Source organism: Pseudophryne corroboree, chromosome 4 (assembly GCF_028390025.1).
Source record: "Pseudophryne corroboree isolate aPseCor3 chromosome 4, aPseCor3.hap2, whole genome shotgun sequence".
Lineage (NCBI taxonomy): Eukaryota > Metazoa > Chordata > Amphibia > Anura > Myobatrachidae > Pseudophryne > Pseudophryne corroboree.
In genome coordinates this window covers 821323561-821900276 of record NC_086447.1, presented here as the reverse complement: position 1 = coordinate 821900276, position 576716 = coordinate 821323561, and the positions used below count along the sequence as shown (strand labels likewise).

At 45.1% G+C, this 576716-nt stretch overlaps 2 protein-coding genes and 1 long non-coding RNA gene across 3 annotated transcripts in view; 1 reads left to right on the top strand and 2 right to left on the bottom strand.

Annotated features, from left to right (window-relative positions):
* Positions 1–56418: 56418 nt before the first annotated feature.
* Positions 56419–95398, bottom strand: LOC134911806 (uncharacterized). The gene is made up of 3 exons (XR_010176855.1): positions 95209–95398; positions 77501–77566; positions 56419–57134 (listed from the first exon to the last, which is right to left on the bottom strand). It is a non-coding gene; the product is annotated as an uncharacterized LOC134911806 (long non-coding RNA).
* Positions 95399–158371: 62973 nt separating this feature from the next.
* PCSK2 (proprotein convertase subtilisin/kexin type 2) lies at positions 158372–500514 on the top strand. The gene is made up of 12 exons (XM_063918519.1): positions 158372–158919; positions 270240–270338; positions 395228–395341; positions 398542–398650; positions 409238–409275; positions 437642–437718; positions 465516–465604; positions 468622–468797; positions 475467–475682; positions 478356–478456; positions 488413–488640; positions 498307–500514. Exons 1-12 carry the CDS (start codon positions 158743–158745, stop codon positions 498791–498793), a joined length of 1911 nt encoding a protein of 636 aa, XP_063774589.1. The 5' UTR covers positions 158372–158742; the 3' UTR covers positions 498794–500514.
* A 5664-nt stretch (positions 500515–506178) lies between these two features.
* BFSP1 (beaded filament structural protein 1) overlaps positions 506179–576716 on the bottom strand; it is an 82198-nt gene continuing 11660 nt past the window's right edge. The window contains exons 3-8 of the mRNA XM_063919830.1: positions 542612–542707; positions 540665–540757; positions 537931–538038; positions 531078–531298; positions 526546–526631; positions 506179–507854 (exon numbers count right to left, since the gene is read on the bottom strand). Of these exons, the coding sequence (XP_063775900.1) occupies positions 506917–507854; positions 526546–526631; positions 531078–531298; positions 537931–538038; positions 540665–540757; positions 542612–542707 (1542 nt within the window). The 3' untranslated portion in view covers positions 506179–506916. The remainder of the gene's footprint in view (positions 507855–526545; positions 526632–531077; positions 531299–537930; positions 538039–540664; positions 540758–542611; positions 542708–576716) is intronic.

Genomic DNA, 576716 nt, shown 5'->3' with positions numbered 1-576716 from the left:
TGACCCCCTGCAGACATAGCTAGGCTGCGTATGCAGGCGATGCACTGCCAATTTTTGGGTTGCAGTGGGCGCGTATGATGTCACGTAGCCACCCCAAAAAAGCTCTGACTCCCTCTGCTGCCAGTGGCGTAATTAGACATTTTAGTGCTGTGTGCAAGATAGGGCATTGGTACCAACCTGTATGTAAAATAGGGGCGTGGCTTCATGGGGAAGGGGTGTGGCCACAAAATATTACCAATTCATATTACGGTGCACAGTAGTCTACATTATTCAAATTACGCCGCACAGTAGTGCCACTACACCAGGTAGAGCCCCTTTTACACATTACGGCGGATAGATTCCCCTTTTTACACATTACAGCAGACAGAGTTCCCCTTTTACACATTACGGCAAACAGCCTCCCCTTTTTACACATTACGTCAGACAGCGCCTCCTTTTTACACTTTATGGCAGACAGCGTCCCCTTTTTACACATTACGGCAGACAGAATAGATTATACTTACCATTTCTCCGCTGGCTCAGTCAGTCAGGCTCCTCGGTGCTGGCAGGGGAGAAGGAAGAGGAGGGAGAAAGAGGAGGGAGGCAGCCGCAGCTGTGCACTGTAATTGCCGGCGGCGCCACTGCAGCTGTCCCTATCCTTCCGCATTGGCTGGCCGCCGCTGCTGTGCATGCTGGGATGAGGGAAGTGCATCCCAGCATTCACAGCAGCGGCGGCCAGCCTATGTGGAATGAGAGGGACAGCTGCAGCGGCGTTGCCACCAATTACATAGCGCTGCTGTGGCTCCTTCCCTCCACCTTCTCCCTCCTCTTCCTTCTCCGCTGCTGCTCCTCTCCTCCTCCGACACAGACGGCTTGTAATGAGTCAATTTGACTCATTACAAGCTGCTGACTTTAGGGAATGGGGGCCGTTGCGCCCTCAGCGCGACTGTGCTCTGTGCCAGGCACACCTGACACACACAGCGGCACTGCCCGCCGCTGTCAATGAAAGTGTATCGCATCCTTCAGGGATGCAAGCGCACTTTGATTGCATGCGCACTGTTACCGTGGCATATTTTTGCAAAAATCGCACAACTGCGATTATTGCTAAAATGAAATGCGACCAGAATTAGGTCCATAAACAGCTAATGGGCCCTACACATTAGGCGATATAACTGCACGATATGAACGTTCTCGTTCATTAATGAATGAGAACTAGTTCATATTGTTAAGTATGTAGGCACCAATGATGAATGATGCGTGGCCCCACGCACGTTCATCATTGGTGCCGGGTCGCTTATGCATGCAGGCCAATATGGACAATCTCGTGCATATTAGCATGTAATGCTATGGATCCGGGTGACGTTATACCACACAGTGTGAGCAGAAAATCACATTATAGCACACAGAATGAGCCAAAAATTACATTATAGCACACTGAATGAGCCGTAATTCACATTAAAGCACACTGAATGAGCCGAAATTCACATTGTAGCACACTGAATGAGCCGAAATTCATATTATAGCACACTGAAAGAGCCGAAATTCACATTATAGCACACTGAATGAGCAGAAATTCACATTATAGCACACTGAATGAGCCGAAATTCACATTATAGCACACTGACTGAGCCGAAATTCACCTTATAGCACACTGAATGAGCCAAAATTCACATTACGCAACATAGATGAAGACAAAATTCACATATGCCACACAGTATGATCCACAATTCAGGGCCAGGGAGATTGACAGCAGGGTCAGTGACAGAGAGACAGTGACATAGAGTGGGACAGCAGTGACAGAGAGAGGGACAGAGACATAAGGAAACAGGGTAAGAGTACCTGAGCAGTGGAGGGGGGTGTAGTCGGCGGCGGTGCAGAGTTGAAGGCCCTGGGCAGCGGAGAACGTGGGCGGCGGCAGTGTGCAGAATGTGGCTGGCGGGGGTGAGGAGAATAGCAAGCCGTAAGAGCCTCCTCCCACTTCTCCCTCCTTGAGTCCCAGCAGCGCAAGCTGCGGAGTGGCGGCACAATGACGTACAGACCTGGCCACGGCGGAGTCTTCCTCTTCCAGCAGGGGGAGGGATGCAATCATAACTGTGCCGCGGCGGAGTCTTCTGGATGCAGGCGGGGGTGTATGATTTTTGAGTCGGCGGGGGTGTGATCGTAAGTGTAGTGCTTGGTGCCGGATGGCAAACAGAGCACTGCAGTTACGATCACACCCCCGCCGACTCAAAATCTTATACCCCCGCCTGCAACAAGAAGACTCCGCCGCGGCACATTTATGATTGCATCCCCCAACTTCAGCAGGTGCTCTTGGATATATTCGGACATTGCTCATGTCTCTGGGAGAGATAGGGGATAAGGCCGACCTCTGGGAGCGGTCTTGCCAGATATCAGATCAATAGGGCAGTCCCAACTTCGTTGCGGGGGTAAAGTCTCGGCCCCTTGCTTGCTGAAGACATCCGAGAAAGACTGGTATTCCGTGGGAAGACTAGCGGTACTTAGAGTGAGAAGAGGTCTTACTGTAGATAGGCAATTGTGGAAACAGAATTCTTCTCAGGTGATTACGTCCATAGTTTGCCAGCCTATGTGAGGATTATGTCTCTGTAACCACAGTAATCCCAGGATTAATTCATTAGAGGCTTTAGGAACTGCAAGGAAAGAGATGATCTCCAAGTTAGTAAAACAGAATCTTTCCTGGTGAGTAATTCTGTGGAGTCTCCTATCTTAACCTCTCCGGCATAAGCTAGGAGCAAGAATTTCCCGGACGTTGCTTACAGAACTTAACAAAGTGATCGGATGCACCAGAATACATGCACAGATTTCCTTGTCTCCATCTCTGGCGTTCCTCATTGGAGAGACGTGAGCGATTGAGCTGCATGGGTTCCTCCGCTATCGGAGACGGTGGTTGAGGTGGAGGATTGACCAGAGGCTTGGGTCGATTTGACTTTGCTTTCTCCAGACAGCATTCTCTGTACCTTAGGTCCACTTTATTACACAAAGAAATTAACTTATCCAATTTATCTGAACGTCCTGAGTAGAGATGAGCGGGTTCGGTTCCTCGGAATCCGAACCCGCCCGAACTTCAGCTTTTTTTACACGGATCCGAGCGACTCGGATCTTCCCGCCTTGCTCGGTTAACCCGAGCGCGCCCGAACGTCATCATGACGCTGTCGGATTCTCGCGAGGCTCGGATTCTATCGCGAGACTCGGATTCTATATAAGGAGCCGCGCGTCGCCGCCATTTTCACACGTGCATTGAGATTGATAGGGAGAGGACGTGGCTGGCGTCCTCTCCATTTAGATTATAAGAGAGAGAGATTTACTGGAACTTAGGACTAGGAGGAGTACTGTAGAAGTGTAGAGAGTGCAGAGAGTTTACTAGTGAGTGACCACCAGACAGTGCAGTTTATTTAATATATCCGTTCTCTGCCTGAAAAAAGCGATACACACAGTGACTCAGTCACATACCATATCTGTGTGCACTGCTCAGGCTCAGCCCAGTGTGCTGCATCAGCTATATATATTATATATCTGTCTGACTGCTCAGCTCACACAGCTTATAATTGTGGGGGAGACTGGGGAGCACTGCAGTGCCAGTTATAGGTTATAGCAGGAGCCAGGAGTACATAATATTATATAGTGAGTGACCACCAGACAGTGCAGTTTATTTAATATATCCGTTCTCTGCCTGAAAAAAGCGATACACACAGTGACTCAGTCACATACCATATCTGTGTGCACTGCTCAGGCTCAGCCCAGTGTGCTGCATCATCTATATATATTATATATCTGTCTGACTGCTCAGCTCACACAGCTTATAATTGTGGGGGAGACTGGGGAGCACTGCAGTGCCAGTTATAGGTTATAGCAGGAGCCAGGAGTACATAATATTATATTAAAATTAAACAGTGCACACTTTTGCTGCAGGAGTGCCACTGCCAGTGTGACTGACCAGTGACCTGACCACACTGACCACCAGTATAGTTAGTAGTATACTTATATTGTGATTGCCTGAAAAAGTTAAACACTCGTCGTGTGACTTCACTTGTGTGTTGTTGTTTTTTTTATTCTATAAAAATAAAACTCATTCTGCTGACAGACAGTGTCCAGCAGGTCCGTCATTATATAATATATAATATATACCTGTCCGGCTGCAGTAGTGATATATATATATTTTTTATATCATTTATCATCCAGTCGCAGCAGACACAGTACGGTAGTTCACGGCTGTGGCTACCTCTGTGTCTGCACTCAGCAGGCAGTCCGTCCATAATTGTATACCACCTAACCGTGGTTTTTTTTTCTTCTTTATACATACATACTACTACGACATCTCTTTATCAACCAGTCTATATTAGCAGCAGACACAGTACAGTACGGTAGTTCACGGCTGTGGCTACCTCTGTGTCTGCACTCGGCAGGCAGTCCGTCCATAATTGTATACCACCTAACCGTGGTTTTTTTTTCTTTCTTCTTTATACATACATAGTTACATAGACATCTCTTTATCAACCAGTCTATATTAGCAGCAGACACAGTACAGTACGGTAGTTCACGGCTGTGGCTACCTCTGTGTCTGCACTCGGCAGGCAGTCCGTCCATAATTGTATACCACCTAACCGTGGTTTTTTTTTCTTTCTTCTTTATACATACAAAGTTACATAGACATCTCTTAATCAACCAGTCTATATTAGCAGCAGACACAGTACAGTACGGTAGTTCACGGCTGTGGCTACCTCTGTGTCTGCACTCGGCAGGCAGTCCGTCCATAATTGTATACCACCTAACCGTGGTTTTTTTTTCTTTCTTCTTTATACATACATAGTTACATAGACATCTCTTTATCAACCAGTCTATATTAGCAGCAGACACAGTACAGTACGGTAGTTCACGGCTGTGGCTACCTCTGTGTCTGCACTCGGCAGGCAGTCCGTCCATAATTGTATACCACCTAACCGTGGTTTTTTTTTCTTTCTTCTTTATACATACATAGTTACATAGACATCTCTTTATCAACCAGTCTATATTAGCAGCAGACACAGTACAGTACGGTAGTTCACGGCTGTGGCTACCTCTGTGTCTGCACTCGGCAGGCAGTCCGTCCATAATTGTATACCACCTAACCGTGGTTTTTTTTTCTTTCTTCTTTATACATACATAGTTACATAGACATCTCTTTATCAACCAGTCTATATTAGCAGCAGACACAGTACAGTACGGTAGTTCACGGCTGTGGCTACCTCTGTGTCTGCACTCGGCAGGCAGTCCGTCCATAATTGTATACCACCTAACCGTGGTTTTTTTTTTCTTTCTTCTTTATACATACATAGTTACATAGACATCTCTTTATCAACCAGTCTATATTAGCAGCAGACACAGTACAGTACGGTAGTTCACGGCTGTGGCTACCTCTGTGTCTGCACTCGGCAGGCAGTCCGTCCATAATTGTATACCACCTAACCGTGGTTTTTTTTTTCTTTCTTCTTTATACATACATAGTTACATAGACATCTCTTTATCAACCAGTCTATATTAGCAGCAGACACAGTACAGTACGGTAGTTCACGGCTGTGGCTACCTCTGTGTCTGCACTCGGCAGGCAGTCCGTCCATAATTGTATACCACCTAACCGTGGTTTTTTTTTCTTTCTTCTTTATACATACATAGTTACATAGACATCTCTTTATCAACCAGTCTATATTAGCAGCAGACACAGTACAGTACGGTAGTTCACGGCTGTGGCTACCTCTGTGTCTGCACTCGGCAGGCAGTCCATAATTGTATACTAGTATCCATCTCCATTGTTTACCTGAGGTGCCTTTTAGTTGTGCCTATTAAAATATGGAGAACAAAAATGTTGAGGTTCCAAAATTAGGGAAAGATCAAGATCCACTTCCACCTCGTGCTGAAGCTGCTGCCACTAGTCATGGCCGAGACGATGAAATGCCAGCAACGTCGTCTGCCAAGGCCGATGCCCAATGTCATAGTACAGAGCATGTCAAATCCAAAACACCAAATATCAGAAAAAAAAGGACTCCAAAACCTAAAATAAAATTGTCGGAGGAGAAGCGTAAACTTGCCAATATGCCATTTACCACACGGAGTGGCAAGGAACGGCTGAGGCCCTGGCCTATGTTCATGGCTAGTGGTTCAGCTTCACATGAGGATGGAAGCACTCAGCCTCTCGCTAGAAAAATGAAAAGACTCAAGCTGGCAAAAGCAGCACAGCAAAGAACTGTGCATTCTTCGAAATCCCAAATCCACAAGGAGAGTCCAATTGTGTCGGTTGCGATGCCTGACCTTCCCAACACTGGACGTGAAGAGCATGCGCCTTCCACCATTTGCACGCCCCCTGCAAGTGCTGGAAGGAGCACCCGCAGTCCAGTTCCTGATAGTCAGATTGAAGATGTCAGTGTTGAAGTACACCAGGATGAGGAGGATATGGGTGTTGCTGGCGCTGGGGAGGAAATTGACCAGGAGGATTCTGATGGTGAGGTGGTTTGTTTAAGTCAGGCACCCGGGGAGACACCTGTTGTCCGTGGGAGGAATATGGCCGTTGACATGCCAGGTGAAAATACCAAAAAAATCAGCTCTTCGGTGTGGAGGTATTTCACCAGAAATGCGGACAACAGGTGTCAAGCCGTGTGTTCCCTTTGTCAAGCTGTAATAAGTAGGGGTAAGGACGTTAACCACCTCGGAACATCCTCCCTTATACGTCACCTGCAGCGCATTCATAATAAGTCAGTGACAAGTTCAAAAACTTTGGGTGACAGCGGAAGCAGTCCACTGACCAGTAAATCCCTTCCTCTTGTAACCAAGCTCACGCAAACCACCCCACCAACTCCCTCAGTGTCAATTTCCTCCTTCCCCAGGAATGCCAATAGTCCTGCAGGCCATGTCACTGGCAATTCTGACGAGTCCTCTCCTGCCTGGGATTCCTCCGATGCATCCTTGCGTGTAACGCCTACTGCTGCTGGCGCTGCTGTTGTTGCCGCTGGGAGTCGATGGTCATCCCAGAGGGGAAGTCGTAAGCCCACTTGTACTACTTCCAGTAAGCAATTGACTGTTCAACAGTCCTTTGCGAGGAAGATGAAATATCACAGCAGTCATCCTACTGCAAAGCGGATAACTGAGGCCTTGGCATCCTGGGTGGTGAGAAACGTGGTTCCGGTATCCATCATTACTGCAGAGCCAACTAGAGACTTGTTGGAGGTACTGTGTCCCCGGTACCAAATACCATCTAGGTTCCATTTCTCTAGGCAGGCGATACCGAAAATGTACACAGACCTCAGAAAAAGAGTCACCAGTGTCCTAAAAAATGCAGCTGTACCCAATGTCCACTTAACCACGGACATGTGGACAAGTGGAGCAGGGCAGGGTCAGGACTATATGACTGTGACAGCCCACTGGGTAGATGTATGGACTCCCGCCGCAAGAACAGCAGCGGCGGCACCAGTAGCAGCATCTCGCAAACGCCAACTCTTTCCTAGGCAGGCTACGCTTTGTATCACCGGTTTCCAGAATACGCACACAGCTGAAAACCTCTTACGGCAACTGAGGAAGATCATCGCGGAATGGCTTACCCCAATTGGACTCTCCTGTGGATTTGTGGCATCGGACAACGCCAGCAATATTGTGTGTGCATTAAATATGGGCAAATTCCAGCACGTCCCATGTTTTGCACATACCTTGAATTTGGTGGTGCAGAATTTTTTAAAAAACGACAGGGGCGTGCAAGAGATGCTGTCGGTGGCCAGAAGAATTGCGGGACACTTTCGGCGTACAGGCACCACGTACAGAAGACTGGAGCACCACCAAAAACTACTGAACCTGCCCTGCCATCATCTGAAGCAAGAAGTGGTAACGAGGTGGAATTCAACCCTCTATATGCTTCAGAGGTTGGAGGAGCAGCAAAAGGCCATTCAAGCCTATACAATTGAGCACGATATAGGAGGTGGAATGCACCTGTCTCAAGCGCAGTGGAGAATGATTTCAACGTTGTGCAAGGTTCTGATGCCCTTTGAACTTGCCACACGTGAAGTCAGTTCAGACACTGCCAGCCTGAGTCAGGTTATTCCCCTCATCAGGCTTTTGCAGAAGAAGCTGGAGACATTGAAGGAGGAGCTAACACGGAGCGATTCCGCTAGGCATGTGGGACTTGTGGATGGAGCCCTTAATTCGCTTAACAAGGATTCACGGGTGGTCAATCTGTTGAAATCAGAGCACTACATTTTGGCCACCGTGCTCGATCCTAGATTTAAAGCCTACCTTGGATCTCTCTTTCCGGCAGACACAAGTCTGCTGGGGTTGAAAGACCTGCTGGTGACAAAATTGTGAAGTCAAGCGGAACGCGACCTGTCAACATCTCCTCCTTCACATTCTCCCGCAACTGGGGGTGCGAGGAAAAGGCTCAGAATTCCGAGCCCACCCGCTGGCGGTGATGCAGGGCAGTCTGGAGCGACTGCTGATGCTGACATCTGGTCCGGACTGAAGGACCTGACAACGATTACGGACATGTCGTCTACTGTCACTGCATATGATTCTCTCAACATTGATAGAATGGTGGAGGATTATATGAGTGACCGCATCCAAGTAGGCACGTCACACAGTCTGTACTTATACTGGCAGGAAAAAGAGGCAATTTGGAGGCCCTTGCACAAACTGGCTTTATTCTACCTAAGTTGCCCTCCCACAAGTGTGTACTCCGAAAGAGTGTTTAGTGCCGCCGCTCACCTTGTCAGCAATCGGCGTACGGGGTTACTTCCAGAAAATGTGGAGAAGATGATGTTCATTAAAATGAATTATAATCAATTCCTCCGCGGAGACATTGACCAGCAGCAATTGCCTCCACAAAGTACACAGGGAGCTGAGATGGTGGATTCCAGTGGGGACGAATTGATAATCTGTGAGGAGGGGGATGTACACGGTGATATATCGAAGGGTGATGATGAGGTGGACATCTTGCCTCTGTAGAGCCAGTTTGTGCAAGGAGAGATTAATTGCTTCTTTTTTGGGGGGGGTCCAAACCAACCCGTCATATCAGTCACAGTCGTGTGGCAGACCCTGTCACTGAAATGATGGGTTGGTTAAAGTGTGCATGTCCTGTTTTGTTTATACAACATAAGGGTGGGTGGGAGGGCCCAAGGACAATTCCATCTTGCACCTCTTTTTTCTTTTCTTTTTCTTTGCATCATGTGCTGATTGGGAAGGGTTTTTTGGAAGGGACATGCTGCGTGACACTGCAGTGCCACTCCTAAATGGGCCCGGTGTTTGTGTCGGCCACTAGGGTCGCTAATCTTACTCACACAGTCAGCTACCTCATTGCGCCTCTTTTTTTCTTTGCGTCATGTGCTGTTTGGGGAGGGTTTTTTGGAAGGGACATCCTGCGTGACACTGCAGTGCCACTCCTAGATGGGCCCGGTGTTTGTGTCGGCCACTAGAGTCGCTAATCTTACTCACACAGCTACCTCATTGCGCCTCTTTTTTTCTTTGCGTCATGTGCTGTTTGGGGAGGGTTTTTTGGAAGGGACATCCTGCGTGACACTGCAGTGCCACTCCTAGATGGGCCAGGTGTTTGTGTCGGCCACTAGGGTCGCTAATCTTACTCACACAGCTACCTCATTGCGCCTCTTTTTTTCTTTGCGTCATGTGCTGTTTGGGGAGGGTTTTTTGGAAGGGCCATCCTGCGTGACACTGCAGTGCCACTCCTAGATGGGCCCGGTGTTTGTGTCGGCCACTAGGGTCGCTAATCTTACTCACACAGTCAGCTACCTCATTGCGCCTCTTTTTTTCTTTGCGTCATGTGCTGTTTGGGGAGGGTTTTTTGGAAGGGACATCCTGCGTGACACTGCAGTGCCACTCCTAGATGGGCCCGGTGTTTGTGTCGGCCACTAGGGTCGCTAATCTTACTCACACAGCTACCTCATTGCGCCTCTTTTTTTCTTTGCGTCATGTGCTGTTTGGGGAGGGTTTTTTGGAAGGGCCATCCTGCGTGACACTGCAGTGCCACTCCTAAATGGGCCCGGTGTTTGTGTCGGCCACTAGGGTCGCTAATCTTACTCACACAGTCAGCTACCTCATTGCGCCTCTTTTTTTCTTTGCGTCATGTGCTGTTTGGGGAGGGTTTTTTGGAAGGGACATCCTGCGTGACACTGCAGTGCCACTCCTAGATGGGCCCGGTGTTTGTGTCGGCCACTAGGGTCGCTAATCTTACTCACACAGCTACCTCATTGCGCCTCTTTTTTTCTTTGCGTCATGTGCTGTTTGGGGAGGGTTTTTTGGAAGGGCCATCCTGCGTGACACTGCAGTGCCACTCCTAAATGGGCCCGGTGTTTGTGTCGGCCACTAGGGTCGCTAATCTTACTCACACAGTCAGCTACCTCATTGCGCCTCTTTTTTTCTTTGCGTCATGTGCTGTTTGGGGAGGGTTTTTTGGAAGGGACATCCTGCGTGACACTGCAGTGCCACTCCTAGATGGGCCCGGTGTTTGTGTCGGCCACTAGGGTCGCTAATCTTACTCACACAGCTACCTCATTGCGCCTCTTTTTTTCTTTGCGTCATGTGCTGTTTGGGGAGGGTTTTTTGGAAGGGCCATCCTGCGTGACACTGCAGTGCCACTCCTAAATGGGCCCGGTGTTTGTGTCGGCCACTAGGGTCGCTAATCTTACTCACACAGTCAGCTACCTCATTGCGCCTCTTTTTTTCTTTGCGTCATGTGCTGTTTGGGGAGGGTTTTTTGGAAGGGACATCCTGCGTGACACTGCAGTGCCACTCCTAGATGGGCCCGGTGTTTGTGTCGGCCACTAGGGTCGCTAATCTTACTCACACAGCTACCTCATTGCGCCTCTTTTTTTCTTTGCGTCATGTGCTGTTTGGGGAGGGTTTTTTGGAAGGGACATCCTGCGTGACACTGCAGTGCCACTCCTAGATGGGCCCGGTGTTTGTGTCGGCCACTAGGGTCGCTAATCTTACTCACACAGCTACCTCATTGCGCCTCTTTTTTTCTTTGCGTCATGTGCTGTTTGGGGAGGGTTTTTTGGAAGGGACATCCTGCGTGACACTGCAGTGCCACTCCTAGATGGGCCCGGTGTTTGTGTCGGCCACTAGGGTCGCTTATCTTACTCACACAGCGACCTCGGTGCAAATTTTAGGACTAAAAATAATATTGTGAGGTGTGAGGTATTCAGAATAGACTGAAAATGAGTGTAAATTATGGTTTTTGAGGTTAATAATACTTTGGGATCAAAATGACCCCCAAATTCTATGATTTAAGCTGTTTTTTAGTGTTTTTTTAAAAAAACACCCGAATCCAAAACACACCCGAATCCGACAAAAAAAATTCGGTGAGGTTTTGCCAAAACGCGTTCGAACCCAAAACACGGCCGCGGAACCGAACCCAAAACCAAAACACAAAACCCGAAAAATTTCAGGCGCTCATCTCTAGTCCTGAGTTGCCAGATCATCCTTGATCTTATCAGAGAGACCATTCCAGAAGGCAGCGATAAGTGCTTCTTCGTCCAGCCTAGTTCAGAGGAGAGGGTACTGAAATGAATCACATACTGGCAAATGGACCGTGTACCCTGTCATAGGCACAGAATCTCCAATGAGGCGGAAGTGGTTCTGTCCGGCTCGTCAAAGATCTTACAAAATGCTGATACACAAGGGTGTCTCCCACAAAGGTGAAGCCCAATCCAAAGCTTGTCCAGTTAAAAGGGAAATGATGTAAGCTACAGTATCTTGGTCCGAGCAGATGGGAAGTTAGCAGACTGCAACTCGAACTGGATTTTGCACTGGTTAAGAAACCCGTGGCATTGTTTCGGATTTCCATCAAATTTACTAGGTGATGGCAAATGCAACCAAGGCACAGGGATCAGCACTGATGGAGTTGCAGCCAAGGACACAATTGTGGGAGCAGACCCGGACACTTGAGGTGCCACCATAGCTGCATGGAGAGAATCAAGGCGATCAGGCATACTAGGCATGAACTGCACAATTTGAGATTGTTTGGCTTCCTGTTTACTCAGATGTGACAGAATATCCGCAGTGGCATCACCTCCCGAAGCCTGTTCACCCGTCGGATCCATATGGCCAGTGCTTACTGTCACACTTGGCTTGAAATGAGGATCCGGCTACTGAGGTTTGCCTGAGGAAGCAAATACTTGCGAGTAAAGAAGACAAGGAGGCTGGATGTAGTTCCTTCTCATGGGATAGGAGCACCTTGAAGCTAGAAGAACACTGAAGATAACGAACTGAGAACTGTGGTTTGAAGGCCGAAACTGAAGAACACTGAGGATAATGAACTGTGGGCTGTGAACTGTGGTTTGAAAGATGAGGTTGAAGAGCTGGAGACTGTTAGCTGTGGTTTGAAAGACGAGACTGAAGAGCACTGAAGATAATGAACTGGAGGCTGAGCTGTGGCTTGAAAGACGAGGCTGAAAAGCACTGAAGATAATGAACTGGAGACTGTGAGCTGTGGCTTGAAAGACGAGGCTGAAAAGCACTGAAGATAATGAACTGGAGACTGTGAGCTGTGGCTTGAAAGATGAGGCTGAAAAGCACTGGCAATAATAAACTGGAGACTGTGAGCTGTGGTTTGAAAGATGAGGCTGAAAAGCACTGAAGGTAATGAACTGGAGACTGTGAGCTGTGGCTTGAAACATGAGGCTGAAAAGCACTGAAGATAATGAACTGGAGACTGTGACTGTCCACAACCGGAGACCCTCAGCGGATCAGGGTTCCCGGAACTGCCCCCACAGGTGAAAGCAGGTTAGGAAAGGTGGGATTGCTGCAATTAGAAAAACAAAGGCAGAACAACACTAGAGAGTAACCAAGGAACCGGAGTAACCTGGGAAGACAGAGCTGGAGCAACTACACCTAGGTAGTAACCTGAAGCACTGCCACCCATACCATTAACCAGCTCCCTTTTAACAGGAGAGGCCTCCCTGGATTGGCTGGACACAATAATGAGCCTGTGCTGTTGGCTCAGGATTTTGGTCTCCAACATGGCGGCCCCTGTACAGCAGACACACCATGCAGTATTACTGAACCAGGTCCCCGCCCCTGGCCTCCCGGCAGTTGCCTCTTGTGCAGGCGAGCCCGCCAAAGCAGCCTTCCTGCTACCGCAAATGGACCTGCCACAGCAGCCCTCACCGCCGCTGCCCACCAGCCACCTGATTGGCAATCCCCACGGCTCCGATCCCCCAGTATGGCACCGGGTTCTGACATCCCTTCTTTGACAATACTGTTTTAAAGTAAAATGAAACACCCTTGTATTTACATATTTTTATATTGCCCTTCTATATATTTGTGTTGTTTATACAATATTATAAAATTTTTCAAAAACTGGGACATATATTTTATTTGTAAGCAGTAAGGTGAAAAACGTGGGAGGGAGGTGTTTTTTATGTCATATAATGTGACCAATGTGGACTCGTGCCGCCTGTGTCAGCAAAACTACCTCCCCCTTGTGTCTCTCAGTCACACCATCTCCCCCTTGCGTCTCTCAGCCACACCATAATTTCCTTCCTGCATCTCTCAGGCACACAATCTCTCCCTTGCATATCTCAGCCACACCATCCCCCCTTGTGTCTTTCAGCTACACCATCTCACACTTGTGTCTCTCAGCCACACCATCATCTCCTCCCTGCATTGCCTCTCAGCCATGCCATCTCCTTCCATTTCTCTCAGCCACACCATCAGCTCTCCCATGTATCTCTCAGCCACACCATCTTTCCCTTGCATCCCCTTTGGTCTGTCTGTAGTAATATCCTTAAACAAGTCATCTCTGGATAGCAGCATCTCAACCTTAAATTTCCACAACTGGTAATTGTAATTATTCCATTTTGGCAGTAAAAGTCTGAGCTGCTGCCCACTTTTTATATTTATCTTCTATGTACTCCTTTTGAAATACAGTATTGAGTTACTCGCTTTGCAGATTTCATGATATTTCTTGTATTGTTTTCTTGGTTGTATTTTGTTGTAGAATATAATACTCTGTTCCTCATGCAGAGAACACTGTGACAAATTTTACTGTGACCAGTACTAGTAAAACATGATGTGTAGGATTAATAGGATAATAGGAAAAAAAATAGTATTACAATAATGCATCAATGAGAAAATAAAACAGGGGCAACTTATGTGTCACAGCTTGTAACATAATTATTTATACTTACTATACTTATTTAATTGAACAGCTTCGAAATTTTTGCTCATCTCTAGGCAGAACCAAAGGACTCCAGGGATAGTAATGGGTGTGGAGTTGGAGGGGGGGAGGGGGGGGGGGCAGTACACCTGTCAAACTGTAATGAAGGTGCCCCAAGGTGAGATCAGGGAGGACAGAAATCTGATTGTAACCCATAATGCTAAAGGTTATCACACTAATTTTCCCTATAGCATTTTTTTATTTTTAGACCATTTCTTGCCAAACTGTACCCTGGTCTCTTATGGTATACTGCATAATAATAGATTGATTGATTGATTGATTGATTGATTGATTTTAAGGATCAGTAGCACAGTTATAACATGTTGACAGTAGCACAGGGGTGCTGGCAGGGACAGTTACTTTAATTCAGGGGCTCTATTAGTACAATATGGGACCATTTCCCTTATTCACTGGAGCTTTTCTTGCACTTGCTAGTTGCTATGGCAGCACTGTTGCACTGTGCAACCTTTCTCCTATTTACTCTTTTGGGTACTATTATTTGGGGGGCTTCTGGTTCTCTCCGCAGCCTTTGCGTTACTTCCCCACAATTTCAAGTAATGCTAGTAGCCATCACCTCCTGCAGGAAGCTCAGATCTCCATGCGGTATTCCACTAGCCAGTGTTAGGTGCTATTATGCCATGGCAGCCAGCTTCACCCACTGCCAATGACAAAATAAGTTTAATCTACATGACACATTATGTTTCAGGCTGTACCAGGACCTTCCTCTTGTAGTATACTGCACTAGCAGTGGCATCATAAGATGAGTGTGGGGGGTGTGGCCATCACCAGGATGTCACAGTCAGGGGTGTATCTAGGGGTCCGAGTGCCCCTTGCAAAGTAAGAAACTGGTGCCCCCCCCAGATTTGATGTTCAGAAGGCCGAAAAAGGTGCGTGGCCACACAATAGTACCCCCAATTCAAATTGCACCACACAGTAGTACCCCTCTCTCACATTACACCGCACAGTAGTACCCAACACTCACATTACACCACACCACACAGTAGCATCCATTCAGTACCGTATAAACTATACATTTCGGTGCCCTGTGCACAAAAGAGAGTTGGTAGCTCCCCCCTCTACTCCCCCCCCATATATTTTTAGCAGGGATAGAAACAGGGATAGCAAGCACCACAGGCATGTGCCAAAAATAAAGGGGTGTGGGGGAAGGGGAGTGAAAAAAAATATACTGTAGTAACAAATCACATTACACTGCCACGTACATTACCACTTGTACACATTACACCTAACCACACAGTAGGGACACCGCCGTCTGCCTGCAAGAGACACCAACCACCACCAACACCCCCCCCCCCCCGGCTGACCACCTGCCCGCGCCCGCGAGAGACACTAACTCCATCCCTCTGCGGCTGCCCACCCGCACAAAACACTAACTTCCCCCTCGGCTACCCGAAAGGGAGACATTAACACCCCCCCCCGCGCGGCTTCCCGCAAGAGACACCCTCCCACCCGCAATAATCACTCTGGGGTGGCCAATCGGCGTCGCTCACGGAGCTCCTGCTGTAGCAGTAACTTCACTTGAGTGACCAGCAGGTACAACGCGTCAGAACAGTCACTGTCTCACGGGATCCCCCTTCACTGTCCCGCGAGACTAACTGTGATTGGAGGAGCTCCTCGTTGGCAGCTGTTACTGAACTGCTGAGCCGCTGGAGGGAGACTCCTCCAAAGGACAACAGACAGTGTGGGGGCCCCCGGGACTGCTGCCCCTGCCTTAAACTGGCCATGCCCATATGCAGTACCTGTGTAGAACAGCAGATAGCAGCCACTGGAACTTGAGCCGGAGTCCAACACAGCGCCCGCACTACAGTGAGGAATGAAAGCTCTAAATAAACTACAGTTCCCAGCAGTCATTGCTGCCAGGAGGTCCCGGCAGCAAGGGCTGCTGGGGACTGTAGTTTAAATTGAGTTTCTTCACTGTAGTGCGGCCGCGCCCCTGACGAGTGCCATCCTGGCCATTTTGGTGTCACGCCCCTGGTCACCGTCGGAGGGGGTGACACCAAAATGCCGGCTCCTCCGCAGTGACAGGAGCCAGGTGCTGCAGTGTGACAGTCTCCTGCCATAGATACGGCTCCTGCCATAGATGAGGAGCCGACAGTACAGGAAAACTGTCACACCCCCAGAGTGATGATCTTATAGGGCCATATAAAGAGGGCGTGTCCTCATGGGGAGTGAGGACACGCCCTCTTTATATGGCCATGCCCATTTATTATTGACCATGCCCACTTTTCGTCACGAGTATGCGGGAGATCCAGAGTGCGTACCAAGTGTCACCACACCCGGTGACGCCTCTGTTCACAAGACAAATACATAGAAATAATTTGCATACTTTGGTCCTTAACTTTCAATTTTATGCAGTTATTAGTTATATTATTCTTATATCACTTACAGCATAATCATTGCAAACAACAGCAAGTTTGATAGATTTACTTTTCTCCATTTGATGTGTTTATCTACTCAATACTATTACATTATTCTCTCCTGCGAGGATTAAACTCAAATATTTTGATCTTGTCTCTGCATTTCCCCTTCACGTTAGTCTTTCTACTGTGTTACATGATAAATCTATTTTTCTGCCTCTCTTCCCACCTATCATCACTCTTCTTTATTTAGTAATTGTGCTCTGACTCAATCCGTGCCTCTCTGAAGGTGACATACTGTACTAAAGAACCTATGTGTCATTATCATCTATATGTAGTCAATCATTAAGGAGTACAGTCATTAATCAGGGGTACAGTCATTTATTAGAACATTAATTTATTAGGGGTATAGTCATTTACTAGGGGTATAGTCAGTTCTTAAAATATTGTGTTTCCCTGATGACCTCTTGTTGTTGACCTTCTGAAATATTTGTACTGCCTTTCCTATTATGCAAACTTTCAAGTTAGACAGTATAACAAATTATAATCTATGTGTTTTGTTTTTCTTTGCAGGCGCGTTTTGCCAATGCCACGGAACATATACCTTACAGAGCGAGCAGCTTTATAAAATCCATAAATGCATTTACTTTACGATTTGCAGTCAGCCCAACGCTCTAAAACAAAATAGAAGTCCTCGGATGACTTATTGCTTGCAAACTGGAAAAGTATACAGTGACTTTTGCTGCAGGTAAGTTACGGAAAAGTAATCTAAATGATCAATTGATATACTTTGCACAGTCCTTGTTCCTTATTGTATACATGGAAAATAATGCACACTATTAACCCTCACTTACTTGGGGCATCTCCTAAGCATAAAACAGTCAAAGATGGACTGGCTGAAGGGATTTATGGGGGTATTTATAAAAGACTGGAGAGAGAAAATTGTGAGAGATAAAATACCAACCAGTCAGCTTCTGTAATTTTTCAAACATATAGGGGGTCATTCCAAGTTGATCGCTCGCTAGCTATTTTTTTCAGAGCAGTGATCAGATAGTCGCCGCCTCTAGGGGTGTGTATTTTCGCTTTGCAAGTGTGTGAACGCTTGTGCAGCCGAGCGGGACAAAAACGTTTTTTGCAGTTTCTGAGTAGCTCTGGACTTACTCAGCCCTTGCGATCACTTCAGCCTGTCCGGTCCGGGATTTGACGTCAGACACCCGCCCTGCTAACGCCTGGACACGCCTGTGTTTTCCCTACCACTCCCAGAAAACGGTCAGTTGACACCCAGAAACGCCCCCTTCCTGTCAATCTCCTTGCAATCGGTTGTGCGAATGGATTAATCGCTAGAAGCATTGCACAGCAACGATGCTGTTTGTACCCGTACGACGCGCGTGTGCATTGCGGTGCAAACGCATGCGCAGTTTTGCCGTTTTTTAACTGATCTCTGCGCAGCAAAAATCATTAGCGAGCGATCAACTCGGAATGACCCCCATAGTCAGTAAAATTTAAGGTTGAAGCTGATTGGCTAGTACTTTATATCTCACAATTTTATCCCTGTTAAGATTCAGAAGAACTCACATTATGTGCAATATAACTATGCCAATTCTTTTTGAGAAAGTCATGGGTTAACATGATGAAACGTGTTAAAGACTTCCTTTCCAACGAGGACCTTACACTGGTTTACACGGCCAAGCCACTATTAGTATCAGTTACCACAGCGGGAACCTAAGGACGCTCGGGCAGTCAGTGTGCAATTAGCCAGATCTGAGCCTCCGTTCCTCCATCTCCATTGAGGAGATATCAGGCTCCATACTGCTGTATGGAGACTACGGTGCTATCCAATTAAAAGGATTGAGCCGACACACGTCTCACTCAGCACTGCTGAGCTCCAGTTCACCGCCAGCCAGAGCACGGAGTAGCTGAATCCGACAAATTGCCATTACCACATATAGGGAGAAGCGGTTTACATGCTCCGCTCCCTTTACTAAGCATGTATACTGTTATAACGGCTCCGCTACCTCCCACTGTGAGTATACAATTATGTGGCTAATTACTGATAGACTCAGACTAATTTGAACTTTTTCAGTAATCCGGATAATACAAGTGCCTACTGCAAACCACCAGTCCTTGTGGATTTTTATTTCATTTTTAGCAATACTTTTTCCTTTTTCATATCTTATTTTTTATTTTTTTGTTTTCTAGCATGCATGCTATACAATATTCCATTCTGTGATTGAGACTTCTGCATGTAACAATTGATAACATTTTGTTACTTAGTGTTATTTGGTTATAAATGTTGCATTTCTCTTTGATTCCTCATTAAAATAACTGAATTCCTCCAATACACATGCACAGGTTAATCATTTTCTTTTTTCTGATACTATACTGTATGTATAGCCCCTACAGAGGGGCTTATTTTTTTACTGCTGCAGTGATTTGGAGGACCCTGAGTTGAATATTTGGACATGCTACTAGCGCAACCAGTGGCGGATCCAGGGGAGGGGGGGCACTCGGGCCCGTGCCCCCCCCGTCGTTTGTGGCCTCCGTCCCCCGTCCCCCCCGGCGCCGCACAGGGAGATGACGGGCGCCCGCTGAGATTGTGTTACCAGCGGGCGCCCATCTCCCTGCACAGCGGCAGCCGGAGGCAGGAGCTCAGTACTGAGCTACTGCCTCTGGCGCTGTCACTGTGCGGCGTTTGCTATGGGAGAGACGTCAGTCATGACGTCTCTCTCATAGTGCTGAGGAGAGGACGCCAGGAGGAGGACTGCAGCGGTCTGGAAGCGGGAACGGGCTTGGTAAGTATGTTCTCTTTTCTCTACCTCAGTGCAGCGGGGGCATCTACTGGGGGCAAACTAGGGGGAGACATTACTACTGGGGGCATCATCAAGGGACATTACTACTGGGTGGGGGGGCATTACTACTGGAGGCATTATTACTGGGGGAGCATCTACTGGGGGGCATTACTACTGGGGGGCATCTACTGGTGGCATTACTATTGGGGGGTCATCTATTTGGGGCATTACTACTGGAGGCAGCTACTGGGGACATTTTTACTGGGGGCCATCTACTGGGGGCATAATTACTGGGGGGGATCTACTGGGGGCATTACTACTGGGGGGTCATCTATTGGGGGCAAACACCTAGGGAGCATTACTGCTGGGGGCAAACTACTGGAGGACATTATTACTGGGGGGGCATCTACGGGGGCAAACTACTGGGGGACATTATTACTGGGGGGCATCTACTGGGGGCAAACTACTGGGGGACATTATTACTGGGGGCCAACTACAAAGGGGCTAACTACTGGGGGCATACTACAGGAGGGCATTACTACTGGCGGCGTAACTACAGGGGCATTACTACTTGGGGGCTAAACTACAGGGGGGCCAAACTACTGGGGGCATAACTACAGGGGCCAAACTACTAGGGGATAACTACAGGGGGAATTACTACTGGGGACTAAACTACAAGGGGGCATAACTACAGGGGCTAAACTACAATCGGGCAAACTACAGGGGGGCATTACTACTGGTGGCTAAACTACAAGCAGGCAAACTACTGGGGGCATTACCACTGGGAGGCTAAACTAAAGGGGGGGTAAACTACTGGGGTCATAACTGCAGGGGCATTACCACTGGGGGCATAACTACTAGGTCGCTAAATGACAGGGGGACATTACTACAGGCAACATTACTATTGGGGGCAATACGGGCATTGCATAAGGGGCACCACTACTATGGGGTCTATATAAGGGGCACTACCAGTACAGTGGACATTGCATAATGAGCGCTACAACTGTGGGCATTGTATAAGAAGCGCCACCTCACATGCACCAAAGCCGCACGCAAATGTACTTGCCCCATCTATGGTGCCCCCCCTATCATTTTCTTCTGGATCCGCCCCTGAGCGCAACCCAGTATATCCCACATCTTTTTCCTCATGCCATATTTTAGATGAAATACTTGGCTACTGATCAGACTCCACCACTCGGAATAAGTCATAATAGTGATAATCTGATTCTTAGAGAGTCCTATTGCACAGAATCAATCCCAGAAGTCTTATGCCGGGCATACACGGGCATACAAAATGCCTGTCAAACAAACAGGCATTTTATCTGCCACTGCCGATATCCAGGACATACACTGTGTGATCTCTCACAGTGCATGTCACCTGATGGGTTTGGTATGGAAGGTAGATAGTAACTAGGTCGACAGTGTCTAGGTCATATGGAAGGTAGATAGTAACTAGGTCGACAGTGTCTAGGTCGGCCACTATTGGTCGACAGGGTCTATAGGTCAACAGCGTCTTTAGGTCAACATGGTCTAAGTCGACAGGTCAAAAGGTCGACATGAGTTTTTTATGTTTTTTTGGTGTCGTTTTCTTCATAGAGTGACCAGGAACCCCAATTAGTGCATCGTGTCCCCTCACATGGCGAGCGAATTTACCGGTCCAATCGTAGTCCACGTGGATCATTAAGTATGAAAACGTTCAAAGAATGAAAAAATCATGAAAAACTCATGTCGACCTTTTGACCTGTCGACCTAGAACATGTCGACCTAGAGACCATGTCGACCTAGTTACTGTCGACCTAGATAGTGTCGACTTAGTTACTGTCGACCAAGAGACCAGATCCTCACCTGATATAGGCGCACCGCCCCTCGGGAGGAGACATTTCTCCATTCCTTCCCATGTGAGAGAACAGGGGAATGTTATACCCACATCCAACACGTGCAAACACCACACAGAGTGGCCTCTGTGCGTGTGCTTGTTCTGCACGCTGCGTACATTGGCTCGCGAAGCCCTGCGTATTAGCGTGTGGTATGAGTAAATACGGTAGCATACGCATTCGCATAGAAAAGCCACAAAGACATACAGTATCTGACATTTTATCCACATAGTGCATAATTTACACATAGTCTACACACACCACACCAGCAAGTTACATTTACTTCAGAAATAGAACAATAGAGATATTCAACTTTACAGGATGTGAGGGGACAGAATTAGGTTAGGACATAGTGTTTGGTATCCAGATGTACAGTATTTCAGGGGCTACATTTGCAGTTTGCAGATTATAGATATAGATATTCGTATCTTACTGTAATTACTGTACTCCTGATATTCGGCGGGAACCCAGTGGAGGACATCTGCAAGTACAGCTGGACCAAGCTAAGATTGACTGAGGACCGGATCTGGGAAGCGCAGGCGAACAAACGTATGTACTATTGGTTGTAGCTCTTCTCTTGTAATATTTTAGTATTTCTGTGTGTATCCCCTTTTAGTAAATATTTGTTGCTGCGTTGGACCACAACATAACATATACAACTGGTGTCGCATTACATTCTTGTTTGGGTATAGAAGTGTATTCAGCCACACGTGTCACTGTACAGTGCGCATAGCGTGTCAGCATGCATACGCTACGTGCATTCACGTCGTAGGGGTATTGTCAACATCCAGTGGCCGCAGCGGCCCGTACCAATCGTATTATAAGGTATAGCATTTCCCTGTCAGTTAAACGAACTTAGCAGTTTGCGGCTCGTCCGGTTCACCACAGACTCACGACTTGCAGGGCCTAACAGACTTTGGTCTACCAACAAAGGGTGGAGATGTGTCTTAAGTGAATTCATATTGTGTTTAAAACTATCTAATGTTGTTAGACCACGTCTGTTCTGTATAGTCTTAGAGGTGCTGGTACGAACCGAGGGAAAACAGGGAAAAGCCATTCACTTTCTTTTGTGTGTAATTTTTGGTGCGAAAGTGCGCACAAAGCGTACTGATAGTTTGCATACATTCTAACATATTGTTGCCATAGGTTGAAATAGTCATTATAGATCTCTATAAAACCGGATATGTTTATATGTTATATATTTGATATATTTTTTTAAAGGAGTAATTATAAAAACACAAAACACAGTTCCGGCCTAAACGTTTAGGTAAGCACTCAAAGGAGGATTACCCTTATGGGCGACTTCCAGCTGGTGTAAGGAACAAAAGCGTATTGTGTAAGTGAGTAGTAGGATTATTGCTTACATTGATAGTTATAAGTGTGGTATATTGAGTTGCGAACGCACGGTGTACACGTGGTACAGTAGAAAAAGTATGTGATATAAACCTACGGGAATGCGCACGTGGCGAAGGAACGTGTATGATTGCGTAAGCACGCAAGGTTGCATGAAGTAGCGAGCGCAAGTGTAATCACACAATAGAAATAAATTTAAAGGCAGGATAGAAAACATAGTTATACAATAGCAAGTAACTATCCGATTTTAGAGCAGATTATTATAATATTTTGTTTAAAGTGCACTACCTCTGGGACAAGCTATAAATAAAAGGGAGTGATATTTTTCTGTACAGAAAACGTTGTGTGTTAGCGTGAGTTGAAAGTAGATGTGGATGTATTGAACCCCAGAGAAACCGGGAATCCCATGGAGACGCTGAGTTAGCAGAGGCTCGGCGGCATGAAAGGGTCGCAACCTTACATTATAAGAGAAATACGCAAGTAGTGAGGAAACTTTCGGTGGAGCGTGATAGAGTAAAGATTGTGAAGTACTGAAGTTAAGTTTTTTTATATTACGCTCCGGCTGTGGAGCACAGCTAGTAGAATTCGACTCCTGTGATTGTAGGGCATATAGATAAAAAGTATCTATAGGCCGTGCGATTGGACCGCACGTCTGTGTGTGATACGTGGCGCAACATGATACCATTTGCGTTCTCTTTGCAATTGCGTCATCATACCCGCTGTGTGGAGCATACGCAGACGTGATTTGTGTAAGAGAGTTGGTGAGAGAACTCAGAGGACTTTCACCGTTTGCTCATATTGTACATCTGGGGATTGTGTAAAGAAAGCCCACAATGGGAGCCAAGTGTACAAGCGAGAAACGTTCAATGGCCAGGGTTCAGGCTGATGAGCTGAGACCAAGGGGGTATGCTCAGTTGATAATGTGTGGGAAGTATGGTCCACACGCGGAGGCTTTCTGTGATGAATGGGTGAGAATGACAGCGGATAATAAGAGATAATTTCCTAGGGTTGGTAGTTTTGATCCAGAGGTGCTGCAGAATGTTAGGAATAGAATATGTCTGAATAAATCTAGGAAACAGAGGATCAGACATAACGTTCAACGGGCAGGGTTCAGGCTGACGAGCTGAGACCAAGGTGGTCCGCTCAGTTGATAATGTGTGGGAAGTATGGTCCACACGCGGAGGCTTTCTGTGATGAATGGGTGAGAATGACAGTGGATGATAAGAGATCATTTCCTATGGTTGATAGTTTTGATCCAGAGGTGCTGCAGAATGTTAGGAATAGAATATGTCTGATCAAATCTAGGAAACAGAGGATCAGACATAACGACTGTTTAAACATATGGCAACAAGAGGGAGAGATGCAAAGGGAACTTGCTCGCACAGCAAATTCCAAACCAAACGGGAATGTGAATGCGACGGCACCACCACCGCCATATGTCGATGCGGAGAAGATAGCTACAACCAATGGTATATTGGGAAATGATAGGAACATACAAACCAATTGTACTAATCATAACACATGCAAGTTGTATCTTGTTCTAAATGTTCCCAAAGGTTGTAGTTCTGAGGAAGACGACGAGTCCAGCATAATTTCAGCCCTCTCCCTGGCAGCCACCATATGGGAAATGCAGGTGGGCACGGCCCAACCAGTAAGAGTCGTGGCGATGCCCTCCATGGGAGGAGCAGATGAGATCGTATCCACAGGTAAGTACATGACTGTTCATTATGCAGAGACAGTAGCCCCCCCTGCACAGACACAAACAAAGGTGAAGTTGTTCAGTTAAACCCAGTTCGGGTAATAGCAGTCCCCAATGGGAGAACTGATAACCAGGGAGTAACCCCCATCAGGAACATTGCAATGCATTGTCCATGGTCCCGGTCTGGAATGAGGTCCATTATGTCAGAGTTCCCCCGATCCCAGGAAAGATCTAGTAGGATGCCAGAAATTTATTAAAGAACTGGGCAATGCCCACGAGTCCACGAACAAGGATTGGCAGGCAGTGTTATGAGCGAGCCTACCCTCAAATATTGACACCCAGAAATTTATAACAGACTGCAAGATAGATGCAGACGTGCCTCTCACTGATAAATACAATCAGGAGAACGTTAGGCAAATTAATATACAACTAGTATTGTATTACCCCGCCATTGTCAAGTGGAATAAAATTTTCTCCATAAGACAGAAAGAAAGTGAGACGGCATCCGAATATTTCCATAGAGCATTACAGGAAAAGGCTAGATACACTGGGATAGGGGATATAAAGGAAAATGCCAACCACAGGGAGGTAGCTGTCTCTGTACTAATGGACGGGCTCAAAGATGCTCTGAGAACCAGAGTACAAACCTCTTTGCCAAATTAGAGGGGGATTACGGTAGATGAACTGAGAGAGTATGCTATCGATCACGACCGTAATATCGTCAAGCACAAGGAGTCGCAAGGGGATAGGTTGATGCTGTTAAGTTAACAGGCTCTTGAAGGGATGTCTGACCAACCAAAACCCCAGATCCCTGAAGACTGGAGAAGGCCAATAACATGTTTTACTTGTAAGAAGGAGGGACACATAGCCAGAGAATGTAGGTATGGAGGGACACATAACAATTACAGGCCCCCTAGACAAGATTACGAACCACACTATCAAACACATTGACGAAATCAGGGAACATATAGGAAAGACTACGAGCCACACAGAGGGGAAACACGGAGGTACCCACCAAGGAGGGACTGGCAGCCCTCCAAAAACTCACAGCTATCCCCCACACATATAGTAGCTGCCAATGCTCTGCGGGAAGGCCCAAAACCACAATAGGGGCCAGGTCATACCTGTAGTCTGCAGCCAGTGAAATTGATTGCTGGCCTTGGAGGTGAACCTGAGGTCATGGTCAATGTAGCTGGCATACCACAACCTTTTCTTGTAGATACAGGGGCGGCCAGATCAGTGCTAAACTCCACAACAGGTGTAATGACCACGGGTAAAATGATTTCGGCAATGGGAGTAACGGGAAAGGTGCAGCAGTACTCTTTGTGTAGACCTGCAGAGATTACGATAGGGCCCTTGCATACCAAACATTCTTTCCTGTTGACTGCATCGGCTCCGACTAATCTACTTGGCAGAGATTTGTTGTGTAAAATGCGGTGTGTCATATATTGTACCTCTGAGGATGTGTTCTTAGATATCCCTGAGAACCATGCACAGGAAGTACAAGATATATTAGACAACCCTCAAAGGCTAATGTTACACTCTACCGTTATAGACATGTCCATCACAGGTAGAGGAAATGATCTCGCAAATACCGGGTTCCCTATGGACCAAAGATGGACAGGACACTGGATGGATGGCGAATGTAGCCCCAGTAGCAGTGCAAGTAAAAGATGGCAGGATAGCTCCAAAAATCCCCCAGTACCCTCTGAAACCAGAGGTGGAATAAGGAGTTTACCCAGTCATAGAACGGCTGCTAAAGCAGGGCATCTTAGTCAGGACGTCCAGCACAGCCAACAGTCCCTTCTTCCCTGTGAAAAAAGTGGGGGGAGGGGTTACAGGCTAGTGCAGGATCTAAGGGGGATAAACAAGATAGTTGAGAGCCAATTCCCCGTAGTGCCCACTCCAGCTGCCATCCTCATGCAGATTCCCTCTACCTCTAAGTTCTTCACTGTCATTGACCTCTGTTCTGCTTTATTTTCTGTCCCTCTTCACCCCGACAGTCAGTACCTTTTCGCTTTCACCTACAGGGGAGTACAGTACACATGGACCCATCTCCCCCAAGGTTCCATTGACAGCCGAAGTATTTTCTCCCAGGCCCTATATGACTGTTTGCAATCCTTTCAACCTGAAAATGGGTCAGTGCTGATTCAATATGTTGATGACTTGTTGTTATGCTATGACTCATTCAAGTCGTCCCTGGCAGACACTAAACAGCTTCTGTTTCATCTCTCCCATACAGGACACAAGGTTTCTAAGGATAAGCTGCAGTTGTGCCGGACTAAGGTTAAATACTTGGGAAACTGCTTGACGCAAGGACTCAGACACCTGACTACAGACAGAATACAGGCCATCCGCGACATGACCCTGCCGCAAACTCAGCAACAGATTTGCACCTTTCTAGGAATGTGCGGGTATTGTCGGAACTGGATTCCGGGGTTCTCTATTCTGGCATTACCACTGCAAGAAATGGTCTCTTCGAACAAACCAGAATGGGTCTCTCATACAGAAGAGTCTGAACTAGCGTTTGAGAGACTAAAATAGTGTTTGTCACAAGCACCAACATTGGGGATGCCATATTACGAGAGACCTTTTGAGTTGTACGGTACCAAGAGTGCTGGGTGCATGCCAGGAGTCTTAACCCAGAAACATGGTAATGTCATCAGACTGGTAGCCTACTACAGTGCACAATTGGTTACTGTAGCACGGTCTCTCCCCACTTGCCTACGAAGTGTTGCAGCCATAGCTTTGTTGGTAAGTAAAAGCGAAGAAGTAGAGTTAGGACACAATCTGAAAATCTATACACCTCATGCAGTATCAGCCTTGCTGAACTCCGCCCAAACCAGACATGTCTCATCCGCTCGGTTTACAAAGTGGGAACAATCACTGATGGCCCCTGTAAACATCACCATAAAGAGGTGCGGCACACTAAATCCTGCAACTTACTTGCCGAGTGTGCCTTGTCATGCACAAAGGGTGGAGGATGAGAATGATGGTGAAGGAGGATTTAGTGCAGACACTGATACGCATGATTGTATGCAATACCTGAACCAGACTTTCACTGCGAGACCTGACATCAGTGACAACCCACTGGAAGGCATAGACTTTACCTTCTACACTGATGGTAGTTACCACAGACAGACAGACTCGGGAGACCTGTGCACCGGATACGCAGTTATAGATGATGACGGTATCATAGAAGCTGAACCCCTTGGTCCACCTCACTCAGCACAAGTCGCTGAGCTGGTAGCACTGACCAGAGCATGTGAGTTGGCAAAGGGTAAGTCAGCTAATATATACACGGACTCTAGATACACCTTTGGAGTGGTGCATGATTTCGGGGCCCTGTGGCGCCTCAGAAATTTCATGACGGCAGCTGGCACACCTGTAGCACATGCGTCACACATTAAGAGGCTTCTGACAGCCATACAGGAACCTGACAGAGTGGCTGGTATCAAGTGTAAAGCACATACTTACAACCAAGACCCAATCTCACTTGGTAACAGCCGAGCAGCAAGCACTACCACACAAATTAACACCACACAACTGATGACATTCAACACGGTAAACATGCAACAATTAATTAAAATGCAAAATTTGTGTTCCCTACAACAGAAGGCAGTCTGGAAGGTGAAGGGATATGGTCAGGAGTCCTCAGGACTCTGGAGAGATGGACAAGGTAAGCCAGTGGCCCCCAGGGCATATTTCCCGAGCCTAGCTGAAGCGGCATATGGTCTGACTCATCTGGGCAAGGAAGGTATGTGCAAATTAGTAAGAGCCTACTGGAGTGCACCAGGGTTCTCTTCTCAGGCGAGCAAGAAAGCAATGACATGTCTTACTTGCTTGAGGAAGAATATTGGTAAGACGATACCGACAGAGCCATCCCCTATCCCTCCTACAGACGGACCTTTCCAGGTCAAACAAATCAACTTCATACAGCTACCACCCTGTAGGAATTTAAAGTATGTTTTGGTATGTACTGATGTCTTTTCGAGCTGGATAGAAGCATTCCCCGCTGCCACAAATACTGCCGTATTCACTGCTAACAAAATTGTACAAGAATGTGTGTGTAGATGTGGTATCCCTAAAATGATTGAAAGTGATAGGGGTACCCATTTTACAGGTGAAGTTTTTCAGGTCATTTGCAAACTTATGGGTATTAATAATAAGCTACAAACTCCCTACCGGCCACAGGCCAGTGCGAAGGTGGAGAGAATGAATACCACTATTAAGAACAAGCTGAGCAAAGTGATGGCTAAAACTGGACTGTTGTGGCCTGAAGCACTGCCACTAGTGATGTACAGTATCAGAACCACTCCCAGTTCACCGCTTAACCTATCACCCTTTGAAATTCTTTTTGGACAACAGCCCCATGTAATGATAGACCCCCAGGATGATCTGAAGTGCAATAATGAAATGACTGTGCAATATTTGGTTAGGATGAGCCAGCAACTGAGAAACCAGCAAAGGAATCTGAAACTGGTGATTCCTTACCTACCAAACAGTAATTGTCATGACATTGAACCTGGGGACTATGTGATGATTCAAAATTTTCTATGCTCAGGTTGCCTTATAGACAGGTGGAAAGGACCGTATCAAGTTTTGTTGACCAGCACGACAGCACAGAAGGTTGCAGAGAGAGACACTTGGGTCCACTCGTCCCACTGCAAGAAGGTCGCTGACCCGGAAAAAACTTGTGAGAAAGAGAAAGGTGACGAGAACCTCATATCACTAGAGAATCTGTTCTAGGAAAGCTGAGAGGCAGGACTGTTGAACGGCACCTGAGCGTGGTGAACAGCAAGATCAAGGATGGTTGTCTTATTTTTTTTCTCTATCCAAACACCCCACCCCTCTTCATTTTTTTTCTCCTCCCTTCTTTTTTTTCCTTACCAAAATGGATCCATATCAAGAGACTGTGTTTCGACTTTTTCTTGTGATTCTATTTTTGATCAGGACAATTTGATTTTGTGAGGGCTCCCGAGAAGTCGAGCAAGGATCTGGAATGGGTTCTGATGGAAAGGATGAATTCGTAGGACCCCAGGATCAGTCCATCACTTTGGTCAAGGCTGGTATCAGTCAGAGATCTGGTAGTCACGGAGCTCGGAGGCAATGTGAAGGGTTATTGTCTGATGACTACTGCATATGTAAGTACTGCGATAACATAGTCGAAGATGGGTGCATCCAGAGATGTCAGTCAATCAATAATATCAATATTGGCAGACATCCTTTGAGTGATTACCTATCATTAGTGGGTACGGTCTTAAACCAAACGGAATGCTGGGTGTGCTCACAAGTACCTCAAGGACAGAGTAAATCGGGATTAGTGCCATACCCCTTAACAGTGAATGAGTTACTCGAATTACATGGGGGGGAGACCGGTGGACAGGAAATTCAAAATATCTAGACCCCCTAGTTTGAAGCTCCACCAGTAACACGTAGATAGGTCACTACTGTGTTTTAATGTGTCCAATTTCCGGAAACCAGGAAATTGGGAAGTGACATGGAACAATCAGACAATGACCTTCTCACATAGAGCTGATAAAGAACTCATCAACTCCGAACTTGTACGTGGGATAGCCACAAGTCAGAAGTACTACCGATACAGGTATACACATGGGATCAAAACCATGTGGGCTGGAAAAGTGACACAGGGATATTGTGCTCAAATCATCCAGCCAGATACTTGTATCAAACAGATGGAAGAGCTGGGGACCGGTTTCTTCATGAGAATTATTTGTGATATGATCTTGACGTATTTTGTCCCCTATGTTCTTCCAGATGACGCCTATCTCATATGTGTAAGGAAAGCGTACAAGTGTCTCACTCCGAGCTCTGAAGGGTTGTGTTACATAGGCAGAGTACTACCAGAGGTCATGACCATCGCACATGACAAAATGAAAGATATTCACCGCAGCGCTCCGCCTCCTTATACTCACACCCACTGTGAACACATTTTCAAGAGACACCTCATAGATAGGCGAGAGCTCTCAGCCTCCAATTTGATCCATGAATCTACCGGGATTCAATTCTTCTTGCATTAGATATCACCCATACTGCCAGAGGAATTATAAATTATAGGTACATCCATGCACTAGCGAACTTGATAGATAATATTACTGAGATGTATGATGACACCTTCAGGTATACGGGTAGGGAACTACAGGTCTACAAGAACGAACTGGTCCAGCACAGGATGGTCCTAAATTATGTCACGGCTGTGACAGGTGGGTATTGTGTTACTTTGGCGACTCAATGTGGTGTGAGGTGCTGCACGTATATTACCAACAGTACTGAGGACCCAACGGAGATCATTGATCAAAAGATGGACGAGATCTTGCAGTTGAAATGGGAGTTCAGAAGGAAACACAATCTCACTTTAGCGGCTGTGGGTAATGAATTGACCGGCTGGGCCTCATGGTTGAACCCACTCAAATGGTTCTCTGGGTTAGGAGAGTGGGCACAAAGTGTAATTGCAAGTATGAGAAAATTTCTCCTCTGTATCCTGAGTGTTGTCATAATTATCGGTCTGATAGTTAAATGTGTTAGAATTTTGACGCGGTGAAAAAGACATAACACAAATTTGATGAGTCTAAGGAGCGGGTGCGTTGTTAATGTGGCAGATTTGATATATGACCCAACCATAGAAACAGTGTTGTGATAAGGAATGTAAATGAATTTCATGGCCTGTTTCTTTCACCATCTTTTTGTTTTCCCCTCTACCCAGAGATCTACAACCGGAAATGACATCAGTGTACCCTAATTTATGTGAATGTATCTTTATATGTCTTACCCTCATTTCTGCAATCTTCAGTAAATAACACATAGTCGATAAACGTTATCCACACATAATGGCATACACATACATCTCCCCACATGTATCATCAGATAAATGTGCTCCCCATTTATTACTATAAGAAGCCGAACAAGGTGAGGGTTAATGGCCCTTGCCTAGAAAGAGCTCGGTAATGTTTGTTTGCCCATGTACAGACCCTTAATACGGGATGAGAATGATTAAATGTATACTTCGCAGTACCTTGAAGCTTTCTTAGAACTTATACGGCACGATGATACATCCCCCTCAAACATTTACTCATACATACACGCTTTTTCCTATCCCACTAGGCCATATATTTCCCACCTACAACTTTTACTCGAATATTGTACATATTGTATATGAAATATTTTTAGTGTTATTAGTAATTTGTGGCAGTTATTGTTCACTACCAAAGGGTGGACTGTCAAAGTCAAAAATATTATACCAACATCCAACACGTGCAAACACCACACAGAGTGGCCTCTGTGCGTGTGCTTGTTCTGCCGTGCGGGCGCATACCCGCACGCTGTGTACATTGGCTTGCGAAGCCCTGCGTATTAGCGCGTGGTATGAGTAAATACGGTAGCATATGTATTCGTATAGAAAAGCCACAAAGACATATCTGACATTTTATCCACATAGTGCATAATTTACACATAGGGCCTAATTCCGAGTTGATCGCAGCAGGAACTTTGTTTGCAGTTGGGCAAAACCATGTGCACTGCAGGAGGGGCATATATATTACATATGCAGAGAGAGTTAGATTTGGGTGGGGTGTATTCAAACTGAAATCTAAATTGCAGTGTAAAAATAAAGCAGCCAGTATTTACCCTGCACAGAAACAAAATAACCCACCCATATCCAACTCTCTCTGCAAATGTTATATTTGCCCCTCCTGCACTGCACATGGTTTTGCCCAATTGCTAACAAACTTGCTGCTGCGATCAACTCAGAATTACCCCCATAGTCTACACACACCACACCAGCAAATTACATTTACTTCAGAAATAGAACAATATAGATATTCAACTTTACAGGCTGTGAGGGGACAGAATTAGGTTAGGACATAGTGCTTGGTATCCATATGTACAGTATTTAAAGGGCTACATTCAGATCGCAGTTTGCAGATTATAGCATGCTCCTGCGCAAAATACAATATTTATATCTTACTGTAATTACTGTACTCCTGATATTCGGCGGGAACCCAGTGGAGGACATCTGCAAGTACACCTGGACCAAGCATCGCCCATATTCAAACCGTCCTATGACCCCTCATGTACTGTAAATGACCAGCCCTTTGTCCTATGAAAGAAGAGCTTACAGTTTCCTTTGTATTGTGTTTTGGACCATTGTATAAAAGCAAGGCCTCCTGGCTGGTCTCAGGCTATTCTCTGAAGGTCATCTTGCTAAGACTGACTGAGGACCGGATCCGGAAGGCGCAGGTGAACAAACGTATATACTATTGGTTGTAGCTCTTCTCTTGTAATATTGTTGTATTTCTGTGTGTATCCCCTGTTAGTAAATATTTGTTGCTGCGTTGGACCACAACATAACATATACAACTGGTGTCACATTCCATTCTTGTTTGGGTATAGAAGTGTTTTCAGCCACGCTGTACAGTGCGCATAGCGTGTCGGCGTGCATACGCTACGTGCATTCACGTCGTAGGGGTATTGTCAACATTCAGCGGCCCGAACCAATCGTATTATAAGGTATAGCATTTCCCTGTAAGTTACATACACTGCACAATGCGGCTGACCGGACACTTAAAAAATATCACATCGGAGGGACATGCTGGATGATCCGTCATGTTCCATATTTTCACATTGGTCGGCCATATACACGCTGCAATTATCTGGCTGGTCCACTGCTCTCAGGTGGATTGGCCAGATAATTGTAGTGTGTATGCCCTGAAATATGAATGTACAACTGTCCTTAAGATGTTTACTAAAACAAAGATAGGGCGGCAAAATAAAGAATGGTTTTGTATGTATGTTATTGTTTTGACAATTGTATCTATTCTTTTGTAAGAAGAAAATTCTTTTATGTATTTCATGTTTGCATGATGAAGCTGGTGTCATGAATCCCAAATCAGGTTTAATTGTATCGTGCTCACTTTAGCGGATAGCTGATTGCTCCATTGATTGGCACTGTTGAATATTTAAATGTGTAAATGTGTGTTTCTTAGTGTTTGTCCTGCTGACAGTGCATATCACTGCACTCAAGGGTTGACCTTTCCATTTTAATAAGGTGGAATTTGCATGCGTGACTTGAAATCATTCCTTGTTTTACATTTTCCTTTGTTATAATAACTTATATTTCTTTTTTAAACAATTTTTATTGAAGCAAAAACATCAAAACAAATTACACGGTCTGTATAAGGCATGCATATCAGTAAAAAAAGATACAGCTTAAATTGTAGCAAGCTGAAACTATGAGCCTAAATCTGATTTGTACATAAACCCAGAGCAGAACCTAACCAATATGATGCCCTATTCAAGATTTTGGCTGGTGCCCCCTAGCACCGCCGCTAGTTCTGCCTCTGACCCTGCACCCCTTTCCCAGCACCATCATCCCTCACCCATAGCAGTCCTCATTTTGGTGCTCCTATCCCCTATATTTTAAATAGAAACATTGCGCCCATTCGGTGCACAGCCCGAAAAGGGTCTTGTTCTTGCTCGGAAGGGTCATGGCCACACAACCGTACCCCCAATTCAAATTATGCCACACAGTAGTGTAACTTTATTCACATTTTATCATGCGATAGTGTCCCTAATTCACGTTACATCACACAGTAGTACCACTTTACCTTATATACGTTACTCCTCACAGTAGTGCCCCTCATTCATATTACACCACATCATATTGCTCTTCATTCACATTAGTCCACACAGTAGTGCCATTCTATATGTTGCGCCACACAGTAGAGCACCTTATACACATAATGCCACACATTAGTAATGCATTTATACACATAATACCACACAGTAATTTCTCCTACACATTATGTCAACCTTTATTAATGCCCTTATACACATAATGTCCCTTACACATATGACGCACATTATTAATGTCCTTATACACATAATGACACACATAATGTCCCTTTCACATATCCCGCACATTATTAGTGCACTTATACACATAGTGACACACATAGTGCCCCTTACACATTTTTCACACATTATTAATGCATATACACATGACATACATAATGCCCCTTACACATATGCTGAACACTACTGCGCAAGCAACCCACCCGCACACAGCACTCACACAGCCGCTAACACTGTGACCTCTGCCTCTGTTTGGATACAGATGTGTCCTCATACATCCTGCCTCAATACACCATGCAGCAGGAGATGCCTGGTGTGAGTCAGCTGGCAGCTCTGCTAATGTCGGGTGACTTTTTTTTGATGAAAATGCATCTTATTTGCATTACTAGGATGCACGAGCAGCTTCTGCTGATTAAAATTATATGCGGCATGCCTATATTCTGTGTGCGACTGTGACAGTATTTGCATACGAAATGCTGCGTTACAGTAATTTCCAGGAATACACTGTAACATAACATTTTGTATGCAGATACAGCTGCAGTCACACACAGAATATAGGCATGCCACATATTTTAATCAGTAGAAGCTGCTTGTGTCCCTAGGTATACCAAATGCCCTAGGCATGTGCCTAGTTTGCCTATGCCCAGGGCCGGCTCTGAATAAACCCAATAGTTAACGTATAAATCTGATGGTTGTGGGGCTGCACAGGTGCAAGACCTAAACTGTGCATGTGGAGAACGTGTCTTGCGATATCACTCACAGCCCTGTCAGCTGCAGCATAACTGACATGCTGCCGCAACGCATTTGGGACATGGCACCCTGCGCCGTTCTTCAAAATGGGGGCGTGTCGCCTGTTTTACAAGCATGACGGGTCCAGGTTCCGCGTCATCGAACAAAGACCTACTGGACCCAAATTGCCCGGATTTGACGGCGAGACTAAGTTTCAGCTTACACAGGCTGACTGGTTACAAAAAGCATTGTGAATTGTGACTGATGGTCATGATGGTGCTCTGAGGCTGCGTCCTCAGATGCTGCACACCAGTGATGTGCGATGAGGTCAGAGTCTGGAGAGGCACACATGGGGGCCGGTCTGGATGCTGGGTGCCTGTGACATGCTATTCAATGTAAAACACACGCACACAGTCCTGTCCTCACACTCACTACAGATGCCACACACACACTACTGTCTACAGATGACACACACACACACACACACACACACACACATACACACATATACAATCCTGTCCCCACACTCTCTACAGATGACACAAACACACACACACAGTCCTGTCCCCACACTCACTACAGATGACACACACACACACACACACACACACACACACACACATACAATCCTGTTCCCACACTCACTACAGATGACACACACGCACACACACACACCCCGGTCACACACACTGCTACTCACCCCAGTCACTGTGCACGGGTGGCTGCTGCTGTCACTTCAGATCCCCATCTCCCTCCTCCCCGTCACGCTGCTCAGCTCTGATGTGTGTCTTCCTGCACTTCCTGGATTAGTCACATGACAAATCCGCGCTGCTCATCAGAGCACAAGTACGCCCCCACACTGAGGCATGCCTCCCATTTCTCTTTTCTAAGCTGCATGATTGGCTGCTGTGTAGCCCCGCCCCGCTGTACAGGCAGGCTCTGACTGAGTGTGAGATGAGGCTCAGCTCTGGCTGCCTCATCTGTCTCTCCCTGCAACTCTGGCCAGTTTTATCTATAAAATGCTGCAATAATACAAAGAATATGCTTAGAAGTTATAAGTATCTTCTTTGTGTTATTCCAATCATTTTTATAGTTAAAACTGTAAAGTAAGACAGGGAGCATGACAGGTGAGGCTCTGCCTCCCCTGCCTGCACGTCCCTGCTGCACACAGATCTCGCAAACGCATGCCGGAGGCATCTATCTCCTGCAGAGGCCTACTCTGCATTTGAGTGTTAATTACACGGAATTGCACAGCCCCTGCCTTGTGCCTGTGCAATTCCTTACAAACATCAATTAGGCCCTCAGTGTTCATTTTATTATGCCTGTTACACTTACTTTTCAAGTTTTAGTTTGTTCACTGATGCTTTATGCTATAATTGTTTGAGTATCTTATCGTATTAATTCCCTTTATACCTTGTGCACCCACCTTTTACATTTTTGTACCCAATGTTTATATTTTGCATATTCAATAAAAATGCAACATTAAAAAAAAATCTATATTTTTCTTTGCTTCCTACAGGATGCAGTAGCAGTGAACATTGGTGGTCATTCTCAGTTGATCGCTATCTGCATTCGTTCGCTGTGCAGCGATGAGGCAAAAAAAAAGCACTTCTGCGCATGCGTATGCGGCGCACGCGCAACGTACTGTTACAACAAACGATGTCGTTTCACACATGGTCTAGTGAAGCTTTTCAGTTGCACTGCTGGCCGCAGAGTGATTGACATGAAGTGGGCGTTTCTGGGTGTCAACTGACCGTTTTCAGGGAGTGTTCGAAAAACGCAGGCGTGCCAGGAAAAACACAGGCGTGCCTGGGTGAACGCAGGGCGTGTTTGTGACGTCAAAACAGGAACTGAACAGTCTGAAGTGATCGCAAGCGCTGAGTAGGTTTTGAGCTACTCTAAAACTGCACAAAAAAAACTTTGCCGCTGCTCTGCGATCCTTTCATTCACACTTCTGCTAAGCTAAAATACACTACCAGTGGGAGGCGGCATAGCGTTTGCACGGCTGCTAAAAACAGCTAGCGAGCGATCAACTCGGAATGACCACCATTGTCAAAATGTCAACAGTAGGGTTAAGTTGCAGGCAGGAGGGTTAGGGTTAGGCTGTAGGGTAGGGGCACTAGAGAGAGGGGTAGGGGCATAGGTGTAGCTAAGTGCCATGGTGCCTGGAGCAAGGGTATGTTTCGGCGCCCCCTCCCCTTTACTGAATTGGGTGCATGTTAGATTTCTACAGAAAAAATATAAAAAAATCCTAAATTGGTGACAGGGACATTTCTAGACCTTGTGGAGCTCAGGGTGAAAGTTTCCATTGGGCGCCCACATGTCTAAAATAGTAACAGTGGGGAATGGCTTTGTGGAGGAAGGGGCGTGGTCCCCAAATAGTACCAAATCAGATTACACCGCACAGTATTGTCCGTTATTAACATTACACCACAGAGTAGAGCCCTTTATACAGTAAACTTTATGCCACAGTAGAGCTGCTTATACATGTTACTCGGCAGCTTCTAATGCAGAGAGAGGTGCTGTAGCAGGAGCTGGGGCAGAGAGAGGTGCTGCAGCATCAATGTAGAGAGAGGTGCTGCAGCAGCCAATGCAGAGAGAGGTGTGGCAGCAGCTGGGGCAGAGAGAGGTGTAACAGGACAGAAGTAGCCCTGCTGCACAGCTACAAGCAGACAGTGAGACATATTAAGAGTGCTGCAGAGCTCCATAATGTGCTGGCTATCAGTGTCTCCTGCTGTCACCTCTGGCCTGCCCCTACCTAGTCTCCAAGTCAGTGTGCGCCCCTCTGCTTCTCCTCCTCCTGCTCTGTCATTGCCTGTACAACAGACCTGGAAGATGCTGATGGATCTGTTGCAGAAACCAAGAGAAGGTAAGTCATCGCTGGGTAACCAGGACAAATGTCGACATTATGACATCTCAACATTTCATCACTTTCTACTAGAGATGTGCGGCTGGCACTTTTCGTGTTTTAGTTTTGGTTCTAATTCCACTTTCGTATTTTGGTTTTGGCTTGGTTTTGCCAAAACCACCCTTTCGTGTTTTTGTTTTTGTTTTAGTTTTGGATCTGGATAATTTTGGAAAAAAACATAAAAACTGCTTAAATCACAGAATTTGGGGGTAATTTTGACCCTACGGTATTATTAACCTCAGAAACATTAATTTCCACTCATTTCCAGTCTATTCTGAACACCTCACACCTCACAATATTGTTTTTAGGCCAAAAGGTTGCTCCAAGGTTGCTGGATGACTAAGCTAAGCGACACAAGTGTGCGGCACAAACACCTGGCCCATCTAGGAGTCACACTGCAGTGTCAGACAGGAGGGCAGATATAAAAAAAAGACCCGAAACAGCACATGATGCAAAGAAGTAAAAGAGGTGCATCGAGATTGCTGTATGACTAAGCCAAGCGACATAAGTGTGCGGCACAAACACCTGGCTCATCTAGGAGTGGCACTGCAGTGTCAGACAGGATGGCACTTTTCAAAAACTAGGCCCCAAACAGCACCTCATGCAAAGATGTAGAAGAGGTGCAATGAGGTAGCTGTATGACTAAGCCAAGCGACACAAACAATTGGCCCATCTAGGAGTGGCACTACAGTGGCAGACATGAGGGCAGATATCAAAAAAAGGCCCCAAACAGCACATGATGCAAAGGAGAAAAAAAGGTGCACCGAGGTTGCTGTATGACTAAGCTAAGCGACACAACCACCTGGCCCATCTAGTAGTGTCACGCAGTGGCTAAATGTCAAAAGTGGGCTGCAATTGTTCGGTCCACTGACAGCATCTCCAGCACGCTCCTGTCATTTTTTTTAAATTCTGCAATTGGTGGACTTATACGGCAGTACCCCTGGACTAATACAGCAGTACCCCTGTACTCATACGGCAGTGTCAGACAGGATGGCACTTTTCAAAAACTAGGCTCCAAACAGCACCTCATGCAAAGATGTCGAAGGTGCAATGAGGTAGCTGTATGATTAAGCCAAGCGACACAAATAATTCCCACTGGAATTATACGTCCAAATCACTGGAATTAAATGGCAAAATCACTGGAATTATACATCCAAATCACTGGAATTATACTGCAAAATCACTGGAATTATAATGTAAAATCACTGGAATCCACAAGTCCCACATACTTTACGGAATGGCTCCGTCTTAGCTCCTCCTTCAATTTCTCCAGCTGCTTCTACAAAAGCCTGATGAGGGGAATCACCTGACTCAAGCTGGCAATGTCTGAACTGACTTCACGTATGGCAAGTTCGAAGGGTTGGAGAACCTTGCACAAGACAGAAATCATTCTCCACTGCGCTTGAGTCAGGTGCATTCCCCCTTCTTTGCCTATATCGTAGGTGGAAGCATATAGGGGTATATGCAATTGCGGTCGAATCCCCGAAAATGTCGAAAAACGGGACATTTTCGCCCAAAAAAAAAAATCGACAATGCAATTCAGTACTTTTCGTCAAAAAAACTGACTTTCCAAATTCGACTTTTTGAAATTCGACATTTGACAAATTCGACATTTCTGCAATGGTACAAATGCGGCATTTTGACAAAAGTATATTCAATTGAAGATTGTAAATTCGACAACAGTGCTTTTAGACAGTAAATTCGTCATTTTCAATCCGCCTCACTTTGCTGGCGGAATCAAATAAAAAAATTTAACAAACCTGTTTTTTTGTTTTTTTTATTGGTAATAGCATATCTATTTATATTAGACGGGATTAGGTACTTGGTTTGTCTATTTAAGAGGCACAAGTATTTTTTATATATTTTTTTAAAATATTTTTTTTTATGGAATGGGTTAAAAATCAGAAAAAAAAATGCATGGGGTCCCCCCTCCTAAGCATAACCAGCCTCAGGCTCTTTGAGCCGGTCCTGGTTGTGAAAATACGGGGGGGGAAATGACAGGGGATCCCCCGTATTTTTAGAACCTGCACCGGGCTCTGTGTCCGGTCCGGTGCCAAAAATACGGGGGACAAAAAGCGTAGGTGTCCCTAGAGATGAGCGGGTTCGGTTCCTCTGAATCCGAACCCGCCCGAACTTCATGTTTTTTTACACGGGTCCGAGCGACTCGGATCTTCCCGCCTTGCTCGGTTAACCCGAGCGCGCCCGAACGTCATCATGACGCTGTCGGATTCTCGCGAGGCTCGGATTCTATCGCGAGACTCGGATTCTATATAAGGAGCCGCGCGTCGCCGCCATTTTACACGTGCATTGAGATTGATAGTGAGAGGACGTGGCTGGCGTCCTCTCCGTTTAGAGAAGAAATAGATACTTAGGAGAGTGAGAGTGAGACAGTGACACTTCATTTACTGGAGCTTAGGAGGAGTACTCAGACAGAGAGTGCAGAATTTTGCTGATAGTATTAGTTAGTTATACTAGTGACAGAGTGAGACAGTGACACTTCATTTACTGGAGCTTAGGAGGAGTACTCAGACAGAGAGTGCAGAATTTTGCTGATAGTATTAGTTAGTTATACTAGTGACTGACCAGTGACCACCAGTGCAGTTTTATATTATTTAATATAATCCGTTCTCTGCCTGAAAAAACGATACACAGTGACTCAGTCACATACCATATCTGTGCTCAGCCCAGTGTGCTGCTGCATCATCTATGTATAATATCTGACTGTGCTCACACAGCTTAATTGTGGGGGAGACTGGGGAGCAGTTAGGTTATAGCAGGAGCCAGGAGTACATATTAAAATTAAACAGTGCACACTTTTTTTCTGCAGGAGTGCCACTGCCAGTGTGACTGACCAGTGACCTGACCACCAGTATATAGTATACTATATTGTATTGTGAATGTCTGCCTGTAAAAGTTAAACACACGTCGTGTGACTTGTGTGGTGTTTTTTTATTCTATAAAATAAAAAACTCATTCTGCTGACAGACAGTGTCCAGCAGGTCCGTCATTATATAATATATACCTGTCCGGCTGCAGTAGTGATATATATATATTTTTTATATCATTATTTATCATCCAGTCGCAGCAGACACAGTACGGTAGTTCACGGCTGTAGCTACCTCTGTGTCGGCACTCGGCAGTCCATCCATAATTGTATACCACCTACCCGTGGTTTTTTTTTTCTTTCTTCTTTATACATACTACATCTCATTATCATCCAGTCTATATTAGCAGCAGACACAGTATAGTACGGTAGTCCACGGCTGTAGCTACCTCTGTGTCGGCACTCGGCAGTCCGTCCATAATTGTATACCACCTACCCGTGGTTTTTTTTTTCTTTCTTCTTTATACATACTACATCTCATTATCAACCAGTCTATATTAGCAGCAGACACAGTACGGTAGTCCACGGCTGTAGCTACCTCTGTGTCGGCACTCGGCAGTCCATCCATAATTGTATACCACCTACCCGTGGTTTTTTTTTCTTTCTTCTTTATACATACTACATCTCATTATCATCCAGTCTATATTAGCAGCAGACACAGTACAGTACGGTAGTCCACGGCTGTAGCTACCTCTGTGTCGGCACTCGGCAGTCCATCCATAATTGTATACCACCTACCCGTGGTTTTTTTTTCCTTTCTTCTTTATACATACTACATCTCATTATCATCCAGTCTATATTAGCAGCAGACACAGTACAGTACGGTAGTCCACGGCTGTAGCTACCTCTGTGTCGGCACTCGGCAGTCCGTCCATAATTGTATACCACCTACCCGTGTTTTTTTTTTTCTTTCTTCTTTATACATACTACATCTCATTATCAACCAGTCTATATTAGCAGCAGACACAGTACGGTAGTCCACGGCTGTAGCTACCTCTGTGTCGGCACTCGGCAGTCCATTCATAATTGTATACCACCTACCCGTGTTTTTTTTTTCTTTCTTCTTTATACATACTACATCTCATTATCATCCAGTCTATATTAGCAGCAGACACAGTACAGTACGGTAGTCCACGGCTGTAGCTACCTCTGTGTCGGCACTCGGCAGTCCATCCATAATTGTATACCACCTACCCGTGGTTTTTTTTTCTTTCTTCTTTATACATACATACTACATCTCTTTATCAACCAGTCTATATTAGCAGCAGACACAGTACGGTAGTCCACGGCTGTAGCTACCTCTGTGTCGGCACTCGGCAGTCCATCCATAATTGTATACCACCTACCCGTGGGTTTTTTTTCTTTCTTCTTTATACATACATACTACATCTCTTTTTCAACCAGTCTATATTAGCAGCAGACACAGTACGGTAGTCCACGGCTGTAGCTACCTCTGTGTCGGCACTCGGCAGTCCGTCCATAATTGTATACCACCTACCCGTGGTTTTTTTTTCTTTCTTCTTTATACATACATACTACATCTCTTTATCAACCAGTCTATATTAGCAGCAGACACAGTACGGTAGTCCACGGCTGTAGCTACCTCTGTGTCGGCACTCGGCAGTCCATCCATAATTGTATACCACCTACCCGTGGTTTTTTTTTTCTTTCTTCTTTATACATACTACATCTCATTATCATCCAGTCTATATTAGCAGCAGACACAGTACAGTACGGTAGTCCACGGCTGTAGCTACCTCTGTGTCGGCACTCGGCAGTCCATCCATAATTGTATACCACCTACCCGTGGTTTTTTTTTCTTTCTTCTTTATACATACATACTACATCTCATTATCATCCAGTCTATATTAGCAGCAGACACAGTACAGTACAATAGTCCACGGCTGTAGCTACCTCTGTGTCGGCACTCGGCAGTCCATCCATAATTGTATACTAGTATCCATCCATCTCCATTGTTTACCTGAGGTGCCTTTTAGTTGTGCCTATTAAAATATGGAGAACAAAAATGTTGAGGTTCCAAAATTAGGGAAAGATCAAGATCCACTTCCACCTCGTGCTGAAGCTGCTGCCACTAGTCATGGCCGAGACGATGAAATGCCAGCAACGTCGTCTGCCAAGGCCGATGCCCAATGGCATAGTACAGAGCATGTCAAATCCAAAACACCAAATATCAGTAAAAAAAGGACTCCAAAACCTAAAATAAAATTGTCGGAAGAGAAGCGTAAACTTGCCAATATGCCATTTACCACACGGAGTGGCAAGGAACGGCTGAGGCCCTGGCCTATGTTCATGGCTAGTGGTTCAGCTTCACATGAGGATGGAGGCACTCAGCCTCTCGCTAGAAAAATGAAAAGACTCAAGCTGGCAAAAGCAGTAGCACCGCAAAGAACTGTGCGTTCTTCGAAATCCCAAATCCACAAGGAGAGTCCAATTGTGTCGGTTGCGATGCCTGACCTTCCCAACACTGGACGTGAAGAGCATGCGCCTTCCACCATTTGCACGCCCCCTGCAAGTGCTGGAAGGAGCACCCGCAGTCCAGTTCCTGATAGTCAGATTGAAGATGTCAGTGTTGAAGTACACCAGGATGAGGAGGATATGGGTGTTGCTGGCGCTGGGGAGGAAATTGACCAGGAGGATTCTGATGGTGAGGTGGTTTGTTTAAGTCAGGCACCCGGGGAGACAACTGTTGTCCGTAGGAGGAATATGGCCGTTGACATGCCTGGTGAAAATACCCAAAAAATCAGCTCTTCGGTGTGGAAGTATTTCACCAGAAATGCGGACAACATTTGTCAAGCCGTGTGTTCCCTTTGTCAAGCTGTAATAAGTAGGGGTAAGGACGTTAACCACCTCGGAACATCCTCCCTTATACGTCACCTGCAGCGCATTCATAATAAGTCAGTGACAAGTTCAAAAACTTTGGGCGACAGCGGAAGCAGTCCACTGACCAGTAAATCCCTTCCTCTTGTAACCAAGCTCACGCAAACCACCCCACCAACTCCCTCAGTGTCAATTTCCTCCTTCCCCAGGAATGCCAATAGTCCTGCAGGCCATGTCACTGGCAATTCTGACGAGTCCTCTCCTGCCTGGGATTCCTCCGATGCATCCTTGCGTGTAACGCCTACTGCTGCTGGCGCTGCTGTTGTTGCTGCTGGGAGTCGATGGTCATCCCAGAGGGGAAGTCGTAAGCCCACTTGTACTACTTCTAGTAAGCAATTGACTGTCCAACAGTCCTTTGCGAGGAAGATGAAATATCACAGCAGTCATCCTGCTGCAAAGCGGATAACTGAGGCCTTGACAACTATGTTGGTGTTAGACGTGCGTCCGGTATCCGCCGTTAGTTCACAGGGAACTAGACAATTTATTGAGGCAGTGTGCCCCCGTTACCAAATACCATCTAGGTTCCACTTCTCTAGGCAGGCGATACCGAGAATGTACACGGACGTCAGAAAAAGACTCACCAGTGTCCTAAAAAATGCAGTTGTACCCAATGTCCACTTAACCACGGACATGTGGACAAGTGGAGCAGGGCAGGGTCAGGACTATATGACTGTGACAGCCCACTGGGTAGATGTATGGACTCCCGCCGCAAGAACAGCAGCGGCGGCACCAGTAGCAGCATCTCGCAAACGCCAACTCTTTCCTAGGCAGGCTACGCTTTGTATCACCGCTTTCCAGAATACGCACACAGCTGAAAACCTCTTACGGCAACTGAGGAAGATCATCGCGGAATGGCTTACCCCAATTGGACTCTCCTGTGGATTTGTGGCATCGGACAACGCCAGCAATATTGTGTGTGCATTAAATATGGGCAAATTCCAGCACGTCCCATGTTTTGCACATACCTTGAATTTGGTGGTGCAGAATTTTTTAAAAAACGACAGGGGCGTGCAAGAGATGCTGTCGGTGGCCAGAAGAATTGCGGGACACTTTCGGCGTACAGGCACCACGTACAGAAGACTGGAGCACCACCAAAAACTACTGAACCTGCCCTGCCATCATCTGAAGCAAGAAGTGGTAACGAGGTGGAATTCAACCCTCTCTATGCTTCAGAGGTTGGAGGAGCAGCAAAAGGCCATTCAAGCCTATACAATTGAGCACGATATAGGAGGTGGAATGCACCTGTCTCAAGTGCAGTGGAGAATGATTTCAACGTTGTGCAAGGTTCTGATGCCCTTTGAACTTGCCACACGTGAAGTCAGTTCAGACACTGCCAGCCTGAGTCAGGTCATTCCCCTCATCAGGCTTTTGCAGAAGAAGCTGGAGACATTGAAGGAGGAGCTAACACGGAGCGATTCCGCTAGGCATGTGGGACTTGTGGATGGAGCCCTTAATTCGCTTAACAAGGATTCACGGGTGGTCAATCTGTTGAAATCAGAGCACTACATTTTGGCCACCGTGCTCGATCCTAGATTTAAAACCTACCTTGGATCTCTCTTTCCGGCAGACACAAGTCTGCTGGGGTTGAAAGACCTGCTGGTGAGAAAATTGTCAAGTCAAGCGGAACGCGACCTGTCAACATCTCCTCCTTCACATTCTCCCGCAACTGGGGGTGCGAGGAAAAGGCTCAGAATTCCGAGCCCACCCGCTGGCGGTGATGCAGGGCAGTCTGGAGCGACTGCTGATGCTGACATCTGGTCCGGACTGAAGGACCTGACAACGATTACGGACATGTCGTCTACTGTCACTGCATATGATTCTCTCAACATTGAAAGAATGGTGGAGGATTATATGAGTGACCGCATCCAAGTAGGCACGTCACACAGTCCGTACTTATACTGGCAGGAAAAAGAGGCAATTTGGAGGCCCTTGCACAAACTGGCTTTATTCTACCTAAGTTGCCCTCCCACAAGTGTGTACTCCGAAAGAGTGTTTAGTGCCGCCGCTCACCTTGTCAGCAATCGGCGTACGAGGTTACATCCAGAAAATGTGGAGAAGATGATGTTCATTAAAATGAATTATAATCAATTCCTCCGCGGAGACATTGACCAGCAGCAATTGCCTCCACAAAGTACACAGGGAGCTGAGATGGTGGATTCCAGTGGGGACGAATTGATAATCTGTGAGGAGGGGGATGTACACGGTGATATATCGGAGGATGATGATGAGGTGGACATCTTGCCTCTGTAGAGCCAGTTTGTGCAAGGAGAGATTAATTGCTTCTTTTTGGGGGGGGGTCCAAACCAACCCGTCATATCAGTCACAGTCGTGTGGCAGACCCTGTCACTGAAATGATGGGTTGGTTAAAGTGTGCATGTCCTGTTTATACAACATAAGGGTGGGTGGGAGGGCCCAAGGACAATTCCATCTTGCACCTCTTTTTTCTTTTATTTTTCTTTGCGTCATGTGCTGTTTGGGGAGGGTTTTTTGGAAGGGCCATCCTGCGTGACACTGCAGTGCCACTCCTAGATGGGCCCGGTGTTTGTGTCGGCCACTAGGGTCGCTTATCTTACTCACACAGTCAGCTACCTCATTGCGCCTCTTTTTTTCTTTGCGTCATGTGCTGTTTGGGGAGGGTTTTTTGGAAGGGACATCCTGCGTGACACTGCAGTGCCACTCCTAGATGGGCCCGGTGTTTGTGTCGGCCACTAGGGTCGCTTATCTTACTCACACAGTCAGCTACCTCATTGCGCCTCTTTTTTTCTTTGCGTCATGTGCTGTTTGGGGAGGGTTTTTTGGAAGGGACATCCTGCGTGACACTGCAGTGCCACTCCTAGATGGGCCCGGTGTTTGTGTCGGCCACTAGGGTCGCTTATCTTACTCACACAGTCAGCTACCTCATTGCGCCTCTTTTTTTTCTTTGCGTCATGTGCTGTTTGGGGAGGGTTTTTTGGAAGGGACATCCTGCGTGTCACTGCAGTGCCACTCCTAGATGGGCCCGGTGTTTGTGTCGGCCACTAGGGTCGCTTATCTTACTCACACAGTCAGCTACCTCATTGCGCCTCTTTTTTTCTTTGCGTCATGTGCTGTTTGGGGAGGGTTTTTTGGAAGGGACATCCTGCGTGACACTGCAGTGCCACTCCTAGATGGGCCCGGTGTTTGTGTCGGCCACTAGGGTCGCTTATCTTACTCACACAGTCAGCTACCTCATTGCGCCTCTTTTTTTCTTTGCATCATGTGCTATTTGGGGAGGGTTTTTTGGAAGGGCCATCCTGCGTGACACTGCAGTGCCACTCCTAGATGGGCCCGGTGTTTGTGTCGGCCACTAGGGTCGCTTATCTTACTCACACAGTCAGCTACCTCATTGCGCCTCTTTTTTTCTTTGCGTCATGTGCTGTTTGGGGAGGGTTTTTTGGAAGGGACATCCTGCGTGACACTGCAGTGCCACTCCTAGATGGGCCCGGTGTTTGTTCGCTTATCTTACTCACACAGCGACCTCGGTGCAAATTTTAGGACTAAAAATAATATTGTGAGGTGTGAGGTATTCAGAATAGACTGAAAATGAGTGTAAATTATGGTTTTTGAGGTTAATAATACTTTGGGATCAAAATGACCCCCAAATTCTATGATTTAAGCTGTTTTTTAGGGTTTTTTGAAAAAAACACCCGAATCCAAAACACACCCGAATCCGACAAAAAAAATTCGGTGAGGTTTTGCCAAAACGCAGGCGAACCCAAAACACGGCCGCGGAACCGAACCCAAAACCAAAACACAAAACCCGAAAAATTTCCGGCGCTCATCTCTAGGTGTCCCCTGTATGTTTGGAACCAGCACCGGGCTCCACTAGCTGCGGAGATAATGCCACAGCCGGGGGACACTTTGATATCGGTCCCTGCGGCCGTGCCATTAAAACCCCAACTAGTCACCCCTGGCTGGGGTACCCTGGAGGAGTGGGGACCCCTTCAATCAAGGGGTCCCCCCCTCCAGCCACCCAAGGGCTAGGGGTGAAGCCCGAGGCTGTCCCCCCATCCATGGGCTGCAGATGGGAGGCTGATAGCCTTTTGTGAAATGAAAGAATATTGTTTTTGCAGCAGAACTACAAGTCCCAGCAAGCCTCCCCGCAAGCTGGTACTTGGAAAACCACAAGTACCAGCATGCGGGGGGAAATGGGCCCGCTGGTACCTGTAGTTCTACTGCAAAAAAATACCCAAATAAAAACAGGACACGCACACCTTGAATGCACAACTTTATTGCATACATGTCGACACACACACATACTTACCTATGTAGACACGACGTTCGGTCCATTTGTCCAAGTAGAATCCACGGGGTGTACCTGAAAATAAAATTATACTCACCTAAATCCAGTGTCCAGTGATATTTGTAATCCTCATACTTGGCAAAATAAAAAAACGCATTTACCCGATCCACACGGACTGAAAGGGGTCCCATGTTTACACATGGGACCCCTTTCCCCGAATGCTGAGACCCCCTGTGACTCCTGTAACAGAAGGTCCCTTCAGGCAATCAGGTAGTGCCACGTCCTGGCACTCTCCTGATTCCCTATGCGCGTCTGAGCTGGCAGACAGCGCATCGCACAGCACCTCCATTAGTTTCAATGGTGGGAACTTTGCGGTCAGCAGTGAGGTCACCCGCGGTCAGCCGCTGACCGCGGGTGACCTCACCGCTGACCGCAAAGTTCCCACCATTGAAGATAATGGAGGGGGCTGTGTGATGCGCGTCTGACAGCTCCGACGCGCATACAGCCAATCAGGAGAGTGCCACGACGTGGCGCTCCCTGATTGGCTGAAGGGACCTTCTGTGACAGCAGTCACGGGGGTCTCTGCATTCAGGGAAAGGGGTCCCATGTGTAAACATGGGACCCCTTTCAGTCCGTCTGGATCGGCTATGCGGTTTTTTTTCTTTGCCAAGTACGAGGATTACAATAAAAGAACCGGACACTGGATCAGGTGAGTATATAATTTTATTTTTAAGGTACCCCGGACGTCGACAGACGGAGACGTGGCCAGACTCGGCGTGTCAACATAGGTAAGTATGTATGTGTCGGCATGTATGTAATAAAGTATTACTTTCAAGGTGTGTGTGTCCTGTTTCTATTTGGGTATTTTTTTTGCAGAAGAACTACAGGTACCAGCGGGCCCGTTTCCCACGCATGCTGGTACTTGTGGTTCTCTAAGTACCAGCTTGCGGGGGAGGCTTGCTGGGACTTGTAGTTCTTCTGCAAAAAACAATATTCTTTAATTTTTACACATGGCTATCAGCCCCCCATCCGCAGCCCTTGGATGGGGGGGACAGCCTCGGGCTTCACCCCTGGCCCTTGGGTGGCTGGGGGGGAACCCCTTGATTGAAGGGGTCCCCACTCCTCCAGGGTACCCCGGCCAGGGGTGACTAGTTGGGTATTTAATGCCACGGCCGCAGGGAGCGGTATAAAAGTGTCCACCGGCTGTGGCATTATCTATCCAGCTAGTGGAGCCCGGTGCTGGTACAAAAAATACGGGGAACCCCTACTCTTTTTGTCCCCCGTATTTTTTGCACCAGGACCAGGCGCAGAGCCCGGTGCTGGTTGTTAAAATACGGGGTATCCCCTGTCATTTTTTTTTCTCGTATTTTGGCAACCAGGACCGGCTCAAAGAGCCCGAGGCTGGTTATGCTTAGGAGGGGGGACCCCACGCAATTTTTTTTCGTGTTTTTTACCGTTTTTGTTAACATTTTTAAAAATCGAATCAAAATCCGTCAATTCAGACGTTTTTCGACAGCGGGACTGTCGAATCCGTTTTTTATTGAATATGTCGAATTCCGGCACCCACCTGCCGGAAATCGACGGTCGAATTGTGTCGAATTTGAAAACGGGCGAAAAAGTGCCGCAATTCACCCGGAATTGCATATACCCCATAGAGTATTGAATGCCACATCGTTACTACCTCTTGCTTCAGTTGATGGCAGAGCAGGTTCAGGAGTGATTGCTGGCGCTCCAGTCTTCGGCACACGGTGGCAGAATGTCGAAAGTTTGGCCACAATTTTTTTCCACCGACAGCATCTCCTGTACACCCTTGTCATTTTCCAAAAAATTCTGCACCACCAAATTAATTGTATGTGCAAAACATGGGATGTGCTGGAATTTGCCCATATGTAATGCACGCACAATATTGGTGGCATTGTCCAATATCACAAATCCCCAGGAGAGTCTAATTGGGGTAAGCCATTCTGCGATGATGTCCCTCAGTTTACGTAAGAGGTTGTCAGCTGTGTGTTTCTTACGGAAAGCTGTAATACATAGCGTAGCCTGCCTAGGAACAAGTTAGTGTTTGCGAGATGCTGCTACTGTTGCCGCTGCCATTGTTGCTGCGGGAGGCCATACACCTACCCAGTGGGCTCTCACTGTCATATAGTCCTTAGTCTGCCCTGTTTCAATTGTCCGCATGTCCGTGGTTAAGTGGACACTGGATACAACCGCATTTTTCGACACTGGTGACTCTGGTATTTGGTACTGGGGACACAATACCTCCATCAGTTGTCTAAATCCCACTACACTAATGGCGGATACCGGACGCACGTCGAACACCAACATAAGTTTTAAGGCCTGTTATCCACTTTGCAACAGGATGACTGCTGTCATATTTCATCTTCCTCACAAAGGACTGTTGGACAGTCAATTGCTTAGTTGAAGTAGTACAAGTGGTCTTCCGACTTTCCCTCTGGGATGACAATCGACTCCCAGCAGCAACAACAGCAGCGGCAGCAACAGCAGGCGTACCACTCAAGGATCATCCGGAGGAATCCCGGTTAGGAGAGGACGCCTCTGTCTTGACAGTGACATGGCCTACAGGACTACTGACGTTCCTGACTGAGGAGGAAGTTGACGTTGAGGGAGTTGGTGGTGTGGCTTGCAGGAGCTTGGGTACAAGAGGAAGAAGGGATTTAGGTGTCATTGGACTGCTTATGCTCTTACCCAAAGTTTCACAACTTCACACTGACTTATGATGAATGCGCTGCAGGTGATGTACAGTATAAGGGAGGATGTTCCTAGGTGATTAACATCCTTACCCCTACTTATTACATATTGACAGAGGCAACAGATGGCTTGACACCTGTTGTCCAGATTTGTGGAGAAATAATTCCACACCGAAGAGATGCCTTTTTTGGTAGTTTGCCCAGGCATCACAATGGGCATATTCATCCCATGGATTACAGGTGTCTCGCCCAGTGCCTGACTTAAACAAACCACATCACCATCAGATTCCTCATCATCAACTTTCTCCTCAGCGCCAGCAACACCCATATCCTCATCCTGGTGTACTTCAACAGTGACATCTTCAATTTGAATATCAGGAACTGGACTGTGGGTGCTCCTTCCAGCACTTGCAGGGGGCGTGCAAATGGTGGCAGGAGCCACCTTTTCCCGTCCAGTGTTGGGAAGGTCGGGCATCGCAACCACCGACACACTTGGACTCTCCTTGGGTATTTGTGATACCATCTCAGAACGCACAGTTCTTTTCTGTGCTTTTTCCAGCTTAACTCTTTTAATTTTTCTAGCGGGAGGATGAGGGCTTCCATCGTCATGTGAAGCTGAACCACTAGTCATGAACATAGGCCAGGGCTTCAGCCGTTCGTTGCCACTCCGTGTCGTAAATGGCATATTGGCAAGTTTACGTTTCTCCTCAGACGATTTAAATTTATTTTTTGGGGTCTTTTACTGAACTTTGGCTTTTTGGATCTTACATGCCCTCTGGCAGACGATGTTGATGGCATTTCATCGTCTATGTCATGGCTAGTGGCAGCAGCTTTAGCACTAGGAGTTATATAACACAATATGCTGCACAGGAATGACTGATGGCTGATGCACAGGACACTGCCACTGGTCTGGTGCAGGACAACACAGCAACACTGTAAGGAACTTGTTGTTGTTATTATTATTATTATTATTATTATACTGTAGCAGTGGACATATAAGCAGCAGCGTATACCACTGTGACTGCCTGGTCACTGGAATGACTGATGGCTGATGCACAGGACACTACCACTGGTTTGATGCAGGACAACACAGTAACACTGTAAGGGACTTGTTGTTGTTATTATTATTATTATTATTTTTATACTGTAGCAGTGGACACATAGCAGCAGCGTATAACACTGTGACTGCCTGTTCACTGGAATGACTGATATGCACAGGACACTACCACTGGTCCGATGCAGGACAACACAGCAACACTGTAAGGGACTTGTTGTTATTAATATTATACTGTAGCAGTGGACATATAGCAGCAGTGTATAACACTGTGACTGCCTGGTCACTGGAATGACTGATGGCTAATGCACAGGACACTACCACTGGTCTGATGCAGGACAACACCGCAACACTGTAAGGGTCTTGTTGTTGTTGTTGTTGTTATTATTATTACTGTATATTTATCAAGGTACCTAGACTATGCACTCTCCAATGTTTAGCCAAGCCTCTGTGGTGGCTGGCCACACTCCTAAACATGGGCCTCAACTACAGTATTGGATTTAGCGAAGATTCCATTCGCACAGCCGAACGCAAGGTGAGTGACAGAAAGAGGGCGTTTATGGGTGTCAACTGACCGTTTTCTGGGAGTGTTTGGGAAAACGCAGGCATGTCCAGGCGTTTGAAGGGCGGGTGTCTGACGTCAATTCTGGCACCAAAAAGACTGAAGTGATCGCAAGGGCTGAGTAAGTCAAGAGCTACTCTGAAACTGCACTCGGCTGCAAAGGCGTTTGCACACTTGCAAAGCGAAAATACACTTCCCCGTGGGCGGTGACTATGCGTTTGCACAACTGCTAAAAGTTGCTAGTGTGCGATCAACTCGGTATGACCCCCTCCTTGTCCAAACCCATTGTGAATACTGAGTAGTTTGTGGTCACACCATCTATGCCACCAGACAGGGACGGGCCTGGTTCTCTATAGATGTTAGCCCCCCCCCCTGTTAGTGTCCCTGGGAAATACCTTTGCCTCTTGCAGCATATCCAGCCATTCAGGTTTCAGCAACACTATACCACTCTTTCTTTTTCTGTCACTGAGGTACAGCATATAACAAAGATTTTCTCATCCTTTTATAGTGACTTTCCTTCTGTTTGTGCCTTAGAATGGTTGACTGCTTATTTATTTTATACTCACTTTATAGGCTTGTTTATCCTCCTTTTGTTTGATCAGTTTATTCCTTAGAGAACCATGTTGGCTTTCCCTTCATTTCTCTTCACTAACATATCTTGCATTTAATAATGCACTTTAGTTTACTTCGCTATTCCTGCACTCCACCTGTCAGTTATCACTCACTTAAATAATGTCTTATTTGACTGAAGTCAGCAGTTTTAAATTCTAAAACCTTTGATTTAGTGCATCTGTGTTTTAGTGCTGCCTGTAAATGAAACTACAGTCACATACCTCCCAACTGTCCTGATTGTCGCGGGACAGTCCCTTTTTTGGGACTGTCCCACCCGCGGCCTGCAGTGTCCTGCGGTGGTGATGTGTGGGGTGGGCAGTTAGGAGTCTATTCACGGAGACAAGAGTGACAGGGGGTATGCCAGCAGCCCACAAGCGCTGGCCATGCCCCCATAGTGGTGGGATAAGGGAATGTGGCTCGTGATTGCGGTTTTACCGTTAGACCACCCCCCCTTTTGTGAATCCACGCCCCTTTTTCTGGGCGGGCACAGGAGTATCTCTTTCTACCTCCCAAAAGTTGGGAGGTATGCAGTAATAGATGTCACTACAGCCCAAGTACCTTCCTACCGTTAACAACATTTGTGAGCATGGAAGAATTCTTCTATAATCCACGAAAGAGACAGTAGCATACTGTAAAGTATTGTTGTTAGACTTATAAAATTGTGTTACTGATTCACTAGTGATGTAATTATTAAAAAAACTCTATACCTACTCAGGTTTATACCTACTCAGGTTTTAATGCATACAAACGGTAAGTACTGGGAATTTTAGTTCAGTGATATACTAAATTTGATTGACATCCATATCCATATTCTTTGAATCTATGCTTAATACATTGTTCAGTAAAATATAGAAAATAGTATTGTATTTGCAAAAAATGTTTGGTCCAGAAGGCACCATATTTATTTAAAGATATCACTGGCACAAGTAGTATAGAGACAGTGGGGTTTATGTACCATGTATGGCAGTAGGCTGGACAGAGCCGACTCTAATCAATATGATGCCCTAGGCAAGATTTTGGCTGGTGGCCCCTAGAACCGCTACTAGTTCCGCCTCTGACCCTGCACCTCTTTCCCATCACCATCACCCCTTCAGTCATAGCTGTCCTCTGTTTGGTGCTCCTACACCCTATATTTTAAATAGGAAAGGTGCGCACATTCGGCGCGCAGCCCTAAAAGGGGCATGTTCTTTTAAGAAGGGGCATTTCCACACAATAGTACTCCCAATTCAAATTACGCCACACAGTAGTGCAACTTTATTCACATTATATCATGCAATAGTGTCCCTTCTTCACGTTACATCCCACAGTGGTACCGCTTTAACTTATATACATTACTAATTATAGTGGTGCCGAAAATTATTGCACAATGAACCTACCCACACACAGCACTCACACACCTGCTGACACTGTGACCTCTGCCTCTGCTTGGATACAGATGTGTCCTCATACATCTTGCCTCAATATGCCATGCAGCACCCATCCAGCTCTGCTAACGTCGGGCACCTTTTTTTTTCAGAAACTGTGTCTTATTTTCACTGCTATGTGACTAGAACGCACAAGCAGCTTCTGCTGATTAAAATGATCATTAGCATGCCTATATTCTGTGTGCGACTGTGGCTGTATCTGCATATAAAATGCTAGGTTACAGTGATTTCCAGGAATACACTGTAACGTAGCATTTCGAATGCAGATACATCCACAGTCACACACAGAATAGAGGCATGCCGCATATAATTTTAATCAGCAAAATCTGCTTGTGCCCCTAGGCATTCCAAATGCCCTAGGCATTTACCTAGTTTTCCTATTCCTAGGGCTGAATCTGGGGCTGAAGGTAACTATCAATAAGTGTTGCTGAATTTTGCACCATTGTTTTTTACCACGCCGTAGCTTCATTCAAAAGGCCAAAGTGAAATGCATTTGCATGTGTGTGCAGGATCGTAGTATTTTTACCCAGAAGTGTTTGACTGTTGCTATTTTGCACCACATTAACTGGTGTAAAATAAGTTACCACCAGAGAACTCTGTGGTTACTCTGGGGTTAACATCTTAGTAAATGTATGAAGTGATCAGTATTTCCTGACGTTTCATCTTATTACTGCATTGTAAATAGACTTCAGTGTCATATACATGAAGATTTCCCTTTTATGACATCGTAATTAGTAGAAGGGACAATTTAAATCATGTACAATAACACCAACGACCTTCATTAGTAGAGTGCATAGTTCTAACATCTATGAATGTTAATGTATTCATAATTTGCATTGACTTCTTTCTGCATTTATACTTTAATTTACAATGTTTTATTCAAAACAGATTTGCTGCAGCTTTATAAGTTTACATGAATTTTGGGTTTAACATTTGAAGACCTATTTTTCAAACAGTGAAGACCAAGGCCAGGATGTAATGGGAGCCGATATCGGCAAAATGTCTGATGTTTGCGGCTATTGCCACAAACATTGGGCATTTTGCAAAGTCGGTTAATGTATCAGCGGCCGCAAAGTGGCTTTTTTTGGACGCTTTCGGCTCTAAAGTAGAGAGCCCTATAAAAAGTTAGATCCAGTTGTTTTGGCCATGTTAAGAACACAACTCGGCCAATGTAATGGAGTCTGATATTGCAAGTCAGACACATAACAGCTCTATAACTCTCAAAGAATTTAGAGGTGTCCTTTTTTGTCTGATTTTGTTATGAAAACATTAGAAATCAATTATACATACACTTTTCAACACATGTGCAATAAATACACACTTTTCAATACATTTTGACACTAAAAAAACAAACAAAAAAACTTTGATCTGTAAAAATGCTTCACATACTGTACATGTCATTTTACATTTAAATGTAAAATACAGTACAATGTGTATTAGAGGCATATAAATGTGCTAAGTTGCACAAGCATATCCAGCTGAATTTAATGATATCTGGCATGGCTATATTCAGTGTGTAAAGTATTTGCGACTGCCTCTAATTACAGTATGTTACAGTGTTTGGCTGGAAAACACTGTAGCATAACATTTTGTATGCAAATACAGTTGCTATTACACACAGTGTACAGGCATGCTCCATATCATTTTAAACAGCAGGAGCTGCTTGTGTGTCCCATTGCTTCATTATGCTTCTAAAACAAAGCGGACAAGCAGCTCCTGCTTTTTAAAATAATATGCAGCATGCCTATATTCTGTGTGTAATAGCAACTATTTGCATACAAAATGTCATGCTACAGTGTATTCCAGCAAAACACTGTTACATAATTAGATATAGTTGCAATTACACACTGACTATATCCATGCCGCATATCATTAGATTCAGCTGGCTCTGATTGTCAACCTAGTACACCATTTTGTGGTCAATACACATTTTCAGGGGTTTGATGTGCAAAAAGATTAACATTGCGTCTGTTTAGCCTGGCTGCAGCAAAGATGTAGAAGGACACAATTATACATGTATGTGTAAAAACAATTCATATTAAGCCATTAGGATAAATGCACCTACTAAATCATGTTTTAACATGTGCTACAAAACACAATTCCCTTATTCTACACCCTAAATAGTGTATCTACCTAAGCATACAATGACAACACATTAGGGCTAAATATACATTTGACTTTCAAATTAACTTTTGTTATTAAAAAAACACAAACACATTTTTTAAAAGGACACTTTACTTAATTTTGAAAAAATGGGCAAAAATGTCAACAGAATATAGTTGTTCGAAAGAAAACAAAGGGGAAAAACGAAAAACCTTGGGAGGAGGAAGCCCCTTGACCCCTCAAAGCCCCACCACCTGCGGGCACTATGTTTGTGGGGGCCGACTGGTGAGCCACTCTGTGTGCCGGAGTGGAGGAAGCTGGCTGTTTTTGTAGTTGGCCCTTCACGGACTGCTATTTGAGCTGCCAGCTCCCTCTGCAGGGCCAAAAACATCTGGGTTTGGTCCCGGATGGCCTGCACATCCTCCCGGGTTGCCTGCAGTTGATCCTGGGCCACCTGCATCCGCACCTGTGTGGCCTGGGTCAATTCCTGCAATTATTGATCTGCAAACCCATCTGGGTGTGTGTGCCCTGTGCCACTGCCGCATTCTATTCATCCGCTGCATTTGCAGCCCAATGTAGTCCAGCTGGTTCGTCTGGTGCTCCATAAATGCCAAGTGGTGTTCACGCAATTGGTGGAGGGAGATGTTGATCTCCTCCACATTGGAAATGTTGGGCTGTGGCCTGGGCAGTGGAGGTTGTGGCTGCTGTGGCTGTGACACATGCAGCGTATACTCCAAGGAATTTAGGATGATGGTGGTGTTGTCGTCATCCTCTACTTCCCCATTGAATAAGCCAACAGTCCTGGAAGTGGCAGGCCCAGAGCAGCTGGTGATGGGGGGAGCAGTGGTGCTAGGAGCACATGAGAAGGAATCAAAAAGATGACATAAATACACTTGTAATGGGGACTAAAAACAACATACACTAATCTAAAACACCTACCAATGTACGTGCTTAAAAATGAACATAGAAATATGAGACTGCGCTTTGATTTAAAAATTAATTTATATATTAATACATTAAAAATGCACTACAAGAATTGGGGGCGTGGCCTGGTCGTGGATGCAGGAGGCTGTGCAGCACACGAGCTCCTGAGATAGTAGCAGTTCTAACTGCTAAATTGCACTATTACTCGGGGAATTATTACCCCCTATCTATCTGCCCGGGCCCCCCAAGCATCGATCAGGGCGGTCGCGGAGCCGGCGGGTGCCCCCTGTGCCCGTGCGGGTTGCGGCCTACCCTGCTAGCTGGAGCCGGGACCTCGCGCTCGGAGCAGCCGCGGACCGGAAGTTCGGTGCCCTGCGGCGGAGGGCCGAGAAGGAGCTGTCCCCATTACCCCTGGAGCCCCCACACCACTCACCACTCCACATCTATCCTAGGTGAGTCTCTCCCTGGCCGAGCCGCTCGGTGCGGCGATCCCCCGTGTACCCGGCGGTCAGCTTGGTGCGAGAGACGCCGGTCACGTGGTGCCGCTGCCGGGGCCGAACGCGGCCGCCGCTGCACTCAGCGAGTCTCCTGGGACCCCTCCTGGGCTCCGGAGACCCAAGCCACTGCCACCACTGAGTGTACCCCGCAAGAGGGGTCAATATATATACATGGGACATACATCAGGCACCTGAAGCGAGTGACCTGGCGGCGCCATTTTGGATCCTGGCAGTCACCTCTAACAGCTAGGAATAGCAGCCTGGAAAAGCACCCACATTAAGAGTAGCTGAACTAGGGGGATTTCTAGCCCTGTGGCCAACTAAGGTGTCGGGGAAGGGAGCTGCCGACACAGAACTCCAGCCTAACCCGGAATGCACATTCTTAGCCCGACATAGAGAAGTGAGGCTCCCCCTTGTGGATCCCTGTCACATCTCACCTCTCCTATTGTTATACTTGTCTGTATTATAACAAAGCACCTTGCCTATGAAAATTCACCGCAGTACGACCAGCAAGTCTCCACTCAAAAGAAAATAGATGCCTCCTCCTGCCGCCATGTAGGGCCGTCTCGAGGGATGCCGGCTGACGCCTTCTGACACGTTCTATCACCCAAACGACCACAGATCTGTCTTGCGGACTCTGCAGTCTCTCGCTAGGTCCGACATGATAACGCATCCACCCAGGCATGTCTGTAATTAAGCGTCTTACCGAACGCACTCACCACTGCATATGATACTCTCTTCTACAAGGCGGCGACATAGGGATTTGTGAATATCAGCCCCAAGCCCTGGGATACGGGTCCGGGGGAGTAATCAAGGTATGACCTGAAGTACTGGGTCGCCCGACACCCCTGCTCCAGTACTGGCCGTGCAGGTTCCGACGCCCAAACCCCCTTCCTGCCACCCATGAGTCGCAGGAGACGTAGGGGAGTGAAAACCTCCGCTTGCCAGTCTGACGTCACCCCCCGCGCAGATTTAAGAAGGTTTCTCAATCTCCGGAAAGATACAGATATGGCGACTCCATCGACGCCTTCCTCTCCGTCACATGCTGAGAGGTTGGAGAAGCAAGGTGAACCCAGGGTGATTACACCAGATAGGAGTCCCGCTGGACAGCAGGACATGCAGAAGGTCCTCACCCTCCTACAGACCCTGCCCACTAAAGCGGACTTTACATCTTTGGAGAGTAAACTGCGGGATGTGGTCCACTCTGAGGTGTCCTCACTCCGGTCGGAACTGACTCAGCTGGGCTCTCGCATTGAAATATTGGAGACCAGGGGAGATGACTCCAACGCTTTCCAACACGCATTGGTGGATACTATCGGACTTCAAGCGGAGGAGATTCGGAAGTTGCACGACCATCTTGATGATATAGACAACAGGGGTCGTAGGAACAACCTGCGGGTGAGGGGCATCCCTGAAGACATACCACAGCAAAGCATCCCGGATGCCCTGAATAAGATCTTTGGTGCAGTCCTGGAAACCGACCCGAACGACCCCATCGTCTTTGACAGGGCACACAGAGCACTGCGCCCCAGAGGCTTGCAGTCCGACCGTCCAAGAGACATTATTTGCCGTCTACACTACTACAGCCAAAAAGAAGAGATAATCAGGAAACTTCGTAACGCCGGTGACCTAGACTTCAACGGCTCACCTATCCAGGTCTTCCAGGACCTTTCTCGTCACACCCTACAGTCTAGACGTCAATTAAAACCACTAACAGATGCCCTCCGCAAAAACAACATCAAATACAGATGGGGATTTCCCTTCAGCATCACAGCAACTAATGATGGCCGGTCTGCAACGATCAGGACCCCTGAGGATGTAGCCCCCTTTTGCTCCACCCTATCTATTGACCCAGTACAGGTCCCCGAATGGCAATCCGTAGGCTCGAGGATTCGCCCCCCCCAACCCCCCCAGGCTGATATACCTTTCCAAACTGTGGGATCCCCCTCAGCAGCACAGAAACGGAATCGCTCCCTTCCGTCCCCGTCATCTTCATCATCCTACTCGGCTACGAAGACCTAATCACCCCACCTTTGGAGTGGCATCTTTTTCTCACTACCCACGTTTGATTGGAATAAAGAGGACTGCTTCAATATGTCGAGTCACTGCGGGAGGGACCACGGCTCCTACAGAAAGACTCCCTCCCTTGAGGCACCCTGAGGTTGAGGGACACGATGCCTCTCGGATCACCGTCTCTATGTTTGATAGTCACATCATGCCCGAGGGACCTGGTCATCTCAGTTCCCCGAATAGAGGGAGACAGAAGCAACTTTGTCACGGTCTCGACTGCATTACCATAGTTCGGTTACAGTATTGCCCTTATTGTTGCGACATGCAATGTTCATATTATCGTGGTCGCTAATTATGTTACACTGACACAGTTCGTGTTGGAGGGCCGATTCGTCCCTCCCTTGTTACCCCACTTACACCGCAATGTTTGGTCCTGGTACGATCGACGGGAACACTGTCCCCGTCGTTCGTTTCACCAGGAGCGGTGTTATGTCTTCATTTGTTCAAATGTTCTATATTGTTTTGCTTTTCTGTTCTATTGTTCTTCCTCTGTCCGCTACTTTCTCCCCTTCTCTTCTTCAGGTTCTCTCCTCCCTTCCAAAACTACCTAGGCACACCAACGCCCAAGCCCTACCCTATGCCGATGGGACCGGTGTCAGACCAGACTTACTATTTCTTTTTGGAACAGGTAAATGGCGTTACTAAAAGTACTTTCTATTAATGCCCGGGGACTCAACATTCCTGAGAAGAGGTCAAGGGCCTTACGAGAATTGAAAGCCGAAAAAGCAGACGTTGCCTTTGTGCAAGAAACCCACTTTAAAGAAGGGGTGGCCCCCTCTCTCGGGAATCGAGACTTCCCTACAGGGTATTTCTCCAATAACGTGGAGGGTAAGACTCTGGGGGTAGCGATCCTATTTGCCAGACATGTCGCCCTGGCAGACGTTGTTTGCCATAAACTTGTCCCTGGCAGGGCTCTGCTTATAAACTGCACTATCGCCAATAGAGCTTTTACCTTTCTTAATGTTTATGCCCCCAACAAGATACAGCCGGGCTTTTTGGAAAGAGTTCTCACACAAGCCCAACCACACATTAATGGGGTTCTGCTCTTCGGCGGGGATTTAAACTGGTCATTGGAACCCAGACTAGACTCCTCCAACCCCTCCCCTAGGTATTCGGACAAATTGCACCGTAGAGTTAGGAGGATACTACATAACTTTTAACTCATAGATGTCTGGAGGATACAACACCCCTCCACTCGAGATTTTACCTTTTATTCACACCCTCACAATACTTACACTAGGATTGACTACTTATTTATCCCGCATAGATTTTTGCACCTGGCTGAGGCATCTGCTGTGGGCAACATGTCCTGGACAGACCATGCTCCTGTCTCTTTGGGGATACGTCTGTCCCCTGCTCGCCCGAATTCCTACACGTGGAGACTAAACGAGATGATCATCCAGGATCCCGGTTGCCAGCAGCAGATCAGAGAGGCTATAGCCAACTATATCGAAGTTAACGACACAGAGGGAATCTCCAAAGTGGTAGTTTGGGAGGCCCATAAATGTGTAATAAGGGGAAAACTTATTCAACTGGGCGCCCATAGGAAAAGACAACATATGGCGGCACGGGAGGCCTTGTTACAAAAAATTCAAGCCTTAGAACTCCTCCATAAATCTAACATGTCTGATGACAACCTCCAATCATTACTAAAGGCGCGGAAGGAATTGGACTCGCTTATGTCCCACAGATTGAAGTTAGAAGCTAGGAAATGCCGTAGTCGTTATTTTCTATGGGGGAACAAGCCTGGGAAGCTGCTGGCGCGGGCTCTCCAGGCCCAGCGCGCGGCATCGTTTATACCTAAAGTAAAATCGCATACGGGAACAACACAACACACCACGACTGAGATAGCAGCAGCCTTCCGACACTATTACACCCAGTTATACAATCTAAGAGGCCCCACGGAGGCAGAATCTGACCTCTCCCGAAAGGCCTCTATTGCAGAGTTTTTACGTGAAATAAATTTCCCCACTCTTACACCTGAAGAAGTTGAGTCACTTGAGAACCCCTACACTCTGGCAGAGCTTGAAGAGGCTGTCAAAGCCACCCCGAATGGCAGGAGTCCGGGCCCTGACGGCTTCTCTTTAGCATATTATAAGACATTTGGGGATGTTTTGCTACCTCTGATGCTTAGAGCCTTTAATCAGGTTTCCGACCAGTCCCTCTTCTCCCCCCAGTCTATGTTAGCACATATCACAGTGATTCATAAGGAGGGCAAAGACCCGTCACAATGTTCCAGCTATAGACCCATTTCCCTGCTAAATGTGGACTTGAAGCTTTTCGCCAAATTAATGGCGAATCGCTTAAAACTCTTACTCCCAAAACTAATACACTCGGACCAGGTGGGTTTCGTTCCGGGCCGCGAGGCCAGGGACAACACCACGAAGGTGCTGGATTTAATTTATTACGCATCAACTTGTAAATCCCCCTCCATCCTCCTCTCAACAGACGCAGAAAAAGCGTTTGACAGAGTGGACTGGGATTTCCTGTTGGGGATGTTGGAGCACATGGGCATGGGCAGGGTAGGCCTCCAGAGAATTAGGGCCCTGTACTCCGGCCCCGCTGCTCGCGTTCGTATCAATGGTGAATTATCAGACCCGTTCCAGATACGCAATGGCACTCGCCAGGGGTGTCCTCTGTCACCACTTATTTTTGTGCTTTGCATGGAGGCCCTGGCGAGGGCCATCCGCCAGAATGTTGACATCACAGGGCTACAGGTGGGGACGAAGGAGTACAAGCTTGCCCTGTTCGCAGATGACCTTCTTGCAGTGATTTCTAATCCTTTGACCTCTATACCCAACCTTCTTAAAGAGTTCAAGCGTTTTGGTACTCTCTCCAATTTTAAAATTAATTTGTCAAAATCTACAGCAATGAATTTAACACTAGACCAGACCAGCCTCCAAGTACTACAATCTATCTCGCCCTTTGCATGGCACCCAACACAATTAAAATATCTAGGAGTAATCCTACACAGGGATCTTTCCCAGATTTACCAATTAAATTTCCCCCCATTACTATCAAAACTTCAATCTGACCTCTCCAAATGGGGTGGGGAAAAAATCTCATGGATAGGGAGAATAGCGGTTATCAAAATGAATATTTTGCCCAGAATTCTTTATCTACTACAAACTCTGCCGGTCACTATCCCTCGACCATGGTTTCTCTTACTACAACGAAAGATCAGAGACTACATTTGGGCGGGACGTAAACCCCGATTTAAGCATGAGATCCTCTTTAGACGAAAACATCAAGGAGGCCTTCAACTCCCCCACTTTCTATCCTACTACCATGCAGTACTCCTTACGAGGGTCATGGAGTGGAGTAGAGAACTCCACAGGAAACAATGGGTAGACATTGAACTGGCCTCCCTTCCCTCTCTAAACCAGAACTCCCCCTGGCTTTCTAAGGTCCCCCAGGTATTGCACCCACTAGCTGGCCCCATCTTTTCGTGCTGGCGCCTTTTACGCTCCATCCCGCATCTTTCAGCACACCCCTCCCCACTCTCACCGTTGTTTGGGAATCCAGAGTTCCCCCCAGGGTGTCACTCCCTGTCGTTTTATTTGTGGCAGGAAAGGGGCATCCTGAGAACTAACCAACTGCTGGACTCATCTGGTATAATACCTTTTCCCGAACTGCAAAATAAATGGAATTTACCCAATAAGGAAATCTGGAGATATCTCCAAATTAAACATTATCTACAGACTTTTTGCTCTTCTGGAAAGGGTATACGAGCACTGACTCTATTTGAACAGATGTGCCTCTCCCACACATACCCTAGACACACTCTCTCCACGTTCTACAAATGGATCTTGAACCATAGATTTTCTTCCCAACCAAAATTTGCCAGGGACTGGGAGCTAGACTTGGGGGGTTTGGTGACCACAGATGATTGGGAGGGTATTTATAAAAATACCTTCTCATTAACTACAAATGTGCTAGTCTTAGAAACTCACTACAAGGTACTTACAAGGTGGTATAGATGCCCAAATATCCTTGCAAAAATTTATCCTGGAGTACCCAACACGTGCTGGAGATGCGGGACCGCATTAGGTACCCCACTACACATATGGTGGGAATGCTCGCTTTTGCAACCATTTTGGCACAGGGTGGTGGAGACAGCTAGCATTATCCTTGGGGAAGACTTACCCTTTTGCCCGGGTTTTTGGTTATTAAATCACACGCGTATACCTAGACATCATCTTAAGAAATCACTACTTCGCCATATTTTGAGCGCCTCTAAGGCAGTGATCCCAGTCCACTGGAAATCAACAGTGCCCCCCACTATGAGTGAATGGACGGCCCGCTTAGATCACTATATGGCAATGGAAGACCTTATACTATCTTTGGAAATGAGAAACACTTCCTTCATAGCTACTTGGAGCCCATGGCTGGAATACAAAACCACAACACACCACAAATCCTCTCTTTAAGAGAAACCCATCCGCCATGCCTCCAGTAGTTATATGATATAAATCACGGTTAAAGCTCCTTAGGTTAGGAGGAGAACCCCCCCCCCTTCCCAAACCTTGTCTCTCTACGCTATCCTTCCTTTTACTCCCCTACATTGAGAGTAACACTACTACTAATCCCTGTCTTTTTCTCCCTACCTCCCACAACCCTTCTTCCCTCTCCTACTCCTACTCTTTCTCTTTTGCTTCAAGAAGTTGTAATCCACAAAATGTATTAGACCATACTCCTTTATGCCTTGTTTATATTTCTTTCTCTGGAGACGAGACGCATATGTGGAGGAGAGATATCCCTCTTCACGAGTCTTTCTGTTATACGTGGTACTGAATTTCACCAGAGGATGTTTCTCTGATGGTACTAGATGATATAGAAATGTTTTTGCAACTTCTTGTTTTTTGCTCATTTCAAAACTTCAATAAAAACTATTTGCAAAAAAAAATAATGCACTACAATACATAGATACCGGCCAGTATCCTAATACACATATATTATATATAAAAATTTTATATAGTATAACACCACTACAGCAATATATTCCAAATCGTCCTATAATAGGATAATATATTAGTAGCAGTACCGAATGAGATTTCAATTAAAAAGTAAAGCTGAAGTTAGCCTCAAAAAAATAAATGAGCACACTTTGCACCACACCAAAGCTTTTCCTACGGTGTTAATGCTTTTTCCAATGGTTAGTATTGAGAGCTTAAAGATTCATGCAATAAGCACATGTATAAACTTCCATATAAGGGGTCAGTCCCCAGCAGATATAGTTAAGAGCACCCTGCCATGCAGTCACTGACAATGTCTCTCCAAATGATGTAGACAAGCAGCTGTATTGGGAGCTCAAAGTTCATACAATAAGCATATGCATACACTCCAATGTAGGGTTAATAACCAGCAGAGATTTATAGAAAGCACCATGAACTGCAGTCACTGACAATAACGTTCCCAGTGATGTAATAATCAAACAGCTGTATTTAAAAGCTCAAAATTCATGCAATATGCACATGCAGAGACTCCAGCAGACAGGGTCAGACGCCAGCAGATATAATAGAAAACATTTTGCAGTATATTCATTAACAATACCTATCCCAGTGTTATCTTTCAGCAAGCAGCTTTTATCATAAGCTTGTCTCACTGGTAGGTATTTCTGCTAGCTCCTTCCCCCAAGCATTAGGGTCTGCTAATGATAGCTGTGGCCGTCCGGCTGGCTTTGGAGTTTTTGACAAAGGCAGAGAATGCTGCAGTGTCTGCACTAGTGTCCTGTCCTGTCCCAAACGCATTTCTCCGCCTCCAAGTGGGTGTCGGCAGCTTCCTCAGTGGTAGAAGGGTCACTTCTACCACTGAGGTAGCTGTCGATACCCACTTGGAGGTGGAGAAATGCATTTGGGACAGGACAGGACACTAGTGCAGACACTGCAGCATTCTCTGCCTGTGTCAAAAACTCCAGAGCTGGCCACAGCTATCATTAGCACACCCTAATGCTTGGGGGAAGGAGCTAGCAGAAATACCCACCAGTGAGACAAGCTTAGGTCTACATCATCATTTGGAGAGACATTGGCCCTCATTCCGAGTTGATCGCTAGCTGCTTTCGTTCGCAGGGCGGCGATTAGTTGAAAAAGCGGCACTTCTGCGCATGTGTATGGTGTGCACTGCGCACGTGCGTCGTACTTTCACAAAAGCCGATGCAGTTTCACACAAGGTCTAGTGACGCTTTTCCGCCGCACTGCTGGCCGCAGAGTGATTGACAGGAAGTGGGTGTTTCTGGGTGGTAACTGACCGTTTTCGGGGAGTGTGTGTTAAAACGCAGGCGTGCCAGATAAAAAGGCAGGAGTGGCTGGGGAAACGGAGGCGTGGTTGGCCGAACGCAGGGTGTGTTTGTGACGTCAAAACAGGAACTGAACAGACTGAAGTGATCGCTAGCTAGGAGTAAGTCTCGAGCTGCTCAGAAACTGCACTATCTTTTTTTGTAGCAGCACTGCGATCCTTTCTTTCACACTTCTGCTAAGCTAAGATACACTCCCAGAGGGCGGCAGCTTAGCGTTTGCACTGCTGCTAAACGCAGCTAGCGAGCGATCAACTCGGAATGAGGGCCATTGTCAGTGACTGCATGGCAGGGTGCTTTTAACTATATCTGCTGGGTACTGACCCCTTATATGGAAGTTTATACATGTGTTTATTGCATGAATCTTTAAGCTCTCAATACTAACCATTGGAAAAAGCATTAACACCGTAGGAAAAGCTTTGGTGTGGTACAAAGTGTGCTCATTTATATTTTTGAGGCTAACTCCAGCTTATAGGACGATTTGGAATATATTGCTGTAGTAGTGTTATACTATATAAAATTTTTATATGTAATATATGTGTATTAGGATACTGGCTGGTATCTATGTATTGTAGTGCATTTCTAATGTATTAATATATAAATATATTTTTAAGTCAAAGCGCAGTCTTATATTTCTTTGTTCATTTCTATATATTTGGGGATATTGGGATCAAATCCCTGAGATTAGCTGCTCTGACTTAATCAGTGACGGCACCAGGTGTATACTGTAAAATAAGAATTTACTTACCGATAATTCTATTTCTCATAGTCCGTAGTGGATGCTGGGAACTCCGAAAGGACCATGGGGAATAGCGGCTCCGCAGGAGACTGGGCACAAAAGTAAAAGCTTTAGGACTAGCTGGTGTGCACTGGCTCCTCCCCCTATGACCCTCCTCCAAGCCTCAGTTAGGATACTGTGCCCGGACGAGCGTACACAATAAGGAAGGATTTTGAATCCCGGGTAAGACTCATACCAGCCACACCAATCACACCGTACAACCTGTGATCTGAACCCAGTTAACAGCATGATAACAGAGGAGCCTCTGAAAAGATGGCTCACAACAATAATAACCCGATTTTTGTAACTATGTACAAGTATTGCAGACAATCCGCACTTGGGATGGGCGCCCAGCATCCACTACGGACTATGAGAAATAGAATTATCGGTAAGTAAATTCTTATTTTCTCTGACGTCCTAGTGGATGCTGGGAACTCCGAAAGGACCATGGGGATTATACCAAAGCTCCCAAACGGGCGGGAGAGTGCGGATGACTCTGCAGCACCAATTGAGAGAACTCCAGGTCCTCCTCAGCCAGGGTATCAATTTTGTAGAATTTTACAAACGTATTTGCTCCTGACCAAGTAGCTGCTCGGCAAAGTTGTAAAGCCGAGACCCCTCGGGCAGCCGCCCAAGATGAGCCCATCTTCCTTGTGGAGTGGGCATTTACAGATTTTTGGCTGTGGCAGGCCTGCCACAGAATGTGCAAGCTGAATTGTACTACAAATCCAACGAGCAATAGTCTGCTTAGAAGCAGGAGCACCCAGCTTGTTGGGTGCATACAGGATAAACAGCGAGTCAGATTTTCTGACTCCAGCCGTCCTGGAAACATATATTTTCAGGGCCCTGACAACGTCTAGCAACTTGGAGTCCTCCAAGTCCCTAGTAGCCGCAGGCACCACAATAGGTTGGTTCAGGTGAAACGCTGAAACCACCTTAGGGAGAAACTGAGGACGAGTCCTCAATTCCGCCCTGTCCGAATGGAAAATCAGATAAGGGCTTTTACAGGATAAAGCCGCCAATTCTGACACGCGCCTGGCCCAGGCCAGGACCAACAGCATGACCACTTTCCATGTGAGATATTTTAACTCCACAGATTTAAGTGGTTCAAACCAATGTGACTTTTTGGAACCCAAAAACTACATTGAGATCCCAAGGTGCCACTGGAGGCACAAAAGGAGGCTGTATATGCAGTACCCCTTTTACAACGTCTGAACTTCAGGGACTGAAGCTAGTTCTTCTTGGAAGAAAATTTACAGGGCCGAAATTTGAACCTTAATGGACCCCAATTTCAGGCCCATAGACACTCCTGTTTGCAGGAAATGTAGGAATCGACCCAGTTGAATTTCCTCCGTCGGGCCTTACTGGCCTCGCACCACGCAACATATTTTCGCCAAATGCGGTGATAATGTTTTGCGGTTACATCCTTCCTGGCTTTGATAAGGATAGGGATGACCTCATCCGGAATGCCTTTTTTCCTTCAGGATCCGGCGTTCAACCGCCATGCCGTCAAACGCAGTCGTGGTAAGTCTTGGAACAGACAGGGTCCTTGCTGAAGCAGGTCCCTTCTTAGAGGTAGAGGCCACGGATCCTCCGTGAGCATCTTTTGAAGTTCCGGTTACCAAGTCCTTCTTGGCCAATCCGGAGCCACGAATATAGTGCTTACTCCTCTCCATCTTATCAATCTCAGTACCTTGGGTATGAGAGGCAGATGAGGGAACACATACACTGACTGGTACACCCACGGTGTTACCAGAGCGTCTACAGCTATTGCCTGAGGGTCCCTTGACCTGGCGCAATACCTGTCGAGTTTTTCCCAACGGTTTATAATCATGTGGAAGACTTCTGGGTGAAGTCCCCACTCTCCCGGGTGGAGGTCGTGTCTGCTGAGGAAGTCTGCTTCCCAGTTGTCCACTCCCGGAATTGCTGACAGTGCTATCACATGATTTTCCGCCCAGCGAAGAATCCTTGCAGCTTCTGCCATTGCCCTCCTGCTTATTGTGCCACCCTGTCTGTTTACGTGGGTGACTGCCGTGATGTTGTCCGACTGGATCAACACCGGCTGACCTTGAAGCAGAGGTCTTGCTAAGCTTAGAGCATTGTAAATGGCCCTTAGCTTCAGGATATTTCTGTGAAGTGATGTCTCCAGGCTTGACCATAAGCCCTGGAAATTCCTTCCCTGTGTGACTGCTCCCCAGCCTCGCAGGCTGGCATCCGTGGTCACCAGGACCCAGTCCTGAATGCCGAATCTGCGGCCCTCTAGAAGATGAGCACTCTGCAACCACCACAGGAGGGACACCCTTGTTCTTGGTGACAGGGTTATCCGCTGATGCATCTGAAGATGCGACCCGGACCATTTGTCCAGCAGGTCCCACTGGAAAGTTCTTGCGTGGAATCTGCCGAATGGGATTGCTTCGTAGGAAGCCACCATTTTACCCAGAACCCTTGTGCATTGATGCACTGAGACTTGGCTCGGTTTTAGGAGGTTCCTGACTAGCTCGGATAACTCCCTGGCTTTCTCCTCCGGGAGAAACACCTTTTTCTGGACTGTGTCCAGGATCATCCCTAGGAACAGAAGACGAGTCGTCGGAACCAGCTGCGATTTTGGAATATTGAGAATCCAATCGTGCTGCCGCAAGACTACCTGAGATAGTGCTACACCGACCTCCAACTGTTCCCTGGATCTTACCCTTATCAGGGAATCGTCCAAGTAAGGGATAACTAAAATTCCCTTCCTTCGAAGGAATATCATCATTTCGGCCATTACCTTGGTAAAGACCCGGGGTGCCGTGGACCATCCATACGGCAGCGTCTGAACTGATAGTGACAGTTCTGTACCATAAACCTGAGGTACCCTTGGTGAGAAGGGTAAATTTGGACATGAAGGTAAGCATCCTTGATGTCCCGAGACATCATGTAGTCCCCTTCTTCCAGGTTCGCAATCACTGCTCTGAGTGACTCAATCTTGAATTTGAACCTCTGTATGTAAGTGTTCAAAGATTTTAGATTTAGAATCGGTCTCACCGAGCCGTCCGGCTTCGGTACCACAACAGTGTGGAATAATACCCCGTTCCCTGTTGCAGGAGGGGTACCTTGATTATCACCTGCTGGGAATGGCTTCCAAAACTGTCTCCCTGTCAGAAGGAGACATCGGTAAAGCCGACTTTAGGAAACGGCGAGGGGGAGACGTCTCGAATTCCAATTTGTACCCCTGAGATATCACCTGAAGGATCCAGGGGTCTACTTGCGAGTGAGCCCACTGCGCGCTGAAATTCATTGAGACGGGCCCCCCACCGTGCCTGATTCTGCTTGTAAAGCCCCAGCGTCATACTGAGGGCTTGGCAGAGGCGGGAGAGGGTTTCTGTTCCTGGGAACTGGCTGATTTCTGCAGCCTTTTTCCTCTCCCTCTGTCACGGGGCAGAAATGAGGAACCTTTTGCCCGCTTGTCCACGAAAAGACTGCGCCTCGTTCGGGCACAAAAATCTAACTGAGGCTTGGAGGAGGGTCATAGGGGGAGGAGCCAGTGCACACCAGCTAGTCCTAAAGCTTTTACTTTTGTGCCCAGTCTCCTGCGGAGCCGCTATTCCCCATGGTCCTTTCGGAGTTCCCAGCATCCACTAGGACGTCAGAGAAATTCTGTTTCTACGTGCTTAAAAAGCCATGCTAGCTGACTGAATTACATTAACTTTACAATGTGGATTGTGAAATCTATTTTCAGTGGTCCTTTTTTTTAACAAAAACTACTTCACGTATCAGTTTAAGGTAGGACGCGGTCTCTTAAACCCTGCTGTGGTTGTGTTCACCTTGATTAATGTTATCGTTGCAGTCCTTAATATGCCACAATTGTATTTTAAAGAAGGGTAAGTGGGTATCCATTTTCCTTACATATGGCCACAGAACCATGTAATGTGTGTGTGTTGTTTTTTTTTTAAACTCTTTATTTATTCAGCAAGAGCCAAATGGACATATACAAACATATGCAGACAGCTCTCAATTGTTTGAGAAAAAATAAGACAAATATAAAACATAACACAACACCAAATAAAGAAAATGAGTCAGAAGAAAGGGGGGGAGGTCCAAGACGAAAATAAGAAAAGGGAAAGCAGGATATCAGAGAAGACAATTACTGGCATTATAGCATTCAGTAGTAGATTATAAGAAAAACAAAAGGGAAGCCGGGGAAGGTTCCGAGGGCAAATCGTCAAAGGTTCAAAGGAGGTGGATTGAGGGAGGTGCCGAATCTAAACTAGGATAGAGCTATCGAGTTGACAACCAGGGGTCCCAGACTAAATTAAATTTATGGGGGCAGTCATGGAGATAGCACGTAATCTTTTCCATCTTAGCAATAAACCAGACATAATTAGTTGTTAGTGTGTGAACAGTAGGGGGTGAAGGAGAATTCCAATTTCTGGCGATTAAGGATTTCGCAGCGGCTAAAATATGGTAGAATAATTTGTTCAAAATGGGGTCAACATCTGGGAAAGGGCGGGCTAGCAGAAATACCCAAGGGTCCAGGACAAGCGGAATGCCAGAAAGAGATTTTAACATATCAAGGACCCTTGTCCAGAAGGGAACTCTAATAGAGCAAGTCCACCATATATGATATAAGGTGCCACTCTGGCCGCAGCCAACATACCGGAGTAGCCAAGGGAAAACTTTTAGATAGTCTATCAGGGGTATAATACCCCCGATAATACAATGCAATAGTACCCAGAGGAGCAAAGGAGGTCAAATGGCTGGCTAGAGAATACAGCTTAACATCGGGAAACCCCCTACCTTCCGATCTACTACGTCCCTATTTAGATTATAAAGGTTAGACTAAAAAGGCCTGAAAATTCTCGATTAATGGTTTAAAATCACGGGAAACCCCCTACCTTCCGACGATCTAGGAAGCTTGAGAGTACCTAGAGCTAACCTAGGGGGTTCATCATTCCACACAAAGCGTGAAAGATATGACTGTATTTCCTTCAGCACTTTTTCAGGGACTTTAACCAGAAGTGTTTGGAATAGATAGAGGAGTTGGGGTAAAATAGTAATTTTGATGGCAATAATCCTGCCCAACCACGAAATTATATAGGATTTCCAGAGTTTAAGATCCTGTTTGAGTTTATGTATAAGCCGGGGATAATTTTCTGTATAAAGATGATCATAACGGGACGTAATATAAACTCCTAAATACTTAATTTTACGGACTTGCCATTAAAGTGTTATGAGGGGGAAAGAGAGCTTTTTAGATCATGGGGAATGTGGAGGTGTAGAGCCTCAGATTTGGCAAAATTAATTTTGTAGCCAGATAAGTGGCCATATTCATTGATAATATCATAAAGAGCAGGGAGGGAAGATTGAGGATGTGTGAGCGTCAGTAGAACATCATCTGCAAACAACGAGATTTTGAAAGTCTGGGGGCCCGCTTCCACACCCCGCACCCTATTAGATAGTCTGATCATGGCAGCAAGTGGTTCAATGACCAGAGCAAATATGAGGGGCGAAAGCGGGCAGCCTTTCCTCGTGCCGTTAGAAAGAGGGAAAGGATCTGAAAGAATACCATTAGTCAAAACTCTCGCCACCGGGGAAGAATATAGGGCCGATACAGCAGTAAAAAATTCAGCATTTATACCAAACATTTGCAGGGTTTTAAACAAAAAAGGCCAGGATATGCGATCAAACACCTTTTCAGCGTCCAAGGAGAGGATGATGGAAGGGGTTTGTCTGCGATTTAGAATTTGGATAAGATCTATTGTCCGCCTTGTGTTGTCCCTGGCCTGACGACCTGGGATAAAACCCACTTGGTCATAGTGGATCAGGCCAGGGAGGACACTGTTTAGCCGAGTGGCTAACATTTTAGCGCACAGCTTAATATCAATGTTCAGTAGCGATATAGGTCTGTAGTTGGCACAATCATGGGGGCTTTTACCCTCTTTATGAATAATAATTATTTTAGCTTCAAGCATGGTTTGGGAAAACTGGGACCCATGTAAGACTGCATTAAACAGGAATTAAAGATAAGGTGTCAAAATATGGGCACATTTTTTATAATAGGAAGCTGAAAAGCCATCCGAACCCGGAGCCTTTGATGGCTTTTGGGACTTCAGGACATTAGCAATCTCTTCATTAGAGATGTCTTGGTTTAATTGCATAGAAGCTTGTTTAGACAGACAGGGGAGGGGGGCTCGCTGTAGAAATTCGTTAATTATATTGCCAGAGGGTCCGGAGTCTACTACATCCCTATTTAGATTATAAAGGTTAGACTAAAAGGCCTGAAATTCTTGATTAATTGTGTAGGGAGAGTAAGAGAGGTCACCATTGCTGGTTTTAACAGCCAGGATGTTATTGCACAAACCCTTGGCCCTGAATCTAGAGGCTAGGATCCTATCGGCTTTATCCCCTTTTTCATAAAAAATCTGGTTAAGCTTTCCCAAAGAATTGGCCGTGCGTTCCGATAGGAACAGGGAGAGGGCTGTTTTAGCTTTATTTAACGACTCCAAAAGAGTCAGAGAAGGGGTCAATTTATGCTGGAGTTCGAGAGAATGAAGGCTAGAGGTAAGGGAAGTTAAGTGAGATTCAGTGAGTTTGCTATATTTAGAAGCCAAACTGATAAGACGGCCCCACGAGACCGCCTTATTAGCTTCCCATAGGGTCAACGGAGAAATATCGGGAGATTCATTAAATTGGAAATATTCATTAAATTGGAAATATTTCAACAAGCAGTTTTTAATCTGATCGGAAGGACAGTTATAGGACAGTGATCCGATCCATAGGGTGGATGGCGGCCGAAGTAAGCTTAAGCGACAGATCTCATGTCAATCCTAGAATATGTGTTGTGTACTGAAGAGTAAAACGTATAATCCCTGGCTGTGGGGTCAATAATCCTAAAAGAATCAAAAAGTAGGTGCCTTTTAACGAGAGAAAGCAGGGCCCTTGATGCTGGGGAGAGGGATCGCGAAGCCGGAGGGGATAAAGTGGAGGAGCGATCAAGGGCGGTACCAAGGACCTTGTTTAAAATCACCAACCAGAATTAGTACCCCTTTAGCATATTTGGATAGTAAGGCATCAATTTTCCTAAAGAAACGGGCTTGAGTTTGGTTTGGTGCATATATATTAACCAAGGTACATAGGGTATTGTTAAGTTTACCAACTAATATGAGGCATCTACCCTCCTTGTCAGCATAGACATTTTCTGGAGCGAATGTTAAGTGGCAGGCAAAGAGGATCGACACCCCTCTTTTCTTCTGGGTGGAATCGCAAGCATGAAAAGTTAAGGGAAAAGATTTAGATTTCAACTCTGGGTGGAGGGATTTCTTATAGTGGGTTTCCTGTAAAAATACAAGGTCACTTCTAGAATGTTTAAGGGACATAAAAAGTTTAGTGCGTTTTGTGGGGATGTTCAAACCCTTGACGTTTTGTGAATATACACTAAAAGTAATGATAACTAAGGAGGAAGAAGGAGGAAAACATACAAAAAACGGGAAAATAAAGGAGATCAGGGAAGTGGAAGACCAGGGGGAGATACATCTGGTCTGAGATGCCGGTCAGGGGGAAACAGAAAAAAGTCACTAGGTGACAGAGACCGAGCATGGGCACAGAGCCCATTAGGGGGGGCATGGCCAGGACGGCCCAAGGGCATAGTGAACAAGTAGGCCAAGAGAACCAATCTCGGCCCGGGGCTAACAACAATCAAATGTAAAATCAAAAATAAGTAGAGCTATGGGAAATTCTCTAGTTCCACTACTGCTCATGTCAACCTCCAGTAGGGATGGTTACAAGGAGGAGATATAAACATCTAGAACAGAAGAGCAGTGAGGGGGAAAACAATAGAGTACAGAATGAAATATCTCAATACAGGTCAGTAGTAAAGCACGTAAGAACAGCTACGAGCATTATGTCATCTGATACTTAACAAGGCAACATAGAAATAGTTGAAGACAAAGCAGCAATAGTGCAATAAAATATCAAACAAACAGAATGGCAAGTAAACCAGGGAGCCACCATGGCATTTAAAAGACACAACCTGTAGCAGGAAAGATAAACCATTCAGAGCAAGTAAATCAGGTCAGGGAGGAGGACCAGAGGACGCTGACATCTTAGCAGAAGGGACTTTTTACCACTCCCGGTTCAGAGAACGTCGAGAAATAGGATCTGGAGTAGAATGTTGGGAACGTTGGGTTCCAGGAGTCGCGTCAGTGGCAGAGGAAGGCACAGAGAGTCCCATAGAGGTCAGAAAGCATTTAGCTTCGTCCAAGGTTCCAGCTGCATGGAAACGATTTTGGTGCCATATGAGAATGCAGAACGGAAAGCCCCAGCGGTACCGTATATTATTATCTCGAAGCAATGTAGTAATGGGCTTAAAGTCTTCCCGCTTGAGCAACGTGGCAGGGGCAATATCTTGGTAGATTTGAAGCAAATGTCCCTGGAATGACACCAACGTGAGTTTCCGTGCCTCACGGAGAATGTCCTCCTTAGCCGTGAAGTAGTGAAAGCGCAAGATGACATCTCTAGGTTGAGAAGGGTTTTGGGAGCAGGGACGAAGAGCCCTGTGTGCTCTGTCTAGAAGCAGGTGATCTTCTGGAGTCGTGGGTGAGAGATGTGAAAAAAGCTTCTTGAGATAGTCGTCCAATGCGGTGGAATCAATTTCCTCAGGGATGCCCCTAATACGGAGATTATTCTGCATTGCCCTATTATCTTGGTCCTCTTGATGTTCGAGCAAGAGTTGGACATCCTGTTTCAGGCTTTGTAGTTCCGTGCTAAAATCATGATGGGTTGAGACGACCTCATCCACTTTGGACTCCAAATGATCGATCCTATCGCCTAAGTCATTAAGCTCAGTCTTGAGAGAATTGACTGCGTCATGTACTTCGGTCTGAACAGCTTGGACAGAGAGCTGAGTTTCCTGGACCTCACGGAATAGAGAACGGGGGGGGGGGGGGGGGAAGTGGTCAGAATCATCAGAATCTGAGTACCCTTGATGAGAAGCAATTCCGCCTCTCAGTGTTTTGTCAGCAGTGAATGCTAATTTTTTTCAGACTCTGGGAGAGATCCGAACCCCCTTTGTTGCCTTGACCTTTGGGCATGATGAAGGGTTATTGGGGTAAATATATACCTTCCTCGTGAAGCAAATGTAGAAAAAATACAGCTGTAGGAAACTAAGAATGTATTATGAAGTAATGCAGATTAAAGTTAGGGCCCCGGGCCCGTGGACATTTTCATGAAATCACATAACACCAGGAGGGGTCTCTAAGACAAACAGTGTCGTGAAGGGAGAGAGTACGTTTAATAGGCTGCCAGAAGCGGGTACGTCACACTCCTAGACAGCATATAGACAGCAATACAGTCATGGTAAGGGGAATTATCAGCGTCCCCCACTCCGCAACAGAGGCAACAACAGCTTCCAGGCTGCACGGGACAGATGAACCAGAAGGGAGCAGGGTGGTACTAACAAGGGAGGGTAGGACCTGCCAATATGGGGCCACGCAGTAGCAGGGAGGAGGCAAAGAGATGGCAGAGTCCTATTTCGTATCATAAAATAGACAATGGGTCCGGGGTGCACTGCTGGGTATGTAGGTATATAATACTTGTATATTTGTGATGGTGATGCCCAGTGAGGCAGGCAAAGCACGGACCCGGTAGTTGGTAGGAGAACAGCTTTCTAATATCACAGTGCAATAGAAATATCCTCGCGTTGTACAGTAGGATGAGGCAGGCTGCTGACTCCTCTTATTCGGGATCACGCAGGGACCTCAAAGCGGCAGAGTCACTGTCTATAAGGCAGGAGGGTGAAGGTCACGGACCAGCCTGTGACCAAACAGCTCTAATGAGATACAGTATAGCTCCCAAGATGGCCACCGGGGTCTTAAAGAGCAGTGAAGGGGCTGATAGCACTATATAGGTCATCCTTACCTGCTGACAGCCACACACAGAAGTGTACCTGGGCCATGGGGATCAACAGGTGAGGGCAGATGCGGCTCTGCTGGAGAGGGAGGGAGATCGCGTTGTGCAGCACCCGCTCGTCAGGCCCGAACATCCGGTCTGCGGTCCCCTGGCTTCAATGACAGCTACAGCTCCCGGCTTCAGCGTGGCGAGGAGGCTAGGCACCGGAGGGGTCCCCACACGCAAGACTGAAGTCCGAGAGAGGCTTTCCCAGCACACTAGCGGAAGACTGCAGCCCGTGGTATGTGCCAGGTCCCTCCCGAGATGGCCGCCGGGCATCCCGCAGCTCCGTCAGACCTCTCAAGGCCCTGGTGATTTCCAGCAGAGGAGGTAAGCAGGGGGAGCATGGGAGGCTTCCATAGGGTGACCAGCGGCAGTCGGAGCACTAGGAGGCAGAAGGGATAGCCGCATCCCAGACCCGCGGCACCGGAAGTATGTGCCTGCTCGGAGGTGGAATCGAGGCCCCGGTCCAGGTGTAGCAGGTGGACCGCAATCCGCGGGAGCGCCGGAGGTTGCTCCCCGATTCTGCAGCATCTACCCGGCCACACAGGGAGAGTCAGTGAAGGCAGGGATGCCGATAAATATAGGAAAGGCACCCAGGGGCAGAAGGGAGTATGAGGTTTAAGCCTCAGATTGCAGGAGCTCACTACGGACTTGTCTGTTCCCCTCAGCAGCCAGGCCACGCCCCTCCGTGTGTGTGTGTGTGTCTGTTTTTTTATAAGACACTTACCAGCCTTCTCTGTGTCCGTCTCTTGCCGCTGCCTTTTCGGTGGAGCTCTACGCTGACGTACAGCAGCTGTGGAGGAAAAAAAATCTTTAATAAAGTGTGAAAGGTATTCCTATGATAAACAGCATGAGGTGGGGACACTGGGCAGTCCGTGTCCACTATATGCACTCCCAGAAGGACCTCCGGAGGGATGCTTTGTTTGAATTCTTCCTTGAAGGCCATGTAGTGGACTGTTGGGGATCGTTCTCCTCCAGTCCGGCGCGCCTCAGCCATCTTGCCCTTCAGGACCCTCTTGAGGTCTCCATATCTCTTCTTCGCATTCTTCAGGTCCCAACGGCAGGAGCCAACCGCATTGACTGTGTCCTGGATCGACCTCCACATGGCCTTTTTCCAGGATGCAGGAGTCCTGTACGCCTGGTTTCACCTGCACCATGGCATGGACTAGAGCATAGTGATGAGCACCGGAAATTTTTCGGGTTTTGTGTTTTGGTTTTGGGTTCGGTTCTGCGGCCGTGTTTTGGGTTCGAACGCGTTTTGGCAAAACCTCACCGAATTCTTTTTGTCGGATTCGGGTGTGTTTTGGATTCGGGTGTTTTTTTCAAAAAACCCTAAAAAACAGCTTAAATCATAGAATTTGGGGGTCATTTTGATCCCAAAGTATTATTAACCTCAATAACCATAATTTCCACTCATTTTCAGTCTATTCTGAACACCTCACACCTCACAATATTATTTTTAGTCCTAAAATTTGCACCGAGGTCGCTGGATGACTAAGCTCAGCGACCCAAGTGGCCGACACAAACACCTGGCCCATCTAGGAGTGGCACTGCAGTGTCACGCAGGATGGCCCTTCAAAAAACTACTCCCCAAACAGCACATGACGCAAAGAAGAAAAAAAAGAGGCGCAATGAGGTAGCTGTGTGAGTAAGCTAAGCGACCCTAGTGGCCGACACAAACACCTGGCCCATCTAGGAGTGGCACTGCAGTGTCACGCAGGATGGCCCTTCCAAAAAACACCCCCCAAACAGCACATGAAGCAAAGAAAAAAAGAGGCGCAATGAGGTAGCTGTGTGACTAAGCTAAGCGACCCTAGTGGCCGACACAAACACCTGGCCCATCTAGGAGTGGCACTGCAGTGTCACGCAGGATGGCCCTTCAAAAAACTACTCCCCAAACAGCACATGACGCAAAGAAGAAAAAAAAGATGCGCAATGAGGTAGCTGTGTGACTAAGATAAGCGACCCTAGTGGCCGACACAAACACCTGGCCCATCTAGGAGTGGCACTGCAGTGTCACGCAGGATGGCCCTTCCAAAAAACACCCCCCAAAAAGCACATGACGCAAAGAAAAAAAGAGGCGCAATGAGGTAGCTGTGTGACTAAGATAAGCGACCCAAGTGGCCGACACAAACACCTGGCCCATCTAGGAGTGGCACTGCAGTGTCACGCAGGATGGCCCTTCCAAAAAACACCCCCCAAACAGCACATGACGCAAAGAAAAAAAGAGGCGCAATGAGGTAGCTGTGTGACTAAGATAAGCGACCCAAGTGGCCGACACAAACACCTGGCCCATCTAGGAGTGGCACTGCAGTGTCACGCAGGATGGCCCTTCCAAAAACTACTCCCCAAACAGCACATGACGCAAAGAAGAAAAAAAAGAGGCGCAATGAGGTAGCTGTGTGAGTAAGCTAAGCGACCCTAGTGGCCAACACAAACACCTGGCCCATCTAGGAGTGGCACTGCAGTGTCACGCAGGATGGCCCTACCAAAAAACACCCCCCAAACAGCACATGACGCAAAGAAAAAAAGAGGCGCAATGAGGTAGCTGTGTGACTAAGCTAAGCGACCCTAGTGGCCGACACAAACACCTGGCCCATCTAGGAGTGGCACTGCAGTGTCACGCAGGATGGCCCTTCAAAAAACGACTCCCCAAACAGCACATGACGCAAAGAAGAAAAAAAAGATGTGCAATGAGGTAGCTGTGTGACTAAGATAAGCGACCCTAGTGGCCGACACAAACACCTGGCCCATCTAGGAGTGGCACTGCAGTGTCACGCAGGATGGCCCTTCAAAAAACTACTCCCCAAACAGCACATGACGCAAAGAAGAAAAAAAAGAGGCGCAATGAGGTAGCTGTGTGAGTAAGCTAAGCGACCCTAGTGGCCAACACAAACACCTGGCCCATCTAGGAGTGGCACTGCAGTGTCACGCAGGATGGCCCTTCCAAAAAACACCCCCCAAACAGCACATGACGCAAAGAAAAAAAGAGGCGCAATGAGGTAGCTGTGTGACTAAGCTAAGCGACCCTAGTGGCCGACACAAACACCTGGCCCATCTAGGAGTGGCACTGCAGTGTCACGCAGGATGGCCCTTCAAAAAACGACTCCCCAAACAGCACATGACGCAAAGAAGAAAAAAAAGATGTGCAATGAGGTAGCTGTGTGACTAAGATAAGCGACCCTAGTGGCCGACACAAACACCTGGCCCATCTAGGAGTGGCACTGCAGTGTCACGCAGGATGGCCCTTCCAAAAAACACCCCCCAAACAGCACATGACGCAAAGAAACAAAGAGGCGCAATGAGGTAGCTGTGTGACTAAGCTAAGCGACCCTAGTGGCCGACACAAACACCTGGCCCATCTAGGAGTGGCACTGCAGTGTCACGCAGGATGGCCCTTCAAAAAACTACTCCCCAAACAGCACATGACGCAAAGAAGAAAAAAAAGATGCGCAATGAGGTAGCTGTGTGACTAAGATAAGCGACCCAAGTGGCCGACACAAACACCTGGCCCATCTAGGAGTGGCACTGCAGTGTCACGCAGGATGGCCCTTCCAAAAACTACTCCCCAAACAGCACATGACGCAAAGAAAAATGAAAGAAAAAAGAGGTGCAAGATGGAATTGTCCTTGGGCCCTCCCACCCACCCTTATGTTGTATAAACAGGACATGCACACTTTAACCAACCCATCATTTCAGTGACAGGGTCTGCCACACGACTGTGACTGAAATGACGGGTTTGTTTGGACCCCCACCAAAAAAGAAGCAATTAATCTCTCCTTGCACAAACTGGCTCTACAAAGGCAAGATGTCCACCTCATCATCATCCTCCGATATATCACCGTGTACATCCCCCTCCTCACAGATTATCAATTCGTCCCCACTGGAATCTACCATCTCAGCTCCCTGTGTACTTTGTGGAGGCAATTGCTGCTGGTGAATGTCTCCACGGAAGAATTGATTATAATTCATTTTAATGAACATCATCTTCTCCACATTTTCTGGATGTAACCTCGTACGCCGATTGCTGACAAGGTGAGCGGCGGCACTAAACACTCTTTCGGAGTACACACTTGTGGGAGGGCAACTTAGGTAGAATAAAGCCAGTTTGTGCAAGGGCCTCCAAATTGCCTCTTTTTCCTGCCAGTATAAGTACGGACTGTCTGACGTGCCTACTTGGATGCGGTCACTCATATAATCCTCCACCATTCTTTCAATGGGGAGAGAATCATATGCAGTGACAGTAGACGACATGTCCGTAATCGTTGTCAGGTCCTTCAGTCCGGACCAGATGTCAGCATCAGCAGACGCTCCAGACTGCCCTGCATCACCGCCAGCGGGTGGGCTCGGAATTCTGAGCCTTTTCCTCGCACCCCCAGTTGCGGGAGAATGTGAAGGAGGAGATGTTGACAGGTCGCGTTCCGCTTGACTTGACAATTTTGTCACCAGCAGTTCTTTGAACCCCAGCAGACTTGTGTCTGCCGGAAAGAGAGATCCAAGGTAGGTTTTAAATCTAGGATCGAGCACGGTGGCCAAAATGTAGTGCTCTGATTTCAACAGATTGACCACCCGCGAATCCTTGTTAAGCGAATTAAGGGTTCCATCCACAAGTCCCACATGCCTAGCGGAATCGCTCTGTGTTAGCTCCTCCTTCAATGTCTCCAGCTTCTTCTGCAAAAGCCTGATGAGGGGAATGACCTGACTCAGGCTGGCAGTGTCTGAACTGACTTCACGTGTGGCAAGTTCAAAAGGTTGCAGAACCTTGCACAACGTTGAAATCATTCTCCACTGCACTTGAGACAGGTGCATTCCACCTCCTATATCGTGCTCAGTTGTATAGGCTTGAATGGCCTTTTGCTGCTCCTCCAACCTCTGAAGCATATAGAGGGTTGAATTCCACCTCGTTACCACTTCTTGCTTCAGATGATGGCAGGGCAGGTTCAGGCGTTTTTAGTGGTGCTCCAGTCTTCTGTACGTGGTGCCTGTACGCCGAAAGTGTCCCGCAATTCTTCTGGCCACGACAGCATCTCTTGCACGCCCCTCTCGTTTTTTAAATAATTCTGCACCACCAAATTCAAGGTATGTGCAAAACATGGGACGTGCTGGAATTTGCCCAGATTTAATGCACACACAATATTGCTGGCGTTGTCCGATGCCACAAATCCACAGGAGAGTCCAATTGGGGTAAGCCATTCCGCGATGATCTTCCTCAGTTGCCGTAAGAGGTTTTCAGCTGTGTGCGTATTCTGGAAAGCGGTGATACAAAGCGTAGCCTGCCTAGGAAAGAGTTGGCGTTTGCGAGATGCTGCTACTGGTGCCGCCGCTGCTGTTCTTGCGGCGGGAGTCCATACATCTACCCAGTGGGCTGTCACAGTCATATAGTCCTGAGCCTGCCCTGCTCCACTTGTCCACATGTCCGTGGTTAAGTGGACATTGGGTACAACTGCATTTTTTAGGACACTGGTGAGTCTTTTTCTGAGGTCTGTGTACATTTTCGGTATCGCCTGCCTAGAGAAATGGAACCTAGATGGTATTTGGTACCGGGGACACAGTACCTCCAACAAGTCTCTAGTTGGCTCTGCAGTAATGATGGATACCGGAACCATGTTTCTCACCGCCCAGGATGCCAAGGCCTCAGTTATCCGCTTTGCAGCAGGGTGACTGCTGTGATATTTCATCTTCCTCGCAAAGGACTGTTGGACAGTCAATTGCTTGGTTGAAGTAGTAAAAGTGGTCTTACGACTTCCCCTCTGGGATGACCATCGACTCCCAGCAGCAACAACAGCAGTGCCAGCAGCATTAGGCGTTACACGCAAGGATGCATTGGAGGAATCCCAGGCAGGAGAGGACTCGTCAGAATTGCCAGTGACATGGCCTGCAGGACTATTGGCATTCCTGGGGAAGGAGGAAATTGACACTGAGGGAGTTGGTGGGGTGGTTTGCGTGAGCTTGGTTACAAGAGGAAGGGATTTACTGGTCAGTGGACTGCTTCTGCTGTCGCCCAAAGTTTTTGAACTTGTCACTGACTTATGATGAATGGGCTGCAGGTGACGTATAAGGGAGGATGTTCCGAGGTGGTTAACGTCCTTACCCCTACTTATTACAGCTTGACAAAGGCAACACACGGCTTGACAAATGTTGTCCGCATTTCTGTTGAAATACTTCCACACCGAAGAGCTGATTTTTTTGGTATTTTACCAGGCATGTCAATGGCCCTATTCCTCCCACGGACAACAGGTGTCTCCCCGGGTGCCTGACTTAAACAAACCACCTCACCATCAGAATCCTCCTGGTCAATTTCCTCCCCAGCGCCAGCAACACCCATATCCTCCTCATCCTGGTGTACTTCAACACTGACATCTTCAATCTAACTATCAGGAACTGGACTGCGGGTGCTCCTTCCAGCACTTGCAGGGGGCGTGCAAATGGTGGAAGGCGCATGCTCTTCACGTCCAGTGTTGGGAAGGTCAGGCATCGCAAACGACACAATTGGACTCTCCTTGTGGATTCGTGATTTCGAAGAACGCACAGTTCTTTGCTGTGCTTTTGCCAGCTTGAGTCTTTTCATTTTTCTAGCGAGAGGCTGAGTGCTTCCATCCTCATGTGAAGCTGAACCACTAGCCATGAACATAGGCCAGGGCCTCAGCCGTTCCTTGCCACTCCGTGTGGTAAATGGCATATTGGCAAGTTTACGCTTCTCCTCCGACAATTTTATTTTAGATTTTTGAGTCCTTTTTTTACTGATATTTGGTGTTTTGGATTTTACATGCTCTGTACTATGACATTGGGCATCGGCCTTGGCAGACGACGTTGATGGCATTTCATCGTCTCGGCCATGACTAGTGGCAGCAGCTTCAGCACGAGGTGGAAGTCGATCTTGATCTTTCCCTATTTTTGGAACCTCAACATTTTTGTTCTCCATATTTTAATAGGCACAACTAAAAGGCACCTCAGGTAAACAATGGAGATGGATGGATACTAGTATACTTATGGATGGACGAGCGACTGCCGACACAGAGGTAGCTACAGCCGTGGACTACCGTACTGCGTCTGCTGCTAATATAGACTGGATGATAATGATATAAAAAATATATATATATCACTACTGCAGCCGGACAGGTATATATTATATAATGACGGACCTGCTGGACACTGTCAGCACTGCAGACTCCTAAAGTAAGCTACTAGTATCAAGAAGATAGAAAAAAAAAACAACACCACAGGTAGGTGGTATACAATTATGGATGGACGAGCGACTGCCGACACAGAGGTAGCTACAGCCGTGGACTACCGTACTGCGTCTGCTGCTAATATAGACTGGATGATAATGATATAAAAAAATATATATATATATATCACTACTGCAGCCGGACAGGTATATATTATATAATGACAGACCTGCTGGACACTGTCAGCACTGCAGACTCCTAAAGTAAGCTACTAGTATCAAGAAGATAGAAAAAAAAAAACACCACAGGTAGGTGGTTTACAATTATGGATGGACGAGCGACTGCCGACACAGAGGTAGCTACAGCCGTGGACTACCGTACTGCGTCTGCTGCTAATATAGACTGGATGATAATGATATAAAAAAAATATATATATCACTACTGCAGCCGGACAGGTATATATTATATAATGACGGACCTGCTGGACACTGTCAGCACTGCAGACTCCTAAAGTAAGCTACTAGTATCAAGAAGATAGAAAAAAAAAACACAACAGGTAGGTGGTATACAATTATGGATGGACGAGCGACTGCCGACACAGAGGTAGCTACAGCCGTGGACTACCGTACTGCGTCTGCTGCTAATATAGACTGGATGATAATGATATAAAAAATATATATATATCACTACTGCAGCTGGACAGGTATATATTATATAATGACGGACCTGCTGGACACTGTCAGCACTGCAGACTCCTAATGTAAGCTACTAGTATCAAGAAGATAGAAAGAAAAAAAAAACACCACAGGTAGGTGGTATACAATTATGGATGGACGAGCGACTGCCGACACAGAGGTAGCTACAGCCGTGGACTACCGTACTGCGTCTGCTGCTAATATAGACTGGATGATAATGATATAAAAAATATATATATATCACTACTGCAGCCGGACAGGTATATATTATATAATGACGGACCTGCTGGACACTGTCAGCACTGCAGACTCCTAAAGTAAGCTACTAGTATCAAGAAGATAGAAAAAAAAAATACACCACAGGTAGGTGGTATACAATTATGGATGGACGAGCGACTGCCGACACAGAGGTAGCTACAGCCGTGGACTACCGTACTGCGTCTGCTGCTAATATAGACTGGATGATAATGATATAAAAAATATATATATATCACTACTGCAGCCGGACAGGTATATATTATATAATGACGGACCTGCTGGACACTGTCAGCACTGCAGACTCCTAAAGTAAGCTACTAGTATCAAGAAGATAGAAAAAAAAAACACCACAGGTAGGTGGTATACAATTATGGATGGACGAGCGACTGCCGACACAGAGGTAGCTACAGCCATGAACTACCGTACTGCGTCTGCTGCTAATATAGACTGGATGATAATGATATAAAAAATATATATATATCACTACTGCAGCCGGACAGGTATATATTATATAATGACGGACCTGCTGGACACTGTCAGCACTGCAGACTCCTAAAGTAAGCTACTAGTATCAAGAAGATAGAAAAAAAAACACAACAGGTAGGTGGTATACAATTATGGATGGACGAGCGACTGCCGACACAGAGGTAGCTACAGCCGTGGACTACCGTACTGCGTCTGCTGCTAATATAGACTGGATGATAATGATATAAAAAATATATATATATCACTACTGCAGCCGGACAGGTATATATTATATAATGACGGACCTGCTGGACACTGTCAGCACTGCAGACTCCTAAAGTAAGCTACTAGTATCAAGAAGATAGAAAAAAAAAAATACACCACAGGTAGGTGGTATACAATTATGGATGGACGAGCGACTGCCGACACAGAGGTAGCTACAGCCGTGGACTACCGTACTGCGTCTGCTGCTAATATAGACTGGATGATAATGATATAAAAAATATATATATATCACTACTGCAGCCGGACAGGTATATATTATATAATGATGGACCTGCTGGACACTGTCAGCACTGCAGACTCCTAAAGTAAGCTACTAGTATCAAGAAGATAGAAAAAAAAAAACACAACAGGTAGGTGGTATACAATTATGGATGGACGAGCGACTGCCGACACAGAGGTAGCTACAGCCGTGGACTACCGTACTGCGTCTGCTGCTAATATAGACTGGATGATAATGATATAAAAAATATATATATATCACTACTGCAGCCGGACAGGTACATATTATATAATGACGGACCTGCTGGACACTGTCAGCACTGCAGACTCCTAAAGTAAGCTACTAGTATCAAGAAGATAGAAAAAAAAAAACACCACAGGTAGGTGGTATACAATTATGGATGGACGAGCGACTGCCGACACAGAGGTAGCTACAGCCGTGAACTACCGTACTGCGTCTGCTGCTAATATAGACTGGATGATAATGATATAAAAAATATATATATATCACTACTGCAGCCGGACAGGTATATATTATATAATGACGGACCTGCTGGACACTGTCAGCACTGCAGACTCCTAAAGTAAGCTACTAGTATCAAGAAGATAGAAAAAAAAACCACAACAGGTAGGTGGTATACAATTATGGATGGACGAGCGACTGCCGACACAGAGGTAGCTACAGCCGTGGACTACCGTACTGCGTCTGCTGCTAATATAGACTGGATGATAATGATATAAAAAATATATATATATCACTACTGCAGCCGGACAGGTATATATTATATAATGACGGACCTGCTGGACACTGTCAGCACTGCAGACTCCTAAAGTAAGCTACTAGTATCAAGAAGATAGAAAAAAAAAACACAACAGGTAGGTGGTATACAATTATGGATGGACGAGCGACTGCCGACACAGAGGTAGCTACAGCCGTGGACTACCGTACTGCGTCTGCTGCTAATATAGACTGGATGATAATGATATAAAAATATATATATATCACTACTGCAGCCGGACAGGTATATATTATATAATGACGGACCTGCTGGACACTGTCAGCACTGCAGACTCCTAAAGTAAGCTACTAGTATCAAGAAGATAGAAAAAAAAATACACCACAGGTAGGTGGTATACAATTATGGATGGACGAGCGACTGCCGACACAGAGGTAGCTACAGCCGTGGACTACCGTACTGCGTCTGCTGCTAATATAGACTGGATGATAATGATATAAAAAATATATATATATCACTACTGCAGCCGGACAGGTATATATTATATAATGACGGACCTGCTGGACACTGTCAGCACTGCAGACTCCTAAAGTAAGCTACTAGTATCAAGAAGATAGAAAAAAACAAAAACACCACAGGTAGGTGGTATACAATTATGGATGGACGAGCGACTGCCGACACAGAGGTAGCTACAGCCGTGGACTACCGTACTGCGTCTGCTGCTAATATAGACTGGATGATAATGATATAAAAAATATATATATATCACTACTGCAGCCGGACAGGTATATATTATATAATGATGGACCTGCTGGACACTGTCAGCACTGCAGACTCCTAAAGTAAGCTACTAGTATCAAGAAGATAGAAAAAAAAAAAACACCACAGGTAGGTGGTATACAATTATGGATGGACGAGCGACTGCCGACACAGAGGTAGCTACAGCCGTGAACTACCGTACTGCGTCTGCTGCTAATATAGACTGGATGATAATGCTATAAAAAATATATATATATCACTACTGCAGCCGGACAGGTATAAATTATATAATGACGGACCTGCTGGACACTGTCAGCACTGCAGACTCCTAAAGTAAGCTACTAGTATCAAGAAGATAGAAAAAAAAAAACACAACAGGTAGGTGGTATACAATTATGGATGGACGAGCGACTGCCGACACAGAGGTAGCTACAGCCGTGGACTACCGTACTGCGTCTGCTGCTAATATAGACTGGATGATAATGATATAAAAAATATATATATATCACTACTGCAGCCGGACAGGTATATATTATATAATGACGGACCTGCTGGACACTGTCAGCACTGCAGACTCCTAAAGTAAGCTACTAGTATCAAGAAGATAGAAAAAAAAAATACACCACAGGTAGGTGGTATACAATTATGGATGGACGAGCGACTGCCGACACAGAGGTAGCTACAGCCGTGGACTACCGTACTGCGTCTGCTGCAAATTTAGACTGGATGATAATGATATAAAAAAAAATATATATATCACTACTGCAGCCGGACAGGTATATATTATATAATGACGGACCTGCTGGACACTGTCAGCACTGCAGACTCCTAAAGTAAGCTACTAGTATCAAGAAGATAGAAAAAAAAAACACAACAGGTAGGTGGTATACAATTATGGATGGACGAGCGACTGCCGACACAGAGGTAGCTACAGCCGTGGACTACCGTACTGCGTCTGCTGCTAATATAGACTGGATGATAATGATATAAAAAATATATATATATCACTACTGCAGCCGGACAGGTATATATTATATAATGACGGACCTGCTGGACACTGTCAGCACTGCAGACTCCTAAAGTAAGCTACTAGTATCAAGAAGATAGAAAAAAAAAAACACAACAGGTAGGTGGTATACAATTATGGATGGACGAGCGACTGCCGACACAGAGGTAGCTACAGCCGTGGACTACCGTACTGCGTCTGCTGCTAATATAGACTGGATGATAATGATATAAAAAATATATATATATCACTACTGCAGCTGGACAGGTATATATTATATAATGACGGACCTGCTGGACACTGTCAGCACTGCAGACTCCTAATGTAAGCTACTAGTATCAAGAAGATAGAAAGAAAAAAAAAACACCACAGGTAGGTGGTATACAATTATGGATGGACGAGCGACTGCCGACACAGAGGTAGCTACAGCCGTGGACTACCGTACTGCGTCTGCTGCTAATATAGACTGGATGATAATGATATAAAAAATATATATATATCACTACTGCAGCCGGACAGGTATATATTATATAATGACGGACCTGCTGGACACTGTCAGCACTGCAGACTCCTAAAGTAAGCTACTAGTATCAAGAAGATAGAAAAAAAAAAATACACCACAGGTAGGTGGTATACAATTATGGATGGACGAGCGACTGCCGACACAGAGGTAGCTACAGCCGTGGACTACCGTACTGCGTCTGCTGCTAATATAGACTGGATGATAATGATATAAAAAATATATATATATCACTACTGCAGCCGGACAGGTATATATTATATAATGACGGACCTGCTGGACACTGTCAGCACTGCAGACTCCTAAAGTAAGCTACTAGTATCAAGAAGATAGAAAAAAAAAAAACACCACAGGTAGGTGGTATACAATTATGGATGGACGAGCGACTGCCGACACAGAGGTAGCTACAGCCATGAACTACCGTACTGCGTCTGCTGCTAATATAGACTGGATGATAATGATATAAAAAATATATATATATCACTACTGCAGCCGGACAGGTATATATTATATAATGACGGACCTGCTGGACACTGTCAGCACTGCAGACTCCTAAAGTAAGCTACTAGTATCAAGAAGATAGAAAAAAAAACACAACAGGTAGGTGGTATACAATTATGGATGGACGAGCGACTGCCGACACAGAGGTAGCTACAGCCGTGGACTACCGTACTGCGTCTGCTGCTAATATAGACTGGATGATAATGATATAAAAAATATATATATATCACTACTGCAGCCGGACAGGTATATATTATATAATGACGGACCTGCTGGACACTGTCAGCACTGCAGACTCCTAAAGTAAGCTACTAGTATCAAGAAGATAGAAAAAAAAAAAATACACCACAGGTAGGTGGTATACAATTATGGATGGACGAGCGACTGCCGACACAGAGGTAGCTACAGCCGTGGACTACCGTACTGCGTCTGCTGCTAATATAGACTGGATGATAATGATATAAAAAATATATATATATCACTACTGCAGCCGGACAGGTATATATTATATAATGATGGACCTGCTGGACACTGTCAGCACTGCAGACTCCTAAAGTAAGCTACTAGTATCAAGAAGATAGAAAAAAAAAAAAACACCACAGGTAGGTGGAATACAATTATGGATGGACGAGCGACTGCCGACACAGAGGTAGCTACAGCCGTGGACTACCGTACTGCGTCTGCTGCTAATATAGACTGGATGATAATGATATAAAAAATATATATATATCACTACTGCAGGACAGGTATATATTATATAATGACGGACCTGCTGGACACTGTCAGCAGAATGCGTTTATAGAATAAAAACACCACACGATGAGTGTTTAACTTTTTCAGGCAGACAATCACAATATACTGGTGGTCAGTGGTCACTGGTCAGTCACACTGGCAGTGGCACTCTGGCAGCAAAAGTGTGCACTGTTAATGTACTCCTGCTATAACTGCTCCCCAGTCTCCCCCACAATTAAGCTGTGTGAGCAGTGAGCACTCAGCACAGTCAGATATACATAGATGATGCAGCACACTGAGGCTGAGCACAGATATGGTACACTGTGTCACTGTGTATCGTTTTTTTTCAGGCAGAGAACGGATTATATTAAATAATAATAAAACTGCACTGGTGGTCACTGGTCAGTCACTAGTAAACTCTGCACTCTCTGAGTACTCCTAAGCTCCAGTAAATCAAGTGTCTCACTCTCACTCTCTATCTATTTCTATTCTAAACGGAGAGGACGCCAGCCACGTCCTCTCCCTATCAATCTCAATGCACGTGTGAAAATGGCGGCGACGCGCGGCTCCTTATATAGAATCCGAGTCTCGCGATAGAATCCGAGCCTCGCGAGAATCCGACAGCGGGATGATGACGTTCGGGCGCGCTCGGGTTAACCGAGCAAGGCGGGAAGATCCGAGTCTGCCTCGGACCCGTGTAAAAAGGCTGAAGTTCGGGGGGGTTCGGATTCCGAGGAACCGAACCCGCTCATCACTACTAGAGCACAATTCTCCTCAAATGAATACCTTGCACTGAGCACAGCCCTGGTCCTGCCATGTGTTGACGTCCCAGCCTCTTCATCCTCCTCCTCAGTGTCCTTCACAGCAGTCTCCTGCACTTCCTCCTCCTCTTCTGCCTCTATGTCAGACACAGGCTGCTGCTTGGACATGACCTCCTCCTCCTCTCTCTACCCACTTGCATGGATGCCCTGCCTACTCAGAAAACACTGCTACCTCCTCATTCTTAAACCACCTGCTCTTCTCCAAAATGCCTACAACCTTTCAAAGGACAAAATTTAGGGTGTGGGGTTAATATAGGGTGTGTGATGCTTCAATCATGTGACTTTTGTGGGCCAATGGGTGACTTTCTCTCACACTGTGGACCTCCTACACTAAAAAACACATTCCGGTAGGTCAGAAAATGACACACATACATTTAAGATGCATTCCAGTTAGTCTGTAAATATTGGATGTTTTCTAGTCTAAATACCATGACATCTCAGATCCGAAACGCTGAAGACAGGAAATAGATGTACGCCATTACATTGCCCAAGTTCCGGAAAACAGGCTCACATTTGTAATGTTAACTGTGGTGTGATAATTTTCCGTCCGGCATTATTGGCTCCCATTCCATCCCGGCCCATAAATAGTATTGTTGGTAAAAAACAAAAGAAAGAAGTATATCATTTCCATTAGCCTACACCAGAGATTTTCAACTGGTATGGCTCAATTAGTGCGCAAGTGTGCTGCTAGCCCACAAAGCTGTTACAGTATACTCCTTCATCTCCACAATCAACCCTCTCCACGGGAGACTGTACATTCTCATATATTTGGTATACCTACCATTTGCTCACTGACGCCGGTTAGCACCACTAACCACCAGGCGAGCCAGACTCCAATCATATACAGAAGCTTTTCCCACTGCCAGAGTAAAGTGAGGATGCCCCCAGGGGAGGAGTTATACTCAAAGTAAGGAAGCTCTGTGAGCAGTACAGTATCCAACAGCTGCTGCAGCCACACTGTAGCTTACCTGCCGCTAGGTATTTTCTTTCTCTTTCTTGAGTTTATCACTAGGAGTGCTGGATGTTGCTACTGTTTCACTCTACCCTAAGGGGGTAATTCAGAGTTGATCACAGCAGCAAATTTGTTAGCAGTTGGGCACCATGGGGGTCATTCCGAGTTGATCGCACGTAGCAACTTTTTGCTGCTCGTGCGATCAACCTGACGCCACCTATGGGGGAGTGTATTTTAGCATAGCAGGGCTGTGAATGCTTGTACAGCCCTGCTATGCTAAAAAAGTTTCAAGTAAAACAAGACCAGGGCTGCAGTTACTCACCCAGTGCGACGGATCCAGCGATGAAGGTCCCGGTCCTGACGTCAGACATCCGCCCTCCAAACGCCTCGACACGCCTGCATTGGACTCACCACGCCTGGAAAACGGTGAGTATCCGCCCCGGAAACGCCTCCCACCTGTCCGTCTTCTTGCGATCACCACTGCGATCACATTTCTCGCTGGCGGCGTCGTTGCCCGACGACGATCGTCATCAGGCAATGACGTGCGCGCGCAATGCGTCCGCCGTACATGTGCTTTTCTGACCCGTTTGCACCGCAGCGAAGAACCGCTGTGTGCGAACGTGTCGGAATGACCCCCCATGTGCACCGCAGGTGTGGCAGATATAAAATTTGCAGAGATAGTTAGATTTGGGTGGGTTATATTGTTTCTGTGCAGGGTAAATCCTGGCTGCTTTATTTTTAAACTGCAATTTAGATTTCATTTTGAACACACCCCACCCAAATCTAACTCTCTCGGCACATGTTATATCTGCCCCCCATGCAGTGCACATGGGGGGTCATTCAGACCTGATCGCTCGCTAGTGTTTTTTTGCAGCGCTGCGATCAGGTCAGAACTGCGCATGCATATGCACTGCAATGCGCAGGCTCGTCGCACGGGTACAAAGTGGATCATTGCTGTGCGATGGGTTTTACGAAGAATCCATTCGCACAGCCGATCAGAGAGAGATTGACAGGAAGAAAGCGTTTGTGGATGGCAACTGACCGTTTTCAGGGAGTGGTTGGAAAAACGCAGGCGTGTCCAGTGCCGGATCCAGAGGGGGGCACTCGGGCCCGTGCCCCCCCTGTCATTTGTGGCCTCCGTCCCTGTCGCTGCACAGGGAGATGACGGATGCCCACTGAGATTGTGTTACCAGCGGGCGCCCATCTCTCCTCACCAAAAGCCGGAGGCGGGAGCTCAGTACTGAGCTCCTGCCTCTGGCGCTGTCACTGTGCGGCGTGCGCTATGGGAGAGCTGTCAGTCATGACGTCTCTCTCATAGTGCTGAGGAGCGGACGCCAAGAGGAGGACTGCAGCGGTCTGGAAGCGGGAACAGGCTCGGTAAGTATGATTTCATTTGTTTCTTCCTTAGTGCAGCGGGGGCATCTACTGGGGGCAAACTACGGGGGGAAATTACTACTGGGGGGCATCAACAAGGGGTATTACTACTGGGGGGGCATTACAACTGGGGGCAAACTACTGGGGGCATTATTACTGGGGGGCATCTACTGGGGGGTCATCTATTGAGGGCATTCCTAATGGGGGCAGCTACTGGGGGACATTTTTACTGGGGGGCATCTACTGGGGGACATTATTACTGGTGGCATCTACTGGGTGTATTACAACTGGGGGCATTATTACTGAAGAGCATCTACTGGGGGCATTACTACTGGGGGGTCATCTATTGGGGCAAACTCCTAAGGGGCATTACTACTGGGGGCAAACTACTGGAGGACATTATTACTGGGGAGCATCTACTGGGGGCAAATTACTGGGGGACATTATTACTGGGGGGCATCTGCTGGGGGCAAACTACTGGGGGATATTATTACTGGGGGGCATCAACTGGGGGCAAACTACTGGGGGACATTATTACTGGGTGCCAACTACCTGGGGGCTAAACTACAGGGGGCCAAACTACTGGGGGCATAACTACAGGGGCCAAACTACTGGGGGATAACTACAGGGGCCAAACTACTGGGGGCTAAACTACAAGGGGGGCATAACTACAGGGGCTAAACTACAATGGGGCAATCTACAGGGGGGCATTACTACTGGTGGCTAAACTACAATCAGGCAAACTACTGGGGGCATTACCACTGGGAGGCTAAACTAAAGGGGGAGGGGTAAACTACTGGGATCATAACTGCAGGGGCATTACCACTGGGGGCATAACTACTAGGGCGCTAAATGACTGGGGGCATTACTACAGGCAACATTACTACTGGGGGCAATACGGCATTGCATAAGGGGCACCACTACTATGGGGTCTATATAAGGGGCACTACCAGTACAGTGGACATTGCATAATGAGTGCTACAACTGTGGGCATTGTATAAGAAGCGCCACCTCACATGCACCGAAGCCGCACGCAAATGTACTTGCCCCTTCCATGGTCCCCCCCCCCCTATCATTTTCTTCTGGATCCGCACCTGGGCGTGTCCAAGCGTTTGCAGGGCGGGTGTCTGACGTCAATTCCAGGCCCGGACTGGCTGAAGTGATTGCAGCAGCTGAGTAAGTTCTGGGTAACTCAGAAACTGTACAAAGTTTTTTTCTTACTGCTCGGATGCACATGCGTTCGCACACTTGCACAGCTAAAATACAGTCCCCTGTAGGCGGCGACTATCTGATCGCAGGACTGCAAAAAACTGCTAGCGAGCGATCAGGTCTGAATGACCCCTATGGTTTTGCCCAACTGCTAATAAATTTGCTGCTGCGATCAACTCTGAATTAAGCCCTAAAGCTCTCATTGCTCATATGTCGTATCCGAGAGACCACAGATCTGACGCGGGATGTATGCCGGTCACTGAACTGCACAGCACAGGTTCTCTATTAAAAAGAAAACCTAACCTCCCCCTGACAGCGCACACCCAGACTATATGTAGCTGTACTGTAAGTGGGACCTAAACTCAAGATCTATTAACAGCAATGTACTCCCATCAACAACGAACATCTGCTTATCAGAGAGCACTGTGCCTACTCCTAAAAAATTGTGTTTTTCCACATTAACTCATTGATTTACACCATACCCACACCTGGGAGTCAACTATTACACCTCTCACACTTGTCACATAACATTCCTGTACACCACCACCACAATATACGCCGCACCCATATTCACATCACACACTTGTCACCTACAATTCCTCTACACCAGTATTATACTGTCTGCATTACTTCTGTAAGTAGACTGGCTGCGAGGTGAAGGGTTATAGAAACAGCAGCTTCGATGTCGCTGCTTTGTGTGTATTTGGGGCTGTGTGGTACCCACAGTTCTCACCAATCACACGCTGTGGCCACCTCTCTGTCTCCTCCTCAAAATCTGGCATGTGTTTTACAGCTCCATCCGATGCTGCCTCCAGTTCCGCCCCATAAGAGCAGCTGTCCACTATGATGCAGCATGGCTCACATGCACCACCAGCAGTCCCCTCAGCAGCACGCTCTGTCTCCACAGCCGGTGCCTCAGGGCTCCCCATGACCAACTGCCATGTACTTCCAACTGTCACATCTTGTACCACCTGACAGCGCCTACGTGATCTGCTCCTGACATACTGAGCAGCAGCAGAGGATGCTGGGAATTATCTGCCTTATAGATTAAGGGGTCTATTTGCTAAGCCTCGGGTGGAGATAAAGTGAACAGAGATAAAGTGGACAGAGATAGAGAGCTAGATGTATTGAACTGACCTCTTCGATCGTTAACTGCCAGATCCTGCTTCACCACATAATCGCCGTGAACTGGGCACCCATATCGACCAAATGTATTATGCTCCCCTGAGCCGTTAAGGTAGTGCGTTATGTCACCCTTTCCAGTGATCTGCGTGCTTCATCTTCGGCTCTCCTTCCATGTACCCCCTGCTGTACTGCGCATGCACCGGCTGAAAGTCACAGCAAGTTCAGCGCTGTCTCTCCCCTCAACCGGCTCACTGGGCATGCGTTAGATCTCGCAAGTCTCACAAGATCTCCTCTGCAGAGCCAACCCCCGCCACAGCCAGGGACAGCTCTGTTCCTCCTATGGAGATAGGGCATCGCCTCCTGCACCTGTCAAAATGGCTACCTGCAGGTGTCAGTATGGTCAGCAGCGCTTACACTGCCCTCACATATCGGCGTCCTATCTTTAAGATAGCAGTACCAATAATGACAGGGGCACATAGCGCTCCTGTCGCTGGGCACACACCGCTGCTATATGTGGGGGGAAGCGGTATAGTGCACATAACCTACGCTGATACCGCTCCCCCTCATATCGACTGTTCTTACATTTACCCCTTAGTACCAGCCAACCAGCTCCTGTCATTTTTCAAACACAGCCTGTAACATGTTAGTTAGGAACTGATTGGCTGAAACTTTGGGCCCCATTTATCAACGAGTTTCCATGCTGGAAACTCGTTTTAAGTGGTAGATGGGACCAATTTCTATTTAACAAGGCTTTTATTTTCCCTATACTGCTGCACACTAAAGTGTACTTAACAACGAGCGCTATTTCTAAAATAGCGCTCGCTTACCTAAAACTGCTTTGTCTGCTCCGGGCAGACGTTATGGACACTGCTGCAGCGGTGTCCGTCCTGCGCTCCGGCTCCCCGCTCCCGCAGCAATCCCGGCATGCATCACGTCTGCTGGGTTGCTATAGAGATAGCCTGAAAATCACTACTGCGCATGTGCCGGGAGTATGCATACAACGGCGCATGCGCAGTAGTTAGGGACGCCGGAGAAAAAGAGCATTCGTCAGCATACGTCAGCGCTGTTTGGCCTTGACAAACAGCGCTAACGGGTGTTTTTACGTTACTACTCGCCAGCGACAGCTTCAATGCTGAATACAAGTAAAAAAGCTCGTCGAGCGGTAACGTTAGTTAGCATAAGAAATGTATTCAGTTGATAAATGGGGGCCTTTATCTCCTGACACTTTATCTTATTCCAAGGCTTAGTAAATACACACCTAAATCAACTTTGGCTGACAAATTATATTATCATAAATAATAATCCATACATATTATTGGAGTATGAGGTAGCACATATAAGCTCCCTTTTTAAAACAAGTGTGATACCACCCATATGTCTAGAGAGCCATTTGCTGGGGTATCATAGACTAATACGGTAACAGAAACGTTTTGGAAAAGTGCGTTCCACAGCAGCAATTGGCAGGTGGCTATTAATGAGCGCAAAAAGGGTCCATCATTTTATGGGAGTGTTGCGGGAGCAGAAGTGAAAGTGTCTGCGTACACAGCGACTGACATAGGAAGCCACACTCGGATAGAGAAGCTGCACCTGCCATTGGGCTGCTGACATGGGACATACCTTTAGTATAGAGTGCCAGAAACTCATTGTGTTTCTAATACCAATTCTATTCCACCAAGAAGTGGAATGAGAAAATGTGATATTTACAATGGTATCACCAGGTCTTGTGACACCAGATGAGGACTCTGTATCTCCCCTCCCTGAAAAGGGTGTGTGGTCTACCTTAAGGGGTGTGGCCTTACAGGGAATCTTGATCACATCACTCCAAGGGCATACCCAGCATCCATGGAGATGCTGGGCTGCCCCCAAAGAGTAGTGCCTGCAGTATTGGCTCCTCCTCTGTGACACGAGCCAAGTGCTGCATGAGAATGTCTCACTGCAGCACCCAGCTTCTGTCACTGCGGAGGAACCGGCATTTTGGTGTCACCCCCTCCAAGGGTGACACCAGGTGCGGGTTTAGGAGTGAGGGCACCCCTAGACACAATAGTAATGGCCGCCTTCCTCGCCTGACTAATATTATTTTTATTTATTGGTTATAAGCCCTCATTTGATGGTAGCCAATTTAATAGAATAATAAAAAAGTATGATTTTTTTTTTTTTGTTATGTACACATATTTACTAAGTAGGACAGCTTACAGGGGAAGTATGTGCATGTCCTACCCATTTCCACTCCGTTCAAGATGGCATTTGGTACAGTACAGTGGAAATATTTTGCAGTTACTGCCACTTTATGGGCTGACAATTCCAACACAAGTATCCAAGTGCCGCCCCTAGCATGCCTAATGGTAAACTCTCCACTAAGTGACACCCAGGTGCAGCCTCCACCCCCCTAGTGACACCCAGTGACGTAACTAGGGGCCTGCAGCCACTGCGGTCGCTTGGAGGCGCAGGGCTGCAGGGGCACTGCCGCCGCTGATTACTGCTATTTTGGGAAGGACACGGAGGGCACAGTGCACGCCTCTCCTGTGTGTCCTTCTTGGGTCTCCGGCGGCAGCGGCGTGTCTGTTAAATGAAGTGCCAGCAGTTTATTTGGCAGACACGCCGCTGCCGCCAGAGACCCAGGAGGGACACACAGGAGAGGCGCATACTGTGCCCAACCGTGTCCTTCCCAAAATGCACAGCAGCGGGGGAGCCCGAGGCGGGGGGGGGGGGTTGTGTACCTGGCATTGGAGGGCATATTTGGCACTGGGGGTTATATGTGTACCTGGCACTGGGGGGGGGGGGCATATTTAGCACTGGGGGTTGTATGTGTACCTGGCACTGGGGGTGCATATTTGGCACTGGGGGGGCATGTTTGGCACTGGGGGTATATGTGTACCTGGCACTGGGGGTATATGTGTACCTGGCACTGGGGGGCATATTTGGCACTGGGAGTATATGTGTACCTGGCACTGGGGAGGGATATCTGGCACTAGGGGCATATGTGGCACTGGGAGCACAGCCCTAGCAACAAGCATTACCCCCTGGTTACAAGCACAACACCCAGCTCATGAAATCCCTGGCAACAAGCATTACCCCCTAGCAACGAGCATGACACCCAGTGCATGAAACCCCTGGCAATGAATATTACCCCCTGGCAACAAGCTTGAAACCCAGCACATGATACCTCTGGCAACAAGTATAACACCTACCGCATGAAACCCCTGGCAACAAGCATGACACCCTGAGCATGAAAACCCCTGGCACCGTGCATGGAACCAAGTGCATGAAATCCCTGGCAACGAGCAGGTAATTTAAAAGTAATTAGAAGCCTTACTGTAGGACTTAATGTGTAATGGGCATTGCGGTGTGTGGCATAATGTATCATGGACATTGCAGTGTGTTGCATAATGTATCACGGACATTGGGGTGTGCGTCATAATGTGTCACAGGCATTACGGTGTGTGGCAGTGCCAGATTAAGGTCTACATAGGCCTGGGGCTGAAATTTATGAAGGGCCTATTGTGTGCCACCGCAGAGGGTGTGACCACTGGTGTGGGGGCGTGACCAGTGCTGTGGGAGAGTGGTCTGCAAAGGGTGTGTGGCCTGTGCCATGGTTGTTACTAGCACAATTGAGGACATACAGATGTAGCCACCTTTATCTTGAGTGGCTGCGGCGTTTGTCCCGTTCGACCATACGCAGCGTACTGGGGCGTAGCGAGGCGCGCCTAGTCACAGAGAGGCTATCTAATCGCACGGAGACAGACATTTGACGTTTGGCGTTACCTTTACGTGTAATACCTGCGATCAGCCACCAGATGTCGCTTTTTACAATCACCACTGCGCATGCGTGTGGTCTCCCGTAAAATACAATACTGAAATACATAATAAGGACTACTTTACTAAGGCGTCTCATTACGCTGCATACAGTAAATACTGTACTCATTATGCTGCATTATTTAATACAGTACTGTATATACGACACTGACGCAAATAGTACAGCATACAGTATATGATCCATCTACAATACTTTATGAATACTGTATGTGAGCGTCCAAGTCCCGCAGACAAAACATACAGTACTGTAAAACCAGTAGTGTACACTGTCGCAAATGGATGTGTGTTACAAGTTCACTATTGCCTCTCAAGATTAGGAATTTTGTACAGTATGTTATCGTCCTAATCCCGTAGCCATTACAGCATAATCAAAACCAACGGATTTATACATTTGTCTGCGGCGAAGTGGTGAAGTGTTTCGCTTCCTATACTCAGAGTCCAGGGTTCGATTCCTTAAGTACGAATGCATGTTAGTTTTTTTCAGACACTTTATTATTTTTTTTATTCACATAAACCAGGGCAAAGCTGCATGAGCGGTTCTATGCGATCGAGTCCGGTGTACCATAATGTGCAGGTTCTATGCAGGTTAAGGTTCTATGCTCCGTACAGTACACATACTGTACAATTCTGTAGCTGGGCAGACTGAATAGAAATGGCTACCACCTATGACTCCTTGCCCCACAGAGGCCCTAGGCTACGGAGCAAGTAATAGTCCAGATTGTACAGACTATGGGGCAATGCTGAAGGAGCGTCACAATCCCCTAGCTCAATTACACTGGGATAAGCGAGGTCTATGCACATTACGGTATACCGAGCTGGATCGCTTAGCAACCTGACAAAATGGCCGCCGACCGTGAACTCCCAGCACGTGGCAGCGCTCGGATATGTAGTGAGATACAGTATGGCATACATTTCACACTCCAGGGGGCAATGCTGAAGGAGCGTCACAATCCCCTAGCTAAAATACACAGTATGCACATTATGGTACACCGGACTCGATCACATACTGTAGCACACTGGCAAAATGGCCGCCGCCCCTGAACCCTTGTGCAGGTTATGGGGCAATGCTGAAGGAGCGTCACAATCCCCTAACCAAAATACACAGGGGAGATAGGGATAAGCTACTGTAGGATTGCATACAGTATTACGGTACACCGGACTCAATCGCATAGCACACTGTCAAAACGACCACTACCCATGAACCCCCACCTCCTGAACCCCCACCTCGTGGCAGGCAGCAGTTGGGTATGGAATGAGAAATGGCATAAGCTGTGCAGGCTACGGGGCGATGCTGAAGGAGCGTCACAATCCCCTAGCCAAAATACACAGAGATAAGCGAGGTCTATGCACATTACAGTACGTTACACCGGGCTCGGTCGCATAGCAAACTGACAAAACACAAGTTTTACAGTACATACAGTAAAGCAGGCCAAAGCTGCAGGAGAGTTTCTACTGTAAAGGTTCTATGCACCGTACGGTAATGTACACATACAATTCTATAGCAGGGCAGACTCAATTGAAATGGCTACCGCCTGTGACTCCTAGCTCCTAGGAGGCACTCAGCTATGGAGCAAATAACAGCACAGATTTTGCAGGCTACGGGGCAATGCTGAAGGAGCGTCACAATCCCCTAGCTACAATACACAGGGGTGATAGAGATAATCGAGTGGCTGGAGGGGGGGTCCCCTTGATTTAAGGGGCCCCCACTCCTCCAGGGTACTCCGGCCAGGTGTGACTAGTTGGGTATTTAATTCCATGGCCGCAGGGACCGGTATAAAAGTGTCCCCCGGCTGTGCATTATCTGTCCAGCTAGTGGAGCCCAGTGCTGATTCAAAAAATATGGGGAACCCCTACGCTTTTTTGTCCCCCTTATTTTTTGCACCAGGACCAGGCGCAGAGCCCGGTGCTGGTTCTAAAAAGATGGGGGATCCCGTGTCCATTTTTTCCGTATTCCTGCCGGAATTCGACCGCAATTGCATATACAGTACTGTACCCCTTAATGTCACTGCTTACAGTATACAGTATTTAGACATGAGCTTGTGTACAGTATCTGTCATGAGGTGCTTTTTTCACTGACACTATAACTTTTTTCTATTGTAATATACTGTACAGAGGCGGCAAACTAGCCAAACGGGAATAATCAGCTTCTGCTGAATAAAATGAGATGCTACAGTACATGCCTATATTCTGTGAGTGACTGCGGCTCTATGAAATTAAATCAGAAAATTTAAATATGAAATGCATTACTAATGTGTGGCATTACTGTACTGTATGTGTATAAGGTGTACTACAATATTTTCTGGTGTAACATAAGGAAAGGGCACTACTGCATGGTCTAATGCAGTGGTTCTCAAACTTGGTCCTCAGGACCCCACACAGTGCATGTTTTGCAGGTAAACCAGCAAGTGCACAGATGTATTCATTACTAACTGACACATTTTAGAAGGTCCATACAGTAGGTGGAGCTAATTTTTTCACTTGTGATTCTGTGAGACCTGCAAAACCTGCACTGTGTGGGGTCCTGAGGACTGAGTTTGAGAACCTGTGGTCTAATGTAAATAAAGATGAATGTGGTGGGGTGTAATGTGAATAAGGGGCATTACTGTTAGGAGTAATGTGGTACTATGATATGATGTCATGAGAATAAGAGACACCACTGCATGATATAATGTGAATAAAGTTGCAGTACTGTGTTGTGTCATTTCATCTTCGGGTATTATTGTGTTACCATGCCCCTTCCCAGCAAGAACATACTGTACACTGTTTTGGGCTGGCACTAAATGTGCACATTGTTCTTATTTAGATTATAGGGGGTAGGAGCGCCAAAATGGGTGATGGTGCTGGGAAAGGGGTGCAGGGTTAGAGGCGGAACTACGTAGCATCTGTGCAAGAGGGCATCAGCCAAAATCTAGCCTAGGGCATCATGTTGGTCAGGTTTGGCTCTGATAATACTGTATACTGTACTCTTACTGTACTTTGCATTCAATACAGATACTGTTTGCACACAGGTTTTACATGAATCATTGGCAATGCTGCAGGAGTGTCTCATTAGGCAATCTAAAATATACCACGACTATGGGTGGGGATACAGTAGGGAAGTTCTGTCACCATAAGCTGTCTGCTGTGTATAGCATATTTCCATCTGAGATGCATTTGTGTGTTTGTAATAAGAAAAAAACATTTTACTGTACATTTAGTGGATACAGTATTTCTCCCCCATAATGACGTATCATACTGTACAGGTACCCTCATGTACTGTACCGTACCATACTGTAAAATTGAATATTTATTGGAAAAACATCAATATTAATGTAAAAAAAAAGTTTTACAACATCCGATTCCATGTACTGCACTGATCAAAATGTACAGTACTCTTATTCAGGACTTATAAAACTGAAAATAACTGTTCATACACATCAATAACATTACTACTGTATAATATTCTACATTAGTTTATGCAATAATCAGACAAAGGCAATTTTATAATTTTTTTTAATAATGCACCAATTTTAAATTTTAAACAGAAAATACAGTACAGAACTACATATTTGTGGCTTGACCATTTCTTTCGACTACAACAGGTAATACTTTATACAGGTGATTTATATAATTATTACAATGTTCAGGTGTGAGTACTTCTAGCCAAAATTTCTTTATCCCATCCACCAGTTGCTGTTTTGTTGTTGGCTTTGCAACACTCCTAACGTACCTCTTCAATTGAGCCCACACTAATTCGATTGGGTTCATGTCTGGTGATCTATATAAAAATAAAAAAAAAGCGTATAGAAAAAATTAATTACATTACAGTAAATAGAGAAAATTAAACATACAATATTGTACTGTTTATTAAACAATTTTTTTTTTTACAGTACTAGAGTGCTATCCAAAATTTTACTTGTACACTGTTGAAAGAATACTCACTCTGGTGGTGTGCGTTCCCAATTCATACCTTTCTCTTCCATAAATTTGGCTGAGGCGGAGTGTTTAGGATCATTGTCTTGGAATATCCTATGGTGAGTTGGGTAATATTTATTCACAAATGGCACCATACATTCCTCTACTATTGTTTCTTGGAAAAATTTCTTATCCATGATTCCTACAGAAATCAAAAAATGTTGTTCATTAATAAGCAACTCCTTTTATTGTGCAGTTACACGTACTCTACAGTACAGCATGTATTTTTACAGAACACAGGCACAGAATAAAGTATAGTACTGTACCTTCGAAAAATAATAGGGGACCAGCTCCTAATCGTGATATGCCTCCCCATACATGGACTTTCAATGGATGCTTTGGGCGTGGTTTTAAAGAGATATGGTTACGTTTCCTGAATGACATTCTGGAGAACCGCTCAAGGGCAACAGACGATTCATCTGTGAAAATGACATCATCAAATGTTTCACCACTCTCAATCCATCGCCGTGCCTGTTCCACTCTCTTTTCTTTATTCACATCTCTTATCATTGGAGATATCCTGTGAAGAGCCAAAAATAATGAAATCAGATACAGTTATGAAATTACAGATTTACAGATTACTGTATATACAGTAGACTGTATGTGCAGTATACTGTATTATATACCTACTGTATACATTAAACTGTACATACAGTACATTAAGGTACATACAGAGTAATATATATATATACATACTGTACATACACACACACACACACACACACACACACACACACACACACAGTATACAGTATGTAATCATCACAATAAGCCGGCAATGCTTCATTGCTGTCTCTGAGTGCCTATACAGTAGGTATCTCTTTTGGGATAGAATATATACAGTATATACACACACACATACTGTATATAGTATAAAGTACACACTCTGTATAATGATTTATGGCATTATTATATCAAGTATCAAGGGATTATTAACAGTGCATTTACTGTATGGTTTATACTGCTTTCAGTATTTTACCTTGTTGCGCCAAAGGTCCATCCCATTTTCCGTCGCATCCTTCTGATGCTGGTGGCCGATATGTCCAGGTCATACTTGGAATGGAGAATTCGTTTTATTTGCAGAGCAGTATGCTCATCATCCTCACGAGTTAGTTCCTCCACAATTTGTTGCACTCTCCTACAGTACAATACAGTATGAAAAATATGAATTCATGAACAGCACAATCACAGTTACAATTGATGAAGTTTTTATTTTATTTCAAAAAAATTGTTTATGGTATAAAGCAAGTCATTTAAACATTACAGTAGTGTACAGTACGTACCATGTGCATTTTGTAGGAAATACAAATCTGGGCGTTGTTCTCTCGAATGCATGATAGCGCACCGTTTCTAAAGTGACTATAATGCCACTTTCCTTGAGCCATGCATGGATCTCTTTGATGGTTTTATTTTCTTTTTTCATGTTGGCGATTATCTTGCTCATCGTTTTGTTGATAGTTACTGGCATGTTGTCCAACTATAATTCCTGTATGGAGAAAAAACATTTGTGAATACTGTAGTCTAAAATTTACACATCTGAAAATGCATAAGAGTTTTATGATAGAAGTTAATACTGTACATGTTTACTATCCAGTACCTGATGTTCAAATTTAAGTATTGTATACTGTACAGTACTGAAAATACCACTTCAGTGTTATGGACTGCAATTAGTTTCCTGTATGAAACAGATACAGTACAGTAAATAACCCTCCTTGGAAGTGCATGGGCCCTGTGAGACTTACAGTAGTGTACAGCATAAGGGTCGACTGACATGATGTACAAGCATTACATACAGTACATGTCAGTACTGTATGTAAATTCTTCAATTATTGCCTAACAACAATGCTGCTTACTGTATATTAAATACTGTAGGCCTAGAAATGTGCATCTCAATATAGTAGTTAAAAACACAGGGGCCTATGTGGATAAGCGAGTTCTATGCACACTAAAAATGGCCACCGACCGTGAACCCCCAGCACGTGGCAGCGCTCGGATATGTAGTGAGATACAGTATAGCATACATTTCACAGTCCAGGGGGCAATGCTGAAGGAGCGTCACAATCCCCTAGCTCAATTACACCGGGATAAGCGAGGTCTATGCACATTACGGTATACCAAGCTGGATCGCTTAGCAACCTGACAAAATGGCCGCCGACCGTGAACTCCCAGCAGGTGGCAGCGCTCGGATATGTAGTGAGATACAGTATGACATACATTTCACAGTCCAGGGGGCAATGCTGAAGGAGCGTCACAATCCCCTAGCTCAATTACACTGGGATAAGCGAGGTCTATGCACATTACGGTATACCGAGCTGGATCGCTTAGCAACCTGACAAAATGGCCGCCGACCGTGAACTCCCAGCACGTGGCAGCGCTCGGATATGTAGTGAGATACAGTATGGCATACATTTCACACTCCAGGGGGCAATGCTGAAGGAGCGTCACAATCCCCTAGCTCAATTACACTGGGATAAGCGAGGTCTATGCACATTACGGTATACCGAGCTGGATTAGCAACCTGACAAAATGGCCGCCGACCGTGAACTCCCAGCACGTGGCAGCGCTCAAATATGGAGTGAGAGATGGTATACATTTTAAAATACACCGGGATAAGTTGTACAGGCCAGGGAGCAATGCACAGGGACATTCATCATTTACGTATATAAATAATTGTAAACCGTAAATGAAAGAATTACCGGTCAAATACTGTATGACGAAACTGTGTCAATGAGCTGGAACACGTGAGCCTAGCAGAAGTTTTCGAAGGCAGAAACAGAGAGCAAATTATGAGGAGATTTCTGAAAGGTCGGAGAAGATCCACACAGCAAGTCTGCTTACGAGGAAACAGCTTTGCAAAGTGGGTAGCGGGGCGGTGACTGAGACGCTCTTTTATTTATTAATTTATTTATTATTTATGCTGCTGGTTTATGCCTTAGAGGACTCGGACGCTCGCATTTGTAAAGCACGGTGTTTTCCTCCGCCTCCTGCTAGCCTGTTGCCCTTCCCCCATGGGAGCCTGCACAGATCATGCAGTAGACAGGGAGGGAATGCAGGTCATGTGCAATACACAAACGCCCACTGTAGTACTGTTTTGCTCACTTACAGTACTGTACTGTAGGTTGCATTTAGCGTAAAGAATCGCTCCTGCAGATGTACTTTGATTTATGTGAAACCTGTGTGCATCCTTCCATTGGATGTACTGTATTGGAGAGAAAAAAAAAAATGTTACAGTGAATGTCACGGGAACACATTAAAAATAAGGTTGGCACTTCCTTCCCATTGGTGTTGGTTTACAGTATGCCGTAGTGTACTCGGACGCTCATGTAATTGCATTTCAAAGGCACAGTATTTTCCATCGTCTCCCCCCTACCCCCATCGCCCTTCCCCCCTGGGGGCCTGCACAGGGAGGAAATTCAGGTCCTGTGCAATACACAAACGCTGAAGATCTACAGTACTGTTTTGCTCAGTTGGTAGCGTCAGAATACACTCATTTCATTCCCGCTGTTTAGGTGCATTTAGCGTAAAGAATCGCTCCTGCAGATGTACTTTGATTTATGTGAAACCTGTGTGCATCCTTCCATTGACTGTCTTACAATGTAAATAAAATAATACAGTGCATTATTACAGAAAAAAAAAAAAGAAAGAAAGCACATCAGGTCTCGAACCCTGGACCCCCAGCGAGGGAGGTGGGAGCCTTCACCCCTAGCCCACGACGCCTCATGAGAGATTTCCAATTTCATGTGTGAAAGTACTGCAAACAGCGCCCGGCCCCCGCCCCATTGCTGTTGGTTTATGCCTTAGAGGACTCGGACGCTCGCATTTGTAAAGCACGGTGTTTTCCTCCGCCTCCTGCTAGCCTGTTGCCCTTCCCCCATGGGAGCCTGCACAGATCATGCAGTAGACAGGGAGGGAATGCAGGTCATGTGCAATACACAAACGCCCACTGTAGTACTGTTTTGCTCACTTACAGTACTGTACTGTAGGTTGCATTTAGCGTAAAGAATCGCTCCTGCAGATGTACTTTGATTTATGTGAAACCTGTGTGCATCCTTCCATTGGATGTACTGTATTGGAGAGAAAAAAAAAATGTTACAGTGAATGTCACGGGAACACATTAAAAATAAGGTTGGCACTTCCTTCCCATTGGTGTTGGTTTACAGTATGCCGTAGTGTACTCGGACGCTCATGTAATTGCATTTCAAAGGCACAGTATTTTCCATCGTCTCCCCCCTACCCCCATCGCCCTTCCCCCCTGGGGGCCTGCACAGGGAGGAAATTCAGGTCCTGTGCAATACACAAACGCTGAAGATCTACAGTACTGTTTTGCTCAGTTGGTAGCGTCAGAATACACTCATTTCATTCCCGCTGTTTAGGTGCATTTAGCGTAAAGAATCGCTCCTGCAGATGTACTTTGATTTATGTGAAACCTGTGTGCATCCTTCCATTGACTGTCTTACAATGTAAATAAAATAATACAGTGCATTATTACAGAAAAAAAAAAAGAAAGAAAGCACATCAGGTCTCGAACCCTGGACCCCCAGCGAGGGAGGTGGGAGCCTTCACCCCTAGCCCACGACGCCTCATGAGAGATTTCCAATTTCATGTGTGAAAGTACTGCAAACAGCGCCCGGCCCCCGCCCCATTGCTGTTGGTTTATGCCTTAGAGGACTCGGACGCTCGCATTTGTAAAGCACGGTGTTTTCCTCCGCCTCCTGCTAGCCTGTTGCCCTTCCCCCATGGGAGCCTGCACAGATCATGCAGTAGACAGGGAGGGAATGCAGGTCATGTGCAATACACAAACGCCCACTGTAGTACTGTTTTGCTCACTTACAGTACTGTACTGTAGGTTGCATTTAGCGTAAAGAATCGCTCCTGCAGATGTACTTTGATTTATGTGAAACCTGTGTGCATCCTTCCATTGACTGTCTTACAATGTAAATAAAATAATACAGTGCATTATTACAGAAAAAAAAAAAAAAAAGAAAGAAAGCACATCAGGTCTCAAACCCTGGACCCCCAGCGAGGGAGGTGGGAGCCTTCACCCCTAGCCCACGACACCTCATGAGAGATTTCCAATTTCATGTGTGAAAGTACTGCAAACAGCGCCCGGCCCCCGCCCCATTGCTGTTGGTTTATGCCTTAGAGGACTCGGACGCTCGCATTTGTAAAGCACGGTGTTTTCCTCCGCCTTCTGCTAGTCCTCCATTCCCATTATGCATTAGCGAACTCAGACGCTCATATATTTTAAAAGCACGGTGTTTATACATTGTACTGTACATTCTTCCTTTTACACAATTACTGTAGTTGCGTCTCCATACACATACAGTACTCCATACTTTTTCCACCGCCTCCCGTTACGCCTACAGTATTGCCAGAGCTGTAGATCAATCCGCCGCTATACTGTACGATCGAAAGTACTGGATTAGTGGAGCATTAGCCACACAGTGGTGGAGATGTGTAATGCATGATGAGTATCTAGATCGCCTCAACGCGCCTGCCTGTGATTAAACTCAGCTATCGCATTAGCGTGACTAAACGCCCGTCTCGGCGGAGAAACAGTCAAGATAAAGGTGGCTACATCTGTAGCTAGCGCCTATCTTCAACCTGCTCAATCTCCCTCCATTCGTCACTTTTATCAATAGTAAGTATTATGTGCCGAAAATGAACAAAGGGAAATCCCCCTGGTAGGTCCAGGTGTATCCCAGGATATTTAACTCCTGAACAGTAAGCGATTATCTGATATGAGCATACTTATTAGAATATTTCATCAAATGGTATTCCATCCAATGCCTGTGTTTTTATTCCGCTTGATAAAGGTTTATCACTATTGAGTACTGCCCTTTTGACTCTTTTATCAAAATTCCTCCTGAGAAATGGTTTTGGAGCCATGATCTGGGGAAACATGGATCTGGTCATTTGAATGGAGGAACAGGCCATCAATAAAGCTGATGCTGATTGACATCCCAGCTAGTTTCTGAATAAACTCTGGTATCCTAATAATTGAAAAGCTTTTCAGTGCAGCTATCACCCAATCCTAACATCAATTAATTCCGAAGATCCACACGTTTTACTTTCCATGTTGTTTGTGATACTGGGGATAGCACACTGTGGGGTAAATTTACTAAGATGGGAGTTCTATTTAAGATGGGGTGTTGCCCATAGCAACCAATCAGATTTTATTTCTCATTTATCTAGCACTTTCTAGAAGATAATACCTGGATTCTGATTGGTTGCTATGGGCAACATTCCATCTTAAATAGAACTCCCATCTTAGTAAATTTACCTCTATGACTTTCTTGTCATTTTATTGCATCATAAAAATACAGTATATTGAGGGGAACCACCACGCAGATTCCAGATGGGATAGAAGATGTCCCATAACCAAGAAGACTTACAAAAGCTTGATATCTATAGTGAAGGTATAACACAGCTGATTACGGGGGTTATTCCGAGTTGAGCTACGATCATCTTCCATGACATGTGGGGAGAAACGCCCAGCACAGGGCTAGTCCGCCTCGCATGTCAGTCCCTCCCCCCCCCCCCCCCGCAGAAGTGCAACGGCATCGCACAGCATCAGGCAGAGGCGATCGCATCCCTGCACTACGGCACCTTCACATGCGCAGTAGGGACCCGTTTGCTCTGCTGCATTAAAAAGCAGTGAGCGAACGGGTCAGAATGACCCCCAATGAGCCGGATCGGAATACCTGATGTTATATACGTTAAAAGACCATCACAGTATTTGCATAGCAAGATCAAGGGCTTATCTATTTCACATGGTGCATATATATATTTTATTGCTTATAACAATTTTTTGTACATTACTACAGCATTATGTTATGTAAACTTCCTGAGTGTTACTTTTGTATGGATATGTAGGAAGGGACCCACTACTGTTATCTTCCATTACTAGATTAGCCTGATTCTAGACCTGATCTTATATCCCACTATGTTCTGGATGTCTGGCACCCCACTGTTGGATAATTTATATTACCTGTTTAGCTAGATACATATAAGCAGTGCCTGAACTGTATTATATTTCATTAGGACCATGTGTGGTTTTAATCAAGAATAGAGGGTGTGGTTACTTTGGGGTCTATTTACTAAGCCTTGGATGGAGATAAAGTCGCTGGAGATAAAGCACCAGCCAATCAGCTCCTAACTGCTTTGCCACAGGATGTGTTTGAAAAATGATAGTTAGGAGCCAATTGGCTGGTACTTTATCTCCAGCGACTTTATCTTCATCCAAGGCTTAGTAAATAGAACCCTATGTCCCTGTGTGTGACACTGGAGGCTGCAATGTTGACGATATTGATGGCAGGAGAGGTGGCAAGGCAATGCAGGTGTCCAGCAGAGCAATGGTTGTAAACAGTGAGATGGAAAGAAAACAGCCCAGGATCGCAGTTATATAGTATATACCCTTCAACAGGAGTACAGCCGTCACTCTGCAGGTATTCTGGCTGTCAATGGCTGGAGGGTACTTGAGCCCTGAAGTCAGAGGCTTACGTTTAATTAGGCATACAGTGGAGCAGATCCGACTTCAATAGTATGATGAGTAAGACAACATCTGATTTTAGTACAGTATGTTACATTGAGGTGACAATGCCTGCTGCATTTATTCTGAGGGTATCTTCACTTTTATATGGATCATGCAAATTCTACTGTCTCGAAATTCAAATGTAAGTATCATTGGCTGTGCTGCTCTACCTCACCCAGTACATTGCAGTGCCCGCCGTATAACACAGAGACCATTACAGTGCATGCCATATAATAGAGAGCATCACAGTCACCACCATATAAGACAGAGAGCATTGCAGTGACTGTCATATAATACAGAGCATCGCAGTGACTGCCATATAATACAGAGAGCATCACAGTGACCGCAATATAATGCAGAGAACATTGCAGTGACCGCAATATAATGCAGAGAACATTGCAGTGACTGCCATATAATACAGAGAGAATTGCAGTGACTGTCATAAAATGCAGGGAGCATCACAAGGACTGCTTTATAGTACAGAGAGCATCACAGCAACTGTCATATAATACAGAGCATTGCAGTGACTGCCATATAATGCAGACAGCATTGCAGTGACCGCAATATAATGCAGAGAACATCACAGTGACTGCCATATAATACAGAGAGCATCACAGAGGTTGCCATATAATACAGAGAACATCATAGTGACCACCATATAATACAAAGAGCATTGTAATGACCGTCATATAATGCCAAGAATATCGCAGTGAGCACCATATAATACAGAGAGCATCAGTGAGCACCATATAATACAGAGAGTGTCAATGACCACCACATAATACAGAGAATATCAGTGACTGCCATATAGTACTTAGACCATCTGGTTCTGTAAAATAAAATGCAGTCCAAACCAAACAATAAAATAAAAAAATAAATACATTGTCTTGCTTTCTGAAGAGTATTTCAGTGGTAAATGTGGCAATTTATAAATTACAGAGGGCACCCCGGAAAGCATGAAAACTTCCAAGGTAGGGTAAAAAAAAGGGTCATAAAACAGTACATTAGAATAATGAACAATATTGGTGGTTTAATCCAATAAACAAAGCAGACTGAGGGTTTCAATAAACACTTATTTAGTTACCCTTGCATACTCACCACCAGATGACCCTGGAACCACCTCACCATCTGGCACAGACAGAGCAGCAGCAGGAACAATGACCACTTCAGATGGAGTAGGACCTCCACAGCACAACCAAGGGAACCGCCATCACCACCGGACTGCAGCATGGGAGTGCTAGGCGAGACCGAGCGGAGAAACATAGATGGCAGCACATCAGCAGGCTCAGCAGCAGGAAGACCCTGAGCCCAGGAGAGGGGCAGGTGGAGGCAGTGCAGGGACAGCAGGGGGTTTAGGAAAGGGAGGGAGAAAGGGAGGGGAGCAGTCAAACAGCCATATGAGAAGAGGGCAGATGGGTGCAAGGAAAACTGAGATTACCAGGAGTGGGCAGGGGGGGAAAAATGGAAAAGATTGGTAATAGGTGGAAAGCAACCAGACAGAAAGGGAACAGAAGGGGAAAGGGACAGGAGGAAATACAGGGGAAGAAACAAAAGCAGAAAAAAAGAAGACAAATCAGAAGGGGGGGGGGGGGGACCAGGTGCGCAGGAACGCATGATCTACAGGAGCAGTATAAGAGGGTGCCAATAAATATCCCCTCAATGGTTGTAGAAAAAATAAAAGGGGCCAAAGCAAAACTCCAGCAGTAGCCCACACCTGCTGCACATCACACAGCGTGGGGGGGGGGGGGGGTTCCGCTGCCAGAACTAAAAACCCCAGCACAGAAAAAGGAAAGGAGGGGGGGGGGGGAGAGGAGCACGAACCACCGGCCCGGGTGACATAAGCAAGTGGTCCTGGGGCCAGAGGGGTGATGCGGGCAAGGAGCCTGCTCGGGGTGGAGAATGGAGGAAGCGGCTGCAGGAGGGGAGGCAGGATATGCTCACTCGTGAGCGGGTCGGGAGGAAGGAGCACCCGGGAAGAGCTGGCGGCTGGGGACGGTTCCTCGGACTACGGGGGAAGGTAGGACAGGCTGTGGCTGCGCTGGCCCGGTGCTGAGGAAAGGGTGGGGGGAATCGAAGGAGTGACAGAGAGGGAACGCCCGGCTCAGGGCATGGAGGTAGAACGGGACAGTGTGTGGGGGGGAGGGGGTGGCACTCTGCTGTGAAGCAGCAGCAGGTATTTAATAGTCATGGGTGGGCATCTGATGGCTGCTGGCAGCGTCAACCCTGTTGGTTACCAGCTGATCCTCTGGGCCTATTTTCATGGGGTGGCCCGGAGCTGCAACTCCATTCGCCCCATTGTTAATCCGCCCCTGGTGTCTGGTATACTATATCACGGGCATTGTGGTATGTGGTACAATGTCTCAGGGGCATTGCAGTGTGTGGCATAATGTATAACGAGCATTGCAGTGTGTGGCATAGGGTATAACGGACATTGCGGTGTGTGTCATAATGTGTCACAGGCATTGTATGTGCTATAATGTATCAGGGGCATTGCAGTGTGTAACATAATGTATAACGGGCATTGCGATGCATGTCATAATGTGTCACAGGCATTACGATGTGTGGCATAATGTGTCGGGGGCATTATGGTGTGTGGCATATTGTGTCATGGGCATTATTGTGTGTGTCATAATGTCTAAGGGCCATTGCAGTATGTGGCATAATGTATAATGGGCATTACTATAAGGAGGAAAAATGACAAATAATGTAAGGGGCATGGATCAGGATTATTTATTTTTTTCTGTGGCGGCCAAAGTCTGGGTGTGCAGGTTGCAAAACTGGGGTATAATGTAGTCCTTTCCTGCAATGACACGCCCCTTTATGCAAAGCCACGCCCATTTCTGCAAGGTCATGCCCCTTTTTGCCGAAGGCGTGCTATGATTCATCGCTTTGCTATTGGCAATTATGGGGGGGGGGGGGGGGGGCACGCCAGAGAATGTTTTGGCTTGGGGGAGAAAAAATTCTAGTTACGCCACTGGTGACACCCCTGGATACTGTATGTATACTTACATTAAGTGCTCTACCACATTATGCTCTAGTTGTCCTTATTTAAGTTTAAGGGGAAGATTAAATCTAGGAGAACAATAAAGTAGAGAAGTTGCTCAGTGTCTGTCACTTTGTCTTAACTTTATCGATCTCTGTCATTCGGTTCCTCCTTGTTTTGTCCTTTGAAGCTTGGCTAAGCAATAACTGTGAATGACCAGCAAGGTTTAGGTGAGGTCAGATTTTTGGCCCTCATTCCGAGTTGTTCGCTCGCTAGCTGCTTTTAGCAGCAGTGCACACGCTAGGCCGCCGCCCTCTGGGAGTGTATTTTAGCTTAGCAGAATAGCGAACGAAAGATTAGCAGAACTGCTACTAAATAATTATTTTCAGTTTCTGAGTAGCTCCAGACCTACTCACAGATTGCGATCAGCCCAGTCCGTTTAGTTCCTGGTTTGACGTCACAAACACACCCTGCGTTCGGCAAGCCACTCCTCCGTTTCTTCACACACTCCCACGTTTTTCCCTGACACGCCTGCGTTTTTTAGCACACTCCCGGAAAACGCTCAGTTACCACCCAGAAACGCCCCTTTACTGTCAATCATTCACGATCAGCAGTGCGACTGAAAAGCGCCGCAGGATCCACAGCAAAACTGCTAAGTTTTTAGTTAAATAACTAAGCGCATGCGCCCTGCGTGCTTTACGCATGCGCATTTTGCAACAAATCGAAGCATAGCGAAAATCGGCAACGAGCGAACAACACGGAATGACCCCCTTTGTTCTAAAATTTAAAGTGCCAGATTCACCTCTATACCCCAATGTACCATTGTGTCAACCAATCAGAGAAAAGGATTTAGTTTAATTATAAAAATCTCATTACAGTTTAATCTGAGCAGGATAAAGGAAACACTGATAATGTTATCTCAGTACATGATTCCAAGCTGACTAGAAATGGCTATAAATAGTATCACACGGTTACAAAGCACAAGCAGCAAAGATACTGTATGCAAAGTTTCTTTATGTGTGTAAATCAAGGGTTGCCAACCACAATCATCAAGGCACACTAACGGACCAGGATTTAAAGCTAGCCATACATGAGCACATAATTAGTTCTGTACCTCAGTTATTTTGATTTAACCATCTGTGGGCCTAATTCAGACCTGATCGCAGCAGCGAATGTGTTCTCTAATTGGGGGCAGATATAACATGTGCAGAGAGAGTTAGATTTGGGTGGGGGGTGTTCAAACTGAAATCTAAATTGTAGTGTAAAATTAAAGCAGCCAGTATTTACCCTGCACAGAAACAAACAATATAAACCACCCAAATCTAACTCTCTCTGCACATTATATCTGTCCCCCCTGCAGTGCACGTGGTTTTGCCCATTAGATAAAGATTTTGCTGCTGAGATCAGGTCTGAATTAGGCCCTATATCATAACACTTCATCACTGCACTACATTCCCCTATCCACTGCACTAAATCACTATACTATATTCCCTACACGCTAAACTACATCTCTACACTACATGACCGTATACACTGCACTACATATCATATATGCTACACTACATCCCTTTATATGCTATACCACATCAGTGCACTACATGCCCCTATATACTGCAATGCATTACTACACTACATACCCTATATGCTACACTACATCCCCTTATATGCTATACCACATCAGTGCACTACATGCCCCTATATACTGCAATACATTACTACACTACATACCCTATATGGTACACTACATTCCTACACTACATCCCCCTATAAGCTACACCAAATCCCCCCATCTGGGAGACAGAGCGGAGGTTGATACTGTTACCTGGGAGCACAGTGCCAATAATAAAGTTTGTCTTTAAACTCACCACAAAGCTACTGTAGTGATACTCGGTGAGAGTTGGAGGTTGTCCAGGCTCTTAGTTTCCACTGTTAAGTAGATAGCTAGCAAAGTGAGCCTTTGATTTCTGTAAAATTGTTGACTGCATCCGTTAACAAGCAAAAGCCTGGGACAGCGTGTCCTCTCAATGGTGTGTAGCCGGTAGCTTGTTATTGGTTGGTGCTGGGCAGGCAACCGGGAACATAGCCTGCTGACAAACACAGCACCAACAGCTCGCTTCTATAGCTTGCACGGTGCACCGCACGCTAGTCACAGCACTGCATGGCAAAGAAGAGAGTTTAAGACAGTAGATGGCATAGGAGTGATCCCAGGTACTGGAGCTCACCAGCACAGCATCAAAGCCAGTTGCGTGCAGACAGGTGGGTCAGAGACACTGTCCAGGGAGCCGTCTGCTGTCTCACTGGAGCAGCATAGCACTGCTGGTAAAAAAATAAAAAAAACCTGCTCCTCTGTAACTCATCGGCGCCCCCTCAAGTCCTGCACCCGGGTGAATGCCCCATTAGCACCCTCTCCCCCCTAGTCGCGGCCCAGCACATGGTTTTGCCCATTAGAGAACTAATTTGCTGCTGCGATCAGATCTGAATTAGGCCCTGTGTCCTGGCATGGATATCACTAAAAGTTGGGCTGTTAGTGTGCCTTGAGCTTGAGGGCCGAGGTTGGGAAACACTGGTATAATATAAATGCACATCATCCACCTAGCATGCACTTAACACTCAATATGAGTCTACATTCACAAGTTTGCTGATTCAGACAAATGGTGTAAATGGTAAAAACATCACATCAATGCCACTTACACTTCTGCTTGAGAGTCACCTCGGCAATTGACACTTTTTTTCCTCCAATGCAGATCACTTTACACTCATTTGTGTTTTGAGTTAATGAGAGTGATAAGACATCTTAATTGCATGTGCACCTTTTGGGTGTTGGAGCTTTTGTTAGGTGCGGAAAACTGTGCATTCTTGCAAAGAAGGGTATGTCTCTTTAAATGCACCCAATCCATCCTGGTATCTCATAAATAACTCCAACATGCAAAATGTAATGTACTCTTTCATTTGACTGCAAAACTAGGTGCACTTAGCAAGGAAGGGCCACGACCTGCCTAATTCCTCACAATGACTGCTTTAAACTTTGCATTCCCGAAGATGCCAACATCTCAGCCCACTCAAAAATCCCCGTTCCCATAGATATGAGAACATTTGCAAAAGTAGGCGTCACAAACAGCACATTGCCAGTCTGCAATTTCGCTGTCCTAATTGACCCATAGAATGCCATAATGATTAACTCAGAAAGTGATATGATTAAGATGAAATGGCCTTTATACTACCCACTACTGTAGCTTTGGTATAGGTAGAGTTTTTTAATAGGAGTATGTGATTGATGTTTATAATATGGTCTCTTCACTACTTGACAACAAAAATGAATCTTGCTTGAATTGCTGATTGATCCACCCATCACTATGCATGAAATAAATTACTCCCGTATATATCCCTACAAATCTCAATTAGCATGCATCAATATGCACATCTCTAGGTTACAGAGTATCCTTCAGGCAGTTTTCACATTAGATTACTGTACTGATTATTATGACATCTGCTGCACAAGTAATTGTGCAAAATGCGGTTTAACCAATCATTTATTTTTTTCTAGTAAAATGAGAGAGAAGACAATGAAAACAAACATCTGGTTGTTTTATCTTTTAATCTAATGTTACCGATGCACTAGTTTTCCTAAAACTTGACTAGTGATATCATTAAGTTGCTAGGTTAATTGCTGAATACAGAAATGTAAGTGTCTGCTGTTTATCCAATCATGCGCATAAAATTAAATAAAACAAAAAATATTAATATTTCCGCTCCAGATTCCCAACTTATACAACTTTATTTCAAGAAATGGCTTTATATTAATAATGTTAATGATGTTATCTGAGTTAAGACATACTGTACAGTACTTGCCCACTCGGGATCCGGTCAAGATCCTGGCGGTCGAGATCCCGGCTGTCGAAATACAGACGCCGGCAGTTTAGGCTGCGGGAAAATGGGGTTAGGTTTAGGAGCCACTGAGGAGGGTTAGGCTGAGGAGGGTTAGGATGTGGGGAGGGATGATTAGAGGGTCATTGGGGGAAGGTAAGTAAATTTACATTCCCCAGTCAGGATTCATACTATCGGGATGCGGCGGTTAGTATTCTGACCACCAACACAGTCTGCCCAACCACTCTCCCGGAACTTCCGGGAGACTCAAAAATTTGGTGTTGAGTCGGCTTCTGGGAGAAAAGGTAACTCTCCCACCTTCCGCCGCTTCTCAGGTTAAATGTGCGGTGCACGGGTAGTAATGACACAATTCCCGATATGTCACATCCCTGCCCTCCCATAGCAATGTAATGCCAAGAATTGCATAGAGAGAGAAGCCAAAAATTGTCAAGTGTGGGTTAATGCAACTGTCAGAAACAGTTAAATGTTACTTCAGAGTCCTGTCTAGTATTATTTTGGCCCACTTAATAATAATCACGTTTACAATACTCTCATAAAATACTACATGTTTGAGCTTTATTCATGTCTTAAATAAATCATCTGAGTAAGGGGATGTATGCTGGTTGTTTTTCATGTGTTATTCTTTTATTGTAGTTATTCCAGGGGTAGAATATAACCTCCAAAAGATGAACACTAATATTGTGAATGGTATGCAACTGAACAAAAGAAATTGGGGACCAATATCTGTCAACTATGAAGCAGTGTAATGATCAAAGTATTTTTGGTGGACAGCAGAGGCTCCTTTGTTATCTGTAACATGGGCAGCCCCACAATACACAATTCCACCGCTTTGAAGATTTAAGCTGCAGTCTAGAGTCACAGCCGCATCCTTCTACTAATGCTCTAGTTCTTTAATCAGAAGAAGCAACCATCTTCCCCATATTCCTGATGACTTGTAAGTAGCCTTTAATATAAACATTTTTTTAAATGCCATCTATTAAATAAATGTTCAATAGTTCATATGTTATTACTATCAACGATTATGACATCCAATCAAACGCTATTGATAGAAGTGATTGCCAATCTAGTAGTTGCTCTGTATATGTGCAGTACAATAAACGAAATTTAAATGTTTACCCATTAGCAGCCTCTAGATGGCACTCAATCGGAGCAACCCCGGGGGTGGCGAGCTGAAATGCGCGAAAAAGTGACCCATTTGGGCGCCCAAAGGGTACTTTTTCGAGATTGCGATCAGCACTTTGGTCAGGTTTAGCTGCTTTACACGACTAAGGGGGTAATTCAGACCTGCTGCTGCTGCAAATCGCATTGCAAGTGGCGTTTTAATGTTGAATGCGCACACGCAAAGTCACGAGTGCGCATGTGCCGACCTCGCCATGCGAGAAATGTGCAAACATACACATGAAATTTGTGAAAGCAGACAGGCAACGACAGAGAGGCATGGTGAAGGCTGTGCGGGGGAAAGGCTTCGTAGGCTAGTTAAAATGGTCATGAAGGTGGGTGTGTAATGGGGGAGGGGTGTGCCATGGGCTGCAGGCAGGGTTTTTGCACGGCAGCAAAGCAAATCGCTGTCGGTGCACACTGAGCGTTCGCAGATGTCAAGTAAGTCTGGGGCTGAGCACAGCTTGCGAACGCTTAGCACAGGTGTCCTGCCAGCGATCTTCCAGCAAATAATTTCAATCACACACTTGTTTTCAGTGCAAACGCCTCAACATCTCATTACATCTCTAGACCTCTGTGAAAGGGTATGTAGCCTCTCACTCCCTGAATATGTTCAACACACAAATCTACACGTTTGTTTACAACTATAACATGCAGTGGCGGATTTAGGGGGGGGGCACCAAGGCACGTGCCCCCCCTGTAATTTTTAACTGTCTGCGTCGCTGCACGCACCCGGCACCTGACATGTCCCCCTCTCCTGTCAGTTGCTGCTGCTGCTGCTCTGCGTGTGTGTTCCTCCTCCTGATTGGCTCCCTGGAGAAATGTGACCTGCAGTCAGTGCAGGTCAGGAGCCGAGCAGGAGGAGGAACACAGATCCAGGCCACGGCAGCGGCTGAGGGACAGTGCACCGCTGCCGCCCGCCGCCGCTGAGGGACAGCGCACCGCCGCCGCTGATGGTCAGCACCAAGGAACATTGCACAGCAGCGCAAGGGTCCGGGAGAGCAGCCGCCAACCGAGCAAGAAGATGACGCCTGCCTGACTGGCCCTGCTTTCTGCTGGTGAGCGGTCTTTTGTTTGGGGGGGGGGGGGGGAGTGAGGGTGACCCGGGGATGGGAGAGAATAGTTCTGCTGCCTGCTGTGAGTGGTCTTTTGCTGGGGGGGGGGGGGTGTGGGGGTGATCTGGGGAGGGAGAGAATGGTGCTGTTGCCAGCTGTGAGCGGTCTTTTGCTGGGGGGGAGTGGGGGTGACCTGGGGAGGGAGAATGGTGCTGCTGTGAGCACTTTGAGCACGGTTGATTCTATATCGGAGTGGGAGAAGGGACCTTCTGACGTACTTAGGGGAGGAGACACGTCACCAGGGGGAGGAGCTACGGGCGAACAGGGTACCCGAAAAGTACGCTCACCACGCTTCGGGCTCGGTGGCTCGCTTCGCTCGCAACCTGATTACTAAAGGTAAAAGTTGGTGGCGTGGATAGTAGAGGAACTATCCCGCTGGCATAGCTTCTCCCCCTGACGGAAAAGGTCCCTTAGCCCACTTGATTCTAGCATCTACCCTTTGAGCACATTGAGCACTTGACCACACACCCTCACACAATTGGTCACACCCACTAAAACTTGGTCACGCTCACTCCACTTCTGACTCCACCCCTCCTTGATAGCACAACCACTTATGGTGCCCCCCCTGTAATTTTTTTCTGGATCCGCCCCTGATAACATGTGTACTGCACATGTACTACATGTGTCATTTGACAAGAAATTGTACACATTACACACAACAGATTAACTCATTTTCAAAGCCCTCTTTGTGTGTTCATATTGCTTTGAGCAGTCTATCAAGCTGCATTGTGCTATCAAAATAGACATGCTGCATGCACCTCTTACACATACATGCCATGTTTTCAGTCCCAACACTCGACTTGTGTTCCATATTTGAAAGGCCCTCTTTGTGTGTTCAGATTGCTTTGCTCATCTATCAAGCTGCATTGTGCTATCCAAATAGACATGCTGTATGCACCTCTTACACATACATGCAATGTTTTCTGGAGTAAAACATTTGTTGTGTGACTCATATTACAACATTACCACCATACTGCAATTTTACATATAATGTTCAGTAATGATGCTTCAGGTACTGCATTCATAATATACAGGTTTGTTTGTTTTTTGCTCAAAATTAGTGAAAGCATTATGTTTTTAAAAAAATATTTTGCCATTACCATGCATCACAATCAAAAAAATACTATTTGTGGACAATGTGTAAGGGTACATTTTTTTTTTACTAATAATACATAAAAAACAAGCACCTGGCTGTGCAGAAAAGAGGTTCACAGTACCCAGTAGTCATTTACCCCCATCTCTGCAACAAACAGAGCAAAAAGCTGGTCCCAGTACCCAGACACAACAATCAGGCCCACAAACAGAAGAGGAAGCTGACTCAAGTTCCCAGTCTACTCAACTGCAGCCAGGGAAAGAGCAAAAGAACAAACCAACCCATTTGGCAGAATGAAGTTGGACAGTCTTGTCCTGCAAGCCATTGACAAAATTCAGTATGGAGGGCTGCATTGGGCTGCATGCGTTGGCCAATGGTGTCAAGAAAGGAGGTTATCTCACACATGCCTTGAAACATAGTGGAGGTGAGCTCATGGACCTCCAGAAGCATCTGTTCTTGAAAGGTGGTGTTATTTCGGCTTTGCCATTCTATTTGCACCAGAAGCTCCTGGAGAGTGGGTTGGGGGGGGTGCCTTGGTGTGTTCCTGGGGTGGTGGGCTTTCTGGACCCACACTGGAGCTGTTGTCATTAGCACCCTCCCCTGTCTTAGTGAGCTGCACCTCCTGTGCTGTGATTGGAAAAGAAGACCTGGCAAGACATATGGAGATTCAAGGGCAGGCATGTCTGTGTCCATCTCGGACACACCTGCCACCTCCTCATCAGCCAAATTGCCCAAGGCTTACTCCTCCAAGGCTGTGTATTCCAGACTCTTGTTAAAATTTATATAAGTTTCCTTTTTTTTTTTAAATTCTGTCGTTTAAAATTCTAGTATTTTTATTTGGAGAGTTATTACATCAAACAATCAAAAATTTCATACCCTACATTACTTTGGTCTACTTTGTTAAGTTCGTTTAACTTACAGGAAAAAGCAATACCTAAATACAGAAATGTTCAGGCCGCTGCGACCGCTGAGCGTGTGTGTGATAACCCTCTATGAAATGCGTACACGTTGCGTAAGCACGCCGTCATGCTGTAAGCACAAAGTAGCTACACGTGCGGCCGAATACATTTTAAACCCCTAACAGGAAAGGAATGCGACACCAATTGTATATGTTATGTTGTGGTCCAACGCAGCAACAAATATTTACTTAAAAGGGGGTTCACAGAGAAATACAACAATACAAGAGAAAAGCTACAACCAATGGATACATACGTTTGTTCGCCTGCGCCACCTGGATCCGGTCCTCAGTCAATCTGGAAAGATGACCTTCAGAGAATAGACTGAGGCCGGCCAGGAGGCTTGGTTTTTATACAATACTCCAAAGCATGAAACAAAGGAAACTGTAATCTCTTCTTTCATAGGTCAAAGTGCTGGTCATTTACAGTACACGAGGGGTCATAGGTTGGTTTGAAGAGGTGGGCGATGCCTGGTCCAGGTGCACTTGCAGGTGTCCTCCACTGGGTTCCCACCGAATATCAGGAGTACAGTAAATACAGTGTGATATTAATAATATATGCCTGTGCATATCTATGCGCAGGAGCGTGCTACTTTCTGCAAACTGCCATCGGAATATTGCCCTTGAAATACTGTACAACTGGATACCAAACACTACCTCCTAACCTAATTCTGTCCCCTCATATCCTGTAAAGTTAAATCCCTCTGTTGTTATGCCTCTGAAGCAAATTAAACTTGCTGGTGTAGTGTGTGTAGGCTATGTGTAAATTATGCACTATGTGGATTAAATATCAGATATGTCTTTGTGGCTTTTCCATGCGAATGCGTATGCTACCGTATTTACTCATACCATGCGTTAATATGCAGGACTTCGTGAACCAATATACGCAACGTGCGGGCATTCGAGCACACGGCAGAGCAAGCACCCGCACGGACTTCGACAACTTCTACTTGTACACATACATAGCAGTAAATATTGTTAGATGTGATATGTACTTCAAGATGAAATTTGCCACATAGCTAACAAACATTATACTCCTCATTTATCTAGCACCTTCTAGAAGGTAATATATGTAATAGTCTTGGTTGCTATAGGCACCATCACTTCTAAAATCGAGCTACTGTACCATCTTAGTAAAAGCACACAAGTGTTTTAGAGTGTGAATCAGTATATACTTACCGTATCTTTACTTCTTAGGGTGTGTGGACAATTGGGGCCTCCACATTCCCCAGGTCGTGAATTCTCTTCAGATACGGTCCTTGGTTGCGGTGCCGATGTTCTTAGATCCATAGTGAATTCTGTCAATGTCTTGTGGGACAAGAATTTCCAGCTCCCTCCTGTCAAATGGGGGTTAGCATTTTCTCTTCTCTTTTATATTTTGTTCTGGTAAGTATGTGGTATGGTGATTGTTGTGTGCGTCCACACAGTGTGTGTTTGCAACACGTCCTTGTGTAGTGTGTTTTGGGATGCGGTGCATTTATGTGGTGTATTGTGGTCACACAGCATGTAGGACAAACAATGTATGTTTTTTTTTTTTTTTGTTAATGGGTTTTTTGTTTGTACTTAAGGATGTTTGTAGTGTGGATGACCTGACTGTTATCTTATAGATTGTATTGATCTTTTTTTTTTTTTGCTTTACCTATCTGCTGGTAAGTATATGCATGCTCTTGGTGTTGGTGTGCTCTGTGTAGAGTGTGCTTATGGTTTTGTTTCCCTTTTCTTCTCAAATGAGCATCATTTTTGTTTTGTTGTTTGTGCCAAAGTAGGCTTTTTGTTTTTGATACAGCCTTTTGCTGTATATTTTATTCTATATACTGTATCTGCTGGTAAGTATATGCATGCTCATAGTGTTGGTATGCTCTATGTGGAGTGTGCTTATTATGGTTCCCCCCCCCCCCCCCCCCCATTTCTTCTCAAATAAGCATAATTTTGTTTTGTTGTTTGTGCCAAAGTGGGCTTTTTGTTTTTGATACAGCCTTTGGCTGTATATTTTGTTCTATATATCTGCTGGTAAGTATACACATGCTCATATTATTGGTTTTCTGTGTATGGTGTATTTAATTTTTCTCTTATTAAAGCTTTCATTTTGTTTTTCTTTTCTTCTCAAGGGAGCATAACTTTTTTTGTCTACTTTTTGCCAAAGTAGGCTCTTTAATTTACATACAGCCTTTTGCTAATATATTTTGTTGGTGTTTTCTTCTTGTAAGTACAGTATATGCATGCTCATAGTGTTGGTTTGCTGTTTGTGGAGTCTTTATGCTCTTTACTTTTATTGTTTTTGTATGAAAATGTAAACAATGTTCCTTTCCTCCAGTTGTGCACAATTTAGTGATGGAAAACACCACACCTGTAAGTGTTTTGTAGACATTAAAATTCAATTACAAAATTTTTGAAGAAAAATACATTGGTTTATGAATTAACATTCTGAAAATGTTTATTTCAGTTGGCTACAGTGGCATACCTGTATGCCTTATACGGCCAACCCCAACATGCGCCTCTTCCTCGAAGGCAAAGGAGGCATGCAAGGCATAGTATCTTTTGAACCCGTGTCACCCTTTTTAGAATGCCAGATGATGAGGTGGTGATGTGCTATAGGCTGCCCCCTCATGTCATCCTAGAAACTCTCTAAATAATAGAGAGTGATCTAGAGCGTACAATTCGCAATCCTACAGCAATTCCACCACTGACACAATTCATTGCTGTCTTACATTTTTGCGCCTCAGGGTCCTACCAGCATATAGTTGGAGTCTTGGGAGGCATATCCCAGGCCTCATTCTCCAGGATCCTGAGGCGCATCATTGCTGCCTTCCTCAAAAGAACTAAGCAGTTCATATCAATGCCATTGGATGTGGAGTCCCTAGCTGTGGTGAAGTACCTATTCCGTGAACATGGTTGCTTCCCACATGTTATTGGGGTAGTGGATTGTACACAAGTTCCACTTGTGGCACCATCACATAATTAAATAATCTTTAGGAATAGAAAAATGTTCCATTCTCTGAATGTGATGGTGGTTTGTGGCCCATCCCACCAGATCATTTCCCTGAATGCCCGGTACCCAGGAAGTGCCCATGATTCTCACGTGATTCGGCAATCAGGGATATGGCAAAAATTATCTATGTTGGAAGGGCAAGATGCGTGGATATTGGGTGAGTTTGAGCCACATCATGTAGTAAAGTTACAGTCTTGTTGGTGTGTAATTGTTAACCATATTTTTCTTTTTCTTTTTTGCAGGAGATCGTGGATATCCTTGCACCCCCTGGCTCACGACTCCTTACAGCACACCAACACCAGGACCACAATCTGCATTTAATTCCATGCTTACATCCACCAGACAGGTGGTGGAGCGCACGATTGGCATTTTAAAAATCAGTTTTCGGGTGCTCCGCCGCACTGGTGGCTACCTCATGTATTCTCCGGAAATGGTTAGTAAGATAGTGGTCCTGTGTGCAGTACTGCACAATATTGCTGTAAGGAGTCGTGTGGGCCTGGCCCCAGTGGCGTCACAAGGCGGGTGCGGGGGGTGCGGCCCGCACCCGGGTGTGACACCTGGAGGGGGTGACACCAAATGTCAGCTCCTCCGTAGTGACAGGAGCCAGGTGCTGCAGTGTGAAATTCCGCTACAGCACCCGGCTCCTGTCATAGCAGAGGAGCCGACAGCACACTGAGACCGTCTCTGGGGGAAGCCCAGCATCTCCGGAGATGCTGGGCACGCCCCCAGAGTGACGATACCAGTATCCCCGCGAAGCCACGCCCCCTAGCTGTAAGGCCACGCCCCTTTTTTTGCCGCGATCGCGGCAGTACATCAGGGGTGCGCACCGGGTGTCACCACACCTGGTGCCGCCTCTGCCTGGCCCAACAAGAAATTGTGGGCCCAGAGGATAAGGAGCTGGGGGTTGGCCATGTATTGGGCCGCAGAATTGAGACCCAACGCAGCCATGCCAGAAGGGACAGAATAGTGGACCAATATTTCAGGTATGTTTGAGTTATAAACACGTCTGAAAAGTGGATTTTTGTGTGTGCAAAATTCCACATCATGGGGGATATTCAAATGTTTGAAAAGTCAGTTGGGTGTCTGTTATTTCCTATCTAATAGACAGGAAAAACAGACACCCAACCGACTTTTTAAACAATAAATTTCCCCCTATAAGTTTTTATTCTTTGAATATTTATCTACTATAAAAAAACAGAATTAATGGAAGATTGTAAGTTTAAAAATAAAAAAACATTATTACTGCATTTGTGTGTTAATTATGCTTATTTACAACAATGTTAGTTGCTGTACCTAAAACATATTCAAACAATTTAAATATTCAAATTAAGCATGGCATGAGTTAATAAACAACATTACTGTACAAGTAATGTTTTGAAGCCAACATAGATGTTTTTTTCAAATAACGATGAGGCTATGTGTTTTGAAACAAATTACAATGACTATGATTTGTAAAAAATATGATGCTGCATACAGTATGTGTCATTTTTTTGACAAGCATTTATGTTTCCTAAGTGATTTTTACATTGCCTTATTATTTGTTTTTATTTCTATGTTTTCAAACACATATAATCTAACTAACACAACAATCCGGAAATGGTTAGTTGAGTGAGGAACAGACATGTTTGGTAAGTAATTTGCAATTTAACCAGATACAGTAGGATACACTCGCAATTGCATTTGCAACAGAGAACATGGAACATACTTATAATGTGCATTAATAGCAATAAAGCTTATATGTATTTATGAGCATTACAGCTGTTGACCAATCAACAGCAGGCAGACAGTATAAATAGTTAAAACAAACAGAAATCCCTGGCACTAAATATAGGGGGTCATTCCGAGTTGTTCGCTCGTTGCTGATTTTCGCTATACTGCGAATAGCCGCTAACTGCGCATGCACATTGTATGCAGAGCGCATGCGCTTAGTTATTTTACTAAAAACTAAGCTGTTTTGCTATAGCGTCGGCGGCAAATGATTGACAGAAAAGGGGCGTTTCTGGGCGGCAACTCATCGTTTTCCCGGCGTTGGCTAAAAAACGCAGGCATGTCAAGGAAAAACGCGGGAGTGTCTGGAGAAACGGGGCAGTGGCTGGCCGAACGCAGGGCGTGTTTGTGACGTCAAACCAGGAACAAAACGGACTGAGCTGATCGCAATCTGTGAGTAGGTCTGGAGCTACTCAGAAACTGCTAAGAAATTTCTATTCGCAATTCTGCTAATTTTTCGTTTGCAGTTCTGCTAAGCTAAGATACACTCCCAGAGGGTGGCGGCCTAGCGTGTGCAATGCTGCTAAAATCAGCTAGCGAGCGAACAACTCGGAATGACCCCCATAATCGCCTATTATGCTCAGTTAATTAAAATCCTCTAATTTGTTAAGCAGCCCCCAGTGATACCACTGTAGTGTCAAGAAATGAAAAAAAAAATAATAATAAGATATTGAAAATATCAAAAGAAGCGCTAGTAATGGTTAAATGAATAATTTATTAGTTACACCTAAAAAGATATAACCAGTAATATCAACATAGCATAGTACAATATAAAAGTTGACACATATAACATGCAATATTATAGCACACATATAAATGTGTCTGGGTGACCTGTTATATTGCACTTTAGTTAAAACTGCCTTGAATCATCCTTTGTGGTGACTTAAAGGTTATGAAAACTTTAGCAGGTGCACAGTACAGTTAAAAATAATGTCCAGAGTAGTAGTGAACCCGAATTATACTCAACTCCTTTGATCATGTCCTTTAATGCAGTAATATTGTGGAGGTAGAGCATACAATTGTAAATGAACATTATTTAAGCTGTCTCCTCCATTTGTAGTGTATGAATACTGCTCACGGCCGGGGCAGAAGGAGGGCGCTGCGGTTCTTCTATAGCGCTGCAGCGCTATGCTCCACCTGTACACTGTGTGTTCACTGAATGTCCAGGAAGCCGTGTTAGGAGAGAGTGTGTGTGGGTCACTCTTACCGGATCCTAGTGTTCCTTGGCCGCCGTTTAAATTGTGCTCCTTGTCCTGATAGCAGCATGCGTGAGATGACGGGTGCACTGGCTTGGCTTGTCAGAAGAATGATCCCGGTGCAAACTTTGTCTGCTGGGATAAATAAAGTGCTCCTTACGTGTTTCTCTGCACAAATGTAGTGGCAGTTTCGTCAGAGGATCTATCTCCTGCTGCACTAGGCAGGTATTCAAACCCATAGGAACCAATCAAGAGTGATACAGGTAATGTTCACACCTGCAATGCTATTAGCACAACACCTGCAAATGTCAACATTAAAAAACAGCGTATGTGTCATCCTTTATAATTACAATTGGAAACACATTATAACTTAAAACTGAGCAGAATGGTGATACATTACATAGATAATTTCAAATATTTCTAAATAAATAAAAATATATATACGCCCTAAGTGTCAATCACATAAGAAATGATTTATACTATAAAGATAAGCAAACAACATTGAGATCTAAATGGACACACAGATAGACAGTGTCAATAGTATAGTGGTGAAGGACACCAACAATTACAGGCAAGGACCTGCGTTCGAGTCACATCCTGTCCCAAAGTTTGTTTATTTATTTATTTAATTTTATTTATTTATTTTATTTAAATCTAATTTTATTCTATGTCACATTACATCAGAAATAACTTTTATTATGAGGATAACCAAATAACATCAAGACCTGGAAAGACATACAGAAGGGCAGTCTCAGTAGCATGGTGGTGAAGGACACTGACCATTACAGATGAGAACCCGTGTTCGAGTCACAACATGTCCCAAAATGTATTTATTTATTTTAATTAAATGTTATTTTATTCTAGGTCAATTTTTTACTTTTATTTGTATATTTAGTATCTCAAAAAATTATTATATTGATATTGTTATTATTATACTTCCACTCGCTTCATACACCGCCATTCTGAATTTAAAGCAGAAGAAATAACTCTAATAATATAATGGTGACAAACAATTATCTTCATTCGCATATGTATATAAAATGGTTATCTCATATTAATTTCTCAAAACCTAACTAGAACACCGTATGATTAACCCTTAAACTGACACAGATATAAATGTAAAAATAATAACCCATAATGGATGCAAAAATAGCACCCCCAGGGAGGATATTGGAAAAGATTAAAAAAAACTAATAGGAGACATCAAGTGCACATGAAGAAAACACCCAATTACAGCATTGACACATCATTGAAAATTACTAGAGTAGAAGTCTCATCTGACATTATTGAGTTCAATGTTTTCATTGAGGCCATCTGGAATAAGCGTTCCCAAAGTAAAAATCCAGAATGCCTCTCTGGTGCAGAGTTTACTAAATCTTTCACCACCTCTTGGTGTAGGTGCAATAGACTCAATGCCCTGTATTTTTAAACCACTCAAATTACCCTTGTGTTCCTGTAACATATGTCTAGGGACACTATGATTAGTATTCTTTTTGAGGATATTTCTCCTATGCTCAAGAAATCTAACATTCAGGCTCCTAGTGGTCCTACCCACATATTGCTTACCACACTCACAGCTAAGTAGGTATATTAAGTTTTTTTGACAATTAATGAAAGAGTCAGTCGTGAAATTCTGTCCTATCAAATGGGATTGGAAGCTTGTACTCCTATGTAAAATAAACCCACAGGTGATACATCTTGCTTTCCCACAGTGGAAACAGCCGTTATGCTCAGAGAGCCAAGTGCTTTTACCTGTAGAGGACCCTATTGTGCTCCTACTGTCCTGAAACAAACTAGGTGACAGGTGGTTCTTAAGATTTTTAGATTTTTTTTTAAATACAACTTTTAGTTTATCTCCAAGGCAAGATTTTAAAGTCTGATCAAGTTTAAGTACCTCAAAGTTTTTGTAGATAATTTTCTTTATTTCATCAGCACAGATATTATATTTGCTGATAAATGGGAGAATGTCATTACCCATAATATTATCGTGTTTTCTAGATGAATGAACCTGATCAGACTGAGAGAGAAGAGAACGTCTATCTCTTTGACAGGCCTCCATAAAGGATTTTTCTAATAATGATTCTGGATAGCCTTGATCAAGAAAACAAACTGTCATCTACTTCGCTTGTTCTCAAAAGCTCACCTCATCCGAACAATTTCCTCTCACTCTAAGATACGGACCTTTCGGAATGTTATTCTTCCACATTAAGTGATGGCAGCTTTTATAATTGAGATAATTACTACAATCAACCTCTTTTCTATAGGTTTTTGTGGCCAATGAGTTGGCCCTGACAGAGAGGGCAATGTCCAAAAAATTAATGTGTGCAAGGTGACAGGTGTGACTAAACTTAAGACCAAACGTGTTAGAATTAAGATAGAAATAAAAGAAGATACAGTATCATGCCCATCCAAAATAATAAATAGTTCATCAATGTACCGACCATAGAACACCAGATTCATCCTATATGGCCCCCCCCCAGACATACTGATTTTCGAAGAGGCCCATATATAGGTTGGAAAAGCTGGGGGCGAACCTGGTGCCCATAGCGGTATTGTGCACTTGAAGAAAAAACTGTGAATTAATAAAACATAAATGTGTGCTAAAATATATTTAATGGAATCCAAAATAAACTCACAGCGTTCAGATGTTAATTATGTATCTAATTCAAGAAAGTGGCGACATGCCTGCACCCCCTGTTGATGTGGAATGTTGGTATAAAGTGACTCCACATCACAGGTGAGGAGTACATAAGACTGTCGCCACTGTACATCACTCACTAAATTTAAAAAGTGAGAAGTGTCTCGTATATATGAACGCAAGTTAACGTGTGGTTGTAAATAGGAATCCACAAAAGAAGATAGATTAGAGGTGAGGGACCCTACACCAGAAATAATGGGGTGACCAGGGAGTGCTACCAAAGATTTGTGAATTTTAGGAAGGTGATAAATGTGGGGACAATAGGATAGGGATCAAACAAAAAATGAAATTCATCTTTGGTGATTGCCCCCTCCGCCAGCACCCCCATGAGCATGGATTTGTAATCATGTAAATAGAGGGAGGTGGGATTGTGAGCAAGCCTTCTATAGAACTTAGGGTCCCCCAACTGTCTATTGGCTTCTTCCAAATAGACAATTTTATCCTGTATCACAAACCCACCCCCCTTGTCCGCATTTTTGATGATGATAGAATTGTCTGTTTTGAGAGCTCTCAAAGCTCTACGTTCATTAATATGAAGATTATATTTTTTATTATGGAGCTTAGTGTTCTTCTCACACAGTTTGCGGAATGTTATAAGTTATAATGTGTTTCCAATTGTAATTATAAAGGTTGACACATACGCTGTTTTTTAATGCTGACATTTGCAGGTGTTGTGCTAATAGCATTGCAGGTGTGGACATTACCTGTTTCACTCTTTATTGGTTCCTATGGGTTTAAATAGCTGCCTAGTGCAGCAGGAGATAGATCCTCTGACGAAACTGCCACTACATTTGCACAGAGAAACATGTAAGGAGCACTTTGTTTATCCCAGTGGACAAAATTTGCACCGGGATCATTCCTCTGACAAGCTAAGCCAGCGCACCCGTCATCTCACGCATGCTGCTATGTGTCAACTTTTATATTGTACTATGTTGTATTGATTTTACTGGTATATCCTTTTAGGTGTAACTAACAAATTATTCATTTAACCATTACTAGTGCTTATTTTGATATTGTCAATATCTTATATTTTTTGTTAGTATAAATAGTTGTAGTGAAACCGGGCGCAATGGGCAATATCCAAACAGTATATTATTTTAATCCAATTAAAAAACATAAAAAAGTAACAATAAATCTGTTGTCACCTTGTATTAGCATTAATTAAACAAACCAGCCCCCATGAACGACACTCTGGTCTATCCTATTCTAAAATAAAAAACAATAATAATGATACACTGTAAATATAGATAGCAATATCAAGAGCGCGCTTAAAATTGAAAAATGTATTGGTTTAATAAATTATAAAAGTAAACATAATAAATACATATTAATGAATAAAAATTACATCAAAATTACAACATAATACATTCGAAAGCATAGAAATAGAACTGGGGAGGGATGGAAAGGGGAGATAAATCCACGGACCCATCACTAGTGTGAAGTAATGATGTTAGTTTGTCCGGAGTAACAATGTTGCAAAATTATTGATGTGACAATTCAAGTGAGGAACTGGTGGATCTGCGCTGTGCTGCTACCTCTTAATGACTCACCGCTACAGATGAGGAGTAGATGATTTTACCAGCCTGCAGTCTATTTTAGGGATGCGTTGTAGCAAGCGAACCCAGTGTGGCAGATAGCGGGAGGAGAAGGAGGGCGAGACCCGTTGGACATCCTTACACTGATCCAAGTGTGGAGTTTATTTACTGTGCGACTCTGGTAATTGCCGTGTGCCCATGCACTGCTCTGTTGGTGTCTCCTCACATGTGGCCGCTATGTGGGAGAGCAGTTTTGCCGTGCAAGAGTGGAGGGCAAAGAGTCCGTGGCAAGGTGTCCCCAGTGATTGGCTTGACGCGTTTCTCCTCCGTAGGGGGATGGCGGTTTCTTCAGAAGCAGTATGTGCAGTTCGGTGTAGAAAGACTGGTTTTTAAACTTCAAATAACCAATCGGTTGTAGTGCATAGGCGTGCACAGAACATTTTATTAGGGGGTGTACCATCGGAGGGGTGTGACTAGCACCGCCTTTTGGGCATGTCTAGCACCATCTATTGATGGTCAATGCAATATAAAAAATCCACCCTTGTACCAATCCTAATAAAGCAGATATATTGTCAGATGTAGTGGTGTGCACCAAACAAACACCCCTGATGGCACTCACTGCAATCACAGTGCTCCCCCTCAGCCAGGTCTGGCTCCCCCTCTCTTTCCCCTGCAAGCTGCAGCAGCTTACTTACAAGTCAGTCACTCACTGACACTGACAGTCGCAGACTAGTATTGCCGCTGCTGTAAAAACGAGTGATGTGTCAATGCTGCTGCCGGCCACCTGCCAGTATTGAATTTGTCTTCCTAAGAGGAATGCTGGCTGCACGTTGATCCTCATCAGTGGCTGGCATTGGCATACCATAGAAGGAGAGAGGTGGGCATGTGGCGGGTGTGACAGGTGGGCGTGCGAGCAGCATGACGTAATCATGTCACATCACGCTGTGGCACCCTTGATTAACCAGACGTCTGGTCAGTAATGCAGTCCTGCCAGGGTGCAGCGCAGAATGGACAGTAATCAGCCTGCTCGGCGATGGCTGCATCAGGCATGTGAGATCGGTGTGCCAGACATTAGGGGGTGCCTGTGCGCACCAGGAACCCCTCCTGTGCACACCTATGTTGTAGTGTAATTAATTATGGTAATCACTGCACCTGTTTAATGCATCTGTGTGTTCCGAAGAGTGATTCATTTAAAACCAATAATAAGTACATATAAAAATATAAATAAACAAATATATATATATATATATATATATATATACATATATATATATATATATATTTCTATAAATACAAGGTGACAATTATATATAGATCAATTGTATTCAAAAGATATATAATTATTTTAAGGCAACGAGGAGGCATCAGATCGAGAGACAAATAATTATAAAAGATCAACAGGTCAATGGATATATTAGGACATTTTGTGCTTATGTATGGCTTAGCTCTGTGGCACAGCACACAGAGGGCACATCACAATAAAGCTGGAGACTCGAGTTCGAATAACCATGTGTCAAGAGACACGCTTTTTCCCCCCACATGTATTACAATAATATTATTGAGCGGCAATATTAGATGATCTGCTTATTTATTTCCATTATATATATTATCTCCTGACTCTCATCATATATAAGCTGCACAATAATAGTCACATAAACCCGATTTGCAGCATAAGGCTGACACTTAACAATATATAGTTTATATGAAGAGAGGATCCGTTATCCTCAGTGTAGTGGCATACATATCTAAAAAGACCATTTTTATGGGAAACAAAGTATATATCCCTATTATTTAGTAAAGGTCTATAGACTAAACTTATTAGAATGGAAACCAAAAAGGAAAATAAGTATTAGTATAATAATATAAATAAAAATAAATATAAATTCAACAATATTCTGGAAATACAGAGCAAACAGAAAATATATTTTAAGACAGAGTCCGGTGTATATATATTAATTAGCAGCAATAGTGCTAGACTCATAGATCCAAGATTTATTAAAAGGAATCTTTATTAATTTTAGAAAAAAAGAAAGAGCTTTACAGTTAATGGATTTTTACCATATAGACACTTATATGTATATATACCAAGGGATCTGTGCACATAAGTGCACAGATTCACTGGGCTAATCTTAATATATGACAATTAAGTGAAAATACTGAAACTTATCTGATTTTATTGAGATATTTTTTAAATAGTATTTAGTTCAATATTTTTATTAAGGCCGTGAGGCGTTAGGGTGTTCAATGTTAAAATCCAGTAAGCCTCTCTTCTACAAAGGGAACTGAATCTATCACCTCCTTGAATAGTGGGTTGGATTCATTCAATTCCCTGCAGACTGAGAACCCCAGGGTTTCCCTGATGTTTTAAGCTAACATGTTTAGAGATACTATGTAAATGACACTTTTTTTTTACATTCCTGCGGTGTTCAAGAAACCTGGTGTGGAGTTGTCGAGTTGTTCGACCGACATACTGATAACCGCACATACAGCTAATAAGATAGACCACATAGTCAGTACAACAGTTGATGTTTTGTTTAATATCAAAATATTGTTTAAGATTGTTAGACTGGAATCGGGAGCCTTCTTTAATAAAAGAACAAGTGATACATCTCTCTTTACCACATTTATGGCTTCCCTTCACTTGAAGTGATCTAGCAATGATACTTAATCCAGCCTGACAAGAAAGATGACTTGGAGCTGGTAAGCTCTGTATATTCTTGTTTTTTTTATATATATTATTTTGGGAGCACTTAGATCAGTTTCACAAAGCACTTTATCAAGCCTTAATAGTTCCCAATTCTTAGTTAATATGTTTTCTATTTGTTTAGAAGCATCATTATACTTTGATACAAATTTCAAAGAGGTCTTGTCGAAGGCTTTATCTTTGATTGCTTTCTTCTGATAATTAGTTCTCATATAGAGCAGAATTTCTCTATCTTTGAGGGATACTTCTTGTGCTCTTTGCAGAAGTTTTTCTGGTTATCCTTGATCTAAAAATGCTTCTGTAAGTTCCAATGTTTGTCTAACAAAGGTGGATTCCTGGGAGCAATTATGTTTGATTCTCATGCATTGGATTTTGGGTATATTTTGTAACCAAGGAGGATAATGACAACTATTGTAATTCAAATATGTATTACAGTCGACTTTTTACTGTAAGTACTAGTGAGAATCTTATTATTTTCTACTTGGATTTCAACATCTGGAAATGTGATGTATGAAGGGTGAATGGTATGTGTAAATTTAAGACCCAAATTATTAGTGTTAAGGCGCTCAACAAAGGCTTCAGCAGAAGGTGTGTCCCTATCCCAAATAATAAATAAATCATCAATGTATCTGCCATAGAGCACCAGAACCACCCCAAAAGGGCCACCCCAGATGTATTCATCCTCAAGGTTGGCCATATATAGGTTGGCAAAACATGGGGCAAATCTGGTACCCATGGCAGTACCCCATATCTGTAAAAAGAAATCACCATTATATGTGAAATAATTATGAGTGAGCATGAAATAAACCGAATCAAGAATACATTTACGATGTTCATGTGTCATGCTTAAATTAGAGATTAAGTATTTTTCAAGTACTTTTACTACTAATTAGTGTAATATGTTTGTATAGAGCGACTCTATGTCGCAAGTTAAAAAAAGATAATTAGAACTCTAAGTGATATTTTTTAAAAGATTAAGAAAATGTGTCGAATCTCTGATATAAGACCTGAAACAAGTGACATGTGGCTGTAAAAAGTGATCAACAAATGATGAGAGGTCAGTAGTCCCCAGTTCTATTTCTATGCTTTCAAATGTATTATGTTGTAATTGTTATGTAATTTTTATTCATAAAGACAGTATAAATATTCACATTTATGATTAATATGCCATTGGCACCATGCGAGCTGCTGCTTTCTCCATTAGGGAGCTGCGGATCCTCACGTCAGTGATGGATCACCGCGTAGGCTGCATGGGCCCTTATGTGTCCAACGTCCGTAAGTGTGCAGCATACACAGAGGTCCGCAGAAAACTGCAGGCAAGGGTCCGCAGCCGGCAGACCATTGTCCAGTTAGAGTGGCGGTGGTCTGACCTCTGCCGCAGATAGCCACGTTTGTTGCCAGAGATACGCCAGCAAATACAAAACTGCAAGTAATGCATACTGAAGCATTTGTGTGCGCATGAGTGTCTTTACAATTAAATGTATTGTAATATTTGCATCCATAAGTATGTATGTTGTTTAGCCTGTAGATAGTGAAAATGTATGTAGGTATGCATAGATGTTTGAATGGATGTATAGAGTATGTGTGTGGGTTGTATGTTGACTAATGTACAAACATTGGATGACATACTAACTTTATATTTTGCATAATATTTTTAAACAAATTTGTATTTGCTATTATAATAATGTTAGTCACATTTTTAAATAAAAAAATATATAATGTGCCTTCTTGAGTAGCTAATGTGTATTCTAACCTTATTTTTTATTCTAAACATAAACTGTGTTCCTCTCTCCTTAGGCAAAGCACAAAGGAAAAGTGGAAAGCCCCCTCAACCTCCATCCCCCAATCAATGTCCATCTCCCCCTCAGCCACCATACCCTAATCAACCTCCCTCTCCCCCTCAACCTCCATCACCCCATTCAAGCCCCTTCCCCCCATCCAACCACCATCCCCCATTCAAGCCCCTTCCCCCATCCATCCTCCATCCCCTATTCAAGCACCATCCCCCTTCCAACCACCATCCCCCATTCAAGCCCCTTCCCCCATCAAAACTTCCATCCAACCTCCATCCCCCACTCAAGCCCGGCCCCCATCCAACCACCATCACCCATTCAAGGAGCAATGCAGCCACCACCTGAGGAAGAAGAGAAGAATGAGTGGGTGGCTATGCATGAAAGAAAGATTTTTATTTTTAACTTAATTGAATGTTGCTTTATTATGTTTATTTTTAATATACTACAACATGTGTCTTCAACCTGTGTCCATCCAGCTGCTGTGAAGCTACACATCCCAGCATTCCCTGCCACAGTTTTGGTATTATTAAGGCATGCTATCACTGAGCCAGGACATGTTTGGATGTGTAGTTCCACAGCAGCAGGAGGGACACAGGTTGAAGACACATGAACTGCAACTGATTACATTAAAACATTCAAATGTTTGAAAACTGGGTCATAATAGACATAGTGGTAGAAATGGCCTGCTTCCAAATTTACAAAATATATGGTGTTCTAAATTAAAAACAATGGTATGAACTAATTCTAGCACTATCATAGTGGGCCGAAAACATTGCAAAGACATCCCTGATGTCATTGTAATGAAATATTAAGTATTTATAAAATCATGTGTGTTGTTGTTGAATTTATAAGCCTTTTCAGAATAGCTTAATTTACAAGTTATGAAGGCTAAAATTATCCCTACAGGACAGTGTTATGATGTGTGGGAGACCATGACATAGGACGGGTAGTGGACCAACAAACTCCTGCAATTGTGTTTGTGAACAAGTGAGCCGTTAATATGACAGATGCATAGTGTAGATGGGAGCTGGGTATTTTTACTAGATAAAGGGAGATATATATGTTAAATTATGAAATATGTCTGATAAAAATGTTTTGAAGATGTGAGTGTAAGATTTATTTGTTTTAAAATCAGTAGCATATGTGAAGAGCAACAGAGTTGATACACACACGATTACGTTGTGTGTTTGTAATCAGCTTTGCAGTGGCATGTATTGTAGTGATGATGTTTTTATGAATATGTTATTATGCTTTTACTTCTTATTTTTCACATTCTTCTCCACTTATTCCAGACCCTGATGTTGCAGATCGAAACCGCCATATCCAACGTGAGCTCCTGCCATGCAGGGCCACATTTTGGCACTCCTGGACAATGGGGGTCATTCTGACCCGATCGCTCGCTGCAGTTTGTCGCAGCGCAGCGATCGGGTTGGAACTGCGCCTGCGCATGAGCTGCAGCCGCAGTGCGCTGGCGCATGGCAGTCGGTGCCCAGAGATCGCCTCTGAGACAGAGGCGGTCGCTGGGTGGGAGGGGGCTGAACGGCGTTGTCAAGCCGCCGTTTAGGGGGAGCAGTCCGGCCAACGCAGGCGTGGCCAGACCGTTGGGGGGGGGCGGGCCACTGCGGCCAGCTGGAGTGGCGAGTAACTCCCGGCCAGCCGCAGGAGCTGCGCTGGCCGGGAGTTACTCTTCAAATACAAAGGCATCGCCGCTGTGCGATGCTTTTCTATTTGTGCGGGGGGGGGGGGGGGGGCACTGACATGCGGGGCGGACTAGCCCTGTGCTGGGCGTCCCCTCGCATGTCTGAGTTTACGATCGTAGCTGTACTAAACTTAGCACAGCTACGATCAACTCAGAATGACCTCCAATGTCCAAAATGTATTGTATTTATTTTGAAATACGGAGCATTTTTTATAATGTTATTTTTATTTTGATTACATTTTCAAAACTTACAGTACCTATTGTGTGGTGTTTTTATTAAACATAATGTAATACATTCTATCTGCCTTTTTACTACTGTATGTCATCTATCCTCTGTTTGGATTTATCTTTTTCATACATTTCATTTATGTGTCTTTCCTGTTTTTTTTTTTTTTTTGGGTAACAAAATCACTATTTTAAAATACTAAATATTTTTATATATAGTGTTTTCAAATAGTATTGAGTGTATTGTACAAATAGGACATCAAACATATTTTAGGATATGTTTGTTGCCTTAATTGCTGAATGTCATTGAACAATTAATTTGACAAACTCTGCTATTTGCAGTGTTTCATCACTTAATTGTTCAATCACATTACAATTCTTTAGGGTGATTGGTTTTATTATTAAACAAAAAAAAACAGTGCGTGATTATTTGCAAGCTAGCGAATGCAACGCTGATGTACGACAAGCTCCATGTTGCAAGCGATGCGAATAGCATCCTTGCGAACGCATCGCTCCCGTGCGAAGCAAAATAGTAACCACCTCTTTGTGCACTGCTGCATATTTTTGTGCACTCGTGTGTGGTAGGCATGTTTTTCTGTCTGTTCGCACTCTTGCAAACTCTGCTTGAGTGCGAATTGAACAGCGATCAGATCTGAATTGCCCCCTAAACCCGACCTTTAAGGGCACGACCAGCACAAAAAAAACAACAATTGAATTACGTTCTGCGATCTCCAGTCACTTTAGACGGAAGATAACGGGTGCAAAACAATTGAATATCGCCCTATGACTCCATTCATATTTTTCTAGTATATGTTGAAACAAATTACTTTTAGAAATCCAGACTTCATCGAACAACTGTCACATAGTAAGTACATGCTCTGGAACCAATATACACAAATAGCATTTCAACTATCACTATCACTCAGAGTGAAGTACAACACAGATAAGAGTGCCTATACGCTTTGCAATCTCCTCACAAACCAGAATTAAAAGAAACTGTTTTTATGAAAGTCAGATGTAACTTTTATGATGTTGCTATCATCATAATAAAGTCATTGTGAAATTGTGAATAGGATATTATGTTGGCTACTCTATGAAAATTAAATGGCAATTAACCTGTGTTGAAAGTTTATGACATTGCCTTTGTTTGCTAACATCAAATATATCAACCTTGGCTACATTTGTGTAGCTGACATTTGTTCAGGCAGTTTCTGGACTTCAAATGCTTGTGTTTGTGTGCGGCTGAGAAAATGATTGCAAGTCTAGAACTGCACAATGAAATGAGTCAACTGAGATGTAAAATTGTTTTCCAAGACATTGTCAGTGTCAGAGGCTGAACTATAGTATAGATATTGCAGAGGCTGTGACAGCTATGGGACTCTGGCAATACCCACCTGCTATGGTGGCCCCCGTCCATGCTTAGGAAAACAGAGTCTGTGCATTCATTAGGGTGGAAACAATTTTCTGGTTTGTACACAAGCTTCTCAAGTAGTTTCTAAGCTAGGGGAGTCAGGAAGGTTGAATTGGCCTGGGAAGTGGAGAGAAGTAGGAGTTAGAGATGCCTTATGAACCACTTGGAAGATGAATGCATGTTTGAAGAGGAGGTGGCGGTCAGGGGCGGATTGGTCGGCCGGGATGTCGGACCAGTTCCTGGTTGGACAGGCTGTGCTGCACTGAACGCGGTTGGCCTGATCTCCCTTGCTGGCCAGTACATGTAGCTGCCTGCCAGCGATCGGAGATCAGATCCAGGCAGTGTTCAGTGCTACTGCGCATGCAGAATGGAGATCACTGGCGGTGCAGCTAGTCAGCTGACAGCTGCGCCACCATAGGTACAATACAGCAGATACATCTCGGCAGCCAGGGCACCACATGCACACGTGCTTCTTATTATGATGAAAGGTTATATATATCAAGTATATATACAGGCGCTGTGATGAGTGTGCTTTTCCTAGCAGCTGAATAGATAAGGGGTAGTCAAACCCTTTCAATAACAAGAGGAGGAAAGAAGGTATACAGCGCTCATTGACACAGTGTAATCTAAAAAGGTAAATATTTAATAATAAGTTTTCTTTAAAAAAGACTTAGACAATTAAAAAACATGCAATCTAAGATATAATGTGTCTCAATATTGACTTCAGGTGGACTTATAAATCTATTAATACTGACACCAACCGGTAAGTTTGGCACTCATCAACATATTTAAAACCAGCATATATACAGTCATAATAACGGACCAGATGTATAATAATTCATCCAATTGGATGTGGTTACCAAGTCTGTGTTCCGTTTAAAGAGGCTCCCGTGAGGTACAAGTCCATATGGCAACGGCGACAGTTGTTGGGGTCCTGGTTCACAGTTCATTCGGAACTCCGTGTTCCATTGTGTGGGTTCTCCTGTAGATGTAATAGGCAATGGCGATGCCAGTAGGAGTCCTGGTTCACGGAGACAAAAGGAATGCAAGGTCCTGACTGTAGATGGTGGCGTGGTGATGGTGCTGGTTGTCAGATGTCCACACAGGTCTATTATGACTGTATATATGCTGGTTTTAAATATGTTGATGAGTGCCAAACTTACCGGTTGGTGTCAGTATTAATAGATTTATAAGTCCACCTGAAGTCAATATTGAGACACATTATATCTTAGATTGCATGTTTTTTAATTGTCTAAGTCTTTTTTAAAGAAAACTTATTAAATATTTACCTTTTTAGATTACACTGTGTCAATGAGCGCTGTATACCTTCTTTCCTGTGCTTCTTATTATGCTTCACAGCGGCTAGTCCCTCTGCCTACCCCTACTGTATACGCTGTGGCCGCATCCTGTTATTCCACTGTGACTGTCCGGGCTCCCTGCTCTTTCAGCAGGAAGAAAGAAAGCCAGGTTCCACGATTGGGAGGGGAGAGAGTTATATCTGTGTACTGGGGGAGTGGGGGCCTGTCTTATACGTGTGTATTGGAGGGCTCAGTGTATTGGAGGGCTCAGTCATATGTGTGTACTGAAGGGGGTCAGTCATATGTGTGCTGAAGGGGTCAGTCATATGTGTGTACTCTTGGTCAGTCATTTGTGTGTACTGGGGGGTCAGTCATATGTGTGTACTGGAGGGGGTCAGTCATATGTGTGTACTGGAGGAGGTCACTCATATGTGTGTACTTGGAAGTCAGTCATGTGTGCACTGGGGGGTCAGTCATATGTGTGTACTGGAGGGGGTCAGTCATATGTGTGTACTGGAGGGGGTCAGTCATATGTGTGTACTGGGAGGCCAGTCATATGTGTGTACTGGAGGGGGTCAGTCATATGGGTGTACTGGGAGGCCAGGCATATGTGTGTACTGGAGGGGGTCAGTCATATGTGCGTACTGGAGGGGGTCAGTCATGTGTGTGTACTGGAGGGGTCAGTCATATGTGTGTACTGGAGGGGGTCAGTCATGTGTGTGTACTGGGGGTCAGTCATATGGGTGTACTGGAGAGGGTGAGTCCTATGTGTGTACTGGGAGGCCAGTCATATGAGTGTACTGGAGGGGGTCAGTCATATGTGTACTAGGAGCTCAGGCATGTGTGTACTGGAGGAGGTCAGTCATAGGTGTACTTGGGGTTCAGTCATGTGTGTACTGGAGGGGGTCAGTCATATGTGTCCTGGGGGTTCAGTCATGTTTATACTGGAGGAGGTCATTCATGTGTGTACTGGGGGTTCAGTCATGTGTATACTGGAGGGGGTCAGTCATATGTGTACTGGGAGTTCAGTCATGTGTGTACTGGAGGAGGTCAGTCATATGCGTACTGGGGGTTCAGTCATGTGTGTACTGGTGGGGGTCAGTCATGTGTGTACTGGGGGTCAGTCATGTGTGTGTACTGGAGGGGTCAGTCATATGTGTGTACTGGAGGGGGTCAGTCATGTGTGTGTACTGGGAGTCAGTCATATGTGTGTACTGGAGAGGGTGAGTCCTATGTGTGTACTGGGAGGCCAGTCATATGAGTGTACTGGAGGGGGTCAGTCATATGTGTACTAGGAGCTCAGGCATGTGTGTACTGGAGGAGGTCAGTCATAGGTGTACTTGGGGTTCAGTCATGTGTGTACTGGAGGGGGTCAGTCATATGTGTCCTGGGGGTTCAGTCATGTGTGTACTGGTGGGGGTCAGTCATGTGTGTACTGGGGGTTCAGCCATGTGTGTACTGGGGGGGTCAGTCATATGTGTACTGGGGGTTCAGTCACATGTTTACTGGAGGAGGTCAGTCATGTGTACTGGGGGTTCAGTCATGTGCATGTACTGGGGGGGTCAGTCATATGTGTGTTCTGGAGGGGGTCAGTCATATGTGTGTACTGGAGTGGGTCAGTCATATGTGTGTACTGGAGGTTCAGTCATGTGTGTACTGGAGGAGGTCAGTTATATGTGTGTACTGGGGGTTCAGTCATGTGTGTACTGGGGAAAATATGGGAGAGGAGATTTGTGCATACTGGGGGGGCTCTGTCATATGTGTGTACTGGGGGAAAATACGGGGGGGGGGGAAGGTCATCATAAAGTCACACAAGCTGCTGACTGCCAATATATCAGTACCAGGCCGAATGTTTCTTTTTTTTAATTGCTATTTTCTATTTATTGTACCTCCTGATTGTTTTTAGAATTAGTGAGTTCAGCAGATAGAAAGGTAGTGACATTATGTAAATATCTTTGTTCCTTTTGTAGTTATTTTATATAGCAAGCACCAGGGGCTAAAGTGAGCCGGAACGGGGCGGAACTGCATTCTGTCAGTTCCACTTGGAGGCAGAACGCAGTTCCGCCTCCTCCGGCTCACCTAACCCGATGTGTGCCGGCGCCGCACAGGGAGATGCTGGGCACCCGCTGAGATTGTGTTATCAGCTGCGCCCCGCTCTCCCTGCACAGCCGGCGGCAGGAGCTCACTACTGAGCTCCTGCTTCCGGCTCAGTGCGCGCTATGAAGAGAGATGTCATGACGTCTCTCTCATAGTGCTGGGGAGCGGAGTGAGGAGGATCACAGCAGGAGCGGGGATTGGTAAGTATGGTGATTTTTTTTGTTTTTTTTAAATGTGTGACTACTACTAGGGGCATAACTACAGGGGGCTAAACTACAAGGGGGCAAGCTACTGTGGGCATTACTACTTGGGGCAAACTACTGGGGGCAAACTACATGGGGCAAACCTACAGGGGTGCATTACTACACTGCAAAAACTATGATCCATGCACTCATCATCTCCCGCATTGATTATTATAATAGTCTCCTTACTGGTCTTCCCAAACATAGGCTCTCACCACTTCAATCCATTTTAAATGCAGCTGCGAGGCTAATCTTCCTCGCCAGACGTTCTTCGTCTGCTGATCCGCTCTGTCAGTCCCTCCATTGGTTACCGGTATTCTACCGTGTCAAATATAAAATACTTTTACTTACATACAAGGCTATTACCCAAACTGCACCATCATACATCTCCTCACTCATCTCAAAATATTTCCCTACCAGACCCCTCCGCTCTGCACAAGATCTGCGTCTCTCATCCAGATGTATTACCTGTTCCCACTCAAAATTACAGGACTTTACCCGGGCTTCACCCACTCTGTGGAATGCCCTCCCACGCACAATAAGACTCTCCACTAGTCTCCAAACCTTTAAACGTTCCCTGAAAACTCATCTCTTCAGACAAGCCTACCAAATTCCTGACCCACACACATAACCTTCAATGCTTCCCTATCCAGTTACATTCCCTCTGCACAGTCCCCATAACCTCACATTTTCTCTTCCAACATTGCTGGGTGATCATATCATACAACCCACTAAGAACCTAGCAATCTGGGGAAACATTATGTAACAGGTTGCATCTATCCTTGTGTATCAATACATATTTCCCTATAGATTGTAAGCTTGCGAGCAGGGCCTTCCTACCGCTATGTCTGTCTTTGCCCTGTTTTGGTCTATAACTGTTGTTCTAATTGTAAAGCGCAACGGAATATGCTGCGCTATATAAGAAACTCCTAATAATAATAAATAACTACAGGGGCACATTACTAGTGGGGGCATAACTACAGGGGCGCATTACTACTGGGGGTATGACTACAGGGGCTAAACTACTGGAGGCATTACTACTTGGGGCAACTTACTGGGGGCATTACTACTGGGGCAAACTACATGGGTCAAAGCTACAGGGGTGCATTACTACTGAGGGCATAACTACAGGGGACCATTACTACTGGGGGCATAACTACAGGGGCACATCACTACTGGGGCATAACTACAGCGGCGCCTTACTACTGGGGGCATTACTACTGGGGGCATTACTACTTGGGGCAAACTACATGGGGCTAAACAACATGGGCTAAACGACGGGGCATTACTACAGGCGACATTACTACTGAGGGCAATACTACACAGGGTCATTACCATTAAGGGCTTTCCTAATGGGGGAACTACTAATGAGGGCATTGTAAAGGGGGCACTTCATAAGGGGCATCACTCCTGGGGACATAAGGGGCACTACTACTGGGGGCATTGCATAAGGGGCACCACTACTATGGGCTCTATATAAGGGGCACTAACACTGTAGGCAATACCAGTACAGTGGACATTGCATAAGGAGCACTACTACTGTGGGCATTGTAAAAGGGGCGCTACTGCTGTGGGCATTGTGTATTACGGGGTGCTACTACTGTCGGCATTATTTGTATTGGGGGTACTACTACTGTGGGCATTATTACTATTGTGTGACCACGCCCCTTTATTTTTTAGACTATGCTCATACTGCGTGCGCAATACCTTTATTGCATGGGTGCGGGGGGGGGGTGAGTTACACCACCTCTCTAGGACCACTTTAAGCACTGGCAAGCACTATTATGGCATAGTATACAGCATTATTGGACTGATTGTGAGCCAGATGCAGTGGTGTGTTTTTTTTCCATCTGAGTTGCATCACACATATGGTGTTGGTTCAGTGCCGCAGTACATAGTGGGGGTCATTCCGAGTTGATCGCTCGCTGCCGATTTTCGCAGCGCAATGATCAGGTGAAAAAACGTAATTTCTGCGCTAATTTGGGTTCCCGGTCACTCTACGAAGAAAACGACACAAAACCCCCATAAAAAAAACTAATGTCGACCTTTTGACCTGTCGCCCTAGACCATGTCGACCTAAAGACCCTGTCGACCTAGAGACCCTGTTGACCTAGTTACTGTCAATCAATAGTTGTCGACCTAGTTACTATCTACCTTTCATACCACACCCCTGCAAGCTCTATTTTGATTTTGTCTTGTCCTTTGCTATCTGTCCTGTTTTGTACTTGCTAAAATAAAGAGCAATGACAAAGGTTAGGGTTCTTATTGTGTGAATACTTTCTATGTCATTGGCGTATCTATAATAGGTGCATAATAGTCCAGGGGTGCCCACACTACACACCCATATAATCATATTTACCTCTCTGGAGTCCCGCAACAGCCGATAGTGCAGACAGAAGTCAACATGTAAATGGTGTCATGGCTATTTTCTCCCAGTGAACTGCGCATGCGCAATAGAGATGTCCCCTGGGAACAAGGCGCAGAAGCCATGTTACTGGAGACCTGTGCATGTGCAGTAGAGATGTCCCCGGGAACAAGGCTCAGACGCCATGTTCCTGGAGACCTATGCATCTGCAGTAGAGATGTCCCTGGGAACAAGGCGCAGATGTCATATTCCTGCAGACCTGGGCATAGGCTGTAGAGATGTCCCTGGGAACAAGGAGCGGATGCCATGTTCCTGGAGACCTGGTCATGTGCAGTAGAGATGTCCCCTGGGAGCAAGGCGCAGACGCCATGTTCCTGGAGACCTGTGCATCAGCAGTAGAGAGGAGGGGGTCAGAGCAGAGGGGGGCCCAAATGGAACAGGCATACGGGCCCTCTCCTCTTTTAAGCAGCCCCTGGTCAATGTTTACTGACAAATGGTACATTCTACCCACTCAGTCCCCTAGAAGCCTTGTGAAGACAGTAGCATTTCACACTAGAATGGGCCCAGTGCCACAAGTGAATATACTTAATTCATTACTACCCACCACTTCAATATATGTTTACATTACTATACTACAATGTGCCCTCTTATTATTTTTATTTTTTTGCTATTACTCGTTCATGCACTGCGTGGCCCATGTCATAGACACTATCTAGTCTCTGCCTGCCGCCTGTTCTGACCACAGCCAAGTTCCTGATCCATCTGTCTCCATCACCACATCTGGGTCTCCTTGTAAACTGCAGATTTTGTCGTATGAACAGCTGAGACCTAGCAGCCACACTGGGCTTGTATTATCTGCATAACTGTTCTTGAACTGTGTAGCTTGTAATTACACCATTCAAGGGGCACATATTTTCTTCCACACTGGTTGCAAACATAAAATCTATACAGGTTGAGTCTCCCTTATCCAAAATGCTTGGGACCAGAGGTATTTTGGATATCGGATTTTTCCGTATTTTGGAATAATTGCATACCGTAATGAGATATCATGGTGATGGGACCCAAGTCTAAGCACAGAAGGCATTTATGTTTCATATACACCTTATACACACAGCCTGAAGGTCATTTTAGCCAATATTGTTTAATAACTTGTGTTTTAAAATAAGTGTGTGTACATTGGCCCTCATTCCGAGTTGATCGGTCGCAAGGCGAATTTAGCAGAGTTACACACGCTAAGCCTACGCCTACTGGGAGTGTATCTTAGCTTCTTAAAATTGCGACCGATGTATTCGCAATATTGCGATTACAAACTACTTTGCAGTTTCTGAGTAACTTCAACCTTACTCTGTCTGTGCGATCAGTTCAGTGCTTGTCGTTCCTGGTTTGACGTCACAAACACACCCAGCGTTCGCCCAGCCACTCCTCCGTTTCTCCAGCCACTCCTGCGTTTTTTCCGGAAACGGTAGCGTTTTCATCCACACGCCCATAAAACGCCGTGTTTCCGCCCAGTAACACCCATTTCCTGTCAATCACATTACGATCGCCGGAGCGATGAAAAAGCCGTGAGTAAAAATACTATCTTCATTGTTAAATTACTTGGCGCAGTCGCAGTGCGAATATTGCGCATGCGTACTAAGCGGATTTTCATTGCGATGCGATGAAAAATACCGACCGATCAACTCGGAATGAGGGCCATTGAGCCATCAAAAAACAAAGGTTTCACTATCTCACTCTCACTCTAAAAAGTCCGTATTTCGGAATATTCCGTATTTCGGAATATTTGGATATGGGATACTCAACCTGTATTTACTACCCATATATTTTGTGTTTCCTTAAATGCCAATAAAGTAAAATCATGTTGGCAAGACAACAGACTCCTTAAATTTTGTTTTTTCTTAGAATAAGAGTTTAATTAAATGTGTTTTGAATTATTGGCCACCAAAAAATGTAAACACCTTCCTGATTACCTAACATTTCATAACCCATATTCATGCCTTTGGAAAACACAGATGTGCCAGCTTGAATATTTCTCTCACCATGTAATCCCAGGGTCCCATGATTAATCTTGGCTGTGCACGTATTTTGTTGTGGAAAGAGAGAGATATATTGGTTTCTACTATAGCTATGCACAACGGACTATCCAAAAGGAATATTCTTACAACACCGTATACACAGTAGTGTGGTACACGACATAAAATACATACATGGAATTTATCTTATGCAGAAAATGTGTGTCCTGCTTGTGTCATAAAAAATATTATTTAGTATGTGCACCATGGTAATACAATGATTTGCCGAATAAGAAAATACTTTTCGGCTGATGCAGGGTGAGCACTACACCAGCTGGTGTTGCATATATTTGCAGATTTTTGCACTGTTCATGCCCAGAAAGCCAATGGATGCAAATGTGTGATTTTAAAATAGTAAGTATTATGGGCCTAATTCAAGACTGATTGCAACACAACATTTTCTCTAATGGGGCAAACCATGTGCACTGCAGGTGGGGCAGATATAACATGTGCAGAGAGAGTTAGATTTGTGTGGGTTATTTTGTTTCTGTGCAGGGTAAATCCTGGCTGCTTTATTTTTACACTGCAATTTAGATTTCAGTTTGAACACCCCCCACCCAAATCTAACTCTCTCTGCACATGTTACATTTGCCCAACCTGCAGTGCACATGGGCCCTCATTCCGAGTTGATCGCTCGCAAGGCGAATTTAGCAGAGTTGCTCACGCTAAGCCTACGCCTACTGGGAGTGTATCTTAGCTTCTTAAAATTGCGACCGATGTATTCGCAATATTGCGATTACAAACTACTTAGCAGTTTCAGAGTAGCTTCAGACTTACTCGGCATCTGCGTTCAGTTCAGTGCTTGTCGTTCCTGGTTTGACGTCACAAACACACCCAGCGTTCGCCCAGCCACTCCTCCGTTTCTCCAGCCACTCCTGCGTTTTTTCCGGAAACGGTAGCGTTTTCATCCACACGCCCATAAAACGCTGTGTTTCCGCCCAGTAACACCCATTTCCTGTCAATCACATTACGATCGCCGGAGCGATGAAAAAGCCGTGAGTAAAAATACTATCTTCATTGTTAAATTACTTGGCGCAGTCGCAGTGCGAATATTGCGCATGCGTACTAAGCGGATTTTCATTGCGATGCGATGAAAAATACCGACCGATCAACTCGGAATGAGGGCCATTGAGCCATCAAAAAACAAAGGTTTCACTATCTCACTCTCACTCTAAAAAGTCCGTATTTCGGAATATTCCGTATTTCGGAATATTTGGATATGGGATACTCAACCTGTATTTACTACCCATATATTTTGTGTTTCCTTAAATGCCAATAAAGTAAAATCATGTTGGCAAGACAACAGACTCCTTAAATTTTGTTTTTTCTTAGAATAAGAGTTTAATTAATTGTGTTTTGAATTATTGGCCACCAAAAAATGTAAACACCTTCCTGATTACCTAACATTTCATAACCCATATTCATGCCTTTGGAAAACACAGATGTGCCAGCTTGAATATTTCTCTCACCATGTAATCCCAGGGTCCCATGATTAATCTTGGCTGTGCACGTATTTTGTTGTGGAAAGAGAGAGATATATTGGTTTCTACTATAGCTATGCACAACGGACTATCCAAAAGGAATATTCTTACAACACCGTATACACAGTAGTGTGGTACACGACATAAAATACATACATGGAATTTATCTTATGCAGAAAATGTGTGTCCTGCTTGTGTCATAAAAAATATTATTTAGTATGTGCACCATGGTAATACAATGATTTGCCGAATAAGAAAATACTTTTCGGCTGATGCAGGGTGAGCACTACACCAGCTGGTGTTGCATATATTTGCAGATTTTTGCACTGTTCATGCCCAGAAAGCCAATGGATGCAAATGTGTGATTTTAAAATAGTAAGTATTATGGGCCTAATTCAAGACTGATTGCAACACAACATTTTCTCTAATGGGGCAAACCATGTGCACTGCAGGTGGGGCAGATATAACATGTGCAGAGAGAGTTAGATTTGTGTGGGTTATTTTGTTTCTGTGCAGGGTAAATCCTGGCTGCTTTATTTTTACACTGCAATTTAGATTTCAGTTTGAACACCCCCCACCCAATCTAACTCTCTCTGCACATGTTACATTTGCCCAACCTGCAGTGCACATGGGCCCTCATTCCGAGTTGATCGCTCGCAAGGCGAATTTAGCTGAGTTGCTCACGCTAAGCCTACGCCTACTGGGAGTGTATCTTAGCTTCTTAAAATTGCGACCGATGTATTCGCAATATTGCGATTACAAACTACTTAGCAGTTTCAGAGTAGCTTCAGACTTACTCGGCATCTGCGTTCAGTTCAGTGCTTGTCGTTCCTGGTTTGACGTCACAAACACACCCAGCGTTCGCCCAGACACTCCCCCGTTTCCCCGGCCACTCCTGCGTTTTTTCCGGAAACGGTAGCGTTTTTTCCCACACGCCCATAAAACGGCCTGTTTCCGCCCAGTAACACCCATTTCCTGTCAATCACATTACGATCGCCGGAGCGATGAAAAAGCAGTGAGTAAAAATACTATCTCCATTGTAAAATTACTTGGCGCAGTCGCAGTGCGAATATTGCGCATGCGTACTAAGCGGAATTTCACTGCGATGCGATGAAAAATACCGAGCGAACGACTCGGAATGAGGGCCATGGTTTTGCCCATTACAGGAAAATGTTGTTTTGTAATCAACCTTGAATTAGGCCCTATGGACACTACAAGCCTTATTACCGGAGAGGTGTAATGGGGGTATGAATGGGTGCTCTAACTTAGGCATAGCTCAGTAAGGGCATGTTCACATAATTGCATGTTGTTCAGACCAGCATTATGCACATATATGAGCCATCTTTTGCAGTTGCTATAGGGCAAGGGGCTGGTAGATGTTCAAGATGAGCAGTGATCCGGCTGGCCAAGCCATTATCAAAGGCCATGCACCAAACCTGATCTGTGACATGACGTTATCACCGTGCACCTCGACAAGTTGGGGATGACTTTCAGCGGCTGATGTGCCCTTTAGATGCAGAAATCTGATTACACTACGCACCTCAATGTCCGGCCATGTTTCCGTCCACCCCGCCATGTTAAACCTCATGTTGGGATAGTATTGCCTGGATGTAATGAAGTCCGCGTTCGGCAGCCGTTCGGATTGCCAGCCGAACTCAGACTTTTTTTAAAGGGGCAATCATTTACAAGGCATGGTTTAGCCTACTACATAATTGCCCCTTTAAAAAAACATCGGACTTCATCCGGAATCACACATGGTCGCTGAAATCGGACCTCCTTAAATCCCTGGCAATGACTTACATGAGGCACATTGTATTGGTCGTGAGGGGAAGCAGTGGTCTACCTTTTCTGGCCTGGTGGGAAATTAGAATGAATTAGAGAATATTGCACATGTGAGGGATCTCATTATCTTGCTTATTGAACCACCCTCGTACTTGATACAGATATATATACAGCGCATGCTAAGATTCTAAATATGTTTTGTTAATTATAATTTTTTTACATCATCATCATTATTTTGTACAGTTAACTGATAATTAATAAGAACTACTTAACAGGCACTTAATGTGTGTGATATGTCCCATGAAGGTAATACTGTGATTATTAGATCCAAATGTGCAAAATATTACATAGCACTACCATGTACTGTCCATTGTGCAGCATAATCAGTACATCCTCAGGTACATCATATGCAGCCACACTCTACACCACATACAGTTAAATGACCATCATGCAGTCACGAAAAACAGCTACATGTCATAGATAGCACCTATCCTTGATTATCAAAGCCTATTTCCCTATAGGTTGTAAGCTTGCAAGCATGCCCTTCCTACCCCTATGACTGTCTGCTATTACCCAGTTTTGTTCTATTACTGTCGTTTCAATTGTAAAGCACAACGGAATATGCTGCGATATATAAGAAACTTAATAAATAGCTAAATAATATATCTCATGGTACAGTACCTTATTACAAAGACATTATACTGGTACTTTACCCATACCACCATCATATACAGTAGCCTAATCATGCCACTATATGCAGCACAATGCCAGCATACTTAATCCTGGATTGCCACAATGTTGCTGCTAGTCTTGGATACCAAATCCAATCTGTTCAGAAGTAACTTTAGTGTTGCCTCTGGCTACAAAGTTTAGAACAACAGGTTCTAGTGAACTCCTATCGGATGGAGTAAACCATAGGAAATGCAAGCTTAGTGCTGCATTGCAGTCATTGGCAAAATTAAGGTTTACGTCATATACTAGCCTAAAACATATTGTACTCTGTGCAAACATCCCTCTCCCCACCATCATTAGGTCAGCCCAATGATGTGTGATGCATCCCAAAACCATAACCAGCAATGGACTAAACTACCAGAAACACATCAAGATACAACCAGAAGGACTGTGCCCTTAGGGCAGTGGTTGCCAAACTTTTTGAATTATGGCGCCCTAGAGTATCACAATATTTTTCATGGCATCTCTAAGACAAAAGTTTCTTATTGAGAAATTCATAAATATTAAATTAAGTAAATTGTGTTTATATGTCATCCTGAGGTTCAATTATGTGGCGAAGGACAAGATTTGCTTCTGTTTGTCCACCTATTTTATGATTGGCAGCCGCCAGCTCTGGTTTTGCCTATTACCATAAATAATTTGATTTGGTCCTGGACTAGCAATCCGAGGCACCCCTGCAAGTGTCCTGAGGCACCCCAAGGTGCCACGGCACACAGTTTGAGAACCACTGCCTTAGGGCAATATTTTTTCCTATGGGTTCTAGATCACCTATTCTACCGCTATCCATGGCTATTGGTTATGTATATGCCATTTTTTATTTGGTTTTATGATATTTTATGTGTTCCCAGCCAGGATGAAGGTGCCTTTCTACCGTATGCCAACATATCACATTTGGATATGAAATAAATATTTTCACACTTCATTTATATCAGTGTATGGCTGTTTGCTTAGAATATAATTCCAATGTGAATGTAAACTATCGCACCCACCTGTTTCTGGTGCAGACCACTTGTATACTTTACATTCAGGAGTCAATACTTGCAGCCGCAGGGGCGTAGCCAGACCTTTGTAGGCCACATAGCAACATTTTGAAGGGGCCCCTGTCACAATGCTTCTAGAGAGACACCTTTCTGCACCAGTTGTTCATTTTATGATCTCTATTATTATTATTATTATTATTATTATTATTATAACATTTTATTTATAAAACGCCACAAGTGTTTTGCAGCACCGTACAAAGAACAGCACAGGGAGACAAAACTTAACATTACAGTAAATAAATAAATAACAAAAATAGCGTACAGGTAACAAAGAGCACCACAATTCTCAAAACATAATACAGCTTAGATGTAAGTAGCGAGTGAGTGATCAGCGTACTACTAGGAGCTGGTGGCCATAGATAGAGATGAGCCTTTACCAGCAGGAGAAAAAGCGGGTAAAGATGGTCGCTAAGTAGGAAAGAGCTGTGAGTGAAATGTGTCAAGAAGAGGGTTTTGACAGCAAGAGGAAAGAGGGCCCTGCTCTGAGGAGCTTACATTCTAGTAGGAAGGGGCGACAGACAGATGACATGACGTGCAAGCAAGCAGGAGGCAGCCTGATGGCAGTATGTACGCAAAGCAGAGATGGTCAAGGCATGAGGCAGGGGGATGGAGGAGCAGCCTCAGGACTAGGTCATGCATCGGAAGGGTACGCTTTGATGAATAGGTGGGTTTTCAGTGCCCGTTTGAAGCTTTGCAAGGTCGGAGAGTCTATAATGGAGCTGGGGAGCGCGTACCACTGAAGGGGTGCAGCACAGGCAAAATCTTGAACTCGAGCATGTGAAGCAGTGACCAGGGTAGAGGAGAGGCGCTGGTCATTAGCCGACCGTAAGGGGTGGAAGGGAGTGTGAAGGGAGAGGAGGTTGGAGATGTAGGGAGCAGTGGAATTAGAGATGGCCTTGTATGAGAGGGTGAGGAGTTTGAAGAGGATTCTTTAGGGGATTGGGAGCCAGTGCAGATTTTGTTGAAGGGGAGTGGCAGATGTGGAGCAGCGGGAGAGGAAGATAAGCCTAGCTGCAGAGTTGAGGACAGATTGGAGGGGAGCAAGTTGAGAGCAGCAAGTGAGGCCAGTGAGGAGAACGTTGCAGTAGTCGAGCCGTGAGATGACCAGTGAGTGGATGATAAGTTTAGTTGCACTCTGGGAGAGAAATGGCCTGATGCTAGCAATGTTGCGAAGCTGGAACCAACAGGATTGCACAGTAAGCAATTACTGACTTCAGGGTGCACCACCAGTTTAACTCATAGTGGCACCTTGCAGAGAATTTTGGCCTATACTGGTAAATATAATTAATACTTTCTGATCTGATACCTGTGTGGAATCAAACCTCGACCAACAGGATTGCGCCAGAGCTTGGATGTAGGGTGTAAAGGAGAGGGAGGAGTCAAGAGTGACGCTTAAGCAGTGGAGTTGGGGAACGAGGGAGATGATGGTGTTGTCAACAGTGATAGAGATATTGGTAGGGGGTGTTACTCTGGCTGGGGGAAGGATAATGAGTTCAGTTTTGTCCATGTTGAGCTTCAGTGTACGCTCAGTCATCCAGGAAGAGATGGAGGAGAGGTAGCTGGAAACCTGAGAGAGGACAGAGGGGGACAGTTCAGGAGAGGAGAAGTAGAGTTGTGTGTCATCAGCATAGAGCTGGTATTGAAGGCCAAAGGGATTAATGAGCGCACCCAGGGAAGAGGTGTACAGGGAAAACAGAAGGGGGCCAAGAACAGAACCCCGAGGGACACCAGCAGGAAGGATGGAAGGGTGTGAGGTGGTGCCATAGGCTGACACAGAGAAAGAGTGGGTAGTGAGGTAAGAGGTAAACCAGTCAAGGACAGCGCTACAGAGGCCAATGTTTTGAAGTGTGCGGAGGAGGAGAGGGTGATCCATGGTGTCAAAGGCAGCAGAGAGGTCCAGAAGGATAAGCAGAGAGAAGTGGTCCCTGGATTTGGCCGAAAGCAGGTCATTTGTGACTTTCACCAGTGCAGTCTCAGTGGATTGGACGAAAGCCAGATTGTAGTGGATCAAGGATGGAGTTGTCAGAGAGGTAACTTATGAGACGGCAGTAGACCAGTCGTTCAAGTAGTTTGGAGGCAAATGGGAGAAGAGAGATGGGGCGGTAGCTAGTGGGTGATGAAGGGTCGAGGTTGCCCTAATTCATATTAGTGCCTTAGTTGATGTCATGCCCCATAGTAGTGCCATAGTTCACATTAAGTCACACTGTGAGGCTGCCAGTACACATTATCCAACATAGTTTTCCCAATTCACATTATGACATACAGTGTCCCTAGTTCATATTATGTAACATTATAATGCCCTCCAGTTAATTTTATACCACATTACAATGAGCAGGTCCAGGGCCATACCTAGATATGTTGTAGGTCCCAAGGCAAAAGTTTGTAAGGTGTAATATGTATATAACACATGTAGCTTGTACAGGGAATGTGGAGTCCCCTCAACTCTGGGCCCCATAGCAACTGCACTCCCTGTACATGTAGCTTGGATAGGGAATGTGGGGTCCCCTCAACTCTGGGCCCCATAGCAACTGCACTCCCTGTACATGTAGCTTGGATAGGGAATGTGGGGTCCCCTCAGCTCTGGGCCCCATAGCAACTGCACTCCCTGCACCTATGGTAGCTATTCCCTTGCTTGCAGGCTCTTTACATGGTGGTAACTATATAGCAGGTAGATTACTACTAAACGTATAATATGATGACATTTGACTGTAACATATTTCCACTTTAAGACTGTATATGTTAGTATTTTATATTTTGTATTCATAGCATAATCTGTATAATTTGACATTTGCAAAGGGAAGAGGTACTGTAATATACACATGAAACACAACAGACCATCAAGCAAGCAATCCATTCGTTCAGCGTAATGTGCTGTAGGGTCATTTTGGTCTATGTAGCATCCATTTACTTAAAAGTCTATGACAAGAGTGTATCTCTTCTCACTTGAGATAAGAAATGTATTAATATTTATAAACTAAACAACCGTACACTATTGCAACCCTTATTAAATATTCCTGCATGATATTTTATATAGCGGGAATAATCCAATTGATATAATCTAACAGAGAAAGGAATGCATTATGTATATACACCGTAGGTAGGTTTTCACTGCTGTGTCACCATCATGTTGTGAAGTTGAAGAGTTAAAAGGGGAATCTCTATAGCAAGCTTCACATCTGGGCTGCAATGAGAATCTACCGTTCAGCAGATCTCTATGGAATTTATGTTCTATACAGTGCTTTTTTAACCCTCGTATTCCCACTAAGCACAAGGAAATCACTGACAGGGACACATTTTGTCTTCTCTGTACAGTTTCCCATGTTTCACCTCTAAAAACCATTAACTTGCTGTAAAACACAAGGGAATATGGAGGGCGTGTTGAGATTTGCAGCACCAAAATTGATAGTAATATCACTGCAAAAAGGTTAATAGCAAAATCAGCCACGGAAACAGAAGAATTGCACAAAAGGATCATAGTGGCATTCCATGCTAACACATTTAATTGAATTTTTCATTTAATTGATTGCTACTGCCATCAACGAGAGATGAGAGAGAGAGAGAGAGAGAGAGGGTGGGAGAGAGATGGCTAGAAACAAGGAGAGATGAGAGAGAGAGAGAGAGAGAGAGAGAGAGAGAGAGAGAGAGAGAGAGAGAGAGATACATGTTCTTGTTGCTATTATCATTCCATTTTTGGGTCAGACCAGTGTACTGGCCAGAAATGTTTTTATTGTATCATCTATCTATCTATCTATCTATCTATCTATCTATCTATCTATCTATCTATCTATCTATCTATCTATCTATCTATCTATCTACCTATCTATCTATCTATCTATCTATCTATCTATCTATCTACCTATCTATCTATCTATCTATCTATCTATCTATCTATCTATCTATCTATCTATCATTATATTTCTACTATATATGTCTGCCTATTTATAGTGTACAGTGTGTATCTGTATCTCTGTATGTTTGTCTATTCATAGTCTATCCATTGGCTTATCTGTCTAACTATAGTCTATCTGTCTATAGTATATTAGTATGTCTGTCTATTTATAGTCTATGTATCTGTATGTCTGTCTGTCTATTTACAGCCTATCCATCTGCTTTCCTATCTATCTATCTATCTATCTATCTATCTATCTATCTATCTATCTATCTATCTATCTATCTATCTACATATACTGTAGTCTATCTTTCTATTTATAGGATATCATTTATGGCTCTCTATGTCTATTATAGTGTATGTATGTATCTATGTCTGTCTGTTTATAGTCTATTCATCTGCCTATCTATGTATCTATCTTTGTATCTAGCGCTCTATCTATCTATGTATCTAGCATTCTAGCTATCTATGCTGGCAGGCTGTCTGGCACCATTTGTTTTCTTGGAGTGGCTGTGTGCCCCCAACACAGTCCAGACACATCTGTGTTGTCTGGACCGTGCCCACAAAATGCCCCAATGGTGCCCCCCCTGCAACGGCCGCCGCTGTTAATCTCCTTGTGGCAATGTGGTGAAGGGTCTCACATGCACACTATGGCCAGTGTGCGCGCACAGATCCCTTGGACGTGGCCGCTGTGTGCGAACACACGGCTGCGTCCAGGTCTGAATAGACCCCAGAGTCTACCATATAACTACCTACCTATCTAAATATGCATATACAATATATATACACACTATTAAAATATGTGTGTGTGTCAGTATGTGTTGGTGTATATAAATATTTGAGTATATAGCTAGATAGCATGTGTCAGTTCATACAGCATACATTTACGTGTGTGTGTGTGTGTGTGTGTGTGTGTGTGTGTGTGTGTGTATATATATACTGTATGATTTGCATATGGCATACATACTTGAACAGCTAGAACATTTACAGCAGTAATCATGCGTAGGCATTTTTCCAAGACTAATGCATATTAGATTGTGCATAATTATGTAGCTATAACATCAGTGGTTCTTATTTCTCCCTTTCTGCAAAGTCTGTGCTAACATGTTCCTTCCACCTTGAAAGCCCATCTGTGCCACAGCTCACGATCTCACAGTATGTAGGTGGACTATATGACCTCAGTTTTGATAACAGTTGCCATCCCTTGTGGGTTTTCCCTGACTGAACAGCTCATGTTTGACAGTTGTGGAGCTGCTGAAGAAATGGAGGAATTCTCCAGGGTGCTGAATCAGGCAGCCAGTGGCTGGGCACTAATGAGCAGCCCCTGACAGAAGAGGAGTGGAGCTCTCAGCATCCAGCATCAAGCCATTGGTCCTGGCTTTGAGCCTGCAATGAATTATAAATGGGGAGGGGTTGGGATGCAGATTTGGCATCAGGAGTAGGCTCACATACACACACACGGCTAGGCAACCTTAGAAGCAGAGTTGCTCTGCTTGGCATACGAGGAGAGATGCAGTAAGATAAGGCACATTGTCCTTTACAGTTTACTGCTTCAGCATTTATTCCCCCCCCCCTCCTCTGCATTTGCTTTGCAGACTTAAAACCTCTCCACTTCATTTCAAACCCTCCAAGTCAGGAAGATGAAAGGATTTGTGATAGAGTGTGCAATTGCTGGCATGGTTCTGCTGTGTGCTAGAATTTCTGCCACTGCTGGGAGCGCTGCCCTCACCGGACATTTCTTGGTGGACTTACCCCAAGCTGGAGAAGAAGAAGCGAAGAAACTTGCAGAAGAATATGGCTTTGAAGGGGTCAGAAAGGTACTGTAATGTCTCTCACCTTCTGCATAATATCCTATGTGTGCACTGTAGAGCTAAAATCTGTTTCTTTTGCAAGATAATCAAATACAAATATTTACCTGTAATATACTGAATTCTGCTACCTCTGATCATATCACACAATTATGCTCCTGAGTATTTCACTGTAATTAACAGTTTTTCTGCATATTGTAAAGAACAGGAAAAAAATAATCAGTCTCTTTGTTAATAAGGATTTATATTATATTTGGGGTAATGTAAAGCACACATGATACAATATAAAATACAGGCTGTTTAATGTTCTAAATAATGCTAAAAGTGTTGGGTGTAAAAGGCAACTGTACAGTGTATTATCTAGTTACCTAATAACCTCTCCGTGGTGGGAGGAAAATGATACTGTATTGATTGAGTGTAATATACCGGATCGTAATAACATATTCTGGAAAAGCAGAATATTATAGCAGCAACTATAGTAACATGAGGAGGGCTAAATCGTACACACTGTAATGGGGGTACAATTTATACAGTAGATGCAGCATCTGGCTAATTAGACAAATTCCTGCATTACAATAAAGAAGAAGCAATTTGCCTGAGTGTTGGAATCTACACAATGTACAGCAATATAGGGGACCTTCCTGGCAATGGGAATAAGGTGCTATAGGCCAGCTCCAGGTTTCAGTGCTAATGTACAGTACCCATTAGACAAAGTCCACGTGTATTGGAAGTGTCACATGTAAGCAGTAACTCTAACACTGGAGCTGCTGTGTATTATAATGGGGTTATAGTAACCACTACATTGGAAACTGAACACACCAAAATCAGGTGTATATAATTCTCCTGTTATCAGTTTTCCTATTAATGCCAAGATTTATCAAGCCGTGGAGAGTGATAAATTGCACGGTGATAAAGTACCAACCAACCAGCTCCTAACTGCCATGTTACAGGCGGTGTTTGCAAATTGACAGTTAGGAGCTGATTGGTTGGTACTTTATCACTGTGCAATTTATCACTCTCCAAGGATTGCTAAATCTGGGCCTTATGGTTCTTTTGGAAAGATATAGGCAAAAATCAGCCTGGCAACTGCTACTGAACTACAACTCCCATCATGACCCTACATTATGAAATGAGTTGTAGTTCCCATGTAGCTGATTTCTCTCCTACAGCGCTGAAGCACTCAGTGCATCACCTTGCTATAAATCTCCTTTTCTTATTTATTGACAATGCAGTCTATTAGGAATTTTACCCTGATCTCCAGTAAGCCACATTCATTTATATCTTCAATAGGCTTAAGTTATATGTTTGTTGTTGGACAGATATGTTTATATTTACATATTTCTTCTCCTTCATGCCAAAACTGAGTAAAAATTCATGGAAAAATTGAGTACTTGACGGTGCCAGGGCTGATCACTGGCACCAGATGAAATTAGGAGTCACATTTTGAGCAGTGTTGGTGGAAAACCAGACCACACATGACATTTGTTTTGTTGCCAAACATGCTTATACAGTATCATGTAAAAGAAAAACAAACAAGATCATGCTGGGATGTATAGTTCAGCAGCAGCTGGAGGGCCGCTTATTGTCCACCACTAATATAAATAGATAAATTATTATAGTACATATTGACTATCTTTTTTCTAGATGGGCTAGCATGCTGATAACAGTTAGAGAACTTGATAGTATTGTAAGTGCAATTATATCGGAGGTACAGTCTCTCTAATGGATAGAACATTTACAGATCTGGCTAATGAAAAATTATACGTATGAGTAAATAAAATGGCTTAAGTATAAGTGCAAATGAGCATGTAAAAAAAATGCCATAAAGTTTATTATTTTGACTTTGCTATTGTAATAATTCAACTTTGAAATACTGATCTATAAAGATAAAACTACTGTTATTGTTTTGCATCAGATTAGCAATACAAACGATACTGCAATTACAGTAGCAGGTGTGGTTTGATTTATAATACAAGATTCACCATTTAGGCGTCCATAAGCAGAATCATCCATAACTGAGCCCATACGGAAACTGTTTATGATCAGATGTTATTTTTTTGTTACGGGCAAATGCCTGCCATATGTTCCAGGCATATAAGTTGCCTTTTTAAAGTCAACAATTTCAATTGTAAAATAATTAACTGTAAAAAACCCTACAAAGCCACTAGAACTATACTGTACTTTATTATCTAGAATTGAGTCCTTTGTAATTAGCATCATTTTATCATATACTGCATACAGCACTTACTTTCATAATGTACAAGTTCTATAAAATGTGATTGAGTAAAACTGGTTGACATTGGAGATTTAGGGTAAATCATTAAGAAGGATAAATATGTCAGCTCTTAGCAGCCTTGAGAAACAACTGTAGCATTATTTTTATTCAAGGCACCTACAGTACCTGAAGTTGCATTTAAACTAATACTTTATACTTGTTTTCCCTTTTTTGCTCTCAAAACACAAATAAAATGAACCTTTAAATAGGATTTACCTTCTTTCAATAACTGTCAACCCTATCAAGTAAAGCAAAATGCAGCTCGTTGTAGAAAGGCTTTTGTGTTCAGTCCTGTTTTTACTGTGGCCCTATATCCTCTATTGACTGTATTAAAAATTACTGAATTAGATCAGGTTTCAGAAACTCTACATCCAATGGTCTTAAAATATCTGGATTCTGAAGTTCATTTTTTAATGATTATGATTAGTGCACTCTAAATGAAGTAAATATTACCTTTCAATCCACTCTTCTCTGCTTAAGTTAATATTGTTTTACTATAAAGGACTCGGTTAAACAGACCACAACAGTGAGACAATGGGGATGTAAATAACACACCTGCTGATTTTACTCTTCAATTCCTCAGGCTGCGCCGTACAGTACATAGCTCACAATATAATAACACTATAGTCAGCTTTATTTATTTTAAATCTTTTGTCCCAACCATGCAGGCCTGTGATCTTTACTGTATTGTGGAAAGTTCTTTAAAACATGTATAGTCTACCAGTAACATTGTTTAGTAATACAAAGCCACATAATCTTCTTTAATTAGCACTATGACCCAGATTTATCAAGCCTAGGAGAGTGATAAATTGCACGGTGATAAAGAACCAGCCAATCAACTCTTGTCATTTTTCAAACCCAGCCTGTAACAGGCCAGTTGGGAGCTGATTGGTTGGTACTTTATCACCATGCAATTTATCACCCTCCAAGGCGGGTGGTCTTCTGTTTGCCGGCGGTCGGGCTCCCGGCGCTCAGTATACCGGCGCCGGGAGCCCGACAGCCGGAATACCGACAATTATTTTCCCTCGTGGGGGTCCACGACCCCCATAGAGGGAGAATAAAATAGTGTGGCGCGCGTAGCGCGCCACCGTGCCCGTAGCGTGGCGAGCGCAGCGAGCCCGCAAGGGGCTCATTTGCGCTCGCCAAGCTGTCGGTAAGCCGGCGGTCGGGCTCCCGGCGCCGGGATGCTGGTCGCCGGGAGCCCGACCGCCGGCCAGCCGTAGTGAACCCTCCAAGGCTTGATACATCTGGGCCTATATGCTTACTAGCTGTCGCCCGAGGATTCGCCCACGTTGAAGCCACATTATTTGACTATCAGCGTTACACAGACCGGCAGTAGCATCCCCTGTCACTGGCCTGGTGGTTACACAGCCCTATGCACCCAGATTACCACTAGGCGTGCTTTCCTCCACAACTCACCCCAACGCTACGTGACCGTGCACGCAATTAGGTTTTCTGTGTACTACTTACCCAGGGGGGTATTAAGAGAGGAGGGGGCCTATATGCAGACTCCATCCGGTCCCCCTCCTCTCTCTCTCTCTCTTGCTGGCATTGTAGTTTCTATGTCACTGTGATCGACGGCGCTGCTAGTAGACTCTAGTGTCTAGTCTAGTCTACTATTAATGCACAGGTCTCTTGAAAAATGGCATGGCAGACATTTTCCCAGTGATTTCCCCTAAGGTGATTCCCCCCCTCTTGAGAACAGGTGCAATGATATATAGCTTATCCTATTTCTTGATAAATAACATATCGAATAGTGAAGGTTTTATCAAAATCAGTTCAGTATATTTTGAGTTTCCTGGACAAAAAAAAAACCCAGACACAAACAGATAGACATAAATTCTGAAGTTATTTCTGTCTAGGCATCCTATAAACTAAACGTCTAAGTTGAAATCACCAGAAAATATTACAATTATAACCAATCCACATCTAGCTGTTATTTATCTAGCACAGTATTTTAAATGACAAACACTGATTGGCTGTTTTTGGGGAACTACTTCACTTTGGGGTCTATTCATAAAGCAGAGAAAAGTCCTGTTTTGCGTTAAACAGGGCTTTTCTCTGCTTACCGCAATTCACAGAGCGGGTTACCATGGAGAAGTCCCTGACTTCTCCAGCGGCACCCCCGCTCTCTGTGCCTGAATCGCATCACCATACTTTTGTATGTGAGTGCAATTCATGAAGGAACCGAAAGCACTGCTTTCCACTTCTCCATGGAGTTCAAGTTTGCCATCTCAGGATGGCATAACCTGAACTGTGGTGCGGTAACTGCAGGGAAGCCCAATGCTTCCCAGCTCTCTGTTTGGCACCCATGTTGGCTTCACCCCCCCTGACCTCCCAGTGGCCACTGTGGCCTTCCGTGTGGTCAGACGGCGACACATGCCTAGTGGAACCCGTCAGCTGACTCCACGCATTTGTGAGGGGACTGCCTGGAGAAGACCTCACCGATGCGCATCGCCGGTTAGGTGTACATGAATTGCTACTTATTACAACTATACATCATATTGAAGCGATGCGATGTATAGTGATAAGTAACAATTCAGTTTAAAAATAAATAAATTCATGCATAGAATCCTTTATCTCTCTCCAAGGCTTGATACATCTGCCCTACAATATTTTATTTACTGTACTGTATGCAGATGTTAAAGAAATGTCAAGCAGAATGTGCTGATAATGTTGATAATATAACACAAGGGTTCTCTATCACTCAATCTTCACTGCTCAGAAGGGAACTATTGTAAGTGATTAAACCTTAGCACAATAAAGACCGAGATTCAGAGTTGCATGTAAAATAGCCGCAATTGTGTCCTTTTTCCGTGTTCAGAAATAAATGTGGATTTTCGCCGGTATTCAGAGTCATCTATGCGATTGCACCACACCCAGCTATCTGATGGTGAAAGGAGCCATCATCAGCAGCAGCGCATCCAGTATGTGCACCTATGGGCTTCTATCACATTGCCTCCTGAGAGGGATTTAATCAGAACCTTGGAGTACTTCTGCCCCTTGTACTTTTGTATGGTAAGTGCGATTCATGAAGGAACGGAAAGCTCTGCTCTCAGCTTCTCCACGGAGTACAGATTTGCCATCTCAGGATGGCGTAGTCTGAACTCTGGTGTGGTAACTGCTCTTCGATCTGCTGCTGTCTGTGATACAGACCCATAGTTTGTTGTTCAGATAAGTAATATGTTGCCATGCCGCATCATTTAATGTTGGAACAAACTAGATTTATTTTTCGTCAATCTGTTGTTTGGGCATACTAGTCAGAGATCAGATGTTGAGAAATCCTAATGTTTTTGCCAAATCTGGATATTGTTAAGCAGAGTGAAGTACTGTCTTTTGTGCAGTGCTGATTATAATCTTTTTTTTTTAAATTCTTTATTTATACGTGGTTAAGCACAGAAAGAGAACATTACATGAATACATGGGACAATTGGCCATCCAAGCCAGTGTCCAATTTAAACCACAAGTTTTCAAGTAAACAACAAGGTTAGTCAGTGTAGAAAGAACAGTAACCTTCAAACGTAGAAAAATGTAACATTTTATTCTATTATATATTGTTTTTGTTATAATACTGGATTGATACCTTCCTAGCCTTTAGGATGTTTATATAGCTTTTAGGCATATAAATTTGTATCTACATACAGTACTGACAAAAGTTGTAAACAGCAAGAACAATGTACAATACAAAAAATAAACTTTGCAAATAATAATTGCATTCATTTCTTGTAAAATTTTATGTTATAGAAGAGCAAAGATATTTTTTGTATGCTTTCTTTATTCCTTTAACCAGAATAGAGCGAAAGAGAAATTAGAAACTGTAATCAATGTCCCATATTTTATTACTGATAGAATCAATGAAAACTAAACTATTAGTACAGTACCCGTAACTACAGTAATGCTGGCCATACACTAGGTTGATATTGTGTACGAATACACGATATCGACCTATCAATCGACCCATGACATGCAGATCGTGCATGTTAATGGGTGCAAATACAATGCGATGCGCGGCCCTGGGTCGCACATCACATCAGCTGATCATATGTGCGGCACATATGATCAGCCGAACCCGGCTCCCGGCAATTGCGGACGTACGATCGCACGCCGGCGGCTAGCGGGGAGATTATTAGTACGACTCGCATCTAGGGAGTCATTCCGAGTTGTTCGCTCAGTATTTTTTTCTTGCAACGGAGCGATTAGTCGCTAATGCGCATGCGCAATGTCCGCACTGCGACTGCGCCAAGTAAATTTGCTATGCAGTTAGGAATTTTACTCACGGCATTACGAGGTATTTTCTTCGTTCTGGTGATCGGTGTGTGATTGACAGGAAGTGGGTGTTTCTGGGCGGAAACTGGCCGTTTTATGGATGTGTGCGGAAAAAACGCTACCGTTTCTGGGAAAAACGCGGGAGTGGCTAAAGAAACGGAGGAGTGTCTGGGCGAACGCTGGGTGTGTTTGTGACGTCAAACCAGGAACGACAAGCACTGAACTGATCGCAGATGCCGAGTAAGTTTGAAGCTACTCAGAAACTGCTAAGAGGTGTGTAATCGCAATTTTGAGAATCTTTCGTTCGTAATTTTAAGAAGCTAAGATTCACTACCAGTAGGCGGCGGCTTAGCGTGTGTAAAGCTGCTAAAAGCAGCTTGCGAGCGAACAACTCGGAATGAGGGCCCTAATGCGAGTCATACTAATGTATGGCCAGCATAACAGTTACTATAAAATTCACTCCTTGCATAGGATTACTGATTTTCCTCATTGCAGATTGTTGGCGCAGCAACCAGGAAGAAATCCCCAGTGGTGTCACATGATGAAAATGCGCAAGCACTGCTGTTCTTTTGAAATGTACAAACAGGGTTCAGTTTAAAAAGCTGTCTGTACACGGAGCCAGGAATAAAACAATATAGTTGCTGGTTCCATTACTGAACCTACTGGGTTTATGGTCAGGAGATTATGGGTCATGCAGGAGAATAATCCTCCCAATCTCATGGATTATGTTTAGAAATATCGATACATGGTTTGACACCACCAGATAAGATATTTCTAATTATCAGCATGCATTGAGGAGTTAAAGGAGTGAAGACCTCACACAATACTGCCTACTTTAATTATCACTGATAAAGGGTACTATCTAGGCTTCCTGCCACAGTAAACAGTAGCTACTGTTTGCAATGATTGTGAAAGTATCATACACCCAGGAATAATAAAGAACAAAGGCTACTGCCGTTCCCACATGGTCAGGAAAGACTGGATATTGGGCTTCCTGACAGAATGAAATATATTTGTGACCTAGGTCAAGATGCATCATCGCTTGGAGAGTGCTAAAATGAAGGGGGGAAAAGTACCAGCCAGTCAGCTCCTGTCATTTTTCAAACACAACCTGTAATATGGCAGTTAGGAGTGGATTGGCTGGTACTTTATCTCTCTCCAAGAAGTGATGATGCCTCTCTGCCCGATCCTTTAATGCAGCGACTCTCAACAAAGGGAGGCATGGGGTACCACTTCTGGCTGCCCACCTGCAAGCGATCCTTCATCTCTGGCAAAGACGGCATTCTGTAGTCAGCTTCATTCCTAACTGACAACATGTCTGCAAATGACTGTATCTCCTGCAGCATAGGCAATAGGATATATGGCAAGGAAAGAGGTCTGGGATATGGATGGGGGAAGAGAGCAGGGTAGAAAGGTGGCATGGGAAGAGAGAGCAGGGTGTTGTATAAGGGCTGAAATTTGCAATATTAAGGCCCATATAGAAGGGCCGATGTGGGAGAGATGTGTGCTGAGCGAACAGCTCAGCACACATCTCTCCCGCCGCTCAGCACAGCGCGATCTGTACTGAGCGTGGGGGGGGAGATGGGGTGCCACTCATTTCACCCAGTGGTGAAATGAGCGACCCGCTAGATTGGCCTGCACGGCAGGCCAATCTAGCACCAGCGATAGCGATGCGCGGGGCTGCGCATCGCTATCGCTGTAGGGGGTACACACGGAGCGATCCTGCTTAAATTCTAAGCAAACTAGTCAGATTGCTTAGAATATCGCTCCATGAGTACCACCCTTAAGAGAAAAAAATAGTGTGTATAGATAAAACAAAAAAGTCTGAATAAATCTCTTCAATGCAGTAAAATGTGTGTAAAACTATGTTTTGTGCTGATATCCGTATGTTTACGTGCAGCCCCCCAAAAAAACATTGCTTTATGTATGTTCTTACATGTATCTGGCATCTCTTGACACTGCAGATGTAGAAAATGGTCCTTTGGTTGTTGTTTTTTTTAAGTGTCCTACTTTAGTTTATAGTATAACTCTGATGTAACATTGTCTAGGGCTCTATCCTGGCCCAGTTCAAAATGCTCAATACTGCGATATCTTAATCTGCGGGTTTTACTGTTTCCTATTACAAGACATTAAAGCCTACTTTTCTCCTCTGTATCACTAGGGAAGATATGATGTTACCATCATAAGGAGCGCTGGGACAAGGCTATCTGCTAGTAATGTGTGTATTTAATACAGAGAATCAGCCTTTTCTCAACAATCATACTGTATATATTACTGGAGACTTCTACCCAAACAACACTATCAATGTAATGGTTTATAGATAAGAGCAAATCCATTACTAGGTACAACATTTTTATGCTGCAGGGGGGACTGGGAGTATAAAATGCCCAATATACGGTTGTTAGGGGAGTGTGGATTAGCCAAACTTGTAAATCCAGTGTAAAAATACAGAAAGCCATGTACATGCAAGAACGCGTTTTTCCGGCATGCAAAGAATGTTTACACTTGCGCCTCCAGCAGGGATATACAGTATGTTTTGCTTGTTCACATATTCTACACCTGAACACAATGTGCTCCCTTCTTTAATTCAGCCCCAAATTGTTTATGGTGTGCAATACATTTCCAAAAAGCACCCAAAAACATTGCTTTATGTTCTCACATCACTAGAAACACAATAGGGTCAATTCAATTAGCTGTCGGACTGAACTCACCCCGAGTTTTGTACACAGTCCTATTGCATAAAATTGAAATTGACCCCAATAGATCATTTGGCTCCCTTGTCATGTTACATTTTTAACTATGAAATGCAAATACAGTATATTTTTGTTATATTCAGTATCAGAATTAACTAAATCTGTATTGTGTATTTTGGTATTCACCAAAACAAGGCTATATAGAAGACTGTTTTCAAGATTAACTTGATTTTTAGCGCCTCTTCTGTAAACTAGCCCTATACAGAAGGTCTTTTAATAAACAAACAATCCACCCTTGATTACCAGTATATTCGGGTCCCCACTCTCTACCTGTGCATTGAAGTCCCTACTCCTTTCATGGAACCCATTACCTTGGCACTGGGGACCACTGAAGTCTTCTGGTCTCCATATGCAGAGCTGGCACATTGCAGTTTAATGTTAGATTCTCCAACCAACTCCTAATTAGATTGGTGTGTATAACTATTGGTGCTGGTACTTTTAAAACGAGTTAAGTAAAATGGCGCGGTGATGTGGCAATCCGTTTGCCTGACAAATACTTCTATTGCTCTGCTCAATGTTCCCCCTTTAATTAAGTCTCAGTTATACAGAGTAATGGTTTTATAAAGGGCACACATATTCTGCAGCCCTTTTTAAGAGAATATTTCAGTCATTCTCAACAGTTCCTGACCAAATGGAATATTCGACTTACAGTATATTCCCTGTCACCCTATGTTTTTGGATTGTGGGAGGAAACTGGATTACCCAGTAGAAACCCACGCAAGCATTGGGAGAACATGCAAACTCCATGCAGATAAGGATTTGATGGGGAATTTAGCTCATTTCCTCATTTGATTGGGAATTTAGCTCATGTCCTCATTTCACTCCAGAATAAGTATTTCATTTTCAAAATGGCATTTCTGAAAGTAGAAATAGTGATTAATGCAGTGGCATTTGGTTGAACAATGCCAAGGTGTTAAACCATTCTGAAAAACTTGGCATTGCTGTTATGGAGATGAGATAAAGCCTATCTGATAGACCAGCTGACCTTTCTCAGCTCACACAAAGGGGTTTATTGAATGAGCTGCAGTTTGTCAAAATAGCCGATTGTGGCAGTTTTTGTGGCATGATTTAAACTTTAAAGAAGTTTTATATTTAATTAGCTGCTTTAAATTTCACGGATAAAATTGCGGAAAATTGGTGATTTTGATAAATCACTCTTCATGACATTTCCCCCAAAGACTGGTGACAATGTAGCTATGGACAGAATAATTTTGAGCATATCCCAATGCAGTCTGCAAGAAAACGGGTTAATCAGCAAATGTATAAAGTGTTTCAGCATTAACTGTTAATCTGTAAGAAGCATGTTCTTTTTCTTCAGTTTTTATGCAATTACTGCTGGAAGATACAGAGATGCAGAGCATCTGACAGCACACATGAACTTTTTGGCCTTATGTCCTCACAATTCCCTTTTCATAAGATAGATTTGGATACTATTTCAGCCCTGCTTGTCATGATCTTTTTTTTAGTAGTGTTATAGTAATACTGGCTCCCTGTGAATTGTTGTGTTCCCGTTCGTTTGAAGTTTAAACATCTAACCACCAATAGTGTCTGCAGACACATTTCCGCCCACCTCCCCTGATGAAGTCCGTGATGAGTTACCAACCATGAACTTTTGTTCCAGCAGATCCACCTGCCATTGTTATAAGCCCAGAGCTAGGATTTACAAAACATAGTTAAATAATTCAACACTTTTCTTTTTAATAGAACATAATTGAACCATGCAGATGATAAGTTACTTATAGCAGAGGCTCTCCTTCCTCATCCTTATTAATAAATAAAATACTCTTTTAAAAGTATATATGATGTATCGATTACATATCACTTTTTTTTTTAATTAAGAGAGCGTTTTATTTCAATTTTCATCTAATTTTTAGTACTTTCTCTACACACTGGCATCGGCAAATCAGCTTCCACTGTTAATTTTGCCACTTTCTTGTCCGCTACAAGGTGCTGGTTTGTTAGACAGCGGGATTTTAGAGCCACCAACTCTTGGCGTTGAATTTAAATGGTATAGTAAATCCCAAAAATTAGGCTTGATTTGCATTATTTGATAAATTGAGATTTCCATTTTAGACCCAGCGGCCAAACTCGCTATTTAGTAAAAATGTTACTGTTATTAATTTTACTGTCACTGATCTTTGCTTTGGTCCTGACCATGGGCTTAAATATTGGGATAACACTACAAGCCCTGTTTTGGTCTCTAGATGGTCATATTGGAGGAGTGTTTTCCAATCTCAGGGGTACATTTACTAAGCAGTGATAAGAATGGAGAAGTGAGCCAGTGGAGAAATTTCCCCATCAACCAATCAGCAGCTCTGTATCATTTTATAGTATGCAAATTATAGATGTTACTTAAGTGCTGGTTGGTTGCCATGGGCAACTTCTCCACTGGCTCACTTCTCCGCTCTTATCACTGCTTAGTAAATGTGCCCCTTGGTCTTCAATGCACACTAATGTTCCAGATTTTAGTGATATCCATCCTCGAGCACCAATGGATAAAGTAAATAAAAACTGAGGTACTAATGAAGTCACCTATGCTCAAGTATGGCTATCCTTATAACCTGGGGTGTTAGTGTGCATTGAGGACCGTGGGGCATATGTAACAAAACTTGGGAGAGAGCTAAAGTGGAGAGACATATAGTACCAGCCAATCAGCTCCTGTCATTTTCCAAACACAGCCTGTAAACTGATAGGAGCTGATTGGTTGTTACTTTATCTATCTCCACTTTATCTCTCTCCAAGCTTTGATACATATGTCCCTGTGGTTGGGAACCTCTGAGTTACATGTACAAGACTTGGGGCAAGTGAGTAGTGAGGAACACATTACGTTTTAAGGGAACGACTACTAAAGGTAGCCATGTACTTAGCCACAGGCATAAGTGTAGTGAAAATGTAGTGGCCATACCTGGGCGGTGACTGGGAGATGGTCCGCCTGATGGGCGTATTATAGGAGTACTGAGGAACACGGGCGTGTGTCATGGGCGTATCAATGGCAGTGGTTGTATACACAGATGCTCACATAAGAGGCCATACTCGGATGGAGAAGCTGCCTCTGCCATAGAGCTGGTGCAAGTTTCCATGGTGTGACCGATAGTGGCATCTAAGGATGCACCAATCAGTAACACTGTGTATGTGGACGCTGACAGTTGGCGTCTCAGACCTTGCACATGTGGATGCATGGAAGTACATCAGGGAAAGGCTTTGTACCAGCATTTGCACAGAGTTGCAGACGGGCGACTACCAATAGACGCAGCTGCAGGCGCTTCTGCTTCTGCCTCTGAATCAGGCCCAGTGTCTGCTGTTTGTCAAAAATGCCTGGTTTTAATGAAATAATTAGTGCAGTATGTGTCACTCACAGGCCTGGCGCTACCCGCTCAGCAAAGAGATGCAAAGCCGGGAGGCACCAGGCTGGAGTGGGACTCTCCCTGCTCTGCATCCCCGCTACTGCGCCTGGCCTGCCTGCTGTGGTGCCTGTCACTGTATGACAGGCAGCAGCGCCGGCAGCATGAAGCTTCCTCTCCCCTCTTGTGACAGTGACTGATCAGATGAAAAGGTGGTGGAGCTACACGGACAGAGGGGCAGTGCTACACGGACAGAAGTTGGCGGCGCTACACGGTAGCACCTGGCTGCTGCAGAGCCGACAGCCAGACTGTGTTAAGTAGATGGAAAGAGAGTGAGAGAAAGTGTGTGTGTGTATATGTATGTGTGTGTATGTATGTGTGTGTATGTATGTGTGTGTCTGTGTGTATCTGTGTGCGCATCAGGGTTTGGCTCCTTTGTGACTAAGCCTAACCCCCCATGGAGGTGCATATTCCTTTCCCCCATCCCGCACCTTCCCTCCCCAAACCCCCCCCCAGGAAGGTGCCCAACCTAACACACCCTACCCGCAGCCTAACCCTAACACACCCTCCCCGCAGCCTTACCCTAACCTCCCCTCCGCAGCCTAGCCCAAACCCTACCAGCATCCTAAACCTAACATCCCTCCCACCAGCCTTCCATTCCTTCCATCACACAGGTAACACCTTGCCGGCAGCCTGTAATGCAATGTGCGCTTTCGTGTACCGGTAGCTGGCATCAGTGCCTGGTCCATCAGACTCCTGGTAATGACCCATACACAGTTACGAGGACAGGGCAGACGCCTCTAGCTGAGGCTGAGCTCACACTGTGTGGGGACAGCTGTCAGCAGGTATCCGCGCTCTGATACTGTGCACACACCTTGTGCCCCTGCTGCCGGGGGTGTCAGGCCAGCCATTCACATCTGTCTGGGACTGGAGGACTCAGTGCTGTGTGTACAGTACATGATATATATAGTGCTACTGGGACTGGGAGCCAGGGGACGGCAACAGCGGCTGTGTCCTGGGCATGCTGCTATGTCTGAGAGCGGAACTGCCTCTAATCTCACTCCATACTTATTACCCAATACGGTGGCACAGTCATTGCCCCGCTGGGTCACTAGAGAGCCTCCTACAGCTGTACAGGCTAGGGCAGGAGGCTACATATGACATTCATCATGGAGGGAAGTCTGCTGCTGCTGTCCCTGCTGTCCTGGTGGGTAACCCTTACACAGAGAGGGATGTAATGCCCTCTCCTTCCTGTATCATTGCTACTATTGCATGCCTAGTGAGCGGTGATGGGTTGTAGGATGCGGGGACACCCTAGTGCTGCATGTAGCCCATTATCATCGCAGACACAGAGATATGCGACATTTACGTCACGTTGCTTCACGCACAGCACACCGGCCCTGATCATCATCTCTCTCTGTGATGGGTCCAGCAGTATCATTTCATTGTGTTACATATAGTGTTAGTATTCCTTTTCTATGTATTATGTAGCTGTGGTGACATTGTATACTAGCAGCCAGTAAGGGAGTATATGCATGACTGTCAGTGTGCTTGGGGTATTATATACAGTATATATATATATATATATATATATATTCCTCCACCGCACAGTGGGAAACTGCGGCCTTTGACTGGTGGCTTGGCAGTGACGCTGCAGAGAGCCCAGTTTCCATTCACCATGATTCTATTAGGTCACACACTGTATAATCCGACACACAGGTCTCTCAGCAAAGGTAACACAACAAATGTCACACACATGTACCCTTATCTCCCTAATATGAGACATTGTAAAGAGACATGTTAAGAGGACTTTATTTGTGGGAGGGCGCAAATTTATAGTTTGCAGTGGGGCGATAAATATTCCATATTCCCTATTCTCTGCTCATAATTTTACAACAATTCTTGCATAATTATAAAGACAAAGAGGGGTCAATGCAGGCTGAACGTCAAACGGGCATTATTGAATTATAAAATAGCATCTGTATGTAGTGTATTTTTGTCCATAGACAGAGCTGAATATGACACAGACACACATCACGGACATTTTAGTTCCACTTGGCATCAATTAATCTATAAAAAGCTCTCTAACACAGAAGAAATAATTTCATGAAAAGTCATACTAGGCCTGTATTATAAAACCCAAATTCTGCCCCTTTCCGCCCATCCCGACAGGAATATTACAAATCAGCGTGGGAGAATATGGGTAAGCACCCTATACTGGTCATGTACTGGTCATGAATTGTAAGAATACATACAAGATATACGCCAAGCCAACTGTGCTTCAGGCTTAGATAGTAGCTCAAGATATCTGCCCTGTGCAGAGAATGCTCTTATAATCTAAGATCTAATCATTTTCTAGATCATCACGTGACATAGGCTCTCTCTATAGGACTATTTCCCTTCCAGTCAACAAAATAATGTAATCTTTCATGAGATGTCTTAGAATCCAAAATTGTCTGAGTAACAGTTAACCATAACCCGTTTTTGGTGTGGGACATTTTGCAAGAGCAGTGATTGATAACTAGATTGAGTAGAGACACATACAAGTCCTTAGTTATATGTAAAGTACAGGTTCTGTAGCTGGCTGACTTCAAGCCTGAATTTCACCTGGTTTTAATTATTATTATTATTATCCTTTATTTATATGGCGCCACAAGGTATCCGCAGCACCCATTACACAGTACATAATCAAATGAGCAAACAAGAAAATAGCACTTACAGTACAAGACAATATAGGACAGGTATATAAAACCCGGGGTTAGGTGCCATCAAAGGGAGTATGGAGTATAAGAGTGTAAGTAATAAAAGAAAAGACACATGAGGAAAGAAGTCCCTGCTCTTGCGAGCTTACAATCTAAAAGGTGAGGGGCTAACAGTCCAGAGTGACACAGAAGGGGTAGACAGTGAGCATAGACAAGAGGGTTAGGAGGAGAGTTGGCTGGGTTTGGTGAAGAAGTGGGTCTTGAGAGCCCGTTTGAAGTTTTGTAGAGAGGTGGAGAGTCGGATGGGGAGAGGTAGAGCATTACAGAGATAGGGAGCAGCACGTGCAAAATCTTGTAGGTAGGAGAGGGAGGAGGTAATCAGTTGGCAGGAGAGACGGCGTGCATTAGCAGAGCGAAGAGGACGGGTGGGAATGTAAAGAGAGATAAGGTCAGAGTTGTAAGAGGGAGAAGAACCTGTATAATTCATGTGTGTCCCAGTTCAATGGGATAGTATGTTAAGCCTGAAGAAGAGTAGTTTATATTTTAACAAGAACAGCTGATACAGTATAGTCTAAGATCCTCTGAGCTTCATGGTTTTGGTGGTGAGCCATGCTTTATGGACGTGAACACAGTTCTGGTCAGCATTGTCTAGCAGCATATGGCTTTGATAAGTAGAGGTTTTAAATAAAGCATCACAAGTTTATATCTAGATATCTTGGAGGTCAGGCAGGGTGGTATCAACAACAGGATTGAGTGGATACTGAAAGTAATATACTTTCTTAAGTACTAGAAATTATTAAAAAAATAAGGTCTTTATTTATAAATTCATGAACACGATAATTGTGTGAAAATTCTGGTCAAGGGAGTAAAATTGGCAAGTAACATAAACCCACATGTAGTGTTTGTGTCTCTGATTGTCTCTTTTGGTCCATTTATTAGACTGTTGGTGATATTCAGGATGACAATGTAGATTTTTTTAAATTAAATTACAGGTTGAGTCTCCCATATCTGAAATGCTTGGGACCAGAAGTATTTTGGATTTTTTCTGTATTTTGGAATATTTGTATAACATAATGAGATATCTTGGGGAAAGGACCCAAGCCTTAACCCAAAACATTTTTATTAGGTTTTTTTCATACATATAGCCTGAAGATAATTTTGCACATTATTTTTTTTTATATAGAATTTTGCTCATGAAACAATGTTTGTGTACTTTGAACCATCAGAAAGTAACTATTTTGGATTATTTTGACATTAGATTTCTGGATATGGAAGACTCAATCTCTACTATGCACACCACCCTCCATTAGTTAAAGGGCAATAGTAAAGAAAGGCTTTATGCCAACGCTCCACATACTGGTAGGTTAAATGGCTTCCAATTAAAAAATTAACCCTGCTGTGTATGTTTGGGTACATGTGATAAGGATTATAGATTGTAAATTCCGCTGATGTGAATGGACAAATATTGTCTGTAAAATAATGCAAAATATGTGTGCATTAGGTAAATAACTGGTAATAAAGGGCATTATAAGAAGAGATGTTGATGTTAAACCCTGGAAACACATAAATTAGCCTGATTGCCTTCTTTCTGGTGACAGCAGAAGATTATTGGTGAAGGACTCAATGCACAGACCAAGATATGGATGATATTGTATGTCTTTTTGTACACGTTTTAAAAACATAGGGCTCCATGAACATGTTCAAAACAATTGAGATTGTTGGAAGAAGATAACTTTTGTTGTTGTAGCCTTATCAATTCCTTGTAGTTAATATAACAGCTTCAGCAGTGGGGGTCATTCTCCGCTTCTCTTCTCTTCTCTTCTCTAGAAAGGATAATAAAATCTCCAGCAAAAAGTGTAGTTTTTTTTTTCCAGCTTTATAACTGAAGTGTTAAAAAGTAAACATGAGATACAGTTTCTGAAGAAGGTTCTGTACAGGGCATTCAGTTTATTATTGATACATGTTGTTGAAGCTATGGTTACCTCAAACGAATTAAGGATAGGAACAGAGGGACATGAGAATGTAAGACAAGGACATGAAGAGGTATTTCGGCTTGAAAGCTGTTACTGTTGCCTTGCATTGTCTCTCCAGAACTTTCATTTTTAGAGATTTCTAGTAATAGTGGCTACAAAATGAAAATGGTCTTTAGTGCCAAAATATGTATACAGGCCAAGGACACATCAACACATATTTTTAGAACTCTCCACTTGCATCAGATCTTTGTAGGATGAAAGCAGGGGTTTCTGGTAATCTAGAATTCATCTTCCTTTATCTGTCATGGTAATGCTCCTTGACGCAGACATCAATGATTAATCAATGAGCAGCAGTTAATGAGAAAAAAGTAAAATGCTTTAATTTAGGGGATCGGTAAAATTACGGAGGCCAAACCAGAGCCATTTTTTCAATCCTGGGAATCGGGACTGATGTAATATAACCCAAAAGTGCATAGATCACGGTAATAGAGTATAAAATTACATGTGAATAGTGTCTTCTTCTTCAGAGTGGGCATCTTATCCTGAACAATCTTCACTCCCTTGTTTGAAAGTGATGACAAAAGAGGTTAGAAATGAAGAAGTAGTTCTAGATAGCACATTTATAGTACATGATACAGCACCTGTTCCCAATTCTTTAAAGAACGTAGATAACAGACACTTCTTAATGGATGTGTGTGTGTGTTCATTAATGAGAACAGAAACTTGATTAGTATCGGGGACAGCACAGTTACAGAGGACAAATGTATAGAGGTGAATCTATGTGAATCGGATTACAGTGGTTTCTCAAAGGCATACAGAGGAACCTTACTAAAGAATTAAAATGAATGTAAGTTAATTGACAGTTCTAGATTTATTTTAAGAAAAATAGGAGTTTTTTTTTATTGTATTTTAAATAGCATGCTACCCTTCAAGGTAACAAGGAAATACACAAGAGCTGAAAAATAAAGATTTAGTACTTTGTCAGTTTTGGATAGTAGGATTCATTTACAAAGTGCAAAGGGTGAGGTGCCTTCACTCTCGCTCGTGGATTTCCCCTGGTTTAAGGTGATGAGGCCTGGGTTTGCGGAAAAGTAGAAGTCTCCTGGGAGAGAGAATTTGGACAGAGAGGGTCCAATCCTTAAGTATGGCATAGGTGTACTTCTGAGATAAAAATAAATTAGATAAAAAGTTCCCTGGTGCATTTTTGCATTATGGAAGGGCACACTTTCATTCTACAAAAACACTTGAATTGGGCAATGCCAAAATGTGTTGTGCTATACATCACGTGTATTTCACAAATGATGACCAACACAAACATAGTAGTATGAAGTTTAGCAAATGTGATGTGTGATTTTTATTACCTGCATATGCACATACTTTATATCTCTATTACACATGGCCGTGCTCACCTTTGTGTTATAAAGACAGCTTGGTCTAGTGTGCTATTTGCTTTAAAAATCGGATTAGTGTTTGCTTGGTCTGGCCTCAGGCGTCTAACCACCACTGTGCCTGCCCATGCAGCTGTTATGGGTCCTTACAGTCAGGGATATCCGGCAATGTGTGTTCCCCACTCGTGTAAGCATGTACAGTTGAGCCCAGTTTGGGCTTTCAATTGTGTGCTCCGCAGCAGAGAGCAGTGGCCCTGGTGTGATTTGTAGATACACATCGCCAGGCATCTCACACAAAATCTGAGATGGGGTATTTGCCTGATAGTTACACCCATGTCTACTCCTATAGCTGTACTGAAACTGAAAGTGGTAAGTGATTGGCTTAGCTCTGAAAATGGGTCGGGTTTGATATGCCGGTGGTCATGGTGCCGGTGGTCAGAAGACCAACCGCATCATCCTGATGGTGAATTCCCCCCTAACCCTCCTTTTCCGCAGCCTAAACCTAACCCTTGTTATGATTCCCGTACTCCAGACCAGAGGAGATCGTATGGCTGAGGTCAGAGTACTGGGAAGATATGCTGGTTGTGGGAGCAGGAAAGCCTAGTAACCCCTGGCGCCCTAACTCCGTTGTCTCGCCCGTGTTATCTGAAATCCCCTGCGAGACTATGGTTGCTTGAGCCCATGGCAGCCGCGTTCGAAGGGCGGATTATGTCTGCCCAACCCCGATGCCCCCTCAGGTCTTAATGGGAGACAAAGGGAAATCTGAGACAGGGTGATAACAAGGGGCCCTCTGACTAAGCAACCAGGCCAGGGGTTACAAGCTAACTAACTTAAACCAAAGGTATGTGCGGACTAGCCGCCAGGGAAAAGGACAACCAAAGATCCACTGATCCGTTACTCCTCTCCAGCACCGCTGGATACCAGAGTGGATCTGTGGAAGCGGAATCCTCCGCAAAAGCTCCAGGACACAAATATACTAAATAATAAACAGTAAGCGGACAAGCCGCAACACACGGCTGCGCCGTGACTCACGAACACCACAGGATGTTAAAGGTGCTCAGTCAGACTCCAGGAAAAGATGACAAATCTCTGAGTACAGGACCACTGAGGACAGGAACAACCGGCTTGAGCAGGACTGGATACTTTCTGCAACTGACATAGGCAAACAGGAAGCTGCCGACACCGACTTTCAGAACTGGAGGACAGGCAGAATCCACTGGAACTCAGGGTAGGACACGGGATCAGACACAGGGACTGACACAGGAATACACACAGGGACTGACACAGGAATCCACACAGGGACTGACAAGAACCAGCTCAAACTTAAAGCAGACTGCAAACCAAGGAATATCATCAGCATCTGCTAACTGCAGTGAGCCAGCATATATCAGAGAGGCCTAATTAATTATCTCTTGCAGCTGGCCTGCTGCACGACTAAGCTGACAAGATGCAATCAGCAGCCAGATGAGGCTGAATACATGGGAACAAGCTGCAATTGCACAGACTCACCAGCGGCAGCAGACAAGAGTAATCCAAAACAGAGCAATGGGAAATCCTGGCATGCAAAACAACTAAATAAACATAAAATAGGAATGAACCACTACCTGTGGTTCATAACAGTATCCCCTCCTTAAGGGTGAGCTCCGAGCACCCCATGACACCCACGGGGAACATAAACGGAAGTATAACATGAAATACAGACCAAAACTGCAAAACAGGAATGAGCCACAGCCGTGGCTCATAACAGTACCCCCCCCTTGAGGAGGGGTCAAAAGACCCCAAAATTCAGACTATCCAGAACAAGGGATACAAAAAAAAACCTGACACATTGGTCTAACAGACACGAAAACAGAAACAAGCTGCAACCACAGCTTGTAACAGTGCCCTCCCCTTGATGGTGGCCACTGGACACAAGACAAGGGGAAAAAAAATCTTTTTTTTTTTTTTTTATCAAGGCAAGAGTCAAAAAATTATTTCTTTTTCTTCTTCTTCTTTTTACAAAGCTCTTTAGGTCTGACCAAGGTAATTCCCCAAACATTGTCTGAACTGATGGTACCACCCAGCAAGGCTGCGTTCAAATCAGAGACAGGTCTCTTACCCTTGGGAGCTGAACTTTCTGGTAAAGTACTATTATTAGAAGAAGTAGTCAGAAAAGCACATCCTGCAGTCACAACAACGGGCTGAGACTCCTGTGCCGAGTTTACAGTATTTTGTGGACTCTCAGCAGACAAGACGGGTGACTTAGAGGAACCTGAACCAATTTCTTTGGAACCATATCTTTTAATAATTGCATCACTGAATGCTGGGGGATCCTGAAGAATAGGATCTTCAGCTTTCATTAGGCTGGTCGCCCACTCAAAAGGCTCTCCTTTAAAAGAATAAATAAGATAGAGCACAATGTTCTCTGGAGTGATGCCCAGAAATGGTCTAGACAACATGATAATGTAATAGTGTTTGTAAAGCGCCAGAAATTGGGCTAAGTCCCCATCAAAGATTATGGATGTTGAGATATCAGAGTCAGGATCTGTTTCCTTCCCATCTGACTGACTGAAGTGCTTTGCTAGGACCTGGTCACTATTGCCCTTACTTGAGGCTGAGACTCTCTGAACCCCACCCGGGGCAGTGACTTTCTGAACCCCACCCGGGGCAGTGACTTTCTGAACCCCACACGGGGCAGTGACTTTCTGAACCCCACACGGGGCAGTGACTTTCTGAACCCCACACGGGGCAGCGACTTTCTGAACCCCACCTGGGGTAGTGACTTTCTGAACCCCACCCGGGGCAGTGACTTTCTGAACCCCACCCGGGGCAGTGACTTTCTGAAACCCACCCGGGGCAGTGGCCTCCGGGAACCCCGCTGGGGCAGTGGCCTCCAGGAACCCCGCTGGGGCAGTGGCCTCCGGGAACCCCGCTGGGGCAGTGGCCTCCGGGAACCCCGCTGGGGCAGTGGCCTCCGGGAACCCCGCTGGGGCAGTGGCCTCCGGGAACCCCGCTGGGGCCAGCACCTCGGATTCTTTTACTGGGACCGGGTCGTTGGCCTCCCTGACTGGGATCGGGCCATCGGCCTCCCTCTCTGAGTCGATAATAATCGAAAGTTCTCCCGGGACTATGACTTCCGGGACTTTTGCTGAAGCAATAACGTTCAGATCCTCCACTAATGCTATGCTTCTTAAGTTCTTTCCTGGGGAAGCGACTTCTAGACCCTTCTTTGGGGCTGCGTCTCTCGAGACCCCACTTGGGGATATTACTTCAAAGATCCCTTCTGGGGTTTTGCTTCTCGAGTTCCCTTCAAGAACTATGGTTTTAGATACCCTTTCTGAGGTTGCGCTCCTCAAGTCCCTACCTGGGGTAACAGCTTCTGAAACCCCATCTGGTATGGAAACCTGAGCTACAATATTTGATGTCCCTCTATAAGCTTGGGCATCGGGTACCGCTCCAGCACTCTGGGCATCGGGTACCGCTCCAGCACTCTGGGCATCGGGTACCGCTCCAGCACTCTGGGCATCGGGTACCGCTCCAGCACTCTGGGCATCGGGTACCGCTCCAGCACTCTGGGCATCGGGTACCGCTCCAGCACTCTGGGCATCGGGTACCGCTCCAGCACTCTGGGCATCGGGCACCGCTCCAGGACCCTGGGCTACGGGCACCGCTCCAGGACCCTGGGCTACGGGCACCACTCCAGGACCCTGGGCTACGGGCACCACTCCAGGACCCTGGGCTACGGGCACCACTCCAGGACCCTGGGCTACGGGCACCACTCCAGGACCCTGGGCTACGGGCACCACTCCAGGACCCTGGGCTACGGGCACCACTCCAGGGACTTGCAACTCCGCTTCCACAGGAACCTCAAGAGAGGAGAGAAACATTCTCTTTTGATTCCTGAATCTATAATGGGGCTCCCTTGCCCAAGGACCCCAATTATAGGACAGAGAGCTTTTTTGTGTGGGTTGTGTGACAAGTACCTCTGCCACAGTAGAGACAGGAGTAGATCTTGTATCATGACTCAACTTGGCCAGAGGGCAAGACTCGTCACCACACTTTGGCTTGCGCAACTCACAGGTCTGCAGATAATGGCCTAAACCCCCACAATATAGGCATAAGTTTAAGTTTCTGCGACGCAGACGCTCCTCTTCTGAGAGCCTGGGCCGCAGAAAACTTTTAAACTTTTTCTCTTCAATTAAACCAGAGGATTCTCTTGTCACCATACTGTGAACAAGAGTCTCTTTAGAGATAGATGTACTCTCAACGACTTCTGGCAAAATAAGCAAGATTTTAGTCAGAAGGTTTTGCAGTTGCTTTAGGGATTGCTGCAAAACTTCAAGTCGCTCTGGTCTCAAAGCACTGAATACAGAGTTCAGGGCTGCGAGAGATGCCTGCAGGGCTTGCATAGTTGACATAGGAGGATTTAAAACTAGACAAGACAAGACAAGGCAAGACAAGGCAAGGCAAGGCAAGACAAGGCAAGGCAAGACAAGGCAAGACAAGACAAGGCAAGGCTAAATTTTGCTAAACAAAACAAGACTTTTTTTTTTTTTTTTTAAAACACCAGACTGGATTCTAAACACCGGACTGGATTCTAAACACCGGACTGGATTCTAAACACTGGATTGGATTCTAAACACCGGACTGGATTGGATTCTAAACACCGGACTGGATTGGATTCAAAACACCGGACTGGATTCTGCACACTGAATTCTAGACAGGACTGGATTCTAGACTAAACACTGGACTGGGCCAAAAAAGAAAAAAAAAATTTATTTCTTTTTTGTGGTATGGCTGATGATAATGTTATGATTCCCGTACTCCAGACCAGAGGAGATCGTATGGCTGAGGTCAGAGTACTGGGAAGATATGCTGGTTGTGGGAGCAGGAAAGCCTAGTAACCCCTGGCGCCCTAACTCCGTTGTCTCGCCCGTGTTATCTGAAATCCCCTGCGAGACTATGGTTGCTTGAGCCCATGGCAGCCGCGTTCGAAGGGCGGATTATGTCTGCCCAACCCCGATGCCCCCTCAGGTCTTAATGGGAGACAAAGGGAAATCTGAGACAGGGTGATAACAAGGGGCCCTCTGACTAAGCAACCAGGCCAGGGGTTACAAGCTAACTAACTTAAACCAAAGGTATGTGCGGACTAGCCGCCAGGGAAAAGGACAACCAAAGATCCACTGATCCGTTACTCCTCTCCAGCACCGCTGGATACCAGAGTGGATCTGTGGAAGCGGAATCCTCCGCAAAAGCTCCAGGACACAAATATACTAAATAATAAACAGTAAGCGGACAAGCCGCAACACACGGCTGCGCCGTGACTCACGAACACCACAGGATGTTAAAGGTGCTCAGTCAGACTCCAGGAAAAGATGACAAATCTCTGAGTACAGGACCACTGAGGACAGGAACAACCGGCTTGAGCAGGACTGGATACTTTCTGCAACTGACATAGGCAAACAGGAAGCTGCCGACACCGACTTTCAGAACTGGAGGACAGGCAGAATCCACTGGAACTCAGGGTAGGACACGGGATCAGACACAGGGACTGACACAGGAATCCACACAGGGACTGACACAGGAATCCACACAGGGACTGACAAGAACCAGCTCAAACTTAAAGCAGACTGCAAACCAAGGAATATCATCAGCATCTGCTAACTGCAGTGAGCCAGCATATATCAGAGAGGCCTAATTAATTATCTCTTGCAGCTGGCCTGCTGCACGACTAAGCTGACAAGATGCAATCAGCAGCCAGATGAGGCTGAATACATGGGAACAAGCTGCAATTGCACAGACTCACCAGCGGCAGCAGACAAGAGTAATCCAAAACAGAGCAATGGGAAATCCTGGCATGCAAAACAACTAAATAAACATAAAATAGGAATGAACCACTACCTGTGGTTCATAACAACCCTTACCCCCTGCAGCTCAACCCTCTCCCTCCCCGATGGTGCCTAAACCTATCCCCCCCCCGCCCACAGCCTAATCTAATCCTCCCACCCCTGCAGCCTAACCGTAACCTTCCCCAGGGGTGCTTAAACCTAAGCCCCCTTTCCAGAGCCTAACTCTCCCTTTCCCAGAGCCTAACCTAACCCTCTTCCCGCAGCCAATGCTTAAAGTGGTCCTAGAGAGGTGGTGGAACTCACTCCCCCCCACCGCCCATGCGCCTGCAGCGCGTGCCACGAAAAAGGGGTGTGGTCTCAAAATGAAAGGGGCATGGTCACGCAGTAGTATTTCCAATTCAATTTATGCTGCACAGTAGCACAATCTTATTCACATTACACCACATTATGATATTATGTTGTTATGTCCCTTATTCATGTTATGACACACATTAACGCCACTTGTACACAAAGCCCACTGTAGTAGCACCCCTAATACACATAATGCACACAGTAGTAGCACCCCTAATACACATAATTCCAACAGCAGTAGTGTCCCTTATACAGTACCCAAAGTAGTAGTGCCCCTTGTGCAATGACCATCGTGTAGTGGTAGTGCCCTTATGTAGAGCCCATAGTATTGGTGCCCCTTATGCAGTGCCCCCAGTAGTAGCGCCCTTTATGTTCCCAGAAGTGATGACCCTTATGAAGTGCCCCCTATGCAATGACCTCATTAGTAGTGCCCCCAGTAGTAATGCCCCAGTGGTAATGCCCCCATGTAGTATTGCCCCCAGTAGATATGACCCCTGTAGATATGGCCCCTGTTGTTATGTCCCCTGTAGATATGCCCCCAGTAGTTATGCCCCCAGTAGTTATGCCCCAAGTAGTTATGCCCCTTATAGTTATGCTGCCCAGTAGATATGCCCCCTGTAGATTTGTCCCCTTTAGTCATGCCCCCTGGTAGATATGCCCCCTTTAGTTACACCCCCAGTAGATAGGCCCACTGTAGTTATGCCCCCAGTAGTTATGCCCCCTGTAGTTATGCCCTCAGTAGATATGCCCCCTCTAGTTATGTCCCCTTTAGTTATGCCCCGGTAGTTATGTTCCCTGAAGATATGCCCCCATTAGTTAATCCCCCTGTAAATATGTTCCCTATAGCTATACCCCCCAGTAGATATGCCCCCTGTAGTTATGCCCCAGTAGATATGCCTCCTGTAGATATGCACCCCAGTAGATATGCCCCCAGGAGAAATGCCCCTGTAAATATGCCCCCTTTAGTTATGCCCCCAGTAGATATGCCTCCAGTAGATATGCTCCCCAGTGGATATGCCTCCAGTAGTTATGCCCCCTGTAGATATACCCCCTGTAGATATGCTCCAGTAGTTATGCCCCCAGTAGATATGCTCCCTTTAGTTATGCCCCCAGTAGATATGCCCACAGTAGTTATGCCCCCAGTAGTTATGCCCCCAGTAGAAATGCCCCCAGTAGAAATGCCCCCAGTAGAAATGCCCCCAGTAGAAATGCCCCCCGTAGAAATGCCCCCCGTAGAAATGCCCCCCATAGAAATGCCCCCAGTAGATATGCCTCCAGTAGTTATGCCCCCACTAGAAATGCCCCCCAGTAGATATGCCCCCCAGTATATATGCCCCCAGTAGATATGCCCCTTGTAGATATGCCCCTTGTAGATATGCCACCTTTAGTTTTGCTCCCTCTAGTAGCGACACTTACACACAATAAACCCCCCAATATACTTACATTAAGCCCCGCTCCTGCGTCTGATCGCTGCCATCCTTCCTTGCTGCCGCTCCTCAGAACTGTGGGAGAGATGTAATGATGTCTTTCCCATAGCGCACAGCACACTGCAAAAGCCGGAAGCCGGAGCTCAGGAGTGAGCTCCCGCCTCCAGCTGCCACTGTGTGGAAGGGGTCGGGCCCCCGCTGGTAACAAAATCTCAGCGGGCACACAGCATCTGCCTGCTCGCCGGCTGACATCCTGGGCTAGGTGACCCAGAGGAGGCGGAACTGTTTCTGTCTCCAAATGGAACTGACGGAATGCAGTTCTGCCTCGTTCTGACTCACTTTAATCTCTGTCCGCAGCCTATGTCTAACACCCCCCCCTTCCTGTCCACAGCCCCTTGCAATCCTTGTTCAGTATCACGGCGTCGGGATTCCAGCACCGAGATTATGATCCTTGTCGGGATGCCATCACTAGCATTAAAAACAATGTCGGGGTTCCGGCATCTTTATTTCGACTGCCGGTATGCCAGCCATCAGAATCCTGTCCAGATCCCCTTTACATATGATAATGCACTGACTTGTTACAGGTTGTCTTTCATCCCCCTGATTTCAAACATATGGATTAATCAGATTATCAGAGAAAAATACATAACCAGCTCTCACGTCCCTGTAAATACAACTAAAAAAAATAAGGTATTTTTAAGCAATTACATAAAAAATAGCATTTGTACAGTAAGGACATGAATTTATGTCTGTAACAGAAAATACAACAAAATCATGTTCCAGCACCTACATTAAACGCAAAGTATAACATACTGTAGAAAGCCTTTGTTCTCTTTGACCTATTTGTGTCACTTGAACAAGCATTGCAAATAATGATCCAAATATAGCAGGTTATGGAAATGTAAGGCATACATGCTATAGAGAGTAAGAAGGTTCTGTTTCCATGTCTGTGTTCTTAGAATACGCTGCCCATAATTGTGCTGTTTTACATGACAGTGAATCTCTTCCATTCTTCATAGTGTCTGTATGTATAGCTGCCCAGGGAAAAGGTATTGGCAGACCCTATGGTGGTCCTGTAGGTGGCAGCGGTACACAAATGGAGGTTAGTCCACGCAACAGATGCCTTAAACAAAGGGTGGTTTATTAATTTGGCAGAACAGGAGTACAGGGGCAAATGCAGGATTTAGTGAGGGGGGTTTCCTTGGGGGGGGGGGTGTGTGTGTGTGTGTGTTTGTGTGTGTGTGTGTGTGTGTGTGTGTGTGTATATATATATATATATATATATAAAAATATATCTCTGTGGAGCGCACTTATTTTGTAGACTAATATAGTTAGACTGAGTTTAACAGATGATTCATAAAGAGAGGATGACCTTACACATGCAAACACCCATATTTAAAACACGTCTTTTTATTATAAGAACAATATAATTTAAATTCACATTAAATTAAATCAATGATGAACATTTCATTTACATTGAACATACAATTGAATATTTCAGCATTATTCGTATAAGATATAATAAAATGAAGTGAAATAAAAGAGCTTTCATCCAATGCGTTTCGTCATATAGTGACTTCTTCAGGGGTGTTTTCTAAATAACAGTTCTCTGCTATTTTGCAAGAGTTGTATCATTCATGAAAAATAAGGGCTTTTAATTGAGCAGAGTATTGTGCTATAAGTTGTTTATAGATATAGAAAACTTGAGGAATGGAATTCCCAAATTATGACGACATTTCGTGGGGTTCCTTATTATAGGTCACCTAGTAAAATGTACTCTTCTCTCAAATGTAGAAATATTATTTATTTATCTTGCTTCGTTGGATTAAATTTACCGCAAATAAAGCTGTAAATCCAATAATGGATATTCCATTATTGGATCTCTATGGGTGCAGACCTATAAGACTACTGAAAACAAAAGGGAACTGTTTATATCCAGTCTATAAGAGGATCCTTTTGTGATTTACAGCTTTATTTGCGGGAATTTTAATCCAACGAAGCAAGATAAATAAATAATATTTCTACATTTGAGAGAAGAGTACATTTTACTAAGTGACCTATAATAAGGAACCCCACGAAATGTCGTCATAATTTGGGAATTCCATTCCTCAAGTTTTCTATATCTATAAACAACTTATAGCACAATACTCTGCTCAATTAAAAGCCCTTATCTTTCATGAATGATACAGCTCTTGCAAAATAGCAGAGAACGGTTATTTAGAAAACACCCCTGAAGAAGTCACTATATGACGAAACGCGTTGGATTAAAGCTCTTTTAATTCACTTCATTTTATTATATCTTATATGAATAATGCTGAAATATTCAATTGTATGTTCATTATTGATTTTATTTAATGTGAATTTAAATTATATTGTTCTTATAATAAAAAGACATATGTGTTTTAAATATGGGTGTTTGCATGTGTAAGGTCATCCTCTCTTTATGAATCATCTGTTAAACTCAATCTAACTATATTAGTCTACAAAATAAGTGCGCTCCATAGAGATATCTTTTTTATCTTTATTTATTGATCTCTATCAACAAGGGCTCCGCTCTGTGTAGAAGCTTGCCCTACTTGTTTATATTAGCACTAATTGACATAAAAACTAACTGACATATATATATATATATATATATATATAAAGAATAAAAAAACAAAGACATCAGTAGTATTTATTAAGAGCGCACTAAGGGATTATACTATTATATATATATATATATATATATATATACACAAACGTCCAACAATAAACGGCACTCTGAGACAGCTTCAACCCAAAGCTCCGTCGTCAGGACAAAATACTGCTATTTTGTCCTGACGACGGAGCTTTGGGCTCTGAAACGTTGACCAGGAATACACTGCTTTTTTTGAATTGATGCTGTCTCAGAGTGCCGTTTATTGCTGGACGTTTATGTATTTGGAATTCTGGCACCTGGGCACGTTGGACTTTTATAGGAGTGCCAGCTGCTGCTGTATGAAAATATATATACACACACACATATACACACACTCACACCCTCTGTGCAGTAGTAACCAGGCGGCACTCAGCGCTCTTTCTGAGTAAATTAATGTATGAAAGTACAAAAGGCATATTGTACCGATGTTTCAATGCCGAGCAGGGCATTTTTTTCAAGCCTACAGCATAGCACCTTGAAAAAAATGCCCTGCGCAGCGTTGAAACGTCGGTACACTATGTCTTTTGTACTTTAATACAGTAATATACTCACAAAGACCGCTGAGTGCTGCCTAGTTTCTACTGCATAGAGGGGGGGAAGTGGGGGACCTATATATATATATATATATGTATATATATATATATATATACACACACACACACACACACACACACACACACATATATACATACAATATACACAAATATCATACATATATACACAAACACACAACACACACACACACACACACACACAAGCACATACAAACACACATACATACATACATACATACATACATAACTACAAATAATTATTCACATAAATACTGTACATAGGGTTCCACCAGGGGCTGGGAGCAGACGGGCAGCAGTGTGGGGACGGAGGGAGGTGCTGTGGCTGAGCATGCGCAGCCAGCTGCTCCCCCCTACAACCCTCCGGCCATTCTACAAGCAGAGAGCTACTGTAGCTCTCTGCTGCCGCTGCATCTCCGCGGTCGCGGCTTTTAACTGAGACAGCTGTCTCTCCGTCTCAAAACTAGAAGATTCAGATCATCAGGGGGGTTTCCAGATACTTGGAAACCCCCCTGCGTGCACCACTGGAGTATACGGATAACACAGGCTTACCTGCACATATAGGTTAATAAGATTGCCAGTTGAAGCCGGGAGCGTTTGTAGGTTTTGCTGGGCATTGTGATGCGCCAGGTATGCACACACACTGTATGCACTTATGTGTTGTGGCAGGATGCTTAATATAATGAGCAGTGGTGGCACAGTGTAATATTGGGTTTCACGGGGCCTCTCCATAGTCGGAGATACTCTGGGGCACGTCTGTATTGCCAACAAAGTGGAGTAGAAAAACATGGCGGAGAGCCGCACATGTGCAGAAGGTGTAGGTCAAAGGCCGCCAGTCCGTGGCTAAGGGGCAGCATGAAGCGCACCTCCAATAGATATTATGCATTTACGGTGCAAAGAAATTGAAGGAATTTACCATAATAAGCAGTACTATAGGGGGAAAAAAACAGAAAAATGTAAATTAATGAAAGGGTTGGTTCTAGAGGGGTAGATGGTTTGACTTTCACGTGATATTTACACAGTCTTCCTCTACAGATTTCTCATCTGTTTTTATGCTTAGGGACACTACAGGGTCAATTTACTTTCAACCAACGCGTTTCGTCATATAGTGACTTCTTCAGGGGTGTTTTCTAAATAACAGTTCTCTGCTATTTTGCAAGAGTTGTATCATTCATGAAAGATAAGGGCTTTTAATTGAGCAGAGTATTGTGCTATAAGTTGTTTATAGATATAGAAAACTTTAAAACTTAAAAAAAATGGATGCCTAGCAACAGTGCCAGAAGTAGACATTTTAGCGATGTGTGCAAGAAATGGCATCGGAGGCCCCCCACTCCATGTAAAACAGGGGTGGTGCGCACCTTAGGCGCGCGCAAAAAATAGGGGTGTGGCTTCATGGGGAAGAGGCGTGGCCGCAAAATAATACCAATTCATATAACGGTGCACAGTAGTCTCCATTATTCAAATTACATCGCACGGTAGCACCACTACACGAGGTAGAGCCTCTTTTACACCTTACGGCGGTCAGATTCCGCTTTTTACACATTACAGCAGACAGCATCAACCTTTTACACATTACGGCAGACAGCGTCCCCTTTTTACACATTACGGCAAACAGCATCTCTTTTTTACACATTATGGCAGACAGCATCCTATTTTTACACATTACGGCAGACAGCGTCTCCTTTTTACACATTACGGCAGAGTCCCCTTTTTACACATTACAGCAGACAGCGTCCCCTTTTTACACATTACGGCAGACAGAGTCCCCTTTTTACACATTACGGCAGACAGCATCCCCTTTTTTACACATTACGGCAGACAGCATCCCCTTTTTTACACATTACGGCAGACAGCATCCCCTTTTTACACATTAAGGCAGACAGGATAGATAGATAGATAGATAGATAGATAGATAGATTAGACATACTTACTGTTTCCGCTGGCTCAGGCTCTTCGTGCAGCTTCTGGCAGATCCCGGGCAGCCAGGGAGAAGAAGGAGGAGGGAGGGGGATTCGGCAGTCGCAGCAGCACAGTGTAATTGGTGGAGGCGCTGCTGCTGCTGGCCCTCTCCTTCACCATAGGCTGCCCTCCGCCGCTGTGAATGCTGGGAAGCGCATCCCAACATTCACAGAGGCGGAGGGCAGCCTATGGTAAAGGAGAGGGCCAGCAGCAGCAGCGCCTCCACCAATTACACAGCGCTGCTGCGACTCTCTCCTCCACCCCCACCCCCCCCTCGTAATCGGTGCGCTCCTCTCCTCGGCGGCGGCACACAGTGGCATGTAATGAGTCAGTTTGACTCATTACATGCCGCTCTGGCTTTGGGTCCCTGGACAGTGGCGGGCCCCAGTGCAAGGCACTGCCTGCACTAGTGGTAGTTCCACTGCTTCTGAATTCGTGCACAAAGTAATGAAAATGTACTAAAAAAAATTAAAAAACGCATGTTTTCATTACTAAAAATCGCATGTTTCCTTTACTAAAAATCGCAACAAATCGCATACGATTTCTGTTTTAACCCTAAAAATTGGACCCTATTACATTTGCGATTTTCATCTAAAGAGCGCAAGTTTCAAATATGCATTTTGATGCGATTTTTAGTAGAGATGAGCGGGTTCGATTCTCAGAGAACCAAACCCTACCGAACTTTGCCTTCTGAGCCCGGATCCGAATCCGGCTCGGATATTCCCTCCTGGCTCGGAAACCTGAACGTAGCAAAACGTCATCATCCCGCTGTCGAATTCTTGCAGGATTTGGATTCCATATAAGGAGCCGCGCATCCCCGCCATTTTCACTCCAGTCTCGGAGAGTGTATAGAGAGGACGTGTCCTCAATGTTCAGTGTCTGTGTGTTGGGGTGGGAAAGTGGGGTGGCAAGTGTTGTGCTGCTCAGTCCAGTCTAGTGTAGTCACTCAGTGTATTGTGCTGCATCAGTCCAGGCAGTCACAGTGTTGGTGTTCTCTGCTGCTATATATCCAGCGTAGCTGTAAAGTGGTGCTGTGTTGTGCAGACCAGTCCAGTGTAGTCAGTGTATTGTGCTGTATTCGCAGTGTTGGTGTTCTCTGCTGCCATATATCCAGTGTAGCTGTATAAGTGGTGCTGTGTTGTGCAGACCAGTCCAGTGTAGTCAGTGTATTGTGCTGTATCAGTCCAGCCATTCACAGTGTTGGTGTTTTCTGCTGCCATATATCCAGTGTAACTGTATAAAGTGGTGCTGTGTTGTGCAGACCAGTGGTAGTGTCCTGTGTCATCAGTAATTCCAGTGATGATATACGCTGCTATATGTCCACTGCTGCAGTATAACAATTACAACAACCTGTTGGGCTGCATCAGACCAGTGGTAGTGTCCTGTGTCATCAGCAATTCCAGTGACGATATATGCTGCTGCTATATGTCCACTGCTGCAGTATAATAATTATAACAACAACCTGTTGTGCTGCAGCAGACCAGTGGTAGTGTCCTGTCTCATCAGTCATTCCAGTCATTCCTGTGCCGCATATTGTCTCATATAACTCCCAAAAAATAATAGAGAATAAAAATTTTGATTATAAAATAGGGAAAGATCAAGAAGAACCACTTCCTCCAAGTGCTGAAGCTGCTGCCACTAGCTATGACATAGACGATGAAATGCCATCCATTTCGTCTGCCAAGGCCGATGCCCAATGTGATAGTAGAGGGCATGTAAAATCCAAAAAGCCAAAGTTCAGTAGAAAAACCAAAAAAAGAAATTTAAATCATCTGAGGAGAAACATAAACTTGCCAATATGCCATTTACGACACAGAGTGGCAAGGAACGGCTGAGGCCCTGGCCTATGTTCATGACTAGTGGTTCAGCTTCACATGACGATGGAAGCCCTCATAACTGAGGCCTTGACACTTATGTTGGTGTCAGACGTGCGTCCGGTATCCGCCATTAGTGCAGTGGGATTTAGACAATTGATGGAGGTATTGTGTGCCCGGTAACAAATCCCATCTAGATTCCACTTCACTAGGCAGGCGATAGCGAGATTTTGCCATTTAATTCCAGTGATTTGGACGTATAATTACAGTGATTTTGCCAATTAATTTCAGTGATTTATAATTATTAATTACAGTGATCTTGCCAATTAATTCCAGTGATTTGGACGTATAATTCCAGTTGGAATTGTTTGTGTCGCTTGGCTTAGTCATACAGCTACCTTATTGCACCTCTTCAACATCTTTGCATGAGGTGCTGTTTGGGGCCTAGTTTTTGAAAAGTGCCGTCTTGTGTGACACTGACGTATGAGTCCAGGGGTACAGCTGTATTAGTCCTGGGGTACTGCCGTATAAGTCCACCAATTGCAGATTTTTTTAAAAGTGACTGGAGCGTGCTGGAGATGCTGTTTGTGGACCGAACAACTGCGGCCCACTCTCGACATTCAGCCACTGCGTGACACTACTAGATGGGCCAGGTGGTTGTGTTGCTTAGCTTAGTCATACAGCAACTTCGGTGCACCTTTTTTTCTTCTTTGCATCATGTGCTGTTAGGGGCCTTTTTTGATATCTGCCCTCCTGTCTGCCACTGCAGTGCCACGCCTAGATGGGCCAATTGTGTGTGTCGCTTGGCTTAGTCATACAACTACCTCATTGCAAATCTTTTTCTTCTTTGCATGATGTGCTGTTTGGGGCCTTATTTTTATATCTGCCCTCCTGTCTGACACTGCAGTGCCACTCATAGATGGGCCAGGTGTTTGTGTTGTCCACTTGTGTCATTTTTTTAGACATACAGCCACCTTGGTGCAACTTTTAGGACTAAAAACAATATTGTGAGGTGGTCAGTGTTCAGAATAGACTGGAAATTAGTGGAAATGATTGTTATTGAGGTTAATAATACCATAGGAGCAAAATTACACCCAAATTCTGTGATTTTAGTAGTGATGTGCACCGGAAATTTTTCGGGTTTTGTGTTTTGGTTTTGGGTTCGGTTCCGCGGCCGTGTTTTGGGTTCGACCGCGTTTTGGCAAAACCTCACCGAATTTTTCTTGTCGGATTCGGGTGTGTTTTGGATTCGGGTGTTTTTTTTTAAAAACCCTAAAAAACAGCTTAAATCATAGAATTTGGGGGTCATTTTGATCCCAAAGTATTATTAACCTCAAAAACCATAATTTACACTCATTTTCAGTCTATTCTGAATACCTCACACCTCACAATATTATTTTTAGTCCTAAAATTTGCACCTAGGTCGCTGGATGACTAAGCTAAGCGACCCTAGTGGCCGACACAAACACCGGGCCCATCTAGGAGTGGCACTGCAGTGTCACGCAGGATGTCCCTTCCAAAAAACCCTCCCCAAACAGCACATGACGCAAAGAAAAAAAGAGGCGCAATGAGGTAGCTGTGTGAGTAAGATAAGCGACCCTAGTGGCCGACACAAACACCGGGCCCATCTAGGAGTGGCACTGCAGTGTCACGCAGGATGTCCCTTCCAAAAAACCCTCCCCAAACAGCACATGACGCAAAGAAAAAAAGAGGCGCAATGAGGTAGCTGTGTGAGTAAGATAAGCGACCCTAGTGGCCGACACAAACACCGGGCCCATCTAGGAGTGGCACTGCAGTGTCACGCAGGATGTCCCTTCCAAAAAACCCTCCCCAAACAGCACATGACGCAAAGAAAAAAAGAGGCGCAATGAGGTAGCTGTGTGAGTAAGATAAGCGACCCTAGTGGCCGACACAAACACCGGGCCCATCTAGGAGTGGCACTGCAGTGTCACGCAGGATGTCCCTTCCAAAAAACCCTCCCCAAACAGCACATGACGCAAAGAAAAAAAGAGGCGCAATGAGGTAGCTGTGTGAGTAAGATAAGCGACCCTAGTGGCCGACACAAACACCGGGCCCATCTAGGAGTGGCACTGCAGTGTCACGCAGGATGTCCCTTCCAAAAAACCCTCCCCAAACAGCACATGACGCAAAGAAAAAAAGAGGCGCAATGAGGTAGCTGTGTGAGTAAGATAAGCGACCCTAGTGGCCGACACAAACACCGGGCCCATCTAGGAGTGGCACTGCAGTGTCACGCAGGATGTCCCTTCCAAAAAACCCTCCCCAAACAGCACATGACGCAAAGAAAAAAAGAGGCGCAATGAGGTAGCTGTGTGAGTAAGATAAGTGACCCTAGTGGCCGACACAAACACCGGGCCCATCTAGGAGTGGCACTGCAGTGTCACGCAGGATGGCCCTTCCAAAAAACATTCCACAAACAGCACATGACGCAAAGAAAAATTAAAGAAAAAAGAGGTGCAAGATGGAATTGTCCTTTGGCCCTCCCACCCACCCTTATGTTGTATAAACAGGACATGCACACTTTAACCAACCCATCATTTCAGTGACAGGGTCTGCCACACGACTGTGACTGAAATGACGGGTTGGTTTGGACCCCCACCAAAAAAGAAGCAATTAATCTCTCCTTGCACAAACTGGCTCTACAGAGGCAAGATGTCCACCTCATCATCATCCTCCGATATATCACCGTGTACATCCCCCTCCTCACAGATTATCAATTCGTCCCCACTGGAATCCACCATCTCAGCTCCCTGTGTACTTTGTGGAGGCAATTGCTGCTGGTCAATGTCTCCACGGAGGAATTGATTATAATTCATTTTAATGAACATCATCTTCTCCACATTTTCTGGATGTAACCTCGTACGCCGATTGCTGACAAGGTGAGCGGCGGCACTAAACACTCTTTCGGAGTACACACTTGTGGGAGGGCAACTTAGGTAGAATAAAGCCAGTTTGTGCAAGGGCCTCCAAATTGCCTCTTTTTCCTGCCAGTATAAGTACGGACTGTGTGACGTGCCTACTTGGATGCGGTCACTCATATAATCCTCCACCATTCTTTCAATGGTGAGAGAATCATATGCAGTGACAGTAGACGACATGTCCGTAATCGTTGTCAGGTCCTTCAGTCCGGACCAGATGTCAGCATCAGCAGTCGCTCCAGACTGCCCTGCATCACCGCCAGCGGGTGGGCTCGGAATTCTGAGCCTTTTCCTCGCACCCCCAGTTGCGGTAGAATGTGAAGGAGGAGATGTTGACAGGTCGCGTTCCGCTTGACTTGACAATTTTCTCACCAGCAGGTCTTTCAACCCCAGCAGACTTGTGTCTGCCGGAAAGAGAGATCCAAGGTAGGCTTTAAATCTAGGATCGAGCACGGTGGCCAAAATGTAGTGCTCTGATTTCAACAGATTGACCACCCGTGAATCCTTGTTAAGCGAATTAAGGGCTCCATCCACAAGTCCCACATGCCTAGCGGAATCACTCCGTGTTAGCTCCTCCTTCAATGTCTCCAGCTTCTTCTGCAAAAGCCTGATGAGGGGAATGACCTGACTCAGGCTGGCAGTGTCTGAACTGACTTCACGTGTGGCAAGTTCAAAGGGCATCAGAACCTTGCACAACGTTGAAATCATTCTCCACTGCACTTGAGACAGGTGCATTCCACCTCCTATATCGTGCTCAATTGTATAGGCTTGAATGGCCTTTTGCTGCTCCTCCAACCTCTGAAGCATATAGAGGGTTGAATTCCACCTCGTTACCACTTCTTGCTTCAGATGATGGCAGGGCAGGTTCAGTAGTTTTTGGTGGTGCTCCAGTCTTCTGTACGTGGTGCCTGTACGCCAAAAGTGTCCCGCAATTCTTCTGGCCACCGACAGCATCTCTTGCACGCCCCTGTCGTTTTTTAAAAAATTCTGCACCACCAAATTCAAGGTATGTGCAAAACATGGGACGTGCTGGAATTTGCCCATATTTAATGCACACACAATATTGCTGGCGTTGTCCGATGCCACAAATCCACAGGAGAGTCCAATTGGGGTAAGCCATTCCGCGATGATCTTCCTCAGTTGCCGTAAGAGGATTTCAGCTGTGTGCGTATTCTGGAAAGCGGTGATACAAAGCGTAGCCTGCCTAGGAAAGAGTTGGCGTTTGCGAGATGCTGCTACTGGTGCCGCCGCTGCTGTTCTTGCGGCGGGAGTCCATACATCTACCCAGTGGGCTGTCACAGTCATATAGTCCTGACCCTGCCCTGCTCCACTTGTCCACATGTCCGTGGTTAAGTGGACTTTGGGTACAGCTGCATTTTTTAGGACACTGGTGAGTCTTTTTCTGAGGTCTGTGTACATTTTCGGTATCGCCTGCCTAGAGAAGTGGAACCTAGATGGTATTTGGTAACGGGAGCACACTACCTCAAGAAATTGTCTAGTTCCCTGTGAACTAACGGCGGATACCAGACGCACGTCTAACACCAACATAGTTGTCAAGGCCTCAGTTATCCGCTTTGCAGCAGGATGACTGCTGTGATATTTCATCTTCCTCGCAAAGGACTGTTGGACAGTCAATTGCTTACTGGAAGTAGTACAAGTGGTCTTCCGACTTCCCCTCTGGGATGACCATCGACTCCCAGCAGCAACAACAGCAGCGCCAGCAGCAGTAGGCGTTACACGCAAGGATGCATCGGAGGAATCCCAGGCAGGAGAGGACTCGTCAGAATTGCCAGTGACATGGCCTGCAGGACTATTGGCATTCCTGGGGAAGGAGGAAATTGACACTGAGGGAGTTGGTGGGGTGGTTTGCGTGAGCTTGGTTACAAGAGGAAGGGATTTACTGGTCAGTGGACTGCTTCCGCTGTCACCCAAAGTTTTTGAACTTGTCACTGACTTATTATGAATGCGCTGCAGGTGACGTATAAGGGAGGATGTTCCGAGGTGGTTAACGTCCTTACCCCTACTTATTACAGCTTGACAAAGGCAACACACGGCTTGACACCTGTTGTCCGCATTTCTGTTGAAATACCTCCACACTGAAGAGCTGATTTTTTTGGTATTTTCACCAGGCATGTCAACGGCCATATTCCTCCCACGGACAACAGGTGTCTCCCCGGGTGCCTGACTTAAACAAACCACCTCACCATCAGAATCCTCCTGGTCAATTTCCTCCCCAGCGCCGGCAACACCCATATCCTCCTCATCCTGGTGTACTTCAACACTGACATCTTCAATCTGACTATCAGGAACTGGACTGCGGGTGCTCCTTCCAGCACTTGCAGGGGGCGTGCAAATGGTGGAAGGCGCATGCTCTTCACGTCCAGTGTTGGGAAGGTCAGGCATCGCAACCGACACAATTGGACTCTCCTTGTGGATTTGGGATTTCGAAGAACGCACAGTTCTTTGCGGTGCTTTTGCCAGCTTGAGTCTTTTCAGTTTTCTAGCGAGAGGCTGAGTGCTTCCATCCTCATGTGAAGCTGAACCACTAGCCATGAACATAGGCCAGGGCCTCAGCCGTTCCTTGCCACTCCGTGTGGTAAATGGCATATTGGCAAGTTTACGCTTCTCCTCCTACAATTTTATTTTAGGTTTTGGAGTCCTTTTTTTACTGATATTTGGTGTTTTGGATTTGACATGCTCTGTACTATGACATTGGGCATCGGCCTTGGCAGACGACGTTGCTGGCATTTCATCGTCTCGGCCATGACTAGTGGCAGCAGCTTCAGCACGAGGTGGAAGTGGATCTTGATCTTTCCCTAATTTTGGAACCTCAACATTTTTGTTCTCCATATTTTAATAGGCACAACTAAAAGGCACCTCAGGTAAACAATGGAGATGGATGGATACTAGTATACTTATGGATGGACTGCCGAGTGCCGACACAGAGGTAGCTACAGCCGTGGACTAACGTACTGTGTCTGCTGCTAATATAGACTGGATGATTGATAATGAGATGAAATCAATATATATATGTATGTATATATAATATCACTAGTACTGCAGCCGGACAGGTAGATAATATATTTATTAGGTAATGATGACTGATGACGGACCTGCTGGACACTGTCAGCTCAGCAGCACCGCAGACTGCTACAGTAAGCTACTATACTATAGTAGTATGTACAAAGAAGAAAGAAAAAAAAAAAACCACGGGTAGGTGGTATACAATTATGGATGGACTGCCGAGTGCCGACACAGAGGTAGCTACAGCCGTGGACTAACGTACTGTGTCTACTGCTAATATAGAGTCTAGACTGGATGATAAATTATTGATAATGAGATGAAATCAATATAATATCACTAGTACTGCAGCCGGACAGGTACTATATATATTTATTATGTAATGACTGATGACGGACCTGCTGGACACTGTCAGGTCAGCAGCACCGCAGACTGCTACAGTAAGCTACTATAGTAGTATGTATAAAGAAGAATGAAAAAAAAAAAAACACGGGTAGGTGGTATACAATATTATATATATATATATATATATATATATTATATACAATTATATATATATATATATATATATATATATATTAAACTGGTGGTGATTGATTATTAAACTGGTGGTCAGGTCACGTTGCAACTTGCAACTAGTACTCCGAGTCCTAAGCAGACAATCACAAAATATATTATTATACTGGTGGTCAGTGTGGTCACAACAATGGCAGTGTGGCACTGACTCTGGCAGCAAAAGTGTGCACTGTACGTTATATGTACTCCTGAGTCCTGCTCTCAGACTCTAACTGCTCCCCACTGTCAGTGTCTCCCCCACAAGTCAGATAATTAATACAATACACAGTCACACTATCTAATCTATATCACTTCAGCAAGTAGTATAGTAGTATAGTAGTACTCCTCCTAATAGTAATAATGCTCCCCAAAATACTGTGTCTCTCTCGTCTCTACTGTGTCTCTCTCTTCTCTAAACGGAGAGGACGCCAGCCACGTCCTCTCCCTATGACTCTCAATGCACGTGTGAAAATGGCGGCGACGCGCGGCTCCTTATATAGAATCCGAGTCTCGCGAGAATCCGACAGCGGGATGATGACGTTCGGGCGCGCTCGGGTTAACCGAGCAAGGCGGGAAGATCCGAGTCGCTCGGACCCGTGAAGAAAAAACTGAAGTTCGGGCGGGTTCGGATTCAGAGGAACCGAACCCGCTCATCACTAGATTTTAGCTGTTTTTATTTTTTCAAAAATCATCCAGATCCAAAACCAAAACACAAAAAGGGTGGTTTTGGCAAAACCAATCCAGATCCAAAACACGAAAATGGAATTAGAGCCAAAACCAAAACACAAAACATGAAAAGTGCCCGCCGCACATCTCTAATTTTTAGTACAGTACACCTCAAAAATTGCACCCTATTACCTCTAGCCCCAGGTGTTATCCCTGTACCTATAATGGGACTCCCTGTTTACCTTCCATTTGAACTTCTGTTGGAAAAATTGCACCCTATTACCTCTAGCCCCAGGTGTTATCCCTGTACCTATAATGGGACTCCCTGTTTACCTTCCATTTGAACTTCTGTTGGAAAACACATTTTTAGTAGTGATGTGCACCGGACATTTTTCGGGTTTTGTGTTTTGGTTTTGGATTCGGTTCCGCGCCCGTGTTTGGATTCGGATGCGTTTTGGCAAAACCTCCCTGAAAATTTTTTGGCGTATTCGGTTGTGTTTTGGATTCGTTTTTTTTTTTTACAAAAACCCTCAAAAACAGCTTAAATCATAGAATTTGGGGGTCATTTTGATCCCATAGTATTATTAACCTCAATAACCATAATTTCCACTCATTTTCAGTCTATTCTGAACACCTCACAATATTATTTTTAGTCCCAAAATTTGCACCGAGGTCGCTGGATGACTAAGCTAAGCGACACAAGTGGCCGACACAAACACCTGGCCCATCTAGGAGTGGCAATGCTGTGTCAGGCAGGATGGCACTTAAAAAAAATAGTCCCCAAACAGCACATGATGCAAAGAAAAATGAAAGAAAAAAAGAGGTGCAAGATGGAATTGTCCTTGGGCCTGGGCCCTCCCACCCACCCTTATGTTGTATAAACAGGACATGCACACTTTAACAAACCCATCATTTCAGCCACAGGGTCTGCCACACGACTGTGACTGAAATGACTGGTTGGTTTGAGCCCCCACCAAAAAAGAAGCAATCAATCTCTCCTTGCACAAACTGGCTCTACAGAGGCAAGATGTCCACCTCCTCCTCATCGTCCGATTCCTCACCCCTTTCACTGTGTACATCCCCCTCCTCACAGATTATTAATTCGTCCCCACTGGAATCCACCATCTCAGGTCCCTGTGTACTTTCTGGAGGCAATTGCTGGTGAATGTCTCCACGCAGGAATTGATTATAATTCATTTTGATGAACATCATCTTCTCCACATTTTCTGGAAGTAACCTTGTACGCCGATTGCTGACAAGGTGAGCGGCTGCACTAAACACTCTTTCGGAGTACACACTGGTGGGGGGGCAATTTAGGTAAAATAAAGCCAGTTTCTGCAAGGGCCTCCAAATTGCCTCTTTTTCCTGCCAGTATACGTACGGACTGTCTGACGTGCCTACTTGGATGCGGTCACTCATATAATCCTCCACCATTCTTTCAATGGTGACAGAATCATATGCAGTGACAGTAGACGACATGTCAGTAATCGTTGGCAGGTCCTTCAGTCCGGACCAGATGTCAGCACTCGCTCCAGACTGCCCTGCATCACCGCCAGCGGGTGAACTCGGAATTCTTAGCCTTTTCCTCCCACCCCCAGTTGCGGGAGAATGTGAAGGAGGAGCTGTTGGCGGGTCACGTTCAACTTGACTTGACAATTTTCTCACCAGCAGGTCTTTGAACCTCTGCAGACTTGTGTCTGCCAGAAAGAGAGATACAACGTAGGTTTTAAATCTAGGATCGAGCACGGTGGCCAAAATGTAGTGCTCTGATTTCAACAGATTGACCACATGTGAATCCTGGTTAAGCAAATTAAGGGCTCCATCCACAAGTCCCACATGCCTAGCGGAATCGCTCTGTTTTAGCTCCTCCTTCAATGTCTCCAGCTTCTTCTGCAAAAGCCTGATGAGGGGAATGACCTGACTCAGGCTGGCAGTGTCTGAACTGACTTCACGTGTGGCAAGTTCAAAGGGTTGCAGAACCTTGCACAATGTTACCACCTCTTGCTTCAGATGATGGCAGGGCAGGTTCAGGACTGTTTGCTGGTGCTCCAGTCTTCGGCACGTGGTGGCTGAATGCCGAAAGTGGCCCGCAATTCTTCGGGCCACCGACAGCATCTCTTGCACGCCCCTGTCGTTTTTTAAAATAATTCTGCACCACCAAATTCAATGTATGTGCAAAACATGGGACGTGCTGGAATTTGCCCAGATGTAATGCACGCACAATATTGGTGGCGTTGTCCGATGTCACAAATCCCCAGGAGAGTCCAATTGGGGTAAGCCATTCTGCGATGATGTTCCTCAGTTTCCGTAAGAGGTTGTCAGCTGTGTGCCTCTTCTGGAAAGTGGTGATACAAAGCGTAGCCTGCCTAGGAACGAGTTGGCGTTTGCAAGATGCTGCTACTGGTGCCGCCGCTGCTGTTCTTGCTGCGGGAGGCAATACATCTACCCAGTGGGCTGTCACAGTCATATAGTCCTGAGTCTACCCTGCTCCACTTGTCCACATGTCCGTGGTTAAGTGGACATTGGGTACAACTGCATTTTTTAGGACACTGGTGACTCTTTTTCTGAGGTCTGTGTACATTTTCGGTATCGCCTGCCTAGAGAAATGGAACCTAGATGGTATTTGGTACCGGGGACACAGTACCTCAATCAAGTCTCTAGTTGCCTGTGAATTAACGGTGGATACCGGACACACATTTCTCACCGCCCAGGCTGCCAATGCCTGAGTTATCCGCTTTGCAGCAGGATGACTGCTGTGATATTTCATCTTCCTCGCAAAGGACTGTTGGACAGTCAATTGCTTACTGGAAGTAGTACAAGTGGTCTTCCGACTTCCCCTCTGGGATGACGATCGACTCCCAGCAGCAACAACAGCAGTGCCAGCAGCAGGAGGCGTTACACTCAAGGATGCATCAGAGGAATCCCAGGCAGGAGAGGACTCGTCAGACTTGACAGTGACATGGCCTGCAGGACTATTGGCTTTCCTGTGTAAGGAGGAAATTGACACTGAGGGAGTTGGTGGTGTGGTTTGCAGGAGCTTGGTTACAAGAGGAAGGGGTTTAGTGGTCAGTGGACTGCTTCCGCTGTCATCCAAAGTTTTTGAACTTGTCACTGACTTCTGATGAATGCGGTCCAGGTGACGTATAAGGGAGGATGTTCCTAGGTGGTTAACGTCCTTACTCCTACTTATTACAGCTTGACAAAGGCAACACACGGCTAGACACCAGTTGTCCGCATTTCTGTTTAAATAATTCCACACCGAAGAGGTGATTTTTTTTTGTATTTTGACCAGGCATGTCAATGGCCATATTCGTCCCACGGACAACAGGTGTCTCCCCGGGTGCCTGACTTAAACAAACCACCTCACCATCAGAAACCTCCTTGTCAATTTCCTCCCCAGCGCCAGCAACACCCATATCCTCATCCTGGTGTACTTCAACAGTGACATCTTCAATTTGACTATCAGGAACTGGACTGCGGGTGCTCCTTCCAGCAATTGCAGGGGACGTGCAAATGGTGGAAGGCGCAACCTCTTCCCGTCCAGTGTTGGGAAGGTCAGGCATCGCAACCGACACAATTGGACTCTCCTTGGGGATTTGTGATTTAGAAGAATGCACAGTTCTTTGCTGTGCTTTTGCCATCTTAACTCTTTTAAGTTTTCTAGCAGGAGGATGAGTGCTTCCATCGTCAGGTGAAGCTGAACCACTAGCCTTGAACATAGGCCAGGGCACCAGCCGTTCCTTGCCACTCCATGTCGTAAATGGCACATTGAGGAGAAGCGTAAACTTGCCAGACGATTTTGATTTAGATTTTTGGGTCATTTTACTGAGCTTTATTTTTTTGGATTTTACATGCTCTCTACTATGACATTGTGCATCGGCCTTGGCAGACGACGTTGATGGCATTTCATCGTCTCGGCCATGACTAGTGACAGCAGCTTCAGCACGAGGTGGAAGTGGATCTTGATCTTTCCCTATTTTACCCTCCACATTTTTGTTCTCCATTTTTTAATGTGTGGAATTATATGCCAATAATAGATCAACGTATAATACTGCTGGTCACTGGTCAGCAAAACTCTGCACTGTACTCCTCCTATATAATATACTGGTGGTCCCCAGTCCCCACAATAAAGCAGTGTGAGCACAGATATATGCAGCACACTGAGCACAGATATGGAGCGTTTTTCAGGCAGAGAACGTATAATACTGGTGGTCACTGGTCAGCAAAACTCTGCACTGTACTCCTCCTATATAATATACTGGTGGTCCCCAGTCCCCACAATAAAGCAGTGTGAGCACAGATATATTGTCACGATCCGGGTATCTGGACGCCATTTCTTACCTATCAGATGCCTCCTAAGGCTGGCTCAGCGCTCCAGGACCGGATCCCATCTGTTATCCTGATGTGCACATTCCCGCATCCTCTCCTGTCACTCTGAGACGCGGTCACCGCGGCGCCATGTTACATCTGGAATGGCGTCTCCCGCGGCCTCCGCCGCTGTCCCTGAGTTCCTGCATACAGAGTGTCAGAGTGGCGATTACGTCAGCCGCGGCCTCCGCTGTGCCCGCGTGGTTTAGATGTGCAATCATCAGTCTGGCGTCTCCTGTCTCCTGTGGCCGGCGCCGCCATTGCTGTTTCAATTCTCACATGGATTACAAACCAAACTTCCCTCCAAGTGTCTGCATGGGCGCAGCCATCTTGGATTTTGTCATCTGATCATTTCCACCAATCTGCTGTCTGTATTGTTAATCTGCATAATTGCCTAGCCAACCCCTTCCTTGCTGCAGGTATAAATATGCTGTGCCTGAGCAAGGAAGGCGTCAGTGCTTTGGTTGTCAAACCTAGTTCCAGTTTGTCTCTCTTCTGTGAATGTCTTCCAGGTTCCAGCTCCTGTTTCCAGACTTCTGCTATAGAGACCCGCACCAGCATTCCATCTGCGGTGTAGCCTGACTCTCCGATCCATACTGGACTCACCTGTTTCCAGCTACAACATCACCTGCTTCCAGCTCAGCTTCCAGCAGTGTACAGCTTCTCTTAAAGGGCCGGTGTCCTTTCTGCAGTTTACCACTCTCCACCGGTATTATTATTTCTCCGCTCTCAAATTCTACATTTCATCTACATTGCATCGCTCTCAAGCTTTATTTATTATTTAACTGGTTCCAGCCAGTATCCACTCCGTGCCAACACCTGTCTGGTTCTAACCAGTACCCACAGCAGCATTTTATCTACAGCAGTCCAGCTTTCCCTGGAACACCAGCTGGTACGACCCTGGGCTTTCCTCATTGCTACAGTTGAGCCTGGTAAGGACTTTCAAACTTGCAGATAATAAGAACTGTCTCATACCACCAGAGCTCTGTGGCCCCTGCCACCCTGTAGTACCCAGGAACTGTATTATTATTTCTCTGCTGATTTTTATGTTACTTTTTACTGCTACTGTGATGCATGGAGTTTGTCATAAATAAATATCATTGACTTTTACTCAAGTTGTCGTGGTCACGCCTTCGGGCGGTTTCTCTTCATGTTACTTACATGTCCAGGGGTCTGATACAACCTCCCAGGTTCCGGTACATCTCAGCCCCTACAACTGAGGCTGCCTTCCATCAGCTCAGGCCCTCAGTTGTGACAGTAAGCACTGACCTAATGAATCCAGCCGGAGACCAGGATCAAGCGGCCAGGCCGATGCATGAACTGGCAGCCCGACTTGAACATCAGGAGGCTGCACAGGGCCACATCATCCGCTGTCTCCAGGATCTCTCTACTCGGCTGGATGGGATTCAGACAACTCTCCGTGGATCAGGCGCATCTGGGGCGTCAACCACAGTGACTCCAACTATAACCCCACCCACCTTACCCGTTTCTGCTCCACGTCTTCATCTTCCAACGCCAGCAAAATTTGACGGATCTCCAAGATTCTGCAGGGGATTTCTCAACCAGTGTGAGATTCAGTTTGAGCTACAACCTGGCAATTTTCCCAGTGACCGTACAAAAATTGCCTACATCATCTCACTTCTCAGTGGCTCAGCCCTTGACTGGGCATCACCGTTATGGGAGAGGTCCGACACCCTGCTATCTTCTTACACTGCATTCGTGTCAACATTCAGGCGCATCTTCGACGAGCCAGGCCGGGTAACTTCAGCTTCGTCTGAGATTCTCCGTTTACGCCAGGGATCACATACTGTAGGACAATATCTTATACAGTTCCAGATCCTGGCATCTGAACTGGCATGGAACAACGAGGCCCTGTATGCTGCATTCTGGCATGGTTTATCCGAGCGTATTAAAGATGAGTTAGCTACCAGAGACTTACCCTCCAAGTTAGATGAGCTAATCTCACTTTGTACAAAAGTTGACTTACGTTTCAGAGAGAGAGCAACTGAGCGTGGAAGATCATCTGCTCTAAAATCTTCTGCTCCTCCTCCTCGCCAACTGTCACCAACTAAAGATGAACCCATGCAAATTGGCCGTTCCCGTTTAACTCCTGCTGAGCGCCGAAGACGTCTCTCTGAGTCTCTCTGTCTGTATTGTGCAGCTCCGTCTCACACTATTAATGCCTGTCCCAAACGTCCGGGAAAACTCCAAATCCTAGCTCGCCAAGGAGAGGGCCGGCTAGGAGTAATGATCTCCTCTCCATCTCCTCAAGATTGTAATCTCCCAGTCTCGCTTCAAGTTGCTCAACGTTATCAAAACGTCATTGCCCTCCTGGATTCCGGAGCAGCTGGGAACTTTATTACCGAAGCCTATGTTAAACGGTGGTCCCTACCCACCGAGAGACTTCCTTCCTCCTTTTCCTTAACTGCCGTGGATGGCAGTAAAATTTTTGATACAGTTATTGCTCTAAGGACTCTACCAGTTCGTCTGAGAGTGGGAGTTCTTCATTCCGAACTTATTTCACTTTTAGTGATTCCAAGAGCCACACATCCTGTGGTCCTGGGCCTTCCATGGCTCCGTCTTCACAATCCTACAATTGATTGGACGACTACGCAAATCCTGGCATGGGGTTCCTCCTGTGCTGAGACATGTTTGTTTAAAGTATTGCCTGTCTGTTCTTCCTCCCCCAGGTCGTCTGATGTTCCACCTCCTCCATATCAAGATTTCACGGATGTGTTCAGTAAAGCTTCTGCTGATATCCTTCCTCCTCATAGAGAATGGGACTGCCCGATTGATCTCGTTCCAGGGAAGGTTCCACCTCGAGGCCGAACTTATCCGTTGTCTCTGCCTGAGACGCATTCTATGGAGGAATACATTAAAGAGAACCTAGCAAAGGGGTTCATTCGACCTTCTTCTTCTCCAGCCGGCGCAGGCTTCTTTTTTGTAAAAAAGAAAGATGGTGGTCTGCGACTGTGCATCGACTACAGAGGTTTGAACGACATTACCATCAAGAACCGCTATCCTTTACCCCTGATTACTGAGCTCTTTGACAGAGTTAGCGGAGCTACCATCTTTACAAAGCTGGACTTGAGAGGTGCATACAATCTCATCCGGATCCGTGAGGGTGACGAGTGGAAGACCGCATTTAACACCCGTGACGGACATTATGAGTACCTCGTCATGCCCTTCGGATTGAGCAATGCTCCAGCTGTCTTCCAGCATTTCGTCAATGAGATCTTCAGAGACATTCTATACCGTCATGTCGTGGTCTATCTAGATGATATCCTCATTTTTTTAGAGGAACATCGTTTTTGGGTAAAGGAGGTTCTGTCCCGTCTCCGTGTCAATCATCTCTATTGCAAATTAGAGAAATGCGTCTTTGAAGTCAAGTCCATTCCGTTTCTAGGGTACATTGTGTCCGGTTCCGGACTAGAGATGGATCCTGAGAAACTACAAGCAATCCAGAATTGGCCGGTACCCTTAACCCTCAAAGGGGTCCAGAGGTTCTTGGGGTTCGCCAATTATTACCGAAAGTTTATACGAGACTTTTCCACCATTGTGGCGCCTATTACTGCTTTCACCAAGAAGGGTGCTAACCCGTCCAAGTGGTCTGAAGAAGCCATGCAAGCTTTTCATCTTTTAAAACAGAGGTTCATCTCTGCGCCTGTCCTGAAACAGCCTGACATCGACTCTCCTTTCATCCTAGAGGTGGATGCCTCCTCCGTTGGAGTAGGAGCGGTGTTATCTCAGAGGGCTAAAGATGGCCATTTACATCCTTGCAGTTTCTTCTCACGGAAGTTCTCCCCAGCTGAGCGCAACTATGCCATTGGCGACCAGGAGTTGCTGCTAGCCATCAAGCTCGCTCTAGAGGAGTGGAGATATCTGTTGGAGGGAGCTTCTCATTCAATCACCATCCTTACAGACCACAAGAACCTTCTATATCTGAAAGGCGCACAATGTCTCAACCCTCGTCAGGCCAGATGGGCACTTTTCTTTTCCAGGTTCGACTTTAAACTCCAGTTCTGTCCGGGCTCTCAGAATCGCAAGGCCGATGCCCTTTCCCGCTCATGGGAGCAAGAAAATGAGTCAGAGTCTTCAGACAAGCATCCTATTATAAATCCGTTGGCATTCTCCACGGTAGGGATGGACTCTACGCCCCCATCAGGGAAAAGTTTTGTGAAGCCGACACTAAGGAAGAAGCTCATGCATTGGGCCCATGCTTCCCGCTTTGCCGGACATACAGGTATCCAAAAAACCCTGGAGTTTATCTCTAGGTCCTATTGGTGGCCAACTCTGAAAAAGGACGTTTTGGAGTTTATTGCATCTTGCCCAAAGTGTGCTCAACATAAAGTATCCCGCCAGTCGCCTGCGGGGCAACTGGTTCCACTATCTGTTCCCCGTCGTCCATGGACCCATTTGTCGATGGATTTTATTTCAGATTTGCCCATGTGCAACAAGTTTAATACCATCTGGGTGGTAGTTGACCGGTTCACCAAGATGGCACACTTCATTCCTCTCACCGGTCTTCCGTCAGCTTCCAAGTTGGCTCAAGTATTCATACAAGAGATATTTCGACTCCACGGTCTTCCAGAAGAAATTATCTCAGATCGAGGAGTTCAATTCACAGCCAAATTCTGGCGAAGTTTATGTCAAGCCCTCCAAGTCAAGCTAAAGTTTTCCACGGCTTACCATCCTCAGACCAATGGTCAAACTGAGGGGGTGAATCAGGACTTGGAGTCCTTCCTCCGCATCTATGTGTCCTCCTCTCAAGATGACTGGGTTCAATTACTTCCCTGGGCCGAGTTCTGTCATAACAACCAGTATCATTCTTCATCTTCTTCAACACCATTCTTCACCAACTTTGGATTCCACCCTAAAGTCCCTGAGTTCCAACCGCTTCCAGCAACTTCTGTTCCCGCAGTGGATATCACCTTGCATCAGTTTGCCAATATCTGGAAGAGCGTACGATCAGCTCTGCTCAAGGCATCGTTCAGGTACAAGAAGTTTGCGGATAAGAAGCGTCGAGCAGTTCCTGCTCTCAAGGTGGGTGATCGGGTTTGGTTATCCACGAAGAATTTGAGGTTAAGAGTTCCTAGTATGAAGTTTGCACCTCGCTACATCGGTCCTTTTAAAATTGATCAAGTCATCAATCCTGTTGCTTACAGACTCCAGTTGCCTCCCTTCTTAAAGATACCCAGGACATTCCATGTTTCCCTGTTGAAACCGCTAATCTTGAATCGGTTTCATTCCTCACTTCCTCCAACTCCGAAAGTCCAAACTCAACGAGGCGTTGAGTATGAAGTAGCCAAGATCCTGGACTCACGTCACCGTTACGGTCAACTTCAGTATCTTATTGACTGGAAGGGTTATGGCCCTGAGGAACGTTCATGGACCAATGCTTCTGATGTCCATGCTCCTGCCTTGGTCCGGAGATTCCATTCCAAGTTTCCTCAAAAGCCAAAGAAGTGTCCTGGGGCCACTCCTAAAGGGGGGGGTGCTGTCACGATCCGGGTATCTGGACGCCATTTCTTACCTATCAGATGCCTCCTAAGGCTGGCTCAGCGCTCCAGGACCGGATCCCATCTGTTATCCTGATGTGCACATTCCCGCATCCTCTCCTGTCACTCTGAGACGCGGTCACCGCGGCGCCATGTTACATCTGGAATGGCGTCTCCCGCGGCCTCCGCCGCTGTCCCTGAGTTCCTGCATACAGAGTGTCAGAGTGGCGATAACGTCAGCCGCGGCCTCCGCTGTGCCCGCGTGGTTTAGATGTGCAATCATCAGTCTGGCGTCTCCTGTCTCCTGTGGCCGGCGCCGCCATTGCTGTTTCAATTCTCACATGGATTACAAACCAAACTTCCCTCCAAGTGTCTGCATGGGCGCAGCCATCTTGGATTTTGTCATCTGATCATTTCCACCAATCTGCTGTCTGTATTGTTAATCTGCATAATTGCCTAGCCAACCCCTTCCTTGCTGCAGGTATAAATATGCTGTGCCTGAGCAAGGAAGGCGTCAGTGCTTTGGTTGTCAAACCTAGTTCCAGTTTGTCTCTCTTCTGTGAATGTCTTCCAGGTTCCAGCTCCTGTTTCCAGACTTCTGCTATAGAGACCCGCACCAGCATTCCATCTGCGGTGTAGCCTGACTCTCCGATCCATACTGGACTCACCTGTTTCCAGCTACAACATCACCTGCTTCCAGCTCAGCTTCCAGCAGTGTACAGCTTCTCTTAAAGGGCCGGTGTCCTTTCTGCAGTTTACCACTCTCCACCGGTATTATTATTTCTCCGCTCTCAAATTCTACATTTCATCTACATTGCATCGCTCTCAAGCTTTATTTATTATTTAACTGGTTCCAGCCAGTATCCACTCCGTGCCAACACCTGTCTGGTTCTAACCAGTACCCACAGCAGCATTTTATCTACAGCAGTCCAGCTTTCCCTGGAACACCAGCTGGTACGACCCTGGGCTTTCCTCATTGCTACAGTTGAGCGTGGTAAGGACTTGCAGATAATAAGAACTGTCTCATACCACCAGAGCTCTGTGGCCCCTGCCACCCTGTAGTACCCAGGAACTGTATTATTATTTCTCTGCTGATTTTTATGTTACTTTTTACTGCTACTGTGATGCATGGAGTTTGTCATAAATAAATATCATTGACTTTTACTCAAGTTGTCGTGGTCACGCCTTCGGGCGGTTTCTCTTCATGTTACTTACATGTCCAGGGGTCTGATACAACCTCCCAGGTTCCGGTACATCTCAGCCCCTACAACTGAGGCTGCCTTCCGTCAGCTCAGGCCCTCAGTTGTGACATATATGCAGCACACTGAGCACATATATGGAGCGTTTTTCAGGCAGAGAATGTATAATACTGGTGGTCACTGGTCAGCAAAACTCTGCACTGTACTCCTCCTATATAATATACTGGTGGTCCCCAGTCCCCACAAGAAAGCAGTGTGAGCACAGATATAAGCAGCACACTGAGCACAGATATGGAGCGTTTTTCAGGCAGAGAACGTATAATACTGGTGGTCACTGCTGGTCAGCAAAACTCTGCACTGTACTCCTCCTATATAATATACTGGTGGTCCCCAGTCCCCACAATAAAGCAGTGTGAGCACAGATATATGCAGCACACTGAGCACAGATATGGAGCGTTTTTCAGGCAGAGAACGTATAATACTGGTGGTCACTGGTCAGCAAAACTCTGCACTGTACTCCTCCTATATAATATACTGGTGGTCCCCAGTCCCCACAATAAAGCAGTGTGAGCACAGATATATGCAGCACACTGAGCACATATATGGAGCGTTTTTCAGGCAGAGAACGTATAATACTGGTGGTCACTGGTCAGCAAAACTCTGCACTGTACTCCTCCTATATAATATACTGGTGGTCCCCAGTCCCCACAAGAAAGCAGTGTGAGCACAGATATAAGCAGCACACTGAGCACAGATATGGAGCGTTTTTCAGGCAGAGAACGTATAATACTGGTGGTCACTGGTCAGCAAAACTCTGCACTGTACTCCTCCTATATAATATACTGGTGGTCCCCAGTCCCCACAATAAAGCAGTGTGAGCACAGATATATGCAGCACACTGAGCACAGATATGGAGCGTTTTTCAGGCAGAGAACGTATAATACTGGTGGTCACTGGTCAGCAAAACTCTGCACTGTACTCCTCCTATATAATATAACGGTGGTCCCCAGTCCCCACAATCAAGCAGTGTGAGCACAGATATATGCAGCACACTGAGCACAGATATGGAGCGTTTTTCAGGCAGAGAACGTATAATACTGGTGGTCACTGGTCAGCAAAACTCAGCACTGTACTCCTCCTATATAATATACTGGTGGTCCCCAGTCCCCACAAGAAAGCAGTGTGAGCACAGATATATGCAGCACACTGAGCACTGATATGGAGCGTTTTTCAGGCAGAGAACGTATAATACTGGTGGTCACTGGTCAGCAAAACTCTGCACTGTACTCCTCCTATATAATATACTGGTGGTCCCCAGTCCCCACAAGAAAGCAGTGTGAGCACAGATATAAGCAGCACACTGAGCACAGATATGGAGCGTTTTTCAGGCAGAGAACGTATAATACTGGTGGTCACTGGTCAGCAAAACTCTGCACTGTACTCCTCCTATATAATATACTGGTGGTCCCCAGTCCCCACAATAAAGCAGTGTGAGCACAGATATATGCAGCACACTGAGCACAGATATGGAGCGTTTTTCAGGCAGAGAACGTATAATACTGGTGGTCACTGGTCAGCAAAACTCTGCACTGTACTCCTCCTTATAATATACTGGTGGTCCCCAGTCCCCACAATAAAGCAGTGTGAGCACAGATATATGCAGCACACTGAGCACAGATATGGAGCGTTTTTCAGGCAGAGAACGTATAATACTGGTGGTCACTGGTCAGCAAAACTCTGCACTGTACTCCTCCTATATAATATACTGGTGGTCCCCAGTCCCCACAAAAAAGCAGTGTGAGCACAGATATATGCAGCACACTGAGCACATATATGGAGCGTTTTTCAGGCAGAGAACGTATAATACTGGTGGTCACTGGTCAGCAAAACTCTGCACTGTACTCCTCCTATATAATATACTGGTGGTCCCCAGTCCCCACAAGAAAGCAGTGTGAGCACAGATATAAGCAGCACACTGAGCACAGATATGGAGCGTTTTTCAGGCAGAGAACGTATAATACTGGTGGTCACTGGTCAGCAAAACTCTGCACTGTACTCCTCCTATATAATATACTGGTGGTCCCCAGTCCCCACAATAAAGCAGTGTGAGCACAGATATATGCAGCACACTGAGCACAGATATGGAGCGTTTTTCAGGCAGAGAACGTATAATACTGGTGGTCACTGGTCAGCAAAACTCTGCACTGTACTCCTCCTATATAATATAACGGTGGTCCCCAGTCCCCACAATAAAGCAGTGTGAGCACAGATATATGCAGCACACTGAGCACATATATGGAGCGTTTTTCAGGCAGAGAACGTATAATACTGGTGGTCACTGGTCAGCAAAACTCTGCACTGTACTCCTCCTATATAATATACTGGTGGTCCCCAGTCCCCACAATAAAGCAGTGTGAGCACAGATATATGCAGCACACTGAGCACAGATATGGAGCGTTTTTCAGGCAGAGAACGTATAATACTGGTGGTCACTGGTTAGCAAAACTCTGCACTGTACTCCTCCTATAATACTGCTTGTCCCCAGAATAAAGATATTTGCAGCCCCCTGAAACAAAGTGAGAGGACGCCAGCCACGTCCTCTCACTATCATTTCCAATGCACGAGTGAAAAATGGCGGCGACGCGCGGCTCCTTATATAGAATCCGAATCTCGCGAGAATCCGTCAGCGGGATGATGACGTCGGGATGATGACGTTCGGGCGCGCTCGGGTTAACCGAGCAAGGCGGGAAGATCCGAGTCACTCGGACCCGTGAAAAAAAAGGTGAAGTTCGGGCGGGTTCGGATCCCGAGGATCCGAACCCGCTCATCACTAATTTTTAGGCACATGCAATTAAAATATTGAAGAACAATAGTCCAACGTAACCCTAGAACAGATAGTCTCGATGTCTACAAGAAGTAAAAAAGTAAACACCTAAAGAATTCAACTGCTGCTTTGCACAATCAGATTTATTTTTTTAGCAGTGTAGCATTGGTTTTTCAAAAAAGCAAACAGACATAGCAATTGTTAGACAGAAGGGATAGAGAATCCTGTCTGTTTGTATCAGAGGAATGTGTGGGAGAAGCAGCCGGTATTGTTCACAGGCAATGTGTGGACAATGTGAAAGAAATCGTTAGGTTTTGTTAACAGGGATGGATTTATTTCTCACATTATCAGTTTTGGTGCTGTAAGTGCTGCTTGTCAGCTGACAACACCCCTTTAAATTTAAGGGAGCAATTAAGAAAATGCATGAGAACCCTCATTACAGACAAGGACATGATTGCATCTCCTCTCATAGATTTTCTCCCAGTTCAATGCTTAAAACCATTAAAAGATAAAATCACAGTGGAGTAAAAATGAATAGTCAAAAAAATAATTATACAGTCCATAATTTTGCAGAATAAAACTTAAACCATTTAATATAGCAATTGCAAAGCACAATTCCCCAGCCACAACCCTCCCAAAATGTGGGCTACATTTCTTAGTTTAGCCTAATTTAATAATTTATATCTTGAAATAACGGGATGGATGGGCGAGAATTGGTCCTCTGTATTTACAATTGTCATTGTCTCTTTAATACATTACTTGGAGTAGACCTTAAGATGCACAACATGAAGATGCAAAATATGCCACATTAAAGGTATGTGGTATTGGCGTTATTGGTGGCTGAACTTTCAATCAACTCTTTGCCCTAAATCCCACACGGTATCCGTTTGGATGGTCGACCATTTTATGGTCGACAGTCATTAGGTCGACCACTATTGGTCGACATGGACACATGGTCGACACATGAAATGGTCGACACATGAAAGGTCGATACGATTTTTTCACCTTTTTTTGTGGAACTTTTCCATACTTTACGATCCACGTGGACTACGATTGGGAACGGTAATCTTGCCCGAAGCATGGCGAGCGAAGCGAGCCATGCGAGGGGACGCGGTGCACTAATTGGGGCTCCCCGTCACTTTCCGCAGAAAACTACACCCCAAAAAAAAAAAAATGTCGACCTTTTCATGCGTCGACCTTTCACATGGCGACCATTTTCATGTGTTGACCATTTGTCCATGTCGACCATGCCAATGTCGACCAATAGTGGTCGACATAATGACTGTCGACCATAACATGGTTGACAATTCATACCGGAACCCTCCCACACCGTTATGTTTTAATTTATGGATGTGAGACAGTTAATAATTTATGGAAACTCAGACCGGATGCATCTCGCTGCCTGCACCAAGTGATCACAGATTTGTTCAGATCTCACGGGACCAGGGCCAATAGGGAGATTCTCTCTTACCATCAGTAACCGCCTGTTACTGACCATCCACTGCCCAGTGGAAGGGTACTTTGCTGCCACCACCAGGTCCTGCCACTGGCCCTGGAACTGCTTGCAGCTGTGTATGCATAGACAGGCTTCTGACATGCCTCCTAATTGGTGTCGGCTGATTCCCACTAGTCCCTCACATAGACCAGGCCCTGCATGGTAGCTGGCAGAGGGCAGAGCTTGGAAACACTGGACTCAACCCAGAACAGCTGGAGAAGGGGATTGTGTTTGTCGCACTCTTGTTGGTCGCAGGAATTTGGATGTAGTTGTCTTAGAGGCAAGATGTTTATTGCTCAAATAGTCTTAGAGATGTTCACAGCAGTACAATCGTCTTGATGTCACAGAAGGTATATATGTAAAACAAGGCCCACATGCCTTCTTTTTTTATCCTAATCCAACACACAATACAACTTGGGGTAGTTTTGCCCTGTTGCTTTTACAATCAAGTTACAGTAAATGCATAAGTCAGGCATTCCCAACCACGGTCCTCAAGGCACACTAACAGTGCAGGTTTTAGTGATATCCAGCCTTCAGCACAGGTGACTTAATTAGTAGCTGAGCTATTTTGATTTAACCATCTGTGCTGCAGCCTGGATATCACTAAAACCTGCACTGTTGGTGTGCCTTGAGGACCGTGGTTGGTAATGCCTGGCATAAGTCTTGCATGCCCAAGGTATGATCACCTTTAACATTGTCCCTTACTCCTCACCCCAGTTGCCAGCATGTCTGGAGTAGCGCGAGAGTTCCTTCCAAAACACACTTCCAGGAATCTACTAAGTGAACCGGCTTACCATCTCTAGCCTAAACCTGAGCTCTAAGATGGGCAGACTAGGTCCCCTGGCAGGTTTTCCTGGTCATCAAGTGGAATCTCTTTAGAGTTCCAGGGAAATAATTAGCTGACTGTGTTTGCCAGCTTCCTTTCTGTCTCCTCATGCCACTCTCATGAGGGGGACTGTAAGAGAAGGCGTTCTGTTTGGCTGCGAGGGGGCTGGGGGGGGGGGGGGGGAGCCTTAACCATCATCTTTAACTTAAAATACATTTAAAACTCCATCTTCCTGTCAATCAGGAAGAGGCGTTCACAGTTACTGTGATCCAATCACATTAACTGCTCATGCACACGCAGGATGGGACCTGCGCATGCGCACAGCAGGGTCGTCTCACAAATTGATGTTGCATTACGTTTGCGATGCAACCTCAATCCGCCCCTAAGATAAAATGCATTGGCTTAGTTTGGGAACTTACTGTACCAGAAATGGAGTTTGATGTTCTTTGAGCTGTGGTCTCTGATTGGACATTTGAGTTATATAAGATAAGCTGTTTTTATTTTAATACTTTGTATGTATATTACTTTATTATTATTATTATTATTATTATTATTATTATTGTTGTTGTTGTTATTATTATTATCATTATTATTATTATTATTATTATTATTATTTATTTTTTAGTTGAAATGCTACACTATATGTTTGTTTCTGTTATTTGTGCTTTCCCATGTGGAAAAGTTTGCATTGATCCAGGAGTGAAGATAGATAAGCCTGTTTGAATTATTTTGTGGTACGGGACCACTTTACACTTAATTTTAGCAACACAATTGGTTATAATAATGTATTACACTAGGCAATGCTTTCAAATCTTATTTTGCAGATTTTAAAAACAAAATAGTTTTATTACATAAAAACCGTACTAATTCACAACTATAAAATGGAGTTCTATTAAAAACAGAAAACAATTATGTTAAGATATACATGCATGTAGTATTATAAATCAGAGTTATTGTCCCAACTTTTGTAAATTCCTGGTCACTGGCTGATGATTGAGTGAAAGGGAGTATTGCAATATCCTGTGAATTTGGCAAAACTGTAGTCAAGCTGCTAATAGCCGCATGTAACAGAGGATAAAGCACTAGGGGCCTTGGGGGTCATTCCGACCCATTCATACGCTGCGGTTCATCGCAGCGGTGCGAACGGGTTGGTTCTGCGCATGTGCGCCAGCCGCAATGTGCACGCGCATTGTTACCCAGTGACAGCTGTTGCTGGGCAATGACAAGAATAACGAAGAAAGCGATCGCTACCGCGATCGCAAGAAGAGTGACAGGAGGAAGGCGTTCCGGGGCATCAACTGACCGTTTTATGGGAGTGGAGCAGCGAAAGCAGGCGTATCCAGGCGTTTGGAGGGTGGATGTCTGATGTCAATTCCAGGATCTTCATCGCTGGATCCATCGCACAGGTTAAGTAACTGCAGGACTAGTCTTGTTTCACACAAAACTTTTTTAGCATAGCAAGGCTGCACAAGCGATCGCAGCCTTACTATGCTAAAATACACTCCCCCATAGGCGGCGTCTAGTTGATTGCATGAGCAGCAAAAAGTTGCTACGTGTGATCAACTCGGAATGACCCCCCTACTAATTCAGAGTTGATCACAGCAGAAAATTTGTTAGCAGTTGGGCAAAACCATGCGGGTAACTCAGAGTTGATCACAGCAACAAATTTGTTAGCAGTAGGGCAAAACCATGTGCACTGCAGGGGGGGGCAGATATAACATGTGCAGAGAGAGTTAGCGTTGGGTGGGGTGTGTTCAAACTGAAATCTAAATTGCATCGTAAAAATAAAGCAGCCAGTTTTTACCCTGCACAGAAACAAAATAACCCAGCCAAATCTAACTCTCTCTGCAAATGTTATATCTTCCACACCTGCAGTGCACATGGGGCATAATTCAGACCTGGTTGCACACAGGCTATTTTTTGCACTGCTGTGACCAGGTAATCGCAGCCTACAGGGGGAGGGGGTAAGCACATTGCAGGAGTGTGAACGGCTGTGCAGAGAGCTGCACACAGGGGCGGATTGGCCCTGCCTGGATGCCGGACCAGATTTCTTTTGGCTGGTTCGGTCGTCCATTCAGTGGCCACCCGTCATCCCTTAAGCTGCTGTGCTGCTGGCCGGCTGCCGCGATCAGAGCTCAGCTCCGATCGCGGCAGTTTTAACTGTGAATGTGAAAGGAAATCTAAAACAAAGATGGCCACCAGGGGAGCTGTGCAGCTGCAGCAGCCCCCCCATAATCCTTTGCAGGGCCAGGCCATCAGTCACTGCTGATGGCTCCGCCTCCAGCCTTGTGTCTGCCTCCAGCCCCAGTCACAGCAGTCAAAACGGGAGCCAGCATCCAGCCTTTTCCTGCCAGTAAGTTCAGTAAATGAATTCACAGGCAGTATGTAGTATGTTCATTAAATGAATGTCACAATTATATACTATAGTGTGCCTGATATATATATATATATATATATATGTACAAAAGAAGCTGGCAGCGCCACAGATGTAGTATTTAAGGTATAAACAACAGTAGGGGAAAGATACGTTCCGTAGTGATTAACAGAACTTAACCTGGTGGACACTCCCCTAAAAAATTAGGGCGTCAGCTCAGAAACCTCAAAATTATATGTAGGCACTGGTATATATGCCTACTGGTTTAGAAAATGGTGTGGGGGGGATGAGGTATTTGCAAGCGACCAAGGTGTCTAATCAATAATGAAAGAACCAGGTACTATAAAATAGTATAATTTAATTTTAGAAATACAAAGCACTAAAAAAGGGGTAACATATAAAATATTGATATTAAAATGCAGCCTAGTCAATAAAAATCGGATGAAAAAAAGGCTAGGCTAAAAACGTCAAGGGCACACACGTCAAAATTCATAAAAAGGTACATAAAAAACACAAAAAATCAGGTATAAAATGCACAGGATAAAACATAGGAAAAGGTGAGGAGAGGTATCTTATCTTAAGAGGTTGAGGTAAATCAGAATAGCACCCAACGCGTTTCGTCCCTCATGGACTTCATCAAGGGGTAGTGTAAGGCTAGAGACAGAGCATATTTATACCTCATAACTAGGGGAAGTGCTGTTGACATCACTTCCTGTTAGATTAATTGGTGCAGTGTTAACATCTGTTCAAAGTGCATATATATACAGATACATGTAAAAAGGATACAATAGAGAACACTACTAATGTGTTCTTTAATCAAAACGAGACACACTGTTGGTAAAAGACATAAAAACCGGGTATGTCCGTCTACTTCCGGTCCGGACTGTGTGGCTAATGACATCCGCCCCATGTCCGCCCCACTTCCGCCCCGCTTCCGGCGGCTTCAAATCAGATCTGCGCATGCGCCGGTTGGGGATAATGTGATGAGGATGTCCATACTTAGTTTTCTTAATAGAGCGGCGGCCATCTTTTTGGTTGTCTAAGCATACGGGAAGTCACATTTCTGCCGTGATGAAAGTTCATGTGTTGCGGTCTGTGGATGTCCATACGTTGTCTTCTTAATAGAGCGGCGGCCATCTTTTTGGTTGTCTAAGCATACGAGAAGTCACAGTTCTGCCGTGATGAAAATTCATGTGTTGCGGTCTGTGTGATAATTCAAAAGTTGGGGATGCGTCCACAGGTCTCATGAGTCATTTGTATACAGGTGGTATGGCTCCCCGTGGGGTATATGAAAAGGAGAATAGATGGGAACAATAGGTCATTTGTACAGGGTTATATAACAACAAGAAGAGAGTAATGGAGATGCAAATAAAAATGATAACAATAGGAATTGACGTTCAGGCAGGAGAGTAAAGATGTAATGAAATCGAAATTAGTTCAAAAATACTAATAATGCAAACGGAATCTATAAAAAAAGGGGGGGATGAAAATACACATATAGACAAAAATAGGAACAAGGTGTGGACTGTTGATAATTAGATGGATGTTACCACTATGGGAATAGACTGCAGAGGTTCTGTAAAGGTAAAGATAAATACAGCTGTGTGGAACAGATCCTGCGAGAATTCCGTGAAAGCAGTGGGTGGTGCTTGGGTAAACACCGTGAAGTGGGTCCATGTGCACTAAGGACCAGACAACATCCATAATTTACTGAGAATTGCGTATTTATCTGTATTAAGTTCGTATATCCAATACATCTCTCTCCTGGAAAGAAGATTTGAAAGGTCTCCTCCTCTGACTCCCAGCGCTACTAGTTCAATGCCTTTGTATGTTAGTGTCTCTGGATCGGAGTTGTGGAAAAGATGGAAGTGTTTGGAAACTGCATGGGTGAGGACTTTGTTCTTGATATTCCTTACGTGTTCCTGGATACGTATTTTAAGCGGTCTTTTGGTTTTCCCGATGTACTTCAATTTACATGGACACTCCAAAAGGTATATCACCGACGAGGTATTGCAATTAATGAATTGTTTAATCCGATATTCCTTTTGAGTTTCAGTATTCTGGAAAGACTTCCTGTTTGGATGGAGGTATCTACATACGTTACACCGACCGCATTTGAAGCTTCCTTTGCATTTGGGCATAACGCTTATGGCTTCTGGATTCTTCAACATACTTGGGGCTATTATGTCTTTTAGACTCCGAGATTTGCGAAAGACCATTTTAGGCTCCTTAGTGAGGTAGTTCTTCAGTATAGGGTCCATAAGGAGTGTATTCCAATGTTTCTTGAGGACATCCTTAATAAGGTTCTCGTGTCTGCTGTATGTAGTGATGAATTTGACTGTCAAATCCAGAGACACTAACATACAAAGGCATTGAACTAGTAGCGCTGGGAGTCAGAGGAGGAGACCTTTCAAATCTTCTTTCCAGGAGAGAGATGTATTGGATATACGAACTTAATACTCTCCATCCGGATGGCTTCAACGAAGGATACGAGATAGCACCCTTCTTATGATGTAAGCTATTCCTACCCTCACGTTATAATCCTGCCCTCTTCTACCTCTCGATCCGCACGAACATCACTACTCTATTTTTGGGAAGACCTTTTGAAAATGGTCAGCAACTCGAACCGATCAGTACCTGGACGGGAGACCTTCAGGGAATATCAGGTGCGTGTTGGTTACTACCGCACTTAACAGGGCACCAGCACGCTGTAATTTATATTCTCTCCCGTAGTAGCCCTCACATCTCTTAGTCCATTTCACCAGTTTCCTACTTTACTGCACCTCCCTTGGCTCTTGGTATTTCATAATGTCATCCATTGAACTGAGAGGACCTGTCTCTAACCCAGCCCTAAACATTACAACCATACCTCCTTGGGGACGCCCAACACTGTCCGATCTTGGAAGCTAAGCAAGGATGGGCCCGGTCAGTACAAGGATGGGAGACCGGGTGTTGTAAACACGGAGGCGAAAAGGGAACACACCGGCAATTCTCAGTAAATTATGGATGTTGTCTGGTCCTTAGTACACATGGACCCACTTCACGGTGTTTACCCAAGCACCACCCACTGCTTTCACGGAATTCTCGCAGGATCTGTTCCACCCAGTTCCACACGGCTGTATTTATCTTTACCTTTACAGAACCTCTGCAGTCTATTCCCATAGTGGTAACATCCATCTAATTATCAACAGTCCACACCTTGTTCCTATTTTTGTCTATATGTGTATTTTCATCCCCCCCCCTTTTTTTATAGATTCCGTTTGCATTATTAGTATTTTTGAACTAATTTCGATTTCATTACATCTTTACTCTCCTGTCTGAACGTCAATTCCTATTGTTATCATTTTTATTTGCATCTCCATTACTCTCTTCTTGTTGTTATATAACCCTGTACAAATGACCCATTGTTCCCATCTATTCTCCTTTTCATATACCCCACGGGGAGCCATACCACCTGTATACAAATGACTCATGAGACCTGTGGACGCATCCCCAACTTTTGAATTATCACACAGACCGCAACACATGAATTTTCATCACGGCAGAACTGTGACTTCTCGTATGCTTAGACAACCAAAAAGATGGACGCCGCTCTATTAAGAAGACAACGTATGGACATCCACAGACCGCAACACATGAACTTTCATCACGGCAGAAATGTGACTTCCCGTATGCTTAGACAACCAAAAAGATGGCCGCCGCTCTATTAAGAAAACTAAGTATGGACATCCTCATCACATTATCCCCAACCGGCGCATGCGCAGATCTGATTTGAAGCCGCCGGAAGCGGGGCGGAAGTGGGGCGGACATGGGGTGGATGTCATTAGCCACACAGTCCGGACCGGAAGTAGACGGACATACCCGGTTTTTAAGTCTTTTACCAACAGTGTGTCTCGTTTTGATTAAAGAACACATTAGTAGTGTTCTCTATTGTATCCTTTTTACATGTATCTGTATATATATGCACTTTGAACAGATGTTAACACTGCACCAATTAATCTAACAGGAAGTGATGTCAACAGCACTTCCCCTAGTTATGAGGTATAAATATGCTCTGTCTCTAGCCTTACACTACCCCTTGATGAAGTCCATGAGGGACGAAACGCGTTGGGTGCTATTCTGATTTACCTCAACCTCTTAAGATAAGATACCTCTCCTCACCTTTTCCTATGTTTTATCCTGTGCATTTTATACCTGATTTTTTGTGTTTTTTATGTACCTTTTTATGAATTTTGACGTGTGTGCCCTTGACGTTTTTAGCCTAGCCTTTTTTTCATCCGATTTTTATTGACTAGGCTGCATTTTAATATCAATATTTTATATGTTACCCCTTTTTTAGTGCTTTGTATTTCTAAAATTAAATTATACTATTTTATAGTACCTGGTTCTTTCATTATTGATTAGACACCTTGGTCGCTTGCAAATACCTCATCCCCCCCACACCATATATATATATATATATATATATATGGTAGCAGATTCACTCGGCACTCCGCTGAGATAATATAAACATCTTGCCCGGTGCCCTCCTTCTGTGTGAAGTACAAATGCGGGTTGCAGGCGGCACTCACGGTCTAGTTTCAAATAAATGACCCGGACACTCCTGGGTTCAATACATGTATTGAACCCAGGAGTGTCCGGGTCATTTATTTGAAACTAGACCGTGAGTGCCGCCTGCAACCCGCATTTATATATATATATATATATATATATATATATACATATATATATATGGATATATGGGTCGCACTCACGTTTAGATCACAGTCCATCCGCTGGGGTGTCATCCACAGAGGCTCTCACGAGTATCCAATTGTAGAAACCATATAAATGGAGCACTCACCAGTCTTAGTCCTTAAATATGCACCAAATTTATTTTACTGACAGCGTAATTCAGCTGCACCTTGCAGCATAATAGGGTATCTCAGGTGACAATGCTAAATTCCTTTGTCGTATAAACAACCCTTTATGAAGCTAAGAACACTGTACGCTGTTTACTTAAGAAGTACCGTAATGGTACGCTAGTCGCGTAACGATCGCTCAGCCGTAGGCGAGACGCTCAAGCGTCACGTTCGCTCACGGCCCAGGGATCACAGGACACGTTATTGGTTATGTCTAGGGTAATGATTCGCTATGGCGTAGCTTACGCTCGAGACCACGAGGAGGTCACCAGCGATGCAGACGCTCACAACACTATACCTTTATGATAAAACCTTATACCAATGAAATACACTGAATACCTTAATGTGAGTACAGGGTGTAAGTGCAACCTTGTGTAACCTGACTAACTACAAAGCTGCTTGAGCGTCACCGACGCTCAAGTGAACACTTAACACTATAGAAAATACACAGATACTGGTTTAGGTTCCAAGGCCTATTAACTGTATTATATCTAATATACTTGTAAAAGGGGATAACAGTACAAATGATACACTACAATATAACAGAGACTTCCTAACCACAGAACTAAACAATAAATACAAAAGGACAATACTACTCTGACCTAAATGAAATACAATACAATACTATCTAATACAATACAATACTAGCCTAGTCTAGGGGAGATATGAGAGAACAGAACAGAGAGAGAGAGAGAGAGAGAGAGATATTGGCTCACAGAAAGACAATGATAACGGAGAGAAACTTACGCACAAAGGGTATGATGCCTGCGCCTCGATATCCAGCTCCCGGCTATCAGCAGATAACCGTTGATGAGAGAGTGAGAGCTGGATGTGGTCGGCCTGCCTATTTATGCCCCACACACAATGCAATCTCCTGGTCCTACAATCCCATTGTCCATTGGCCGAAGGAATTCGGCCCTGTATCATAACAAAAGGTCATAGGGTGATTCATACAGGTGGGCTGTGACGATTTCCAACAGCTCAGGTGGGTGGGAAACTGGGTTTCCCGCCGCATACCTGAGTATGTGTAAATAATAGAAATGGACATAAACTTCTTATGTCCATAACTATTCGCACGAGCGATTAATACGCTCCAAACCAACACCGGAATATTGCTAATTAAATACTCTTCCGATGGGTACCAAACACTGCTGTATGATTCCTGTTAGACCCTTCGTACGATATAAAGAGGGATTCCTCAGCTCTGGGACATTGTATTTTAACCAAACTTTCAGAATCTATCAAAGGGACCGTGATCTATAAACTACATTAATTGTGAACATTTGTAACGAATGAGTCGCACGCTACGACTACATAAACTCTACCGTAAATACGCATACCGCGCCTGCGAGTGCACGTTATTGCGGGTATGCGCATCCACGGGAGAGCGTACGCACGCGCAGCGCGGACCAGTGTGCGGTGCAAATATGGCAACGTGCATTGAGACATTTTTCTGACTTTGACAGTCCACCCTTTGGCAGTCAATAATAACTGCCACAAAACATTTAAGGAGAAAAATGTAAGTCAGGGGTTAATTGATTTCCATGGTGGGGTAAGGAAGAAGAGAGGAGTAGGTGTGAAAAGGGTATGACCTAGTGAGAAAGTAGAAGCATGTGTGTATGAGTCCATGTTTGGAGGGTCATGTATCATCGTGCCGTACGTGTGGTAAATCAAGCTTCGAGGTATTGCGAAGTATACATTTGAATTCCTTCTTATCCTGTGGTACAGGTCTGTGGATGGGCTGTCAAACTCTACCGAGCTCATTTCGGCTGTGGTTGTAACAAAATGGGGATGCACATTTTAGTTGATGATACATGAATGGGGGAGGTATGTGGTTGCTGATATCTGTGCCTGTATTCCCTATCGTCTATGTGTGTCGTTACCTGAGGGTTGTAGAGATGAAGATAAAGAACACTTACGAAAAATGCAATGATATTCTATGTCAGGGAAATGTACATCTGTCGTCGAAGTTGTTTTCGGTATCTGTTGAGAGTCGTCTTCTTTGCGCTGTATTGCTCCTTAGGCATGAGCAAATAGCTTTGTCTGAGCCATCAGATTTACAAAAATGTTGGGCTAGCGTGAGTTTAAAGATACTAGGGAAACTGGGGATCCATGGCAAAGTTCATCAAGTGTCCATATTTAAAGTTGTCAAATCTTCTTCTTTGGTCAATCCGTTGTCTGTATACATCTCGTCTCGTCAGCTTCCTCGTCCAAGGGGGTCTTTGTATCTTGGAGAAAAGCAGAAAAACAGGTGAAAGAAACGGACCGTATAATCGCATTTTCATCACATTCTGGTTTCTATCATTGGGTCATAAATCAAATCCAGGTTAATTACAGTTTCCTCACTCCTCAAGCTCATCACTTTTGTACTTTGTTTGCACCTCATTAAAGCCTGCCCGCATCTAAATATCAATCCAATCGATATAACGACACCCAAGATACATAGTAGAAACTTTCCAACATCCTTTATGACTCCTTGAGCCCAGTCCCCCAAACCGGAGAACCAATTTCGCGGGTTCAACCATGACACCCAACCAGTCAGCTCATTACCTACAGCAGCAAGGGTGAGATTGTGTTTTCGACGAAATTCCCACTTCAATTGGAGAATATCGTCCATCTTTTGGTCTATGACCTCTACCGGATCCTCGGTGCTATTTGTGATATACGTGCAACACTTTATGCCGTACTGTGTTGCCAATGTAACACAATATCCGCCTGTTACTGCTGTAAGATAATTAAGAACCATCCTATGCTGAACTAGTTCTGTTTTATAAGCTTGAAGTTCTCTTCCAGTGTATCTAAACGTGTCATCATACATTTCAGTGATATTATCTAACAAATTGGCGAGTGCGGAAATGTATTTATAATTCATCACTCCTCGAGCGGTACGAGTGAAATCTAACGCTACCAGAACCTGAATCCCGGTGGATTCATGGATAAGATCAGAGGCCGGATGCTCTAACCTTTCTGACAGTTGTCTTTTAACCCGGTGCTCGTAGTGAGTGTGAGTATAAGGAGCTTGGGCACCACGGTGTATGTCCTTCATTTTGTCATGTGTAACAGTCATCACTTCAGGCAATACTTTTCCAATATAACACAATCCTTCAGAGTTTGGGGCTAGCCACTTGTACGCCTTTCTCCCGCATATGAAATATGCGTCATCGGGGAGAACATAAGGGACGGAGAAGGACATGACCATGTTACAAACCTTCCAGGTGAAATCTCCTGACCCTAACTCTTCCATCTGCCTAATGCACGTATCAGTTTGTATGACATGTGCACAGTATCCTGGTGATACCTCTCCAACTCTAGTAATCCTATTTCCTAAGGTATATCGATACCGAAAAGATTTTCCTCTACTGGCTATGTGGCGTACCAGCTCTGTATCTGTAGGCATTCTATCTGCTCTGTGTGAAAAGGTCATGGTAAGGTTGCTCCATGACACTTCCCAATTTCCCGGTTTTCTGGGATTGGAGATGTTAAAACATATGAGGGACCTATCCACATGGTATTGGTGGAGCTTCAAACTAGGAGGGCTGGAGATATTAAACCTCCGGTCCACCGGTCTCCCACCACTTTGCTCAAGTACCTCCCCTAACGTTAAAGGAAATGGTACTAGCCCTGATTTGCTGTGTCCCTGAGGTACTTGAGAGCATACCCAACAATCGGTCTTATTTAACACATTACCCACTAAGGAGTGATAGTCACTCAATGGATGCCGGTCCATATGGATATTAAAACTGGATTGGCATTTCTTTGTTACAGAGCCTACAGATACAACTTTCTTTTTGAACTAACATTCCTTCACAGTTGTTTACAAATAACATGGTTGTTAGATCGTGCCCGGTACTCGCCTTTGCTTGGTGATTGGGTTGCTATTGGAAATTTACACCTCCGTCTCAGTCATCAGGACCTTTCTGGATCCTTTCTCGACCTCACTGGTACTCTCACCGAAACAGACTGCTCTGGTCAACATCATGGTTAACGGGAAAATCCATGTCACAGTCTCTTGGGGCAAGTCCATCTTACAGGAGGAGAAAAGAAGAAATTTGTAAAGGGGGTATAAGAAAATCAGTTTGAGGGGGAGAGAACTCGTTACGATAATAAGTTCTCTCGTTTTGTTGTTCTTTTTGTTCTGCTGTCCTCTCAAAAGGTGCTGTCTCTTCAGTCTTCCGAATGAACCTTCTGGTGATGTAATCTTTCTTCCTAACTAGCGATCTTTCTGTGTGGAGCAAAAATCTGGCATTACCATTGGTTAACACTTAGGGGTGACATACCATCTTTAAATCATGGAAACATGAGTGAGGAGAGAGAGAAAATAAAAAACAAAAGAGATAGAGAACAATTCATGTGCATATATACATTACATAACCCGACAATAACCACCAATAAGAGAAGAGAAACAAAGCATTTTTAAACGTTGTCAACATTAAGAAAACATTGTCAGACTATTAGGCTGTCGTATCTACGTGTCTAATGGTTTCCTTGAGCAGTCCCTCCCCACCAGCACTTGCATTATTCCACTGTCTGTATCTGGCCAGAATACATTGTGGTGGATAGGTCATGCTGGGGTTTGGTAGACTTCTGCAAGGACCAAGCGAATATGCAATGTTTGAATTCTTACCAATAATCGTCAGAGATGGGGATAGAGAGAGAAAGAAAAAACATTTTTCACAAATACATTTACAACGTTTAACCTGGTCATTCCTGTGTCTTCAGTGAGTGACCTCCCAATTTACTAACCGTTACTTCAGGCTTGCCTCCATTCCTAATGATCACCTTTCCTAACTATATATTATGGGTGTGGCCCAAAATTCTTCCTATATGATCCCTGCTTGTAATTTGGTGTGTCATAACTTTTGCTCATTTTCATGTCTAGGGGGTCTGATTTTATGTGGGCTGTTGCAGTTACTGGCATAATGCCCTTCTCTTTTGCACAGATCACAAATCCTTAAGTTCCTCCATGTGCCAATGGCCTGGGGTTTTGGTTGATTTGATGCCTCCTCAAACGCTCGGATGTTCATCATCATCAATCGTTTCCCCTGTACTTCCCTGATTCTTTGGTTACCATGATTATGTCGTTGTCTTTCTCTTGATCTACAATCTCTTGCAATGTGTCCCTTTTTATGACAATGGTAACAGACTACCATATCTGGGTTTCTCGCAGGGGTGTGGGGCTTTTGTTGGGGTGGTCTTGTGGTTTGGGCCTGTATTTTTGCTGCCATTAACTTATCTTTTTGTGACTCTCTGTACCTGGTGCTATTCTGATCATGATTAATGACGGCCTCTCTTAGTGCGGCCACCGAGATCTCTCTCCAGTTTGGGTTGGTGGTCTGTACCCTTGTTTTTAATTCATCCTTTAAACCATTCATTAATACCTTAACCGCTATTCCTTTATGTTGTGCATTTGTCTTGATGTCTGCGATCCCAGTGTTCCTAGCCATTATTTGCAGTGCTCGATTGAAATAATTAGAAACATTTTCCTTTTCGTTTTGCCTTATGGAGAAAATTTCACTCCACTTGACAGTGGTTGGGAAATATATTCCTAACTGTCGGTTAATCTGCCTAATACATTCCTGATTGTGTTCCTCCATACAGGGTACCTCCATGTTTAATTTACAATCAGCAATGAATTTTTCAGGGTCAACCCTGGAGGGCAAACATGCCCTCAGCACTGTCCGCCACTCTTTGTTGGTGGGTTCTGTGGCGTTTCCTAGTTCTTTAATAAACCTTTGGCATTTGGCTAGATTTTTCCCAGGATCAGGAAATTCGGACATAATTGATCTCAATTCGGTCCGGGACAAGAGACAGCGCATTGCACTGTCCTTGACGGGAATGATTCCCTGATCGTCAGTCTTCCCATTGGGGACTGAGATCACCCTGGCCAGATCGAGCTCAGTTACATCATCTTGTTTTGGTCTTATAATATGGGGTACATTTGTTTGTGCGTGATATAAAACATTGTACGTACCTGTGGACACGACCTCACCTGACCCTCCGTTAGGGGGTTCGATTATTGCCTTTACCAATTTGGTCGTGTCCACCTGGATGTCTTGTAGGATGGCTTCTGGAAGAGGTGCCGACATCGTTCTGGGCTCACTTTCTTGTTTGTATTCCTGAGGGAGGTTTGACATGGGGTGCAGCTTGCACAGGTTAATAGTTGTACATTCAACAGTATTACAATAATCATTGTTACATTTATTACACTTATTCTTATAATCTATATTACAGTTGCTAAGAGCGTTTTTATTGTTCCACCTTTGTGCTTTTCTCTCCGCAATCAACTCCTCTCCTGCTGCCATATCTCTCCTCTCAAGATAAGAGTCAGAAAAGTCAATAGACTCTTTTTGTAATTCACTTTCCTGTTGCCATAACTGTAAATATTCATAATGTTTATTTTGTCTCTTCGTTGGTTCAATGAGACTTATCCTCCTCCTTAAATTTTGTAACACTACTGGACTGAAGCTACCTATTCTTGGGAATTTTTCCCTGTCTTGTACAGTCATTCTCTCCCATTCATCACATAAAACTTCAGCGTGATTTCCATATTTTCCATATTTCTTACACATCACATATCGTGCCGACCCGATGGATCGGTTCTCTGAATCAACCCGAACCGAGGTTGATCGCCCCCTACCTGAACAAATGGCCCCCATAATCTGCAGGCGTTGCCTATTCCTCCTTGAATATCAAGGCTTTCAGCGAACCCTTACAAACAAACCAAGATGTCCTTGGGCAGGCCGGCGGTGGTGGTTTATCAAGTACCCCACTTACTTCTCGCCCACGTTGGCCTGTGCTGCAATCACTGTAGCCAGAGCTGCTGTACCCAACCTAGGGCCCCTGTGAACCTTTATTTACTGGGGCGTGCTGGACCTACCAGTCCCCAGTAAGTATCGGTTGTTGGATAGTTCCCGAGTGACCAGCGAACTTCCCTTCCAAAAATAAAAAATTACACAAATCACGTCAGAATGTACAAATAGCGTTTGTGACCACTTTACTCTAATGGTATTAGGTCAGATTACTAACTACTGCACACAATTACGTGCGGTCCGATCGTTCAGTACACGAGCACTACTTGTCATGTACTGAAAGATCAATGGAATCTATGTTTCCGGCTGCGATTCCTTCAGCCAGAGCTTGTATGGCCTATATGGGTTCTGCACCAACACCCCAGGCGTTGTGCCACTGGACTTTTATAGCGGACCTCTTTGTTACCTTATGACCTCCTGGTCTGTTACCTTATGACCTCCTGGTCTTGTTACCTTATGGTCCGCTATACTCTAATGCTCAAATATTATTTAACCAGGGATGCCTCCCTAGCCACCGTATATGTCACTTACACGTATGTCCCTTGACGAGTACCCGGCTTTCCTTTTGGTTCCACCTTAAAGTTATATAAACTTTTGTATACAAAACACACTCACTCAACACATGTACACTTTTGTTTCTATATCTATTTCTGCGCAGAAATTGTCTTTAGGCCAACAGTGTTACCAATTAGGAGCAGGATCTGTTAAACTAAATTTCCGATTTTCCAAAAATAGATTTGCGTTATTTACCGCTTCGCGTTATCTACCGCTGTGCGTTACTTATCGCCTTGCGTTAATTATCGCTTTGCGCTAATTCAACTTTTTCGTGACTTGAGCTACGTGAGCGTAACCGGACGCTACGTTGCGTAATGAACGCTGCGTGCGTCTGCCTTTTGGATTGCGTACGCTAGTCTTTGTTAGCGACACGTGTACGCAATGCAAAGGATCCACCGTAACACAATATATTTATTTATCAATGTAGGTGATCCCTGATCATCTACCGCAATCCACACTGACTGCCTTGTATCTTCAGACAAACCGTGTGTTGTTCTATACTTTAACTATTACCTCTACTATTAAATAACAGCAAATCTCCTTTTAGCACTTTCTATCAACTATAAAATTTGGCAAACAGGAATAGTGATATACGAAAATGAAACAGAAATGCAGATATATGCGTGCGTACGCAAGACAAAAGAAAAATAAACAGTTTTAAAAAGACACAAGCGTTTTGTTCTTACTTCCGGTTACCGGGTTCCTTCAGCACTCTTTATCTAAGCGAAGCAGACGCTTATCCCGCCAGCACTTATGAGACAATCTCCCACCCTTTGCTGGGGGATAATGTCTGCTGATCTACCTAGTGCAGATGTGAGAAGTATAGGACGAGCCCGCAATTGACAATGCTAAATTCCTTTGTCGTATAAACAACCCTTTATGAAGCTAAGAACACTGTACGCTGTTTACTTAAGAAGTACCGTAATGGTACGCTAGTCGCGTAATGATCGCTCAGCCGTAGGCGAGACGCTCAAGCGTCACGTTCGCTCACGGCCCAGGGATCACAGGACACGTTATTGGTTATGTCTAGGGTAATGATTCGCTATGGCGTAGCTTACGCTCGAGACCACGAGGAGGTCACCAGCGATGCAGACGCTCACAACACTATACCTTTATGATAAAACCTTGTACCAATGAAATACACTGAATACCTTAATGTGAGTACAGGGTGTAAGTGCAACCTTGTGTAACCTGACTAACTACAAAGCTGCTTGAGCGTCACCGACGCTCAAGTGAACACTTAACACTATAGAAAATACACAGATACTGGTTTAGGTTCCAAGGCCTATTAACTGTATTATATCTAATATACTTGTAAAAGGGGATAACAGTACAAATGATACACTACAATATAACAGAGACTTCCTAACCACAGAACTAAACAATAAATACAAAAGGACAATACTACTCTGACCTAAATGAAATACAATACAATACTATCTAATACAATACAATACTAGCCTAGTCTAGGGGAGATATGAGAGAACAGAACAGAGAGAGAGAGAGAGAGAGAGAGAGAGATATTGGCTCACAGAAAGACAATGATAACGGAGAGAAACTTACGCACAAAGGGTATGATCGCCTGCGCCTCGATATCCAGCTCCCGGCTATCAGCAGATAACCGTTGATGAGAGAGTGAGAGCTGGATGTGGTCGGCCTGCCTATTTATGCCCCACACACAATGCAATCTCCTGGTCCTACAATCCCATTGTCCATTGGCCGAAGGAATTCGGCCCTGTATCATAACAAAAGGTCATAGGGTGATTCATACAGGTGGGCTGTGACGATTTCCAACAGCTCAGGTGGGTGGGAAACTGGGTTTCCCGCCGCATACCTGAGTATGTGTAAATAATAGAAATGGACATAAACTTCTTATGTCCATAACTATTCGCACGAGCGATTAATACGCTCCAAACCAACACCGGAATATTGCTAATTAAATACTCTTCCGATGGGTACCAAACACTGCTGTATGATTCCTGTTAGACCCTTCGTACGATATAAAGAGGGATTCCTCAGCTCTGGGACATTGTATTTTAACCAAACTTTCAGAATCTATCAAAGGGACCGTGATCTATAAACTACATTAATTGTGAACATTTGTAACGAATGAGTCGCACGCTACGACTACATAAACTCTACCGTAAATACGCATACCGCGCCTGCGAGTGCACGTTATTGCGGGTATGCGCATCCACGGGAGAGCGTACGCACGCGCAGCGCGGACCAGTGTGCGGTGCAAATATGGCAACGTGCATTGAGACATTTTTCTGACTTTGACACAGGGTATCTCAAACGTTTTCTGTCCCACACAGACCATCATCAGGAGAATATCAACAGATGTCAAAAAAGCTGTCTCATCCAAATCCCAAATCATCAGCTGCATATCTGACCATGCCTCACCGGCTCCTTAAATACCCTCAAATTCAAAAAACGTGCCAAAAGGCGTCATAATGACGTCACTATATGGGCGGGGCCACCAGAACCATCATCCCAAACTTAATAGTCACTCAATCATTACAGATAAATGTATTAAACCACTTCATTATAAATTACCTACTACTTAATGCATCTCATAATGCCGTGGGTCGCGTAGCTAATCCGCATACCATACTTGTAAATGTATAGCCACCTCACATCACGGAGCTACACTTATCTCTGGAGGCATAACAGATCCTTCCTGTGTCTGGTGAACCACAACACGTGACATCGGAACATGTGATCCCGGAAGTGACGTGCAACGATTGGCTGCTAAGCAACCACCGGCTGGGTCCGAGAAGACAGACCCAATCTCAATGCTATTCAGTGTCACATGACCACTGGGAACACATCCCCTACTGGTCGCATAGCAACCCTTCAGCACTATCAAGGATACAATTTCAGATCGGTATATTTTGCCTTTATAGTACTAGAAGGGAAACCCCTTTTATTCATTACAAAGGGTTATACTTACAAAAGCACAACCAGAGCTATGTATCCCACTTATCATCCCCACGGGTAATCTGAATAATAAATGTGCAGGTAAGGAACAATCTCAGAACCTCAAGTTGCATGTCCTATCAGGTAAATATATGCTATTCCTACCATTAAGAGGGACAAGGAGCCGGTGAACCATAGAGGACGCTATATAACACATGACATAAAAAATACACATTAAATCATTAACCAAAATATCTAAATTTTATCTAAAATTTTTTTTGAATTTTCTGAAATTTTTAAATTTTATATATTTTTAAAATTTTATAAATTTTATAAATTTTATACTGTGCATTGGTCCTATATATACTATCTCAAAAAGACCCCTAATGGGTTATTTTACATATATATTTTATATATATACACTATACACACACACTACAGTATATAATGAAACCTATATATTGTATATAAAATATATATATATGTAAAATTCATATTTTATATATATGTATATATATATATGTATCTATCTATATATATATGTATCTATCTATATATATCATTAAAAAATATATAGAGAGAGATAGAGAGAGAGAGCGCAAATAGGACGGCTGGCACTCTCAGGTACAAATCAAGAGGAGTACAAATGTACAATGTCTACGTTTAAGTTTTATTGTGCATAACCGTCATATATATATATGCATTGCCAGTGGATGGAGGAACTCTAAGGGGTAAATTTACTAAGATGCGAGTTCTGTTTAAGATGGGATGTTGCCCATAGCAACCAATCAGATTCTACTACTCATTTATCTAGCACAATCTAGAAGATAATACCTGGAACCTGATTGGTTGCTATGGGCAACACCCCATCTTAAACAGAACTCCCATCTTAGTAAATTTACCTCTAGATGTCTTAAATATATATATATATATATATATATATATGTGTGTGTATGGTTGCGTGATGTTGTGCTGACCACCCCCGGCCTCTTTGTGTGTTATTTTGTGCTGCTTTCTGCCATGTGTGTAGTGTGCTGTATGCAATGTGTGCCCCTTACTGTCTCCATGTATGTAGTGTAATGTACCTAGTGTGTGCCTCCTGTTGCCGCAATGTATGTAGTGTGCTGTACATAGTGTGTGCCCCTGCTGCCGCCATGTATGTAGTCTGCTGTACGTAGTAGTGTGTGCCTCCTGTTGCCGCCATGTGTGTGGTGTACTGTACGTAGTGTGCGTCCCCTACTGCCGCCATGTGTGTAGTGTATGCCCACTGCTGCCGCCATGTATGTAGTGTGCTGTACATAGTGTGTGGCCTCTGCTGCCACCATGTATGTAGTGTGCTGTACATAGTGTGTGGCCTCTGCTGCCACCATGTATGTAGTGTGCTGTATGTAGTGTGTGCCCCTGCTGCCGCAATGTATGTAGTGTGCTGTACATAGTGTGTGGCCTCTGCTGCCACCATGTATGTAGTGTGTGCCCCTGCTGCCGCCATGTATGTAGTGTGCTGTACATAGTGTGTGGCCTCTTCTGCCGCCATGTATGTAGTGTGCTGTACATAGTGTGTGTGGCCAATGCTGCCGCCAAGTATGTAGTGTGCTGTATGCAGTGTGTGCCCCTGCTGCCGCCATGTGGTAGTTTGCTGCATGTAGTGTGTGCCTTCTGCTGCATGTAGTGTGTGTCCCCTGCTACCGCCATGTGTGTAGTGTGCTGCATGTAGTGTGTGCCTCCTGCTGCATGTAGTGTGAGTCCCCTGCTACCGCCATGTCTGTAGTGTGCTGTATGTAGTGTGTGCCTCCTGCCACCATGTGTGTAGTGTGCTGTATATAGTGTGTGTCTCCTGCTGCCACCATATGTGTAGTGCGCTCTATGTGTCTGTTTGTTTGTTTGTTTGTTTGTTTGTTTTTCCTGTGTGGGCCATTGTGTATAATTTTCTACTTTTTGAGGTTAGTGTATTTTTGTTTTATTTTCCTGTTAAGGATGTGTTTAGTCTGTTGAAACATGCATGTGTCCCATGTGGTGTTCACAAAGAATTGCTGTACAGAGTCAGATGCATGCACCATGAAGTGTATTAGACGTTCGCACATTCCTGGGCCGTTACAGGTGGTTGGCTAATCAGATGCAGATGTGGCATAGTAATGGGCATGTTGCTGAAAGTGGCTGCATATTGGGGGTCATTCCGAGTTGTTCGCTCGATGCCGATTTTCGCTATGCTGCGATTTGTTGCTAATAGCGCATGCGCAAGGCACGCAGGGCGCATGCGCTTAGTTATTTAACTAAAAACTTAGCAGTTTTGCTGTGGATCCTGCGGCGCTTTTCAGTCGCACTGCTGATCGGTGAATGATTGACAGGAAAGTAGAGATGAGCGGGTTCGGTTCCTCGGAAACCAAACCGCCCCGAACTTCACCCATTTTACACGGGTCCGAGGCATACTCGGATTCTCCCGTATGGCTCTGTTAAACCAAGCGCGCCCGAACGTCATCATCCCGCTGTCGGATTCTCGCGAGATTCGGATTCTATATAAGGAGCCGCGCGTCGACGCCATTTTTCACTCGTGCATTGGAAATGATAGTGAGAGGACGTGGCTGGCGTCCTCTCACTTTGTTTCAGGGGGCTGCATATCTTTATTCTGGGGACCAGCAGTATTATATAGGAGGAGTACAGTGCAGAGTTTTGCTGACCAGTGACCACCAGTATTATACGTTGTCTGCCTGAAAAACGCTCCATATCTGTGCTCAGTGTGCTGCATATATCTGTGCTCACACTGCTTTATTGTGGGGACTGGGGACCAGCAGTATTATATAGGAGGATTACAGTGCAGAGTTTTGCTGACCAGTGACCACCAGTATACGTTGTCTGCATGAAAAACTCTCCATATCTGTGCTCAGTGTGCTGCATATATCTGTGCTCACACTGCTTTATTGTGGGTACTGGAGACCACCAGTATATTATATAGGAGGAGTACAGTGCAGAGTTTTGCTGACCAGTGACCACCAGTATACGTTGTCTGCCTGAAAAACGCTCCATATCTGTACTCAGTGTGCTGCATATATCTGTGCTCACACTGCTTTATTGTGGGTACTGGGGACCACCAGTATATTATATAGGAGGAGTACAGTGCAGAGTTTTGCTGACCAGTGACCACCAGTATTATAAGTTGTCTGCCTGAAAAACGCTCCATATCTGTGCTCAGTGTGCTGCATATATCTGTGCTCACACTGCTTTATTGTAGGTACTGGGGACCACCAGTATATTATATAGGAGGAAAACAGTGCAGAGTTTTGCTGACCAGTGACCACCAGTATTATACGATGTCTGCCTGAAAAATGCTCCATATCTGTGCTCAGTGTGCTGCATATATCTGTGCTCACACTGCTTTATTGTGGGTACTGGGGACCACCAGTATATTATATAGGAGGAGTACAGTGCAGAGTTTTGCTGACCAGTGACCACCAGTATACGTTGTCTGCCTGAAAAACGCTCCATATCTGTGCTCAGTGTGCTGCATATATCTATGCTCACACTGCTTTATTGTGGGTACTGGGGACCACCAGTATATTATATAGGAGGAGTACAGTGCAGAGTTTTGCTGACCAGTGACCACCAGTATTATACGTTGTCTGCCTGAAAAACGCTCCATATCTGTGCTCAGTGTGCTGCATATATCTGTGCTCACACTGCTTTATTGTGGGTACTGGGGACCACCAGTATATTGTATAGGAGGAGTACAGTGCAGAGTTTTGCTGACCAGTGACCACCAGTATTATACGTTGTCTTCCTGAAAAACGCTCCATATCTGTGCTCAGGCTGCTGCATATATCTGTGCTCACACTGCTTTATTGTGGGGACTGGGGACCAACAGCATATTATATAGGAGGAGTACAGTGCAGAGTTTTGCTGACTAGTGACCCGACCACCAGTATTATACGATGTCTGCCTCAAAAACGCTCCATATCTGTGCTCAGTGTGCTGCATATATCTGTGCTCACACTGCTTTATTGTGGGGACTGGGGACCAGCAGTATTATATAGGAGGAGTACAGTGCAGAGTTTTGCTGACCAGTGACCACCAGTATTATACGTTCTCTGCCTGAAAAACACTCCATATCTGTACTGCATTGTAGTATATAGTAGGAGTACAGTGCATCATTTTGCTGACCACTAGTATATAATATATAGGAGTACGGTACAGAAGGCCACTGCTCTACCTACCTCTGTGTCGTCAAGTATACTATCCATCCATACCTGTGGTGCATTTCAGTTTTGCACAGTTTGCTGACCACCAGTATATAATATATAGCAGTACGGTACAGTAGGCCACTGCTCTACCTACCTCTGTGTCGTCAAGTATACTATCCATCCATACCTGTGGTGCATTTCAGTTTTGCACAGTTTGCTGACCACCAGTATATAATATATAGCAGTACGGTACAGTAGGCCACTGCTCTACCTACCTCTGTGTCGTCAAGTATACTATCCATCCATACCTGTGGTGCATTTCAGTTTTGCACAGTTTGCTGACCACCAGTATATAATATATAGCAGTACGGTACAGTAGGCCACTGCTCTACCTACCTCTGTGTCGTCAAGTATACTATCCATCCATACCTGTGGTGCATTTAAGTTTTGCACAGTTTGCTGACCACCAGTATATAATATATAGCAGTACGGTACAGTAGGCCACTGCTCTACCTACCTCTGTGTCGTCAAGTATACTATCCATCCATACCTATGGTGCATTTAAGTTTTGCACAGTTTGCTGACTACCAGTATATAATATATAGCATTACGGTACAGTAGGCCACTGCTCTACCTACCTCTGTGTCGTCAAGTACACTATCCATCCATACCTGTGGTGCATTTCAGTTGTGCGCAGTATATATAGTAGTAGGCCATTGCTATTGATACTGGCATATAATTCCACACATTAAAAAATGGTGAACAAAAATGTGGAGGGTAAAATAGGGAAAGATCAAGATCCACTTCCACCTCGTGCTGAAGCAGCTGCCACTATTCATGGCTGAGACGATGAAATGACATCAACGTCGTCTGCCAAGGCCAATGCCCAATGTCATAGTAGAGAGCATGTAAATTCCAAAACACAAAAGTTCAGTAAAATGACCCAAAAATCAAAATTAAAAGCGTCTGAGGAGAAGCGTAAACTTGCCAATATGCCATTTACGACACGGAGTGGCAAGGAACGGCTGAGGCCCTGGCCTATGTTCATGGCTAGTGGTTCAGCTTCACATGAGGATGGAAGCACTCATCCTCTCGCTAGAAAACTGCAGTGCCACTCATAGATGGGCCAGGTGTTTGTGTCGGCCACTTGGGTCGCTTAGCTTAGTCACACAGCTACCTCATTGCGCCTCTTTTTTTTCTTTGCATCATGTGCTATTTGGGGACTATTTTTTTGAAGTGCCATCTTGTCTGACACTGCAGTGCCACTCCTAGATGGGCCAGGTGTTTGTGTCGGCCACTTGGGTCGCTTAGCTTAGTCACACAGCTACCTCATCGCGCCTCTTTTTTTCTTTGCATCATGTGCTGTTTGGGGACTATGTTTTTGAAGTGCCATCCTGTCTGACACTGCAGTGCCACTCCTAGATGGGCCAGGTGTTTGTGTTGGCCACTTGGGTCGCTTAGCTTAGTCACACAGCTACCTCATTGCGCCTCTTTTTTTCTTTGCATCACGTGCTGTTTGGGGACTATTTTTTTGAAGTGCCATCTTGTCTGACACTGCAGTGCCACTCCTAGATGGGCCAGGTGTTTGTGTCGGCCACTTGGGTCGCTTAGCTTAGTCACACAGCGACCTTGGTGCGCCTCTTTTTTTCTCTGCATCATGTGCTGTTTGGGGACTATTTTTTTTAGAAGTGCCATCTTGTCTGACACTGCAGTGCCACTCCTAGATGGGCCAGATGTTTGTGTCGGCCACTTGGGTCGCTTAGCTTAGTCACACAGCTACCTCATTGCGCCTCTTTTTTTCTTTGCATCATGTGCTGTTTGGGGACTATTTTTTTGAAGTGCCTTCCTGTCTGACACTGCAGTGCCACTCCTAGATGGGCCAGGTGTTTGTGTTGGCCACTTGGGTCGCTTAGCTTAGTCATCCAGCGACCTCAGTGCAAATTTTAGGACTAAAAATAATATTGTGAAGTGTGAGGTGTTCAGAATAGACTGGAAATGAGGTGAAATTATGGTTATTGAGGTTAATAATACTATGGGATCAAAATGACCCCCAAATTCTATGATTTAAGCTGTTTTTGAGGGGTTTTTGTAAAAAAACACCCGAATCCAAAACACACCCGAATCCGACAAAAAATTTTCAGGGAGGTTTTGTCAAAACGCGTCCGAATCCAAAACACGGCCGCGGAACCGAATCCAAAACCAAAACACAAAACCCGAAAAATGTCCGGTGCACATGAAAGGGGCACAGGAAAGGGGCGTTTCTGGGTGGTAACTGAGCGTTTTCCGGGAGTGTGCTAAAAAACTCAGGCGTGTCAGGGAAAAACGCGGGAGTGTCTGGGGAAACGGGGGAGTTGCTGGCCGAACGCAGGGCGTGTAGTGACATCAAACCAGGAACTAAACAGACTGAGGTGATCGCAATTTGTGAGTGGGTCTGGAGCTACTCAGAAACTGCAAATAATTATTTAGTAGCAGTTCTGCTAATCTTTCGTTCGCTATTCTGCTAAACTAAGATACACTCCCAGGGGGCGGTGGCCTAGCGTGTGCAATGCTGCTAAAAGCAGCTAGCGAGTGAACAACTCGGAATGAGGGCTATAGAGATGCTGCAGTGCTCACAATGGAGGTCATACTCAGACAGGTGATCTGTGCCTAGCATAGGGCTGGTGTAGGTTAGAATTGTGTGACCGATGGTGGCATCTAAGACGCACAAAGCATGATTGCAGCCCCTTTATACACTGACAGAGGGCGTCTCAGTCCTTGCACGGATATTCACCAGGGAAGGGCTATTTTTGCTGCATTAGCACAAGGTTGCAGTCACAACTGCAGCAAAAGAAGCAAGGAGTCCGCAACTGCGTACAACTCCGAATCAGGCCTTATGAGGAGTGATCCCGCCCTCTTGACAGACTCCACCCCCTCAACAGACTCCACCCCATCAGGGCTGCTTCCATAAATTTCCCGGGCTGGTTTTAGATCCCAATCCGCCCCTGGCTGCACAAACAAAAGTTTGTGCTGTTTCTGCACAGCCCAGGACTTACTCAGCTGCTGCGACGATCCGGGCCGCTGGTGACGTCTGGACTCCTCCTCCGGAATGGGTGTACACTAGTGATGAGCGGGTTCGGTTCGTCGGAATCCGAACCCCCCCGAACTTCACCCATTTTACACGGTTCCGAGGCAGATTCGAATCTTCCCGCCTTGCTCGGTTAACCCGAGCGCGCCCGAACGTCATCATCCCGCTGTCGGATTCTCGCGAGATTCGGATTCTATATAAGGAGCCGCGCGTCGCCGCCATTTTTCTCTCGTGCATTGGAAATGATAGTGAGAGGACGTGGCTGGCGTCCTCTCAGTTTTATTCATGTGGCTGCAAATATCTGTGCTCACTGCTTTATTGTGGGGACTGGGGACCAGCAGTATTATATAGGAGGAGTACAGTGCAGAGTTTTGCTGACCAGTGACCACCAGTATTATACGTTCTCTGCCTGAAAAACGCTCCATATCTGTGCTCAGTGTGCTGCATATATCTGTTCTCACACTGCTTTATTGTGGGGACTGGGGACTAGCAATACTATATATGAGGAGTACAGTGCAGAGTTTTGCTGACCAGTGACCACCAGTATTATACGTTCTCTGTCTGAAAAACGCTCCATATCTGTGCTCAGTGTGCTGCATATATCTGTGCTCACACTGCTTTGTTGTGGGGACTGGGGACCAGCAGTATTATATAGGAGGAGTACAGTGCAGAGTTTTGCTGACCAGTGACCACCAGTATTATACGTTCTCTGCCTGAAAAACGCTCCATATCTATGCTCAGTGTGCTGCATATATCTGTGCTCACACTGCTTTATTGTGGGGACTGGGGACCAGCAGTATTATATAGGAAAAGTACAGTGCAGAGTTTTGCTGACCAGTGACCACCAGTATTATACGTTGTCTGCCGGCAAAACGCTCCATATCTGTGCTCAGTGTGCTGCATATATCTGTGCTCACACTGCTTTATTGTGGGGAATGGGGACCAGCAGTATTATAAAGGAGGAGTACAGTGCAGAGTTTTACTGACCAGTGACCACCAGTATTATACGTTGTCTGCCTGAAAAACACTCCATATCTGTGCTCAGTGTGCTGCAAGTGCATATATCTGTGCTCACACTGCTTTATTGTGGGGACTGGGGACCAACAGTATTATATAGGAGGAGTATAGTGCAGAGTTTTGCTGACCAGTGACCACCAGTATTATACGTTCTCTGCTTGAAAAACGCTCCATATCTGTGCTCAGTGTGCTGCATATATCTGTGTTCACACTGCTTAATTGTGGGGACTGGGGACCAGCAGTATTATATAGGAGGAGTACAGTGCAGAGTTTTGCTGACCAGTGACCACCAGTATTATACGTTGTCTGCCTGAAAAACGCTCCATATCTGTGCTCACTGTGCTGCATATATCTGTGCTCACACTGCTTTATTGTGGGGACTGGGGACCAGCAGTATTATAAAGGAGGAGTACAGTGCAGAGTTTTGCTGACCAGTGACTGACCACCAGTATTATACGTTCTCTGCCTGAAAAACGCTCCATATCTGTGCTGCATTGTAGTATATAGTAGGAGTACAGTGCATAATTTTGCTGACCACCAGTATATAATATATAGCAGTACGGTACAGAAGGCCACTGCTCTACCTACCTCTGTGTCGTCAAGTATACTATCCATCCATACCTGTGGTGCATTTCAGTTTTGCACAGTTTGCTGACCACCAGTATATAATATATAGCAGTACGGTACAGAAGGCCACTGCTCTACCTACCTCTGTGTCGTCAAGTATACTATCCATCCATACCTGTGGTGCATTTCAGTTTTGCACAGTTTGCTGACCACCAGTATATAGTATATAGCAGTACGGTACAGTAGGTCACTGCTCTACCTACCTCTGTGTCATCAAGTATACTATCCATCCATACCTGTGGTGCATTTCAGTTTTGCACAGTTTGCTGACCACCAGTATATAATATATAGCAGAACGGTACAGAAGGCCACTGCTCTACCTACCTCTGTGTCGTCAAGTATACTATCCATCCATACCTGTGGTGCATTTCAGTTTTGCACAGTTTGCTGACCACCAGTATATAGTATATAGCAGCACGGTACATTAGGCCACTGCTCTACCTACCTCTGTGTGTGTCGTCAAGTATACTATCCATCCATACCTGTGGTGCATTTCAGTTGTGCGCAGTATATATAGTAGTAGGCCATTGCTATTGATACTGGCATATAATTCCACACATTAAAAAATGGAGAACAAAAATGTGGAGGGAAAATAGGGAAAGATCAAGATCCACTTCCACCTCGTGCTGAAGCTGCTGCCACTAGTCATGGCCGAGACGATGAAATGCCATCAACGTTGTCTGCCAAGGCCGATGCCCAATGTCATAGTAGAGAGCATGTAAAATCCAAAAAACAAAAGTTCAGTAAAATGACCCAAAAATCTAAATTAAAAGCGTCTGAGGAGAAGCGTAAACTTGCCAATATGCCATTTACGACACGGAGTGGCAAGGAACGGCTGAGGCCCTGGCCTATGTTCATGGCTAGTGGTTCAGATTCACATGAGGATGCTAGAAAACTGTAGTGCCACTCCTAGATGGTCCAGGTGTTTGTGTCGGCCACTTGGGTCGCTTAGCTTAGTCACACAGCTACCTCATTGCGCCTCTTTTTTTCTTTGCATCATGTGCTGTTTGGGGACTATTTTTTAAATCTGCCATCCTGTCTGACACTGCAGTGCCACTCCTAGAAGGGCCAGGTGTTTGTGTCGGCCACTTGGGTTGCTTAGCTTAGCCATCCAGCGACCTTGGTGCACTTTTTTTTTCTTTGCATCATGTGCTGTTTGGGGACTATTTTTTTGAAGTGCCATCCTGCCTGATACTGCAGTGCCACTCCTAGATGGGCCAGGTGTTTGTGTCGGCCACTTGGGTTGCTTAGCTTAGTCACACAGCTACCTCATTGCGCCTCTTTTTTCTTTGCATCTTGTGCTGTTTGGGGACTATTTTTTTGAAGTGCCATCCTGCCTTACACTGCAGTGCCACTCCTAGATGGGCCAGGTGTTTGTGTTGGCCACTTGGGTCGCTTAGCTTAGTCATCCAGTGACCTCGGTGCAAATTTTGGGACTAAAAATAATATTGTAAGGTGTGAGGTGTTCAGAATATACTGAAAATGAGTGGAAATTATGGTTATTGAGGTTAGTAATACTATGGGATCAAAATTACCCCCAAATTCTATGATTTAAGCTGTTTTTGAGGGGTTTTTGTAAAAAAAACACCCGAATCCAAAACACACCCGAATCCGACAAAAAATTTTCAGGGAGGTTTTGCCAAAACGCGTCCGAATCCAAAACACAGCCGCGGAACCGAATCCAAAACCAAAACACAAAACCCGAAAAATTTCCGGTGCACATCACTAGCACTGGACACCATTACGTTTTTCCCGACACTCCCAGGAAGCGGTGAGTTGCCGCCCAGGAACGCGTTCTGCCTGTCACTCTTCTTGCGATCGCCCCTGCGATCGCTTTCGTCGTAGAAAACATCGCTGTCCGGCAACCCCCGTCGCAGTGACGCGCCTGCGCATTGCGGACCGCATGCATGCGCAGTTCAGACCCGATCGCACGGCTGCAAAAAAATGCAGCGTGCGATCGGGTCTGAATGACCCCCATGGCTTTGCCAAACTGCTAACACATTTGCAGCTGCGATAATTATCCCCATAAAAATTATCAGAAAATCCATAACTGTTAGGGGGCCTATTTAGGATCACTAATGGGCCTGACACAGAAGTGGAAATGCTAATTTCCACATGTTTTTAGTACTGGGCACATTCATTTTAGGGGCCTAGGGTGGCTGCCTAGTATTCAGCAAACTCCAAAAATTGAAGGTTTTCAGCGTTTACCTGATGGTAATTTACACATTGGTTTCCATTACCCCGCTCCTTCCTGCGGAAACCATATCCTGGATGCAAGGAGAGATCCAATGGCATTCTACTGCCTTCTCCGGCCCTGGTTCCCCTCCAGCAGTGTCCGTGTGTGACCTCAGGTCCTGCATGCGCACGAACACTGCTGGTTCGATCCAGACAGTGTAATATATTCTGCCGCTACTAGTTAGTGGTGGAATCTTGTGCTGAAAGTATAACGAAGGTGGTTGATTTTCAAAGCAGGTGTCCCTGCATCGGAGATATATTGAATTGCTCCAGTGACGAGTTGGATACGTAATTATCGTTAGCCACTGATTAATGACAAGTCAGTGAACGTTATCATACTGATTTTTAAAAGGACCCCCCCGCACACACCCTCTCCTTCCTGCTTGGCCAGTGCTTTCTTTTTACACCCCCCTCGTGCAAGTGCTGCAAGCACTCCTTGGCCAATGGACGTGAAATGCTTTTACCATACGGTATCCCTGATGTTTAAATGGTCGCCAGTGGGTAAAAGTCCTAGCAGTCATGGAGAAATGTAGTGCTATTAATCAGAGGGTTACAGAGCAGTACTTGGAAACATGCTTCAGGTTTATGTAGTGAAAGAAAGTGCTGCCGTTCCATTGTAGAGGCAGCACTTCCAAACTGAAACATCAATGCATGTTGCTTGGTGACAGGATGCAAGAATACTCTATGCTATACTGTACGTGCTGATTACGTACCATTCATTTCTGTGTAGAACATGGCAGAGGGATGAAACAAACTACAAACAGGACAGACAATTACTGACTTTTCTTAAAAGGGAGCTGCAGATACCTAACATAATGGAACTCCAAGATGTCTGAGCGTTATCTAATGCTCTTATGGTGCGTCTATTGTCATGCTCCAGTTCACAGGAGTGGCATGAAATAAATGTGTCTTAAAAGAACACTAAGCCATTATACAGCTATACTGTGGGATGACCAAATCTAGTGCCTGCAATTGTGTTCTCAAGTAGAAAATTCCATAAGGCATCAAACAAGGTATGATTAATAAAATCATTGGGTTACAATATTGCTACTGCACCGTTAGTGGATTTCTATTTTCTACCAGAATAAATTGAAAGAGTGCAAAGTCTCTGCAGCTTTAAATGTACACTTCCTTCAGTGAACTCGGTGACCTGCTCTTAGCTCACATGGAAATGTAATAGATTATGTAAAGATACATCCATTAACATTTTTGCAAAATGGTCACATAAATGTTACTTATACAGGGAAGGACGCGCTCAAACAGGGCCGTCTAAACAGCATTGTAGGCCCTGGACAGGAAATGTAAAAAATCATAACTTATCCTTCCTATGGTCCCGCACTGTCTCTCCACATACTCTACTTCTTAACAGTAAATGGCTGTCAGCACTCTGATTGGTGGATAGCTCCAGCAAGCCACCAATCGGCATGCTGACAGCTATTCACTTTCTGACTGCCCTGATTGTGTGTAAATTCACAATTAGAGCGGCCAGGCAGCATTCTCTATCTGCCTTCCAAGAAACAGTGGGGGTACCGACCAGCCCACCCCTCTTTGAAGGCCCCCAGAATCGTGGGGCCCTGGACAGCTACCCAGTGAATCCATACATTAAGATGGCCCTGGTTCCAACTGCTAAATGTTGGAATTTTCTTTGCGCAAGCCTTGAACTTAATACCTAATTAATCACTTTAACAATTATATTATAAATGAATGAATTAGAATAAAAATGAAACAACATCTGTGTATAGCTTATTGCTAGATACTAAATAGACAGATAGAAGATCGATCTATCGATAGATAGATAAATAATTACTGTTTAATAATAATGGGATCAACTAATAAACATAATGCATGGTTTTAATTATAGTACATACAGTATGTAATACATTTATGGAATTTACATTTACATTAACGACACAGCTTTAAAGCTGGGAATTAGCAAGAGATGAAGGCTCAAAGAGCTGGGGTCAGCTGGCAAGACCAATACGCTGAGCTTATACAATACAATATAAGAAGCAGAGGGGGTGTGGCCAGTACTGTGTGGATGTGGCCAGTACTGTGTGGGTGTGTACTGTCGAAGTCGAAAATATTATTGTCACACGCACCAAGTACAAACACCACACAGATGGCCTCCGTGCGTGTACTTGTTCTGCCGTACGTGCACATGCCCGCAATTTGCGTAAAACCGCTCACACGGTGGTGCATATTAGCGTGTGGTATGAGTAATTACGGTAGCATTTGTATTCGCATTAGAACAGCCACAAAGACACATTTCATATTTAATCCACATAGTGCACGATTTACACATAGCCTACATGCACCACACCAGCGAGTTACACTTGCTTAAAAGGTACAATAACATAGGAATTCACCTTTACAGGATATGAGGGGACAGAATTAGGTTAGGAGGTGGTGTTTGGTATCCAGCTGTACAGTATATTAAGAGCAATATTCCGGTAGCAGTTTGCAGAAGATAGCACGCTCCTGCGCATAGATATGCGCAGGAACAGAATATTAATATTACACTGTATTTACTGTACTTTGATATTCAGCGGGAACCCAGTGGAGACCATCTGCAAGTGCACCTGAACCAGGCATCGCCCACCTATTCAAACTGACCTATGACCCCTCCTGTACTGTAAATGACCAGCCCTTTGACCTATCGGTGAAGAGATTACAGTTTCTATTGTATCATGAAATGGACAAATGTATAAAAAGCCAAGCTGCCTAGCCGGTCACACATTCTCTGAGGGTCATCTAGCCAGATTGACTGAGGACCGGATCCGGGTGGCGCTTGCGAACAAAACGTATGTATCATTGATTGTAGCCTGTATCTCTTATTGTGAATTGTATTACTATTGTAACCCCCTGTTAGTAAATAACTGTTGGTGGGTCGGATCCCAACATATTTAAATACAATTGGTGTCGTGTCCCTTTCCTGCTAATGTTTAAGGTGTATTTCAGCCACACGTGTAGCTGCATTGTGCTTACAGCGTGTCGGTGTGTGTGTGTACGCAAAGTGTGTACTTTGTACATCCGTTGCGGCATGTGTTGCAAAATGTGTACACGGCACGGGACTGTGCACGCTAACTGGGTAAAAAGTACGTAGGTTAAGGATTACATCCAGCAGCCGCAGCGGCTAGGGTTTTAGTGTAAAAGGTATAGCTTTTTCTGTCCTGTAAGTTAATCAGCTTTATCAGTACACTTTTACACTACCAGCCGTAATGTTTCCCTAAATATTTCAAAGAAAAAATTGCATCACTTGGGTCCATATTTATCAAGCATTGGAGAGTGATAAATTGCACGGTGATAAAGTACTAACCAATTCCTACAGATGTGTTCTCTTACATCCTCGCTGCAATCACGCTAAACAGCCCTACAAGTCGCACAATGTTGTGGCGGGACTCGGTAGCGCTGAGTGTCTTTTTTTGCATTTTATCCCACGAAAATGTGTCTTAGTCGCAAAGTAATGCAATATAACGCACAAGCCGATCCTGATTAAAATTATATGCAGCATGCCTATATTCTGTGTGTAATTGCGGCTCTATCTGCATCCAAAATGCCATGTTACAGTGTTTCCAAGGAAAAAAGCATTTGTATACAGATAGAGCCGCAATTCCACATGCTGCATATTATTTTAATCAGGATCGGCTCGTGCGTTATATTGCATTACTCTGCGACTAAGACACATTTTCGCTGGATAAATGCAAAAAAGACACTCAGCACTACCGAGTCACGCGGCACGGAGCAAATATGTAGGAGGACACATATATAACCGTCATGTTACAGGCTGTGTTTGAAAAATTACTGGACCTTGGGGGTAATTCAGACCTGATCGCTGCTGTGCGTTTTTTCGCACAGTGTGCAATCAGATCTGAACTGCACATGCGCAGGTACAACGGACCACAGCAACGGGGATCGCCGGTCAGTGACGGGCTTGTGCAAAGGATCCATTCGCACGGGCGTTCGCAAGGAGATTGAAAGGAAGAGGGCGTTTGTGGGTGGCAACTGACCATTTTCAGGGAGTGTTTGGAAAAACGCAGGCGTGTCCAAGCGTTTACTGGGAGGGTGTCTGCCGTCAAATCTGGTCCCGGACAGGCTGATGTGATCGCAGCGGCTGAGTAAGTCCTGGGCTGGGCAGAGACAGCACAAAATCTGTTTGTACAGCTCTGCTACACATGCGATCGCACACTTGCACAGCGAAAATACACTCCCCCTGTAGGCGGCGACTATCTGATTGCAGGGCTGCAAAAATCGCTGCCCAGCGATCAGGTCTGAATTACCCCCCTTATTGGTTGGTACTTTATCACCAGAGCCGGCGCTACCCGCTCAGCAAGGGTATGCAGTGCAGGGAGGCGCTCAGCTGAAGAGGCGCTGAGCTCTCCCTGCTCTGCTACCCTTGTCCCTGCTGCTGTCAGCTCCGTTGCGCCTGTCATAGTGGAAGACAGGTAACGGCGCTGGCAGCGTGTAGCCCGGCTCTCAGTCAGTGCAAGGTCCCTCTAGCTTCCTCCCCCATCCTCCTCCCACCTCCAGGCTCCTCCTCACAGCGCTGCTGACAAATTCCGAGCGTTTTGCAGGGCGGGTAGACTTTTTGGGGGCGTGGCCTGTTTGCGGGAGGCGTGACCACGCCCCCTTTTGGAATTTTTAATTTTAATTTTATTTTTTAAACTTTGCAGAGTCCAGCAGGTTAGGGGGCCTTGAGGAGCCCCTCAGCCAGTGGCAATTCGAGTGGGGAGCGTGATCAGTGTGATCACTCTCCACCTAGCCATACAGGAACAGGCAGAGGCTCCGCAGCAGCAGCCTCTCTGCCTCTGGCACTGCAGCACAGCACACTCTGCCATGATGAGAACTTATGCTGTTACTGCTGCCCAGTAAGAAGGGAGGTAGGAGTGCAGTGGACCAGGGCCCCTGCTGAGCCCCTTCATCAGTCCCAGGCCTGCGTAATTTGTACCCGCCCCCTCCTCTCTCGCCAAAACTGCCGACATCCTCCAGAGCTGCTGCTGCTGGAGTAACGGAGCCTATGTGAGGGTAGAGGAGGAGCAGCGCCCAAGCGTGGATCCAAGGCAGAGCATCAGTCAGAGTTATGCCTACAAAGTAATGAAGCAGAAGGTACTACATTTACAGTAGCAGCGTGGTATGTATGACGTGGTTGGGCTATACCTGGCATAACGTGTATAAGCAGCTTTTATTGTGTGTGTGTGTGGTGTAACATGTATAAGAGTACTACTGTGGGGTATAATGTGACTAACGGACACTACTGTGGGGTATAATGTGACTAACGGACACTACTGTGGGGTATAATGTGACTAACGGACACTACTGTGTGGTATAATGTGACTAACGGACACTACTGTGCGGTGTAATGTGACTAACGGACACTACTGTGGGGTGTAATGTGACTAACGGACACTACTGTGGGGTGTAATGTGACTAACGGATACTACTGTGGGGTATAATGTGACTAACGGACACTACTGTGGGGTATAATGTGACTAACGGACACTACTGTGGGGTATAATGTGACTAACGGACACTACTGTGTGGTATAATGTGACTAACGGACACTACTGTGGGGTATAATGTGACTAACGGACACTACTGTGTGGTATAATGTGACTAACGGACACTACTGTGGGGTATAATGTGACTAACGGACACTACTGTGTGGTATAATGTGACTAACGGACACTACTGTGTGGTGTAATGTGACTAACGGACACTACTGTGTGGTATAATGTGACTAACGGACACTACTGTGCGGTGTAATGTGACTAACGGACACTACTGTGGGGTGTAATGTGACTAACGGACACTACTGTGCGGTGTAATGTGACTAACGGACACTACTGTGGGGTGTAATGTGACTAACGGACACTACTGTGGGGTGTAATGTGACTAACGGACACTACTGTGCGGTGTAATGTGACTAACGGACACTACTGTGGGGTGTAATGTGACTAACGGACACTACTGTGCGGTGTAATGTGACTAACGGACACTACTGTGGGGTGTAATGTGACTAACGGACACTACTGTGGGGTGTAATGTGACTAACGGACACTACTGTGGGGTGTAATGTGACTAACGGACACTACTGTGGGGTGTAATGTGACTAACGGACACTACTGTGCGGTGTAATGTGACTAACGGACACTACTGTGGGGTGTAATGTGACTAACGGACACTACTGTGCGGTGTAATGTGACTAACGGACACTACTGTGGGGTGTAATGTGACTAACGGACACTACTGTGGGGTGTAATGTGACTAACGGACACTACTGTGCGGTGTAATGTGACTAACGGATATTACTGTGCAGTGTAATGTGACTAACGGATATTACTGTGCAGTGTAATGTCAAATGTGAATTTTTACTATTCTGTGTCCACAACCCTATATATTTGGTGCGCGCCTTCGGCGCGCACTGTCCCTGACCTGAGCATGGCTAACTCCAAAGGAAACTTGTCCTGAGCTCCTCAAGGTCTAGAACAGGCCATGTCACCAATTTTAAAATATATTTTTCTTTTTAAATGTAACATACCTCCAATCCAACACAGGGAAAGTGTGCTGAAACATACCCTTACTCCGGGCATCATGGCACCTATCTACACCTCTAATAAGGGGCACTACTGTGGGCATTGTGTATAAGTACTGTGTGGTGTAACGTGTATAAGGGGCACTACTGTGTGACGTTAATGAATAAGGGGCACTACTAGAGGGTGTAATATGAATCAGGGGCACTATGTTTGTGGTAAAGTGAATAAGATTGTAATACTGTGTGATGTAATTTGAATTGTGGGCCACGCTCCTTTCTTGTGTGACCACATCCCTTTTTGCGTCACGTCCTCTCCCTTTTTTACAGATGGGAGGGTGCAAATTTATAATTTGCAGGGGGGCGCCAAACACTCTAGCACCGGCCCTGTTTATCACTGTGCAATTTATCAGTCTCCAAGGCTTGATAAATCTGGGCCTTGGTGAGAAAGCAGAAATACAATTTTAATACTGAGATATTGGCCCTCATTCCGAGTTGTTCGCTCGGTATTTTTCATCGCATCGCAATGAAAATCCGCTTAGTACGCATGCGCAATGTTCGCACTGCGACTGCGCCAAGTAACTTTGCTATGTAGAAAGTAATTTTACTCACGGCTTTTTCATCGCTCCGGCGATCGTAATGTGATTGACAGGAAATGGGTGTTACTGGGCGGAAACACGGCGTTTCAGGGGCGTGTGGCTGAAAACGCTACCGTTTCCGGAAAAAACGCAGGAGTGGCCGGAGAAACGGTGGGAGTGCCTGGGCGAACGCTGGGTGTGTTTGTGACGTCAACCAGGAACGACAAGCACTGAACTGATCGCACAGGCAGAGTAAGTCTGAAGTTACTCCAAAACTGCTACGAGGTTTGTGATCGCAATTTTGCGATTACTTCGGTCGCACTTTTAAGAAGCTAAGATACACTCCCAGTAGGCGGCGGCTTAGCGTGTGTAACTCTGCTAAATTCGCATTGCGACCGATCAACTCGGAATGAGGGCCATTATCTATGGCCAGAGGGGAAGCTGGTTATTATATTACTGTCACGATGATGAGCCTATATTTCTGTGGAGGCCTAGAGCTCACTCACTCACCCCATTCTCAATCTGGCAGTGAAAAGAGGGGTGGAGAAAAATCTACCATTAGCAAAATAGCTCATGTCGGAAGTCTGGGTCTAATATGTGAGTAGAATAGGGAGTATAGAGAACTTATGGCCCAACTGGAATTTAGCTAGAGTTTGGTGGCTGGTAATAGAATCATTTATCAGCAGATCATTAACCTTTCTTTCCTGAGAGCCAGAGAAGGGAAATGAGTAATATGGTTTTCGGCACTGTTAGAGCTGAGCTTTCGTATTCACATTTGCTTGTTATTATTATTATCAGCAGTCACGGTAAATCACTGTCAGACTAATACATCCTTAGGACAGCTCCAGCAGCTGGTGAGATGGAAAAATTGGAATCAACCAATAATCATTCAAGCAAGTCAATACCATTGAATTTGTTAGGGAGGTGGGCAGTCTCTATAGTAACAAGTAACTGATCACCTATAAATACACTACAGTACACTATGGGGGTCATTCCGAGTTGATCGCTCGCTAGCAGTTTTTAGCAGCCATGCAAACGCTATGCCGCCGTCCACTGGGAGTGTATTTTAGCTTAGCAGAAGTGCAAACGGTTGTATCGCAGAGCAGCTACAAAGTTTTTTTGTGCAGTTTCAGAGTAGCTCAAAACCTACTCAGCGCTTGTGATCACTTCAGACTGTTCAGTTTCCTGGCACGCCTGCGTTTTTCCTGGCACGCCTGCGTTTTTCCCGAAAACTCCCTGAAAACAGTCCATTGACACCCAGAAATGCCCACTTCATGTCAATTATGCAGCCACCAGTGCGACTGAAATGCTTCGCTAGACCCTGTGCAAAACGACATCGTTCATTGTGCCCATACGTCGCGCGTGTGCATTGCGCCACATACGCATGCACAGAACTCCCATTTTTTATCCTGATCGCTACGCTGCGGACAAATGCAGCTAGCGATCAACTTGGAATGACCCCCTATGTGTATTACTTTACTTCTTTTTTTCTTAAATGTTATTTACAGCACAATTACAACTGATTTAAAACTAAAGCAGACCTTTATAGTAGTATATGCAACACTTAAGTAATCATGCTGTTATAGAGGGTGGTATATTATTTAATATATTGTGAATTAGGCTATTACAATGAATCATATACACAATATGTAAAAATGTATTATTTATTAACAGTTATTAATATAATGCACACATATTCCACAGCAACTGATCGCAGAGGCGGAACTACCGCCAGTGCAACCAGTGCGTTGCACTGGGGCCCGCCTCTGTCCAGTGGCCCAAAGCATGTAATGAGTCAAACTGACTCATTACATGCCGCTGTGCGCTGCGGGCAACCGCTGCCCGCAGCGCACAGCCGCCCAGAGAGAAGAGGAGAGGAGCAGCGGTACGGGGGAAGGAGGAGGAGGGAGGTGGAGGAGGGAGCCGCAGCAGCGCTTTGTTACTGGTTGAGGCACTGCTGCTGCTGCCCCTCTGCTTCACTATAGGCTGTCTTACGAGAACAGCCTATAGTGAAGCAGAGGGGCAGCAGCAGCAGCGCCTCCACCAATAACACAGCGCTGCTGCGGCTCCCTCCTCCACCTCCCTCCTCCTCCTTCTCTCCTGCCCGGGAATCTCCTGCCCGGGAATCGTCTTTCTTTCTTTCTTTCTTTCTTTCTTTCTTTCTTTCTTTCTTTCTTTCTTTCTTTCTTTCTTTCTTTCTTTCTTTCTTTCTTTCTTTCCTTCCTTCTTTCTTTCTTTCTTTCTTTCTTTCGTTCTTTCGACTGTCTGTCGCAATGTGTAAAAATGGGGAATCTGCCTGCCGCAATGTGTAAAAAGGGGTAATCTGCCTGCCGCAATGTGTAAAAAGGGGGAATCTGTCTGCCGCAATGTGTAAAAATGGGGAATCTGCTTGCCGCAATGTGTAAAAATGGGGAATCTGCTTGCCGCAGTGTGTAAAAATGGGGAATCTGCCTGCCGCAATGTGTAAAAATGGGGAATCTGCTTGCCGCAATGTGTAAAAAGGGGGAATCTGCCTGCCGCAATGTGTAAAAATGGGGAATCTGCTTGCCGCAATGTGTAAAAAGGGGGAATCTGTCTGCCGCAATGTGTAAAAAGGGGGAATCTGCCTGCCGTAATGTGTAAAAAGGGGGACGCTGTCTGCCGTAATGTGTAACAAGGGCACGCTGTCTGTCGTAATGTGTAACAAGGGCACGCTGTCTGCCGTTATGTGTAAAAAGGGGGGCGCTGTCTGCCGTAATGTGTAAAAAGTATACGCTGTCTGCCGCTATGTGTAACAAGGGCACGCTGTCTGCCGTTATGTGTAAAAAGGGGACGCTGTCTGCAGTTATGTGTAAAAAGTGCACGCTGTCTGCCGTAATGTGTAAAAAGGGGACGCTGTCTGCCGTAATGTGTAAAAAGAGGAATCTGTCCGCCGTAAGGTGTAAAAGGGTCTCTTCCTGGTGTAGTGGTGCTACTGTGCGGCGTAATTTGAATAATGGAGACTACTGTGCACCGTTTTATGAATTGGTATTATTTTGTGGCCACACCCCTTCCCCACGAAGCCACGCCACTATGTATTTTTGCGCGCGCCTACGGCGCGCACTGCCCCTGTTTTACATGCAGAGGTGGGGCTCCGATGTCGTTTCTTGCACACAGTGCTAAAATATCTAGTTACGGCACTGTTGCTAGGTATCTATTTCTCTGGCCCTGACCAGGTCCCCCCCACCAGATCCTCTCCAGGGGTGAGGGGGTGGACTTGGATGGGATGGGGGGGGGGGCGAAAGCACTTTGACGCACCTGGGCCCACCGCTCGCTAGTTCCGCCACTGAACTGCTGGACAATATTTCAGTCATTCACATCAATCACTGCCCCAGCAGAGCTTACACTCTGTATTCCCTATCACACCGCTAAGCATTGGCCCATACAACTGCATTCCCCAGATAGGCCATTCTTGCCTCAGTTCGACACTGGCTATGAGGCAGTAATGCTAACCACTACACAGAGGCGTCACCGGGTGATACCCACTGCACACTCTGCATCCTCTAGCGTGCCTGCAGCCAAAAAGGGGGCATGGCCTAAGGGGAAGGGGGCATGGCATCACGGGGGAACCCGGTGACATCACTCCTGGGCAGCCCTGCATCACCCAAAGAAGCTGGGCTGCCCCCAGAGACCAGTAAATGCAGTGTGGGCTCCCCGTGTATGACAGGAGCCGAGTGCTGCAGGAGACTGTCACACTGCAGCACCCGGCTCCTGTGAGTGTGAGAAGCTGGCATTATGCGTCACCTGCTCCGAGGGTGACTCCTGGGTGCGGGACGCACTCTCTGCATCCCCCTTCTGACACCACTGCCACTACACCAACTGTGCTGTACATGTTGGGTTTAAAAGAACATGCTTACAGTAAGAATAAACAATAATCGTGGATTTAGTTTTTGAAAACATGTTGCATAGATATAACGGGCAGTCTCTATAGTAACAAGTAACTGATCACCCATAAATGCACTACAGTACACTATGGGGGTCATTCCGAGTTGATCGCTCGCTAGCAGTTTTTAGCAGCCGTGCAAACGCTATGCCGCCGTCCACTGGGAGTTTATTTTAGCTTAGCAGAAGTGCAAACGGTTGTATCGCAGAGCAGCTACAAAGTTTTTTTGTGCAGTTTCAGAGTAGCTCAAAACCTACTCAGCGCTTGTGATCACTTCAGACTGTTCAGTTTCCTGGCACGCCTGCGTTTTTCCTGGCACGCCTGCCTTTTTCCCGAAAACTCCCTGAAAACAGTCAGTTGACACCCAGAAATGCCCACTTCATGTCAATTATGCAGCCACCAGTGCGACTGAAATGCTTCGCTAGACCCTGTGCAAAACTACATTGTTCGTTGTGCCCATACGTCGCACGTGTGCATTGCGCCGCATACGCATGCACAGAACTCCCATTTTTTATCCTGATCGCTACGCTGCGGACAAATGCAGCTAGCGATCAACTTGGAATGACCCCCTATGTGTATTACTTTACTTCTTTTTTTCTTAAATGTTATTTACAGCACAATTACAACTGATTTAAAAATAAAGCAGACCTTTATAGTAGTATATGCAACACTTAAGTAATCATGCTGTTATAGAGGGTGGTATATTATTTAATATATTGTGAATTAGGCTATTACAATGAATCATATACACAATATGTAAAAATGTATTATTTATTAACAGTTATTAATATAATGCACACATATTCCACAGCAACTGATCGCAGAGGCGGAACTACCGCCAGTGCAACCAGTGCGTTGCACTGGGGCCCGCCTCTGTCCAGTGGCCCAAAGCATGTAATGAGTCAAACTGACTCATTACATGCCGCTGTGCGCTGCGGGCAACCGCTGCCCTCAGCGCACAGCCGCCCAGAGAGGAGAGGAGAGGAGAGAAGCAGCGGTACGGGGGAAGGAGGAGGAGGGAGGTGGAGGAGGGAGCCGCAGCAGCGCTTTGTTACTGGTTGAGGCACTGCTGCTGCTGCCCCTCTGCTTCACTATAGGCTGTCTTACGAGAACAGCCTATAGTGAAGCAGAGGGGCAGCAGCAGCAGCGCCTCCACCAATAACACAGCGCTGCTGCGGCTCCCTCCTCCACCTCCCTCCTCCTCCTTCTCTCCTGCCCGGGAATCGTCAAGCTGCACCGAGGAGCCTGAGCCAGCGGAGAGGGTAAGTATAATTCTTCTTTCTTTCTTTCTTTCTTTCTTTCTTTCTTTCTTTCTTTCTTTCTTTCTTTCTTTCTTTCTTTCTTTCTTTCTTTCTTTCTTTCTTTCTTTCTTTCTTTCCTTCTTTCCTTCTTTCCTTCTTTCTTTCTTTCTTTCTTTCTTTCGTTCTTTCGACTGTCTGTCGCAATGTGTAAAAAGGGGGAATCTGCCTGCCGCAATGTGTAAAAATGGGGAATCTGCCTGCCGCAATGTGTAAAAAGGGGTAATCTGCCTGTCGCAATGTGTAAAAAGGGGGAATCTGTCTGCCGCAATGTGTAAAAATTAGAGATGAGCGCCTGAAATTTTTCGGGTTTTGTGTTTTGGTTTTGGGTTTTGTTCCGCGGCCGTGTTTTGGGTTCGAACGCGTTTTGGCAAAACCTCACCGAATTTTTTTTGTCGGATTCGGGTGTGTTTTGGATTCGGGTGTTTTTTTCAAAAAACACTAAAAAACAGCTTAAATCATAGAATTTGGGGGTCATTTTGATCCCAAAGTATTATTAACCTCAAAAACCATAATTTACACTCATTTTCAGTCTATTCTGAATACCTCACACCTCACAATATTATTTTTAGTCCTAAAATTTGCACCGAGGTCGCTGTGTGAGTAAGATAAGCGACCCTAGTGGCCGACACAAACACCGGGCCCATCTAGGAGTGGCACTGCAGTGTCACGCAGGATGGCCCTTCCAAAAAACCCTCCCCAAACAGCACATGACGCAAAGAAAAAAAGAGGCGCAATGAGGTAGCTGACTGTGTGAGTAAGATTAGCGACCCTAGTGGCCGACACAAACACCGGGCCCATCTAGGAGTGGCACTGCAGTGTCACGCAGGATGGCCCTTCCAAAAAACCCTCCCCAAACAGCACATGACGCAAAGAAAAAAAGAGGCGCAATGAGGTAGCTGTGTGAGTAAGATTAGCGACCCTAGTGGCCGACACAAACACCGGGCCCATCTAGGAGTGGCACTGCAGTGTCACGCAGGATGTCCCTTCCAAAAAACCCTCCCCAAACAGCACATGACGCAAAGAAAAAAAGAGGCGCAATGAGGTAGCTGTGTGAGTAAGATTAGCGACCATAGTGGCCGACACAAACACCGGGCCCATCTAGGAGTGGCACTGCAGTGTCACGCAGGATGGCCCTTCCAAAAAACCCTCCCCAAACAGCACATGACGCAAAGAAAAAAAGAGGCGCAATGAGGTAGCTGTGTGAGTAAGATTAGCGACCCTAGTGGCCGACACAAACACCGGGCCCATCTAGGAGTGGCACTGCAGTGTCACGCAGGATGGCCCTTCCAAAAAACCCTCCCCAAACAGCACATGATGCAAATAAAAAAAGAGGCGCAATGAGGTAGCTGTGTGAGTAAGATTAGCGACCCTAGTGGCCGACACAAACACCGGGCCCATCTAGGAGTGGCACTGCAGTGTCACGCAGGATGTCCCTTCCAAAAAACCCTCCCCAAACAGCACATGACGCAAAGAAAAAAAGAGGCTTTTTACTGATATTTGGTGTTTTGGATTTGACATGCTCTGTACTATGACATTGGGCATCGGCCTTGGCAGACGACGTTGCTGGCATTTCATCGTCTCGGCCATGACTAGTGGCAGCAGCTTCAGCACGAGGTGGAAGTGGATCTTGATCTTTCCCTAATTTTGGAACCTCAACATTTTTGTTCTCCATATTTTAATAGGCACAACTAAAAGGCACCTCAGGTAAACAATGGAGATGGATGGATTGGATACTAGTATACAATTATGGACGGGCTGCCGAGTGCAGACACAGAGGTAGCCACAGCCGTGAACTACTGCACTGTACTGTGTCTGCTGCTAATATATAGACTGGTTGATAAAGAGATAGTATACTCGTAACTAGTATGTATGTATAAAGAAAGAAAAAAAAACCACGGTTAGGTGGTATATACAATTATGGACGGGCTGCCGAGTGCCGACACAGAGGTAGCCACAGCCGTGAACTACCGCACTGTACTGTGTCTGCTGCTAATATATAGACTGGTTGATAAAGAGATAGTATACTCGTAACTAGTATGTATGTATAAAGAAAGAAAAAAAAACCACGGTTAGGTGGTATATACAATTATGGACGTGCTGCCGAGTGCCGACACAGAGGTAGCCACAGCCGTGAACTACCGCACTGTACTGTGTCTGCTGCTAATATATAGACTGGTTGATAAAGAGATAGTATACTCGTAACTAGTATGTATGTATAAAGAAAGAAAAAAAAACCACGGTTAGGTGGTATATACAATTATGGACGGGCTGCCGAGTGCCGACACAGAGGTAGCCACAGCCGTGAACTACCGCACTGTACTGTGTCTGCTGCTAATATATAGACTGGTTGATAAAGAGATAGTATACTCGTAACTAGTATGTATGTATAAAGAAAGAAAAAAAAAACCACGGTTAGGTGGTATATACAATTATGGACGGGCTGCCGAGTGCCGACACAGAGGTAGCCACAGCCGTGAACTACCGCACTGTACTGTGTCTGCTGCTAATATATAGACTGGTTGATAAAGAGATAGTATACTCGTAACTAGTATGTATGTATAAAGAAAGAAAAAAAAACCACGGTTAGGTGGTATATACAATTATGGACGGGCTGCCGAGTGCCGACACAGAGGTAGCCACAGCCGTGAACTACCGCACTGTACTGTGTCTGCTGCTAATATATAGACTGGTTGATAAAGAGATAGTATACTCGTAACTAGTATGTATGTATAAAGAAAGAAAAAAAAACCACGGTTAGGTGGTATATACAATTATGGACGGGCTGCCGAGTGCCGACACAGAGGTAGCCACAGCCGTGAACTACCGCACTGTACTGTGTCTGCTGCTAATATATAGACTGGTTGATAAAGAGATAGTATACTCGTAACTAGTATGTATGTATAAAGAAAGAAAAAAAAACCACGGTTAGGTGGTATATACAATTATGGACGGGCTGCAGAGTGCCGACACAGAGGTAGCCACAGCCGTGAACTACCGCACTGTACTGTGTCTGCTGCTAATATATAGACTGGTTGATAAAGAGATAGTATACTCGTAACTAGTATGTATGTATAAAGAAAGAAAAAAAAACCACGGTTAGGTGGTATATACAATTATGGACGGGCTGCCGAGTGCCGACACAGAGGTAGCCACAGCCGTGAACTACCGCACTGTACTGTGTCTGCTGCTAATATATAGACTGGTTGATAAAGAGATAGTATACTCGTAACTAGTATGTATGTATAAAGAAAGAAAAAAAAAACCACGGTTAGGTGGTATATACAATTATGGACGGGCTGCCGAGTGCCGACACAGAGGTAGCCACAGCCGTGAACTACCGCACTGTACTGTGTCTGCTGCTAATATATAGACTGGTTGATAAAGAGATAGTATACTCGTAACTAGTATGTATGTATAAAGAAAGAAAAAAAAACCACGGTTAGGTGGTATATACAATTATGGACGGGCTGCCGAGTGCCGACACAGAGGTAGCCACAGCCGTGAACTACCGCACTGTACTGTGTCTGCTGCTAATATAGACTGGTTGATAAAGAGATAGTATACTACTAATATTATATATACTGGTGGTCAGGTCACTGGTCACTAGTCACACTGGCAGTGGCACTCCTGCAGCAAAAGTGTGCACTGTTTAATTTTAATATAATATTATGTACTCCTGGCTCCTGCTATAACCTATAACTGGCACTGCAGTAGTGCTCCCCAGTCTCCCCCACAATTATAAGCTGTGTGAGCTGAGCAGTCAGACAGATATATAATATATATAGATGATGCAGCACACTGGCCTGAGCCTGAGCAGTGCACACAGATATGGTATGTGACTGACTGAGTCACTGTGTGTATCGCTTTTTTCAGGCAGAGAACGGATATATTAAATAAACTGCACTGTGTGTCTGGTGGTCACTCACTATATAATATATTATGTACTCCTGGCTCCTGCTATAACCTATAACTGGCACTGCAGTAGTGCTCCCCAGTCTCCCCCACAATTATAAGCTGTGTGAGCTGAGCAGTCAGACAGATATATATAATATTATATATAGATAATAGATGATGCAGCACACTGGCCTGAGCCTGAGCAGTGCACACAGATATGGTATGTGACTGAGTCACTGTGTGCTGTGTATCGCTTTTTTCAGGCAGAGAACGGATTATAAAGTAAACTGCACTGTCCTCACTAGTAAACTCTCTCCACTCAGTCTCTACACTTCTACAGTAACAGTACTCCTCCTAGTCAGCTCCAGTAAATCTCTCTCAGTCTCTTATAATCTAAATGGAGAGGACGCCAGCCACGTCCTCTCCCTATCAATCTCAATGCACGTGTGAAAATGGCGGCGACGCGCGGCTCCTTATATAGAATCCGAGTCTCGCGATAGAATCCGAGCCTCGCGAGAATCCGACAGCGTCATGATGACGTTCGGGCGCGCTCGGGTTAACCGAGCAAGGCGGGAAGATCCGAGTCGCTCGGACCCGTGAAAAAAAACATGAAGTTCTGGCGGGTTCGGATTCAGAGAAACCGAACCCGCTCATCTCTAGTAAAAATGGGGAATCTGCTTGCCGCAATGTGTAAAAATGGGGAATCTGCTTGCCGCAGTGTGTAAAAATGGGGAATCTGCCTGCCGCAATGTGTAAAAATGGGGAATCTGCTTGCCGCAATGTGTAAAAAGGGGGAATCTGTCTGCCGCAATGTGTAAAAAGGGGGAATCTGCCTGCCGTAATGTGTAAAAAGGGGGACGCTGTCTGCCGTAATGTGTAACAAGAGCATGCTGTCTGTCGTAATGTGTAACAAGGGCACGCTGTCTGCCGTTATGTGTAAAAAGGGGGGCGCTGTCTGCCGTAATGTGTAAAAAGTATACGCTGTCTGCCGCTATGTGTAACAAGGGCACGCTGTCTGCCGTTATGTGTAAAAAGGGGACGCTGTCTGCCGTAATGTGTAAAAAGTGCACGCTGTCTGCCGTAATGTGTAAAAAGGGGGACGTTGTCTGCCGTAATGTGTACAAAGGGGACGCTGTCTGCCGTAATGTGTAAAAAGAGGAATCTGTCCGCCGTAAGGTGTAAAAGGGTCTCTACCTGGTGTAGTGGTGCTACTGTGCGGCGTAATTTGAATAATGGAGACTACTGTGCACCGTTTTATGAATTGGTATTATTTTGTGGCCACACCCCTTCCCCACGAAGCCACGCCACTATGTATTTTTGCGCGCGCCTACGGCGCGCACTGCCCCTGTTTTACATGCAGGGGTGGGGCTCCGATGTCGTTTCTTGCACACAGTGCTAAAATATCTAGTTACGGCACTGTTGCTAGGTATCCATTTCTCTGGCCCTGAGCAGGTCCCCCCCACCAGATCCTCTCCAGGGGTGAGGGGGTGGACTTGGATGGGATGGGGGGCCCAAAGCACTTTGACGCACCTGGGCCCACCGCTCGCTAGTTCCGCCACTGAACTGCTGGACAATATTTCAGTCATTCACATCAATCACTGCCCCAGCAGAGCTTACACTCTGTATTCCCTATCACACCGCTAAGCATTGGCCCATACAACTGCATTCCCCAGATAGGCCATTCTTGCCTCAGTTCGACACTGGCTATGAGGCAGTAATGCTAACCACTACACAGAGGCGTCACCGGGTGACACCCAGTGCACACTCTGCATCCTCTAGCGTGCCTGCAGCCAAAAAGGGGGCATGGCCTAAGGGGAAGGGGGCATGGCATCACGGGGGAACCCGGTGACATCACTCCTGGGCAGCCCTGCATCACCCAAAGAAGCTGGGCTGCCCCCAGAGACCAGTAAATGCAGTTTGGGCTCCCCGTGTATGACAGGAGCCGAGTGCTGCAGGAGACTGTCACACTGCAGCACCCGGCTCCTGTGAGTGTGAGAAGCTGGCATTATGCGTCACCTGCTCCGAGGGTGACTCCTGGGTGCGGGACGCACTCTCTGCATCCCCCTTCTGACACCACTGCCACTACACCAACTGTGCTGTACATGTTGGGTTTAAAAGAACATGCTTACAGTAAGAATAAACAATAATCGAGGATTTAGTTTTTTGAAAACATGTTGCATAGATATAACGAAGTATAAAATTGTAAATTATTCTGTACATAACGAGAGTGACTTCCTGCCCTTTATCAGTGTAATTTAAAGCACAGATTTACAGTCCAGAGATAACACGTTATAATAATACAGCCTCACTGTGGAGAAATCCTTTACTTTTCTCTGTTTTCAAGTCACACTGTTGTCTGTGTCAGTTTGTTCGAATTATACTTGAGATTCCGTATTTACCAGTTACCCTTCCCCCCCTCCCTTCCCTTTTCTTCTTCTGTATCACCCCCCTTAAATTCTTTCTAGAGATGAGCGGGTTCGGTTCCTCGGAATCCGAACCCCCCCGAACTTCAGCCTTTTTACACGGGTCCGAGGCAGACTCGGATCTTCCCAGCTTGCTCGGTTAACCCGAGCGCGCCCGAACGTCATCATCCCGCTTTCGGATTCTCGCGAGGCTCGTATTCTATCGCGAGACTCGGATTCTATATAAGGAGCCGCGCGTCGCCGCCATTTTCACACGTGCATTGAGATTGATAGGGAGAGGACGTGGCTGGCGTCCTCTCCGTTAGAATAGATAGAGACACTTGAGTTGATTTACTACTAACTTAGTAATTTTGGGGAGCATTAGGAGTACTCAGAGTGCAGAGTTTTGCTGATAGTTACTAGTGACCACCACCAGTTTTATTTATTATTTAATATAATCCGTTCTCTGCCTGAAAAAAAACGATACACAGTCACATACCATATCTGTGCTCAGCCTCAGTGTGCTGCATGATAATATCATCTATGTATATCTGACTGTGCTGAGTGCTCACTGCTCACACAGCTGAATTGTGGGGGAGACTGGGGTGCAGTTATAGCAGGAGTACAGTGCACACTTTTGCTGCCAGTGTGACTGACCAGTGACCACCAGTATATTGTCTGCCTGAAAAAGTTAAACACTCCTGTGGTGTTTTTTTTTTTTATTCTATAAACGCATTCTGCTGACAGTGTCCAGCAGGTCCGTCATTCATTATATTATATAAATATTTACCTGCAGTAGTGTTATATTTTTTTTGTTCATCTCTATCATCTTTATCATCTCTATATTAGCAGACGCAGTACGGTAGTCCACGGCTGTGGCTACCTCTGTGTCGTCAGTGCTCGTCCATAATTGTATACCTACCTGTGGTGGGGTTTATTTTTCTATCTTCTTCATACTAGTAGTTTAGGAGTCTGCTGACAGTGTCCAGCAGGTCCGTCATTATATTATATATACCTGCAGTAGTGATATATATATATTTTTTATATCATTATCATCTCTATACTAGCAGACGCAGTACGGTAGTCCACGGCTGTAGCTACCTCTGTGTCGTCAGTGCTCGTCCATAATTGTATACCTACCTGTGGTGGGGTTTTTTTTTCTATCTTCTTCATACTAGTAGTTTAGGAGTCTGCTGACAGTGTCCAGCAGGTCCGTCATTATATTATATATACCTGCAGTAGTGATATATATATATATTTTATATCATTATCATCTCTATACTAGCAGACGCAGTACGGTAGTCCACGGCTGTAGCTACCTCTGTGTCGTCAGTGCTCGTCCATAATTGTATACCTACCTGTGGTGGGTTTTTTTTTCTATCTTCTTCATACTAGTAGTTTAGGAGTCTGCTGACAGTGTCCAGCAGGTCCGTCATTATATTATATATACCTGCAGTAGTGATATATATATATTTTTTATATCATTATCATCTCTATACTAGCAGACGCAGTACGGTAGTCCACGGCTGTAGCTACCTCTGTGTCGTCAGTGCTCGTCCATAATTGTATACCTACCTGTGGTGGGGTTTATTTTTCTATCTTCTTCATACTAGTAGTTTAGGAGTCTGCTGACAGTGTCCAGCAGGTCCGTCATTATATTATATATACCTGCAGTAGTGATATATATATATTTTTTATATCATTATCATCTCTATACTAGCAGACGCAGTACGGTAGTCCACGGCTGTAGCTACCTCTGTGTCGTCAGTGCTCGTCCATAATTGTATACCTACCTGTGGTGGGTTTTTTTTTCTATCTTCTTCATACTAGTAGTTTAGGAGTCTGCTGACAGTGTCCAGCAAGTCCGTCATTATATTATATATACCTGCAGTAGTGATATATATATATTTTTTATATCATTATCATCTCTATACTAGCAGACGCAGTACGGTAGTCCACGGCTGTGGCTACCTCTGTGTCGTCAGTGCTCGTCCATAATTGTATACCTACCTGTGGTGGGTTTTTTTTTTCTATCTTTTTCATACTAGTAGTTTAGGAGTCTGCTGACAGTGTCCAGCAGGTCCGTCATTATATTATATATACCTGCAGTAGTGATATATATATATATTTTTTATATCATTATCATCTCTATACTAGCAGACGCAGTACGGTAGTCCACGGCTGTAGCTACCTCTGTGTCATCAGTGCTCGTCCATAATTGTATACCTACCTGTGGTGGGTTTTTTTTTTCTATCTTCTTCATACTAGTAGTTTAGGAGTCTGCTGACAGTGTCCAGCAGGTCCGTCATTATATTATATATACCTGCAGTAGTGATATATATATATTTTTTATATCATTATCATCTCTATACTAGCAGACGCAGTACGGTAGTCCACGGCTGTAGCTACCTCTGTGTCGTCAGTCACTCGTCATCCATAAGTATACTAGTATCCATCCATCTCCATTGTTTACCTGAGGTGCCTTTTAGTTGTGCCTATTAAAATATGGAGAACAAAAATGTTGAGGTTCCAAAAATAGGGAAAGATCAAGATCCACTTCCACCTCGTGCTGAAGCTGCTGCCACTAGTCATGGCCGAGACGATGAAATTCCATCAACGTCGTCTGCCAAGGCCGATGCCCAATGTCATAGTACAGAGCATGTAAAATCCAAAACACAAAATATCAGTAAAAAAAGGACTCAAAAATCTAAAATAAAATCGTCGGTGGAGAAGCGTAAACTTGCCAATATGCCATTTACCACACGGAGTGGCAAGGAACGGCTGAGGCCCTGGCCTATGTTCATGGCTAGTGGTTCAGCTTCACATGAGGATGGAAGCACTCAGCCTCTCGCTAGAAAAATGAAAAGACTTAAGCTGGCAAAAGCACAGCAAAGAACTGTGCGTTCTTCGAAATCACAAATCCACAAGGAGAGTCCAATTGTGTCGGTTGCGATGCCTGACCTTCCCAACACTGGACGTGAAGAGCATGCGCCTTCCACCATTTGCACGCCCCCTGCAAGTGCTGGAAGGAGCACCCGCAGTCCAGTTCCTGATAGTCAGATTGAAGATGTCAGTGTTGAAGTACACCAGAATGAGGAGGATATGGGTGTTGCTGGCGCTGGGGAGGAAATTGACAAGGAGGATTCTGATGGTGAGGTGGTTTGTTTAAGTCAGGCACCCGGGGAGACACCTGTTGTCCGTGGGAGGAATATGGCCATTGACATGCCTGGTGAAAATACCAAAAAAATCAGCTCTTCGGTGTGGAAGTATTTCAACAGAAATGCGGACAACAGGTGTCAAGCCGTGTGTTGCCTTTGTCAAGCTGTAATAAGTAGGGGTAAGGACGTTAACCACCTCGGTACATCCTCCCTTATACGTCACCTGCAGCGCATTCATCATAAGTCAGTGACAAGTTCAAAAACTTTGGGCGACAGCGGAAGCAGTCCACTGACCAGTAAATCCCTTCCTCTTGTAACCAAGCTCACGCAAACCACCCCACCAACTCCCTCAGTGTCAATTTCCTCCTTCCCCAGGAATGCCAATAGTCCTGCAGGCCATGTCACTGGCAATTCTGACGAGTCCTCTCCTGCCTGGGATTCCTCCGATGCATCCTTGCGTGTAACGCCTACTGCTGCTGGCGCTGCTGTTGTTGCTGCTGGGAGTCGATGGTCATCCCAGAGGGGAAGTCGTAAGACGACTTTTACTACTTCCACCAAGCAATTGACTGTCCAACAGTCCTTTGCGAGGAAGATGAAATATCACAGCAGTCATCCTGCTGCAAAGCGGATAACTGAGGCCTTGGCATCCTGGGCGGTGAGAAACGTGGTTCCGGTATCCATCATTACTGCAGAGCCAACTATAGACTTGTTTGAGGTACTGTGTCCCCGGTACCAAATACCATCTAGGTTCCATTTCTCTAGGCAGGCGATACCGAAAATGTACACAGACCTCAGAAAAAGACTCACCAGTGTCCTAAAAAATGCAGTTGTACCCAATGTCCACTTAACCACGGACATGTGGACAAGTGGAGCAGGGCAGACTCAGGACTATATGACTGTGACAGCCCACTGGGTAGATGTATTGACTCCAGCCGCAAGAACAGCAGCGGCGGCACCAGTAGCAGCATCTCGCAAACGCCAACTCTTTCCTAGGCAGGCTACGCTTTGTATCACTGCTTTCCAGAATACGCACACAGTTGAAAACCTCTTACGGCAACTGAGGAAGATCATCGCAGAATGGCTTACCCCAATTGGACTCTCCTGTGGATTTGTGGCATCGGACAACGCCAGCAATATTGTGTGTGCATTAAATCTGGGCAAATTCCAGCACGTCCCATGTTTTGCACATACCTTGAATTTGGTGGTGCAGAATTATTTAAAAAACGACAGGGGCATGCAAGAGATGCTGTCGGTAGCCAGAAGAATTGCGGGACACTTTCGGCGTACAGGCACCACGTACAGAAGACTGGAGCAACACCAAAAACGCCTGATCCTGCCCTGCCATCATCTGAAGCAAGAAGTGGTAACGAGGTGGAATTCAACCGTCTATATGCTTCAGAGGTTGGAGGAGCAGCAAAAGGCCATTCAAGCCTATACAACTGACCACGATATAGGAGGTGGAATGCACCTGTCTCAAGCGCAGTGGAGAATGATTTCAACGTTGTGCAATGTTCTGCAACCTTTTGAACTTGCCACACGTGAAGTCAGTTCAGACACTGCCAGCCTGAGTCAGGTCATTCCCCTCATCAGGCTTTTGCAGAAGAAGCTGGAGACATTGAAGGAGGAGCTAACACTGAGCGATTCCGCTAGGCATGTGGGACTTGTGGATGGAGCCCTTAATTCGCTTAACAAGGATTCACGGGTGGTCAATCTGTTGAAATCAGAGCACTACATTTTGGCCACCGTGCTCGATCCTAGATTTAAAACCTACCTTGGATCTCTCTTTCCGGCAGACCCAAGTCTGCAGGGTTTCAAAGAACTGCTGGTGAGAAAATTGTCAAGTCAAGCGGAACGCGACCTGTCAACATCTCCTCCTTCACATTCTCCCGCAACTGGGGGTGCGAGGAAAAGGCTCAGAATTCCGAGCCCACCCGCTGGCGGTGATGCAGGGCAGTCTGGAGCGACTGCTGATCCTGACATCTGGTCCGGACTGAAGAACCTGCCAACGATTACGGACATGTCGTCTACTGTCACTGCATATGATTCTCTCACCATTGAAAGAATGGTGGAGGATTATATGAGTGACCGCATCCAAGTAGGCACATCAGACAGTCCGTACGTATACTGGCAGGAAAAAGAGGCAATTTGGAGGCCCTTGCACAAACTGGCTTTATTCTACCTAAGTTGCCCTCCCACAAGTGTGTACTCCGAAAGAGTGCTTAGTGCCGCTGCTCACCTTGTCAGCAATCGGCGTACGAGGTTACTTCCAGAAAATGTGGAGAAGATGATGTTCATTAAAATGAATTATAATCAATTCCTCCATGGAGACATTCACCAGCAGTAATTGCCTCCACAAAGTACACAGGGAGCTGTGATGGTGGATTCCAGTGGGGACGAATTGATAATCTGTGAGGAGGGGGATGTACACGGTGATGAATCGGAGGATGATGATGAGGTGGACATCTTGCCTCTGTAGAGCCAGTTTGTGCAAGGAGAGATTAATTGCTTCTTTTTTGGTGGGGGTCCAAACCAACCCGTCATTTCAGTCACAGTCGTGTGGAAGACCCTGTCACTGAAATGATGGGTTGGTTAAAGTGTGCATGTCCTGTTTATACAACATAAGGGTGGGTGGGAGGGCCCAAGGACAATTCCATCTTGCACCTCTTTTTTCTTTCATTTTTCTTTGCGTCATGTGCTGTTTGGGGAGTGTTTTTTGGAAGGGCCATCCTGCGTGACACTGCAGTGCCACTCCTAGATGGGCCAGGTGTTTGTGTCGGCCACTAGGGTCACTTATCTTAGTCACACAGCTACCTCATTGCGCCTCTTTTTTTCTTTGCGTCATGTGCTGTTTGGGGAGTGTTTTTTGGAAGGGCCATCCTGCGTGACACTGCAGTGCCACTCCTAGATGGGCCAGGTGTTTGTATCGGCCACTTGGGTCGCTGAGCTTAGTCATCCAGCGACCTCGGTGCAAATTTTAGGACTAAAAATAATATTGTGAGGTGTGAGGTGTGAGGAATAGACTGAAAATGAGTGGAAATTATGGTTATTGAGGTTAGTAATACTTTGGGATCAAAATGATTCCCAAATTCTATGATTTAAGCTGTTTTTTAGGGTTTTTTGAAAAAAACACCCGAATCCAAAACACACCCGAATCCGACAAAAAAAATTCGGTGAGGTTTTGCCAAAACGCGTTCGAACCCAAAACACGGCCACGGAACCGAACCCAAAACCAAAACACAAAACCTGAAAAATTTCCGGTGCACATCTCTAATTCTTTCTATTTGAAACGTCAATAAAAATCTAAAAAAATAAATTAAAAAAAGCACAGATATTAACATTAAACTGGCTCATATTTTCCCATTGGTAAAATCGAGCTCTCCATCTTACGTTGAATGAAAAATATTTATGGTCTGCCTATTCATGATACAAGGCTGAGCAGAGCTACTCTCCCAATGTCTTAAAGCTGTGTGCCCTTGTAGAATACAGAGATTTTCAGTCTTATGCAGATTGGTATTCAGTGCGTAGGAGCTGAAGGAGAGCATACTGTACATCAATGTGAGTTCTAATTCACAAGCACTGTGAAGACACAAGCCGCAGTAGATCTAGATCACAGGTGCAGAGACAAAGTAATTAGAGGCACAAAACAAAAAAATCCTTTGTTAATTATAAAATCATTACAGAAATGTATCTGTGACATCTCAGACATTTCAAGCTAGTTCAGCCTTTAATCCCAAGATACAGTATCCAGCTATAATTAAACTGCACTCAGTCGCATTGCATCTCCGTGACTCAAGGAGAAGCTGGGTGATATTCATTTGGCTCCGCAACACTTGTTCATTGGCTCCAGGGTCCATCCCTTTACTAATTGTTTTGTATGACTGCAAATATTTGTATTTTTTAATATATATATATATATATATATATATTTGTATTTTTTTTCTTTAGTTTAAAGTATTCAAACATGAAAAAACTGGGATCACATAGCCTGTATTATTTTTATTCAGAGGTATCTGGCCAGTTAAAACACTAAATAAAGGTTGGATGGTGGTAATTACGACCAAACAGTGTAACTTATTAAGTAAATAGTGCAGAGGATAAGACTAATATGCAATTTGTTTTGCAATTACAGTACCATAGGATATTGATTTTCTCAATAAGTAATTGACTTTTCTTTTCTTTCAGCTACCCTTTGCAGACAGTTTATACCATTTCTATAACAATGGAGCTACAAAGTCCAGGAGAAAACGTAGTATCAAAAACCATTTGTCATTGCACCCCAAGGTAAGTCGTCATCATCTTGCCAACAACAGTTTCATGAAATGTGGGAAGATTCCAACATGGCCATTTGAAATGCAAAAAAACAAACAACCTCCTGTATATACTGTAGATAAGATGGTGCTGTATGGGATTTACATGTCATTAACATTCTAAACCTGGGGTAGGTAAGGGGAAAGACCTAATGCTGAGAACCACTAGTGGAGAGTCTCAGCATGTTCTTGTGGTTTGTCTCAATCATCTTTGCCATTATTACTGCCCTCTTAACATTGTAGTATATATAATGGGTGCAGAGTGTGCAGTGCACACCCCATTCCCTACAACCATAAAATTATACTCACCTCTCATACAGTAGGTCCATCTGCAGCATCAGAAATCACTGGGAAAATGGCACGGTGGCACAGAGAGTTGAGCATGCACAGTCGAGAAGTCACCAGGAGCAATAACAATAAGATGAAAGAACTTTGGAAAACCACACAGCAGTGAACGGACAAACTAAGTAGGACGTGGACAAGGGGTTATGGAATGGCAATTCATACACTTTTCAGATCAAAATCCTTGGTCTGACCCAAGATTTTAAACATGGGTCCAACCCCGATGCGAGCCGGCTCAGACCCCTTTTACACCAGTGACTGGACCTGGGTGTTCCATGATCCGGGTCTATTCAGCTTTACAGTGAACTCTTGGAGATGATATCATCTCCAAGCGCTAGTGCAGGCAGCCTTTCTGTTGGTATGCGGCACCACCCAGGTCATCGCGACCCGGGCCGGACAGTTCACACTGCAACGTGACCCGGGGTGTTCCTGTGTCCAACCCAGGTTGCTACCTGGGTTGGATTGCCGGGTCACTCAGCCCAATTATTATTCCTGGCCCATTTCAGATTGAGCCACAACACGAGTCGAGCCAACAATTACCTGGGTTATTGCGGCAGTCTGAAAGGTGTATCACAGTATCCTGACAGGCATGAGGAGTTGAGTCACAGAGAAGGCAGTTCAGCACTCAGGTACCCTGTACCTAATGAAGTGCAAGGAAAGGAACTAGGAGACAAATAATGGTATACGGTCGTTAGGTCGACCCAAACATATGCCTGGGGCTGAGATGAGGAGATGGGCATCCACGGCACAGCAGAATGTGAAGATGTGGGAGCAGAGCATGCACAACAGCTCCTGTCCTACGCTCCTCCGTTACGGACATCCAGCGCAGAGAGCTCAGTGGTGGTCAGAGCTCCCTGCATCAGCGGCTGCGAATGCGATCACGGTAGAGGTTTTAATTGAGATGAAGACACAGCTGTCTCCATCTCTGAAGAAAAAAAAATATTTCAGCGATCAGGGGTGTTTCTGGGTACCCAACCCCCCCCCCCCCCTGCGTGCGCTACTGATGCAACCAGCAGTCTCACGATACCGACGGATACATCTCAACCCCTCTAAATCATGACAGTTTATCACTGCTGCAACCTGCAGGTACAGAACCTTGGTTTTGAAGTGTGTTCAAGTGAACCGAATGGCTAATTTAGGGGTCAGACCGCCCCTAGGCACAACATGATTGGTCACCCCCCATCATGTCACTGCCCCTTCCTGTTGTTGCCAAAGCAGCACCAACCTCACCCCTTCTCCGCCACCGCAATTTACTGACAATTGCCCCCTCCTCCCTTACTAATTACAAAATTAAAAAATAAGTCAAAAAAAAGAATCACCTGCCCTCATCTGACCATTGGCCTAGCACGGCTCTCATGCTGTGCCGCACCCAGCCCTGCCCCCCACCCCCACCCACAAGTGTCACCCCGAGACTGAGTGAAACAATCTCCCTCTTTCAGCTGGTGGCTAATAAATGCAATTAGAGATGTTGCAAAAGCTCTAGGGGATCTAATTGGAGCCACAAAAGGTGCAAAAGGGTTCTGGGCAGCCCTAGGCACATCAGAGGAAAGAGACCCATGGAATGGCCTTACATGCACAATAGTGTCTGTTCCAGGACCTGCTCTGAGAGCCTTGGCAGGTCCTAGTACCCGTAGATGACGGAGGCAGTTCAGAACGCTACTCTTCCAACAGCTTTGTCTGGCGCCTCTCAAATGTCGGGGTGGGAGGGGGTGATACGGGGATAGTAAACAACTGAGGGATACTTTTTCAAATACACAGCTATTGAGATAGCAAAAGAGATAAATTGTCTATATCACTGCTTGTTTTCATCAGACAAGGTGTAGTAGAGAGGAGTGCAGCTCTGGGCCTCTGGCTCCATGTTATGCTCATAGGCGTGCGCACAGGGGGTGCCTGGTGCGCACAGGCACCCCCTAATGTCCGGCAACCCTGACATTTGACAGGTGGCAGCGGAGAATGTAGCGGGCAGTCAGAGCCGGCTCTAACTATAGGCAAACGCCCAGGGGCATGCCAGAGCTGGCTCATATAAATGTTGGGCAATGGAAGGACCTGACAGTTCCCCCCACCAAGGACCAAATTTATTTATTTATTTTCTAGTCGGTCTCTGTCCCGGTTATAGAAGCCCCGCCCCCTCATGGTTATATGCCACAAGTTGTTTGTCGGTGGTGATGGGGCGGAGACATTATGACATGTTTCTCATTGAATGGTGTTATATTGGCTCCGCCCCCACCGACCCGCGAATCGCAGCATAAGCCACTCGGGAGCGAGCTTAATGATAAAAAGTGCCCTGCACGTCCCCCAGCACTGCTAGCACTGATCTGTTCCTGGTTTCTGCAGCTACCGCCAGGCTCCATCCTCCAGGGTTTGTAGTGTCTATATATGTGCATATGTATGTGTACTGTATGTGTTTGTTTATATGTACTGCATGTGTATGTGTTCTATATATGTGTATATGTATGTTTTGTATTTGTGTGTATATGTACAGTGTGTGTACTATGTATGTGTTAGGATCCCGGCCATTGTAAGTATAGCCACAGAGCTTTGACTACTGCCGGAGAGGGGGGGAGGGGGAGGGGGGGGTAGATTTAGCAAACACTGTAGGGGATAGGGTTAGGCTGCGGACAGGGGGGGGGGGGTTAGGGTAAGGCACCAACGGGTGGAGGTTAGGGTTAGGCACTGAGAGGGTAGGTTAGGGTTAGGTTGCGAGAAGGGAGGGTTAGGTTTAAGGGGTAGGGGACAGGGGTTTGATTAGTTAAATCACCCCTGTCAGGATTTTATTCCTCTGGATGCTGGCGTCTGTATTTTGACTGCCGGCATCCCATCCGGCTGGCATGCATACCAAACCCATATGTGTGTTTCTATGTATATGTTCTATGTGTATGTATATGTATGTGTTCTATGCATAGGCGTGCGCATGGGGGCTATTGCACAGGCATACCCTAATGTCAGGTACCCCTCAGTGTTAGCCTATTACATATACCAGCTCCACAGTCACGGTGAAGCGGGGCCACTAAGGATCGTGGAGAAGCGGGCAAGTTTCTACTCCGCAGGTGCCGTCTGTGCTTGTGTGACGTGACTTGTTTGACAGATTCTGTTCACAGGATGCCGTGGCTGCGGGACCCGTGGAGGTGATGGACGGAGCAGAGTACACACTGAAAGAGCTGCTGAGGGGCCAGGACTCAGAGTATCTGCAGGGCAAGGTGTCGGCGGAGATGAGCCAGCTGGTGGTACTTGAGAGAGTAGCCGCCCGCAGCCAAAGTTTGTCCCACTCTCTGCTTCATGCTGGTTCTTCCCTGTGTCTGTCAGTGCCCCACATTAATGGATGTGGTGTGGCCAGGGTACCTGGTCTTCTCTCAGCTTTTTCATTAGGAGCGTTCTCAATACAGTCCCACCTGCTGCCCACACATGCTCCACTCTCCCCTCACAGGTCCAAATGCCCATTTGCTGCACCCCCAACCTTCCTCCATGTCACCCAGTACGTATCACTAGTGTCTCCCTATGCATGTCACCCACTACTTCTCCATAGTATACCCCTCTGTCTTTCTCCCATTGCCTCACCTCAGTATCACCCTCTCTGCCTGTCCCCACTACATGTCCCCAGTGTCACCATCTACATGTCACCATCTGCCTGTCATCTACTAAGTATACTCAGTGTAACCCTCTTTATTATTATAATTATTATTATCCTTTATTTATATGGCGCCACAAGGGTTCCGCAGCGTCCAATTACAGAGTACATAAACAAATAATCAAACAGGAAAACAGCAACTTACAGTTGATGACAGTATATGTCAAGTACAGGGTAAAAGAACATAGTTACATCAGCAGATGACACTGGAATAAGTATCAGGTGGCAGAAGACTGCTGGATTTGGTGCAGTTGAAGAATATTAAAGTAAGAAAGGATAAGCACATGAGGGAAGAGGGCCCTGCTCGTGAGAGCTTACATTCTAAAGCGGAGGGGTAGACAGACAGGGGTAACACAGATGGGGTACCTAGAGAGCGTAGAACAGAGGGTTAGGATGAGATTTGGCTGGGTTTGGTGAAGAAGTGGGTCTTGAGAGCCCGTTTGAAGTTTTGTAGAGAGGTGGAGAGTCTGAGGGGGAGAGGTAGGGAATTCCAGAGAAGTGGTGCAGCACGTGAAAAATCTTGGAGGTAGGAGTGGGAGGAAGTAATCCGTAGGCAGGAGAGTCGGCGTGCATTAGCAGAGCGAAGAGGACTGGTGGGAGTGTAAAGGGAGATAAGGTCAGAGTTGTAGATGGGAGAGGAGTGGGTAAGGGCTTTGTAAGTGAGTGTGAGAAGGTTGAAATGGATTCTGAAAGGGAAGGGGAGCCAGTGAAGGTCTAGTATGAGAGAAGAGGTGGACGTAGTGCGTTTGGTGAGGAAGATGAGCCGGGCAGAAGCATTGAGGATAGATTGGAGTGGAGAGAGGTATTTGTCAGGAATGCCAGTCAGGAGGAGATTACAGTAGTCCAGTCTGGAGATGACCAGTGAGTGAATAAGAGTCTTAGTAGCATCCTGGGTCAGAAAGGGTCTGATCCTGGAAATATTTTTTAGATGAAAACGGCAAGTTTGTGAGAGGTGCTGAATGTGTGGTTTGAAGGATTGGGAGGAGTCAAGGATTACTCCAAGACAGCTCACTTTGGGGCTATAGGAGATAGTAGTGCTATCAATAGATAATGAGATTGTAGGAGGTGAGGGTATGCGGGATGGAGGGAAGATGATAACCTCGGTATTAGACATGTTAAGTTTAAGAAAGCGCTGGGTCATCCAGGAAGAGGTAGCAGAGAGACAGTTGGAGATACGAGTGAGGAGAGCAGGGGAGAGGTCTGGAGAGGAAAGATAGATTTGGGTGTCATCAGCATAGAGATGATATTGGAAACCAAAAGAACTAATGAGCTTACCTAGTGAGGACGTATAGAGAGAGAAGAGGACCAAGGACTGAACCTTGGGGTACCCCTACAGTTAGTGGAAGTGAGGGGGAGGTGGAGTCATGAGAGGAGACAGAGAATGAACGGTCAGAAAGGTAGGAGGACAGCCAAGAGAGGGCAGTGTCACGCAGACCAATGGAGTGAAGGATTTGCAGTAGGAGAGGATGGTCCACAGTGTCAAAAGCAGCAGAGAGATCAAGTAGAATAAGTAGAGAGTAGTGTCCCTTAGATTTAGCAGCATGGAGGTCATTGGATACTTTTGTAAGGGCAGTTTCAGTGGAGTGGAGAGGACGGAAGCCAGACTGGAATGGGTCAAGCAGTGAGTGTGAGGAAAGAAAGGAAGTAAGGCGGTTGTAGACAATACGCTCAAGGAGTTTGGAGGCAAAAGGGAGGAGAGAGATGGGTCGGTAGTTGGAGAGAGTGTTTGGATCAAGGGTAGGTTTTTTAAGAATAGGAGAGATGAGTGCATGCTTGAAGGCAGAGGGGACAGTCCCTGATGAGAGGGAGAGATTGAGAAGGTGGGAAAGATGGGAACAACCCCAGTGCTACCCTCATGGCTGTCACTCTCTCTTCCTGTCACCCACTACATGTCCCCAGTGTTACCATTTGCCTGTCACCCACTGTGTAACCCCAGCATCACTCTCTGTATCCCACTACATGTCACTCTTTGCTTTGCTCCGACTACATCACCCCAGTGTCACCGTCATGGCTGTCACCCTCTGCCTCACCCCAGTGTCATTCTCTGAATATGAAAACCAGAATATGAATTTCTGCTCATACCGTGTTACAGAATATGAATTTCGGCCCATACCTTGTGGCATATTCTGAATTTCGGCTCATGCCTTGTGGCGTAATGTGAATTTCGGCTCATGCCGTGTGGCATAATGTGAATTTCGGCTCATGCCTTGTGGCATAATGTGAATTTCGGCTCATACCGTGTAGCATATTGTGAATTTTGGCTCATACCGTGTGGCATATTTTGAATTTCGGCTCATGCCTTGTAGTATAATGTCAATTTCATCTCATACTGTGTGGCATAATGTGAATTTTGGCTCATACTGTGTGGCATAATGTGAATTTTGGCTCATACTGTGTGGCATAATGTGAATTTAGGCTCATACTGTGTGACATAATGTGAATAACACAAATGTTCGCTCCCCCACATACTTTTCAGAGTGTCCCACTCAAAATCAGGGTGTAAGTGCTGGGGGTGCAAGAGAATGCATATGCACCTCGGCCCACCACTCTCTAGTTCTGCCACTGGGTCAGGGATAGGTTGGGGAAGTGTAAGCAGCGACAGGGCGCAGTTGCAGCTAGGACTCAGGGTTATGCCATAGTGGAGTACTGGCCAGTGGTCTCGCCATTATGCTTCATTTTATAAATTTTATTTCTCTGAGGTGTATTATATCTACATGTACTATTAGGAACTAGGGATAAATTAGATTAAGCCATGTGATTTTACTGAGAGAATGTAAAATAGTGCTAGACAAGCCCCTCTGGCGGTGCACACCCTAATAAAATAAGCTGCGCACGCCTATGGTTATGCTATAACACATTTTGGAGTCTATGTACTAAGGGGTCTATTTATTAAGCCTTGGGTGGAGATAAAGTGGCCGGAGATAAAGTACCAGCCAATCACCTCCTGTTATTTTTCAAACACCGTTTGTGACATGGCAGTTAGGAGGTGATTGGCTGCTACTTTATCTCCATCCACTTTATTTCCATCCAGAGCTTAGTAAATAGACCCCTAAGGCTTGGAGAGAATTAAGTGGATGGAGATAAAGTACCAGCCAATAAGATCCTGTCATTTTTCAAATACAGCCTGTAACTTGGATGTTAAGAGCTGATTGGTTGGTACTTTACCTCAGTCCACTTTATCTCTCTTCAAGGCTTACTACATACTGTACATCCCTTTTTCTCTGACGTCCTAGTGGATGCTGGGAACTCCGTAAGGACCATTGGGAATATACGGGCTCCGCAGGAGACTGGGCACTCTAAGAAAGAATTAGGACTACTGGTGTGCACTGGCTCCTCCCTCTATGCCCCTCCTCCAGACCTCAGTTAGAATCTGTGCCCGGCTCGAGCTGGTTGCACACTAGGGGCTCTCCTGAGCTTCTAGTAAAGAAAGTATTTGTTAGGTTTTTTATTTTCAGTGAGATCTGCTGGCAACAGACTCACTGCTACGAGGGATTTAGGGGAGAGAAGCGAACCTACCTGCTTGCAGCTAGCTTGGGCTTCTAGGCTACTGGACACCATTAGCTCCAGAGGGATCGAACACAGGCCCAGCCTCAGTCATCCGGTCCCGGAGCCGCGCCGCCGTCCCCCTTGCAGAGCCAGAAGACGGAAGATTCCGAGGAGAAAATCGGCGGCTGAAGACTCCGGTCTTCATTAAGGTAGTGCACAGCACTGCAGCTGTGCGCCATTGCTCCCCATGCACACCACATACTCCGGTCACTGATGGGTGCAGGGCGCTGGGGGGGGGGGGGCGCCCTGGGCTGCAATTAGATTACCTTAAAAATGGCAAAAAAACACATAATATAGTCTAATAAACTATATATGTGTCAAAAATCCCATGCCATAATATTAATAAAAGAGCGGGAGAAGTCCGCCTTGAAAGGGGCAGGCTATCTCCCTCAGCACACTGGCGCCATTTTCTCTTCACAGTTCCGCTGGAAGACAGCTCCCCAGGCTCTCCCCTGCAGTTTCCAGGCTCAATAGGGTAAAAAAGAGAGGGGGGGGGCACTAAATTTAGGCGCAATACTGTGTATTATAGCTGCTATAGGGAAAATCACTTTGTGTAGTGTAAATCCCTGTGTTATATAGCGCTGTGGTGTGTGCTGGCATATTCTCTCTCTGTCTCCCCAAAGGACTTGGTGGGGTCCTGTCCTCAGTCAGAGCATTCCCTGTGTGTGTGCGGTGTGTCGGTACGGCTGTGTCGACATGTTTGATGAGGAGGCTTATGTGGAGGCGGAGCAGGTGCCGATAAATGTGATGTCACCCCCTGCGGGGTCGACACCAGAGTGGATGGATATGTGGAAGGTATTAACCGACAGTGTCAACTCCTTACATAAAAGGTTTGATGACATAACAGCTGTGGGACAGCCGGCGCAGCCAGTGCCTGCCCAGGCGTCTCAAAGGCCATCAGGGGCTCAAAAACGCCCGCTACCTCAGATGGCAGACACAGATGTCGACACGGAGTCTGACTCCAGTGTCGACGACGACGAGACTAATGTACATTCCACTAAGGCTATCCGTTGCATGATTACGGCAATGAAAAATGTGTTGCACATTTCTGACATTAACCCAGGTACCACTAAAAAGGGTATTATGTTTGGGGAGAAAAAGCAACCAGTGGTTTTTCCCACTTCAGATGAGTTAAATGAAGTGTGTGAAGAAGCGTGGGCTTCCCCCGATAAAAAAATTAGTGATTTCTAAAAAGTTACTAATGGCATACCCTTTCCCGCCAGAGGACAGGGTACGTTGGGAGACATCCCCCAGGGTGGATAAAGCGCTCACACGCTTATCAAAAAAGGTGGCACTACCGTCTCAGGATACGGCCACCTTAAAGGAGCCTGCGGATAGAAAGCAGGAGGCTATCCTGAAGTCTGTATATACACACTCAGGTACTATACTGAGACCTGCTATTGCTTCAGCATGGATGTGCAGTGCTGCAGCAGAGTGGTCTGATTCCCTGTCTGATAATATTGATTCCCTTGACAGGGACACTATATTGCTAACCATAGAGCATATTAAAGACGTAGTCTTATACATGAGAGATGCACAGAGGGATATTTGCCGGCTGGCATCTAGAATAAATGCAATGTCCATTTCTGCCAGGAGAGTATTATGGACTCGGCAGTGGACAGGTGATGCGGATTCTAAAAGGCACATAAAGGTTTTGCCTTACAAGGGTGAGGAATTGTTTGGGGATGGTCTCTCGGACCTCGTTTCCACAGCGACAGCTGGGAAGTCGACATTTTTACCCCAGGTTCCCAAAGAAAGCACCATATTATCAGGTACAGTCCTTTCGGCCCCAGAAAGGCAAGCGGGTTAAAGGCGCGTCCTTTCTGCCCAGAGGCAGGGGTAGAGGGAAAAAGCTGCACCATACAGCCAGTTCCCAAGAACAGAAATCCTCCCCTGCTTCCACTAAATCCACCGCATGACGCTGGGGCTCCACTGGTGGAGCCAGGTGCGGTGGGGGCCCATCTCCGGAACTTCAGCGACCGGTGGGTTCGCTCACAGGTGGATCCCTGGGTTCTACAAGTGGTATCTCAGGGATACAAGCTGGAATTCGAGACGTCTCCCCCTCGCCGTTACCTCAAATCAGCCTTGCCAGCTACTCCCCCGGACAGGGAGGTAGTGCTGGCGGCAATTCACAAGCTGTTCCTCCAGCAGGTGATAATAAAAGGTTCCCCTCCTTCAACAGGGACGGGGTTACTATTCCACAATGTTTGTGGTACCGAAACCAGACGGTTCGGTGAGACCCATTCTAAATTTAAAATCCTTGAACACTTATATAAGAAGGTTCAAGTTCAAAATGGAATCGCTCAGGGCGGTTATTGCAAGCCTGGAAGAAGGGGATTACATGGTATCACTGGACATCAAGGATGCGTACCTGCATGTCCCCATTTACCCACCTCACCAGGTTTACCTCCGTTTTGTGGTACAAGACTGCCATTACCAATTCCAGACGTTGCCGTTTGGTCTGTCCACGGCACCGAGGGTATTTACCAAGGTAATGGCCGAAATGATGATACTCCTTCGAAAGAAGGGAGTTATAATTATCCCATACTTGGACGATCTCCTTATAAAGGCGAGGTCCAGGGAGCAGTTGTTGGTCAGAGTAGCACTATCTCAGGAAGTGCTACAACAGCACGACTGGATTCTGAATATTCCAAAGTCGCAGCTGGTTCCTACGACGCGTCTGCTGTTCCTGGGTATGATTCTGGACACAGAACAGAAGAAGGTGTTTCTCCCGGAGGAGAAGGCCAAGGAGTTGTCATCTCTGGTCAGAGACCTCCTAAAACCAAAACAGGTGTCGGTGCATCACTGCACGCGAGTCCTGGGAAAGATGGTAGCTTCTTACGAAGCAATTCCATTCGGCAGGTTCCATGCAAGGATCTTTCAGTGGGATCTGTTAGACAAGTGGTCCGGATCGCATCTTCAGATGCATCGGCTGTCCCCGAGGGCCAGGGTGTCTCTGCTGTGGTGGCTGCAGAGTGCTCATCTTCTAGAGGGCCGCAGATTCGGCATACAGGACTGGGTCCTGGTGACCACGGATGCAAGCCTCCGAGGTTGGGGGGGCAGTCACGCAGGGAAGAAACTTCCAAGGACAATGGTCGAGTCAGGAGGCTTCCCTACACATAAATATTCTGGAACTAAGGGCCATTTACAATGCCCTAAGTCAGGCAAGACCCCTGCTTCAAAACCAGCCGGTGCTGATTCAGTCAGACAACATCACGGCGGTCGCCCATGTAAACCGACAAGAAACAGGATGGCGATGGCAGAAGCCACAAGGATTCTCCGATGGGCAGAAAATCACGTGATAGCACTGTCAGCAGTGTTCATTCCGGGAGTGGACAACTGGGAAGCAGACTTCCTCAGCAGGCACGACCTCCACCCGGGAGAGTGGGGACTTCATCCAGAAGTCTTCCAACTGATTGTAAACCGTTGGGAAAGGCCACAGGTGGACATGATGGCGTCCCGCCTAAACAAAAAGCTAAAAAGAAATTGCGCCAGGTCAAGGGACCCTCAGGCGATAGCTGTGGACGCTCTAGTGACACCGTGGGTGTACCAGTCGGTTTATGTGTTCCCTCCTCTTCCTCTCATACCAAAGGTGCTGAGGATAATAAGAAAGAGAGGAGTAAGAACTATACTCATCATTCCGGATTGGCCAAGAAGGACTTGGTACCCGGAACTGCAAGAAATGATCTCAGAGGACCCTTGGTCTCTGCCTCTCAGACTGGACCTGCTACAGCAGGGGCCCTGTCTGTTCCAAGACTTACCGCGGCTGCGTTTGACGGCATGGCGGTTGAACTCCGGATCCTGATGGAAAAGGGCATTCCGGTTGAAGTCATTCCTACGCTGATAAAAGCTAGGAAAGATGTGACAGCAAAGCATTATCACCGCATATGGCGAAAATATGTTGCTTGGTGTGAGGCTATGAAGGCCCCCACAGAAGAATTTCAGCTGGGTCGATTTCTGCACTTCCTACAGTCAGGAGTGACTATGGGCCTAAAATTGGGATCCATTAAAGTCCAGATTTCAGCCCTGTCTATTTTCTTTCAAAAAGAACTGGCTTCACTGCCTGAAGTTCAGACGTTTGTTAAGGGTGTGCTGCATATTCAGCCCCCTTTTGTGCCCCCAGTGGCACCTTGGGATCTCAACGTGGTGTTGGATTTCCTAAAATCACATTGGTTTGAGCCACTTCAGACCGTGGAATTAAAATATCTCACGTGGAAAGTGGTCATGCTCTTGGCCTTGGCTTCGGCTAGGCGGGTGTCAGAATTGGCGGCTTTGTCCTGTAAAAGCCCCTATCTGATCTTCCATATGGACAGAGCAGAATTGAGGACGCGTCCCCAATTCCTCCCTAAGGTGGTATCAGCGTTTCATTTGAACCAACCTATTGTGGTGCCTGCGGCTACTCGGGACTTGGAGGACTCCAAGTTGCTGGACGTAGTCCGGGCCCTGAAAATCTATATTTCCAGGACGGCTAGAGTCAGAAAGACTGACTCGCTGTTTATCCTGCATGCACCCAACAAGTTGGGTGCTCCTGCTTCTAAGCATACTATTGCTCACTGGATCTGCTCCACGGTTCAACTTGCACATTCTGCGGCTGGACTGCCGCATCCTAAATCAGTCAAAGCCCATTCCACGAGGAAGGTGGGCTCTTCTTGGGCGGCTGCCCGAGGGGTCTCGGCTTTACAACTTTGCCGAGCTGCTACCTGGTCGGGATCAAACACGTTTGCAAAATTCTACAAGTTTGATACCCTGGCTGAGGAGGACCTTGAGTTTGCTCATTCGGTGCTGCAGAGTCATCCGCACTCTCCCGCCCGTTTGGGAGCTTTGGTATAATCTCCATGGTCCTTACGGAGTTCCCAGCATCCACTAGGAGTCTAGGACGTCAGAGAAAATAAGAATTTACTCACCGGTAATTCTATTTCTCGTAGTCCGTAGGGGATGCTGGGCGCCCATCCCAAGTGCGGATTGTCTGCAATACTTGTATATAGTTATTGCCTAACTAAAGGGTTTTTGTTATGAGCCATCTGTTCGTGAGGCTCAGTTGTTATTCATACTGTTAACTGGGTATAGTATCACGAGTTGTACGGTGTGATTGGTGTGGCTGGTATGAGTCTTACCCGGGATTCCAAATCCTTTCCTTATTGTGTCAGCTATTCCGGGCACAGTTTCCCTAACTGAGGTCTGGAGGAGGGGCATAGAAGGAGGAGCCAGTGCACACCAGTAGTCCTAATTCTTTCTTAGAGTGCCCAGTCTCCTGCGGAGCCCGTCTATTCCCCATGGTCCTTACGGAGTTCCCAGCATCCACTACGGACTACGAGAAATAGAATTACCGGTGAGTAAATTCTTATTATTTTAATGTACTGTACCCAAAACTTAGGGTCTGATTCTGAGTCAGACGCAACGGCAGCCACGTGTGCTTCCTTTGCTGCTCTAGCGTCTGCGACTTTATGCTCATGGTGCTTTTTTCCCAATAGGACAGTACTTTACATTTATATTTACAACAAAAAATATGAAATTAGGTTATCAGCAAAGAGAAGTAAGCTTTTGGGTTGTATTTTATTTAGGAACTAAAGGGACATTAGTGAAATGCATGAGTAAACAGGTAAGTCTGTGAGAATCTTTAGATGCTTACAGGTAAGTGTCACTTGGTGCATCTTTAGACGCAACCATAGGATGCACCATTGAGCACCAGCTCCATGCTGGGAGGAGATTCTCCATCTGAGTATGGACTCTTCAGTCACATGCCTGTAACAATACCATAATGCCCATATGACGCCGCATTTCCGTGTGTCTGAATAGCCACAAAGGGTCAGACTGGCCCACAGGGGAAACCTCCTTTGGGCCCAACTGTCTAATGGGCCCACCTCCTCCTCTAGGGATCAGATTCCAGACTGTGCACTTGAATTATAGATTATACATATATTATATGACTGTACTGTATGCACACTTGCCTACTTTTGAAAAAGCATTTCAGAGAGATTATGAAAGTTACACCTACAGTATAAGCGCGGACGTGTACTGCTACATTGGAGGCACGTGTCATAAAAATGACTGACATCCAAATGTACTGTAAACGCGCCCCAAAGTTTGTAAGGGGTGGTATTCATGTGACCGCCGGTCAGCTGACCGACAGTCACATGACCTCCTCCACGAGCCCGACGGCTCACTATCCCGATGGTCGGCATGCCGACCAACGGAGACTATTTCCACTCGTGGGTGTCCACGACACCCATAGAGTGGGAATAGAACCCGTGGCGACCGCAGGTCGCCACCGTGCCCGCAGCGTGGCGAGCACAGCGAGCCCGCAAGGGGCTTGCTGCACTCGCCCCTCCCCGCCGGGATCCCGGCGTCGGTATGCTGCCGGGATCCCGGCGTCAGTAAGCTGACCGGCGGTCTCCTGACCGCCGGTCAGCAGTACTACACCCGTTAGTAAGATCTACTTGTTGAAGAAAAGACACTGTTAGTTTGCAGGATTTGTTTGTGTATTGTGTTTTACAAGAGGTTCCATATACTGTAAGTGGCCACGAGAAACCTTATTTAACATGCATATAGCCAAAGGGATCATTGTACCTTATAACCAATGCAGAGAAATGGCACTGATGATCCCATTTGAATGTACAGTATGTATCTCTGATTACTTTTTCCCCCCCAAGAATGTAACAGCTGCATAATGGGGATAAGGTAGAATCAGGGAGATTGATAGACTATTCAGGGAGTGAGGGAGATTGCTACTATGTCAGGGAGTCTCCTGCAGAATGAGGGAGGGTAGGCAACTATGACTGTGTGTTCTCCAGTGCACTCCTGTTATTAATCTGGTACATTATCATGCATGCACTATTAGTATTTACTATATATATATATATATATATATTAGAGATGAGCGGGTTCGGTTTCTCTGAAACCGAACCCGCACGAACTTCATGTTTTTTTTACGGGTCCGAGCAGACTCGGATCCTCCCGCCTTGCTCGGTTAACCCGAGCGCGCCCGAACGTCATCATGACGCTGTCGGATTCTCGCGAGACTCGGATTCTATATAAGGAGCCGCGCGTCGCCGCCATTTTCACACGTGCATTGAGATTGATAGGGAGAGGACGTGGCTGGCGTCCTCTCCATTAGAAATTAGATTAGAAGAGAGAGAGAGATTGTGCAGAGTCAGACAGAGTTTACCACAGTGACCAGTGCAGTTGTTGTTAGTTAACTTTTATTTATTTTAATATAATATATCCGTTCTCTGCTATATCCGTTCTCTGCCTGAAAAAAAACGATACACAGCAGCAGCCAGTCACACAGTGTGACTCAGTCTGTGTGCACTCAGCTCAGCCCAGTGTGCTGCACATCAATGTATAAAAGGCAAAGCTTATAATAATTGTGGGGGAGACTGGGGAGCACTGCAGGTTGTTATAGCAGGAGCCCCCAGGAGTACATAATATTATATTAATTTAAAATTAAACAGTGCACACTTTTGCTGCAGGAGTGCCACTGCCAGTGTGACTAGTGGTGACCAGTGCCTGACCACCAGTATAGTAGTATATTGTTGTATGTATTGTATACTATCTCTTTATCAACCAGTCTATATTAGCAGCAGACACAGTACAGTGCGGTAGTTCACGGCTGTGGCTACCTCTGTGTCGGCAGTCGGAACTCGGCAGGCAGTCCGTCCATCCATAATTGTATTACAATATATACCACCTAACCGTGGTATTTTTTTTTCTTTCTTTATACCGTCGTCATAGTGTCATACTAGTTGTTACGAGTATACTACTATCTCTTTATCAACCAGTGTACAGTGCGGTAGTTCACGGCTGTGGCTACCTCTGTGTCGGCAGTCGGCAGGCAGTCCGTCCATCCATAATTGTATTATTATTATAATATATACCACCTAACCGAGGTTTTTTTTTCATTCTTTATACCGTCATAGTGTCATACTAGTTGTTACGAGTATACTACTATCTCTTTATCAACCAGTGTACAGTGCGGTAGTTCACGGCTGTGGCTACCTCTGTGTCGGCAGTCGGCAGGCAGTCCGTCCATCCATAATTGTATTATTATTATAATATATACCACCTAACCGTGGTTTTTTTTTCATTCTTTATACCGTCGTCATAGTGTCATACTAGTTGTTACGAGTATACTACTATCTCTTTATCAACCAGTGTACAGTGCGGTAGTTCACGGCTGTGGCTACCTCTGTGTCGGCAGTCGGCAGGCAGTCCGTCCATCCATAATTGTATTATTATTATAATATATACCACCTAACTGTGGTATTTTTTTTTCTTTCTTTATACCGTCGTCATAGTGTCATACTAGTTGTTACGAGTATACTACTATCTCTTTATCAACCAGTGTACAGTGCGGTAGTTCACGGCTGTGGCTACCTCTGTGTCGGCAGTCGGCAGGCAGTCCGTCCATCCATAATTGTATTATTATTATAATATATACCACCTAACTGTGGTATTTTTTTTTCTTTCTTTATACCGTCGTCATAGTGTCATACTAGTTGTTACGAGTATACTACTATCTCTTTATCAACCAGTGTACAGTGCGGTAGTTCACGGCTGTGGCTACCTCTGTGTCGGCAGTCGGCAGGCAGTCCGTCCATCCATAATTGTATTATTATTATAATATATACCACCTAACCGTGGTTTTTTTTTCATTCTTTATACCGTCGTCATAGTGTCATACTAGTTGTTACGAGTATACTACTATCTCTTTATCAACCAGTGTACAGTGCGGTAGTTCACGGCTGTGGCTACCTCTGTGTCGGCAGTCGGCAGGCAGTCCGTCCATCCATAATTGTATTATTATTATAATATATACCACCTAACTGTGGTATTTTTTTTTCTTTCTTTATACCGTCGTCATAGTGTCATACTAGTTGTTACGAGTATACTACTATCTCTTTATCAACCAGTGTACAGTGCGGTAGTTCACGGCTGTGGCTACCTCTGTGTCGGCAGTCGGCAGGCAGTCCGTCCATCCATAATTGTATTATTATTATAATATATACCACCTAACCGTGGTTTTTTTTTCATTCTTTATACCGTCATAGTGTCATACTAGTTGTTACGAGTATACTACTATCTCTTTATCAACCAGTGTACAGTGCGGTAGTTCACGGCTGTGGCTACCTCTGTGTCGGCAGTCGGCAGGCAGTCCGTCCATCCATAATTGTATTATTATTATAATATATACCACCTAACCGTGGTTTTTTTATACCACCTAACCGTGGCAGTCCGTCCATAATTGTATACTAGTATCCAATCCATCCATCTCCATTGTTTACCTGAGGTGCCTTTTAGTTCTGCCTATAAAATATGGAGAACAAAAAAGTTGAGGTTCCAAAATTAGGGAAAGATCAAGATCCACTTCCACCTCGTGCTGAAGCTGCTGCCACTAGTCATGGCCGAGACGATGAAATGCCAGCAACGTCGTCTGCCAAGGCCGATGCCCAATGTCATAGTACAGAGCATGTCAAATCCAAAACACCAAATATCAGAAAAAAAAGGACTCCAAAACCTAAAATAAAATTGTCGGAGGAGAAGCGTAAACTTGCCAATATGCCATTTACCACACGGAGTGGCAAGGAACGGCTGAGGCCCTGGCCTATGTTCATGGCTAGTGGTTCAGCTTCACATGAGGATGGAAGCACTCAGCCTCTCGCTAGAAAACTGAAAAGACTCAAGCTGGCAAAAGCACCGCAAAGAACTGTGCGTTCTTTGAAATCCCAAATCCACAAGGAGAGTCCAATTGTGTCGTTTGCGATGCCTGACCTTCCCAACACTGGACGTGAAGAGCATGCGCCTTCCACTATTTGCATGCCCCCTGCAAGTGCTGGAAGGAGCACCCGCAGTCCAGTTCCTGATAGTCAGATTGAAGATGTCAGTGTTGAAGTACACCAGGATGAGGAGGATATGGGTGTTGCTGGCGCTGGGGAGGAAATTGACCAGGAGGATTCTGATGGTGAGGTGGTTTGTTTAAGTCAGGCACCCGGGGAGACACCTGTTGTCCGTGGGAGGAATATGGCCGTTGACATGCCAGGTGAAAATACCAAAAAAATCAGCTCTTCGGTGTGGAGGTATTTCACCAGAAATGCGGACAACAGGTGTCAAGCCGTGTGTTCCCTTTGTCAAGCTGTAATAAGTAGGGGTAAGGACGTTAACCACCTCGGAACATCCTCCCTTATACGTCACCTGCAGCGCATTCATAATAAGTCAGTGACAAGTTCAAAAACTTTGGGTGACAGCGGAAGCAGTCCACTGACCAGTAAATCCCTTCCTCTTGTAACCAAGCTCACGCAAACCACCCCACCAACTCCCTCAGTGTCAATTTCCTCCTTCCCCAGGAATGCCAATAGTCCTGCAGGCCATGTCACTGGCAAGTCTGACGAGTCCTCTCCTGCCTGGGATTCCTCCGATGCATCCTTGCGTGTAACGCCTACTGCTGCTGGCGCTGCTGTTGTTGCCGCTGGGAGTCGATGGTCATCCCAGAGTGGAAGTCGTAAGCCCACTTGTACTACTTCCAGTAAGCAATTGACTGTTCAACAGTCCTTTGCGAGGAAGATGAAATATCACAGCAGTCATCCTACTGCAAAGCGGATAACTGAGTCCTTGACAACTATGTTGGTGTTAGACGTGCGTCCGGTATCCGCCGTTAGTTCACAGGGAACTAGACAATTTATTGAGGCAGTGTGCCCCCGTTACCAAATACCATCTAGGTTCCACTTCTCTAGGCAGGCGATACCGGGAATGTACACGGACGTCAGAAAAAGACTCACCAGTGTCCTAAAAAATGCAGTTGTACCCAATGTCCACTTAACCACGGACATGTGGACAAGTGGAGCAGGGCAGGGTCAGGACTATATGACTGTGACAGCCCACTGGGTAGATGTATGGACTCCCGCCGCAAGAACAGCAGCGGCGGCACCAGTAGCAGCATCTCGCAAACGCCAACTCTTTCCTAGGCAGGCTACGCTTTGTATCACCGCTTTCCAGAATACGCACACAGCTGAAAACCTCTTACGGCAACTGAGGAAGATCATCGCGGAATGGCTTACCCCAATTGGACTCTCCTGTGGATTTGTGGCATCGGACAACGCCAGCAATATTGTGTGTGCATTAAATATGGGCAAATTCCAGCACGTCCCATGTTTTGCACATACCTTGAATTTGGTGGTGCAGAATTTTTTAAAAAACGACAGGGGCGTGCAAGAGATGCTGTCGGTGGCCAGAAAAATTGCGGGACACTTTCGGCGTACAGGCACCACGTACAGAAGACTGGAGCACCACCAAAAACTACTGAACCTGCCCTGCCATCATCTGAAGCAAGAAGTGGTAACGAGGTGGAATTCAACCCTCTATATGCTTCAGAGGTTGGAGGAGCAGCAAAAGGCCATTCAAGCCTATACAATTGAGCACGATATAGGAGATGGAATGCACCTGTCTCAAGTGCAGTGGAGAATGATTTCAACGTTGTGCAAGGTTCTGATGCCCTTTGAACTTGCCACACGTGAAGTCAGTTCAGACACTGCCAGCCTGAGTCAGGTCATTCCCCTCATCAGGCTTTTGCAGAAGAAGCTGGAGGCATTGAAGAAGGAGCTAACACGGAGCGATTCCGCTAGGCATGTGGGACTTGTGGATGCAGCCCTTAATTCGCTTAACAAGGATTCACGGGTGGTCAATCTGTTGAAATCAGAGCACTACATTTTGGCCACCGTGCTCGATCCTAGATTTAAAGCCTACCTTGGATCTCTCTTTCCGGCAGACACAGGTCTGCTGGGGTTGAAAGACCTGCTGGTGACAAAATTGTCAAGTCAAGCGGAACGCGACCTGTCAACATCTCCTCCTTCACATTCTCCCGCAACTGGGGGTGCGAGGAAAAGGCTCAGAATTCCGAGCCCACCCGCTGGCGGTGATGCAGGGCAGTCTGGAGCGACTGCTGATGCTGACATCTGGTCCGGACTGAAGGACCTGACAACGATTACGGACATGTCGTCTACTGTCACTGCATATGATTCTCTCAACATTGATAGAATGGTGGAGGATTATATGAGTGACCGCATCCAAGTAGGCACGTCACACAGTCCGTACTTATACTGGCAGGAAAAAGAGGCAATTTGGAGGCCCTTGCACAAACTGGCTTTATTCTACCTAAGTTGCCCTCCCACAAGTGTGTACTCCGAAAGAGTGTTTAGTGCCGCCGCTCACCTTGTCAGCAATCGGCGTACGAGGTTACATCCAGAAAATGTGGAGAAGATGATGTTCATTAAAATGAATTATAATCAATTCCTCCGCGGAGACATTGACCAGCAGCAATTGCCTCCACAAAGTACACAGGGAGCTGAGATGGTGGATTCCAGTGGGGACGAATTGATAATCTGTGAGGAGGGGGATGTACACGGTGATATATCGGAGGGTGAAGATGAGGTGGACATCTTGCCTCTGTAGAGCCAGTTTGTGCAAGGAGAGATTAATTGCTTCTTTTTTGGGGGGGGTCCAAACCAACCCGTCATATCAGTCACAGTCGTGTGGCAGACCCTGTCACTGAAATGATGGGTTGGTTAAAGTGTGCATGTCCTGTTTTGTTTATACAACATAAGGGTGGGTGGGAGGGCCCAAGGATAATTCCATCTTGCACCTCTTTTTTCTTTTCTTTTTCTTTGCATCATGTGCTGATTGGGGAGGGTTTTTTGGAAGGGACATCCTGCGTGACACTGCAGTGCCACTCCTAGATGGGCCCGGTGTTTGTGTCGGCCACTAGGGTCGCTTATCTTTCTCACACAGTCAGCTACCTCATTGCGCCTCTTTTTTTCTTTGCGTCATGTGCTGTTTGGGGAGGGTTTTTTGGAAGGGACATCCTGCGTGACACTGCAGTGCCACTCCTAGATGTGCCCGGTGTTTGTGTCGGCCACTAGGGTCGCTAATCTTACTCACACAGTCAGCTACCTCATTGCGCCTCTTTTTTTCTTTGCGTCATGTGCTGTTTGGGGAGGGTTTTTTGGAAGGGCCATCCTGCGTGACACTGCAGTGCCACTCCTAGATGGGCCCGGTGTTTGTGTCGGCCACTAGGGTCGCTAATCTTACTCACACAGCTACCTCATTGCGCCTCTTTTTTTCTTTGCGTCATGTGCTGTTTGGGGAGGGTTTTTTGGAAGGGACATCCTGCGTGACACTGCAGTGCCACTCCTAGATGGGCCCGGTGTTTGTGTCGGCCACTAGGGTCGCTTATCTTTCTCACACAGCTACCTCATTGCGCCTCTTTTTTTCTTTGCGTCATGTGCTGTTTGGGGAGGGTTTTTTGGAAGGGACATCCTGCGTGACACTGCAGTGCCACTCCTAGATGGGCCCGGTGTTTGTGTCGGCCACTAGGGTCGCTAATCTTACTCACACAGCTACCTCATTGCGCCTCTTTTTTTCTTTGCGTCATGTGCTGTTTGGGGAGTGTTTTTTGGAAGGGCCATCCTGCGTGACACTGCAGTGCCACTCCTAGATGGGCCAGGTGTTTGTGTCGGCCACTAGGGTCGCTTAGCTTAGTCATCCAGCGACCTCGGTGCAAATTTTAGGACTAAAAATAATATTGTGAGGTGTGAGGTGTTCAGAATAGACTGAAAATGAGTGGAAATTATGGTTTTTGAGGTTAATAATACTTTGGGATCAAAATGACCCCCAAATTCTATGATTTAAGCTGTTTTTTAGGGTTTTTTGAAAAAAACACCCGAATCCAAAACACACCCGAATCCGACAAAAAAAATTCGGTGAGGTTTTGCCAAAACGCGTTCGAACCCAAAACACGGCCGCGGAACCGAACCCAAAACCAAAACACAAAACCCGAAAAATTTCAGGCGCTCATCTCTAATATATATATATATATTTATAAAGGACCCCAGACCATACATTCTCTAATGGTTAACCAAGCCTCTCTGGCAAGCTGGCCACACCCCCTCTGGACGCTATCCAGACCCCTAAGTATGGGCCCCTTCCACTGCATTTCCCCGGGGGCCCTTCGCACACCGGTCCAACACTGTAGCCGCCCCGCTGTCACTACCCAGGAATGCCCAGTAGATTTCTAATCTGTTCCAGAGAAGATGCGCCAAAGTCAGTACTGTGACTTTGTGCGCAGACAATTGAAGCACATACATGGTGTGACTTAGACGCATGCACAGTAGAAAAACATTGTTCCATTAGGTGCGGCATCGGTAGTACATGTGAATCACACCCTTAATGTTTCATTGTGGGTGGAACTATAACACACTACACACGTATTTATTGTATTAAGCAATTTTTAGAGCTTTTAAGCTGCACTGCTAGAAAGAATGAAGACGTGTGTATCTGTGAATACATAGAAGGTATGTCACTAACATCTTGTAAAGCAGCGCAATTTAGTTCACTCATTAATGATCCCATTATACATTAGGATATTCTGTCTGAACATAGCTGGGCTCAGCCATTTCCCACAACAGATATCAATAAATCATGATTTGTCACAGTGTTCCTTGAGGACTGGTTTTAAAAACACTATAAAGTCAGGAGCCATTGGAAAGGAATAAAAGTGGCCGATTTAAGTAAGTGCTTATAGCGTGGGTGAGAGGACGTGGTCAAGTCATTAATGATGGAAATACAAATTGCCTGGTAATGGGTTGTTAGAACAGCCTGTGATTTATTTGCTACTAAAACAAATTAAGAATATTATATTTGTAATGTTTATATGACACTGCATTTTTATTGGCCTATGAACATTGTAAAGCAGAGATTAATGATGTCAGAATGCCTTCAAATATGTAAAGCAATTTATAATATAAAACTTGTACGTAAATAGATAAATAAATAATAAGAATTTACTCACCGGTAATTCTATTTCTCGTAGTCCGTAGTGGATGTTGGGGACTCCGTTAGGACCATGGGGAATAGACGGGCTCCGCAGGAGACTGGGCACTCTAAAGAAAGATTCAGTACTATCTGGTGTGCACTGGCTCCTCCCTCTATGTCCCTCCTCCAGACCTCAGTTAAGGAAACTGTGCCCGGAAGAGCTGACATTACAAGGAAAGGATTTTGGAATCCAGGGTAAGACTCATACCAGCCACACCAATCACACCGTATAACTTGTGATAAACTAACCCAGTTAACAGTATGAACAACAACTGAGCATCACTCAACCGATGCTACATAACCATAACCTTTTGTTAAGCAATAACTATATACACGTATTGCAGAAAGTCCGCACTTGGGACGGGCGCCCAGCATCCACTACGGACTACGAGAAATAGAATTACCGGTGAGTAAATTCTTATTTTCTCTAACGTCCTAGTGGATGCTGGGGACTCCGTAAGGACCATGGGGATTATACCAAAGCTCCCAAACGGGCGGGAGAGTGCGGATGACTCTGCAGCACCGAGTGGGCAAACACAAGGTCCTCCTCAGCCAGGGTATCAAACCTGTAGAATTTTGCAAAAGTGTTTGAACCCGACCAAGTAGCAGCTCGGCAAAGCTGTAATGCCGAGACCCCTCGGGCAGCCGCCCAAGAAAAGCCCACTTTCCTTGTGGAATGGGATTTCACTGATTTCGGCTGTGGCAATCCCGCCGCAGAATGAGCCTGCTGAATCGTGTTACAGATCCAGCGAGCAATAGTTTGCTTTGAAGCAGGAGCACCCAGCTTGTTGGATGCATACAGGATAAACAGCGAGTCAGTCTTCCTGACTCCAGCCGTTCTGGTTACATAGATCTTCAAATCCCGGACTACGTCCAGCAACTTGGAGTCCTCCAAGTCACGAGTAGCCGCAGGCACCACAATAGGTTGGTTCAAATGAAAAGATGACACTACCTTTGGCAGAAACTGCGGACGAGTCCGCAATTCTGCCCTGTCCATATGGAAAACCAGATAGGGGCTTTTACATGACAAAGCCGCCAATTCTGACACACACCTAGCTGAAGCTAAAGCCAACAGCATGACCACTTTCCACGTGAGATACTTTAGTTCCACGGTCTTAAGTGGCTCAAACCAGTGGGATTTCAGGAAATCCAACACCACATTAAGATCCACAAAAGGGGGCTGAATATGCAGCACTCCCTTAAAAAACATCTGAACCTCAGGCAGTGAAGCCAGTTCTTTTTGAAAGAAGATGGATAGGGCCGAAATCTGGACCTTTATGGACCCTAATTTTAGGTCCATAGCCACACCTGACTGTAGGAAGTGCAGGAATCGACCCAGCTGGAATTCCTCTGTAGGGGCCTTTCTGGCCTCACACCACCTGCTGAGGAAGTCTGCTTCCCAGTAGTCCACTCCCGGAATGAACACTGCTGACAGTGCTTGCACGTGATTCTCCGCCCAACGAAGAATCCTGGTGGCTTCCGCCATTGCCACTCTGCTTCTTGTGCCGCCCTGGCGGTTTACATGAGCCACTGCGGTGATGTTGTCTGACTGAATCAGCACCGGTTGGTTGCGAAGCAGAGGCTCCGCTTGACTCAGGGCGTTGTATATGGCCCTTAGTTCCAGGATATTTATGTGCAGACAAGCCTCCTGACTTGACCACAACCCTTGGAAGTTTCTTCCCTGAGTGACTGACCCCATACTCGGAGGCTCGCATCCGTGGTCACCAGGACCTAGTCCTGTATGCCAAACCTGCGGCCCTCGAGAAGGTGAGCACTCTGCAGCCACCACAGAAGAGACACCCGGGCCCTGGGGGACAGGGTGATCAGCCGATGCATCTGAAGATGCGATCCGGACCACTTGTCCAACAGATCCCACTGAAAGATCCTCGCATGGAACCTGCCGAAGGGAATGGCTTCGTATGATGCCACCATCATTCCCAGGACTCGCGTGCAGTGATGCACCGACACCTGTTTCGGTTTTAAGAGGTCTCTGACTAGAGTCACGAGCTCCTGAGCCTTCTCCGCCGGGAGAAACACCTTCTTCTGGTCTGTGTCCAGAATCATGCCCAGAAAGGGCAGACGCGTCGCAGGAATCAGCTGCGATTTTGGGATATTCAGAATCCAGCCGTGCTGTTGCAACACTTCCTGAGAGTGTGCTACGCTGATCAGCAACTGCTCTCTGGACCTCGCCTTTATGAGGAGATCGTCCAAGTATGGGATAATTGTGACTCCTTGCTTTCTCAGGAGCACCATCATTTCCGCCATTACCTTGGTAAATATTCTCGGTGCCGTGGACAGGCCAAACGGCAACGTCTGGAATTGGTAATGACAGTCCTGTACCACAAATCTGAGGTACTCCTGATGAGGTGGATAAATGTGGACATGCAAGTAAGCATCCTTGATGTCCAGAGACACCATAAAATCCCCCTCTTCCAGGCTTGCAATGACCGCTCTGAGCGATTCCATTTTGAACTTGAATTTCTTCAGATAAATGTTCAGGGATTTTAAATTCAAGATGGGTCTGACCGAACCGTCCGGTTTCGGTACTACAAACATAGTGGAATAGTAACCCCTTCCCTGTTGAAGGAGAGGAACCTTTACAACCACCTGCTGAAGGTATAACTTGTGAATTGCTGCCAGCACTACCTCCCTTTCCATGGGGGAAACTGGCAAGGCCGATTTTAGGTAACGGTGAGAGGGCGTCACCTCGAATTCCAGTTTGTATCCCTGAGACACAACTTGTATAGCCCAAGGATCCACCCGTGTGCGAACCCACTGGTGGCTGAAATGTCGGAGACGCGCCCCCACGGCTCCTGGCTCCGCCTGTGGAGCCCCAGCGTCATGCGGTGGATTTAGTGGAAGCCGGGGAGGACTTTTGTTCCTGGGAACTAGCTGCGTGGTGCAGCCTCTTTCCTCTACCCCTGCCTCTGGCAAGAAAGGATGCACCTCTGACTTTCTTGCTCTTTTGCGAACGAAAGGACTGCATTTGGTAATACGGTGCTTTCTTAGGCTGTGGCGGGACATAAGGCAAGAAATTTGACTTCCCAGCCGTAGCTGTGGAAACTAGGTCTGAGAGACCGTCCCCAAACAATTCCTCACCCTTATAAGGTAAAACCTCCATGTGTTTTTTAGAGTCGGTATCCCCTGTCCATTGCCGAGTCCATAAGACCCTTCTGGCAGAAATGGATATTGCGTTTACTCTAGAGCCCAGCAGGCAAATGTCCCTCTGGGCATCCCGCATATATAGGACCACATCCTTGATATGTGCCAGGGTCATTAGAACAGAGTCCCTGTCCAGGGTATCTAACTCCTCAGACAGAGTATCCGTCCATGCTGCTACCGCACTACACATCCAGGCCAAAGCAATTGCTGGCCTCAGCAGCGTACCAGAATGTGTGTAAACAGACTTCAGGATAGCTTCCTGCTTTCTATCCGCAGGATCCTTTAGGGCGGCCGTATCCTGAGACGGCAGGGCCACCTTCTTAGATAAGCGTGTCAACGCCTTGTCTACCCTGGGGGAGGATTCCCAGCATAACCTGTCTGTTGGCGGGAAAGGATACGCCATCAGCAATCTCTTGGAAATTACTACCTTCCTATCAGGGGAATCCCACGCTTTTTCACATAATTCATTCAATTCCTGTGACGGGGGAAAAGCCACTTCTTGCTTTTTCTCCCCATACATATAAATCCTCTTGTCAGGGACAGGATTTTCCTCAGAAATGTGTAACACATCCTTCATTGCCACAATCATGTAGCTTTAGTCATTTTAGGCTGCAACTTTGCATCATCGTCATCGACACTGGAATCAGATTCCGTGTCGACGTCTGTGTCAACTAACTGGGATATTGGGCACTTTTGAGACCCTGACGGCCTCTGCGCTGTGGGAGCAGGCATGGGTTGAGACCCCGACTGTCCCAAGGCTACAGCTTTATCCAATTTGTTATGTAAGGAGCTACCTTCCACATATCCATCCAATCAGGTGTCGGCCCCGTCGGGGGCGACACCACATCTATTTGCACTTGTTCTGCCTCCACGTATCCTTCCTCATCAAACATGTCGACACAGGCGTACTGACACACCGCACACATACAGGGAACGCTCTGACTGAGGACAGGACCCCACAAAGGCTTTTGGGGAGACAGAGAGAGAGAATGCCAGCACACACCCCAGCGCTATATAACCCAGGGATTACACTGTACCTTAGTGTTTACCCAGTAGCTGCTGTTTTTATATATATATATCTCTGCGCCTAAATTTATGTGCCACCCCTCTCTTTTTTACCCTCTATTGCATCTGTATACTGCAGGGGAGAGCTTGGGGAGCGTCCTTCCAGCGGAGATGTAAAGAGAAAATGGCGCTGGTGTGCTGAGGAAGAAGGCCCCGCCCCCTCAGCGGCGGGCTTCTGTCCCGCTTCTCATGTGTAAAAATGGCGTGGGCTCGCACATATATACAGTGCCTGACTGTATATATGTATACTTTTGCCATCAGGTATCTTAATTGCTGCCCAGGGCGCCCCCCCTTGCGCCCTGCACCCTACAGTGACCGGAGTGTGTGGGTGTGCTGCGGGAGCAATGGCGCACAGCTGCAGTGCTGTGCGCTACCTTAAGTGAAGACAGGAGTCTTCTGCCGCCGATTTCGATGTCTTCTTGCTTCTGCTGCTTCTGTACTTCAGGCTCTGCGAGGGGGACGGCGGCGCGGCTCCGGGAACGGACGATCAAGGTTAGGTACCTGTGTTCGATCCCTCTGGAGCTAATGGTGTCCAGTAGCCTAAGAAGCGCAACTTAGCTGCAGTGAGTAGGTTTGCTTCTCTCCCCTCAGTCCCACGTAGCAGAGAGTCTGTTGCCAGCAGAAGCTCTCTGAAAATAAAAAAACCTGACAAAATACTTTCTTTTCTAGCAAGCTCAGGAGAGCCCACTAGGAGCACCCAGCTCTGGCCGGGCACAGATTCTAACTGAGGTCTGGAGGAGGGGCATAGAGGGAGGAGCCAGAGCACACCAGATAGTACTGAATCTTTCTTTAGAGTGCCCAGTCTCCTGCGGAGCCCGTCTATTCCCCATGGTCCTTACGGAGTCCCCAGCATCCACTAGGACATTCGAGAAATATAGATATTTTACCATAGTAACATCGTTTTTGAGGTTGAAAAAAGACTATTTGTCCATCGAGTTCAACCTATTTTTAGTGATGAGCGTGGAGTCTTGTGTTTTGGTTCTAATTTCATCTTAAGTTTTGGTTTCTGATTTGGTTTTGCAAAACCATCCTCAAGTGTTTTGGTTCGGAATTAAAATCCAAATCTTGGGTTTTGGATTTCTTGAAAATGAATAAAAACAGCTAAAATCATGTAACTTTAGCAATCCAAAACTCAATATGTATATTAAAAATCTGAATTACAAACCATGGGAAGATCCAAATTGGTACTCATTCTGAATCGCATCTGCAAAATTTGTGTGGGTTCAAAATCGCACATCTCTACTATATTCCACTTGGTTGGTGTGTGAGTTGTTCTGTGCCTTGAAAATGGTCTGGCATGGGACCGAAACGTCGGATAATGTAATTTATGTTGGTGGCATGTAGTTAATAAGTTACACTACATTTTGCATGAAGAGAAATGGTGAGTGCCCTCCTTTTATATTTAAGCAAGCTATGGATTATACATTTCCGTATTCAGGATGCGCTCCAGCGTGAAAATGATGCTGCAGTGAGCGCAGGCTTATAGTAATATATTCTCTCTCTCTCTCTCTCTCTCTCTCTCTCTCTCTATATATATATATATATATATATATATATATATATATAAGCATTTGCCCATGGCTTCACTCGCGTGGATGTCTCCATAGCTTAGAAACAGTCCCTAGAAGCGTAAATCTCCCCAATAAATTATATATACTGTATATATATCTCTATCTATCTATCTATCTATCTATCTATATATATATATATATATATATATATATAGAAATCCAATTATATATATATAGTAGATGTAGTGCCCAGCACTCCTGGTCCTAGAGTGCATAGATGCCTGGGTGCCCTCCACAGCAGTAAGTATAAACAGTCAAGGAAAGAATGGCGTCACTCCAGGTCTTAAGGTGGTAAATCTTCAATCAGTATAATATAGAAACATCACAAAAACCAACGTTTCGGGGCCCGTAGCCCCTTTGTCACACCTTGACAAAGGGGCTAGGGGCCCCGAAACGTTGGTTTTTGTGATGTTTCCATATTATACTGATTGAAGATTTACCACCTTAAGACCTGGAGTGACGCCATTCTTTCCTTGACTGTATATATGTATATCTAATTCAGACCTGATAGCAGCAGCAAAATTGTTCTCTAATGGGCAAAACCATGTGCACTGCAAGGGGACAGATATAACATGTGCAGAGAGAGTTAGATTTGGGTGGGTTATATTGTTTCTCTGCAGGGTAAATACTGGCTGTTTTATTTTTACACTGCAATTTAGATTTCATAAATAACAAACCTCACCAAATCTAACTCTCTCTGCATATAAAAGGGGGAGATAATAAGGGGCATGCAAGTGGTTACCAATAAACATCAATTTATTCAATAGATAATCGATCTATCATCAGTGGATAGATGTATTAAAAATGGATAAAAGAAATATAAAAATTTATAAAATGATAACTATACAATGAACAGAAATCGAATGTATATTACATATATAACATATGGTATGGATAATAAACCCCTATAATCCCTGAAAAAACTAATTTTAATCCGTCTGCAGTACGGAGTATATGTTTCAAATGGACTTATCCTTGATAGGAATTGATGTTAAATATTGTCAAATATATTTTGTGAACACCAGTCTGTGGCTTACTGTGACAAGCAGTCTTCTGCTAGCTGGCCAGCCTTCATGAGATTAATAGGATCTTTAATTTTTTTCACTGGTGGATATTGTAGCCTTATCCGTGCATGGCCACAAGGCCGTATTTAGGTTGTCCGGGTGATTCCCTGACAGGTCCGTTCGTGCAGCGGCTCACTAACTTTCAAAGCCGTTTCAACAGTCAGGTCTCAGTGCAGCCGCAATGTTCCATTCTGCTGACTGGGTGTTTCTCCCTATATGTTTGCTAACTATGTACCACAGAACTTCACAGTGAGATTAGGTGGTGTGGGTTGTCACTAGTGATGTGCACCGGAAATTTTTCGGGTTTTGTGTTTTGGTTTTGGATTCGGTTACGCGGCCGTATTTTGTATTCGGACGCGTTTTGGCAAAACCTCCCTGAAAATTTTTTGTCGGATTCGGGTGTTTTGGATTCGGGTGTTTTTTTACAAAAAAAACCCTCAAAAACCGCTTAAATCATAGAATGTGGGGTTCATTTTGATCCCATAGTATTATTAACCTCAATAACCATAATTTCCACTCATTTTAAGTCTATTCTGAACACCTCACACCTCACAATATTATTTTTAGTCCTAAAATTTGCACAGAGGTCGCTGGATGACTAAGCTAAGCGACCCAAGTGGCCGACACAAACACCTGGCCCATTTAGGAGTGGCACTGCAGTGTCAGACAGGATGACACTTCAAAAAAATAGTCCCCAAACAGCACATGATGCAAAGAAAAAAAGAGGCGCAATGAGGTAGCTGTGTGACTAAGCTAAGCGACCCAAGTGGCCGACACAAACACCTGGCCCATCTAGGAGTGGCACTGCAGTGTCAGACAGGATGGCAGATTTAAAAAATAGTCCCCAAACAGCACATGATGCAAAGAAAAAAAGAGGTGCACCAAGGTCGCTGGATGGCTAAGGTAAGCGACCCAAGTGGCCGACACAAACGCCTGGCCCATCTAGGAGTGGCACTGCAGTGTCAGACAGGATGGCACTTCAAAAAATAGTCCCCAAACAGCATATGATGCAAAGAAAAAAAGAGGTGCACCAAGGTCGCTGTGTGACTAAGCTAAGCGACCCAAGTGGCCGACACAAACACCTGGCCCATCTAGGAGTGGCACTGCAGTGTCAGACAGGATGGCACTTCAAAAAAATAGTCCCCAAACAGCACATGATGCAAAGAAAAAAAGAGGCGCAATGAGGTAGCTGTGTGACTAAGCTAAGCTACACAAGTGGCCGACACAAACACCTGGCCCATCTAGGAGTAGCACTGCAGTGTCAGACAGGATGGCACTTCAAAAAAATAGTCCCCAAACAGCACATGATGCAAAGAAAAAAAGAGGTGCACCAAGGTCGCTGTGTGGCTAAGCTAAGCGACCCAAGTGGCCGACACAAACACCTGGCCCATCTAGGAGTGGCACTACAGTGTCAGACAGGATGGCAGATTTAAAAAATAGTCCCCAAACAGCACATGATGCAAAGAAAAAAAGAGGTGCAATGAGGTAGCTGTGTGACTAAGCTAAGCGACCCAAGTGGCCGACACAAACACCTGGCCCATCTAGGAGTGGCACTGCAGTGTCAGACAGGATGGCACTTCAAAAAATAGTCCCCAAACAGCACATGATGCAAAGAAAAAAAGAGGTGCACCAAGGTCGCTGTGTGACTAAGCTAAGCGACCCAAGTGGCCGACACAAACACCTCGCCCATCTAGGAGTGGCACTGCAGTGTCAGACAGGATGGCACTTCAAAAAATAGTCCCCAAACAGCACATGATGCAAAGAAAAAAAGAGGTGCACCAAGGTCGCTGTGTGACTAAGCTAAGCGACCAAAGTGGCCGACACAAACACCTGGCCCATCTAGGAGTGGCACTACAGTGTCAGACAGGATGGCAGATTTAAAAAATAGTCCCCAAACAGCACATGATGCAAAGAAAAAAAGAGGTGCACCAAGGTCGCTGTGTGACTAAGCTAAGCGACCCAAGTGACCGACACAAACACCTGGACCATCTAGGAGTGGCACTGCAGTTTTCTAACGAGAGGATGAGTGCTTCCATCCTTATGTGAATCTGAACCACTAGCCATGAACATAGGCCAGGGCCTCAGCCATTCCTTGCCACTCCGTGTCGTAAATGGCATATTGGCAAGTTTACGCTTCTCATCAGACGCTATTAATTTTGATTTTTGGGTCATTTTACTGAACTTTTGTTTTTTGGATTTTACATGCTCTCTACTTTGACATTGGGCATCGGCCTTGGCAGACGACGTTGATGGCATTTCAACGTCTCAGCCATGACTAGTGACAGCAGCTTCAGCACAAGGTGGAAGTGGATCTTGATCTTTCCCTATTTTACCCTCCACATTTTTGTTCTCCATTTTTTAATGTGTGGAATTATATGCCAGTAATATATCAATAGCAATGGCCTACTGTACCGTACTGCTATATATTATATACTGGTGGTCAGTAAAATTATGCACTGTCCTCCTATATATACTGCGCACAACAACTAAAATGCACCACAGGTATGGATGGATAGTATACTTGACGACACAGAGGTAGGTAGAGCAGTGGCCTACTGTACCGTACTGCTACATATTATATATACTGGTGGTCAGCAAACTGTGCAAAACTGAAATGCACCACAGGTATGGATGGATAGTATACTTGACGACACAGAGGTAGGTAGAGCAGTGGCCTACTGTACCATACTGCTATATATTATATATACTGGTGGTTAGCAAACTGTGCAAAACTGAAATGCACCACAGGTATGGATGGATAGTATACTTGACGACACAGAGGTAGGTAGAGCAGTGGCCTTCTGTACCATACTGCTATATATTATATACTGGTCGTCAGCAAACTGTGCAAAACTGAAATGCACCACAGGTATGGATGGATAGTATACTTGACAACACAGAGGTAGGTAGAGCAGTGCCTTCTGTACCGTACTGCTATATATTATATATACTGGTGGTCAACAAACTGTGCAAAACTGAAATGCACCACAGGTATGGATGGATAGTATACTTGACGACACAGAGGTAGAGCAGTGGACTACTGTACCGTACTGCTATATATATAGTTATACTGGTGGTCAGCAAAATTCTGCACTGTCCTCTTACTATATACTACAATGCAGCACAGATATGGAGCGTTTTTCAGGCAGAGAACGTATAATACTGGTGGTCACTGGTCAGCAAAACTCTGCACTGTCCTCCTACTATATAATACTGCTGGTCCCCAGTCCCCACAATAAAGCAATTAGCACACTGAGCACAGATATTTGCAGCACACTGAGCACAGATATGGAGCGTTTTTCAGGCAGAGAACGTATAATACTGGTGGTCACTGGTCAGCAAAACTCTGCACTGTCCTCCTACTATATAATACTGCTGGTCCCCAGTCCCCACAATAAAGCAATTAGCACACTGAGCACAGATATTTGCAGCACACTGAGCACAGATATGGAGCGTTTTTCAGGCAGAGAATGTAGGTATTTGCACTTGCAGCACACTGAGCACAGATATTTGCAGCACACTGAGCACAGATATTTGCAGCCCACTGAACATAGAAACTGAGAGGACGCCAGCCACATCCTCTCACGATCATCTCCAATGCACGAGTGAAAAATGGCGGCGACGCGCGGCTCCTTATGTAGAATACGAATCTCTCGAGAATCCGACCGCGGGATGATGACGTTCGGGCGCGCTCGGGTTAACCAAGAATGGCGGGAGGATCCGAGTTGCTCGGACCCGTGGAAAAAAAAGATGAAGTTCGGGCGGGTTCGGATCCCGAGGATCCGAACCCGCTCATCACTAGTTGTCACCCAGTATTCCTCTAATAATGTATCAAAGAATCGGCTCAGCAATGTAGCAGAGAAGTGTTTGCATGGAGAATGGGGTCAAAGACAAAGCTTCTTGCGCGTTTCTCAACCTTTATGACCGGTCGTTTAATCAGAGGAGGGTAGTGCAGGATCAATCCTGTCTCCCATATTTAAAGGTCCAGAGTAATTAATTAATATAAAACTGCTGAGATGTATAGCCTAGCTGACCTCCAGGGCGTCGCTCCATTAGTCCATCAGTTGCGATTAGGACTTTGTATTATATTTTCAGGCTGTATAAAAGACATAACATGTTTCTATTTTATATATAGTCTTTAGACCTAATAAGAAATTCAAGTAGAAAATATTGATAACAGCTTACTCCTTATATTAAAATCTGCATTCCCCATATACTATATCGTTTCTTATATTACATCGCAAAAGATACTATTATACCAAATGTCTAAGGGACAAAAAACTTATTGTTACAAAGAGAAATCGAACGGAGAACCAAGACTGTATGGAGAATTTTGTAGTCACAGTATTGTGACTAACTATAACTAAACGTAGAAAAGATCACCGGAAAAAAACATCAGGGCAGCAATGGATGGAGAGATATATTTAAACTCATCCATCCATTGCTGACACAAAATTAACCGTATCTATATAACCATCAATCACGAACTAGAGACCTCCCGGGTAATTGTTAGTAGGGATTCTTATATATAATATATGTAATCTACCTAAAAGTAAACCAGTACATCAGAAACTGGAACCCAAAGAGATTGACCCGTGTATCGTTATTTTGGGGGTCGGTCATATGTGGTCAACCTCCATGGACTTGGAGTGTTGACCAACAATAACCAAAAAAAACCCAAAAGGCAACACAGGTCAAATATTATTCAGTTCCACTATGTGATTTAGACCATGTGGAGCAAGTATGTGTTATTGGAAAATCCAAAAGGCCTCACATCGACATAGTCTGTTAAATCTATTGCCCCACCTCTTGGTGGGTTTGATTTGTTCAACTGCTCTAATAGTGAGACCCTTTGGATTCCCCTTTAGGCAAATAAAAACGTGACTTGATAAACTGTGTTTTCAGATTTTTTAGAATATTACGCTTGTGTTCAGAAAGCCGTACATGTAGGGGATATATAGTTCTACCTTCATATTGAACCCTGCATACACATTGTATCACGTAGATAACATAATTAGATCTACAATTGCGAAAACTGGTAATCTCAAACTCTTCTTTAGTACTGAAGGAAATAATTGTGTGACACTTATTTTCAGCAAAAAGACATGTCACACATCTCCCTCTCCCACATTTATAGAAACCTTTGGGTTTAGACGGTAATTGGAATATTTGTTCATTCTTATTTATATTACATAACATAGGTTCTCTTTTAAACATACTAGGGGCTAGTCTTTGTTTCAAGGTCCTGGCTTTCCTGAAAACAACTGGATTGCCTTTGGGGAGTGTAGATTCTAAGAAACGATCAGACTGTAAAATGGCAAAATTTTGGGAAATTATTCTCTTTATTTCTTTTGCTGCCGTGTTATATTGTGTAATGAAATTCAGCGATTTATCCATATCCAATTGGCCTTTAAGTGACTTCTTATTGCCTTGAATAAGTGAAGATCTTGAATGATCTGTAGTTGCTTTTAGTGCTCTATCAAGAAGGTGGACCGGGTATCCCTATCTAACGAATGCAGCATACATTATCTCGGCTTGTTGTTTCAATGCTTCTTTGGTGGAGCAGTTCCTGCATAACTGTAGGAACTGCCCCTTAGGAATGTTGTTCTTCCATGGATTATAATGGCTGCTCCTATAATGCAGGTAATTACCACAGTCCACCTCCTTGATATACATCAAAGATTCAACCTTATGATCAATTATAGTGACAGTAATATCTAGAAAGTTTAAAGTGCTTTTACTGAGATTGTGAGTAAACCTTAAATTTAACGTGTTGGAATTGAGATAATTAGTAAACCCAGTGAGTGATGAAATATCTCCATCTAGAATAAAGATACATCAATGACCTCTTATTTATCCTAGATGGAGATATTTCATCACTCACTGGGGTTTCTAATTATCTCAATTCCAACACGTTAGGTTTAAGGTTTACTCACAATTTCAGTAAAAGCACTTTAAACTTTTTAGATATTACTGTCACTATAATTGATCATAAAGTTGAATCTTTGATGTATATCAAGGAGGTGGACTGTGGTAATTACCTGCATTATAGGAGCAGCCATTATAATCCATGGAAGAACAACATTCCTAAAGGGCAGTTCCTGCGGTTATGCAGGAACTGCTCCACCGAAGAAGCATTCAAACAACAAGCCGAGATAATGTATGCTGCATTCGTTAGACAAGGAGACCCGGTCCACCTTCTTCATAGAGCACTGAAAGCAACTACAGATCATTCGAGATCTTCACTTATTCAAGGTAATAAGAAGTCACTTAAAGGCCAATTGGATACGGATAAATCACTGAATTTTATTACACAATATAACATGGCAGCAAAAGAAATAAAGAGAATAATTTCCAAGAATTTTGCTATTTTACAGTCTAATCGTTTCTTAGAATCTACACTCCCCAAAGGCAATCCAGTTGTTTTCAGGAAAGTCAGGACCTTGAAACAAAGACTAGCCCCTAGTATGTTTAAAAGAGAACCTATGTTATGTAATATAAACAAGAATGAACAAATATTCCAATTACCATCTAAACCCAAAGGTTTCTATAAATGTGGCAGAGGGAGATGTGTGACATGTCTTTTTGCTGAAAATAAGTGTCAAACAATTATTTCCTTCAGTATTAAAGAAGAGATTGAGATTACCAGTTTTCTCAATTGTAGATCTAATTATGTTATCTACGTGATACAATGTGTATGCGGGGTTCAATATGTAGGTAGGATTATACATCCCCTACATGACGGCTTTCTGAACACAAATGTAATATTCTAAAATATCTGAAAACACAGTTTATCAAGTCACGTTTTTGTTTGACAAAAGGGGAATCCAAAGGGTCTCACTATTAGAACAATTGAACAAATCACACCCATTCAGAGGAAGGGGGCGACAGATTTAACAGACTATGTCGACGTCAGACCTTCTGGTTTTTCCAATTACACACACTTGCTCCACATGGTCTAAATGACACAGTGGAACTGAATAATATTTGACCTGTGTTGCCTTTTGGGGTTTTTGCTTATTGTTGGTCAACACTCCAGCTCCTTGGGGGTTGACCACATATGACCGACCCCAAAATAATGAGACACGGGTCAATCTCTTTGGGTTCCAGTTTCTGATGTACTGGTTTACTTTTAGGTAGATTACATATAATATATATAAGAATCCCTATTAACAATTAGCCGGGAGGTCTCTAGTTCATGATTGATGGTTATATAGATACGGTTAATTTCGTGACAGCAATGGATGGATGAGTTTAAATATATCTCTCCATCCATTGCTGCCCTGATGTTTTTTTCCGGTAATCTTTTCTACGTTTAGTTATAGTCAGTCACAATACTGTGACTACAAAATTCTCCATACAGTCTTGGTTCTACGTTCCATTCTTCTTTGTAACAATACGTTTTTTGTCCCTTAGACATTTGGTATAATAGTATATAATGCGATGTAATATAAGAAACTTTGTTTCTATATTTCATTAAATTAATATTTTCTATAATACGTTTTAAATATATTTTTTTATATACATTTAAATATATAGTATACATAGGATTTCTTCTTTTTCTCTAGTTCTCTACATACTGGTGTCTTTTTATTTTTTTTATTTTTTATGGGTTGTGTATGTATGCTCCATTTCTCATTTAGAAATTTCTATATTTATCCCTAAATGTTTTAGTTGACGACATAGTATATGAATAATGCAGGTTTTAATATAGGGAGTAAGCTGTTATCAATATTTTCTACTTGAATTTCTTATTAGGTCTAAAGACTATATATAAAATAAAAACATGTTATGTCTTTTGTAAAGCCTGAAAATATAAGACAAAGTCCTAAACACAGCTGATGGACTAATGGACCAATGCCTTGGATGTCAGCTAGGCTATACATCTCAGCAGTTTTATATTAATTAAATATGCTGAACCTTTAAATATGGGAGACAGGATTGATCCTGCACTACCCTCCTCTGATGAAACGACCGGTCATAAAGGTTGAGAAACGCGTAAGTGTGTGACCCCATTCTCCCTGCAATCACTTCTCTGCCGCATTGCTGAGCCGATTTTTTGATACATTATTAGAGGAATACTGGGTGCCAACCCACACCACCTAATCTCACTGTGAAGTTCTGTGGTACATAGTGAGCGAACATATAGGGAGAAACACCCAGTCAGCAGAATGGAACATTGCGGCTGCACTGAGACCTGACTGTGGAAACGGCTTTGAAAGTTAGTGAGCCGCTGCACGAACGGACCTGTCAGGGAATCACCCGGACAACCTAAATACGGCCTTGTGGCCATGCACAGATAAGGCTACAATATCCTCCGGTGAAAAAAAATTAAAGATCCTATTAATCTCATGAAGGCTGGCTGGCCAGCTAGCAGAAGACTGCTTGTCACAGTAAGCCACAGACTGGTGTTCACAAAATATATCTGACAATATTTAACATCAATTCCTATCAAGGATAAGTCCATTTGAAACATATACTCTGTACTGCAGACGGGTTAAAATTAGGTTTTTCAGGGATTAAAGGGGTTTATTATCCATACCATATGTTATATATGTAATATACATTTTGATTTCTGTTCATTGAATAGTTATCGTTTTATAAATCTTGATATTTCTTTTATCCTTTTTTAATACATCTATCCACTGATGATAGATCGATTATCTATTGAATAAATTGATGTTTCTTGGTAACCTCTTGCACTCCCCTTATTTTTCCCCCTTTTTTTTGTCTAATATTGGGGGTTGGCAATTCCCCCGCACCTGAACGAGAGCTGCATTAAGGTTTTCCCTGAGAAATCAGGTTTATGGGCGACTTTTCTTTGTGTTGTTTTCTCTGCACCTGCACTGCACATGGTTTTGCCCATTAGAGAACAATTTTGTTGCTGCAATCAGGTCTGAATTAGGCTCATAGTCATTTTGGACTTGAGGAGCCTGTACACTGCATGTGGTGGCGATGGTCAAGCGTCTGTTTTTTACCAAGCGCCGGCTCAGGTAGCATCGGTGGTGATGTCACCAACCCAGCAATATGTCGGGTTGGGCCGTCAGTCTGAAAGTTGTCTCAGCCAAGTCACACATAGGAAAAACCCCTGTACAAAATCTCGAGTGCGACCCGCCTTTCTGGTGTGAAAGGGGTATTAGTATTACCCTGAGTGTATGGCATTTGGCTATGATGTCACGGCAAAATTACATACTCCCAGTCTCGGTAGCCGAGGATAATGCTCTCACCTCTCACCTGCCATTTAAAAATCAGCAGAGATGTGGGGGAACGCCTCGGGTGTCTAGTTGCTGGTTAACCCAGATTAGAGCTTCATCAAAGCTTGTAGCCACCTTGATATAAAGAAAAGTCCATAGGTAATGTCTTATATTTAAAAATAAGGGGTAGAAGTCATTTTTGACAAACCAATAAAAATTATAGCCACAATGTTATAACATTTTTGGGGTATATTAACCTTACTTATTGTTAAAACAAAATGTATAAAGAGTTGTGAAATATATAATATATTGCATTCTATCATCACCATGACTCAAATGAAAGTGATGGCATCAATCAACACCTAATTTAACCATATAATCACAGTTGTTTATATATGTAATCACAGCACTTGTGTTTTATATAATACTAGTGAAGGGACCAGGTCACCTTGATCCGTGCCCCACTCCACACTTCCACATGTTCTGTCCCCTCCCTGTTCTGTCCTGCATCACCCCACTGCATACTTACCCTAGCCCACACTCTGGGTGTTCTTTTGTCTTCTCCAGCTGGTCTGTCCCAAGATTGCAGTGGGAACCATTTAGGGGAGGTCGCATACCTGTGGCACATTGCCCTGCCCCCACTACTCATGTTGGAAAAGGGACAGATCTTTATTCTTTACTACAATTTGGTACAAATTAATTTATAGTGCAGATGTTTAAGAAAAAATAAAAAAATGTAAGATCAAGGCACAATCAAAGCTAGACAAGAATTAAACATGAGCTGGTAAATGTGAGGTGCTTTATAGGGTCACAGTCTAAGCAAGACTGCCAATAAGAATTATGGGCACCGGTCAGTTTTTGATCGAGGGCAAACAACTCCTTTAGAAATGCGCCTGAAAAATATTAATGTCTAATGTCTAATAAATAAAATGCAGCTAAATAAATATTTTATTAAATGTTATGGAGGACAAAGGAAACAATACGCATTTTAGAATGTCTTCTTCTTTATCATACACTTTCTGTGTATGGTACACCACTTACAGTAAGATGATGATACGGATGGTGTGGAGTCTGTGCAAGTGGAGTTACCTCTCTGATAGATAGCACTTCTAGCTTCTTTGTTCGGTGGCAACTTCCAGCTCAGACCATATCCTAGCAGAGAGGCAAGTGTTCTTCCCCCAGATCTTGCAAATGACCCCAGATGAGAGAACTGGAATGGGGCAGCAAGATACCTATAACAAATGAGATTTACAGGTACATAAACATCTTAGTGATATTTGGTGGACCCCTTTCTTTGAAAGTAAAGCATTCATAATCATAACCAGAAATAACGACACTGAGACTTGAATTTGGCAGAAAATTGCTAGCTATTTATTTGTCCCTAACCATTAGGAAACCTGTAATAAAAAGAGATTAATTTAATATGCCGCTCCATCTGGCATATGGTGGCGGCCCAAAAGAACGGCTCCTTAATCTAAATTAACTTAAATAACTCAATCCTATAAATTTACTAAAAGCTTACCATAAACCGGTAATAGGTGACAACTCAACCCCCACAGTGGCTACCCACCGCTCCTGGGTGCCCTGCCGCTGCCTTCCCGGATGGGTGGTCAAGCGGCCATAAGTCGATGGAGGTGAGTGCACCTAAACCACAACAAACTGTAAAACACTACAGTTTTCTCTACCATACGAAACTGCCGTTCTTTTCCGCCAATAAATAGCCAACGAAAACAGCCAACAACTTAGAGCCAAAGCACCACGTGCCACAATCTCCAACTACCAGGGCGGGAGGGAGGGAAACCAAATCACCAAGAGACTTAAAATGGCCTCGCCTTCCCTATATATATCAAGCCCTCCCCTTAAAGGCTGTACTTTCCTAACAGCTAGGTCCACCCCTCCCCAGATGTTTAACTCTTTTCTCTCCTATGCAGTCAATACTCTCTTCTAAACATCTTAGTGATATTTGGTGGACCCCTTTCTTTGAAAGTAAAGCATTCATAATCATAACCAGAAATAACGACACTGAGACTTGAATTTGGCAGAAAATTGCTAGCTATTTATTTGTCCCTAACCATTAGGAAACCTGTAATAAAAAGAGATTAATTTAATATGCCGCTCCATCTGGCATATGGTGGCGGCCCAAAAGAACGGCTCCTTAATCTAAATTAACTTAAATAACTCAATCCTATAAATTTACTAAAAGCTTACCATAAACCGGTAATAGGTGACAACTCAACCCCCACAGTGGCTACCCACCGCTCCTGGGTGCCCTGCCGCTGCCTTCCCGGATGGGTGGTCAAGCGGCCATAAGTCGATGGAGGTGAGTGCACCTAAACCACAACAAACTGTAAAACACTACAGTTTTCTCTACCATACGAAACTGCCGTTCTTTTCCGCCAACAGCGAAAGACTCATCCCCACAGTCTTTCGCACCGCCACCAGAAACCTACCCTAACTCCTGCAAAGCGAAACCTAGATCCTCCAGAAAAAACATCATCTCCTCCTCGGATAGATGTACTCCATCGCACCGGAAAAGGTGGCTGTCTCTGCACCGTATCCTCGGGTGGCGGACCACCCTACCCGCCGTGGGACAGCACCCACTGTGCCACAGCTCCTTACACCATTTTCCGGGCCTCATCAATCCGGCGACCATCCGCCACACCCCTCCAACACAAATCTCGGCACCATCATGGAAAAAACCAACACACAAATTGGTCCATTGCGCGGTCACACTTGCCAGATCCTGTATCATGGCCCACCGCAGCTCCAAGGATGTCCTCTTCCCCTAGTCGCTGCCCCCTAGATGGACAACGAAAACCTTAGGGACTCCATGCTTGCTGGCCTGACTCACTAACCTACTACTCAGCTCACCCCACATCATTCCGCGCCAGCCAAGCCATCTGACACCCTGTATTCCAAACAATGCCTGAGACCCTTCTGAGGCCACAAACCTGGCCGCCCCGTAAATGTAAGAGTGGCCAACCACCCAAATGGTCAAATTGACTTAAAACCATCCTGAAGGGAAAAAGAGGGGTAGGATTGATTACTAAGAGGCTTATTCATTGTTTATACTGAAGGATCTGCCAAAAAAGAAAACTTTATGACTCGCTATTGCAGCAGTCACGGCCTAGCCGACTGCACCACTTTTCGTTGCCAATTTAGAAGTGCAATTAAAGACACAAAGGGGGAAAATCAAATAAAATTAAACGAAATAAAAACAGGGGGGGGGGGGGGTGGAAGGGGGGGGGGGGGTATAAAATGGGAAACACATGCAATAACTCAGCTGGAGGTGAAACGTAAAGACCTGCTGAGGGACTCTGATTAGACCAAATTAGCCGAATTATGGATTAGAATTCAGTCCGTCAAGTCAGGCAAAAAATCGCAAATAACTCCAGACCCCCGCTGCCGACTCATGCCAGCAACGGCGAGTAGCTAATCCCTGAGTAGGATAACAAACAAAAACAAAACAAAAGGGGTAACACCAACAGACGCACAACACCACAAATTCACAGAACTGTAACAGCATAATACATTGCGACTTTACGCAAAGCACCAAGCGCAAACCGACCTCTCATGCGACGGGGCGAATATATCGTCTATAACTCGCTGCTTTCCATCGCCCCACCGCCTGTATATCCGTTCTGGAGTAGCCCGCCGCAGCAGCCGACGTCACTGCGCCTATGCGAAAGGAGTGGGTACCAAAAGCAGTGGGTGGGAGGCCCAGGCCCGCCAAACAGCGACTCAGCATCCATTGAAACTGGTATTTCGTGACTGGCAGCCCATCATAATGCAACAGCCCAGACCCCTCCTTAACGGGTCGCACCCCCACGTATTGCAGTGCCAGCCTCACCGGGCAACGCTCTCTTCCAGCGCTGATACCATTGTAACCCAGCGCCCTCTCCCCACCTGATCCGTCTTGGAGCGTCGTAACCTGCACAGCCAGGACCTCTCACCCACTACCAAGTCCTCGACCAGCAAACGCGAATCTGCTCTCTTGGAAGGCGCTAACAACTCAGAAAATCGAAAGGCTCCGTGGAAAGCCATCGAGAACGCCAAACTAAACAAAAGCGTCTCAAACCTGGACGACTCAACTCGCCCTCCGGCCATTATTACGGCCGGCAACAAAGCCGCATCGATGGCCGCCTCCTATCTGGTGGCGACGGCGCAACTCGCGCCCACCCTTTCACTGCCTTCCGCAGAACTTCGCTTTTCGTTACGTCAGGGACGCCTCGCAGCTTGCAGAAAAAGAAATGCCTGCCAAGTACCGAGAAACCACTGCTCGTGACCTGTCGGAGACGTAGCGCTGCCACCTAACAGAAAGCAACAGCCGATGCCTGCTCTTACCTTGATGTTGCCGCCCCCGGACAAACTCCTCCCACTCACTCCAAGCCTGTCCGTACACCTTGCGCGTGTCCGGCGCGATTGACCGCAACGCTAAACCCTTCAGTCCGGTACGGTCACCTGCCAAACATAACCGGGACAGTGAAAACCTTGCTCTTCGGCCTTGGGAGCCAAACCCCCGAAATCTCTCCCACTGTCCACGCGACAACGCGTCTGCGATTTCGTTTTCCAACCCGAGCACGTGCTGCGTCCGGAACTATAGGTTCTTACGCAAGCAAGTGAAAAGCAGTTGTACAAGAACCCGTAGTACCACCAGCGATTTCGCCCTTTGGTTATTAATCGCATGTACCACGGCCAGATTAACTCCCTGAACACTATGCTGCGGTTAGCCAACCGATCGCCCCAAACTTCCAGCGCCACCATAATGGGAAAAAAGCTCCAGCAGCACCAGATCCTTTTTAAGACCTTCGCTATGCCACTTCGCCGGCCAAGATGCCGCACACCACGATCCCTACAGAAGACAGCCGAATCCAGAGGAACCCGCAGCATTGGTAAAAAACTGCAAACTCTCGCTGTCAATGGCTGGCGCTTGCCATATGCTCACCCCGTTGAATTCCTCCAGGAATGAAGCCCAAACGGCCAAATCCCTTTTTAACTCAGAGGACAAACGAACGAAATGATGCGGCCTGGCACACCCCGCTGCAGCTCTGTCGAGCTTCCTGCAGAAAACCCTGCCCATCGGTATCACCCGACAAGCAAAGTTCAGCATGCCCCGCACGGACTGAGCCTGCCGCAGCGTGACTTTACGCGAGCCGTTGAAACGGCGAATAGTTTCGCGGAGCTTTGACACTTCGTCCTGGGGCGGGCTACACTCTCCCGCCACGGTGTCAATTTCATTCCCCCAAAATTGATAGACAGGATGCCGCAGTAATCTAAAAGCTGACTCAACATCGATCTTAGCCATGAGGGCCCCGCTCCCGTAGCTGCGGACCATACCTAGCGTCTCGTCGAACGACTGATACACCACCGAGCAATGAGCCGGTGGTATGGCGTCGCTGACCGACGCTCGTGGCGGGTAAGAAAAATGCTGAATCAGCCGAAAGGCGCCCGGAGTCTTCTTTGGCACCACCCGAACCGGGGAGATGACCAAGTCATCCACCGGGATTGACTTAAACGGCCCCTCCATCCTGCTCAACCTGAGCTCCCTATCCACTTTTCCCGCAACACCATCGGCGAAGCTCGGGCGGATTGAAGGTTCTGTGCGCACGCACGGACATCTCGCTTGCAACAGGCAAGCGGAACCCGAACTTAAAAACATCTAACCAAAAATTTGCATCCCGTTTATTAGGATAAAGACCCAACCATTTACCCATAGTTTCCAACTTAACTGGCGCTGGTGCCCTGCTGAGCGGTCCCGCTCGCGGCCTGCTTAGGGTAGGGTTGTTTCCCCCGATTGCCCTGTCGTCCCCCTTTGGAACGAGAGGAGGCTGGTTGGGTTCCACCGCCCTGCTGGCAAGAGTGGCGAAAACGGCACTGTTTGTCAATGAACATGCTCCGCTGTTAAAAGCGAAGCATTTCCCCCGAGGGGCAGACCGCCCGCCCATGCGAACGGCCAATCCGCCTGTTTTGGCAAATGCCCCGTCCGCGCCCGCTCCCTGCGCTGACGACCCCCCGCGGCGCCCCCCCGTACCCTGTTCCTGGGTCTCGTCCTCCCGCTGGGATGCCCGGGTCACTTTGAGACAGACCTCCAGGTCTTTGAACGCGAAGTCCATGACCCGTAACCTGTCCTGCTTCTCCCGAAACTCTTGGTCATATCGCCGCCATTCCGAACCCCAGGATGTGCGCTGCATGTCGTGCACTAGATGAAGGTACCGGGTGATATTGACGTGCTCTTCCGGCCTGTCCTCCAAATAGCAAGCCGCAAACACCCCAATCCGGCCAGCCATTTATCAAAAGACCTGGAAGCTTCCGCCCCCATGCCCTTTGTAGCGGCCGCCGCTTTGTAATCCTTCTTCATGGCCTTAGTCAAACCAAATAGTCTACAAAGTCACCCCTACGTATCTGTTTGCGGCAGCTATCTCGCAGGCCCCGCGTCACTGCCGTATACCCGCAGCGCACTACCCCCGGAAGATCTCGCCTCTTCTTCGCCCTACGCTCCTCTTCCCACATTCGCCTGCCGCTTACGCCTCTTCTGCTGCTTTGCCGCCCTTTTGGCAAGTTTCTCAGTCTCCTTCCGTGTCCTAGCAGTACTATCAGCGTCGGACGTCTGCGATGCCCAAGAGGAGGATGAGGAGGGGGATGAAGAGTTACGCGAACTCGAGCTCGCGGCGGAATTTGATAAAGACTGTCCCAACTCACCGGATGCCGTCGACCTCTCCGACCCGGATTCTTCGTCGTCATCCTTCCAATCATCGTCAATCACGAAGTCTGCCAAATCCCTGTCACCTCGGTCCTCTGTGGAAGATAAAACAAAAAAGGGGGGGGGGGGGGGGGGCGGCCCCCACCTGCGGCGCACGCCGGGCACCCCGCGTGGAATACGCAGCGACCGTGCTCCCCTGCCGTAACCGGTCTGATCCTAGCTTATAAATGAATATATATATAAATCTTGCAGCCTTTTTCTAGTGCTGCATGCGTGATTTTGCGATTCACCTGGAGATTCCATCTGCCAAGTCCTTTGCCATGACCTATGCGGAGCACTGTTTCCAGGTGTAGGGTCCTTGCTTTAGACATGTTGGTTAAAACCCCGTACCAGGGTATTTCACAGCACTGCCACCCTTTTAACTAGGAAGAGAAAGGCTGTGAGTGATGACGGAGCAAGGCTATCGGATCCGGCTGGAATTACTGTTCTCTTCTTTACATAGAATCCAGAACATGAGAAATGTATATATATAAATAAATGGGGGAAAAACGTTTAAACCACCAGCCGACATGCCGATATACACCCTTAACTGTAACTCAGCTACGCGGTAGAGTTGGTATCCGCTTGCTTCGTTGTATTCCTTTCAGGATCTTTATAATAGAAGTCCTTTGGACATACAATAGTCCAAAGGATTATTTTGTAAAGTAGATCCTCACATTTCTGCATATACTTTTTCGCCATTAGAGGGAGCTATTGGCACACATAAAACATCCCTCTGATCTATACAGGGGGGGGGGGGGGCTATCCCTTCCCCGTAAATGGCGCTCGTTTGGGATATTTAAGATAGCTGACTATTAAGACCTTTTTAATAATTCTAACCATATGGGGAGGCGCGCTATTGTACTGAGCGGCCTCTCCCCCACACAAAGCTGAGGAGAACTTCTCCTACAGCCGCCCGGAAACACTGCGGCGTCTCTGGTGTGCGCATGCGCTACGAGACCGTTTCACACCAAGTCCCGTAGCGGCGCCATACAGTGTCTCCCCGCACGCTGGTAATGTCCCGGACGCGGCTCTCCCCCTGGCCGCTGGTGATTAGCACCCATTCAGTGCCTGCCCTCAGCTGAGTAAATCTCCTCAGCTGCGTGCTCACTGCCGCGTCTCTCCCCTGCTCCCCGCCTCCGGCGGCTGAGGGCATGTGCACCGCCGCACGGCATTGGGATCTCCCGCTGGCTGGGCGCGCTGGGACCGCTCGATCAGGTCCCGCAGGGCGCCTCCCTGTTAGGGGAAACTTTGCGGGAGGGATCCCGGCCGCCTCACAGCGGTGTGTCCGCTGCGATACAGAGGGGAGGGGGAAACTGACCACAATAAATGGTTTCTAAAACCTGTCATATGCAGGAAGCTGTGCTAACTGGCCCTTAATACAACCAGTACTCACAGCCAGATGATTTGCAGAGGATCGCCTGTGCCTCTCCCAGTGATGCAGATCCCTTCAAAAGGGGATCTTTGTCTCCTCTGCATTATCAGGCTTTGTCCCCCTTTTCCTAGGGAGACGCAGCACTGTCTTGCATAAAACCAAATCACCAAGAGACTTAAAATGGCCTCGCCTTCCCTATATATATCAAGCCCTCCCCTTAAAGGCTGTACTTTCCTAACAGCTAGGTCCACCCCTCCCCAGATGTTTAACTCTTTTCTCTCCTATGCAGTCAATACTCTCTTCTAAAGTTCACAATAAATGCAGTCTCACAGTTACAAGTAACTTATCACTAATGAACTATCACAATAAAATACAGAATGTATTTATATTAACACAAATACCAGTGTCCAGAACACTATGAAATCTGATGCTCAGTGATGTGAAAGTTGGTAATGCGGGTCACGTCTGAGCCTTCTTGTGCATTTTGGGGACCTTGAAGTGTATATGCAGCAGTGTTTTATATATAAACGTATAAACGTACCACAAACTACTGTATGTATGTTCCACAACAATGGACGCTTATGGACATGTAAATGGTTTTATTTAAAAAAAATTACTATACTGAGTCAGGATGTAACTTCCCTCCAAAAGATAAGTACAGATCTCTGAGTTGAACCACAAGTCTCAGCAAGTCTACTTGTTGCAGTCCTTCCTTCTCAGTCACTTTTATCTCTATCTGCTTCACTCTGCTCAATGAGGCACCCCATCTCTCCTCTCATAGCGGCTCCAACTGTTGTCCCTACAGTTCTCAGGGGTCCCAATTTTCGGGAATAAAAAGTTGGGCGGTATGCGCGTGTGCACATTTTTTTATGTATTATTACTATGCAAGGGGCTTTCTCTAATTCACATTCAACAAGCGTCACTTGGAAAGCTTTAGTTTAAGAGTATACCTGTATTTCTTTCAATGTCAGAGTTGGATAGATCACCTTCTCCTGTGCCACATGATTCTGATATCCCTTTATACATCTCTCTTAATGATTCCACTTCTTGCAGAACGATCACAAATTTTTTGTTCAAAACAGATTTTTGCTCTCTTCTTTGCAGAAAGACTGCTTTTGTTCTCACTATGCATTACAGTCTCTTCCCATTCTTCACATTCCTCCAGGCGTGTAACAGTAACTACAATTGTTATGCCTGTTTCCTTAGAAGCAGCGACATCTTTCTCTTGCTTGCCTTGCAAAACATTATCCTTAAGAGCACTAACATGGGTGTGGATTATTAGATCTACACTAAAAATGTCTACAGCCAATAGGTCTACCACTAATGTTAGACATGCATTAGGTCAACAGGGTCAAAAGGTCGACACGGACAAGGAAGACACAATTATTATTTTTTTTGTGTGTTTTGTCACGTTTCTGCCACAAACAAGCCACATTAGTGAACCTCGTCCCCTCGCATGGCGAGCAAGCTTCAGGCAACTTACCTTGCTCTGCTACCACTGCGCTCAGCACAGTTTACTATTCCTAATCGTAGTCTACGTGGATGGTAAAGTATGAAAAAGTTGAAAAAAAATGAAAAAAATAAAATAAAAACTTGTGTCTACTATGTGTGTCGACCACCACCATGTCGACCTTTTTAACCTGTTGACCGGTTGAACTGTCTACCATTTACATGTCGACTTTTTGACCCTATCGACCTTTTGACCGTGTAGACCTAATGTACGTCTACCATTAGTGGTAGACCTTTTGGAGGTCATTCCGAGTTGATCGCTCGCTGCCGTTTTTCGCACCGCAATGCGCAGGCGCGTCGTACAGGTACAAAGCGGATCATTGCTGGGCGATGGATTTAACAAAGAATCTGTTTGCACAACGGATCGCAAGGAGATTGACAGGAAGAAGGCGTTTCTGGGTGGCAACTGACCGTTTTCTGGGAGTGTTTGGAAAAATGCAGGTGTGTCCAAGCGTTTGCTGGGCGGGTGTCTGACGTCAAAGCCGGCACCAAAAAGACTGAAGTAATCGCAAGGGCTGAGTAAGTTTAGAGCTACTCAGAAACTGCACAAAATGTTTTTGCAGAGCTCGGCTGCAAAGGCGTTCTCACACTTGCAAAGCAAAAATACACTCCTCTGTGGGCTGCAAAAAATAGCTTGCGAGCGATCAACTCGGAATGAGGGTCCTTGACTGTAGACCTTTTTAGTGTAGATCTATAGTCCGGATACCTACTAACATACCATTTTCCTTCAAGACACTGTATACATTTCTGGGCTTTTTCATTTTTATTTTTAGTATTCCGTATGTCCATATGACATCTTTAAGAAAAACAGCTACATGTGCTGTAACATGTCAAAAATGTATTCTAGAACTTTTATTTTTCTGTTTGGCCAAGTTTGCTCTATAGCACGCATACAATATACATTTGTTTTTCCTGTAAACTATTACAGTTCAGTCCACTAAAACAGACCCAGCATTGCACTTTTGCACTCACCACAACTCTTTTTAGAATTATTTTACTTTTCTATGTTAAATGTTTACTTCTTTGAAACATCGCTTTTCAAATTAAAAAAATGTAAACGTTCTTACTCCATTATAACACAGAGGTGCTCCAAAAACTTTATATCTCCTCCTTGATATCAAGACTGCAGACACCAGCACTTGTTTTGTACAGTATCTCTCCACATTAAGCTTTGGAATCATCTTGTCTTTGTGCATAGGCGTGCGCAGAACCTTTTATTAGGGGGTGCACCGTCGGAGGGGTGTGTTTGGCACCACCTACCAGGCGTGTCTAGCACCGCCTATTGGGCGTGTCTAGCACCGCCTATTGGCACCCAAAGCAATATAAACATATACCCCCAGTGGTGCACCCTACTTAATACCCCCAGCAGTGCCAGATACACACTTGGTCCCAGCGGTGCCAGATACACACTTGGTCCCAGCGGCGCCAGATACACACTTGCCCCCAGCGGTGCCAAATACACAAATGTCCCCAGCGGTGCCAGATACATAAATGTCCCCAGCGGTGCCAGATACATAAATGTCCCCAGCGGTGCCGGATACATAAATGCCCCCAGCGGTGCCAGATACATAAATGCCCCCAGCAGTGACAGATACATATGCCTCCATTTGTGCTCACCCTCCTCTGCTGCCAGTGCCACTGATTTCCGTCTATGCTGCTGAGGGGAGGAGAGTGTAGCGCGCGTCTCTCCTGTGCCTCACTTTACTGAGTCCCTGGCTGTCTCCGGCGGACATTTGAAATAAGGCGCCGGCTTGTGAGCTAATCAAAGCTCACGAGCCAGCAGCCAATCAAGAGCCGGTCCGCGAGCTCTGATTGGCTGACAGCCGAGAGACAGTGTAAATGACTGCTGGAGACGGGGACACACAGGAGGTGCAGGAGAGACGCGCACAGTGCTCTCCTCCCTTCAAGTTTAGGATCAGACTGAGACGGGAATCGGCGGCAGCAGCAACAGGCAAGCGCATGTGTGCCGGACATTAGGGGGTGCCTGTGCGCACCAGGCACCCCCCGTGCGCACGCCTATGTCTTTGTGTTTATCTGAACAGAACACATTAACACCCCCATCACACCCTATTACAAACCAGTTCCGCCGCAGTTGCAAGTGGAGATGTGTTAAGCTTGCGCATAAGTCTTTCTTGCCTGTAGTTGCATATGCTTGGTTATGGAGCATCTGCTGAACAAAAAACACTCAGAATACACTTTCCAAAGAGATTCACGTTCAATACTACATCAGCCCCATAGTTAACAGCATCTGTCTCATATGTTTTAAAATCCTCTTTAGACTTTTTGTACTTTATAAACGTTACATAATATTTACAAAATAATTATCTTATGCAGCTTGTGGGGCTGCGGATTTGGTGAACAAGGACAAGTGTCACAACTGAGGGTTTTAGCTGACAGGAGGAAGCCTCAGTTGTAGGGGCTGAGAGGAACTTAAACCGGGGAGGTTTAATCAGACCCCTGGACATGTAAGTGTTAAAAGGAAACCCGAAGGTGTGACCATGACAACCAGGTAAAAGTAAATTAAAAGTTTATTGACAAACTCCGTGTAACAACAGACAGCAAATAATAAAAATGGTAATGATAAATAATATGATTCCTGGAGCACTCTGACCATGAAATGGTTACACAGGACACTGGTAGGTTAAGAACAGTTGTTAAAGTCCTTAGATGGAATAACCTTACCAGGCCTGGCTGTAGTAGTGAAGATATCCAAGGAACATGCCAGTAGATGGAACAGATGAAGCTGGTAACTTGAATCAGCTGTTGTAATTGCTGGATAGAACCAGCCAGGTGGTAAGACACGGAGTGGATGCGGAATGGAATCAGCCAGATGATAAAGTCACTGAATGAATGCTGGGTGGAACCAGCCAGGTGATGAAACACGGAGTGAATATAATAAGATGCTAGGGAGCGTGGAAACAGAGGAGTTGAAGGATGATTACCGGTGGTAGTGGATACTGCTGGAAGCAGATGAAATAGCTGGAAACTGGATCAGCCACGGAGGACTGCAGAGTCGGGCTGCACCGCAGGATGGTAGGCAGGTGCGGGTCTCTTTAGTGGATGCTGGAGACAGGAGCTGGAACCAGGAAACACAACCACAGGAGAGAGACTGGAACAAGGTATGACAAACAAAGCACTGACCATTTCCTGGCCCAGGCACAGGATACTTATACCTGCAGCAATGCAGGTATTGGCTGGGCAATTATGCAGATTTCCAGAGGCAGTGGATTGGAGGAACTGAAGCATGTGATTGAATCCAACATGGCTGCGCCCATGTTAGAACTTGGAGGGAAAACTGGTTTAGGAAACCATGTGGAAACATAACTGCAATGGCGGCGCCGGCCGCAGAGGACAGGAGACGCCAGACTGAGAAATGTATGCTGATACTCGTGGATGACAACGGAGGCATGGAACACCACACTGACAACCTGCACCTATAACACAGGAGCGGCGGCGGAGGCCGCGGAGAACGGGAGACGCCATGAAGGATTCAAACATGGCCCCACTGTGACAGCATCTCAGCGTGACAGGAGGGATGTGCAGTATGTGGACACAGATGAGATCCGGCCTTGGAACGCTGAGCGAGCCTCAGGAGACATCTGAAAGGCAGGTAATGGCGTCCAGATACCCGGATAGTGACAGCACCCCCCCCTTTAGGAGTGGCCCCAGGACACTTCTTAGGCTTTAGAGGAAACTTTGAGTGGAATTTCCGGACCAAGGCAGGAGCATGGACATCAGACGCATTGGTCCAAGAGCGTTCTTCAGGACCATAGCCCTTCCAGTCAATAAGATACTGCAACTGACCGTAACGGAAACGTGATTTTTTACAGATGGTGGTGTGGTCTGCGCTCCCTCCAATTGGAGTTTGTCTGTGTGAGATGGGTTGTACCAGTGCAGCCCAGGTGCCTAAGAGAAATTCTTTTCAAGTATTCCTCGTTATGGCAATCACAAATACAGAAAAAACAAGGACCTGTGGCGCTACTTGATATCTATGCAAGCACTGATGCATAAAGTTTTATAATCTGTTTATTAAGAACATGGTACTAAGACAAACAATAATCAATATTAGATAAGCATTAAAAAAGCATTAAAAAAGGGAGACAGCAATATTTCTATACCAGGATTGTGGCTTGGGTAAGCACCCCACAGCAATTGTCTATAATTCACTGCTCACACACTATGTTATTCAGCGCTAATTAAGCATCTGAATCTTAGTGATGCTGTTAGTAAAGGCAGAGGGGTGGTGGTTTCTATAATTGCTGTATATGTCTCAAGTTCATAAATCCATATGCAAATGAATGTAATCCTATTTTAATAAAACCGGATGAATAAATATAAATGTTATTATAAATAGTATAAATAGCTAAATATAATGCAGTTGATAAAACGTGGATTTAACATTTGATAAATTTTCCCAATGTGCTGAGTCCAAATGAGAGAGTGCGCTCCCTCTCCTTTCTGCGGCAAATAAAGTTTCTTTCTGTGGGTCCGGGTATTGTTGTTTAATCAGTGTTTTATCAACTGCATTATATTTAGCTATTTATACTATTTATAATTACATTTATATTTATTCATCCAGTTTTATTAAAATAGGATTACATTCATTTGCATATGGATTTATGAACTTGAGACATATACAGCAATTATAGAAACCACCACCCCTCTGCCTTTACTAACAGCATCACTAAGATTCAGATGCTTAATTAGCGCTGAATAACATAGTGTGTGAGCAGTGAATTATAGACAATTGCTGTGGGGTGCTTACCCAAGCCACAATCCTGGTATAGATATATTGCTGTCTCCCTTTTTTAATGCTTTTTTAATGCTTATCTAATATTGATTATTGTCTGTCTTAGTACCATGTTCTTAATAAACAGATTATAAAACTTTATGCATCATTGCTTTCATAGATATCAAGTAGCGCCACAGGTCCTTGTTTTTTCTGTATTTGTAACGGAAACGTGAGTCCAGAATCTTGGCCACCTCATACTCGATTCCCCGTTGAGTCTGAACTTTAGGAGTTGGAGGAAGTGCAGAATGAAACCGATTCAGGATCAGCGGTTTCAACAGGGAAACATGGAATGTCCTGGGTATTTTCAAAAAGGGAGGTAACTGGAGTCTGTAAGCAACAGGATTGATGACTTGTTCAATTTTAAAAGGACCGATGTAACGAGGAGCAAATTTCATGCTGGGAACTTTCAACCTCAAATTCTTCGTGGACAACTATACTCGATCACCCACCTTAAGAGCAGGAACCGCTCTACGCTTCCTATCGGCAAACTTCTTGTACCTAAATGAGGCTTTAAGCAAGGCTGCGCGGACATTCTTCCAGTTGTTTGAAAACTGACGCAAGGTGACATCCACTGCTGGAACAGAAGTTGCTGGAAGCGGTTGGAATTCTGGAACCTTAGGGTGAAATCCATAGTTGATGAAGAATGGTGTTGAGGAGGATGAGGAATGGTATTGATTGTTGTGGCTAAACTCGGCCCAAGGAAGGAGTTGAACCCAGTCATCTTGGGAGGAAGACACGTCAATGCGGAGGAAGGCCTCGAAGTCCTGATTCACCCTCTCGGTTTGACCATTGGTCTGAGGATGGTAAGCTGTAGAAAACTTTAACTTGACTTGGAGGGCTTGACACAAACTTCGCCAAAATTTGGCTACAAATTGTACTCCACGATCGGAGATGATCTCTTCAGGGAGACCGTGAAGTCGGAAGATCTCTTGGATAAACACTTGAGCCAACTTGGAAGCTGACGGAAGACCGGTAAGGGGTATGAAATGTGCCATCTTGGTGAACCGGTCAACTACCACCCAGATGGTATTAAACTTGTTGCATATAGGCAGATTTGTGACAAAGTCCATCGATAAATGGGTCCACGGTCGACTGGGAACAGATAATGGAACCAGTTGCCCCGCAGACGACTGGCGGGGGACTTTGTGTTGGGCACACTTTGGGCAAGAGGCAATAAACTCCTTGACATCCTTCTTCAGAGTTGGCCACCAGTAGGACCTAGGGATAAACTCGAGGGTTTTCTGAATGCCTGTATGTCCGGCAAAACGGGAAGCATGGGCCCAATGCATGAGCTTCTTCCTCAACACCGGCTTCACAAAACTTTTCCCTGGTGGGGGCGTAGTGTCCATCCCTACCATGGAGAATGCCAACAGATTAATAATAGGATGCTTGTCTGAAGACTCTGACTCGATTTCTTGCTCCCAAGAGCGGGAAAGGGCATCGGCCTTGCGATTCTGAGAGCCCGGACAGAACTGGAGCTTAAAGTCGAACCTGGAAAAGAAAAGTGCCCATCTGGCATGACGAGGGTTAAGACATTGTGCTCCTTTCAGGTATAAAAGATTCTTGTGGTCGGTAAGTATCGTGATTGAATGAGAAGCTCCTTCCAACAGATATCTCCACTCTTCTAGAGCGAGCTTGATGGCTAGCAACTCCTGGTCGCCAATGGCATAGTTGCGCTCTCCTGGGGAGAACTTCCGGGAGAAGAAACTTCAAGGATGCAGATGGCCATCTTTTGCCCTCTGAGATAACACCGCTCCTACTCCAGCGGAGGAGGCATCCACCTCTAAGATGAAAGGAGAGTCGGTGTCGGGCTGTTTCAGAACTGGTGCAGAGATGAAACGTTGTTTTAGAAGATGAAAAGCTTGCGTAGCTTCTTCAGACCACTTGGACGGGTTAGCACCCTTCTTGGTTAGTGCAGTTAAAGGCGCCACAATGGTGGAAAAGTCTCGTATGAACTTTCTGTAATAATTGGCGAACCCTAAGAACCTCTGGACCCCTTTGAGGGTTAAGGGTATCGGCCAATTCTGGATTGCATGTAGTTTCTCAGGATCCATCTCTAGTCCGGAACCGGACACAATGTAACCTAGAAACGGAATGGATTTAACTTCAAAGACACATTTCTCTAATTTGCAATAGAGATGATTGACACGGAGACGGGACAGAACCTCCTTTACCCAGAAACGATGTTCCTCTAGATTATTGGCAAAGATGAGGATATCATCTAAATAAACCACGACATGGCGGTATAAGATGTCTCTGAAGAACTCATTCACGAAATGCTGGAAGACAGCTGGAGCATTGCTCAATCCGAAGGGCATGACGAGGTACTCATAATGTCCATCACGGGTGTTAAAGGCGGTCTTCCACTCGTCACCCTCACGGATCCGGATGAGATTGTAGGCACCCCTCAAATCCAACTTTGTAAAGATGGTTGCTCCGCTGACTCTATCGAAGAGCTCTGTAATCAAAGGTAAAGGATACCGGTTCTTGACGGTAATGTCGTTCAGACCTCTGTAATCGATGCACAGTCGCAGACCACCGTCTTTCTTCTTAACGAAGAAGAAGCCTGCGCCAGCTGGAGAAGAAGAAGGTCGGATAAAATCTTTCGCCAGGTTCTCTTTGATGTACTCCTCCATGGAGTGCGTCTCAGGCAGAGACAACGGGTAAGTTCGGCCTCGAGGTGGAACCTTCCCTGGAATGAGATCAATTGGGCAGTCCCATTCTCTATGAGGAGGAAGGATATCAGCAGAAGCTTTACTGAACACGTCCGTGTAGTCTTGATATGGAGGAGGTGGAACATCAGACGACCTGGGGAAAGAAGAACAAACAGGAAGCACTTTGAACAAACAAGTCTTTGCACAGGAGGGACCCCATGCTAGTATTTGCGTAGTCGTCCAGTCAATCGACGGATTGTGGAGACGGAGCCATGGAAGGCCCAAAACCACTGGATGTGTGGCTCTTGGAATCACTAGGAAGGAAATAAAATCTGCATGAAGAACTCCCACTCTCAGACGAACTGGTAGAGTCCTTAGAGAAATAACTGCGTCAAAAATCTTGCTGCCATCTACTGCAGTTAAGGAGATGGACGAAGGAAGTCTCTCGGTGGGTAGGGACCACCGTTTAACATAAGCTTCGGTTATGAAATTCCCAGCTGCTCCGGAATCAAGGAGGGCAATGACGTTCCTGTAACGTTGAGCAATTTGGAGCGAGACTGGGAGATTACAATCATGAGGAGATGGAGAGGAGATCATTACTCCTAGCCGGCCCTCTCCTTGGCGAGCTAGGATTTGGAGTTTCCCAGACGTTTGGGACAGGCATTGATAATGTGAGACGGAGCTGCACAATAGAGACAGAGAGACTCAGAGAGACGTCTTCGGTGCTCAGCGGGAGATAGACGGGAACGGCCAATTTGCATGGGCTCATCCTTGGATGGAGACGGTTGACGAAGAAGAGGAGCAGAAGATTTTGGAGCAGACGATCTTCCTCGCTCGGTTGCTCTGTCTCTGAAACGTAGATCAACCTTCGTGCAAAGAGAAATTAGCTCATCCAACTTAGAGGGCAAGTCTCTGGTAGCCAACTCATCCTTGATGCGTTCTGATAAGCCATGCCAGAATGCAGCATACAGGGCCTCGTCGTTCCATGCCAGTTCAGATGCCAGGATTTTGAACTGTATGAGATACTGTCCCACAGTACGTGTTCCCTGACGTAAACGGAGAATCTCAGATGAAGCAGAGGTTACCCGGCCTGACTCGTCGAAGATGCGCCTGAATGTTGCCACAAAGTCCGTATAGGAGGACAGCAGGGGATCAGACTTCTCCCATAAAGGTGATGCCCAGTCAAGGGCTGAGCCACTGAGAAGGGAAATGATATAGGCAATTTTAGTACGGTCACTGGGGAAATTGCCAGGCTGAAGCTCAAAGTGGATTTCGCATTGGTTAAGAAATCCCCTGCAGAACCTTGAAGATCCGTCAAATTTTGCTGGCGTTGGGAGATGAAGACGTGGAATGGAAATGGGTAAGGTGGGTGGGGTTACAGCTGGTGTCACTGTTGTGGACGCACCGGACGTGCCAGGTCCACAGAGGGTCGTTTGAATCCCGTCCAGCCGCGTAGAGAGATCCTGGAGACAGCGGATGATGTGGCCTTGTGCAGCCTCCTGATGTTCAAGTCGGGCTGCCAGTTCTTGCATCGGCCTGGCCGCTTGATCCTGGTCTCCGGCTGGATTCATATGGTCAGTGCTTACTGTCACAACTGAGGGTTTTAGCTGACAGGAGGAAGCCTCAGTTGTAGGGGCTGAGAGGAACTTAAACCGGGGAGGTTTAATCAGACCCCTGGACATGTAAGTGTTAAAAGGAAACCCGAAGGTGTGACCATGACAACCAGGTAAAAGTAAATTAAAAGTTTATTGACAAACTCTGTGTAACAACAGACAGCAAATAATAAAAATGGCAATGATAAATAATATGATTCCTGGAGCACTCTGACCATGAAATGGTTACACAGGACACTGGTAGGTTAAGAACAGTTGTTAAAGTCCTTAGATGGAATAACCTTACCAGGCCTGGCTGTAGTAGTGAAGATATTCAAGGAACATGCCAGTAGATGGAACAGATGAAGCTGGTAACTTGAATCAGCTGTTGTAATTGCTGGATAGAACCAGCCAGGTGGTAAGACACGGAGTGGATGCGGAATGGAATCAGCCAGATGATAAAGTCACTGAATGAATGCTGGGTGGAACCAGCCAGATGATGAAACACGGAGTGAATATAATAAGATGCTAGGGAGCGTGGAAACAGAGGAGTTGAAGGATGATTACCGGTGGTAGTGGATACTGCTGGAAGCTGGAAACTGGATAAGCCACGGAGGACAGCAGAGTCAGGCTGCACCGCAGGATGGTAGGCAGGTGCGGGTCTCTTTAGTGGATGCTGGAGACAGGAGCTGGAACCTGGAAACACAACCACAGGAGAGAGACTGGAACAAGGTATGACAAACAAAGCACTGACCATTTCCTGGCCCAGGCCCTGGATACTTATACCTGCAGCAATGCAAGTATTGGCTGGGCAATTATGCAGATTTCCAGAGGCAGTGAATTGGAGGAACTGAAGCATGTGATTGAATCCAACGTGGCTGCGCCCATGTTAGAACTTGGAGGGAAAACTGGTTTAGGAAACCATGTGGAAACATAACTGCAATGGCGGCGCCGGCCGCAGAGGACAGGAGACGCCAGACTGAGAAATGTATGCTGATACTTGTGGATGACAACGGAGGCCGTGGCAGGCATGGAACACCACACTGACAACCTGCACCTATAACACAGGAGCGGCGGCGGAGGCCGCGGAGAACGGGAGACGCCATGCAGGATTCAAACATGGCCCCGCTGTGACAGCATCTCAGCGTGACAGGAGGGATGTGCAGTATGTGGACACAGATGAGATCCGGCCTTGGAACGCTGAGCGAGCCTCAGGAGACATCTGAAAGGCAGGTAATGGCGTCCAGATACCCGGATCGTGACAACAAGTATGCAACTATTATTCCATGTAATGATTACAGGACAAACTTGAAACAATGTTTAGTGTGCTGGTACAGTAAATGACTGGAAGGTGCTATAGCTACTGTATAAAAATGGCAAGTTGCTCAAATCAATATATTGGTCCATTACAGGTGCTTGCAAAGGAGGGAATACTCGAGACAAGGAACAAAATCGGACAAAAAGACAGAATTCACCCAGCACACTATAATGGACCAGTAAATTATATTTACATCCTATATGAGAGTAATAATGCAGAGATCTCAGTTACATATAATTGCAGGTGTATGGTTAAACCACCAGCCACTTCAAGGCGTCTCTGATATGATGGTCTAAACACTGTATGACATAAAAAGACCCTCTTTGGGTCATACATTTGTGTATTGCTACATGATAATAGCACATGCATTTACATATTTCTAAATTGAGAGCTAACTCACCTGGAGGCACCCCAAAATCCTCTAAATGGCACTACAATGATCAGCATGCCCTCCAACTACTGATCACACACATGCCCCTCAGAACAGTGATACACAAAAATAGCAAGTCACTCAAAACAATTTCTTGGTCCATTACAGGTTCTCGCAAGGGAGGGGTTACTAGTAGGGTGGCCAATCCAGGGCCATTTTTTCAATCCCTGGTATTGGATTAAAAAATGGTCAATCCCGGGATTCCTGGGATACCCAGGATTGGCTTTTTTTGCTGCGTGTCCATCCGTCCCCCCTACCCCGCACCACCCCTCCCCACGCACCATACTTAGGCAGCAGGTTGGTGGGAAACTTCCTTCTGGCTCGGCGGCGGGTGATGGGCGGCTCTCCTTCGGGTTCGGCGGCGGGTCATGGGCGGCTGACCGTGCAGTGTAACCTGTGACTTCACGTCGCGCTGCAGAGGGGGAGCCAGGAGGAGGGAGCCCTGGCAGTAAGAAACACAAAGGGCCGCCTGATACCGCAATCCCCGGGATTAGAGCTTCTAATCCCGGGATTGAATCACGGACGATTTTTGGCCTAACCGGGATCTCGCCGATCCCGATCCAAGAATTGCCCACCCTAGTTACTAGTCTAGAGCAGGGGGGAAAAAACAGAATTCCCCCAGTACACTATAATGGGCCAGTGAATTCGATTTACATCCTACATGATAGTAGTAATGCAGAGATCTCAGTTACATATATTTGCAGATATACAGAATGGCTAAGTCACAAATTACTTCAAGGCGTCTCTGATATAGTAGTACGAGTACTACATGATAATAGTACCCACTTTGGGCCATACATTGCTACATGATAATAGCACTTGCATTTTTATATTTCTAAACTAAGAGCTAACTCACCTGGAGGCACCTCAAAAGCCTCCAAATGGCACTACAGCAAGGTGTGCCCTGCAACTGCTGTTCCCAAACATTTGTCATTTACTGGTCCATTATAGTGTGCTGGGGGAAATTTTTTTTTTTTTTTTTTTTTTTACAGGTGCTATATCTACCCAGTATACCTATAACCTCTCAAAGTTACTGTACCAGGGGCCTAATTCAGAGCTTATCGCTGTGCTGCAAATTCGCCCCGTACAAGTGTGCGATAGCATGTGTACGCTGTGCGAAAATTCCCCTTAGTCAGCAGACAGCTGCAAAACCGTTCGCATCACACTCACCATCAAATGTTTTTCCTATTCTGTGCAGTGTGTGCAGTCTATGTGTAGCTCAATACTTACCCATCCAGTGCGAAGGAATCAGGCTGATTGGGGCCGGAGCTGACGTCACACTCCCGCCCTGAAAACACTTGGGAACGCCTGCGTTTTTCCTGACACTCCCAGAAAACAGCCAGTTACCACCCACAAATGTCCTCTTCCTGTGAATCACCTTGTGAATCACCATGCAATAGAAATTTTCGCACCATCCTATCACTGTTTGGCGACGCATGTGCGCATTGCAGTGCATACGCATGTGCAGTCGTTCCATAATCGCTCGCTGTGCGAAAATGCACATCGGGCAATCAGGTCTGAATCGGGCCCTAGATTACCTCCCTAAACTTCCTTAACTACTCTCTAGTCTCTACACAGTTCAAACAAAATTTACATGTATTCTTTTTATACTAAAAAAAAACCCTGATTCCAGACCAAAATTGCTGTATGACTGAATCCAACAGCCCATTGAGCACTTTCTAAATGTAGCACTTACCCTCATATATCAAGTGTCTAATTTCCTATAAACTGTAAAATTGTGAGCAGGACCCTCTTACCCCCTCTGTCCGTTGTTACCCAGTTGTTATTTCTATGTTCTCAGTTGTAAAGCACAATGGAATATGCTAGCACTATATAAATAAGTGTTAAAATATCTACTGATGACCTTGCCCGTTTAAGCTCCTCTTGTCACAGATACCTACAGACTGCAATGCTCTACAGCAAATCGGATATACGGTACTTATACAGTTATCTGTCATACAGCAGTTACAACACATATTGGGCTATAGAATGTTTTCTATATCAGTAGCCTACACAATGTTGCTAGTTATAGAAAATGTCAGTACCTCTGCAACACTTGTTAAATAGACACCCCATACAGTATGTTACAGCCGGCAGGGTTATATGTTTTCTTAGGCAATGGGGCTCTTCGCCCATTGATAGCTATGCCCCGAGACTAATTACATTTGACAATCTGTTCTTTCTGTGCTTCAGTTACTGCAGAAATAGGCAGCGAATGCATATTTTACTGGAACAGAACATGCTATGTAGTCAAGGAATTGGGGTCAGACATTATGCTGGAAACATACTAATCAGCAGCCATCGTCACACATAACACTAGCGGCTACATACACGTTTTTAAAAAATTAATTGTTTTAGAGAAAGTTGTGTTTTTCCTTAACGTGGTTACACATTAAACTATTGCACTTTTGAAGTTCATGAGTACATCATAATTCTATCATTACATTTATTTTCTTGTTATGGTACTTTCATGCAAATCGCTCTTTGGGCAATTTCTGTGCCTTGAAATGTAATCAATGCTATACTGTATATGCTTCACCAATATACAGTATATAGGGGGACATTTACTAAGCAGTGATAAGAGTGGAGAAGTGAGCCAGTGGAGAAGTCGCCCATGGCTACCAATCAGCAATGAAGTAACATCTATAATTTGCATACTATAAAATTATACAGACCTGCTGATTGGTTGATGGGGCAACTTCTCCACTGTCTCCCTTCTCCACTCTTATCACTGCTTAGTAAATGTCCCCCACAGTATTTCCTGAAATATTGCTGGCTCCATCTTTGGCATGACTTATTTATGGGGATTTACTCCCATGTAATAATAAGCCATTTCTCCTTATGACTGTTCGCAGACCAGTTACAGTAAATATCTACTCTATTACATTATGGAGAAGGTCAGTCTCTCAAATGATTCTTGAGTTTACAGCACCTGGAAGTGGGGAAATAACTGCGTCTTGTTCAGTCGGAATAATGTGCAACATTTTTATTTGCTTATTTGGTAAATACTAACTTGATCATAAACTACATATGCTCAGTGTAAATGAAGGTAGGCACTGAAACTTTGCGTTTTCTCTTAGGGGCACTTATTAATCATCACTAGTGGGACCAGTACATATGCTGAAACGCTAGTAACCGCATGTTTTAAGTAACGCGCCTTTTAATGGTACCACCTAGTATTCATCGAACTCCAAAAACTGATGACATTGATTCCCAGTGCCAGGCTCCTTCCTATGGGAAAGAGGTCCGGGGTTATGAAGACTTGTAAAGGTTGGGAAGAGGGATCCGACCGGATCCCCCTGCACTGAGTGCTCAGTGGCTGTGCACATACATGACCACAAGTCACGCTTGAATCAATGCTTTTTGGAGCGGCTTTCCCGAGATAGATACTTACTCATGGGGGGTAATTCCAAGTTGATCGCAGAAGGAAATTTTTTAGCAGTTGGGCAAAACCATGTGCACTGCAGGGGGGACAGATATAACATTTGCAGAGAGATTTAGATTTGGGTGGGTTATATTGTTTCTGTGCAGGGTAAATACTGGCTGCTTTATTTTTACACTGCAAATTAGATTGCAGATTGAACACACCCCACCCACATCTATCTCTCTCTGCACATGTTATATCTGCCTCCCCTGCAGTGCACATGGTTTTGCCCAATTGCTAACAGTATTCCTGCTGCGATCAACTTGGAATTACCCCCATTATCCCCTCATTGTCATGTAGGGCGGTGTTTTTCAAATCCAGTCCTTGGGACACACAAACAGCGCATCTACTTGCTGGAGTATAGGTGTATTCTTTACTGACTGACATATTGTAAAAAATCCAGAGGTGTTTTTAATGATTTCACATGTGATTCCATAAAGACACCTGGAAAACATGCACTGTTAGTTTGTCCCAAGGACTGGATTAGAGAAGCACAGATATAGCGAGTGACTAATACCCCTTTCAGACATATGACCTGGGAATTTCCCTGCTCAGTTTTTAACCTCCGCCGCCATGTTAGGTGCCGTTTTCTCTGCGATCTCACTCACCGCTCCACTGCCCGCCACTTCCCCTTAGCTCCTCCATCTGCTTTCTCATCTCCTCTCCCTCCTCATCACCGCCATGGCCACTGAGTTCTCATATCGCTGCGCTCCCCCTGGCCGTTGGCGCATGCACACATCTCAACAAGTCCAACAAGCCTGTGTGTGAATGCCCGGAAAAACAGTGAGATGTGCGCATGGTCGACACGTGAAAGGTCGACGAGCTTGCAGTAACAGCGCAGCAAGACGGGTGAGTGCAGGCGGACGGGCGGCGAGGAGGGAGACTGCAGGTGCGGCTCGGCAAGTGGACTGGTGTGCCTCGCTGTGGATTCCCAGCAGGGTTCCACAGCGGCGCACCTCCTCCACGGACACAGGATCGGCACGGTTAAGGCAGCAGGCTCACGGTGAATCCGTACAAGGACGAACTGACCGAACAAGTGCTGACCGCCATCAGCTGATTGGTCCAGAGCCCCTTCAGAATCCCGGCGCAGGCCCGCACCCGGACTCCTCACGAACACGGCTGCAACGGTAAGGACTTTAATCCACTAGACCCCAACAGAGACACAGGACGCCGGTCTCTGCTACTCCATTAAGGATCAAGGACTCTTACTTCAATTTGTACTATTATTAGGGAAAGGACGTTTTCCAGTTATTACACCGTGCATGAAAAAGGGCACTTTCAGTATAAGAAAGAGCTTGTTGGACTTTTACGTAAGAGAAGGACGGCATTTGGATTTTGCTTGGAACGCATACCCTGTCCCACTAGCAATCAATAAAACACCTTTTAGTTATAAATTCCTACTCACTGGTATTATTGACCTGAAGTTAAGAAACAGCACAGGTAAGACATATGAACATCAGGGGTAGAGCGCAGTTTAATTTCATACATTGTGTTTTTGCATTGTGTACCCTTTCTTTAAGACTGTAAAAATAGGGACTGGACATCCCTTGAACTTGCAGCACACCCCGACCCACTGACACCCAATACCTCAGTGCGCAGATTACCATCATCTTTCTAATGACACATGAAAAGGTCGACATGAGTTTTTCACATTTTTTCTTTTGTGGAACTTTTCCATACTTTACGATTCACGTGGACTACAATTGGGAACGGTAATCTGCCCGAAGCATGGCGAGCAAAGCGAGCCATGCGAGGGGACGCGGGGCACTAATTGGGGTTCCCCGTCCCTTTACGCAAAAAATTACACCCAAAAAGTAAAAAAACTCATGTCGACCTTTTCACGTGGCGACCATTTTCATGTGTCGACCTTTTGTCCATGTCGACCACTCCATTGTTGACCAATAGTGGTCGACCTAATGACTGTCGACCATAACATGGTCGACCATTCATACCGGAGCCGTTGGCAGGATACAGCAAAGCCTTTTTTGGGTCATACAGTATATCTGAAAATGCAGTTTTTGGGGGATCCGGTCTTTAGGTCGACAGTAAATAGGTCAATATGGTCAATATGTCGACAGGGACTCTAGGTCGACATGTTCTAGGTCGACATGACAAAAGGTCGACATGCGTTTTTCACCTTTTTTTCAATTTTTTTAACTTTTTCATACTTTACGATCCACATGGGCTACAATTGGGAATGGTAACCTTGCCCGACGCGAGGGGACACGGTGCACTAATTGGGGTTCCTGGTCATTGTACGGAGAAAACGACACCAAAAAAGTAAAACAACTCATGTCAACCTTTTCTCATGTCGACCTAGTACATGTTGACCTAGCGTCCCTTTCGACCTAGAAACCATGTCGACCTACTTACTTTCAACCAATAGTGGTCGACCTAGACACTGTCGACCTACATCTAATCTTCCTAACATACCACACTAGTTTTTGGAGGGTGGTCGCTTTTCATGTATGCATCAAGCTCCAGAGCTTGGACTCAGTGGGTAATGAGCTAGGAATCCTGACGTCAGGAAACACTCCAATATGCTTAGAGAGATACAAAACTACCAATCGTATTGCGTTCTTATCTCATCTCTTATTTCAGCCGGTACAACTGTCCTTTGCTGAAAAGTTCATGCACACAGTGTTAGTAAACAGCAATATGCGTGCCGTGAGTGGTGGGAGGCGCGATGCTTGAAGCATCTCGTCCTGTGTCTTATGTCAGTGTTAAAAAAAAAATGCGAGAAAAACAAAATATAATTTTAAAAATCTTAGAAAAATTGAACTCTCTTAAGTATATCTTCTAGAAACTGGCTTCTTTTCTTTTCTCTCTCTTTTATTATCTGGATTTGAATACTGTTATCCATGTCTGATTGGGGAGAAGGACGTCTAGTGATCGATCATGTCCCGATTAAGAAAAAATCAGCCCCCCTCCCCAAAACAGGACTGATTAGAGGTTGTCTGATTTTTCCCTTATCGGGACATGATCCATCCCCCAAGCTTCCTTCTTCTCCATCAGACATCAAATGAATAATATTATTCAATTTTAATGTATATATAGATATATTTCCCCCTGAATTAGGCCAAAATTCACATTATTAGTATTGAACTTTAATAAACAGGCCAATTTACGCCAAATCAGCCAAGACATTCAATTAATAACATTCACATTTAATATATAAACCTATTTTCTCAGCTCGGACATCACATTAATTACATTCTCGTTTGATTAATAGGTAAAAAAAAATTTACCAGCTAGGAACTCATGGCATTCACATGTAATAAATAGACCTATTTCTCACCAACCACCCTAATATTAAAGTAATACCACTGATATTTTTTTTAGCATGACTCAGATAGTGACACTGTTGCTTTTTTATTGCTCAGTGTACACAGTCTGTGTTATATGCACAAAATGATTAAAAATATTGTATAAAATTACCTTCAGGCTATGGGCGGGATGTACTAAAGGGAAAATGCGATAAAAACCCTGTTTTCTGGGTTTTTACTGCATGTACTACTGCCCGGCTGTCTGGTTTTAGGTGCGGAGCATAATGCTCCAGGCACCACCAGCGTGATTTCCTGCCCCAGCCGCCCTCCTCCGCCAGCCAGTCTTCATGCAGCATAGGTACTGAGGCCTCCTCTCCTGGCCCCAGGCTGCACTGGTTGGTGGAGCCTGTGGTAACAGCAGCGGGGGTTTAGCTGGTGTCTATGTACCTCCTCTCCCCGGGATCATGGCTCCACTTTCCGGCCTCCTTCCTCTCGCAGCACCAGCAGCCGACATCGCAAAGGACAGCTCTTATCAGGGAGAGCTGTCCTTTGCGATACTGATAAGTGCTGTCCTTTCCGATTCTAATCAAATATATTAGCACATATGCGATTAGTATCAATGCGTTAAGTGGTGAGATGTACCGCCATTGCTTCTTACATCCTGCACTATAGGGCTAATTCAGACCTGATCGCTAGCAAGAGATTTTGGCACTACTGTGATCAGATAGTCGCCGCCTTCAGGTACAGGGGGAGTATATTTTAGCTGTGCAAGTGTGTGAACGCATGTGTAGCAGAGCTGTACAAACAAACAGATCTTGTGCAGTCTCTGCGCAGCCCAGGACTTACTCAGCCACTGCAAATACTTCAGCCTGTCCGAGACCGGAATTGACGCCAGGAACTCTCCCTGCAAACTCTTGGGCACGCCTTCATTTTTCCAGACACTCCCTGAAAACGGTCAGATGCCACCCACAAACGCCTTCTTCCTGTCAATCTCCTTGCGTTCGCCCGTGCAAATGGATTCTTCGCACAAACCCATCGCTGAGCGGCGATCCGCTTTGTACCCATGCGACGCACCTGCACATTGCAGTGCAAACGAATGCTCAGTTTACACCTGATCGCCCGCTGTGCGAAAACGCAGCCTAGCGATCAAGTCTGAATTACCCCCAATGTATATAAAACATAAATGCATTCTGTGTTTAGACTTGGGTCCCATCCCCATGATATCTCATTACAGTAAGCAAATATTCCAAAATACTGGTCTCAAGCATTTTGGATATGGGAGACTAACCTGTAATAATAACAAGATCTATGTCTTCTAATGGACTGGCCGTACATCATTTATCCAACATTTATCACTGTGATCCTGCAATAATTTAATTGCACTCTTGAACATAAAATTAACCCCATCCTGCATCAATTCCAGAATCCCACATTACATCAACATTTCCTATTACCAAAGTGCATCAATAAACAGTAACACCACACACTTATTATTTGATCAGCGGACTGGCACTCATATCTACACAAACACACAGTCAAACTCATTAACATCCACCACACTTACCCCATAACTGTGCTACACTAGTAAGATCCTGCTCTATCTGCTTGTTCACTGCACATAACAATACAGATCAACCCATCTGAGAAAGGGCGTCATTCCGAGTTGATCGCTCGCTAGCTACTTTTAGCAGCCATGCAAACGCATAGTCACCGCCCACGGGGGAGTGTTTTTTCGCTTTGCAAGTGTGCGAACGCATGTGCAGCCGAGCGGGATGAAAACTTTTTTTGCAGTTTTTGAGTAGTTCTGGACTTACTCAGCCGCTGCGATCACTTCAGTCTTTTTGGTCCCGGAATTGACGTCAGACACCCGCCCTGCAAACGCCTGGACAAGCCTGCGTTTTTTCCAAACACTCCCTGAAAATGGTCAGTTGACACCCATAAATGCCCTCTTTCTGTCAATCTCCTTGCGATCGGCTGTGCAAATGGATTCCTCGTTAAATCCATCGCCCAGCAACGATCCGCTTTGTACCCATATGACGCACGTGCGCATTGCGGTGCATACGCATGCGCAGTAGTAACCTGTTTGATGCGCTGCGAAAAAAGGCAGCGAGCGATCAGCTCGGAATGACCCCCAAAGTTCCATGCAGTATTAAAGGTCACACAACATGTTGTTCAGCCCCCTACTGTTGAAACTGCATGGTGCATCCAAGACCAGCTCCAGATAGGTGCTCCTGATACATGCTCAAACAGAAGGAAGGAAAAAATGGGAATGGGTCAAAAAATATCTGTATAGCAAATCTTATTAATAATTGGTCCTAGGGGTGGGGGTCAGCCACTACTAATGTCAGTGCTGCTCCTGCTCTATAGCAGGGTGGCCCCAGCCTGTGCTGCCCAAATCAGTGTTATGAGCCACTGGTGCTCCCCTGATGCTAGTTAATATCCTAGTGGAGCCCAAGCCAATCAGATCCTGACCATTTGTGTTGGTAACTAAACTTATTCGTGATCAAATATGTTTCTGCCGGTGTAGAGCTTTTAATGTTTAGTTCTTTTGAAATAATTGTCTAAAATAGGAGTTGTTATAAAATACTGAATATAGCGGGTAATTCAGAGTTGATCGCAGCAGCAAATTTGTTAGCAGTTGGGCAAAACTAAAGGGGACATTCCGACCCAATCGCATGCTGCGCTTTTGTCGCAGCCGCGTCATCGGGTCGGAACTGCACTGCGGCCGCGTCGTCTGACGACAGCCATCACCGGGCAGCGAAGCCGCTAGCGAAAAAAGCGGTCGCAGCGGCGACCGCAAGAAGATTGGCAGGGAGTGGTGCGGCGAACGCAGGCATGTCCAGGCGTTTGGAGGGCGGATGTCTGAAGTCAATTCCGGGACCATCAACGCTGGATTCATCGCACAGGGTAAGTAACTCATGCCCTGGTCTTATTCTGCACAAAACTTTTTTGCATAGCAGGGCTGCACAAGCGATCGCAGCCTTGCTATGCAAAAAAACACTCCCCCATAGGCAGCATCTAGTTGATGGCACGGGCTGCAAAAAGTTGCCTGCAGTGCACATGGGGGTTATTTCGTGTTGATCGCTCGCTGGCAGTTTTTAGCAGCCGTGCAAACGATATGCCGCTGCCCACTAGGAGTGTATTTTAGCTTAGCAGAAGTGCGAACGTTTTTATCGCAGAGCGCTTGCAAAAATTTTTTGTGTAGTTTCAGAGTAGCTCAAAACCTACTCAGCGCTTGCGATCACTTCAGACTATTCAGTTCCTGATTTGACTTCACACACCCGCCCAGCGTTCGCCAAGCCACACCTGCGTTTTCCCTGGCACGCCTGCGTTTTGCCACCCAGAAACGCCCACTTCATGTCAATCATTCTGCGGCAACCAGTGCGACTAAAATGCATCGCTAGACTCTGTGCAAAACTGCATCGTTCGTTGTGCCCGTACGTCGTGCGTGCGCATTGCACCGCATACACACGCGCAGAACTGCCATTTTTTAGCCTGATTGCTGCGCTGCGAGCAAATGCAGCTAGCGATCAACTCAGAATGACCACCATGGTTTTGCTCAACTGCTAACAAATTTGCTGCTGCGATCAACTCTGAATTACCCCCATTATGTTTACTAATAAATATACAATTTTTTTGCTGCCCTTATAAATTGGGATAAAAAAAATACACCTATGGTAAGCAAAAGCTTTGCACAGTAGACAAGAGCAGCTGCTGTTACAGCGGTTACATTACAGCACTTACTGCCTCAGACGGCAGCTGCAGACTATTTTGTTTTGTGTTCTGCTGACACATGTCTGCACATATTTGCAACGCTCCACTAAATTCTCTTAACGCGAATGCATGAAATAAACATTTCACTTTAGTCTCTTGCCTCACACAAGTTACGGGTTCACTACGGCTGGCCGGCGGTCGGGCTCCCGGCGACCAGCATCCCGGCGCCGGGAGCCCAAACGCCGGCTTACCGACAGCTTGGCGAGCGCAAATGAGCCCCTTGCGGGCTCGCTGCGCTCGCCACGCTACGGGCACGGTGGCGCGCTACGCGCGCCACACTATTTTATTCTCCCTCTATGGGGGTCGTGGACCCCCACGAGGGAAAATAATTGTCGGTATTCCGGCTGTCGGGCTCCCGGCGCTGGTATACTGAGCGCCGGGAGCCCGACCGCCGGCAAACAGAAGACCACCCCAAGTTACTCTACAGTCACTGGCGTATCTATAATAAGCGCAGTGTGTACGGTGCACATGGGCCCCTGGGTCCAGAGGGGGCCTACACTGCACATACTGCACCCATATCTTCTATACTTACCTTTCTGGCGTCCATCGGCGACTGTATGTGGGCCCCCTCCTCTCCCGTAGCCGTCACCACCGCTGCTAGCGCACTGAGCGATAGAGACTCTGGCACAGTGCCAGAGTCTACAGCGCATGCAAAGGACTCCGGAAAAATGGTGTGGCGGCCATTTTTCTGAGTCCTGCACATGCGCTGTTGACTCTGGCACTGTGCCAGAGTCTCAGCGCTGAGAGCGCCAGCAGCGGCGGTGACGGCTATAGGAGAGGAGGGGGCCCACAAACGGAGTCTGTACACGGGTCCCCTCCTCTCTAGAAACGCCGCTGTCTACAGTATATGAATCTGAAGGTCATAGCGCACACGCAGTAGATGCGCACCGGAAAGGGGGAGTGGCCATGTCTCACAGGGCATGGTCACATCTCATGGGGCATACTGATAGTCACGGGGCATGTCCTCGTGGCAAGCGCCTGTTTAAGCATGCGGAACTGCTTGTACAGACATTCGCACGGCTGGACCGACTCATCCGGCTAGCTGCACTACAGGCATTTGCCAGATTTGCCAGATGCCCGGTACATTTTTGCAGCTTGCGGAAACATAACACTATCTCAGGGCGGCATTATTGTACCTTAATGGGCCGCTGTTTATATGAAGAGTCTTCTCTTCTTTGTCCAGACAGGCACCAGATGCTCTTCCCCGTCCAGGCAGGCACCAGATGCTCCTCCCCCTGCTGCTGTGTGATTTATTGTATCGGGCCAATTACAGAAGTGCACTCCCTGAGCATGCCTGACGTGCGCAGAACTGAATAAAGAGATGAAGTTGATTCAGAAAGGTGAAAGACACCGCCAAAGACTTGACCCTCTCCCGACAGTGAGAAATGGATACATTGTGGTGTAATCATTTTCTGCATCGGTGTAAGAAGAGGCGATACAGAATACAGAATGTGTTAATGTACAGCAAAGTTAAATGTTCATAAATCTGTCCCAAAATCACACAGCAGAATGAACTGGTAATTGGCACTTCAGCTCTTTTCAGACTATAAATTCTACGTAATGAAAATTTACAAGTGTAGAATCAAATTGCAAAAGCAGATCTGAGAGTTCTTCAAAATGTACTGTTCTGCTTCCAGATTTGATTAGCGTGAAATTTGGTTGCAATAGCCACTCATCTCGATACTGCCTAATGATGCCTAATAAATTATAATCCTTGACTACTACTTTGCTGATTAAGGTAAGCATTAAAACTCCTTAACTACAGGACTTTCCCTTAGTTGGATTCTAAGAGGGATATCCAGTTAACAGCAGTAATTACTGCAGATAATGGATTCACCAAGGCTATTCAATAAGGCCAGTGCTGTGTGGGTGTGACCAGTCTAGTGTGGGTGTAGCCAATGCTGTGTGGGTGTGACCAGTCTAGTGTGGGTGTAGCCAATGCTGTGTGGGTGTGATCAGTGCTATGTGTGTGTGACCAGTGCTGTGTGGATGTGACCAGTGCTGTGTGGGTGTGACCAGTGCTGTGTGGGTGTGACCAGTGCTGTGTGGATGTGACCAGACCAGTGCTGTGTGGGTGTGACCAGTGCTGTGTGGGTGTGACCAGTGCTGTGTGGGTTTAGCCAGTGTTGTATGAGTATAGCCAGTGCTGTGTGGGTGTAACCAGTGCTGTGTGGGTGTGACCAGTGCTGTGTGGATGTGACCAGTGCTGTGTGGGTGTGACCAGTGCTGTGTGGGTGTGACCAGTGCTGTGTGGGTTTAGCCAGTGTTGTATGAGTATAGCCAGTGCTGTGTGGGTGTAACCAGTGCTGTGTGAGTATAGTCAGTGCTGTATGAGTATAGCCAGTGCTGTGTGGGTGTAACCAGTGCTGTGTGAGTATAGCCAGTGCTGTATGGGTGTAGCCAGTGCTGTGTGAGTATAGCCAGTGCTGTGTAGGTGTAACCAGTGTTGTATGAGTATAGCCAGTGCTGTGTGGGTGTAACCAGTGCTGTGTGAGTATAGCCAGTGCTGTATGGGTGTAGCCAGTGTTGTTTGAGTATAAATCGGTACAAATTCGAAAAGGGGGCGTGGTCACAGGTAAAGTAGGTGTGACCACGCCCATTTTCCTATACTTTCAATGGAAGTTTGGAGAGCCAAATATCGGTACAGACCATAAAAAAGGTACAGTACCTGCCAAAAAGGTATAGTTGGAGGGTATGTAACCAGTGCTGTGTGGGTGTAACCAGTGCTGTGTGGGTGTAACCAGTGCTGTGTGGATGTGACTAGTGTTGTGTGAGTCAGGGACGTGCAGTGAGCTAAATGGCTCAGGAGGCACTGGCTAGCACCAGAGCCAGATTTACACGCAATATATAAGCCAAAAGGGCATGTGGGCATTATACACAGGTTCAGCAGTATAAACTCCTGGATATTTGGTGAGTTTTGATCATAGATGTGCGGAAAAGATAGGCATTGCCCAACCTGCCATAGGGGGTAATTCCAAGTTGATCGCAGCAGGATTTTTGATAGCAATTGGGCAAAACCATGTGCACTGCAGGGGAGGCAGATATAATGTGCAGAGAGAGTTAGATTTGGGTGTGGTGTGTTCGATCTGTAATCTAATTTGCAGTGTAAAAATAAAGCAGCCAGTATTTACCCTGCACAGAAACAAAATAACCCACCCAAATCTAATTCTTTCTGCACATGTTATATCTGCCTTCCCTGCAGTGCACATGGTTTTGCCCAATTGCTATCAAAAATCCTGCTGCGATCAACTTGGAATTACCCCCATAGACTTTTCACTCCACAGTTTTGGCTATACAAATGATTAGAATAATGCAAAGAAGATATTTCAAACATATTGGCCCTCATTCCGAGTTGTTCGCTCGCTAGCTACTTTTAGCAGAAATGCAAACACAAAGCCGTCGCCCTCTGGGAGTGTATCTTAGCATAGCAGAATTGCTAACGAAAGATTAGCAATTGCTAACGAAAGATTAGCAATTCTGCTATAAGTATTTCCTTGCAGTTTCTGAGTAGCTCCAGACCTACTCCTAGATTGTGATCACCTCAGTCCGTTTAGTTCCTGGTTTGACGTCACAAACACGCCCAGCGTCCGTCCAGCCACTCCTCCGTTTCTCCAGCCACTCCTGCGTTTTTACCTGGCACGCCTGCGTTTTTTAGCACACTCCCTGAAAACGGCCAGTTTCCGCCCAGAAAGTAACACCCACTTCCTACGATCAGCAGAGCGATTGAAAAGCTTTGTTCGCCTGTGAGTAAAATAGCATAGTTTTGTGTAAAATTGCTTAGCGCATGCGCCCTGCTGTGCATACGCATGCGCAGAACTGCCGGATTTTAGCCTATTAGCAATTCTGCTAAAATTAGCAGCGAGCGAACAACTCGGAATGAGGGCCATTCTTTGTATTTTTCATATACTTTATACAGTAAAAACTCTGGCACAAACGTTAGTATGACAGGAAAGGCTCTGCCTCACCCCACCGCACATCAATGGTGTGAGTATACCAGTGCTGTGTAGATGTGAACAGTGTTGTGTGTGAGTATAGCCAGTGCTGTGTGGGTGTAACCAGTGCTGTTTGTGAGTATAGCTAGTGCTGTGTGGGTGTAACCAGTGCTCTGTGTGAGTATAGCTAGTGCTGTGTGGGTGTAACCAGTGCTGTGTGTGAGTATAGCTAGTGCTGTGTGGGTGTAACCAGTGCTGTGTGTGAGTATAGCTAGTGCTGTGTCGGTGTAACCAGTGCTGTGTGTGAGTATTGCTAGTGCTGTGTGGGTGTAACCAGTGCTGTGTGTGAGTATAGCTAGTGCTGTGTGGGTGTAACCAGTACTGTGTGTGATTATAGCTAGTGCTGTGTGGGTGTAACCAGTGCTGTGTGTGAGTATAGCCAGTGCTGTGTGGGTGTAACCAGTGCTGTGTGTGAGTATAGCTAGTGCTGTGTGGGTGTAACCAGTGCTGTGTGTGAGTATAGCTAGTGCTGTGTGGGTGTAACCAGTGCTGTGTGTGAGTATAGCTAGTGCTGTGTGGGTGTAACCAGTGCTGTGTGTGAGTATTGCTAGTGCTGTGTGGGTGTAACCAGTGCTGTGTGTGAGTATAGCTAGTGCTGTGTGGGTGTAACCAGTACTGTGTGTGATTATAGCTAGTGCTGTGTGGGTGTAACCAGTGCTGTGTGTGAGTATAGCCAGTGCTGTGTGGGTGTAACCAGTGCTGTGTGTGAGTATAGCTAGTGCTGTGTGGGTGTAACCAGTGCTGTGTGTGAGTATAGCTAGTGCTGTGTGGGTGTAACCAGTGCTGTGTGTGAGTATAGCCAGTGCTGTGTGGGTGTAACCAGTGCTCTGTGTGAGTATAGCTAGTGCTGTGTGGGTGTAACCAGTGCTGTGTGTGAGTATAGCCAGTGCTGTGTGGGTGTAACCAGTGCTGTGTGTGAGTATAGCCAGTGCTGTGTGGGTGTAACCAGTGCTGTGTGTGAGTATAGCTAGTGCTGTGTGGGTGTAACCAGTGCTGTGTGTGAGTATAGCCAGTGCTGTGTGGGTGTACTGTAGCCAATCCTAATGTCTCCCTAAAAGTACACAAATTGGAAAATTTTGTGAGGAAAAAATAAATATAATTTTAACAGTTATGACCTATGGACACGTGTGTGATCATGCTGTCGTAATGATGGGCCTATTTTTATGTGGAGGCTTAGGGACATAGGGGGTCATTCCGACCCGATCGCTCGCTGCAGTTTATCACAGCGCAGCGATTGGGTCGGATATGTGCCAGCACCGCAGTGCACCGGCGCATGCTGGGCGGCCGAAGGCCGTTGTATTGTAGCAATCGCCTCTGCCTGATTGACAGGCAGAGGCGGTCACTGGGTGGGAGGGGGCTGGAAGGAGACGTTAAGCCGCCGTTCAGGCGTGGCCGGATCGTTGGGGGGGTGGGCCGTGGCGGCTGCATGATGTAACACGCAGCCGATGTGACCCGGGAAGCGAGGAGGTTCTCCCGGCCAGCCGCAGGAGCTGTGCTGGCCGGGAGTTACTCCTGAAATGCAAAAGCATTGCTGCTGTGCGATGCTTTTGCAATTCTGCGGGGTGGGGGGGGGTTGGCACTGACATGTGGGGCGGACTAGCCCTATGCTGGGCGTCCCCGCGCATGTCTGAGTGCCTGATCGTTGCTCTGCTAAATTTAGCACAGCTACGATCAACTCGGAATGACCCCCATAGTCCTATCTGCACCATTGTTAGTCTCTCCTCCCGATGCGTCTGGAGCTCCTGCTCTCACACAGGACGCAATGTATCATGCACAACATATTACATGCAATATATCCCAACACTTATCACACTTATCCCCGTATGCATGTAGAATTCCATAAATTTACACAAAGGACAGCTCTCTGGATATATGACCTGGGAGACCTACTACACACGCACAGCAATAAGAGATGAAGTAAGGGGTCAATGTATCAAGTCATGTCTGGACAGTGCATGTGCAGAACTCCCTACAAAAGCCAATGCTATTTGGGAGTGGTAGACAATACATGGCAGTGGTGTGTCTGTGTCTTAGAGGGCATGACCATGCCCCTAGATGGCATCTTTCACATAAAACATTATTTTTTATGAAAATACTTCCCAACCAGCCAATGGACGTCCTCGCCGAAATCAAGACTGCCCCGCTGGCTGAGATGTATGCGTCTGACAAAAGGGTGTCCCGACAATATCTGCTGCACATTCAGGATCAATATACCGCTTTGTTATTGCAGCAGAATAATTTAATTATAGGTTCCAACCCAGTATGTGTTGTGCGCATGCTCAACTATCGGTAAGTCATACTTGCCTACTTACCCAAAAATCCGGTGGCACTTCCTGTTCCCCGTAATGGCAGGCAAGTCTCCCGTAGCCTCCTCATCCCCCTCTCAGCCACCCACACCCCACTGAGCCGACCTGCAATGTGGGTGGTCCAGGGAGGCAGATGACACGATTTGCATCATCATAGTCCCCGGTAATCAGCATTGAATAGCGGGGGTAGGGCCATGATAATACGATTGATGCAATTACGCTTCCATGCCCCGTACCGCCGACCCATGCCCCTATTTGACAACCCTGGCTGCCCCATCCCACATGGGACAGCCAGAATGTCAGTAAGTTTGCGGTAGGTGCACGTACACAGTCCAGCCTGCCATGGGGGAGGGGGATCTGATGATTCCTCTCCAGCTGTGCTGTCTCCACCATCCTGAGATTCATAAATTATCTCCTGCAATATTTCCGGCATTTCTCATGGGCTAATGTAAAGTGAGTACAAATGGGTCTGCCTAGAAACCATTGTTTCCAGTGTTATCTTACGGGCGGTTTACTTGCGCTATGGTAGGCGTTTTTGGAGATGCATGCAATTGCAAACATACCCTCAAACCCGCAGAGTGCTCTAACACGCCAGTAACACATGGATTTTGGCAACAAAATACAAATTGTGAAAAGATGCAAGCAATAGACCAGATGTTATTGGGCCTAACACTGTTGATGTGTGGGAGAGTGGTGTCCATGGAGGATTTTGGAAAATGAAAAAATATTCCTTTCAAGAAAAAGTTACGGATGTTGGAACGATCTTTTGGCAGATGGAAAAGAAATAACAGCAAATTATCATGAACATGCTTGGAACAGAAATAGTCCCATATTGAGAATAAACCATTAAATGTGCTGGAAGTTTTTATCGTTATTTTTTAATAGCAATATAGATGTTGGAATAGGGTGGTGATGGGGGGGGGGGGGGTCGACAAAGAGAAAAAAGACCGGAGCGCAACAGCTTATAAAGAATAATAGTCTACAAATATGCATACATTTCAGCTTTGAATTTATTTATTAACCTCCATATCTGGCGGCTAATATTCACGCTCTGACAGGAACATAATTGGCATAAAATTAACAGGAACAAAAATGCATAAAATACATCATGGCCCTAAGAAGAAAATCACAAATGTATCCCCTATATGCAGGGCCAGATTAACAATGGGGCGGATGGAGCACCAGCTCCAGGCCTCCACATAAAAATAGGCCCATCATCATGGCAGCATGATGATCACTAGCCACCACTTGGCCACATGGTCTGCCATAAAGCATAACTATTAAGATTGCACATTTCTATTTTTCTCAATTTTTTTTACATATTTAGGGAGACAGTGAAGCGGGATACGTACGAATCACCGGCGGATGGGATGCTGTCTGTCATGATCCCGGCAGCGGGATCCCGTCCGCCAGAATGGTGGCAGCAGGCTCGCTGCACTCGCCACAGGTTATTTTCTCCCTCTATGGGTGTCATTGAAACCCACAGATGGAGAATTGCCAGTGTTTCTGGAATTCTGCCGGCGGCATTTCACCACATGTTGGGATTTCGGTGGCGGCATTGTGCCTGCCGTGATCCCGAATGGCGGTATTTTAACCGCATCCCAGTGAAGCTGATGGTGTAGGGGGTGTACATGCCCATATTGCTCTGGCCACACCCACATAGCACTGGCCACAACCTCCCCTGTTTCTCACAATAGGCCCTTTAATACTTTTAGCCCCAGGCCCATGTGTCCCTTATTCCGGCCCTGCCTATTTGCATGGATGTGGTGAGGCAGCGTGTTCGCCATGACTGCTACCTGGTAATGCACTTATGCCAATTATCCAGCCGTAGCTCATCTACTTTCTTCCCAAAATGCATGAGTTAGTGTGGACAAACAGATGTGCCCCATGTGCAGTTGTGACATACTGTAGATGAGATGTAGATGAGGTGAACAGACACAAGTGATGAAAATAATGGGTGCCAGGTACTTTTTTCACTGTAAATAAGTTATACATCATCAGGGGTGTCAGAAGGTTTTTAGGTAGGTAGGGGGGAAAGCTATAATCTCATTTGGCGCCCATAAATCAAATCTCTGAAGTATAACTGTGGTGCCTATCTTGTGAGGATTCCTGGGGGCAGGGCCACTGATGAGGAGGGGGAGGTACCATGGGAAGGAGACCAGGAGTCCCAGGGACAGGGGGCTGCTACGGGGGGGAGGAAGAGCCTGGGTTCGCAGCAGCATTGTTACAGGTGAGGCTAGTTGCCAAGAGGGGCTGCACATTATAATCAGTAGCATGATATAGCTGCCGCTACAAGGTCCCTTCACTACACAGAGTATGTAATGTGGTGCATTTCACCTGACCGCACATCGCTCCTGCGCTCCTCCTGTGCATCAGTGCATTTGTCATTTGGGGGGGGGGGGGCTGTTATTATCAGTCTGCGGCGCATGCGTCTAAGTAGCACGGCGGTCCCAGAGAGGATTTATTCACAAAGTGACTAAGTGGCAGGAAAAACACAGGCGGTCATGCACAGTCATAGCGCTAGACAGAACTTCCATAATGGTCTCATCTGTGATGGATGCTGAGTCTTTGTACGCAACTGCTGGTTGGGACCACCTCAATACAAATCTAGGTGACTGCAGAATTTACATATTATTGCACAGACACTGCATCCAAATTCGCAGCTGTGAATGCAATTTGCGCACATCTGTGAATCAAGTAAAACATATTTATGCTCATATGCTAAATCACATGCATCTCGAGATACTGGAGCGGATTTAGGGGTGAAGGCGCCAGCCTCTAAGCACAACAGTAATGCCCCCCCCCCCCCCCCCACCTGCATATTTTTATTTTTGTTGATTGATTATAAGACCTCATTTGATGATAGCAAATATAATAGAATATTTTTTTTCTAAAATAAAAAAAATCTATGATTTCCTTTTATTTTTATTATATATACATATTTACTAAATAGGACAGCGTACAGGTGCAGTATGTGCATGTCCAACCCATTTACAGTCCGTTCACGATGACATATGGTACAGTACAGTGGAAATATTTTGCAGTTACTGGTACTTTTTGGGCTGACAGTCCAAACACAAGCATCCAAGTGCCTCCCCCAAAACAGTGCCGCCCCTAGGTACGTGCTTCATGTGCCTAATGGGAAATTTGCTACTGTCAAGAAAGATACATCAATTACAAAAACAGCCGCTTCCTGGGTAACAACTGTGCATATTATGCTGCATCACATTGTAGAAATATATTCGCAATCCCAATGAAAGCCAAGATTATATTATGGTTTTATCATATGAAAAATTGGCAGTGAAAATACTAATTAGTTACCTAGAATTAGAATCCTAGAATTCTCCTTTATTTTATCCCAACCACACCACACAGCAGAATAGCAGAAGATTAGAGCTCTTGTTGGTCCAATTCTATAACCTCGGCGTGGTGAAGTAAACCACAACACACTGGGGGAAGGATGTATTAGCCTTGGAGAGTGATAAAGTGGAGAGAGATAAAGTACCAGCCAATCATCTCCTAATTGCCATGTTACAGACTGTGGGGTCTATTTACTAAGCCTTGAAAGGAGATAAAGTGGACGGATATAAAGTACCAGCCAATCAACTCCTAACTACCATGTCACAGGGGGTGTGGTTCATAGGGTCGACCACACTTAGGTCGACAGTGTCTAGGTTGACCACTCTTGGTCAACAGTAACAAAGTCGACACCCAAAATAGGTTGACACGAACATTAGGTCGACATGAGCAAGGTCGACGTGGCAAAAGGTCGACATGAGCTTTGAACTTTTTTTGTGTCGTTTTCTTCGGAGAGTGACCGGGAACCCCAATTAGTGCACTGTGTCCCCTTCACTCGCCATGCTTCCGGCTACCATCCCCAATTGTAGTCCACGTGGATCGTAAAGTATGAAATAAAAAAAAATTGGGAAAAAAATCGTGAAAAACGCATGTTGACCTTTTGTGATGTCGACCTAGAACACGTCGACCTATTGACCATATCGACCTAGAAACCCTGTCGACATAATGCATGTTGACCAATAGTGGTTGACCTATTGACTGTTGACATAAGTGTGGTCGCCCTAGAGACCGGATACCGTCACAGGCTGGGTTTGAAAAATGACAGTTAGGAGCTGGGTGACTGGTACTTTATCTCCAGGCACTTTAAATTCATCTAAGGCTTAGTAAATAGACCTCTGTCTTTGAAAAATGAGAGTTAGGAGCTGATTGACTGGCAGTTTATCTCTCTCCACATTATCACTCTCCAAGACTTAAGGGGGGTATTAACGGAGCGATTGCTGCTTAAAATCTAAGCAATCTGACTAGATTGCTTAGATTTTAAGCCTGATAGCTCTGTGTGTACCCCCTACAGCGATAGCGATGCGCAGCCCCGCGCATCGCTATCGCTGGTGCTAGATTGGCCTGCCGTGCAGGCCAATCTAGCGGGTCGCTCATTTCACCTGCTGGGTGAAATAAGCGCCCCCCCCGTCTCCCCCCGCACGCTCAGCACACATCGCGCTGTGCTGTGCGGCGGGAGAGATGTGTGCTGAGCGGTTCGCTCAGCACACATCTCTCCCGCATCGGTTAGTGAGTACTGGCCTTTAGTACATCTGCCCCTGGGACTTTACTCTTCTGTGAAGTTGTCTGTTCCACTGTGATATTCAATTTGTGCAAAGTTCTGCTATAGCTTTGCCCATCTCTTTACCCATTGCTTGTGTCAGGGGCGTTTTAACAGCTAGTGGGTCTACAGTATGTGCAGACTCCGGGTAGACTCCCTCCTCTCTACAACGTAGTAGGCTTCGGCATTGTGTCGGAGTCTGCTGCGCATGTGTGATGATGACGATTTAACCACCTGTAGTGATATACTGTATGTATGGGGCATCACTGTGTATATATAAACATTTATTAACAAAAACTGCTCATAGAGTTCATAAAGTTTATAGAGATACACAGGTATCCCTCACAGAGGGGAGTTTGAGGGGTGGAGTAACACAGAGCAGAGCAGGGTGTGTGATCTGTCTCTGAGCAGAGGGGCAGAGTTATGTAGCCTGAGGACAGAGGTGTAGCTAGCTGCCATGGTGCCCAGAGCAAGGGTATGTTTTGGTGTCCCCTCCCCTGTACTGAATTGGGGGCCTATCCAACATGTGGTAGCAAGTTACATTTGAAAAGAAACAATATTTAAAAAATCCTAAATTGGTGACAGGGCTGGTTCTAGACCTTGTGGAGCTCAGGGCAATCTGATAATCTCCCAATGCCTGAATTAAAATAATGCCCCAAATGTGACCCCCCTACACAGACCCGCCCCCCCCCCCCCCCCCCCCCCCCCCCCGAGGGGCAGAGAGAGGTGCTCCAGCATCAATATAGAGAGAAGTGGCAGCCGGGGCAGAGAGAGGTTCTGCAGAAGTCGGGGCAGCAAGAGGTGCAGCATCTGAAGTAGAGACGTGCTGCCGCTTCCAGGAAAGACAGAGGTGCTGCAGCAGCGGGGGCAGAGAGAGGTGCTGCAGCAGTGGGGGCAGAGAGAGGTGCTGCAGCAGTGGGGGCAGAGAGTGGTGCTGCAGGATGGAAGTAAGCCCGCTGCACAGCTACAAGCAGACAGTGAGACATATAGATGGAGCCACACTCATTGAGCGTGGCTACATCGCAGGCAGGGGCGCTCGTCGTGCCTGGGGGCGTCTGTGCCTAGGCACACCACAGAGCGCACAGAGATGCTCCCATTCACTTTCAATGGGGTGCAGTCGCAGATGGAGCCACGATTAGCGTGGCTCCATCTGTATAAGGAGGACGGCAGAGCTCCGACATGTGCCAGCTGTCAGTATCTCCTGTTGTCGCCTCTGGCCTGCCCTGTTCCATACCTAGTCTCCGAGTCATTGTTAAACTCTATAAGGGTTCCTCTATTGTTACACACACACACACACACACACACACACACACACACACACACACACACACACACACACACATATAATATACAACTCAGAGCCTAATTTCTTACTGTAATGTACAGCATAACTTTCAAAACAATCATATATCCTTACTTACAAACAGAGGCGTATCTAGCACGGGGCGAGCAGGGCACGTGCCCTGGGCGCCATGGCAGCCCCAACAGAGGGGGGCGCCACCGGCACCTGCACGGCCCACTCGCCCCATGCTTCAGGGATTCCGCCGGCGCTACCCGCGGCGCTTTCCCTGTCTCCCCGGCTGCTGTGCCTGTCACAATAGACAGGCAGCGGCAGCCAGGAGCCTCCCCCTACTCCCCCCTGCAAAGTGACTGTGTGTGTACGCGATCGCGTGCGCGATTGCGACCGCGGAGGTGCGCGCATGCGCGTGCGCGACCTCGGGGGGGGGGGGGGGGGGGCGTGCGTGCGGCCCCTGCCCTCAGCCCTGACAGCAGTGAGTGGCGTGCAGGTGAGCGGGAAGGGGGTGCGGGACATTTTTTTTGTGTGTGTGTGTGTGTTAAGTGTGTGTGTGTCGGACAGTGTGCGTGTGTGTTGTGTGTGGGACATTGTGTGTGTGTGGGACAGTGTGAGTGTTAATTGTGTGTGTGGGACAGTTTGAGTGTGTGTAAATTGTGTGTGTGTGACTGCGTGTGTGTGGGACAGTGTGCGTGTGTTAATTGTGTGTGTGTGTGTGACAGTGTGAGTGTGTTAATTGTGTGTGTGGGACAGTGCGTGTTTGTTAATTGTGTGTGTGTGTGTGACAGTGTGTGTGTGTTAATTGTGTGTGTGTGTGGGACAGTGTGAGTGTGTTAATTGTGTGTGTGTGGGAAAGTGCGTGTTTGTTAATTGTGTGTGGGACAGTGTGCGTGTGTGTTATTTGTGTGTGTGGGACAGTGTGCGTGCGTGCGTGTTAATTGTGTGTGGGACAGTGTGCGTGTGTTAATTGTGTGTGTGTGTGTGTGTTAATTGTCCCGGCGGTTATTGGCGTCTGTAGTGTGCGCCCCATCCTCCTCCGCTGCCGCTGACAGGAGCGGCGGTGTGCGGCTCTCCCCCTCCTCCGCCGGCTCCGTCCTCCCGTCGTGGCCCTGCAGTGTGTGCCGGTCTCCCCAGCAGCAGCAGCAGGTTAGTCTCTCCCCCCCCCCCCTCTCTCTCTCTCTCTCTCTCTCTCTCTCTCTCTCTCTCTCCTCCTGTGGATTGCAGTTTGTAAGTATCATTTTAATTTTTACAGGTACCCCTATTGAATTCTACTGGATAAGTGGACGTGACCAGCGTGGGATGTAGGTAAGTAATCTGTCTCTCATTTTTACAGGTACCCCTACTGGATTCTACTGGACAAGTGGACGTGACCGGCGTGGGATGTAGGTAAGTAATCTGTCTCTCATTTTTACAGGTAACGCTATTGGATTCTACTGGACAAGTGGACGTGACCGGCGTGGGATGTAGGTAAGTAATCTGTCTCTCATTTTTACAGGTACCCCTATTGGATTCTACTGGACAAGTGGACGTGATCTGCGTGGGATGTAGGTAAGTAATCTCTCTCTCATTTTCACAGGTACCCCTATTGGATTCTACTGGACAAGTGGACGTGACCGGCGTGGGATGTAGGTAAGTAATCTGTCTCTCATTTTTACAGATTCCCCTACTGGATTCTACTGGACAAGTGGACATGACCAGCGTGGGATATAGGTAAGTAATCTGTCTCTCATTTTTACAGGTACCCCTATTGGATTCTACTGGACAAGTGGACGTGATCGGCGTGGGATGTAGGTAAGTAATCTCTCTCTCATTTTCACAGGTACCCCTATTGGATTCTACTGGACAAGTGGACGTGACCGGCGTGGGATGTAGGTAAGTAATCTGTCTCTCATTTTTACAGGTACCCCTATTAAATTCTACTGGACAAGTGGACGTGACCAGCGTGGGATGTAGGTAAGTAATCTGTCTCTCATTTTTACAGGTACCCCTACTGGATTCTACTGGACAAGTGGACGTGACCGGCGTGGGATGTAGGTAAGTAATCTGTCTCTCATTTTTACAGGTAACGCTATTGGATTCTACTGGACAAGTGGACGTGACCGGCGTGGGATGTAGGTAAGTAATCTGTCTCTCATTTTTACAGGTACCCCTATTGGATTCTACTGGACAAGTGGACGTGACCGGCGTGGGATATAGGTAAGTATGTGTGAGTGTGTCAGTGTGCTTTAATAAATTTTTACTGTCACGGTGTGTGAGTTGTGTTTTTATTTGGGTATTTTTTCTGTTGTAGAACTACAGGTACCGGCGCGCCCGTTATTTCCCTGCATGTTGGTACTTGAGGTTCTCCAAGTACCAGCAAGCGGGGAGGCTTTCTGAGCCTTGTAGTTCCACAACAAAAAACAATATTCTTTTTTTACTTACATGACTATCAGCCTCCCATCCACAGCCCACGGATGGGGGGGACAGCCTCGGGCTTCACCCCTGGCCCTTGGGTGCCTGGAGGGGGGGTGACCCCTTGATTTAAGGGGTCCCCACTCCTCCAGGGAACCCCGGCCAGTGGTGACTAGTTGGGGGGGTAATGCCACGGCCGCAGGGACCTACATAAATGTGTCCCCTGGCTGTGGCATTATGTCCCTGGCTAGTGGAGCCCGGTGCTGGTTTTAAAAATACGGGGGGACCCCTACATCTTTTGTCCCCCGTATTTTTGGAACCAGGACTGGACTAAGAGCCCGATGCTGGTTGTCTAAATACGGGGAACCCCTGTCCAATTTTTTCCCAGTATTTAAACAACCAGGACCGGCTCAAAGAGCCCGAGGCTGGTTATACTTAGGAGGGGGACCTCACGCAGTTTTTTTTTACATTTTTAACCCATTCAGACCCTTCTCCATTAAGTTAATGGAAACCCTGGACAACAAAATTGCATTCATGTCCTCCTCCCGCTCCCTTCCCAGTCCCAAACACTGATTATTATTTTTTTCTATAAAAATGTACAATATATCATAAGTATGATGAGCAGGCATGCAGCGGGCATTGGCGACTTTGGACTGAGTTGCAAATTAGTGGCGGAGGGCTGGGTCAGTTGATGGTGGGCGAGTTTGTAAGCCATTGGTGGTGGCAGCGGGCATCGGCACAGAGGCAGTGGTGGGCATTGGCTCGGTGGCGGTAGGGTTCATCGACAGGATTCGGCGGACATTATGGCTGTAGTGCCTCACCGCATGCCACTGACCTCACCGCACGCCACTGGTGTGTGGGACAGTGTGCGTGTGTGTTAATTGTGTGTGTGGGACAGTGTGAGTGTGTGTTAATTGTGTGTGTGTGGAACAGTGTCAGTGTGTGTAAATTTTTGCAGTCCAGTGTGTGTGTGGGGGAGAGGAAAGTATGAGAATGTGTGTGTGTGTGTAGTCTGAGTGGGTGTGTGTAGGATTTGGGGGTGGCCAGTCTGTGTGTGTGTAATCAGTGTGTGTGGGATGTACTAATGGCCATTTACCGAAGAGAGATATGTATTAAACCACGGGCACTGAGATGCCCTTCTCACTCACCATCCAGCTGGGTGGGCGAGCCGGGCGGGTGGAAAGCCAGCAGCAGGGGCAGCATGCCGGATATCAGCAGCCGAGGGTGGGGGCTGTAATGCACATGCGGAGCCCAAAGCCGGAGATCAGCAGCATGCTGACCGGCAATAAGCAGCGTCTGCTTCCGCGTTCAACATGCTGCTGATCTCCGGCTTTGGGCTACGCAGGGTTCGGGGGATGGGTGTCCTCTGCCGGTGTACTGCAGCTCCGGGGGTGCGGGCTCCGGAGGCTTTCAGCACTGTTGAATATCCAGCTGCCTCAAGTATGTACAGCCCGCACCCTCTGCTGCTGATATCCGGCATGCTGCTGCTGGCTGTCCCCCAGCCCGGCTCGGCCACACAGCTGTATGGTGAGAAGGGCATCTCAGTTCCTGAGGTTTAACACATATGCCTCAGAAAATGGCCTCTGCGGTAAACGATACTAATGCTTACCGTGACAGTAACAGCGGGGAGGAAGGCGCACATCGGGATCCTGCAGCATGAAACAAGAACCCCTTCGGAGCGCAGCAGGCCACACTGAAAAGGGTGCATACCCGGTGCGGTGCTCTGCATCCCGGGTGGTGCCGAAGATGTGGAGTGTCGGAGGTGGCAGAAGCGCCGCAGCTTGGGGTGAGAAACCGCTGCAGCCCTTCCACTGCTAAACTCTGCAATTAGTCTATTAAGGGGGTGGGCTCCCCTCATCATAGTGCCCCACAGGCCATGTTAATTCTGGGGGTAGGATCCCCTAACTCTATAATGGGAATTTTGGCTCATATCATGTGCTGTAACGTGAATTTTGGCTAATACCGTGTGCTATAATGTGAATTTCGGCTCATACTATGTGGGGTAATGTGAATTTTGGCTCATTCCGTGTGCTGTAATGTGAATTTCGGCTCATACCGTGTGCTGTAATGTGAATTTCTGCTCATACCATGTGGGGAAATGTGAATTTTGGCTCATACCATGTGGAGTAATGTGAATTTTGGCTCATACCGTGTGCTATAATGTGAATTTCGGCTCATACCGTGTGCTATAATGTGAATTTTGGCTCATACCATGTGGGGTAATGTGAATTTCGGCTCATACTGTGTGCTATAATGTGAATTTCGGCTCATGCCGTGTGGGGCAATGTGAATTTCGGCTCATACTGTGTGCTATAATGTGAATTTCGGCTCATACCGTGTGCTATAATGGGAAAGGGGCACCAGTACTAGATAGTATAAGGGGTCCTACTACACTGAAGGACACGCCCCTTTTGAGTGACCACACCCCTTTTCCGGAGCGCGCGCGCCTTCGGCGCGCGCATAATTGCTATCTGCACTCTTTCATTCCACCTTCAAAAATTCAACTTCGACCACCGCACCTACATACACATACATACACACACACCCTGACATCTTTATATGCAGTGACACCGGTGGCGTCTGCACATACTTTCCTTTTGTATTTTTTTTTTTTATTATCATTTTATTAATTTATTATTTTTATTAAGAAAAAAAAAAATTTTTTTTGGGGGGGGGGGGGGCGCCATTATTGATCTTGCCCTGGGCTCCAAAAACCCTAGTTACGCCTCTGCTTACAAACTAAACAGGGTGTGAGGGCTTGCTCCTCTGCACCCTGCCAGCACAAATCTCCACGCAGGCAGGGAGGGAACTTCCTTCTTCCAGCCTGCGTACTCAGCCAGTCACCGAGCCGCCGGCTGCTGTTTGACATCCTGTTGGGCTGCTGAGCCGTCGCTCCGCAAACTGGCCAGACAGCTTTTTAAAGTGTGTTTATGTGTATTTACTATTTATTATTTGATATCATCACCGTATATGTTATCATTTATTTGACCTACCCACAGCTTTGTCAGTAAACCCTGTACTGCTGCCTGTCCTATAGAGAATATATCTGGCATCATACATTAGCTCAGTCTTCTTTCAAGGTTTGTGAAAGATAATCGCTGCCCTTTATTTAATATTGATCTCCTATTAGTAATACTATTCCTGGTTATATAATACTATTATCTCATAAAAGGAGAATAACCAAAGAACAGAAGTCACAGGCACACTCAGGAAATTATCTTTACTAAAAATATGCCCGTTCTGTATTTCCTTGTCCGGCTATTGTAATATATAACGATTTCACTTGAATGTGACATAGCAACTGGTGGAACAGTATTGACTGCTGAGGAGAATATCTTCTTCAGTGTTCTTAAAAATTGATCGCTGTTCTCTTTACTCAACAGTTTCTGAATGTCACGAAACTATAAGACACATTAACACATTAATTGACCACAAATATTGATCACTTTTCTTTCCTTGGTTAGGTTATAATGTAACACAGTCACCGCAGGCAGCCAATGAGAGCAGGAAGAAAGGGTGCTTTCCCAGCAGTAATTGCCATACAAAATGAGTTATAGCTGCTTCCAGTGCAACACCAACAGCCTCATCCTGTTATCTGCCTCCCCATGTGCTCGTCCCCTTTGCCCAGTTTTACTAACGATAAAGCAAGTACAGCTGTACTCACTGTTAAACACACTGGTAGATTTAGCGGAGCTGGGTGTCACAAAGCTCACCAACTGGTGAGAGTATGTACCTGTAGGTACCAGGTGGTGGTGCAGGATGCTGCAACAGAGGTTATATTGCAGATCTCACAGGAGCTAAGCGGACTGTGGCATTCTTACACACTCTCAAGATGGCACCACATGGTGGCCATCTTGGTAGAGGGAATGAAGCTTCCCTGGAGGAGCAGCAACATGGAGTCTGACAGTGGTCATGTGCATCATCTCTTTCAATCAGAATGATGATACCAGGTAAATGTAAAGTATATGTACTGTGCACCCCCTAGAGTTTATTCAGGGGCTTGAGTTAATTCCACCAGTTAATTCTCTGAAGTGAGCAGGGGAAGGCTGTCTGTTATCGCTAGAGATGAGCGGGTTCGGTTTCTCTGAATCCGAACCCGCACGAACTTCATGTTTTTTTCACGGGTCCGAGCAGACTCGGATCCTCCCGCCTTGCTCGGTTAACCCGAGCGCGCCCGAACGTCATCATGACGCTGTCGGATTCTCGCGAGACTCGGATTCTATATAAGGAGCCGCGCGTCGCCGCCATTTTCACACGTGCATTGAGATTGATAGGGAGAGGACGTGGCTGGCGTCCTCTCCATTTAGATTAGGGTTGAGAGAGAGAGAGAGAGATTGACCTGAGGCTGTGATACTGTAGAAGAGAGTGCAGAGTTTAGTGACTGACGACCACAGTGACCACCAGACAGTGCAGTTGTTTGTTTTATTTAATATATCCGTTCTCTGCCTGAAAAAAACGATACACACAGTGACTCAGTCACATACCATATCTGTGTGCACTGCTCAGCCCAGTGTGCTGCATCAATGTATATATATATCTGACTGTGCTCAGCTCACACAGCTTATAATTGTGGGGGAGACTGGGGAGCACTGCAGTGCCAGTTATAGGTTATAGCAGGAGCCAGGAGTACATAATATTATATTAAAATTAAACAGTGCACACTTTTGCTGCAGGAGTGCCACTGCCAGTGTGACTAGTGACCAGTGACCTGACCACCAGTATATATAATATTAGTAGAATACTATCTCTTTATCAACCAGTCTATATTAGCAGCAGACACAGTACAGTGCGGTAGTTCACGGCTGTGGCTACCTCTGTGTCGGCACTCGGCAGCCCGTCCATAATTGTATATACCACCTAACCGTGGTTTTTCTTTCTTTCTTTATAGTCATACTAGTTACGAGTATACTATCTCTTTATCAACCAGTCTATATTAGCAGCAGACACAGTACAGTGCGGTAGTTCACGGCTGTGGCTACCTCTGTGTCGGCACTCGGCAGCCCGTCCATAATTGTATATACCACCTAACCGTGGTTTTTTTTTCTTTCTTTATACATACATACTAGTTACGAGTATACTATCTCTTTATCAACCAGTCTATATTAGCAGCAGACACAGTACAGTGCGGTAGTTCACGGCTGTGGCTACCTCTGTGTCGGCACTCGGCAGCCCGTCCATAATTGTATATACCACCTAACCGTGGTTTTTTTTTCTTTCTTTATACATACATACTAGTTACGAGTATACTATCTCTTTATCAACCAGTCTATATATTAGCAGCAGACACAGTACAGTGCGGTAGTTCACGGCTGTGGCTACCTCTGTGTCGGCACTCGGCAGCCCGTCCATAATTGTATATACCACCTAACCGTGGTTTTTTTTTCTTTCTTTATACATACATACTAGTTACGAGTATACTATCTCTTTATCAACCAGTCTATATATTAGCAGCAGACACAGTACAGTGCGGTAGTTCACGGCTGTGGCTACCTCTGTGTCGGCACTCGGCAGCCCGTCCATAATTGTATATACCACCTAACCGTGGTTTTTTTTTCTTTCTTTATAGTCATACTAGTTACGAGTATACTATCTCTTTATCAACCAGTCTATATTAGCAGCAGACACAGTACAGTGCGGTAGTTCACGGCTGTGGCTACCTCTGTGTCGGCACTCGGCAGCCCGTCCATAATTGTATATACCACCTAACCGTGGTTTTTCTTTCTTTCTTTATACATACATACTAGTTACGAGTATACTATCTCTTTATCAACCAGTCTATATTAGCAGCAGACACAGTACAGTGCGGTAGTTCACGGCTGTGGCTACCTCTGTGTCGGCACTCGGCAGCCCGTCCATAATTGTATATACCACCTAACCGTGGTTTTTTTTTCTTTCTTTATACATACATACTAGTTACGAGTATACTATCTCTTTATCAACCAGTCTATATATTAGCAGCAGACACAGTACAGTGCGGTAGTTCACGGCTGTGGCTACCTCTGTGTCGGCACTCGGCAGCCCGTCCATAATTGTATATACCACCTAACCGTGTTTTTTTTTTCTTTCTTTATACATACATACTAGTTACGAGTATACTATCTCTTTATCAACCAGTCTATATTAGCAGCAGACACAGTACAGTGCGGTGGTTCACGGCTGTGGCTACCTCTGTGTCGGCACTCGGCAGCCCGTCCATAATTGTATATACCACCTAACCGTGGTTTTTTTTCTTTCTTTATACATACATACTAGTTACGAGTATACTATCTCTTTATCAACCAGTCTATATATTAGCAGCAGACACAGTACAGTGCGGTAGTTCACGGCTGTGGCTACCTCTGTGTCGGCACTCGGCAGCCCGTCCATAATTGTATATACCACCTAACCGTGGTTTTTTTTTCTTTCTTTATAGTCATACTAGTTACGAGTATACTATCTCTTTATCAACCAGTCTATATTAGCAGCAGACACAGTACAGTGCGGTAGTTCACGGCTGTGGCTACCTCTGTGTCGGCACTCGGCAGCCCGTCCATAATTGTATATACCACCTAACCGTGGTTTTTTTTTCTTTCTTTATACATACATACTAGTTACGAGTATACTATCTCTTTATCAACCAGTCTATATATTAGCAGCAGACACAGTACAGTGCGGTAGTTCACGGCTGTGGCTACCTCTGTGTCGGCACTCGGCAGCCCGTCCATAATTGTATATACCACCTAACCGTGGTTTTTTTTTCTTTCTTTATAGTCATACTAGTTACGAGTATACTATCTCTTTATCAACCAGTCTATATTAGCAGCAGACACAGTACAGTGCGGTAGTTCACGGCTGTGGCTACCTCTGTGTCGGCACTCGGCAGCCCGTCCATAATTGTATATACCACCTAACCGTGGTTTTTTTTTCTTTCTTTATACATACATACTAGTTACGAGTATACTATCTCTTTATCAACCAGTCTATATATTAGCAGCAGACACAGTACAGTGCGGTAGTTCACGGCTGTGGCTACCTCTGTGTCGGCACTCGGCAGCCCGTCCATAATTGTATATACCACCTAACCGTGGTTTTTTTTTCTTTCTTTATAGTCATACTAGTTACGAGTATACTATCTCTTTATCAACCAGTCTATATTAGCAGCAGACACAGTACAGTGCGGTAGTTCACGGCTGTGGCTACCTCTGTGTCGGCAATCGGCAGCCCGTCCATAATTGTATATACCACCTAACCGTGTTTTTTTTTTCTTTCTTTATACATACATACTAGTTACGAGTATACTATCTCTTTATCAACCAGTCTATATATTAGCAGCAGACACAGTACAGTGCGGTAGTTCACGGCTGTGGCTACCTCTGTGTCGGCACTCGGCAGCCCGTCCATAATTGTATATACCACCTAACCGTGGTTTTTTTTTCTTTCTTTATACATACATACTAGTTACGAGTATACTATCTCTTTATCAACCAGTCTATATATTAGCAGCAGACACAGTACAGTGCAGTAGTTCACGGCTGTGGCTACCTCTGTGTCGGCACTCGGCAGCCCGTCCATAATTGTATATACCACCTAACCGTGGTTTTTTTTTCTTTCTTTATAGTCATACTAGTTACAAGTATACTATCTCTTTATCAACCAGTCTATATTAGCAGCAGACACAGTACAGTGCGGTAGTTCACGGCTGTGGCTACCTCTGTGTCGGCACTCGGCAGCCCGTCCATAATTGTATATACCACCTAACCGTGGTTTTTTTTTCTTTCTTTATACATACATACTAGTTACGAGTATACTATCTCTTTATCAACCAGTCTATATATTAGCAGCAGACACAGTACAGTGCGGTAGTTCACGGCTGTGGCTACCTCTGTGTCGGCACTCGGCAGCCCGTCCATAATTGTATATACCACCTAACCGTGGTTTTTTTTTCTTTCTTTATAGTCATACTAGTTACGAGTATACTATCTCTTTATCAACCAGTCTATATTAGCAGCAGACACAGTACAGTGCGGTAGTTCACGGCTGTGGCTACCTCTGTGTCGGCACTCGGCAGCCCGTCCATAATTGTATATACCACCTAACCGTGGTTTTTTTTTCTTTCTTTATACATACATACTAGTTACGAGTATACTATCTCTTTATCAACCAGTCTATATATTAGCAGCAGACACAGTACAGTGCGGTAGTTCATGGCTGTGGCTACCTCTGTGTCGGCACTCGGCAGCCCGTCCATAATTGTATATACCACCTAACCGTGGTTTTTTTTTCTTTCTTTATACATACATACTAGTTACGAGTATACTATCTCTTTATCAACCAGTCTATATATTAGCAGCAGACACAGTACAGTGCGGTAGTTCACGGCTGTGGCTACCTCTGTGTCGGCACTCGGCAGCCCGTCCATAATTGTATATACCACCTAACCGTGGTTTTTTTTTCTTTCTTTATACATACATACTAGTTACGAGTATACTATCTCTTTATCAACCAGTCTATATATTAGCAGCAGACACAGTACAGTGCGGTAGTTCACTGCTGTGGCTACCCCTGTGTCGGCACTCGGCAGCCCGTCCATAATTGTATATACCACCTAACCGTGGTTTTTTTTTCTTTCTTTATACATACATACTAGTTACGAGTATACTATCTCTTTATCAACCAGTCTATATATTAGCAGCAGACACAGTACAGTGCGGTAGTTCGCGGCTGTGGCTACCTCTGTGTCGGCACTCGGCAGCCCGTCCATAATTGTACATACCACCTAACCGTGGTTTTTTTTCTTTCTTTATACATACATACTAGTTACGAGTATACTATCTCTTTATCAACCAGTCTATATATTAGCAGCAGACACAGTACAGTGCGGTAGTTCACGGCTGTGGCTACCTCTGTGTCGGCACTCGGCAGCCCGTCCATAATTGTATACTAGTATCCAATCCATCCATCTCCATTGTTTACCTGAGGTGCCTTTTAGTTGTGCCTATTAAAATATGGAGAACAAAAATGTTGAGGTTCCAAAATTAGGGAAAGATCAAGATCCACTTCCACCTCGTGCTGAAGCTGCTGCCACTAGTCATGGCCGAGACGATGAAATGCCAGCAACGTCGTCTGCCAAGGCCGATGCCCAATGTCATAGTACAGAGCATGTCAAATCCAAAACACCAAATATCAGTAAAAAAAGGACTCCAAAACCTAAAATAAAATTGTCGGAGGAGAAGCGTAAACTTGCCAATATGCCATTTACCACACGGAGTGGCAAGGAACGGCTGAGGCCCTGGCCTATGTTCATGGCTAGTGGTTCAGCTTCACATGAGGATGGAAGCACTCAGCCTCTCGCTAGAAAAATGAAAAGACTAAAGCTGGCAAAAGCAGTAGCACCGCAAAGAACTGTGCGTTCTTCGAAATCCCAAATCCACAAGGAGAGTCCGACTCCAATTGTGTCGGTTGCGATGCCTGACCTTCCCAACACTGGATGTGAAGAGCATGCGCCTTCCACCATTTGCACGCCCCCTGCAAGTGATGGAAGGAGCACCCGCAGTCCAGTTCCTGATAGTCAGATTGAAGATGTCAGTGTTGAAGTACACCAGGATGAGGAGGATATGGGTGTTGCTGGCGCTGGGGAGGAAATTGACCAGGAGGATTCTGATGGTGAGGTGGTTTGTTTAAGTCAGGCACCCGGGGAGACACCTGTTGTCCGTGGTAGGAATATGGCCGTTGACATGCCTGGTGAAAATACCAAAAAAATCATCTCTTCGGTGTGGAAGTATTTCACCAGAAATGCGGACAACAGGTGTCAAGCCGTGTGTTCCCTTTGTCAAGCTGTAATAAGTAGGGGTAAGGACGTTAACCACCTCGGAACATCCTCCCTTATACGTCACCTGCAGCGCATTCATAATAAGTCAGTGACAAGTTCAAAAACTTTGGGTGACAGCGGAAGCAGTCCACTGACCAGTAAATCCCTTCCTCTTGTAACCAAGCTCACGCAAACCACCCCACCAACTCCCTCAGTGTCAATTTCCTCCTTCCCCAGGAATGCCAATAGTCCTGCAGGCAATGTCACTGGCAATTCTGACGAGTCCTCTCCTGCCTGGTATTCCTCCGATGCATCCTTGCGTGTAACGCCTACTGCTGCTGGCGCTGCTGTTGTTGCTGCTGGGAGTCGATGGTCATCCCAGAAGGGAAGTCGTAAGCACACTTTTACTACTTCCACCAAGCAATTGACTGTCCAACAGTCCTTTGCGAGGAAGATGAAATATCACAGCAGTCATCCTGTTGCAAAGCGGATAACTGAGGCCTTGACAACTATGTTGGTGTTAGACGTGCGTCCGGTATCCGCCGTTAGTTCACAGGGAACTAGACAATTTCTTGAGGTAGTGTGCCCCCGTTACCAAATACCATCTAGGTTCCACTTCTCTAGGCAGGCGATACCGAGAATGTACACGGACGTCAGAAAAAGACTCACCAGTGTCCTAAAAAATGCAGTTGTACCCAATGTCCACTTAACCACGGACATGTGGACAAGTGGAGCAGGGCAGGGTCAGGACTATATGACTGTGACAGCCCACTGGGTAGATGTATGGACTCCCGCCGCAAGAACAGCAGCGGCGGCACCAGTAGCAGCATCTCGCAAACGCCAACTCTTTCCTAGGCAGGCTACGCTTTGTATCACCGGTTTCCAGAATACGCACACAGCTGAAAACCTCTTACGGCAACTGAGGAAGATCATCGCGGAATGGCTTACCCCAATTGGACTCTCCTGTGGATTTGTGGCATCGGACAACGCCAGCAATATTGTGTGTGCATTAAATCTGGGCCAATTCCAGCACGTCCCATGTTTTGCACATACCTTGAATTTGGTGGTGCAGAATTTTTTAAAAAACGACAGGGGCGTGCAAGAGATGCTGTCGGTGGCCAGAAGAATTGCGGGACACTTTCGGCGTACAGGCACCACGTACAGAAAACTGGAGCACCACCAAAAACTACTGAACCTGCCCTGCCATCATCTGAAGCAAGAAGTGGTAACGAGGTGGAATTCAACCCTGTATATGCTTCAGAGGTTGGAGGAGCAGCAAAAGGCCATTCAAGCCTATACAATTGAGCACGATATAGGAGGTGGGATGCACCTGTCTCAAGCGCAGTGGAGAATGATTTCAACGTTGTGCAAGGTTCTGATGCCCTTTGAACTTGCCACACGTGAAGTCAGTTCAGACACTGCCAGCCTGAGTCAGGTCATTCCCCTCATCAGGCTTTTGCAGAAGAAGCTGGAGACATTGAAGGAGGAGCTAACACGGAGCGATTCCGCTAGGCATGTGGGACTTGTGGATGGAGCCCTTAATTCGCTTAGCAAGGATTCACGGGTGGTCAATCTGTTGAAATCAGAGCACTACATTTTGGCCACCGTGCTCGATCCTAGATTTAAAGCCTACCTTGGATCTCTCTTTCCGGCAGACACAAGTCTGCTGGGGTTCAAACACCTGCTGGTGAGTAAATTGTCAAGTCAAGCGGAACGCGACCTGTCAACAACATCTCCTCCTTCACATTCTCCCGCAACTGGGGGTGCGAGGAAAAGGCTCAGAATTCCGAGCCCACCCGCTGGCGGTGATGCAGGGCAGTCTGGAGCGACTGCTGATGCTGACATCTGGTCCGGACTGAAGGACCTGACAACGATTACGGACATGTCGTCTACTGTCACTGCATATGATTCTCTCCCCATTGAAAGAATGGTGGAGGATTATATGAGTGACCGCATCCAAGTAGGCACGTCACACAGTCCGTACTTATACTGGCAGGAAAAAGAGGCAATTTGGAGGCCCTTGCACAAACTGGCTTTATTCTACCTAAGTTGCCCTCCCACAAGTGTGTACTCCGAAAGAGTGTTTAGTGCCGCCGCTCACCTTGTCAGCAATCGGCGTACGAGGTTACATCCAGAAAATGTGGAGAAGATGATGTTCATTAAAATGAATTATAATAATCAATTCCTCCGTGGAGACATTGACCAGCAGCAATTGCCTCCACAAAGTACACAGGGAGCTGAGATGGTGGATTCCAGTGGGGACGAATTGATAATCTGTGAGGAGGGGGATGTACACGGTGATATATCGGAGGATGATGATGAGATGGACATCTTGCCTCTGTAGAGCCAGTTTGTGCAAGGAGAGATTAATTGCTTCTTTTTTGGTGGGGGTCCAAACCAACCCGTCATATCAGTCACAGTCGTGTGGCAGACCCTGTCACTGAAATGATGGGTTGGTTAAAGTGTGCATGTCCTGTTTATACAACATAAGGGTGGGTGGGAGGGCCCAAGGACAATTCCATCTTGCACCTCTTTTTTCTTTTCTTTTTCTTTGCGTCATGTGCTGTTTGGGGAGGGTTTTTTGGAAGGGACATCCTGCGTGACACTGCAGTGCCACTCCTAGATGGGCCCGGTGTTTGTGTCGGCCACTAGGGTCGCTTATCTTACTCACACAGCTACCTCATTGCGCCTCTTTTTTTCTTTGCGTCATGTGCTGTTTGGGGAGGGTTTTTTGGAAGGGACATCCTGCGTGACACTGCAGTGCCACTCCTAGATGGGCCCGGTGTTTGTGTCGGCCACTAGGGTCGCTAATCTTACTCACACAGCTACCTCATTGCGCCTCTTTTTTTCTTTGCGTCATGTGCTGTTTGGGGAGGGTTTTTTGGAAGGGCCATCCTGCGTGACACTGCAGTGCCACTCCTAGATGGGCCCGGTGTTTGTGTCGGCCACTAGGGTCGCTTATCTTACTCACACAGCGACCTCGGTGCAAATTTTAGGACTAAAAATAATATTGTGAGGTGTGAGGTATTCAGAATAGACTGAAAATGAGTGGAAATTATGGTTTTTGAGGTTAATAATACTTTGGGATCAAAATGACCGCCAAATTCTATGATTTAAGCTGTTTTTTAGGTTTTTTGGAAAAAAACACCCGAATCCAAAACACACCCGAATCCGACAAAAAAAATTCAGGGAGGTTTTGCCAAAACGCGGTCGAACCCAAAACACGGCCGCGGAACCGAACCCAAAACCAAAACACAAAACCCGAAAAATTTCCGGCGCTCATCTCTAGTTATCGCCTCACATTATTGCCGATGTAGTGTGCTTGCTCAGTGGTAAAATGTTGGGCCTTCTCACTGGAATCTTACCTTCCTCCAATGTTTACCCTAGTGCACAGTGTGCCTTTCTGATTTTCCTCCCAGCTCATTGCAATCTTTGGTGCTCTTCTTTGTGGAGGTTTTTCAAAGGCAGAGAAGAAAGCGTGAACCTTTAGGTGCGCTAAGAGGACCATCTAGGTGCACTGGCAAAGAAACAAGATGTGCAGGCAGATTTGGGGTGGGAAGGGGAGCAGGCATCTGACGTCTCCGGGAGACTTTCATTTTGTTCTGGGGTGCTGGGAGTGCTACCCGATTTTCGGGAGCCTCCCAGTCATTCTGCGAGAGTAGGCAAGTATGATGTAAATTAGGGAACTACTATGATTCAGAAAATAAATGAGTACACTATAATAGGGCATAACAATAACAACTGCTGCTGAGTGGCCCCTACAAAATGTTGCTATGGGGCCCACAGCTACACCCCTGTCTCCAACAAGGCAGAGTGTTTGTGGTCCAAGCTGTTCATTCTATTAAAATGTCATTTGCATTTAATGGTTTAAGAAAATATCTGGATATTGGACTTGGTTTTCCAGTAGACACTCATGCCATAGTACATACATCCCAGTTATCCCGATTTTCTTTGGACAGTCCTGATTTAAGGGGATGGTCCTACCATCCTGTGATCGGCACATGTGCGGGAACAGAATAGTGTTTCCATGCTAAAAAAAAGTCAACCAGCAGCGTGGTCACATCCACGGAAACACACAGCTCCGCATGCTAAGGCAACGCTCCATGTGCCATTTCCAGATTCACCAGTATTGGGAGGTATGTTGTGGGAAATTGGAGACTGTCTGTAAAAGTAGACTCCATTATTAAACTATCATCTTTTAAGATTGGGTAAAAACTGGAACTGTCCAGACCGGACTGGCTTTCTGCAGCGATCTCTGCCACAGTAGCGCTTGTAGTGCATGTCTTTGCCTGTCCCATCCTGGGGGTGTCCACTGTCCCATCTGGGGCAGTGTCTGTGACAGCTGTCACCGTTGAGATGGGGAGGTAGAGATTACAGCCTCCTTGTATAGTTCAGGAATGGTGTAATAATAATAGGAATGGTCTGGGCCATGGGGGTCATTCCGAGTTGATCGCTAGCTGAAAATGTTCGCTGTGCAGCGATGAAGCAAAAAACTGTCACAATGCGCACGCGCGACATACTTTCACAACGGCAGATGCAGTTTCACACAAGGTCTAGCGAAGCTTTTCAGTCGCAGTGCTGGCCGCAGAGTGATTGACAGGAAGGGAGCATTTCTGGGTGTCAAGTGTCCATTTTCAGGGAGTGTTCGAAAAAACACAGGCGTGCCAGGAAAAATGCAGGCGTGGCTGGCCGAATGCGGGGCGTGTTTGTGACGTCAAATCCGGAACTAAACAGTCTGAAGTGATCGCAAGCTAGGAGTGGGTCTGGAGCTACTCTGAAACTGCAAAAAAAAAATTGTAGTCGCTCTGCAATCCTTGTGTTCGCACTTCTGCTAAGCTAAGATACACTCCCAGAGGGCGGCGGCTTAGCGTTTGCACGGCTGCTAAAAACAGCTAGCGAGCGATCACTCGGAATGACCCTCAATATGTGGAGGCTGTAATCTCTCCCTCCGCATCTCCCTGGTGACAGTTATTCCCCCCTCCCCTCCTGGGCGGGACACCACCCAAACGGGGATGGGCTTCAAGCTCCAGGTTGCTGCAGGGAGCAGCTCAGGTCCAGCTTTCTAGGGTCCAGTCCGTTTGAGTTTTTACAATCCCCATCTTTTATTACGCATTTTTGTGTGTCATTGTTAAATCCTAATTTAACCATTTTGTTGTTGTTGTTGTTGTTGTTGTTGAGTAAAAGATTGAATTGAAGTCAGATTTATAAAAACAATTAATTTATTTATTAATAGGAATTTATTTTTCTTGGAGGCAAATAAATAAAAGTGTTTGTTTTCTTTTATTAGTGTCATCTACTTTTTTATTACAATATATGTATTAAAGAATAGAATAGTTCATCTCTGATATGAGACCGTAGGGTGTAGAGTATTTTTGTTAAATTAATCTCTAAATTAGAACTACTGCTGTATTGTGTTTATTAGTAAGTGAAATCGGGAGGAACCCAGTTTTACTGCCAATGCTTACTTCCATATAATGCCTAATGGGGGTCATTCCGAGTTGTTCGCTCGCAAGCTGATTTTTGCAGATTTGCTCACGCTAAGCCGCCGCCTACTGGGAGTGAATCTTAGCTTCTTAAAATTGCGAACGATGTATTCGCAATATTGCGATTACACACCTCGTAGCAGTTTCTGAGTAGCTCCAGACTTACTCGGCATCTGCGATCAGTTCAGTGCTTGTCGTTCCTGGTTTGACGTCATAAACACACCCAGCGTTCGCCCAGACACTCCCCCGTTTCTCCAGCCACTCCTGCGTTTTTTCCGTAAACGGTAGCGTTTTTTCCCACACGCCCATAAAACGGCCTGTTTCCGCCCAGTAACACCCACTTCCTGTCAATCACATTACGATCGCCAGAACGATGAAAAAGCCGTGAGTAAAATTCCTAACTGCATAGCAAATTTACTTGGCGCAGTCGCAGTGCGAACATTGCGCATGCGCACTAAGCGGAAAATCGCTGCGATGCGAAGATTTTTACCGAGCGAACAACTCGGAATGACCACCAATGTTTGGTCTGTTCATGGTTGTTATATTAGTGGAGCATTAAGGATTTTGCAACAAAATGCCTAGAAAAAAAAGAATTTCTGTACTAATCTGCAGACAAATATATAACTCTCAATATTATTCTTGAAGCCACAGGGGCTGCTGATTCCATCAGCCCCATACTTACTACTTAAACGACAAGCTAGTACGCTCCACATGTTCAGTAATACAGAGTTACATGTTTAGCAGAAAACCAAACGAGTTTCCATGCATGAGTAAGTTTTGAAAAGCCGATTGATTATTCAGATCATTTGTTCTGCTTCAAAGTCCTATTGCTTAAACATCATCCTAGACACTTTAAAACTCATGCTTAGGTGGAGCACTATTACAAATCAATATGGATCTGTGTTACGGTAACCGTTTTGTTCAAAGCTTTGTTTTCATACTTTAAATCATAGATTGTTTCACTGACGTCCTAAGTGGATGCTGGGACTCCGTAAGGACCATGGGGAATAGCGGCTCCGCAGGAGACTGGGCACAACTATAAAGAAAGCTTTAGGTCTAACTGGTGTGCACTGGCTCCTCCCACTATGACCCTCCTCCAGACCTCAGTTAGAATCTTGTGCCCGGCTGAGCTGGATGCACACTAGGGGCTCTCCTGAGCTCCTAGAAAGAAAGTATATTTTAGGTTTTTTATTTTACAGTGAGATCTGCTGGCAACAGACTCACTGCAGCGAGGGACTAAGGGGAAAAGAAGCGAACCTACCTGACTGGAGATAGTTTGGGCTTCTTAGGCTACTGGACACCATTAGCTCCAGAGGGATCGAACACAGGACCCGACCTCGATCGTTCGGTCCCGGAGCCGCGCCGCCGTCCCCCTTACAGAGCCAGAAGCATGAAGATGGTCCTGAAAATCGGCGGCAGAAGACTTCGGTCTTCAACAAGGTAGCGCACAGCACTGCAGCTGTGCGCCATTGCTCCTCATGCACACCTCACACTCCGGTCACTGATGGGTGCAGGGCGCTGGGGGGGGGGCGCCCTGAGCAGCAATATAAACACCTTGGCTGGCAAATCATCACAATATATAGTCCCAGAGGCTATATATGTGATAAATTACCCCTGCCAGAATTCCTAAAAAAAAAGCGGGAGAAGTCCCCCGGAAAAGGGGCGGGGCTAACTCCCTCAGCACACTGGCGCCATTTTTCCCTCACAGCTCCGCTGGAAGGATCGCTCCCTGGCTCTCCCCTGCAGTATCAAGCTACAAAGGGTAAAAAAGAGAGGGGGGGCACTAAATTTAGGCGCAGTATAACTTATATAGCAGCTATAAGGGGAAATAATTCAGTTAATCCCTGTTTTATTATAGCGCTCTGGTGTGTGCTGGCATATTCTCTCTCTGTCCCCCCAAAGGGCTTTGTGGGGTCCTGTCCTCTGTCAGAGCATTCCCTGTGTGTGTGCAGTGTGTCGGTACGGCTGTGTCGACATGTTTGATGAGGAGGCTTATGTGGAGGCGGAGCAAATGCCGATGTCACCCCCTGCGGGGTCGACACCTGAGTGGATGGTTCTGTGGAAGGAATTACGCGACAGTGTCGACTCCTTGCATAAAAGGTTTGACGACATACCAAATATGGGACAGCTGGCTTCTCAGCCTGTACCTGCCCAGGCGTCTCAAAAGCCATCAGGGGCTCTAAAACGCCCGCTACCTCAGATGGCAGACACAGATGTCGACACGGATACTGACTCCAGTGTCGACGACGATGAGACAAATGTAACTTCCAATAGGGCCACACGTTATATGATTGAGGCAATGAAAAATGTGTTGCATATTTCTGATGTTACCCCGGGTACCACAAAAAAGGGTATTATGTTTGGAAAGAAAAAACTACCAGTAGTTTTTCCTCCATCTGAGGAATTAAATGAAGTGTGTGAAGAAGCGTGGGCTTCCCCCGATAAGAAACTGGTAATCTCTAAAAGGTTACTAATGGCGTACCCTTTCCCGCCAGAGGATAGGTCACGTTGGGAAACATCCCCTAGGGTGGATAAAGCGCTCACACGCTTGTCAAAGAAGGTGGCACTACCGTTTCCGGATACGGCCGCCCTAAAGGAACCTGCTGATAGAAAGCAGGAGGCTATCCTGAAGTCTGTATATACGCACAACGGTATTATACTAAGACCAGCTATTGCTTCAGCATGGATGTGCAGTGCTGCAGCTGCGTGGTCAGATTCCCTGTCGGAAAATATTGATACCCTAGACACTATATTGCTAACCGTAGAGCATATTAAAGACGCAGTTTTATACATGAGAGATGCAAAGAGGGATATTTGCCGGCTGGCATCTAAAATAAGTGCAATGTCCATTTCTGCCAGGAGAGGGTTATGGACTCGGCAGTGGACAGGTGATGCAGATTCTAAAAAGGACATGGAAGTTTTGCCTTATAAGGGTGAGGAGTTGTTCGGGGATGGTCTCTCGGACCTCGTTTCCACAGCAACAGCTGGAAAGTCTACATTTTTACCCCATGTTCCCTCACAGCCAAAGAAAGCACCGTATTATCAGGTACAGTCCTTTCGGCCCAATAAGGGCAAGCGGGTTAAAGGCGCGTCCTTTCTGCCCAGAGGCAGAGGTAGAGGGAAAAAGCTGCAGCATACAGCCAGTTCCCAGGAGCAAAAGTCCTCCCCCGCTTCCTCTAAGTCCACCGCATGACGCTGGGGCTCCACAGGCGGAGCCAGGTACGGTGGGGGCCCGTCTCAAAAACTTCAGCAATCAGTGGGCTCGCTCACGGGTGGATCCCTGGATCCTTCAAGTAGTATCTCAGGGGTACAAGCTGGAATTCGAGACGTCTCCCCCCCGCCGTTTCCTCAAATCTGCCTTACCAACAATTCCCTCAGGCAGGGAGGCAGTGTTAGAGGCAATTCACAAGCTGTATTCCCAGCAGGTGATAGTCAAAGTGCCCCTACTTCAACAAGGACGGGGTTACTATTCCACAATGTTTGTGGTACCGAAACCGGACGGTTCGGTGAGACCCATTTTAAATTTGAAATCCTTGAACACATATATAAAAAAATTCAAGTTCAAGATGGAATCGCTCAGGGCGGTTATTGCAAGCCTGGACGAGGGGGATTACATGGTATCACTGGACATCAAGGATGCTTACCTGCATGTCCCCATTTACCATCCTCACCAGGAGTACCTCAGATTTGTGGTACAGGATTGTCATTACCAATTCCAGACGTTGCCGTTTGGTCTATCCACGGCTCCGAGGGTATTTACCAAGGTAATGGCCGAAATGATGATACTCCTTCGAAAGAAGGGAGTTTTAATTATCCCGTACTTGGACGATCTCCTGATAAAGGCGAGGTCCAGGGAGCAGTTGTTGGTCGGGGTAGCACTATCTCGGGAGGTGCTACAACAGCACCTACCTGAAGTTCAGACTTTTGTTAAGGGAGTGCTGCATATTCAGCCCCCTTTTGTGCCTCCAGTGGCACCTTGGGATCTCAACGTGGTGTTGGATTTCCTAAAATCACATTGGTTTGAGCCACTAAAAACCGTGGAATTGAAATATCTCACGTGGAAAGTGGTCATGTTGTTGGCCTTGGCTTCGGCCAGGCGTGTATCAGAATTGGCGGCTTTGTCATGTAAAAGCCCTTATCTGATTTTCCATATGGATAGGGCAGAATTGAGGACTCGTCCCCAGTTTCTCCCTAAGGTGGTATCAGCTTTTCATCTGAACCAACCTATCGTGGTGCCTGCGGCTACTAAAGACTTGGAGGCTTCCAAGTTGTTGGACGTAGTCAGGGCCCTGAAAATCTATGTTTCCAGGACAGCTGGAGTCAGAAAGACTGACTCGCTATTTATCCTGTATGCGCCCAACAAGTTGGGTGCACCTGCTTCAAAGCAGAATATTGCTCGCTGGATCTGTAGTACGATTCAGCTTGCACATTCTGCGGCTGGACTGCCGCATCCTAAATCAGTGAAAGCCCATTCCACAAGGAAGGTGGGCTCTTCTTGGGCGGCTGCCCAAGGGGTCTCGGCTTTACAACTTTGCCGAGCAGCTACTTGGTCGGGGTCAAACACATTTGCTAAATTCTACAAGTTTGACACCCTGGCTGAGGAGGACCTATAGTTTGCCCATTCGGTGCTGCAGAGTCATCCGCACTCTCCCGCCCGTTTGGGAGCTTTGGTTTAATCCCCATGGTCCTTACGGAGTCCCAGCATCCACTTAGGACGTCAGAGAAAATAAGAATTTACTCACCGGTAATTCTATTTCACGTAGTCCGTAGTGGATGCTGGGCGCCCATCCCAAGTGCGGATTGTCTGCAATACTTGTATATAGTTATTGTTTAACTAAAGGGTTATTGTTGAGCCATCTGTTGAGAGGCTCAGTTGTTGTCATACTGTTAACTGGTTTTGTATCACGAGTTATACGGTGTGCTTGGTGTGGCTGGTATGAGTCTTACCCGGGATTCAAAATCCTTCCTTATTGTGTCAGCTCTTCCGGGCACAGTATCCTAACTGAGGTCTGGAGGAGGGTCATAGTGGGAGGAGCCAGTGCACACCAGTTAGACCTAAAGCTTTCTTTATAGTTGTGCCCAGTCTCCTGCGGAGCCGCTATTCCCCATGGTCCTTACGGAGTCCCAGCATCCACTACGGACTACGAGAAATAGAATTACCGGTGAGTAAATTCTTATTTTTTTCTTCAACTGCACCGTTTCTCCAACTGTTTAAGACAAATGTAAATTTACTATATTTTTTTGTTTAAACAGAAATGTTTCTCCAGCTGTAAGGAGTTGCAAGTGCTAGATGCAAGTCTGTATTGGCTGAGTCTCTCAGAAGTGTGCTTTCTTTCCGGGCATGTGCAGTGCAAATAGGATCAGTTCACCCTACGCAAATTGGTGGGATTTCAGTCAGCATCAGGATCTATGTGCCTAGATTGGAGTTTTTATATATACTTTGCACTTTTTGAACATTTGTAATTGGCACATGCCATCCAGAATGCCAATTGTATGACTTTCTGGGGCGCAAAATCTACATAGGTTGTTGGTGGTCAGAGACCGCGCTACATCAAATCTCAGGGACAGAATAACAGGAGGAAATCCATTGTGCACTTTTGCAGAATGTGTTCCTCTTGGGCCTGATTAATGTTTGTAAGTAAACCAAAAAAAGCAACAACTTTGTGTCTGGAACAAATGTTACCATGCAAGGGGAGCAAATATATTTATATATATTTTGTGCATGGCAAATACTGGCTGCTTTTGCATGTAGCCCACAGATGATGGACAGCTTTATTTTTACATTGCAATTCAGATTTCAGTTTGAACACACCCCGCCCAAATTTAACTCTCTCTGCACGTTACATCTGCCCCATCTGTCGTGCAACATGGTTTTGCCCAGATGCTTGCTTTTTTGCTTTACTTACAAACATGAATCAGGCACCTAATATGCCTGGAGATGGAGAAGAGGGTGCGATAGCATAGCATGCAACCATGTTGTAGTAAGCCCACCGGGCTGCGCTCATGACTCATGCAACTGTGTTAGTCAAATGATTAACATTTATGAGCAAAAATACAGTAAAAATCTGATTTAACTGCACCTGTTTACCCCTATAATGGGTACTGTATGTATCCAATGTGTCTCAAGTACTGTGACTTTATAAAAGGCACTGCAATGGATTCTAAAAAGAATGCTGCAGCAATAATGCATGCTGGTAAAAGTGTGACTGCAAATGCGGATGGACACATACAGTAGAATACAGTATAATACAGTTATTTTTATATGCTTTTGTGTGTCTTGTGTTAATGCAAGTGAGGCACCGCATTTAAATGCTGGTTATAAAGACCTTTAGAAACATTGGCACAGAGATCTATCTTTCCTGGTCATACAGCAACCCTAAATACTGCAAAATACGGTATATACTGCCCAATATTATGTGATTGCATATTACTGTAATAATTAACTATATGAGATTAGTGATCCTTTACAAGAACCTGAATGCAATACCGCCAAGTGAAATCTACAATCTACATGGACAATTAGAGTGAATAAAAACAATATACAGATGATTAATTCCTGGATCATTAAACATAATTTAAAAATCATGTAAATAGGCATGTCAAATAATTACAATGCATTAACAATTTCTCATGCATTAATATGTACTACTTGTACAATAGGTTGTATTGGTAAAAGCACAATTCCATACCATACGAAGGAAAGGGTTCTTCACATTAAGTAAAGATTTGGAATTTTCTGCCAGAGAAGGTAGTAATGGTGGACTCAGTCAATACGTTTAAAAATGGATTAGATAAATTCCTAACTGAAAGAAATATCATTTAAATAAAGTATTTATTAGAAAAAGCATGAACTACAGTTGTTATTAGAATAAATAAACATAACTTCATCCGTGTCATTTTAGTAAACTATAGTTACATTCAGATTAGTATAAGGATTACAATACAGGTTGAACTCAATGGATATTTTGCCTTTTTTCAACTTCATCAACTATGTCACTATGGGGGACATTAATACCCCTTTTCCACTAGCTTGGGGGCGCGCATTTACCCATGTTTTTTCCTAGTGGAAAGGCCCCCCCCCCCCCTTCCCCCTGCAAATTCCCGGATCAGGTGATCCGGGAATCCTACCCGGGTAGCTTGCTGGTTTGAACCCGGTAAGCTGTGTGGTGTAAACGGAAGCCGTGTCGATGCGACACGGGTCCCGTTCACAGTGTATGGAAGGGCGGCGCTGGGAGATCATGTGATCTCCCAGCGCCGCCCCTGCCGCGTCAGCAGCAGCGTCACCAACCCGGGTTGGTGAGCTAGTGTAGAAGGGGGCTCTAGCACGGGTCGCAGCTGTGTCAGGCTCCCGGCTGCGACCCATGCTACAAGTGGAAAAGGGGTATTACTAAGCAGTGATAAGAGCGGAGAAGTGAGCCAGTGGAGAAGTTGCTCCATCAACCAATCAACAGCTCTGTATAATTTTAAAGTATGCAAATTATAGATGTTACTTCAGTGCTGATTGGTTGCCATGGGCACTTCTCCACTGGCTCACTTCTCCGCTCTTATCACTGCTTAGTAAATGTCCCCCTATGTCACAACACATGGGGATAAATTTACTAAAGCTTCCAAAAATGAAAAGTGGTGATGTTGCCCATAGCAACCAATCAGATTTTGTCTATCATTTCTCTATTGCATCCTAGAAAATGATAGACAGAATCTAATTGGTTGTTATGGGCAACACTGCCACTTTTCAATTTAAGAAGCTTTAGTAAATGTACCACATGGAAGCATGTCACTAAAGTGTGTGATAGTTATCATACATTTTCCCAATTTTCCCAGTGTCTATAAAAAAGTGCCATAATGCTGTATATAAAATCCGCAAGTCCAGGGAGACGTCAGGCTGCGAGAGAGGGCAAGTTTCTATGCCATTGCAATGTCAATTTGCCGCCTTTGCAGCTTATTAGATTGACCCCTATGCACGCAGCACCACATGCTCCAAAGGGGAACAAGTGTCCCTCTCAGCAGCTGGACTGGGCCACCAGCAAGCCGCTTCAACAATTCCAGGCCATTAGTACCCTAGTACCCACCACGCCCCCTTTCTGTACCCCTGGTGTTACTTCAAATGGATGTTGGTCTGATATGGCATGCAGTATCTGTCATTTACTGTATGTGGCTATTTTGTCCCAGGCTTCTTCTTTTTTTTAAATGTTGAGTAGTTAGCATACAATACATTGTGTAGATATGTTCACTAATAGTTAACACTATAATACAAATGGTTGTATCATATTACAAATTTAAGTAGATGCTCACTCAATTTATTTTCAGCTCATATTCGAATCCAGTAATAGCATGATTGCCGAACAATGTTCCTGGTGCAACAGCACAATTTTTCTCCATCGGCTGAAGGATCAGAACAGAACAGATCAGCGGCAGATTAAAATTGCTCATATGCACCTACTGTACAAAACATTAGGGGTTAACTGTTAGGGTAAATTCTGAAACCTTAGTTGTGGCTGTCTGGCATGTTCCATTGTAGTGACTAGGGAAGATGCAGTGAGGTTAATGTGGAATGGCAGGCTTTTTCAGTTTTGGAACAGCAACAAGTCTGATGGAATCCAGTCCGGGTTTTAGCTGAGTCTGCGGTATGCCATAGCTAGGCTAATCACTTCACCTAGTCTGCTGTCTTTAAAAATGTGTTGTTTTTTTCAGTAGGTCATTGCTCCTGATGCCAGCAAGTGGCCAGGCGATAGATGGGAGTCTGGGGTTACGTTAGGAGCCATTTGGAACATGCACTGTTTGTGATTACTTGAACTTGGAATGTTATTTTGCTGTTTTAAGAACTGCCTGCAAACCTGACATGCAAAACTTGCATGTAAAGCTGTGTCCTGCTTTCAGTGAAAATAAAGTGTGTTGGATTATACTCCTTCTATGTGATTCCTGTCACAGTGTAAAAAATACACTTAAAAAGCAATTTTGTGTCAACCTTTTTTGTGTCAGTCATGTTCATGTTGACCTTTTGTACCTCTCAACCATAGACCCTGTCGACCTTTTACTTGTCGACCTATTGACTCTTGTACCAGTCGACTTTGTGCATGTCGACCATATGGAGTAAACATATTGACTGTCAAACTAATTTAGGTTGACCTAATGATCCACAGCCCTACCTAAGTACTTTGAGTATATGAGGAATGCAGATTTTCAGCATATAGATAGTGCTTCCTTGGTTCAGCTAGCCAGGGCCGCAGAGAAATTTCATAGGGCCTTGGTATTATAGAGAAAGTGTGGTCACACATCTATTTCTTTCACAGACCCTCGCCAGGCCCCCAGACGGCACTGGGCCTGGATAATTAGTATCTCCAAATCTCTGTACCCTGCAGCTGGTACCCTTTTCCAGGCAGAGTTATTGTCCTTGGCAAGGCCGGATTGAGATTTAGGGGGGCCCGGGGCACTTAGACAGAGAAGGGGTGGGGGGGTGGGTATTAGACTGTGCATACCTCCCAACATGACCCATTCCAGGAGGGACAAAGTGCTCTGCTACTGGAATTCCCTCTTAATATCATGATTGGCGTCACCTGTGTTGAACTATATAACTGATCAGAAAGGTATTTCAATACAGGTGATTGCAGTCATAAATTAAGAGGAAAGTCCAGGCAGAGATAATTTTGTCCCTGCTGGAATAGGTCATGTTGGGAGGTATGGATTGTGTATATTAAATTTAAACCAATGGTGTATATTAGATTTAAATTATTAGTTTAATAATGCCTGGGTACTGTTTATAGTCCCACCTAATCTGAGAGACAACTAGTTTACAAAGTTTTCTTGTAGTGGAACAAAGATAACTTAAACTTAAAATACACATAGAAAATGAAAATCTATAATTTATCTTGTCACATGCAAGAATAGCAGCAACTTCTGTATTACTCACACACTGGGACAGGACTCAGGAGGACTACTTGGGTCTGCTGCCAAAAAATGAGACAGAGCTAGTGATGTCGGTGTGCTCCAGCTGGGGGGGCCCATGATAGAGGGGGGCCCGGGATACAATATCCCCTGCAGCCCCCCCTTAATCTGGCTATGGTCCTTGGAAAAAGCATTAAACTGTTGTTGCTGCACATAGGTTTTTTTTCCCAATTCCAAGAAAGTTTAACAACGATCAGGAACAGTGTTTCCACTTATTACTTTCGTTTGGTCTTTGTTATTTAAATCCGTGAAAATTGTGTGACATATGTTCTGCATTGTTTTTCAGTTGTTTTGTACTTCGTTTTATTTACTATCATGCTATATATAAATTACAGCACTGTAGGTGCAAATTTTGACCAGGAAATTACAGGTAATTTTGACCAGGTAAAACAAGTAGAGACCGAGGAATCTGGAAAATTTTAAATGGAAACACTACTTGGTTGCAAAGATGTTTCATAGAAGCCATCTTTGTGTGTTACATTTTCTATCCATCTTTTACCCAAGTTTTATATTTCATCCACTGCATAATATATTGTACATTTATAATGAGCAGACCAGATAAGCAATAAGCAGTAAATCTCTTTCCCAAGACTTAGTTCTGGGAAAAAATCCAAAAGGAGATTGTGTCTAATGTGATTCTGTAGCTTCAGACTTGCCCAAACCTACCACAATTATCAGGCAGAAGGCAAATTAACATGAGAGTATGATTGGTCCATTTTCATAACCTCCTGCAGCTATTAAATACTTTGGAAACAAATAAAACAAACGTACATGAAAAAGTCTTACCAATGATCATTTGTTAATGTAAGGCAGAAAAATGTCTGCTAGGGAACATATGTGCATGCTGGCAATTCTGCTTTCATGTCCTGGTGCTGAACGTCCCCATCCATATTCTCTGCTCATTGTCATTGTTCAGCCGAATTCATACAGATGCCAAATTGGAGTGCAAATTCAGATGCGAGGAGATAACAAATGTGCAGTCTAAGCTTTGCCTGCCATAATTTATCTCTCTAACACACAAGCAGGCGAGGAAACAATGCATGCTTACATCATCACATTATAAATTGTCTGAATAGCCCCAACATACACAGCACTGTACAATAAAGTGGTGCATAAAAGTAGGTAATGATAATGAATTTGACAGAGATTATATAGTTAAGAATATTTATTTTCTGCAAAACTGCAACTGTACATACTTTATGGGGGTCATTCCGACCCGTTCGCACGCAGCAGTTCTTCGCTGCGGTGAGAATGGGCCGGGACTGCGGCTGCACAGCGCCCACAATGCGCAAGTGTGTCGTTGCCTGGTGACGGTCATCGCCGGGCAGCGACACCGCCAGCACTGAAAGTGATCGCAGCGGCGATCGCAAGAAGATTGACAGTGGGGAGGCTTTCCGGGGCATCTAATCACCGTTTTCCGGGCGTTGAATTCCGAACTCAGGCATGTCCAGGCGTTTGGCGGGCGGATGTCTGACGTCAATACCGGGGCCTTTGTCGCTGGATCCGTCACACAGGGTAAGTAGGTCTCACCCTGGTCTTGTTTTGCAGGAAACTTTTTTTTAGCATAGCAGGGCTGCACAAGCGATCGCAGCCATGCTATGCTAACATACACTCCCCCATAGGCGGCGTCTAGTTGATCGCACGAGCAGCAAAAAGTTGCTACGTGCGATCAACTCGGAATGAGGGCCTATGTTGTGACCATTTGATATCTCAAATTAGGATATAGTGTTTTTATTTGTGTGATGACATTACATAATCCCGCTTAATCCTAATTCATTTCTGGCTAAAACCCAATAAGCACAGTGTCAGGGAAACCCTTGCACATAAATGTAAAATATCTAGTTTGTTCCTATTTCCAACTGCCTAACACCACAATGTCATGATATCAGGGTCTGCAGCAGGGGCGCAACAAAACATTTTTGGGCCCCATCACAAAATTTTGAAGAGGCCATTATGGTTCTTTAAATTGCTATAATTAATAAATCAGCATGGATGGTGTAATGGTTAGCATTAGAGCCTCACAGCACTGAAGTCATGTGTTTAATTCCCACCATGGCCCTAACTGTGCAGAGTTTGTATATTCTCCCCGTACTTGCGTGGGTTTCCTCCAGGTACTTTGGTTTCCACCCACAATCCAAAAATATACTGGTAGGTTAATTGTCTCCCAACAAAATTTACCCTAGTGTGAATGTGAATATAGATTGGAAACTCCACTGGTTATTAAATAATAATTCTAAATTATTTATTTAATTATTGTACAGAAGTTCTAAGAACTTATTTCCATTATCCAGATGTTCGGCATTATTCATTTAAGCACAACTTTCAAATAACAAGAACAACATAAACTTTGCATCTTCAACATTCAATTGCCCTCTCTCCCCTGGACAAAAATGTCCCCAGAATAAAACACATGAGGCAATCTGGTGGTGTGGGACTTGTCCACATATTATTGAGATAAAAGTTCAAAATGCAAATGTACCAGATATTGACTAACAAGTTAGCATATCCCAGCAACAAGGCTTCTGGTGGTCAGTTCGAATCAGGCTGGAAACCAATTATAACTTGCTCCAGTGCCAATACTCAACGCGTTTCATCATAGGACTTTGTAAGGGGAGGTGACGTCCTATGATAATGGTAGTTTTCACAACAGCCCTACAGAATATCAGTATAACATCAGAACAAACAGTTAAACTATATCATATTCCTCTATTTAATGTTCAATAAGGATGTCTAGGGCATCAGAGCCCAAGATCACTAATTAAAACTTGAATACAAATGTGCTCTACAGTAATTAGCAATGTTAATCCATTCTCTTCCTGGAAAATTCCACCTATGATGACGCATAAAAATAAACCATAGCTGCTGGCATTATAACTTGACACATGCTGTTAAAGCAAAGTAGAGATGTGTGGCGGGCACTTTTCGTGTTTTGTGTTTTGGTTCTTATTCCACTTTTGTGTTTTGGTTTTGGCTTGGTTTTGCCAAAATCACCCTTTCGTGTTTTGGTTTTGGTTTTGAATCTGGATGATTTTTGAAAAAACTTAAAAACAACTAAAATCACAGAATGTGGGCGTAATTTTGCCCCTATGGTATTATTAACCTCAATAACATTCATTTCCACTCATTTCCAGTCTATTATGAACACCTCACACCTCACAATATTGTTTTTAGGCCTAAAAGTTGCACCAAGGTGGCTATATGACTAAGCGAAGCAACACAAGTGTGCGGCACAAAGACCTGGCCCGTCTAGGAGTGGCACTGCAGTTGCAGACAAAATGGCACTATTCAAAAACTAGTCCCCAAACAGCACATGATGCAAAGAAGAAAAAGAGGTGCACCGAGGTGGCTGTATGACTAAGCTAAGCGACACAAGCGTGCGGCATAAACACCTATCCCATCTAGGAGTGGCACTGCAGTTGCAAACAGGATGGCAATTAAAAAAACTAGGCCCCAAACAGCACATCATGCAAAGAAGTAAAAGACGTGCAATGAGGTAGCTGTATGACTAAGCTAAGTGACACAAGTGTGCTGCACAAACACCTGGCCCATCTAGGAGTGGCACTGTAGTTGCAGACAAGATGGCACTTAAAAAAACTAGGCCCCAAACAGCACATTATGCAAAGAAGAAAAAGAGGTGCAATGGGGTAGCTGTATGACTAAGCTAAGCGACACAAGTGTGTGGCACAAACAACATGGGACATGAAAATGGGCGCAACGCACGTCTCCTTATATAGAATCCAAATCCCACAAGAATCCGACAGCGGGATGATGACATTTTGCCGCGTTCGGGTTTCCGAGTCAGGCGGGAAAGCCCGAGCCTGGCTCGGAACCGATCTCGGAACGCAAAATCCGGTAGGGTTCGGTTCTCTGAGAACCGAACCCGCTCAACTAAAGTTATGGTATGAAGAGTGACATTATCGACAATGTCACTGCCGAACTAATGACTGCAAACCTTTCTCCTAACATGGTATACTTTAGCTAAACTAACGAACCTCTGACTAGAGATGAGCAAAGCAATGTTGGAGCAAACTTTGCAGTTGTACTGTATTACTAATCCTGTTCTAAAGCACCAGATAAATGTTGATATTCCTAATATTATGGATCCATTATTCACTGGGTCTCTAGCTGCCATGCCAGGTGCACCCAGGTTTTTCCCCACTTACCTGTCTCTGGTTCTCTTTTCCCTGCATCTCTCTCTCTATCTCTCTCTCTCTCGCTCTCTAATAAAGTGGAAAGAGATACCAGTCAATCAGCTCATTACTGCCATGTTACAGGCTATGTTTGAAAAATGACAGGAGCTCATTGGCTGATACTTTATCTTTCTCCACTTTCTCTCCACTCTCTAAGACTTAGTACATCTGCCCCGATATACCAACCAACCAGCTCCACCTCTCTCTTTCTCTTGATCTCTCTCTTCCCCATTCTTATCCCATCTCTGACTCTTCTTTTCTCCTCTTTACCCCTTCTCTCCCTGTCTCTCTTTCTTAGGGGACAATTCAACTGGTTGCGTTGTTAATAGCACCAGGAGTGTGATGTTAAGTCAGAGAATGCCCGTTCTCCCGAACTAAGCATGGTGTTTTGTGGGAGAACTGGCATTCTCCAACTTAAGTGCCCGGCGCGATGCTGTGTCCACTGCACTAACGGCAGAAATCAGCATTGAGCCGGCACTTTTGTCGGATTCCTGCTAGCACCCCTCTTTTGCCCAGTGTCCCACACAGTGCTGCAGGGCTGACTGTAAGATACAGTGTAACGATGGCACAGGCCGACACTGGAGCTAGTTGTGTACATAGTTGTGCACTGGGGAGGATAAGCTTACTTGGGCTGTGGGCAGGAATGTACGGGCTGAGAAAAAGGGTAACTTACTTTCTCCAGGAGGTGGGCAAAATAAGGAAACCTGGAGAGGAAAGAGGAACTGTCTGTCTCTGATTGAACATATGAAGGACAGATAATGTAGCGCATTACAGTATATAACAGAGGACTATTATTATCTTTAATTATAAAGCTCTGGGAGCAGGACATTGCACATACAAAGTACATACAATAAAGTAAAGGAAAAGACCTTATAAGGCGTCCATAATTTTATTGCGATTGACATAAACACTTCTTTAAGCTAGCTTATCACTAAAATAACGACACACTAAAATAACGACACGGACACGGTTAGCTGTAGTTAAAGGCCAGACGATATTTATTGATCGCTGACCTGTTCTTTAAACTATAATTGTAATTGAATTGATTTTATATTGGAGGATGGCAACAGGACCAGTCGCTACCAGACACCAGCTCCGGTCCGTTGGATGAAATCCAACCACCAAGGAGGGGAGTACACCAAACCCCGCCTCCTCCCTGCATAACCCGCATTGTGCAGGCCTCACCCCTCTTTTCTCTGGCAAACGTTCGGTTCCCGCAGGGGAACGTCTAAATGTCCAACCGCAAGATAAGGACACACCTGCCGTCCTTCTAAAAGAGGGTGCCCCACAATGACCACTTATGCCCATCTGACCGCTGGTTGGTAGCGACTTCCCGCCAGTCTGGCTGTCAATAGCCCACAGAGAAAAACAAGATGTAGGAAAATTAAAAGAACATAAGATTATGGTCAGGGCGGGCGGGAGGGCATTCCAAAATGGCAAGAGGAAGTCTGAGTCATATGACCATGGCTTTTATATTATTCCAAGACCAACCCCTACTCTCTTGATGGACAGCCCTATAATCCTATAGGAAAAATACCCAAGAACACACTGATCTGCCTAGCAACTGCTTAGTCACCACCAACCAATCACAAAACATTGGACTCTTATATGGCTTCAGGCTTATGCAGCCTTCAGCTTATCTAAGGCGTCCATAATTTTATTGCGATTGACATAAACACTTCTTTAAGCTAGCTTATCACTAAAATAACGACACACTAAAATAACGACACGGACACGGTTAGCTGTAGTTAAAGGCCAGACGATATTTATTGATCGCTGACCTGTTCTTTAAACTATAATTGTAATTGAATTGATTTTATATTGGAGGATGGCAACAGGACCAGTCGCTACCAGACACCAGCTCCGGTCCGTTGGATGAAATCCAACCACCAAGGAGGGGAGTACACCAAACCCCGCCTCCTCCCTGCATAACCCGCATTGTGCAGGCCTCACCCCTCTTTTCTCTGGCAAACGTTCGGTTCCCGCAGGGGAACGTCTAAATGTCCAACCGCAAGATAAGGACACACCTGCCGTCCTTCTAAAAGAGGGTGCCCCACAATGACCACTTATGCCCATCTGACCGCTGGTTGGTAGCGACTTCCCGCCACAGAGGTTTAACAAACCGCCCCGCCATCCAAACCAATAGAAACCAGGAAAGGAGAAAGCTAACTAAAAGGACCAGAACCCCATGTAAGACAACACCTGCAAAATTTCAGCCGGAGAAGACGAAACGCCTTCCCCCCTTATCGAAACTGCGGCTGACGCAGTACCAGCAGAGGATGCCTGACCACCTAAAAGCCGTAACCCAAAACATCAGCTGTCCTATGCGCCAAGTAATGCCCTGCCGCCCAAAATTGTAAGAGTGGCCAAACCAGCCATTCCCATTCAACCTTTGACGGCTGCAACAGAAAAACACCCTGAAATCATCACTGACAGACATCACATAGAAAACCAAGTGACAGATAGCAGAACTAACCCAAGTGAAGGAGAAAACTCAAAAAACCTCCCGTGGACCTTTGATGAGCCAATTGTAATTAGGTCCCCTCGGAGGAAAATTTAAAAATTCACTTCACACCCTCGATTCCTGAACACTACTTGTTCAAAAACCGACGGGTAAACAAGTTTTTGGGTTAGCACAACAGGCACCACTAAACATTATCCACATGCAGAAGGCTTATAGTAAGCCTCCCTCCACGGAGCACCTCCTGAAAAGCTGCCGTGGAGGACCCTATGGCTGCCGCACGGTAGCCAAACCCATCCGCAAGGAATAGGACCTAAAAGTATACGTCTAAAGGACCACGTCCTGCATCGCCGCCACGGAGGAACCTGTGGCTTCCGCATGGTAGCCACCCCCATCCATATGGAATAGGACCTAAGAAGTATATCCCCAATGAACCACCCCCTTGAATAGTTGCCGAGGGGGACCCTATGTCTGCCGCACGGCAGTCACCCCCCCCCCCCTCCACAAGGAATGGATCTAAAAACAATATACCTCCAGCAGACACACTCCTGAATAGCTGCCGCGGTGGACCCCGTGGCTGCCGCATGGACGCCACACCCATCCGCTAGGAATAGGCCTAAGAAGTAACACCCCCAATGCCCCAGGTCCTGTACCGCTGCCACTGGAGACCCTGTGACTGCCGCCCAGCAGCCACCCCAATCCACGGAACAGGACCTATAAGGAGTAAACCTCCAACTCCCTAGCTCCTGAACAACCATCGGGGAGGACCCTGTGGTTGCCGCCTGGCAGACTCGCCCCTCTGCAAGGAACAGGACCTAAAAAGTATACCTCCAAACATCCCAGCACTGGAACCGCTGCCGAGGGGGACCCCGCGGCCGCCGCATAGCAGCCACCCCAATCGGCCAGGAAATAGGACCTGCGACAAGCATCCCCCAGCGACCCTGCTCCTGAAACCGCTGCCGTGGAGAACCCTGTGCTGCCGCATGGTCAGCCTCCAGTTCGCTGGGGATAGGCCTTATAATGAAAACGCACCCAAAAGCTCTGCTCCTCAACGTTTGCCGAGGATGACCCTGAGGCTACCGCAAGGCAGCACCCCAACACTGCAAGTAATAGGACCTAAGCGTATACCCCCAATGGCTCAGCTCCTGAATAGCTGCTGTGGAGGCCCCTGTTGCTGCCAAATTGCAGCCTCCCTCATCCTTAAGGAATAGGACCCAAGCAGTATACTGCCAACGGGCCAGCACCTGAACAGCCGCCGTGGCGGACCCTGTGGCTGCCGCATGGCCAGCGGTCCCATTCCGCAAGGAATGGGTACTGAACCCAAACACAGCAGCAACCCTGTACCTTAGTGATACCTTAGAACCCTGTGGCTGCCGCATGGTCAGCCTCCCCAGTCCGCCGGGGATAGGCCCTATAATAAGCACACCCCAAAAAGCTCTGTTCTTCAAGATTTGCCGAGGATGACCCTGAGGCTGCCGCAAGGTAGCCACCCCAGACCGCAAGGAATAGGACCTGAGCAGTATACCGCCAACGGGTCAGCACCTGAACAGCCGCCGTGGCGGACCCTGTGGTTGCCGCATGGCCAGCGGCCCTATTCCGCAAGGAATGGGTACCGAACCCAAACTCAGCAGCAACACTGTACCTTAGCGATGTAACCATCGAGCGCCTGTATCAGCAACTGGTCGCCCCCTCGGAGGCCCATCCATATTCCTGCGCCAGGCGCAGCGGGCCGACACCCACAACCTCCTGGGCCTCCAAGGACAACCAGCGACCTTCCGCTGCTTGATCCGATTTGGATCAAACCGTCTTGCCGCGCAACCGACCACCCTGCAACCCGCGTTACAGCTAATGGTCCCGGCATCCTGACTGCCTGCTGCTCGCCACCCTTCGTTCACCCGCAAAACCAGAAGAAAGCCAAAGCACAGGCTAATCTAAACCGGGGCCACCTCCCACACCAACTTGGCGACAGGAGGCAGCACACCCAGCAACTCTGCCAACATTTTCCACGCAGCAGGCCTACGTATGTCCGCAGGCGCGGGGCGCACCCTAGCCCCCACCCCAAAGTGCTAACGAAAGACCATGAGGGGTCCACCGGCCTGCGCAGTCTAGAACGGAAGGAAATGCCCCAAAGGCAGGATACATGGCCGCCTAGGACCCCCCTCCAGCAAACCGTCTACCAGGGACCCACCCGCTGTACCCAACCTACTGAAAGAACCCCGGGATGCAGCAGACGCCCCCAACGAGGAAGGAGCCAACGCATGACCTGTCCGAGTAGCCAACCCACCTGGACAATCCACCCGCCAGAAGACAGGCATGAGAAAACCTTATGACGCCACCCCTGAGCCCACTCGCGGCACTCATCACATTGCAAAGAGACAATACATCCGCCAACCCATTGCGACTCCGGAGCGGGATGGTAAAACTGCACCGCCATCAGCCACGCAGTTGTCGCAACAGCCGCAAAGCCTGGGGGGACCATAGGGAACAAGGGGGAGGAGGCCGCAACAACCTCCACGTAAAAACTATAGTAATGAAGACCAAATCCCCCCCAAATATCTCTGATCCCGCGGGAAGGGGAATCGCGGTACGCTACCTGGTCGACCCTGCAGGGGTCCTTAGGATTCCTGAAAAAACTATGCCACCCATGGGGATCAACCTGCTCGCCAAAGGGGAGGAGCCAACAACTGCACCCGCTTAAACCGACTTCCCGTTAACCCCAGCCGTCGCTAACAATACACCACAGTGTCGGTACCTTGTCAGCAAGGAGGCGACAGCAAGCCGCAATTGTGCCCAGCGCCAACCCCCAGAACCTCAGGCAACCGATAGGGCCGCAGCCACGTACCGGGGCAACAGGATCCCCCATGACCCTGGCAAAAACCTGGCCCCCTACCGAAGGACGGCTGTAAACCACATTGCTTTCCATACCCCTAAAGAGAAACTATTTTCTGTAGCGAGAAACCAAAAGGGGGACCGGATCCGGACCGTCGCGCCAGCGCCATGAAGTGCCGGATATCTCAGAAAAAACCATGAGACCGAAAAATTCAGGGATACTAACCTGTCAGCAGAGAAACCAGGCCCCTAATCGAGACCCTAAAAATTGGAAGTGATAGGGACGCCGGAGAAGCGGCACATACCAGACCCACGTATAATTTAAACAAAAGGGGGAGGTACCCGGCCCATATTCACGGATCAACACGCAGAGTCCCTAAAAGACTAACACTCACCCCGCACGCGGTCTAGAAAATGGAGCATAAAAGAAAAACCCCCTGAAGATACGATAAATGTAGGCTAGGCGGCACTAGCCCGGGGTCCCTAGCAACAACCCCACAGGGAAGAAGCACACCCGGGAAGAGGGAAAAAACGGCATAGGGCCCGCACGCGCCCCAAACCGATTTGGCGACCACCCTCCGCCGGACCTGAAGCCGTAAAGCGTGCGCGGACTTACAACACCGCTCGCGGCCGGGGCACCTTCATTGGAAGGGAGACCGGCTTAGCAAATTTGCAGGAGTGCCGGACATGGGAGTGGACCTATGATGTACTAGCCCTTGCCATAAGCAGAACCCCCCTCCATACCGAGGCGCGTTAAACAGAACACCAACCGCGAGGGCCCCGCAATCTGGGACCCCACTGTGAGGTCCGGCCTGTCGGATGACCCCTAAACACAACCCCAAGAAATTGACGTTAACCCCCGGGCCCGATGGTCTTCACCTCATAATCAACCCGCGCGTAAACCTCGGATTTAAAACGCTAACCCAACTACTGCGCCCAGGTAGGATTGTAGGCAGGTCGCTCCCGGTGCAACCATCCGCAAAAACACAAAGCCCCCGCCTGCCCTTACCGCGAACCTCAGAGGGAAAAAAGAGGGGGCGGCGGAGAGGACCGAAGCCGTCGCCTCCGTCCCGTTCCGAGATGCCTAACCTCCCACGCCGCGCAATGGGCCTAGCCCACCAACGTGGGCGCCAAGGATAGCCAGAGGACACTACAGAGTTTAAGGAATACTGTAACGATAAAGAGAAACAACAGCATGCTCACCGATGTCTGAAGGTCTTGGAACGCCATCAGCTGTCGCCACCGCCACCGGTCTTGGCGGTGCGTCTTCCGCTGCCATTGCATCCCTCCTCGGCCTCCGGTTCCTTCGTGCGGACGCCCGACTCCTCCAGACCCGCAGACACCTGCGCAGACAAACATAGAGGGGACAACAGGCGCCGGAAGCGCCAGCGCTTTGATGACGAAACAGGAGGCACACAGGAAGGGGGGGGGGGGGGAGGAAGAGGGGTCGCCCCGAGGGCTGGTGACCGGCCACGTGGGCTGACCCCCGGGGGTAAAAGCTGAGCCAATGGGGTAATAATTCGCAGGAGTAGGAGCCCGCGGACCTGGATGGCGCGGCGCGATAGATGTGGTAACGGCCTGCGGAATGGGGCAGGGACGAGCTCCGGGTAACAACTACCGGAACCGCCCCCCGGCAAACCCAGCCGCTGGAGCAACAAGGGACAGGGCTAGGCAGGTGGACAGACGCCACTACCGGCGACTGCGCCGGCACCCTCCGCACCACCGCAGCCCGGAACTACGGGGGAACTGGCAAGCCGCGACACGGGGGAGAGGTGGGAAGCGGGGGCGCAGGACCAAACAGGCCCGTGTTGGAAGGGGGGGGGCACGCGGGCGGGACCCCCGCCGTGAGCCCAGTGGCAGGCATCCTAAGCTAAAGGGGGCCAACCGCGTAACGGCACCCCATACAGTAAACCCGTACTCAAAACCAGGCGCCCGGGCCCCGATAACCCAGCCACCCCCGCTGAGGGACCTTGCAACCAACTTCCCAGCCTGGTGGCATGTACCCAGATGCACCTAGTGCATCAGAAAAACATGTAATGCTGGAGCCGCCGCAGCCCCTTACCCTCCCCGGCCATAATACCCGGCGTGCTGAAAAAACGCCACTGCCCCATCCCCCACCCCCGCCCGACCGCCCGCCGGCCGAACGGCGGGCACTCAGACCGGAAAACGGGGAGGGAGCTGGGAATGTACGCAGGGCGATGGTACCGGAGGAGAGCCGCCAGGCGCCAAACAGCCGCCGGGGTTGCAGTGCGCGACCGCGGCCGCACAACGCTAGAGCCCGCCGCTGTAGGGGCGCCACACCACCCCGCACGGCGGAGCAGCAGGGGGCCGAGGCGACACGAACCCGCCGCGCACGGTCGGATGACGGGAAAGGGACAGGGGTGGCCCCGCACCGGGGACGACCGAGCCGGAAGCCCGTGGCTGCAGCCAAACGAGGAGGGCGGGGGAGAGGACAAGCAGGCATGAGGGCAGAGGAGCGAGGGGGACAGGGACTCAAGGGCCCTGTCCACCTGCAGGAAGACACGCAGGGAGAGCAAGGGAGGGGGAGGGGGGGTGCAAACCGGGCCACAAGGATACGCAAAAGGAATTACTTAAACCATAAAATCAGAACAAGTGCAATCTGTACTCAGCCTTCCTTAGCATTCCAAAATGGCAAGAGGAAGTCTGAGTCATATGACCATGGCTTTTATATTATTCCAAGACCAACCCCTACTCTCTTGATGGACAGCCCTATAATCCTATAGGAAAAATACCCAAGAACACACTGATCTGCCTAGCAACTGCTTAGTCACCACCAACCAATCACAAAACATTGGACTCTTATATGGCTTCAGGCTTATGCAGCCTTCAGCTTATCAAATCTGAGATGTGGAGGACCCAATACATAATGTCCTGGAACAAAAGTTGTAGCTGGTGACGGGAATACTGGCAGACCTAAGAGAGTCTTTAGTTTCGCGTGAAATGTACAAGCATTCCTTATGTACAGTATCTGCAATATTATGGGGTAAATGTATCAAACCTTCTAATTGGTTGCCGTGGGCAACTTGTCCACTTATCCACTCTATAGAAGGTTTGAAACATCTCCACCTCTACGGTATGTGTTATTGCTTTTGATCCCAGTAGGAGATGTTACACACCGAGAGGTGATGGTTTGACAAGATCCATTCTTTTCTTTGTGAGGGAAATGCTTTTCTTTGAAACAACAACCTAGTAACACAGCCTAATAATAGCATCACAATAACCAGGCACTCTGCTCAGAGGGAGCCTATGGTGTGTTAGATGAGATATTATATGTGCTTTATGATTGACACTCTGTGCAAAAGTCTATTTACTACTACTGTTCTCAGGGCCAGATTAAGCCTTGAGGGTGCCCGGGGCACATAAGAAAGGGGGGCCCCAGTGGAAGATTGTGCATACCTCCCAACATGATCCATTCCAGTAGGGAGAGAATGCTCTCTACATGGACTTCCCTTTCAATAGATGATTGGCGTCACCTGTGTTGAACTATTTAATTGCTAAGAAAAGTGTTTCAACACAGGTGATGGCAATCATAACTTAAGAAGGAAGTCCAGTTAGAGAGCATTTTGTCCCTCTTGGAATGGGTTATGTTGGGAGGTATGGATTGTGTATATTTAATTTAAACCAATGGTGTATATTATATTTAAACTAATACAGATAGAGCCGCACTCATCTAGTGCGGCTCCATCGCATACGTGCATTCCCAGCTTAACTAGGCGATCCATCTCTAGTGAATGAGGCACGTCTCCGTCACAAATGCACGTGCCCCGGACGGAGACGCTTCTCTACGACAGGCACAGATGGAGCCACGATTAGTGTGGCTCCATCTGTAGTTTACTAATGCCTGGGTACAGTTTAGAGCGCGACTTAATTGAGAGACAACTATTATATAAAAATTAATTGGAGTGGAACAAAGACAACTTAATCTTAACATACACTTAGAAAAATAAAATCTATAATTTATCTTGTCACATGCAAGAATAGCAACAGCCTCTGTACTAATTACACACTGGGACAGGACTCAGGAGGACTCTGTATGTGTGTGGATTTCTCTAGATCCTCAGTAGATAACAGGTTACATAGGACCCAGACACCCAGGTGGGGAGGAATAAAAACTTGGGTTCCTGTGTCACCTACAGCGCTCTCCCCCTCATATCTCTCCTCTAGTCAGAAAGCTCTGTTGGTGGCTCATTAAATCTGATACTCTTGTGTCTCTGCCTGTACTGCTTACTATCCTGCTGGCATTCTTGCTGCCTGTTCTGCTGCTGCATAAGAGGTAAAGCTAGTCATGTCCGTGTGCTCTGGCTGGGGCCCCCCCTGACAAAGGGACGCTCGGGGTGCAGTATGCCCTGAATTCCCCTTAATCTGACTATGGCTGTTCTAGCCCTGACCTACAAATGTATAGATATGTGGGTGCATTTAAGCAGCTGGTCTGCAAATGAGATACAGTACTGTATATTGCACAGATCTGGCCCTTGAGGCAATCACACCTCTAAAAGTGGTGTGTGATCTTTACACCAGGCTAAACATCTTCCTTACACCAGGCCAAGTAGAAAAGCATTAAAATTGTTTTGTATGTACAGTAGTTTTTATAAATGTGGAGCAGTTACCTGTTTTCCATTTTTTTTTAAATATACCCTATTCTGCAAATTATGTATGTAGTATAAAGGGTGATCAGCATGAGACATGAGAAGAGAGAGAGATGGGGAAAGAGGGGGAGAGAGACGGGAAGAGGGCTTAATAGATTACAAAAAACAGCTAGTGACTTGGCAAATGAAGGGTCCATAAAACTAATTTATCATATCTCTATGCTGGTTTTTGCCTCTATAACTCATATCATGTTTGAAATAGGAGTATACTGTAATTACAGTGTTATGTACTTTCACTTTAAATATATAGATTTGTTATGCTTGTAGCTGTGTCCAGCCAGATGTATTTTAAGGTAATGTGTAGCAAAGTATTAAGTTATGTATTTGAATGCACAATAAAAGGTTTTATCTGTTTCATAATGAAAAAAAAAATGTAATGCTCCTTTTTATCCATAACAAATGAAATACGATACAATACCAGCATCTCACCTGGAGAGGAGATGCAGGTGTGCGGCGATAGAGGCGGGGCCGGGCTATTTGCATCATTAGAACCTGCGTCCTTGCAGTAAAAATATACGACCAGGGCTTATTTGCGTAGGGGCCGTGGTCGAAATGAAACAATTGCCATAGAAACAAGTCACAAGGCCCCTCCTCGACAGCCGCAGAGTCCCTATATTTTTCTCGACATTCTGCCCACGTCACTAGGGAGTGGGCAGTATGTGGGAGGGGTGCCCACTCTTCCATGGCTGCAGGGGACAACCCTTTTTGTGTGTCTTCCCGTAGGATCCGGGAGAGTAGCAAATATACCAAATAGTAATGTGCATAATGCCAGATAGATGTGCATGATAGAGGAGTCCCTAATTTTCTACATTGTGGGGGTGAGGGGGGTTGGGTGGCATAGTGATAGGTAGGGACAGGGGCTCAGAGAAGTGGGGGTTTACTCATTACCGGGCCAGCTGGTACCTGTGTCAGTTGCACCCCGGGCAGGGTCCAGCGACTGGAGATAAGAGGGTTGATGTATCAAGCAGTGAAAATAGTAGAAAAGAGCACAAATAGAGAAGTTGTCCATAGCAACAAATCAGGTCCTACCTATTATTTTATAGGACACACTTTATAAACGCTATTTCAAAGCTCATTGGTTGCTATGTGCAAATTCTCCACTGGTATACAGCTCCTCTCTTTTCACTGCTTGATATATGAACTCCAAGAAGTCTTACGGAGAAGAGATTGCAATGATCGTCTTCCTCCTCGTTCCGCCCCAGGCTGAATTGTGTGCAGCACCCCCCTCTGGGGTGCACATTGCTTTTGGGAGGGGATATGACCATGCCTCACATTTTTAGGCACTCCCCCATTACCATGGTCCGTACCCGCTCTCAGTGGCCTTGAGTAAGGAAAGGATTGTCCAATATGTTTCACCATAGTTAACTCAATCCTAATCTGTATCTACAGTATAACAAATAGGTCCATCCATGGGATGTCTTCCCTGTTATCTGTATCAGACAGCCAGTCTGCTAGCATTAGTGACTGCACAGAGAAAACAAATGTCCCTGGGGTGGTTTCCAGGTTTCCAAAGAGCTCTACTGCAGTCAAAACATCATTAAAAAATAAATTGACATTGGAAGTAAGATATTTGTATTAACTATAATTTTTTTTATCACATTTCAGGTAAGGAAAGTTGTGCAACAAGAAGGTTTTGACCGAAAGAAACGAGGCTACAGGGACATAAATGACATTGATATTAACATGAATGATCCTCTTTTTACAAAACAGTGGTATCTGGTAAGTGTAAAGTTTGTAAAGTGAATATAAATAGATTTATGGTCTAAAATAATATTTGACAATCATGTCCAGTAATTGCCAAAAGGTGAAACAAACAGTTATCTGTATTTACATCATTAGAAGATATTCCGAGAATCAATTGTAGATGAAATGGCAGTCCTATCTATTCATTACCCATCCATTCTGCTCACACTACGGTTGTGCATATTGGCTTTATATACATTCATTTTAGGTGAAGTTACCGGGCCTCGCACATAGGCCTGTCACAAAATTGTTGACAATGTATGAATTTTGAGTTGTAAATAGCTTGAAGCGTATATATCTTGATGTAACCACAAATTAAACATACCAGTCATCATCATCAACTTGTTAATGACCCTTTATAAAAGTGTATAAATAATAAATATTCTAAAAGCAAAAGCCGTAAGCCACATTAGACTGTGGCAGACTGGTCACAATACAATAGGGAGATTGCACAGTGTGCACTTCTGTCATAGTGGGAACCAGCCATGGTCAGCAGTAGACACAGGTCAAACTAAACAAGAAGAAATAGAAATGAATAAGAGCAGTTTTATATTTTCCAAACCCACAAGCACCAGGTAACAAACTACTCAGCTCATTCCCTTCACTCAACAAGTTCAATTATGTTGAAGATAGTTTGACCTTGTTTGAGCCTGTTTGACCATACTTAATTTGTTTGATTATGGTGAAGGGAAATTAAATAATACTAACCAGCTTGACCATATTACGCTATGTTAGTATATTTTAACAAGCCAGCTTTGAGTGCGGTAGTGTTTGGAACTCTTTAAATAGTTACAAAAATTTGATGTGAATCATGTTTAAACATCTAAATATTTTAAAACATTATTTTAAACAAAAACATCAAACACAATCTACAAATGTTAAAAACTTAAACTAACTTAGAACATGATCTGCAAATGTATGAAACTGTAAATGGCAAACACAAGATGCAAATTTCAGATCACAAAGTGAAATTAAGGCCGGCACCATGGCCCTCATTCCGAGTTGATCGTTCGCTAGCTACTTTTAGCAGCCGTGCAAACGCATAGTCGCCGCCCACGGCAGAACAAGACAAGCCCTGTAGTTACTTATTCTTTGCGATGATTGCTGCAACGAATGACACGGTAATGATGTCAGATACCCGCCCAGCAAACGCCCGGCCACGCCTGCATTTTTCCAAACACTCCCAGAAAACGGTCAGTTGCCATCTAGAAACGCCCACTTCCTGTCAATCTCCCTGTATTCGCCAGTGCGACTGAAAGCGTCGCTAGAACCTGTGCAAAACCACAATGCTCTTTGCACCCGTACATCGCGCGTGCGCATTGCGGGGCATATGCATGTGCATTTTTGCCATTTTTTTAACTGATCGCTATGCAGCGAACATCGGCAGCTAGCGATCAACTCGGAATGAGGACCCACATGCACTGCAGGGGGGGGGGGGGGGCAGATGCAACATGTGCAGAGAGTTAGATTTGGGTGGTTTATTTTGTTTCTGTGCAGGGTAAATACTGGATGCTTTATTTTTACACTGCAATTTAGATTTCAGATTGAACACACCCCACCCAAATCTAACTCTCTCTGCACATGTTATATCTGCCCCCCTGCAGTGCACATGGTTTTGCCCAACTGCTAACAAATTTGCTGCTGCGATCAGATCTGAATTTGGCCCAAAGTCCCTCCGCAGTGAGCATTGTCTATGTCTGCAGATCTCCCATGTGGTTGTGGGATACCAGAGAGGGACAAAGCCAGCGGGGAATCATAGGGCCTCCAGAGCCCCTGCAGCATAAGCTTATTTCATTACAATAAAATGTTTAAAAACAATTATATTGTTGTATTGTGGATACTACAAACATATAAGGGAACAACATCAAACTGGTAAAATTAGATTGGATTTTCTACGAATCCAAAATTCTTGAGCATCTTAGTTTTAACAGTTGACAACATAGGTACCTCTATGGCAACACTGTGGGCAATATATATTCAAGAATATTAGGGGATGAGATGGAGCTCCAGTCTTATTAGGAACAGCACCTGGCAAAATGATTCACACAAACTAGGCATACCGTACAACATTTACCACATATGCTGTTGCCAAAAATCCTTAATTCCTTTTCTATGCTAATACTGTACACAGGTTTACAAGAGAACTAGATCCATTACTGTTAAAGCTATGTCAGGGCCTCATTAACGGTACATGTTTTGGCATTTCACATGAGTACAAGTGGTTAATTATTATCTCAAGTGTATGTAGGTTTAGGAGACATTTTCAGTCCACTTATGCTCCATTGAAGGAAGACATATACAGCTGGTGAACTCTGAGGGCAGGTTTCAAACCCAGTGGAATAAAGAATTATTATAATTACAGAAGTACAATATTTATGTAAAGATCAAAGCTATTGAATAGAAAGTATCATAATTAAAGAACATGTACACATGCTGTGCTTTGACTCCCCCTAGGTACATTTATATTGCTTTTGCCGGTTTCTAAGTTTACTGTATGATTGATGTCCTTATTGTTTGAACAAAAGATGTTTCATTCATAATGTTTACTCCCCAAAATTATTGGTATATGTATTTTAAAATAATAATAATAATAATAATAATTATTATTATTATTATTATTATTATTTTTATTTTTATTTTCTTTATTGTTCATGTGTTCCTTTTTTGGTTCATGTAATACTGTGATGTTCTTATTGGGGTTCTTTTGTTTTTTTCTTGTACTGTACATTGTGCTTAAGCAACAAAAAATAAATAAAAATGATAAAGTTTGACACAAGATAACATGGGGACCTGATGTAATTTTCCCCAAATCTGCCAAAATATTACAATATTACCATATTATAATATTCTAAAATTAAAATGTTATACTGAATGTTATTGTATAGAGTGTCAAATGCGTGTGATACACATGCGTGTGATACACATAATTCAATTGTCTTTTTAATAACGCATAGTGCACCAATGTTTTGCCTCTTTCATAATATATACTTTTTGGAAGTTATCTGTAAAATTTACAATATATATACTGTATATATTTTTTCTCATTAATATTTTGCAAGTGTATTGTATTGCATGATGTAGCTTTTGCAAACAGTGTTGTTGTTTTTTGTTGTTTTTTGTAGCTGTTATCTTCTATTAAATGACATATTGTCATCTTGTTCCATTTGATTTATTAGATCAACACAGGTCAAGCAGATGGGACTCCGGGGCTTGATTTAAATGTGGCAGAAGCTTGGGAGTTGGGATACACAGGGAAAGGAGTTACCATAGCAATCATGGATGACGGTAAGCACATCACTAGAGATCTAGCGAAGTAGTATCATTTCAAAGATGGATTATACAAGCATCTTAGAATAAACACATTGGCAGAGGTTTTGCTTCCAGTGTTTATTATGTGCGGTATATAGCTGTTTTCTCTTCAAATTTTCATGTCGTTCAGTGAAATAATCTTACATGGACATCTTATTTCATAATCCGTTTTGTTTTACAATGTATACCTCTGCACAAATATGGATCAGTAAATCTGACAAAGACGTGGCTTGCAAAAACAAATGAAAGGTGTTACTGCAGGTTACAAATAGATACCATAAAGCAGAGGTTCTCAAACCCGGTCCTCGGGAGCCCACACAGTGCATGTTTTGCAGGTAACCCAGCAGGTGCACAGGTGTATTAATTACTCACTGACACATTTTAAAAGGTCCACAGGTGGAGCTAATTATTTATTTCACTTGCGATTCTGTGAGGAGACCTGCAAAACATGCACTGTGTGGGCCCCCGAGGACCGAGTTTGAGTACCTCTGCCATAAAGCTTTATTTAAAATGTAATTTATTGTATTGTTTATGGAGGTAGTATATCCATCCTACACAATAATAAAAACATAGACTTTAAATGAAGCCATAAATTAATTACATAGGAAACCCTTGAACCGTGTTTTGAAGTGATCCATTAATGTGTCCAATCTGTCCTGCATGCTTATGTAAAGTACTGTAGCTCATGCATACCAGCATTACCAACAAGTAACATTGGGGCAGATACTGTATATTAAGCCTGGAGAAGCGATAAAGCAGTGATAAGTAGAAGGTGATACCGCACCAGCCAATCATTACAGGTTTGAAATATTACAGTTAGGAGCTGATTGGCTGGTGAGTTATCACCTTCCACTTATCACTGCTTTATCACTTCTCCAGGCTTAATACATCTTATTTATTATTTATTAACAGTTTCTTATATAGCGCAGCATATTGTTATGCGCTTTATAATTAGAACAACAGTAATAGAACAAAACTTGGTGAAAACAGACAGACATAGAGGAAGGAAGGCCCTGCTCGCAAGCTTACAATCTCCATTGTTACTAAAATTGGACACCCCAAGTTATCGATCTACCCAGTCCCGTCCACATTTTACAGATATGGTACCACTATAAATAGTAGGTATATCTTATACTGTTTTGATGAAAATCAGGATTATCTGCAAAATAAAATGTAAAAAGAAAGAGAACCAGAGGAAAATAAGTTAAACCTTAATATATATGCTTTGTAAAAAGTAGAGAAGTGCGGGTTCGGATTTGCCCGGATCTCAAAGTGGCATCTTATTGGCTTTCAGCAGTGACGTGCGGTGGGGTGAGGCAGGTGAGGCAGAGCCTTTCCTGTCATGCTTACGTTTAAACCAGAGTTTTGATTGAATAAAGTATATGAAAAATACTAATAATTCATTTGAAATATCTTTTTTGCATTGTTCTAATAATTCTTATAGCCCAAACGCTGGAGTAAAAAGTCTATGGCAGGTGAGACAGTGCCTCACCTTCTTATCTTTTCAGCACATCTCTGATCAAAACTCACCAAATTTCCAGGAGTTTATACTGCCGCACCTGTGTATGATGTCCAGATGTACCCTTTGGCTCATATATTGCATGGAAATCTGGCTCTGGGGTTAGCCAGTGCCTCCTGAGACATTTAGCTCACCGCATGTCCCTGGCTTTCAGATGTCACGTGTTTTGGATAAACTATAAGAAAAGCTCCAGATAAATCTAGTGATGAGCGGATTCGGTTTTACTCGGTTTTACTCGGTTCTCAAAACCGAATCTTATTGGCTATCCAAAACACGTGACATCAGTGAGCCAATAAGATTCGGTTTTGAGAACCGAGTAAAACCGAGTAAAACCGAATCCGCTCATCACTAGATAAATCCGAATTTATGTTAATTTGGCGTTAAGAATAGAGATGAGCGGGTTCGGTTTCTCTGAATCCGAACCCGCACGAACTTCATGTTTTTTTCACGGGTCCGAGCAGACTCGGATCTTCCCGCCTTGCTCGGTTAACCCGAGCGCGCCCGAACGTCATCATGACGCTGTCGGATTCTCGCGAGACTCGGATTCTATATAAGGAGCCGCGCGTCGCCGCCATTTTCACACGTGCATTGAGATTGATAGGGAGAGGACGTGGCTGGCGTCCTCTCCATTTAGATTAGGGTTGAGAGAGAGAGAGAGAGATTGACCTGAGGCTGTGATACTGTAGAAGAGAGTGCAGAGTTTAGTGACTGACGACCACAGTGACCACCAGACAGTGCAGTTGTTTGTTTTATTTAATATATCCGTTCTCTGCCTGAAAAAAACGATACACACAGTGACTCAGTCACATACCATATCTGTGTGCACTGCTCAGCCCAGTGTGCTGCATCAATGTATATATATATCTGACTGTGCTCAGCTCACACAGCTTATAATTGTGGGGGAGACTGGGGAGCACTGCAGTGCCAGTTATAGGTTATAGCAGGAGCCAGGAGTACATAATATTATATTAAAATTAAACAGTGCACACTTTTGCTGCAGGAGTGCCACTGCCAGTGTGACTAGTGACCAGTGACCTGACCACCAGTATATATAATATTAGTAGTATACTATCTCTTTATCAACCAGTCTATATTAGCAGCAGACACAGTACAGTGCGGTAGTTCACGGCTGTGGCTACCTCTGTGTCGGCACTCGGCAGCCCGTCCATAATTGTATATACCACCTAACCGTGGTTTTTTTTTCTTTCTTTATAGTCATACTAGTTACGAGTATACTATCTCTTTATCAACCAGTCTATATTAGCAGCAGACACAGTACAGTGCGGTAGTTCACGGCTGTGGCTACCTCTGTGTCGGCACTCGGCAGCCCGTCCATAATTGTATATACCACCTAACCGTGGTTTTTTTCTTTTCTTTATACATACATACTAGTTACGAGTATACTATCTCTTTATCAACCAGTCTATATTAGCAGCAGACACAGTACAGTGCGGTAGTTCACGGCTGTGGCTACCTCTGTGTCGGCACTCGGCAGCCCGTCCATAATTGTATATACCACCTAACCGTGGTTTTTTTTTCTTTCTTTATACATACATACTAGTTACGAGTATACTATCTCTTTATCAACCAGTCTATATATTAGCAGCAGACACAGTACAGTGCGGTAGTTCACGGCTGTGGCTACCTCTGTGTCGGCACTCGGCAGCCCGTCCATAATTGTATATACCACCTAACCGTGGTTTTTTTTTCTTTCTTTATACATACATACTAGTTACGAGTATACTATCTCTTTATCAACCAGTCTATATATTAGCAGCAGACACAGTACAGTGCGGTAGTTCACGGCTGTGGCTACCTCTGTGTCGGCACTCGGCAGCCCGTCCATAATTGTATATACCACCTAACCGTGGTTTTTTTTTCTTTCTTTATACATACATACTAGTTACGAGTATACTATCTCTTTATCAACCAGTCTATATATTAGCAGCAGACACAGTACAGTGCGGTAGTTCACGGCTGTGGCTACCTCTGTGTCGGCACTCGGCAGCCCGTCCATAATTGTATATACCACCTAACCGTGGTTTTTTTTTCTTTCTTTATACATACATACTAGTTACGAGTATACTATCTCTTTATCAACCAGTCTATATATTAGCAGCAGACACAGTACAGTGCGGTAGTTCACGGCTGTGGCTACCTCTGTGTCGGCACTCGGCAGCCCGTCCATAATTGTATATACCACCTAACCGTGGTTTTTTTTTCTTTCTTTATAGTCATACTAGTTACGAGTATACTATCTCTTTATCAACCAGTCTATATTAGCAGCAGACACAGTACAGTGCGGTAGTTCACGGCTGTGGCTACCTCTGTGTCGGCACTCGGCAGCCCGTCCATAATTGTATATACCACCTAACCGTGGTTTTTTTTTCTTTCTTTATACATACATACTAGTTACGAGTATACTATCTCTTTATCAACCAGTCTATATTAGCAGCAGACACAGTACAGTGCGGTAGTTCACGGCTGTGGCTACCTCTGTGTCGGCACTCGGCAGCCCGTCCATAATTGTATATACCACCTAACCGTGGTTTTTTTTTCTTTCTTTATACATACATACTAGTTACGAGTATACTATCTCTTTATCAACCAGTCTATATATTAGCAGCAGACACAGTACAGTGCGGTAGTTCACGGCTGTGGCTACCTCTGTGTCGGCACTCGGCAGCCCGTCCATAATTGTATATACCACCTAACCGTGGTTTTTTTTTCTTCTTTATACATACATACATACTACTACGACATCTCTTTATCAACCAGTCTATATTAGCAGCAGACACAGTACAGTAAGGTAGTTCACGGCTGTGGCTACCTCTGTGTCTGCACTCGGCAGGCAGTCCGTCCATAATTGTATACCACCTAACCGTGGTTTTTTTTTCTTTCTTCTTTATACATACATAGTTACATAGACATCTCTTTATCAACCAGTCTATATTAGCAGCAGACACAGTACAGTACGGTAGTTCACGGCTGTGGCTACCTCTGTGTCTGCACTCGGCAGGCAGTCCGTCCATAATTGTATACCACCTAACCGTGGTTTTTTTTTCTTTCTTCTTTATACATACATAGTTACATAGACATCTCTTTATCAACCAGTCTATATTAGCAGCAGACACAGTACAGTACGGTAGTTCACGGCTGTGGCTACCTCTGTGTCTGCACTCGGCAGGCAGTCCGTCCATAATTGTATACCACCTAACCGTGGTTTTTTTTTCTTTCTTCTTTATACATACATAGTTACATAGACATCTCTTTATCAACCAGTCTATATTAGCAGCAGACACAGTACAGTACGGTAGTTCACGGCTGTGGCTACCTCTGTGTCTGCACTCGGCAGGCAGTCCATAATTGTATACTAGTATCCATCTCCATTGTTTACCTGAGGTGCCTTTTAGTTGTGCCTATTAAAATATGGAGAACAAAAATGTTGAGGTTCCAAAATTAGGGAAAGATCAAGATCCACTTCCACCTCGTGCTGAAGCTGCTGCCACTAGTCATGGCCGAGACGATGAAATGCCAGCAACGTCGTCTGCCAAGGCCGATGCCCAATGTCATAGTACAGAGCATGTCAAATCCAAAACACCAAATGTCAGAAAAAAAAGGACTCCAAAACCTAAAATAAAATTGTCGGAGGAGAAGCGTAAACTTGCCAATATGCCATTTACGACACGGAGTGGCAAGGAACGGCTGAGGCCCTGGCCTATGTTCATGGCTAGTGGTTCAGCTTCACATGAGGATGGAAGCACTCAGCCTTTCGCTAGAAAAATGAAAAGACTCAAGCTGGCAAAAGCAGCACAGCAAAGAACTGTGCATTCTTCGAAATCCCAAATCCACAAGGAGAGTCCAATTGTGTCGGTTGCGATGCCTGACCTTCCCAACACTGGACGTGAAGAGCATGCGCCTTCCACCATTTGCACGCCCCCTGCAAGTGCTGGAAGGAGCACCCGCAGTCCAGTTCCTGATAGTCAGATTGAAGATGTCAGTGTTGAAGTACACCAGGATGAGGAGGATATGGGTGTTGCTGGCGCTGGGGAGGAAATTGACCAGGAGGATTCTGATGGTGAGGTGGTTTGTTTAAGTCAGGCACCCGGGGAGACACCTGTTGTCCGTGGGAGGAATATGGCCGTTGACATGCCAGGTGAAAATACCAAAAAAATCAGCTCTTCGGTGTGGAGGTATTTCACCAGAAATGCGGACAACAGGTGTCAAGCCGTGTGTTCCCTTTGTCAAGCTGTAATAAGTAGGGGTAAGGACGTTAACCACCTCGGAACATCCTCCCTTATACGTCACCTGCAGCGCATTCATAATAAGTCAGTGACAAGTTCAAAAACTTTGGGTGACAGCGGAAGCAGTCCACTGACCAGTAAATCCCTTCCTCTTGTAACCAAGCTCACGCAAACCACCCCACCAACTCCCTCAGTGTCAATTTCCTCCTTCCCCAGGAATGCCAATAGTCCTGCAGGCCATGTCACTGGCAATTCTGACGAGTCCTCTCCTGCCTGGGATTCCTCCGATGCATCCTTGCGTGTAACGCCTACTGCTGCTGGCGCTGCTGTTGTTGCCGCTGGGAGTCGATGGTCATCCCAGAGGGGAAGTCGTAAGCCCACTTGTACTACTTCCAGTAAGCAATTGACTGTTCAACAGTCCTTTGCGAGGAAGATGAAATATCACAGCAGTCATCCTACTGCAAAGCGGATAACTGAGGCCTTGGCATCCTGGGTGGTGAGAAACGTGGTTCCGGTATCCATCATTACTGCAGAGCCAACTAGAGACTTGTTGGAGGTACTGTGTCCCCGGTACCAAATACCATCTAGGTTCCATTTCTCTAGGCAGGCGATACCGAAAATGTACACAGACCTCAGAAAAAGAGTCACCAGTGTCCTAAAAAATGCAGCTGTACCCAATGTCCACTTAACCACGGACATGTGGACAAGTGGAGCAGGGCAGGGTCAGGACTATATGACTGTGACAGCCCACTGGGTAGATGTATGGACTCCCGCCGCAAGAACAGCAGCGGCGGCACCAGTAGCAGCATCTCGCAAACGCCAACTCTTTCCTAGGCAGGCTACGCTTTGTATCACCGGTTTCCAGAATACGCACACAGCTGAAAACCTCTTACGGCAACTGAGGAAGATCATCGCGGAATGGCTTACCCCAATTGGACTCTCCTGTGGATTTGTGGCATCGGACAACGCCAGCAATATTGTGTGTGCATTAAATATGGGCAAATTCCAGCACGTCCCATGTTTTGCACATACCTTGAATTTGGTGGTGCAGAATTTTTAAAAAAACGACAGGGGCGTGCAAGAGATGCTGTCGGTGGCCAGAAGAATTGCGGGACACTTTCGGCGTACAGGCACCACGTACAGAAGACTGGAGCACCACCAAAAACTACTGAACCTGCCCTGCCATCATCTGAAGCAAGAAGTGGTAACGAGGTGGAATTCAACCCTCTATATGCTTCAGAGGTTGGAGGAGCAGCAAAAGGCCATTCAAGCCTATACAATTGAGCACGATATATTAGGTGGAATGCACCTGTCTCAAGCGCAGTGGAGAATGATTTCAACGTTGTGCAAGGTTCTGATGCCCTTTGAACTTGCCACACGTGAAGTCAGTTCAGACACTGCCAGCCTGAGTCAGGTCATTCCCCTCATCAGGCTTTTGCAGAAGAAGCTGGAGACATTGAAGGAGGAGCTAACACGGAGCGATTCCGCTAGGCATGTGGGACTTGTGGATGGAGCCCTTAATTCGCTTAACAAGGATTCACGGGTGGTCAATCTGTTGAAATCAGAGCACTACATTTTGGCCACCGTGCTCGATCCTAGATTTAAAGCCTACCTTGGATCTCTCTTTCCGGCAGACACAAGTCTGCTGGGGTTGAAAGACCTGCTGGTGACAAAATTGTCAAGTCAAGCGGAACGCGACCTGTCAACATCTCCTCCTTCACATTCTCCCGCAACTGGGGGTGCGAGGAAAAGGCTCAGAATTCCGAGCCCACCCGCTGGCGGTGATGCAGGGCAGTCTGGAGCGACTGCTGATGCTGACATCTGGTCCGGACTGAAGGACCTGACAACGATTACGGACATGTCGTCTACTGTCACTGCATATGATTCTCTCAACATTGATAGAATGGTGGAGGATTATATGAGTGACCGCATCCAAGTAGGCACGTCACACAGTCCGTACTTATACTGGCAGGAAAAAGAGGCAATTTGGAGGCCCTTGCACAAACTGGCTTTATTCTACCTAAGTTGCCCTCCCACAAGTGTGTACTCCGAAAGAGTGTTTAGTGCCGCCGCTCACCTTGTCAGCAATCGGCGTACGAGGTTACATCCAGAAAATGTGGAGAAGATGATGTTCATTAAAATGAATTATAATCAATTCCTCCGCGGAGACATTGACCAGCAGCAATTGCCTCCACAAAGTACACAGGGAGCTGAGATGGTGGATTCCAGTGGGGACGAATTGATAATCTGTGAGGAGGGGGATGTACACGGTGATATATCGGAGGGTGAAGATGAGGTGGACATCTTGCCTCTGTAGAGCCAGTTTGTGCAAGGAGAGATTAATTGCTTCTTTTTTGGGGGGGGTCCAAACCAACCCGTCATATCAGTCACAGTCGTGTGGCAGACCCTGTCACTGAAATGATGGGTTGGTTAAAGTGTGCATGTCCTGTTTATACAAGATAAGGGTGGGTGGGAGGGCCCAAGGACAATTCCATCTTGCACCTCTTTTTTCTTTTCTTTTTCTTTGCATCATGTGCTGATTGGGGAGGGTTTTTTGGAAGGGACATCCTGCGTGACACTGCAGTGCCACTCCTAAATGGGCCCGGTGTTTGTGTCGGCCACTAGGGTCGCTAATCTTACTCACACAGTCAGCTACCTCATTGCGCCTCTTTTTTTCTTTGCGTCATGTGCTGTTTGGGGAGGGTTTTTTGGAAGGGACATCCTGCGTGACACTGCAGTGCCACTCCTAGATGGGCCCGGTGTTTGTGTCGGCCACTAGGGTCGCTAATCTTACTCACACAGCTACCTCATTGCGCCTCTTTTTTTCTTTGCGTCATGTGCTGTTTGGGGAGGGTTTTTTGGAAGGGCCATCCTGCGTGACACTGCAGTGCCACTCCTAGATGGGCCCGGTGTTTGTGTCGGCCACTAGGGTCGCTTATCTTACTCACACAGCGACCTCGGTGCAAATTTTAGGACTAAAAATAATATTGTGAGGTGTGAGGTATTCAGAATAGACTGAAAATGAGTGTAAATTATGGTTTTTGAGGTTAATAATACTTTGGGATCAAAATGACCCCCAAATTCTATGATTTAAGCTGTTTTTTAGTGTTTTTTGAAAAAAACACCCGAATCCAAACCACACCCGAATCCGACAAAAAAAATTCGGTGAGGTTTTGCCAAAACGCGTTCGAACCCAAAACACGGCCGCGGAACCGAACCCAAAACCAAAACACAAAACCCGAAAAATTTCAGGCGCTCATCTCTAGTTAAGAACCGAGTAAATCTGAACCTGCACATCTCTAGTAAAAAGAAATATAAAGTAAAACTAAATATAAAAATGCAATATACAAATATAGTGTGGCACCATGTACATAGTTGTTCGTTCTAAATATAGGAGAAAAGTATTCACATTTGTGTTATTGTTTTTCTTATTAAAAGTGTGCAATAATGCCAAAAACAAATCAGGCATACTGAAGTATGGATACCTTTTAATTATATTGTATAGTATACACATACTGTAAGTAGAGTGAATATGTATACCGCCTTATTATGGTCTATAAATAACATTGTGCAACAAGTAGAAATGTTTTGCAAGTTTATCCTTTCTCTATATTTTTTATATTTTTTTCACCTTAATCCTTCGTAAAAGCTTTAATACTGTACAGTGAAGATGTGATAAATGATATGTCCATTTTAAATGTGGCTTCAGTCGTGCAAGCTAGTCCCTCTTAGTTACGGGGCAGATGTATTAAGCCTGGAGAAGTGATAAAGCAGTGATAAGTGCAAGGTGATAACGCACCAGCCAATAAGCTCCAATATGTAAATTTACAGTTAGGAGCTGATTAGCTCGTGTGTTATCACCTTGCACTTATCACTGCTTTATCACTTCTCCAGGCTTAATACATCTACCCTGCAGGTCCTGGCCATCTCAGCAATGCTGAATATCTTTTTGACTCAAACTGTGCATTTTATTTGCATATATATAATACTGTATGCTACTCCGATTAGTATGTCTCATGGCTGGTGTTTAGCATCTCAAGGCTTAAAGACACCAAGGGGGTCATTCCAAGGTGATTGCTCGCTAGCAGTTTTTAGCAGCCGTGCAAACGCTATGCCGCCGCCCACTGGGAGTGTATTTTAGCTTAGTAGAAGTGCGAACGAATGTATCGCAGAGCGGCTACAAAGTTTTTTTGTGCAGTTTCTGAGTAGCTCTAAACCTACTCAGCGCTTGCGATCACTTCAGACTGTTCAGTTCCTGTTTTGACGTCATGAACCCGCCCAGCGTTCGCCCAGCCACGCCTGCATTTTTCCTGGCACGCCTGCGTTTTTCCGAACACTCCCAGAAAACGGTCAGTTGACACCCAGAAACGCACCCTTCATGTCAATCACACTGCGGCCACCAGTGCGACTGAAATGCTTCGCTAGACCCTGTGCAAAACAACATCGTTCATTGTACTCATACGACGCGCGTGCGCAGTGCGCAACATACGCATGTGCAGAACAGCTGTTTTTTAGCCTGATCTCTGCGCTGCGAACAAATGCAGCTAGCAATCAACTCGGAATGACCACCCAAGTCTACGAGGACACATCGGTACACCTTCCATAAGCATCATATTTCTTACAAGGCATGACTAACCTTAGTCTCCTGACATATTTTTGCCTAATGACTGTGTTCTGCATAAATCAGGCTCCTAAACTGTCAGACCAAAAAATCTTGTAAAGTCTCCTACTTTTGTCCTCCCATTTATCTGTAAAATTCATGTTTTTCTTACGACTTTAATAAATGTCTTTTGATTTCAGGAATAGATTACCTTCACCCCGATCTTGCCTCAAATTATGTGAGTATAATATAGTTCATTATAACATTTAAAAGCTTTTGTAGATGACACGGTCATTCATTATCAAAGAGAGGACAGTAACCATGTTAAAAGTTGAACTACTGATCTTTTGTTAACTGTAGCTATAAATTGTTGTAATTGTAATAGAGATTGCGGCATGTAAATGAGATGGGGAGGGTTACCTGGCAACCAGCTGGACCAAATCACAGTCATGTGATACTTTAAAGCAACATGGTTAATGCATAAATTATATTTCATAGATAAAAAGACAAGTAATCCAGCAGTCTCATATTAAAGGCATTCTCGTTAACGGTAATTATTGTCACCACCCATCTATCTATGACTAGAATATTACAGAGGAGGCTCCACTATGTGAACAAGCTTTCAAACCTAAAAAAAAGGAAAGAATAAAGGCACTTCCTAGTGCTATGATCAGAGGCGGATCGGCCATAGGGCCTACAGGGAAGATTCCCGGTGGGCCGACACACCCACGGGGTCCGTTTTGTTTGAGGACATGTGGTCCTATTTATAAACATAATGAATAAGATGCAAAATAATTTGCATATATGAAATTACTTCACCACTTAGCCTGTGATTGCAGATGATCTAGTGTATGCTCTGTCTGCCTGCTTGGCTGACATACAAGATTGAGTGAATAGTGATTGGAATACGGTTGGTGTAATAAGCAAGAAAATATATATTTCTAAAGAATGATATAGTTTCCTAAATTCTAAAGGTGTATCATATAATGTGCTCATAATATTTAATTTTATTTCCTTTTAACTTCCCCCTTGATGCTAGACATGCCCACTATCTGGAGAGTCTTGCGGGGAGACCTTACACCTCTGGTGCTGCCCATGTGGGGCCACTAGTACAAATTTTTCCAGGGTTGCTTTTTGTTCCCAATCCGGCCCTGGTTATGATGGAGCATTCTCATGGCCATTTAAGGTCCATTGCTCAAAATAATAGAATTTTGTTAATTTGCTTTAGTTACCTTTTTTTTTATTAGTTTATTTGAGGGTGATGGACAATTGAAGAAAGAGTGAAGAGGCTCCAAACCTGGAATTTATGAGATCAACTGTGAGGCATAGAGAGGTCTCTGCTGTAGCATGGTGTGCATAGTTGCAACTGGTGTTGGCAAATGAGAATTTGTCAGAAGATGTACAGTTCAAGGCTTTTTAACCCTTTCAGTGGTATGCCCGGAAATCTTCCAGGGTAGCCAGCGTTCAGAAGATTTCTGGGCATGCTACTGACTGATTCCCCGGGAACAGCCATGCAGCGTGACAGCACTCAGGAATCAGCATACGCTATTATGGCATTAAATTCCCCCCCCCCCCGGACTCCTATTGGCCAGGGGGCGGGCTTAACTGTATTCTAGCTTATGCTGATTCCTGGGCGCCGTGCACGCTGCATGGCTGTCTCCGGAGAATCAACCGCTAATTAGGACTGACGCTGGCGATGCCCGCGGGTGTTCTCCCATGGTCAATCGCCCCTATTAACCTCCCCACTTTAACCCCTGCATCCTGGGAATTAAAAACACACTATGGTAGGTGTGTATTTTTTTAGATAAAAACCCACTGTTTTAGTTTTTTTTTTTGCAATGAGCACTCACGCTGGAGATGCCCGCGGGTGTTTCCCCACAGGCAATCATCCCTCTGCACATCAAACCCCTCCCTCCCATGTACTTTAACCCCTGCACTCCCAAAATTTAAAAACACACCATGGGAGGTGTGTACTGTTTAATAAAACCCACCACTGAAGGGGTTAAGTGTGGAAAAGTGGACATGTGAAGAAGTTACCCATAGCAACCAATAAGCTTTTACCTACCATTTTATAGAATGTACTTCATAAATGCCAACTAAATAAATAAATAAAAAAAGTACAGTTTAAGGACCAAGTTAGGTCATTAGCAATATACATGCCCAAGAATTTAAATGAAGCCACCTCCTCAATTGGCTTACCATCTAAAATACAGGAAGTAACGGTCTACTACTACCATGTCTAAAATCAATTACCATTTCCTTTGTTTTAGATATATTTAAAATCAAACAATTTCTTTACTCCATTCTAGTAAACGTAGAATTTCGTATCTATAGGCTGCTTCATCTTTATCACTTATCAGGTCAACAACAGCTGTGTCATCTGCGAATTTCACCACTTTAACATAATCAGAAACTGAAAAACAATCATACGTAAATAACGAATATAGTAGTGGACTCAGGACACACCCCTGTGGAACACTAGTTCCTATCCGAACTTCACCAGACACAACTTACCTTACTTCACTACTTGAGGCCTATCAGTCAAAAAATTTAAGATCCAATTGCACATAAACCCATTTAAGCCTAAATTAAAAAGCTTAAGAACCAAAGATGCTGGTACTATTATATTAACGTAGAACTAAAATCCACAAATAAAATTCTAACACATGTCCCCTTCTTCTCTAAGTGGTTCTGTGTCTGATGTAAAACAGTCAAAGCTACATCATCCATAGACCGGTTCTGCCTATAGGCAAATTAAAAAGGATCAAAGTTGGCAGAAAAATGGGATTTGATATGACTTAACATCAGGCATTCGAAGCACTTCATATCGAATGACGTTAACGCAATAGGTCGATAATCGTCTAGGCATGCCCTTTTTAGGTACGGGAATAATTTTTGTAAACTTTAGACAATTTGGAATTTTACAGACCTGTAATGAGATATTAAATATTAATGTAAAAATCCCAGCTAGTTGATCACTGCATACATGGAGAATTTTACCTTGAATCCCATCTGGGCCAGCAGCTTTACCTATGCTGACACCTCGAGTACCACAGGGACCTCACCATATCTAATCTCAACAGCTTTGGCAATAGTCAAATTATTCCTATCAAATCTAGAATAAAAGACATTAAGATCTTCCGCCAAAGTACTATTTGCTGCACTAGACTCCTCCTATTGTAGTTTATAATCAGTAATATCTTGCAGGCTCCTCCATATACTCTTAGAATTGTTACATTGTTTAATCCTATCCTCCATTCTATTAGAAAACTCAATTTTTGCCTTTTTTTATCCCTCTCCTCAAATCTGCCCTTGCTACTGAATAGGCATCTTTATCCCCACTTTTAAAAGCCCTGTCCCTAGACTTTATTAAAGAACGTACTTCAGCGTTCAACCAGGGTCTCTCATTTGCATAGACTTTAAAACACCGCTTTGTTGTTACACTCTCTACAGAGCAATTTATATAACCTATCACCATAGTTGCTAATAGGTCAGTATCTATGGACCCACTCCTCATGGACTGCTCGATTAACAACTCCCAATTTGTGAATGCTAAGGTGTCCTGGAGCCTCTCTTCGGCATTATCAGGCCATACTAGAACAGATCTTCTAGCAGGCCTAACACGCCTGACTAAAGATTTATACATAGGGATCAGAAATAAAGAAGCATGATCTGATTTTCCAATATGCGGGAGAACAACAGTCTCGTAAGCAAGATCCATATTAGTATACACTTTGGTCCATAGTATTTTCACCACGTGTGGGTACCTGAACATATTCATAAAATTTCGGTAGGACCGTTTGTAGATCAGACCGATTAAAATCCCCAGCTATAATAAAAGCAGCATCCACATATTTTGACTGTAAACCAATTAACATATCATGTAAAGTGTCAAGTGCACTACCCACATTAGCCTGCGGACAAATATAAACAACCATTACTATAATAACTGAGTATTCTCTAGGTAAATAATAAGGCCTACATTTAATCAGAAAATATTCTAAGTCCTCTGAGCAATAGGTTTCAATAAGGACAGCATTTGAACACCACAGATTATTCACATAAATACAAACCCCACCGCCTCTAAGCTTTCCAGATGCACTAATCCTATCTGCTCTAAACAAAAAAAAAGCTATGTGCAATTTTTACATTTGTCCACTCTTCCACTCTTTAGAAGGCTTAATACATTTTCCTCTTATTGACAAATAATTACAAATTTAGCAAAAAAAGGTATTTTAAAATAATATCTAAAACTATCAATAAAGTTGTATTTGTTATAAAAAAAATAATAATAATACAATAAACCCAGCCAAAGTGATGGGTTATAGCACTGTCATACTCTAGTAAATCAGAGCTTTTACAGTACTAAAGCACAGTCCCTTCCTTGGATAGCTAATTATTTATAATGGCTAAACATATGCGAATGGGACAACAATAACTCCAATTTTAGAACAGTTCCAATTTTCATTAGTGACTTCCTCGGCAGAAGCGCTGTGGGCTTTGTATTATTTAACTACTGTCACTTATGATTAAGCTGTTCGAGCCACTTGCACCAAGGCTCAACTAAACAAAAATGAATTGTGAAGTGCAAAGACTCAATGTGTTCTATCTCTATTACTGCACTTATTAAGACCAAGTGGTTACTAAATAGGAAAGCCATTATTATCTTTAGCAGAGCTTCATAATTTTCAGAAAATCTCAAGGAATAAAGCCATTACTGTGTCTATAATGATAGGAATTAATTCAATCAAATTGGGTCCTTTCTGAGTGTTTTCCAAGATGTGTTACTGTCAACCAGTTACATGGTTTATAGTTTTCATAGATAAGCTGGCGTGAAAATGTCAATTGGGCATAATAATGCCTCCGGTGCCATAAATTACATTTATTACTGAGCGTTTCACAGGCGTTAATGATGTGGATATATATATGTGCTGTGAATTCCTATAAAACATAAAAGTAACATTATTTAAATGTATAGTAAATATTTTCTCTTCATCTCCACTGTCCTTTATTTAACTTATGTGAGGGAAGGAAGGACAATTTATTCACATTTGGAAGCATAGATAAAGATTATCAATAAATGAATTACACCCAATACTGGGTAGTAATGGATGCAAAATTATATTGGTTCATATTATGCTCACTCAGAGGGAGATTTATCGAACCTTCCTAAGATGACAGGTGTAGGCGTTGCACATAGGAACCTATCAGATTCTAGCTATCAGTTTATAAAATGTACTAGATAAATGATTGCTTGAATCTGATTGATTGTTATGGCAACACCGGTTCTTGGGGTATATTTACTAAAGGTCGACTTTAATTTATTTAAAACTACTGTATTTTAGATTGATTAAATCCGATCTGCACCGATGTTGGGCTTTCAGGGCTAAAACACACATTTACTAACATTTAGCAATGAATATTATAACATCATCAGTTAGTAAATGTGTTTTAACCCTGGAAATCCAACATCGATTCAGATCAAATTTAATTGGTCTGAAATCATTGGAAATTGATTAAAATTTCCCTTTAGTAATATACCCCCTTGTCTACTTTAGAAGGTTTGAAAAATCTCCCCGCCATTGAATGCCCCCATCCAAGGTCTTGCATAGCCCAATACTACAAATAAACTCACTCATGTTTCAAAGCCATTTTGATTTTTCTTCCACTTAAATGTTAAGTGTGCCATTGGGGAACACCTACATCTCTGTCAGTGGTCTTCCTTGTCTCTCTGATTGTGAATTTCTGATTTTATTGTTGATTTATGAAGGGTCTACCACATGTCTTACAGGAGGGCACTTCAAAGCTTGCATTTCATGGGGATAAGAAAAGTACAGCTATTGTGTTCACTAGAGATGAGCGGGTTCAGATTTACTCGGTTATTTACGCCAGAATTATCGCCATTTCTTATTTTCTGGATTTTTCTTATTGGCTAACCAAAACATGTGACGTCCGATAACCAATAAGGAGATTCGGGTAAATCCGAGTAAATCCGAGTACAGTATAACCGGACCCGCTCATCTCTAGTGTTCATGTAAATTCAATACATTTTCTATTTACAGTATTTCGGAGTATAAACAGTTAGTTTAGTTCTTAATGTCTAATAATACTTCAATTTAAAATAAAATCCTTTTTTTCCATCCAATATGTAGGGTCAAATAACAGAGCCCTCTAGTCCAAAAACTGTAGGTTGAATTGGTCTGTGACCATAAGATACTACTCGTCCTTTCAAGAACAAAAAATAAATTACACCCACTACTGGATAGTAATGGATACAAAACTCTATTGGCTCATATTATTCTCACACAGAGGGAGATTTATCAAAGGTGTAGGTGTAAGTGTTGCACATAGGAACCAATCAGATTCTAGCTATCAGTTTATAAAATGTTCTAGATAAATATACTGTAAATGATAGCTTGCATCTGACTGTAATCATGTTACACATGCAAATGTTGATGTTTATGTAGTCAAGAGATTATTTGCATGTGTACACGTGTGAAGATTTATGAAAGGCCCTACAGCTCATGCACTACACAATGTACGCACAAAGGTGTTGTTGTGATCTATTCAGATCTTATCAGAAAGGTGGCAGCGATGGCTCAGAGCTTTGTGCCCTGGGTGACTGCACCACTCACACAGCTCTAGTTACAGCCCTGATGGCGATACACAAGTACAGACATGTGCAGACATGACTGATATACACATAGATGGCTTTTAATACATGGCATTCAATTCTCATTTATGTCTGATTGGAAGTGTAAATCGTGTCCTGAAAAAAAGCACATTCTGCCTACAGGGCAGAGTTGGCTGTATATGCAAGGTGTGCCCAGCTCTGTATGGGTAGCATACGTTCTCAGTAGTAAATCTGTCTGGTTTACACCAGAAGGTGTGGGGTGGGACATCACAGTGGTAGTAGCACATTGATAAAAATTAATTACACAATATACTGTACATACACAATGTACAGTATATATATATATATATATATATATATATATTGTATATATAGTATGTATACTGTATATAACCATCCCCCTGCAGCCTAACCTTAACCGTCCCCTCCTGCAGTCTAGCTCTAACTTCCCCCTTCTGCAGCTTAACACAAACCTCCCCCTCCTGCATCCTATCCCTAACAATCCCCATGCAGCCTAACTGTAACCTCCCACAGCCTAAACCTAACCCTCCCCCTAGTACATACTTCCTGGATGTGTTGGGATTCTGACCGGAATCTCGCTGTCTGTCTTATATATTTGGATATATGCTCTATAGTTGTGGAATAATTGTTAATATCACTGTAATAATGGGAATTAATTGCCGCATCCACATTACTGAGGTATTTGTATACAATAAGTGGGAGGGATTCAGACCCATTCAGACCCATGTTTACCAATCATCATCATCATCATCTTATCTGGCATTTACTATTTGTGTCTGTTATTACCCAGTCTACAGTATATTGACAGTCTAAGGGATATAGGCCCCAATAAAGTCAATTAGGTGCTGCACCCAGAGTCAGTGGAGACAAATGGGCTACAAAGAAAATAAAAAGTAGACTCTTTTTTGTGTGCACTCTCAAAGACAGGTAAATTCTATATGCCAACAATTTAATACTACCTTTAATGAATAATATTTCAAATGAGTGTATCCAAATGGGCCACAACAAACAATACAGATAAAAAATTATTAGCAAAAAAAAAAACCCTGTGGTCCATACACATATCTGTGATCATCCTGTGTGTTACCAATAGGTACTATTTGATTGCCATAATAACGTGGACCGATAGTAATGTACAACCGTTATTGTCAGACCCACACCGGGTCAATAAGTATGAAGCTCATGTAAGGTAATGTAAATAGCTCTCAAATCCCCCTATTCATCTTTTCTTTGAGTATAATAAACGTACATGCCAAGGAATGAGTGCTCATACAGAAAAGATATATAGAGGTGACTAGAGGCAGTACTTAATGATCTAATTGATGCAGAAAAGTTCCACATTCATATGTACATACCAGATTGTAGTATGAAGGAAGAAAAAGTGGTGATTCTTCTGTCAGTGTTAGGCATAGAGTATTGTAAATCCATCAATTCTACAACACTTGGTATTTCCAGGAGGTCTCTCATCCAACTACTAACCAAGCCCACCACTGCTTAGTTTCCAAGGTCAGACAGTATTGGGCATTTACAGTGTGTTAGGATAGTAGACAGTGACGTGCGGTGGGGTGAGGCAGGTAAGTTACCTCTTGGATCACTGATGGGAGATCACCTAGCATAGGAGGCTTGGATAGAGAGAATAGAATAAGGGAGTATATTAGACTGGAGTTGTGCTCCCGATCTCCAGATAGAAAATAGTGCCACGCAGATCTTCTGTGAGTGTTTGACAGGGGTTAATAAATTTGCAGCAGAGCCATGGCTCTATAGAGTGATAGCCCCTGAATTACCGATGAGAGTCCACATAGAAAATAAAGAGTGGCAACTTAATGGATCATGATATCGTCATCACAGAGGTACTTTCAGATTTCACATTTCCATGTATGATGAACATCAGTTACATAGTTACATAGTTGTTGAGGTTGAAAAAAGACAATTGTCCATCAAGTTCAAACTATAGTGCTATATGCTGTATTATCTCCAATTTACTTATAACCTTCTATGCTATTTTCCGCTAAAAATTTGTCTTTTCGTTTCTTAAATGCCTCGATTGAATCTGACATTACCACTCTCTCTGGCAGTGAATTCCATAAACTCACTGTTCGCACTGTGAAGAAACCTCTCCTACGCTTGGTCTTAAACTTCTTCCCCTCCAACCTAAGGGGATGACCCCGTGTCCTGTGTACAGAGCTCTTAATTAGTAAATTGCCTGAAAGTTCCTTATATTTCCCCTTGATATATTTGAAGATATTAGTCATGTCCCCTCTTATGCGCCTTTTTTCCAGCGTAAACATATCCAGCCTAAGTAGTCTTTCCTCATAATCCTATGACTCTAGGCCCTTAACTAATTTTGTAGCTCTTTTCTGAACCCTATCTAGTTCAACTATGTCTTTTTTATAGTGTGGAGCCCAAAATTGTACACAGTATTCTAGATGGGGCCGTACCAATGTTTTATACATTGGCAGGATTACACTTTCATCCCTGGTCTCTATTTCCCGTTTTATGCATGCTAATACCCTATTGGCCTTTACTGCAACATCTCGCTCGACATTGCGGACTTTCTGAACATGAAATTACAATTAGTTTTTAAACCAAAAAATTTACAAAACTATTTGGCATGTTCTAGTACTGTATATCAAGAGTTGTTTAAATAATAGCCTCAATTAGAATCTAAAACTGAAAAGGTTATGGTTGATAAACAAAATAAACATTACTAAAGTTGCCATTCAATAAGTTTACAAAATGTATCACAGTTTGAGTGATAAGTGAATTCGATATTCGCAACAAATGTATATTATATGCTTGGCTACAAAGTTGCAAGGGACTTTTGACAAAAAATTAGTCACACGCTGTTAAAATGGACCCATGTAACAAATAAACTCTCAAACCCTTCAGGGTAAGGTGAACATATGGAGGTTACCAGGATAAGGGTCCCATTTAAGATAATCCAATGAGTCGTGACCTGTGGAGCAAGAGATCTTACGTGAGGTCTGGCCGTTGAGAGTGGCCATGATGGAAACGGAAGATGCGTTTCACCCACTGCACAGGCATGATCACTTCTGGGTACTCTTACTGTGTCCTTCCCAACTGCCAAGCACAACAGACTACACTGGTGCTACAGATGGAGCCACGCTTATTGTGGCTCCATCTGTGCCGCTGTGCGCCCACCGAAGCATGCCTTTCACAGCACCTGTGAGACGTGCACGTGCCCCATTCACTGCAATGGTGGTGTCCCTGTGCACTCCCGTAGCGTGGCTAGGCGCCGGATCACCTAGAGAGTGCACGTTTGCGATGGAGCCGCACTAGATGAGCATGGCTCCATCTGTGTATAAATAACTGTCAATAAATAAAGATATAAATAATTATGGGTTCCTGTATTCTTGCAGGAGGTTATATGATGTGACTATGACAGTATGTCTTTGTACATTAATGTCTGATCACAAAGATCTTAGATCTATTGTAGTTATTTTTTCTCTTCACTTGTTTCCTTTATGTTATGATTTACAATAGGCATTGGTAGTAGTTCAATAGCAGAACTTTTTCATTTATACTTCTCTTCTTTTTATGCCAGGACAAGGTCATCATTATATTGTATGAGTGACATTTATACAATGTTTAACTTTCACCTGTATTGGATTCATTTTACCAGATGAGTTTACCACATTTACTGAATAAGCTTCATTTATAGAAACATAGAATTTGATGACAGATAGGAACCACTTGGCCTATCTAGTTTGCCCCATTTTTACCATATTTTTACCTCAAGCCTTATTTGAGCCTTATTTCTATTTCTTTGTAAGTATATCCTTATGTCTAGCCCATGCATGTTTACATTGCTTACTCTATTATCCTCTACCACCTCTGATAGGAGACTATTCCACTTGACCACTACCCTTTCTGTGAAGTAATTTTTCCTTACATTTCCCCTAAACCTACCTCCCTCCAGTTTCAGTGCATGTCCTCTTTTGTTCTCTTCATTTGAAGAATTTTCCCTCCTGGACTTTGTTAAATCTGTGATATATTTGAAAGTCTCTATCATGCCCCCCTTTTCCCTTCTCTGCTCCAAACTATACAAATTGAGATTTTTTTTGTCTTTCTGGGTATGTTTTGTGATGTAGGCTATGCTCCATTTTAGTTGCCCTTCTTTGTATAGTCTCTAATGTATTAATATTCCTCCAGAATTGAACACAGTATTCTAGATGAGGCCGTACCAATGACCTATACAGCGGCATTATTACTTCTTTCTGCTGCTGATTCCTCTCCCTTTGCAACCAAGCACCTGACTCGCCTTCCTCATTGCCTTGTTACATTGCTTACCTGCCTTTAAGTCACCTGAAATAGTGACTCCTATATCCCTTTCCTCCTCAGTAGTTTCCAGTATATTTAGCCTTTGGATTTTTGAGACCCAAGTGCATGATTTTGCATTTTTTGGCATTAAACTGTAATTGCCATGCTCTTGACCATTCCTCTAGTCTATCTAGATCATCAATCATTTGTTTTACCCCTCCTGGTGTGTCTACCCTGTTGCATACCTATGTGTCATCTGCAAACAGGCTTTCCTGTTAATGCCATTTGCAGTGTCACCAATAAAGATATTAAAAAGCACTGATCCAAGGACAGAACCCTGGGGTACTCCACTGGTAACATTTCCCTCCTGTGAATGCACTCCCTTTACTACAACTATCTGTTTTCTATCCTGCAACCAAGATCTTATCCCTTCAACATCTTAGTATCAAATCCCTTGCTTTAAAGTTGTTTAGCAGTTTGCGATGTGGCACAGTGTCAAAAGCCTTACTAAAGTCAAGATAAGCGATATTTATGGTCCCGCCTTTATCTATTTCTTTAGTCACACAGTAAAAAAAAAGTCAATAAGGTTTGTTTGACATGATCTTGCCACAGTGAATCCATGCTGTTTGGGATCCTGTAAATTGCGGGATTTGAGATAATCTACAACTCTTTATTTTAGGAGTGTTTCCATCAATTTTCCTACTATTGACGTAAGGCTAACTGGTCGGTAGTTGCTTGCCTCTTCCTTGCTTCCCTTTTTGCGTAGTGGGACTACATTTGCTCTTTTTCAGTCCTCTGGAATTACTCCTGTAGCTAGTGACTGGTTGAATAATTCTGTTAATTGTGCTACCACCACCACTCTAAGCTCTTTTAGTATCCTTGAATGTATCCCATCTGGCCCTTTGAAAAATCTGTTAGGACCTTCTTCTCTGTAAATGTACTTGTTTAATTTTTCTGAGTATCCCTGCAACTTACCTGTGGCCCCTTCCCCTCTCTTTCAGTAGTGAATACTGAGCAAAAATAATTATTAAGATGATCGGCTATTACATTGTCTCCCTCAACAAGACTCCCAGTCTCTACTTTAGTCTTATTATTCCGTGTTTTTCTTAGCCTCCTTCTAACACAGTATATCTCTTTGTCGTCATTATTTTTTGTCTGCTTATATTTCCTAAAAGCCATCTTTTTGCTTTCGCAATACTTGCTGCTTCTTTCACAAACCTCACTGGCTTCCTTTTCCTTGTGTTTTTCCTAACATTTTAGATACAAACGTTTGTTGCCTTTAATATTGCACTTTTTAATGTTGCCCACCTCTCCTGCTCTTCTTCCAAGATCCTCCACTCTGCCAAAGAATCTCATACAAATTTTCCCATCTATACATAAATCAGCCTTCCTAAAATCTAACAACCTTTGTTTTTGTATGGGATGAGTCAGTCTTTGTCTTTATGCTGAACCATACTGGTCGATGATCACTAGATCCCAGGTTTTCACCCACATTTCGTATACAGTAGTTATGTTTGCTACCACACAGTCTTTCTGGAGTAGGGTTATGAACGCCTCACATCCTTACTCTGTGCTGTTTGGACGCTCTATTCCCTCTCTTATCTAACTCCCCATCTGCTTATATCTACAGTATTTCTTTTCATGACATTATGACACTGTTCCTGTCACTGGAGACATTGCCTCATTTAGGGGCCTATTTATGAAGGCTATCAGCCACTTAAATCACATGGAAGCAGCAGTTTCTGTGTGATTTAAGTAATCCTGCAATATACCAAAAGGCTGAACAAAGGAAATATCAAAGATATCCCTTGCGTTATTTACTTAACACAAGATACAGCAATCTCCAGCTTGGTCCTGTTAGATAGCGATTTATGGGTATTTGAGCACAGCAGCTGCACAGAGTGCAAACCCCTGTGAGGCTGATTGGTTGGTACTTTATCTCTCTCCACTTTATCTCTCTGGAAGCTTTGATAAATCACCCCCTTAGTGAATTTCAGTGTGCTGTCTTGCCTCCCGGATTACATCTACTTCCCCAGTGAAGTAGGCAGGACTGGGGTAGTGATGATGCAATTTTTATTACATAATTATAGCCCTGCAACTGCCGCATGAAGCAGGGGGTGGGGTTGCTATGATGCACATCACATGACCCCTGGACCTTCCTTCCATGAATATGATATATTCGATCACACTAATGGGTCCTACACATAAGGCGATATGCCGCCGAGGTGCCCGACGGCCGATATGGGTGATGGCCGACCCGGCGGCGGGGGGAGGGGAGTGACGGGGGGGGGTGAAATTTAGTTCACTCCCCCGTCACCCGGCCCCATCTATACCTGCCTTTTGGAAAAGGACGCCCTGCTGGCGTTGAAACGCATTAAGGACACAGGTTCACCTTTCCAGAAATACCCCTGTCCTAACCATCAGAAGTCAGACCCAGTGGAGCCAACACAGGAGATCAGGCTTATTACGGCCGCTGCTACTATAGTCATCTTTTGCCCAGCTGACATCTCAGGTGCTGAGGCTCCGTTGCTGCCTGATCTCGCTGGCGGCCAATTGCGGCGAGGCTGAGTCAGAGCTCTGTGTGCGTGTCCAGACTCCATTCTGCCGAACACAGCGCAGCTGGCCCCCGCACATAGCCAGCAAAACACACCTGTGGCTCCACCATCATCACTCTTAAACACCAAGTGTTCTACAGGGAGGCTCCTCTGAGCTGCCCGTGAGAGGACAGTCCAACTGTTCCCGGTAAGAGCGCAGTTACATCGTGCCGCACAGGTTACATCCAGTCGCCTGGGATTCACAGCTGTTTCACAGCCGGTGCACGGCTGCATTCCACCTCAGCCCGGCGGCGGGTGCGGGCACTGCTCCCCCTCTCCGGCTGGTAACATCTACATCACTCCGGGCTCTCCCTGTCAGCATTATTTCACCGTTCTGGCTTTTCAACACACAGTTCTTCCGATACTACTGTGTCCATTTGAGGAGTATAATTTATCCTAAAGACTCTATCCACACCAGGAATATTGGAATTGATATGGGTCTATATGGAATAAGGACATTTTGGGACTTTCATGGACCAAGTGAGTCATTTACTGGTACATAGACCTATCAGTCTATATTAACAGTTCATAATTATTGTTGGTACCTCATTTACAACAACATTTTTGGGATTAGATGCTGTAGAATAATAGGAAGTGTCTAATAAGAATTCTATTACTATAATCCACCTGGGTATAGGTATTTTACTTATCTTTTATATTTTATGCTATATTGATTCAATTGAATGGCACTCCCGGGAGTATTGTTGTATTAATTTCTATAATAAATGTTTGTTTATTTTGATTGTTGAGCGCAACTTGGTTCTTTATTTTTTTAAGTGTCTTTTAGGGACTGGCATTCCCTTTCCAATTCACTGCTGACAATCATATACACCTACATTCACTGAGCGCACAGCTTTAGCTTACCCGGCCCCATAACAATGCATGCTAATATGGACGAGATTGTCCATATTGCCCTGCATGTATAAACGACCCGGCACCAACGATGAATGAGCGCGGGGCTGCGCATCATTCATCGTTGGTGCCCACATACTGAAATTCATTAATGAATGAGATCGGTCTTATGTTTCAGTGAAATCGCCTAATGTGTAGGGCCTATAAGTACTATCTAGTACAAAGTATAGTCAAAATTGGCACTTAGTCAAAATCGTACATAGACAAAATCTCAAGCACAGATAGTCAAAATCTGTACTATCTGTGCTATCTGGGCTCTGGCGGAGTTTAAGGGAAATCACATAGTCAACATCGGGCATAGCAAGGATCTCACCATGTGTATACACCTTAAGTTGAATGCAAACTGATGGTGTTGCTTTGGCATTGCATGCATAGAAATAAATGCATATCATCACCCCTAAGCTGTTGTAAGCATCTTAGTGGAGGACTCACCCCTATCCATATGTCTAATGTGATAGTCATCACCATCATGGAGCACTTGCAGCAGCATGTGCTGTGCAAATGATACTCATGGAACCAGGCATATTGACCCTTCATACCAGCACTACATAGCCTGCAGATATATCGTCACAACACCAATGAAATATGCCTACCTGTTTGCCCCCCTTTTACTGGCCAGTTATGCCCTTTCACTTACAATTGGAGGTGGTATTGAAGTGGATCAATTCTGCGTAGCCCTTACTGGTGTACATTAGGTTCCTGGCACACGAAAGGTATATGCGGCAATTCCACAACTGATCCTTAAAAGTGGAAATTTCCCTGGTACTGTATTTTTCTTAATTACTGATTGCCCTTGTGAAAGAATCTGAGGAAAGTTACAGGTTAATTTTGCACATATTCCAAATTAACAAAGGAAATGACATTTATGAGAAAATAGTGCTTATCTCTGCCATCTGCTCTGTGGAAGATTAATTTGCAGCACAGATCGCGCTTTGGGAATTTTTTCCATAAATGTCTACATTCAGCTACCACAGTAGCAATGGCTCTTCTGCATAACAAATATCTCATTTATCATTGTATTGCAACATTTTATTTGGAATTAGAATCAGAATCAGCTTTATTGGCGAGGTATACTTGTGTATACTAGGAATTTGTCTTCGGTTTGCTATACAACAGCCAAGTAGGTAACAGATAAGCAGGTGGGGGTGGAGTGGGGGGGGTGGGGGTGGCAAGTAAAGTCATACAGATAGGCATACCGTAGGGACACAAGTTAGTTACATGTACGTCTAGTCGGTCAATGTTCAGGAGTTCAGCAGACGGACCACTTGGGGAAAGAAACTTTTAAGGCTTCTGGTGGACCTGGCAGGGACGGCCCTGTAATGCCTGCCTGAAGGAAGCAAGTTAAACATGCTGTGGCCGGGGTGTAGCTGGTCTTTTAGTATCTTCATTGCTCGCTTTTTAGCTCTGGACAGGTACAGGTCCTGGACTGAGGGAAGGTCGACCCCGATGATCTTCTCTGCGGTTCTGACCACCTTTTGGAGCCTGCATCTGTCCCTCATGCTGGCGGAGTTGTACCATACCAGTATCGAGGAGCACAGCACCGACACCACAATCGCGGAGTAGAAGAGGAGCAGAAGCTTCTGTGGGATGTTGAACTTCCTTAGTTGCCTGAGGAAGAACAACCTCTGCTGCGCTTTCCCGACAGTGGCGTCAGCGTTGGACCCCCATTAAAGGTCCCAGGAGATTGTGGTCCCTAGAAACTTGAAGGAGTCCACTAGCGATACCACACTGTCAGCAATCGTTGGCAGAGGTGCACTAGCTGACTTCTTCCTGAAGTCCACTATCATCTCGACAGTTTTGAGGGGGTGAGCGCAAGGTTGTTGTGGGTGCACCACTGGGCCAACCGGTCTACTTCCTGTCTATAGGCCGATTCGTCCCCGTCCCTGATGAGGCCGATGACGGTGGTGTCATCGGCAAATTTGATGATCTTTACTGATTGTGCCTCTGAGGTGCAGTCATTTGTGTACAGGGAGAAGAACAGGGGTGAGAGGACACAGCCCTGAGGGGCCCCTGTACTAATGGACCGCGCTTGAGAGGTGAATTCCCCTGCTTTCACCACCTGTGTTCTATCTGTCAGGAAGTCTACTATCCATGAACAGGTAGTTTCTGGGACCCCTAGGCGAAGTAATTTGATATGGAGGATGCTGGGGACGATTGTATTGAAGGCCGAGCTGAAATCGACAAACAGGACCGGGAATGTCTAGGTGCTGTAGAACATAGTGCAGGCCCAGGTTGACTGCATCCGCGACACACTGATTCGATCAATAGGTGAACTGTAGGGAGTCCAGTTGGGGGCCAGTCACAGTTTTCAGGTGATTCAAAACCAGACGCTCGAACGTTTTCATGACCAAAGACATCAGTGCTATCGGCCTGTAGTCATTCAGGTCCATGGTGGAGGGTTTCTTGGGGGACCGGGATGATAGTAGACCTTTTGAGGCAGGAAGGGACTTTCCGTAGCTCCTGCGATTTGTTGAAGATCTTGGTGAATATAGGGGTGAGTTGACCCGCACATGCTCTTAGGGCAGATGATGACACTCCGTTAGGACCCTGAGCTTTCCTGGGTTTGGCCCTTTTGAACAATGCCTCCACCTATTCTTGGGCGACTTGCAGTGCATGGAGTTGGCTGTTGGTGTTCGGGGCATCACAAAGGTGATTGTTTGGGTTGCAGGGGACTTCTTTTGCGAACCTGCAATAAAAGTGGTTCAGTTTGTCTGCTAGGTCTTGGTGCATGGTGGTGGACTTCAATGTTTTCTTGTAGTTGGTTATGGATTGCATTCCTTGCCATACAGATACTGGGTCATTGGTGGAGAGATGGTTTGTCAGCTTGTCCGAGAACTGCTTTTTTGCTAGCCTGATTCCTTTAGTCAGAGAGTTCCTAGTTCGGTTGCATAGTGCTCTGTCACCGCTGCTATAGGCCTCCTCTTTGGCCCGACGAAGGTGCCTGAGCTGGGCATTGAACCAGGGCTTGTTGTTGTAAGTGCGGTAAGTCTTGGTAGGTACACACATGTCCTCACAGTAGCTGATGTAGTATGTGACAGTGTCTGTCAGGTCGTTCAGGTCGGTTGCCGAGGCTTAGAAGGCCCTCCATTCAGTGCAGTCAAAGCAAGCCTGGAGCTTCATCGTAGCCTCGTTGGTCCATTTCTTAACAGTCTCGATGACAGGCTTAACCGCTCTCAGCTTCTGTGTATAGGTAGGGAGTAGGTGGATGAGGCAGTGGTCAGATAGGCCGAGTGTAGCACGCGGGATAGACCGGAAGGCAGACTTGAGGGTAGTGTAGCAGCGATCAAGGGAGCGCCCTTCCCTAGTGGGACACGTGACTTGTTGTTTGTACTTAGGTAGCTCCTTGCTCAGGTTAGTTCTGTTGAAGTCGCCTAGCACTATAAGCAGAGAGTCTGGGTGTTTTTGTTCTATGCCGGATATGCATACGGCCAGGTAGTGTAGGGCTTTGTTCGCACAGGCGAGGGGGGGATGTAAACTCCCACAAGGACAATTGAGGCAAATTTCCGGCGGGAATAGAAGGGGTTACAGTTAATACTTAGCATCTCCAGGTGAGGGCTACATGATTTGCCTAGGATCGTGACATTGGTGCACCATCCGTTGTTGATGTAGAAGCAGATGCTACCACCCTTCGTTTTTCCTGAGAGAACCTTGGAGCGATCGGCCCTGAAGAGACTGAAGCCCAGCAGAGACATCGGGTTGTCCGCAATATGGCCGTCCAGCCACGTCTCCGTAAAGCAGAGGGCAGATGACCCTGTAATGCCTGTCACTGCGCTGCCCAGAAGGAGGGACAATTCATCTAACTTGTTTGCCAGTGAGCGCACATTTGAAAGCAGGATCGCGGGTAGTGCAGACCGGTGCCCTTGCCGCCGCCACCTCACTAGGGCGCCTGCACGACAGCCTATTCTCTGAACCCAGGTCCTTCTACTAGGGCTGACATGAGGACCTCCATCAATCTCTTTCCGGTGCCGGCGATCCACCCGCCAGTCACCGCTCGGGCTGCAGGGGGGCGCGGGTGTTCGGTCATCCACTTCTGTGTCTATACACCGTCTTCAGCCCTGCCACACAGGGCAGCGAGGGCTGCAAGGGCCGCTGATCCACCCGCCGACGTGCCCAAACGTGGTGTAAGCACAGCGGGAGCGCTCCAACTTAGGATGGCTTCCCTGCTGTATTTGGTCACTGGTGGGATAGACAAGGGCAGGGGAAAACAAGGGGAAACAGGTATTTTGGCTGAGCTGCGTAGCTCCGAGGCAGCCATCTGCGGCACCATCTTAGATTGTAATCGTTATAATCGTTGTTGCTGTAACCTATTGCTGCTCCTTAATACAATGGGTATATTTGAAATAAGTGATACTGTAAATAAAATAACTTTGCTTTTTCTGTTGCTGATTTAGACAAAAGCAGGCTTGTGCAAAGGTGTTAAGGGGGTACTCACGGAGCAATCGCTGCTTAAAATCTAAGTAATCTGACTAGATTGCTTAGATTTTAAGCATGATTGCTCCGTGTGCACCCCCCACAGCGATAGCGTGGCACAGCCCCGAGCATTGCTATCGCTGGTGCTAGATTGGCCTGCATGCAGGCTCAATCTAGCAGGTTGCTCATTTCACCCGCTGGGTGAAATGAGTGTCCGCCCCATCCCCTCCCCCCTCATGCTCAGCACACATTGCGCTGTGCGGAGCGGGGGAGAGATGTGTGCTGAGCGGTTTGCTCAGCACAGATCTCTTCCCAAATCGGGCCGTGAGTACGGCCCTTTAGAATCCAATTCCTGTTGTGTAGGTGTGAAAGATCTCAGTGTGAGAGGCCTTTGAAGTAGATTTATTGTGGGGGTAGTGATGACATGTGTCCTGTGGCATGGCTCCTGCAATTTGAATTGAGCAGTGACCCTTCAGTGATTCGGAGCCTGAATATGCTGTATATTAGTTGATTAATGCAAGAAGTCAGAGTTATTTGTTGCTTAGAGAACAGAGGTGAATGATGTCTAAGTGAGGATGTTCAATGCAGAGTACAGTAGATTCCAAACTGAAGGACTTCTCAGTGGAGAGATGCAGAGGTTTCAATCTAGTGTATATCTCAGCGCAGGAATGCAATCCGTTGGTTTTGATGAAATGTCCGCGTAGAGTAGTACAAGTTAAAGGTAAATCCTTGGATATTTATGATGATTCATAGGTCAGTTGTGGTGAATTTAAGCTGTTTTATGGAGATGATCAGGAGCATGCAAAAGGTGAGGCAGCCATACTGTTTCACCCATACATTTTAGCGCAGATGCCAGGGACAGACTTAGCACAGGGGGGAGTGTTGCCTGGAAATCTCTCTTATGCTTGTATTAACATGTCCAGTATGCAGAGGCTAGCAACTGACCTCATCGGTGTCCCCAGTTGCATTAGCATGAGGCAGAAGTCAGGAGCCATGCAGCTTATTGTGCTGTGTACTGTCCTTTACCTTTGCTCTACTCTTGTGACCCTTTTATAATGGTCCTTCCCTTCCTCTGCACCACGCAGTATTACTTAAAGAAGCAGTGCAACCATATAAGGGGAGATATAACAAACCTTAAAGATAGATAAAGTGGAGAAGTTGCACATACCAACCAATCAGCTTCTAGCTATCATTTATCATTCACAATTAATAAAATTACAGTTAGAAGCTGAGTAGTTGGTATGGGCACCTTCTCCTCTTTCTCTCCAAGGTTTGATGCATCTCCACAAGGGTGTATCTAGAGATGAGAAGGCCCATGTGTAGACTCCTTCAGAGACCCCTCCTCTTTAGCTGTTGCAATTCTGTAACTCTGGGCACTAGGGTCCCTAGGGGACCCTAGCGCTGTCACAGAGTCTAGAGTGCATGCTCAGATCTCTGGGAAAATGGCGTGGTGGCCATTTTCTCTGTGATTTTCCTACTGCGCATACTTGAAACACCAAGAAAATGGCACCGTGCCATTTTCCCAGTGATTTCTGCAGTGCTGCTGCTTCGACGCAGTACTCCGGAGGGTAAGTATTACAAATTATGGGTGCAGGGTGCCAGTGCATCTCCGTCTTAATAGTTCGAAGGGTGCAGATCCCTCCCTCACCAATACTCAGGTGAGGGACACATGTCCTCAGCGTAAACTTTTTCCTTAACCCACCCCTACCTTCTTCCTGTTTCCAGGTTTGTATGTCTCCTCTTTGTCTCTTGCTCCCATTTTCTCTGCGTGATAGCATCTGTCCCTTTTGTATTTTGTTACACCAGTGTTTTATACAATATGTACCTCTTTCTTCTCCTCAGCATTCCCCTGTGTATTTCTCACTGCTTCCATATTGTCTGTGGATGAAAAAAAAATGTTTCCCATTAAAAAAAAATAATAAAAAAATAGATTGATTAGAAAAATAAATAAAACAAAGTCATCATTAAAAATAGTTAGTCAAGGAATAAAACATTGACTTATGAAACAAATCTGAATCAAAGAATAAAGAACAAGTATTGCAGCAGAAATAGAGACCCCCCCCACCCCTACCCCCTTCTAGATATCCTGGACACAAGTCACTCCCACGTTGGATGTATGGAGAAAAATTTTGATATTCACCCATCCATATGCTTGGTTTCCTAGTAGTCATCGTCATCAGTATGCACTTATACTATCCTTATCCACGGTCGGAATTTTTATTTTGTGTAAACTGGTGTATCTGTGCATAACTGCTTTGCTTGCAGTTCCGTCTATGGCCTCTCAACACCTTAGCTAAATTTTACCACTGGAGAAATGCCCTTTACAGGTGTGTGATCTTGTGTTGATTACATACTGTCATATTTTATATTATATTATATTGTTTGCAACATATTGCAATGCCTGATTGCAATGCCTGATTGCAATACATTAAGATGGCCTGATAGTAGTAGCAGAACCTACCATGGGGGCTGTCACTTTGAATAGTTGTTTATGTGATTGTTAGATAAGTACACCCAGTGGTGCAAGTAGAAATTTTTTCTTAGTGGTACTGATAGTAAAAATGGGTGTGGTCACGTGTCATGAGGGGGCGTGGTCACACAAAGCTAGGGGAGTGGCTATATGACAATAGGGGCATGGCCACAATATGCCACACACCGTAATGCCCCTTCCACATTGTGCCTGATAAGGGGACATTGTTAAGGGGTATACTTTTTTCCTTTTCTATTCCCCTCCTTTTCTCTGTCTGATTCTATTGCTTGTATTATATTACTATACTTCATATCTTTGAAGCAAATGTATAATTTTCCTTTTATAAGCAAACCCGCAGAGGTTGCATCTAGACATATATATCTTTAAATCATTAGGAATATTCTGTACATATAAGAATGCACGCCAGTCATATGGAATGTAAATCATAAGAATGTATTTCAACAAACAATTGCTACTCATAGAATTCACTTTTATCATTAAACAGTATTGGTCAAATACAATGCAAGTCACCATATAATAGTTTCACAGATTCAAACTATATAAGAAACGAATAGGATGAAAGAAGTGTGAGAGATGTATGTACTGTACGTGTGTATTTATTACTGGGGAGATATTTACTCAAAGCACTCGGCTAAATCCTAGATTTATTGATATATATTGGACAATATATATTTTAAATAAATACCTTAGAGGATTGGTTTTAGTATATGTATGTGTGTGTTTGTGTGTGTGTGGGGGAGGGGCAGCATGTGGCTGCATTGTCCACAGACCGCATGGGACAGAAGCTAGACTCCATTTTGGGAAAACTCCCATGATTCCAAAGTCTGTAACATATGGTTCAAAAGGGAATGCCAGCAGCCATTTTAGATTTGCAAGTCCAAACACATGGCATTCTTTGCTACACCATAATCACATAGCAGAAGCCATAAGACTCCACTATATTCCAACTTATATTACAATTCCAAGCCATCTAATCACCTTTCACAATTCCAAGCAATCTAATCACCTTTCACAATTCCAAGCCATCTAATCACCTTTCACAATTCCAAGCCAACTAATCACCTTTCACAATTCCAAGCCAACTAATCACCTTTCACAATTCCAAGCCAACTAATCACATTTCACAATTCCAAGCCAACACAGTATCTCAATAACCAGAGCATATGGTATGCTGGCTATGTTATATAATGTAGCCTGTAATTATATGCCAATCCCAGTCTGTACTACATTATGCTAACTTTTCAGGCCTAAAACCAACTAATTCCAGCCTTCCAGGACCAGCACCACATATCTCATGCTGTCCCTATGAGCCATCACAAAACCAGATCACCAAGTAACCACAAATATCAGCATGCCATTGCTACAAGCACATGACTACAGTAACAAAAGAAAGTATGTGTTGACTTTTATACTTCAGCAAGATGCACCATACAAAACCACTACAATCTGTTATAAATCACCATACCAGGTATGTATACCAGAGATGCTATTCTACAGATTGTCTAATGTTCCAATTCATTACAGATTTCATAGAGTATTATCACAAACACACAACAATCACATGATTGCACAAGTACTATTAACCTTAAAGTCAAATGTATTTACATATTTAACTATTCTATGCCAATCATTTCACAACTACTTTACCACAAACACATATTTAACTATTCTATGCTATTTATCTATGAGATATTGTGTATGATACTTAGCCTTAGTAAGGAGATCAGTCCTGGTGATGAGCAATTCATGCTTCTGGAGGCTTTGTAGCTGTGTGCAGCTACTGTACATCTGCCTCAGTGGTTTTGGGAGAGAGTGGGGGTCTGATTTCAAGTGCTCAGGTATATTACCTGTGGGTGTGTCTTTCACAGTATGTGGGCTAGCTGTATCAGTGGGCTGAGCTGGCCGTGTGCTGGGATTGTCTATTCAGCCAAGGCTACAGTGTAGGGATGTTAATTAGGCTTCAGGTTACAGAAGCCAATATTATCAATTCATTCCTTCCTTGTATGATAATATTGTCCCTAAAATGTATATAATGGAGTTACTCTGTAACAGTGCCAAACACCGTAATGCCCATTACACATTATGCCACATACCATAATGCTCATTACACATTATGCCACACACCATAATGCCCATTACACATTATGCCACATAATGTAATGCTTATTACACATTGGGGGTCATTCCGAGTTGTTCGCTCGTTGCCGATTTTCGCTATACTGCGATTAGTCGCTTACTGCGCATGCGCAAGGTTCGCAGAGCGCATGCGCTTAGTTATTTTACACAAAAGTTAGGTATTTTACTCACGGCATAACAAAGCTTTTTCATCGCTGTGCTGATCGGAGTGTGATTGACAGGAAGTGGGTGTTTCTGGCCGGAAACTGGCCGTTTTATGGGAGTGTGCGGAAAAACGCAGGCGTTCGAGTTGCAAAACGCAGGAGTGGCTGGAGAAACGGGGGAGTGGTTGGGCAAACGCTGGGTGTGTTTGTGACGTCAAACCAGGAACGAAAAGGACTGAGCTGGTCGCAATGGCTGAGTAAGTCTGGAGCTACTCAGAAACTGCTAAGAAATTTCTATTCGCAATTCTGCTAATCTTTCGTTCGCACTTCTGCTAAGCTAAGATACACTCCCAGAGGGCGGCGGCTTAGCGTGTGCAATGCTGCTAAAAGCAGCTAGCAAGCAAACAACTCGGAATCACCACCATTGTGCCACACACCGTAATGCCCATTACACATTATGCCAGACACTGTAACACCCATTACACATTATGCCACATACTGTAATGCCTTAAATATTATACCACACACCTCAATGCCTATTACATATTATGCCACACACAGTTATGCTACTGACACCATTTTATGTCCCATACACAAAAATGCCCCTTATAAGTTATGCCCCAGCGGTACTGAGTACCACCACCATATTTCTTAATGGTACACTGTACCACCCTATACCACCCTACTTTCAGCACTGAGTACACCATACTATCTAATGTACAGTATGGATGTATAGGGTACAGTATGTGTAATATAGGAAAGGCTACTGGTTTTCCCAGTTCAATATTTGAGTGGCAATGAGGGATTCTCTGTGCATTGTATGACTGACACATTAACTGTGAAGTGTGTAGCTGACAATGTCAGTCATGTTACTTTATGTTTTGCACACTTATATTTCACACCTATGTATATATATTGTCATCCTAGGTTTTTTCAGCTATATACCTAGGCTAGGAATATGGGGAATATATTTCTAGATTCAGCTGTTCAGCCTATGTACTAAAATTCTGAATATTTTTTCATTTGGATACTTACATGTGTTGACATTAAGCCGTAACCAGGGTGGTGCCGCACATTCCCTGTGGGTGGAATTCAGGGACGTGCAGTCAGGGGAGGCAGAGTAAGCAGTGCCTCCCTTGTCATTAATGATTAAAATGATACAAAGAAAATACTTGTGACACATATTCTGTGTCATAAGTAACTTCTTTATATTATGCTAATCATTTTAATATATTAAATTAGTTTGGGAGGCACCGATAGCAGTGCCTCCCGTTGACAATGGGAAAGGGGATAAAGCGGGGGGTGGGGCCAAGTCATGGGCTGTAAAAGTCCATCAAAAAAGTGGAGAAAGTGACAGCTATCCAAGTGCTTCATTGACAGAGACCGGCTTTGAAGCCACATTAAAGCAAGCGAGGCAGATGTGATTGGACAGGGGACCCAGGGCTAGATCTGATGTCCAATCTCCCATACGCAGCGGTGCGACCCGACAGGAGCTGTACTGGGTCACTACAATGATCAAGCTTCCCTCAGTGGGATGCTGTCAAGATCCCGCCGGACGGAATCCCGGCGGTCGAAATACCGACACCGGGATCCCGACCAGCACAATCACGACATATTCTCCCTCTGTGGTTGTCCACGACACCCATGGAGGGAGAATAAATTAGTGTGCCGAGCGTAGCGAGGCACCGGGCCCACAGCGAGCCCGCAAGGGGCTGCGTTGTGCTCGCCCCCCTGTCGGGATTGTGCCGGTCGGGATCCCGGTGTCGGTATTCCGACTGCTGGGATCCCATTCGGCGGGATTTCATACTGATCCCCCCTCTCCTCCTAATTCCCCCTGACTCACCTGGTTATGGGAGCCTGACAGTAGCAGCAGCAGCCCCGGAGGTGACGGGAAGCCCAGAGCTGGAGTGCATGCGGCAGCCAGCGCTCTTTTAAACATTTGGGTTATTTTAATGTTATCTTAATCCTTTTCCCAGGTATATTGCTATTACATAATTTACTGAGCAAATGTATTGTCCAAAAATTGTTTATTTTTATTGACGCATGTTATAGTCTATTTCAAAAGTTATTTATTACCTTACTAGTTTCCAAAGATTATACATTTTTCTTTGGCATTAAATGTTAACTATTTCTAAAATGTACACTATTAATATCAATTAAAACAAAATCAGTGATGGCACAGCTTTCCTAGAACTCTGCCAGCAGACAATTGAGAAAGTTGGCATTTTAGATGGACTGAGGGTGGAGTTATTTTATGCCAATTGCCACAGTGGAGACAGCCATTTTGTGAGCTATCAACTATATACTACACGGTCGGACTGGCCCACAGGGGAACAGTGGAAACCAGGAGGTGGGCCCTACTGCCTGTGGGCCCTCCTCCTCCTCTAGGGATTAAGTTCCAGACTATCCTAGTTCACTGGATTTATGCATTATACATATGTTACATTATACTTCACAATAATTTGATTTATTATATATTTACCAAGGAGCACAGAACATGTAATGGTTAGTTAAACCTCTGTGGTGGCTGGCCACGCCCCCACTAGAACCTGGCTACACCTTTAAGCATGGGCCCCATAGCAGCATTCCCCCGATGGGCCCTTCATGCCCCAGTCCGACACTGATATACTAGCACGCAGATCACACTTGCATACTGCCTGAGAGACTCCTGAAGTAGGAGGTGAAACAAAGTTGGCTCTTTGATGGCCTAATGAGATACTTTGTGGTGAATCGCATCTTTGTGCCTTTACAAAGACACAACTCACAGCACCATGCTCAGCCCACCTCCCATCAGTATAAGATGGTATTCTTCTTGAATAGTATTTTAGTCTACAAAATGTCTGTCCTAGTGATGATAGTGGTGATTATAGATCACTGATCATATTCTGGAAATTACCACTTCCCCTGTGGACATAACAGTCTCTGGGTATACACTAGAGTGACCTCGGCCCTTTATGTTATTTCCAACTGAATCTTAAAAACATAGTGGCCGGATCATTCATGGAATATGTTCCAGTTGGCCATGATGTAATATGTTCCAGTTGGCCATGATGCTAGGCAACCAGACAATATCACATGCTGCGCCATACAATGTAATGAAGTGCAGAATGAGGGATCGTTCTGTCCTCCATTATATTGTTCTGATGTGTACTCCGGATACGATATGTTGGCCCATCAGCTGGCATATTGTCTGGATACACATTGCTCTAGTGCTAAACTGACTTTAGTTCCCGGTCACCATGTTTTTTTTTTTCCTTTTCACATTTTTAAGACAGATAATTTGCAAGTTTCCCTTTTTATTAATTTAAAGCTAAACAGAAGCCTTTGCTTCCAATGAACTTATGCTTGCCTCAAACTATTAATCGTTCATGATATTTAAAATCTGGGTCACATAGTTGTATAGAGATAGCATGAATTATTTATATCTGATATTACTTTGACTGTACAGATTCATATCCAGGCAGGGTAACCATGGAGACATCAGTAAGATCCTTGGGGATGCATTCATTTACAGCAATAGTAACTCATGAGGAGATCAGGAATTAAATTCAAACTGTCTTTCTTTTTTTATTTCTCATTACTGTCTACTGTTAAAGCTAAATAATCTATACTTGAAAATGGAAAATTCACAATACAATAACATCTTTAGACAGCCATTGACAAATGACCTCTGTTATTGTGCTGTTTATTTCAAGATCATATACAAGTTTCCTGCCAAGTTGTATACAATTGGGGAAATAATCTTTAATTGTTTTATTTAAATTAAATATATTATATTTTATTTGGAGACCTGATGACATTTAAATGTAATTCTGCACCTTGTACTTTCCTTTTCATTACATTTGGGTTTTTTTTAATTTGTTTTCCCATTTTATCTTCTTGTTTATTGGTTTCTGCTTAAATTATCTTTTTCACATTTTGAAAAAAATAAAATAAATTACCATCCCCCGGGCTGCTGATTCATTTTGCGGGCCCTGGCATTATAGATTATGGTGTGGCCTAGCACAGGACGTGAGCACGCCTACTCCAAAAAATAGTTTCTATTGCATTATGTTCTGACCAAGGATGAGAGGTACTGAACTCCGTAATGCCAACGGTGGCACATAATCTGAACTCCCTTAGCAGATTTATCCGGGATCCGGTCTGAAGATCGACAGTATCTAGGTCGACAATGTTTAGGTCGACCACTATAGGTTGACAGTCACTAGGTCGACATGGATGGAAGGTCGACAGGGTTCCTAGGTCGACATGTGCTAGGTCGACAGGTCTAAAGGTCGACATGAGTTTTTCACATTTTTTCTTTTTTTGAATTTTTTCATACTTAACGATCCACGTGGACTACGATTGGAACGGTAAAGTGTGCCGAGCGAAGCGGTAGCGGAGCGAAGGCACCATGCAAGGGGACGCGGTGCACTAATTTGGGATCCCGGTCACTCTACGAAGAAAACGACACCAAAAACAAACAAAAAACCTCATGTCGACCTTTAGACCTGTCGACCTAGAAACCCTGTCGACCTTCCATCCATGTCGACCTAGTGACTGTCGACCTATAGTGGTCGACCTAAACATTCTCGACCTAGATACTGTCGATTTGATGAACCACACCCGATTTATCCATCTTCCGATTACATTCGTTATTGGTTTCTACACATCCTCATGCACTTTGACCTACATTCATTGTTTCTATTGAGTTATTTATTTACTTGCACTTTGAAGCAATTGCATTTAGTGAAGAGAGCACAGCAGAGCTGTATTGGAAACCAGAAATTAAACATATCAGCCTGATGATGCAAAAGTATTGTTGAGGTTTACTGAAGGCAACAGAAAGTTAATGCCTTGCATTTAATAAAAGTTTTGATAGGGATTGGGTAAACTCCTACAATTTCAATATTGTCGATCTGTTATTCTCCAATGCACCAATCATCTGTAAGTGCACTTTTACAGTGTTGTTCAATGTTCATTTTGTTCTACTATTCTTTCAGAATGCAGAGGCAAGTTATGATTTCAGCAGCAATGATCCTTATCCATATCCGCGCTACACTGATGACTGGTTTAACAGGTACTGTGACAGCTATGATGTCTTAATATTTTCTACAGAGAAATAAACATACTAATCGTGATCTATTATATCCTGCTAAAGGTAGCTCTTGAACAAGTGTAGTGAGAGCTGGAGTGAAGTCCTGCCCCCTCCCTCCTCCTTCATCACAGCTCTCACTGGCTGCCCGAATTCTATGCACATCCTCTTAACCCCCTCCACTGTTTGGTTCAATAAAACTGTACCCTGAGCAGGGCCGTAACTACGTGTGTGCCAAGTGGGCCTGGTACACAGCGCAGTTGCCTGAGGGCGCACGGCCAGCAGCATGTAATGAGTCAAATTGACTCATTACATGCCGCCTCTGCTGTGTGCGCCGTGCGCCGCCGCACTGTGGAGGGAGAAGAGGGCAGCGCCGGGCAGCGGAGAAGGAGGAGGAGGGAGGGGGACTGGAGCCGCAGCAGTGCTATTTCATTGGTAGTAAGCGCCGCTGCAGCTGTCCCCTCTCCTTCCGTATTGGCTGCCCGGCGCTGCCGTGGATGCTGGGATGTGGTTCCTCCATCCCAGCATCCACAGCAGCGCCGGGCAGCCAATACGGAAGGCGAGAAGACAGCTGCAGCGGTGCTTACTACCAATGAAATAGCGCTGCTGCGGCTCCAGTCCCCCTCCCTCCTCCTCCTTGTCCGATGCCTGCTCCGAGGGAGCTGCCAGCACGAGGAGCCTGTCAGCGGGGAGATGGTAAGTATCTCTCTCTCTCTCCCTTTCTTTCTCTCTCTCTCTCTCTCTCTCTCAGGGGGACACCGTCTGCCATAATGTGTAAAAAGGGGGACTGGCTGCCGCAATGTGTAAAAAGGGGTACACCGTCTGCCGTAATATGTAAAAAGGGGGTCTGGCTGCCGCAATGTGTAAAAAGGGGGACTGGCTGCTGCAATGTGTAAAAAGGGGGACTGGCTGCTGCAATGTGTAAAAAGGGGGACACTGTCTGCCGTAATATGTAAAAAGGGGGCCTGGCTGCCGCAATGTGTAAAAAGGGGGACTGGCCGCCGTAATGTGTAAAAAGGGGGACGCTGGCTGCTGCAATGTGTATAAAGGGGGACACCATTTGCCGTAATGTGTAAAAACGGGGACGCTGTCTGCTGTAATGTGTAAAAAGGGGACGCTGTCTGCCGTAATGTTAAAAAAGGGGACGCTGTCTGCTGTAATGTGTAAAAAGGGGGACGCTGTCTGCCGTAATGTGTAAAAAAGGGGACGCTGTCTGCCGTAATGTGTAAAAAGGGGACGCTGTCTGCCGTAATGTGTAAAAAGCGGGACTGTCTGCTGTAATGTGTAAAAGGGGGACGCTGTCTGCTTTAATGTATAAAAGGGGCTCTACCTGGTGTAGTGGCGCTAATGTGCAGCGTAATTTGAATAATGGAGACTATTGTGCACCGTAGTATGAATTGCTATTATTTTGTGACCACGCCCCTTCCCTATGAAGCCACGCCCCTATATAATTTTTGCGCGCCTACGGCGCGCACTGACCCTGTCTTACATGTCATTTCTTGCACACAGCGCTAAAATGCCTAGTTACGGCACTGACCCTGAGTCCTGTCAGCTCCCAAAACCTCTAAACACCCCTTCTCCGAGTACATGAAACTTCATCCTACAACAGAGAAGAGAGCTGCAGGTGTATGTTAATGTTGATGGAAATAATATGTTCCATTCTCACACCCATTTACATGCCTTTAGATGATTAATAAGAAATAATAGTGAAAGCATATTTTAGACACCACTGGATAAAGGGCCTAACATACGGGCCATTTGTATCTATATCTAGTAGAGTATACTACACAATCAAAATTAAAAGTTTGTTATACTTTTAAAATGATTCAGCCTTCAGTAATGAGCAATAATGAGCTTATGTGCTGATCTGTTTGCACTTCAGTGTATAGCACAGACAGCTGTTTTGAGTCACTGTAATGTGTAATGTGTTTTAAGCAGCCTATAAAATACAGCGGAGAGTATATACTGTATTTGTAGTTAACCACCTTCTGCAGTGTCAATCATACAGTACATCTGACGACACTGGACTCAACACTTCAGACTATTTGCGCTAGCTTGGAGCCACTTGCATAATGTTTTTTCAAGGTTCTAGTTTAAATCGCACATATTGTTGTAGTTATTTTTGTTTTTTTGTTTTTCATGAATGTCATTTTAGTTTTTATTTTATTTAATAATAATTACTTTTTACTTTTACATAAATAAATATTCCCAAAACTTGCATAATTAATATTAATATTAATGATAAATATGAATATGCTAAAATATAAATATTATCAATGTATTGCAATAAAATATCATAAAATAGTCTATAACGTATAAAATAACCTTGGATTTACATATCAAGTTAAATAAAAAGTAAAAAAATAATAATATTTAATCTACATTATATATGTTGCTAAGTTTATAATAACATTTTATTTTGGTACATACTGTAGTACATAATATGTTAGAAATCATATCTCATAGTTTATTATCTTTGTTTTCTTTTAAGTTCTAATTACTGTATACAGTATAAGTGCTCGGATGATTTTCGGATTTTACATATTTAAGATGTGTAGTGTCTAGCAGTTTCTTGGCAGCTTAGGCATCTTTTATGTTTTGCAGTCTCAATATCATGGGGATTTTACTTGTAATTAAGCAGGATGATAAGATTATATACCAAGTGCTAGGAGAAATAAAATAAGCTATGATTATTTATTTGATTATTCATACAGTGCCATCATATTTTGAAGCACTTTAAATTTAAAATTCAGCTTTTATTATTTATTTAATAATTTATATAGCATTACTATATTATGCATCTTATAAATGATATATAACATAGGAAAACCCAGGTAAAACATAAAAGCTCCACGTATTTAATCTTCCAGTTAATTATTTAAACCCAATACCTCGGAGCTGTAAAGAATCATTATTAAATACATTATTGTACTTAGGCGTAGAGCCAAGTAGGTGGGTCACCAAACATTTAAAAAGAACAACTTTTAAAAGAAATTCACAATTCGAACACCTAGGAAATATTTCTATACAATATTTAATGCCACATAAAAACTCTTATATACATGTCAAAATATTCTTAATAGGAGACTCATTAAATCAATCAATTTGCTTATCCGAATGATACATTCTTGATAACAGACAGATCTGAAATAAATAAAAAAAAGGTAAAAATAAATAACATTTCTAATATGTGGACGCAAGCAACACGGTCGAGTCACATTATTATGATCATCTCCTACAGATGATGTCGGCAGCGCGTAGCCCATGAAGTATGTCACATGTCATGCACTGGCTTGGTGGGTATATGAGGTGTGCGATAGGCTGTCTGCACACATATCACTCGTTGCGGTCATAGGTAAAAGGGGTGATTTATCCGCATTGCAAAAAGGGGGATTAACGGCTTTCGGGCCAAGGGTGGCAGTATTTCTGAAACAGCGCAGTTTGTGAGCTGTTAGCGTGCTGCTGTGGTGAAGATGTGTATCGTGACTGGACAAATGGCACCACTGCAAATAACCGACGTGGAAACTGCGGAGCACCACGTGCCATTGATGTGAGAGGTGAACGTTGGCTACGAAGGTGCATGAGGGCCAATCTACACGCTACAGTGGAGCAGCTCACCATCAAAATGAACCTGGTGACTACCAGACGTGTGTCTAAAACAACAGTTTAGCCCGTCTAACCGCTGTCCGTGCTGCACACGGCGGTTACTCTGGCTAGTTGTATCCCTTTACATATTGACTATAAGTTAATAGCGTAATTTATTAATAACAACTGGCAATATAATAGAAAACATTATTAGCACTTAGATAATTATTAAACACAATGTTTCTGAAAGAGAGTAAGGTTGTGAAGTATATAACTTAATATGGATATCAATAATTGAATGTGGCTCTGCAAAAAATATTCATATTGAATTTTTGTTTTTATAAATGCTGATTGTAGATCTACTGGAAGATATTTGGCTCCTTTATTTTGATAGAAAAGGATTTCAAGATTTCAAGATTGCATTAGACATTCCACAAAAGATGTCTTAGGGGTGTATTCAATGCTTGTCAGATCCGTTCTGACCGAAAGGATCCGACAATGCAGTATTCAATGAGTGGCTAAATCCTTTTTTAAAGTTGGATTTACATTGTCGGAAATGGGGCTAATAAAACACGTGGATCTGTAGCTATTCCGCCGATCCACGTGTTTTCCGACAAGTCGGAATTGCCAACTTGTCAGAAAAACGGTAGCCAAATTTAATAGGTCGGAACAGTTTCCGTCCTAAAAAGTCGGAAACTGCCGTTTTTCCAACAAGATGGCAGTTCTGACTGCAACTGAAAACACCCCATTGTGGTAAATTTGCTTTGATGTGGTAGTGACCTGTTTATACAAAAGCAAATAAAGATGGGACCACCACACAGAAACAAAAATGCACTTAAAAGGAATTATATTCTTTAACTGAACATTGAACTGCTTACAGAACCTGAATGCACTCAGTTACTATCAGATGTGAGCCACCGATAAAGTGAGTAATTCTTGCTCTTGTAGTGTTGGATGAAATGACACCTATACATAAGGGGAATCTGATCTGGCAATACACAACCTTGAATCTAGTTAGCTCAGGAAAGCAGGGCAATAAACATCACCCAACATCATTCCTGGTAAATGACAAAACTGGGAAATCACTACCAATGCGTTTCATATCTAAGATATTTTCATAAGGGAAGTGTCTTCCTGATTTAAATGTGTCTTTATATACATGTGTGTTGATTAACTTGATCTCCTACAATATAAATGAATCATTTACTCACTCACTTACTCACTCACTCACTCACTCACTCACTCACTCACTCACTCACATAACTATACCATTAAGACCAATAAAATATACAGTATAACCATAATTCTCCTTCTCAGGCCTCTACATCCTCTTTTAATTTCAAGTTATCCTCAGACACAAATCTTCATTGACATCATAACGAACTTGCCTTTGTGCAAAAATGAAAGCACCATGTGGTTTACTGTTGACCGTTTTGGCAAGTCAGCACATATTTGTTCCTCGAATGGGTTTACCCTTAGCATACAACAATTTTTTAAGGAGATTTTTTTGATGGCATGGATTTCCTCAGGGAATAGTGTCTGACAGGAAAGTTCAGTTTTAATGTAGAGGGAGAAAGGGGATATGGGAAACTTGAGCACAGGTGGTGAAATATGATATGACACTGAATGAATTGGAAAAAACCACAGTAGTTTAGAATTTAATCCTTCATTGAAGGATACTATAGCAGTAACTCATGTGGAGGTGCACCCCTGAAAGTGAACACTAGTATACCAAAAAAGAAGAGGAAAAGACTCTCGTTTTTTGGGGGGCACTCATTGAAAAATATTGCATAAAATCTAACTTTTATTAATTACCATTAAAAGCTGTTGCCACCAACCAGGACTGGGACAAAAACATACACACATAAATACAAAAATGACAAAACAATAGAAAACAACAACAAAAAATGACAAAAAAAACCACACCTAGGTTTGCGTGTGGTATGAACACGCCATGGGGAGATATGCCTGACGCAGTCAGGGCCAATATGATAAATACTGACACTAGTTCCTGCAACAGTTAGCCTTAACAGTCCCCTAACAGAAGGAGACAAATAGTGGGCTGGTATAGTCGGCTAACACAGGAAACAGAAACACTGTAGATAGATTTACCATCAATACTTCAGTCTCTCGTAATAAATGCTACTGGCGTAGAGTAAATAAGTAACAATGATGGTTTAGTGTGTGTTCAAACTTCATGGTAAGTGCAGTCTCCCCATAGATTGCATGTCATTGGTTCCTATAAAGAGGTAGTAGCGAAATAATCATAGTATTTATTCAGGATCTAGGATATAAATATCCATAATATAAACAAAAAATAATAATAATAATAATCTTGTAAATGTTACAGTGCAAATACTGTTAATATTCTCAGTGCAGTAAACCGGTAAGCCTTATATTAGTAAATAATTTCTTGGTATCGAGTATCCACTATAAATAACACCCTGATCCGTATCTCAGGTACAGGCAGGCTATTACTAATTGAAGTTGTCTGGGCAGACGTATCTAGTATGCCTCAAAAACAAGCTGTAGCAAAAAAAATATATATATATATATATATATATATATATATATATATATATATATCACTATTGCTCTTCATATATATCCATCATTTCAATATGCAGGAATCAATGTAACCAGGGTAAATATCCAATCTATCCTCTGACACATGTGTCATATTGGTGAGTTAGAGAGGTGAAGAGCAAATGAGCTGCTGCAGATTGCAGAAAAGGGGAAGAAAAAGGCACTCCTATCATAGATGTAGTGGGGTGGCTACTGTTCACTGTGTGACATGCATTAATACAGTGAATGAGCATGTCCCATCTGCACCTAAGGGTTAGAAACAGGTAGAATGCTTCTGCTTTTGAAAAGATCACCCACGGGCACCCTGATGTAACAGCGCAGGGTGTCCTCTGAGTTCTCCTTGCGACAATGAGAGAGCATTGAAAAAAGGGAGATTTAAAGATACATGTTATGAGTAAGATGAAATAAAGAGCACCAATCCCCTTATGAGTGTATGCTGCTTCCTTGCATGTGTAAATACATTGATGCAAGGTGAGCGGTACCTCTTTTTTGCCTATAGTGCCTGGAAGAAAGTAGTTTGGTAACAGTGCTGGGACCCTAATGGTAGTAAAGGTCCTGATGCCGCAGGGTATTGCAGGATCCGTTACCCACCATGTGGACCCGCCGGCTGTCACTCGAATGGAAAGGTACCTAAGATTGCGCGTGGATATCAGGGTGTGTGGTTCCGGCTCTGGCTGCCCTGCACTGAGTCTCCTCAGACAGCTGTTTCGCTTTCTGGCTTCCTCAGTGAGACACCCTGTAACCGGGTGTTGGAGTTGTTTATAACTAGGTAATGTCCAATCAGGAGCAAAGGTGTGTGGCTATCAATTAAGCCTGTGCTGGTGCCTGATGAGACCTGGTGTGTACATTACGTCCAGGTGTCAATATTAGTCTCCCATTCCCTATCAATTGGGAACAAAATTCTCAAAAGACATACTAATTATTCAATCCATTAGTATCCAAAAAATGCCTCTTATGAAAGTATAAATAGACAATGGCAATAACATGAAAATGTTACAATACAACAGTAAGTTATAAGGCGGTGAAAGAGTATATGTAAATATATAAGATTGGAAAAAGGAATTCTTTTAAAAAGATTTCCCTAAGAGAGTATATGAAATAATAAAAATAAAAATAAAAAATAAATAAAAAATTGTAATAAAATACACTGCTGATGTAATAATGTTGAAAATGCGGAACACTATAAGGGAAATCGGGGATATATTTGTATATAAATAAAATATCTCGAATGGCCCTTATATAATATAAATAATTATACAGGCCCCGTCAGATACAGAAATGATGGGATAAAAATCTATAGACCTTTTGTCAATGTGATTGTAAACTATGCATTTTATGAGCATTAAATCATCCACAGCCGTGGCACCCTAACAACAAAAATAAAAGTATAGAGAGAATGGATAGAAAACTCAAATAATAAGTAAAAAGATTGTGAAAAATATGTGGTGTATATGTTGAGGCCCACTGCGCGTGAGGAAGATAGTAACATGGGCAAAATATAATACCTGAGAGAGTGAGATGTTGTATGTGTATTAAAACTATATAGTAAATATTTTTACGAGATTACACTATTGTTTGTGAATTAAAACTATATGGTAAATAGTTATACAGAGTTACACACTAAATTAATGTTGGAGATTGGGAAAGATATGTGTAGTTAGGTGTTGACAGGAAAAGAGTCGACCTAAAATGACTAAACACACATAAAGTATGTCTATAAAAAGACATTATAGTTTATCATCTCGTTCAAGCCATGGGGGCTCACTGTGTTTAATCTGTACGTCCACTTGCTTTCCTTCCGGAGTAGTTCTTTACTCAAATCTCCACCACGTGTTCCAAGTCTGACACGTTCCAGGCCAAAGGCCTGTAATCCTTGTGTTTGTCCCTCATGGTATCTCATGAAATGTCTAGCCACTGACATGAGTTTTTTATGCTTGGCTAGATCCAAAGCGGCATTCCTAATGTTGCCCACATGCTCTAAGATTCTTTGTTTAAGTACGCGGGTTGTCATACCTATGTACCTTAAATTACAGCTACATTCCAGACAGTATACCACTCCCATGGTGTCACAGTTGATAAATTGTTCCAGTTTGATATTGTTGTCAAATCTATCCCTTATCTGATCCTTTCTGATTATAAGAGTACAGACCTTACATTTACCACATGGGTATGTACCTTTCAGTGGGGTCTTACGAGGCGGATTCCTGACAAAGTGGCTTTTTACCAGTTTGTCCTTTAAGCTACTGGCCCTTCTCCAGCTAAAGGAGGGTCTATCTCCCAGAACTTTCTGCAGGTCCTCATCCATAAGTAAGACCTTCCAATGTCTCTGGACCAGTGTCTGTAATTCTCTCCATTCCTGACAGAAATTGGTAACGTATCTCACTACCGTAGATTCAGTCTTCTTTTCATCTTGTGGGAAGATAAGGGTTTCTCTCTCAATCCGGGATGCATGATACTTTGCCGATTTGATAAGTTTGTTGCTATAGCCCCTTTCCCGGAGTCTGACTGTTAGTTCTTTACTTTTGTCCAGATATGTTTGTTTGGTAGAACAGTTTCTCCTGAGTCTAAGAAACTCACCCTTAGGTAAGTTCTTAATTGTAGGGGGAAAGTGGGCACTGCTCTTATGTAGGAGACTGTTCGTCGCTGTACTTTTCCTAAATAGCTCTGTCTGGAGATATCCCTGTAAGTTCACACTGAGATATAGATCCAGAAAGGTTGCTTCTTGTTTGCTGATAGCATGGGTAAGCTTCAGATTAAGATCATTGTTATTGAGTTTGTCTATGAATCTCAGTAAATCCTCTTCTTGGCCCTGCCAGATCATGAAAATGTCATCTATATATCTTAGCCACATAATCACCTGGTTCGTATACTCATCATTGTTGTCACTGAATACATACTCTTTCTCCCACCATCCGAGAAACAGGTTAGCATATGTTGGCGCACATGCCGCGCCCATCACTGTCCCTCGGACTTGGAGATAGTATTTGTCGTCGAGTGTAAAATGATTCTTTTTGAGTACAAACTCCAATAGATCCAGCAAAAACTGTTTGAAATCGTCCATGCCCTCAGTGTGCAGAAAGTATCTGATTGCTTTTAACCCATCTTCATGTCTAATGCTCGTGTATAGCGACTCGACATCAAGTGTGACAAGATACTGATCACCACTAAGTTGAATGTCGTGGATTTTCCGTAGAACATCCCTCGTGTCTTGTACATAGGATGGTAATGTATGTACATGGTGTCGGAGGCACTGATCTAGAAAGATGCTCCCCTGTTCCAGAAGGCCTTCAATACCCGATACTATGGGCCTTCCAGGGGGGTTGTCAAGGTTCTTGTGTACTTTAGGCAGCATATAAAACGTTGGAGTTTTGGGATGTTCCACTTTAAGAAAAGTATGTTCCTGTTTACTGATGATACCTTTCTCCCGGGCCCCATTAATAAATCTGTTGTATATGATCTGATAGTTATCCGTAGGGTTAAAGAGCATCTGGCGGTAGCATGTAGTATCTGTCAGTTGTCTCCGTGCTTCCTGCATATATAGTTCTTTTGGCCACAGTACTATATTCCCACCCTTATCCGAGGGTTTAATCCTGATGTTATCCCACTCTTGGATTTCTTTGAGTGATCTTCTTTCCTCTGATGTTAGATTATCCTCAAGTATCCTTGTTTTCCTTGTTTTTTGGTATAGATCATCCATATCCCTGGAAACAAGGTTTAAAAACACCCCAACTTCTGGGCAGATGTTTTCCTGTGGGGTAAAGGTACTTTTCTTCTTACTGATGTTCCGTCCGCTACCATATATTTCAGCGGGGTTGCCCTGTTCAGCAGAAAGTTCTTCCAGAATGTCGAGTGCCATTGCTTCCTCATCAGTGAGAGCAGTAGTGACAGGTGTTGATGTAATGTCAACAGTGCTCTCAGTCATCCATGCTCCTGTTATTTGTGAAGATATTGGGTCTTTTTTTGGTGCAAATAATTTTTTTAGGAGTAATTTCCTACCAAAAAGACGGAGGTCCTTCTCCCATTGGAACCTGTTCATGGATGTATTGGGTGAGAATGTCAATCCCTTACTTAAAACCGCCATTTCACTGGGGGATAATACCCTCGTGGATAAGTTGATAATCTTGAGGTTAGTTGAGTCGATTACTTTGGTTTGCGTGTCCTGGAGGATTGCCTCTGAGGTATGGGTGAGTCCCAGGAATTGGTGTGTTTTCCTCTTTTTCCTCCCCCTCCGTATTTTCCTCTTCCTTGATTCCAGTACTTTCCCCTGCTCCCCGAGCTTTCTCCTAAAAAAGCTGCCGTAGGTCTTGGCTGTGGGGATAGAGGTTCGTCTGTTTCAGATGATTCCACTTCAGATGAACTGTAGTCTCTCTGGAATGTCCGTTCTCCTGAGCGGGCTAACCGGTTCCACTTGAAAATGTTTTTGGTGGTAAAGTCACGTTTGTCCCTCAGAAATTTTCTTTTTTACGTTCAATAATACCTTGTTCATAGGATTTAAGTTCTTCTTTAATCTTTTCAAAATTACCTTGGAAGTTGGTGTCCTTCTCCCATTCTTCCAATTTTTTTCCCAAATTGTCAATTTCTTTTTCGCATTCATCTAATACTAGAGTATGGTGTTTGATAAGAATATGCATCAATTCAGAGGAGCATTTTAGCAGGGTTGCTTCCCAGTCATCCTTAAGTGTGCCGGTAGCTAGCTCAAAAGTCGGAAAGATTTTGGGTCGTAGGCCCCTAGGTACAATCTTCTGCTTAAGATAGTTTTCCAAGGTGGATATTTCCCAGTTAACCCTTGTTTGTTTTTGTAGAATGACTCTCAATTTCCTCAAATCGTCACCCCAACTATTGATGTGTGTTGTATCAGATAGTGTGGTAGGAAAAATGTTACTCAGATTTTCATTGATTTTGCGTGTGGAGGATAATTCCTTTTTGAGACTAAATGACATGTTAGGTCCTGGTTGTGCAAAAAATAATAAAGATGGTGGAATCAGACCGTAGTATATCGGTATAGTCCAAATAAATAGTACCGTGCTTCAAGTATAGGAAAGTCTGGGATAAACCCAGATTGGTAAATTTTAATGTAGAGGGAGAAAGGGGATATGGGAAACTTGAGCACAGGTGGTGAAATATGATATGACACTGAATGAATTGGAAAAAACCACAGTAGTTTAGAATTTAATCCTTCATTGAAGGATACTATAGCAGTAACTCATGTAAAGGTGCACCCCTGAGAGTGAACACTAGTATACCAAAAAAGAAGAGGAAAAGACTCTCGTATTTTTGGGGGCACTCATTGAAAAATATTGCATAAAATCTAACTTTTATTAATTACCATTAAAAGCTGTTGCCACCAACCAGGACTGGGACAAAAACATACACACATAAATACAAAAATGACAAAACAATAGAAAACAACAAAAAAATGACAAAAAAAACCACACCTAGGTTTGCGTGTGGTATGAACACGCCATGGGGAGATATGCCTGACGCAGTCAGGGCCAATATGATAAATACTGACACTAGTTCCTGCAACAGTTAGCCTTAACAGTCCCCTAACAGAAGGAGACAAATAGTGGGCTGGTATAGTCGGCTAACACAGGAAACAGAAACACTGTAGATAGATTTACCATCAATACTTCAGTCTCTCGTAATAAATGCTACTGGCGTAGAGTAAATAAGTAACAATGATGGTTTAGTGTGTGTTCAAACTTCATGGTAAGTGCAGTCTCCCCATAGATTGTATGTCATTGGTTCCTATAAAGAGGTAGTAGCGAAATAATCATAGTATTTATTCAGGATCTAGGATATAAATATCCATAATATAAACAAAAAATAATAATAATAATAATCTTGTAAATGTTACAGTGCAAATACTGTTAATTTTCTCAGTGCAGTAAACCGGTAAGCCTTATATTAGTAAATAATTTCTTGGTATCGAGTATCCACTATAAATAACACCCTGATCCGTATCTCAGGTACAGACAGGCTATTACTAATTGAAGTTGTCTGGGCAGACGTATCTAGTATGCCTCAAAAACAAGCTGTAGCAAAATATATATATATATATATATATATATATAACTATTGCTCTTCATATATATCCATCATTTCAATATGCAGGAATCAATGTAACCAGGGTAAATATCCAATCTATCCTCTGACACATGTGTCATATTGGTGAGTTAGAGAGGTGAAGAGCAAATGAGCTGCTGCAGATTGCAGAAAAGGGGAAGAAAAAGGCACTCCTATCATAGATGCCACACGCAAACCTAGGTGTGGTTTTTTTTGTCATTTTTTTGTTGTTTTCTATTGTTTTGTCATTTTTGTATTTATGTGTGTATGTTTTTGTCCCAGTCCTGGTTGGTGGCAACAGCTTTTAATGGTAATTAATAAAAGTTAGATTTTATGCAATATTTTTCAATGAGTGCCCCTCAAAAAATGAGTCTTTTCCTCTTCTTTTTTGGTATAGGAAAGTTCAGTTTATCTGCAAATTATGGCATGCTTGGTCCAAAGAATTTGACATCAAGCTACATTTGTCATCAGTTTACCATTCCCAGGCTAGAGTACAGTATGTGCCCTCATTCACCTCTTGTAATTGTGTCATCTGGCAGATGACATGCAGTGAATAAATGTTTTGGACATCTAGATTTCTACATTTTAGCATCTTTTTTACATCATAGCTTCACAGAAACAGAATTTTCACTTTTCTCACAATCGTGGCACAATAAATTCACATACACATATCCTTAAATTGCGCCAAATAGCCTAGCGACTGTTTGGGGCACCACAGGCTTCGTGGTGTGGTTTCATAGACTCTTTTTTACAAAAAAATGCTTCTTAGCGCCTCTAATGCAACATAAATACAATATACAGGTACCCAGGACATTGGCTCTGCCATTGCATGCCCCTGCTGTGTACAAATCAGATACTAACCTGTGTAAAACTGCAAAAGACAGAGGGGTGATACAAGTAAGCTGCGCCATGCTTCACATCACGTATCATAGAGCGTAATCTGTGGCTTTGTATTTCTTTACAACAAATACACTGATCCCATATGGGAGTAAGAAACGCTACCTGAAGTGAAACATCTAAGTCGCACCATGGGTCATGTGCCATATGGCGCAAAAAGGATATGTGTATGAGGGGATATCTGTATAGCACCCATATCCACTAGTGCTGTACAGGGTGTGTGACCTGTTGGGTTTTTATCAAATTAGCAGTGCAAAAAAGATGCAAATTCAGTAGAAACACTGGGGTATATTTACAAAGATTCGTGTTTTGTCCGTTTTGAAGGGTGTTTGAACTCGAATGGTATCGGGTGCATTTTACTGCAACTTTTTGAATCCTGATACGATCATTCACTAAGCTGCCGAGTTTTGCACAATCGTTTTTTCCGATGTCGATGTGATTCGTAATATCAGGCAGTGTTTTACGGGAGTGATGAGTAAAACACTGCCTGACAAAACACAAGGAATCCCGGCCGGATCTGTGAGATCCATGCAGGGCTTCATTGTGTACCTTAAAAAGTTGATTAAAGTCTTAAAAAATCTGAAAAAAATTGTTTGGGGTCCCCCCTCCTAAGCACAACCAGCCTCGGGCTCTTTGAGCCGGTCCTTCTTGAAAAAATATGGGTAAAAAAATGACAGGGGTTCCCCCATATTTAATCAACCAGCACCGGGCTCTGCGCCTGGTCCTGGTTCCAAAAATACGGGGGACAAAAAGCGTAGGGGTCCCCCGTATTTTTGAAACCAGCACCAGCCAGGTACATAATGCCACAGCCGGGGGACACTTTTATACTGGTCCCTGCGGCCCTGGCATTACATACCCAACTAGTCATCCCTGGCCGGGGTACCCTGGAGGAGTGGGAACCCCTTAAATCAAGGGGTCCCCCCCTCCAGCCACCCAAGGGCCAGGGGTGAAGCCCGAGGCTGTCCCCCCATCCAAGGGCGGCGGAAGGGGGGCTGATAGCCTTGTGAAAAAATGTGAATATTGTTTTTAGTAGCAGTACTACAAGTCCCAGCAAGCCTCCCCCGCAAGCTGGTACTTGGAGAACCACAAGTACCAGCATGCGGTGGAAAACCGGGCCCGCTGGTACCTGTAGTACTACTACTAAAAAAATACCCCCAAAAAAACAGGACACACACACCGTGAAAGTATAACTTTATTACATACATGCACACCTCCATACATACATACTTACCTATGTTCCCAAGAGGCTCGGTCCTCTTCTCCATGTAGAATCCTTGGGGTACCTGTGAAAAGAATTATACTCACATAATCCAGTGTAGAATCCGACCTTTGAATAATCCACGTACTTGGCAAAAAAATAAAACGGAAACCCGACCACGCACTGAAAGGGGTCCCATGTTTACACATGGGACCCCTTTCCCCGACTGCCAGGACCCCCCCTGACTCCTGTTAAAGAGGGTCCCTTCAGCCAATCAGGGAGCGCCACGTTGTGGCACTCTCCTGATTGGCTGTGTGCTCCTGTAGTGTCTGTCAGGCAGCACACGGCACAGATACAATGTAGCGCCTATGCGCTCCATTGTAGCCAATGGTGGGAACTTTGCGGTCAGCGGTGAGGTTACTTTCGGTCAACCTCTGACCGCAAAGTTCCCACCATTGGCTACAATGGAACGTATAGGCGCTACATTGTATCTGTGCCGTGTGCTGCCTGACAGACACTACAGGAGCACACAGCCAATCAGGAGAGTGCCACGACGTGGCGCTCCCTGATTGGCTGAAGGGACCCTCTTTGACAGGGGTCAGGGGGGGTCCTGGCAGTCGGGGAAAGGGGTCCCATGTGTAAACATGGCACCCCTTTCAGTGCGTGGTCGGGTTTCCATTTTATTTATTTGCCAAGTACGTGGATTATTCAAAGGTCGGATTCTACACTGGATTATGTGAGTATAATTCTTTTCACAGGTACCCCAAGGATTCTACATGGAGAAGAGGACCGAGCCTCGTGGGAACATAGGTAAGTATGTATGTATGGAGGTGTGCATGTATGTAATAAAGTTATACTTTCACGGTGAGTGTGTCCTGTTTTTTTGGGGGTATTTTTTTAGTAGTAGTACTACAGGTACCAGCGGGCCGGGTTTTCCACCGCATGCTGGTACTTGTGGTTCTCCAAGTACCAGCTTGCGGGGGAGGCTTGCTGGGACTTGTAGTACTGCTACTAAAAACAATATTCACATTTTTTCACAAGGCTATCAGCCCCCCATCCGCCGCCCTTGGATGGGGGGACAGCCTCGGGCTTCACCCCTGGCCCTTGGGTAACTGGGGGGGACCCCTTGATTTAAGGGGTTCCCACTCCTCCAGGGTATCCCGGCCAGGGGTGACTAGTTGGGTATGTAATGCCAGGGCCGCAGGGACCAGTATAAAAGTGTCCCCCGGCTGTGGCATTATGTACCTGGCTAGTGGAGCCCGGTGCTGGTTTCAAAAATACGGGGGACCCCTATGCTTTTTGTCCCCCGTATTTTTGGAACCAGGACCAGGCGCAGAGCCCGGTGCTGGTTGATTAAATATGGGGGAACCCCTGTCATTTCCCCCCCCCCCATATTTTTTCAACCAGGACTGGCTCAAAGAGCCCGAGGCTGGTTATGCTTAGGAGGGGGACCCCACGCAATTTTTTTTTCAGTTTTTACACTAAACAGACCCTTTCCCATAGATAACCATGCACAGATCTCACTGATCCGTGCATGGTTATCCAAACTCGACTGGAAAAAGCAGGTCTATTTTTTTTGCTGCTTTTTTAAACGAATCGAGAAAAAAACAGACCCGCACTTGAGCACTCAGAAACTAACACCCAAATACGAATGAATAGTGAATGCCCGTATTCTATGAAATAACAGCCGTGTTTGACCGATGGTCTATTTATTCGTATTTCGGAACTTTGCAAATCAAACCATTACGAATAGTCCAAACACTGCCGAGATTGCTGCTTAGTGAATTCCCGGATTGGGACTTAGAAAAAAAAACACAAATCGGACAAACTCGAATTCTTAGTAAATATTGGCCACTGTGCTCATAGTTCCGATGCATTCACACATTACGCTGAGTTGCCAGTCGATCAGGAAAACCACCCTTCCCCTGTAATGAGACAGCTCAGTCAGTACTCGTTGCCATATCAGTGCACACAAGCAAGGGCACAAAAACAAAGTAAGCCCCATTACAATCAATGACACAAAAGCATCTCTGCCCTGTACCAGACATATCTGTGTGTAGTGTGCAACCTCTTTTGTCTACATATCTTTGGATGTACAGTACTGTTGTATTTTATTGTGCTACTGCTGAATATCTACCCTACACCTTTAGAGAATGATCTTTTGTTCCAGTATAACTGTTTCCATGGCGAAATAATAAAAGAATGTGTCTTATCAAATAAGTATCCAGCTGAATGAGCATAACTAAACAGCAAAGCTGATCCCAACAGATACATTGAATTATATCAACCAACTTGTAAAAGTATCAGCAGCAAGACAGGTTTAAAGCATACAGTATGTCATCTTTGCGGACTTTTATTATTGACAGTGCAATAGGTATTTTTCAAGTAGAACACCCTGCCTGGTTTGAATAATTTATGAGATGCAGTATACAGATGGGAATGTACAATTCTAACCCACTAATGTCGGCTTATGATGCAGCCGAGTGGGTAACTTTATCTGTAGGAGTATTGACGTTCTGGAAAGAGAACAGACAGTTGCTGTTTATTTTTACAGACTTGAGTACTTGTAAGACAGTGCTAGGGAGAGATGTATCAAACCTTTGAGAGAGATAAAGTAGAGAAGTTGCCCATAGCAATCAATCAGTTGTTGTTTCTAGACTGTGCTAGATAAATGATAACTTGAAGCTTATTGGTTGATAAGATTTGATGCATCTTCCCCTATAGTGAGTGTGTTTAAGCAAAGTATTCAAACTAGGCTGAGGGTTCTATTTGCAATATAATAATAATAATAATTATTATTTATTATTATTATTACTATTATTATTATTATTATTACTACCGATTTTTTTTATATAGTGCCATTAATTTACATAGTGCCTGTGCTGCACCGCTTCAGTGGAACGTGCTCCTCCACTCCATTAAACTCTCCCCGACCTTGCAAATCTTCAAACAGGCACTGAAAACCCACCTATTCATCAAAGCGTACCCTTCCAATGCATAAACTAGTCCTGAGTCTGCTCCTCCATCCCCCTGCCTCATACCTTGACCATCTCTGCTTTGCTTACACCCTGCCATTAGGCTACCTCCTGCTTGCTTGCACCTCATGTCATCTGTCTGTCGCCCCTTCCCACTAGATTGTTAGCTCCTCAGAGCAGGGCTCTCTTTCCTCTTGTTGTCAAAACCCTCTTCTCGACACATTTCTCTCACAGCCCTCTACTACTCAGCGACCATCGTTACTCGCTTTTTCTCCTGCTGGTAAAGACTCATCCCTATCTATGGCCACCAGCTCCTAGTAGTACGCTGATCACTCACTCGCTACTTACATCTAAGCTGTATTATGTTTTGAGAATGGTGGTGCTCTTTGTTACCTGTACGCTGTTTTTGTTATTTATTTACTGTAATGTTAAGTTTTGACTCCCTGTACTGGCTTCTGTATGGAGCTGCGAAACACTTGTGGCGCCTTATAAATAAAATGTAATAATAATAATAATAATAATAATAATAATAATAGTGCTGTTCTCAGCCTACCAGTATGTTTTTGGAGTATGAGAGGAAACTGGAGCACCTGGAGATAACGTACAAACACAGGGATAATAATGTAAAACACAGGGATAAAATACAGACGAGCCATGACCAGGAATTGAACTCATGACCTCAGTAATTTGAGGCAGTAATGCTAACCACTACGCCCCCATGTTACTCTTTTAAAATGATGCTGCTTATTAAGATAGTAATCATATGACCAAATATGTACCGTGTGTATTTTTAGGTGACTATTAAAGGCAATACTTATGGTACACTGTAATTGGAGGTAATCATCATACTAACTACAGAAGGAAGGTAATTACTGTACGTACTGTATAATCCTTAAAAATTAATATCAACAAAGGTGGATGCACCTTTTAAAGTTTCTGCTTACTAATTAGTACTAGTAGTTAGTACTAGGAAGGGCTGATGCACATAGTAATTGTAAAATAACCAGGAATTCTCTAAATTCTCAGAAGCAGACACTAATACATACAGCAGGTCACCAATGCATCAGCAGATGCCTGACTAACCTTGATGCTGTACGTATTGAATTAGATATTTTAAAGGCCCGTGAATCAGTTGGAGTGAGATCTATGTTGTTAAGTTTCCTATAAAATGTCCTGTTTATTGCAGCTGTGTGTTAAGGATTATTCTCATTAACACAAATTAACAGAGTCAATGAGCCATGTGATATTACAGTTAAGTAAAGGTTAACATTTTGTGTGGCTGTAGTGATACTTGTTGCAGCTAATAAATTCTGTTATTTATTGTACCAACTGTTATCATTGTTCTATGACCATGTAACAAAGTAATTAAACAATTTTAAATGAAAAGAATAAATATTTAGATTAAAATATCAAGAAGTGGAGAATCTTTATATTAATTTATACAAGAATGTTGTTTCATGTACAGTTTTTCCAGAGGTGTCACCGAAAAGGACTGTGACCTAATAAAAAGGGGCGTGGCCTCACTGGGATCTCTGTTCCGTCACTCCGGCGGGCGTGTCCAGTATCCCCAGAGACAGGGCCGTCTTTTTGTATGGGATCAATGGGCTCTTGCCCAAGGGCCCCAGGAGTATAAGGGCCCTAGGCTGATAGCTGAGGGTCCCCTCTTTCCAGGGGTACAAGATTTTGGAAAATCGGCCCTAGGGAACCAGAGATATCCGAATTCAAACAGTGGTCCCCTCCAAGCCTGTTAATTGCTCTTCCCAGCCAGATATCTCAGGCTCTGTATGACTTAGGAGTTTTTATGAGGGTACATTTTAAAAGTTGGGACTCTCCACTTTCGGTGGACACTAGCAGCTTGTCTCTACTATGCCCAGAACCAGAGATATCAGCCTTCAAGCAGCTGGTCCCTGCTCAAGCTCCACACGCCTAATATGCAGTTTTATATATTTGTTGGTGGATTGCTCTGGCTCCTGAACTCTGATACCCAAGTCCCCAGAACCTCTTGACAGGTGAGACACATATCCCATTCAAAGCTAAGAAATCTTTTTCATTCAGCCCAATGCCTCCTTCTACAGTTTAGTGTTCTACCTCCCACCCCATCTGTGCAGTAAAGGAGTAATTAGTAGAAATTACTGCTCCAGGTCCTACATGCTGAGCGGAAGATAGAACACCCCCTACCATCCGCGGGACATCAAAGCTGCCGCTGATAGCACCCCCACTCTTGGAGGATGGGTAGTGGCCCCAGTGTATTGCTGTGCCCAGGGGCCCACACTGCTGTTAAAATGGCCCTGCCCAGAGATACTGGCTTCCTTCCACTGGCCTGTGTGTAGTGCTAGCTTTTCATCTGTGGCAGTAGCTGGGTGCTGCAGGAGAATATCACACTGTAGCACCCGGCTCCAGTCATTGCAGAAGAGCTGGTACTTTGGTGTCACCCCTTCCAAGGGTGACACCTGGATGCAGCCTGCACCTCCCTTATCCAGTTTGTGACACCACTGAGTACTTCATTCATTTAAATGCAAGCCATTAAAAACCTTTGGTGACATCCGGTGCGGGAGGACATGTTGTTTATATGCAGATGAAAAAGGGAGTCGCCTTGCGAGCAGGTGTGGCCTCTGACCGGACCTCCATTTTCGTCACTCTGTGTCTCCCAGAATTGCTGGTCTGCCTCTGGAGACTGTCTGTGTGCAATGCCGGCTCCTACACTGTGACAGGAGCTGGGTGCTGCACATAATGTTACAGTGCGGCACCCAGCTAGTGTCACTGAGCAGGAGTCGACACCTTGGTGTCATCCCCCAGACCCCGTAGTGATGCCACTGCCTAGATGTGGGCAAGGTGCATAATGTATCTGATTGAAAGTATAAGGATAAGACCCTGGGCCAATTGTAATTGGGTCCGAGTTTGTAAAATGTGCAATTTTATTTCAACTCGTACAATGTAATAGGATGCGGGAACATGCAAACTCGCATGCTTCCTGCAATCCCGAATCTTGCACAGACCAAACTCACATCCAGATGTTTTCCTATGGAAAACATAAAACCCGATCATTGTAATAGGGTGCGAGTTTTAAACTTGCACCCAAAACCTTACCAAAACTTACCCATAAATAGACCAGTTATTTATAGGCGAGTTTGACAGAAGCATGCAAAGATCAGTGAGAATCGTGCATGCTTCTATGTGCAAAAGTTTAGAAATAGTTAAAAAATAAACAAAGAATGACATGGGGTCCCCACTCCCAAAGTATAACCCTCCATGAACTCTTTGAGCTGGTCCTGGTTAAAAAAAAATTAGTGGGATAAATGTGTGTGGTCCCCCTTTATTTTAACAACCAGCACCAGGCTCTTGGACCAGTCCTGGTTCTAAGAATATGGCGGAGAAACCCCTGTATTTTTAGAAACAACAATGGGTTTCACTAGCACGAGGTAATGCCACAGCCAGGGGACACACATGACGGGGTCCCATGGCCGAAGCATTACCCCACCTAACTAGTTAGCCCAGGCTGGGGATCCCTGGGGGTAGTGGGGACCTCCCCAATAAAGTGGTACCCCCTTAAAGGCACCCAAGGCTTGGGCTGAAAAGCAGGACTATCCTCGGCACCCCTGGGAGGTGGGTGCCTAGTTGATAGCATTTAAGTTGTAATAGTTAGAGTTAGAGATGTGCGGCGGACACTTTTTGTGTTTTGGTTTTGGATCTGGATCCCCGCTCGTGTTTTGGATCCGGTTTGGTTTTGCCAAAACCACACTTTCGGGTTATTGGTTTGGTTTTGGATCTGGATGATATTTGAAAAAACATAAAAACAGCTAAAATCACAGAATTTTGGGGTAATTTTGATCCTACGGTATTATTAACCTCAATAACATTCATTTCCACTCATTTCCAGTCTATTCTGAACACTTCACAATATTGTTTTTAGGTCAAAAGGTTGCACAGAGGTAGCTGGATGACTAAGCTAAGCGACACAAGTGGGCGGCACAAACACCTGGCCCATCTAGGAGTGGCACTGCAGTGGCAGACAGGATGGCAGTTTTAAAACTTGGCCCCAAAGAGCACATAATGCAAAGAAAAAAAGAGGTGCAATGAGGTAGCTGGATGGCCAAGCTAAGCGACACAAGTGTGCGGCCCAAACACCTGGCCCACCTAGGAGTGGCACTGCAGTTAGAGACAGAATGGCAGATTTAAAAAATAGTCTCCAAACAGCACATGATGAAAAGAAGAAAAACAGGTGCAAGATGGAATTGTCCTTGGGCCCTCCCATCCACCCTTATGTTATATAAACAGAACATGCACACTTTAACAAACCAATAATTTCAGCGACATGACTGTGGCTGAAATGATTGGTTTGTTTGGGCCCCCACCAAAAAAGAAGCAATTAATCTCTCCTTGCACAAACTGGCTCTACAGTGGCAAGATGTTGTCCTCTTCCTCAGATCCCCCCTCCCCCACCACCACCCCTTCAGTGTTTACATCCTCATCCTCACTGAGAAATAATAATCCTACAAAACCACATCATTTAGGTGTCAGTGGACTGCTTACGCTATTACCCAAAGTTTCTGATCTTGACAATGACTTATGATGAATGCACTGCAGGTGACGTATAAGGAAGGATGTTCCTAGGTCGTTAACATCCTTACCCCTACTTTTTATGGATTGACAAAGGCAACAGATGGCTTGATACCTGTTGTCCGGATTTGTGAAGAAATAATTCCACACTGAAGAGGTGGCTTTTTTGGTATTTTGCCTAGGCAAGACAATGGGCTTTTTCATCCCATGGCCAACAACTGTCTCCACTGGTGCCTTATTCAAACAAACCACATCACCATCAGAATCCTCATCACCAACTTCCTCCACAGTGCCAGCTACTCCCATGTCCTCCTCATCCTGGTGTATTTCTACAGTGACATCCTCAATCTTAATATCAGCAACTGGACTGGCAGTGCTCCTCCCAGCACTTGCAGGGGGCGTGCAAATGGTGGTAGGAGCCTCCTCTTCCCATACAGTGTTGTGAAGGTCAGACCTAGACATCGCAACCGCAGACAGTGCCAGCACCCCTGTATTTTCCCAACACCCCTGTAATTTTACAGCATACAAGACAGGGTCAGTGCACATTGATATTCACTGCACCCTAAAATAATTACAGCATACAAGACAGGGCCAGTGTACATTGACTTTCACTGCACCCTAGAAAAATTACAGCATGCAAGACAGGCCAGTGTACATTGATTTTCATTGCACCCTAGAGTAATTACAGCATACAAGACAGGGCCAGTGTACATTGATTTTCATTGCACCCTAGAGTAATTACAGCATACAAGACAGGGCCAGTGTACATTGATTTTCACTGCACCCCTGAATTTTTACAACATACAGAGCCAGTGTAAAGTTTTTTGAGCAGCAACACCCATATATTTGACAGCATACAAGAGCAGTGTGCTTTTAATTTTTGCACTGCTGCATTTTTACAACATTCAGGGCCAGCAGCGCCCCTAAATTTTACAGCATACAGCAGTGTGCTTTTAATTTTTAACAACTGCACCTCTGAATTTTTACAACATACAGGGCCAGCAGCACCCCTATATTTTACAACATACAGCAATGTGCTTTTAATTTTTAACAACTGCACCCCTGAATTTTTACAACATACAGGGCCAGCAGCTTCCCTATATTTTCGCGCATACAGGAGGAAAGTGCCCCTGCACCCTGTACAACACAGTGACAGCCAGGACAGCAACAGCCATGTACAGCTGCAGCACATGAAACACCAGTGACAGCCAGGATAGCCAGGAAAGCACCACTAACACTGCACAGGTGCTGTTCACCACGGTGACTGCAGCAGTACCCCTACAGCGCACACACTAACCCCACCCGATGCCACCACCCACACAGAGAGACAGAGGTTTGTCTTCCTCACTCTCCAAGTCCATAGTGAAATGGCAGTGACACACGGCTGTTTATATGGAATCCAAAACCCATGAGATTCTGACAGCGGGATGATGACATTTTGCCTCGTTTTGGTTTCCGAGTTTGGCGGGAAGTCCCGAGTCAGACTTGGATCCAGGCTCGGAGCATGAAGTTCAGGGGGTTTGGTACTCAGGGAACCGAACTTGCTCATCTCTAGTTAGAATTAATATTGTCATTTACAGGTGGGACTACAGGTCCCAACAAGCCTCCCCCACAATCGTGTACTCGGAGAACCACAAGTACCAGAACGCAGGGCATTAAAGGCCCGCTAATACCTATAGTACCCTTTTAAATAAATATTAATAAAAAGTATGCGCACACCATGACAGTAGAACTTTAATAAACATCCTTGCACACTCACACATACTTACCTACACTCCCTGTAGCCGTTCACGCCCTCTTTTCCATGTAGAATCCATGGTAGCTGTAAAAGAAAAAATCCATACTCACTTCTTCCTAGTGTAGATCAGGTCCTCTTTGGTCCAAGTAGGCATCCAAGGGGTTAAAAAATAACAAACTGCTATATTTGAACCAGCACAGACTGAGTAACTGTATGTGTTAACACATTCACTTACTCTACATGACTGAGCATCACCCGGGTGTCTCCTGTCAATGTAGGAGCCTCCAGCTAAAAAGCAAGCACATTCTTAGGAGCTGCTGTCTGATTGGCTGTGAGCGGCTGTGCTGTCACTCAATCTTCCCCCATATACTTCAATGGTGAGAACTGCTACATTGTATTCTATTATGAGAGCCACAAGGTTAACTGCTATTAACCATGTGGTTAGTGAAGGAAACGATTTGTTAACTTTTACACCCTGCAGCATGCACGGATCTCACTGTTCTGTGCATACTTCTGTACAACTCGCACCTTGTAATGGAACTCGTATTACAAGGTGTGAGTTTAAGCACTAAAAAACGCTCTCATACTTGCACATTGTAATAACCTCAAACCTAAAAATTTGCAGTATAATACATTGGACCCTATTACATTTACCCTTCCAATATCCTTATCCATAGCCAACACCCCTGGAGGGTTAGGGGAGGGGAGAGGGGTAAAATACTTACCCTCATCCAGTGTCGGAATTCTCACTGTCGGGATGCCGCGGTCGGTCATGTAACCGACGGTATCCCGACTGACGACATTTCATACCCAACCCTGGTTGACAGACACTGCTTAATTTCAGTTACATAATCCTATTCACAAAATGACATTTTGGTCTTGCAAATGAAGACACCCTCCTGCCCCTAATCCACACTCAGAACCACCCACCATCCATCCAAAATCTCCTATAGGCCAGTGCTAAGTATTGCACCTTCTCAGACATCACCGTCTGGGTCTGCAAAGCTGCAGAAGAGTGTTTTTGCTGCAGTTTTCCTATTTTGCAGTTTATAAATGACCTTTCCTGTCCTCTACACAAACATCTTTAGCCATAGATGGACCATAAAAAAATACTATTTACTGAAAGCACCACTAATAAATGAAGAAAGCCACAGAGATCTCTTAAATGTAGGAATAATTGGTAAATACAGTAAATAGATGCTTTTAGGGAACATTGGCTCAGGGTTATTTTGTAACATTTCTTTTCAAAGGTACAGAACTGCTCTAAAACTACACAGTAACGACCTATCAGCAATTACCTTTCATCTGTCTAGTTCATGTAATTTAGTATAAGCATGTGTTTAATTGGTTGCTATGGTTTTTTAGTACAGATGTATGCCTTCGAGCAATGAAAGTGAAGATCTCTATGTCAGTTTCCTGTAAATAATATGACATACAGAGAGGGAAATATAATTTATTGCAACTTTTTTATGAACAGGTTTTTTATTAATTCAAAGTAAGCATGAGAACATACACAAGAGTAATGAGCATTAGTGTATTGCGCTTTAGTACAAGTAAAGAAAAAATCCCATTTTTTTCTTTTTTGACGTTTTAAAAGATAGCCTCATGTTTTTGTTAGGGTGTCTGGAATGGCGCATTTTGTTATGTGATCTCTTTTAGTTTTTAAATACATTCTGTAGAATGCTCTTACTGTATTATTTATAAAGTCTCTAAGACTTGTTTGAATTCAACAATAACAAAAACACAACCTAAAAGATGTTATTGTAATACGTAAACCTAAGAGAGTTGCACTGTATTAGAAGAGATCTGCTGCCCTTTCAAAAAAGGTATCTGATACTAAAGGGTGAAGCTAGGCTTTCTGTTACTTGCGGCGAAGACACAACTTGCCCACCCACCTTGTCCCAGTTAATTGTAGTCACCCCCTACCTATATGACCACCACATATTACAGACAGCACCAGAGACCGTCATGTAATAGACAGCATTAGTGACCACCATATAATACAGACAGCATTAGTGACCACCATATAATAAAGACAGCATTTTTGACTGACTGCCATAAAATACACAGAGAGCTGTAACTAGACCTTTTGTTGCTATGTGCCAGGAAAATAATTGGTAAACCCCTCCCCCACACACCCCACTTTATTTTTCCAATAGGGACATAAGGTGCATGCCTCATGGGGAAGGGCCATGACAAAATTGATCCTAGTGACTACAATATAATGCAGAGAACATCTTAGTGACCGCCATATAATACAGAGAGCACCAGTGACTGCCATACAGTATTGAGAGCATCAGTGATTGCCATATAATACAGAGAACAACTATGACCACCATACAATATATGAAGCATCAGTGACTGCCATATAATAGAGGTGTGTGGCCGCCATATCATACAGAGGAGTGTGACTCTCATATAATACAGAGGATTGTGGCTGCCATATAATACAGAGAGTATTTTTGATCATCTTGCAATATCATTCCTTTATCAATATCTAACTCTTCCTTAAAATCATGAACTACTTTAGCTTCATAGAAACACTCCCATATAATATATTTATTCCTTTTACAATAATTACCTTTATAATACCTAATATTGATTAGCCCCAATATAATAAAATAATTACATTTGTATACATTAAACTCCTAATTACATGGTCTCTTAAAAACACTAAATCCTAATTAACACCATTAAATAATTAACCTTTTACCCTCCTTATTCTTTGTATTACATACCATAGACTTTACAAACTATACCCACCCAACCGCCTTCCCCCATACCCTAACTTACCTGTTGGAGATCTCTTCTGTTGAATCTTTTTCCCCATGTTGTTGCCACTGTGCTCAGGAAACAGGAAGCTTCATCCACTAGCTGCCGGTCAGGAAGATCTAGGAGAGGCTTTTGCTGTCAGCAAGTAGGAGGGCAATGCAGAGAGAGGCCTGTACAACCTGTTGTTACAGAGCACAGCCCCAGGCAATGGATAGGGAAGCAATTCACAGCATACCTAAAGACTCCTGAAGGGTAGGTATCAATTTCAGATTACCTAGGCCCAGGGCTGTTTCTAGCCAATTTGGCTCCCAATGCCCCCCTCCCCCCCACTCCCCTTAGATATAAAAAATACAAATTTGCTCTCCCAGCAAGGGGGCGTGGCCTAACTAAAATGGGTGCCTGAAAAGACTACCTTACACCCCAGTTTTTGACCCTGCACCAACAGATCATGCCACCACAGGGGAAAAAAATAAATTCCACCCTATTAAACCCCACAAAGTAATGCCCCCTGCACCATATTATGCCACACACCGCAATGGCCTTGATACATTATGCCATACAGTAAAGCTTAATTACTCTTAAATTACCTGCTCGTTGCCAAGGATTTCACGTGCTGGGTGTCATGCTCATTGCCAGGGGTTTCATGCTCTGGGATCCATGTTGGTTGCCAGGGGTTTCATGCACTGGGATCTATGCTGGTTGCCAAGGGTTTCATGCTCTGGGATCTATGTTGGTTGCCAGGGGTTTCATACTCTGGGACGGGTGTCATGATCATTGCCAGGGCTGTGTAATGCTAGTTGCCAGGGCCGTGTAATACCAGTTGCCAGGGCCGTGTTATGGTCTTTGTAACGGTTGTTTACAGCACCCGCCTGCGTGCCCTCCCGGCCGCCTGCCAGCATCTCCCTCCGCCTGCCTGTAGCTCTGTCCTATATCCAGGTGCTCCCCGTCATTAGTACTCCGCTCGGGGATGGAGTTTCGCGTAATGACGTGTTTGCATCGCCCTCCGTAAGAATTGGCACTGCCTAGGCCTCTGTAGGGGTCTGGAAACATAGGGGAGACCGAGGCGTAGCCAGGGCTCCCTTCCCTTGTGATTTTGATATTATGTCCCATGATGCAGCATAGTAATGTATATAACAAAGGGGCACAGCCAACCCCTCTCCAGCAGCACCCAAATGATCGGTGGCCCTGATCACACCACAAACATTATAACATTGTGAATGCATGATACAAATTGTAATTTTAATCCATTTACCTTGATCTTTAAACCAGTGGACGGAAGCTAAGTGGTTACATTGTGAAACATAAATGTTAGGTAATGCTAAGTTTCATTTAGTTCTGCTTTAAATAACTATTTTCCTTTAATAAGTAACACCGAGTTCTTTTCTGCTGTTTGTATTGTGTATTGTAGCCACGGCACTCGCTGTGCAGGAGAAGTTTCTGCTGCTGCAAACAATAATATTTGTGGAGTGGGAGTTGCGTATAACTCAAAAGTAGCTGGTACAGTATAATTTATTAAACCCATTATTCTGTTGCTTTACAGTTTTATTTATTGAGCAGAAAAAAAATTTGAATAATTTCCACATTAAAATGCTGTAGAAGTTTGCACTATTCAGACATACTTGTATAACTGAGCTTATTCTAGTTTCTAGCGCCACCTGCTGTTTATCATAGGTATATATGAAAGAGTAGTGGACACTGGGCCTGATGTAGAATAAAATTGTGACTTTTATGCACACGCAAAAAAGAGTGTCTATACAGTTTTCTGCTGCTGGGTTTTTTATTTGCATCTTCAGAGACTTTATATTTACCATAGCGATACATCTAGCATAAAAAAAGCATCCACCATAACCAGTGAAGCCACCAGTCATGTGATCGCCGCCAGCATGTGTGCATGCGTACAGATGCGCTTCTAGGGGACTGTATCATCTGCAGCCCCTAGGAGCACGGTAAGCCTGCCGATGGAACAATGGGAGTGGCTTCACATAGATTTTTCTGCTACTACCACACTGGACTGGCAGTCCTGGGGGAGAAGTTTTGTCCCTTGAGACTGGTGTGTGATTAGCAGAGAGAGCTTCCAATGTAAGTGCAGTTAACTCCACCTACACACTAGGGGTGGCTTACTAGGAGTGATGGCGTATCATTGGGGGTGTGGAAGTTTTACAGGGGGCTCAGTCCTGCAGCCCCTAGGTATAATCTGCCACTAATCATAACATAACTGGGCCTATAGGGCACACAAAGATTTTCTTCCTCAAAATCTTAACCCCTTCAGTACGGAGACTGTTTCTTGCCCCTCTGCTAAGCCTTTTTTTCTACTGGACACTTTCCAACAGTAATATCAGAACATATTTTTTTCAGAAGCCTTTGAATTTTCTGAAACCACCATTACCTAGCTTATGGGGAATATGTAATAGTGTCTTTGCCGGCGGTGCGGGATACTGGCTCCTGTCAGAAGTTTTTTTTTAAAGCAGCAATCATTTACAAGTCATGGTGAATAGACGCTGTGCGCATGTGCACAGTGTTTTTTCCCTAGAGACGGAGGGAGGGGGGCATGCCAGCAGCTCATAGAGCGCTGGCCATGACCTCATAGTGACGAAAAACGGAGAACAGCTCGCGATCGCGGCACTACTGCAAAGCCACGCCCCTTTCCTATAGGCCACACCTTTTTGGGTGGGCGCAGCGCCAAAGCGTCCCTCATTCTCTCCTCCCAATGTTGGGAGGTATGGTGTAGAGTGCTATTGTCTTCGGAAAGATGGCGTTATCTCCCTATGGAGTAGCCCAAACGGAGATGGATCTATCTGTAATGGGCTGTAGCTGAATCCAATGCCTATCGCAACTACTTTGAACACCATATGCATGTTTGGATGGCAGCACGGTAGTGGCTAGATCCAAATTGAAAAATAAAGTGACCAGGTTAGCCGATGAGCGCGTATCCCAGCAACATCCCCATGTTCGCTTCCTTGCAAAAAACGGCCCTTGTTGCCACAATATGTGCAGGGCCGGCAACAGAAATCTTGGGTCCAGTACAGTGATATCTCTGAGGCCCCCTCAGATTATATATATTTATATAATCTGACAATATCTGCCCCCCCCCCCCCCCCCTGTCGCTGGCCCTGAATATGTGGAACATCTGTATTCTACATGGTTAGGCCTCTATGGGTCTGATGCAAAGTTGGACGACTGTATGTCGCCCACAGTATGTGCACAGAAAAAGGTGTATATTTGACATAACTTGTAATGTGCCTGCCTCCTATAGGTATACTTAGTTTGATACTAGTCATCATCAGTGTACACTTGCTCCTCCAACAAGCCTAGTCCGGGATAATTAGTACCGCCCCACCATCAGCGTCTCTCATTAAGAGGAGATACTAATGAAAAGTGTACGACTTCACTGCTCATACTTTAGTGCACACAGTTCCGCATCATGAGGGTAAGTCAGACCTGATCATAGCAGCAAATTTGTTAGCAGTTGGGCAAAACCATGTGCACTGCAGGGGGGGGGGGGGGGGGCAGATATAACATGTGCAGAGAGAGTTAGATTTGGGTGTGGTGTATTCAAATTGAAATCTAAATTGCAGTGTAAAAATAAAGCAGCCAGTATTGACCCTGCACAGAAACAATTTAACCCACCCAAATCTAACTCTCTCTGCATGTGCTATATCTGTCCCACCTGCAGTGCACATGGTGTTGCCCAACTGCCAACAAATTTGCTACTGCGATCAGGTCTGAATTACCCCCCATGTGCAGTGTGAATACACACAAGAATGGGGGGAGATGTAACACACTTTCTAAAGAGGGGAGCCCATAGCAACAATCAGCTTCTACCTGTTATTTTATAGACTGTACTTGATTAATGCTAGCTGGAACCTGATTGGTTGCTTTGTTCAACTTCACTTGTCCACCACTCCAATCTTTAGAATGTTTAATAAACTTCCCCCCACATTCCGCAAACAAGCTTAAGGCCCATACACACTTGACGATAAAATGAGCGACGTCGTTCATTTCAGCCCTCATCAACGACGTCGCTCATTATATCGTCAAGTGTGTATGCATCCGACGACCACCGATGCGCGGCCCCGCGGGACGTTAACGACCCTCGCTTATCTGTGGAGCATGTATGCTCAATTTCCACTATGGTCGTTACCGACCAGAGACGTCGTTGAATGTGTATGGTGTGAACGACCAACGACCAAGCCACTGTTCACCAGCCCTGTTCCCAGCTCATTATTTTAATAAACTGTTCAGCTTGGATGCTTCAACGATGAATGGTCTTTGGTCTTTGGTCGTTGGTCTTTGGTCTTTGGTCGTTGAGTGTGTATGCTCATGTCGTTTGCTCAGCTGTTCAAGGGAAGTTCAAGGGAAGTCGTTAACGACGTTCGTTAACGACGTGTGCATCGTCAAGTGTGTATGGGCCTTTACACTAACTGAGCATCAGGTCTGTGATTGGAAAGAAACTGCATGCCAATGTGTTTTGTAGTGATATATAGAGTTTGAGCAATTTCATTCTTGAATGACAGGAATCCGTATGCTGGACCAACCCTTTATGACGGATATAATCGAAGCTTCATCCATCAGTCACATGCCACAGGTCATAGACATTTATAGCGCCAGCTGGGGACCCACTGATGATGGCAAAACAGTGGATGGACCAAGAGAATTGACATTACAGGCCATGGCAGATGGTGTAAACAAGGTAATGACTACTGATTTGTAGTGCTTTTTATTTTAACATCCTAATCTCTGAGTATGCGTATAAATAATAGGATGTAAAATATATGATTTGTTTTCATTAGCCTATATGATATGCTCCTCTGCAATATGCTTTATATCGCTCTCCGGGCCTCATTCAGCTTCAGTTACAACTTCGCAAAATCGCAAATCAGCCAATTATCGGACATCTGCGCATGTGCTGTGACCTCATCGTGCGTGCGCAAAGGCCAAAATGCAAATGCAGTGTGATCGCAGGGCCAGCAATCTGCAATCGCATAACGATTGCTAGGAAGTGTCCATTTGTGGGAGGTTATATGGCGTTGCGGGGAGTGACTGAAAAAATGCAGATGTGCCATGGCCGTTTTTAGGGCGTGCATCTGACATCAGTTGTAATGGATTGCATGGTGCCAGGGTGAATGCATTCTCATTATTCTGAGTAGCCCTTGGTCAACAAAACTGCCCTGGGTCAACCACAACTGCCCTGGGTCAACCACAACTGCCAATAGTACTCAATTTCACTAGCTTTTTTTGTAGAAGCAGGATTGAGAAAATCACACTTCCTGTCACAATAACGATCCATGCTGAATGAGGTCCTCTGTCACCATTCAGACCGTTGATAAAATAAGTGGTTTGCTTTCAGTGGGTGGGGTTATATCGTCAAAATAATGGCACAGACGTTTTGAAACTATACATAACGTGTGGTATCTTATTCTTCTCTAAGAACTTGAAGAAGTGTTGTAGTGTCAAAACTTTGTGCTTTCCTTATGGCTTTGACTTTCCGCTAAATACATGTATGCACATTCACCCCATGATGTAAGAATGAAGCCTCACTGCCTTTTGTGAATAATTTTGGCAAATCTTAGTAAATAAATGTCACCTGGCGCTCTCCTTAGTCCCCCATAAATATATTATGGAGCAGTCTTTGTTGTTACTTCGGTATATATAGAGCAGCTTTTTTAAATTAAGTAACATAATAATAATAATAATAATTTTATTTATGTAGCGCTCTTTCTCCAATAGGACTCAAGGCGCTTAACAGATACATAGCATAATATAGTACAGAAACAATGAATTACAGAAAAGCTTTTCATAAAATACAGAAACATGTAGATACTAAAGGGACATTATGGAAATGCTTGAGTAAACAGGAAAGTCTTGAGTCTATTTTTGAAGGATTCTAAAGTTTGAGCCTCTCGCACTGGCCCTCATTCCGAGTTGTTCGCTCGCAAGCTGCTTTTAGCAGCATTGCACACGCTAAGCCGCCGCCTACTGGGAGTGAATCTTAGCATAGTAGATTTGCGAACGAAAGATTAGCAGATTTGCGAATAGACAGTTCTTAGCAGTTTCTGAGTAGCTCGAGACTTACTCTGCAACTGCGATCAGTTCAGTCAGTTTCGTTCCTGGTTTGACGTCACAAACACACCCAGCGTTCACCCAGACACTCCCCCGTTTCTTCAGACACTCCCGCGTTTTTCCCAGAAACGGCAGCGTTTTTTCGCACACACCCATAAAACGGCCAGTTTCCGCCCAGAAACACCCACTTCCTGTCAATCACACTACGATCACCAGAACGAAGAAAAAACCTTGTAATGCCGTGAGTAAAATATCTAACTTAATAGCAAATTTACTTGGCACAGTCGCACTGCGGACATTGCGCATGCGCATTAGCGACTAATCACTCCATTGCGAAAAAAAATAACGAGCGATCAACTCGGAATGACCACCACTGTGCGGGGAAATGAGTTCCATAGAGTCTGAGCCACATGACTAAAAGCTCGACCCCCAGATGAATTACAGGAGATTCTAGGTACTGCTAAAAGTCCTTCATCTACAGATCGCAGTAATCGAGTGGGGCAGTATGGGGTCAGTAGCTGCTTCAGGTACCTTGGGCCCTGGTCATGTAGTGCTTTGAAACTCAGTAAGCCAATCTTGAAGATGATTCGCCATCTTACAGGCAGCCAGTGAAGGGAGTAGAGGATGGGTGTTATGTGGCTAGAATGGGGCTTTTTGATTAACAGCCTGGCAGCTGTGTTTTGCACCAGCTGTAAGCGGTGCAATTCTTTTCTGGGAGACCAAGGTAGAGGGCATTACAGTAGTCTAATCGAGATGATACAAATGCATGTATGACTTTTGGCAGATCATCTGAGGGAATTAAGTGCTTGATTCTGGCTATGTTCCTCAGGTAAAAGAATGAGGATTTGATTGTGGCTGATATCTGATGTTTAAGTGTCAAGCCACCATGCAGGACACGCCAAGATTCTGCACACGATCAGTGGTTTGTAATTCTGAATCCCCAGGTGTAAGTCCAGTTGGTTGGCTATGCAGCAGTCTCATCCTTTGATGTTGCGGTCCTATCATAAGGAGTGGACCTCTGTTTTATCCATGTTCAGTCGCAACCAACTGGCACTCATCCACTCCTGGAGCTCAGCTAGACAGATATTTAGGGTTGCTATTGGGTTATCAGTGCACAGAGCAAAGGACAAGTACAGTTGCGTGTCACCTGCATAGCAGTGGTAGACCAGGCCATGGTGCCTAATTATTTCAACCAGTGGGAGCATGTATACTGCAAAAAGCATGGGGGATAGTATAGAACCTTGTGGGACACCACATGGCAATGGCACTGATGGTGATGAGTATACTCCAGATGATACTCTCTGTGACCTGCCTGTAAGAAATGATTTGAACCAGCTTAGGACTGTGCCATCCAGTCCACAGAAATTTATCAGGTGCTGAATCAGAAGCCCATGATACATGGTATAAAATGCTGCAGAGATATTCAGAAGGATTAAGACTGAACAGTCACCTCTGTCTCTTGCAATCAGAAGATCATTTAACACACACACCAGGGCTGTTTTAGTGCTAAGTCTTCTCCTGAATCCTGATTGGAATGGACCATAAATAACATGGGTTGTCAGGCAAGTTTCCAGTTGATTTGCAACCACTTTCTCAATAAACTTTCCTAGAAAAGGAAGATTTAATACTGGTCTGCAGTTGGTCATGCAGTCGGGATCTAAATTAGGTTTTTTAAGAAGAGGTCTAACAATTGCTTCCTTTAGGGGTCCAGGAAAAATGCCTGTCTGCAAAGAGCATTGAACAATTTTTGCAAAGACGTGGCCAATTATAGCCATACAACCTATTAGAAGCTTGGTTGAGGCGGGGTCCAGAACACTGGTGGTCGGACGTAAAATCCGAGCAATTTCAGTAAGGTCCTTTACATCCACTGGATCAAAGTTGGTCCATGAAGGCAGGTGCCTTACACTGGCAGGTTTTGTAGTTTGGCACTCCTTTGATGGCACTGTGGAGATTCCAGCCTGGATGGTGGATATTTTATCTGTAAAGAAGTTTGCAAACTCATTGCTTCTTGCCTGGGAGAAGATTTCATCAGTCTGCTGGCTTGCAAAGCATCTCCACTGTGCGGAAAAGTTGAGCTGTGCTGCTGGGGCCATATCCTTGTTTTTAAAGAACATCTGTACATTCATATATATATTTGGTGTTTTGATTTGCAATGGTCATTATTGACAAATAAAGCATGAGCATTTGAAGAGATGCTTTTTTGCATCCGTTAAATGGTGTACCATCAATAGTATGCATCAACTAAACAAACAAAAAAAACCCCACTTATTTTCTGCTGCATTGTATACTACTGTAAACAACTGATATAATATACAGTATCTTTTGTCACAACGGGGTCTATATCATAAGATAGATATACCACTCTTGGTGTGCTGTTGTGTTCTGATATACACAGGCTGAGTACGTTCAACCACTCAAGGCGTGTATATATCAGAGCATGACCGCACACCGTAGAGTGGTATAGTATATATCTCTTATGTTATGTCCCTGTTGTGTCAAAATAAAGCAAAACAGATACAGAACAGGAGGAAAAAATAATTCAGAATAAGACGTTTAATTTGAATTATTTTTAATTAATAAACATGTAAATGGATAACAGTGTAAGTGAATAAAATAGTTGAAATGTATTTGTCAGAAATGTGGATGTCCATCAGTGAGGCAATGAGGTAGTGATGTGTTGATAGAAGTGACTTGGTGATGTGCTGCTGTCATTGAGGTAGTGATGTGCTGCTGTCATTTAGGCAGTGATGTGTTGCTGTCAATGAGTCAGGAATGTGCTGTCTATGAGGCAGGGATGTGCTGCTGTTAGTGAGGCAGGGGCATGCTGCTGTCAGTGAGTCAGTGGTGTGCTGCTGGCAGTGAGGCAGTGATGTGCTGCTGGCAGTGAGGCAGGGATGAACTGCTTTCTCTGAGTAGTGTATCTGTGAGTGATGCTATTCTTATGCCTGTGAAGTGATGCTGTGGCTGTTCGATGAGGTTTTGGTGACAGTTGTAAGTAGTGCAGGTGTTCAGTTACACTGGCAGGTGTGCAGTTTTTGGGAAATAATGCATGGTCAGGTGGTATAGTGTGCCCAGTCATGTCACCACTCCCCAGTTGGCATACTTTGCTCTGCTACAAATATGCATAATAGGATGAATGGAAGTATTGCTCCATCTCCCTCTCTGATCAGGGCTTGGGCAATCTCTACCCTGAAAGAAAGCTCTATCCTTGCAAATTTAATGACCACAAATCTTGAAAGATACCCTAAGATTGTGTCCACGCAAGATCTACTACCGCTAGATACCCCCCTCAACCCCCGTCATTTACATTTACAGTACCTGCAGACAGAATTGGTGGTTGGTAATCCAGGAGGGCAACTGTCATCGTATCCTGTGCCCCGCAGTGACCCCCGGTGATGTAAAATGAAATGCTGCTTCATAACATTGCTTTACTGCACTGGCGGACACAGCAGGAGCACAGCAATCCGATGACCAGCTGCTCTCAGCAGATCACTGATTTACAGGTTCCTGGATGCAGCATATACATCATAGACACATGGCTGATCACAGGGGACAGATCTGAGCACAGCCTTCACTGCCAGCAGGCAGAGAAGGCTGTGCAGGAGCCAGGGAAGCAGAAGGAAACCTAGATAATGCTATATAAAGATAGCATTATTATCACTGGGCTCCCACCGGTGGGTTTTTTTTTTACACTTTTTTTTTTGTAAATTTGGACAGATCACAATTCCAATTACAATATGGAAATGTGATCTGTAATGCAAATTTTAGGGCTAGGAGGAGAATTTTGCTAATGCTCCTCCAATTGTCTTTTAGTACATTCTAGTGATAATAAATTAATGTGAAAAGGGTGTGAAAATAATTTTGATAACTATGCCTGTTAGTACATCTGCCCCATTGTCTTGTTTGATTACTTGTTTTAATACTGTTTTGTTCTCTTTACTAAAGCGGGACTAGAGGTGTGTACTATATACCTAGCATTTATGGACTATAAGGTGACACCCACCAAGACACCCCGAGAGGAGTAGCATAGCCTCTTTTCTTTACATTTTGCATTTTATTCGCATTGCAGACACAGCGAACACCACTCACAGTGTATTAGAGGTGCAGCACAGGAATTAGTTGTAAACACAAAGGGGTTTATATTATATACAGTATCAAGCAGGGAAATGAGTGGAGAAGTAGTCAATCAGCTCCTACTTATCACTTTGTAGACTATACTTGATAAATGCAACCTCAAAGGTGATTGGTTGCTATGGGCAACTCCTCCATGACCCACTTCTCCACTCTTGTCACTGCTTGATATACCAACCCCAAAGTTGCAGGTGAATTACAATGGAACTTGGCATGAGAAAAGCCACAACTGCTGCATTGTAGCACTTTGTACAGTACACAGATTCTGACTGAGTCACACACAGAGATATACAAATGTTGCACATCAGATTAATGAGTGTAATCTAGCAATGTAGTATTGTTACTTCCAGTTGTTTTATTTATGCAAATAAGATTAAACTTTTGCTTGACACGACCACGTCAGCAAGACCAAGCGGGGATTCAGTGTGATATCCCTATGGACTGTTACTGTAACCCTCACCCGTTCTCTACCCTAACCCTCCCTTGTGGGTGCCTAACCCTAGCCATCCCCAGTGGTGCCTAACCCTCTCTTCCCTGTTGCTTTACCTAACCCTACCCGCTCAGTGCCTAACCCTAACCTCCCTTTCTTAGTGCCCGACCCTAACCCCACTCTCTGGTACCTAACCATACCCTTCCTGTGCCTGCATCCTAACCATAACCCCCCCTTCTAATACCTAAACCTAACCTCGCACTCCCCGCGGCAGGACTTGAGCATGTTCCACTGAAAGAACGATTGGGATTCTGGGCATTAGTATTTTGACATCGGCATCCTGACCTCCGTCGGGATTTAGATGCCGGTCTTATGGCGTACTTCGGGATTCCAGCGTCGGTATTTCGACCGCTGGGATCCCGTCCTTCGATAAATTAACTACAATCCCCCTTGCAGGGCTATTTGGCACGAATGAAGCCACAATGTACAGTATGAGGACACATCTGTAAATATGCTGGCCCTACTGTATATAATTAAATAATAATAAATAAACAATATAATTTAAAATTACAGCATATTCCCGGATATCTCAAATCCCGATTGCTTGTGGGAGATATTTTGTCAATCATATACTGTAATTCTTTCTCAATGCTTTACTGTAGATATAAGTCATGAGAATAGTACATTATGATTAGCTACAATATTATCACTCCAATTTCCCCTCTATGGTATTTGCAGGGTCGCGGAGGGAAGGGCAGCATTTATGTCTGGGCATCTGGAGACGGTGGAAGTTACGATGACTGCAACTGCGATGGTTATGCATCGAGCATGTGGACGATCTCCATCAACTCAGCAATCAATGATGGCAGGACCGCACTGTATGATGAAAGCTGCTCCTCCACGTTAGCCTCTACATTCAGCAACGGTAGAAAAAGTAATCCCGAAGCTGGCGTGGTGGGTATGAGATACAAGCTCCCGTCTCACTACAGCAACAGCAGTTACAGCACGTCAAATGACAGAAAATCCAATGATGCTTCCGCTATGGGCAAATGAGAAAAATGTTAATAATTAAACAGATCGAGAGCTTGGAGTTGCATTGGTTCAGTTACTGTGCTTGTTGCTACAATCAATACACAATTTAAAAAAAATCATTAATGTTTTGCTTCATAGATCTGTATCGATGTTACTGTTATAGCCTATAGGTATAACAAATAGATTTGTCTGGGTGGTTGTAATACAAAGCTTTAGCAGAGTGAGAAAATGGACAAGGTACAGTACGGCTGAACGTTTCTATATGTTTTATGACAAATAATTACAAAACCGTTGCTACATTACCAACAGTATAATATGACTATGGACCTAATTCAGACCTAATTCAGACCCCTGCATGCGGGGTCCTTCCCCTCCCTGCAGACATGCAAAAGCATCGCACCGTGCCAATGCTTTTGCACCTGACGAATAGCTCTCTGCCTACCCCAGCCCGCCATGTTTAGGGTCGCAGCCAGAGCCGTCTTAACAGCAGTGTAGGCCCCTGGGCACAGCAATGCACTGGGGCCCCTACCCACCCATCAGCGGTAGGGGTGGGGGGTGCTATCAGCGGCAGCTTTGATGTCCCGCGGGGGGTATGGGATGTTCTATCTTTCGCTCAGCATGTAGGACCTGGAGAAATAATTTCTGCTAATTACTCCTTTACTGCACAAATGGGGCAGGAAGGAGAACACTAAACTGTAGAAGGGGACATTATGCAAAATGGAGGGGCCCCGGTACATGACTTCCAGGGTGGTAGGGGGTGTTTAATACACAGGGGAGGGGTGGATAGTGGAGTGGTCTTAAAATAGTCATCATTTTCTGGTGCGAGGGCAGCTTGCTTTACTGCAGATATCTCCAGTTCCTGGAAATAGATTTCTTAGCTTTAACAGGATAAAAAAATAGAGAGTCCCACCTTACAGGAGGTACTGGGGACTTGGGGATCAGAGTTCAGGAGCCAGAGCAATTCACCAACGAATATATAAAACTGCATACCAGGTGCGTGGAGATGGAGCAGGAACCATCTGCTGGAAGGATGGTATCTTTGGCTCTGGGTATAGTAGAGACAAGCTGCCAGTGTCCACTGAAAGGGGGGAGTCTCGGCTTTTGAATTATGCCCTCAGAAATACTCTAAGTCAGACATAACCTGAGATATCTGGCTGGGAAGAACAATTAACAGGCTTGGATGGGGACCACTGCTTTGAAGTTGGATATCTCCGGTTCCCTAGGGCCGATTTTCAAAAATCTGGTACACCTGGAAAGACGGGACCCTCAGCTATCAGCCTAGGGCCCTTACACTTCTGGGGCCCTTGGGCAAAAGCCCATTGAGCCCATACGAAAAGACGGCCCTGGTCGCAGCGGCTACATGTGATGTCACACAGCCGCAGGAGCCCACCCTGCAAATGGTCCAGTCACACCTGTGTTGTCTGGACCGCACCCCCTAATCATCACCTCAACACCGCAGAGGCAATCGCACAAGTGAGATGCCGTCACATCTCACTGAGTGCGCACGTGCAGTGCGGCTGCTGCGTGTGCGTACACTTCACTTGGCTTCAGCCTGTGTACGCTGCCACTGCACGACCAGGTCTGGATAGGCATTATGTATTATTCACTATGAGTTGAACACAAGTAGCTGCTTCTGCATTGCACAGATAGCATTAACGTTTGCACGGTCTTGGCCCCCAGACATGGACCTGATGAGGCATCCCCTGCACTGCTCCTGGATTGATTTTCCTGCCACATGGCGGGCGCTCTTCGAACACCAGGCTCTGTCTCCTGCTCCTCACTCACGGCTGCTGTTTGCCAACGTATTTTTTGGTTGGTGGCCACCAGCTCTGGTTTTGCCAGTTACATTGACCATAAATAAATTGATTTGGAATTGGACTACCAACCCATTGCACTCCTGCAAGTGCCCTACGGCACCCAGTTAGGAGCCACTGATGTATTTGATGCTTAAAATATTATTCTGAATATTTTTTCATTGAATTTCACAACCAGTTGAATGAAATAACAGGTACATTTTCCTCAAAATCATTTAAATCTGTTATTTCTCTACAGAAAAAAGTATTAATATCCCATATTTGAGTGCATAATGTATAAAAATTTAATTTTCTATAAAAAGTGGAACATCTTGCTTTCTTGGTGTTCTCTTCCTTTAAATATCCATCAAACCCATTTCTGTGCACTATTTGCTAGATCGATTTTCTGCAAAATCAGTGGACATGCAGCTCTGTCGGTCTCTTTCATTATTATTATTATTTGCATGAAGGACTCTCTTATTATTTAACTTAATATATACTGTATCATACAACATTGTCATTTTTGGTGATTATTTATCCTTGGAGTATTTATAAGCAGTATCTATGAATGAAGGAGATACTGACACCATCTTTGCATTAGGGATCTGCCAGAACTCATGTGCATAGTGTTCTCATTGATCAAGGTTCGTGAATGATATGATTGATTTCTGCATAACATGAAATCTATTATACAAAGTGTTTTGCAAGATTAATATTTCATTGCATTTAAATTACTTGTGCGTCATATGACTTTCATTATATTCTAATCCATGACCTATACATTTTTAATTTGTGTTTTCAGGCGACAACGGATTTGTATGGAAACTGTACCCTACGTCACTCAGGAACATCAGCAGCTGCACCAGAAGCAGCTGGCGTCTTTGCCTTGGCCCTTGAGGCTAAGTAAGTTAACATGACCTTCTTCGCTTATATACTGTAGGATATGCCCAAACACAAATCACCTCTTGCCTGCTCCTATGGAGAGCTGCCATCAGAATTGTGGGGCCTGGGACTGCCAGAATTGGAAGGGCCCCCCACCACCCTCTCCGTCTGCTCCCCCTGCAGGCCTCACAACTTACTGTTCTGAGCGCTGGTTGCCGGGACAAGGCCACAGGACATCAGGTATCCTGTGGGCCGGGACTACAGCAGCAGCACAGGGAAGGAGTCTGGAGCAGGCAGCCATAAAGGGATAGAGCCAACAGTATTCCAATTTGGAGCCAGCCTCAAGCCAATCGAAGCTGTTGGACCAGCAGCCAATCAGGTGCTGCTGCTGTGGCTGCCGTCTGTGAACACTGATTGGCTCTCGGCAGGATCCAAATTCAAAATGCCAAGGGAGCTGACCCTCTATGGCAGCCTGCGGTACACTCTAATCCACACCACTCCCATGCGGGTCCCTTGCAGTCTGGGCCCAGGACTGGAGTCCCAGCAGCTTCCCCCCTGATGACAGCCCTGCTCCTCTGCATGCACATTTTGTATTGGAAACATCTTAAATATGACAAGATACTTTGACCAAGGAGTTATACTTTGGACTCCCTTGAAACACACCTTAATCAGTTATCTAAAAAAAAAATACCATAAATGTTTTCCACACCTTTTTCTGAAAAAAACAGGATTTTGATACCTACCGGTAAATCCTTTTCTCCTAGTCCGTAGAGGATGCTGGGGTCCACTTCATGACCGCAGGAGCCATGGGCACTCTTAAGACTTTGCCTTCAATGGGTGTGAACTGGCTCCTCCCTCTATGCCTCTCCTCCAGACCTCAGTTATAGGAACTGTGCCCAGGGAGACGGACATTTCGAGGAAAGGATTTACTTTAAACTAGTGGTGAGATACATACCAGCTCACACCTCAACCATGCCGCACAACATGGCATTCAACAGAACACACGCCAACAGGCATGAACCAATTACAGCAACATGCTGAAACTAATATAACACAACTTGTGTAACTCTAATAATAAAACTGCAGGTAAAGTATGCACTGGGACGGGCGCCCACCATCCTCTATGGACTAGGAGAAAAGGATTTACCGGTAGGTATCAAAATCCTATTTTCTCATACGTCCTAGAGGATGCTGGGGTCCACTTCATGACCATGGGGTTTATACCAAAGCTCCAGTACGGGCGGAAGAGTGCGGATGACCCTGCAGCACCGATTGACCGAACTTGAGGTCTTCATCGGCCAAGGTGTCAAACTTGTAGAATTTAGCAAATGTGTTTGACCCCGACCAAGTAGCTGCTCGGCAAAGTTGCAATGCCGAGACCCCCCGGGCAACCGCCCAGGATGAGCCTACCTTCCTAGTGGAATGGGCCTTCACCAACGTTGGTAACGGCAATCCAGCCATAGTATGAGCGTGCTGAATCGTACTTCTGATCCAACGCGCAATAGTCTGCTTGGAAGCAGGACACCCAATCTTGTTGGGAGCATACAGGACAAACAAAGACTCTGTTTTCCGTATTGAAGCTGTTCTACCATATAAATCTTCAAAGCCCTAACCACATCTAGAGACTTTGACTCAGTGAACGTGTCAGTAACTACTGGCACCACAATAGGTTGGTTTATGTGGAAAGATGAAACCACCTTCGGAAGAAAATGTTGACGAGTCCTCAACTCTGCCCTATCTTCATGGAAGATCAGGTAAGGGCTCTTGTGAGACAAGGCCCCCAATTCAGACACCCGCCGCGCGGATGCCAATGCCAAAAGCATCACCACTTTCCAAGTGAGAAACTTCAACTCTATCTCTTGTAGAGGCTCAAACCAATCTGATTGAAGGACCCATGGTGCCACTGGAGGCACAAATGGAGGCTGGATGTGCAGAACCCCTTTCACGAACGACTGAACCTCTGGAAGAGAGGCCAATTGTTTTTGGAAGAACACTGACAAGGCCGAAATCTGGACCTTGATTGATCCCAATCGTAGGCCCGCCTCCACACCAGCCTGCAGAAAATGGAGAAAACGTCCCAACTCAAACTCTTCCGTAGGAGCCTTCATGGATTCACACCAAGACACATATTTTCTCCAAATATGGTGGTAATGTTTCGACGTTACTCCTTTCCTGGCCTGAGTAAGGGTGGGGATGACTTCCTTGGGAACACCCTTTCGGGCTAGGATCCGGCGCTCAACAGCCATGCCGTCAAACGTAGCCGCGGTAAGTCTTGATACACGCATGGCCCCTGCTGCAGCAGGTCCTCACGAAGAGGAAGAGGCAGAGGATCTCCTATGAGCAACTCCTGAAGATCTGTGTACCAAGCCCTCCTTGGCCAGTCTGGGGCAATGAAGATTGCTCGAACTCTTGTTCTTCTTATGATCCTGAGTACTTTTGGGATCAGCGGAAGTGGAGAGAAGACATACACTGACCGGAACACCCACTGGGCCACCAGGGCATCCACTGCTATTGCTTGAGGGTCTCTCGACCTGGAACAATATTTCTGAAGCTTCTTGTTGAGACGAGATGCCATCATGTCTACTTGAGGAACTCCCAAAGACTTGTCACCTCTGTGAAGACTTCTTGGTGAAGGCCCCACTCTCCTGAATGGAGATAGTGTCTGCTGAGGAAGTCTGCTTCCCAGTTGTCTACTCCCGGAATGAAAATTGCCGACAGAGCCTTTACATGTCTTTCTGCCCAGAGGAGGATCTTCGTCACCTCTGCCATTGCCGCTCTGCTTTTCGTTCTGCCCTGCCTGTTTATGTACGCGACTGCTGTTACATTGTCAGACTGGATCTGCACGGGGTGATCTTGAAGAAGATGTACCGCTTGTTGAAGGCCATTGTAAATGGCTCTCAATTCCAGCCCGTTTATGTGAAGGCAGGCTTCCTGACTTGACCATTTTCCCTGGAAGCTTTCTCCCTGAGTGACAGCTCCCCAGCCTCGGAGACTTGCATCCGTGGTTACCAGGAGCCAGTCCTGAATCCCGAACCTGCATCCCTCTAGTAGGTGAGAACTGTGTTGCCACCACAGGAGCGAAATCTTGGCTTTTGACAACAGGATTATCTTCCGGTGCATGTGTAGGTGGGATCCCGACCACTTGTCCAACAGGTCCCACTGGAATACTCTGGCATGGAACCTGCCAAACTGTATGGCCTCGTAGGCCACCACCATCTTCCCCAACAACCGAATGCACTGATGGATCGACACACTCGATGGTTTCAATATCTGTTTTACCATTTTCTGGATTTCCAGAGCCTTTTCCACCGGAAGAAATACTCTCTGAACTTATGTGTCCAGAATCATCCCGAGAAAAGACAATCTTGTCGTCTGTTCCAACTGTGACTTTGGATAATTTATGATCCAACCGTGTTGTTGGAGTATTGACAGGGAGAGTGTGATGTTTTGTAACAACTGCTCCCTGGATCTCGCCTTTATCAGGAGATCGTCTAGATAAGGAATTATATTGACTCCTTTTTGACGCAGGAGAACCATCATCTCCACCATCACCTTGGTGAATACCCTCGGCGCCGTGGAGAGACCGAAAGGTAACGTCTGGAATTGGTAATGGCAATCCTGAACCGCGAATCTCAGATAAGCCTGGTGAGGAGGATAAATGGGAACATGCAGGTAAGCATCTTTTATGTCTACAGACACTATGTATTCCCCCTCCTCCAGACTGGAAATCACTGCCCTCAGTGATTCCATTTTGAACTTGAATCGTTTCAAGTAGAGATTCAGATTTTTCAGGTTTAGGATCGGGCTGACCGAGCGTCCGGCTTCGGAACTACAAAAAGGCTTGAATAAAACCCCTCCCCTTGTTGTGACAAAGGTACCAGGACTATGATCTGACATAATTTTTGGATTGCCACTGTTACTGCTTCCCTTTCTGGAAGAGAAGCTGGCAAGGTCGATTTGAAAAATCGGCATGGGGGAACGTCTTGAAACTCCAGCTTGTATCCCTGGGACACTATTTGCAACACCCAGGGATCCAGGCCAGACAGAATCCAACCTTGGCTGAGCAGTTTGAGACGTGCCCCCACCCGAGCGGCCTCCTGCAAAGGAGCCCCAGCGTCATGCTGAAGATTTGGCAGAAGTAGGTAGACTTCTGCTCCTGGGAAGCTGAAGCTGCTGTGGACTTCTTTCCCTTTCCTCTTCCCCTACTCGCAAAGAAGGGGGAACCTCTCGCTTTTTTGTATTTATTGGGCCGAAAGGACTGCATGTGCGGGTGATATGTCTTTTTTGCCGGTGCAGGCGCAGAGGGCAGAAATGTCGACTTACCTGCGGTAGCCGTCGAGACTAACGCATCCAGTCCATCACCAAATAAGGCCTCATCTTTATATGGGAGAGCCTCCATATTTATTTTGGAATCTGCATCTGTGTTCCACTGGCAAATCCACAATGCCCGCCGAGCCGATACTGCCATGGTAGCGGCTTGTGAACTCAAGAGTCCCATATCTTTCATCGCTTCTAGCATGTATGCGGCAGCGTCTTTGATATTCCCTAACTTAAGGAGTATCTCATCTTTATCAATAGTGTCAATTTCTGATGACACGCTTTCTGACCATTTTTCAATAGCGCGACTCACCCACGCGCAAGCAATTGTGGGCCTGAGCAGCGTACCATTGGCAACATAAATGGATTTCAATGTAGTTTCCATCTTTCGGTCTGTCGGCTCTTTTAGTGAAGCCGTGCCAGATGCAGGGAGAATTACTTTCTTTGTCAACCTGGACAGTGCACTGTCTAACACAGGGGGTGACTCCCATTTTTTCCTGTCCTCCACCGGGAAAGGATAAGCTATCTGAATTCTTTTGGGAATACGAAATTTCTTTTCGGGGTTCACCCACATCCCTTCAAAGAGTGTATTAAGCTCGTGGGAAGGAGGGAAAGTGATCTTAGATTTATTTTCTTTATAGAAATAAGCCTTCTCCTGAGGTACAGGAGTGGCTTCTGTGACTTCCAGAACTTCCCTTATAACCACAATCATATTTTGTATATTTTTTGCCAATTTATGATCTATTTCTCTGGAGTCACTATCGTCGACACAAGAATCAGTGTCCGTGTCAGTATCAGTATTCACAATATTCGCAAATGGTCTCTTATGTAACCCAGAGGGGTCGCCTGCGGATGGAAGAACAGAGCCCTGAAAAATCACATCCTCCACAGATTTTCTCCAGCACTCAGCATGAGATTCAGACTTATCTAATCTCCTATTGATATGATGCATACTATCACGCATTTCTTTCACCTATGCAGGCTCTTGGTGTGCCGGCAGCGCCACCACATTACACTTCTGTGTCCCCAAAATGGTTTCCTCCGGGGAGGAACTCCCTGCCTCTGACATGTCTTACACACATGTACAACACAGACACACTGGGACTTATAGGGGACAGACCCACAGTAAAATCTGTCAGAGGGTCACAGTTTAGGAGCAGCCAGTTCACAACCCCAGCGCCAGTATCTAATGCCTGTGAACACAGAATGCCCACTGACATGCAGTGCTGAGCAGTGTGCTGGCTGCCTGAAGAAGAAGCTCCGCCCTTTTTACCTCAGAAACTTTTCATAATATTTATACTGGCGGGGGTAGGGCTGTGCCTGGGCATCTTATGCCCCCTTTTTGCCAGTTTATAGAGGTGTTTTTGCTGCCCAGGGCGCCCCCCCCCCCCCCCCCCGTGCCCTGCACTCTGCAGTGCCTGTGTGTGTGGGCAGCAATGGCGCGCTGCGCTCCCGCCAGCCGCGCTGTACCTCAGCCGTCACTTTTCTTGATAGAAGATCTGTCTTCTACTCACCTGTCTTCTGACTTCTGGCTCTGTGAGGGGGGTGATGGCGTGCTGTGGGAGTGAGCATCTAGACACGGCTAGCGTTCAGTACCCTTCAGGAGCTAATAGTGTCCTGTCAGCCAGAAGCAGAGCCATGAAACTCTTCAGGAAGTTGGTTCCTACTTCTGCCCTCTCAGTCCCACGAAGCAGGGAATCTGTTGCCAGCAGTTCTCCCTGAAAATAAAAAACCTAACATAAGTTTTTTCAGAGAAACTCAGTAGAGCTCCTCAGAGTACATCCAGTCTGCCTGGGCACATTTCTAAAACTGAGGTCTGGAGGAGGGACATAGAGGGAGGAGCCAGTTCACACCCATTGAAAAGTCTTAAGAGTGTCCATGGCTCCTGCGGAACCGTCTATACCCCATGGTCATGAAGTGGACCCCAGCATCCTTAGGACGTATGAGAAATATAATTTAAAAACCCAGTCAGTAAATTGACCTGCTTCCTTCTCACAAGGGAGACAGCCATTTTACAGGTAGAGATAATGTACAAGGGAATGTAGCCTATAAATTCACTAGGAAATAAGGACATCAGTGAAACCTAGAGCTCACCCCTTCAGTAGTGTTGAGAATGAAAAATACACACACACTTGTACAGTATGATGCAAAAATGTTTTAGGTTTTATTCAGTCATACATCATGACATGTTATGTGCAGAGAGAGTTAGATTTGGGTGGGTTATATTGTTTCTGTGCATGGTAAACACCGGTTGCTTTCTTTTTACACTGCAATTTAGATTTCAGTTTGAACACACCCCACTCAAATCTAACTCTGTGCTCATAATAATTTATCACGATTGATGTTTTCGCGGCTTTTTGCGAGTGTGTGCGCTCCCACAATTCGACTATTCCGTTGCAAATTTGGGAAAATGGGATTACCTATCCAATTGCCAATTCGCTAAATGGAATTACCGTAAAAATCGTTGCTGAAAGTGAAAAGTGAAAAATGGGTAAATTTGCCTGTATCCCCCCCAAAAAGCTAAACTAACATTGATAACAGTATAAAATGTTATTATTGGTTTTAAATGTAAAACAATTATAGAAAGCAATTTTTCAGCAAAATAAGTGCTAAAATTAAATTTGGAATACATAAAAATAGGTATAGGTATCTATTTGGGTCATTTCAGGGGACTTGTCCCACTCACAAAGCACTCCAGTTAACCTGCCCCATACCTTGTACCCCAATTTCTAACATCTTGCACTTTCCCCCCCAAAAAATAACATGTCATTATTGGACAATTAAAAATAATAAAAACATTCTATGTGCCTAATTAACCATTCAGGGGGGTGTCCCAGAGGTTCTGAACCAAGTCCCGACATGTTTAACTTAAAATAAGGATTTTTTCCCAACATTTGATCTGCTCAGAGGTGGTGAATTGAAATTTGCGGTGAAATTACAGTGCATCCTTTTTTGCCAACAATTGAATAGAAAAAAGAGTGGGGGAGTGAATCAATGCGCTGCCAAAGATATAATGCAGCCAATAGGACAATAGGAACCTTCACATACAATTCCACAATAATTGGACAGATAAGAATTTTGTCTAATCGGCGCAGAAATATCAATCAAATCTAACATAAAAGGTGTCCTGATGGACTTAGTGGGATACAATTCTAATATGGAGATTTCCGTGTTCCAAACGTCCCGTAATTCATATGCACTTTGGTTCTGTGAATCAATTTCCTTAGCTCAAACAAAGAGAAAAGAGATCATGGTGCAGATCCACTTTAGGGGGACAAAGGATTTATTTAACACAGGAAACTCACAATTTTGACAGATAAAACAAGCATGTAACCACTGCAAGTGGAAAAAACAGGGTGCTGTCGTTACTGGTGGTCAGAGTTACCCTCCTAGGATGGTCTCAAGGCTGCACTAAAAGGTTCCGGATACCATAAAAGTGCAAAAGGTAGCTTAGTTGTCCCAGATCAGATCACCCTCTTTTCCAATTCACCAACTGCTCAACGCGTTTCGGACAGCTGGTTTTATCTGTCAAAATTGTGAGTTTCCTGTGTTAAATAAATCCTTTGTCCAGTGGCGGAACAAGCAAGCGGTGGGCCCAGGTGCGACAAAATGCTTTGGGCCCCCCCCCCCCCCATCCAAGTCCACCCCAGGGGCAGTGCGCGCCGTAGGCGCGCGCAAAAATACATAGTGGCGTGGCTTCGTGGGGAAGGGGTGTGGCCACAAAATAATACCAACACAGTAGTCTCCATTATTCAAATTACGCCGCACAGTAGCACCACTACACCAGGTAGAGACCCTTTTACACCTTACAGCGAACAGATTCCTCTTTTTACACATTACAGCAGACAGCGTGCCCTTTTTACACATAACGGCAGACCACGTGCCCTTGTTACACATTACGGCAGACAGCGTGCCCTTTTTACACATTACAGCAGACAGCGTGCCCTTGTTACACATAGCGGCAGACAGCGTGCCCTTTTTACACATTACGGCAGACAGCGTGCCCTTGTTACACATTACGGCAGACCGCGTGCCCTTGTTACACATTACGGCAGACAGCGTGCCCTTGTTACACATTACGGCAGACAGCGTGCCCTTGTTACACATTACGGCAGACAGCGTCCCCATTTTTACACATTACGGCAGACAGCGTGCCCTTGTTACACATTACGGCAGACAGCGTCCCCATTTTTACACATTACGGCAGGCAGATTCCCCATTTTTACACATAGCAGCAGGCAGATTCCCCATTTTTACACATAGCGTCAGGCAGTCCCCCTGTTTTACACATAGCGTCAGGCAGTCCCCCTTTTTTACACATTACGGCAGGCAGATTCCCCTTTTTACACATTGCGTCGGGCAGATTACCCCTTTTTACACATAGCGGCAGGCAGTCCCCCATTTTTACACATTGCGGCAGGCTGATTCCCCCTTTTTACACATTGCGGCAGGCAGTCCCCCCTTTTTACACATTGCGGCAGGCAGTCCCCCCTTTTTACACATTGCTGCAGGCAGTCCCCCCTTTTTACACATTGCTGCAGGCAGTCCCCCCTTTTTACACATTGCGGCAGGTATGCCCCCCTTTTTACACATTGCGGCAGGTAGTCCCCCATTTTTACACAGTGCGGCAGGTAGTCCCCCATTTTTACACAGTGCGGCAGGTAGTCCCCCATTTTTACACATTGCGGCAGGCAGGCACAAGAAAGAAGGAAAGAAGGAAAGAAAGAAGGAAAGGAAGAAAGAAAGAAAGAAAGAAAGAAAGAAAGAAAGAAAGAAAGAAAGAAAGAAAGAAAGAAAGAAAGAAAGAAAGAAAGAAAGAAAGAAAGAAAGAAGAATTATACTTACCCTCTCCGCTGGCTCAGGCTCCTCGGTGCAGCGTCAGAGACGATTCCCGGGCTGGAGAGGAGGAGGAGGGAGGCTGAGAAGGGAGCCGCAGCAGCGCTGTGTTACTGGTGGAGGCGCTGCTGCTGCTGCCCCTCTGCTTCCCTATAGGCTGTTCTCGGAAGACAGCCTATAGGGAAGCAGAGGGGCAGCAGCAGCAGCGCCTCCACCAGTAACAAAGCGCTGCTGCGGCTCCCTTCTCAGCCTCCCTCCTCCTCCTTCCCCCGTCTGTAGTACCGCTGCTCCTCTCCTCTCCTCTCTTCGCCGGGCGGCTGTGCGCTGCGGGCAGCGGTTGCCCGCAGCGCACAGCGGCATGTAATGAGTCAGTTTGACTCATTACATGCTTGGGCCCCTGGACAGAGGCGGGCCCCAGTGCAGTGCATTGCCTGCACTGCCGGTAGTTCCGCCTCTGCCTTTGTCCCCCTAAAGTGGATCTGCACCATGATCTCTTTTCTCTTTGTTTGAGCTAAGGAAATTGATTCACAGAACCAAAGGGCATATGAATTACGGGACGTTTGGAACACGGAAATCTCCATATTAGAACAATTGAATAGGCAGTTCAGCGGCTAATTGAATTTGGCCCTAAGGCTTAGTTAAAATTATTTATTTAGAATGTGCAAATTCTCACCTGTAATTGGCTGTATTAGTGTATTTAGCTTGACCACATTTAAAGTAATAACTGTGAGCTATTAAAAATATATGCATTCATTATATTATCATGTGTTTAGCTCTATGGCTAATTGTGTTTCAATATTGTAATTTTCTTTGCCTTGCAATAGCCCAGGTCTCACCTGGAGGGACTTGCAACACCTAACAGTGCTGACATCTAAAAGGAATCAACTCCATGATGAAGTTCATAAATGGCGCAGGAATGGCGTCGGCTTAGAATTTAACCACTTGTTCGGCTATGGTGTGCTCGACGCTGGTTCCATGGTTAAAATGGCGCGAGAGTGGAAAACTGTGCCTGAGAGATTTCATTGTATCGGAGGATCAATACAGGAGCCAAGGTAAGATACTGTAAAAGCAAGCATGAGATTTCAGGACAAGAGTTTCAACTGGAAAAGCATTTGCCCAACACATGATGTACTATATGTACTGTACTATTCCTCATATCACGCACAATTATTATTATTCATATCTTGTGTTTAAAGCCTAAAATAAGTACTTCATATATGATACACATCCTGTTACATATCACATATTACTCTGCACCAGAATTATGTGGTTTGAATGGAAGAGTAAAACTTGACTCGCTAGTCACAAGTAGTACCAGGTATTGTTTTACATGTTTCACGTTCTTTGCATCTTTGGGACAATTTTTGTGTTATGGAGGGAATCTGGATACCTGTGCCCCCCCCCCTAAACATACCAAAGAAGTATGCATGAACTTTCAAGACAAGGATATCCACCACAGATATAGGGGGGAATACATTTAGCCATGGAAATTTACTCAGGATCTTTGATCCCCAGGAGTTATTCAGTTAGCCCCCACCATCAGCTATTATCCACAATTTTTATTTTCAGGGCCTTTGTAATAACCCAAAAAACTAGCCCGTTTTAAGTTGCAATTGAAAAAACATAGGTCCATGAATTTATCACGGAATCTATATGTTCTAACTTCAAAAATTTATATTTTTTGGGCAGCGCATAAAAACCAGGGGCTACTGTAATTGAATAGCATGAAGATAAAAAATCATGAAAAACTGGAAAAAATTGCAAAAGACTCCCGTTGCAATAAGTGGCAATGCAAGATATCTCTTCTAAGACGTTAATACATCTCCCCCCACAGTCACCAAAGTTTAAAATATACTCCAGCATTGTGAATCAATTCATAGAAGCAACATATCCCTCCAATATTGTCAAACACAGTATATTACTTCTATTAAAAGTTTATTACCTTAACCTTCCCCCTAGTGCCTAACCCTCCCCTTCTGTATCCTAAACCTATCCCTCCCCTTAGTGCCTAATCCTAGCCCTCCTCTTCTGTATTCTAACCCTAACCATCCCCATAGTGCCTAACCATAACGATCCACTTCTGTATCCTAACCCTAGCCCTCTTCCTAGTGCCTAACCCTGACCTTCCCCTTCCATATCTTAACCCTAGCCCTCCCCTGGTGTCCAACCCTAACCTCCCCTTATGTATCATAACCCTAACTCTACCCCTACTGCCTAACCCTCCCCTTCCATATCATAACCCGAACTCTCCCCCTAGTGCCTAACCCTAACTCTTTCCTTCCATATCCTAACCCTAGTCCTCCTCCTAGTGCATATCCCTAACCCTTTGCCTAATGCCTAACTCTAATCTCTCTCCTCCATGGCCTAACCATCCCCCTTGTGCCTAACCTTAACCCTCCCCTTCTGTATCCTAACCCTAACCCTCCCCTTCCGTATCATAATCCTAACCTGCCCCATAGTGCCTAACCCTTACTCTTATCTTTTGTATCCAACCCTAGGCCTCCCCTAGTGGCCCCACCCCTTCTGTATCCTAACCTTATCCCCACCCTTTCCTTAGTGCCTAACTCCAATCTCCCTCTTCCGTATCATCACCATAACCTACCGTTGGCCGTCCATGCAGAATATCGACATTTCACATATCGATATTCTGCAGATGTTCACATTTCTGCAATGTCAACATCATAACTGTAGACAATGGGGTGTCCTCTTTATAAGTGTCAACATTGTAAATATTATGACTACATCCCGATCTACTTACTGTATGTGCATATTGCTTGAGTGAACAACAAGAAATAGCTTAGTTAATTTTCACATTATTCTGGTTACATTTTAGCTTTTAAACTTGAATTATTTTTATACTGAGAAACAACAAAACAACTGTCGCTAGGGGATTGCATTGCAACTTCCATTAACATTTGATTCAGTCATGCTATGGATAATTGTTTTTTTTTCCTCCTCATAGACTTGCAGAACAGATTCTATATATAGTCTCCTGAACATACTCAGCTGTGCACCTTAGCAACCCTGTCAATTAGCGCAAAAAAGCTGGGTAGCATTTGCCGTCTGCAACAATTGTTGCGAAGCAGCTCCATTAATATTTATAATGCTTTTTTTTATTATGCTATTGCCAGGATTATAAAGAGGGAGATGCACTGAGAAAGAAAGAAAGAACTTTGCCTAAAACTCATACAATATGTACTTTGTAATTAAAATGTCAAGCACTCATTCTCTTGTAAAAATCTTTAAGCAACATGAGAAAGAATAAACATAATGATACAGAAACAGAATTAACAAATATAGGGGTATATGCAATTCCGGGCGAATTGCGGCACTTTTTCGCCCGTTTTTAAATTTGACACAATTCGACCGTAGAATTCCGGCAGGTGGGTGCCGGAATTCGACATATTCAATAAAAAACGAATTCGACAGTCCCGCTGTCGAAAAACGGCTGAATTGACGGATTTTGATTCGATTTTTATAAATGTTAAAAAAACGGTAAAAAACCCGAAAAAAAATTGCGTGGGGTCCCCCCTCCTAAACATAACCAGCCTCGGGCTCTTTGAGCCGGTCCTGGTTGCCAAAATACGGGGGGAAAAATGACAGGGGATCCCCCGTATTTTAACAACCAGCACCGGGCACTGTGCCTGGTCCTGGTGCAAAAAATACGGGGGATAAAAATAGTAGGGGTCCCCCGTATTTTTTGTACCAGCACCGGGCTCCACTAGCTGGACAGATAATGCCACAGCCGTGGGACACTTTTATACCGCTCCCTGCGGCCGTGGCATTAAATACCCAACTAGTCACCCCTGGCTGGGGTACCCTGGAGGAGTGGGGACCCCTTCAATCAAGGGGTCCGTCCCCCCAGCCACCCAAGGGCCAGGGGTGAAGCCCGAGGCTGTCCCCCCCATCCAAGGGCTGTGGATGGGAGGCTGATAGCCAAGTGTAAAAATGAAAGAATATTGTTTTTTTGCAGAAGAACTACAAGTCCCAGCAAGCCTCCCCCGCAAGCTGGTACTTGGAGAACCACAAGTACCAGCATGCGGGGGGAAACGGGCCCGCTGGTACCTGTAGTTCTTCTGCAAAAAAAATACCCAAATAAAAACAGGACACACACACCTTGAAAGTAAAACTTTATTACATACATGCCGACACATACATACTTACCTATGTTGACACGCCGACTCTGGCCACGTCTCCGTCTGTCGACGTCTGGGGTACCTGAAAATAAAATTATATACTCACCTGATCCAGTGTCCGGTTCTTTTATTGTAATCCACGTACTTGGCACACAAAAAAACGCATAGCCGATCCAGACGGACTGAAAGGGGTCCCATGTTTACACATGGGACCCCTTTCCCCGAATGCAGAGACCCCCCGTGACTGCTGTCACAGAAGGTCCCTTCAGCCAATCAGGGAGCACCACGTCCTGGCACTCTCCTGATTGGCTGTATGCATGTCGGAGCTGTCAGACGCGCATCGCACAGCCCCCGCCATTATCTTCAATGGTGGGAACTTTGCGGTCAGCGGTGAGGTCACCCGCGGTCAGCCGCTGACCGCGGGTAACCCCACCGCTGACCGCAAAGTTCCCACCATTGAAACTAATGGAGGTGCTGTGCGATGCACTGTCTGCCAGCTCAGACGCGCATAGGGAATCAGGAGAGTGCCAGGACGTGGCGCTACCTGATTGCCTTCTGTGACAGGAGTCACAGGGGGTCTCAGCATTCGGGGAAAGGGGTCCCATGTGTAAACATGGGACCCCTTTCAGTCCGTATGGATCGGGTAAATGCGTTTTTTTATTTTGCCAAGTACGAGGATTACAAATATCACTGGACACTGGATTTAGGTGAGTATAATTTTATTTTCAGGTACACCCCGTGGATTCTACTTGGACAAGTGGACCGAACGTCGTGTCAACATAGGTAAGTATGTGTGTGTGTGTCGACATGTATGTAATAAAGTTGTACTTTCAAGGTGTGCGTGTCCTGTTTTTATTTGAGTATTTTTTTTGCAGTAGAACTACAGGTACCAGCGGGCCCGTTTCCCCCCGCATGCTGGTACTTGTGGTTCTCCAAGTACCAGCTTGCGGGGAGGCTTGCTGGGACTTGTAGTTCTGCTGCAAAAAAACAATATTCTTTAATTTCACAAAAGGCTATCAGCCTCCCATCCGCAGCCCATGGATGGGGGGGACAGCCTCGGGCCCTTGGGTGGCTGGAGGGGGGGGACCCCTTGATTGAAGGGGTCCCCACTCCTCCAGGGTACCCCGGCCAGGGGTGACTAGTTGGGGTTTTAATGGCACGGCCGCAGGGACCGATATCAAAGTGTCCCCGGCTGTGGCATTATCTCCCCAGCTAGTGGAGCCCGGTGCTGGTTCCAAAAATACGGGGGACCCCTACGCTTTTTGTCCCCCATATTTTTGCACCAGGACCGGACGCAGAGCCCGGTGCCGGTTCTAAAAATACGGGGGATCCCCTGTTATTCCCCCCCCCATATTTTTACAACCAGGACCGGCTCAAAGAGCCTGAGGCTGGTTATGCTTAGGAGGGGGGACCCCACGCATTTTTTTCCCTGATTTTTAACCCATTCCATTAAAAATATATATATTAAAGAATATATCAAAAATACTTGTGCCTCCTAAATGGACAAACCAAGTACCTAATCCCTTCTAATATAAATAGATATGCTATTACCAATAAAAACACACACAAAAAAACATGTTTTTAAAAATTTTTATTAGATTCCGCCAGCAAAGTGATGCGGATTGAAAATGACGAATTTACTGCCTAAAAGCACTGTTGTCGAATTTACAATCTTCAATTGAATATACTTTTGTCGAAATGCTGCATTTTTACCATTGCAGAAATGTCGAATTTGTCAAATGTCGAATTTCAAAAAGTTGAATTTGGAAAGTCCGTTTTTTTGACGAAAAGTACTGAATTGCATTGTTGATTTTTTTTTTTTGGCGAAAATGTCCCGGTTTTTTTGACATTTTCGGGATTTCGACCGCAATTGCATATACCCCATAATGTATATATATATATATATATATATATATATTTATTTGTGGAACAGCGTACAGGTGTGCTCCACGGTGATTTGCAGATAGTGATTTCAAGGAGTGTACTCCAAACGTTTTATCAGCACCAAGTCTTTGTTTCAGACTGCAGCTACCGCTTAGAAAATCCCGGAATCCCACGGGATGATTTGTCTAGAGAAAGAAATTAGAGGAGCGCCTCATAGTGCATTATCGTTTATTCATACAATATATATTAAAACCAGCAATTGTCACAATGATATTTGGCTTAATACCTCATGGTTCTTCTGAGTGGGCTTAAATACCACTTGGTTTAGTTGTAAAATATCCCCTGGTATCGCCTCCACCAACCGCCGATCCAGCGTCAGATCCCTGGTACTCGTGCTGCCCGCCTCACGTTAACGATCCTCAGCACGCCGGGACACCGCTGCTGTCTGCAGCCTGGTGACGTGACTTTAGCATCCTGAAATCTTCCTCCTCCCCGTGCAGACAGCAGCGGTGTCAGAAGAACCATGAGGTATTAAGCCAAATATCATTGTGACAATTGCTGGTTTTAATATATATTGTATGAATAAACGATAATGCACTATGAGGCGCTCCTCTAATTTCTTTCTCTAGATATATATATATATATATATATATATATATATATGAGAATTCCACGTAGTGGAGGGTGCACTCTCACTAAATAATAGAATGTCCAATATTTCTTCAAATCAGTATTTTATTGTAGCTTCACAGATTTCGACGTTTCGATCCGATACAAGGATCTTTTTCAAGAAGGGCCATACATGAATCATCAAATCCAATCTTAGTATAGCAATTCATAATTGTTAAAAGATATATCTAGAAAAAATAGAACAAAAAACATGACTGAGCCTCCCAGGTCCCAATATATAACAATAATAGTAACAACAATGGTTTCAAAAATAATACTTCACATAGTGTTTTACAATGGAAACCCATATATCAGAGCAAATAGCTGAAGAGTAAGTGCTCAGGAAAATATGCAATGTCACCCTGTGAATATCACTATCACATAGTATACATGCAAAACCCGTACACCCACACCTCAATCAGCACACTCCAGTAGTGCTATGTACCTGGAAAATCTAGCACCATGCACAAGATGATATGTGCATGGTCTCCATCAGAAGAACCGACAGATGCTATAGTCAAAGAACAGCAAGATTTAGCTGCATACATCTATACATTTATATATACACAATAAGTCATGATCAAAGTCCTGTAAATGCCTATATATCCAAGATGATATATAAAGGGCAGCACCCAGCTAAACAGTCTCACATGCGTGTTCCATAGCTATAAAGATAAATCCAAATATGTAAACTAATAAAATAATCAATATTCACCAATAAAACAAACCCAAAATAATTACTTACAAACTCCAGCAAAACACCACATGTGCCAGGGCTGCATACACAAGACTGGTCTGCACCGGAAGTATATATACCCCCCAACCCGGAAGTACCTCGGGCGGATGAGGGCAGAGTTAACCTAATCATAAAACATCCTTAAACTTCTAATAAACACAATACACAGGTCACAGCTAGCACAAGGGACTAGGTGAGGAACGTTCCAAGAACGTATCTACACACACTTACCGGACTACCTGCGCCAGGAGCAAACAGAGATCCACGCGCCAGAAGCCGGAAACCGGAAGTCCCATGCGTTCCAGCGGCTGAAGCCGGTGGAACGCATAACAACGGAGCTGCTCTAACGTAAATGGAAGGAAGTTTTGTTATTTAAAAAAAAAACAATAAATCAATGCGGAGTCAGATTGCTCCTCCAATATGTACTCATAGTTATAGCATATGAGTCAAAGCCTTCCATCAACCGTCATTACATGTGGTTCCTCAAAAATATGTCAAATGATGAAAAAATTTATAAAGTCAAAAATTGTTATAGGGGACCCAGGAGGTGGCAGCAGCAATAACAGCACAAAGACACACAATAAAGACAATTTAAAAACCATGTAATTAACAATCCGCACCTACACATAATTATATATACAGGCATCAATACCCATGTTATGCATCAACAAAACATTACATTAATATTCAATTGATACTATGGACAAAGTACATACTATTCATAAGTAGTCAAATCATAACCTAAATTACATTAATGAATACTCATAGGAAAACACCTAAGGGGTTATATTCGTTAAGTCCCCTGGGTGATACAGTGTCCAGTTCATTAATCCAATAGCATTCCCTATGCTTAAGCTGCCTCACTCAGTCCCCTCCCGTAGGCAACGGTGGAACCCAGTCAATAAGCTTGCACTTTAAGCTTGCCACTTGGTGCTTGGCTTCTAGAAAGTGGCGCGCCACCGGTTTATCAGATACTCCATTATTTAACGCAGTATGAATGGAAGATCGGTGGTTGGCCATCCGGTCCCTAAAATTCTGCATAGTCAAACCCACATAAAGGAGCCATGTAGATTAAATCTGATCTTGATGGTGGACCCGGTATGAGGATGATTAAACGTCGGTCCCACCATCATAGATCTGCACGTTGTGCAGTTACCGCATGAAAAGCAACCAGGTTTCTGTGTATACAATTGTGTAGAGGTTAACTTAGCCTCTGGATGCATGGTAGGTCTCATCAACATCTGTTTAAGGTTCGGGCCTAGTCTATAAGTCAACATAGGTGGTTTCATGTGAGTGAAAGGTAAAGTGAAATCGGAGCTGATAATCGACCAATGTTTCTTCAGAACTTTGTTAATGTGCCCAGAATGGTTATCAAAACGAGTAGTGAACACCATCCTATCTTTGGTCCTATTGCGCTCACTATCACATATATATATATATTACAAAAAATCCAATGTAAGGGCACTCAATATTCATCATAAGACATGTGTCTGTACTGTATGTCTGTATCATAATACGATACAGTAGATCGATAGATAGATAGATAGATAGATAGATAGATAGATAGATAGATAGAGTATAAATATATATATATATATATATATATATATAAATATATATATGCTTTTAAACAACTGCATACTCTGTTCATCAATTTCTTCCAGGTGCTGCTTTGTAGTCTGACTCAATGGTACAGAAATAGACAAAAGATCCAATGTAAGGGCACTCAATCTTCATGATAAGACAAATTTTTATTTATTTCTTTATCACCACCCAGGTGAGCACTTTAAAATCACTTGGAGATTGGCTCTAAAAAATGCTCTATAAATCCATCTCAAAAATATTTTTTTATGTCTTATGATGAAGATTGAGTGCCCTTACATTGGATCTTTTGTATATTGCTGTACCATTGAGTCAGACTACAAGGCAGCACCTTGAAGAAATTGATTAACAGGCTGTTGTTTATACGATATATATATATATATATATCTCCAAGCTCCGGCACTCCATGGGTAAAGAACTATACATGGCTTCATAAAAGCGTTACTAGGCACTGAAACGTTTCCTTAAAGAGCCGTGTATTGTCATCTTTACTTGAGAGACCAGAGTGCCGCCGTTGGGAAGTATATATATATATATATATATATATATATATTACTGTATATTATGTTGAAGTGAATGAAGCACCTAATAGTTGCAAGTATAGAATAAAAATATTGGGATGAAGAGAAACACTTAGCATCCTTTTTGATAAAATCTTCAGTCCAATGGCCCTTGTTGAATTCAAAATATATGAAAAACAAATAAAAAATTATAAAAACATAGTGCAACCTATTTCAATGCAGAGAGTGATTGTTCATATATGTAATTTTCTATGGAAGAACTGTGCAAGTTCCAAATAACCAGTATAAAATGCTTTTCTTAAAAACAATAATTTAATTCACACAGCATTCCAAGTGACAAACGATAGGCATTGCACATACAAAATAAAGAACAACAATTGACTTATCTGCCCAAACACTGGGTCCAGACAAAACCGGTTCCTTATTGACAGATATTCCAAATGGTAACCAATAGGTAGTAAATGTACAAGAAATAAGTTATAAGAAGGCTTATCTGTCTATCAAAGGGGTCCAAAAGGCAAAAGTTCCAGCGTGTTTCATCCTAGCTTGTGGACTTCATCAAGGGGATAAAAGCACTGCTAGGCGCTGAAACGTTGCCTTAAAGAGCTGTGTATTGTCATATCTACTTGAGAGGCCAGAGTGCCGCAGTTGGAGAGTATATATATACTCTCATTTATATTGTATCTATCTATCTATCTTTCTATCTATCTATCTATCTATCTATCTATCTATCTATCTATCTATCTATCTATCGTATAGTATTAGGAGAGAGACAAACAGTACAGACACATGAAAGACTAACGGGGTATTCAATTAGTGCCTTACCGCAGTAGCCGTCCTTTATGATTTTCTTCAGGTGGAGTGTGGCGGGATGCATTGCAAGCAAAATGCAATGCTTGCTGCATCCCGCCCCATATATGAATATATAGGCCATTCTCGAATGGTCACTATTATTGAAATGGGGAGTACTCATTTGTTTCCTGAAATTAAAGTATTTTTTAAAATAAACATTTTTTACCATATGCTTCATCTGAAATTTATCTATAACATATATTTATCAATGCAAAATATGGTGCAGCCGAACCTTCACGGAACAACCATATACTGTATCTAAAAAATTATAGGAAGGATAGGACTAATAACAATTTTTATTTTCTCCTTTTTAAATAGGAAAATACCTTCTGACGGAAAATTGGTTCTTACGCTTACGACTGATGCCTGCGAAGGAAAGGAAAACTTTGTTCGATACCTTGAACATGTGCAAGCAGTTATAACGGTGAATTCTACAAGGCGAGGTGACTTAAACATCAACATGACATCACCAATGGGAACCAAGTCCATCTTATTGAGCCGCCGTCCCCGAGATGATGACTCGAAAGTTGGCTTCGATAAATGGCCATTCATGACAACTCACACGTGGGGGGAGGATCCAAGAGGGACTTGGATTCTCGAGATTGGGTTTCTTGGGAGCATGCCAGAGAAAGGTGTTTTAAAAGAATGGACCCTGATGCTGCACGGAACTCAAAGTGCTCCCTATATAGACCAAATAGTTAGAGATTACCAGTCAAAATTAGCTATGTCCAAGAAAGAAGAGCTAGAAGAGGAACTGGATGAAGCTGTTGAAAGGAGCCTGAAAAGTTTACTAAGCAAAAACTAGCACCGTACTGCATGTCTGTCTTATATATTCCTTTCCAGGATTTTCTCTTTCTAACACTTAAATTTCTCTATAGTATAAAATGGCCTCCTGGTACCATATGTTTATGAAATATTTATAGCCATCTATTCCTTTATTTGGAATCAAATAAATATATATTTTTACAGTGTTACCCCTAATATTGACAACTGAAAATGAACACACTCATGGAAAATGTTGTGTCCAATTATCATTATTTATTGAACAAAGCAAAAAGTAATTGTTTAAAAAAAAAACCTAGCTGGAATAGAATCTACTCTTTGATGAAGGAGAATTTAACAAAATTAATATTCCAAACTATCTAAAAATAATGAAAGGGGAACTATGATGAAATTGTAGCTCAAATATATTGTAAATAATGGATCTGATTCAGAGATGCAGAATGCTATGCATCGGTCATCTGAGTAACCCTAAGGTTACTCTGGATGTCCGGGATATTCATACAGTTGAAGATAGAGAAGCTGCATCCAGCATGCTCAGAAAATGGGCAACACGTTTATTGGATATTTGCTATATTCCATGTTTTATTATAGTTCTCCTTTAACATTTAAATATGGTATGCACTGCATACACCCCTGACGTGGGATTGGCATGCACTGCACACGCCCCTGACCTGGGATTGGTATGCACTGCACACACCCCTGACCTGGGATTGGTATGCACTGCACACACCCTTGACATAGGATTACCTTGCACTGTACACACCCCTGACCTGCGATTGGCATTCACGGTACACACCCCTGATCTGGGATTGGCTTGCACTGCGCACACCCCTGACCTCGGATTGACAGTTTTTGATAGCTAGTCTGATCAACTGTTGCAAGAAATCTCCCACTTCTCACTGGCGTTCCTGCTAACCTAACCTCATCCACTTGTAGACCTATTAACATTACCTATTAACAATGAACATTCCGTATTATACTTTTTATTCTCTCTCTCTAGTCTTACGCACTGTCTCTCTCAATAAATATATATATCTATCTATCCGTTACAGCAACTTGTATAGTATTTTAGCTATAAATTTCAGAATGGGGAAAAGACATGATTTATAGAAAATGTTTATTACTTTAAATTAATGTTTTAATAAATTATTTTAAGATTCTTCAAGGGAATTTATTTTTTTTATCACAATGCCCGCAACAACTGCCAAGTGTGCAATAAAATATCAGAAAACGTAAGTAGCATTGGTTTTATAACAGCGTGGCAGAAGTAAATGGATATATTAAAGCACAATCTATATATTTTTCATATTGTCTGAGCATATTTATGCAGGGTATAGTAAAATAAATTACAGGAATTTCCTCCACTTCTAGTGTAAAACACAAGTGTATTATGCCATAATCAGGTTCCAATTATTAAAAGATAACAAAAGTGTTTTATTTGGAGAGATGATAATAAACCAAAGGAAATTATGTATATGAGTGTATGTATATTGAAGGTAACACACATAAACCAACACAATCAGTACAGTGTGCAACTCACACATGTGCATGTATATGTGCTAATGATATCAGAATTACTATTTTTTAAAGTCATCACTTTCTGTATAAAATCCTTGGTCTTCAGTTGACCTCTGTGAAATGACAGATGACCATGTTCATTAATTTGCATTGCATTCCTGTAAACATGAAGTTATATGTTGAAGAAAAAAACATTAAAAGTCTTATATAGCAGCATTTTTTAAATATGTTTGTTTATATTTATTAGCTAGTTCATTTAACAAATTTCAATAAATAAAATCACATAATTAAGTTGTTATATGCAAAACGAAATGTTCAAAAGGCTACAATTTGGAAAAAGCGACAGAGAATAGCATTAGTTGCTATTAAATATATAAATTAAGATATAATACAATGTGTTTTTTTTTTTTATTGATATAGCAATGAGGTTAATATTGCCATACATCATTGTGTCACTTGTGCCATGGATTATATTGTGTACTTATGTTTTGTCCTTGTGGGTTGGCATTTGCTGAAAAGACTACTGTATCTGTACTTTCAGAGAGCGAGTTGCAAATCATAGATCCTCAATCAGAAGTGCTCTTGCTGATGGATCATCTGATAAGCTTGTAGCCTGTAATTTTTCTCAGATGAAACATTCTTGATTATATACCAAAATCTCTGTAAAGTGGTGACAGAGGTAAGATGCTACTATGAAGAGAAGCCTGTTGGATAGATAAATTGGGCACTGTTCGCCCCACTGGACTAAATTAAAATAATCAACTGAAATGTTTTCTTTAATTGGAAAGCAACCGGGATCCTGATATGCTAATAATTTATTTATTTATTTTTTGGGTGGGAGGTGTATTTTTTCATATTTTATATACACTAGTAAAGCATTTTTTTTGTAGACTTGGTACAATTATGTGCAGTGTTGGACTGGGGCATGTAGGGCCCACCGGGGGAATGCAGTGGTAGGGGCCCATGTTGGGGGTGTGGCCTGCCGCTTCATTGGTTTGACTAACCATTAGAGAGTGCAACTTCTGGGACCCTTCATAAATATATACAGTAAATTCATCTGATGCATGCATGATAATGTACCAGATTAATAACAGCAATGCACTGTAGAAAATACACCATAGTCCAGTATAATGTAACATATGTATAATGTATAATTCAAGTGCACAGTCTGGAACCTGGTACTTAGAACAGGAGGTGGGCCCCCAGGCAGTGGGACCCACCGGTGGTTTCCCCTGTACCCCTGTGGGCAAGTCCTAGCCTGATTATGTGGAGATTAGAATTTTCATTGTGGGCGATCCAGTTTTTTAGCTGTTTTTCCCCCCCTATAAATTGATATTAGGTATATACAGTACCTTTAAATATCAGGAATGCTAATACTGCTCTTGGTATAGGTTGCCCCACCTGGAGGGGCCATTCAGATATGGACGGAGTTGCTTTGTGTGCCGCAAAGTACCAATTATCGGTACATGTGCAGGACCCGTTCTGCACAAGCACAAACGGATCCTGCGACGACAGATGCAGGGTGGCAACAGACTGTCAGTAATTGACAGTCTGATGCCACTTGGAGATGGCAACAGCCTCCGTTTCTCCAAGTGGAGACCTGTCTCCGCCGTTGCAGGGGAGGGAAGAGGCCAGGATCTCCACCAGAGGATGAATATTTCCTGGCTTCTTGGTAGGTACTGCGGCGGCCAGCTTGCACGACCCCATGGCTCACGCAGGCATCCAACGATGCCAGGGAAGATCTGACGCTACGCCCTAGAGCGCAGTTCAGATCAGTAATGCAACAGAAGGCGTGATGCTTCCTGCTGCATTTCCATATTAGTTCTATCACTGCTGCCTCTTTATAAGCAGCAGTTATAGCACTTCTGTCCACATCTGAATGAGAACTAAGGGACACTAATATAACATGAAGGTGAAATAAAGTAAAAAAATAATACAATACAGAAAAATAATTTGTTTTATTTGTTAATATTCTTGTGTGGAAAAGGTATTTCATTAACTAGGAGGGACATAAAAAATCAGGGGGTGTCATTTGGCAATTTAGGGTTGCAAAAACAATATTACAGCTTGCGATCATAGCCGTAAAATCTTCTGATGCCCCTTAAAGGGTGAATGTCTCTTTGACTTATAAATATATACTACAGTATATACAAAAAGCAATGTTCTCCTTGCCCCCATAATTCTACTGTATAATTCATATTGTAAAGAAAAAACAAATATGTTGTAATAGGCAGAAAGGAGAAAATAACACACACTTAGCCAAGTGTCACAACTCACAACAACAAACTTTAATTTACTTTATACATTTTAAAGGACAACTAATGCATCAATGTATTTTCATTGTGCTGCTTTAAACCTCCTTTATCTACAATTTCCGTTGATCTCTTTGATGTTTGACAGCCTGCTATTAGGGTCTATGCTTAATCATCCCATTCATTGTGAGAAATAGTCCATTAAACACAGTGATTGTCTTAGAAACTAGAATATCCTAAGCCATGTGTTTAACGTATCAATGATGCACTGTAATTTGGTGTCTTCAAAAATGAACATAAAACATGTTAAGTAATCTAAGTTCAATTCTTTCTTATGGATTTAAATGTGGGTTGTTGTTTTTTTTTTGCATATAATGATGTCACAGCAAGTAAGCAAGGTGGTGCTAGACTGAAGTGCATGGTAAGCAACACTTCTCCCATCGTCTACAAGAGGGTCAGATCCTGGTGGGAGGGGTGGGGGCAAGGTGTCATGAAAGACATTATCATTGCTCTGCCCCCATGAAATAATTCACAATTTGCAGCATTGCACCATGGGGATAGGTCGTGATGATGTTATTCATAGCGTACTATGTCATCATGTCCACGCCTACTTCACTGGAAAAGCAGTTGAATGTGGGAGTGTTGCCTTCTTTCCTGGGAGTCGGGGGATCTAGCCCAAGTTTAGAAGTCTCATGGAAAATACAGGACAGTAGACAACTGTATTGGTGTATGCATCAGGAGACCCTAAGCGGTTACATCAGGCATTACATTTTAAGGGGCACATAAAACATTAAATAAATAACATTAATTTAATGTCAGTGATGCAGTGTTTTTTAATGTCCCTGCGGTGAGTGCTGGCCACTGACATGGAGGAGGAGCTCCTTACTTCAAAAGCTGCAGGCTGATGACCTTTCATATGTGAGATAAGATGGGAGCGTTGCCATGGGCTACAAACTCCACATACCCAGACTAAGGAAGAAAAGATGCCCCACACCCCAACTCCAGCCTAGTGGAGTAGAGGGACACAATACCCAAAGAATGGGAGAATATCATGCACTCTCTGAACCAAAGACATATCTAAGGTGTCATTTTCCATCTTCTTACTAGATGTGGTGCTACCGCTGCTCCTCATGGGTGCCATGTAAACCCCTGTGCTATAGTGTGCTTGACAAACTGAGATTGGTTCCTGCATCTGCCCTGAATGGGTGCCACCATCTAAAGGTGCTCATACACCTAAAGATTTATCTTCCAATCTGGCTGGTTGGAACGAAAATCTGGTAATGGACGGGAGCAAATGACATGGATGGGAGCAAAAGACAGTTGACCATTTCAAATGGTCAACTGTCATTTGCTCCCATCCATTACCAGATTTTTGTTCCAACCAGCCAGATTGGATGATAAATCTTTAGGTGTATGGACACCTTAACTGCTGATCAACTGACAGTCAGTTTACCACTCTCCACAGCACAAGGCATCACATGGCCCCCTATTTAAACCCCATCCTATCACTCATTGCCAGTACTGCTTGCTTTTGTTGTGTTATGGTTCCTGGCTCAGGAGAGCACCTTCAGCTATTTCACTGTCCTGCTGTTCAACCTATTTCCTGCCTGCTCCCCTGACCATAGGACTTCTCCGTGACGCTATTCCATATAGTTCCCAAATTTGCTAGCAGTTTCCCTGCTGTCCAATATCAAGCAGTTCCTATTGTGCAAGTTTACCTAGCAGTCTTTATATTACTCATCTCCCAGCAGTCGTCATACTGCCCAGATTACTAGCAGTTTCTTTCTATACTGTTTATTTGCAAGCTGTTCACACTGCTCAAATCTAAAGTACCATGGGGGTGAATCAGAGTTGATCGTAGCTGTGCTAAATTTAGCACAGCTATGATCAGGCACACTGATATGCGGGGGGACGCCCAGCACAGGGCTAGTCCGCCCCGCATGTCAGGCCCTACCCTGTCGCAGATGTACAAAATCATCGCACAGCGGCGATGCTTTTGTACTGTAGGAATAACTCCCAGCCAGTGCAGCTACTGCGCACTGGCAGGAGTTACTCGTCGCTGCGGCTGCATGTGACGTCACGCAGTAGCCGTGGCATGCCCCCAAATGGTCCGGGTACGCTTGCATTGCCCAGACCATGCCCCCTAGATGACAGCCAAACACCGCCAGCCCGCCCCCTCCTACCCAGTGACTGCCTCTTCCTGTCAATCAGGCAAAGGCGATTGCTGGCCTAAGACAGCCGTCGGCTGCCTGCCATGTGCCGGCGCACTGCGGCGCCGGCGCATTCGCAGTTCAGACCCAATCCCTGCTGTGCAAAAACAGCAGGGATCGGGTCTGAATGACCACCCATGTTCTCTGAACTGACAGAAAGTGCTCATTAGTACCACCTGCAGTTCACACTACTCAAATACCAAACACAATTCTCCTCTATAACAAGTGCTCTTTAGCACCACCTGCGGTTCACACTGCTCAAAGTTACCAAGTTCTCTGAACTCTCACAGCAAGTGCTTATTAACACTACCTGCAGTACACACTTCCCATATACCTCTACTTCCTCTTAAAACTTGCTTGACTCACTATCCGATTGTCATGCTCGTCCACATGAGGAGGACTGTAATCCGAGAACTCAGTTTTATTCACACTACAAATAGTCAGTATAGTTCAGAGGTCCTAATTCTGGGTTTTAAAGAATGTAAAAAAATCTGACATAAGGTGTGTGAGCAGTACCACCACACAGGGCGCAGGGCAGACATCGCTGCCCCATGGCCACTGCATCTAGCCACTAATGCCACCCTGTAGCCAGTACCACTGCTACGTTGCCGCCTGGAACATCCTTTGGGTGTACCTTGCAGCCTCTATAGCTGCCTGGAACTGTCCTTCAGACAATTGCCCAGTGGCGACATCGCCCCTCAAGTGTACCCTCATCTTCTTCCTGAAGAATATATGAATGGTTCCATAATTCACCCCCGAATCCAGATTTGCCCCTGGGGTTGTTTCTGAATTAAGTTTTTATGTATTTGTGTGGGAAACCTTTGCAAGCCAAAACCAAGTCGATATCTCATCGGGCCTGATATTGAGGAATCTGTGAAAACACATTTTACTCCTTTTTACCCCATTAGGTGTCAAATTGAAAAAAGAAAAACCTGCTTAGTGGGTGCTTATAGTACGATGTGTAAGGAATATACTGTACTCCCCAAATGTCATGTTTCTAGGTCCAGGAGTTTGTGCTGGGTGTTGATGACACAGTCAGTCAGGATATTTGTTTTTATATATTAAAATGGATGGGGACAGGAAGAACAAGACTTACTTCCTTGACTTGTCTGATTTTGATCATTAGCTGACAGAAATATTATATAAATAATTGTAATTAAAAATCATACATAGATCTGTAGTGCCACATTTTTGGACCAAAGGTGACGCCTACCATTGGGGATGCCCTCTAATGGACAGCTGTGGAAATCTTCCTGAGAGGAGTCAAGTGTGAAGGAAACAGTGGGCAAGCAATGTGCTCCATCTTTGTCTTATTACATAGACTCTTTAGTTTACATTTGCAATCACAAGTCTATAAACCTGTAATCAACTATAAAATGCAATTAAAAAATATGAACACATTTGTAGCTGATGCTTGAGAAGGCAAGTCTTTATTAGTCATAGCAGCAAGCTAAAAATCTACGTCATTTCACTGAACAACAAAAAACCATGAACGTAATTATCTGTGTCTTTCATTGAACAATAGATTAATTCTCTGAGAGAGAGATGTATCAAATCTTGTACAGAGAACAGGTGGAACAGTTGCCCATAGCAACAAACCACCATTTTTATAACAATTTTATCCATCATTCTGTAGAATATATTTGCTAAGTGATAGCTAGAAGCTGATGTCCTCTTTGGAAGGTTTGATAGATCTCCCCTTTAGTAACTACAAATGTTCTAATACAAAGTGGCTCTACTTATTCATCTGTTTATTATTAGCTAATATGAACCCTTATAAGGTATTCCTACTTGGCATATCACAATGTAGTACGTGCTATAAATGCTTTCATGTCATCTGATTGTTAGGTCACGGGATATCTCTTAATTTTATCTCCATAAACTTGATTGTTACAAATCGTCGTTGACCTTCCATGAGCATTCATCAGTTTCAGTTTGTCAATAACTGCAAACAGACTGTTTCTCACTTAAAAACTGAATTTACTTTAATGGTAACTACAGTTATTTTCTTCTCAGTACGATAATAGAAATATCAAATCAAATGCATACTGGATACTATGTTACAGGTTGTATCTAGCAGTCCAGTAAATGCATCTTTTAGCAGAAAAGCAACAAAATATAGTCTCAGAAACCATGTGTCATTTCTAAAAAACAATACTAATATATTATTTTTTTCTTGTTTTTTCGATCATGGTTTCCACAATCGTGGCTGTTTCTTCATAACTCTTAATTTTGTCATCGGAAATCTTTTCAATTGATTCTACAACTTCAACTTTTTCGTAACTCATAGAACTTGGGAAATCCCTTCCTCTGAAAGACATTAGACTCTTAGGCTCTTTGTCATTATTGTGACCGCTGCTGAGCCTCTGGCTCTTTACTGAATCAGAAGTGGAACTCCTTGACCCATGTCGTGAGTCATCTGGTCTGGTGACATCTGAGGGCTTTTGGGCATCTTTTTTATCCTCTGGGTCTTTGCCTTCCTGATCCTTTCTCTCATCATCTTCATCTTTAGGTTTGTCATCATCATGATCATCTTCTGGTTCATCTTCTTTCTCATTTGAAGAAGAATCATCTTCTTCACTCTCTGATGGTTCTGAAGGCTCCGGTAATTCTGGGATAGGTAGTACAATGTCATCTCCTTGTAGTAAATCATGAAAAATGCTAACAGATATCCTACCTCCTGTGTGCGGAGTGGAGGAATAGAAGCAAGGATCCAAGTAACTTGATTCTCCTGTGACAAGTACATAACGACCTTTAGTGAACAAATCTGGAGAAGGCTCTGGTTTCTTGTACCCTCTTATTCTATCTCTTACTATATTACATAGTTTGTCAAAGGCTTTACTTATCTGTGCTCCATCTGGTACATCTTCTGGAGACAAACTATGCTCTAGCATTTCATATACTTTCTCAGTTTCACCATGTACCGAATTATCGTATTTCACTTCTGTCTTATGAGAACTATCTTGTTTTCTCTCTAGGACTTTGTCCTCATTGCTAACATCACTTTTATCCATTGAAAGCTCCTTCCTTCTTGATATCTTCTTTGGAACACCTTTTTGCCTTGGCTTTGCTGTAGCAATATCTTGTATAGCTAGAGTAATATCTGTAAAAATCAATATGCACTTGTCACAAATTGTAAAAATTGCATCTAATAAGCTTATTGACAAACACTGAGCAGATATTTGATGATACAAATATTTTTTTTAACAACCATGGTAATCAATAATAAAAAAAAATCTCAGATAACCAATATGTATTCTTCTAATTTGTGTTACAATTTATCACGTATGAATACTACATAAATTTCTACATTTTTTATTTGGCTGTCGGACTAATTTTCTAGCAAAACCATGTCACATACAGATAAATTTAAAGTTCAGATGCACTGTAGCAGTCAATATTCTATGTAGGGTAGCTAATGATCAGAAATAGAGATAATATATAGGTATAAGACATAACCTGATCTCTACTATGTTAGTAAATCACTAGTGTTTACTACATATACTGTCTGCCTACGGTCCATGTTAGGTTATTTTTCCAGCATTCCCTTCTGTCTTCTGTCTCTTGTTTTGTCTATAGGTGTTTGACTACACAATTCAGCATCTTGGAAAAAAAACAAACGATCACTACTGTACATAAGGAAACTCACACTTTATTATCATCTATGGAGAGATAATGGGCCTAATCATGACTTGCACCCGTGTCTGAAAGTGGCCACATCTAGCAAACTGCACAAATATTGTAAGAACATACACATCTCTGCATATCTTCAGGGTGATTCTGAGCTGGACGTATTCGGGACGTTTTTCTCTGTCTGTGAAATGGGAATTTCGGGGTCTCCACTGGGCGAGCGTGAAAAAGAGAACCCTTTTGTGGGATTGTTGTGGGTGCATAGCCAGAGATGTGTCCTATTCCGAGTCATGTTAGCATTAGGTTTAGAGTTAGGCACTAGGGGCAGGATTAGAGTTAAGCACTAGGGGCAGTATTAGAACTAAGCACTATGGACAGGTTTAGGGTTAGGTACTAGGGGCAGGATTAGGGTTAGGTACTAGGGGCAGGATTAGAGTTAGGCACTAGGGGCAGGATTAGGATTAGGCACTAAAGGCATGATTAGGGTTAGGCACTAGAGGCAGGATAAGGGTTAGGCACTAGGGGAAGGATTAGAGTTAGGCACTAGGGGCAGGATTAGGGTTAGGCACTAGGAGCAGGATTAGGGTTAGGCACAAGGGGCAGGATTAGAGTTAGGCACTAGGGGCAGGATTAGAGTTAGGCACTAGGGGCAGGATTAGAGATAGGCACTAGAGTCAGGAATAGGGTTAGGCACTAGGGGGAGGATTAGGGTTAGGCACTAGGGGGAGGATTAGGGTTAGGCACTAGGGGCAGGATTATACTTAGGCACTAGGGGCAGGATTAGGGTTAGGCACTAAGGGCAGGATTAAGGTTAGGCACTAGGGGCAGGATTAGAGTTAGGGGAGGATTAGGGTTAGGCACTAGGGGGAGGATAAGGGTTAGGCACTAGGGGCTGGATTAGGGTTGGGCACTAGGGGGAGGATTAGGGTCGGGCACTAAGGGGAGAATTAGGATTAGGCACTAGAGGCAGGATTAGAGTTAGACACTAGAGGGAGGATTAGGGTTAGGCACTAGGTGCAGGATTAGAGGTGGTGCACTAGGGGAAGGATTAGAGTTAAGGTGGCAATACACTTATGCGACTTCTCCTAGGGAGAAGTCGCATAAAATTTCCCTTGAATTGCCCGGCATCTTCCTGGGCGGCAGGATCGCATACAATACATCTAAGGGCAGGATTAGAGTTAGGGGGAGGATTGGGGTTAAACACTAGGGGGAGGATTAGGGTTAGGCACTAGGGGCAGGATTTGGGTTAGGCACTAGGGGCAGGATTAGAGTTAGGCACTAAGGGCAGGATTAGGATTAGGCACTATGGGCAGGATTAGAGTTGGGCATTAGGGGGAGGATTAGGGTTAGGCACTAGGGGGAGGATTAGAGTTGGGCACTAGAGGGAGAATTAGGATTAGGCACTAGGGGCAGGATTAGAGTTAGACACTAGAGGAAGAATTAGGGTTAGGCACTAGGCGCAGGATTAGAGTTGGGCACTAGGGGAAGGATTAAAGTTAAGGTGGCCATAGATTTATGGAACTTCTCAGAGGGAGAGCCGCATAAGATTTCTCTTGAACTGCCCGGCAGTTTCCCAGGCGGCAGGATCGCATATCAGACATCGTATGCGGTCCTTTTGCATACGATGTATTGTATGAGTTCCCAGCCATGCCTGCGGGATCCGATATATCTATAGTGCAGTACTTCCGATCTAGGGGATCTGATTCGATGCTCAATGGACCGCGCATCGGATCGGAGGTAAAGCACATGCGAATTGCCAGTTTTCCTCCGCTTTATCGGCCCAAAACGTTGGAATCGGATGAAATCAGGCAAAATCGCAGTAGTGTATGGGCACCTTTAGGCACTAGGGGAGGCATTAGAGTTAGACATTAGAAGGAGGATTAGGGTTCGGAACTAGGGTCAGGATTAGGGTCTGGTACTAGGGGGAGGATTAGGGTTAGGCACTAGGGGGAGGATTAGGGTTAGGTACTAGGGGCAGGATTAGAGTTGCTAAGGTTGGGGGTGGTTAGAATAAGGGTTAAGCACTAGGGGCAGGATTACGGTTAGGGATTAAGGATAGGGGAACTATGGGCCTAATTCTGAGTTGATCGCAGCAGCAAATTTGTTAGCAGTTGTGCAAAACCATGGGCACTGCAGGGGGGACAGATGTAACATGTGCAGAGAGAGTTAGATTTGGGTGGGGTGTATTCAAACTGAAACCTAAATTGCAGTGTAAAAATAAAGCAGCAAGTATTTACCCTGCACAGAAACAATATAACCCACCCAAATCTAACTCTCTCTGCAAATGATATATCTGCGCCCCCCCCCCCCTCTGCAGTGCACATGGTTTTGCCCAATTGCTAACAAACTTGCTGCTGCGATCAACTCAGAATTACCCCCTATATTCATCAGAATGCCGCTCGTCAGATGCCTATGCTGAAACTGAAAGTCACATGACTGCCGGGACTTGTAAAAGGATGCTGCTGCTGATGGCACCAGGTAAGTTACCACTGGGCTACCAGGGCTGCTAGGTTTACATTCTATCATGTTAATATCTGTGTAGATGTACATCCTGCCCCATATCCACATTCTCATGTCAGCCATACACAGTTCAACATGGTAACTATCGACCTAACATACAACACCCGATAATGGCGATGGCAGCACTCACACCTGGAAAAGGTGCAACGGTACAATGTGTACACATTTATCACCTACATATACTGTAAGCATTCAATCTGCAATCCATCAACATTCATAAACCGACTGTAAAAATCATCTGTTAGAAAATGTGTTTAGCCCCTGAAACATAACATCGATCGATTATAATTGACCTGTAGTAAATCCACCCCCCAGCCTGTCCAATGTGCTTTTTTTTAAAGAGCTTCTTACTGGCCTTAGTTTTCCAATAAATTGCTCAAATTCTTTTTCCAAAGCATGTAGCGTATGTTTTGTAGGTCAGTGTGGCTCCTGCCTCTGAATGTCAGCACTGAGTCATTGATAAAGTAACAGGAGACCAGAAAGTGACATCTGACAGATGTGTGTTGCTTTAGAGTAACAGGGAACTTGTACATTTTGAAGTATTACTCTTTCATAAGAGACATCATCTTTAGCTTCAGCATACCTGTATGATGTCCTGATGTATCTGCTGCTAACAGGTTAGTAATAGTAATAGGTCTAGTAATAGCGGTGAAAGACAGAAGCTTGAGAATAAATGGTTGTTAATAGAAACACAATGAAGGTCACAGTCACCAGTCTGACAACACAGAACTACAAAGACATGGAACTGTAATTTCAAGAAGTGGCTAAGAGGGGAAAGGAAATAACAATATACACTGAAAGGGGATCAGTATGAGATCCATTCCCGGCGCATGAGATCCCGGCGCTCGAAATACCGACGCCGGGATCCCGATGTGGAAGAAGCCAACAGGGGTGAGTAAGGGGTGTTCTCCCCTCTCCCCAACCCCTTAACCCTCGCTACACACAGCCTAACCCTAACCTCCCTTCGCGCCTATCCCTAACCAGCCCCCGGAGGTGCCTAAACCTAACCCCGTGCCTCTGCTGCCTAAACCTAACCCTCCCCAGCCTAACTCTAACCCTCTGAGTGGGGTGCCAACCAGTGGCGTCATAAGGAGGGTGCGGGGGGTGCGGCCCGTACCCGGGTGTCACTCTTCAATGGGGTGACACCAAACAAGAGCCACACTCGCACCTGCTGGGGGTGGGGGGACGGGATGCGGTCACAACTGTGCCACGGCAGAGTCTTTTTGTTGCAGGCGGGGTTGTACGATTTTGAGTCGGCGGGGGTGCGATCCTAACTGCAGTGCTCTATTTTCCATCCGGCACCAAGCACTACACTTACGATCGCACCCCCGCCGTCTCAAAATCATACACCCACGCCTGCATAAAAAAGACTCCGCCGCGGCACAGTTATGATCGCATCCCCCCCCCTGCTGGAAGAGGAAGACTCAGCCGCGGCCGGGTCTGTACGTCATCACGCCGTCACTCCGCCGCTTGCACTGCTGGGACTCTAGGAGGGAGAAGTGGCAGGAGGTTCTTGTGGCTTGCTATTTTCCTTACTGCCGCCAGCCACGTTCTGCACACTGCCGCCGCCCACGTTCTCCGCTGCCCAGGACCTTCAACTCCGCACCACCGCCGATTACACCCCTCTTCACTGCTCAGGTACTCTTACCCTGCTTCCCTATGTCCCTGTCCCTCTCTCTGTCCCTGCTGTCCCGTCTCTCTCTCTGTCACTGTCTTTCTGTCACTGTCCCTGCTGTTACTCTCCCTGTCCCTGAACTGTGGATCCTACTGTGTGGCATATTGTGAATTGTGTCTTCATCTGTGTGGCATAATGTGAATTTCTGCTCATACCATGTGCTATATTGTGAATTTTGGCTCATTCTGTGTGCTATAATGTGAATTTTGGCTTATACTGTGTGGTATAATGGCCATCGTTCCGAGTTGTTCGCTCGCTAGCTGCTTTTAGCAGCAGTGCAAACGCTAGGCCGCCGCCCTCTGGGAGTGTATCTTAGCTTAGCAGAAGTGAGAACGAAAGGATCGCAGCGTTGCTACAAAAAAAGATTGTGCAGTTTTTGAGCAGCTCCAGACCTACTCCTAGCTTGCGATCACTTCATACTGTCTAGTTCCTGTTTTGACGTCACGAACACGCCCTGCGTTCGGCCAGCCACGCCTGCGTTTCTACAGGCACGCCTGCGTTTGTATGTGACACGCCTGCGTTCTTACACACATTCCCCGAAAACGGTCAGTTACCTCCCATAAACACCCACTTCCTGTCAATCACTCTGCGGCCAGCAGTGCGATTGAAAAGCGTTGCTAGACCTTGTGTGAAACTGCATTGGCTGTTGTGAAAATACGTCGCGCGTGCGCATTGCGCCACATACGCATGCGCAGAATTGCCAATTTTTTGCCTGATCGCTGCACAGCGACCGAAAACAGCTAGCGATCAACTCGGAATGAGGGCCCATGTCACCCGGCTCCATAGCAGTGCATGCTAATATGGACGACATTGTCCATATTGGCATGCATGCATAAGCGACCAGGCACCAACGCTGAATGAGCGCGGGGCCGCGCTTATTTCATCGTTGGTGTCTACATACTGAACGATATGAACTAGTTCTCGTTCATTAATGAACGAGAACGTTCATATCGTGCAGTTATATCGCCTAATGTGTATGGCCCATTAGCTGTTTATGGAACTAATTCTGGTCGCATTTCATTTTAGCAATAATCGCAATCGAACAATTTTTGCTAAAATGCGCCACGATAACAGTGCACATGCAATCAAAGTGCGCGTACATCCCTGCACTTTCATTGATAGCGGCAGGCAGTGCCGTAACTACGTGCATGCCAGGTGTGCCTGGCACACAGCGCAGTTGCCCTGAAGGTGCAACGGTCCCCATTCCCTAAAGTCAGCGGCTTGTAATGAGTGAAATTGACTCATTACAAGCTGCCTGTGCCGGAGGAGGAGAGGAGCAGCATCGGGGGCAGAGGAGAAGGAAGAGGAGGGAGGGGGAGGAGGGAGGGAGCCGCAGCAGCGCTATATAATTGGTGGCAGCGCCGCTGCTGCTGTCCCTCTCCTTCCACATAGGCTGGCCACCATAGCTGTGAATGCTGGGATGCGCTTCCCTCATCCCAGCATTTACAGCGGTGGCGGCCAGCCAATGCGGAAGGAGAGGGACAGTTGCAGCAGCACTGCCGGCAATTACAGTGCGCTGCTGCAGGTCCCTCCCTCCTCTTCCTTCTCCCCTGCCCCCGAAGCTGCCAGCACTGAGGAGCCTGACTACCTGAGCAGGGCTGTCTTAACAGCATTGTAGACCCCTGGGCAAAGCAATGCACTGGGACCCCTACCCAGCCTCCAGCGATAGGGGTGGGGGGTGTTATCAGCGGCAGGTTTGATGTCTTGCAGGCGGTAGGAAGTATTCTATCTTTCATTCAGAGTGTAGGACCTGGAGCAGTCTTTTCTGCTAATTCCTCCATTACTGCACATATGGTGGGAGATGGGGCAAGAGGGTGTACACTAAACTGTAGAAGGGGGCATCAGGCTGAATAAAAGGGGCCTGGTACATGACTTACAGGGTGTTAGACGGTGTTTAATACGTAGGGGAGGCGTGAATAGCAGAGTGGGCTTAATATTCATCATTTTCCGGTGGGAGGCAGTTTGCTTAACTGCAGATGCAGTATATCCAGTTCCTGGAAATAGATTTATTAGCTTTCAATGGGGTAAGCCACTAGAGAGTCCCACCTTTGAGGAGGTACTGGGGACACCTTCCAGGAGGTACTGGGGACTTGGGGATCAGAGTTCAGGAGTCAGAGCAATCCACCGGCGAATATATAAAACTGCAAAACAGGCATGTGAAGATGGAGTAGGGCCCAGCTGCTGGAAGGCTGATACAGTATCTCTGGTTCTGGGCATAGTAGAGACAAGCTGCCAGTGTCAATCGAAAGGGGAGAGTCCCAGATTTTGGAATATACCCTCAGAAATCTCTAAGTCAGACAGAGCCCAAGAAACCAATTAACAGGCTCGGATGAGGACCACTGCTTAGAAGTCAAATATCTCAGGTTCCCCAGGGCCGATTTTCAAACATCTGGTACCCCTGGAAAGAGGGGACCCTCCGCTATCAGCCTGGGGCCCTTAGACTCCTGGGGCCCTTGGGCAAGTGCCCATTGAGCCCATATGAAAAGACAGCCCTGTGCCTGAGCCAGCGGAGAAATGGTAAGTATAATCTATTCTGTCTCTCTATCTATCTATCTATCTATCTATCTATCTATCTATCTATCTATCTATCTATCTACCTAATGTGTATAAGAGGGACGCTGTCTGCCATAATGTATAATAAGGGGAATCTGTCCGCCGTAATGTGTAAAAGGGGAATCTGTCCGCCGTAATGTGTAAACGGGGCTCTACCTGGTGTAGTGGCGCTACTGTGTGGCGTAATTTGAATAATAGAGACTACTGTGCACCGTAATATGAATTGGTATTATTTTGTGGGCACAACCCTTCCACATGAAGCCACACCCCTATATTTTCTGTGCGCTCCTAAGGCGCGCACTGCCCCTATTTTACATAAAGGGGGGCGCCGATGCCCTATCTTGCACACAGCGCTAAAATGTCTAGTTATGGCACTGGTGGCGGGCATTGGGGGCCGACCTAGCAGGTGGGGTATAGAAAGGGGTCAGAGTTTTTTGGGGCAGCTATGTGACCTCACATGCGCCCACTGCAACCCAAAAATTGGTGGTGCATCGCCTGCATACGCAGCCGAGGTACGTCTGCAGGGGGTCGTCCTTAGTTTCTTCTTCAACGATGGGATCTCAATTATTTTGCGATCGCATCGCTGGATGCCAAATAGCATGCTGGACGGCCCCCAGCATACTACAGAAACGATTGTCACTACTATTGCCATCGCATTCAGTGATATACAGGAATTATGATTTACAAGTAAAACTAGTGCAAAAACATTACTAAGGATTCCGTGTGGTGTGATATGGGAGGAAGTCCATGGGGGGTGACACCATGAGTTACCACACCGGGTGACACAAACCTAGTCACACCTTTGTGACTAACCCTAAACCCCCCTCCCCGCTCCCTAACCCTAACCCCCCTGGGATGCAGCCTAACCCCCACCCCCGTAGCCTAAACCTAATCCCCCCACCCCCCGGGCGGCTTACCTGTGGTGCGCCACAGTCTGTCCTCATCCGGGATCCTGGCTGTCTGTATTCTGGCACTGGGATGGTACACCCATTCTGAATGCCGGTATCGGGATTCAGAATAGGGTCGGTATTCCAGTGTCGGTATTCTGACTGCCGGGTTACTGACAGCCGGGATCCTGACTGCTTCCCACTGGAAGCATGTCCTTTTTATTCCCTCATGACTGAATCAATAAAGGTCAAAAGCCCAAAATACTGTACAGGCCAATGTGAAACTGTTAAATATGGGAGGAAAGTTCAGGGAAACGCTAACAGAAAATTGGAAGTAATCAGAAAACCATATCAAACTACAGTGTGTAGAATAAGGGACAGAACTACATTAGGAACATTAGGGCAGTAATGTAGAATTGGAGAATAAATAAAGGACTCATATGGTGGTTTCAAAAGCAGTTATGGATCAAAGGGTCGACAGTCAGAATTTGGACAATGTCTAGGTTGACACCAAATGATCAACATGCACAAAGTCAACATGGTGAAAAGGTCGACATGAAAATGGTCAACACATGAAAAGGTCAACAAGAGTTTTTTATGTTATTTTGGTATCAAACTTTCCCTTCCACAATATGGACCCCCAATCACTGCACCATGTCCCCTTGCATGGCATGCTTCGCTCGCCATGCTTCTGGCAAGGTGCTTCGCTGCGCTCGGCACAGGTTACTGTTCCCAATCATGGCCCACGTGGATGGTAAAGTCTGAAAAAGTCCTAAACGTGAAAAAAATACAAACTCATGTTCAGTGGCGGAACAAGCAAGCGGTGGGCCCAGGTGCAACAAAATGCTTTGGGCCCCCCCCCATCCCATCCAAGTCCACCCCACGGGCAGTGCGCGCCGTAGGCGCGCGCAAAAATACATAGTGGCGTGGCTTCGTGGGGAAGGGGTGTGTCCACAAAATAATACCAATTCATAAAACGGTGCACAGTAGTCTCCATTCTTCAAATTACGCCGCACAGTAGCACCACTACACCAGGTAGAGACCCTTTTACTCCTTACAGCGAACAGATTCCCCTTTTTACACATAACGGCAGACAGCGTGCACTTTTTACACATAACGGCAGACAGCGTGCCCTCGTTACACATAGCGGCAGACAGCATACACTTTTTACACAATGGCAGACAGCGTGCCCTCGTTACACATAGCGTCAGACAGCGTGCACTTTTTACACATTACGGCAGACAGCGTCCCCATTTTACACATTACGGCAGACACCATACACTTTTACACATAACGGCAGATAGCGTGCCCTATTTACACATTACGGCAGGCAGATTCTACCTTTTTACACATAGCGGCAGGCAGATTCCCCATTTTTATACATAGCGGCAGGCAGATTCTACCTTTTTACACATAGCGGCAGACAGATTCCCCATTTTTACACATTGCGGCAGGCAGATTCCCCATTTTTATACATAGCGGCAGGCAGATTCCCCATTTTTACACATTGCGGCAGGCAGATTCCCCATTTTTACATTGCGGCAGGCAGATTCCCCATTTTTACACATTGCGGCAGGCAGATTCCCCATTTTTACATTGCGGCAGGCAGATTCCCCATTTTTACATTGCGGCAGGCAGATTCCCCATTTTTATACATAGCGGCAGGCAGTCCCCCCTTTTTACACATTGCGGCAGGCAGTCCCAACAAATAAAAAAAGAAAGAGACAGAAAGAAAGAAAGAGAAAGAAAGAAAGAAAGAAAGAAAGAAAGAAAGAAAGAAAGAAAGAAAGAAAGAAAGAAGAATTATACTTACCCTCTCTGTTGGCTCAGGCTCCTCGGTGCAGCTTCCCGGGCAGTAGAGAAGAAGGAGGAGGGAGGTGAAGGAGGGAGCCGCAGCAGCGCTGTGTTACTGGTGGAGGCGCTGCTGCTGCTGCCCCTCTGCTTCCCTATAGGCTGTTCTCAGAGACAGCCTATAGTGAAGCAGAGGAGCAGCAGCAGCAGCGCCTCCACCAGTAACAAAGCGCTGCTGCGGCTCTCTCCTTCACTGAGAGACTGTGACCTGTTTGTATATGAGGGAGGGAGGGACGGACCCTCCTCCCTCCTTCGTGTGTGGGTGGCCAGAATCGTTCCTTATGACGGACGGGTCACGGGAGCGCTGGTGTGCGGCTGCGGCATGACATACAATGAGTCATTGTGACTTATTCATGTAATGCCGGCCGGCGGCTGTGGGCCCTTGAGTGCGGCGGGGCCCCAGTGCAATGCACTGCCTGCCCCGCCAGTAGTTCCGCCCCTGCTCATGTTGACCATATGCCGGGTCGACTATTGTCACGTCGATCATTAGAAGCGGATGACCCTTTGACCATGTGGACCATATACAAGTTGACCATTTGGTGTTAACCTATTGCTTGTCGACCTTTTAACTGTCGACCTATCACCCGGCTACCTTAGAAAGTTATGCAGCGCTTGTGACTGCACTTGGGGTGTGGTATTGAAGATCGACCACACTTAGGTCGACAGTGTCTAGGTCAACCACTATTGGTTGACAGTAACTAGGTTGATGGGGATTCTAGGTCGACAGGGTCTCTAGGTTGACATGGTCTAGGTCGATAGGTCAAAAGGTCGACATGAGTTTTTTAATCTTTTCTGGTGTTGTTTTCGCCGTACAATTAGTGCACCACGACCACTTGCTCGCCATGCTTCGGGCAAGGTGCCTCGCTCCGCTACCGCTGTGCTCAGCACAGGTTACCGTTCCCAATAGTAGTCCACGTGGATCATAAAGTATGAAAAAGTTTAAAAAAAATAAAAAAAAATTAACTTAATGTCGACATTGTGACCTGTCGACCTAGAACATGTCGACCTAAAGGCCCTGTCGACCTAGAAACCCTGTCAACCTAGTCACTGTCGACCAATAGTGGTCGACCTAGAGACTGGATACCCTGCACTTGATGCTGGTGCACATTACAAATGTAGAGGCACAAGGAAAAGACTGGGGATAAGAACTAAAGCCAGCAGCATGACACGACACAGTACATGTGAATGTTCTGTATGACAGTTACCTTGTTACTGTAAAGGTAGCCCACAGGGTGTGGGAAGCCTAGATGAAGCATAAATGACAGGGAGAGACAAATGATGGAACCATGGGTCTAACTGAGACCCCTAGGTAGGGATTTTTGCACATCTGCGCATGCGTGTACGCCATGTGCAACGTCCTAAACTGCGTTTTCTGGAGAACGCAGTTTAAGACCTGGAGGAGGACGGGAACGGTGCACTGACACCTATTTTTGTGGGTGACGCCGCTCCATTTAAGGGGCACGGTCTGGACAACGCAGGTATGTCCAGACCGTTACTGGGGCAGATCGCAACAGCTGCGTCACATGCAGCCGCTGCGACCAAAAACATGGCGGGTAGCTGTCTGCCTTTGCAGCCAGGCTGCGTAGGCATGTTTGCGTGCGTGCGCGGGGGGGGGAGGGGGCAGGACCCGGCATGCGAGGCGGACTTGCCCTGTGCTGGGCATCCCCCCGTATGTCAGAGAAAATTATTGTAGATGTGCGTTTTTTCGCCCATCTACAATCAGGTCTGACTCACCCCCCATATTCTTCACCAAGACACCAACAATGTAACAATTAACAAGAGTGTGGTAGTTGAAAAAGACTACATCACACAAATTTCCTGTATTTAGTCCAGCCTACGCATTAAGCACAACCAGCAACACAAGATAATGAGCAAGGCGACATTAAGGGGGACATTTACTAAGCAGTGATAAGAGCGGAGAAGTGAGCCAGTGGAGAAGTTTCCCCATCAACCAATCAGCTGCTCTGTATAATTTTATAGTATGCAAATTATAGATGTTACTTCAGTGCCGATTGGTTGCCATAGGCAACTTCTCCACTGGCTTACTTCTCTGCTCTTATCACTGCTTAGTAAATTTCCCCCTACATTACATACAGTAACTCTGCAAACAAAGAAGGAGAGTAGTACTGTACCTCCTCTACCCCCAGCAAGAACCCACACGAGGGAACAAAAGTACTGTACCTGGCGGCTGGCAGCGTATGGCTGCCTGGATTTCAGTAGGACTCTGAGGCTCATGTAAGACCGGGACTGAACAGATTTAAATGATGTGTACAATACTGTTGGTGGCGGTGAGTTACTAATACTGCGATCATTCAAATTTGTTAGCAGTTGGGCAAAACCATGTGCACTGCAGGGGGGCAGATATGGGTGGTCTTCAGTATGCCGCCGGCCGGGATCCTGGCCGCAGGCATGCCGACACATATTATCCCTCTTGGGGGTCCGTGAAAGGGGCTCATTAGCGCTCGCCCATCTGTCGGTATGCCGGTGGTCGGGATCCCGGTGCTGGTATGCTGGCCCCTGGGATCCCGGCGGCGGCTACTCATACTACACCCGCAAATATAACATGTGCAGAGAAAGTTAGATTTGGGTGGGGTGTGTTCAAACTGAATTCTAAAGTGCAGTGTAAAAATAAAGCAGCCAGTATTTACTCTGCACAGAAACAAAATAATTCACCCAAATCTACCTCTCTCTGTACATGCTATATCTGCCCTCTGCCCCACCTGCAATGCACATGGGCCCTCATTCCGAGTTGATCGCTTGCTAGCTACTTTTTGCAGCCGTGCAAACGCATAGTCGCCGCCCACGGGGGAGTGTATTTTCGCTTTGCAAGTGTGCGATCGCATGTGCAGCCGAGCGGGATGAATTTTTTTTTTACCGTGTCTGAGTAGCTCTGAACTTACTCAGCCCTTGCGATCACTTCAGCCTGTCCGGTCCCGGAATTGATGTCAGACGCCCACCCTGCAAACGCCTGGACACGCCTGCGTTTTCCCTACCACTCCCAGAAAACGGTCAGTTGACACCCATAAACGCCCTCTTTCTGTCAATCTCCTTCCGATCACCCGTGTGAATGGATTAATCGATAGAAGCATTGCCCAGCAACGATGCTGTTCGTACCCGTACGACGCGCGTGCACATTGCGATGCATACGCATGCACAGTAGTAACCTGATCGCTGTGCTGTGAAAATCGGCAGCGTGCGATCAACTCGGAATGAGGGCCTTGGTTTTACCCAACTGCTAACAAATTTGCTGCTGTGATCAACTCTGAATTACCCCCCATGTGCACTGCAGGTGGGGCAGATGTAACATGTGCAGAGAGAGTTAGATTTGGATGGGTTATATCGTTTCAGTGCAGGGTAAATACTGGCTGCGTTATTTTTACACTGCAATTTAGATTTCAGTATGAACACACCCCACCCAAATATAACTCTCTCTCCAAATGTTATATCTGCCCTCCACCCCACCCCACTGCAGTGCACATGGTTTTGCCCATTAGAGACAAATTTTGCTGCTGTGATTAGGTCTGAATTAGGCCCTATATACATTTTAGCACCATTAAAGCTCCACCCACTATCATTGGGGGTGGGGTGGTCCAGGTGCAGGAAGCTGACTCGTCTCTTTGGGACTGTCTTGGCCCGGACAAGCTGTCTCCGTGTAAATACAGCAGCTGATTGGGGCAGGCAGAGCCGGCCCTAACCAATTTGATGCCCTAGGCAAAATTTTGTCTGGTGCCCCCTAGCACCACCGCTGGTTCCGCCTCTGACCTTGCACCTTTTTCCCAGCACCATCACCCCTCACCTATAGCAGTCCTTATTTTGGGGTTTGTACTCCCTATATTTTAAATAGGAACAGTTCGCATATTTGGCACACAGCCCAAAAAGGGGTGTGTTTTTGCTTGCAAGGGGCATGGCCACATAATATTAACACCAATTCCAATTACGCCACACAGTACTGCAACTTTATTCACACTTTATCTTGCGATAGTGTCCATAATTCATATTACATCCCACAGTAGTATCACTTTACCTTATAAATGTTACTCCTCACAGTAGAGCCCCTTATTCACATTACATCACACTGAATTGCTCCTTATTCACATTACACCACATTCTATTGCTCTTTATTCACATTAAATGACACAGTAGTGCCCTTTCTATATGCAACGCCATATAGTAGAGCACCTTATACACATAATGCCACACATTAGTAATGCATTTATATACCTAATTCCACACAGTAATGTCCCTTACACATATGAGACACCTTATTAATGTCCTTATAAACATAATGCGCCTTACACATTATGACAACCTTTATTAATGCCCTTTTACACATAATGTCCCTTACACATATGCCGCACATTATTAATGCCCTTATACACATAATGACACACCTAGTGTCCCCTACACATTTGCTGCACATTATTAGTGCCCCTATACACATAATAACACACATAGTGCCCCTTACACATATGTTGCACATTATCAATGCATTTTTACATGACACACATAATGCTCGTTACACATATTCCGAACACTACTGCACAACCAACCCACTCATATGCACACAGCACTCACACTGCCACTAACCCTGTGACCTCTGCCTCTGCTTGGATACAGATGTGTCCTCATAAATCTTGCATCAATGCTAACGTCGGGCACACCTTTTTTATGAAAATGCATCTTATTTGTATTGCTATGTGGCTAGGATGCACAAGCAGCTTCTGCTGATTAAAATGATATGCAGCATGCCTATATACTGTGTGAGACTGTGGCTGCATCTGCATATGAAATGTTACACACAGAATATAGGCATGCTGCATATCATTTTAATCAGCAGAAGCTGATGATGCCCCTAGGCATATCAAATGCCCTAGGCAATTGCCTAGTTCGCCTATGCCTATGGCCGGCTCTGGGGGCAGGAACTCCTCAGCAGTGTCTGCTGTGCTCAGATTGGCTGATTGACACATCAAGCACAGTCATTCAGACTATTGGAGTACAGATACGCCCGCAGCTAAACTCACTACCAAGACAAGAGAAAGCAGAAGCCTGCTGGATGCTGGATAGGAGACTGCAGGCAGAATACAGGAAAATGGTTATGGTCAGTGTAATACACAGTAGTGGGGTATATTTACTAAGGTCCCGATTTTGACCGAGATGCCGTTTTTTCTTCAAAGTGTCATCTCGGTAATTTACTAAGCAAAAATCACGGCAGTGATGAGGGCATTCGTAATATTTTGGAAGTCCTAGGAAAAAATCACGAATCAATACACCATCGGTCAAATACGCCTGCAATTTGGTAGAAATCGGGAATTTACTAAAAAGTGCAAAACACAAACACTGCCGACAATAGCCAAACACTGCCGTGATGAAATACAAATCGTGAAAAAGTGCTAAAAAAAAAACAGACCTGCTTTTTTATCCCGTGTTTGTATAGGCATGCACGGATCCATGAGATCCGTGCATGTTTTTCAGTGGGAAGGGGTGGGAAATGTTTTAATTTTTCCCCAAAAAAATGCGTGGGGTCCCCCCTCCTAAACCAAACCAGCCTCGGGCTCTTTGAGCCGGCCCTGGTTGCAAAAATATGGGAAAAAAATTGACAGGGGTTCCCCCATATTTAAACAACCAGCACCGGGCTCTGCGCCTGGTCCTGGTTTCAAAAATACGGGGGACAAAAAGCGTAGGGGTCCCCCGTATTTTTGAAACCAGCACCGGGCTCCACTAGCTGGACAGATAATGCCACAGCCGGGGGTCACTTTTATACAGTGCCTTGCGGCCGTGGCATCAAATATCCAACTAGTCACCCCTGGCCGGGGTACCCTGGGGGAGTGGGGACCCCTTCAATCAAGGGGTCCCCCCCCCAGCCACCCAAGGGCCAGGGGTGAAGCCCGAGGCTGTCCCCCCCATCCAATGGGCTGCAGATGGGGGGCTGATAGCCTTTGTTGAAAGTTATGAATATTGTTTTTAGTAGCAGTACTACAAGTCCCAGCAAGCCTCCCCCGCAAGCTGGTACTTGGAGAACCACAGGTACCAGCATGCGGCGGTAAACCGGGCCCGCTGGTACCTGTAGTACTACTACTAAAAAAATACCCCAATAAAGACATTACACACACACCTTGAAAGTATAACTTTAATGCATACATACACACCACCATATACACATACTTACCTTATGTTCACACGAGGGTCGGTCCTCTTCTCCATGTAGAATCCATGGTGTACCTGTTGAAAAAATTCTACTCACCAAATCCAGTGTAGAGGGCTCCTCGGATAATCCATTTGTAATCCACGTACTTGTAAAAATAAAAAAACGGGACACTCGACCACGAACTGAAAGGGGCCCCATGTTTTCACATGGGACCCCTTTCCCCGAATGCCAGAAATCCCCTCTGACTGATGTCTAAGTGGGTTTCTTCAGCCAATCAGGGAGCGCCACGTTGTGGCACCCTCCTGATCGGCTGTGTGCTCCTGTACTGTCTGACAGGCGGCACACGGCAGTGTTACAATGTAGCGCCTATGCGCTCCATTGTAACCAATGGTGGGAACTTTGTGGTCAGCGGTTGACCGAAAGTGACCTTTTTTTTACAAGGTGCACAATGAAGCCCTGCACGGATCTCTCAGATCCGGCCGAGATTCATTGTATTAAAGTCGGCAGTGTTTTACAAGTCACTGCCTAAAAAAACGAATGACATCGACATCGGAAAACCCGAAAATGCAGAATACGGCAGCTTAGTAAATTAGTCGTAATCAATTCAAAAAGTTGCATATTTACACTTTCGATGTCATTCGTGATTGAACTTTGACCTCAAACGGGAAAATATGATTCTTAGTAAATTTACCCCAGTGTGTGAGAGAGGCACAATGTGTGTGTGTGCCTTGAGAGAGACACAGGGTGTGTTTGTGTGTGTAAGGCATTGTGTGTATGTATGTTTGTGAGGCACAGTGTGTGTGTGTGTGTGTGTGTGTGTGTGTGTGTGTGTGTGAGAGAGAGGCACAATGGGGGTCATTCCGAGTTGTTCACTCGTTGCCGATTTTCGCAACGGAGCGATTAAGGCAAAAATGCGCATGCGCATGGTACGCAGCGCGCATGCGCTAAGTATTTTAGCACAAAATTTTGTAGATTTACTCACGTCCAAACTAAGAATTTTCATCGTTGAAGTGATCAGAGTGTGTTTGACAGGAAGTGGGTGTTTCTGGGTGCAAACTGACCGTTTTCTGGGAGTGTGCGGAAAAACGCAGGCGTGTCAGGATAAAACGCGGGAGTGTCTGAAGAAACGGGGGAGTGGCTGGCAGAATGCAGGGCGTGTTTGTGACGTCAAACCAGGAACGAAACGGGCTGAGCTGATCGCAGTGTAGGAGTAAGTCTCGAGCTACTCAGAAACTGCTAAGAATTATTTAATCGCAATTCTGCTAATCTTTCGTTCGCTATTCTGCTAAGCTAAGATACACTCCCAGAGGGCGGCGGCCTAGCGTGTGCAATGCTGCTAAAAGCAGCTAGCGAGCGATCAACTCGGAATGAGGGCCAATGTGTGAGCATGCACAGTGTGTATGTGTGTGAGAGACATAGTGTGTGTGTGTGTGTGTGTGTGTGTGTGTGTGTGTGTGTGTGTGTGGCATAGAGTGTGTACCAGTGTGTGTGAGGCACAGAGTGTGCATCAGTGAGTGTGAGAGGCACAGAGTGTGCATTGGTCATTGTGAGAGGCACAAAGTATGGATCATTGTATGAATCAGTGTGCGGTTGCACAGAGTGTATATCAGTGCCTGTGAGTGGCACAAATGGTACATATTATCATTAGACTAAACTGGGCACAGGGTATTATTATTAGACTAATGGGGGCACAAGTTATTAATAGATTGAAAGGGCAACAATTATATTTAGCAAATTAAAAGGGCACAGGTTAATATTATTATTATTATTATTATTATTATTATACAAATGTTGCCACTGATTAGTATTATTATTATTATGAAATGGGGCACAGATACAATGTATTAGACTAAATTGGGCACAGTTCTGCGTCACGGAATTTGAGAATTCATAATATGAACATTTTCTTTGTGGGATGGTCACACCCCTCTCATGGATGACCACACCTACCCGATGGTTGGTCATACTCCTTCAGTGGGCCCCTGCAGCTGCATTTCCCTGATGGCCTCTTAATGCTTCAGTCCGACACTAAGTGGGGGCATTGTTGTGTGTGGTAGCAACTACATGTCCAGGTGCTGCAGCCGCAGTCCAGCTTGACTGTGTGTTTATTTTGGTTTGCGTATGTTGTGTTGTGCAATGGCTTTTGTGTACACATATACCAGTGCATCTTACGTACTGTGCCTGTGAATCAGATGGTGCATAATTTTATGCCATGTGCTTTGTGAGATGGCCATATCCCTCCTGTTGATGACCACACCCACCCAATGACTGACCACACCCCTGCGGACCCCTGCCATTGCATTCATCTGGCAATCATTCATATACCAGTCAAACACTTATTGCAAGTAATAGTTCTAGGACTGTTAATCATTGACACCAGTGTTCATTATTTTTCAAGAGACCATAATTTAGAATAAAAATACTTTGCGTATCCACATCGTAACATGCAAACTGTTATTTATATCATTAGAGGGTGCAATGCTAACAAAATAACATATTCATTCGGATTTATCACCAAATACCTAGCCATTACCTTTTCCTCTTGTGGATGATAACTGAGAGGATTTGTAACTCTGCATAAAGAGTGTGATTGGGGTTCCAACTATTGCAGAATTCAGTCTAGAAAAAGAGAATAGGTAGAAGACAATAATACTGTTAGATGGATTTACTTTATTTTCTTCTCTAAACAGGGAGATAGTTATTCAACACAGACAGCCGACTTTCTCTAATATATCAGTTATTAACTCCATTGTATGCATTCGCAACCTCGGTAATCCAGGCACGCTAACAGTCCAGGTGTTCGTGATATCCAGGCTTGAGCACAGGTGATGTAATTAGAACCTGAGGACCGAGGTTGAGAATGCCTGCTCCAGTGTTACCCATTATGAAATATAGTGCAATGCCAAAATACCACATCTATCAGACAGTATTACGCCGTTTGGCTACTATGTGGCCAAATGTATGTGGAGGACACACCTTCTACTGTATGTAGTTTATATCACCATTTAGGCCACTAACAGGTTCAAAAGGTGAAGTATTAAGGCTCACATGAGCTTGGGGCTGTAAATGATCAAGGGCCTACTGTGAGAAGTGGAGGAGCTGAGTCCAGAGCTGTGTGGGTGTCACCAGTGCCATATGGGCAAGTGCACCCTCCTAAACTATCAGCCCCAATATCTTCCTCAGTATGTAACAGTAGAAATATAGCATCATTTTGTGAGGAACATAGACAAACAGTTTTTATGGGTGGCTAATCAGCATCATGCTGTCATGACAATGGGCCTACTTTTAGGGGGAGGCCTGGAGCTTGTAGTCCCATCACATAGATTGTTAATCTGGTCATACATAAACATACAGCTATGCAGTCTCTATTGCCAAACACAAGCAGTAGCCTGCGTCGTATGATGAGCTTCACCTAAGTCAGTTTGTCATATTTATGGCCTGCTAGAGCTGCCCCGGTAAGCTGTAAGTGCTGCTGTTGGGAAGTGGAAACATCTAGGAGTAATAATACCTCTAGCAGGAAATGTTAGGGCGCAGAACGTCACACAACAAGACTGCTGAGTGCGGAAACATGTAGCATATAAACATCACCTATCCGTGGTTGCACCACAATGGGGGTAATTACAAGTTGATTTTTTAGCAGTTGTGCAAAACCATGGCCCTCATTCTGAGTTGTTCGCTCGCAAGCTGCTTTTAGCAGCATTGCACACGCTAAGCCGCCGCCTACTGGGAGTGAATCTTAGCTTCTCAAAATTGCGAACGAAAGATTCGCAATATTGCGAAAAGACTTCTCTGTGCAGTTTCTGAGTAGCTCGAGACTTACTCTTCCAGTGCGATCAGTTCAGTGCTTGTCGTTCCTGGTTTGACGTCACAAACACACCCAGCGTTCGCCCAGACACTCCTCCGTTTCTCCAGCCACTCCCGCGTTTTTCCCAGAAACGGTAGCGTTTTTTCACACACTCCCATAAAACGGCCAGTTTCCGCCCAGAAACACCCATTTCCTGTCAACCACATTACGATCACCAGAACGAAGAAAAAACCTTGTAATGCCGTGAGTAAAATACCAATCTCCATAGCAAATTTACTTGGCGCAGTCGCAGTGCGAACATTGCGCATGCGCAATAAGCGGAAAATCGCTGCGATGCGAAGAAAATTACCGAGCGAACAACTCGGAATGACCACCCATGTGCAGTGCAGGGGAGGCAGATATAACATGTGCAGAGAGAGATAGAGTTGGGTGTGGTGAGTTCAATCTGCAATCTAAATTGCAGTGTAAAAATAAAGCAGCCAGTATTTACCCTGCACAGAAACAAAATAACCCACCCAAATCTAACTCTCTCTGCAAATGTTATATCTGCCCCCCCTGCAGTGCACATGGTTTTGCCCAACTGCTAAAAAATGTCCTGCTGCGATCAACTTGGAATTACCCCCAATGTACACTGCCTCTTGAAGCAATAACAGCACAAAAACTGTTCATCGGGAGCTTCATGGCTTGGGTTTCCATGGCCGTGCAATCACACACAAAAGCCTCAGTTTACCATGCACAAGGCCAAACTTCAGCTGGAGTGGTGCAAAGCACACCATACCTGGGCTCTGGAGCAGTATAATTACATAACACTTCCAAAGGCATACTGGAATGTTTGATGGAGGATGAAAATGGCCCGAGGCTGTTGGGCCTGACCATGGCTTGAACTGGGCCCCTTAGTTCCAGTGAAAGGAAATCTTAAAACTACTGCATACAATGACATTCTATCTAGAAAATTGTGGGCTTCAGAATTTGAAGCAACAGTTTGGTAACAGAGATTTCCTGTGTCAGCATGATGATTATGTTACCATGCACAAATCGACATTCACCAAGAAATGAGTTTGGTTTGACTGGCCTTCATACTACTACCCTTGCCTTAACCCCATTTAATGCATTTGGGATGAATTGGAAAGCCAGTTGGGAGAAAGACCTTAAGCTGGGTACTCACCTTGCAAATCACTCTGCAAGTCTGATAAATTATTTAATCCTTCCTGTACACACCGAGGGGATAAGGAGGTCTGGGAGCACAATTTTTAAGCAAGTCTGAAAATCCCAACATCCCAATTCAACCAACATTTCCAACTCAAAATAAAGTATGTATACACATGCGTATATAGTTACAAACTAACCTGGCTGACTTACTTATATATGTCTTGTAATATAGGGGTAGATGTATTAGGGGTAGATGCGTTGATACTGATTCTCCCCAAAGTATGACAGTGGCGGTGCATGCAAAATTACAGGGGCGGAACTGTCAGACACAATGGAGTCAGATGCTGCCGGTCACCACCCTGAAAGGGGGCTCCATAGTCTCAGACAGCTTCCAGCCCAGATTACTGCCCCGCCAGTGCTAAGCAGAAGACCTCATTCATTTGTTATCTGTCGCTATATGAATGCTTGCTTCTAGAGATGGCTACTGAGTTGCTGTCTCAACACAGTGAGTCGAATCATTTAGAAGTTGGAATGCTTGGAGTCACTCAAGTTTGGTGTGTTGAGACAGCCCCCAGTAGCCTCTCTCAGTCAGTCACAGTGATTGGGTGGCAGCACTCCTGGGTGACACCCACTGGGAGGGAGAAGTGTGATGCTGCACAGTCTGCAATGCATTACAAAAGAGCCATGTACCGAGACACTACACTGAGCTGAGTCATGTGTCTCAACTCACTTCATTGTATCTCTTTGCCCATGACTACTTGCTTCTCCTTTGCTGCTCCTGTCCCTGCAAGTTGAATGCTGTCACTCAGCCAGCTCTGCCCTGCCTCCTCCTTGCTCCTGCTGCTCTAACCTCCACTCCCAGCCAGCCAGGCAGAAGCTCCACCTCCCAGACGAGGAGGAGTCAGCTGATTTCAGAGCAGAAAGGGGCACTCTGGGGGCATGTGCCTCTGTCTCCCCTCCTTCAGGTGGCCATCAACGATGACCAGAAAAGTTGAGGAGATGGAGGTATGTACAGCTCTGCATATCTCCTCTGGGCCGTGCTCCCCCCCCCCCCCTACAGACACATATACTGTGTTGGCCAAAGCTCTGCCCCCATGCTAGGTGCCCCACCTCCTGACCGCGATAACTCCCTGTCCATGTACAGCTGAGCACCCCGGGTCGCCAAAGGCTCCACCCTGTACTGTTCGAAGCTCCACCCCTGGGTCATGCGTAGCTGTGTCAACCGAAGCCCAGCTGATTTATCCCACACGCCTTTACTTTCAGAGATATAAATTTGCTGCTGAGCAGTGGAAGTGTTCTGCAGCTGTGCTCATTGGCTGCTCTGGTATAGGCTCCACCATCTAGAGAGGTACCTGGTGACAATGGGCATTACTGTGTGGGGCATAATATGGCATAGTGGGCATTACTTTGTGGGGCATAAAGCGGTGCAATGGGGATTGCTGTGTGGGGCGTAATGTAGCACAGTGGGCATTACTGTGTGGGGCGTCATGTGGTGCACTGGGCATTCCCTGCATTGAGTTTTTGCTTTTAGTTTATTGATTTACACTTTTTTTCTTTTAAATATTTTTTGTCACAAAATTGCTGTCAATATTGTCTGACGGTTACTAAAGTGCCCTTTATATTGCCTGGCGTTCACAAAGATGGCAGATGGAATGAGCGATTTTTATACTACTGCACATTCATCACTGGCTGAGATTTCACTCTGCATATGCGTCAAATTACCGCTCCAACGTCGCATGGATCTGCAGCCATGGGCAAATGTCTGATGTTACAGATTAGCGGAAAATGTTTACACTACAACCCTACCCGGATCATTCCCGTGTCCTACCCAGGTAGATAGCCGGGTAGGATTCACGGGTCACCTGATCCGGGTTCACCCTTTTCCACTTGCAAAAAACACGGGTAAATGCGCGCCCCCGTGCATTTACTCGTGTTTTTTGAGCTAGTGGAAAAGGGGTATGACATTTTTCAAACACAGCTTGTGACATGGTAGTTAGGAGCCGATTGGCTGGTATTTTTTCACTCTCCATTTTATCACTTTCCAAGCAATGATTCATCTAGCCCCCTATCTGATACTTTTTGTAAAACACAAGAAAACATATTGCAGGTACCTGTTATCCTCATTCTCGATGATACGTTTATACCTCTCTAATTCATTTTCCAAGGACTGCTGGTATATTGCTAGCTGGCGACAATCATTGGTGAACTTCTCCAAGTTCCTTTCAGCTTCTTCTATCCCTTTTCTAAGCACTTCAATCTGTTCATTGTACAACTGTATCTCATCATCGTAGCTTTCCTGGGTGTTTTTAATAGCTTGTTCTAGCATGGAAGTCTGCAAAAAGATATTACACAAACTTCATTTAACTCAGCAACACTTGTGTTAATACAAATATAACACAACACAAACTCTTCTACGTCATTTCATGAGTTCAGTAAATGTAGTTGCAATAACAAAATAAGTAGTAAGTTCAGAAGCAGATATCCTAAGAGGGATGTAGTTATGTGACCGGAGGTTAGGAGACCGCCAGTCACAATACCGGCGCCTACATTCCGCAGCCTCGATATCACAACAGTCAGCATGCCGGCTGACAGGGATTATTCCCACGAGCCCGCAAGTGGCTTCGTTACACTTGCCCCCCATGCCCATTCTAATCTCCGGGTATGGTGACTGGCGGGATCCCAAGCACCAGTCACCCATACCCAACCCTCCTAAGCATGTGGGGTGGTCAGTATTTTGCTTGACCCTGTAACAGATTAATATCATGCCTAATAACAATTATAGTAGACATGCAAAATTGTAACTTAATTAACCACATCCTTAGCCCCCCCCCCCCCCCTCCAAAATCCTGCGCAATCCATTCAGAAATACCCATTTCAATTGAAACTACTCCCATTATCATGTAAACTGCGCCAGGAAAATCGACATAGATTTGCTAGACTCTACATTTATTTTGTTGCCACGGTCCACGCATCAGTAATACTAATAGGATGTGTAATGTTGTATCAGTGAATTTATGCTATACATTGGTGGATATTTGCCCTGACCGCTTGTGATGTGGCATATATATAGTTGGGCATTCCTGTCTTGACCCTCCTTAATAAGATAAGCTCTTTTTATAAGATATCTCAGTATTTTACAATTTTTTTACTTTTTATATTGTATATCCTCTACCTGCATTTTTTCTATATTCTATTATCCTATACATTTTATATTTTTTACTCCTTTGATGCCTAAAAATTCTCTTTTAAACAGAATTGGATTTCTTAGCTCCACCCCCCCCTTTTATTCTTAATTGCCATATATGTATTTGTTTTAATTATAAATTTGTAATTCTCTTATTTTAAAAAAAAAAGGTTTTTATCTTTTCCTTTTTCATATATACATATACATATGTTTTTAATTCATAGAGTCTTCCGGTAAATTGTTATTTCTATAGAAACACCAGTGGTCGCCGAACCCCCTATCACCCTATGAACTATATATATATATATATATATATATATATATATATTTATTTATTTATTTATTTTGTCTATCGTTTGTGTGCGATCCCATTATCAAGGGCCTTTGTTATATAAAAAGTTTTCATATTTCATTACCAATTGTTTGGCTCACAGTATGTGTATGGCAATTTATATTTTCTGTGGTTGTCAATTGAAAGACATGCAATCCTAAACTGGTCGGTACAGATGTGATGGCTAATCAGGAGACTAGATTTATTGCAAGTCTATGTATGCAGACCAAAGAATGACATACCTATGAAAACTATTCTTTATATACATTGCCTTTCTCCAAAGCCAATTTGATTACTAATATTTATACTTGTACAGGAGAGAGCATACAGATTTCACACATTAAGAAAACTGTAATGTTCACTGTGCCAAATGGATTCTGATTCAATATACTAGTGTTAACCTATATACTTATTTTTGATTACCTATCGCTGGTGTAATAAAAGAAGATAAAAAAGAAGGGGAGTACATACTAACTCCACTATAGGGTGGTATTTTTCATTTCCACTTACTTGGCTCACAGTTAATTTATTTATATGTGTTTATATGCATGGCAATTCATATTCTCTGTGGTTGTCAACTGAAAGACATACAATCTTAATCTGGTCCCTACAGAAGTGATGGGTTACCCAGGAGTAGATTTTTTGTGAGTCCAGGACCAGATCTGCGACCCAAAGGATGATACACCTATGAAAATCTACTCGAAATGCATTGCCTCTCTCAAATGCAAATTTGAGTGCTAATATATATACTTGCACAGGAGAGAACATACAAACTCCACAAGTTAAGATAACTTTAGCGTTCACTGTGTATGTGACAAACAGATTCTAATTCAACATACTGGTGATTACCTATATATACTTACTTTTGTTACCTATTGCTGGTGTAATAAAAAGAAAGGAGAGTACATACAAACTCCAAAAGTCTATTTAAGCAAATTGAAACACATTTATTTTTATATGTACGTAAAATGGGGTATTGAGTGGATTAGCTTTATCTCTCTTAACTAATCTATTAAGAAATATAAATTTTAAGTGATTTTTTGGATACCTTTTATTTTTGCTACTTATGAAACAAGCAATTTTTGCTGCATTTACAATATTGATAAGTATTAACCCATATATGTCGCAGAATGCCTAGTATTTTAATATGACCCATTAAAAGCTATTTTGTAGTAAATTTATAAAAAGTTTGCCTCAGAATAGACCTATAGTTTCTTGCCCTTTACGTCTCTGTAAAGACCTTCTACGTACATTGATTACATCTGTGTCTATTAAGTTAATGTGTTATGATGCTCTTAATTTTTTATTGCATTTACGTGTATTTTTTAAGGATGCATGGGTCACTGTTTCTATTAACATTCATGCTTATACACTGAATAGTTTGAGTTGTAATACTGCAATACCCAAAATAATACACAAGATGGCAGCAGAATACAGTATATACAATTCATACATTGGTTGGCCTGTTTGTTTTTCTCTTCCCAGTAACCAATAAGGTTACCTACTATAAATAAATAGTAACACTAATAATGATTATGCTACATCTACTCCTACTCCTAATAATAATAACTTTGTGAAATGAGTTTTTTGACAGTGTCCTCATATGCACAAATAAATCTTAACAGCACAGAATTTTCATCTACAGACTCCTATTTTAGTTGTTGTACAAATGTTAATGCTACCATTATGCACCTAGGGCAGTGTCGGATTGGGGCATGAGGGGGCCCACCCGGGGGATGCTGCTATAGGGGCCCATGCTTAAAGGTGTAGCCAGGTTCCAGTGGGGGCATGGCCAGCAACCACAGAGGTTTGACTAACCATTACATGTTCTGTGCCCCTTGGTAAATATATAATAAACCAAATTATTGTGAAGTATAATGTAACATATGTATAATGCATAAATCCAGTGCACTGGGATAGTCTGGAACTTGATCCCTAGAGGATGAGGAGGGCCCACAGGCAGTAGGGCCCACCGGTGGTTTCCCCTGTTACCCTGTGGGCCAGCCCGACCCTGACCTAGGGACTTTTAAAACCACCTAAGATGCTGAAACAAGACATAGGTCCAGATGGCTAATGAGTGCATTGCGAGATGGCGTAGAATATTTAGCATGAATTTGCTCTGCTATGCCAAGATAAGTGGTGTCACATATTTGTTCCTGGATGGGAGCTGCGGGTACAGTAAATGTGTGTTAGCGCAACTAAAAACATGCAGACCGGGAAAACGAGTGTTATTGTTTGTAGGTGTCAGTCTGCCGCAATAGAGAACTGATGAACTGATTCAGAATGCTCTCCTGACGCTGTTGATTTCTTAACCAGAGAGATCAAGTTATTGCTTTAATTCAAAATTTCACCTGCATGGTCCAAATGCATTGTCACTTTGTTCCAGTCAGCCAATTGCAGATCAGCTCACTATTATCGCACACAGTTTACATCCAAACTTATCTGTTGGATCCCAAGCATGTGAATCCTTTAATGTCATTTAACTTTCCATCAACATCATAATTTCAGGAGCAGTTACAAGAGTTTTACATCTTAGAACATAACAAAAGGCATAAGCATAACTGCAGTTTCATAGGCAGACTTTTTCCCTGGCCTGTTGATTTAAATGCTAGCTCTATTAAGAGTTAATACTGTATCACATGCAGGGCAGTTGAGAGCCGGGCTGGGTCCAGGTACTTTTCAAGAGGCGTGGCCTAATCACAGGAGGTGTGGTCATGTACCCTTAGAAAAAAAATATGAAAAAAAATTGTATTTTAAGCACTTCCATGGCCACACTGCAGCCCAGTACACAGCAGAGTGTGCTGGGCGGAGGAGAAGAGCTGCAGCTGCTGCTGCCAGGTAAGAGGGAGGGGGCCCAGGGCCCCCTCTGGGCCCTCACTGGGCCCCTCCATCAGAACTGGGCCTGGGTAATTTGTACTCTCTTCCCCCCTTTCTCGGCACCACTGATTACATATACTCTATACAGCAAGGCCATTCTCATGCTTAAAGTAGCAATGCAAAACACAATGAAAAAATGTAGGGATGCCCTCTGGCCAGTAGGTGGTGCTGTAATATCAACTTTGCAAGCTGATTGTTGTTTCTACAGTATAACGCAGATAATAATGGTCAAGAAAATGTGCATGCTTTTAATAATCTATTCTTCTACCATATACCAGTAATGCATTACCTGCATAGTTTCATGTAGAATGTTAATTTCTCTCGTATAAATTCATTTCACGAATACATTTTAATTATATTTAAATGATATTCTTTTTATTTTGGTTAAAGGCAAAATATACTGTAGTCGATTATTTTGATTTACAAGTTTTCAGAATTACAATACATGCACATGCCCAGCTGCTGTCTATTACACCCATTTAGCCACAGGTGGGCGGTGAGGTGCATCATGTAACTCTAAATTTATGATCAATGATCAATATAATAACTGCGAGTTCCTTCAACAAAACAAACTTGTCTGCAACTCTAATTTAGGCCTTAAATGTCCAGTACTGTAAATAATAAAATGATAGGTGACATATCTGAACAAGCAGAGCTGGATTAAGGCTGATAGCATACCATACAAATTCGAAAAGGGGGCGTGGCCACTGGTAAAAGGGGTGTTGTCACGCCCCTTTTCCTATACTTTCAATGGAGGTTTAGAGAGCCAAAAATCGGTACAGACCATAAAAAAAAGGTACTGTACCTGTCAAAAAGGTACAGTTGGAGGGTATGTTTTAGGGTCCCGTGGGAGTTAAGTCTGGGGGTCCTAAAGAGGTCCTTATGTAGAGGCCATCAGCGTGCACACGAAAAGGGTGCATGGTTATGTGTCACACCCCTGTTTTGCATCACACTAAGAGCGTGCACAGCAAGACTGCCACCAGTGCCAATCCTCTCTCTTAAGGGCCCCATACACTACAGCGACATGTCGGACCCTCATGTCGCATATGATTTCCCTTGAACCACCCGGCAGCCTCCAGGGCGGCTGGATTGTATAGGATACATCGTATGTAGTCCCTTTGCATACGATGTATCTTATGCGATCCCAGCCATGCCTGCAGGATCCGACATATCACGAGTGCAGCACTAATGATCTAGGGACTCCGATCCAATGCTCATGGGACCGCACATCGTATCGGATCGGATGTAAAACACATCCGATTTGCCACTTTTCCAAAAGGTCGAAATCGGATGAAATCGGGCATTATCGTTGTAGTGTATGAGGCCCTTTAATCTGTCTCCTAGCATAAGACCGATTTTCCTGCTCATTCATTTTGCTAGTTGGCCACAGCACTGGTGTATTTATAATGGGTGCAGTGTGTGCGGTGAACACGGGCCCCTGAGTCCAGGGAGGGGCTACACACAATGTACCCATTTGTTGAATACTTACCCCTCTGAAGTCCCGCGTCGACGGCGGCAGAGCTGTTGCAATCACTGTGAAAATGGTGTGGCAACCATTTTTACAGTAGAGAAATCACTGGGAAAATGGGCGCTGCACCATTTTCCCAGAGATCTGCGTAAGCGCATTAGAGTCTGAACCCACTAGCGCTCAGATATAACATCCGGAGGGCGCCGCACCAGGGCAAGATCCGCTGCTGCTGTGCCCCCCACTGCCCGCTGTGTCCCGCTACGCGTCTAGTTTCCCTTCATGGAGAGGACCTTTACCGTGCGGTGTGCGATGATGTCATCGCGCACCGCACATCATTTCAGCGGCGCTACTACTTTACAGGGGGCGTAACTGACCACGTCCCCTGTATGAAGCCACGCCCTATTGCCGCCCGGGGCGCAAAAAGCCCCTGAACCGTCCCTGAGCAGGACACATGTTCCTGTTATTAATTAACTATTGCTGCAGAGAGCGGTGTCTCGCTATAAGCAATGGGGCAGGGGCCCCTTCAAAATGCTGCCATGCAGCCCACAAAGTTTTTGCTATGCCAATGGGGAAAGACTATTACTTCCAATGCAGTATTCGTTTTGGGTGTTTTAAAATACAGGAAGACCCTATCGCTGTCCTTTTTGGAACATGAATAAAAAGATAATGCAGAACTTACTTTCCCATTTTAATAAAAAGCAAAGTAGACAATCTGTCCTGCATACTCCATGGCTTACAGTATATGGCTAATGGCACCAATTCAAAATAAATATTTGTATTTCACATTGCAGCTTGTGTAATTGGTGGGATTTATGAAATGAATTAGGCTTTGAATTGATTTGCTGCAGTGCTGCTACAGAGTGACACATTTATAATGTGAACTGGGAATTTTCTTACTGATGTAATATTTACATATTATAGTGGAAATAAGGGGCAGAGTTATGATGTCATATGGGTGAATAAAAGATGAATAAAGGTTCAGGTGCATTTTATTGTCAAATCAGGTTTTTACTATATGTGGAGGTTTTATATCATTGTGTACGGTAGCTTATTGTTTTTTTTTGTGCAATTTTATAAATAACGCCACTGTAGCAAATGCCTTACCTCAGACTGTAGCTTACACTTCTGTGCCTGTAGCTGACATAAGATGCTCTTATATTCCTCCAGTTGGCTTTGTAGTATAGGGATTCTTCGTTCAGATATCAGCTTTTCCTAAAGAAACAAAACAAACTGGGCAATCATAATAGACAAAAGACAATGATTTAGTATAGAGGTTTACGTATTAGACAGTGGTGGTCTCCCAGTTCCAACAGTTCAGTAGGCAAAGAAAGTTTCTGCGTCCTCTTTGCCTTTGAATTCAGTAAATTTAATGATGTAAATGAATAAAATTGAATATCTTAAGAAGATGGGGCATACATCTTCATATTCTGCGTATGCATTGAGTTCATGGCCATAACTAGGGTGGCGTGACATGTGCCACCACACACGGCACCACAAGCAGGGGGAGCTGTTCTACAGCACCTGCCAAATTTCTGTATTACTGTAAAACAATCTCACATGCAGTTTTCTCCTCTTAATCCCAGCATCACCTATCTGTCCCTATCTCCCCCTCAAGCCCCTAAGCACTTACAGTCACACACTACTTTTGCTGCAGCAGGTTACATTGGGTTCCACAGGGAAACATTTGGGTAGAGTGGATCTTGATCCAGAGGCACCAACAGGCTAAAACTTTAGGTTGTCCCAGGATGCATTGGGGCCTCCTCTATAACCCCACCTCCAGGCACTGTGAGCTCAGTTTCAGTTGGTGTCTGCAGCAGCAGGTCACTTAACAGGTGGGCTGCACTGGGCTGCCCTAAAAAAGCTTTTTCTGACCAAAAATTTCTTCAAAACTGGGCTATCAGTACTGTATGTCATGGTGACACTTCTGCGCTACAACTCCATCACCTCCCAAGCAACGTTGCATACTCCCGCGGCCTGTTCCCGGGTACTTATGGCGGAGACGCTCCGGCTTTAGGCACACAGTCTCAGTCGCTCTCCTGGTTCGCGTGGTTGCTACGGGGAGGAGGTAAGAGGGTCCCCCAGTCGGGACTCGCCATTAAATCACGTTCCATGGACACTGTCACCGAGCATGGACTCCACTAGACCGCCAGGGCAATAGAACACAGGCTGGATGTATTAACGCCCCATTTAATAAGGCTCGCTAGTACCTGGGGTGAAAGTCCAGCATAGGGAGCTGGTGCTTGACCTGTAGCCTCTCTCCGGCCCAAGGCAACATCTACTGCAGATTTTCCCACCCTGGAGCTGCCTCACACTCTCCCTCACTCCCTGACTGAGACGCTGGGTGCCAATTTTATAAGCATAGTTGCGGCTATTCTCTGGGACTGCAGGGCAAGGTATACAGCCTGTATACAGCGCTGTGACTTTACAAACACTTGAGTATTCTACATGTCTTTATACAGACAGCGTTAGTTAAGAAAAAGTGTACCTATTATAGGATATATTGTACGAGTATTCTGATAAACTGTATACCTCCGGTCTAGGACTGTGTTGAGACTTCTATCCTTAATCGACACAAACCATAACCCCAAATGGGTGTAGTCAGCGATTAAGACATGTAGCTACATTGATGAAAATCGACCTTTAACAAATATACCTCTAAGGGGGGAAATTAATTAGATCTATTAATTTAACGAATATGAAAAAGGATGGTTGCCATTCAATTAGAACTCCTTTTTCTCGCCCCAGTAAATTAACTGTTTTCGGACATTAACACAGACCTATGTATTAACGGGTTTGTGGCACCCAAAAACAGGCTATTCATCTGGGATTTCTTTTCGGGTCTGAGCTGGCTGCCTTCAGGGTTAATTGAATAGTTCCGGGGGATCAATTAGCCAGTGGTAAAATACCATGGCTATCTAAATTCCCCCCTAAGTCTCCATGTTACTAGAAACAAAGGCCTGCCTGATCATTAGATGAGACTGGGTAATGATTACATTGCAGTTTCCTTTCCACTGACAACACAACTACCTGCACAGGCCATGGCCAGACCACTCCAGCCAGCTGCTGGCGTCCTCTCTATCCAGATTGGTGGTGAGCTGTACAGGGACTGGAGAGTCTACACGTGCCGTGTACACAGTGCAGCATCATTATAGCCTGCTTATTACAGATGTACAGTACATATATATATATATATATATATATATACGAAAGCCCTGACTGGCTGACTGGCTCATCACTAATTCTCTTACTTCCCGATATGTTAGGAAGCTGAAATGTAACATAGGTATTCTTCAGGTAGGAAATAGGAAAACTAAAGGGGGTTGACATAATGACATCATTACTGATGCGCGGCTTGCATTGCGTGACTGATAACGCCCAAATGGACAATCACCTCCTGTGTGTAGAATTTAATAAACTACAAAAATGGTTGTGTCACTTTTTACCGTATCTGCTACAGGTGCTCCTCGGGCAATGCCAAGAAATATGGATTAATATTTACTTACATTAATATGTCTCAAATTCACCTCTCTCTAGATGTACCACATTTTTGACGCTCATTTATATGTACAACCGTGAAAATCAGAAACTCCCGTGCCAAGAACGGGTAGAACAGCTAGTATATATATAAAGGCTAATTCTACACTCACTCACTCACTCACTCACTCACTCACTCACTCACACTCAACAAGACAGAGCCCCGGCTCCCAGCAGCAGGACTTCCAGAAACCCAGCAGCTCCTGTGTGAGTAGCGACGGCCCCCACTACCCCTATAATCCAGCCCTGGTGTCCGTCATTTTGCTGGCTTTTAACTACTTTATTATAATACTGTAGCTCTTACTTCATACATGCTGACGGTAATGGCAGTCACAGGAGGCGTTGTCTGGATAATTTGTTGCAATATGCTGACATAGGTCTGAATTTCCATGAGATTCTGTTGGGTAAACAGTTACATGTGTATTATTCACAATTGGCAAATAATTATTATTTAAGACTGACAGAGAATATGAAATGTTTCCAAGCATGAGAGCAACAGGCACAGCTGAACATTAGAGAGATACGAAGCCAACCTAATGTTTTGCTTTGAAAACTGCTCAGTGCATACAGTGAGTGATAAGATGTTTTGTTTTATAAAACTGCATTTGATCTTTACTTCATTGAACATTCCTTATGAAATGATGGGGTTGATGCGTCACGCAGTGAAAAAGGTGAAGAAATGGGTCAGAGGAGAAATTAGCCATAGCAATTAATTAGCATCTACCTATCATTTTATAGAATGTATTTGTTAAGTGCTTCCTCAAAGCTTTTAGGTTGCTATGGGCAACTTCACTATTTTCACTGCTTGGTATATCAACCCAAATGTTTGGGCAGGAAATGTACTGTATATACGAAATATAATGGGGAGACTGTAGACCGAGAGAACAGGAGAGAGAAATAACTGGATCATAGTTGCCTACCTTGCTGCGCCATCCTCCGGGAGGCTGCAGCGTGGTAGGCTAATGGGGGCGTGTATGGCGGCGATGTGGGTGGTCCAGGTGCGTGGCCGATGGGGAAAGCGAGCGGTCCAGGGGCGTGGCACCATAGTCGCATCATCGTAGTCCCGCCCCACTAGACAGTGCCGAGAAGACAGGCACTGTACAGTGGGGGGCGGAGCTATGATCACGCTAATTGCTTCATCGTATCCTCCTCGGACCGCCCACTTGTTCTCTGCTGTGGGCGGCTGAGGGGGAGTGCAGGTGCTGCCAGGAAAAGTGGGACACTTGCCCACCTTTCCAGGGGGGCCGGCAGGGAGCCTCCCGACCTTTCCGGGAGGGTAGGCAAGTATAGAGTGGATTAATGTGTGATGCATTACCATGGTGTTTGCTCTTCATAAGGTTTGTTAGCTTAAACATAGCACTTACTCCACTGTCACCTCTTTCATCTTCCCCTATCACTGGACACTGCTAATGATCTCTTACTTACACCCTTTTTCTTTTGTGTTTGAGTTGTTGTTTTTTTGCTGATGGTATTAACCCAGTCAATCCCCTGGTCTGTGTGTTACCAAGGGACCTTTGGCTGGGTTTTGATTGTTTTCATGTATATTTCATACTATATATTTTACTGATTATGGCCCTCATTCCGAGTTGTTCGCTCGCTAGCTGCTTTTAGAAGCATTGCACACGCTAAGCCGCCGCCTACTGGGAGTGAATCTTAGCTTTGCAGAATTGCGAATGAAAGATTTGCATAATTGCGAATAGAAATTTCTTAGCAGTTTCTGAGTAGCTCGACACTTACTCTGCCACTGCGATCAGTTCAGTCAGTTTCGTTCCTGGTTTGACGTCACAAACACACCCAGCGTTCGCCCAGGCACTCCCCCGTTTCTCCAGCCACTCCCGCGTTTTTCCCAGAAACGGCAGCGTTTTTTCACACACACCCATAAAACGGCCAGTTTCCGCCCAGAAACACCCACTTCCTGTCAATCACACTCCGATCACCAGAACGATGAAAAATCCTTGTTATGCCGTGAGTAAAATACCTAACTTTTGAGTAAAATAACTAAGCGCATGCGCTCTGCGAACCTTGCCCATGCGCAGTAAGCGACTAATCGCAATATAGCGAAACTCGGCAACGAGCGAACAACTCGGAATGAGGGCCTATGTTCTTTGTACCATGTACCTTGTTTCTCTGTATTTTCAGCGTTTTTAAGGTATTCTGTATATTCAATTTATTGTATACCTTTGTATATATTATAATTTTAATAATAAAATAAAAATCATTGTTTTCAAAAAATACATAGCACTTACTGCACCTTTTTGTTTCTGTCCTTTGCTGCATTAATGTCATCTTGTAGGAACTGGGATTCGATCTGAAGTTCTAGATTACTGAGTAAAGCTTCATCGGCTTCCTGCAACATACAGTAAAGACAAAAAATGTCATGCTTAAATTAAAATTACCATTGTAGTCAGAATTCTGACCTGGCTGGTACTTTAGCTCCGTCCACTTTATCTCTCTTCAAGGCTTAGTACATACAGTAGACCCCATAATCTTCTGCAGTGTGTGTCTAGCTGCAGGAATCGTATGCCCACTACCTCCCCTCACAGCTCTCACTGCTGGCAGACTTAGGGGCAGATGTATTAAGCTTGGAGAAGTGATAAAGCAGTGATAAGTGGAAAGTCATAACGCACCAGCCAATTAGCTCCTAACTGTCCTTTTTCAAACCCGTAGTGATTGGCTGGTGCGTTATCACCATCCACTTATCACTTCTTTATCACTGCTTTATTACTACTCCAGGCCTAATGCTTCTGCCCCATAGAGTTGTAGCCTCACTTTTGTCTTCTCCCCCAAGCATTATGATAGGACGGTTCCATCCTGTGAGCATTTGCAACCAGATATAACGTTGTAGGCATTGGCGTTTGGGTGCACACGGGCCCGTGGTTCCAAGGGGGGGCCACACTGTACACACTGCACCCATTTTAATACTTACCTTTCTGGAGTCCAGCGTCGGGTACTGCGGTCGCGGTGAAAATCGCCACCAAAATGGCCGCTGCACATGCGCAGTAGCCAAATTGGTCTCCAGATCATGGCGGGCGCCATGTTTCCAGACACCTGCGCATGCGCAGTAGATTCCTGCACAATGCTGGAGTCTACAGCGCCATACGGAGGGGCCCCATCCGGAGGTGCACACGGGCCCCTTTTTCTGTATATCTAGCAATGGGTCCAAAATATGGGTGTGGTATGACATGTTGATAAACATGATGTCGACCTGTTAATTATGTTGACATTATATATGTTGACAGGCATAATGTCAACACTCCTATTTTAGCCTAACCCCAACCACAGCCTAACCCTAACAATAACTGGAGCCTAACCCTAACCTACCCCTAATTTCAAATGTCGGCATGCATAATGTTGGCATTTTAAAATTGACCACATTTTGTCAGTGTGTACATTGTGAATGTTGACATGGTACATGCCGGCATTATGAACATGTCGACATTTTGACCAAACATGTCAACATCCTCAATGTCATCTTTCTGAACTTGTCAACATTACAGTGTCCACATTTTCCATGTCAACATTCTGACTATGTCCCCCAAAATACGCACTATTGTACATATTACATAATGTAATAGAAAATATTATATTGACAATAAAGGTGATATAAATGTACAGTAGGGCTGAGCATGTCACATTCATTTGATGAGGAGGAAAGTAAAAGTATAGGTTTGATAACTGACAGTCAAAAGATGGGTGATAACTTCATAGACATATAGGGGGATATTTAATTGTTTGAAAAGTCAATTGTGTGTCTGTTTTATTCCTATCCATTAGACTTTTCAAACATTTGAATTCCCCCCAATAAAATATTTATAGTCTGAGAACACTTAAAAGGAATTCTTGAAATAAAAACATACATAGCCGCCCATCACCGGTCATGCTAATCGCATATGTACTAACTTATGCAATTGGTATTGCAATACGATGACAGAGGCCGCCTGTGATACCTAACCCCCCCCCGGGAGGTGACGTCTGCAGTCAGTCCCGGGTTCCTCCTCTTCCTCCCTGCAGCCGAAAGGACAACTGGCTGTGTTGCGGGGGAGGAGGAGGTTGGGGGATTGGAGAGCACGCCAGAAAGCTGACAGCATGCAGGTGAAGGGGGGCAGCGAGAGGCGACGGGATGCGGTAAGAAGCCCATAGTCTTCTATAGGGTATTGCCATAAAAAGCGTGCAAAACCCTCCGCATTGGTAAGCAGATGGTCAGGGTTTAGTACATTTGAAAATGTGGGAAAAACCCTGAAAACAGGGTTTTTACTTTTTACAGCATTTTTCCTTTAGTAAATCCCGCCCTGATACTGTACCAGGGTTGGACTGGCCCACAGGGGCACAGGGGAAACTCCCAGTGGGCACCAGGCCCTTCATCCTCCTCTAGGTATCAGGTTCCAGATTGTGTACTTGAATTATACATATTTTACTTTATACTACAAAGAACTATGGTGTCTTTTCTAACCATTAGAGATCCCATGCACTCTCTAATGGTTAGGAAAACCAATGGGGCAGCTGGCCACACTCCCCTTTGTAGACTGGCCACGTCCCTAAACATGGGCCCCCACCACTTCATGCCCCAGTCCGACCCTTTACTGTACTGGAAGTTATACAAGAGAAAACAGCTCACTAGAGCAAAGAGGTTTATTTACCAATCTTTCTCCATGTCTAATCATTGTGCTTCAGATATAGCTTTTGTCAGTAGATCTTGTACTGTATATGCGCATTTATGTTACTCCGCACTCCATAGCTCTTACAGCAACTAATATTCTTGCATTAAGAACAAGTGTTTCTTAGTAATTAATGTCATTACTGATAATGGGAGATCCTTGAAAATACATTAGTAGAACCCGAATTAGACTACTTATTATTCTATAAAAAAAAAAATCATAAAGCCAATTCATTAGTCTGCTAAGACCTATAAATTCTAAAACTCTAATAAGTACACTCTAGATTTTCTTAATTAGTTTTTGAATTTTCCTATAAATAAAATGGATGGCTAAAATGTATCGTATATAGAGGCATTATACATGTGCCCCTATATTTAAAATGGTGAGTCATGCGATTAGACGGGTCACTGTGTCTGCTGGGCATCCCCTGGAGCAATGGCGCCCTAGGTGTTCGCTATTTCCAGGATTGACTCTGAATTCAAAGACTGAACTTCGCAGCTTATCAAAGTCAATATGTACTTTGGTGGATTTAGCAGGACTATATGTAATTGATTGGAATCTGGATAAAGTCCTTTAACCAAGGAGACTAAATGAAAGCTATCTTATTGCATTGTCGTATCGTATGTTCTAGATGCAGTGTGCAGGTCTAAAGCAAAAGGCACATATCACTCTACTGTAATTTGTGGAGATCAAACCAAGTAGTTATTTGATTGCTCTAGAGATGTGTGGTTCCAGAAATCAGAATCTCTACAAATATTCTGGATCCGAACTAGTGATGTGCACCGGACATTTTTCGGGTTTTGTGTTTTGGTTTTGGATTCGGTTCCGCGGCCGTGTTTTGGATTCGGACGCGTTTTGGTAAAACCTCCCTGAAAATATTTTGTCGGACACTGGTGTATTTTGGATTCGGGTGTTTTTTTTTACAAAAAACACTCAAAAACAGCTTAAATCATAGAGTTTGGGGGTCATTTTGATCCCATAGTATTATTAACCTCAATAACCACAATTTCCACTCATTTTCAGTCTATTCTGAACACCTCACACCTCACAATATTATTTTTAGTCCTAAAATTTGCACCGAGGTCGCTGGATGACTAAGCTAAGCGACCCAAGTGGCCGACACAAACACCTGGCCCATCTAGGAGTGGCACTGCAGTGTCAGACAGGATGGCACTTCAAAAAAATAATGTCCCCAATCAGCACATGATGCAAAGAAAAAAAGAGGTGCACCAAGGTCGCTGGATGGCTAAGCTAAGCGACACAAGTGGCCGACACAAACACCTGGCCAATCTAGGAGTGGCACTGCAGTGTCAGGCAGGATGGCACTTCAAAAAAATAGTCCCCGAACAGCACATGATGCAAAGAAAAATGAAAGAAAAAAGAGGTGCAAGATGGAATTGTCCTTGGGCCCTCCCACCCACCCTTATGTTGTATAAACAGGACATGCACACTTTAACAAACCCATAATTTTAGCGACAGGGTCTGCCACACAACTGTGACTGAAATGACTGGTTGGTTTGGGCCCCCACCAATAAAGAAGCAATCAATCTCTCCTTGCACAAACTGGCTCTACAGAGGCAAGATGTCCACCTCCTCCTCATCGTCCGATTCCTCACCCCTTTCACTGTGTACATCCCCCTCCTCACAGATTATTAATTCGTCCCCACTGGAATCACCATCTCAGGTCCCTGTGTACTTTCTGGAGGCAATTGCTGGTGAATGTCTCCACGGAGGAATTGATTATAATTCATTTTGATGAACATAATTTTCTCCACATTTTCTGGAAGTAACCTCATACGCCGATTGCTGACAAGGTGAGCGGCTGCACTAAACACTCTTTCGTAGTACACACTGGAGGTGGGCAACTTAGGTAAAATAAAGCCAGTTTCTGCAAGGGCCACCAAATTGCCTCTTTTTCCTGCCAGTATACGTACGGACTGTCTGACGTGCCTACTTGGATGCGGTCACTCATATAATCCTCCACCATTCTTTCAATGGTGAGAGAATCATATGCAGTGACAGTAGACGACATGTCAGTAATCGTTGGCAGGTCCTTCAGTCCGGACCAGATGTCAGCACTCGCTCCAGACTGCCCTGCATCACCGCCAGCGTGTGGGCTCGGAATTCTTAGCCTTTTCCTTGCTCCCCCAGTTGCGGGAGAATGTGAAGGAGGAGCTGTTGACGGGTCACGTTCCGCTTGACTTGACAATTTTCTCACCAGCAGGTCTTTGAACCTCTGCAGACTTGTGTCTGCTGGAAAGAGAGATCCAACGTAGGTTTTAAATCTAGGATCGAGCACGGTGGCCAAAATGTAGTGCTCTGATTTCAACAGATTGACCACCCGTGAATCCTGGTTAAGCGAATTAAGGCTCCATCCACAAGTCCCACATGCCTAGCGGAATCGCTCTGTTTTAGCTCCTCCTTCAATGTTTCCAGCTTCTTCTGCAAAAGCCTGATGAGGGGAATGACCTGACTCAGGCTGGCAGTGTCTGAACTGACTTCACGTGTGGCAAGTTCAAAGGGCTGCAGAACCTTGCACAACGTTGAAATCATTCTCCACTGCGCTTGAGTCAGGTGCATTCCCCCTCCTTTGCCTATATCGTAGGCAGATGTATAGGCTTGAATGGCCTTTTGCTGCTCCTCCATCCTCTGAAGCATATAGAGGGTTGAATTCCACCTCGTTACCACCTCTTGCTTCAGATGATGGCAGGGCAGGTTCAGGACTGTTTGCTGGTGCTCCAGTCTTCGGAACGTGGTGGCTGAATGCCGAAAGTGGCCCGCAATTCTTCGGGCAACCGACAGCATCTCTTGTACGCCCCTGTCGTTTTTTAAATAATTCTGCACCACCAAATTCAATGTATGTGCAAAACATGGGACGTGCTGGAATTTGCCCAGATGTAATGCACGCACAATATTGCTGGCATTGTCCGATGTCACAAATCCCCAGGAGAGTCCATTTGGGGTAAGCCATTCTGTGATGATGTTCCTCAGTTTCCGTAAGAGGTTGTCAGCTGTGTGCCTCTTCTGGAAAGCGGTGATACAAAGCGTAGCCTGCCTAGGAACGAGTTGGCGTTTGCGAGATGCTGCTACTGGTGCCGCCGCTGCTGTTCTTGCTGCGGGAGGCAATACATCTACCCAGTGGGCTGTCATAGTCCTGAGTCTGCCCTGCTCCACTTGTCCACATGTCCGTGGTTAAGTGGACATTGGGTACAACTGCATTTTTTAGGACACTGGTGACTCTTTTTCTGAGGTCTGTGTACATTTTCGGTATCGCCTGCCTAGATAAATGGAACCTAGATGGTATTTGGTACCGGGGACACAGTACCTCAATCAAGTCTGTAGTTGCCTGTGAATTAACGGTGGATAACGGAAACACGTTTCTCACCGCCCAGGCTGCCAAGGCCTGAGTTATCCGCTTTGCAGCAGGATGACTGCTGTGATATTTCATCTTCCTCGCAAAGGACTGTTGGACAGTCAATTGCTTACTGGAAGTAGTACAAGTGGTCTTCCGACTTCCCCTCTGGGATGACGATCGACTCCCAGCAGCAACAACAGCAGCAGCGCCAGCAGCAGGAGGCATTACACTCAAGGATGCATCGGAGGAATCCCAGGCAGGAGAGGACTCGTCTGACTTGACAGTGACATGGCCTGCAGGACTATTGGCTTTCCTGTGCAAGGAGGAAATTGACACTGAGGGAGTTGGTGGTGTGGTTTGCAGGAGCTTGGTTACAAGAGGAAGGGATTTAGTGGTCAGTGGACTGCTTCCGCTGTCATCCAAAATTTTGAACTTGTCACTGACTTATGATGAATGCGCTGCAGGTGACGTATAAGGGAGGATGTTCCGAGGTGGTTAACGTCCTTACCCCTATTTATTACAGCTTGACAAAGGCAACACACGGCTTGACACCTGTTGTCCGCATTTGTGTTAAAATAATTCCACACCGAAGAGGTGATTTTTTTTGTAATTTGACCAGGCATGTCAATGGCCATATTCGTCCCACGGACAACAGGTATCTCCCCGGGTGCCTGACTTAAACAAACCACCTCACCATCAGAATCCTCCTTGTCAATTTCCTCCGCAGCGCCAGCAACACCCATATCCTCATCCTGGTGCACTTCAACAGTGACATCTTCAATTTGACTATCAGGAACTGGACTGCGGGTGCTCCTTCCAGCACTTGCAGGGGGCGTGCAAATGGTTGAAGGCGCCACCTCTTCCCGTCCAGTGTTGGGAAGGTCAGGCATCGCACCCGACACAATTGGACTCTCCTTGGGGATTTGTGATTTAGAAGAACGCACAGTTCTTTGCTGTGCTTTTGCCAGCTTAAGTCTTTTCATTTTTCTAGCGAGAGGATGAGTGCTTCCATCCTCATGTGAAGCTGAACCACTAGCCATGAACATAGGCCAGGGCCTCAGCCGTTCCTTGCCACACCATGTCGTAAATGGCACATTGGCAAGTTTACGCTTCTCCTCAGACGCTTTTAATTTTGATTTTTGGGTCATTTTACTGAACTTTTGTGTTTTGGATTTTACATGCTCTCTACTATGACATTGGGCATCGGCCTTGGCAGACGACGTTGATGGCATTTCATCGTCTCAGCCATGACTAGTGGCAGCAGCTTCAGCACGAGGTGGAAGTGGATCTTGATCTTTCCCTATTTTACCTTCCACATTTTTGTTCTCCATTTTTTAATGTGTGGAATTATATGCCAGTATCAATAGCAATGGCCTACTACTATATATACTGCGCACAACTGAAATGCACCACAGGTATGGATGGATAGTATACTTGACGACACAGAGGTAGGTAGAGCAGTGGCCTACTGTACCGTACTGCTATATATTATATACTGGTGGTCAGCAAACTGTGCAAAACTGAAATGCACCACAGGTATGGATGGATAGTATACTTGACGACACAGAGGTAGGTAGAGCAGTGGCCTACTGTACCATACTGCTATATATTATAAACTGGTGGTCAGCAAACTGTGCAAAACTGAAATGCACCACAGGTATGGATGGATAGTATACTTGACGACACAGAGGTAGGTAGAGCAGTGGCCTACTGTACCGTACTGCTATATATTATATACTGGTGGTCAGCAAACTGTGCAAAACTGAAATGCACCACAGGTATGGATGGATAGTATACTTGACGACACAGAGGTAGGTAGAGCAGTGGCCTTCTGTACCGTACTCCTATATATTATACACTGGTGGTCAGCAAAATTATGCACTGTACTCCTACTATATACTACAATGCAGCACAGATATGGAGCGTTTTTCAGGCAGAGAACGTATAATACTGGTGGTCACTGGTCAGCAAAACTCTGCACTGTACTCCTCCTATATAATACTGCTGGTCCCCAGTCCCCACAATAAAGCAGTGTGAGCACAGATATATGCAGCACACTGAGCACAGATATGGAGCGTTTTTCAGGCAGACAACGTATACTGGTGGTCACTGGTCAGCAAAACTCTGCACTGTACTCCTCCTATATAATACTGCTGGTCCCCAGTCCCCACAATAAAGCAGTGTGAGCACAGATATATGCAGCACACTGAGCACAGATATGGAGCGTTTTTCAGGCAGACAACGTATAATACTGGTGGTCACTGGTCAGCAAAACTCTGCACTGTACTCCTCCTATAATACTGCTGGTCCCCAGAATAAAGATATTTGCACTGCAGCCCCCTGAAACAAAGTGAGAGGACGCCAGCCATGTCCTCTCACTATCATTTCCAATGCACGAGTGAAAAATGGCGGCGACGCGCGGCTCCTTATATAGAATCCGAATCTCGCGACAATCCGACAGCGGGATGATGACGTTCGGGCGCGCTCGGGTTAACCGAGCAAGGCGGGAGGATCCGAGTCTGCTTCGGAACCGTGTAAAAAGGTTGAAGTTCGGGGGGGTTCGGATTCCGAGGAACCGAACCCGCTCATCACTAATCCGAACTAAAACCCGGTCTGGGTGTCCCGATGAGATCTGATCCGAACCAGGACTAGATTCAGATCTTCCCATGGTTCAGAGTTTGTATTTTAAATTCAAATTTTGTGTTTTGGATTGCAAAAATGTCAAGATTTTAGCTGTTTTTATGGATTTTTATCAATGATTATCGATTTTTTTTTATCGATTTGTAACCAAATCCAGACCTAAACACTTGAGGGTGATTTTGCCAATATCAAAACACGATGATGAATTAGAACCAAAACCAAGACACTGGGATCAGCACACATCTCTAGATTGCACAATGGAAACCATCGGTGTCTGGTGTTATGTCTTCATAAAGGAAAATGATAGGTAAGAATGACATAGATATTTCCTTATGAGGCTATACTGTAAGTAGAATTCAGGGACTGATGAGAAGCTGTAGGCAATGCCAATATTTATGGAGTTGAGTGATTATCAGCCGACTGCGCATGCGTCTATGTCACACTGCGCATGTGCCAAGGTGCTTTAGTGAATTTGCTCACAGCAAGGATTGTCAGTGATAGTCAGGGCAGTCGAGAGCCGGGCTTGGCCCAGGTACTTTTCAAGGGCCGTGGCCTAATCACAGGAGGTGTGGTCATGTACCCTTAGCAGAAAATACTGAAAAAAAATAGTATTTTAAGCTCCTCCAGGGTCACACTGCAGCCCAGCATACAGCAGTGAGTGCTGGGCTGAGGAGAAGAGCTGCAGCTGCTGCTGCCAGGTAAGGGGGAGGGGGCCTGGGCCCCTACTGAAGCCTCACTGGGCCCCTCCATCAGACCTAGGCCCAGGTAATTTGTACCCTCTCCCCCTTTCTCTTGGCACCATTAGTCAGCGACCATTTGGGGGTGGTAACAGGGAGTGGCAGCAAAAATGCAGGTGTGATGTGGCTGTGGGATTCGTTTAATTTGCCGGCTGTCGGGAATCCGGTGGTCAGGATACCGACGCCGGAATCCCGCCAGTCGACAATGCCACCAGCTGGATTCTTGGCAAAACAGGACTGTTCCCACTCATGGGTGTCCATGACACCCATAGAGTGGGAACAGACACTGTGGCGAGTGCAGTGAGCCAACAAGCCCACAAGGGGACTCTTTGTGTTCGACCCACTGCCAGCATTCTGACGGCAGGATGCCGCTATCGGGATATGGACAGCCGGAATCCCGCCGGCCGGTAAATCATACTGAATCTGCGGCCATTTTTGGGGAGTGCATCAGCCTACAGCTACTATCCCGCTTGCCGAAAACAAGGAAATTGGGGACTCGTTTCATGAAAATATCCTGCAAAATGCGTGTTGTGTTAATATTTGCTTTCAATGTTTTCACTCACCATTAGTAAGTTTACTTCACAAAAATACCACTTGCTCTTGTGGATGCAGATACGATGCATGTTACATCTAGGAAAGCGTTTTGTTTAGTTTTTCTGCATAACTAGCAATGGCCACATTCAAGATGAGTGATGTCATATGAGAGGTCTGTAAATATTTCCATAGAGCCGTCACATGGGATAATGTGCTCAAAAAAGTGTAGCCCAGATAATTTAGCCAATAGCATCAGGGAGTATTAGAGACAGATGTAGTGGGTGGGCAGTAAGCTGGGACATCACTTTAACTCGGACTTGTGGACCAGTGACAAAAACTGCAAAAATGTGTGATTTCATTTGTAAAACATTTGCAGAGTGGAACGCTGGTGAGCAGATGTGCTCGTAACCATTGTGCTGCCTGTTGTGGAAATAACATCATTACTTTCCTATTTCCTTTATCGTTTCTAAGCTGTAACAAATATATTCACTTGAAGTGGTGCTGTTAACATAGAATCCTCTATTACAGGTGTAAAAAACATATACATTTGCATTTTCAAATTAATTACACCCCAAAATATGTTTTTGCTCCCCTCTAACATTGCTGAGACATTCACCTAATTGCCAGAACCAATATTTTCCTCTTTATATCACTGGCCCTGATTACACAGAGATGTGATGATCGTAGAAGATTATTGTGTTTCTCACAGTTGCCCCTATATCTTTAACCCCTTGACTAGCACATTTTTTCTCCAAAAACAGCTCAGAAATTGTCGTTTTTGTTTTTGTTTTTACGATTTTTTTATATATAAATATATATATATATATATATATATATATGGGCATGTTTACACTGGAAAAGAGGAGACTAAGAGGGGACATGATCAACATCTACAAATATATAAGGGGACAATACACAGAGCTTGCGCGGGAACTGTTTTTGGTTAGATCAACACAGAGGACTCGTGGACACTCGCTCAGGTTAGAGGAGAGGAGATTCCGCACAATACGGCGTAAAGGCTTTTCCATGGTAAGGACAATACGTGTTTGGAATTCCCTGCCTGGCGGACTCAGTCAACACCTTTAAGAATGGGTTAGATAAATTCCTAATGGATAAGGATATCCAGGGTTACGGTGCATAGTCACGCACTATAGTTACTATAAAAAGAGGGATAAAACACAACGGCTGTCATCAGCATCAGTCAAAATTTTAGACCAATTAATCCTGCATAGGAGACCCCAAATAGGTTGAACTCGATGGACAATTGTCTTTTTTTCAACCTTAGATACTATGGGGTTTATTTACTAATATTCGTGTTTTGGCCGTTTTGAAGGGTGTTTGAACTCGAATGGTATCGGGTGCATTTTACTGCAACTTTTTGAATCCTGATACGATCATTCACTAAGCTGCTGAGTTTTGCACAATCGTTTTTTCCGATGTCGATGTGATTCGTAATATCAGGCAGTGTTTTACGGGAGTGATGAGTAAAACACTGCCTGAAAAAACACAAAGAATCCCGGCCGGATCTGTGAGATCCGTGCAGGGCTTCATTGTGTACCTTAAAAAGTTGATTAAAGTCTTAAAAAATCTGGAAAAAATTGCGTGGGGTCCCCCCTCCTAAGCACAACCAGCCTCGGGCTCTTTGAGCCGGTCCTGGTTGAAAAAATATGGTGAAAAAAATGACAGGGGTTCCCCCATATTTATTCAACCAGCACCGGGCTCTGCGCCTGGTCCTGGTTCCAAAAATACGGGGGACAAATAGCGTAGGGGTCCCCCGTATTTTTAAAACCAGCACCGGGCTCCACTAGCCAGGTACATAATGCCACAGCCGGGGGACACTTTTATACTGGTCCCTGCGGCCCTGGCATTACATACCCAACTAGTCACCCCTGGCCGGGGTACCCTGGAGGAGTGGGGACCCCTTCAATCAAGGGGTCCCCCCCCTCCAGCCACCCAAGGGCCAGGGGTGAAGCCCGAGGCTGTCCCCCCCCATCCAAGGGCGGCGGATGGGGGGCTGATAGCCTTGTGAAAAATTGTGAATATTGTTTTTAGTAGCAGTACTACAAGTCCCAGCAAGCCTCCCCCACAAGCTGGTACTTGGAGAACCACAAGTACCAGCATGCGGTGGAAAACCCGGCCCGCTGGTACCTATAGTACTACTACTAAAAAAATACCCCAATAAAAACAGGACACACACACCGTGACAGTACAACTTTATTACATACATGCACACCAACATACACACATACTTACCTATGTTCACACGAGGCTCGGTCCTCTTCTCCATGTAGAATCCTTGGGGTACCTGTGAAAAAAATGATACTCACATAATCCAGTGAAGAATCCGACCTTTGAATAATCCACGTACTTGGCAAAAAAATAAAACGGAAACCCGACCACGCACTGAAAGGGGCCCCATGTTTACACATTGGACCCCTTTCCCCGACTGCCAGGACCGCCCCTGACTCCTGTCAAAGAGGGTCCCTTCAGCTAATCAGGGAGCGCCACGTCGTGGCACCCTCCTGATTGGCTGTGTGCTCCTGTAGTGTCTGTCAGCGCCTATGCGCTCCATTGTAGCCAATGGTGGGAACTTTGCGGTCAGCGGTTGACCGAAAGTAACCTCACCGCTGACCGCAAAGTTCCCACCATTGGCTACAATTTTTGCTGCTTTTTTTAACGAATCGAAAAAAAACAGACCCGCACTTGAGCACTCAGAAACTAACACCCAAATACGAATGAATAGTGAATGCCCGTATTCTATGAAATAACAGCCGCGTTTGACCGATGGTCTATTCATTCGTATTTCGGAAGGTTGTCATTCAAACCATTACGAATAGACCAGACACTGCCGAGATTGGTGCTTAGTGAATTCCCGGATTGGGACTTAGAAAAAAAAACACAAATCGGCCAAACTCGGATTATCTATCTATCTATCTATCTATCTATCTATCTATCTATCTATCTATCTATCTATCTATCTATCTATCTATCTATCTATCTCTATATATATATATATATATATATATATATATATATATATATATATATGTATAAAGAAAGCTAACAGCGCCAAGATGCCGTTTTCACTAAAAACACTAGTAGTTTAACCATGAAATATTGTAACTGTTGCCTCCTGGTGGACACTCCCTTTATAAGATAGGGCGTCCAGTGATACTTTATTTTAGGCTATGTTCTGTAAATAAATCATTATTACTTTTACGTTCTTATTGGTATAGTCTCCTGCCATTTATGACACCATTGGTCGCTTAATATCACCTTATCCCCCCCTTTATATATATATATATATATATATATATATATATAATCAAATATTGTTTTTCCCCTCAAACATCGGAACATCGGACCAACAACATCATAAACCATCGTGACCATAGCAACTTTGATTTCCCCAACAGCTACTCATCAGGAGGGTGGGGGGTTAATTTACATTTCACAAGCAACTGTTCCTTAGAGATGTGCACCGGAAATTTTTCGGTTTTTGTGTTTTGGTTTTGGATTCGGTTCCACGGCCATGTTTTTGATTCGGACGCGTATTTGGCAAAATCTCCCTGAAAATTTTTTGTTGGATTCGGGGGATTCGGGTGTGTTTTGGATTCGGGTGTTTTTTTTCAAAAACCCCTCAAAAACAGCTTAAATCATAGAATTTGGGGGTAATTTTGATCCTATAGTATTATTAACCTCAATAACCATAATTTCCACTCATTTTCAGTCTATTCTGAACACCTCACAATATTATTTTTAGTCCTAAAATCTGCACCGAGGTCGCTGGATGACTAAGCTAAGCGACCCACCTGGCCCATCTAGGAGTGGCACTGCAGTGTCAGACAGGATGGCACTTATAAAAATTGTCCCCAAACATCACATGATGCAAAGATAAAAAAAAAAAAGCGGTGCAAGATGGAATTGTCCTTGGGCCCTCCCACCCACCCTTATGTTGTATAAACTAGAGATGAGCGGGTTCGGTTTCTTTGAATCCGAACCCGCACGAACTTCACTTTTTTTTTCACGGGTCCGAGCGACTCGGATCTTCCCGCCTTGCTCGGTTAACCCGAGCGCGCCCGAACGTCATCATGACGCTGTCGGATTCTCGCGAGACTCGGATTCTATATAAGGAGCCGCGCGTCGCCGCCATTTTCACACGTGCATTGAGATTGATAGGGAGAGGACGTGGCTGGCGTCCTCTCCATTTAGATTAGATTTAGAAGAGAGAGAGAGAGAGAGATTGCTGTGATACTGTAGATTAGAAGAGAGTGCAGAGTGCAGACAGAGTTTAGTGACTGACGACCACAGTGACCAGTGACCACCAGAGACAGTGCAGTTGTTTGTTTTATTTAATATATCCGTTCTCTGCCTGAAAAAAACGATACACAGTCACACAGTGACTCAGTCTGTGTGCACTGCTCAGCCCAGTGTGCTGCACATCAATGTATTGTATATAAAGCTTATAATTGTGGGGGAGACTGGGGAGCACTGCAGGTTGTTATAGCAGGAGCCAGGAGTACATGATAAATAATATTATATTAAAATTAAACAGTGCACACTTTTGCTGCAGGAGTGCCACTGCCAGTGTGACTAGTGGTGACCAGTGCCTGACCACCAGTATATTAGTAGTATTGTATACTATCTCTTTATCAACCAGTCTATATTAGCAGCAGACACAGTACAGTGCGGTAGTTCACGGCTGTGGCTACCTCTGTGTCGGCACTCGGCAGGCAGTCCGTCCATCCATAATTGTATTATATACCACCTAACCGTGGTTTTTTTTTTCTTTCTTTATACCGTCGTCATAGTCATACTAGTTGTTACGAGTATACTACTATCTCTTTATCAACCAGTGTACAGTGCGGTAGTTCATGGCTGTGGCTACCTCTGTGTCGGAACTCGGCAGGCAGTCCGTCCATCCATAATTGTATTATAATATATACCACCTAACCGTGGTTTTTTTTTCGTTCTTTATACCGTCGTCATACTAGTTGTTACGAGTATACTACTATCTCTTTATCAACCAGTGTACAGTGCGGTAGTTCACGGCTGTGGCTACCTCTGTGTCGGAACTCGGCAGGCAGTCCGTCCATCCATAATTGTATTATAATATATACCACCTAACCGTGGTTTTTTTTTCGTTCTTTATACCGTCGTCATACTAGTTGTTACGAGTATACTACTATGTCTTTATCAACCAGTGTACAGTGCGGTAGTTCACGGCTGTGGCTACCTCTGTGTCGGCACTCGGCAGGCAGTCCGTCCAACCATAATTGTATTATATACCACCTAACCGTGGTTTTTTTTTCATTCTTTATACCGTCGTCATACTAGTTGTTACGAGTATACTACTATCTCTTTATCAACCAGTGTACAGTGCGGTAGTTCACGGCTGTGGCTACCTCTGTGTCGGCACTCGGCAGGCAGTCCGTCCAACCATAATTGTATTATATACCACCTAACCGTGGTTTTTTTTTCATTCTTTATACCGTCGTCATACTAGTTGTTACGAGTATACTACTATCTCTTTATCAACCAGTGTACAGTGCGGTAGTTCACGGCTGTGGCTACCTCTGTGTCGGCACTCGGCAGCCCGTCCATAATTGTATATACCAGTGACCTAACCGTGGTTTTTTTTTCTTTCTTTATACATACATACTAGTTACGAGTATACTATCTCTTTATCAACCAGTCTATATATTAGCAGCAGACACAGTACAGTGCGGTAGTTCACGGCTGTGGCTACCTCTGTGTCGGCACTCGGCAGCCCGTCCATAATTGTATATACCACCTAACCGTGGTTTTTTTTTCTTTCTTTATACATACATACTAGTTACGAGTATACTATCTCTTTATCAACCAGTCTATATATTAGCAGCAGACACAGTACAGTGCGGTAGTTCACGGCTGTGGCTACCTCTGTGTCGGCACTCCGCAGCCCGTCCATAATTGTATATACCAGTGACCTAACCGTGGTTTTTTTTTCTTTCTTTATACATACATACTAGTTACGAGTATACTATCTCTTTATCAACCAGTCTATATATTAGCAGCAGACACAGTACAGTGCGGTAGTTCACGGCTGTGGCTACCTCTGTGTCGGCACTCGGCAGCCCGTCCATAATTGTATATACCAGTGACCTAACCGTGGTTTTTTTTCTTTCTTTATACATACATACTAGTTACGAGTATACTATCTCTTTATCAACCAGTCTATATATTAGCAGCAGACACAGTACAGTGCGGTAGTTCACGGCTGTGGCTACCTCTGTGTCGGCACTCGGCAGCCCGTCCATAATTGTATACTAGTATCCAATCCATCCATCTGCATTGTTTACCTGAGGTGCCTTTTAGTTGTGCCTATTAAAATATGGAGAACAAAAATGTTGAGGTTCCAAAATTAGGGAAAGATCAAGATCCACTTCCACCTCGTGCTGAAGCTGCTGCCACTAGTCATGGCCGAGACGATGAAATGCCAGCAACGTCGTCTGCCAAGGCCGATGCCCAATGGCATAGTACAGAGCATGTCAAAACCAAAACACCAAATATCAGTAAAAAAAGGACTCCAAAACCTAAAATAAAATTGTCGGAGGAGAAGCGTAAACTTGCCAATATGCCATTTACCACACGGAGTGGCAAGGAACGGCTGAGGCCCTGGCCTATGTTCATGGCTAGTGGTTCAGCTTCACATGAGGATGGAAGCACTCAGCCTCTCGCTAGAAAACTGAAAAGACTCAAGCTGGCAAAAGCACCGCAAAGAACTGTGCGTTCTTTGAAATCCCAAATCCACAAGGAGAGTCCAATTGTGTCGGTTGCGATGCCTGACCTTCCCAACACTGGACGTGAAGAGCATGCGCCTTCCACCATTTGCACGCCCCCTGCAAGTGCTGGAAGGAGCACCCGCAGTCCAGTTCCTGATAGTCAGATTGAAGATGTCAGTGTTGAAGTACACCAGGATGAGGAGGATATGGGTGTTGCTGGCGCTGGGGAGGAAATTGACCAGGAGGATTCTGATGGTGAGGTGGTTTGTTTAAGTCAGGCACCCGGGGAGACACCTGTTGTCCGTGGGAGGAATATGGCCGTTGACATGCCAGGTGAAAATACCAAAAAAATCAGCTCTTCGGTGTGGAGGTATTTCACCAGAAATGCGGACAACAGGTGTCAAGCCGTGTGTTCCCTTTGTCAAGCTGTAATAAGTAGGGGTAAGGACGTTAACCACCTCGGAACATCCTCCCTTATACGTCACCTGCAGCGCATTCATAATAAGTCAGTGACAAGTTCAAAAACTTTGGGTGACAGCGGAAGCAGTCCACTGACCAGTAAATCCCTTCCTCTTGTAACCAAGCTCACGCAAACCACCCCACCAACCCCCTCAGTGTCAATTTCCTCCTTCCCCAGGAATGCCAATAGTCCTGCAGGCCATGTCACTGGCAAGTCTGACGAGTCCTCTCCTGCCTGGGATTCCTCCGATGCATCCTTGCGTGTAACGCCTACTGCTGCTGGCGCTGCTGTTGTTGCCGCTGGGAGTCGATGGTCATCCCAGAGGGGAAGTCGTAAGCCCACTTGTACTACTTCCAGTAAGCAATTGACTGTTCAACAGTCCTTTGCGAGGAAGATGAAATATCACAGCAGTCATCCTACTGCAAAGCGGATAACTGAGTCCTTGACAACTATGTTGGTGTTAGACGTGCGTCCGGTATCCGCCGTTAGTTCACAGGGAACTAGACAATTTATTGAGGCAGTGTGCCCCCGTTACCAAATACCATCTAGGTTCCACTTCTCTAGGCAGGCGATACCGAGAATGTACACGGACGTCAGAAAAAGACTCACCAGTCTCCTAAAAAATGCAGTTGTACCCAATGTCCACTTAACCACGGACATGTGGACAAGTGGAGCAGGGCAGGGTCAGGACTATATGACTGTGACAGCCCACTGGGTAGATGTATGGACTCCCGCCGCAAGAACAGCAGCGGCGGCACCAGTAGCAGCATCTCGCAAACGCCAACTCTTTCCTAGGCAGGCTACGCTTTGTATCACCGCTTTCCAGAATACGCACACAGCTGAAAACCTCTTACGGCAACTGAGGAAGATCATCGCGGAATGGCTTACCCCAATTGGACTCTCCTGTGGATTTGTGGCATCGGACAACGCCAGCAATATTGTGTGTGCATTAAATATGGGCAAATTCCAGCACGTCCCATGTTTTGCACATACCTTGAATTTGGTGGTGCAGAATTTTTTAAAAAACGACAGGGGCGTGCAAGAGATGCTGTCGGTGGCCAGAAAAATTGCGGGACACTTTCGGCGTACAGGCACCACGTACAGAAGACTGGAGCACCACCAAAAACTACTGAACCTGCCCTGCCATCATCTGAAGCAAGAAGTGGTAACGAGGTGGAATTCAACCCTCTATATGCTTCAGAGGTTGGAGGAGCAGCAAAAGGCCATTCAAGCCTATACAATTGAGCACGATATAGGAGATGGAATGCACCTGTCTCAAGTGCAGTGGAGAATGATTTCAACGTTGTGCAAGGTTCTGATGCCCTTTGAACTTGCCACACGTGAAGTCAGTTCAGACACTGCCAGCCTGAGTCAGGTCATTCCCCTCATCAGGCTTTTGCAGAAGAAGCTGGAGGCATTGAAGAAGGAGCTAAAAGGGAGCGATTCCGCTAGGCATGTGGGACTTGTGGATGCAGCCCTTAATTCGCTTAACAAGGATTCACGGGTGGTCAATCTGTTGAAATCAGAGCACTACATTTTGGCCACCGTGCTCGATCCTAGATTTAAAGCCTACCTTGGATCTCTCTTTCCGGCAGACACAAGTCTGCTGGGGTTGAAAGACCTGCTGGTGACAAAATTGTCAAGTCAAGCGGAACGCGACCTGTCAACATCTCCTCCTTCACATTCTCCCGCAACTGGGGGTGCGAGGAAAAGGCTCAGAATTCCGAGCCCACCCGCTGGCGGTGATGCAGGGCAGTCTGGAGCGACTGCTGATGCTGACATCTGGTCCGGACTGAAGGACCTGACAACGATTACGGACATGTCGTCTACTGTCACTGCATATGATTCTCTCAACATTGATAGAATGGTGGAGGATTATATGAGTGACCGCATCCAAGTAGGCACGTCACACAGTCCGTACTTATACTGGCAGGAAAAAGAGGCAATTTGGAGGCCCTTGCACAAACTGGCTTTATTCTACCTAAGTTGCCCTCCCACAAGTGTGTACTCCGAAAGAGTGTTTAGTGCCGCCGCTCACCTTGTCAGCAATCGGCGTACGAGGTTACATCCAGAAAATGTGGAGAAGATGATGTTCATTAAAATGAATTATAATCAATTCCTCCGCGGAGACATTGACCAGCAGCAATTGCCTCCACAAAGTACACAGGGAGCTGAGATGGTGGATTCCAGTGGGGACGAATTGATAATCTGTGAGGAGGGGGATGTACACGGTGATATATCGGAGGGTGAAGATGAGGTGGACATCTTGCCTCTGTAGAGCCAGTTTGTGCAAGGAGAGATTAATTGCTTCTTTTTTTGGGGGGGTCCAAACCAACCCGTCATATCAGTCACAGTCGTGTGGCAGACCCTGTCACTGAAATGATGGGTTGGTTAAAGTGTGCATGTCCTGTTTTGTTTATACAACATAAGGGTGGGTGGGAGGGCCCAAGGATAATTCCATCTTGCACCTCTTTTTTCTTTTCTTTTTCTTTGCATCATGTGCTGATTGGGGAGGGTTTTTTGGAAGGGACATCCTGCGTGACACTGCAGTGCCACTCCTAAATGGGCCCGGTGTTTGTGTCGGCCACTTGTGTCGCTAATCTTACTCACACAGTCAGCTACCTCATTGCGCCTCTTTTTTTCTTTGCGTCATGTGCTGTTTGGGGAGGGTTTTTTGGAAGGGACATCCTGCGTGACACTGCAGTGCCACTCCTAGATGGGCCCGGTGTTTGTGTCGGCCACTAGGGTCGCTAATCTTACTCACACAGCTACCTCATTGCGCCTCTTTTTTTCTTTGCGTCATGTGCTGTTTGGGGAGGGTTTTTTGGAAGGGACATCCTGCGTGACACTGCAGTGCCACTCCTAGATGGGCCCGGTGTTTGTGTCGGCCACTAGGGTCGCTAATCTTACTCACACAGTCAGCTACCTCATTGCGCCTCTTTTTTTCTTTGCGTCATGTGCTGTTTGGGGAGGGTTTTTTGGAAGGGCCATCCTGCGTGACACTGCAGTGCCACTCCTAGATGGGCCCGGTGTTTGTGTCGGCCACTAGGGTCGCTAATCTTACTCACACAGTCAGCTACCTCATTGCGCCTCTTTTTTTCTTTGCGTCATGTGCTGTTTGGGGAGGGTTTTTTGGAAGGGCCATCCTGCGTGACACTGCAGTGCCACTCCTAGATGGGCCCGGTGTTTGTGTCGGCCACTAGGGTCGCTAATTTTACTCACACAGCTACCTCATTGCGCCTCTTTTTTTCTTTGCGTCATGTGCTGTTTGGGGAGGGTTTTTTGGAAGGGACATCCTGCGTGACACTGCAGTGCCACTCCTAGATGGGCCCGGTGTTTGTGTCGGCCACTAGGGTCGCTTATCTTACTCACACAGCGACCTCGGTGCAAATTTTAGGACTAAAAATAATATTGTGAGGTGTGAGGTATTCAGAATAGACTGAAAATGAGTGTAAATTATGGTTTTTGAGGTTAATAATACTTTGGGATCAAAATGACCCCCAAATTCTATGATTTAAGCTGTTTTTTAGTGTTTTTGGAAAAAAACACCAGAATCCAAAACACACCCGAATCCGACAAAAATAATTCGGTGAGGTTTTGCCAAAACGCGTTCGAACCCAAAACACGGCCGCGGAACCGAACCCAAAACCAAAACACAAAACCCGAAAAATTTCAGGCGCTCATCTCTAGTATAAACAGGACATGCACACTTTAACAAACCCATCATTTCAGCCACAGGGTCTGCCACATGACTGTGGCTGAAATGACTGGTTGGTTTGGGCCCCCACCAAAAAAAGAAGCAATCAATCTCTCCTTGCTCAAACTGGCTCTACAGAGGCTAGATGTCGACCTCATAATTTTCTTCCGATTCCTCACCCCTTTCACTGTGTACATCCCCTTCCTCACATAGTATTAATTCGTCCCCACTGGAATCCACCATCACAGGTCCCTGTGTACTTTCTGGAGGCAATTGCTGGTGAATGTCTCCACGGAGCAATTGATTTTCATCAAAATGAATTATAATCATCTTCTCCACATTTTGTGGAAGTAACCTCGTACGCCGATCGCTGACAAGGTGACCGGCTGCACTAAACACTCTTTTGGAGTACACACTGGAGGGGGGGCAACTTAGGTAAAATAACGCCAGTTTGTGCAAGGGCCTCCAAATTGCCTCTTTTTCCTGCCAGTATATGTACGGACTGTCTGACGTGCCTACTTGGATGCGGTCACTCATATAATCCTCCACCATTCTTTCAATGGTGACAAAATCATATGCAGTGACAGTAGACGACATGTCAGTAATCGTTGGCAGGTCCTTCAGGCCGGACCAGATGTCAGCATTCGCTCCTGACTGCCCTGCATCACTGCCAGCGGGTGGGCTCGGAATTCTTATCCTTTTCCTCGCAGCCCCAGTTGTGGGAGAATGTGAAGGAGGAGCTGTTGACGGATCACGTTCCGCTTGACAATTTTCTCACCAGCAGGTCTTTGAACCTCTGCAGACTTGTGTCTGCTGGACAGAGAGATACAACGTAGGCTTTAAACCTAGGATCGAGCACGGTGGCCAAAATGTAGTGCTCTGATTTCATCAGATTGACCACCCGTGAATCCTGGTTAAGCGAATTAAGGGCTCCATCCACAAGTCCCACATGCCTAGCAGAATCGCTCTGTCTTTGCTCCTCCTTCAATCTCTCCTGCTGCTTCTGCAAAAGCCTGATGAGGTGAATGACCTGACTCAGGCTGGCAGTGTCTGAACTGACTTCACGTGTGGCAAGTTCAAAGGGTTGCAGAACCTTGCACAACGTTGAAATCATTCTCCATTGCACTTGAGTCAGGTGCATTCCCCCTCCGTTGCCTATATCGTAGGCAGATGTATAGGCTTGAATGGCCTTTTGCTGCTCCTCTGAAGCATATAGAGGGTTGAATTCCACCTCGTTACCACCTCTTGCTTCAGCTGATGGAGGGGCAGATTCAGGAGTGTTTGCTGGTGCTCCAGTCTTCGGCACGTGGTGGCTGAATGCCGAAAGTGGCCAGCAATTCTTCGGGCCACCGACAGCATCTCTTGCACGCCCTGTCATTTTTTCAAAAATTTTGCACCACCAAATTAATTGATTGTGCAAAACATGGGACGTGCTGGAATTTGCCCTCATGTAACGCACGCACAATATTGGTGGCGTTGTCCGATGTCACAAATCCCCAGGAGAGTCCAATTGGGGTAAGCCAATCTGCGATGATGTTCCTCAGTTTCCGAAAGAGGTTGTCAGCTGTGTGCCTCTTATGGAAAGCGGTGATACAAAGCGTAGCCTGCAGAGGAATGAGTTGGCGTTTGCGAGATGCTGCTACTGGTGCCGCTGCTGCTGTTGTTGCTGCGGGAGGCAATACATCTACCCAGTGGGCTGTCACAGTCATATAGTCCTGAGTCTGCCCTGCTCCACTTGTCCACATGTCCGTGGTTAAGTGGACATTGGGTACAACTGCATTTTTTAGGACATTGGTGACTTTTTCTGATGTCTGTGTACATACTCGGTATCGCCTGCCTAGAGAAGTGGAACCTAGATGGGATTTGGTACCGGGGACACACTACCTCAAGAAATTCCCTGTGAATTAACGGTGGATACCGGACACACGTCTAACACCAACACAGCTGCCAAGACCTGAGTTATCCGCTTGCAACAGGATGACTGCTGTGATATTTCATCTTCCTCGCAAAGGACTGTTGGACAGTCAATTGCTTACTGGAAGTAGTACAAGTGGTCTTCCGACTTCCCCTCTGGGTTGACGATCGATCGACTCCCAGCAGCAACAACAGCAGCTCCAGCAGCAGTAGGCATTACACTCAAGGATCCATCGGAGGAATCCCAGTTAGGAGAGGACTCGTCAGACTTGCCAATGACATGGCCTGCAGGACTATTGGCGTTCCTGTCTAAGGAGGAAATTGACACTGAGGGAGTTGGTGGTGTGGTTTGCAGGAGCTTGGGTACAAGAGGAAGGGATTTAGTTGTCAGTGAACTGCTTCCGCTGTCACCCAAAGTTTTTGAACTTGTCAATGACTTCTGATGAATGCGCTCCAGGTGACGTATAAGGGAGGATGTTCCGAGGTGGTTAACGTCCTTACCCCTACTTATTACAGCTTGACAAAGGCAACACACGGCTTGACACTTGTTGTCCGCATTTCTGTTAACATAATTCCACACCGAAGAGGTGATTTTTTTTGGTAATTTGACCAGGCATGTCAATGGCCATATTGATCCCACGGACAACAAGTGGGACAGGCAGAGGCAACAGCAAGAGGCACTGACAGCCAGCATGTGCTTTTCTGCCCCTCAGGCAATTCTGGGACATTATTTTCATTGAGAAATTGGGAGATTATCAGGTCAGTTTTGGGGCATTATTTTCAATGGCAGATTGGAGGTATTATCAGGTCTGTGGAAGGTCACATTTGGGGCATTATTTTCATTAAGGGATTGGGGGGTTGTGAGGTCAGGTCAGTCGAGGCACACATACTGTTTTAATTTATTTGAATTAAAAAAGTAAATAATTGACTACAGCTACTTCCATAGTGGCTCTACTGTGGAGTAAAGTGTATGAGGGGCTCTACCATGGCATAACATGTAAAAGGGGCTTTAACATGATGTAACGTATATAAGGGGCTCTACTGTGGCATGTGACATAATGTGTTTAAGCAGCTCTACTGTGTGGCGTAACATATATAAGCAGCTCTTCTGTGGTGTAACATGTATAAGCGGCTCTACTGTGGTGTAATGTGTATACTCAGCTCTACTCTTTGGCGTAACGTATATAAGCATTTCTACTGTGTGGCATAACATGTATAAGCAGCTCTAGTATATGGTGCAATGTCAATAACAGTCACTACTGTGTGGTGTGATGTGAATTGGTACTATTATGTATCCATGCCCCAATATGTTAGTTGACTGTTCATATTTTATATATGGGGGCACCCAAATGAAACTTTCGCAAAGAGTTCTACAAGGTCTAGAACTGACCCTGTCACCAATTTAAATATTGTTTCTATTCAAATGTAACATACCATAACATGTTGTCCAGGCCCCCAATTAAGTACAGGGGAAAGGGGTGCCAAAACATACCCTTGCTCTGGGCACCATGGCACCTAGCTACACCTCTGATCGCACGAGCAGCAAAAAGTTGCTGCGTGCGATCAACTCGGAATGACCACCTATGTTCCTTCCAATCCAATCCTTTATAGTGAGCTGAATATCCAGAACCTAGCCCCCCAATTGCTCCCTTTATCCACCTGGGAAGGTGAAGGATATTGTGAAGTGTTGCTGCTTGCCTTAGTGTAGTATTTTAAACATGCTTTTGTTCCCCATTATTTTATTGTAAGTGCATGTATGTATTAAATTTGTGAGTCTAAAAGAATACTGCACTGTTCCATTTTTTCCTCTGTGTCTCTCTAACCCACTCATGCTGCTGAGTGTATAGGGAAGGAGAGGCACATGTTCTTACAGATACACTTCAGGTGGACATAGAGGAAATCTGAAGAATTCTGTGAATCGTTGCTGTTTCCCTAGCTGGATCATTTCAGCCGCACTATTTATCTTCATACTATTGTAATTGTGTATTAAATATCTGATTTTAAAAGGACTACTGCACTATTTATTTTCTTCTATTTGTGTCTCTCCAACCCCTAACTGTTGCCAAGTATATAGGGCAAGGGAGACACATGTTTTCACAGAAAGAGGAGGACATATGCTTTAACGATTTGTTGTCAAGCTGCATTTGAAATCTTTCAGCTGATACTATTCAAGACATGCATGGTGATTTTATTATTTGTGATCATTTGGGACTATTGCTTATACATGTGGATCAGGGGGTCAAGGAGTGGATACTGGAATTAAAACCAGCGGTTTCCAGCTCTTCTCTGGGTGTCAGTCACCGCATTGACTTCTAGTTCTTTTCAAGTTTGGGTTTTAGAGGAGTACCTTCTAAGAATCATAGTTATCAGTGTAAAACACACCCTCTACTTTGGATATGTTTTCTTCCATCCTGGAGCGTGTGGTCCTGATAAGTACTCAGTTGACTGTCATTTTTCAGAATATTAAACATTAGCTGTAATCACAGGCATTGCATAGCCTTTAATTATTTATGTTTTATCTCTTCCTCTGCCCCCCTCTTTCTCTCTATCTCTTTTCTTGTCTCTACCCCCCCCCCCTACACACACACTTACTCTCCACCTCACGCTCTTCTCTCACCCAACACTTTCACAACTCACCCCACCTCTCCTTTTCCTTTCCTATTGTCTCTATCACCACTAGGGTCAGGGGAAACCTGGAGGCCCGCCCCCTTCTCTAGGGACCAGGTTCCAGACTGTGCACCTGAATTATCCTGTACATATGTTACATTATACTATGCAGGACTGTATTTATTTCCTATAGTGCATTGCTGTTATTAGAAAAGACAAAAGGTATTTGTCACAGCGCACTAGAATAAAATATAATACATTTTTATTTTCAATTAAAACACAGATCAACACTAAGGGCTGTAACACACTGGCCAGTTTCTCCCGGATGGCAAAAAGCCGGACAAACTTTGTCCGGATTTTTGCCATCTGGGAGAAACCGGCAGAGTCTCTCACACAGCACGGCTTTGAGCCGTGTCTGTGATGCTGTGCGCATGCGCAGCATTAGACACGGCTTGAGAAAAAAACCGTTGTGTGTGAAAGCTCCCCTTCACACACACGGTTCACTGGCTGCAAAGATGGCCCGGCACCGGCCCGGCAGCTGGACCTTCCAGTGGATACTTCCGGCTGCAACCCGGCAGCTGGGCCGGGGCTGTGCAGTGTGAAAGGACCTGTAGCCTCACACTGTTCATTACAATGCCGGCACAGGAAAAAGCCATCTGGCTTTTTCCCGTCCGGCAAATGCCGGCTCGTGTGTTTTAGCCCTTAAGGGCCCTACACACATAGCGACCAGCCGCCGAGCTGCCCGACGGCCGATATGGCAGACGGGCGACCCAACGGCGGGGGAGGGGAGGGAAGTTTCTTCACTCCCCCCATCACCCGGCTCCATAGCACTGCATGCTACAATGGACGAGATTGTCCATATTGGCCTGCATATTTAAACGAGCCGGCACCAGCAATGAATGAGCGTGGGGCCGCGCATCATTCATCACTGGTGCCTACACACTGAAAGATATGAACGGTATCTTATTCATTAATGAACGAGATCGTTTATATCTTTCACTGGTATCGGCCAGTGTGTAGGGCCCATTACACACATTCCACCTTTATAAAAAAATCAATAAAATGTTCTCTTCCTTATACAAGCTGTTACAAAGTTAAAATATTGTGATACATCATGATGGAAACAAACAATGTGTCTCAGAAGTTGTAACACTAAAGAAGGTACAATGAATTCAAGCACATCTCTTTAGACTTGCCTCCCTCAGCTATTCAGCTGAAATTTAGTCAGTTAGAGCTCCCTTGTTTTATGGTGTGTACAAACGGTGAGATTTTTACTTGCGATTTTGACTATATAGTCAAAATTGCACGGAAAGTTAGTGCAGATCGCAAGCATAGGTGTGCTCAGGGGGGGTTACTGGTGTGCACAGGCACCCCCTAATGTCTGGCACCCCGATCTTACATGCCTGATGCAGCGATCGCCGAGCAGGCTGATTACTGTCCCCTCTGCGCTGCACCCTGTCAGGACTGCATTACCGATCGGAAGCCTGGGTTAATCAAGGGTGCCACTGACATCGGCTTTCAAATTCCCAGCTCCACCTCCATGTACAAAAACAGTGTGATGTGACGTTATTACGTCATGCTGCTCGCATGCCCACCCGTCACACCCGCCACATACACACTTCTCTCCTTCTATGCTATGCCAACGCCAGCTACTGATGAGGAGCAGCATGCAGCCAGGGTTCCTCTTAGGAAGACAAATTCAATACTGGCAGGCAGTCGGCCTCAACATTGACACATCACTTGTTTTTCCAGCAGCGGCAATACTAGTCTGCGACTGTCAGTGTCAGTGAGTGACTGACTTGTAAGTAAGCTGCTGCAGCTTGCAGGAGAAAGAGAGGGGGAGCCAGACCAGGCTGAGGAGGAGCACTGTAATTGCAGTGAGTGCCATCAGGGGTGTTTCTTTGGTGCACAACGCAACATCTGACAATGTATCTGCTTTATTAGGATTGGTACAAAGGTGGATATTTTATATGCGTTGACCATCAATAGATGGTGCTAGACACGCCCAAAAGGTGGTGCTAGACACATCCCTCCGACGGTGCACCCCCTAATAAAATGTGCTGCGCACGCCAGTGATCGCAAGGTGAAAGTCACCTTGCGAGCCCGATGCGATACCGATGCATTGTCCTGCGAGGTCAGTAGCGCAAGCCTAGATAGACTGTGCAGGCAAGTCAATTTTGACTATCTAGTATAAAAGTATAGTCAAAATTGACATTTAGCCAAAATTGCACATAGCCAGTATCGCAAGCACAGTCATCTAGGCTTGCGATACCGACCACAGTACATATCGCATAGTGAGAATCGGGCATAGCCGAAATCTCACCGTGTGTACACACCTTTAGGCTGCTGTTTTTAAGATATTTTTTTCTGGATGTATTCACAGATCAAATTATATATCCACCATGACAATGAAATTGACTCTGGCAGTATATGAAAAAAAGCTTGTTCCTTTTTGTGCTGTCATCTCTTCCTTTTTATGCAGTCATCTCCGGCGGTTACTCGCTTGGAGCTGGCAATCAGGTGTCCTGATGTAGTGTGGATCCAAGGTTTAAAACGTGACGCGTTTCTCTGCCTTCCGCAGATATCAGCGGCTTCTTCAGAAGCGATATAGTATGCCGCTACCGTCAACTTTTTAAGCGCCCGCGGCTTCCCACATGCGCATGCGTATTACATTGCCTCCATACCTTGTTCTGGGTCAGTATATTTTTGGGGGATTGAGGAAGGAAACCCAGGAAGTGCGGTGATATTTCTTGCTGAGTGTGTGGAGAAGTACACTGAGGGCTAGGGAGGCCAATCTCCGGCTCTTTTTCTCAATCCCGGGTATTGGGATTGAAAATGATCAATTCCGGGATACTCGGGATTGAGTTGAAGATTTTAAAATTAAAATCTTCAGTGCCTCCCCATTCCCGGACACGCCCGGCCCACAGAACTACTCACCATCCTCTGGGATGCAAGTGGCGAGGTGCGGTCCTTGCAGTGCGGACGCCTGGTGTCAGACCTCTGACTTCACGTCACTCTGCGCAGTGCACACAGCATGGGGCAGGGGGAGCGGGGAGGAGGGAGCTGGGCATCGTCTGAGCCTCCTGAGGACGCTCAATGCTGCCCAGCATTGAAAATAGAAGGGTGCTTTCTAATCCCGAAATCCCTGTGATTGGAAGCTCCAATCCCGGGATTGAATTCCTGACATTTTTAGGCCTAAATCCCAGGATCCCACCAATCCTGATCCCTGGATTGGCCACCCTACTGAGGGCTGCGTGTGATCCAGCAGCTCCAGTGAGATTGCAGTACACATGCAGCCCTCGGTGTACTTCTCCACAGACTCAGCAATTTAATTTCATGGTGGATATACAATTTGATCTGTGAATACATCCAGAAAAAAATGTATTTTAAAAACGGTAGCCTAAAACAAGGGAGCTCTATTTGACTAAGGGGGAGATGTACTAAGCAGTGATAAAAGTGGAGAAGTGAGCCAGTGGAGAATTTGCCCATGGCAACCAATCAGCATTGACATAACATTTATAATTTGCATAATGTAAAAGTATACCGAGTGGTTGGTTGCCATGGGCAACTTCTCCACTGGTTCACTTCTCCACTTTTATCACTGCTTAGTACATATCCCCCTTAATCAGCTAAATAGATGCGGGAGGCAAGTCTCAAGAGATGTACCTGAATTCACTGTATCTTCTTTATTGTTACAATTTCTGAGACACATTGTTTCCATCATGATGTATCACAACATTGTAACAGCTTGTATAAGGTAGAGAACATTTTCCTGAGGTGGAATGTGTGTTAGTGTTGATCTGTGCTTTAATTGAAAATAAAAATTGATTAGATTTTATTCTAGTGCGCTGTGACAAATACCTTTTTCTTTTCTATTGATTTCCTGAGGGTTGAGTATCCCTCATGTCAGAAACAGCAAAATAATAGAAATACATAATTTTGATCGGACAGTTGATAATTTAATTTGTATTGCTGTTATTAATCTGGTACATTATCATGTATGCGCTAGCAGTATTTACTATATATATATTTACTAGGTGCTTCATCGCGCCCTATGGGCGCTCTTAACACCGTCGTAAGGGGCTACGCCCCCTTAACCCCTGTACGCCGTTCAATATATGTATTATATGAAGTATTACCTGCATTCCTAGTTTTGTGAGCGGTTCGATATTGCACAATTAAAGGGCGTTGGATGGTGAAGGGGCGTTGGATGGTGAAGGGGCGTAGGCCCTTGCGACGGTGTGAACAGCGCCTGCAGGGCACACTGTACAGAATGCAGCGGGTGCGGGGGGGAAAGCGGATGGGGTCGTTAGGCGCTGCGGGTGGGGATGTGCGGGGGAGTGGGATCCAGAGGCGGTATGGGTGGGGGAGGGTGGGGGGTGCCGCGGGTAGGGGAGGGGCAGGTACGGGGTTCTGGGGGCTGGGTGAGGGGGTTCCGGAGGGGCTGCAGGTGGGGAAGGGGTGAGTGCGCTGCTGGTGGGGTAGGGGGTTCCGGAAGAGATGTGCATTGGGGAGGGGCAGGTGCGGGGGTGCAGCAGATGGGGGAGGGGGTCCAGAGGCGGTACAGGTGGTTGAGGGGCGGGTGCAGTGGGGCAGCGGGTGGGATAGGGGGTCAGGATGTGCTGCGGGTGAGGGAGGGGCGGTTGCGGGGGTTGACAGTGGATGGGGGAGGGTGTCTGTAGAGGCTGTGGAGGGGGGGTGGATGGGGGGTCTGTGGTTGGGAGGGTCTGTGGTTGAGGGAGGGGCAGGGCAGTGGGGGCCGTGGCTGGTGTAGGGGGTCTGGAGGGTCCGCATGTGAGGGAGGGGTGGTGGTGCGGCGGAAGGTGGAAGAGTCCAAAGGCGCTACAGGTGGTGAATGGGCAGGTGCGGCGGGTAGGGGAGGGGCAGGTACGGGGATCTGGCGGATGGGGGAGGGGGTTCCTAGAGGCGCTGCTGTGGGGAAGGGGCGAGTGCGCCGTGTGTGGGGGAGGGGCAGGTGCAGCACATGGGGTTGGGAGGTGCTGCGGGTGGTGGAGGGGCGGGTGCAGTGGGGCAGGCTGTCAGAAGGTGGTGCGGGTGGGGAAGGGGTGAGTGTGCTGAGGGTGGGGTAGGGGGTCCAGAAGCGATGCATGTGGGGGAGGAGCAGGTGCGGGAGTGTGGCAGATGGGGGAGGGGGTCTGGAGGCACTGCGGGTGGTTGAGGGGTGGGTGCAGTGGGATAGGAGGTCAGGAGGTGGTGCGGGTGGGGTTGGTTGCGGGGAATGACTGCGGATGGGGGAGGATGTCTGTAGATGTTGTGGGTCTCCTGCGGATGGGGGTGTGCGGATGGGATGTTCTGTGGATGAGGGAGGGGCAGCGGAGTGGGGTGCATGGGTGGTGTAGAGGGTCTGGAGGCGCTGCGTGTGGGGGAGTGGCAGGTACGGGGGATGGTGAAAGGGTCCGAGGGCAGTGCGGGTGGTGGATGGGTGGCTGCGGGTGTGCTGCAGGTGCGGTATGGGGTGCGGTATGGGGTGAGGAGGCGTTGCGTGTGGGGGATGTGCGGCTGCGGGGGTTGACGGTGGATGGGGAAGGGTGTCTGTAGAGGCTGGGGGGTCTGGAGGCGCGGAATGTGGGGGTGGGGTGGTGGTGCAGCGGATGGTGGAAGGTGGTGGATGGGCGAGAGTGGGGGTGCCACAGGTGGGGTAGGGGGTAAGGAGGCGCTGGGGATGGTTGTCCATTAGCAGCAGCAGGTCCGCAGGCCACCCAGGCGCAGTGTCAGGGTAACTGTGGGGTGTCCCTGCTCCCGCGTGAGGCGCTCTGCCTCACATTTCCTCCGCCCCCCCAGCCAGGCACATGTCCCCCCCCCCCAGCCAGGCACATCTCCCCCCCAGCCAGGCACATGTACAGTATATCCCCACCCCCCAGCCAGGCACATGTGTGTCCCCCACGCCAGGCACACCTCCCTCGGCAGCTGGGGAGCACAGCAGTGTGCGCTGTCCCCGCTGCCGCGTGAGCCGCACATCTCCCCCGCGAGGCACATGTCCCCCCCGCCAGGCAGACCTTCCCCCTCGGCAGGCACATCTCCCCCCCAGGGCGCCAGGCACATCTTTCCCGCTGTACCTGGAGGTCCGGACGGAGGGTTGCCTCTCTCCTCACTGGGCAGACGGCAAGAGAGAGGCGCCGGGGCTCAGGCGGGGAGCGGGAGTGACAGGTGCTTGGCTTCAGACAGAGCGTCGCCTCCCGCCCTCACATCTTCGGCGCGGGTCTGGGGGGAGAAGGGTGTGTGACATCAGTAGCTTAGCCCACATCTGTGACTCCGCCCAGCGTTACGGGCAGGCACAGAGTCACAGACTTGGGCTAATATATAGGAGATCATGGGGATCAGTATGAGATCCCGGTGCATGGGATCCCGACGCTCGAAATACCGACGCTGGGATCCCGATGTGGAAGAAGCTGACAAGGGTGAGTAAGGGGCATTCTCCCCTCTCCCCAATCCCCTAATCCTAACGCTCCCTACCTACAGCCTAACCCTAACCTTACACCTTGGTGCCTAACCCCATCCACCCCTCGGAGGTGCCTAAACCTAACCCCATTGTACCCGTTGCCTAAACCTAACAGTACCACCATAGCCTAATCCTAACCATAACCCCCCCCCCTTATCTGTGGTGCGCCATGGTCTGTCCTCGAGTGGTATCCCGGCTGGTGGTATTCCAGTGCCGGGATGGTGCACCCATTTTAGATGCCGGTGTCGGCAATCAGAATAGGGTCAGTATTCCTGAGTCAATATTCTGACAATATTCGGAATATTCCTGACTGCTTCCGTTATCAAGGGGCCCAAACCATACCCTAATGTTTAGCCAAGACTCTACACATGCTCCCCAGCCACTGCATACCCCCGATGGGCCCTTAACACCCCAATCCAACACTAATCACCATCCCCTCACTCTCTCCTGTGTACTCTGACATTGGTAGGGATGAAGCAAACAGTCATTCTGCCCCGGCAGTCCTGATGAAAAGCTTAGTAAATTTAATATCAACACTATTAACTTTTTTTTTTCTTTGATTTTCCTCTTTAACATTTAATTTGTTGCCCTTAATGGAATTTTTTTATTGATTTATTAGCAACAGATACTGTATCTTGGTGCCAGTCGTACAGCTATGAAATATAAGTGAGCGGATACAATGATCCGAGCCCTGGTCTCATTGGTACAATTAGTTATACAGTTCAGGACACAATGAGAGCAGTGAAATGCCAAAGTGAAATATGACACGGAGCCATTGTAAGATCATGTGGCACATGCAGCTGTTCCATGTGATAGAATGCTTCTTCGCCTTCGTCCGAATGGCACAATTAATCCTGCACCCAGTTTTTTCAACAGCAAGAACAAATAATCTGCATTTGCAAATCGCACTTGCTGGATAAATACAGATGAATATAGTTTTCACATAAGAATGAAAGATTATATACAGGGACACAAGTACAGTAGCTGCACCTGGGCAAAAATATGCTGCACTGGTGGTGGGACATATGTAACATGTGCAAAGAGAGTTACATTTGCTAAGGGCGAGTCCAAACGCAGATCTAAATTGTAGTGTAAATTTATCTGTTCAGCCTTTGTGGGCTACATGCAAAAGCAGCCAGTATTTATCCTGCATGAAAAATAAATAATGTATTTGCACCCCTTGCAGTGCCTCATCATTTGTTCCAGGTGCTAAATTACTTTTTTTCTTTGTTCCCATCTCAGAATTATCCCCATAGTGTCTTACTTGTCTTACTGCATATGAACATGTTCACATCTATAGGGCTATATCCTACTGTATTTGTTGTGATGTTCTTGCCCTAACCATACCTCCCAACATGACCCTCTCCAGGAGGGACAAAATGCTCTGCTCCTGGATTTTCTCTTTTTTCATGATTGCCGGCATCTGTGTTGAACAGGCTAATGGATAAGAAAGGTGTTTCAGCTCAGGTGATGGCAATTATAACTTAAGAGGGAAGTCCAGAAGCAGAGCATTGTGTCCCTCATGGAGAGGGTCATGTTGGGAGGTATGGCCCTAACAAGTAAGTGCAGCTACAGTATATACCACACTTACTGTACTGCCAAGACCAAAGGGCGGTGTACAAAAATCCACAAATCTAGGGCAAGATATTTCCGCAAGGTGGGTAAGTGTCAATGCCGGCGTCTGTGTATGCCATTGCAGCGGCAACTCACCCCCTAGCGTGCAGGTGCAACTTAATTGGATTAAACCCATAGATTGTGTACTCGAATAAATGCACTGGTAGGACAGTAGGTGGCGCTATTTCCCAAATTGTGACAGTTTACTCTCTTGTGGAATCTGTTTTTTTTTATAATAATGTTATGTTGTGAAATTTTACCTATACTGGTCACAGTAATGTTTATCCCCTTCTTTCCCTGGGCACTTATGCTTGCCGTGAGATGCATATTCCGTGACAGTAATATATAAATGATTTTAATATATCCTGTAATTAAATTTTGTACAAGCAGAGTTCTGACGTCTTTCTCTTTTGCACGCCCATACTGGGCGTAATTCAGTAAGGATTGCAAATTCTGCTGGGGGCCGCCCATCGCAGGGCAAGACCGCCAAGCATGCTACCAGCCACCTCCCCCCCTTCAACAAGCAGATATTGCAATCGCATTGCAATTTCTGCTTGTTAGCAGAAATAGAGGAGGCCTCCTACCAGCGCCCGCAGGAGACTCGCCCGTCATCTTCCCAATCGCGGCAGCTGCGTGTGACTTCATGCAGCCGCCACGATCACACTTACAACACGCCCCCATTCTTGCCGCACCGCTCTTCGTTTGTTCGGCTCCGCCACCGCAGCGCTCCGTCTCCTCCCTGGAAATTAAGTGTTGCCCATCCCCCCACCCCGGTACCGCGACCGCCTCTGCCTGATTGACAGGCAGAGGCGATTGCATTTTCTCCGCCCCCCCCAGAAAATGCGGGCGCAGGATGGGCGCTGTGCATGCACCCACATCTTTTTCTCAATAATTACGGTTGGATCGCACACTGCGATCC

Excerpts from the sequence above, each read along its gene's own strand:
- PCSK2 (XM_063918519.1), top strand. The coding sequence starts at position 158,743 with ATGAAAGGATTTGTGATAGAGTGTGCAATTGCTGGCATGGTTCTGCTG. Across the intron at positions 158,920-270,239 it reads GCTTTGAAGGGGTCAGAAAG|CTACCCTTTGCAGACAGTTT; the intron begins GTACTGTAATGT and ends CTTTTCTTTCAG. Across the intron at positions 488,641-498,306 it reads GGATCAATACAGGAGCCAAG|GAAAATACCTTCTGACGGAA; the intron begins GTAAGATACTGT and ends CTTTTTAAATAG.